The sequence below is a fragment of the Lynx rufus genome, unplaced genomic scaffold (assembly GCF_022079265.1).
Source record: "Lynx rufus isolate CCGP_SWC_20201006 ecotype Redwood Valley unplaced genomic scaffold, mLynRuf1.p SCAF_46, whole genome shotgun sequence".
In the NCBI taxonomy this organism is placed as follows: Eukaryota; Metazoa; Chordata; class Mammalia; order Carnivora; family Felidae; genus Lynx; species Lynx rufus.
The window spans coordinates 439,404-1,016,119 of record NW_025814863.1 but is presented as its reverse complement, the minus strand read 5'-3'; the positions used below and the strand labels follow the sequence as shown (position 1 = coordinate 1,016,119).

Sequence of the window (576,716 nt, the reverse complement as noted above, 5' to 3'; positions counted from 1 at the left end):
TTGCCTGTCTTGAAGCCTCCTCCGAGGAGCTTGTTTTCAGGACCTTCCTAGGGTAATTTTAGGAGCTGATAATCCTCTCCTATTTCAGTCACTGGCTTTTAGAATTAATTACAGAAAAAAAAAAAACCATTATAACACATCTTGTGCTAAGAATCGAAAACTCTCCATCACCAGTTGTCTTTAATTAGAAGGAGGTGATTTTCCACTTTACTCAAAGAACGAAACCTCCACCTTCTCCCAACAGCTTTAAGCTGCAACTTTGATTTAACATGTGTTTACATAACACTTCCTTAACAGTTCCCCAGCAATGGCTGTGGCCTCCCAAACCATCATTTTCTAGGTGGTGAGTATAGACTCAAGGCACATTTATGACATGTTGGTGCTGCCTAGGGGTGTCCCAAACCTCCACTTACCTGGCACCTTTAGATTATGCATAAAGGTAACAACGTGTACTTAGAACACACGGTATGTTACTGAAGATCAAACTTCGGACGTTAGGATACATTCCACTTAATTGCCAAAAGTCTGTGGTACTACTTTGCCCATCTTGAAGCATTGAGGCTTTTCCTCATCAAATAATTAGAAGCAAGTTACTCACTCAACAAATAACTGTTAAGCTCTTCCCGTGTGTGCCAGGCCTGGCCCTGTGGAGCTTACAGTTTAGAGAGTTCCACTAGTCCCATTTCAGGGATGCAAACAACTAGTGTTGGAAGTTCTTATTGGGGGGCGGGCACCCGGGTGGCTCAGGTCATGATCCCATGGTCATGAGATCAAGCCCCCCATTGGGCTCCATGCTGATGGCGCAGAGCCTGCTTGGGATCCTCTCTCTCCCTCTCTCTCTGCCCCTCCCCTGCTTGTGCTCGTTCTCTCTCTCTCTGTCTCTCTCTCTCTCAAAATAAATAAACATTTTTTTAAAAAGGAAGTTCCTACTGGGGCTGTCAGTGAGAGTTACTCCTTCAAGCATTACATTTTTCCCTTCTCAGTGCTTTTCTTTTCTCTGCTGGATCGTGCCCATCAGCGTACACACATGTCATGATTTCTCCCAGTTAAGGAAAAACCATCCCTCTCTAGCAACCACCAGGTTTCTTTGCCCCTCTGTACAGTAAAATCTCCTCCAAAATATTGCCTATACACACATCTCCACTTTCTTGCCTCTCATTCTCCACTCATATTAGCCGTTCCCTTCCACTGGAAAGGCTTTTGTCGAGGTCACCTCTGACCTTCACTTTGTTAAACCCAATGATCAACCTCTGGTCCTTATTTGGCTGACCTGTCGAGGCATATGACTCAGTGGATCAGTTCCATGTCTGAATCATGAATCATGTCTGGGACACCACACTGCCCTGAGTTTCCATCCCCCCTTACTAGCCATTCCCTTTCACTCTCCTTTGCTGGTTCACCTCTTTCTTCCATCCTGTATCTTTACCCCACCTGCACTCATCTCCATGCTGCTGTCAGCAAATCTCAGGCCTTGAAAGACCACCTATATGCCAACTGCTCCCAAATATCAGTCTCTGTGCTAGACCTCTCCTTTGAACTCTGGGCTCATACATGCACCTGTCTGCCCGACACTCCTGCTTGGGTATCTAGTAGGTAGCTTAAACTTCACATAACCTAAACTGACCTCCTGATCCTTCACTCCCTTCCAATGGCTTCGTAGCTCCCTTAGGAGTAAAACTCCCATTCCTACAATCACCTATTAAGACTCTACATCCCAAGTTTTTTCTGCCTGGAATACCTTTCCCACAGATATCCGCATGGCTTCCTCTGCTCTTTCTGATCTTTGCTCAAATGTCACCTTCTCAGTAAGACCTTCCCTGATAACTCTATTTGAAACTACAACCTTCTTCTGGCCCGCACTCCGTATCCCCTTTATTTTACCTATAGCTCTTGTCATAATTTAACATACTACGCATTTTACTTTCTTGTTTATTTTCTACCTGTCCCCCCACCCCGCCGACACACACACATACACTGAGAACATAAACACCAGAAGAAGCAGGACTTTTTTATCCGTTTTATTCATTGCTGAATCTCCAGCACGTAGAACAATGCCAGGCACATGGTAGGCACTCAGGAACTTGCTATTGATTTCTTGAATGAATGAATGAATGAATGAACACTTTTTCTTAGCCAGGCACGGGACATACAGTAACCAACAAGACATAGTTCCTACCCTGAGAAGCTCACAGTGTAAGGAGGAGAAACAGAGAAGTTAACAGAATTTCTATTCAGTGTGTTAATTGCGGTGCTAGGGATGCGTGCCAGCAGGGCTATGGGAACACATGGTAGACAGTCAAGAAATGCTTGCTAAATGTTGAATGAATGATTTCTAGTTAGTTTATTAATAACAACAGAAAGACTTCTCTCGAAAAACTGACAGCTTCCTAATGCTTCTTGTCCTTTTCAGCCCCTGGGGAGCCACCAGAAGCTAAAAGAGAGCCTGTTGATACGAACGCTGTCCGGCTCTACCCCCACAAAACCTAAAGCACTGATCTTTGTTACTTGTTCAAATCACAAGGCAAAAATAGCGTTAAATTGGAAGTCAAAAACAAAAACGTGCCAGGATACATAGTTCCGCTGAGAACTACAATAAGACTTATTATTCCGCATTAAGATGTAAATTGCATAGTCTTTTGAGTCAATATTTGCTGATTTTATATTTCTTTTAGCCAAAGGTGAGTCCGTTTGAGGTGGGGAAAAGAGAAAATAACAAAAGCATGAATTCCTGCAATGGAGCCTTCCTCCTGCTGCTAAAACTTTGCACTGAAGCTGTGCCTGACAACAAAGCAATAGATTGAAAAATGGAAAATGGAGTCAACCAATTGTTCTGTCCACATGACATGCATCCTTTGGCTTCTTTCCCCACTGAATTGATACTGTGTATATGTGGTTTGAAGGGTTGAAAATGGGCCAGTGGTGGGGAGAGTATTATGAGAGGCATTTGGTTCCAGATCCTTCTGTCTTTCCCGTTATCTGGCTTGTCTTGGGTGGCGGGAGCTTGGGAGTCAGCATGAAGTGTTGCGCAGCTACCCTAAATGTGGTGTGCATATTGGGGTCCACAGTAGTCCTGTTTCATTTTTGTTCACATCCTGAGAATAGTGCACCTTGATGTCTACCAGAAGTAGACAAAGTTTTCGCAGAGGCCATCGGTAGTTGGTACTGTGGATTCGGGGCACAGAGAGTGAGAAAGAAGGACAGAGAGGCTCGTCTCATGGGAGCCCCTGCACTGAAGGGGCCCGTAAGAGAGAGGATGTGAAGACAGTAGTCAGAGAAGCTGGAAGAGCGGTCCATTTCAGTGGTCAAGGGAAGAAAGGATTTATGATGGAGACGAGCAGCATCCACGTCTCCAAAAGGTGAAATGAGAGGAGGACTAGCCATCAATTTGAATCAACCTCAATACCCATCAGCTTATGAATAGATAAGCAAAAAGTGGCATATCCATGCAATGGAATATTATGTACGCTTCAAAAGTATTGCGGCACTGAACTGTGCTACAATGTGGATGAACCTTGAAAACATTATGCAAAGTGGAAGAAGCCTGTCACAAAAAGACCACATGTTGCGTGATTCCGTTTATATAACATGTCTAGAACAGGCAAATCCCTAGAGACAGAAAGCAGGTTAGTGGTCACCAGGGGCTAAGAGGGGAAGAAGAGTGACGGATTAATACCTACAGGAAAATGTTCTGAGATTAGAGGCGATGGTTGTACATGTGAATGCACTAAATGCCACGGAATTGTTCAGTTTACAATGGTTAACTTCATGTTAATTCGAATTTCACCTCAATTTAAACTTGCTTTTTTAAGTTTATCTATCTTGAGAGAGAGAAAGAGAGAGAGAAAGCAAGCATGTGAGCCAGAGAAGGGCAGAGAGGGAGAGAGAATCCCAGGCAGGTTCCGCACTGTCAGCACAGAGCCCCACAACGGGCTCAAACTAACAAACCGTGAGATCGTGACCTGAGCTGCAATCAGGAGTTGGACACTCAACGGACTGAGTCACCCAGGCACCCCCACCTGAATTTAAAAAAGAAGATTAGGACTGGGGCGCCTGCGTGGCTCAGTTGGTTGAGCATCTGAATTCAGCTCAGGTCATGATCTCACAGTTCGGGAATTTGAGCCACGTGTCCAACTGCAAGCTGCTCTCGCTCAAAATAAATAAATAAACTTAAAAAAAAGTAAGATTAGGACTGAGAAGTGGACATTGGATGAGGAAGTCACTAAGACTTCTGTGGGAGCAGCAGCAGGTGCTGAGGTGAGCGGAAGCCAAACTCCCGCCAGCTGAGGCGTGATGGGCTGTTGAGAAAGGGGACGCAAGGAGTACAGGGAAATATGTCAAGATGCAGCATAACAGGGCGAGACTGGAAGGGCGAGAGGAGGGTGTCGTTTATTCATCGTCAGATCAGGGCGACCTGAGCCTTTGTATCAGCTGAGATGAAGGAGCCCGTGGAGAGAGCAGGGCTGAGGATCCAAGGACACTGGACGTCTGATGAAGCACGGTCCCCGCAGAGGACATGGTGACGGGAGCCAGAGCAAATTGAAGGGGCGAACCTTACATAGCAAGCAGGACGATGCCCCCCCCCCCATGGGAGGCGGGAAGAAGGGATGCCAGGGCAATAGGGATGGGGAGAAGAAGCTAATGACGTTCCCGTCTCTGGCATTGTCTCTGTGAGATGGGAAGGAAGGGCAGTACATAGAAGAATGATTAAAACTGGTCACCTGAAGTCGCCCCATGTGGTTACTGGAAGCTAGCTGACTTCCTTTCCCATAATTTTTAATGAGGGAACAAAGATTGGTCTCAGGAGTCTTTAATCTTTATTTATTTCAATTGTCTATATTGAGCTCATATTTTTTTTTGTCTTGAATCTCTTCATCCCCCACACACATGAATTCAAGTTTTGAATTTCATTTGTCTAATGAGTAAATATAATTGTAATGATAAAAAGAACAGTAGATTCAGTGAGTTCTCCAATTGTAATAATCTTAAAGTACAGTGTCTGAGGCATCTAAAGTTCAGCACCTTAGAGAGTTAATTAAGTCAAGTTAATTGGCAAAGATCTAATCTCCAGATAGGTAACATGGTTGATTATCTTATTTATGCGTAAACAGAGTAACAGAGGTCATTACAAGACTTTTTAGAAGATTATTGATTGATATATAATTTCTTAATTAATTTTGATTGACAACATCTCTTGCTACGTGAATTCCCCCTCCCCCTCTTTGCAATCTCAACACAATTGATATTATTGAAATCATGATGATTTAGTAAATGTGTTTTTTTGTATAACCTAGTTTTAACATGACAAAAATCCCCTGCCATTTGGCATTTTACTGTGACTCTCTACAAATCAAACATGTGTGGCATGCAGCCAAGGACAGAACCGGGAAGATGGAAGTTTCTGGGAGCGTTGGAGTAACTAATGCGTGCTTTAGTCTCCTTTGATCTTCCTTTTCCTCACTCCCACACTATGTGAAATAAACACACACTCCAGGTAAAAACCATGTGCTTCCTGGGCACATGCGATGTCGAGACAAGCTTTCCAATCCGTCTTCCCAACCAGTCTGCAGCCTCCAAGCCCCTGCTCCACAGAAATGTTAGTCACTCTGGCCACTCGGTTCAATGCAACCATTTCTTTTTTTTTTTTTTTTTTTTTAATTTTTTTTTTTCAACGTTTATTTATTTTTGGGACACAGAGAGACAGAGCATGAACGGGGGAGGGGCAGAGAGAGAGGGAGACACAGAATCGGAAACAGGCTCCAGGCTCTGAGCCATCAGCCCAGAGCCTGACGCGGGGCTCGAACTCACGGACCGCGAGATCGTGACCTGGCTGAAGTCGGACGCTTAACCGACTGCGCCACCCAGGCGCCCCAATGCAACCATTTCTAACAGTGAAGGTGGAACGGACTGCTTTGTCACTGGAAGGCACTGTGAGCAGGAGAGAGCATCTGCTTGGGAGGCTGTGGAAGGAGTTTCTAGTTTGGATACTTCAGACTAATGTGATCTCCTGGGTGCGTTTAAAGATAAATTCTTTCATTACAAGATCTACAGTAAGGTTGAACCAAAGAGATGTTGAAATCATTCAAGTGTAACTATGTATCTGTGTATACTTCGTTGAGATGTCCCCTGGTATAATGTTACAACTATTAAGACCCTTGTTTATCTGGGGGCGCCTGGCTGGCTGAGTCGGTAGAGTGTACGACTCTTGATCTGGGGGTTGTGAGTTCGAGCCCAATGTTGGGTATAGAGATTACTTAAAATATTTTTTTAAAAGATACTCGTTTAGCTAGATCCCTCTGTTTCCTCCAAAATAGTATCTTAAAATGTATTTCCTATCTTTCCTTATAACAGTAGTTGTTTCTAAAACTATATTCCCAAAATACATTCTGAAGGCTAATTAACTTTCTTTTCTGGAATATTCCATGTATTAACGCTAATGATTTCAAAGCATCTATCTGGAACACACCATGGGCTTTTGGAGAAAAGGAGCTCATGTGGATTCTAAGTCACTTTAAAGTGCTTGCTTCCACATTTGCAAGTTACCTTCACCAAACGTCTGCTATTCTGACCATTTTAGAAGCATAAAAGATGGAGTCCAAATGATCAAGTTGAAAAGAATGGAGAAAATCGACAATAATACATAAAGCAGCTGTGTTTAAAAGAAACCTTCAAGTATTCCCCACCTCATCACTGGCACAGCTGTAGGGGAAACTGCTGTAAATGAGCATGTTTTACATTTGGACAGTATAATGAATTTTCCCATAACACTTAAGCAATTAGCTAAGCATTGGTGTTTTGCATAGAATTTTGTCCTTGTTATAATAATTTCTTACATGTTTATATCACTTTAGGGTTTACAAACGTGCTTTGATGTATATCGTCTTACTTTAACAAGTTTCTATGCCAGGCATTTGGCACACTCCATAAGCCATTTCGTTTAGCCCTCACAACAGTCCCATGCAGTAGGGCCCGTGATCTCCGTTTGGGAATGAGTGGACTAAGGAAGCAGAGCCCAGCTTCGAACTCCAATCCAAGGGACCCAGAACCCATGCTCTTTCCCACCAGGCCGTGTGGCCTCTGAACTTTGCTTTTGCTTTCTGCCTGTCGTACCCCATGTCTTACTAACCCGTGATCCCTCTTTGTGCAAAAGCTTTATGGCTAGTCACTCTGGAGAAGTAGTCATATAAGAAAGAAGCGCTGAACAATGACAACCATAATTACGACAGTAATAACAATAACTGCTAGCATTCATTGAGCTAAGCTGACTATCTGGCACCGGCTGGGGGGCTTTAGATTCCTTATCTCATTTAATGCCCACTTCGTACCTACGTTTCATTGGAACCTTACGCAGTTCTGGGAGGCTGGCAGTGGTCGTGTCATTCTTCACTTTACAGATAAGACCTCAGGTTCCTTGAGCTTAAAGGACATGTCTGAGGTCATGCTGCTTAGCAGTATGGATTCAAGAGTCCAGATCATCTGTCTTCCTGTCAGTTACCCTTACTCTCTCTACTACACCTCACCAATACCAGCCCTTGGCCACTCTGCACCACAGATGATACTCTGTATCTTTGTTTTACCATTTTATTTCCACAGCAGGCACCAATACTGCAGTAAAATTAATGATTGTGTCCTTCTTTAGTGCTCCTCTATTCAAATTGCTTTGTGCCCCAAGGATGAGCAAGTGATGGCCTCTCTGCACATCTGTGTCTCTTCTTCATTTCATCTCGTTCCTGACAACAAATTGAACTTCTGATGGGGATGGATAAGATTCTGACTCACTGAGCTGCAAGGCAAGAATGACTCAGTAGAATGAATGTGTTCTCTGGGAAGTCTAGAGAAGTGATCTTAAGGAAGAAGAAATGTACTTTCTTCATGTGTACTAAGAAAACTATGTCTCTCTACAGGCTAAGTGACTGAGTCAGTGCCCTAAAGCATATAACCTATCTTGTTCAAAGTTCTGTGAGACATCCAGCTACTTTGTCTCTGTTGTCTAGGAGGAAGCGAGCATAGGGAACCGGAGAACTGGGTTCTAGACCCAGATCTATCACTAAGCCTAAGTCTCTTTATTGGTGAGAGGATGATATGGTAGTAAATCATCTATAAATGCCTTCCTGCTTCAAAAATAACAATAGCTAAATTTGGTAGAAGACTTTATGAATCACTTTTATGAACTCCATCCCATTTACTCATCATTACAAGCCTGCAAAGTGGATGTTTGTCTTTCTTCATTTTATGGATGAGGAAAGGATCAGGGCTCAAGAGCATAAGTGATTAGTCCATGGTCATGAAGCCACAAGTGGTGGAACTAGAACCACTTCAGGTCTTTTTCACCTTGAACTCCACCTTCTTTTCACTATCACACATCTATATGTGTTTATTCTATGTTTGCACAATCATTTGAACAGGAGACAGATGCGATCTAAGGTTTAAGAAAGAAACTTAAGGGGGTGTCTGGGTGGCTCAGTTAGTTAAGCGTCTGATTCTTGATTTCTACTCACATCACGATCTCATGGTCGTGAGATGGAGCCCCATGCTGAGATCTAGCCCCATGCTGTCAGCACAGAGCCTGCTTGGGATTCTCTCCCTCTCTCTCTCTCTCTCTCTCTCTCTGGCCCTCCCTCATGTGCTCTCTCTCTCTCTCTCTCAAAATAAAAAAATGGGTAGCTCAGTCGGTTAACTGAGTCTTGATTTTGGCTCAGGTCATGATCTCATGGTTGGTTGGATGAAGCCCCTCATTGGGCTCTAGGCTGATGGTGCAGAGCCTGCTTGGGATTGTCTCTCTGCCTCTCCCCTGCACTCGGTCTCTCTCAAAAATCAATCAATCATCATTTTTTAAAAAGATATGTCTTCTCCATCACTCCCACAGCCAAATGGTTACATTCTTCCTCTTCAGTGTAAAAATGCTGAAAAAATTGGACTCATGGTTTTATTTCCATCATCACTGCCATTTAGGCATCATTAATGTCATAATCACCTTATTAAGTATATCCAATTTTTCCTGTATCTCCCCTGCCCACTAATTCATCCTTCCATACCACCATCTAAGGTTTCTTTCTATTTTTTTTATTTTTGTTTATTTATTTTGAGAGAGAAAGTGCGAGAGAGAGTGAGCCCCGATGTGGCGCTCAAACTCATGACCTGTGAAATCATGACCTGAGCTGAACTCAGGAGTCAGATGCTTAAGTGACTGAGCCACCCAGGCACCCCAAAGAAAGACATATGCAGGATGACTTTCAGGTTTGGTGCTTTGGGAACTGGGTCAATGGCTCCTTTCCACCAATAATAATAACGGTGATTAAAAAAAAACACAAAACTTACATGATGCTTACTACAAACCAGGCCCCGTTCTAAGTGCTGTACATAGGTGAACTTGCTTAATCCTTGCAACAAACTTTATGAGGCAGAACCTCTTATCATCCCCACTTTGAAACATGAAGAAATTGAGGCAAAGAAAGGTATGATTATCTGCCCAGATTCACACAGAGAGATTTGTGGCAAAGTTGAGATTGGAATCCAGGAACTTTGGCTCTTGAAATCCATGCTTTTTAGTCACGACACTAAGCCACCAATAGGATGTGGGAGTGCCCGTAGTCCTATAGCCTTGAAAATACTTCATATGCTGTCAAAAACTATTGCCAATGTCAATACAAAAGAATACCTTATTATTACTTTATATATTTATATTGTTAATAAGATGGAACAGCTTTCATGTATTTATTGACCATTTAAAATGTGTACTGCCTGCTAGTATCATTCATTGATTTCTCTATTGGGATTTTTTCTCAATGTTGTAGAACTATTTATATATAAGGAATATGAGGTCTTTGTTATACATATTAATTTATATTGTATGAATTTGCCAATATTTGACCATGTATGATTACAATAATGGCAATTTCAGATGGTTCAGCCTAATGTTTTCATTCCATTAGTCATAAGAATAACTGATATTTATTTAGTACTTGATATTTGTGAGGCACTGTGCTTTATTTGCATGCATTGCCTCCTTTGACTCTTACCACTACCCCGGGAGGTGTGGACTCTTATCTCCATTTCCAGATGAGGAGACTGAGGGGCAGAGAGGTTAGGTAACTGGCTATAATTCCTGAAGCTAGTTAGTTGGTAGGCATGGGTGGGAGGTCTATCAGGAGTGAAACACAGTCTTTCTGACTCAAAGGCCTGTGATCTCAACCACTGCCCTATACTGTGTTGCATTTTCCTTCTTCTAGATAGGTTCCTCAAAGAGTTTCCCGGTGGAATTTTAATTGGGATTGCCTTAAGTATAGATTAGTATGCGGGGACTCAGTATCTTTATACTGTCAAGTCCTCCTATCTGAAAGCAAGGTATGTTTCTCCATTAATTCAAGTATTCTTTTACCCCCTTTATAGAGTTTTATAGATTTATCCATAGGATTAATCACAATGATGATTCCAAGGATTTACTGAAGGTTATCCTTTGGGTTTTTAACTTTTCTGTTGCTAATGTGATAGGATTTTTTTCTCCTATTATATGATCTAAATGCTTATTATTATTCTTACATGGAAGACAATTGATTTTTGGTACATTATTTTTGTAGTTATCCATTTTATGGGGTTGTCTTTAAGGATCTATTCCTCTCTCAGCCGGCTGACCAAGCAGTCTTTAATTCTTTAGGTGGATCCCCACTGCCTTAGGAGACATGTATGTGCCCTCATAAGGTATCCAAGCCTCTCTGTGGCCTGCCCTGGTCCACCTACCTTCCAATAATGTCTCTTGCTACTTGCCCACATGGATTCAACGTTGGAGCCAGACCAACCATTCTCATGCCAACTCATGCCTTGGTACATATTACACTCTGAAGTGCTTTTCTCCTTTCTCCACGTCTGCCTGGGGAATTGCCTTCGGGTCTTAGCTCCTCAACTCTTCTCTGAAGTCTTCCGTGATTGCTCCAGGCAGCTTTCCCACACCTTTCTTTTTGTCCCCACGTGGCACCATGCATATACTCCCATTATTGCAATTGCCAGGCAAGAATGTCATTGTTTCTCTACACCGGTTAGTGGTTAAGATGGGCTTTAGAACTAGACAGACCCGGGTTCATACCCAACACAACCAACTGCTACTTGTGTGACCTTGGGAAGGGCATATTACCCCTTGTGGATAAGAATAAACACTCTAGAGGGCAATTGTGAGGATTACTTAGGGCAATGTGTACAAAGTACAGAGCCCAGGGCTAGGCACCAGTAGATGCTCAGTATCTTACACTTTTTTGAGAGAGAGAGAGAGAGAAAGAGTGGGGAGGAGAGGGACAGAGGGACAGAGGAAGAGAGAGAGAGAGAGAGAGAGAGAGAGAGAGAGAATCTTAAACAGGCTCTATGCTCATCACGGAGCCCGATGCAGAGTTTGACCCTGGGATCATGACCTGTGCCGAAACCAAGAGTCAGATGCTCAACCGAGTGAGCCACCCAGGTGCCCCTTCAGTATCGTTTTAAATTAACAACATAGAAGACAAGAAGAGGGTAGACTAACCAGAAGGTGGGGGCTTTCAGGACAGGGGTGTTGCCAAGGAGAATTTAGGGTAGTTACACTGCACAGCAGGGAGAGTGTAACTTACCTTTGGGCCTATGTAGGAGGGCTATGGGAAAATGAGCAGCCTCCAACTGGGAGTATTGCTAGACAATAACATTTTATTTTTTTAATTTTTTAAAGTTCATTTGCTTTGAGAGAGAGAGAGGGAGAGAGAGAGAGAGTGTGTGTGCGCGCAAGCTGGGGAGGAGCAGAGAGAGAGAGAGAGAGAGAGAGAGAATCCCAAGGAGGCTCCACATTGCCAGAGTGGAGCCCAATGCGGGGCTCAAACTCAGGAACCGTGAGATCATGGCCTGAAATCTAGAGTTGGACGCTTAACTGACTGAGCCACTCAGGTGCCCCTAGACAATGACGTTTTAAAGGAGGTTCGAGTTTTAGTTGAGGCAATAGAAGCTGAAGAGGGAATGTTTAAGGTCTCCACCAGGAGCTGCACGTGATGTTGTACCTGGGAACCCTCACTCTTCCTACACCAGAGACCAAGTTGGCCTAACAGTTTGAGGTAAAAATGGAGTCCTAGTGGTGGGTCTTGGGAGGGAGGCCAGATATGGGGCCATCACGCATGCTAGTCAAGTTTGGAGTGACAACAGTCTTATTTTACTAGCTGCTCAGGATTCTGAGGATCGGAGGCCGGAAACTACCTGAGGCTTCTTTCTGAGTCAAGTACAGAAAATGAGTCCCAACGCCGTGCCTCATGGTATGATTTCCCCCAGCCCTCTACCTGACAACCTTATTCCAACCCCGGTAACCAAAGGCCCTCTAATTCCTTTGTGCTGCTTTCTGTTGGGATAATCTGCACAGCTTTGGGCATTTGGCAGCTGCTATGCCAGGAGGATGGGAAAGGGGCTCCATTATCTTCTATTAGGGTATCTGGGCCCCATGCATCCTTTGCCTCCGTGTATCTTCTTGGGAAGGCCTTTCCGGGGGTTTGGCTGGATCTTAATTCTGATGGAATATACACCCTCATGCTGTGATGTCTAGAACTAAGTCAGCCCTGGATTGTGGTGTTGACCATTTCCTTTGCCAATGGTTTTGCTTTCGTTTGTGCAGCTCAAATCTTTCTCTGGTAAGGGAATAGCTGAGAGAGAGAGAGTGAGAGTGAGTGAGCAAGACTGAGACCGAAACGGAGGCAGAGACAACAGGGGAGTGAGGGGTGAAATCAGTTCACTGTATCAGGGCTCCTGAGTGGCTCAGTCGGTTAAGCATCTGACTTCAGCTCAGGTCATGGTCTCGCGGTTTGTGAGTTCAATCCCCGTGTCGGGCTCCGTGCTGACATCTCAGAGCCTGGAGCCTGCTTCAGATTCTGTGTCTCCCTCTCTCTCTGCCCTTCCCCCACTCACGCTCTGTCTCTCCCTCTCTGAAAAATAAGTAAACATTTTTTAAAAAGACAATTCACTGTGTCTTTGTTTTAAGAGATAAACCAGCAAAAATGCAGATGGTGGAGACAGACAGATCTAAGTATAGCACCAGCTTGACTACCTACATTTTAAGCCTGTGGTGTGGGCCTGGTTATTTAATCTTCTGAGCTTCATTGTTTTCATCTGTAAAATGAAGATATCATTTCATGAGCATGAACATCAGCAAATACACTTACAAAAAACGACTTTCTTCTACTTTTTTTTTTAATGTGATTTATTGTCAAATTGGTTTCCATACAACACCCATTGCTCATTCCAACAGATGCCCTCCTCCCTTCCCGTCACCCACTTTCCCCTCTGCCCCACCCCCCATCTACCCTTAGTTTGTTCTCAGTCCTCAAGAGTCTCTTATGGTTTGCCTCTCTCCCTCTCTAACTTTTTTCCCATTTACCCTCCCCCATGGTCTTCTGTTAAGTTTCTCAGGATCCACATATGGGTGAAAACATATGGTATCTGCCTTTCTCTGCCTGATTTATTTCACTTAGTATAATACCCTCCAGTTCCATCCATGTTGCTGCAAATGGCAGGATTTCATTCTTTCTCATTGCCAAGTAGTATTCCATTGTGTATATAAACCACATCTTCTTTATCCATTCATCAGTTGATGGACATTTAGGCTCTTTCCATAATTTGGCTATTGTTGAAAGTGCTGCTATAAACATTGGGTTACAAGTGCCCCTGTGCATCGGCACTCCTGTATCCCTTGGGTAAATTCCTAGCAGTGCTATTGCTGGGTCATAGGGTAGATCTATTTTTCATTTTTTGAGGAACCTCCACACTGTTTTCCAGAGCGGCTGCACCAGTTTGCATTCCCACCAGCAGTGCAAGAGGGTTCCCGTTTTTCCACATCCTCACCAGCATCTATGGTCTCCTGATTTGTTCATTTTAGCCACTCTTAGTGGCATGAGGTGATATCTCATTACAGGTTTGATTTGTATTTCCCTGATGAGGAGTGACGTTGAGCATCTTTTCATGTGTCTGTTGGCCATCTGGATGGCTTCTTTGGAAAAATGTCTATTCATGTCTTCTATCCATTTCTTCACTGGATTATTTGTTTTTTAGGTGTGGAGTTTGGTGAGTTCTTTATAGATTTTAGATACTAGCCCTTTGTCCGATATGTCATTTACAAATATCTTTTCCCATATCTTTTCTGTCGGTTGCCTTTTTTTTTAGTTTTGTTCATTGTTTCCTTTGCAGTGCAGAAGCTTTTTATCTTGATGAGGTCCCAATAGTTCATTTTTGCTTTTAATTCCCTTGCCTTTGGAGATGTGTCGAGTAAGAAATTGCTGCGGCTGAGGTTAAAGAGTTTGTTCCCTGCTTTCTCCTCTAGGGTTTTGATGGTTTCCTGTCTCACATTCAGGTCCTTCATCCATTTTGTGTTTATTTTTGTGTATGGTGTAAGAAAGTGGTCTAGTTTCATTCTTCTGCATGTTGCTGTCTAGTTCTCCCAGCAGAATTTGTTGAAGAGACTGTCTTTTTTCCATTGGATACTCTTTCCTGCTTTGTCAAAGATTAGTTGGCCATACATTTGTGGGGCCAATTCTAGGGTCTCTATTCTATTCCATTGGTCTATGTGTCTGTTTTTGTTTTTCATCTACTTCTGAAGAAATCTCTTAAAAAGCAAAATCTGGCCCAGAAGTTGTCTGGCTGAAAGTACCGTGGATTAAGGATGCACCCAGACCTGAGCTGAAGTCCTATCACATCACATCTCAGAGCCTCAGTGGTGTTCTGAGTGGTAAACCTAAATTGAATTGAACTCAGTATAAAGTGTACATGAAATACCTAGTGTGGCTTCTGGAATACAATAATACAATAGGGCCTTAGCAGTTTTAGCCGTTACTGTTATCCCCATCATTTTCCTCCTCCCCTTCTTCCTCCTCATTATTTTATGAAAGGTGACCTAAGCAGGGAGATTATGATCTGGAGGATATATACCAAATATGTTTGTATTTCTAGTTTTGGTTTCAATAACAGCGACAAATGTTTATTTGATGCTTAATGCTATTCCAACAGGTGTATTCTGTTTGTGCGCCCACTTCTTAATTAAATGTTGAGTAGTCTCAAGTAATGGAAACGAAAGCTGTGTCGTGGTTTGGCTTATGTCTAGTCGCCGCCTGTCAGGATGTGGGACAACATGCCATCTACCAAAAGTCCCTGGAAGTTCTTTGTCCTCAAAACTATGAACCCTTCCAGCATCACCGGGATCAGGCAGTATCTACATGTCCTGAACCAGTTGCTATCCATGTTCAGTCCCTACAAAAAGAGGGCTTTTTTTCCTTCTTTTGTGTGCATTTGTGTGATGAGTGGAGGTGTTGATGGAAAGTGGCTGCAGCATGGAAAGGGACCAGATCTTTTCCCTCTTTGTCATTTAAGAAAATGATTCAACTGCCCATTTGGGGAGTGTCTAAGGGTCACCTTTATGCAATTATGACTCATTTTCTGTTTTTTGTGTTATATTCTTAGACTTGAAAACTCATACAAATGAGATTTTTTTTATATATGTTTTCTTAATAGCGGAAATGACTAAAACTCGCTAAAAATCAAATACCTTTGTGAGGGTGTCGCTTAAAATTGGAAAATGAAATCTTTTGTTGAAAAAGAAACTCTTATAGGTAGTAGTAATTCCTTCTCCCCTAACAATGCCAAGGTGGTGAAAGAATTATCTTGGGTGCTTAAAAAAATGGATGGATTTAATTTTTCACATCCCAAATTGTTAACAAAAGAACAATAACAAAATATTTCAGTAGGCGGACATGCACGCACACCTGGGACCAATTAAATATTTTTCCTTCATCTTAATCAGAATGATCAGGCTTTCTTTCATAGTAGACCTACATTCCTCCGTTTTGAGGGTTTTTTTTTTAAGATTATTTTTAACAAGCCAAACTCAGTGATTTTACCAATTTCACATGGCTTTCGTATATTATTTCATTTGATTCTCACAATGGATAACAGGTAACAGTCTTGAAAGGTAAGCCGGTCAGGCATTATTTTCTTCCTATTTTACAGGTGAGGAAAAGTGAGTTTTCCACCAATTTAGGATCGCACGGGATTACACGTTAGCCACAGAGTCAGACTCAAACCCAGGTCACCCGACTGCCTGGCCCGTGCTCTTCCAGATGTACCAACCCGACTACTTGATGTGCCTTTGTTTCCTTTCCAGTCCTTTAGAATGGTGTGCAGAACTAGATCAGTTTCCCACAGCCTCTTCCAACAAAGTCCACAAACTCGGTGGCTTGCAATAATAACGATTTATTTTCACAGAGTCCTGGATTCCCCAAGTCCAAAATCAAGGGTTCAGCAGGGCCCTGCTTCCTCTGAGAGCCCTAGGGGTATGTGCTTTCTTTCTTCCTCCTAGATTTTGGTGATTGCTGGCAATGCTTGGCATTCTTTTGCTTCCGGCTGTGTCCCTCCAGTCTCTGCCTACGTTGTCACATGGCCTTCTCCCTGTGTGTCTCTGTGTCTGGGTCCAAATTTCTTTTTTTTTAAGGGCACCACTGACATGGGACAAGAGCCCACCCTACTCCGGTACAACCCCACTTAACTAATTGCGTACGCAACAATGCTATTTCCAAATAAGGTCACATTCTGAGGTACTAAGGGTTAGGACTTTAATGTCAATCTTTTTGGGAGACACAATCCAGCCAATAACAAGAACGAATTATGGCTTTCTTTTTTTGGAGTGTAATTTAATAAATTATACTAAAGCCCATAATACATTATCACACCCAGAATCAAAGGACATATATAGATACTGACGAAAACACACACAAATAACTTAATCAGTGATATGTTGTTTGGTGATGGGAATCTACTACAAACGGCCAGTGACTTGGTGCTTTTAGTCCACTTTCTGGGCATTGTCGTTTATATGGGCACGTCTTCTCCCATAACTGACATTTCTTCCTTGAGGCATGCCAAAACCTTTTAGTTCCCAACGGGAAGGAAGGTTACTGGAGATGGATATTTTTGAAAAATGTCTTCAGGTATTTAATGTGCATCTTTTGTAATGCGGATCTGGATATCACAAGAGCTATAACTGAATTCTCGTTTAAGTGTGATTCTCACAGGCAGTTGCTTTTGGGGGGTGTTTGGAGGGATTTTATCATTAGAGAGGAGTCATTGGAAGGTATTTCCTTCCAATTTGGGCAGCAGTGTAAGTTTCGCTTTGAGAGATAACCTGAATCGGTGCTTTGTAGGGCAAATCTCCGTAACATTCATGACCACAGGCTTTGGCCTTGCAGAAGGCCTCTAAATAAATAGTGGGATTTGGTGAAATGGACATTAATTTAGCAGTTATTCTGTGCAAGGCCCTTTGCTGTAGTGGACACAGAAAGTCATCACCCATGCTCCTTACCCTGCAGGGAATCCAATCTGGCTATTTAATTAGAAAATACTGGCAACTTCCTAGGTGTCAGGAACTGTGAAGACACTGGTCATATAAAGGATATGGAGAGAAAAAAGGGAAAGAAGAAGGAAAGACTTCACAGAAGGCTCCACTTCTAGTGGGTTGGGGAAGGCAAGTAAGAAGCCTTACATGATTCAGTAGGTTCAGGCTGTGGCTGGAAAGAACGGGTGCGCCTAACCTAGCATGGGGCCTCGGGCGGAGCCGCCACCGTGCAGGACTCCGTGGGCCATCAGTCACATAACTTGCAATGTGGGAGTTTCTTCTTCCAGGAGGAGGTGCTACCTGAGCTGATTGGGTGATGAATTAGAGTGAGTCCGGTAAAAGGTGGAGCAAGGAGAGATCCACCTATAGCTCACGCTAGTCTACCAATTAGCCCCTTTCTCTAGCTATGTGCAGCATGGCGAAGGGAACATAGCAGTCTAACTCTGAGTCTTCCAGCAGGGTAGGGGCATGGCAGTGACGACACGGGGAAGATCGCCCTGGCAGCGAAACATAGAAGAACGCAAGGGGGAGGGTGTGGAGGCGGTGAAGCCAGTTAGAGGCCATTTGTCACAAGGGTCTCTTTAGAAGGGAATGCTGTCATTCCCCACCAGGCCAGTAACTTGGTCTTCCCACTCCTCGTCTGGCCCCTGCTACAACCTATTCCCCACCCAGCAGCTGAATTCAGTGGTTTAGAGCATAAATAGAATCATGTCACTCCCTGTTTACTGCCTATCAGTGGCTTCTTATTGGCTCTTAACACAGCTGGCCTTGGTGTCCAAGGCTTGGCGATGGCAAAGCCTCCCTCTTCTTCCTATCTCTTTCATCCCTTTCGCTTTCCCTCTCCAGCCCAACTGCTTTCTTTTCAGGACTTGAAACACAAAGCTCTTATCTGTTTTGAAACCTTTGCACTGGCGACTCCCTCTACCTGGAAAGCTTTCTTCCCAGATCTTGTTATGATCCTAATCTTCCAGATTTCAGATAAAATGTCATCTACTCTCAGAGAGGTCTTTACCTCACCACCTTATCTAAAGCCTCCTCCCTATTGCCCTATCTCCTCATCCTGCACACTGGACACTGCTGATTGCCTACCCAGCATGAATCTTCCAGTCCTTCCCTCTTCCTTCCTAACAGAAAACTCAATTTGTTCACATATTCACCCCTTCCCCATTCAATCCTGAGTCTTAGGGGAAGCTGATGCTACCCCAGGTCCAGGAATGGACATGCCCGGGCTACAGATTATTGCATTTCACTTGCCGATGACTGGTTGAGGAACCCAACTCTGGACGATTTATTCTCTCAAACAGCTGTGTTCCACACACCACTCTGTGCCCTGAGGATGCTGCAGCGAACAAAACAAATGAAATCTCTTCCCACGTGAAGCTCACATTCTAGTAGGCAGACAGGCAAGGAGCTAGGCCGAAATATGGAGAGTGGCTAGAAGATGATTGCAATAATCCAGGCAAGTGAGGATGACTGTGGTGATAGCGTAATGCTGAGAAGTTGTAGATTCTGGATATGTTTTAAGGTACAGTTGACAGAATTTCCTGATATATTAAATGTGAGGTATAAACAAAAGAGAGGAATCAAGGGTGATACCAAGATTGTGTTGCCTGAGTAACCGAGAGAATGGGGTTGCAGTCAACTGTATGAGGCAGATGGCAGGTGCTATGGTCTGAATGTGTGCGACCCCCCTCCAAAAAATCCATATGTGGAAATCCTAGCCTTCAAGTTGATGGTATTAGGAGGTGGGGCCTTTAGGAGATGATTAGGTCAAGAGGGCACAGCCCTCATGATTACTGCCCTTCTAAAAGGGACCCCAGACAGCTAGCTTGTCCCTTCTGCTATGTGAGGTTTCAGGAAAAGACAGTCATCTGTGAGGAAGCAGTTCTCACCAGACACCAAATCTACCAGCATCATGATCTTGCACTTCCCAGGCTCTAGAATTGTGAGAAGTAAATGTTGTTTTTAAGCCACACAGTTTATGGTATTTTTGTCATAGTAGCCTGGACAGACTAAGATAGCAGGATAAGCTGGATTTGGGGAGGAGGGTAGGATAGGGTAGTCAGGAATTCCGTTTGGGACATTTAAGTTTGAGATACCTATTAGACGTACAGGTAGAGATGTCAAATTGGTAGTTGATTATAGAGATTCAAAGGAGAGGTCCAGATTGGAGATATAAATCTGAGAGTCATAAGTGTACAGATGATGATTTACGTCTTGAGAATGGATGATATGACCACGAGACTGAGGGTAGTAGAAAAGGACTAAGAAAGGAGCCCTTAAGCTCAGGCGTGCTGTGGATGAGGAGAACCAGCAAAGGAGACAGGAAAGAATGGTTAGAAAGGTAAAAAGAAAACCAAAAGCTTGTGGTTTCATGCAAGTCAAGTGAAGAAAGTTTTCAGGGAGGACAAAGTACGTGATTGACCAATTGTGTCAAAGGCTACAGAAAGGTCGAGTAAAATGGAAATGGAGAAATGACTATTGGATTTAGCCACATGGCAGTCATTGTTGACCTTGACAAGAGCAGTTGGGGTACAGGTAGGGTGAGCCTGATTGGAATGGGTAGAAAAGAAAACTTACAGAAAAAAAAAATCGAAGACTGAGTTCACAGGCTGCTGTTTCAGGAGTTTTTCTGAGAGAGGAAGGAGAGAAATTTGGGTAGTACTTGGAGGGGAAATCAGGGTCAAAAGAAGGTTTAGTTGTTTTTTTTTTTTTTTTTATTTTCGTCAAGATGGAAGAAATAACGGTATATTTTTATGCTCATTAGAATGCTCTCCGAGAGAAGGAGAACTTGAGATGGAGAAGAGATGGGAAATTTATTAGAACAAAGTTGTTGGTTCAGTGAGAAGGCCTGGAGTCTACTGCACAGTTCATCCATCGTGTCTCAGCAGAGTATCCGGGCGCAAATGCAAAAGTAGGAACGCCGAGTAGGGAGTTGGTGGGAGTTCTCTTCTGTTTTCTCATTGAAATGGGAAGTAAGGTCACCATCTGAGGGGAAGGGAAGATGAGAAAAGAAAGGAGAACATCAAAGCATGTTCCAGGACAGTGGAAGAGAAAATGGACTAAAAACACGGTTGCGAGGCAGGATTAAGACTTCGCCTAAGGTAGTGCCCAGCAGTCTCCAGTGAGACCAATCATTACGGCTGTGTGGTTTTCTCTTGGCACATTCAGCCAAACGGGAGAGTGTGAGTGAGAGACAAGATGGACATAATGAGACAGGGAAGATGCCTACCACAGGATTTCTGGGAAAACTTTCCTCTCCTTTGAGTAGGAGTAGATCCAGATTGTGTGGGAACTGCAGCCTTCACAGTTTGAGAAAACTAATACAAAATTGCGAATATAACTTTATTTATAAAGCTTTATCTTTAGAGTGAGGAAATAAATTATGGGTCATAGCTTTTAAAAATCTGACCTCACAAGTTCAGCAAAACAGCACAATACTTTTATTAACTGGCAGATCACAATACAGTTTCTCCCCCTGGGTTTTGGCAGAATACACTTTGATCACGTCTTTTCCTGACAATTATTGTGTGAGATTTTCTACAGAAAGATAAACTAGTCCTTCCTCTAATGTGATTGGTCACCATTTTAGTTTTCGTCATGATAATTTAAAACAATACTCATATAATAATTTAGAAACAGTTTGAGGCTTTTCATTGGATGTTTCTAATTAGTGAGAACCTTAGTAACTAAGAAACATATGAAAATACATTACTAGATCCATGTTAAATGTATCCACGACTCAAGTCTCCGTTAGCTGGATTCCTGAAATTCCCATGACTGTTCTAGTGCCGTCTGACACAAAGGGAACTGTGACTGGAGATGTCAGAGTGGAAAGAGACAGAGGCCTTAACTGAAAGTGCTTAAGATACCTTGGCAAATTTTGCATAAACCCATGACCCTGTGATTGCTAGGCTTTTCCCCAGAGCTTGGGAAGGAGTTTGTGCCAGGGAAGGACCCAGAGGCTTAACTGAGCTTTATTAGCATCACAATAAGCCTTCCTCCTTCTTGGGATGCCCACCCCCAAGAATGTCTCTCTTGCTCTTCTGGAAGTTGTAGTATTTTTCCCTGATACTTAGAATTGCTGCAGCATCTTGTTCTCAGTCCAAAGATGAAGCCAATCGTAAGATGACAGCGTAGAGATAGATCCTTGGATCCTTGGATCCTACTTGGATCCTTGCTGGTATTGTTGAGCCATTGATGAACCAACTCTGGAAACCTGCCTCACTTGTGGACTTCCTGTTCCATAAGATAATAACTCACCTGATTCTTAAAACCATTTTGAGTTGGAGTTTCTACTACGCGGAGCTGAAAGCATCCTTATTTCCTTTGTTTATTGTCCTCTAAGCATTTATTTTTGCTAACGTTATCTTTTGAGTTTACTCCTTTTTTTTTTTTTTTTGGTCTATCTAAAAATGTAAGTTCCGTGAGACTTTATCTTGTTTGATGTGGTATCTGCAAGACCCAAAAGCCGGTTCATAGTAGATGTTCAATAAGCATGTGTTGAATTGGACAAAGGAAGTATGGCATTGACAGTGAGTGACGCTGGCAGTGAGTCTTCACTTTCATTATGTTTCACACTCCCAGCTATGCACCCTCACAGAAAGAAGCTCATTTCAGTAAAAATATTCTCCTGATATTTTGAGATTGCTATGCCGAGGCACTGCCGTTGCAGACATTTCCCTGTTCCACTCAAGACAAGTGACCCGCTGGTTTTCTCCTGTCGACAAGGCCAGTCTGGGGAATGGATATGTAAGCCCAAAGGTTGCATTGTCTTGTTTCCATAGAGTATTAAATTGTGGGCTATATAACAGTTTAAAAAGCTAGACTTCTTGGTGGGGAAAAGAAAGAAATTTTCTTTGGAGAGTAACTTTTGGCTTCTCAGTATGCTTTGTTCCTCGCATTCCATCTGTCAGAGTGTTCTGACATTTCCCCGAACAGAACATCATCTGTGTTTGCCCTCTTCTCTTTATTCCCTGAGTTGGCTCCTTCCTGGAGTTATCTAGTGCCCTCAGCACTTTCAGAAATGTTCTCTAACAACCCACTCTCCATCTCTGGCCAGTTTCATCCTTAATTCCCTATGTTAATGATTGCTCTCTGCCAAAGGGTCTTTAGTGGTTCCCTGGAGCCTTGGGGGTTAAGGCCACATTTGTTTCCTCTCATCTTTAAGAAAAAGTTATTGGATTCCCTGGAGACAATGACTGGGGACTCGTAGAATTAGTGCTAGTGGCAGCAGCCAATTCCAACTAGAGGATAAACAAGGCATGAGACCATTCTGCAAATTGGAGAATAGGTATGAATCCTTTCTTTCTTGTCCTTTTCTCCTCCTTCCTTCCCTTCCTTCCTTCCTTCCTTCCTTCCTTCCTTCCTTCCTTCTTTCCTTCTTCCTTCTCTCTTTCTCTCACTTACTATTTGCCAGACAGACACTGTGGTCAAGGCTGGGGATACAGAAAAGAATGAGACACACTTTTGTCCTCAAGGCGCTCACTGTGCAGTTGAGGAGACGGACATAAGCTGGGGTTTATGGTGCAGCATGGTGAGGGTACGCATTCGGTGTTATGAAAGCCTTTAGAAGAGACATCAAGCCCACTACTGGTGGTTCAAGGAATGCAGAGAGGAAGTGAATCCTCTGGTCATCTATCAAGGATGAATATGAATTAGCTCAGTTTTGGTAGAGTATTGATAGAAGGTATTCCAGGGGTGGGGAACAGTACGCACAAAGGTCTAAAAGCAAGAAAGTACGTGGCACATTCACGGCAGCTTGGCTGGGACAGCGGCACTAGATGAAATAAAACGAGTAAGAAAGAACCATCGCATGGAAGACTCCAGGAGAAGTGTTTAGGTATTGATGGGTTTGCAGCAAGGAAATGACACGGTCAGATTTACATTTCAGAAACATCACAATGGCTTCAGGGTAGAAAAGATTGGAGAGGATTCTCACAGGAGGGACATCAGTTAGAAGCCTGGTGCAGTAGCTTAGGTGAACGATAACGATAGCTCGACCTGGGATGTTAGCAGCTTTTGTGGAAAACTCTGAACATACGTAGAATATGTTTGGGAGGTATGACTTCTAGGAAGGAATTAGTGACTAATTGGTTATTGGGAAGTTGAAGGAGAGGGAGAAGTCAAAATAAGGATGGGGACAGGCAAGGATTTCTTAAACAGCACACATTAAAAACAAAAACAACAAAACAACACCACCACCAAAATGAAAGATTGATATATTGGCTTCGTGGAAATTAAGAAACTCTATTCATCAAAAGATGCCGTTCAGAGAGTGCAAAGGCAAGCCACACACTAGGAGAAGACACTCACTCACATGTATCTGTCAGACAACTCATGTCTAGAATATATAAAGAAATTGTACACATCAGGAAGAAAAAGGCAACCCGGTTTAAAGTCTGAGTAAAAATCTTGAATAGTCCCTTTATAAGAGGACTTCCAAAGGGCCAATGAGCATATGAAAAGGCGCTCAACATTATCAGTCATTAGGGAAATACACATTAAGTACACATCAAAACCACAGTGAGATACTACCATACTGCCACCAGAATGGCCGATATTTAAGTCTGACAATAGCAAGTGCTGACAAGGTTGTGCAACGATTAGTGCCCTCATATACTGCTGGTAGGAGTGTAAACGGGTACAACCACTCTGGAAAATTGGTTGGCAGCAACTACAAAAGTGAAATATGCCTATTCTGTGACTCAGCAGCCCCACTTCTAGGTATATACCTGAGATAAATGAATGGCTATGCCTACCAAAAACATATACAAAAGTGTTAATGTCAGTGTTACTCATAAGAGCCCCAACTGGAAACAACCCAAATGTCCGTCAGAGCGTGGATAAATGTATTTCGGTGTATTTGTACAGTGGAATATTACACAGCAATAAAAAGAACAAACTATTAGACTCTTACAGATGCAGTATTTGTGAAAGACAGAAGACTGCCTATAATATGAACCCATTTATGTGAGCAGACAAAACTAATCAAAAGCTGATTGATGTCAGAATAGTAGTTCTCTTTGGATGTTGGTACTGACTGGAAAGGGACACTCAGGAACCTCCTGGGTACTAAAAACATTCCATATCTTGATACGGCTGTGGGTTACGTGGATGCATACATATGTGAGTATTCATTGGATTTTTGTACTTGTTTGTACTTTCCTATATGTGTATAATACCTTAGAAATAATGAAATAGGAGTCAAGGGTGATGTTCAGGTTTTTAATATGAGCTACTGGGTGGATGGTGGTGCCATCAGCTGACTTGAAGAATATAATTGCAGTAGACTGGGGCAGACATAGAGGTTGCAGGGAGAGGATGAGGTCAGATTCGGACATTCTCAGTTGCGGGTGCTTAAACCCACTGAGATGTATCTGATGGACACTTGGGAAAATCCAGACTGGATTTTTCTTTTTTTTTTTTTTTTTAATTTTTTTTTTTCAACGTTTATTTATTTTTGGGACAGACAGAGACAGAGCATGAACGGGGGAGGGGCAGAGAGAGAGGGAGACACAGAATCGGAAACAGGCTCCAGGCTCCGAGCCATCAGCCCAGAGCCCGACGCGGGGCTCGAACTGACGGACCGCGAGATCGTGACCTGGCTGAAGTCAGACGCTTAACCGACTGCGCCACCCAGGCGCCCCCAGACTGGATTTTTCAAAGTAGTGGCTATTTTCCACACCAAAGTGTATATTGTGGCTGTAAAATACGGTAAAAGCACGGAGCCCATAAGGTTCACAATTACAAACGATCTTTGCTCGTCAAAACCCTCATGCGGAAAATAGTATGGACTAATGAATAACGTGGGTGAAAAACAGACCAGTTGATGAAGGGTCTTACATCTTAATCTGAAGAGTTGGGAATTGATTCAGCATGTAGTTGAAAGCTATTATGGGTTCTTGAGCCTGGGGGGAACCTAATGAAAATACTCCTCAAAGTAGATTACTCTTGTAGCCATGAGAAAAATGCACAGGAACAGGCCGCGGCTGGCATGGGGAAGACCAACAAGGACGCCAGCAGCAGTCATTTAGGCTTGAGGTCAGAATGGTCTGGCCAGAGGCGTGCCATTGAGAATGAGGAGAAGATTCAAGCCCAAGAAGTGGTGGGGAGAAAACAGCACTCGATGGCTGACGACGTAGCAGTGGGAGGGAGAAGGAAAATGGAAGTCTAACTCCAGCTGAAATAATATGACTCCAGCAGACTTCTTCAAATCAGTACTTGAACCCATTTCGTACTGATTGAGCACACTTAATGAGGTAACATGTGCAAAGCGGTCTGCACAATGCCTGACACATGCTAAGTATTCAGTTAAGTTAGCTGCTATTATTCTATCCGCGGCTCTTCACCGCTGGAGAAATTCACCCGGCCAGGCAGCTTGGTTCCACTTTCATGATTACCGACCTCAAGTGGGTCCTTGACACAGCGTACTCTTTCACTTGCTGCCCCGCTGTTACAAATCTTTCCCACCTTCCTCAGGCACGTTGCCTCCCTTCACCCTTTCACTCTCGCTCTAGGAGGCTCTCACTAGCCTCTTGCGCTACAGAGAAAATGGATGCCATCAGAAAACCTCTCTCTCAACATGTCACCACCCAGTCCACATGTTTGTCTCTCCCCCATGGTCTCCTCCTCAATGGCTGCTGTCATGGAGAGGGATCAAAGACTAGTACCCTAGAGAGCGCCCCTTCCTTCCTACTCTGGACCTCTAGGAAGTTTGGGATCAATCCATCACCTGTCTCTTCCACCTCTTCATCTCTAGAAGAGAGAAACTAAATGCAGGGTTCTTACTGCTTGGGTTCACATCCTGGCTTTGTCCCTCACCAGCTACAGGCAAGTCTCTTACCTCTCAGCACCACCAGGCCCTCAGCTGTGAACTGCCCTCAGCTGTGAATAAGGACCCTCTTGGGTTGATGTGAGCCTTTAATGAGACCATGCACAAAAAAGTGCTTAGCCAGTGCCTAGTATGTGTATTATCTATTACTTCTTCAGTCTTTCCATTGGCATTTAAATATTCTCAAGTGTCTCCCATCTAAAAAAAAAAAAAAAAGCCTTTGTGGATCCCACAGGCTCCTCCAACTACTGTTTCATTTATTTGCTGCAACAAATGAACAAATATTCTGTGCACGTTGTGCTCGGTCCTCCTCTCCCATTCACTCTTCAAATCTTTCCAATCTTGTCAAGGTCACCAACAACTGAAATGTTGCAGGATCCAACAGACATTCTTCTGTCCTCATCTTATTTAGCCTTTCTGCGGAATTTCCATGTTTTCTGAGCCTGCCCTCATGTTTTAACGCTTCACTGCCTGTGATTTCAGGACCCCCACATCTTAATTCTCCTCCTACCATTCTAGCAGATCCTGCACAGTCTTTGTCGTCCCTCCCTCCTCTACCCAAACTTTAGCTATTGGTAGTTGGTAGTCTTAAGGCTCTGTACTAGACCCTCCCATGACTTCAATTACCATCTGCATTAGTCCGTGTGGGCTATGTTATGCTGAAATCTCAGGGACTGAACACACAACGATGGTTTCTTTCTCACTCAAGACCACCACAGGGCCTCAGGCTGACACCTTGTCATCATTTCATGACGTGGCTTCAGTGACCACCACATCAGGAAGGCAGGATGTGGAGGGCTTCCGCTACCCCGTAATTGCTTCCAACTTGATAGTGACACATGTCACTTCCACAGCCGGAACTAGACACACTGCTGAACCCAACTTCAAGGGAAATTGGGAAGTTATATTATGTGCCCAAGAAGGAGAAAAGAGCTGAATATGGTGAGTTGTACAAATTTGTAATACACCATTCATATGCCAATGACTCACCAAATGATGTGTCCAGCTCAAACGTCTCTTGTGACCTCCAAGTCTGTTTAAGTTGGGACTCCTGGTTGCAAGTAATAGAAATGTAACTCAAATTATTTATGGAGATAAAAGAACTTGTTTTAAGGATTATTTGATTGGCTTGAGAAATTTAGAATCTGGTATATGTACCTGATATATCTACCAGGAATGAACTGAAACCAAGGAAAACAGAACCTAAGAATGACTCTGTCCATCTACCTCCTGGATGCTTCTCTGTGTTTGTGTCTACTTCATGATTCTTTTTTACTTTTTTCTACCTGAATGTTTCTGCCCCCAGTCATCATGGCAGAAAATGATCACTGCCAGGCCTGGGTTTCAAAGCCCTGTTTCAACCAGTAGGAGAGATTAGGATTCCTTTTCATCAGTTGTGTGTCCCAAATGCTGAGAAAGAATATATATTGTCCAGCCTGGGGTAGGTACCAGCTCCCTGGTTAATTCACTGTGTCCAGAGTGTCTGTTAACCAAGTGACTTATGGGGGAGGGGGCGGTGGGCAGCAGAAAGGCAATCGCCAGAAATTGGGGGCAGTTTGGGAATAAATAGAATGGCAGATATAAAATAAAAAAATAGTTATATATTTAGCAAATAGTTGATGAATACCTACTATATTCCTAACCCTGTTCTGGGCACTGGGCATACATTATTGAATGTGACAGAGCCCCTGCCCTCAACAAGCTATATTCTGGTGGAAGCAGGCTAGGGTAAAGAAATAATAATATAGTTTGAGATGATGATAAATATTAGGGAACAAAATGAGACACATGGATTAAAGAGTGATAAGGAGTGACATTCTAGATAGGACGATCAGGGATGGGCCCTCTGAAGAGGTGCTATTTGAACAGAGACCTGGATGAAACGTGACAGCAATTCCTGAGAATATCTGGGAGGGAGAGTGTTTCTAGGCAGAGAGAAGAGCAAATATAAAGGCTCTGCAGCAGGAGTGAGTGTGGCATGTCCTCGTAGGAGCAAGAATGCCAGCGTGGCTGAAGCGGAGTGAGCTGGGGGCAGAGTGATCGGCACTGAGCTTGGAGAAGCAGGCAGGGCCAGGTCATGGAGGGACCGGTCGGCTCTCTAAGGAATTTGGGTTATAATCTGAGCATAGTGGGAAGACTTTGAAGAGGTTTGGGAAGCAGCATGGCATAATCTGATGTATAGTTTTTAAAGATCGTTCCACCTGCTGTGTTGGTAAGAATCTCTAGCAGGGCGAGAGGAGGAGAGGGGAGCCCAGTCGGAGACTGAGACTGCGGCAGGTGTCCAAAGGACAAAAGACTATGACTAGAACTAGGGCTGTCCCAGTAGCGGCGGTGAAAAGAGGTGGTTAGACTGTGGATGTATTTTTATTTTATTTTTTTAAGTAAACTCTGCCCTCAATGTGGACTTGAATTCCTGACCCCAAGATTGAGAGTTGCATGCTCTACGGACTGAGCCAGCCAAGCGCCCGACCATGGATGTATTTGGAGGGCAGAGCTGCTTAGAGCTTCTGATAGATTAGATGCGAGCAGAGAGGGAAAGGGAGGAATCCAGGGAGGCTCCTACGCTTTTGGCCAGAACACTCAGATAGATGGTGTTGCCAGTTACTGAGATGGGGAAGTCGGGGAGAAGCAGGCTTTCATGTGGGGGTGAGCAAGGTTCAGGTTATGGGTTTTTTTGGACAAATGAAATTTGAACTGACAGACATCTATCGGGTGGAAGCCACGGGGAGACAGATGATACCGATCCAGGGGGCCGGATGTGCCAGAGGCACTTCAAACAGAGCATACTTGAAACCAAGTTCAGAAGCTTCCCACATGGTCCTTCCCAATCCGTATCTTCTCCCTGCAAGAGAATATGCAGTCAGTCACCAAATTACAACTTGTTTCAAGGCCAAAATCGTCTACCACTTCTCCCAGAAATGATCATGTCACTCCCTTGCTCAAAACTGTTCAAGGGCTGGGGAGCCTGGGTGACTCAGTTGGTTACGTGTCGGACTCTCAACGTCGGCTCAGGTCTTGATCCCACAGTCATGAGGTTGAGCCCTGAGCCAGGCTCCACGGATTCTCTCTCTCTCTCTCTCTCCCTCCCTCTCTCTCTCTCTCTCTGCCCCTCCTCCAGTCATGTGTGAGTGTTCTCTCTCTCTCTTTCAAAACAAATAAACAAATATCAAAATAAATAAACATTAAAAAAAAAAAGAAATCTGGCTTTATTAAAAAAAACTATTCAAGAGCTTCTCATTGCTTCGGGACAAATCCAAACCCTTTCCCACAAGCCACAAGGCTTTGAGTGACTGACCTCGTGATCCCCTCCAATTTTCTCCCACATCTCAGTCGCTCCTTCCCTGGCACACTCCGCTCCTGTCACACCAGCCTTCTTTCAGTTCCTGGAACACACCGCAGACTCTCCCCTCTGGGCCTTGTTTGCTGTTCCTGAAATATTCTTTTTCCACCTCTGCAATTTAATTTCAGTAGGCAGGATAGCATCAGGGTGACGAGGGCAGGCGGTGCAGCAGCAGAATCCACGAGAACTGTCTGACTTTTCTGTGTGCCTCAGTTTCTCCATTTGTGCGATGACGATGCGTGGCTGTTGTGACGATTAAGGGCATTCGGTCACATAAAGCCCTTCAGATAGGACCCGGCACAGAGCAAGGGCTCAATAAACAGCGGCTCACTCTCTCTTTTTCTCAGAAATGTCTGGGCGCGACGTGGGGCTCAAACTCACAACCCCGAGATCAAGAGTCACGGCTCTCGCGTCCCAGCCGGCCAGGTGCCCCCAGTTGCTGTCAGTGAATGAGTTCCCCCGGGGCCAGTTTCAATGTCCTGTCCTGGTCATTTCGTGTGACCCTGACGGTGGAGGTCATTCTTTCCCGGTCATCTGCTTCTGGCGGTTACACACGGCGCTGCACCATATATCGTGCAACAGAGCGGGGCGAGGGTCTCAAACTCCCGTGTTCCGGAGATGTCCTGCTCGCCGACACAGGCCTCCGACTCTGCTGTTAGCAGGGTCTCCGCGTTCCGCGTGAAACACAGTAGCGCGTGTAAGAAAAGCAACGCCCTGTTCGGCACAGGGTGGCACGGACCCATTGCTACGGTGAATCGTCTGCGCACCGGGCTCCGTGCAAGACGCGGGCAACGTACGTCCCTGAAGAGGGCCACGGGGGGCACGTGTGGTTGAACAGTGCTTCGCACCGACGTGAGTCGCCCGCGCACCTGCTGTGTTGAACACCGTTTCGACCGAGGTCACCGGAGGAAGCTGTGCTCGAGCCACACGCCGCTAAACACGCTATTTCCCAGAGATGGGGTCACGCCAGCGACACACGCGCGTAGCCCTGTCAAACAGAACATCTCTGGGGGATACTGACTGGGGAAGGAGGAGAGGGCCCAAGTCTGTTCCTGAGGCCACTGCCTCTCTGTCTCGCCTGTTGCTCCTCGCCCGGCCCCTTCCGACCTCATCGCGCAGCCTCCCTTGCCACTGGAGCGTCAAGTGCGGCCCAAGGTACGCACGCAGCCTGCAGCTTTCACGCGGAAGCCGCCGAAGGGTTCACTCCAGGACGTAGGGACGTTTCCTTGCCCTTGCGCTTGAAAGGGCCTACCTTCGGGCCTCCTCCGCGGACTCCCACGCAGCTTCAGGGAGGGTCACCCCTGCCCAGAGGGAGCGGGCAGCCCATCAATAGAATCGGTGCTTTCCCTGCTGGCCCACGGCGATCCCCCACGGCGATCCCCCACGGGCCCCGTCCCCGAACGCGGATCTGGGTTAGAGTTCATCCTGGGGCGTAGGTCGGGGGCTTCCTCGGGACCTCCGGCTAGGCTCGGCCCTCCCACCCAGTCCCTTCGATGTCCCCCCTGCGGTAGAGGGCGGCTCACTTACACGCCCCCCCTTCCAGGTGACCCAGTGCGTACTCATTGGAAAGACACAGAAGCAGACGTACAGACGTATGCACGCCCCCAAAGAGCACATACACATTCTCCAAACAGGCCCGTCTGAACCCTTATTAAGGAAGAGAAACATTTCCTGACTCCACAGTGATCAGCTCAGCTGACCCAGGACTGCTCTGGAGGTAGCACTTTCCTCTATTATGCAGAGCAGTGTCAGCCCTCCTTTGTTCACTTTAGTGCTTTCTAGACTGTGCCCCAGGGCCTGTAGGTGCATAAGAAATGGAAGCCATTACCGGGCTGCTTACCTCTTAATGGCCACCACTTAACTACACAAACACCTGGCAGAAGCTTTGAAATGAAAGGGTTTCCTTTGTCTTGCCTTTTTTTTTTTAATTTCATAAATTTGACATATTGCATTTTGTAAATTTAAGGTATACCGCATGTTACTTTGATACATTTCTATATTGTAATATGATTGCCGTTGAGGCAAATTTATCACATTGCGTCATTCTAGTACAGTATTATTGTCTACATTCACTGCAACGTGCATTATATCTCCATGGCTTATATACGACTCCTTACAAATTTATACCCTGAAACACCATCAGTCTTATCCACCACTCCCCCATCCCCTGGTAACCCCCATTTTACTCTCTGGGTTTGTGGGTTTTTTACTGGTTTTAATTTTATATTCCTCATGTAAGTGCTATCATACAGTACTTGTTTTTCTCTGATTTGTTGCGCTTACCATAATACGCTTAAGGTCAGTCTCTGTTGTACCAAATGGCAGGAGATCCTCCTTTCTCATGGCTCAATAATATTCCTATGTATATATCATAATCCATTCATCTGTTGATGGACATTTGGGTGTGAATAATACTGCGATAGACATGGTAGGCACGTATCTCATGGAAATTCTGTTTTTGTTTCCTTTGTGTACATACCCAGAAGTGGGATTGCTGGACTCTATGATAGATCTATTTTCAATCGTTTATAAAGTTTGTTTGTTTGTTTGTTTTTGAGAGAAAGAGAGAGACGGAATGCATACACATACACTTATGCACACATGCAAGTCGGGGGGAGGGACAGAGAGAGGGGGGGAGAGGGAGAATCCCAAGCAGGCTCCTCACTGTCAGTGCAGAGCCCGGTGTGGGGCTTGAATTCAGGAACCGTGAGATGGTGAGTTGAGCCAGATCAAGAGTCAGATACTTAACCGACTGAGAAACCCGGGAGCCCCTTTTTTCAGCTTTTTGAGTAATTGCCACATTGTTTTCCATAGTGGTTGGACCAGTTTCCGTTCTCATCAACAGGGTTAAAAGTGTTCCCTTTTCACCACATCCTGGCCAGCCCTTGTTGTCTCCTGTCTTCTTGGTGATGGCCATCCCTAACAGGTGTGAGGTGATATCTCACTGAGGTTTGGGTTTGCATTTCCCTGATATTGAGCGATGTTGAGCATCTTCTCATGGGCCTGCTGGCCATTTTGATGTCCTCTTTGGAAAAACGTCTATTTAGTTCTTCTGCCAAGTTTTTAACCGCCATTTTGTTAAAAAAAAATTGTTGTTTTCTTGCTAGTAAGTTATGCTAGTTTTTAAATATATTTTGGATATTAACCCCTTATCTGATATATGGTATACAAAAATTTTCTCCCATTCTGTAGGCTGTTTCATTTTATTGTTTCTTTTGCTGTGCAGAAGCTTTCACAGAAGGTTGATGTAACCGCAAAAGCAAAAATCAACAAATGGGGTCACGTCAATGTCTTGCCTTTTGGAGTGTGGTCACTTTGCTGGGCAGGGTGCTCAGCTGTCATCTCAGTGTATCCGAGGGAGTCCAGGATGGGGCTCTAATGTCCTGTAGTCCAAGTAACTATGTGGGCTATAGCTTGCTGATGAGACAACAATACGCTGCCCTTGTGGTTACCTATAAAATGCTTGGAATGATTATTTAGCATCTATCTTTGCCTCAGACCAGTTTCTCCATGTTTATTTCCACATCCGAGTGCCTGGCACATAGTAAGTGCTTAATGAATAGTCAATGGATGAAATTTCTGGAAGTGTGAATAGGTGACCATGCTTTTAGAGACAAGTGATGAAGGAATTCAGAGAACTCAAGGGGTAGGGCTGGTGGTGGAGGATACAAAGTGAGTAGAAAGGACACTTGCCAAGTTCACTTGGTGTTAAGGAGTCAACGGCTTTATCTAAGAGGTAACTCGGTATTGCCAAGTAATTGGCATTGCCAGTTACCACTGGTCCAGGTGGGGAGGTCAAGTCTAGAGCCCCAGGACTGGAACACCAACAGAAATTCAGCATCATGAAGTAACGACTTTTCCAGGAAGCAAGCAAACACAGGGGGAAATGGGTGAGGTCCAGATGCCAGAGCAAGCACCCTTGGCCGGGGAGGGGAACAATCCTGGAGAATACAGAGGCTGGATACTGGCAATTGGAACCTCAGCTCAGGGCAGCTGGGCAGCAGGAAGCAAATCCACAAGCCCAGATGAACTCATCAACAGAAGTTGCCAATTCACACAGCCAGAATGTGGATCCTCGGTGCAGAAGTATCAGGTCTGAACAGCAGGCCCTGAACCAGCAACAACATTTGGGTCCACGTCATCGTGAGACGGAGGCCGTGCATCCTGAGGCCAAGAACTAGGCTCCAAGTGTTGGCAGGATGGAACTCCCAAGTGCAAACTGACTTGGGTGTGGGAAAGTTTACAATCTAAGGCAGGGAGCCAGGCAGCTCCTGGAAGCAAAGGATGATGGGATACAAAGGGTACCTGAGCTATCCTGACCTCCTGGGCCTGGTCCCTTCATTCCTAGTCATGTTCCTTTGCTTTGCTCTTCTCTTTCCTTCTGTCCGTCCCCTTCTACTACTACTCCTCCTACTATTATTATTATTATTATTAAACAGATAATATATGAATACATTTTAAATATTCATTTATACAAGATTCTGATGTTACTATTACTTCTCTGAAGTCCAGTGTGTTCTAAGAAGTCTATCTGACCCTGACCCCATTCTGATGTTTTAATATGTTTCCTTGGAACTTCTGATTCAGTTTTGTCATTACTGTTTTGTTTCGGTTTTGTCCCATGACTATGACCTCAATTATTATCACTTTGAAATCTTTCTAGAATTTCATCTGTGGCCATTGCAAGCTGTCACAGACAGGGTCTATTTCCTTGGTAAACCCTGTCATCAATTCATTCATTCAAAGCACCTGTTGAGTACAAAGTGCCTCGTCTGTACTGGGTGCTTGTTTAATCCACAGCTTCAGTGCTTTTGGAAGCAGAAGCTACTGGCCCATATAGAAAATATATTTTTTGTCAGATATCTTTTTTAAAAAAAGAATAAAAGAGGAAAGGAAAAATTGCTGTGAATGCTGATTAAGCAACCAAAGTCGGTCCAGTTTTATTTTAGGACTAATAGTTGGTCTAGCTTAACTGGATTGGCCTTTTGCCAGCTCTTTCCGCCCAGCCTCCAGTGTGGCCCTCTGATACCTGTTCCACCGACAGGGAAGTTAGCTGTTCTTGCTAAAGGTCATCATTACCGCAGGCTGCTGTAGTTTATTGCTCCTAACCTGGGAGAATTCCCTTTAATGGGTTCAATTTTCATAAAGTCTTTCTGCTCTTTGGAGCAGCCATAATTTAGTGCCCCCAATTAATTGAGGGAGCTAAAATTTCATACATAGTTAACTACGCCTTCAATCAGTATTTGGTGCCTAGAAAATAAGTCCCCAATGGACATTTGCCCCTACAAGTCATGCCGCACCGAAAAATCGGTGCCTGTTTGCAGACTGTTTCTCCTTCAAATGTTCAAGTTCAACAAGGATAGCAGTCTGCCGAGTGGAGAGGGTTTCCAAGAAAAAGAGCACTCAATGCTACTCTAGGGTATCCGACAGAGAAATGGAAGCGACTTTAACTTCCTCCAGGTAGATGAGTCGATGGTTATATTATCCACTCTCCAACCCATGCTAAATGAGTGAGGGTCCCCAAGAAGCTATCCATTCTCTTCCAGTGGGTTGTAACTGTTTGGGAGAAGCAGTTACTCAACCCAGTGGCTGACAGGACCTCACCAATTATGGATTGTTCAGATATGGCAGCTCAACCTGTACACTCCTTCAAACCCCTGGGAAGAAATATTTTTAAAAGGTTCACACAAGGGGCACCTGGCTGGCTCAGCCAGAAGAGCATGGGACTCTTGATCTTGGGGTTATGAGTTTGAGCCCCATGTTGGGTCTACAGATTACTAAAAAATAAAAAGCTGAAAAAAAAAAGGTTCATACAGATTTCTAGACTTCTGCCTGGGATGGGCACCGTGGGGAAGGGACAGAGTCCTGGCTGGGAGGTCTGCACTCTGAGTCCAGCTCTGCCACTGAAACTTCTTGTGTGAGGTTGGATGTGTCCCTTCTAGAAATCCTGTCTCTCTTTCCCCAACTGCGGGACTTTTATCGTCACCAACTACCACGACACACTGCGGGAGAATTGTCCTCATGGTAATTTCTCATAGCAACATTACTCATAAGAGTCTAAAAATCAAAACAACGTGAATGTTCATCAACTGGCAAATGGCTAAACAAAATGCGGTCTGTCCACAGAACAGAATACTATTCAGCCATGAAGAGGAATGGAGTACCGATACACATGACAACATAGATGAACCTTGAAGACGTCATGCTAATTGAAAGAAGCCAGACAGAAAAGGCCACATATTATATGATTCCATTTATATGAAATGTCCAGAGTAGGCAAGTCCGTAGAGACAGAAAGTAGATGAGTGGTTGCCAGGAACTGAAGGAGGACGAGTGGGGAGCAGCTGCTTGATGGGTACAAGGTTTCCTTCTGGGGATGCCAAGCACATTCTGGAATTGAATGGTGGTGATGCTTGCACAACTCTGTAAATATACTAGAGACCACTGAATTGTACACTCTTTTTTTTAAAAAAATTTTTTTTTTCAACGTTTATTTATTTTTGGGACAGAGAGAGACAGAGCATGAACGGGGGAGGGGCAGAGAGAGAAGGAGACACAGAATCGGAAACAGGCTCCAGGCTCTGAGCCATCAGCGCAGAGCCTGACGCGGGGCTCGAACTCACAGACCGCGAGATCGTGACCTGGCTGAAGTCGGACGCTTAACCGACTGCGCCACCCAGGCGCCCCATGTACACTCTTAAAGAATCACCAGAGTAGCTTGTTTAAAATATGGATTCCGGTCGTCTCCCTCGTAGATCTGGCAATCAGGAGGTCAGGCAGTGGGTGCCGGGTAATCTATATTTTTAACAAGTGGCCAGGTAACTCTAATTGTCAGAGAAGTTTATAAAACACAGCTGTAATGGCTTCCCCAAGAGTTCTTCCAGGTCTCTACTATTTGACTTCTTTGCGAGTCACGTTACGCATTTCTCTCTCCACATTACCGTGCACCACGCACTTGTATCAGTACACCAGACGTCCCTCTGGGGAGATCGACGTGGGTGGCATACACCCACATACACAGGGCACACACAGGGCATACACAGTCGTTGCCCTGATGGACCTTACATGTAGTACTCTGGGTACAGGGGATGCTTCTAAATGCCTTTAAATTCTAATTCACATTCTATTAACCAACCAACCAAACTACTATAAAGAGAGAGCCCAGAACATCCACCTAATAAAATCTTTTTTAGGTGGGAAAAACAAAATCAAGATATCAAAGGGTGGCTTCCGACCGAATCACCCTCCTTCGGTGTGGCCCTGCAGAGTCCACGGCCTACTCCCACAGTCCCTTTGGTTAAATTAATAACTGGGACACTCAGTGGATGGTTTCTCAGAGGAGTGTGATAATACGGAGAACTCCACACTGAGACATCACTTCTGAGGGAGTTTTAGTCCATGGCAACACAGAGGCTGAATATATTTGAGGTTTTGGCGGTAGGGGAAAGTCTTCCTAACTGACCGGTGGAAGCGGGCCTCGCAGCAGACGCCTTGAAAATTCTGAGGTTGGCCTTGGGGGGAAAAAATGAAAGTACTACACAACAGTGAGATTGCAGTTTCAGAAAGGGTGCCGCACTAATGAACGCTGAAGGTTTGGAGACCAGCCGTCTGAAATGATGTCGATGTTTTTGAATGTGATACAAAAATGTATACTTTCAGCTAATAATGGGCCCTCGATAAATCTGTAGAATTGACTTGAGGAAAAAGAAAACCACTCTGGTTAGAGCCATCAAACACCGTCCTTTTTTGTTAAACTAAGAATGCTGGAAAGGTCACGAACCTCTTCTGGTTCAAGTCCCTCTGTCTCTTGATGGAACGAGGCAGGGCAAACTGGAGGAGGAAGCCCACGGTAGGCCTCCCCTCCATCTGGCTGGCTGCCTCGGCGACTCACACTTATCTCTCCCCCCGCCCCCGCCCTTCTCTCCCCCTTTCCCTTCTCCTTCCTCTCTTTCCTTTCTCCACTTCTTGTCTACCTTCCAAGGAACCAGAGGCCAGTGCGCCCTGGTCCCTGCCTTCAGGGAGCTCCCGGCCTGTAGGGGGACACAAACAGCAGATGAATACGAGGCAAAATGATACCTGCTGTAACAGACATGTGGACAGGAGCCTGGACCAACATGTATTTGTCTGAGCCTTTCCAGGAACGTAAGATGCGAAGGAGGCTGTTTTGTTTAAGGAGCAGCGGCACCTTTTGTTTGTTTCTTTATGCGGGGGAGACTGACCTGAATACCTGGAACACCACGAAATAAGGGCACCTGTTTCCTTCCTGGAGGAAATGCTTTGAAGACGTCAGATCCCTTCCAGATTCCTGAGGGCTGCCGGGTTCTTGGATGGTTGTGAAATAACTGTTTTCAGGATAGGAATGTGCCTACTAAAAGTCACAGAAGAAGAAAGCATCTCTCTGACTACTAAACGCTCAGGTTGTGGACCGTTCAATGTGACAAGCTAGCATTAAGGCCGGGAGTCCCTTCTGTCTTTTATGCTGCAGGATATAAATAACAGTGCTGGGGAGCTTGGTCCCTCACACCTGCAGCACTGAGTAGGCAGTGCATGGTAGCTGGCAGCGTTTGAGAGCGTACCCCAAGGGTGACCTAGAGTTCACACCGATTAATATTTGTTTGGCTGGTACCCGATGGCATCCTTGATTGCACAGAACTGGGAAGATTACAGCCGGACCAGCCCCGTAACGCCTTCTTCCTGGAATTGAGACTGCTAAATAGGTCCTTGACATCTAGCGTAAGTTCCCCAAGCATTGCTTATATATACGCTATTATTTTCCTTTTTAAACTATAAAATCTGAAGAAATGGTAATACAGTCGTGAGATGTGGCAAGTAATCTGATGATGAGAAAAACAGAGACATATTGCTTATTTCTCACTTTTTTCTCATGTTACCGAATGCCCTTCTCTCCTCTGGTTGTTTCCTTGTGATTCTGTGCCACAGTTTAACACCGCACATGTCCTAATTCTGCAATACAGTTTGCCGAGTATCTCTAGGCGTGGAGAAGAGAGCTGAAATAAAATATATTTTTAGCCCGTCGTTAACTCCTGATTGCCCATGCACACAGACGCCGTGTTGCAAAGGATGTGGGCTCAGGAGGGAGCGGGAGCTGCATAGGGACACGGTCCTGCCCTTCAGGTAACAAATATTCATGGACCAGGTACCACTTCTCACTCATTCAGCGTGTGAACTTGGGTAACAAACTTAGCCCTTTCTGAAGCAGGGTTTCCTCACTGTAAAATGGGAGTAACAACCTCCCCTTACTGTGTGCTGAGGAGTGTTGTGAGTTCTTTACACGCTGAACTCTCTTAGGCATCAAAACAACCCTATGCCAGGTCTGTAATTATTGTTATTGTTCCTATCTTGCAGAGGAAGAAACAGGAGCACAAAGAAGTTGAGGAGTTGAACTAGGTTCATAAATCCTTTAATCTCCGTGGGCCTCAGTTTCCTCATCTGTAAAATGTGATAGTAATAGCGCCAAATTTATAAGATTATTGTAGTGTTGAAGTAGGCTAACTAGATAAGCCACCCAGAAGAATACTTGGTGCAGAATGAGTCCTCTCAATTCCCATTCTATTATCTTTAAGGCACTTGGCACTTTCAGAAATCGCCTTGTCAGTACATTCAGTCCTTCTCCCATCCGATCAGGGCCTCTGTCTGGGTTCTTCGCTGTCATATCTCTTAAATGCCTAGAACAGCGACTCTACAGGGGCTCCCGGTGGCTCCGTCAGTTAAGCGTCCAACTTCAGCTTAGGTCATGATCTCATGGTCTGTGAGTTCGAGCCCCGCATCGGGCTGTGTGCTGACAGCTCAGAGCCTGGAGCCTGCTTCAGATTCTGTCTCCCTCTCTCTCTGCCCCTCCCCTGCTCACGCTCTCTCTCTCTCTCTCTCTCTCTGTCTCAAAAATAAATAAATGTAAAAAAAAAAAAAACAGTGACTGTACATAGAAGGTCATTACTAATTATTTTGTGAATGAATGCATGACCATGCTAATGATGTCTACACTCATCTGCCGAGGCAAATGACAAGTGAACCACGTTTCCATTTATTTCCTCCACGATAACTACTTACCACAGAGCGGTGACTTGGTTTGCTTTACATTTAGTGGCTCTATATTCATTCGATAATGAAACTTTCCTACTTTTTAGCCACACCAAAACTGCATGGTCTCCACGTAGTAAGGTGATAGCAATCACCCTGAGTTTTTGTTAAAAGTTTTCAATCTCATGCCAGGAGACAATATCATCCGTATCACATTGTTATTCTCTGTTGCAAGCCCTTGGGCGAATTCCCCTCATTCCCTTTGTCTTTTTTGAGGATTTTAGCTCCTGGTGCACAGGTACTCTCTCCAGTACCGCTCCTGTGTTAATTCTTGGTGATTTCAATGCCGGCATAGATGATCCGCCCAACACCCTGACTTCTCGGTTCCTTGACCTCTTCCCCTTGTCCGGGCACCCCACGGTCATACCCGACCTCTTGTCGTTGCCAATAATTGTAACCCTTCCGAGTTGAGTTTCACGCATCCTGGTGTCTTTCCACTACTTCCTATCTTTCTGGTCACTCCCTCTAATGCCCAATTTCCAACTGCCCCTTTAACCGTAACAGACTCTATAATGCTCTGCTCCTACACAACTGAACATGCGTGACAGAAACCCCACAAAGGCGCTGGCTGGTCTTACGTTAAATTCACAACCATGACCCCCAGATAGATCCTTAATGTGGCTCAGCAGCTACACGCTATTTGCCAGGTCCTTACACTTGCCCACTCTCCAAGATGACTGAGAAAATAGAAGCCATCAGGACACTTTCCTCAGGCTCCCACCACATCTACCTGCCTGTCTTCCCTCCCGTTAAACTGATAAACTGTGCTAAATGTGACGGTCAATGTTTAGTTCTCATGTTACTTGACTTGGCAACAGCTTCTGGACACGGTTGAGCATTCACTTCTGCTGGAAATGCTTTCTTTGCTGAACAGTCAGGACACCCAAATTGTTGGTTTTCTTCTCTTGCTGCCTGTTTGTCTTCAATCTCCTTGGCTGACTCCACCTCACCTCCCCAGGCTTCAAACACTGCAGTTGCCCTGAGACAGTGTCTACACTCATCCCCTTGGTGATCTCAGCCAGTCTCATAGCTTTGAATACCATCTCCATGTTGACGACTCCCAATTTAGATCTCCAACCCAGACTTGATCATCCTGCATAAGAAATGCAACCCAACTGGGGCACCTGGGTGGCTCAGTCGGTTAAGCGACTGACTTCGGCTCAGGTCATGATCTCACGGTTCGTGAGTTCGAGCCCTGCATCGGGCTCTGTGCTGACAGCTCAGTGCTGACAGCTCAGTGCTGACAGCTCAGTGCCGGCAGCCTGCTTCGGATTCTGTGTCTCCCTCTCTCTCTGCCCCGCCCCCCCCCCCCCGCCCTGCTCCCACTCTGTCTCCCTCTGTCTTTCAAAAATAAACAAATGTTTAAAAAATAAAAATGTTTATTTTCTGTCTTCCCTTATTAGAATAAACCCCATCGAGACAGAATATTTTTTGTCTGTGGTTTTTTTCATTGATGTGTCCTTACTGCTCAATACACTACTTACTGTGGAGTCGGCATTGAGACTATGAAATCAGAATGTCCAGAGGGGGAAGGCCCTGGCGATTGGTATATTTAACATGTTTGCAAGGTGATTGCTGACTATCAGGGAAGTTGGGGAAGTCTGGCCTAATCAAACCTTCTATTAGCTGCACCTTCCTTGCCTCCCTGACTTAATTTTGTTCCTTCTCCGCCAACTCATGTTGCTCTACCTCACTGGGGGGGTCTTTTTCCAGGTGTACAAGAACTTTCCAGATCCACCACACTGGTCTTTTTGCGGTTCCTATAACGTGCCAGACATCTTCCAACCCCAGGGCCTTTGCAGTTTGATGTTCTTTTTGCTGGGAACATTTTCTGTATGACCGGTTGACTCAGTTTATTCAGGACAATAATTGAGTTTGTGCAGTTTAATTCAGTTTATTCAGAACTAATAAATATTCAGGACTAGGCTTCAAAGACCCTCGAAAAGGTCTTTCCTTGTCTTAAAAAAATTTTTTTTAATTTATTTATTTTTGAGAGAGAGACAGCATGTGAGGAGGGAAGAAGCAGAGAGAGAGAGAGAGAGAGAGAGACAGACAGACAGAATGCGAAGCAGGTTCCAGGCTCCAAGCTGTCAGCGCAAAGCCTGATGTGGGGCTCCAACTCATGAACTGTGAGATCATGACCTCAGCTGAAGTGGGACACTCAACCCACTGAGCCCCCCAGGTGCCCCGAAAAAGTCTTTCCTGGCCCCATCATTCTCAATCCCCTACCTGCTGTATCGTTCTTCATAGCACTTACCACTACCTGGAATTAGGTAATATGTTTATTTTTTGTCCGTGTTGACTACAATGAAACATAATAGCTAACACTCCCTACCTTCCAGGTACTATTTTAAGCGCTTTGCAAACGATAATTTTCTCAATGTTCACAAAAGCTCTGATGTTACTGTTACCATACTCACTTTGTAGATGTGGGAAATTGAGGCATGGAGGCGTTAGGTAGCTAGCCCAAGATCAAACTACTAGCAGGTAGCAGAGACTGGACAATGTGGCTCCTGAACCTGCCTCTTAGAACATGACCTGAAAAAGAAGGTTTGTGTGTTGTACTTACCATTATATCTCCAGGGCTGAAACATGCTGGGCACATAGTAGGTGCTCAACAAATGACAGTTAAATCTTGGATCATTGGGGATTTTATTAGCCTGTGAGGACAGCTATAACAATACCACAGGCCGGGCATCTTCAATAACAAAAATCTATTTTCTCATATTTCTGGAGGCTGGAAGTCCAAGGTCAAGCAGGTTGGTTTCTCCTGAGGCCCCTCTCCTTGGCTTATAGGTGGCCACCTTCTCACCGTGTCTTCACATGGCCTTTACTGTGAGCGTGCACACCCCTGATGTCCTTTCCTGTTCGTCTAAGGACGCCTGCCCCATTGGATTAGGGCCCCCTCCCTTAGGAACTCATTTTTACCTTAGTTATCTCTTGAAAGCCTTATTTCCAAATACAGTCACATGATGGTAAGGGCTTCAACATAGGAAATTTGGGGAGACACAGTGCAGTCTTATAATAGGGTGGAAGCCTCAGTTGCTAGAGAACTAGGACAGCAAGATCAGAATTGCTACCAAGGACAAGACATGCCAGGGTGAAAGGAGGTTTATTTATTAATTTTTTTAATGTTTATTTATTTTTGAGAGAGAGAGAGCAAGCATGAGTTGGGGAGAGGCAGAGAGAGAGGGAGACACAGAATCCAAAGCAGGCTCCAGGCTCTGAGCTCTCAGCACAGAGCCCAATGTGTGGCTTGAACCTATGAATTATGAGATCATGTCCTGAGCTGAAGTCGGACGCCCAACCGACTGAGCCACCCAGGCGCCCCAAGAGAAATTTATCCATCATGTAGTGGGTTGGTTTTCAATATCTTTCTTTTTTTTTCTTTTAGTAACTGAAGCCCTTTCTCAAAAGCAATCTCCTGAGACAGCCTACTACATCAGGCATGCAAACTGGCTTCACTTTTGAGAGCTGAGGAAGGCTGTGTGGACCATGAGTGAGTACTGTCCCAGGAAAGTCCCCTGACCAAATCCCAGTACCTCGCTTTACAGAAAAGACCTTTGAGTCTATAAGGCAGCTCGAACACTCTCTCAATTCTCCATGTCTCGCAGCCGGCTTGGTCTCAGCTCAGACAGGGGGATTGAGTCTCCAGTTTGGGGTTTATGGGCTGCAGGTGGCAGCCTGGAGCCCTAGACCGACCGGATCCCGGCGGGCCTCAAACCACGGGAGTGAGAATCATGCCTGTCATGACTCCACCAGGTGTAGCCGGGGAGGTCCGACCTCGCCCCAATCAGGATAACGACCAGGCTGCTGCCATTTTTGTATTACTAACAGCTCATCATTTTTATGAAAGGTTTAGGCCGAGTTTGAGTGAGACAAAAGCTTGCAGTTAAAGTTCTCCGATTGTATAGATCTCTATCGCCTTTATCCTAGAGCACAGGAACTGGTGAAAACATTATAAATCACTCCCAAGTGCCTCAGTTCAAATATTATTTCAGTATGCAAATTACAGTCATAAAGCATAATGAAGCACATTTGAATATCTAGTACAAAAGTCACCATATAAATATAAAATAGGAGTGAATGAATGTGGTCAGTGTTTTATTTTATAAATGCAATTTGCCTCCTGAAGCCTTTAAAGAGCTTCTGGCCAATACTTGGAGAGCTCAGCTAAATCTACTACTAGGAATTTCATCGTTTTAATCTTGAAAGAAGCAAGAATATGAATATATATATGTGTGCATTTGTGGCTAGAGGTATAAATATAGATGGAGACGGAGAGATGGAGATAATGTCATCTTGTTCTCTGTGTTTCCTACTGATGTCCCGGTTTTAAGTAGCTCCTCTGGTGTGGCCATTCCTTGGTTCAGAGACTCTTACAGGCTGGATTCAGAAGTGTACCTTGGACCACCTTGCTTGCAGGGCTGGGGCATGGAAGGAACTCAGACAGGAATGACTGGAGGAGCATGTGAATGAGACTAGCTAGGATTAGGCTGCTTTGTTGAAGAGCCAGGGTCCCTGATAACAGAGCTACGGTACTGAAGAGCCCGTAGGGACCGAAATGACTTTTGTTCCAGGACGTGTGAGTGTCGCGACCCAGAGTCCTGCTCACTGCTTTGGTGTGACCTAAGTCCCTGGGATTTCTGTTCAATCACAAGTGGTAGAGTCCTTACGGATAAATGGTAATGACAGCTTACTGTTTCAGTAGCGTAGGACCTCAGAAGTGGAATTCGGATGGTTTAAAGAGAATATTAAAAACATAATCCCAAAAAAGGTCTTTCTTATACTCTAACCCAAATCTGTGTCCATCTCCAAACATAAATGGGAGTGAAAGTCTCATCTCTGGCCCTGTCCTTTGCTTTTGCTCCTGTCTTTCCTTTCTTCTCTTTGTCAGTTATATGCTATTTCATCTTTTATATTATAGAGGTAATACAAGAGTCCATCCATGTTGTAGAAGATTCTGGTTACCATTGCTTCTGTCAAGATCCAGCTTAAGATTGATGTTTTCTAAGAAATCTTTCCTCCTCTGATACCTATCTGATTGTTTAATGACTACCTCCTTGGGACCTTAGATTTTAGTTTGTTCCCATTACCAGAACTCATTGTCTATCATTTTGTAAAAATTCTATACTTTTACTTACATGTTCTATCTCCCTGAGTAGATTACCACAAAACAATGTATCAGGTACTTTTTATATTAACGAACAGATTAATAGCTTTTGGAAGGAGAAACTTCTGATTAGATTTAGAAGAGGAGAACCTCAAAGACCTAAGCACCCAAGCTTCATGACCTTCACTGACCTCGTAGTCATTTCCTTTGCCCCTGGATTGGGAAGGTTCTATGGTTCTTGGCTTCAGGAGCCCTATCCTTGTCCCTGCACCATTCTTTGTCCTTTTCTATTTGTTTGAAGCTGAGTTTCTGTTCATTGTTAAAGCCAGGCTGTCCATTACAAAGGCCTCTTCAACTTTTGTTCTAGACTATTCTTTGGGTCAGTCTCTCTAGTGTGAGTTTTCTCAGCATGTGGCCCAGTCCCCTGGCGTGCTTGATAAAATGTAGATTCCTAAGCCCAATCCTAGACCTTCAAAAAGGTCTGTGATGGGGTCTGCGAATCTGCACGTTGACATATTTACCCCAAGTGTTTTGGAAGCAGACCAGTATCCGAGAATTCTCTTTCTAGTAGCTCTGTGTCCACCGCGGCAAGGTCTATCTTGACCCTCAGTGTCTCTACTTTGCCTCATCTTCCTTCACCACCCACACAGAGCAGACTGCCTTCACTTTCTGAATGGCTCTTTCTAGTCTGTGAAGTCAGCTCTTGCACAGATGCAAAGCAGATCTGCCTACCACTGAGCTCAGTGGCCAATAAAACCCATCATTTATACAGGCACTTCTAATGCCGGTTTCTTTAACTATTTTCCACTAATTTCAGAACCCAGATATCTTCAGGGCTGTGGTCTTCCCAAAGCTTTCATAATTTGCTTTCATAATTTGGCCCATACCATAGTATTTTAAATGAACACTGATCATGGCATAGGTAACAATCCCACCAAGGAAAGAGGAAGTTCTGTGTATATTCAAAGTCATGTAGTCACACGGAAGCCATTTTCAGCATATTCAAAATACTGCATATTTGCTTTAATTCCAGTACTATTTATCGTGCATGCTTCATGTCCTGGATGTTATGCTTGCCAATATGGGGCTAAAAACAAGCATTAATGATCAATTCTTATACATAGTCTGTATCTTCACATTCTGATTGGTATTTGTCTGCTCAGCTGTCTAGAGAGTTGAATCAAAATGAAAGAAATCACTTGTTCGGCAAATATTTAATGAACACCACACATTGTGCTGGGTCCTGGAGACATAATGGTAACCAAAACAGACATGGTTGTTGCCTTCTTGGAAATGATAGTCTAACAGGAGATAGAGACAGCAAGGAGATAAAATAATTACATACTGCAAAATGTGTCAACTCAACACAAACCATGGCATCATATACTGTAAGGGATAGAGCGGAGATGAAGAGATATGGATGGATTCAAGATATAATTTGGGAGTGAAGCCTTCTAGATTTGCTGATGGATTGGGTGTGGAAGGTTGAAAAACCAAAATCAACCAAAGAGGATTTCTAGATTTCTGTCCTGAAAACTGAGTGGATGGTGGTGTCATTTACTCATATGAGAAAGATAAGGCATATGATATTTTGCCAATGGATGGGTGGGAACTAAAAGCTCTCAATTAAATATGCCACAGTTGAGATGTTCTATGAGAAATGCAAGAGTATATTTGGATATGTGCACATGGAATTCAGGAAAGAGCCCGGGCTAGACAGTTTTCAGTAGGAAGTCATCGGTACAGAGGTAGACTAATTTTCCTGGGCACAGAATGTGGAGAGAGAAGGAAGAAACCAACAAGCTAGAAAGTATTTGAAGAGATGCTCAATGGGATCACCGCATGGAAAGATGATGTCTGAAAAGTGGAAAATGGCAAATGTTGATGAGGATGTTGGATCAAGGAGCCCTCATGTGGTATTGGTAGTAGAGACTGGAGCAGCCATGCTGGATGGCAGCCTGGTTAGTCCATGATCAAATTCAACACATACTCCATGACTTAGCAATTCAGTTTCTGGGTGTGCAGCTCAGAGGGTCAATGGGGGACATCTCTAAGGATGTTCACGGAAGCACTGACAATCATAATGGTGGTGGTGAGTGGGAGATGATCTGTGTGTCTACTTCTGGGGGAGTGGAAAGGCAGGAAGTGGTGTGAGTCTGGAATACTATGTGATAGTAAGTAACAGATCAGATAGATCTAACTAATGTTGAGTAAATAAATGCAAAACAGCATGCCACATTTAATGCAGTATGCTTACAGAAGTTAAAACAACTCTGTATTTTATAAGAATACATACAAACAAAAGGATACATGTGGAATACATCAGGATGGTTATCCAAAAGGCCAAAGGAAAATGAGATTGGGAGATGGTGATGAAAGGGAATAAACACATAAATGAAACAAGAGAAGGGCCTTCTGCAGGCCCAAGATAATGGGCCATGATCTGAGGACTAATAAAACCCAGCCCTCCGGAGGCCCCAGTCAAAAGGAAATAAAAGGTGAGGAGGGGTGCCTAGGTGGCTCGGTCGGTTAAGTATCTGACTCTTGGTTTGGGCTCAGGTCATGATCTCACCGTTTGTGGGTTTGAGCCCCACATTGGGCTCTGCACTGACAGTGCAGAGCCTGCTTGGGATTTTCTCTCTCTCTCTCTCTCTCTCTGCCCCTCCCCTGCTCTGTCTCTCTCAAAATAAAAAGCTTAAAAAAAAAAAGATGGGGAAAGCAGGTTCCAGACTGAAGAGCAGCAGTGGGAGAGGTGAATGGAATGAATTCACTGGGTAGGTATCGTGTTTACCATGCCCTGAAACTACATGCAAGACGCATTCAGATGTTGGTTACCTGATGGAGGTCAGGGGTTTCTCCCTTCTCATTTTTTGCAATTCCAACCCATCCCCATTCAACCAAGATTTTTACGCTTTGATTCTGGAGAGAAATGATACACAAGTCAGAATGACCATTTCTGATTTGTCTCGGGAGATACTATCCTTCAATGATTTAAGAGTAAATGAAGCAAGAGAAATATGTTGTCCTTCAGTTTTCTCAGGTACGAAATCTTGATCATATGGCCCTCATTACCTCTTGCTGGTTTATACCAACAGCCTCCTCACTGATCCCCTTGCCTGACAGTTCTTGTCCAATCCATCCTCTGTTGCCCGGATGGTATTTCTGAAATGCAAATGTGATCAAGTCATTCCCTTCATTAAAAATGTTGTGTGGCTCACCAGTGTGTCCAGAAAAAAAAATCCCCTGTCAGGAGTAAGGCAGCATGGTACCGGAAGATCGGGTGTTTGAGGGTTAGATAAATCAACTTGACCATCAATTGGCTGTGCAACCATATATAAGTTACCATACCTCTCTGAATTTACTTTGTATACCTGTAAAATATGGGATAAGAATTCTTAACTTACAGGGCGGTGGTCCTCATACTTTAGTTTGTGTCAGAATCCCCTGGCGGGCCTGTTGCAATGGAGTGCTGGGACCTGTCCCCAGAGCTACTGACTCTGCAGGTCTGTGAGGGACTTAAGAAGCTGCATTTCTAATACGTTCCTAGGTGACACTGATGCTGGTGCTGCTGGTCCCAGGGCCTCACCTGTCGAACTACTTTTATAGTTTATTATGAGGACCAGGAACGATGCATGTCAAGAGCCTCCCTGGGACACCAGCCATAAACTGTTGAAGCTTTCGTGCCCCTCCATCTCTTGGTCCGCGCTTCTCAAGTTTCATTGCCCACCACCAACACATCCTGTGTGCCAACCACAGCAAACCACTCACGGTTCCCTGAGCCTTCTGTGCAGCTTTTGCCCTTAGGGGATTTTCCCTGTTCTTGTCTTTCTTCCAAGAATGTCCCTGTCCCTCCTGCCACCCATACCACAATCCTACTTTGGAAGAACCTCCTCCTCTTCAAGGCCCAGCTCAAATGCCCAGGAAGTTTTTGCATATCTTCTCCCGTTGGGATTAATTGGTCTTTCCCAGTAATGCTTCATCTGTCTGTTCATTTATTCACTCGTTCCATAAATATTTATTGTCACCGTGTGCCAGACTCCGTGCTAGCTGTTGGGAGCACGGTGGTGAGCAAAAAACAGTAGGGATATTGTCCCTACTCTCAAGGAGTTCAAAGCCTTAGAGGAGAAAAGAGATGGCCCTCAAATAAACACAAATGAATGTAAAATTACAATAGTGACCAGCAGTTAAGGGGGTGGGGGAGGGTGATGCTGCTTTAAGCATTTAGAGGAAGATTCACAGAGGTTTAAAATGATGCCCTTTCTATATGAATCATTGAACTCTGTAAGGTTGGAATGAGGCAACAATCCAAAAATGAGTTGGGGATGCATAGCGCCTGGTATACAATGAACGTATTTTCTGACCCATTACAAGATTATTTCCTTAATTTTCATGATGGCATGATATGGAATCTCACCATGAACACTTGCTGAGCACATAGTATGTCCTTGCCAGTATTCTAGCTGTAGCTACTCTCAGAAGTGTCAAGATGGATAAGATGCCACCTTTAATTCATTCCCCATACCACAGTAAAAAAGAAATCTCCGAAACACAACTATATCACTCCCTATCTAAAACCTCTCGGCTGCTCCCCCTGTGTTCTTGGGAAAACTCCAGACTCTTTATGTAGGCTATAAGGCCCTTTGTGATCTTCGGATCTGGTGTATATCTTCTGTTTCAGCTGCAAAGACCAGTGCCCCCGCAAGTGGTCCAGCCAGAGTTGCGGTTCCCTGAATGTGCCAGATTCTTTCCTGGAAACTCCACTCCTCATTCCTGTTTCCATTGGCCACTGCTGGTGAACATAGGCTGAAAGCTGAATTTCCCTACATTGGGATAAACCTGCCAAAAGACTTCCTTATAACTTTTCTTAGCTCTTCACCTTTCAATCTGGGGTGGGAGGATGGAGTTATTTATGAATGACAATGTCATTAGCAATTGAAAGAGGATTCCAGTGGTCTTACAATATCCCAGACACTTGTAGTTCCTGATTTAGCAGCCCCATTTTCAGATTAATTCCAGATGAGTTTGTGATAGTTTGCTGAGTCAACCCAACAGTTTCTGCAGAAGGAGACGTAAGCAATAGTGACCCTGTCCTTAAAGAGAATCTCCCCTAGTTTGCGACTCAGTGAGGGACCAAGACGTTGTCCCTTGTGGCTCTGCTAGGGACGGAACATATGTCTGCATTTCAGTTTTCTTAACCTATAAATGGAAAATCACTCCGGACCTTATCTGCAGAGTGCTTCAGGATCCCAAATGGGTCTGCCCCATAAATTCAAAGCAGACCGTAAAAAAAAAAAAAAAAAAAAAAAAAAGGCAAACCCAAAGGTTGTGGCCACATCATGTGGCTTCTCCTCGAGGGAAGGTTTAGTCTCTCAGGAATGTCTGCATCCTCTTTCCGTCATGTTATTGACTGTTAACACCTGGCCTTTCCGTGCCATAAGAAGAAACTTTATTAAAATATTTTGGCACTTCTGCTTTTAGTAGAACTAGGAAGCCATGAAGCATGCAAACAGGGCATGAAAATGAAACACATCCTGAGGACAGTTATGAAACTTTTTCAGACCAAGAAAAGTTTCACTTTAGGCTATGTTTCAACGTGAGCGGGAGTCTGCATGATTTCCTCTGCTTCAGCCAGCAGATCCGTGTCTATTTTCTGACTCTTCACTTCTTGGCTAAAATGGCCCACTGGCCTCCTTGGGGCAACCTTGGACAATTCTAATGAGATCAGGCAGCGGAAACTTCCAGGTAGAGATGGGCCTCTGCTGTCCATTGCCCCCATCCTAAAAAGTCAGAATGCCGATGTTGACTTACAGACTTCTGAGCAAACACTCTATAAGCTGAACCCAACTTGGGAGATCATGAGTGTACCCTGCAAGGAACCTCAGTCAGTTTATCTCACAATATGGTTCTTTGTGTGCCTCTTTTCTCCACTAGCATGTGAGCCTCTGTAAGGCAAGGATTCTGGTCAATCTTATGTGCTTTTCTCTTCCAACCCCCCTTTACCACTCCCACCCAACTCTATCCCCACCCCTTGCTTCTGGCACAGTGCCTTACAGGCCTCCGTGAAACCTACTGAATCAAAAAGTTGATTATATTTATGCTAGGATGCTGGCCTCTCACCACAGACCGACCTGTATTTGCTATAGAGTGGAATGCAATACATTGAGGGGCCATCTGGGACCTTCCTCTTCTGGTGGGTTAGTATTGAAGTTCCAGGAAGACTTCCCAAAGCACGGGCCCTCGGTTCAACACTGTAGGGAAGCTTCCAAATAGCAAAATTATGCCTTTTTCCTCCAGATTATTCTTTACGTGTAGTTAGTGAAAAAAATTGAGTTACGCTTTTTCAGACTTCCTTTTCATGGTGAGAAATATGGCAGTCACGGTGTCCATTTATAAATATATCACTGGTGAAAGATCATGATGCCTAATTTTCCTACCCTCTGTCATAACCTGAATCCCATTAATGAAGTTAATTCGTCTAAAAAAAGAAACGGCCCCTGCCATTCTTCTCTTTCTGCCGGTCTGTCAGGTGACACATGAGTTCGTGGACACATCCAGGCAGGACCTGCAAGCATAAAATGTGCCAGGATTGTAAATGATGCTGAGAAGCCATTCTGCCATGGCCAACTGGGAGAAGCAAAGGAGCCCCGGACACTGGCAGCATTCTCTTGTCCTCTCTCTCTCTAAGCAAGGAGTTTTCATTGTGAAAGGGCAAACCACAACATTTGGATGCTTGGATAACTGCACCTTTGATGATAATCCACAGCGTCTGAATGTGGGCTGGGAGCCTGGTTAGATGAAAAGAGTCGAGAGATTCCCATTCGAGAACCATTTTGGAAGTTTGAGCTTGGCATATCTCTGGAAGGACAGTGTGAGTAGTTTTCATCCTAACTCTTTATTGTTGCTCTGGACACCAGAGGCTATCAGTAAAAACTAACACAGAGATACATTTCTAAATCAGAAAGTTGAGAAATGGTCAGCTCGGGTCTGAACTGAGGGTTCCTAGTCCACCTGGGCCTTTTAAATGAAAGTCATCTGCCATATTTCAGTCTTCCAGTTCCTCTGGCCAAAAACCTTGGAGTCCTTTTACGCATCAAATTCAAATCATCAATGAGTCCTATTGGCTCTACCCTCAAAACATGTCTAGAATCTGACCAATTCTAACTACTTCCGCTGCTACTACCTTGATTTACACCAAGATTTGGGTTTACTCAATAGCTCCTTTCTTGGATCTATGGGCTTATACTTTTCATCAAAATTGGAAATGTTTTTACTACTAATTCATCAAGTGTTTTTTTCTTCCCCCTCTGTTCTCCTTCTGGGACTCCAATTATGCATATTTTAAGGAGCTTGAAGTTGACTTACTGCTCATCAATGCTCTGTTTATTTTTGCAGGGGGTATTCCTTCTTTGCTCTTTCATTTTGGGTGATTCCTATTTCTGTGTCTAACAGATGTATTAATCTTCTCTCATGCAATGTTGAATCTGTTGCTAATCCTAATCCGGGGTATATTTCATTGCAGACATCATTATTTTCATCCCTAGAAGTTCAGTTTGGATCTTTTTAAAAAATATCTTCCATGTCTCTTATTGGACGTTCAGTGTTTCCCGCCAGCTTCCTGAATATATGGAGTACAGTTTACTGTTATTATCAACTAATTCTATCATCTGTGCACATCTAGGTCCATTTTCATTGATGGATTTTCTCCTCATTATAACTAGCATTTTTCTCCTTTGCATGTTTGATAATTAAAAAGAATTTTTTTTAATGTTTATTTTTGAGAGAGACAGAGTGTGAGCAGGGCAGGGGCAGAGAAAGAGGGAGACACAGAATCGGAAGTAGGCTCCAGGCTCTGAGCTGTCAGCACAGAGCCTGATGCGGGGCACGAACCCACAAACTGTGGGATCATGACCTGAGCCGAAGTCGGACACTCAACCGAGTGAGCCATCGAGGTGCCCCTGCATGTTTAATGATTTTTGATGGGATGCCAGACTTGGTGACTTTTTTTTTTCCTTTGTAGGGAGCTGTGTAGTTTTTGATTTTCTGTAGATATCGTTGAGCTTCATAATGACCACACTTCAGCTTTTTGGGGGTGCTAAATCTGTGGTCTTCTTTCTCTACGGTACCCTTAACCTTTCCTATTAGATAATTAGTGTTAGTGCGGCATTTGGTCCTTTGACAGAAACAGCTATCTATAAACGATTCTGTGAAGTTTCCTTTGAACTAAAATTCTCATGTATAGGGCTCCTTTGTCATTTTTCACATTTTCGGGGGATTTTATACTGCCATTGGTGCTACTTTATTCATCTCTTTTCCACCTTTGCTTCTTCCCTATGCAGCTATCCCTCCACTGCCCTATTGTTTGGGGTCCTGGCCTATGGCTGTTAATGAGCATGGCTAAGGGCCTCTCCAGATTCAAACGCTGCATCGTCTTCAGGTGGAACATTTAAAGCAACATTGAACAAACAAAAACTAGATGTGTATATGTTAATACAAAGAACATGATTAGAAGCAGGATTTTCCAAATTTCTTGAGAAAATTTCCTTTACTTGCTTCTGATGCATCTACAATATATCACAATCAATATAGTTAGCAAGGAGTGCACCTTAAATATGTCATTTTCAAGTAGAGGCAGATCATATTTGTCAAGGTGGGGGGGAGCCTGAATGATGACAAATGGAATGGAACCATAGCAGTTCCTGAATCCAGTCTTTCGAAAGTTTCTCTGAAGTGTAAAAAATTAGGGGGCACCAACGTATTCCCTCTTGAAAGGCTTTTGTTGTATAATTTCTATGGGGGAGAAAAGAAGGATGGATGACAGCATCGAGAATCTACCTGAGCAGAAATTGTCTATGAAGATCATCTTTCTGAATAAAAACAGGATTTCCTTTGTGGCTTAATTCAATGAGCAATTATGGTAAAACATTATTAGTTCAGATACATTCATTTTCACAGCGGACTGAAGCTTACTCTTGTCTGGCAAGTTTCTTCTTTCCGTTTGGCTATTATCTAGAACTTCGTCTTGTTAGGTCACCATCCTTAATTCTGTTCTACTTTTCATCATTCTGGCTACCTACCCTTCCACACACTTCATCTGTGGCTCATCTTCTTAACTTGATCTCAAAGTGAAGACCCCATTAGCCAACTTGATAATGATCCTTTGGATGCGTACAGCACTTTTCACTTTCCAAAGACTTTTAGTTTTTATTTCATTTGATCTTCACAAGAGGCAGTTTTTCTCTCCATTTTACAGATGTGAACATTGAAGTTCAGGGTGGGAATCATTAATACTGCTCACCAACTGTTTCCACTTCCTCCCTTCCACCTCCCCCCTCCCATGCAGATGCTAGGATGGCAACTTCTGGCTTCTTTATGGTTGTGTGACACCAGCTGACTGGTACTCATCAATGAGTGGTTAGTGGAAGTGATATGCACCAGTTCTAGGCTGATCACTTAGTTATCGATATTGTACCATCCAGAGCTCTCTTTTCCCCTTGCCACAGTGACTGGCCATATTTGTAATAGTGGCTAATAATAGACTCATCTGTTGGGATTGGGAGGTTGTAAGTTCATCGTAGGCATCCTGAGTCCTGCATTCAGTAGTAAATATCAACTGAACTATATTGCAAGTCTTCTCATCCATCCCACTTTCCACAAAAATGTCTTCCGGCAAACAGAATTAAACAGTGTCCTGTTTAACTTGGTCTAAGTCTCTAAATACTAAGATGCACTGTGAAGCTCCAGGAGGTGAATAGCATGTAAATTTTCCATAATTGCCCGACCGGGTAAACCTATCTGTTCGTGCACAGGAACTTGCAGGATTCGCGTTGTGCGTAACACACTTTGGAAAGCATTGCACCTGACACCCTGTGATTCTCTTCATGTGCCTTTTTTCCTCTTCCTCGGGCTAAGAGCTTTGGTTAAAGATGTGGTTAGGGAAGTTTGGTGGAGGTCTTGAGGAAGAGTAGGGTTAGACTGAAGACCACTTATCAGCAAGATCAGCCCAAGTTGGGGAGTGTGGTGGCCAGGGAGAATATCTAAAGGAGTAAGACCAAGACAAACCATGGATATAAGCACAGTGTCAACATGAAGAGAGAGAGAAGGGCAGCCACCTAGAGAAAGGTACAGATGATGAACAGCCAAATTAACCTCCAAAAGACATGGTTGGTGAAAGAACCTATAGATGGGGCAGAAGGCCAATCGGGCAGTGAGCATGAGAAAGGCAAGGTCAGAGGTGCAGCCTTGCAGACTGCTGTGATACCAACTAGGAAAGCCTGTAGTTAGGGAACTCACTAAGTGCTAGGTATTTTGATTAGCACTTTACACATTTCATCACTTAATCCCACAGGCATGGTTGTGTCCCCACTTCACAGACGAGGAACCTAGCCATTGTTACCCTAACATTAAGAGACCAGGTTGGGATTTGCATCCTCATCAGTCTAATTTCACCACCAGGTGTGTAGCCACTATGGCCCCCTGCCTGCCTATAGTTCGTGAAGTCCAATTCTTACCAAAGATCCTTCCTGCCACATTGGCTTTTCTCTTTAATGGCCTAATTAGCAGACTTTGAGTATATTGTCAATGGAGGATTCAGAGCAGTAGACCTGTGGATATGATAGAGGGGACTTTCATGTTTGGGTAACCAGTATTCTAGTTTTCTTCTCAAAAGTCAATCCTATAGGTAAATCATCTTCCAAAATTATGATAGGTCAGTGAACAAAATACTTTCAAAATGCCTTGATGAGTAGAATCACTTTCTAATTTAAGGCAACATCATTCTGATGTCAAAAAGAAACCGCAGTGTGGTTTACGCCAGAAGCAGAAACTGGTTACAAACCGATCTCTTCCATGGATGGTTTTGGTCATTTGTTACTGGATAAATAAGTCTTAAATTGCTAAGTCTCTGAAAGAAAGTGACTTCTAATTCCAAAAAGCCTCTTTCTCTTCTTGCACTGCTAAAAGATTGGATTTGGATCATTTAGTTCCCCCCCCCCCACTATATTTAGTTTCTGTGATTAGGTCCACAGAGATCAAGAAACATTAGTCATAAACTTTGAAACGAAAAGGCCTCTGATTCATCTAGAACTTGTTGAGTAGATGAGTCAGTGTATTGATTAACTTGAGTGGTTACTGACATTTTTTCCTTTCATTACTAGTCATCCAGACCCAGAATTGGTAATGAGGTACTGTTTTATACTTCCTGATCTTCAGACTTTGTGTGCTGTGGTTTGGTTAGCTTTTTTTTTTTTAAGTTGTCTCTTCAAGGCTGAAAGTCAAGCTATAAACAAAGGCATTGATTGACTCAGTGAGTTGAATCACTTGGTATTTAATTATGAACTACTTGGAAATTGTTAAAAATTCATGCAGTCTTGTATTTGTGGTGGTACAGGTTTAAAAGTCATTAAGAAACAGCATGACTAGCTTAGATAATTAATATTTGGCTTGAAAAATAAAAACATTGCAATTACGAACAGCATGACCCATGGTCAATTATCTATCATGTTTTTTCAAGTAAACTCCACAATTCAAATGGATTCGTTATGAAATTGGCCATTCATTCATTCATTCATTCAACAAGCATTTCTTTATAATTACTAACTACTGAGTGACAGGAAATGTGCTGGAAAGTGTCAAGGTTACAGAGGTGAACAAAACCCTTCCCTGTCCTCAAAGTGCTTATAGTCTAGCAGAGGAGTTAATACCTCTGCCCACAAAATACCCAATGAAAACAAGATACATGTGGAAAATAGGTAATAGAAGGAAAACAGCAAAGTAATTCAGAGAAGAGATATCTTACTTTTGAGCGGAGGTGGGGACAGAATATGGGAAAAACTTCACAGGACATATGGGATTCTGAGAAGCAATAGTGGACAGAGAAGGCATGATTTGAAAGCAAAACAGTTATGAGAGATAAGGAACATTCAGGGACTGAATCTAAGATATTTAACAGCTACAAATGCATGGTATAAGGCAGTGCCTCCCAAACTCTGTCATTTGTAAGAAATGCGAAGGTCTTGTTAAAATGCAGATTTTTTTTCTTTGGTAGGTCCAGGGTGGGGGATGCGATCTGTGTTTCTAACTGGCTCCCAGGCGATATCCATGCTGTTAGTCTGTGGACCACCCTTTGAGTAGCAAGGTCCTAAGGCACTGCATTAGAAGTCAAGGACGAAGGTGTGCTAATGGCCAACAGTATGACACAGATAATAGGGACTATGGGATTTTATGTGAATTTGAGGTCAATAAACACTGGAGTGGTTAGAGAATGTTTCAGAGGAGAAGCAGAGTTAAACCAGGATGTAAAAGGGCGGAAGACTCAATCGAACATGTGTGAAGAGGCACAGATTCCAGGAAGGTAAAATATGGTGAACAAAGGTGCGGAGGAAGGAATGCATAGGGGGTCTCCAGGCAACAATGAGCAGAGCGGTCTGGCTGGCATAGAGGCATTGTGGAGGGGATCAGTGGGTCATAATGCTAAAAACATAAAGTTAGGACCACATCACGGAAGGCCTCAGTAATGAGACTAAGGTGCTTGGGTATCAGCTAGTCTACAAGCTTGGCATGATGGGAGTACCCATTGAAAAATCAACAGGAAACCCAAAAGTACTGTCCCATTGCTAAGCCATGTACCCACAGCACTGGGCCTTCCTGAAGGGGAGGCCTTTTCTATGCTGCACAGAGCTGCATGTGGGCCCCTGAGAAAGAAGCCTGGTAAGGCAAGGGACGGGCCAGGCTGGACTTCCACAGAGGGTATGTTTGCTAATGCTCAGTACTCCTGTGTACCAGGAGGAAACACGAGGACTCAGCCAGACTTAAAGGAGTGAGGACTAGGGAGAATGCAATCATTTCAGCCTTGGAGGATGAAGAAACTGCTCAACGAGGAAGCCTAGAGTTTCTGCAGGATCGCGGACCCCTTTGAAATCTGATGAGAGTTATGGACCCTTCCACCCAAATGAACACACAGATGCACGTGCAAACACAATGTGGCAGAAACGTACAGAGGTTTTCTGGAAGTGTCTGAAGCCTGCCCGTGTATTCCTAAGGCTAGAAACTCTACCTTCTGGAGAGGAAAAGAGAAGAGGTGGAAGTGAGCTCAGTAAGAGGAGAGTCTAAATACTTCAGTATAGGATTGCCTGAGCCAAGGAAAAGAGAGTTTCTAGAAGGGAGCGGGAAACATAAGACAAAATCAGAGAGGGAGGCAAAGCATAAGAGACTCTTAAAGACAGAGAACCAACTGAGGGCTGCTGGAGGGGGGTGGAGGTGGGGGATGGGCTAAATGGGCGAGGGGCATTAAGGAGGGCGCTTGTGAGGAGGAGCACTGGGTGTCGTATCTGATGAATCACTGAGTTCTGCTCCTGAAACCAATACTACCCTGTGTGTTAACTAACTTGAATTTAAATAAATAAAAAGAGAGAGAGAGAGAGAGAGATGATGGAAAAGGTGGGTAAGACAGAGAGGAATTCTAGGATGACCATGAAGAAAGTGGAGGAAGCTCACGGCAGTGAGTAATGGTGTGAGGTTGTTGGCTAAGGAGGGTGCATAGAGTGGACAGCTTGAGAAAGTGTTGGAATTGGCACTGTGAACACAGGGAGTCCGTAAAAGATGAAACTGAGATTTGCAGTCAACACCCGATGTAATACTAATGATGAAAGGTATGGCGCTTTTGAGTTGGGGGATTTCTCTGTGCCAAGTGTCCCCAAGGACTGACCATATATATCTGACACGGTCAATGGCAGGGCTAAATACTTGGGACAAAATGCTGGTCGTGCAGGCTCCAAGCTATAATCTTCGTATGTTACTGCGAGTTTGTGTTCTGTAAACAACTTTCCAAGGGTGGTTATTTCCCCCATCTAGCCACATTCTTCCCGTGAAGAGGCGGTGTTATCTGTGTAGCTAATCCATTGGAGAGACAGCCATTGACATCGGAAATAAATTAAATACTGCACCTATTGTACCTAATATACTTAATCGACACTACTGTATATACATGCAAATTGGGTGCAATTTCATATTAAAATGTGAATGTAAATCATGAGTATCAAATAGCCCATCAGCAAGAATTTGGAATATGTAATGGTTATTGGCATACTATCCGGTGTGGTGATAACAGTCCAATTTGGAGCGGACTGAATGCGGGCAGATTTTGGTTTCCTCTGCTTCCTGGCGAAGGGTCTAAAGGTCCCGAGGGGGATGTTACGTGGATCAGGAGGGATAGAGACTGATCCAGGCTAACATGGTAAGGCACGCACACATTTTGCAAACAAGTGATGAGGTGCTTGCGGCTGCCAAAATTCTGAGTGGATTTGCAAGATTGATTCGAATGATTGCCTGCAGTGTAGACAATCTGAACTTACCACATTCCACTTTCATCAGGTCGGATGTAGGCGCCCGCTGGGATAGCACTCACACAGCACCTAGCGCAGGGCCCCGTGTGTGAGGTGGGTTCCCAAGGGGGGGCGCTGTCTCCTTTTAGCACGAGGTGATTGCAGGAAGGATGCATTGCTGTTTTGACAACAGCACGACAAATCCACCTTTAGCGATGAAGGCTTCCACCCGTGGTAGAACTTCAGTTTAATTTTAATTCATAAATAGTTAGATTTTTGAGCCTCCACATGAATTTTGTCGACATTTGTCCACATCACAAAAATGCCACACCAGATGACACATTTTGGCACTGCATCTCATCTCCATTTGAGAGACAGAGAATTGTATCGGGGAGTTGGCAGAGGTGCATATCTGCATTTCTAGCTGGCTGTAGCGTTCTGTTCCTCTTTGAAGCTCTAAAAGTTATCGCTTCTCCTAAGCTGCGAGAAAATGGCTGGACTCGCCAAGATGCCAATATTTTACCATCATCAATTCATCCAGCGCCCGAGAACACGCCGATCGGTCACCTCTGCTCTTCTAACAAAATAAGCAAAATGGAGAGTTGTAAAATTGGGGGTCACAGCCTATCAACCACTCAGCTGTCATGTGTAATATAAGCACAACACTGTCTCCATCAAAAAAAAATTTGCTAAAAACCTAACTGGTATTCTAGGAAGAGAGGGGCATAAAACCCCGGCCTTCAGGGGTGCCTGGGTGGCTCAGTCAGTGCATGGGTCATCCGGCTTCGGCTCAGGTCACGATCTCGCGGTTCATGGGTTCGAGCCCCGTGTTGGGCTCTGTGCTGACAGCTCAGAGCCTGGAGCCTGCTTTGGATTCAGTGTCCCCCCCCCCCATGCCCCTCCCCTGCTCGTGCTCTCTCTTGCTCTCAAAAATAAATAAACATTAAAAAAAAAACAAAGCCCAAGCCTTTGAAGGGGAATACATGGACCCTGGGCCCTCGGAGATCACAAATGCTACACAGGGCCAATGGAAGACACATACAGAGACCAGAATAAACATGTTTGGTCACATGTGACCACCCAGTCAAGCATATGACAGGTAGGATGTCTTCATTTGGTGTCTTTCCTTTATTTTTGGTATCTCACAATCTGTGGACGACCATTTTTGAGGGCCTACTCCGTGCAGACCCTCACGTCTATATCTGTGGTGATCTACCCAACTGACTGGACTCAGAAAAGACAACAGAGTGGCCTTTGTGATGTCACCCTCCTTTCTCCAGAATTTTCTAGGCTTTTGATAAGGGGTTCGGGGTGGTAATGAGGGCATGAGCTCCATGTTTCTGTTTAATTGAAAGACAAACATAAGGCAAGCAGAATCTTGTCATTAAATATCAACTGTTAATATGAAATCCTCTCATGTAGAATTGAGTTAGTTTTGTGTGGAGCGAGTCTCTGTTCTGAGGGTAAACGCCATGACCGAGAATGGGAACTTGCATTCCATGAGATACTCTGCATCTGTGTTTGGAGAGCACACGGAGAACACGGATTGCGAAGCGTTACCTGCTACCCACACCCAAGACACGCATACCATAGTGTGCTGTCCTCTACCCAGTCCTCTTCGTTACCACAGGGAAAGGATGGTCCCACAGAAATGAAACAGACGTGCCAGTCAAATCCTTGGCTTCCTCTCACCCACTGCCTGGATCGGTACTCTCTGAGAAGCAGAGCATGATTATTGGAGATGGGCGGCATGAGTTCAAATCCCAACCCTGCCACATTCTAGCGGCGTGACCTTGGGCGAGGCCCTGAATTGCTCAATGCCTCAGTTTCCCCATCTGCACCATGCTGATAGCCGTGGCACCTCCCTCCCTGGGTTATAGTGAGGATGAAGTGTGTGAAGGGTTTAGAACGGTATCTGGCATCTAATGATAGCAATCACTCTGTAAATGTAGTTGCTGGCGGGGGGTGGGGGGCAAGGCGACTGAGCGGGAGGAGGCAAGAGGGTAGGCCCCTGAGATGCAGAGCCCCACCCCGGGGTCGGAGCCTGGGACTGGAGGAGGGGAAGGATGTGTGAGCCGCAGGCCAGCCCTGGGGTTCCAAGAGCAGCTGTGGCCTGCGGGGCACTTTGCAGATGGTGGCTCCGGCAGTAGCAAAGCCTCAGAGTGATTTCCGTCCAAGCCCCGCACTGGCAGGCTCGGGAGCAAAAGATTAGATGTGACGGGGGTGTCCCCAGGCCGCAGACCCAGAGGCAGCCTCACGGTCTTCCTCGGCTGAAGAGTGGCACGAAAGAGCGGCTGACTTGGCGCGCCGCCCGCCAGGAGCTGAGGACGAGCCGGGGCGGGAGCGGGGGACGCAAGGTGACAGTTTGCTCGGGAGCGTGGGGCCTGCCGACCCTGGAGCCCCAGCGCGAAGCGGGGAGAGAGTGCCCCTCAACGGACGGACCCCACGTGTCTGCCACCCAGCCGAATGGGGACCAGGAAAAGGCATGGATTTGATTTCTAGAAAAAGGGGCACGCGCTTTGTGCACCTGTGTTTAAATTAAGGCCCGAGATTCCCGCGGGGGCCCCACGTTCAGCTCTTTGAACGGTCGCAGCGATGCGCGCGCTGCTGGTTGTTCTTGCCGCTTCATCGATGAAGAAGGTGAAGCCGGGGGAGGCCGTGGAGCTTGCCCCAGGTCGCAAGGCTGGTGCGTGACAGAGCTAGGCCTCCAAGCAGCTCTCCGGGTCCCCAGCCTGAGGGAGTGTGCACAGCCAGATGTCACAGTCGAGTGGGCCTCGGTCGGGCTTCGTCAACCGATAGAGAGCCCGCCACGTGCCTCCTGCCCAGCCTCCTCGTCTGCCGGGGGCTTGAGCAGGGTCCACTTTACGTGTCAGAACGAGCGTCCCGGCCAGGACGCTCACCCCAGCCCCGCTAGCCTTTCAAAGCTCACCTGGCAGGTTTCCCAGAACAAAACAAGGCAGGGTCATTTCATTGCCGGGAAAAGAGCTAGATGACACTCATTCGAGCTATTTTCACGTGGTGTTCTTTCTCACCGTATGCAATAAATATGTCAGGCGTCAGACCCTCAGTGACAAGAAATCGCCAAGAACATCTAGGATACTGTTTGTGAAAAAAGGCTTAATCCAAAGATTGGTGTGTCATTGGAACAAAGATGCCGTGAACCCTTAAGCCTGGAATTGTTTCGGCAGCCAGGCCCCGGGCTGCCTTCTGATTCAGAGAGTTCCTCGAATTGGTTTATATCTCTGTAGGCTATTTTACCCCGCCTCGGTCTCACCTTTACCATCGCGCCTTCTTGACCACGGCTTCTGATAATTTGAAGTATTAAAACACGTACAAATTATAGCTCAAAAAGTGGATTGCCAGAGATCCGAAACCGGGCGGAAGGAATTTCAAGCAAACACGTTGATCTGGACACAAAAGAGATCCCAGTTCCAGCACCCACCCTGAAAATTGCGGGCCATGCTAGAACGGAACCTGGCTGGTGCAGTATGGGCATTGGAGCGCTTCACTGCACTGGGTTTTGGTTGTCTGGCCTTGGCCTTGAAAGGGCCCCTGGTAGAGAGCCATTATCTGAGTTGAGTTTACCTTATTCTCATCAAGCTTGACACAGCTACATAAGCCACGGAATTTAAACGCTTTGTAGAAGCGCACATAATACATGATGTGCTTTTATTTGTAAAAATCTCCCCTACTTAGGCAAAGAATATTGAATCTTATTTCCTTTCTATGTTTGGAATTCTGGCTCAGCTTCTTTAAATCTTCACTGACTTACCTTTCAGCAGTATCTCATTTGAATGCTTTCGGTGCCTAATGCTAATAGTACAGTTTTTCTTGATGCTTTTGGTTTCACTTTGCTTCCTGGTAGGGTATGTCATTTTTAGGTAGAAACGATCACAGGCAAAATAATGCAATGAGGGATTTGGATCCACAGAGAAATATCATTTTGTGCTTTCTGTAGATGATAAGACTCTCCCTACAGGTATGAAGGCACAAGACTGAGCAGGCATACCTCCGGCCTTCTGAATATGATAGAGTCAACCCCTGATTATCCACATAGACTTTATCCTCTCTGTGAATTGTTTGCATTAATTTTTTAATGCCTATATCAGCTTCCCACACCCCCACGCAGCTTTCTCCCAGGCCGTCTCTCCCCATTGACCGGAATGATTTACATTCTCATTTGCTGGGAATAGTGACGGAAGTTAAAAATGTAAAACAGAATGAGGAAAGTAGGATAAAGCAAAAGACAAAATGTTCTAAGCTAGGACAGTACCCTTCCAAAACCAAAAAGAAATGACTTTGGGCTTTTCCAGCATCTTGAGTTATCTGTCCTACAATTCCTCTCCCCTTTATGGCTTCCCGAGATTTGGCTACCATTTCCATTTGGTGTTGAATCATGCACAGACAAGCAGACTTAAGCCAAGAAGCCTGTACATCTTCCATATGGAGCTGTTACAGAAATTACCCAGCTGAGGTTGAAACAATGAAAACAAGAGGCCAGTCTTGCTGGGACAGTAAAAATAATGTGAAGGTCAAAGACCAGAGGATAGAAAAGTTGACCTCCATTTTCTTATTTGTCCTGCACGACTCATTGTTCTGACGATTTTTCAAGTAAAAATGGCTGTCGTATATAGAGCTTTGGGTGAAATTCATTAAACGTTGTGTTCTGGGGGGCACATGTGCTCATGTTCTCATCTCTCTGAATAATTGGTCACAGTGAACCAGGCAAACCCTGTTCGTACCGTGGTGAACCTAGCAAACCATTCTTCAGATATCTGTGAAAACTTCAAATGCCTTTTCTCAGAGTCTTTTTAAAAAAGAAAAGTGAATCTGTGTATTTGAGAAAAATACTGATAAGGGGATGCTATATATTATCCAAGTAAATCGTTAAGCCTTTTAAAAGGATTTTTCTTGGAGACTAAACATCAGGTTTTGTAAAATTATACAGACTTAAAATGCAATAAGGTCATGTTCATCCAAGAGGAACTTGGAAACTGATGTCGGTTGTAAACTTTGGTTAAATTCATTCTTATTTCTTTACTCTGGGTCTTTGTTAGTAGTTCATAAAAAACATTCTCAGTAAAGTACCTTTACGCGGTATCTCGTTTGAATGCTTTCATCGCCTAATGCTAATTTCACGGTTTTTCTTGATGCTTTTGGTTTCGCTTTGCTATTACTAAGGAGGATAAAGAAGAAGGTCTAACGGCGGAGTCTGTTTCCTCTATCTTGGTTTCGTCTGATTTTACATGGCTACATGGCTAAAATATCAGGGTTTTCTTTCTTTCTTTCTTTCTTTTTTTTCATTATCCGTGGATCTTGCTTTTCTAGGTAAATAATATTACGATTGGGCTGTGGGTAAATCAGCTCTTGCTTGTGATCATGCTACAAGTGGACTGTCGACTCTACGTCCAGCTGGAAAAGAATGAGAGCCAGCACACGAATGACAAAATGTCTTCTTTGCTGACAGCAACAGTGGGCCAAGGCACTTGATGTTGGATTAATTCCTTTGAAATTTGGTCCCAGGTGCACGGCAGGGTTGAGACTTTCAAGTTTATTTAGCACGACAGGGGAAGTAAACTAGTCAGAAGCACATCGTCTCAAAAGCCTGAACCAGGAGGTAGTCCGGGAGACAGCTTGAACGGGGAGGGGCAGGGGAGGAGCCATGGATGAGTAGACGAGGGCTCTGGAAACTGGGGAGCTTCGGGCAAGTCACTTCCCCGCCCTGAGACCATATTTCTCCTCTGCGAGGTAGGAGCAGTAATACGCCTCCCGTGTTCTTGCGGGGATAGCGTGGAAGAGTTTTGCAAACCATAAAATACCAGAGACTTGTACTGGATTCATATTATTGAGAGAGGAGATTGCTATTCTCCTAAGAGTACAAAGAAACCGTTGGTTGTTTATCTTTATGTCATATGTAATATGTGATTTGCTGTTGTTTAATAACTATAGAATGTTTATATTCCGCCAGGGTGCCAGCTGGCAGAGTTTACACTTCAGTCAAAACAGATAAAGAAGGAGATGTATCATATTAGAAGGAAGGGGGGGGTATTCTTAAGACTTCTGTGTTAATGGTTATGCTTAACTCACTTCCCGTGCCCAGTTTTCTAGTTAGGAATTTATGGAAAAGTGGTTCGGTTTCTCTGAGTTTCTAAATTCTATTTGGTGCACTGTTGTTCCCAAATCCAAATTCCCTCGTTTGGAAAGCCTGGAAGCCATTAACGGCCTTTACCATTCAGCGTCTAGAAGACACCGCGGGCTCCAGGTATCATCTATCAATTGGTGATACTCAGGAGGGAGCTGAGTCATTTTCTGGATTTTTTTTTTTTTTTTTTTTTTTACCAGTGACACAATGTCACGGTGACATTCTCAGTCTCTTAGTCACTCAGGTCAGACAATGTCACTGACTCTAAGTGCTGTGCCTTGTCCGCAATCTCTGCACACTTCCACTGAACACCGTGTGCTGTCTCTAGAATCACCCATTACGTTAGTGTGGTTTTGTATCCCTTCCTTAAACTACGGGAGGCATGAGTACAGCAGGCTGGTCAGAAGGAGAAAAGCTTTGAAACTTCGTATCTTGGTTGTAGTAAGTAGTCTTAAAGTGTTAGCGACAGTTACTGTTATTTTGGAAGCACTTAGACTGGAGGTATCCTTGGATGTCTTTTCCAGCATTGCTCGTGGCAACTCTTCTGGAATCGCTAGCAGACATTGTTGGTTGGCAAATTCAGCAGCCATTTTCAGCTCCCTGTAGATACCGGGAAGCTAGGGACCCGTAGCTAGGTTTGGCCCCGTGGTTCGGTGCGGGACAGTGAGACCTAAGGGGAAATCTATCGTAGGACTTGGTGAATGCTTGTGCTTTCATGACAGCAGGGCACACATGGCTACCCTTTTTATTCTTTTTTTTTAAGTTTCTTTCTTTCTTTCTTTTTTTCTTTCTTTCTTTCTTCATATAATCTCTACATGAATGGGAGGCTCGAACTCATGACCCCAAGATCAAGAGCCACATGCTCCTCTGACTGAGCCAGCCAGGTGCCCCCACGCCTTTTATTCTTCTTGCTAAAATTTAAACAGAATGTCTGAAGCTTCGGCAGCCTTCTTGTCACCATGAAGTGACTTTGAGTGTGGCAGAGTGTAGAGGTGGAAAAAAACCTAAGTCCTTGAGGACACTGTTGAGCTATCTGCCCAACTCTCACACTGCCTTGTTCCATACCTTCGCTCAAGTGAACAGTAAATGTCCTTTTTTAAAAAAATTTAGTTTTAATTAGTTTTAAATTTTATTTAAATCCAAGTTAGTTACTATATAGTGTAATAATGGTTTCAGGAGTAGAATTTAGTGATTCATCACTTACACGTAACACCCAGTGTTCATCCGGACAAGTGCTCTCGTTAATGCCCATCACCCATTTAGCCCATCCCCCCACCCAACACCCCTCAAGCAACCCTCAGTTTGGTCTCTGTATTTAAGAGTCTCTTATGGTGGGGTGCCTGGATGGCTCAGTCAGTTAAGCATCTGACTCTTGGTTTCGGCCCAGCTCGTGATCTCACGGTTTTGTGAGTTCGAGCCCTGCACTGGGCTGTCTGCTGACAGTGTGGAGCCTGCTTGGGATTCTCTCTTTCCCTCTCTCTCCGCCCCTCCCCCACGCATGCTGTCTCTGTCGCTCTCAAAAATAAACTTTAAAAACATAAAATTAAAATGTCTCTTATGGTTTGCCTCCCTCTCCATAAGTGTCCTTACATTTTCAATGACTATTCAGCAGGTATTAGTTACTTTTAGCCAAAAACCTTCCCAGTGACTGTAAAACGCAAAGCTTCGTGATCGTTTCAGAAGGATGGAGTTGTTTCAAGTTTGGGCATTCTCTGTCTCCAAGTTATGCGAAGGGCATGGTTTTCACGTGATTTCTACCCCTTGGTTTGCCAGCAAAGCTTTATAAAGCATATTTGAAGGAGGAGTCTGACACCAGAATGTTTTCATTAGATGTCACTTTTGTGTCTAAGATTTGGGTTATCTACTGCTGAGGGCAAGTCCTCCCACAACTTGATTCTCCATTGACTTGTAACAATATTACTGTTATTTATTACTCCCTTCCACAAAAGGAAGTAAAGTTGGTTTTTCCCAAGTTGGAATAAAAAGCATCCTTAAAGCTCTTCTTGGAAAATAAACATAGGCTAACATGAAGTAGCCAACAGATAACGGGTACAGTATGTAACCACCTGCCTCATAATGCGCCAAAAGGATTGGAAAAAGAAAAAAGGAAAGAAAGAAGGAATCTATGTGAAAACCATGCCCTTCGCATAACTTGGAGACAGAGAATGCCCAAACTTCAAATAACTGTAAGTGAAAACAGAATTCACCAGTTCCCAGAGTGTGATCCCTCATGACCCGTAACCCACGCCTGTCCTGCCGTAAGGCAGATGAAGAAAAACTTCTGGGAAGACAGAACAAGTTAGCAAAAGGTCCGAAGTTTATTTTAAATCTACTGCCAGAAAGACTAACTCTATGCTAAGTTTGAAGATACTAAAAGAAGGGGCTCCTGGGTGGCTCAGTTGATTAAGCGTCCGACTTCAGCTCAGGTCATGATCTCATCGTTTGTGGGTTCCAGCCCCGCATCAGGCTCTGTGCTGACAGCTCAGAGCCTGGAGCCTGCTTCAGATTCTGTGTCTCCTTCTCTCTCTGCCCCTCCCCTGCTCATGCTCTGTCTCTGTCTCTCAAAATAAATAAACGTTAAAAAAAAAATTAAAAAAAAAAGAAAATACTAAAAGAAAAAGTTTCTAGGAAGATCAGAGCAGGAACCACAAGGAGGAACTTCAAATAATACAGGATTGAAAGGGATACACATGGTTCAAAATGGTCAAGCCCTATTTAAACAGGTAGGCATGATGTGAAAGGGCAGGCAGGGGATAAAGGAATAGCTTTCAAAACACGTAACTCTGGAGGGGAAAACACAAAAAGGAAGAGAAGAGAATCATTTGGCAGTTGGGTACCCAAGAGGAATACAAGGGAAAAGGGGGAAAGTTTAGGGCCCCTGCAAGACAAAAGAGAACCACAAAATCTAAAAACTTCCAATCCTCTCCCCTCTCAACCATCACTATCAAATTACCTGAGCTCTGCTATACTGACAGAGGAAGCTACCTGTGTTAGGTCAGCCTGGGCTGCCATAACAAATATCATAGACCAGGTGGCTTCAACAATAGACTTTTATTTTCTCACAGTCCTCGTGGCTGGGAAGTCCAAAGTCAAGGACTGGCAGGGTTCAGCTTCTTGTGCGGCCTTTCTTCTTGAAGTCAGCCACCTTCTCACTGTGCCCTTCCATGGTCATTCTTCTGTGCCTGCATGGAGAGAGGGATAGAGAGAGACAGAAAGAAATAGAAAGAGAGAGAGAAAGAGACATCTCTTCTTCTTATAAAGCCACCAATCCTAAAGGATAAAAGCGCTATCTTTATGACCTCATTTAGCCTTAATTCCCTCTTTAGAGGCACTATCTCCAAATGCAGTTGAGGTTAGGGCTTCAACATATGGGATGTGATTTAGTTCATAGCAGTGTTGTTAAATTAGAAGTCCTGTAAGATGCCCTAATACCATAAAAATGAACAAAAGAAAAGAAAGCTATGGCAGAAAATCAAGAAATAAAAAACATATATGAACTGAGGATAATACTCCTGCCCCAAAACAAAAGGAGACAAAACATGAAGCATACAAAAAACTGTATGTGAACCAGCAGACATAATTAAATATACTCAAACAAGCTCTTAGGGCTATAAAAAACTACCTTGAATCAGAAAGTCAAAAATGAAAAGTAGAAATGGACTGAAAACCAGGTGAAATAAAGAAAATTTAATGGACTTTGGAAATAAATAGAAGAAAAAGACAAAATTATCTCATAAAAGAAGAACAAATTACAAGGGACACAAGGGATGGGGAACAGGTTAAAATGAAAAAAGGCAGGGATATAAAACCAAGAGAAGAAAATGCCATAAAGAAATAAGAAAAATGGGCATAGAGAAGGCAGTGGAAAGGGACGAGAGGCAAAGAAGGAATAGTATTTGTATTATTGGAGTCCCTGGAGAAGAAAAAGCAAAACACTGAGATAGGGCCACGAGTTAAAAGTATAAAATGAGAAAACTTCCCAGAAATAGGAAAAGACCTGAATTGACCCAGGGCTACCTAGGGAAATTAACAGAAAATGATCAGCTCCAAGACATGACCTGGTAAAAGTATTAGATTTCAAAAACAAAATCTTCACGGCCTCCAGGCGAAAAGATCAATTAGCTTGTAAAACAATTAGACTGACATGGACTTTTCAAAACCAACACACAAAGCAGGGCAACAATGGAGTAGCAGAGCATTAAAACAAAAACAAAAACAAAAGCAAACACAAAAACAAAAACACAAAGCAGACTCAATGAAAGATAGTATGAACCGAGGATGATATATCCTACCAGGCCATCCTTCAAGTTTCCAAACAACAGAAAGCCAGTTTGCAATGTACAAGAACTCAGGGAATTCTGAAATCATCAGCTCATTTTGAGGAATACTGTAGGGGGTGAGTTTCATCCAATCATTATGCCTGGGAAACTTTTGCAAAGGACTGGCAATGAGCATGTTAAAATATAACTAAGACAGAAAGTAAGAATTCTGGTGGGATATTAATGCACAAAACTTCACAATCCAATCATCATTAGATGGAGGGAGGAGACTGAAAGAGGAAATAGCAAAGGCAATAGGTGTGCGTTAAGGGAATCGGGAAAAACAGGTCAACCAAACAGGAAAAGGTTAAACAAGAACGCCAGGTATGTTAACAAAGTATACCCACGACAGTAACCACTAGAGCAAAAGCACAGGCCTTCGTCAATAACAGAAGAAAATTATAAATGAAAAAGAAAAGTACTTCTATCTAGTAGGGGAAAGGCACAGAAAATATAGCAAAAGAAACATAACGATAGGATATTGTGGCAGATTTGAGAGAAAACCTATCAGTCATATCAATAGATGCAGATAAGCTCAACTCCTTAATTAATTCTTAACACTTTGGTTGGCTCGTAAGGCAAGATCCAATTATAACCTATACAAAGCTGGACCTAAAGCAACTTGATTTGGAAAGGCTAAAACCAAAGGGATGAATGAAAGAACAACTGACAAATGGAGACCAAAAGAGATAGTGGTGCTGATACCGGACAAAGTAGGTTTCAGGCCACAAGACGTTAAATGTGATATAGTAGAAAACTTTTTTTATTGTTGGTTTTTTCTTGGCCAGACTTTTATCAATTTTATTAATCTTTCAAAGAACCATCTTTTGGTTTCGCTGATTTTCTCCATTGTGTTTGTTTTTGATTTAGTTGATCTCTCTTCTAATCTTTATTATTTACTTCCTTTTCCTTGTTTTGGGTCTCATTTGCTGTTCTTTGTTGATTTAAGGTCAAAAGCTTAGGTCAGTAATTTTAGGTCTTTCTCCCTTTTTTTTCCTATTTTATGCACTTAATGTTACAAATTTCTCTATGGCACTGTATTAACTGTGTCTCGCCGATTTTGATTTGCTGTATTCTTACTTTCATTTAGTTCAAAACACTTTTTAATTTCCCCTGAGGATGCCGTATTCACCTATGGGTTGCTTAGAAGCAGTATGTTGTTTAACTTCCAAATATTTGGGCATTTTCCAGATATCTTTTTGTTATTGATTTCTGCATTAAAACTGTTACAGTCTAAGGACGTAATTTATTATTTCTATTCTTTTAAATTTAAATTTGGTTTTATGGCTCAGATTATGGTCTATTATTGGTGAATAGCCCATGTACTTTTAGAAAGAATGTATGTGTATATATATGCATATATATATATATGTATATATATATATATGTGCTGTTTGTATATAGATATATATATACTGTTTTATGTATGTATATATAATATATATACTTTATATATATATAAAGAATGTGTGTGTGTGTGTGTGTGTGTGTGTGTGTATACCTACTGTTGCCAGGTGGAGCATTCTATTAATATCAGTTAGGTAAAGTTGGTTAGTAGTGTTTTTCAGGTTACTATATACTGTCTTTTTTTAAAAGTTTATTTATTTAAGTAATCTCAACACCCAATGTGGAGCTTGAACTCACAGCCTGGAGATCTGTCAGCTGAACCAGCCAGGCGTCCTAAGGCTATCTGTATGCTTTCTGACATTCTGCCTACTTGTTTTATCAATTCCTGAGAAAGGAATCTTGAAATCTCCTATTGTAACTATCGATTTGTCTATTTATCCTTTCAAATTGATCAGTATTTTTGCCTCCTGTATTTTGAAGCTCTGTTCTTAGGTGCAGAAACATTGAAGGTGGTTATATCTTCTTGAAGAATTGCCCTCTTATCATAGGTGATGTCCTGTTTTATCCCTGATGATATTCCAATGTCTACTTTGTCTGAAATTAATAGAGCTTTCTTTTGGTTCCTGGTTGCATGTTACATCTTTCTTCATATTTTACTTTTAACCTATCCATTTAATTTATACTTACAGCCGGCTTCTTGGAGACATAAAGATACATATTAGTGCTAAAAGCCATGATTCACAATAAAGATATATCATTTATGAATATTTATGTACCAAATAAGACATCAACCACTTTTAGGAAGCAAAAACTACAGGAGATGACACTAATAATGGAGAGATTAATAAACCACTCTCAGTGTAAAAAAGATGAAGTGGACAACAATTAAGCAGGGAGAGAGAGGAGCTAAACAACATAATCAACTGGGTAGATTTTATGGATATATATATTGAATTCCCTTATAAGAGCAAGTCCACATTCTCTCAATAAACCACAGCACAGGCACAATATTGATCAATACTAGAACACAGAGAAAATATTCGTAACTTCCATAAAGCAAAAATATTACAAGGAATACTCTCTAATCACAATATAATAAAAGTAGACATTGTTAACAAAACAAACATAGAAAATGTTCTTCAAACTGAAATTAAGAAAACCTACCAAACAACTCTTCAGTAAAATAGAAAATGTAAATTGGCATTATAGAATGTAAAAAATAATTATACTGAAAACACTATATATCAGGATCTACGGAATGCATTCAAAGCAGTGATCAGGGAATCACTATACACTCTCACTATACGCTCTTCTCAATAAAAATGAAAGAATGAAAAGAAATGAAATACTTCTCAAAAAAAACTGGGACAAAAAAATCAAACTAAACAAAAAATGAATAAGGAAGAAAAAATAAAGTTAAAAACAGGAATTAATGAAGCAGAGAATGGAAAAAGTAGATTTAATTAATAAAATCGTTGGATTTTGTTTCTTGAAAATTATCCAAATAGTTAAATCAGTAACTAAAGAGAAACAGGAGAAAGTAAAATTGTGTAAAACAAGCAAAGGTAAGAGGGAAGAACTTTAAATAAAACCTAAGATATTATTTTTCATACCTGTATGTAAAAACATTTGAAAACCTTAATGAAGTGCATGATTTCTTATGAAAATGCAGATTACTGAAAATGAGCTTTTTGATTTTTGATTTAGAAAGCTAAGCAGATCAACTTCCATTGAAGGAATGCAGAAGTTTTAAGGCTTTACCCTCACACCAAAAGAAACACGAGGCTCAAATGATTTTACAGGGGAATCCTACCAAATCTTCAAATACCGGTTTGTCCCAATGTGCTGTAAATTATTCCTGAGCATCGAAAAAAAACAAGGGGGAGAAACTTTTTAGCTCCTTTTACAAAGCAAGTATAAAATGGATATCTAAATTAGAGGAAGTCAATATTAAGAAACTAGAGAACACCATCACCCATGAATATCAATGCAAAAATACTAAATAAAATATTAGCAAACAGAATCCAATACCGTATTATCTAAATAGTACACATGACCATGTGAGATTTATTCCGGGCATGTAAGGTTGGTTTAATAATAGGATATTCATTAATACAGTGTATTTATAGATCTCAGGAAACAAATCATATAATTATCTCCATAGATGCTGAAAAAACTTGTAACAAAATTTACTATTCATTCATGAGTAAAAACATTGAAGAAAACAGTAATTTAATGTGTGACAAAGGTGTTATCTCAAATCACTGGGATAAAGATGGACTTTTTCATAAGAATTTCTGGGAAAACTGGCAAGTCATTTGAAAACAAATATGTCCTTTCTTTTCACATAAAAGACGTGAATAGACGCCAAATGGATTGGGATCCAGATGTCAAAAAATGAGACCATACAAGTACTGGAAGAATATTGGGTGAATTCCAATTTAAATTTGATGTAAGGAATGCCTTCCTGATTGCGACTCAAAATCCAAAGCCAATGAAAGAAAAGATCAATGAATTTGACTACATACAATTAAAAAACACATGGCAAGGAACACTATAATAAAGTCAAAGACAACAGACGAACTGGGAGAAAAATATTTGCAACATACACCATAGACAAAAAGGCTTATAATCTTACTATATAAAGAAATCTTAAAAATTGACAAACAACAAACAACCCAATATAATAAATGGGTAAAACACAAGACTAGACAATTCACACACAGAGACACATAGACACACAGACACACACACACACACAGACACACACACACACACACACACACACACTTCCTAGCTCTGTCTGCTGAGAGATGTAGGAGCAATGATACCCCAGTAGCAATGAGTACACCTAGTGCCCAGTTCTTGGTTTCTAAATACCTTGCTCCCATGAAAGCAATCAGAGACCCCCGAGGAAATGGTTGATTCCAGACCCGGAGCAAAGAAAATACAAATGAGCCTCGAACATGTTGTGGTAACTAAGAATAAAGAATTGCTCAGAATGATGGGTACATGTCAGTAGGAAACAAGTTCCAAACTAAAAGAGCTCCCAATGGCCAAATATGGTACGATCTGAGAAGCAAAATAAATAATGATGGTATTGGATTATAGTTCACAAAATATAGTAAGTGTACTTGAGTCCATGGTGATGTAAATAATTCAATAAATGGGGGGGGGACAGCCCTTAGAGAATGACGCCAATTGATAAATGAAGAAGGAAAGAGGGAAATAGAAAATCACTATTAAAACATTACAATCATAATTGTTGCAGCAAGATCCAGTGGTGGATGTTAAAAGCGGTGGGCAAAAATTTGTGGAGAAACAGATTATTTCCACAGTCTCAAAGTATCTTCCTCAAGGTCTTTATTAATCACAATGGGAAAAGTCATGACCTTACAGCAGAGAAACCCAGCAGACACTTAGACCAGGTGATCAAAGTTAACGTCAGCAGTGATAACATGTTAGCACCATGAACCCCATTATATGATGCACTAAGGAAGGTGTAGTATTACTTCTTAGATATCCTTACCAGAATCGCATAACCTCAATCTAATCAAGAAAAAATATCAGGCAAACTCAAATTGAAGGACATTCTCAAAATAACTGGCCTGTGCTCTTCAAATACCAAGGTCATTAACATCAAGGGAAGACTTAGAAACCATCACAGATCGGAGGAGACTAAGGTGACAGGACATCTAAATGCAACGAGGGGGGCGCCTGGGTGTCTCAGTCAGTAAGGCATCCGACTCTTGACTTCAGCGAAGGTCATGATCCCAGGGTCGTGGGGCTGGCCCTGCCAGGGTCATGCGGTCGAGCCCCGTGAGTGGCTCCGTGCTGAATGTGGAGCCTGCTTGAGATTCTCTCTCTCCCTCTCTCTCTGCCCCACCCCCACTCGTGTGCTCTCACTCTTCAAAAAATAAAATAAAATAAATGCAATGTGGGATTCCAGATTGGACTCTTAAACAGAAAAAAAATGACACGAGGGGAAAAGTGGTGACATTCGAATGATTTATGTAGCTCGGTTACTAAAATTGTACCAATTTTAACTTCCTGGGTTTGATAATTTTAGGATGGCCTTGTAAGGTGCTAACATTAGGGGGAAGCTGGGTATAGAGTATATGGCAGCTCTCTGTACTATGTTTGCAACCGTTCCCTATGTCTCAAATCATTGGCAAATAGAAGGTAAAACCCAAAAAGACAGACAAATCTGCCTCCCCTTCTGAAGCCATCTTTCTGATGGGGACAACAGAAAATAAAGCATAAACGTAACAGTCGATTGAAAAAAAACAACGAAACCCACCTTCCCAGGAAATACTGTGAAAACCTAGGGTCACACACAATCTTAAGCCTTCTCGGGGATAAATGGACTTAACATTCCTGCACTTCCGTAGTTTCTGTTTGCTGGCCTGGGTTGCTGTGGGTGGTTCTTTCACGGATACTTGCTGAGTTTTTGACATTCGTATGAATATACAGAGCCTTAAAAAATTTGAATCAGGTGTGACGAGGACTGAAACTCACCCCTTTCAGTTTCTTTTGATGGAATCCTCTCGAAATCAATTGTCCTTTTCACCCCTTCCCAGGAATATATCTCACTGAGGAGATTTCCACTAATGTACATCTCTTAGAAAAGAAGGCAGGGTCTTGGTTCCCAGGAGGAATTGGGCCTGGGGCTTCTGAGGAGACCTTAGTCCAATCTGTGCACAGATCAACTTCTTTCATGTGAAAGTTTAATTTTGAAAATTCAAAGGTAATACAGGGGAATTACAAAAAAATTTGAAAAACACAGAAAAGGAAAGAAAAAATTCACCCAAATCTCATTCCCTCTCCTTCCCCTAGAGACTACTATCTACTTTTTGATGCATTGTCTGTTCTGTGCAGTTCAGGACCGTGCCGTGTATGTAATTGTGCAACATGCCTTTTACATTCAGAACACAACAGTTTTTGGGAGTATCACAAACCTTTTGTAAGCATAACTGTAATGATTGAACAGTATTTCTTCGCGTGCCTGTGGACCCAATACGTCCCCTGGTTTTGGATGTTTCATTTGCAGACTGACTCCTTGCTAAATGATGCCAGCTATTGGCGAGTTTTGCGGAGAAGTATGTGATGGAGAGGAATGGACACTGGGCTTGAAGCAGGAGACATGGGTTAGAAGTTGGACTCTGTTCCTTATAAGCCTTTCAAACTGTGTTCTGCTCATTTCCCCCCTCTGCTCTTTTCTGTTAGAGGCAAAAATGCCATCACTGATCCACAGTCCCCAGGGTTTCTTCAAGCTCTAACACTCTATGAGAAGAATATTTATTTTAGTTTAAAACTTTTGTGAGGTTTGCAGCAATTTTCAAAACCTTGTCTGTCCCTGTGTCAATGTTGACACTGATATTTACATGTCGATACATCAAAGTTTATATAGGTCATATTTCTATAGTTCAAAATGTCAGGTAATGGCACCCACATGATTTTGTTTTGCCAGTAGGCACATTCTTTGGCACCTAGGAACTCTACAAAACTTTCGAAGATTTATATGTTATCTCCCACGTGTAGAGAAAGCCCCTGTTTATACACTACAATAGCCACATAGTGTTAACCACATTGACTGTTGATTGAAATTCTGCTCATGGTCCAAGAGGAATACCAGGTCTTGATCAACGGACTCGCCTTGAAAAGTTTGTTCCTTATTTTACGGTTATCTTCAAGTCTCATTGAGGTTGTGAACTTGTCCGTATAAACTGTCCTGATGCCTCTTCAGCCTTAGAAAATGTTAACTGTAAACAGAATTCTTGCAGAAAGGTTTTATCATTATTCTATCAGTGAATTTCGAGGAACTACACTATGTTGAGTGCGACGCATAGGTTCTAAGTGGCTACGTGGAAGCCTGTTAATACAGGCTAATGTATCTGAAAAAATAAAACCCACTCACTAAAAATATGTGTTAGGTTGAAAGCAGGTACTGTAGCCAAAACTGTGGTATGTGAGAATGGAAGGAAACTACCAGGTACCACATCCATCCTTCGCTAGCTCTGGCATATGGGAGCACGAGATTTTTTTTCAAAAAAAGATTTTCTTCACACACACCACATTTATTTCTGACGCATTTGAGCAAAGTAGGCCAAAGTTTGCCTGCTTTGGAGGTAGACTATGGTTGCCATTTGGCCGAAGTGAAACATCTGCTCAAACGCGGCTCAGCAAATCAGAAATGGGAGGGATGAATTCTACCCGCTAGAAATCAAAAGAGGGATTTGGGAAAACAGAAAGCATGTAGGTCCTGTGTTGGCAGGATTTTCGTGACATTTACTGTGTAAAGTATACCGTGTTGGAGAAAACGCGCATTATTGATGACATTAATGTAAAACGAAGGTATGGTCAGAGTGTTTCTTTCTTCAGAGCCTGTGGCTTTGTTTTTGGTTTTATTCTTTAACTGAGAACTACTTTGGTACTTCACACTCAACAGAGCCAGTAGAATTCCTTCCAGGAAGTCCTGCTTTAAATAAGGTAAATTGCATGTGTTTTCTAAGGAGAGCTTGTTGTTTCCCTGTTCAAGCAGTGCCACGGGGCAAAGTGTCTACATAACGTGGGACCTTTTGGAGCTGAATGAACACTTGTTGACAGTTATTGACTTAGAGACTGTCAATCCTCAGAACAAACAACAGCCTCAACAATTCTCTTATAGACTGTCGGGTGGAAATTTACACTTTCTCCAAAGGATTATAGTTTCCTTAATTAATAGTTCAAATAACAAGTATTTTATAACGCAATTAAAAAATGGCACAAGATGCAATGGCTTGAGATTTCAGGATGGCATGATGTGCGCATTCAGCTGGGACTCAGGAGATGTGTGGTTATGGTTCTGGCTCAGTTATAACTAGCTATATGATCTTGGTGAGCCATCTGGGCCTCTGTTGGGTTAGAGATAATCAGTAAGGTTCCTGGGTCGTGTTGATATTCAATGATCCTATGATCTATAAAACTGAATGATGACAGGAAAGCAAAAGGCCATCTTGGGGGCATCATCCTGCCGATAAATTCAAACTTAAGTAAAAAACATCATGCTCTAATAAGTAAGGCCACAAAGTCTAGCGAGTTGACATACGCGAAGGCTAACGGAGGCTCTAGGGTGACACCCTGAAGGGTTGTGGAGGGAGGGACGTGGCCCTCTTCTTGGCTCAGTCTCTCAGAGGAAGTAGCTTTGGACTGGAGGACACCCTGGTAGCAAGGCAAAGTAGACTATTGGGTAGAGATGGGCAGGGCCCCCACTTTGCTTCTTCACAGTAGGTCCTGTTATCATTGGCGGTAGCCCCAGAGGTGTGTGATTCATTTAGGTGGCTGTAGGTTTAGGAAAGAAAGAGCCTAAGCGTGGCCACTGGGTAAGTGTTGGAAAGCCTTCTCGGCCACGCATCTGCTCCCGTCCAGCCGACCCCGAGTCTCTCCTACATCACCCTGATCTGGTTCAACTGCTGTGAAAAGAGGAAGGGTGAACCACCAAGTGGCTGGACAGCACGGCCTCTTTGGGGCAGCAGTTCTCAGGAGGTCAGATGATCAGCCAAACTTTCCGGACGCTGATGCCTCTGTCCCCCCTTTCCCCATGGAACAACTGCACTGATTGTTCCTCTGACACCCATCCATGAAACTCTCAGTTAAAAGATGAGTAAGTTCTGGGGATCTAATGTTCAGCTGATGTATAGGGATCTAATGGTCGCTATAGATAATGGCACTGTACTATATACTTGAAATTTGCTCAAAGAGTAGATCTTAAGTGCTCACACACACACACACACACACACGCACAAATGGTTACCATATGAGGTGATGGATGTGTTAATTGGCTTGACTGTGATAATCATTTCACGATATATACGAATATCAAACCATCACTTTGTATACCTTAAATATATACAATTTTTAAAAAATGTTTAGTTTTGAGAGAGAGAGAGAAAGCGTGAGTCAGGTAGGGGAAGAGAGAGATGGGGACAGAGAATCTGAAGTGGGATCTTTTGCTGACAGCAGAAAGCCCGATGTGGGGCTTGAACTCATGAACCATGAGACCGTGACCTCAGCCAAAGTCGGACGCTTAACCCACTGAGCCACCCAGGTGCCCCAATATGTACCATTTTTATTTCTCAATTAGACCTCAGTAAAGCTGAAAGAAAGAAGAGTATGTCAAAGCGTGAAGGACTTATCAGTGCGTTCCACTTCTTGAAAATAGAAAGGCAGAGCAGCTGAAAGTTTACTGTAGGCAGCCATTTTATTTTTTCTAATGCCATTGCTAAGGATTTGATTCTTAGCCACTTAATAGAAAAATAAAGGTTTCACATGATGCTAAGAACCAGGAAGCTTTAAACAAACACACTGATTTAAAACTCTTAAATGTTTCAATATGAAAATCAATAACCTGAACGCTTTCCAAAAAATGATTACTAAGTAAACATAAGTTTGTATGTCCTAATATTATTTTGACAGGATCCAAACTTGCAGCTCCTTAACCAGACTCTGTGCCCCACGGCGTGTGCGCCCCTTTGCCAAACAAACAAACAGAAACAAAAACAAAAACAGAAACGTGAAGGAAAGCCCTACAAACACAGCCAGTGCACTTAGCACAGCTGATCTCACCTGAGCAGCCTCTGACACAGCAGCCGGAGGGATGAAGAGAGTAGGCACTTGTAGGAGACTTTTTACCGTTTACAAAGCACTTTCAGAGACATTAGGTTCCCTCTCTCTGGCCACCGGGAAGATGCTTAACTTCCTTCTGGAATCCAACCCTTCAACCTGGCAGAGTGGGCTCCGGGAAGAGACTCTTGGCACTCACACTGCTGAATGGGTTTATGAGAGCTGCCCAGGGACAGGGCTCTGAGCTCCAGGAAGCAGATTTCCCAATCATTGGATCAGGATTGGAGATGATTGACCTGGGTAATCGAGGCGACTCTTCGCTTTGCCTCTCTCATCATTGTAAGTTACCAATCTGCATTTGGTCGCGGACGGAGGTGGCGGGTCGCAGGGGGCGGGGGGGTGGGGTGGTGGTGTTGTCTAAAGGGACCTCAAAACAAGGAGCCCTAGAATGTCCGAGCGGGAGTGTTTCCAACTCCCTTAATTTGTAGACAAGGGGATGGAACCCTCAAGAAGTCGGGAGAGAGAGCTGCGGACGCCGTTGTACAGCAGCAAGGTCTACGCAGAAGAGAATTCCCCAGTGCGGTCTCACAGCCAGGCCACTGTGCACTCCCCCACAGTCAGCCTAAAGACTGTCTCAAACCTAGATTTCTAATCTCCAGGAAAAAGACCCATCTGAGTCTCCTTAAATGATGAAGCAAGAATTGCCCCACCATCTTCTTGTTTCCTGTGGCCGGACTGACTTTCTTTAGTCTGAGGGCATCGTTCAGCCAACTGCCTCTCCCCCAGGTCAGCCACGGTTGAGATCCGGGAAATTGCACCATGAGAATTTTTGTTTTTTAATCCAACAGTTAACTGATGCCAATGCAGCCCCCAAGTTCCAGAGTGGTAGAGGCCATGGCAGTGGCCCCGGGGCTATAAACAATAACGTGGTAAGGAGAGTGTATCCTGGGCTTGGAGCCCAGACGACCATGTCTGAGCTTCAGTTGCTCAGCTTTGCCACCGTATGATCTTGGCAAAGTCACTTGACCTGTTTCCTCAACCGTCAAATGAAGATAATGGTCCCTTCCTCGATTCCTCCCCACTCCCCCCCCCCACTACAGTGAGAGGAAAGCCTTTGCTGGCGTAGAGTGAAGGCTGTGGGGCAGCACAGATTAGACCTGAGCCTTGGCAGCAATCCAACTTGGGGACGACGCCTGGCTGTGGCACTTAGGAGCTCTGTAACCCTGGGCAAGTACTCAGCCTCTGAGAGCCTCAGCTTCCTCTTGCAAGATATGCATAATAGTAGCCCCTACCTTGGAGAGTCCTGGCAAGGAGTACATGCAATAAGGTAGGTAAAATGCTTAGCATAGCTCCTGGTCCATAATAAAAGCTCAGTCAACATCATCTCTTTATTCTTATGCTAAAGATGTACAAAGAGTCACAGGAATGTACCACAGAAAATCGTGACAGCATCACCTTCACTACCGGACACCGAATCAAGCAGTGATTAAGCAGTAAGATAAAGTTAGTGGGAGTGGATATTTAGGACCCAGGAGGCGCCCAGAGCCAGGGACTATGGAAGATTTCTGAGATGGGGTCACCGTCTGCAATAATCAGACAGTCCGAGAGTAGGGACTTTCCCTTGTGATACATGATTGAGGTCCAAAGTCAAAGTGGTAGAACCAGAAGTTGGGAAAAATATTACACATGTGTATTCATGAGGCTCATCCTAAATTCAGAGGGTTGTCCCGATCTAATTTCACATCGACTCCTGGGATTGCCACCCTCACAGAGAGCAGGTGGATAGACCCTGCAGGGACTCGCTACACGTCAGATCCTGTGCTGGGCTTTGACGACACGCACCTGGGCCCTGCCCTCATGTGGCTTCCAGTTTCTGGGAGCACTTGCACGGGACAAATACAGATATTCTGAAGTTAGAAAGGGTCGAAATGCTCCTTCGACGAGAATCATTCTGGATTGTCTCGCCCACATGTGATAACGGCCTCAGATTCGGAGAATCACACTGGTCCCTTCCAAACTCATGACAGCACCAGGCCGCTCTACCGAGGAAAATCCAGTTGCGGAAGGTGACGCTTCCCAAATGGAGCCCACGGAATTCTCTCAAGCAGGCTTCCTCAGATGAGTTGTTACCTTGGTCAGGATTTCCTCCTAGAGAGAGTAACTGGGCCTGACGCACACCAGGTCGGAAACAAATGCTTAATATTTTAAGTGGAAATCGGAGGCGTGACAGGATGACATAGGTATCACACGCTGTCTTTGTGTTCATTTCTTGGAACTGACATCAACAGTGAAACTTTCTTAAATTAATCTTAACTGTAGACACTATCTACCAGAACCTGCGTGATGGTGCCTTTACTACACCTGTTAAGAATCAAAGATTTCAAGTTCCTTGAAATGAAGATTAGTACCCGGAGGCTCCAAATTAAATTCCTTTAAAAGTAGCTCAAGTCAGGGGCACCTGGTGGCTCAGTTGGCTAAGCATCCCACCTCGGCTCAGGTTGTGATCTCAAGGTCCGTGAGTTCGAGCCACACGTTGGACTGTGTGCTGACAGCTCAGAGCCTGGAGCCTGTTTTGGATTCTGTCTCTCTCTCTCTCTCTCTCTCTCTCTGCCCCTCCCCTGCTCATGCAGCGTCTCTCTCTAAAAAATAAATAAACATTAAAAACATTTTTTTTTAAGTAACTCAAGTCAAAAAATGTCCCTTTGGAAAGTCTGAGAATTGGCATTCCTACACAATCAAGCATCTTAAAAAATGATTTCTGGTTTTACCTCAAGAGATTGAGTCACAAAGTCTGTTTTGATTCTTTTCTCTCTGAAAAGGTGGCTTTCTCTTGGGCCAGTGGCCCTCCCAGGAGGTTCTTTGGGTCAGGGTTTTTGAATAGGGGGGTTCGGTGAGGTGTGGAGGGGGCCTGGTCACAGAGAATAGGAGAAGCCAGCAGAGAGAGGAGGGTCCGAGTTGGAGAGGCTGCAGCTTCTGGAATATTGGGTTGAACTAAGAGTGGTGTGGCCAGATCAGAGAGGGGCTTTTCCAGGCAAAGCCCGGACCACAGCCTGGCCCAGAGGAGTCTTCCGTAGCTAAGATGCCCTGGGGAGTGGAAGAGGAGGGAAGCGAGCTGACCCCAGGGAGTAGGTGGCTGAGCCACCAGTCTGACGGCAGCGGTTGGCTCTGCCTGCGGACAGCCTTTTTCACGTTCTGTTGCTACTGCCCTCCCTGCAACCTGCCTTCCCTTTCCTCCCGCCAGCGCGCCTGAGGAAGCGTGGCTTGGAGGCGTATCTGCAGATCCATAAGGAGCTGGCTTGTAAGGCTCTGGGGCCCCATCAGAGCCCGAGAGGGGCAGGAAGACGAGGAAGGGAGAAGGCCAGCTGCTCCCCACCTGGGAGCCCACAATGCCAGTGAGTGCGTGCTGGGCCTGGGCAGCCTGGCTGGCCTCGGGGACAGCCTGGCCCCTTCCTGCTGCCAGTCTCAGGCCCTCCCCATTCCAGGAGGGTGGCTGGGAGCGAGCCCCTTCCGCCCAGTCCACCCTTCCCCCCGCCTCCTGGTTTCGATCTCGGGAAGAGAAAGCCCCCCGTCCCTTTTCTGAAGCAGCGGCACACCCCACTTGTCTCTTCTCTCCTTCCCGCGGGCACTTCTGTGCCGAGTGCTGCCTCTTGCTGGCTCCTTCTGCTTCTGCTTGGTCCTCCCGCTGATTGGGAAGAAAGTGCACCAGTGGGGTGATGGGGGGGCTGCAACTCTTAAAGGAGCAGCTTTATTTCGGTAGGAAATGTATTTCCCCAGCACTTTGTGTATATATTTTTGTCTTTCCACAATCAATATAATCTGGTGAGAAAAGCGAATACAAAGTGACCATTATCACCACATTTAAATGTTAATTGTAGACGTTCTGGTTTTCCTCTAAGGATTTTCTAGCAGATCGAGCACTAGCCCAGGCAACAATCATTATTAGCAATCAGATCCAGTTTGGGAGTCATTTACTGAGGGCACCAAGGTTGGGGGCCACGGATCTGAGCAGGGCAGTCCCTGCCGCCTCAACGGCTCACAGGCTAGGGCTGAAGACTGGAATTCCCACGAACAAACAAGCCCCAGAGAGAATCTGAAAATCGCCTGCACCAATTTTGCCCATAGCTCTTCTACCCTGGAGTCTTTGACCAGAGGAGTTCGCAAGAAGCCAAACCGATAAGACGATTTGAAATGTAGTCTTCCCATGGCTGCTCGTTGGGCTGGTGTGCAGTCAGCTGGTATTTGTAAAGAACTCGGTTTTGTGCAAAATAAACATTTGAGCAGGGCCTTCAGTGGATGCTGGTGTAGCCATCTCAGTGCCTGGTTTCTGTGTGTTCCTGCCGTGCTTTCTTTGTCATACAAAGATTGCAAAAGAGGTGACCCTCCGGCCCCTTGGAGTTCAGATTCTGAAGGCGTCCATTTCTTCAAAGCTGTGGCACTCTACCTCATTTAGCCGTACACGGGCTTCCCAGTGTCTGGGTCCAGTGCAGTTCCCCCTCTAGGAGAAATGTCACATCTTGAGCAGAGTATCCGGTCTCAGTGCCCCCGTTTCTCCTGGGGGGGGGGCGGGCGGGGCGGGAGGAAAGCAAAGCTATCTGGATGATTTTGAGAATGTGAGATAATATTAGGGAAGCACAGTCACACAGAAAGGAGAATGGCCAGAGTGGCAAGAGCCAGATGGCCGCTGGATCAAGTCTCTGTTTTTACGGATGAAGAAAATGAGCCCCAGAGAAGAGACTTTGCTCAGTCACAGAGTCGCTGATAGGATCAGAACTGGCACCTTGCTCCTACTGCTGTTCCTAAGAGAGTCCTAGACTTAAGCTTTCAATAATGCACTTACACGATTCCCTCTGTATAACCACACGAAGGAGGCAAGCGAGATGTCCGGGACCCCAGAGTACTACCTTTCCTGAAACGCCACAGCCGGGTCCCGCCCCTTCCGACACCCCCGGTCCGTTTCGAGGCCAGGAAGCCTTCCCTGAGGGCATTGGCCAAAGGGAGGCACCCTGTCCTGGAGCGCCACTAGAGGCTTGCGCGAGGGAGGAAACTGCACCTGGAGAGGAAGATTCTCCGGCCAGAAGGGAGCCGGGCCGCCGGTGGGTGGGCTCGTGGGCACACATCCAGCGCCTTCCCCATTTCCCAGAGGAGGGAAGAGCATTAGTCCTCTGGCCCGGGCACGTGGCGGCTGTGCGGGGAAGGTGGTAGTGCAACCGAGTTTCCCAGCGTCCTGACCCCGCACCCAGAGTTCACGCAGGGGCCGCCACTCACGCCCACCCTTGCAGCCCACGGGACCCAGGGCCCGGAGCTCGCCGACCTACTGGGTGCGCACCGCGCCCGGCAGCCCGGCACGGCACTGCGGCACGCCGGGTGACACGATGAAGGTGACCGCCTTCTCCTTCCCGGCCCCGCGTGCTCTGCGCCGCGGGCCCGAGGGATGCTCGGGCCCGCCAAAGTTTGCTCCGGCGCTCGGGAGCCGGAGCAGAGTCCCCGGGGCTGCGGGGGTCGACCCCCGTCCCCGCGGCGGTTAGTGCGCTCTTTTCTGGTTCCAAACAGTAACTCCCGCGGTGGGAGTGGGCGGGGGTTCGGAGGGGGGGCTCCCTCCTCGGAGCCTGTGCCCCGAGCGCCCCCCTCCCCTTCCCGCACCCCTGCGGGGCCGCCCCTCGGGCTCGGGCCAGGGTCCCCAGCTGGGCGGCCGCTGTCACCAGCTGATTTTGACAGGGTGGGGGGGTCCCGGGCGGCGCGGGCGGGCGCGGCGAGCCCCCTGCCAGATCCCGGGCCGATAACGTGCCGGCTCCATGTCGCGGCTTCGGGCTGCCCAGGCTCCGCCCCCTGTGAGTGTGTAAGTGTGTGATGCTGCCGCGGCCGCCGCCGCCGCCTGTGCAGCCGCCGCCGCCGCCGCCGCCGCCGCTGCCGCCCCGGCTGCCGCGCCGCGCCGCGCCGCCGCCGCTACCCCGGCCGCCCCCGCCGCCGCCGCCGCCCCGCAGCCCGCCAGGCGGGCGGCCCCGCCGGCCCGAGCCCCCAGCGCCTGCCGCCGCAGCGTCGGGGCGCTGGGCGCGCGGGCAGCCGCGGAGCGAGCGGACCCGAGCGGGCGGCCGGGCACTCGCCCGCCCGGTGCCACCGCCGCCGCCGCTCCGGAGCGCAGGACCGGGCACCGCCGGCGCCCGCCGCCGCCGCCGATGCGGCCTGGGCACTTTTAGCCGGGCGGGAGGGCCGGAGAGCCGGGCCGCCGAGAGCAGCGAGCGAGCCGCGCCGAGAGCCGCGCAGACCCGCCGCGAGCAGGGACGGACGCCCGCCCGCCGCCGCCGCCGCCGCCGCCCGGCCGCTATGGATCTATTCGACTTTTTCAGGGACTGGGACTTGGAGCAGCAGTGGTAGGTGTTGATCTCTGCCTTCTCCTTGCGACGCGGGTCCCCCGGCCGGGGCCGGGCTTTTCGCCTTTGTTAAGAGGAGCCGGGGCTGTGGTGGGGGCGCCCCAGACGCCCTCCCACTTGCTCCCAGCCACCTCTGGCCCCGCCGCCGCGACTCCTCTCGCGCGGGTGCCCGGGTGGTGGTGGGGGCGAGGGGAGGTGGCGGCCGCGGGTGGGATGCGGGTCCCGAAGGCGTCGTGTGGCGCTCCAAGTCCGAAGAGTTGCCTGTGGCCCGGATGGGAGCCCGCGCCGCCCGCCCGCGGGCCGAGCCGCACGACCCCCGCGGGGATCTTCCCTGCGCACCCGCCGGCCCGGCCCGTCTCCCGGCGCACCGGATCCCGCCCGGCCGAAAGGCTTCAACTTTCTAGGTGTCGAGCGCCGGCGGCCGGCCGCGGGGACCGGCAGCGGCAAGGTGCCGTCGGCCGCCCTCCGCCGTGTCCGCGGCCGCCTCCCCCGCCGCCGCCGCCACCTCGGTCCCCGCGCGGCGCGCACACCTTCCCCCGCCGCTCGCGCAGCCCAAGTTCCCCGCACGCGGGTGCCTGCTGGCCTCGCGGGCCGCCGAGCGGGGGACCCCGGGTCCGGGCCGACTTCGGCGTTGGCTCTCAAGGCAGGGATTTTGAAGTTAGTCCCCCGAAGTCTGCTGCTCCGACGTCTGTGCACATTTAATTACCGGCCGGACCCCTGTCCGCCCCCACTGGGAGGCAGCCGCAGGTCTGTGTGATGGGCACCCAGCTCGGATTCAGAGGGTTAGTCGGCTCTTCCCCAAATACCGTAAACTTGTCGCTGAGAGCGTTTTGAAAGATGGTGCAAAGGTGACTGGGGAGCCGGAAAGTTGTTACTCACCGCGTGCCGTGCGCGCGCGCGTGCATAAATAGTGATATACATATCTATTAACTTTTTAAAAAACTCCACCTTCTGCCACAGGCGTTATTATGGTTAATCCGTCACAACATTTTAACATACCAATTGCCGCCCCCCCCCCCACAGCCTATGGCTTGAGAAGGGGTGAGGATGCGGCGGCAGCGATTTACAATTGCATCTTGGTTATTGCCTTTTTAAATGTAGTTAGGATAATCTACAATACAGACCGGTGGTGCGAAATCTTCTGCGATGTTAAACTGCTAGCAGCCGTTGGCTATGAATGCTGTGTATTTTTACAAGGATTTCCCTTGCTGATGTGATATTTTAGGCAATTTCCTTCTTTAGAAAAGGGTCATACTCTTAGCCAACAGCTTCATTATGCCAATCGTGAGCCCTTTAGTTGCAAATCCAAGATAATCAGAACTTAAATACATTTTCTTTTACAGCAATTCCGGGTAAATCCTTGCAGCCACAAATTACACTGTATCAGTATTAATCGGTAAGGCATTTTTGATACTATGCACGGTTTTATCAACCCTGCAGAAAAACATTGTTACGGTTTTTAATAACCGTGCTGTTATTTAAAAGTAAAGATCACAATAAAATTACTCCTCAATTAAATATTATGCTCCTGCACACAGCCTTTACTCTGCTTCACTAATTTATTTTGCAGACAACTGATAACCACAGCATTACCATTTGCATACAATTTGCCTAATATATGGTGTGGGTAACATCATTAATTTAACAGACGTTGTTATAATTGATTTCGTGGGTGTAGTTCAAATGTTAAACATATCCAAGATATTAGGTTTTAAAAAAATGTGTTTCTTATATTGTTTTAATTTCAGTTTAATCTTAGACACATGCAGTTGCATATTTAAAGGGGATGGGCTCTTTTGATTTCTTTTTTCAGAAAGACACGCCCCCCCCCCCCTTTGGGGACTATCATTTCTTTTTTTAAAGAAAAGGCAAAACCTTTTTCCTCCAGTTTTGTAACTATGCCACATGCAGACTTGGACACTCTGTGGATATTATGTGAAATACGGATGAATTAGTGTAACATATCTGCATAAATAAGCTGGCCTTTTCCCTCTGTGTCCATGTGCCAGGAAAATTTCTCCTTCTTACTGTTTGATTGCGAGGGGCAAACTTCCTTATGAATCTGTTTGTAAACATTTGTAATGTGGGTTGTGCATCTGTCTTGAACCCCCCCCCCAAAAAAAGGGAACATAAACGTGACAATAGCGGATGAACTAAAAAAGCTTCATACTGCCTTGAATGGAAATCTGTACTTTTCCAAACTCTGCGGACATGTAGAGCACACCAATTATATGTTCATTACCTGTTTACTTCCTTTCCTGGGGAGTAAGTAGCTGCTTAGAGTGCTGGCATCCATTCTTCCCCCTCCCCCCAGGAGGTCCAAGGAAAAAGGCTTGGGCCAAGTTAAGGGTCTCATTTACATAGTATCTTTTCTCAACCTTCACTTGTAGAACTGAAAACTCTGAGCTGCCTCTAGTGCAACCCTAGATGTCTGACAACAAATGGATCAGGCCAGCTACAAAACAAACTCATTTACCTAGACTTAATGAAGGAAGACTTTACATACACAGGCATATGTGTTATTTGCAAACACTTGACTACAGTAAACAAAAAGTACATGCCCATTTACAAACACATTTGTCAGAATGAATGCAAATGGGAAGGATGGGGCATGAAAGACGATGTGCTGGGTCTGGGAGTGCTGTGTGCCTAAAGGAACATACCCCTGGATTTCACAAACTGCCCGCGTATCTTAATGGGTGGTGCTCTGGACTCGACGAAAGGGCCAAAGCATAAGTTCTTTAAGATTCTTGGATGAATGGGCAGTGTTCACCTGAGTCTGAATTTCATATGAACCATTCTGTGAAAGAAGAGGAAGGTGCAGGTGTCTGTGTGCACCAAACACACCATTGCTCTCAAGTAAAAGAAAAAAGAAAGGAAGAAAAAAATGAAATTTTACAGCCTGAGCCATTCTATCGACTTGCCTCTGGTAAGTCAGTAAATGAATTCTTGAGGTGTCTGGAGATCTTGTGGCGAGATTTGGCCTTGTTTACCAGCGGTGGGGATGTCATTAATCCCCATTTAAGAGGGGATAAAAGCAAAATCGGAGGGGCTACAAAGTGTCCCGCCTTTCAGTCTTGTGAGCACCCCCCGTATTGATTAGGTATGGCTTTGTGACAGGCCAAGGTCCTCTGTGGCGATGTTTATCTTTTCATTATTAAAAAAAGAGGGAAGGAGAGAAGGGCCGACAGATAGAGACAGGGGTGCATCCTTAAACATAAAAAATGGAAAGAAAGCCACCAGGCTACCAAATCAAAGTGTGAAAAAGTCTAGTGAAGATTGTGGTGAGGCACTTGTGACCCAAGGCCGGCAGCAGTGGTTTGTAGTTTTTAAGTGATGTCTCACAAGTAGCCTAATTAGAGGCCAGCTCGCACACGGGCAGTTACACAGGAAGAGACTTAAACTCACTAAACCGTTATATAAATAGAAAGTTCAAAGGTCTGTGTGGGCTGTCAAGGCTGGGAAGGGGCCATGTGCAGGCCAGGCTTCTCCTCCTCCCGTGAAGGCGGCCCCGGGGGCCTTGCTCCAGCGGCCCCTGCCTTCCCCAGCCCTCCTCGACCCTGCGGGGGAGGGGGAGACCCTGCTCCGCTCTGCAGACAAAAGTGAACTGTTTCACGTCCAGCCGGGCCCGGCCCGTGCGCGGCAACAGCCCGCCAGCCACTGCCAGCCGTGCGCGCACAGGTCTTCCGAGGCCCCTCCGGCCGCAGTCCTTCGGGAGCGTGGCACAGACCTGCTCCTACGTGGGAAGATGTGGGAGGGAGAGAGCGCGCGCCAAGGGGTGGCAGCACCGTGGGGGCGGCGGGGCAGGGTCCTGTTCAGACCCCGGCCTACAGGTTGCCAGGGTTTGTGGTTCTCTACCTGCGTCCATTTGTCTCCCCCCTCTCTGTTTGGCTTCCATGAAAAAGGAGCCGGTCTGCGGTCTGTTTTTTTTGCTAGTACAATATGCATTCTCCAGAGTGCGTGAGCGTTCGTTCAGCAAACCGTGGCGGGGGTTGAGGCTCTTAAGGGAGTGTATGGATGGGGAGGCTAGACCGGAGGCCGTGAAATTAGCCAGTGCTGAGGTCTCCTCCGCAGCCCCGCCAAGCCCTCCAAAGGATAAAAGCTATCTCGGTAAATCTGAAAAAGGCACGTCTATTGGACAAGAAAGAAAATTGTCTCATGTTAGAAATCAGTTTAATGATACATGAATTGTTTTGCTAATGATTCAGTCAAGCGTTTAACAACTTTAAAATATACAAATCAAGATTGAAAATGACTACCTCAAAAATGAATCTGTCATTATAGACATAAACGAGATTCCAAACATTTAAGCATTTTGTAGATGGGTAAAAATTATATTGTATTTAAACATGCTAATTATTGTTGAATAGAAATGGCTTTAATGCGCCGAACCTTTATTTCATGCTCATTATTCTTAGCTAAGACTATTTCTTGCATGCAAAATTGGCACATATTTAATGTAATTTCAGAATCATAAAGGTCCAATAAAATGGCCATCTCTGGAACAATCTAGAAGCTCTTGCCCTATGGGCTTGTAGCTCCTACCTCAAAAAGTGAAACTGCCACACAGTTGATTAGCCTGTCCTGTAGACAAAACAATTGGTACAGGGACAGCATTTTTCACCTTTAATTTTGTCTTTTTCAGATTGTTGTGGGATAAAGAAAGAGGTTTTAAAAACTTGTTTACTGATAATGGGAAGAAATGCATTGCTGTTGACACCACAACTTGAAGCAACCTTTTGGAGTGTGTGTGTGTGTGTGTGTGTGTGTGTGTGTGTGTGTGTTTCACCTGTGCGTTCTAGAACGCGTCGTCATCATGGCTACTGTGATTGGAGTATTTACTCTGTGCCCCAGGCATCACCGGATGCTTTAAGTAGTCAATCTCACTTTATCCTTCAGACGTCTTTATGGGATAGGACCTGTTACGCTCTCTGTTTTACAGATGAAGTAATGGAATCACTAAGCTACTTGGTGATACAAGCCAGGCTCTGCCTTAGATGGAGTTGACCCCACAGCCCGCACCATTGACAGCTGATACCTTGTGCGAGCCTTTTCAAATGTGGGATACTTTGCCATATGTCACCTCATTTAGTCCTTGTAATTTAGAATGTTCAGGTGTTATTCCCATTTTACAGATGAGCAAACAGCCCTAGAGAGGTCGTTTGACTCGCTTACGGCCACACAACCTGGTTAGTAGTAGAGCTACGTAAGAAATCCACATCTCCCAATTTCCAGGTCAGGTGCCTTGCCATGAAACCTCATTGCCTATTATTTATTGTTACTGTACGGGCCTGAGCATTTAGCCATCACTGAAACAAATGGATTGGATTGTGTATATCATACTTGTGAAAAAAAAAATTGGTGGAATTAGCATGTAATTGACTAGGCATGGGACTCTGCTTTTTTCTTTTAGATAAAAAAAGAACAATTTATGTACTGATACAATCTCTTAGCACTTCTTTGATGGATGCCCCTTTAATGAAAACCTGTGAATGGCAAGATATATATAAAAAAGAGGCAAAACTCAAGTCCTTGGGAACTGTCCATTTAAATTTGAATGCCTTAATTTTGAAGATTTGATACTTGATCATAAAGAAGATCCTAGGTATATTTGGATCCTCAAAGCTGGGACTAGGAGGTGGATAACGTTTCTCCCCAGAGCTTTGTAACTTACCGTATCGGTTGTTTGATGTGATCCTCACCATAACCTTGTGGGTTTGTCAGGACTGAGACTGTTAGCTTCATTTTGTAGATGAGAAAACTGAAGTTCGGAAAGGTTAAGTGACTTGCTTAAGTTTACACAGTCAGTGGAGGCCCTAGGATTTGTGTTTATGGCTCTTTTCACTGCGTTACTGCTGTTGCATTAAGTCGTCGATGTCTAAATATCCACACTGCTTCCTAGGGCGTGGTGTATCACCCTCTTGCATCATGTAGCACAGTGCCTTTCCCATCACAGGTGCGCAATAAACATCTGTTGATTGATGTTACAGCCCATCAGCTCAAAGAGTGTCCTATGCAAATGCTTGAATCTTTCAAAGATAAAAGTTGCTCAGTAAATCCTGGTGATAATACTGGCCCTCTGCCTCTTGGATAGTGGTTTAATTGTCTGTCATCTTCTTGAAGATCTCGGAGCCAGTCTGGCCTCTCTTACAGAAGGTAAGGACAAGGAAGAAGGGTTACGAAAGAAACTTAGGCAAGGAAGAGGCAAAATTGGAACCCATGTTATTTATGGGTACGATGTTTTAGAAAATAGAATTTCTCTGAGCTCTCAGATATGCGTAGAACTGAAAACCCCAACTTTTAAAGCATGGGATACAGGAGTTAACGGACCAGGATTGTGTCTCAATCCGTACGGAGAATATTAAAGAAGAATGTGTGACAAAAACCTGAAGGAATTGAACGGTCGGAGGTTGGGATTCCTCCAGCTTTCCTTGAATTTCAGCCTTTCTGACTTGTATTTCATCACGAGAAGGCTGTTTTTCTACTTAACTGTAGCAGATCCACGCCATAAATTATCATGACTGTTAAACAAAGGTCCGGCGCTAGGTTCCTCTAATGTAAAACTTTTATGTTGCACTTTAATGAAATTTTATATGCATGTTCAAAGCAAGGTACACTTTGCGCTGTGGAGAGGGTGATGCTCTGAATTGTTGAATTTATTTTAAAGTAAATCTTTTCGATGACCTTAGCTGCTAACATCCACCCACTTACTGAGCTGCGAGAAATTATCTGAGGGCTTAAATAAAATGGCATGATTTAAGCAGGGCTGACAATAGCACTACAGCTAGAATCTGATTTTGATTATGGAGTGCTCAGTTTATGGAACACTATTTTTTTATATACCTGTGCATTTTGCTTCATTTGAAAAAGAACACCAGCCAGTGATTTAAAGTAATCTTTGATTTGGTTCTTCAGTAGGCATGTGCTGGTGTATGAGGGTATAAAAGCCACACGTTGGGAAATAAGCTAAGGAAAGAGGTTTGGGTTTCAACACAAGCTCAAAATCCCTCATCTGTTTATTTTTTTCAGCATTCCCTTGGCTGGAAAAAAGGAAAAGAAAAAAAAAAAGACGTTACTTCCATCCTATAAAGAATGATTCACTTTGTTACATTTCCAAATAATAGTTCTCTGTATTGTCTACCGTCTTCAGCGAAAACCAGATCTCAGTAGCGGATACTGGTTCGCTCGGTGGCCTTGATTAAACTGTATTCCTGGAGTCCGAATTTTGTGTTCTGTAGGCAACATGTCTCCTGGAAATAGCATCGAAATGGTTTCGTTTTTATATAAATAAAAAGCAAAACCCTATTTACCTCATAGTAATGCTGCACTTGCTTTAACACTCATTGCAAGAAGTTTCTTCGCGTCTGATGTACTCTGGGTCTTCAGGTCTCTAGTCTGGTTCGATCAAACCAACCAGCCAGAAGGAACGTGTTATGAAGTCAGTTTAACCTTCTGACGGTGGCAATATGTACATGACGACCTAACCATCCAGTGAACAACGAAACATGCAATCACAGAGGCTTTACTTCTCCTTCCAGCATGCCAGTCAACTAATTTTTTTAAATAAATTAATTTTCCAAAGGGACTGGTTGTTTTCATGCCAGGTCGGCACAGCCACAGTAACTAAATTAAATTCCAGCATTGATGGATGTTTCTGACGAAGTGCCATGGAATCATGGAGAGGTCTCATCAATTAGCCATTATTTATTTGCTGGCAAAAGGCTTGGCTTTTTGCACAAATTAATCAATTCCTCGAACCTCATGCTTCAAGACTGGAGGGCCCTTCAGAGTCATGTGGTCTAGCCTCTTCATTGTACAGATGAGGAGACCGAGGCCCAGGATGGGACAATGCCTTGCCCAAGGACATACAGTCAGTAAGGGACACAGCTGGGGTCGGGAGCCCTCATGCCCTAGTTCAGTGTTTGTCAGTTCTAGCAGGAACTGTTTTCAGGCATGCCTGGGTGACTCGGTCGGTTAAGCACCTGACTTTGGCTCAGGTCATGATCTCACAGTTTGTGGATGAAGCCCTGCATCAGGCTCTCTGCTCTCAGCACAGAGCCTGCTTCAGACCCTCTGTTTCCCTCCCCTCCCCTCCCAAGAAAAAATAAACATTAAAGAAAAGAACTGCTTTCACTGTGTACCTACTCTGTGCCCAGCACACTGCTAGGCAGTCACTTTTAGGGGGAGATGAAAGGAACGTAAAGATGACCTCTGGCCCCGCTGACGTGACAACAGAATGGAGAACGAGATCGGGGGAAATAGTGTGTCATGGGTGTGAGTAAAATAGGAATTCAGGGAGAGCGAGCGTGTGAGCTAGGATAGGAGAAGCGGTCGTCATCAGGACCCATGAAACTCGTTGAGTACTATTAGCACGGGCCAGAGTGGACATGGAAAGCCAGAAATGTGGATTGTTTGGACGGCCAGCCAGAAATGGGGATCGTTTGGAGGGCCGGCGGCAGCCCACATTCAATATTAAGCAATGGTTTTGGCCCCGGCGTTGTCTGGTTTGACGGGATGAGCGTGTGCGTGTGACCTACCGAAGTTACGTTGTGCCGCACGAATGGCGTATTTTCATGCACATTGACCGCCGTTGACTGGGAGACAATTGCAGAACTCTTGACAACTATGCTGACTCTCTGAATTATGGAAATATTGGCGCAAACGCTGTTCAAAGAAATCCCAAATCAAAGTTTGTTTTCCCGAATCGGTTGAAACAAATGTTTGTAAATTGGCACAGTGGCCGACAAAAGAGCCGTTTTCAAAAGAGGCACGTGTTGTGGCTCTTGAGATGTGCCCAAATATCTCTCTTTGGTTCTTTCTCCGTTTTTCAAAAAATAATTAACTCATTTGTCTGGAAGGTGCCTGCCAGTATTTTGACTTCTGTGTTTCCTTTCCCTAAAGAGCGAGTTGGTGCCTGGGGGTTTATATCTGTTTTTCTGATTAGTTCTTTGGCCACCAGATAATTCTTGGTCTGTCTCATCCTTCAGATCTCAGCTAGGTCTCTGGGAAGCCTCTAGCTGCGGTCCTCCTCATCCTCTGCCCACCAAACTCACATACTGATGTCCTGTCGAGTTAGACTCTCCTCCTCTGAACATACTTCTGACGTACTTGAATTGTTTTGGGGGGTGCGCATATATCTTTTATTTCTGTATTCCTGGCGTCTGAGCCATAGTGGTAGCCTAATGCAGCCATGCGGAGTGTAGCATCATTCATTCATTCATTCATTCATTCATTTATGCCGAATTCCTTTGGGCACTTTGCTAGGTCTCAAAATATTAAGTCTAGGCATCGTAATAACAATCGAAGTGAAGATAATAAGTAGAGCTGACGTTTCCTTTGTGAAGGGCTCCGGTTTGCGTTATCTGATTGCCCGATTTTACAGGGCGGAGAGACTGGGATGTAGTGGTTCAGTGACTTGCCCAAGGTCACGCAGGTAGTATATTGCAGAGCTGAAATGAAGCCTTAGCTTCTCTGCTAACCCGTGACGATACCCTGAGACACATGCTAGAATAGTGGCAAGACACTGCATGTTGCGGGGCACAGTCGGGGATGGGGCTGATGGGGCCTTTCTCGCTCAGCTCTGGTACTTACCTGTGGGTTGGGTTTGAAACCATAGCCAAACAGGAGATGTAACTGACCTGATCTCTTACACAGCAAGACATTGCAAGATTGTGCTCCTCTTGGGTGTAAGCAGCAGATTGGGTGTTTGGGAGGGAACTGGACTGATCTGTAAACTTTAACTTAATTCAGACTCGGGAAGCATGAACTCAATGAGGGTGGATTCTGCTTTCTTTTCTTTTGTCCACTAGTGCGTCGGCAGTGCCTAGAACCTTGTCTGGCACGCAGTAGGCGCTTGATTACTTTTTGCTGAACAAATAAATGGATTTCTCTACAATAGCCTGCTTAATGCTGTGTATGGTCAAATTTGTGAAGAGATAGTTCAGAGGAGCAAGAATGAGGTCAAAGAGAAGAGCTAAAATCACAATGGTCAGACAGGTAGGTCCAGGTAGGTACATTGCCTTACCTTCAATAGATGTATTCTTGAAATAGCATGCCTATTAACATTTTATAAGTTAAATGATCTCGATGTGCGTCTTGCCTGCCAGGAATCCTGTAGGGACTTCTTTATTGATGAGAATAATCGCTCCCAAATAGCCCCAAGCTTATCACTTTTGTGATTTTAGACTTTTACATATAGCTTCTCTACCCCCGCAAGTTATACCTACATTTAATATCTACAGTAATGCTATGAGGGTAATTGTGCCCACTTAAAAAAGAAAACATGTCTTATTACCATCATTGGATGAGGCTTTTGTCCAGTACCAAGTGTGTGTGTGTGGGGGTGGGGGGAGGCGAAGAACACGCCTTCAACATTTGCTGAGTATTTTTCTCCACGCTTTAATAGCATTGTCTCCTTTGTGCCAGATGCCTTGTTTGTTTGTCTGTTTTGTCTTTCTTTTCTTCTTCTTTTTTTAAAAAAAATAGTTCCTGCTTTGGAGGCTAACCTAGGATTTGGGTTTTCCTAACATATATTTTTAGACTGAACAGATTTTCTATTTAAGCCTCTGGAGGATTCAGATTACAATTTCATCCCAAGGATGTGCAGAAAAGATTCCATATGTTCCGTAAGATGGTTCGATAGTCAGGGTAAGAGAACCAACATTTGCAGAGCATCATGTCACATGCTTTGCACACATCACCTCTTGACTAAGCATCCCAGAGATGGGTGTTCTTACCCTTGCCTTCACAGAGTTCGAATCAGCTGTGTCTGAGCTGGACATAATAGAGTTTGATGGGTGATAAGGAGCATCTTTTCTTGTGTCTCTTGGCCGTCTGTGCGTCTTCTTTGGAGACATGTCCGTTCATGTCTTCTGCCCATTTTTCTATTGCATGATTTCTTTTGGGGGCTGAGTTTTATAAGTTCTTTATGTGTTTTGAATACTCACCCTTTATCGGATATGTCATTTGCCAAGTTCCATTGAATGATGAATGGATAAAGAAGATGTGAGGTATATATGTATGTATGTATGTATGTATGTATGTATACACACCCACACCCACACCCACACCCACGCACACACACCCACACAGAATGGAATATTTCTAAGCCATAAACAGAACGAATGAAATCTCACCATTTGCAGCGACATGGATGGAGCTAGAGAGGATAATGCTAAGTGAAATAAGTCAGTCATAGAAAGACAAATACCGTAAGATTTCATTCACATGTGGAATTTAAGAAACAAAGGAAGAAAAAAAAGAGAAATTAACAAACAGACTCTTAACTACCGACGGTTCCCAGAGGGGAGGTGGGGGGATGGGTGAAATAAGTGACGGGGATTAAGGAGGGCACTTGTGATGAGTACAGGTGTTGCATGGAAGTGTTGAATCACTACATTATACACCTGAAACTAATATTACACTGTATGTTAACTCACTTGAATTAAAATTAAAACTTAAAAAAAATAGAGTTTGATGGGCAACTTCAAAGTATATAAAATAATCTTGGAAAAAACCCTCAAAACATGTTTGTATTGTTTTCCCAGCGCAAAATGAAACACGACACAATGCACATTGAGGAAGACAGGTAAAACAGGATGAAGAAATCTAGGACATTTTAGTGCAGATGAAACACGCGAGTGGTTAAATTAATCATATACTAAGACACATACTAGGAGGAGAGATAGTAGGGACTTGTGGGTCTTTACTGAAATAGGGCTCATCGTCAGAAATGAAACATATCGGAGTCATAAAGATCCCGGAGAAGTGCAGGAGCCACCGTGGACCTTTTACAAAAGTTAGCTATTAAATATTAACTCTGTCCCTTTTGCTGCAATTAGGCATCTTGGCCCATTGGTTTTGAGGTTCTGTAACAGTTGAAACGTAAGCAGCGCACATATATTCAGACTGCAAGTGGGAAAAGTTCCCCTCAAGAATGATGAAGACCATGTTCGTTGGATTTTGATCAGCATTTTACCCAGAAGTCACAGGGAAATGTCAATGGGCGCTCTAAGGCCATTGAAAATTGACACGAGCGCCTCACTTCTGCTACCCAGGCTTTTGTAAACAATCGCTGTTACTCATGTATTTTGAACAAAAAAATAGAGATTTGATGACCCTTTTTCAAGGGGCTCGAAAAGTTAAAGTGAATTGTAAATGTAGATTAGTAGCGAATGATGACAGCCAAGCCAGTTTTACCCCAGTTGATTAATTTATAAGCATACTGGGCAATGATTTTAACCAACAGCTATGCAGAGTAGAATCCTAATGGGAACTGTCTGTTAAAAATTACGTAAAGTAGGGCATTTGATTTATTTCATAGTTTCTCAAAGCTCAATTTTAACTTCATACAAAATAATGCATTAGTCACCCGGGATAAATGACACATTGAATGAAGTTGTGATTTTGTCTGCTTCTCCTAATCTGATTTAGCACAGGATTACATCTGGCTTCGTGGTTTATTCCTATCCTAAACATTTGCCGGGGAGGGAGGGATGGGAGGTGGGATCTGTGTATCTCCTGTTCCATATCTCATTAGATGAGGCTGGGCCGTATAGCCCTGGCCCACCCTAGCCACAGTGAGGCAGATGGAAGGATTTATAGACACAGCCCCTTTAATACACGATGAACCGACAGATTTCAGTTTTGGTGGTAACCAATTTGAGATTGGTTACATTTTCAGACCTGGAATATGTATTATTATAAAGTATCTTTTTTAATGTTTATTTATTTTTGAGGGAGAGAGAGAGAGAGAGAGAGAGAGGGAGAGATTGGAAGGGGCAGAGAGAGAGAGGGAGGCAGAGGATCTGAAGCAGGCTCTGATGTTAGTGCAGAGCCCACATGGGTCTCGAACCCACGAACCACGAGCTCATGACCTGAGCCGAAGTCCGACGCTCAACCGACTGGTGCCCCTAAAGTACCTTTACTAAAGGAACACAAATCACTAAAATTCATGAAAACAAGTTAGAATGTGAGAGACCACCAGACTTGGCCTAGGTGCCTAATTCCAGCCCACCATCTCCAGTCATGCCTTTCCCCTCGACCCCGCGGCTGGGGAGTCTTTTCTGTGGACCACGAATGGGGTAGTGGTTGCCCCAGGGGAGCACATCCCTCTGAACCTTACAGTGTCACCCCACATTCAATTGCCGTGCCAAGACCTGCCAACTTTTTCTACTCTGATCCCTGTTATCGCCGTCTTTCATTAGGTTCGTTGCCTTCCTGGAAGGTGGAAAGGTGAATTTGTCCGGCGGAAAAGCTCTGAAATCTGTTTGGCCTGCAGTGGCACACCAAAATTAGAAGAGCCGGGAGGTTTTACATTCGTGGCTGACTGGAAATATGCGGGCTTATATTTTTAAGATGTGAAAAACATGACTAGTAGAAAGTTCATAGAACTTCATGGACATCAAATAACTCTTAAAAACAGGTAAATGATGAAGTATGGGGTACGTTTCCCCTAAATTGAACATAATCATAAAAATTCAGGGAAAAGCAATATATTCTGCAAAATTTATGAGTTTTTTTTTTTTTTTTGTAGGGGGGAGAGTTTACAAAGCTTGACAACCCCCAGTGCATCTGGCCTGGCACATTCCTGTTTGTAATGAGAACCTTATGGGGTTCTGGGCCTGCTCCCCAGGGGGTATCATAAATGATACGCAAGTCAGAGACTTCGTGGCTCATGGCATTTCCCAGAAATGTTTTAGTTAAGCTGCCTCACCCAGCTACAGGGGCAGAAGTTGGGATGAAGTCCACTCATAAATCTTCACTGAACTTTAATTAAGTTATTATTTTTTTGCTATTGTTCATAGGAATTAGAGAGGGGAAGACATAACTGAGTGAATATATACCCACCTGACTTCACAGAAATGGTCCAGGTTCTTGAGGTTAATGTGACTTTTATTATTTCATAGGCACACATTTTTTTTAATTTAAACTTTTTTTTAGTGCTTACTTTTGAGAGAGAGAGAAAGAGAGAGAGACAGAGTGTGAGTGGGGGAGGGGCAGAGAGAGAGAGAGAGAGAAAGAGAGAGAGACACATACAGAATTCGAACCAGGCTCTAGGCGAGCCATCAGCACAGAGCCCTACGTGGGGCTTGAACCCATGAACTGTGAGATCATGAGAGAGAGAGACAGAGAGAGAGAGAGAGAGAGAGAGGGAGGCACGGAATCTCAAGCGGGCTCCCGGCTCTGAGCTGTCAGCACAGAGCCCAGCGTGGGGCTTGAACTCATGAACTGTGAGATCATGACCTGAGCCAAAGTTAGAAGCTTAACCGACTGAGCCACCCAGGTGTTGTGGCACACATTTTTCTTTTTTAACAACAACAACAACAACAACAACAACAACAACCAGAAAAGCACAGAAGTATAAATTCCTGAATGTAATCGTGATGTGACTTTATTATCAAAAGATGTGACGTCATTCCAACCAGGATGCTGTGTTCTGGTGGTGGTGGTGATTGGGGATGGGAAAAGCTCAAGCTGAAGTGGCCTGTGTGTGTTGACCCCTTAACGTGCTACTGCCTCTCCTGGGAATCCTGGCCCTTCTTTTTGTGTGCCCAGAGCTCTGCAGCCTTTGGGAGAACCCTGTTGTTACTTTGAACTACACAACCCTCTGGGGGGCGCCTGGCTGGCGTGGTTGGTAGAGCATATGACTCCTGATCTCAGCGTTGTGAGTTCGAGCCCCACGTTGTGCCTAGAGATTAGTTGAAAAAGACAAATGGACTACACAGCCCTCCGTTCTGCATCCCCTACCTTGCTGTCGCCATCTTTTGAATTCCTGACATTTATTCCTAGAATGAATGCTTCCTTGGGTAGGTCTAATAGCATTCAGAAATAGATACCTTATAGCATGAACATCACTGTTCTTTTCATTGTCTTTCTTTTAATCATATCTGTTACATCTGATCAATTTTCAGACTTGTTTACCCTTTATTAGTGAGCTGGGATACTTACAGCAGTGTTTTGAAAGGGGAAAAACAACACTGCTTTCTGGGAGCCATTTAACTAATTTCTCCTAAGGACTATTTGTGCATTTTACGAGAGGAATGTTTAAAAGGTTGTAGTGAATGAGGCAGCTACACTAAAAGACTGAGGAGATGAGACAAATGCAACATTTTTTAAAGGGAAAAAACCAATTTTTGCCTTTCATAAGTTTATTTTGAAAGGGTAGTAGAGAAATTGCTGTTTCGTCACTGGAAAAGAAGAGGGAATTACATATTCAAGGGACAGAAACCTTTAACATCTTACAAGGTATTGCAGTGAATTCCGTATTGCAGGTCCTAGACTGTTGTGGCTAATAGAGATTTGTGCCCCTGCCAACTGTACGAATCAGAGGTGGCATGTTTTGTTTAAGTTGTCGAATTATTAGACCTTCATCATCAACAAAATGGAAAGACACTGGAAATTGCAGCCATTGTTTAATAGTGTTTAATAGTGAGACTTCATTTCCTTTCTTTCTTTTTTTTTAAAATTTTTTAACGTTTATTTTGGAGAGACAGAGACAGAACATGAGTGGGGGAGGGGCAGAGAGAGAGGGAGACAGAGAATCTGAAGCGGGCTCCAGGCTCCTAGCCGTCAGCACAGAGCCCGACGTGGGGCTCGAACCCACGAACTGTGAGATCAAGAGGTGAGCTGAAGTCAGACGCTTCACCGACTGAGCCCCCCAGGCGCCCATTGTCTTAAGTAGACGATGGATGATGAAGGCTTCCGGCGTCACTCCTGATACTCTGTACCTCCTCCATTGCATATTAACAGGAGAATTCAGGCTGTGAGCCACATCTTTTTTTCATAATCATAATCTTCCGTTTAAAAACTGAAATGTAAAAATCGTAAAAGCTATAAAAATATAAAAAGCAATACGATCGGTTTTCATGAATCAATTTGAGCTCCTTTGAGTGGTGTGCACGCGCAAGGATGAACGCGGATACGGCGTGATTGTCATGAATGGCGAGATCGGAAGGAGCGGTTGTGGTCTTCGAACTTCAGGCTTGTGGAGGTCTTTACGGGGATGAGAGCTAGGCCAACTATGGGGCAGTGCTGACGCCCTTTCCTCAATCTCCCTGCCAGTCGATGCCCAGCTTCTGCCAGTCCAAACAAATGGGAGGAGAACAAAAATCCCTCTCAAGGCAGCTCATTTCTTCCCGTTTGGACCGTTCTGATACAGACTGCATCGAATGTATGAAAAGGGCCTCTCTGGAGCTCCCAGCTCTTGGTTGTGTTTCTGCCCTGGAGGCCACACAGAATAAATATAATCTCTTCAGTTCACCTGAGCCCTTCCTGGGTTTGAGGACAACCCTCCTGTGTTCACCGTGTTCTCATTTCTCAGGGCAAGATGTCCCAGCCTGTGGATAATTGCATAGTGAGAATCCTAGCAACCCTGCCTAGATCTGCAGGCGGGAGGTGGCCGTGCCCCGAATGCCCTCGTTCTGTTTTTAGGGTGGATAGAGCAGGGAGAGACCTCTCTGCCTTGTTTTCAGAAGCTGGGGTAATGAGCAGGTCCTCAACAGCCCTTGCTCACAGAGACTTCCCTCTGGATATCTTGTCCTTAAATAGCCCTGATATGGAAATCCCAAAGGATCCAAAGACTAACAAGAACTTTTCCAGAAGGAATCAAATACCTCCTGTTGGGCCTTGGTGCCTCCTGGGAAACTGTATCTCTCACTGTGGCTTCACTGGCCTGTACTTGGCAGGTGTGACGGCCCCCGTGTATCGAGCGGCTGTTGCATATCAGACGCTCCTCTGAGCGTTCTCTAAACATAAACTTTGTCAAGCCTCCCAGTAACCCTGTGAGGTGGTCGACGTGTTTGTCATTGACGTTTTTACCGTGGGGACATCGAGGCCCAGAGAGGCTAAGCCATTTGCTCAAGATCACCTAGGTAGGTATAGTGGCTGATCTGTACCCTACACTGTCTATACTCCAGTGTTGAGATGTTGCTCCACACTGGCCGCCTCTGAACAAGCCACCACTTGGATGGCACAGAAGCCCCCTCTTCTCCTTGCTGTGACCGTCACTTCCTCTTGCAAGATGGAGAACGGGATCTGAATAGCATTCCACTGTGGCGCCACATCCTTGACTGGCCACGTTTTCCTTGTGGTCTGAACTGACCATGAAATGCTGGAAGCAGGTTCCGCTGAACCTTTGCGATAGATGAGATCCTAAGATCTTCTGAAGTGGGGAATGGGCGTTCATTCATCCCTCCGTTTGTGAAATATGTTGTGGGTGTCTCCCATCGGCCAGGCACGGGGGATCTCATGGTGGCCAGTGTAGGAATGGCCCCTGGAGCCCGACCATTACATTCGTGAAGTAGGATGAGAGTTGGGCTGACATTGTATCTGATGATCCTTCCGGTTGCGGGGATTATGGCACTCTTTAAGATGACAAGAACAGGTACCCGTTGACCCGTCCTACTCAGCCTACCCTTCAGTGCCGCTGCTCTGGTTGATCCGTGCTGGAGATTTATGTGAACGGGATCAGCGTGAGAAAGAGGATTGGCCAGAGCCACGGCGAGCCATTTCCAAAGACACTATTCTGAAAGGGCTTGAGCCATCAATCAGATGTTGAAACGTAGGGCACAGGGCATGTGGCTTTGCCTGTGGCTGTCGGGAGGCTAGGCTGACCCAACACTGCCTCAAATAGTTTCTTCGGTGTCTAGTACTCATTATTTCCACCTGTTACAGGAGAGGGCCCTGAAATCAAAAGCTGGCTCTATGACATTGCACTTCATTGTTGATTACCACTTCCTATACTACAGTATTGACGAATTACTGTAAAGTCTCGAATTCAGCTTCACGATATAGACTCTGCCAAAAGGAATCTAAAGCACAAAATCATTTTTTCACACATCATTGTCACTACGATTAATGGGGCACCCTGAGATGAATAATTTCTCGCTACCAAAGGCTTTTTTCATAAATATTTCGAGTCAGGACTAGAGACTTGACTTGGGGGATTAGCTTAGTAAGGAGACTTTAGATCCCGTTTTGTGTGGGTCTAGTCTTGGCACCGGAGTATGAATTTTTCTAACAAGACCAAACAGAGCCAGCTCTTTTTCTTCCAGAGAGCCACCTTGACTGTCAGTGTGGGTGATAGATGACGGCCTCTGTGTTAAGAAGTTTATTGTATTTAATTGGACCGCGGTCTGTTGTGCTCTCAGTGCTTTGTTGGCGCCGTCTTCCTCTTCTGCGAGAAAGTTATACATGACTGTGGGTCATTTCCTGACCGTCCGGCGAAGCCTTTATGAGCCAGCATCCTCTGAGCTCTGCCCTCGGCGGTGACCCCACAGATGACTGACCTTTGATGGGGAGAGGAAGGAGTGGCATGTGGCACTTGGTCCCTTTCCACTTGAGTGGAGGTGACTTGGTGGAGTTTTGGGTGGGGGAGTATGTATGCCTTGTGTCAAAGCTGAGACTGACCGACCCTTGTCAGGAATGTTGCGGGGGGGGGGGAGGCGGGGGGAAGGATTCCAGCAGGAGATAAAGGTTGAACTAGATGACCTTTGAGGTTGTTTCGACTGTTGCGTTTTTATGATGCTTTAAAATCCCTTAGGAGAATGGTATAGGGCATTGGCCAGGACTCTCAAGCTTGAAATTGTCGGAAAATAACACCCAAATCCAATCACACCAAATTCACTTTAAATTTTCAAAGTATGCGGCTCATATTTTTCCCGACTTTGGGGGGAGGGACTACGGTGAGAGCGCAGGAAGAAGATTATGGCAACAGAAAATACAACAAACAATGAAAATAGCACCGACACCCCAAACTTTAAATTAAAAAAATTTTTTTAAGGATTGGGAATCGTTGACATATATAGTGTTTAAAACCTTTTTGCCTCCTTTGTGAGCGCAACCAATGGAGCCTATTAATTACTGTTGCCGCCTCTCGGCATTTAATGGTGCCTTATCTAAATAGAGACAGGGAAGCTGGCCGCTGCTCTCCCCAAATCTCTTCATTCTTGCAGTCCTGACTCAGCGTGGGGACCTTCCTCCATTCGGCTATTGACATGCTCGTTCCAGAAGTGGCTTAGCTCTTCTCTGGGTCAGGAGCGGGAGGCTAACATTCTCGCAGTGGAGAATGTACGCTTATCTCCCTCTAATCCACTCTCCGTGTGATTCCAAAATCAAACCCAGGCGTCTTATTCTTCTTTGTTCGTAATGCCACAGAATAAATATTACAGTGTTTAAACACATTCTTGACGAAATCACTTGCAGCGATTTCTAGTCCAGTTCGGTTTGTAGAGTTTAATGTCTCCCACCCGTGTGGACATGAGACTAATGCAAAGTGGAAGAGACTACAGATTAAAAAAATAAGTGATAAAGAGAGAGCTTAAAAACTCAGAGAGGAATTTGAACTGTCCCTTGTGTCCATGCATTAGGGCACATGCTAGGCACGTGGCATCAGTTAATGACATTAGAAGGGGCTATGCAGAAGCATGAGGAAAGAAGTTAGTAATAATGTTCACCTGTGCGTATACAGAGCATATACTTACACACACGTGTCTATGTACACGTATACACATGTACACATGCATGCATACATAAGTTAGCTGTAGATTCTAGGCTTTTGTGAAACCTAAACTCTTAAGACATGTGGTTCCTGATACCCTATGCCACCTCCGTCGCCGATAGACACAAACAACCTGTCTTCCTCTGTTAGCCTTTTTGTGTGGTTGAGGGCTGTTCTATCTAAACAACTTATGCCATTATTGTATTTTAAACACTCCTTTAGAAAAAAGAGCAAAATAATCAATGCCAGCTGCCCTGAACACTTGTGCGTTTAAAGAAAAAAAATTATGTCAAGCCAGCTTCCATCTGAGATGCTTCAAAGGGGGAGCATTTACTATCCAACGTTTTCAAGCTTCTAAAATCTCTTAATGTCCAGGATGCATTCTGGGCCTGCTGCTTGTCTAGAACTGTTTTGAAATGCTTTTGGATTCAGGGAACCCCCAGATGCGTGTAGCCCCACGCCCTTTTCCCCTCGTTGGTTTTGAGACCCCTGTGTATCTGGAGGCAAACGTATTCCATGTGTTTCCAATTCATTTACACTTAACTCGTCGAAATGTGGCCTCGTAAGAGCGATTTGAGGTTCAAGAAGCTTTTGTGCATTTTTTAGTGTAAGCTTTTGAAAACCTTTCCCACCACCCCCATTCACCCCAAGAAAGGCCCGTTTTGCCACGGGTAAGCAAATCGAAATGCCGACAGGTCTGAATTCCTTGGTCACAGTGTGTCCAGGCGGCAGGCACTGGCTCCCGTGTTTTTGTGTTGGGTCGACTGGGCTCCCCTGGCTCGGCCGGCTGTCTTGGATGCGGTGGACGGAATTTCCGCATAAATTGAAACTGGACAGGGAATTGATGCCTTCTAACCGGAACTCGCACTCACCTCTTCAGAGAAGAGAGGCATTTGCCCTAATTTGTCACCTGAAATACAACGTCTTAAAGTGGAAATGACTCCATACCTCAGCTATAGGGTGTCTTTTACTTTCGGCATTACAGCTTTTGAAAAATTTGTCATCGTTCCACCTGCAGTTACTTTCTTCCCATTTAATAAGCAATCTGATATAAAGTGATCAGAAATCTCCTTGGGTGCTGCCGGTGGCAAACGAGAGCCCCCGAGAAGCAGTCCGTGTGGAAGCGAGTGTCGTGGAGCACGAAGGCGGCACGGTGCTGAGTCCGGTGGAAATGAAGGTCAGTGTGACAAGCAGGTACGATTCCAGGGGAGCCTCTGATGGTGCCATTGTCACTGTTCCTGCAGCCTGTGCCAGCACAGAGGACTGGCTGATTGCAAACCCCACACAGGCGCGAGGAGTTCCTGGATCTCAAGGTACATTCATATATAACTCTTAGTAGTTCCGTAGCCCAGAAGAGAAGCTTTTGCCTTCATCTTGCTAAGAAGTTCTCTTAAAAAAGAGTATGTCTGGGGCGCCTGGGTGGCTCAGTTGGTTAAGCATACGACTTTGGCTCAGGTTGTAGTCTCACAGTTCATGAGCTCGAGCCCCATTTTGGGATTCTCGCTTTCTTCCTCTCCCTGTCTCCCTCTCTCTGCCCCTCGCGGGATTCTCTCTCTCTCTCCTTCTCAATGCCCCTCGCTCACTTTCGCTTTCTCTCTCTCTTTTTCTCTCAATAAAAGGATATGTCTAGTTTCACGAATTAACATAGAAACATTTCATATGAGATCATTTGGGTTCTCAAGATACATTTCCCTTCCATCATAAGCATTAAGAAGACCTGAGAACCAAATTATGTGCATTTCAGTGTGTGTGTGTGTGTGTGTGTGTGTGTGTGTGTGTGTGTGTGTAATCTCCAGGGATTTCTAAACCTGCTAATGCCAGTCCTTGGATTTGTGCTGATGTGGAAGCCAGTGGCCAAATGACCACCCAGGTTCTCAGTTGGGGCCACATAGAATTTCACATGAATATTTCAGGTTAGATTTGACCTGATCATAAATTCTTAGTTTTGTTTTTTTTAAGTGTTTTTATTTATTTTTGAGAGAGAGAGAGCGAGGGAGGGGCAGAGAGAGAGGGAGAGAGAGAATCCCAAGCAGGCTCCGTGCTGTCAGTGCAGAGCCTGATGCGGAACTAGAACTCAAACTGTGAGACCATGAGCTAAGCAGAAATCAAGGGTCATCAGACGCTTAACCGACTGAAGTGCCCAGGCACCCGTAAATTCTTATTTTTGTAGCTTGGGAGTGTGTGGAGTCGGTGTGAAAAAGAGAGCAGTCACGTGAGCCGTGTGTGGGCGTCCTGCAGGGGGGTTGAAAGGCACTGTGTGTGTGGAGCAGCCTCACTCACCCCCCGGACCCACCTCTGCCCTCCCCACGTGCACCGCTCTTCGGCCGAGTTCACGCCACTGCTGGGTCGGGGCACTGAGCGGGGGCGGACAGCTTCAAATGAAGGCTCTGCCCTTGAGCCACAACCTTTCCCTTTGTGCTCGTGGTGGCGGGAGATCGTGCAGCTGGCCTCCCCCGGTCCCAGTGGACTCCGGCTTGCCTCCGGGCTCTCAAGACAGCCCCGAAAAAGTTCTAATGCAAAACAGTCAAACCGTGGCTGTTATTTGCTGGCCACCTGTCCCGACCTAAAGTCTTCACTTCTCCAAGGATCGCAGGTGCACGGGGCTCTATATTTAACGTTGTGGGTTGTCGCCGAGGCAGTTGACGAGGCTGTGCCCGCATTGTGTTTAGCTAGATGACCAGGTCTTGTCTGTGTTCCATCCAGTGATAGGGGTAGTTTCACGTTATGTGTATTTTGGGGTGGGGGGCGTTTTGCATTAAGAGGTGACAGCGGGCTTTCTGTAGGCACTCACTCACTAGTTTATACAAACAGGCCTACAAGTGTGTCTGTCTCCAGAGCAACAACAACAACAAAAAACAGGCTTGGAGGGAAAACTTCAGTTCCTTCCTGCTGGGGCAACATGCTGCAGGGACCTTTTCAGTTTCGCATTCACTATTTTACTGTTTGTTCCAGGGCTACATTGAGTGGGAGTGAAATTTTAAATGCACATTACATCTCTGAAAAGACTTTTAGCATAGGGTCGCTGGTACGGTTGCACAGCTGGCCAACAGTCGCTCACAACTGATGGGTATTTGGACCGACTGAGGCCGGGCAGCAGTGGCCTCACCAGCCCTGTCCCCTTTTGTGCAAGAGACCCTCAACAACCCTAGTTTGTCAAGATATACCCATCTTGTTGATCTGATCACGTTTACATTTTCGTTTACTGTAGCTTCAGTCTCCTGGCACATACTCGTTTATAAACCATTCCAACACCTTAGTTTAGACCCCCCCACACACACACATGCACACACACTCACACGCACAGGCACACACATACATAAAAAGAGAAACTGAGGCACAGAGAAATCACGCACCTTTCCGGAGATCAAATTTTGTGTTGGTGGTCGTGTCGAGAAGTCATCCCTGGCATTGGAATCCCACCGCAGTCACTAAAACACTTGCTCCTCGCAGCGTCCTTGTGCAGTGCAAGGCTGATGCATATGCATATGAATCTTCATTAAGATGAACGTAAGATGTTATCGTAACTGTTAATGTTAATATCTGTTCTCAACATTAATAACCAGATGAGCAAAACGAGGCCGATAGATCTCAGTTCTGTATGTGATTAAAATTATTTATTTTCATCTTCAGGGAAAATGTGATGTGGATTGCATGGTTTCCCCTGGATTTGTTAATAGTGACATTGTAACACACACACATGCACACACACCCCATTCATGTAATTAAACCGATTCATCAAACATATTGTTGGAGAATCTCGGAAACGCGTGGGACAGAGGATTAATTAACTCAGAAGCATGTAAACTCTCAAAAGTTTGTCAGCCTATTTTTATTATACATATGCTCTCCCATGTATGATTTGTGACAGCTTAAGGACAGATGGCCAAGTGATTTACAACTCTGACTTCAATTATATACCATGTAGTTCAAGTGAAAATAGCTCTCTTGCAGCCCAAATAGAGATGTTAGCAACCATTTATAAGAAGTGTTTTGAAATTCGAATCAAAGTCGAAGCCTGCTTTGTTTGATTTTGTGCAAAAAAAAAAAAATTGGACTGCTTGTTCCTGAAATTATCACTAAATATTAATCTCTGTTCCTTGGGCAGTTTTAAAATTGTGCAAGTTTAAAAGCGATGCTTTTTTCTCCTTTGTGTAGTTCATAGCATACTGTAATGACATACGACATCGTGTAATCACGTAGGCAGGGATGAGGAGGAAGGTCAAGGAGAGAGAATTCCTTTCTGCGTTTTGACTTGTAAAGGCACCCACCCCACCCTTATATTTTCAAAGTGGCTGTTAGCGTCTCAGTCTCGATGTACAACTTACATTAAAATCTGTGGCGTGTGTGTGTGCGTGCTCTTGGTGGTGGTGGCGTTTTGAGAAGCGTGTGCTTTCCTCCTGCAGACTATAACCTGGCCTTCTAACGTGAGGGGCGAGGGTAAAAATAAATATATGCCTCTAGAGAGAAGAGGGGGTAATATATTTTTGCCTTTCCATTTTTAATTTGCCCATTCTAAATTCTGTTCCAGAAGGGTTTGTATGACTGTATACTTTCCAGAAATATTCTATTTTTGTAGGCTAATGGTTCAGTTTACTTCTCATTTCTTCATTGCCTTTCAGATAAGTACTTCCCCAGGAACCTAGTATTAAAATTTGCCTTTCCAAATGTACCATCTGGAATTCCCAGAGGAAATTATTTTTCAAGTGTCAGTCTCACTCATGAATTTGGCTATAGAGTTGAGTTCTTTTTCTAGCACAACCCCCCTCCCCAATTTCAGGCGTTTTCATAAGTGAAGATACAGAGGGACTGAAAACGGATCCCTGGATACTTGATTTCCATAAACATTTATTCGTGTCGAATTTTCCAGAATATTCCTATCACAAAGGGAATGTAGAGACAAAGTCTGCACTCACAGGCGTACAACAGCCTAAGAAGCCAGGTGTAAAGGGCACTTTTCCATTCTCAGGGCTGTTTTTGTACGTAGACTCAGAGGCGTTTTCTATCCGGACTGCTGACGCCTTCCAGAAAGCAGGCGGCAGGCAGCATGTGTGTCCCGGGACCCTGAGCTTGTCCTCCCCCTGGACTCAGGGGCTGTGGCTGCCACATCATCATTTGGAGCTACGACTCACAAAGTACTCGGTCTACTTGTCTACTTGTCGACAACTGTTGCCCACACCCCTCCCTAAAAGTTTTAAGAAATCAGGTCAGTTGAATTTTCTAGTATTTTTGGAATGCAAATTACCCGTACAAAAAGCTTCAACTGCAGTTGTAATTGTAGCTTGTTAAAAGTGAAAAACAGAGTTGTCAGAATTCTATTAGGAAGAAATAGTTTGGGTAATATTTTTCGGCTATATTGACCTTGCTAACTCTATAAAAAGCCAGTGAGTACAACATTTTCATTTGCGTGTGTGTGTGTGTGTGTGTGTGTGTGAGAAGGAGAGAGAGAGAGAGAGAGAGAGAGAGAGAGATGGAGACAGAGACAGGCAGAGACACAGGGAGAGACACAGAGAGACAGAGAGAGAGAGAGACTAGTCACTGGTTTCCTCTTCTTTCTTTCTATAACCAAACATAAGACATAAAAAGAGCTTTGACATAACATTTAAAATCTAAACTACAGCCAATGTCAATATTATATAGCTAATATTGACTTTAATCAAAAAGGTCTGGTTAATGTTAAAGCTTATAAAGAACAAACAAAATTGTGACACTTATCGCTAAACTACCACTATACAAGTCTATGGGCGATAATCTCAGCTCTGCGAATGAGCTGACTTTCAGAGATAATGGTGCTATTAGTCAGATTTGGTCCTTTTACCTTATCTATATTGTAGATAAATAGCTCACATTTAAATAATCAGAATAGAAGACTTCATAAATATACATTAGGTTTTTGGCTATAGATTTCAACACTATCTAGCTGTACATACAGCTACAAAGAGATGGGTATTAAACATAGTAAGTTATCACTTAAGTATTTTGTAGTATCATTGAAAGGGATCACACCCGAGCCATACTTGTGAGGATTTCAAATGTTAGAGAAACAATTGAATTGTGAAATTCACCAAGAAAGACAGGAAGAACGTTCTGAACGGTCCAACCAGTTTGGAGATGAATGAAGGCAGCAGTAACAGTTCATTCTGCCTCTGTGTGTGTGTGTGTGTGTGTGTGTGTGTGTGTACATGTACATACTTATGCCCATAATTTGTCCCATGGCGGGGTCCCAGTGTGTTATTGGGATAAAATGACATACAAGAAATCCGTGAGTCCTGAGTGCTCTGAGGGCTCAGAACCCCCAGAGAGCACCAGATCTTGATTGCCAAGTTCAGGACTTCTAGGACTCTGCAGTCACCCAGGTACAACTCCACACAATGTCTTCAGTGAGCAAGAACGCTTGGGCAGAAATGGGCAAAAAACCTGGTATTCTACCCTAAGAGCCTTTCCCTTCTCCCTTATTGATTGATTTTGTTACTTAATCAGTTGATTCTTATTTTATTCTGTGAGTTGTAATATACTGCAGCCATTATTTGTATTTTTTAATGTTTATTTATTATTTTGAGAGAGAGAGAGAGAGAGAGAGAGAGAGAAAAGGAGAGAGAGAGGAAGGGGCAGAGAGAGAGGAAGACACAGAATCCAAAGCAGGCTCCAGGCTCTGAGCTGTCAGCACAGAGCCCCACGTGGGGCTCGAACCCACGAACCGTGAGACCATGACCTGAGCTGAAGTCAGATGCTTAACTGACTGAACCACCTAGGCTTCCCGACTTATATATATTTTAAGCATTTGAGATAATTTGTAGATTCATACACAGTTGCAAAAAATAATACACGGAGATCCTCTGTACCCTTATCCAGTTTTCCTCCTGGTAATATCTTACAAAACTGTAGTACAATATTACTGTCTCATTACTTTGAAGCACATTGTCCCAGACTTGACCAGTGGGAGACCCTTCAAGTTGGTTCCTGTGTTCTTTTGATCTTTGAGCACTTCCTTAATTTCTGGTGAGATACGCCAAGCTCATCTTGTGTTTCCCTGCCTCAGCCCTGGAATCATCCATTTTTCTCAGGATCTTTGATTCTTTTTATTGGAAGATGGTGTGTAGAGAACAAGATGTGGGGGGTTTGGCGTGTTTTTTACTGCTGGAATGTCATGATCTCTACACCATCTCAGCACATACACAGCGATGAGATATTTGTATGTGCATATACACAGATACGTGCACACACACACATCAGTGTCTATATTGGCCCTTCTGTGCATGTATTTAAATCCCATCACATTCCAGTCTTCCCTGTTTTCTGAGTGCTAACACCCTTCTCTAAGATTGAGAAACCTAGCTGTCATGATCCACGGTACACTTAACTTCTCTAGCATGCTAACCCACACCACTGTGAAAAACTGATTCACGCAAGAATCACTGATGGGTTCTAAAAGTAGTGGGCGGAAGTTTGAGGAGGAATGAGATATTTACACAACTTCTACGTATGTGTCCACAAAACATCGCAAGGGGTATCATGCCCTGCCAGTGGAGAAACGTGGGAGACGCCACCTTACCCAAGTGATCAAAGGTACGATCACTAGTATTAGGACGAGTTGACTTCATACGCATCCCGAGGTGAGGTGTCAAAGAGGATTGTTCCTGCCAAAAATGTGTGACTTGAACCTAATCCTGAGGGAACGCCAGACAACAAACTCAAATTGCGGAACATTCTACAAAATGGCAAGGCCATGAAAAACCGAAGAAGCGAAGAACTACTTCAGGTTAAAAGAGACTAAAGGCACATGACGGCTACACCTAAGACATGAACCTAGATTGGCTCCTAAGTCTCTTCTTCTTTTTCTTTTTCTTTTTTAAAATTAAAAAAAATGTTTACTTATTTTTGAGAGAGAGAGAGAGAGAGAGAGAGAGGGAGGGAGGGAGGGAGAGTGTGAGCGGGGAAGGGGCAGAGAGAGAGGGAGACACAGAATCTGAAGCAGGTGCCAGGCTCCCAGCTGTCAGCACAGAGTCCAATGCGGGACTTGAATCCACAGACTGTGAGATCATGACCTGAGCTGAAGTCGGACGCTTCACTGAGTGAGCCACCCAGGCGCCCCCAAAATGATGAATATTTCTAAAAGAAACCATTGGCCCTCAATTCACTTAAACCAGTGTATTCAAAAAGCCACATGGATGTTGTTTTCATTCAGAAAATTACTGAATACCTGGGTATGGAATTTGCTGGGTATGGAATTTGCTTCAACTTCAGCATGTTGAGTGCAAGTGGCTCCTTTTCTAATTTATTTATTTTTTATTTTAGAGAGAGAGAGAGAGGAGTGTGAACAGGGAAGAGGGGCAGAGGGAGAGAGAGAGAGAGAGAGAGAGAGAGAGAGAGAGAGAGAGAATCCTAAGCAGGCTCCACACTCCATGCGGATCCTGATGTATGGCTTGATCCCACAACCCTGGGATTGTGCCCTGAACTGAAATCAAGAGTTGGACGCTCAACTGACTGAGCCATCTAGGCACCCCAAGTGGTTCCTTGTTTAAAAAAAATACTTTTGTGGGGTTGGCAGGTGCCAGATACCTAAGCACATCAGATAATTAGAGCGAAAAATACGAAATGTTGATAAATCCTTTTGAAAACTTTGCCTTAGCAACTTCTTCAGTGTTCTTTTTCTGCTCATCAAGTTGGGAGTCATAACCTAAAATTATATTGATACCACTTTTGTCCCAGATTTTACATCTTGAAATCTCACAAAACATCAAGATGTCCACACAAAGCGCTGAAAAAAAGTAGACCCGTTGTCGACTCCGAAGGTGGTAATGGAGGTGAACCCCAGGGTCATGCCCAGGACATTTTGTCAGCCTCTTAATTCGTGACAAAATCCGTGCTAGCCCAGCGCTGCCCTGGGTGGGTTGGGGGAGTGGTGTGGTTGTCATGCCTGGCCCCGTGATCTTCACCATTTCACTGAAGCTTTCCTTCAATCCTGCATCATCCTTCAGTGAAGATGGCACATGGCAGTGTGCTGTCATTCAACGAGCACCGGAGTGGGCAGCGAGAGGAAGTTCTGTCACCTCCCCGCTCTGGGCTTTGGTTTCTCGAGGGGGGACCAGTGATCTCTCGGGCACCATTCCCGGGCCCCTTGTCTGTTCCTATGAAATGGGGCCTTTATAGGCAAACCCAAGGCACAGAGAAACACAGCCACAGCCACGGGCTGATCAGTACACGAGTCCACTGGCTGTGTTGACATTTCTCTTCCCGACCTAATCATTCGTTTGTTTAACTGATGGTTGTTAACGTATCAAAATCGAGCTTGAAAAGTGATAAATTGGGTGCATGTTTATCCTCTTGTCTCTGACGCGAAATGATTTTTGAACAGCCACCTTTTGATGTGCACACGTGCTCCAACGAGGTTAGGGTGAACGAATTGTGCGGACAGTAGGAGTGGTCCCACCACATGGCAACCCGCTTTGAAGTTTCTAGCACCCTCACAACCAGGTTTCCAAACCAAAGAATGAGGCATCTTGAAAACCCACCCAGCTTTTCCTAAGTGTTGCCAGGTGGTCTTAAAGATTATTAAGAAGAAAATTGGAACATTTTTCTTTGCTTCTGGTGTTGGAAATGAGACATAAGTGGGTGACTGTCTTGGAACAGCCTGCTGCTTCCTCATCATTTTAGCGCCCATCTCACCGGGTGGTTGTGGCCGTGGGACAGGTCGATACGTAAACGGGCTGAGAAGCGTGCCTGGCATGTCATAAAGAGCCGGGCCTCCCTCGCAGGGCCCTTGGGAGCATTAGATGAGTTTATACATCTAATATACATTGCAAAGTATTTAGAACAGTTCCTGAGTCATAGCGAGCGCTCAAGAAATGTTAGCTGCTGTTATCATTCTTACTCTCAGGTCATCCGGGGTCAGGTTTGCTATTATTATCTAGTAACCTTATGCCGGGCATGTAATAAGTGCTCAGTAAATATCAGGACCATTCCTATGAAAAATATGATCGCATGATAAAAATGTCCAGAAATCTCCCCTTGGGTTGAGCCGAAAACATTTTCCAAGGCAGATGATTTGGCAAGTGTCGCCTCGGGGTGATTTGCGTGGATCGTTCGTAATTGCCGTGTATTTTTCTCCCTCCCGTGTCTTCCGCCCTCCACGAGAAAGAACCGGACGCCTTGAGATCCCCTTACTCCGGTCGTAATCCTTGTATTTTGGCCTGCTTGCCAATGTCTAGTACAGTTAAGCTGCACTTCCCCGTGCCGCCAGCAGGTGCTGATGACGGACGCTTGGTGTGTGAGAGCCTCAACATTTTTAAGACTGGAAGCCGGGAATTCAGGGAAACAAATTAGTGCCATACTTCGTGAACAGGGACATTGGAACTTGCGTACAACGAATGGGCCCAGGACAAGGAATGCCAGTGGGTATGGTGCCCGAACTCCTTTTGTCAGGGAATTTAAAGCTCAAAGCCTTCTGCCCTTGTCTGTTCAATCGCTTGGGAGATATTGGAGTGCCTACTGTCTGCAAGGCGCCCGGTTGAGTAATCTGGGAACCGATGACGAGGAAAAATAGAAAACAGACATTAACTTCGCCCTGGGGTTTTCTTTTTTTTATAGGCACACACACAGGAAAATGGCTTTAATGGTAGTTCATTCAGAAAAATAGAACTTTTCTCATTAACACAGACTGGCTTTATTAGAAGTGTACCAGAAAGGTTACAGCAAACATGAAAATATAGTGAAAATCTGAACAGAACATTCAAATGCATTTGTGAGATGATGAGGTGAAGGCCAGATGCCCCCCCCCCCGCCCCCGTCCCCTTTCTGAAGTAGTCTTCACAAAACATGGAGTTTGTTAGGAGGACCGGATATTCAACTTCACCAAAGAAGGCAATTTAACCTCGTACCGATCTAAATAAGATGAACCGTCGTGTTCCAGAACGCTGAATGTTTTCCTGCTGTATCTTGCGTGGAGCGACGGTATACAAGTCTCATGTTTCCAACCTGTCCTTTACCTTGGGCTTTAAATAGAAAAGAAACTATTTGTCAGCATCTTGAGGGTGCTGCTGAACAGGTATTCATTTACGGAGGAACGCTTCCTATAGGTAACACATGAGGGAGGGAGGAGCGTGGGATCTCCAGGGGCCTCAGTGTTTCCATCTGTGAGATGGGGCTGTTGTGAAGGTCCTAGGGGGCAGTGTAGGCCAAAGCACTTGTGAGCTATGAAGCGATATACAAATGTGGGGGCTGGTGGAGCGGTTAGTGCTGTTCCATGTATTAGTTTTAAATTTGGAAATGTTAGAGCCATACGGCATGCGTCTGTCTACACAAGAAGTTGGAAATATTTGTATTTTTATTACCGGGGGATCAGATGTTTGCTCGCTTTGAAAACAGCGACACAACTCAGCTGATTTTACTCAACTTTTATTTTTATTTATTTATTTATTTGTTTGTTTATTTAATGACGGCTGCGTACCTTTGTGGGAAGAAGAAGTATTTACGAGAGAGCATGAATTGCCCTTTTAAAAAACAAAATATTGGACTAGCGTCTGCCTGTCTTATTTGTTCAAGTGTTGTTAACGCTCTTCAGGGGTGGTTTTTAATCAGTTCATCAACATCACCAAAAAGTACATCATTGAAACCTAGATTTAGTAACACAGCGAAGGCAGATCATACAAATTGACATTTGTACGTTTTCCTGATTCTCATTTTGTGCAAAGCTAACTTAAGATGCCAGTGACTCACAAAACATATTGTTTCAACATGTTCAGATTGCTAACAGACCATACTGTTATGCCTTTTAGATTCCAATAAACCATATGAAAATGCTAATTATTGAGTCTACATTAATTTGTATAAATTATGCAAATTGAGTAGCAATTAAGCACTACTGTGGTTGAGGTAGATTCCATGCTATTTTTTAACTTAATGTTGGACTGACATAGACTCTGTTCGCTAAAATAAATTGTTTTATTGTTGAGTGTTTACAAAGCAATTGCTGATGGTAATTGGTTGTAGATGACACTATTGTGCATTTCAGTAAGATTTATTTAACCATATGCACTACAACCAAAACACACACACGCAGGAAGAATGGTCAAGGAGTGGCTTTATAGGCAGTTCAGTCAGAAAAAAAATAGAGCTTCTGTCCGTTAACATAGACATTCCTTATGAAAGGTGTTTTAGAAAGAAGAAAACAAATAAGACAAAGGGAGAGCACTTGGAGAGATGGGGTTAGGAATGTTTGAAAGAAGGAGACTACAGCAAGAGGTCAGAACATCTCCCTCCGTCTTTTGAACAGAATCCCAGGGAGTGATTGTAATTTTAGATGCCTCCTTGGTATATGGATGAGAAATTCAGCCCCGATCTGGTCAAACCAGTTGTGTGTGCTTTGCACTGGCACACAGGGGTTTCTCCCTGAATCCCTGAGACACGCACAAACGGTCTAACCAGATCGCATGCCTGCTTCCATGTATGTGCGCACGTGTGTGTGTGTGTGTGTGTGTGTGTGTACTTAGCAGTTGGTGGAACGCCATCTTCGCACTGTCTCCAAACACTAAATTATTAAGTGTCCATGTCTCGGGAGCGGGTCGGCCGCCTGGCTCGTCTTAGCCCCTCTCTCTGGAAGACAGGAACTCTCTCTGGAAGGCAGTCACCCTCTGTTACCACTGAGCAGAACTCGAGGCCACACATCGTTCTGTCTTTGGGATTCAGATTGGGTTTTCCAACGTAAAGGTTAAACACGTTGATACAATAATTGCCAGAGGAAAATAAATCCTTCCTCTCCTCCAAAATGATCGTGTGAAGGAGTGTGTAAATTATGATTTGCAAGTGCAGTACTGGCTTTAACGTTGAAACATGGCCTTGTGGTGACGAGCAGATTGTGTCAGCCTTTGCTAATTTATTTCATTTTAGTTTCTCTAACCGGCAATGAATCGGGGAACTTTCGATCCATGCAAGTGTCTTCCTGAGAGTTTAACCAAAATAAAGGGAATATGTTACCGAATGTCTACTGAGGTCATATTTATGCCATTATTCTAATAAGTTTAGTCAGACGAATCTAGAAATTGATTAGTTTTACCAGCTCCATAAATGTGTTTTCCATAACCTCCCAACCAATTTTCATCAGTTTTCATTGGCTTGAAATATATCAGAATTCTGAAAAATTCATTGAGTAAATCATTAACTCCAGTTTTCGTTACTTGATATTTTAATAACGAATGATAAATCTGCTCAAGGACTTTTTCAGCTTAAACTTTATGGCTTGAAATACAGCTCACTAAGTCCTTTGGTTTTCCTTTACAAACCAGACTTAGTTGTAATCCCTGTTACTTTTGCCAGATTTTCCATTTCCCTGGCTAAATCCATTGGGGGAAACAAGGTTTTAGAGCAAGGTCTCTACTGTGAACGTTTCATTCACACTAGCTCACTAAATCATGTAGAGTCAAAGGATTTGAATAGAACTCTGCTTCCAGCAAAAGAGGTGAAGCTGCGCATTGCCACGTGAGTCAAAACTTTGTTGCGTCTCTCAGCTAGGATCACTGGGCGGTACGGCGGCGGGCCAGCACTGAGCCGAGCGTCCAGAGACCTCTGTTCGGGACCAGCTTCGTGGCTTTAGGCATATTCAAACTCCGTGCTCGAGTGCCCTGATCTGTGGCTGCCGTGGAGAGACCTGAACGGATGTATAAACGGCAGGGATTATCACTTAGTCAGAAGAGCCAGGTAATTTAAAAGTCAGCATCACGTGTTGGTTTCAGCTCACACCCTAATACCAGACAGCAGTCCCCCTCTGGGTGCCTTCTGTATTAATGTTGACAAAATACGAACCATGCCCATTGGGCAGGTACCAGAAGTTGCCTGATAAAGTTTTATTTGTTTTCGTGTTCATTGCCTACCTGCCGACATTTAGATGCTTAAAACTTTATTGAACTGTCTAGGCTACCCCAGACTTGCCAACAGAGAGCCGTTCTGTTTCTAAATCACGGATCCAATCTGGTGACCTGCTTACTCAGTAGAACAGGATGGCCCCACAAATGACATCCTGAGATATGTAGGGAAGTGCTGAAAGGTGTAGTTTTGTGGCCAAGAGGACAAGGATTGGGGTGCCAACCTTTTTAGTTGCTAGCTGGGTGACCTTGGCAAAGCTACTTAAAGTCTTGGTGCCTTAGTTTTCTCATGTGTAGAACAGAGATACTCACAGTACCTGAGTCATTGGGTACCTGATCGCGACGTAATCCACACAAGGACTTGGCCCATAATACTTAATACTCATCGCTGCCACCACCTTCATTGTGGTTATTCTTACAAAGATACGGTTTTGATTATTAGGAATTAAGTCCAGATTCCCGAGACTGGCATTGATTGATTTGACTGATTGATCGAAGTATAGTTAATACACGATGTTACATTAGTTTCAGGTGTCTAATGTAGCGATTCGAGAACTCTGTACATTAAGCTGAATCTGTACGTTCAGCTGGCCTCACAAGTGCAGTTACCATCAGTTGCCATACGACGTTGCCATACCGCTGGCTGTGCCCCTCACACGGTACCTTTCATCCGCATGACTCCCAAGGCTGGCATTTAAAACCTCCCTTAAAATGATCTACCTCCATTCTTTTCTTTCTTCACACGTTGAAATTTTGAAGTATAAGTATGACCCAAATATTGCAGGGGACATAATTCTACCCAAATAATAATTCGTTATTTATGTGAAACTCAAATTTAACATGGCATCCTGTAGTTGTACCTGTAGATGTAGCTGCCTTCCTCACAGGTGTGCTCCTCCCTTTCCCACCTTGTCCCCTGCCTCCAGCGGGGAAAGATCTCCAGGAAGGCAGAGCCGCCCTCACCTCCTGAGTCTCTAATTAAATCCTGCCCAGGGGGCACCTGGGTGGCTCAGTCGGTTAAGTGTCCGACTCTTGATCTCGGCTCCGGTCGTGATCTCCTGGTTTGGGAGTTCGAGCCCCACATCGGGCTCCATGCTGACCGTGCGGAGCCTGCTTGGGATTCTGTCTCTCTCTCTCTCTCTCTCTCTCTCTCTCTCTCTCTCTTTGTGCCTCCCCGTGCTCTCTCTCTCTCTCTCTCTCAAAATAAATAAACTTAAAAAGAAAAAGCTGCTCAGACCCCTGAGCATATGGTTATAGCAAGAAATATTTTTATTCTTTTCCTTCATCTTTCGGTGAACATTTTTTTTTTTAATTTTTTTTAACGTTTATTTTTTTGAGACAGACAGAGCATGAATGGGGGAGGGTCAGAGAGAGAGGGAGACACAGAATCCGAAACAGGCTCCAGGCTCCGAGCTGTCGGCACAGAGCCCGATGCGGGGCCCGAACTCACGAACCCTGAGATCCATGACCTGAGCCGGAGTCGGACGCTCAACCGACTGAGCCACCCAGGCGCCCCTGTTTCGGCGAACATTTCTCTATTCTTGCTCCTCCAGTGTGCGATGGTGTAGACTGGGGGGCCGCCCACTCTGCTCGTGGCTGCTGGCTGCACTGCCCACGCCCGTCACCGCCCGGTTCTGCTCCCTGGCCGGCGGCGTCCGCTTTCCTAGCACGTTACATAAGCTCCCCTGCGTGACGCTGATGTGTGGCCACGGCGGTGAGAAATTGCTAGGCCCCTGCTGCAGACTGTTCCCTGTGCCTGGAGTACCTCCCCCCCCCATTCGCATGCCCACATTTTGCCCTTGACAAACTTTACCGTCCGTGAGGACCCTAAATGCGGTCCCTGGAGTCACCTCCCGTGGACGCTCCTCAGCACCTGCCTTCCGTCAGGGGGCTGCCTTCTTGTGCCTGGACGCTTGGCCCGCAGTGTTGGGAGCCGGGGGTGGGGGGGTGGCTGGGGTGCCAGCCCGCGGGGACTCACTGTCCCTTCCCCTGGTGCCTCGCGCGGTGCCGTCGGCATCACTGAGGCGGCGTCGAGGGCTGCCCAGCGGAACTGACGGTGCGAGTAGAGGCCCCGGCCTACCGGGAAGGCTGCGAGGGAGAGAGACTTGCTGGAACTTCTCTCCGGGTGTTTTCCGGAAGAAACTAATGCAGATATCTAGTGATTGTTCGTTCCCAAGCTGAAAGCATTTTTGACTACCCGTGTCAAAACTTTGTGAAGAGACTAATAAAAAATAGCTTCATAAGATACTTAGCGGTCATGAACTTTGGGACTTGTCGTCTCTGTATGTGAATCCTAGACACCCATTTTGATATCTGCACTTCTGTTGAAAACCGATTAAGCCAATAGGAAAATCAAAGATCTTTACCCATCTCTGTGAGCGGTGAAATCTGAATCTATAGCTTGCAGTCGAAACTATTTTTTTTTTCCCCCAAAGCCTTTGAGGGCTGTTACTCGGTCTGGTGCAAACAATTTATTGTTAAAGTCCTAGAATATTTGCATTTTAATTAAAGAAAATTTTAATTAAACTGGAAACTTTGTTGAGAAAAGGCAAGTTTAGACAGCAAGTACACTTTGGGAATTCTGTGTTTGGTGCCATTTAAAGAGTAAAATGGCATGTGTCTGTCTGGCGAACTTAGTTGAAAACATCTCCCAGCCCCCTCTGGGGAGCGATTGCTGGAGCAGCCGAGGGAGGCTGGCCTCTGAAGGGCTGCACACTGGCCAGGTGTTGAGATGTTTTAGACAGAGATGCAGATGAGAAATCAACTTTTCTTTGGCAGGGGATGGCAGGGGGAGGTCAGACGGTCAGAAGAAATACAGAAGCTCTCTTGTTAAAAAAAAAATTAATGTTTATTTATTTTTGAGAGAGAGAGAGAGAGAGAGAGAGTATGAGCAGGGGAGGGGCAGGGAGAGAGGGAGACACAGAATCCAAAGCAGGCTCCGGGCTCCGAGCTGTCGACACAGAGCCCGATGTGGGGCTCGAACTCGCAGACTGAGATCATGACCTGAGCCGAAGTCGGACGCTGAACCGACGGAGCCACCCAGGCGCCCCTACGGAAACTATATTAATAGAAATATTTTCATACATTTATGTCCACTTTGACGATGAGAAGTAGATTTGGCAGAACTGAAATGAAATTGTTTTACTAAATAGCATCTTAATATAGTGCCACATCAGCAGTCGGGTCAGCAGTGACCCGGAGGCATGGCTCTACCCCTGGATCCACAGTGAGAAGACTGCGTTCACGCCTGGGTTCTGCCCCTTTTAAAAGCTGTGTGACCTCAGACAGGCCATAGAGTAAAGAATGAAGTTTCCCCAGCCGTGAAGTGCACATGGTAACCTCTGCCCTCTTAACACCACGAGCTTCTGTGATGGTCAAATGATGGAACACCATGCAAATGCAAACACCGTTAATGCACGATATCAGTGTAAAGAACACTTTGGTTAAGATTTGTGAGCAAATTTAATGTAAAGTACAAAAACAGTGAGTTATTTAAACATTAGGGGGAAGTGCCTCCTATTGTTGAAATGCAAAGTCAATGTCCTGATGTTTCATGATTCTTTTTTTAATGTTTATTTATTTTTGAGAGAGAGAGAGAGAGTGCGTGCACGCACGAGCGCAGGGGAGGGGCAGAAAGAGAGGGAGACAGAATCCAAAGCAGGCTCCAGGCTCCCCGAGCTGTCAGCCCAGAGCCCGTCACGGGGCTTGAAGTCGTGAACCGTGAGATCACGACCTGAGCTGACGTCAGACACTTAACCAACTGAGCCACCCAGGCGCCCCTGTCATGATTCTCAATGCAGCTGCGAGGAAATCACGGTTAGGGTTTTGAACCCCTCTCCCAACTTTCAGATTGACAAAGGTCACACATTAATTTCACCTTACTCCAAGTATATTCTGAAAGATGAGGTGCCTGTGTGTCTCCAAAGATAATCATGGAACTGAAAAGGTTTCTTAATATCCTGTCATGTACACATGACAACAGCTGTCAAAGAAGAGGTTTGGTGAACATGGGTCAAGTCCCAGGGCAAACGCTGCTTAGGTGAGAGGTACATATCAACAGGCACAGAGAGTGACTGGACTGCCATGTGCCGGGCGACAAGAGATCAGGGACAGGGCTTTCCGAGACTATTTACATGGTCCGGGTGTAAGTTGATGCGAGCCTGCCCTGCGATGGTAGTGTGGGATTGGAAAGGAGAGGAGGAGAAATGCATTTCGAATTTTTGATTTGTCCAAGGTGTCCTTCCTTCCAGCGAGCGCTTATGTAATGGCAGCCCCTTGGATCCTGCCGTGGCTCTGTAGGGAAAGTAACAGGCAAGGCAGGCTTTTGTTTGTTTCCAGGAGCTTTCACTGAGGCCCGTTCACTGTTGGTGGCCTGGTAGCCAGCGCCCTGCATCTCCTCCCCACTGCTTAGCTGACAGCTGCAGGTAGAGAAGCTTTGCCTGTTCGGGAGGCAGCTCTGAGAGCAGAGGGGAAAGAGGGAGAGGTGGGGGGGGGGGGGAAGCGGAAGTGGCTCCATCAGCAGCATCGAGATTAAACAGCTCTCCCATCTAATGGTAGGAAATGAGGCATTTTCAGCGGGGCCAGCTCTGATAGCTGTGTCCTTGCGATGCCACACCGGGCGTGCGGGGGTAGGAGGCAGTTTGTAGTGAAGCAAGTTAAGAAATAGACCCAGACACGGGTCATCTTTCTCCTCGGCACAAAGGTGGCCTCCAGTGAGACTAGACCAAACTTCCCCCACACTCTCAAAGTCTACAACAGAAACACCGACGGATATTTGACTAAATTAAAAAACAAACAAACAACTACCCTTTCTAATGTAGGAGCTGTTTATCAAGGACTTAATCCAAGCAGATGTTACGGGGTCGTGTATTGATGCTTACCGCGTGGAAGGCACTGTGACGAATACAGTCAATGCACAGCCAGAAACATGCAGATTGCCAGGCTCAGCCCCGGAGACTCAAATAAATGGGTCCAGCCTGGGGCCCCAGAAGCTGCCTTTTTTAACCGGCTTCTAGCTGACGCCCATGCTGGTTCCCAGACCACGCTTGGCATAGCCAAGTTGAAGGGCACCTTACTAGAGGCGTGCTTCTCCAACTTTATTGTGTTATGATGCAGATTGCAACTCAGTTGATCTAGAGAGGCAGTGGCCGAGTCTACCTGACTGTCGAAGCCCACTGTCGTGCTCACCACCACCATCTGATCCTTCAAGAACAGCAACCAGAAAGAAGACAAGGCTTCGATCCCCGAATGGCTACCCCTTACGGATTCTTGGTTTGCTCAACGTGTCGTGCCAAGTGCTCTGCGTGTCTTCTCTCATTTAGTCCTGACAAGAGCTTATGGAGAAAGATAGGAAAAAAAAAAAAACAAACAAAAAAAAACAACTTACTGAGGGAAGACAATTCCCATTTTAAAGATGAAACAACTGAGCCTCAGAGAGATCTCCTCCACGCTAAAGACTTTCATTTGCTATTTAAAGTACCTGTCCTCTGTTGTCTGTGTCCCTCAGTGGTCCTTCCTTGACATGTTCTCGGCTAAGCAGAATCTTTGTGGCTCCACGCAGAAAAACAGACAGGCTCTGCTAACTAGAAATTGTTTTTAATCCCCCAGTAAGCATGTGATGCATTACACAGTTGTATTTTTTCTTAAACTCTGGGTAACCTCTAAATTTAGTCTTAAGAGAGTTATGGGCAGACAAAACAATGTAATTTATTAGGCCTTATTACGTACCTTGTACTTTCATATCTGTTTTTTATTTTTTTAACTCTCTGTACTGCCCTGAAGGTCGGAATGATCCCCCCTCCCTCATTTTAACAGATGACAACTAGAGAAGGTTCTTGACCTGCTCAGCATCACACAGCTACAGAGACTGGGTTGGGCTCGGAAGCCAGCTCTTAGCCTTAGGCCCTACTGCCTCCCAGTTCCTCATCTGTGAAATGGGGGAGAATAATACTCATTACTCAGACAAAGTCTAATACCTGGCATTGATTAGCCGTTCAATACAGGGGAGCCGTGTATTACTTCGATTGTTTCGATGGGGCTCAACGTGGACGGAAAGCCCTTGCGTCACCGCCCACCCCCAGCGTCTCTGGAAGTTAAATGCCCCACGTCACTTTGTTAGATTATGTCTGAAACTGCGGCTCGTTTAAAAGGACCTGATCTGAGCTGCTAGATATAAGACGTCGTTTCTTTTCTTATAGCCCGAAACACCAGCTTGTTCCAATTAGAAATAACTGTAAGGCATCTGCTGAAAATATGTGCACTTTTGTTAATCTGGGGTTGCTCAAGAGAATGGAAGAGAGGTTTATATATTACATTTGCTAATAAAGAGAAATGTTAAATATAAACAGTATTTCAAGATGAGGATGAAAATGAAATACCTAAAACCTTACCACGTCCAGCTGGTTCATATTTACATCGCCAGAAGGAAACACTGGAAACCTTCTGCATTCTTAAATTAAAGGGACAAATCGTTATCTGCAGCGAGCCGTGGGCCAGGGGCGGGGTGGGGCCGGAGATAATAGTATCAGCAGGAACAAAGACCGTCACTGACCAGCGAAAGATTGACTTTCCACCCCACCCCATTTTTTCTGAATCTAAAACGAATCCCATCACACTGCGTCGTGTAACACGGGAGCAAACTAGAACAGAGAAAAGCCAGTGCAGTCACAGAGGCTAAGTGTATCCTCCCCACAACGGAGACTGTCCTTTGGCGTAATTCACACCAGCGTGGCCTCCCCTGGAGCGGACACCACTTCCTGGGAGTAAACGACGCTGGTCTTAGGCTACCGGGGTCCCATTCACTTAGTTATTGCTTCAGGACCCTTCACGGTGCCCTCGTGGCCCCAAGTGAGCGAACGCAGTTTCTCTAACACCCTGACTTCTGGGAGTGGCTTGTGCGTGACGAGAAGCCGCTTCCTCGTAAGCCACGCAAAATCCGTGCAACGAGAGGCCTCTGGAACTCCCAGAGCCAGTGTCAAGCTGTGAAAGCGGCCGTAGCCGGTACCTTGGCCGGTACAGATCGCTGGCATCCTTTACAAAAGCAGAGCTGCCCTTTCCCTAGCCACATGCTTTTGAAAAGAAAGAACTCAGTCATTCAAACAGCCTGGTTTTTACGAAGTGACATTTCAGATTATGATACGACATCGCAGATTTGACACGATTGTGCTAATTGTGAGAAAATATGCTACTTTGATCAAACCGGACTAAAGGAAATAAAAAGACAGTGTGGCTCCACTTGTGCTGAAGAGTGGCTCATCCTCACAGCTTTTGGGTTGTTGCCGTCCAACACCCTTAACGTCTCCCTAGCCGGGAGCCTGTTGCCTGCTTGCTGTTAATGGGAATTTAACATACGAGCTTTCGTGTGAGTTGTTTGCCTAATTCGGATTCCTCGTGCTGACTGGCACGGATTGTATTTAACTGGTTTTATTGTGACGTGACTATGATGGATGTGACAAGGGCTTCTATTATTCGCTGGGGGAGTGTGGCCGTTAATGAAGCCATTAGCCGAGCTAAGGCAAGTGAAGAAAATAGGGAAATTACCATTATTCCGAAGCCATTAAGTTGTAATCCGCCACTTTCTCTCCTTCCTCAAAAAGGCGTCGTCTTTTTAAGGCCTCCCTGACTGTCCTTTAAAGATTCATTAATTCATTAACTTTCCAAGGAGATAGGGGTGGATGGCACGGTTGAAATTTTAATCAGTCCGGCATATCATATTATTACCATTACGCCGGTGTCTGTGCTCATGGCTGGACCACAGCAGGTTAATTTTAAACAGACCACATTACAGCAGATGTGGTTCTGTTCTGTGCGTCACAGAAAGAGCTTCACGGAGCTCTTTTCATGCTCAGTAGGTACACAGGACAGGCAGTCTGTACCCTCATGTTACAGATGAGTGAACTGAGGCTTAGAGGGCCTAAATCACCGGGGGAGTGATAGCACGTGGGAGAACACGGGTCTCCCATTTACATTCTCCTTGAACCTTTCTGTATTACAGCGTGGGCTTCTCCCGTGCAAATGCTTTGCTGCAAAAGGAAAACTAACCTCTGCTTGGCCCACGTCTTTTGAAAAGGAACGTCTCGCGTTGTGCCCTGTGCCCAGTGCGTGCCCACCATCTTTACATCCGTCTCCGGTCACGGCTGACCAGGGCTTTGCGGAGTCGGTTACACAGCGGCAGTGTGCTAGTCCTGGCCCTGTCGGGCATAGTCTCCTACTTCTGCATTTATGTGGAGAGGCGAACGCTGCCTGTGGGACTCATAGATGTCTTCTGCAGCGTCAGGAAGCTTGCCCCGTGGGTGGTTTCAGTTGACTCAAAAAAAACCAAAAACCGTTCCGCTCGGTCAAGCTGAGCGAAGTCTACTTTTTGGCAAAGGAGAAGGTTCTTAAAGACGCAGTCCTGGGTCCTGCAGCCCTCAGGAAATCACGGTTTCCCTAGCAGCACTTAGCGCAGTTTCTCCTGCAGATGGACGAGGAGGTCAACTTCCATGCCTGATCCTTGACCTCTTAAGGAAGTTTGCCACCCAGAACCCACACCTTAGCTCACTGAGGGTGGCCTGGCGCCGAATGGATGCATTTTCAAACCCATTAGTGCAGGCCCGGTGCATATATAATTGTTACCACACACGTCGAGGTCCAGTTGGGTAAAGGATACAGATTAACGTCTCCTGCACATCCATCCGTGCACACACGTGCCCCCAGGCTGAAGGGCAGTCCGAGGCCCGAAGCAAGTGGGATCGATATTTCTTGTCACATTTTTGCATGTTTCTCGAGGTGGGCTAGAGCCTGGCCCTGAGTTAGAAGCTGGGTGCGTATTTGTTAAAGGAATGGACAGAAAGTTAAGGGGCACTGGCTGTGCGTGATCTTTGGGGTCACTCTCATCTTCCTCACCAGCAAGGCCACACGTGGAAGTGGAGCTTGGTCCCCCACATCACACGGTGGACCACCAGGGGGAGAGCTGTAATGGCATCTCTGCCTCTGAGGCCTCCCAGGCCCGAACCTGGCCGCCTGGCCTTGGACATGTCTGTGCCAGTTAGCACGTGGTCTCCTGACACCTTCCTGACAACTTTTCATGCTCTGGAACCACACAAACAGGTACCCCACGACCGTGGGCAAGCTGCCTTGTGCCTCCCAGTCTGGATTTCCTAGGCTAGAGCACGAGGAAGGCAGCAGCCTATTTTTTTGTGACAGGGTCAAAGTAGGTGTTCGGACCCTTGGCTGCGACCATCCCTGTCGCTTATTTATTTTTGTCCCTCCGTGTCCATGAAGGCAGAAGTCTTTTTAGCCACAACATCTAATTACCTCCCATGGGAAGGAGCTGGAAAGACGGAAAACATCCAAAAGGTCAGTTCAGTTAAAGCCGGTGATCGGCCACAGTCTGAGGTGAGGTGGTCACTCTCGAACTTGGAACGGATGGTCACTAAGCAGGGACCCTCCCAGGGCCACCCTCTGCATGAGGCGCTGTCTTTCAAGAGGCATTTCCTGGCTTGCCCGAATTGGTTCCATGGTTCCGCTTTCCCTGAACAAAATGCTCACCGGGTCTAAATATAAGCCAGCCCTTTCCTTAATTACTTTTTAAAAGTGGTTTTGGGATTCACCGTTTGAATGACCCACGTGACTTCTTACACTCATGGCTGTCTCTTAAAAGCATCCCATATGGGAAATGATTTGATGCCCTAAGAAAACAAGCGGGTTGCGGGCTTCCGTCCTCTCTTTGTTTTGGTCTCTTCCGCTTGGACCAGCAGAATCCTCATTATGGGCGCAAATGTGTGTGGCATGCGCGTGGGTCTCCATTCGTCTGTGCTTTAGAGATTGGCTTCGCTGCAAGGCAGCATTGTAACGGGCAGCCTCTCCTACATGTTTATTACTAATATTAATATTTCCTCCTGCGTTTTGCAGGGCCGTTCTGTACAAGCAAGCTATTGTCTTATTCTTACTTTGAGGTTTTGTCAACTGCCGTGCTATCAGGCTCCTGAGTTGTTAAGAAGCCATCTTCTCAAAAAGCCTGTAGCGAGAAAGCCATGAGAGTGTGAGTCCATTGAGCTCTGTTCGTGTGGGTGGCCAGGCCAGCTATTGGCAGAATTGCTGGGCCCATGGGACAGTCACCACAGTCGTGACTCAATTTGGGAGGAGATGCTTTGAGGCTGCGCAAATATCCCATTGCTCTTAAATGTTTCACCCACCAATGTCAGCATCCATCGGTGAACGTTGCCTGCAGAAATGGTTACTGTGGTGTTCTAATGAAGATTTTCTCTTTCCCTCTTTCCCTCTGCTTTTATTAATTGGCATTCTTCTGTAAAGAAGATCTGCCCCTTTTCCCCCGTTATGTGTTTATTCAGTCATGTATTTATATTAGTACGAACTCACGGATATTTCTTTTATTCTATGGGTCATAATCTAATACTGTCATTTATTTTCTTGCTCACACAAGATGGCCACACTTCACTTCAGATCACGAAACAGGCTGGAGCGGGGAATGCCCTGCCCGAGATCATGCCGTGGCTTTGGACGCAGCGCTGGTTTTAGAACACAAATCTCTCTTTGAACTCAAGGTTTAGGCCTCTCCCCTCATATGGCGCCATTCTGTGAAGCACGGTGAAAAATATTTAGGTGCGTCTTCTTGCCCCGCTCTCCATTTTGTTTATTTTTTGGTTAATTCAGCTTTGCTTGTATTTACTTTATAGTCGGGTACAGGAGGAACTCGTGGATGGGGGCCCTGCTGTGTTTAAGTCGGTCACGTACACAGCGCTTCGCCAGCATGATCCACTGGAGAAGGGGATTTAAAATAAGATGGGCGCGTTTTGTATCCCTTTTAAGTGGTCACCCCATGGTGATCGCTTAGGTCACCTCCCTAAGGCAGCATAGGGACGGGAACACATGGTCAGCATCCTAGTTTCCCTGGGACAGTCCCAGTCCTGTTTTCCAGGTGTAATTGTCACAGATGTCCCTTTTTCCCCTCAAAAGTTTACCGATTTGGATGAATGTTTATATGGTCACCCCAGACTTTCAATCTTTTGGTCCCCATCAGACTCACCTGGACGGCTTGTTATGCCACAGACTACAGTGACCCCTCCCCCACAGCGTCTCCTTCCTTCGGTTTGAGGTGGGGCCTGAGAATGGGCATTTACAGAAAGCTCTAAGGTGATGCCGGTGCTGCCTTGTGGGGACCCCGCTTGGATTACGACTACCCTGAACACTGGACAGACACTCACTGGCAGATGAATGGATGAATGGTTGGCAGGGATAAGATTTGGTCTAGTGGGAGCAGATAGGCAGTTAGGCGGATGCACAATGATGAGATGCTGCTGTCATGGCGGTGATGGGGCTAGTACGGGATGCTCCATGAATGAATACCAGGGGCACCTGATGTGGATTTGAGGCCTCCCTTCCTGGACTCTGGGAAAGAGGTTGTTTTGAGCTCTCAGTGCCTTATCAAATCACCTTTTTCCTAGTCTGTTCTACAAGTGTTCAGTAATTCAGTCAATTGGACCCCAACCGACAGTCCAAATCAGCATTTTTCTACTCTTGACTTTGATTTAAATTCAAGAGGTGAGGAACCACTTGCTCACCGTTCCCAGTATGGGCATGCACTGTTCAACTCCGTTCGAGGAACAATGTTTATATACATATGTGCATACAGGTTGAATTGGACTCCATTTCTCAGTTGTGTCACGGAATAAAGACAGAGTCATTTCTTTCTGTTTAAAAAATTTTTTTTTAAATGTTTACTTATTTTTGAGAGAGAGAGAGAGACAGACAGAGCACAGGCAGGGGAGGGCCAGAGAGAGGGGGAGCCACAGAATCCGAGGGAGGCTCCAGGCTCTGAGCTGTCAGCACAGAGCCCGAGGCGGGGCTCCAACTCATGAACTGTGAGATCATGACCTGAGCTGAAGGTGGTCACTTAACTGACTGAGCCACCCAGGCGCCCCATCATTTCTTTCTGCCACCTGCCTGCATCTACTAGACCAAATAGTGTTGAAAAATGACCTTGAATCTCTATGAGATCCAGAATGAGAAGTACCTTATTACTGTACATATTAAGGCAGGAAACATGAAGGCATATGGCCCATTTTCAAAGGAATTTTAGCAATAACAGATGGAATAAAAGATTTTCAGTGAGCCCTTTACTTAACCACAAAGTCTGCTTAATCAGAACAACCCATCCCTCAAATAGTTTAGTAAAATTATGTTTCCTTGGGGGTTCATAGTTTGAAGATAGTAAAAGGGGTATTTGTTTTTCACGACACCACTAGGAAGAGTATTCCATAGACATGTGCATTTTCCAGTAAGAACCTAGCCTTCAGACTCTGTTCTCAACAAGGTTGAAGTTTGCATTGGAATGTGTCACTGAACGTGGTTTCTCCTCAGATCACCTAGTGAGAGGAGTTCCAGCTGATGGCATAATCGCTGGGTGTCAAGCCACTTGATTGCGGTTAGGAATATCGCCCTCCTTTCTAGGGCTAAGTATTTGGCTTGGCCTCCATCCATAGCGTGTTGAACCAGAACTACCAGCAGGGACTCTCTCTGATGGGCCCTGATTTTATACCTAAGGTGCGAACAAAAATGGTGGGACTCATCACCTTCGTGGTCAGGGATGTACTGTGTGATTAGTATAATAACATCCAGAAACTTTCCACTGGTAGGTATTATTAATGTTTTGTAGTAGAAAATAATCTTTTATACCTTGGCATGATGCCATGGGATAGATTCATTTAAAATATTTTTCAGTTTTCCCCTCCAGTAAATTATGCTTATAGAGATGTAGTTAGTGACAAAGGCAAGATAATAGTAATGACGCTACTAATTATATTGCTGTACATAAAAAGTGACATCGATATTATCAAGTGCCGTTAATAGCCGCAAATGGTGTCAGATGCAGCAACCTTTGATTTGAACACAGCTTGTAAATCTTGTGAGACCTTCTTCTCCCCTACCAATTTTCAATTTTTCCTTGGCTCTATAGTTAATTGTTATTTAAAGAGAAATAGAACCGCTTAGGAGAGCCAGCATACCCCCTTTGTAGCAGTGGCTTTGGGGACAGAGTTGACACCTGCTTCCTAGATGGCCCCAGGGAGGTGACCTTTTTGTCTGGCGTGCTAAGGACAAAGCAGTCTCGTGCCCCCGTCCTTCATATAAAGGAGAATACCACCGACCGTCATGATGACCACAAAGTTGGCAGCAGTCTTTCCTTTTGCAATTTTTTGGTAGAAGCCGATGATCGACGATGGCGTCTCCGGCTTCTAGGTGGCTGCCGTGCGTGTTCTGCATCGCTTCCTGTGTAGAACTGAGTTTGAGACCCAGCACCCAGCGTGTATCGTTGTATCCACCGTGTTTCCACTTTGTTGTTTCGCTGACACTTAAGTAATGTTTGAGGGCTTGCGTCGTATTCTCCATGGAAATTATTTTCCCCTTTGTTTCTGAGGGAAAGAATCCCTTGGATGGGTCTCTTCCCATGGTTCCAATCATATCATCAATAATACGACAGATTCCGAAGACCCGTGCCTCAAGTTTCCCTTTTCTGCAGGCCGGGGATATTTAGAGTGTTGGAAGAAACAATGTTGGGTTTGTGTGACGCGGCTTTATGTTTGCTGCGGTCACGTGCAAAAAGATAATTAACATTTCGCAGTGATTGGGTCCCGGTAGTTGTATTTATTGAGCAGCTACTAAGTGCAAGGGGCTGTGAGAAATAAACATGTGGTCAAGACATTGACTTTGCCCTCGAGTCATTTAAGGTATTGTTGGGGAGATGATACATGCCCACAAACACCTTGAAGAGTAGACAGGGTTAGGAACTAAGAGAGAGCCTGATGCGAATTCACAGGAAGGGCTGCTCCCTTCCCACGGCGAGGGGTAAAGCGTGGCCTTCAGATTGGCTTTGTACGTGAGGAGATGAGAAAGAACAGTCTAGGTGGAGGATACAGGGGGGAAAAGGCAGAAAATAAAGAAAAAGCAGGCCAGGGAACGGACTGCAGATTCTTTTGGCTGGTTGCATGCCAGGGAATAAGAGTGGGAAGGCCCGGGCCAGCCGAGCAGGAGGGGTGTCTGCCGCGTGGCCGGGGGCCACAGGACATGCCGCCTGCAACTTCAGCTGTTGGGGCAGGGAGCTGCAGACGCTGGGGAGCCACTGTACCCTAGGACAGTTTAGTTGGTGTCCTGAGAGGTTGGAGGGATTGGTCGGCCAAGGAGTCCAGCTAGGAGGCTTGTTGAAAAAAAAAACAAAATAGGTAATGGTTTTGCAACCGGTGTACTTATAACACAGGCATCTGTAACATCTTTGTGGTTTTGGAATGAGGAATTTCTCCTCTGTGCGTATTTTTATTTGAAGATAGTAGTTTGAAAATGCTCTTATATTGCCACATAGATCGAGTAAGAGAAAGGATCTGGAATAGGGGTCTGTGTGTGTGCTTGGGATCCCTCCTCAGCGCGTGGATCTCGAACCCTAGTATGCCCGAGGGTCACCCCTGGAACTCTTGTTAGGATTTTAGATTCCGTACGTGCAGGCTGTGGCCCAGAAAGCACCACCTATGCCAAAGAGTCCAGGGCCCCGGGTGGCTCAGTTGGTGGAGCATCTGACTTCGGCTCAGGTCACGATCTCACGGTTCGTGGGTTTGAGACCCGCATCAGGCTCTGTGCTGACCGCTCAGAGCCTGCTTGGGATTCCCTGTCTCTCTCTCTCTCTGCCCCTCCCGCACCTGCGTTCTCCCTCCGTCTCTCTCTTGTTCTCTCTCTCTCTCGAAAATAAATAAACATTTTAAAAAAGAGTCCAGGGTGATTCTGATGCAGGCGGCCTCTGTCCTTTCCAGGCGTAAAAAGGCAGGAGTCTTTGCCCACAAGTGGCCTGCCTGTCGCGGGCCAGTGACTGTGGTGGGTACCCTGTGTGCCTTCCCTCATTTTGCCCTCAGCATTTCTCTGTGGGAGGGAATCGCTTCATTCTCACCTTTGGGTGAGGCCTGTGAATCTTTCTCAGGAGCAGAGGTTCCAACACGCTTCAGTAGGGTGTTGGGATTGTGTGACGGCACAACAAATTGAGTTGCCATGAATGTGGTCTGGTCCCAAGGCCCCTCTATAATTCAGAGGCTCTCAAGGGAGAAGCGTCGACTTCCCAAACATCCAGTTTAGTCAAAACCGAACAAGGAGAAAGCCCTTCTTTGAAGACACAGGTTGAGCTGGAGGTGTACCCTTCTCTTTTGTGCTCCCTGTCTGCCCGGGTGTGTGCCAAGATCAAGGTCACGTCTCCTCTTCATGCTACACCTGTCACTCTCCATCGCTCTCCTTGCCAGGCTCTCGTCATTGGACACTTCCACTGCGGGAAGTTGACTGTGGTTACCTGAAGTCCTTGCAGCGAGCTTCGGGCTGGTGCCGTGTCACACTGCGGGACGCTCTGCCGTGGGAGGGCTGAGATCATTTCGTTCAGCTCTTGCCACCCAAGGCCATTTAACACTGCCCTGTGTCCTGTGGGTTTCCCGGACAGAGACCCCGTGCCGGGGAGACTGGCACAGTGTTGCATCTCCAGCCGCTGCCTCCCCCGCAACTGAGATGTCCATCCACGTCTTGGATGTGGCTGCATGAAGCAGCCATTTCCTATTTACTTTATTTTGATTTTCTTAAAGTGTTTCTTTATTCATTTTGAGACAGAGAGGGAACACACGCAAGCGGGAGAAGGGCAGAGAGACAGGCAGAGGGAGAATCCCAAACAGACTCCTCACTGCCAGTGCAGACTCCCATGTGGGGCTTGAACTCACCAATTGTGAGATCGTGACCTAGGCAGAAATCAAGAGTCGGACGCTTAACCGACCGAGCCACCGAGGCACCCCCTATTTACTTTTAAAACGCAATGTTCCAATCTTACGACGTAGACAAGTCCATAGGGCGGGAAGCCCTCTAATAGAATGGATTCTGGCCAATTAGTTCATGGAATCAAGAGGATGAAAATTTCATCTTTTCACATCTGCATGCCTTACTGTGCATGGGCTGCCTACCTCCTTTATCATTTTTAAGACTTCAAGTATGATCTCTCATGAAAATAACTCTGCACTAGTATAAAGTTCTTGGTTTTTATGATGTTTTTATTTGTTTTACCTGTAAATAGCGGAAACTCAACAAATACTCATCAAATGAATGAATGAGTCTTTATTAGAAACACATTTAGTTGGCCAGCAAGTAAGTTCTGAACACATATTTGTGGACTGGACGCCCTCATGAAGGAATGGCTGGAGATGCCACTAGGAAGTTTTCCGCTACAGCTCAGGTGATTTCCTCACGTCGCAGGTAAAATCCGTTTCTCCTTATTGACTTTGCGGAGTGTGAGTGAGTTCCCTTGGCCATTCACCATCCCCTCTATGTTTGAACGAAGTTCAGAATTCTTCCCTCAGTCCGGTCTTCCTCCAGCTGGATAATCACAGCCTCATTTGCCTTTCCTCAGAGTTTCGTCTCCCAAGGCCTCCAAGAGTCTCTGTGGCTCTCTGATCCTCTCTCTGTTGCGGATCCCAGGCCTGGAGGTGCCCAGTCGAGGTTCACAGAGGATTAGCGAGCATTTTGTACCTAAACCTGGATGATGGCAATCACAGACTTCGTTAGTGGATAGCGAAGGCCATCAGACAGTGGAGGTTTCCTTAGATTTGTGACGAGGTTTTCAAAATCTGGTTTGACCACTCTTTGCTCTTCCTCCTCCCAGCCGCTATTTCTAGAACTCACAACTGTGATTAGACAACATCGGGAGAGGAGGCTCCTGCGTTTCCCTCTTGGTGATTGACAACGATATGCTTAATAGTTTATTAAGCATGTTCAGATAGCTTCCTCCAAGAGCTGGAGCAAGATCCCCCCCTCTTCCCTGTAATTCTGCAGCTCCCAACTATTCCTTTAGCTGGAAAATATTGATTTGCTATTGTGTGGCCCCCAATGGATTGCTTCTTATCTCCAAGACTGGATTTTTGTTAGAATGAGAGCTGACAGAATTCAGATTTAGTCAAGAGAAGTATGCCAGGGCCGGCAAAATGTTAAACACTGAGAACAAATGGGGTATTAACTCGGGAAATTTTGTGTGACTTTCGTGCAGTGAAATTCTGTCAGGAATCAGGACCTTTGTGGCGGACGTTTGTAGAAGATAATTATTTAAATGTCCCAGCCTCCTTGCGGACAGAGGGGATTGATTTCCATGGATCTGTTTGTACAGGTTAGATCATAAAGCAAGACTAAAATGGGAAACAGTCCGCGTTTTCAACAGGAAGAGAAGACTTGAATCAAGTTTGGTACATCCATACGTACAATATTTCTTCTTTGTGCTTTTTAAAAATGGCCGGTTTTGTGTTACGATGGCCCTGTGTTGCCTTCTTACGCATACTCATAGTCTTTCTGGTCATTCATTCTACCTGAGCTCTGTCCTGGGCGCCCTGGTGCTCCTAATGCACGTTCTGTATCTCACACAGAGTGACGGGGGAAGGTGAGGGGTGAATTGTGGCGTGGAGACCCCCCCAGCTTTACCCCTGGCAGTGTGCTCCGGCTCCGAGTGGCCGCAAGGCCTGAACTGGCCGTGTGGCCCTGTTGCGGGCGGGGGCTTCACAGGCCAGATGCGTGTGGGAGCCGGGGCGGGCTGCACTGTGACCTTGGGGCTGTCTCCACCTGGGGAGGCTCATGGTCGGTCCCACCTTTCCTTGGAGCCAGATGCGTGGAGTCCGACACGGGGGGTACATTTGCCTTTAATTGCATTTGGTTCCCACCGGGTTCTGAGCGATGCTCCCGAATGCCCCGCCACGCTCCTTGGTCTGTTCACGGGGCTGTTTTGTTTTTGACCAGAAGGACCAAGTTTAATATTACAAGGCGAGTCTTGGCTTCACAGCCCAGATACCTAGGCGTGAATGAAAAAGTCAAATCGAGGCGAAAGCAAGGCTTTAATGGTTTTCGATTTTTCTCTAACGTGTTTTGTTCAAAGTCTGTTTACCTCTAGATATGGAAATCAGGGACATCCCTCACTTACTGCCTCTGTAGTGACAGTTCCTAAGTCAGTCAGGGCCCAGCTCCGTTCTGAGCAGTGGTTGGTCTGTGGGAGAAAAAAGCAAATAGGAAATGAGAGGCTTCTTCTCCCTACTAGTTTGGTCTTGGTGGTGAGACACCAGATATCTGACATCTAGTGGGGTTTTAAAAACTCTCGGGGTGGTTCTCCCTTTTATGTCCGAACACATTCTTTGCGGGTGACAAAAGAGGAGACTCTTTCTTCTGTGGCCTTCTGTCTCGCGTGTGTGTCATTTTTTGTAACGGAACTGTAACTAAGAGACGACGGGCACAGATCTTCGGTGTTCATTTCCACAAGTTTTGACAGTTGCACCCGCCCAGGTAACCGCCACACAAAGGAAGATACAGATGGGTTTTGCTCACTAGCAATTGTACGCCAGCCACAGACAATGTATAATTTGCTGGTAGCCACACTAGGAAAAGTAAAAGGAAACAGTGACACAATTTTAATACATACCGTATTTGAACCCAGTGTATTTAAAAAAATTTTTTTTAATGTTTATTTATTTTTGAGAGAGAGAGAGAGAGAGAGAGAGAGACAGAGTGAGAGCGGGGGAGGCACAGGGAGAGAGGGAGACACAGAATCGGAAGCAGGCTCCAGGCTCTGAGCTGTCAGCACACAGCCCGACGCGGGGCTTGAACCCACGAACTATGAGACCTCATGACCTGAGCTGAAGTCGGACGCTTAACTGACTGAGCTACCCAGGTGCCCCTAACCCAGTGCATATAAACTGTGGCAATTCACCCCAAAATTAATATAGAAATTAGACCAAGAAACGTTACACATTTTTGATAATCAGTCTTTGAAACTTGGTGTATATGTGTGTGTGCATATGTATATGATAACACCTCAATTTGGATGCTAACTTTTTAAAAATCATTACAGTGAAATCCACATAACATACAACGTGCCATGGCTTTCTCTGAAAGGGTTTTGAAAAAGTGCTTGAAATGAATGAGCAGGGGCTGCGTGAACAGAGCGCTCTGCCTCGGTTTCCACTTCCCAGTGACACAAAATTCTGAATCCCTGTGGACAGAAGGCAGACATGTCTTTCTGTGACATCATCTGAAGACCCGAACCATACCTGAGCCTCAGGCTGTGCCCTCGATCCGTTCCTTGTTGTTTGCTCCTCTTCTTCCCATCCCCGCCCTCTGACTTCCTTCCGCTTATATCACTGAGTGCTTACCGAGGGCAGGGCATCTACAGAGTTGTGGGTGAGGGAAAGGCAGGGACATCGTCCTGGTCCCGGAGCAGCTCAGAACGCAGTGGAAGATCCTTCCCCCCACCCCTGTGGAGAAGTATGACACAGCCCTTGGATTAGACAAAAAATTAGGCTCTGAAAAACCTGTCGTGATGATCGGGTCATGCCCTCATTCCTTCATTCGGCAAGTGCTTTAAAACCCTTACCACGTGCCAGGTGCCGGGCCGGTTGCTGGGAGGGTTGTAGCACAGCGTGTATCCTCCCAAAGCTGGATGTCCGTCTGAGGGGTTTAATCTACAGTAGCTGTTTTATCAAGAAGAGAGGAAGGCTTGGTAAAGCCCACGACACCACCGGGGAGGGGCAAGAGGTTTAAATCAGGTGGACGCGCGCCTAGGGAGGGGTTCCTGGAGGGAGGTAAGACCGGGGGTTAGGACGGGGGCCCGCCTCACAGTCTCACCCCTGCTGCAAACATTTTGAGAATTTTCTTCAGGGTTGGCCAATATTCGGGATTACTCACGTGTTTTACTAAAACCAGAATGGACTGTTCTGTGGCGGGGACAACAGGAAGCCCTTGGGTTTCCCTTGCGCTTGCCACGTGTTCCCATCCGCATTTCACGCTGCAATGGGGGACCGCGCTGCATGCGAAGAGTTCACTCGATTCCTACGCAAGGTCCTTTCGAAGCGCTCCCCAGACTTAGGTTTTCATTGACGTCACTGGATGCAGAGCCCCTGGCACCAGATCTGGCCCATGATGTTTGCTCCATCGATGTGGGCTGAGAAGCCGAATGGGCAGATGGGTGGGCCGGTCCCCGTGAGCGTCCGGGCTGCTCTGCCGAGTCCAGCCTTGCAGAGGAGAGGCACCTTGCTGCTCGATGAAAGGAGCGCTGGCCTAGAAGTTAGGGTAGCTGGACTGTGGCCCCATCTCTGTCGTTCATTTGCTTTGTGACCTGGGGCAAGTCACTTAACTCCTCTGGGACTGTTGCCCGTCCCGCAAAAGGATGAGTTTCAACTCCATGACCTCTAGGATCTCGTTTCACCTTCCATGATCATCCGGCTCCCGGGGTTTATTTCTTCCGAGTCCCTGGCCCCGACCGAACTCCCACCAGTTGAAAACGGAGCACATTGGGGCGCCTGGGTGGCTCAGTCGGTTGAGCATCTGACTCTTGATTTCGCCTCAAGTCACGACCTCACGGTTTGTAGGATCGAGCCCTGAGTCGGGCCGAGCGCCGACGGCATGGAGCCTGCTTGGGATTCTCTCTCTCCCCCTCTCTCTGCCCCTCCCTCACTCAAAATAAATAAATAAACTTGAAAAAAGAAAAAAGAAAACGGAGCACATTGAGAAGAGTTTTGGGGGAGATGTCTCATTCCCTTGTTGCTGCCAAGGGGAGTGAAAGGGCAGCGAGAGGTCTCTGTTGGGACCTGTGTTTGGTTCTTCGTCTCGTCATTATCCACAGGCTGAGTACTCGATCATCGCTGTGCATCACGAAGAGGAAGGGCTATGCATCATCTGACGCGTATTTCAAAGCACATGTTAGTATTGTGCTCGAGTGAGTCTGAGCCCTGCCCTCATAAGGCAGTTTCTATCTCAACCTTTTCAATCCTTAATATGTTCCACCTCCTGATTTGGGCACCAGACCTGGATTTGTGAAGACATGTCTGGCAGCAAGATTGGCGTTTCTTTTTGTAGTTGGTTACTGTGTGAGCTTCCAGCACCTGGGAGACGAGCCAGCGAACAGTTAGAAAGATGAAGACAGCCAGTGACTGTAGGTGTTGCCACACACACGCAGCCCATTCCGTCCTCCCGTACAAAAGTAAAATCACCATCGACATCTTTCCGCGTATGTAAGAGTCTGCATTTGCAGCCTCGGAATATTCGTTCAGTTTTTACGCATCAAATTATGCACATGCCAATAACCCTGTAATTTATGGATGCTTGCTATTAGGTTTGGTTTAAATGAGTTGCTTCCGAAAAGGAGCCGGCTTCTGTTCTGAAGAAATAAATAAACCGCATGAGGTGAGCTCTCCTACAACTGATTTTCAGCGTGGAGTTTTCAGGGTGTAATTTAGAAGTAGCGGTGGAGGTTTATGACCAGAGAAAGTGTGGGTATGTAGGTGGGAGGCTACATGGATGTGCTTGTAAATGACTGGAAGCCAGAGGGCAGAGGGAGAGATCTGGTGGTGCGGATTTCAGCTCAGTTTCACATCTCTACCCTAAGGCATTAGATGCTGCTAATTCCTCAAAAGCCAAAGATTTGTTTTACAGAAGAAATTCTGATTTGATTAAGATATTGCTTCCAGACCTAATGTTCCTTTAGCAAATCATGCCTACATCCATGATTGGAAATAAACTGCATGTTATCTAAGCATAAAGAAGCCACATGATTTGGAACTATTCTACAGAAGTAACATTTAGTGTAATTACAGTACATTTAGATTAATTATAGTGCTGGTTCCGGGCGCCACCATAGTTAAGGTCGTATCAGCATTTGCGTTATTAACCCTGTGTGGAGGAAGTTTGTCCTCTGGCTGTATATGTTTTCCTCTGGAAACTACTTGCATTCTCTATATGGCTGGAGGACCATTGAACGGCCTTTCTACTTTCAAGGAAACTTTGAAAAGATACAATTTCAGAGGAATGATTCTTGTTCAGATGGCTGTTTCTGTGTAGAATCTCAAAATCGGCAGAGATTAATTTTCCAAAAGTGAAAGTGGCCCAAATGTTTAGTTAGGAAATGGACTCGCTAGCAAATGCTCGCGCCTCCCTTTCGGAGGCTTCGTAACATTGACCACAAAGTACAAAGTGGCTGATACTTAACCACCGTGTCCAGGATTTACCTATCCAACCTGGGTTGGGCTTCATTCAAAGCCACCTCCTCGGGAGGCACCGCCTCAGTCCCACAAAGCTGCCAAACAAGGTTGGTGACAGTGTGCGGTTTCGTTCTTTCTGAATATCATCATAAGCCTCAGATTTTCATCTCTTGATAGCATCGGTGATTTTTTTTTCCTGAAACAACCAAAAGTAATCTGGAGCCAGATTTGGCAAGTAAGGAGGCTGATAAGGTCGAATACACATTTTACTAAAAAATGAGCTGTGGCTCTAAAATAATGAGCTTCATTTTCATGCACGGTTCATAACTAGAGCTGAAGGTAATTCCCTCAGAGGAATTCTAAACTTTGTTGAGCAGTGTGTGTCTCCTTGAAGACCGCGTATAGTTTCCTTTATGCGTTGCTTCGAAGGTCCGGGTCTTCGTTTGAATGTCAAATGTCTGCTAGTTTGTTATGTGAAGAGTCTCATTATTTGATGGTCCTATGTCATATGAGTAAAAGGTTTCTTCACAAGTCTAAGTGATCGACTTTAATAGCACTAAAAAGTGTTCTGACCTGTTATACATGTTAAAAAATTTCCCCAAATCTATCTTTCTGTAAATGAATATAAATATTCTTCAAAATTTTTGTCATAATAGCTAGCATCTTACTGCTGAATGCTTATCATGAATCAAGGAGTGTGTTTTCTATGCTTTAACTCATTCACCTGTGATTTTTAAAAAGGTTTTATTTTTATTTACGGTTTATTTATTTTTGAGATAGAGTGTGCCAGCATGCGAGTGGGGGAGGGCCAGTGAGAGAGAGAGAGAGAGAGAGAGAGAGAGAATCCTAAGCAGTCCCTGTGCTGTCAGCTCAGAACCTGACGCAGGGCTCAATCTCATGAACCGTGAGATCATGACCTGAGCTGAAATCAAGAGTCGGACACTTAAATGACTGAGCCACCCAGGCTCCCCTAAAAGATTTTATTTTTTAAACTAATCACTACACACAACATGGGGCTCGAACCCATAATCCCAAGATCAAGAGTCATACACTCTGCTGACTGAGCCAGTTGGGTGTCCCACCCTTGATTTTTTTTTTTTTTTTAACCAACTTTAGGCAGCGGTCTTTTCAAATGGTGCCAATTACATTTACAGGGTGATTAAGTCACTTGCCCGAGCAAGAATCAGGGCAAAAGCAGTGGATTTTTGAAGTCCTGACTCGGTTTGATTTTTCTTTTCCCCTTCTGTTTTGCCCTGCTAGCTTCTCTTTTACCTTTTCCTGGTAGGGGCGTGCAGGGGAGAAGCTCTTATCAGGAACGAATGATGCCACAAATCCGGACTGAGATCAGTGAGGTTCCAAGCTCTGAGACAGGGCTCTCCCTGCTTACCACGCTGCGTGTTTGAAGCCAGAAGCCAGAGGCTTGGGTGTTGTTCCCCACACAGCTCTCATTTACAGACCTATATATAGCTCCTCTGTCACCAAGCTGGGTTCCCAATACCCATCTTCCCCTTTTCGACGGGGGGAATATTTAGAAGAAATAATAGAGAGCACATATGTTCTCATGGCTGTCTCCAAACATGTAAGAAAAGAAATGGAAAAAGACGTGCCAAACAAAACCACCTCTCGGTAATAACACTGTAATGTAAAAATTACAGCCTGGAATTCTTGGAAGTGGCTCCCTGCACCCCCCTCCCCCCCACCACCTCGAGAGACTGGCACTGGCTCTTTAGTTTTACTCAGCTGAGGGGAACTTATTTACCAGCGCCAAATGCATTAATTTAGTCCAAGGGAGGAAAATAGCAATGGACGCCATTCAGCTTTCTGATGACTGGGTATGGCCATTTTCTGAAGTACTGACTTCATTTAGAGGAAACCCATTAACAGACACCAGGGATCCCAGGCACTCGTGGGCCAGGGAGCCACCCCTTGAATGCCGTGGGCTTCTGTTCTCGGTTCTTGGCACCTTTGGTGTGCTACAGAAGGCCAAGTGGGAGTGACCGCTGACGTTTCCACTCCAAGAAGACAGGTTCAGCCCTGTCATTTTTTAGGTAATGTGGGGGAAGCCGGTTTGGCAGTTTGAGTTGGTCTTTTCTAGTTGAGTGTGTGGAACAATGACTACTCTCTAGAATTGTGGAACAATTCTCTACTCCCTCATCACATAGATTGCTTGGCTCAGGGAAGGGCCAACCAAGCCTGCGGTGCGGCACGTGAGGTACTCGGCCCAGCACGGCGCTTAGGTGGCACCAAAGACTGAGCGATGGAGGTAAATAATAGTGAATGTGGCATTTGTGAAAAATCATTTGTGAAAAATCAAAAATGAATGTAACAGAATCCATGATGAATTAAAAGATCGAATTAAAAAAATTTTTTTTAATGTCTATTCATTTTTGAGGCAAGAGAGACAGGATGTGAAGGTAGGGGAGAGAGAGAGAGAAGGAGACACAGAATCTGAAGCAGGCTCCAGGCTCCGAGCTGTCAGCCCAGAGCCCGATGTGGGGCTCGAGCCCACGAACCGCGAGATCATGACCTGAGCCGAAGTTGGACGCTTAACCGACTGAGCCACCCAGGTGCCCTAGAAAGATCTAACTTGAAAATAAAGCCAGGATCAGTAACAGTGCTGTTCTGAGCAACATTGGAGCCCAGAGTGAAAGGAAAAAAGCATCTTGCATTCGTTTTAATTAAAAAAAAAAAAAAAAACAGTGCCCTACAATTGCATTTATCTTGATGACTGAGTTTTTTGCATACCTGCTGCTCCCCTGAAAGCCCAACTCTACTGCCATGTCTCTGGAGTTTTCCCTGATTTCTCTGTCTCCCCCTCTACTGGCTTCTGTGTCAGAAAGTACAGATCTCCTGACAGCATTTGGCACGGTGGCCTCCAGTTATTTGTCTGGGGTTTCTGCCTACTTCAGAATAGAATGGCTTCCTTGAGGATAAAGACCACGATGCCGGTCAGACATTCAGTAGGTCCACAAAAAAATATTCGCTGGTTGTTAGAAACCAGAAATGAGTGAACGGATGTGTCACATGAATAAGGGAAAATAACGTCTTGAGTCTTTTAGTGCTTTATTAGTGGGGTTGCCATTTCCCAGTCATTCCTAATGATAACCTTGGCCCGATCGGGACCCTCTCTTGGGGAGACCCAAGCACCATGGAGAGAACCCTTCTTCACGAGGATCGCTCAGGGGGAGGGGTGTGTGAGGCGGGAAATAGTCGAGTCGGTCGCTTGAACTGGTCCCGGCACCGGTCTCCTTTCACTCCTTTCACGGCCCGCCCGAGGACAAGGCAACCAGGAGTCAGTGCGGGCTCAGCAAAGCCTCAGAGCCAAAGGGTTCGCCAAATCGCCAAATCCGATCGGTGCTTCGGTGCTTCGGGAAGCGCCCCCACCCTAACCCCCGTGGCTTTCTTCTGGGGCCTGGTCCCTCAGCCTGGCTCTGCCTCAGGGTAGGGGCGGGGGTGCCTGGGCCCCGCCTTGGCCCCACAGAACCGAACCGGCAACTCGGCTGTTGCCAGAGGGTGGGGGGTGGGGCCTGTGCAATACACAGATGACACTTAGGAACACAGCCTCGGGCCTCTGTGCAGACGACCTATGTGGCCCTACGTGGCCCACTGCGCTCCTTTCTTTGAATTGCCCTTAACCGAAACCGTTTACCTTAGGGCAGCCTACTAAAAGAAACAAACAAACAAAAAGGAAACCCTGAGAGGGAGGCAAGTTATACAATATTCATGATCGCTTCAAATCAGAGACGCAGACGCCAGTATTGACATGGCCCCTTGCATGTGGAGCCCCTGTAGGACGTTGGGAAATGATTGGACCTCCTTATGGGGACAATGGTAACGAAAGCGAGGGGTTCCCCAGCCCCTGCCATCGTTACTGTCGTAGCAATAGAAGACGACAGAGTGGTGCCGGCGCGTGGCCACGTGGCTGTGCCTACCCGATGTCGAATGACCGGTCTGTCTGATTTCCTTTTGAACCACACTGAATCACTTGGCAGTTTGCTCTGGCATCATGGAGACGCAGCCTGTGCTGTCCTGGGAGCTGTGTATTGATGTAGTGTTAAGAAGCCACGGCTGAAGGGTGAGTAAGTCATGCGACGCTAGAGTACGCACCCACCCACGGCAGAACAGAGACTCTGCCGCTCAGGGTTTTGCCAACGTGCTCGGGAGAGCGGCACCTTCCGCGTCTCCTCTTGGCCCCCTGTGTCCTGTGAGCAATCTCAGAAAGATCCCAAACCTCACTCACCTCCAGAGCCCTGTCCCGTCGTGTAAGGTGTCGGGAAAACATGGCTCTGGCTGTGCCTCCCTCCCTGCCCCAAGCCCTACAGCGACTCAGGCTACAGACAGACCTAGGCCGACTCAACCACTGGAGGAAAACAAACCTGATATTCCCGGGACTAGCAGATGTCTCTCTTCTTCCCGCCCTTCCATTCCCTCTTTCTCCTCCTTTCCTCCCTCCTGTCCCCACCTCTCGTGAGGGGCTGAATGCCAGGCCCTGAGCCAGGCGCCAAGGGGAGGGGACTCGGTGCCTGTTTTCATGGCGAGAATGTTCTAGTCCGAGCGGGCAGATGTGCAGAAATGAGCACAGACGGAAAGGGTCTCACGTGCGATGGCAGTGAGTGATTTGAAGAATGAGAACAGGACGATGTGACGCAGCCAGGGAAGTGGACGAGCCCGACTTGAGCCTGGGTGGTCTGAGAAGGGCCTGTCTCAGCAGCCGCCTGAGTGAGGAGGGGAAGTGAGTGTCTCCAGGAAGCTTCTCCAGGAGGTAGCCACGCAATTACAAAAGGCCCCGAGGCAGGGACATGCTTGGCTCGTTCGAGGAACAAAACGCGCCTTGTCAAGGATGGTAACCTCACAGTGGATGGGGTCAGGGAGGTAGGCAACGACCAGATCAGTGGGTGTTTCAAAGGCTGAGATAAGCGATTTGAATTTTATTCTACCTGCAGTGGGAAGGCATGGGGGGGGGGGAGGTGGAGGCAGGAGGGACCGTGTGATCTGACTCATGGGTTAAAAGGGCGCACTGGCTGCTGGGCAGTGGCCACGCGGTGCGGAGGGGAGCGAGGAGGCAGGGGAGGCCGGCCGTAGAGGCGGGCGAGAGGCGATGGTGGGAGGGGGCGAGAGGGGAACGGTTGCAAGTCGGATGTGTACGTGGGGGCAAAGGCTGATGAAAGGGAGGAATCGGGCAGGCCCTCCCAAGTTTAGTATCCAGTGCCAGCCGGGTGGTGGCTCCTTCATTTATTATGCGTTGTGTTCGTGTCACTAGAGGGTTTGCGGAGATGGTTTTTCCAAATCAAAGGGCTAGTCTTTAATAAGAACCACTGAGGTTGTATCTTTGGATGGACAAGAGTAAAATAAGACGGAACTGTTTGCGGCCCACAGAGGGTCACCTTTTCCTTCCCATCGCACATACTCATTCGTGGGCTCTCGGGCGTCTTGGGACCGAGTTTCAGCCTGGGCTGTTTTCCCGACGAGACAGTGAGCCAAGTGAGGGTAGACAAGGCACTCTTTCCTCCAGCTGCTTCTGGTGTCGGTGCGAATGTCTGGCGCGTGGCAGGGGTTTGGTAAATGCTTGGTGAAAGGAAGGAAGGAACGACGACTGCCCCTGTCTTTAGAACTTGTCTACCTTTCGTTTGCAAGGGTGATCGTGGACATGAAGGGGAGACGCACAGGGTAAGGGAATCTCTGCAGAGTGGGAAGGAAATGTCAGTATGCCCAGAAGGGGACCATGTGGTCGAAAACAACAAACACGCTGTACATAATTTCTCCTTCACCGTGGAAGGATTCGATAAATCTACGGTGGCACTTGCTTGTCTGACAATATCATGATGCTTGAGACTAAATTTCAACTCTAGTTGATCATTTGAATCCAGTCGCAGGTACATTTTAAATGTATATTTTGTTCATGTCTGAGACCCTTAGGATGACAGATCTATGACCACAAGACCATATTCAGTGACTGATAAAGAAATTGCTAAGAAAGGGAAGTCCGTTGATGCGACAGAGGCAATGGACTTTCTGGAAGAAAGCTATTTTTCTCCAAAGCATTTGGTAGTTGCTTCTTGATTAAAGAGAAGAGCATCAACATTACTCAACACGCTCTTTTGGAGGCATGTTGGTGCGGTCTCACCCGCCTTTTCTCGCCCAACTTCTACTCTGCCATTTGATACGGTTTTCGCATTCTTAATTACTTATTCTTCTTTCCTTCACTCCTCTTCTGTGCCTTTCCTCTTGCTCTTCCAATGCTCAGGAACACTGCTCCCTCGCCCTGTCTACCTCCACTAACCCAATTATCCTTCAGTGTTCAGCTGAAGTACAACCTCCTCCAAGCAGCCTTCCTGGATTTCCTGAGGCCGAGTGTACACTCTTCCCGGGTGTTTCCTCTGGCTTACGTTATGTTTTTTTGGTTTTTTTTTTTGTTCGTTTGTTTGTTTATGGCTGCCTCACAGAACTACACCATATCTATCTTCCACAGTCCCTGGAGAGTGCATTCCACAAAGTAAGGTTCGATAGAGACTATTGAATGGCTAAGTGGAATTGCAAGAAAATCATGATCGTTTTTCTCATCCTCTTCTTCTGCATCAGAAGGAGGATATGTGAAGACTTGGCTGCTCTGTGCTGTGCTGTTTACAGCAGGTCAGAACAGTTGCAGGATCTGATACATACCATGTAATTGAAGTGACGAGGAAAGAGCATGGATGTTTGTCATCGGTAGAATCATGGACATGCGGGGGAAAATTATTTCTTGGTGCTCGGAGGAGCATTGTGTAATTCATCTCTAGTTTATATATATATGAGAAGAACAGATTCTGTATCCCCTGTATTTTATTTTCTTAGGTTGTAAAAACTGGCTTCTTTCAACCGCTTGATTCAATCTTCCCCCAAGGGCATCGGCAGCAAAAATTTATGAATATTTTTTATTAGTGATGATTTGGTTTTTATTCGTAGGAAACAGAGCTAGAAAAATTTTAAGGTCATTAGCCATAAGAATTTTAAATACATAGTCGTTTGAGTACGTTAGTTTTAGCTTTTAGGTTCTCTGCTATCTTTAGCTTTTTCCATTTAAAGTTAATAACGATAAAAATAAATCTCATATTTATTAGCTTTTTTCATCCTAAGGTGTTTAACAAACCTTAGGAGTGCAAATATAATGTAGTAAATCCATATGCTTGCTCCTAGGTTTATGGCCCTGAGTGCACTTGATTACAATTAGTTCTATTTCATTAAAATGGCCCACAGTGCACAGAAGAATTGAGTCCAAAGTTACTGGAAAAGTGTTTGCAGAAACCCTTGTCAACCCATTTAACATGTCTCTCAAGATAGCATGTTAACACAGAACCTCCATATTTTTAAACTCCAAAATATTTATCTTTAGTCCTCTTCTCCCTTATTTCACAACCATTTGTCGCGTAACAACGGTGTTGGATTCCGAACTCAACCCTGGGGACAGAAAGGTCAACAAGGCTGTCTGAACTATGTGTAAGTAGATATGGGTGTGTATAGATAGCAATAAGGTAGGTTGTATGTATATAGTAATAAGGTGGTAGGTATACACACATACGTATATGGGTATAAAGTATGTCTAAAAGCATATGTCAGAAGTACATTGCCAGGTGTGTGCATGCCCTATGCCTCCGTTTACAGAAAGTTTACTGTCTGCTCTAAGCACTGTGCCCAATGGTTTATACACAGTATCTCATTTAACATTTGCCGCAACTCCCCGAACTACTATTATCCCCATTTCACGGATAAGAAACCCAAGACTCAGAAGTACGATGCCGATTTGCCCAAGTTTACCTCCTAAAGGTGGTGTGGTCGGGGTTCAGACCCAACGTGTCTAACTTCCAAGCTCCTGTTCTTTGCTAGTATATATTTGAAGTGTCTCTTGTTTAACCTTATACTAACTTTGTCTGCGACATTAAGATTCAGGGTCAAAGAGAAAAGAATGCAAAGTATGAAATTGGTCGCGTGAGTATGGATACCGAGGATCTGTTTGTTTACTCGATACATGCTTTGGGAGTACAAAGTCAGCCTTCAGACTCTGGCGCCTGGTCCGTACTTGATTCAGAGCATGAAATACAGCATTTCAGTGACAGCTGCATTCCCCCTCTTCTAGCTGAAGACCACCTTCTTGAGTTACTTTAGGGTGCGGCCGTTTAGCTATCATGGTGGCAGAGAAGGAGCTTCCAGACTCACGACGTGTTCAAATGCCAGATGTGCCACCAAGGTAGTCTGTGAGGCCCCCATCCTTAAGAATGTCCACGTGGTGAAAACCATCTGTCCTGAAGAGCTGAGCCATTGACCTTGTCTCAAGATCTCAGACAGTGTTAGGATTTTGCAAAACACGCACAAGTTTCAAGTTAATTTCACCTGAGGCCAGACCCTACTTTGGAGCTCTTTAGAAAAAAGGTGTTGGGGCACCAGGGTGGCTTAGTCGGTTGAGCGTCCGACTTTAGCTCGGGTCATGATCTTGCGGTTTCTGAGTTCAAGCCCCGCGTTGGGCTCTGTGCTGACGGCTCAGAGCCTGGAGCTTGCTTTGGACTCTGTCTCCCTCTCTCTCTGCCCCTCCCCCACTTATGCGTGTGCGCGCTCTCTCTCTCTCCCCCTCTCTCTGTCAAAAATAAATAAAACATTAAAAAAAATTTAGGAGCAAGGTGTCTCTGCAGCCCCTTACTCTACCTTCTGCTCCCTCTCAGGCACTCAGTAGTTTTGGCCTCGTGGCATTTCTTACGATTGCAGTTCATTTCGTGCGTGTCGTCGTTTGTTTACTGCCTGTCTCCCTGCTAGATCATGAACTCCAGGGGAACAGGGACCGGGTCTGTCGCTCAGTGCTGCACCTTACCTGCAATGCTTAACATCCTGTGGCTGGCAAATAGTTAGCACCCGATTAATATTTATCGAGGCACGAATAAATGACTGGAATCTGATAGAAGACCAGACACCTGCAGCCACGTGGTGGATTTAGTCTTGATTTATGCCACAGAGATTCCCCTTCTCAGTTTTTAAGCACAGCCCGAGTTCCATACCTCTTCCATGGCCTAACAACTCTGGGGGTTTGATGTGACGGAGGGCAAGTCTGTTTGCTTGGTGATTACAAGAGACAGATACAATATTTACTAGCCTTAGCAACTCCTGAGCAAATGTGGTCCCTGGAGAAGGACACACCATAATAAAGCAGGGAAACCCAGCCGTTATCTCGAAGTGGAGCTACCCAGGCATCAAGGCCGTGACTCACGATCCTGTGGTCAGGAGCGCTGGAGTCTTCAAGGATAATTTATGGCGACACTGATGAGACACAGTTCCTTTAAATACTGTACCTGCCGAAGTACTGTGGAGTGGAGAAGTCAGCTCGTGGCTGGGCAGAGACCTCGTTGACCCCTTGTCACTCTCCGACACACCGTCGTCTCGAGTGTTTGCTCTATAGTGCTCGAGTCCTAAAGTGACCCAGGAGAGATGAGCTGATCACGGCTGCTTCACGCGCAGAGGATTTGGTTTCTGCAAGCGGAGCACACATTCATCTTTACCCAGCCCATTGTTCTTTGATTGGTTAAATGATGCTCTAAATGGAGGACTGTGATAGCACAAAATAAATGTTTTATACAGTGCTAGAAAAAGCTTTAGGGGAAAATTTTAGCGAAAGAACAGATTCTTTCTTGTTTCTATAGAAACCAGTAGCGATCAGGAGGAGAGAGGTGTTCTTTCAAGTGTACACGGTAGTAAGGCCAGCTTGGCAGTCCCCTGCACACTGGAGGGCTGCTGTGAAAGACCCACCAGCTGGGGAGCGCCTCTGTGTGTGTCCCTTTGATCTCATGGGGAGTGGGGGACATCTTGCCGGAAACCCCCGCTCCGTCACGGGCCGAGGAGGGCTGCAGTCCACAGTCGCCCGGCATCGTAGAACCAGAAAGGCTCGTAACAGGAATCTCTTGTTGAAAGAGGAAGAAAAAGATAAACATAAGGAAAGCCCTAATATCAGCTGTCAACAGGCCTTTGAACTGCTGCTTACCATGGAGCAGAAAATGTCCTGGTCACGTCCTGACTAGATCAGTCATAAACTGGCCCAGGCAAGCATGTGAGCCATGGGATGGTGGGACAGTGTGGGGCCCTTCCAACTTGTCTGCTTCCGTGCGATCTCTTTCTTAATGAAATTAGAAGTAAATGTGTCCCTTTTAGTGGCATTTGTAAAGCTGTTACATTCTTGACAAGTGAATGTTGGGCGAGACTTAAATCAAATTCCAAGGCAAACACTTTTCTAAAGCCTAATCAATACTACAGCTTTAAAATGAAGTTTAGGTCAAATGTAATGAAAGGATGAAACAGGCGCGTTTTGCTTCAGTCTGACGTGTCCCAGAAGGTAAGAGGAATATCTAGTAACTGACAAAAGGGTTTTCCCTTTGCCTGACATTTACTTTGTATGTAAACAATCCAGTATATTGGCCTGTCAGTGTATTAGTTGGTGGTCCAAAACATGATGCGAATTTAGAGAATATGTCTTTCTGCTCACAAAACACACTCTTGATCAACAGGAGAGCATTTATTGCAGTCTTGCCTTGCAGTTGGCAGAGCAGAATGAATCATTTTGAAATATAAACTTCCTCAGATCTAAAATATATCACGAGAAAACACAAGACACAAGGGGAGTGGATTACGGAATAAAAGGGACGTAGTTAGTAGTCCATAGGTTATGAACATCGGCGATCATTCGTAAAATATTGGGACAAATGTAGAAGGCTGCATTGAGTGAGTGTGGCTTAAAAGCCGTGCAACTTCCTTGAAGCTGTACTGTCGAGGCAGGGCGGAGGAAGTGACCTCGTGCTGGCTGTGTGGCCTCAGGGAAGTCACCCCGCCACTCTGAACTTCAGTTTCCTTGGCTGTAGAATGGTAGTAATATAGATAATGGTGATAGTGAGGAGGAGGAGGAGGAGGAAGAGGGGGGAGGTCTGTGTCGTTGGGTTGCTGCGTGGCTTAAAGGAGAGCATTCTAGAAAGCTCTGCACGTAAGAGGTGCACAATGTGCGTCACGTTCCTTTCCCCCTTCCCTAAAATAACCATGTTAGTACCGACCGAGCATTTCTCTTTCACCAGACTTTCCACTGTCATCGGTCTGCTCTTAAAGGAGAACTCAAGTTTTGCTAAAAGATCCTTGGGCAGAACAGTAAACAAACTTCTCTAAGTCAGAAGCTTACATGGAATGAGAAATACCCCATATTTTCTAGACACGTTTTAGTTCAGCTCCCTTTCCCCTGGGAGTAAAGTCGAGGCGTAAAATCCATCAAATCCTTCTATGGATTGCAGATGACGAGACCTTGGGATTTGCTATGCCAGACCCAAAACAAAGCTCTTCTGGAGAATTGTGTGAATGTTTGACTTCTGGGGTTGGAGTCAGAGTATCAGCCTCATCTGACATTAGCATTCAGAAGCTCTTCCTGTTCTTGGATAAGTCTTGGTTGCGTAGCACACACATAGTAGGAGCTCAATAAATATTTGTGGAATGAATAAATGACAGTATTTTGAAATGAAAAGCGTAATGCTTACGAAACGGATCTCAATACATTTGTTTCAGCGATTTTTTTTCCCTCCCGTACAGTCATGTGTCCTATTGGCCCATGTGCAATGTATGAAAGGGGGTAACTGTAGGGAAGAATGGGAAGAGCCCTGGTTTTCATTTCACTGGCCTCATTGATGTATATACCAGTGTCTCCTACCGATGTAATTGATTGTATTCGTGTCTGACTTCATTTTGACTGGATCAGGATGCAGGCTCAGTCTAACTTCTACCAACCCCAAGTGACCAGCCTTTCTTTGTGGTGGTCTATAATCTCCAAACAGCCATTATCAAATAAAAAATGTATGGTCTCCCACTTCTGGAGGCTAGAAGTTGGAAATCGAGATGCTGGCATGGCCGTGCTTCTGCTCAAGGCACGAGGGAGACTTCTAGACGCATCACTCCAATCCTCTCTCACATGACCAACTTCTTCCTGTATCTTCACATGGGTTGCCCTCTGTGCCCGCCTCTCTGTGTCTAAATTTCTTCTTCTTGTGAGGACACCAGTCACACTGCATTACCGTCCACCCTGGTGATATCATCTTAACCTGACTGCCTCTGTAAAGGTCCTGTTTCCAAATAAGGTCACATTGTGAGATAGTGGGAGTTAGGACTCCAGCATATCTTTTTGGGGGAGACCCAATGAACCCACAAGGACCTGTCATCTCAAAAGCTTGCCATTTGCAGCTGTGCCTCTGACACTCATGGTCTAGATGGAGCCTTAGCCCCCGAAAGCAACTCCAGTCTTTGGACGTGCTTGCTAGGCAAGCCTGTGGACTCTTTAATTGTTGACCAGGCCCCACTGTTAGACCCTAACTGTGGATCTTTAAGGATGGACATGACCACCATATCTGGTCAGTTACAGCAGCATTGCTTTCCAAATATTCTGGAACTCGAATTTGTCACTAATTCACCCTGGCCTGCCCTCCACCCCCCTCCTCCCACCCCACAGTTAGCCTAGGTTGGTAAGCTTAACTGGATCTGAATGATATAAAGAAAATTTAAACTGCTGGGCAAATTGAATTTAAATGGGAAACCAGATGGCAAAGCTGTCTTGGATTATAAAGTAAAAGGTAGTATTGATTAAGGAGAGGATTTCTAAAAGTCTTGCAGCTACACTGTGCTCCAAGGGGTGAGGCTGCTAACTGAAATCCTCCTAGGTAAACAATGCCAGTTAAAAAAAGAAAAGGCATTGAATTCATTTGCTCAGAAGCAGGCATTCACAATGCAGCATTATCATTTTAAAACTACTTCATCTTTTTGGGAAGTTTGAGAAGGTTCATTATCCTGAGGACAGATGGACGGACACCTGATAAAGTATTTATGTTCCAATCTAAGGTTCAGCTCAGGATCAGAGGGCCAGTGGTGGTAGGACTAATATTTCTGGGTTCACCTACATGTAGGAAGCTCTTTCTAGAAATTATGAAAAAAATTATCCTGGGGCATTAGCAATTATTTTGATTAAAAATTGATAGGGACCTTCAAAGGACATTATCAAGAAATTGAAAAGACATCCCATAGAATGGGAGAAAATATTTGCAAATCATATATCTGATAAGGTACTAGTTTCTGGACTCGATCAAGAACTGATACAACTCAATAGTCAAAAGACTAATGGCCCAATTAAAAATGAGCAAAAGCTCTGAGTAGACATTTTTCCAAAGAAGACACATAAAAGATCGACAAACACATGAAAAGATGTTCAATACCCTAAGCCATCAGGAAAATGAAATCAAAACCACAATGAGATACCACTTTACGCCTTCTAGGATGGCTATGCTCAAAAAAATAGACAATGGTGTTGGTAAGGATGTAGAGACATTGGAATCCTTATGTTTTAATGGTGATGGAAGATGGGGCGGCCACTGTGGAGAACAGTTCGGTGGTTCCTCAAAAAGTTAAACATACAGGTACCATACGACTGAGCACTTCCGCTCCTAAGCGTATATCCAAGAGAACTGAACATACGCATCCACACAAAATGTATCCATAATAGCCCCCAAATGGAAACAACCCAAATGTCCATCGGCTGATGAATGGATATACGATGTACGGTCATCTGTACAGTGGGCTATTAGCCGCAACAAGGAATGAAGTAATGATACATATGCTACAACTTGGATGAACCTTGAAAGTATTCTGCTCGGTGAAAGAGTGCAGCTCCAAAGGGTCATATATTATACAACTTCATTTGTATAAAATAAGCAGAATGGGTTAAATCCATAGAGTGGTTGCCAGGCACTGTGGGGCAGGGGACAGGATGGTACGTTTCTGTGAATATACAGGAACCACTGAGGTGTGTACTTTATTATTTTTTTTAATGTTTATTTTTGAGAGAGAGAGAGAGAGAGAGAGAGAGAGAGAGCGCATAAGTGGGGGAGGGGCAGAGAGAGAGAGGGAGACACAGAATCCAAAGCAGGCTCCGGGCCCTGAGCTGTCAGCACAGGGCCCGACTCGGGACTCGAACTCGTGAACTGTGAGATCATGACCTGAGCTGAAGTTAGATGCTTAACTGACTGAGCCACCCAGGGGCCCCACGAGGTGTATACTTTAAAACGGTGAATTGTATGTCTATGAATTACGTGTCAGGAAAGCCGTGACGAAAAAGTTGCACTCGCCAGCTCTAACATTCATTGATGATTCATTGGAACAGTGACTAGATCCACTGTTTACCACCTGGCCCAACAAAATGTCTATCGGGGAGGAGTATTTTATCACTGGCATTTAGAATTGCTGCTGTGTGGTGATAGTAAATAGCAGACAGCCTTAAAAAATGGTTAGGGAAGTTACGTCGGAATACATTAATTAGGTAAGGATCACCAAGCTTCTGGAAACAAATACACAGAAAACTTTCAGGGTTGGGCCAGGGAGCAGTGGCAGTCGATAGCCAGTGGTTTGCTGGCCTTCCAGTTGGAAGATCGGCCCATTTAGTGTCCTTCAAGCCACTGGGACCCTGATCCCCAGCACCTCCACTAGAGGGGGAGCAAGGCAGATGAGGGAGACCCACCATAAGCGCAGTGAGTTAACTGCCCCGGGGGAAATTCTATAGGAACTGGAAAGTCCGGGCTAGCTTATAGTTTCTTATGTGTGTCTGTGAACTGCAAGTCGATCGTAGCCTGTGCTCTTTAAAATGGTGACAGAGACAAAAATTTTGTCCTCAGGAATAGCAGAGAAAAATTAAAGTTGGCAATAAACTGGGCATCCTTATCAGTTGAACATCGGGATTATTTTGAATTGCATTAAAAAAATGCATGTGGGGAGGAAGGCTGACTTCGATGTGAACAGCCGTTAAAAACCAACAGCACATTTAAGGTTAACATCTCTCTTATTTCCACACATGGAGACCTTTAGTGTTTTCTTGCAGTCCTGGAAACAAGTTCAAGTCAAATAATACAGGGATTTGCAATTTTATCCTCTGGAAAGGGAAGCTAAAGGTTAGGAAAAGTGGAACACCCTGTATATTTGAGGCGAAAGAAAAATCATAATTTAGCAATAGAATTAGTATTAGCCGTTGCGTTCCGATCTGACAACTGAAACTAAGAATGTGTGGCGAATGTGCATCTGTGAGACTCCAAACTGAAAAGCTTAGAGCTTTCTCACCCTTAGCGTTGTGTACTCTGCCTTGATAAGGAGGAGACAAAGAATAAGCCACCAGTGTTTTAAGAGAATAAATATAGAGGTTATATCAGAGGGATGGTGGAGATGTAGCCCAATCTATATTTCTCACAGCAGCATCGGGGTTTATGATGACCTGAATCACCCAAAGAAAGCGTAAATAGTGTTCAGTAAGGATTCAGTTAACAACTGGATTTTATCATTGTCTGAGGCCTGAAAATTGGTAACCCGTGTCTGTAAGCGCACTGGTGGTTCCCGAAAATATTCAGTGATCCGCACTGGCTCATTCATTCTCGACAACATATCGTCAGGCCTCCCCAATATATGAGCCGATTTTCTGATACGGAGATTACTCGTGGCCCTCCTGCCCTGGTGACAAAGGGGAGGGTTGGGGCTTTGTGAAGGGATCTGACTGAACAGCCCTATAAGTGTTGGTGTTGACAAAGCCAAAGTTAGTGGATTCTTCATTATGATTCATGGCCCCTTGTAGGCAGCGGCACAACAGACTGAGCCATAACCACAGCTCTGGGTCTGGTTTGCTTTGATCCCAGTCAGTGACCTGGAAATCTCTCTTAATAATAGGAGCACACAGATTCGTTCTGTAGCGCGGCAACTTGTTTATTCTTGTTTGGGTCAAACTGCTCACGGATGGGGATGTGACTGACGACGTGCAGTGGGCTTCGGGGAGATGACTGATTAATCCGGTGCTTAGGTGGCCTCGGCGCTAGCCTTGTACCCGCTTGCTGATATGTCTAATAGGAACGACTACCGTTTACTGGTGCTGGACCGTGCCTTTCATTTACCTCGTCGCCGCGTAATCCTCAGCCGACAGCCGAGAGGTGCCCATTATGATTTCCATTTTGGAGATGACAAAACTCAGAGTCTGAGGAGCGCTTGCAGCTGGTACCGCGACCTGCCCCCGTTGGGAGATTGTGCAAGTTCGTGAATATACGCGTAGTGCTGGTGAGCACGTGCGCGCGCCTGGTGGCTGCGCACGGTGCCTGGGACAGGAGAGGGACAGGAGAAGCCCTCAGTAAATGAAAGCCATCCTTCTTTTGTCTTGCACGGCACTGAGTATTTTGCCGGCGCCTAACAGGTTCGATAGATAGTAGTTCAATTGAATTAAAATCTTGCTAACTAGATTTTGCAAGTTGGCTTTCCTTCTGTAATTAGCTTTCTGACAATTTGGGTGGTAATTGGTTGATGGAAAGAATAATTAATAATAAAGGCTGTTTATTTGTGGGGTAAGCATTTATCATAGTTTTCACTGCTTTCCGTCAGCATTTAATTCACGAAAAGGCTCATAAGTTAACTGCAGTGAAATTATATTACTAAATATTGAATAGTAATTACAATATATGATATGTTTTCCCTTTAATTAGCAAATAGGCTGTTCATTATGTTTTAGATAATTGTGACATATCATTTGATTTTATTTCTTTATCGTTTGTGGCAGGTGATTACATTTCCACAGGGTATAATTTTTTATCACATTATTTTGAAATTTGATTGCAGGATTATGCAGTACAGAATTCAGTGTATTCAAATCACCCTGAATTCTCTCACATTCTCTGCTCCTGGAAAATCGGCACTTCTTTTTCCCTCCCTGCGTGAGCATGATACGTAAGAATTCGTTATTAGCGAGCGCCTGTAATTGTGTAAATCTCTCTAAATGCCCCTGATCAGAGACCTCGGACCTCGAACTTGGGAACTTCTACTGGTTTCCCGTCACAACAGTCATCTCTGAAAATCTCTTTTGCTAATAAAGGCACATAACATATATATGTAAACAACAATATAAAATGACATATAATAATGCAATCGATAGGTGAGCATTGATGACATTATAATATCTAACAACATTATAATGAATAAAAGTGAAAGTAAATGCAGATTTTATGTACGAGTGTCTCCGGGCCCTGAGGGAACTCGGGAGCACGGTAGTGATGGCTGCTGGCTTTCCTCTCCCCTGTCTTTGAGTAATTGGGCTGATAATGCCCCTCATTGCCCTGCTCCAGGATTGACACTGCGAGTTTAGCTATGACAGGAAATCAGTAACGGTGTGTGTGTTGCCTGAATGCATTCAGACCTCCCTGCCTCTGCTTTGATAATGTTATTTATGATGAAGGCGAGATCACAGGCTGCACAAATTACGGTTATCGCGGTATTCAGGCATCAGCGGATAAGGCATCCAGATGCCTGGTCACAATTTGTCTTATTAACTTGATTGTCTGATTTCCTACAAGTTCTGCAATGTCTACATGGCAGCCTTCGCGGGGAAAGTTTCACAGAATTCACACCGTTCTGCGCAAGGCAGCCACCTCGGTTTAAAATAAGATCCCATCAGGGGAAGGGGGCAGGGGCAACAATGATATGGTCTTACGAAGAGTGTTGAGATACTAGATGTGAAGCAAAACTCTTGCGTTCCCTCGTTTCGTTTTGTTCCAAGGTGTTTAAATAATACTGCTCAATGCCATCAGGACGATGTCATTACTTCAAGGGAATAACTTTCCTATTTAGATTTGGCCGTGCCGTCTGTTTAACAGCTATTCCCTTTATAATGGCATGTTGCGGTTCCCAGCATTCCTTAGGGCATGCAGGGAGAATGGCATGGACCTCTTGAATAATTAATATGGTTTTCAGAGCAGTAGTCATGGAAACCCAAGCAGTGTCACATATTTGGATTATAAGAATTAGGCACATTTTGAATATTACATTGAACCCAAAGAGGTGGCCATTCCCCCAAAGACAAAAAGCGTTCTTCCCGATTCCCCTAGCTCAGTGAAATGAACACGGGTTTACTTATTTATTTATGTTCTAGGCCCTGCGTGAAACTAATCCACGCTTCGTAAGAAAATTATTTTTCTATCTTTTGCGTCTGAATTGCTTAATTGGCCTCCTCTGCTCTATATTTGGCGTCTCTGTTTAATTGAGATGTTTTTGCACGCCGGCTTCTGTTTTCATACTTTACCCGGTGCTGTTCGTGGTCACAGGTTATTACTTTTTTATTAAAGACAAAATGTAGAACTTAATTTACAATAAAACAGCATAGACCGCTTGCTGTCTTGAGTATCTCTAAGGTGTCACATCCTATCTAATGCTACGAGGGTGGAGGATTTTCAAGAGGGTTCGATGGTTGCTCTAGACAGTGTTCCCAAGAAGTTCCTAGACCTGTTCTGTTAGTCCAGTTGTATGACTCTTTTATTTGTCTCAAAAAGTGTCTCTTCAGAATCAATATCGTCATTACCTTGGGGTGTGTGTGTGTGTGTGTGTGTGCAAGAAGTCAACCAGGCAATAGCAAAAAGCTATCATCCAGTCTTCAGGAAGAGTGTACGTGTAAAGAATAAGAATACGTGGAAGTTATTTATAGAGTGTAAACTCTCTGGTTTCATAAAGTGTGTTATGCTGTTATTTGCTCAGGTTTATTCCACAGACAACCGCACTAAGAGTCCCAAGCCTCCGCTTTCCTAGGGGTGACGAAGGAAGTGATTAGTAAGACCCTTACCAAAGATAAAGGAAAGCCAAGACCTCGTTTTATTCCTACTACTGGTTTTCTGCCCGCTGTTTCAAATTGACTTCCTCGCAGAGATGTGTCCCCTCACGGAAGCCCCCGCGGGTTTTGACCGCCTCACTGTGTGCTCCCCCTTGCCAAGTACCCCTGGGTGGTGGGGTCCTCCTTGGCAGCCCCAGATTGCCCCCTTGCCTGACGTGGATCCTTCCTCTAGGACGAACACGCTCGCTTCGTCCTTTCTTCCCCCAAATGTGGTTACCGCAGTGCCACAGTGATTCCCCGGCGTGAGGCCCCGCCTACTTGTCACCTCTCAGTCCCTGCTACTGCTTTCGTTAGGATTCTGGCTGCGTGGCTGGCCGTCCATCTGGTGAGGAGTGGCAGCCCCCCCCCCCCCCGCTCTTCCTCTGGTCCCCCAGCGGGTGCGCTGTCCCACTGCGCTTTCTTTTAGTCCTGTGTGGCACGTACCGTGGCTCTCGGCCTTTAATTCTTTCCAGTGAACTGACCCAGTCGGAAAATTCCGAATGCCTGTGATTCGAGGTGCTCTTTCTTCTTGGAAGTTCGCAGCCTGTGTTTATGAAGTCTGCCTGCCTGCAAGGGCCTGTTGACTTCCTCCCGGCCTGTGCTTCAGCCCCAGGGCTGTCTCTTTGACGTTCCCCCAACTCCTTTCCTCCCTTCTTTGTTTCATTGGCAACGGCTTTCCTCCCTACCCCCCCCCCCCCGCCCCCCATCGCTTTTTCTAGCCTGTTCCTACTGGTCTTTCAAGGTTCAACTTCCTGGTCATCTCTTGCCCCCTTCATGGTCCCCGGGCCCTCCCACACTGAAGCAGACGTGCTGGGTGTAGACAGGCTTGCCTCCACCCCCCTGAAACTGCAAGGGGCTCCGGGGCGAGCAGCCCGTCTTCTTTATTTTTCCAGCTTCTGCCCTATGGACAGTGTCCAGCACGTAGGAGGTGCCCAATAAGCGTCCCTGGCAATGTTGGGGTCCGTTTCAAACTCTGTGAAGATTGTCAGGCTGCTTTGTTTTGTTGCCTCACGTGAGTTTTGCTACCTCTACTTGTGCCCCAACACGCCACGGGACACTCCAGGACGCCTCGTCACCCAGCTAGCGCCCCGCGGGGCAAAGATAGTTGAATGTGGACTGTGAAACATGCTGATTTCAAAAATTAAATCGCTTTGCAATTTCTCATGTAGGTGCGCACGTCTGGTGGAGGAAAAAGAAACGTGGAGCGTGTCCCGTGACATCGGGTCTGGCCTCTTAGGCAAATGTTTTAGAACGGTACCCTCCGCCCACCGCCCAGAAGCACCGCCGTCACCTTAATTAATTACAGACACAGAGATCTCCCCCGGACAGGGGCTTTGGGAGTTCCACGGGGAAGGACACCTTGCCCCAGAGGCTCTGCGGTTGGCGTTACCGCAGTCGCGGATTTCGTTTCCGGGCCGGAATCAGCTACACTTGAGCCGTGCCTGTGTTCGCTAAGCTGTTTTGAAGCGGGAGGCACCAGGGCTCTTGTGTCTGTGATCAGGAATGCAGCAGGCAAAATCAAATAGTAATTTGAAATAGAAATGTTCTGTTGTGACAATTAAGCACCATTGTTAGCCTCCATATGCTGAACTGAAAACCCAAGTAGGTCTGTAATTGATGGCTGAAATGGCTGAATATAGCCTCCGTATTTGTTACCAGATTGCCTCCAATATATTTTGTCTGTAAATAACGTTGGGGTAGTACACACAGCTATATGGAGCGAAATTTTACCTGAGATGCACGCTCACAGTTTTCCCTGAGTTCAGTGCAAGGCCAAGCACAATTTAGTTCGGTGAATAACAGGCTTTTAACAGCAACATGTATATCATAGCCACACGTGTTCCGAAAAATAAACTGATTGTTGTCATTTGCCACAGTAAGGAGACAGTTGTCTGTAGTAATATATTTAAATGATGCTATTAGTCATTTATGCCCCCAATGTAAATGCTGTTTCCTGTTTGTTTTAGTAAATATAACAGTATAGCAAGAACCTCTTGATGCTCAGAGACCTAACTGGAACCCGGGCTAAATAAGATTAAAGAGCAATCCCTGCTCGCAGCGCGCGGCCACCAAGTTAAAATCGTCTTCTGTTTTGCGACGGCCTGGAACGCCGGTCACGGACCTGCCGGCTGGGCTTTACGGCGCTCAGTCTGCAAGGTGGGCAAATGGACGTGAGGACACAGAAATCTTCTTCGAGGGTAAACGATCGCGAGGTGCGGGGAGTGGCGAGGAGAGGTGGCAGAATGTGGCGCTGGCGAGGGGAGGATGGGCAGGGGTTCCTTTGCGACACGCGGAACCACTTTCCTTTGGGTCCTGCGTCTCTCGCAGAGATTTTTAGGGGGAACGTGTGGCTTTTTATGTTTTCCATTGCCGAGGGAGGTCGTTGCCGTATCCTCTGCTGCCACGTTGGCCTTTGCTCAGAGGCGTCTCTGTGCCCCGTGCCTCCTATTTGCCAGATGGCCGTTGCCGGGTCCGAGTCGGTGAGGCTGGTGCTTATCAAATTCAACTCAGCTTCGAGGAGTCTCCGCTTCTAAGGGGCTTGTCCTTGGAGGCGGCCCATCCACCTTGTGTAAAAGAATCCCCAGGTACAAAATCCAGGTCGTGACATATTTCTTTTGAGGTAAAAGTAGTTAAAATAAAATCAAAAGTAATTTTGTCCCATTCTTTACAATACTGGCGTAAGTCAAACAGACTCGCGTGAAGGGCCCCCAGTTTTTTTTTTTCCAAAGGAAACTATTGGAAGTTAGACACTTTGTAGAACGAACAAGCTCTATTAAAAAAAAAAAAAAACCCTCAAAATTAAACAACTTTCTTTTTTTTTTTTGTTTTAAAGTTATTTATTTATTTTGAGAGAGAGAATATGCAGGACAGGCAGAGAGAGAGAGAGAGAGAAATCTTAAGCAGTCTCCACGCTCAGCATGGGGCTTGATCTCACGACACTGGGATCATGACCTGAGGCGAAATCGAGAGTCGGATGCTTAACCGACCGAGCCACCCAGTCGCCCCCAACTTCACTTCTTAACATAAATAAGAAAAACCAAGTTTATACTGCCATTAAAACTTTTTCTTTTTAAGTTTAATTTTTATATGTTTTTGACGTACAAAGAAGTTGCAAGAATCGTGCAAAGAATGCCCATATACGTGTGACCCAGATTCCCCCAATGTTATCATTTTACCACATTTGCTTTTTTCTTCTTTGCCTGTATAACTATCTATGTATCTATGTACTTTTTTTCTGAATTATTTGAAAGTATAGACATGCTACTCCTTTTATCCCTAAATAGTTGAATGTATATTTGCTAAAAACAGTCTTACATAAGCGCGGCACGTTATTCACACTCAGGAAGTTGACCTTGGTATGACACCGTATCTAATCTAGAGATATCCAGATTTTGCCAGTTGTCCCAATAATGTCCTTTATGGCAATGGAGGTTCAGCATTCAGCCTTTAGTCTCCTTTAATCTGGAAAATTTTCTCAGTCTGTCTTTGTTATTTCATGACCTTGATATTTTTGAAGATTATAGGCCATTTATTTTGCAGTGCATCCTTCATGTTGGGTTTGTCTGATGTTTTCCTGTGAGTAGATTCAGATTACATGCTATTGGCATCTCGATGCATCATATCAGAGAGCACATGCTGTTGATTTGTCCAATTACTGGTGATGTTCTTTGATCACTAGGTGAAGGTAGTATCTGTCACCTTCCTTCCCTGTAAACTTAGTATTTTTCCTCTTTGTAATTAGTAAGTATCTCATGGGGAGATACTTTGAGACTGTGTAAATTATCTTGCTCCTCATCAGAGTTTCACCCGCAGCCCAAATGACAAATGGGCAAGAGCATGTGAGTAGACATTTCATCAGAGGGTTTTACAAATGAAAAGATGGTTAGCATCATTAGCCGTCAGGGAAATACACATTAAAACCACAATGAGATCGTACGTCACACCCAATGAGATGACTGTGATCAAAAAGACACACGATAACAAGTGTTGATGAGGAGGTAGAGAGGTTGGAAACCTCGCACGTTGCTAGGTGGTAATTCAAGAGGGCGGAGCTGCTGTGAAAAAATGTTTGGAAGTTCCTCAAACAGTTAAACATAGAGTTACCATAGAGTACGACCCAAGAATTTCACTCCCAGGTATATATTCAAGAGAATTGAAAACACAGATCCACACAGACACTTGTACGTGAGTGTTCACAGCAGCATCATTTATTTATTTAAAACAATTTTTCTTTTTTTTTTTTCATTTTTTTTTTCAACGTTTTTTATTTATTTTTGGGACAGAGAGAGACAGAGCATGAACGGGGGAGGGGCAGAGAGAGAGGGAGACACAGAATCGGAAACAGGCTCCAGGCTCCGAGCCATCAGCCCAGAGCCTGACGCGGGGCTCGAACTCACGGACCGCGAGATCGTGACCCGGCTGAAGTCGGACGCTTAACCGACTGCGCCACCCAGGCGCCCCTAAAACAATTTTTAAATTTTTAAATTGGACCATCAACACAGACCCCGACTCGGGGCTCAAACTCACGAACTGCGAGATCATGGCCCGAGCCGAGATCAAGAGTCGGACGCGTAACCAACTGTGCCACCCAGGAGCCCTGCAGCATCATTTATAATAGCCCCAAAGTGAAAACCAAAGTATCTTTCAGCTGATGAATGGATAAAGAAAATATGATGTATGTCCATACCATGGAGTATTATTTACCCCTAAAGAGAAATGGAATTCTAACCTATGTTAAACATGGGTGAACCTTGAGAACATCATACCAAGTGGAAGAAGCCAGTCACGAAAGACCACATACTGTATGATTCCATTTACGTGAAATGTCCAGAATAGACAGATCTGTAAGAGACAGAAAATACGTTTGTGCTTGTCAGGGGCTGAGGGACAGGGAAATGGGGAGCAACTGCTTGATGGGTACAGGGTTTCCTTTGGGGTGATAAAAAGCATTCTGCAGCTGGTGGTGGTCGTACAACCTTGCGAATAGACTAAAAGCCACTGAATTAGCATTTGTTGATGATTCATTGGTGACTCCATCGAACCAGTTATTATGGTGGATGCTAAGTGGTGATTTTTAAAATTCCATCATTCCTGTGACATTTCTGTTGGCTTTCCACAACGAAGCCAGACTTTCCTCTCTTCCTCTTTCTTCCCTCCTTTTTCTGTCTTTCCGTGTGGATTCTTATGTTTTTCAATGGGCTGTGATCCTCCACTGTCATTATGGTTCTGATGCTCAAATTGTTCCCAGTTTGACCAGGGAGAGCCCCATAATGGTGGTTCGGGTGTCTGTTTTTGTCACGTGCCCGCCATTCTTTAAGACCGTTCTCACTTTATCCATTAAAACAAAAATTATCCCGGTTCATCTTGTACTTTGTCTGTTCCAGCCGTGGAACCGGCTGTTTTCCAAGGAATACTGTCAGTGGAAATGACGTTTGAAAACCAAGAGCTGGGAACTACGTGTGCTTATTACTGCTGGGACGCGATTGAATCTGAGCCCTCTTAGCAGACAGCGCTAGAAAATGCAGGTGCATTCTAGAGAAACCTGGATCCCTTCAGTCACTGTATGTTAACTTAGTTGCTCCATTCTAGAATACACAGAATGTTTTGGAATTGTCTTTAGCCTAAAGGTATATGGTTGAAAGCTACCTGGTTTCAAAAGCTACCTGGGTTCCTTCTCCATCGCGCACCTCCCCCCACACACCTGCCCTGAGTGTACTTACGTTATTCATTTGAAAGATAGATCCGCTCATTTGTTTCTTCGGGGGGGTTTGTTTCCTGATCTTTAGTATTTGTTTCCCTTCTTTTGAAATCATTGTGAAACATTAACATGGTTTCAAATGTTAGAGCTTTTTCACTTAAAAATATGTCCATGTCAGTTCATAGAGCTCTTCTGCATTTTAAAGCGTATTTTAATTAACCGAATCTCTAGTAAAGAAATGTCAAATAACTTCTTGCTAGTAAAGAAATGTCAAATAACTTCTTGCTTCTTTACAAAACACGTCACTTAATCTTTTATTTTGAAACTTATTTTCAAATGCCGGGACTTTTTAAAATGATGGCAGAGAATGTTAAGGAATCATTAGCAATCCAAGAGAGAGAGCTAGGAAAATGGCTGATGTAATAATTGAATAATCAAGGAAGAGACTGAAAAACTAAACTTTATTATGTCTGCTTACCAGCTGTTAAAGTGGGTCGCCGAGGTCAGCTTGACCTAGTTATGTGTCCCTGGGGATAAATCAAATCACCCCCCCCCTTTTTTAACTGAGTATCTACTTTGTGCCAAGTGCCATTTGGACATAGAAGAAACATAAGATGCAATCCCTGACCTTAAAGAGCTTCAGATCTCACTGGAGGCAGAAGGCAAACATGGATAAACGGAAAATCCAACCTTGCGGAACAAGGCGCTGTTCCAGGGTAATAGATAATTATTTAACAAATGGATTGTTCCAGCTTCCAAGAAGATCGTGACTGCTCCAAGAGTTCAGAGGTGAAGAGCTCTGAGCACTGGCCTGGCCCAGTCCCGGGATGTCTCAAAGCCGGGATTTGAGATGGTTTGGGAGGGCACACGGGTAGGTGCAGGGAACGGGGAAGAGCTGGTGGGGACAGACAGAGGCAGTGCACCCCAGTGGTTCTGAGGACAGCACCGGAGCCACGACGCCCGGATTTCACTATTGGCTCTACTGGGGTCAGGTCACTTATCCTTCCAGGTGTCGGCTACCTTCGTCTATAACATAGAGCGATAATGGTATCTGTCATGTGAAGATCTTGTGAAGCTTAAACAAGGTAACCCATGCAGCATTTAGCACAGAGTCTGGCACGCTCTCAATAGATATTTGCTATTTTTGTGTGAAAACACAATGGTAGGAAAGCAGGAGATGTAATAATTTAAGAAGAGTGAATAAAAGGGGCGCCTGGGTGGCTCAGTCGGTTGAGCGTCCGACTTCGGCTCAGGTCACGATCTCGCGGCTGGTGAGTTCGAGCCCCGCGTCGGGCTCTGTGCCGACAGCTCAGAGCCTGGAGCCTGCTTCGGATTCTGCGTCTCCCTCTCTCTCTCTCTGCCCCTCCCTCGCTCATGCTCTCTCTCTCTCTCTCTCTCAAAAATATATAAACATTAAAAAAATTTAAAAAAAAAGAAGAGTGAATAAAGGGGCACCTGGGTGGCTCAGTCGGCTAAGCATCCAGCTTTGGCCGAGGTCATGATCTTGAGCCCCGCATCGGGCTCTCTGCTGTCCGCACAGGGCCCGCTTTGGATCCTCTCTCCCCCCTTCTCTCTGCACCTCCCCCACTCAAGTGCTTTCTCTCTCTCTCTTTCTGTCTGTCTCTCTCAAAAATAATAAATAAAACAATTTTTAAAAGGAAGAAGAGTGAATAAAGCAGTCTGATTGGATTGGAGTGTTCAAGAGGGGGGCCGTGGGAAGTATATGTTGAGACTGTCTTATGGAACGAGCAGCCACGGTAGCTGATGTTTCTGTGTATCAATCCGTTTACTCCTCTCACCAACCTTATGAGTTAGGGATTACTAGTGTCCCCAGTTTATAGCTCAGGGCAAATCGAGGCACAGAGATGTTAAGTGACTTGCCCAAGTTCACAATGCTGTGGAGTGGAGGGTCCGAGGTGTCAGACCAAGGAGTTTGAGTTTTGTTCTGTAGGCAATGGGGAGCCATTGGGAGTCTTTAATTGTGTGTCTGTAGGTGTGAGGGAGGTTACTCACATGAACTTGTTTGAGTTAAGGAATTGTTCAACCTGCCTGTCCTACTGGATGAAGACAGAGAGAAGGGCAGAGAGAAAGGGAAGGAGGGAAGAAGAAAGGGAAGCAGGGAGGGAGAGAGAGAGAGATACCTAGGGCTCAGCAAATGAATGAATAATGATACTTCCTCACTCTGGGCTGCCTCTTGTAGCGTGTATAATGGTGTGTAATGGAGAAAGCATCTCATTGGCACAGTTACAACTATGTGCACACTGAGAACTGAATTTTAATAGGTGTGCATTCAGATGAAGTGTATGGTCTTATGTTTTGTTTTCAAACTTGAGAAAATATGATATTCTTTTAAAAGGTTTCTAAATGTGTTCACTGTAGATTCACTACTACTGAATGTGAAGTTGCACAAATTCTCTTGTAGGCCGTAATATAAGTACTAGCTCAGCAGACACACAGCATTAACTAGCCTTGAGTTACGGGGTTTGTGGCTACTAGGAGAAATGTCATTACACCCCTTCCGGGAGCTGTTAACCTTGGAAATGGGGGAGTTAGTTGTGGCAGGTGCTTTCGTTGGTAGAAGATAATCTCAGCCCCACTTTGATGGAAATAGTTTTTAGGCTTTTAGAGTTTCAAGAGGTTAATATTCCACACATGTTCCTTTTAGGTGACACTAGCTTTCTTTCCTCTCCTGAGTATACATTATTACAGGAGGATAATACTCGAATTGTTGAACTAGAGTAGTGACAAGTGTTTTAGTAAATCTGTGGAAACGCTTTGGAATCTGAGCCCTGTCAGTCTACAAATTAAGCAAATATATGCCCAGTTCATCTTTTCAGTGCAGTTTAAATATTTGAAACAAAGAATTCTCCAGCGTTTGGAGAATGGGACAGATATTGGGCTAATAGGGGGGTGTCCTTCTGAATACTTTTACATATTTCATTGGCGACAAGAGAGTACTTTTTAAATTACCTACATTACCATTGACATCAGTGGGCAGTTTAACTCATAGAGTCGTAGACTTTTACAGTTGGCAGGAATTTTAGACATTTTCTGATCTGCCCTCTTCATTTGACCCAATAGAGGGTATGGCTTAGAGGCTCAATTACTTGTCCAAGGTCACACACCTAGCAGAGCCTGCCTGCCTGCCTTCCTTCCTTCCTTCCTTCCTTCCCTTTCCTTCCTTTATTCTTCCTCTGTTCCCTCTGTCTCTTCCCTTTTCCCTTTCTCCCTTCTCCTTCCCTGCTTCCTGATTTTCTCTGAACGAACATTTATGTACTGGGCACCTTCTAGGTGCCAGATACCAGTCTGGGCACTGGGGACCCAGCAGTGAACGAGGCAGCAAAGTTCCCTGCTCTCATAGTCCCAATTTAATGTACGCTTAAATGCCTTTCTTCCAGACTGGAGCTCATACCCTACTCCGTTACTCTGCTAGGGATTCACTGACCAAGACAATCTAGAGGGAGAGATAATTTCTGCCTTAAACAAAAGCACGTGCAACATTATGCAGCCAGCCTTCTGCATATTTTAGGGGATAGGTCCAGGAAGGGGCTATTCTGTTTACCTGATTCTGACAGTGTTTCCAAAGCCAGAAAGGCCGACCACTCCAAAATTGGATGACTGGTGGGAAATTACTTTCAAACATATTGCTCATGATGAAAAAACATTTTAGCGTATGAATATTTTATTGAGCAAAGTGCCTGTGAATAGCTCCAGAATTTTGTAATATGCAGCATGAGGTGTGTAATAAATTTCATAATTGAAAAAAGAAAGGTGATTACAAAAACATGGCTTTAGGGGGGCTAATAACTCCCAGAAAGAGCACACGAGTGCATAACCGCTTGAGCATTAGAGTGCTAGATCTTGCAAAAGGCCCCGTAGTGAAAGTTGGAGTTGAGTCCTTAAAAGGAAAGAGCGCACTAAAGGTACCTTTATCTCTTTGCCACGGGAAGGAGGCTGCCTGAGGAAGAGTGGCTGAGCTCCACTGTGGAGCCTGGCTCTACGTCCCTTCGCAAATGGGACAGATAGGATCCAGGCTTATACTGGCTCCCGTTGGAAAAGCAGGCATATAGATCTAGAAATATATTAGTTTTTCATGCATGCTTAGAGATCCGCTGTTTGCTTAGGTGTCAGTCCAACCTTTTGTTTATGCCACACTTTCCTGCTTACCCGACATGCACTTTGCACATAGGAGATGTCCCGAGCTTGTTGTTGATGTCCAGTTTTCCAGGGTTTCTGCTTCCCCCAAAAAGCAGTCCCCCCGAGGTCCTCTTCGGAGAGCATCAGTGTGCTTTAGCTGTGATGGCCTCACTCGTCCGGAGAATGGCTCTTTTGACACTGTGGGTGGACTTGGAAAGGCTGGAAGATGGCCCGCTCTGGTACTCTGTCCCGCACAGGCTCTCAGGCAGCCGCGTGCACCTGCCCGGGCATGAGCACGGCATGGCTTTCCACATTAACGGAATGCAGCACGTTGATCCAGAAGCAGCAGCATTTGCTCATATGGGTAAAATGGCGACATCTCTAATGCAGTGATGTGACCCGGCCAGAGTCACTCTTGGCAACGATGGAGTGGCAGTTGTGCTGTGGCTTTAAAGGCTTCATTCATGCGGTGGATGGTGGACAGGGGCCGCTGGGCAGGGGCCGTAGAGGTGCAAGTTTCACTGTTGTTGCCTCATCAGGCCTCCCCTTTGTTAGCCCTTCCGACTTTTGAATTTGCCCCTTTGCACCCCAAGATCAAACTGGAGGGAAACTACTTGTGAAGGTCAGAGAGGGGAGGGACTTTGACTTCTGGGTTCCAGTAAAGAACATGTTAAGCCCGTGGGTTTGTTCAGTGAGTCACGTTGCAGAAATTTTGTGAAATTTTTCCTCCAGACCAATCGTTCCCTGTTCACATTAAAAAAAAAAGAATCAATATCTGAGTATAAGCTGATTAGAATGCTTTCTTTCCAGCGTGAAAAGTTGTGCTTTATTTCAATCAAGGCAGAAATACCAAAGCATTACACAATTTACACTAGCTTACCGGTGCGAAGTCAGGTTTGTTTGGTCATCTGCACGCCACTGGCGTTTTGTTTTTTCTAATCATCTTGCCCCGGATTGTTGGAGAGAGCTGATAAGAGATGATGCTTGATTAAAGTGAGTCGCAGGACCCCTGCTCTGTCTTTCAACAGAGTTTGTACGGACGTAGTGACATACTGGCCATGGGGATCAGAAGAGCCACTGTATGTCACTGATTAAATGAGACTGAAACCATGCCATCCATGGATCTGCATGGCACGTGGCCAGTCGAGAGCTGAGCTAGGTTGGCATTCACGGCAGGGGAGTTGGAAAATTGCCCAGGTCACACCTAACCCAGCGGGTCTCTCACTGTGGTGACAAGACAATCAAGTTGATGGACTTTGAGAACTTTCGTCTTTCCACAGATGGGGGAGACACAGAGGCAGTGAGAGGCATTTCACCGCGCTGATGTGACTTTTTAAATCTACTGTCACCGGTGGCGTGGATGTTAATTCCGGCGGTGTTAATTATGAGGAATTAAAAAGCCACTCTGAGCAGACTGTACCTTTCGCACTCTGATACAAACTAGGCTCTGGCATGAGAATGTCTCTTCATGCGTATCCAACCCCAAAGGGCCACCGGATGCCGTGTTCTGAATGTGAATCCTGAACTTACGAGGGGCCAGGGAGACAGGATTCCAAAGGCGGGTGACTGTTTCAGGAAAATACTGCAGCCCCTGCCTGGAAATCCCCTGGCCAGTGACATCCGGAAAGGAGAATTTATTTATTTGCTTGTTGGCGCGTTATGACTTCTGAAATACAGTTTTTACTGCATTCTGTGTAGACCCCACTGCATCTGGGCTCTCGGCGTTGGCTGTGTGCGGCCGCTAACAGGTAGGTTTGCAGAAGCTCTGCAATTGTTTGCTGTTTAGTGCGTTGCCCGAGTGGCTCTAGGGTGTCCGTTTCCTCTTCAGGAAAATTTCACCAGCTTCTTACAAATGAGGCACTCCTCCACCAGCCTAATGTATTACGCTCAATAGCAGTCTCGTTACCCCAAATATGTTGCAGAAAGTAAACTGTGAAAAAAGAAATACCAATATAAACAGTGCAGCTGTAAGGCAGATGCTTAATTTATATTACGGTAACCTCAAAAGGCCATATTATGGAGGAAACCCACCTAGAAATGGAAATAGGTAAAACTAAAATGCTACCTTTCAGCCAAACTGAAGCCCTATTGTTCAACGGATTAGGCATTGAGGCTGGTCACAGAACAGCAGCTCTCCGCGTCAAGAACACGAGTGTTTTAGTAAAGGCATCTGCTAATCGTTACCAGAAAACACACAGTTGGATAGACATTAAAATATACTACCTTCCATAGAGAGCAAAGCTGGCGGTGTGAACACAGAGCCGTTCTTGGATTTGCTGGCTGTCTGAGGAGCAAAGACAGCCATTGGCTATTAGGAAAAAGAAGGAAGCAAATCCATCAATATGTAATTGGCCCTTCCCTTTTGTCTAAAGATCATATTGCTCAAGGGGGCCTAGACAGGCACACCACTTTTGTTCCGTGTGTGTGCTCTCTTTTACACCTTTCCCTGTCTGCTGAGTGGGCACGTACCCGGGCCTCGCTTTTGGTGGTCCACTAAGAGCTCTTTGCATATCCACACTCTGCGTGCTTGTAGGTCTTTCTCTCACCCTCTGTCCCTCCCTCCCTTTTTTTTTTCTTTTCTTTCCTTCATCTCCGGAGCCCCCGAGACCTTGGTGATTCCCCCAGGAACGCATCCTCGCCGCCCTCAGATTCTCTAAGAAGTGCGGGCCAAGGCAGCATCGCCTCGTTCAAGGTCCTAGCGGGTCAGAGTGTGGGAATCCACTCTGTGGCATCTAGTGGCTCCAAAGAAATCTTCATGGACCCTTCCAGAAGAACCAGAGAGTCCTGAGGGCAAGGTGGAACAAAGCCCATGGTTACTAATATCCAAAATAAGGAATTTCCACATTTATTCTATTTCTTACGTTCTATTGTTATATTTCTTAAATGTTCCTTACACCCAAGACTCAGTAAAATGGTTACTTTTCATTATGTTTTCAAAGAGGGGCACACGAAGACAGGGGAGTGGTCGTATGTGCAAAATGATTGGACAGAAACCATATGTCTAGTCTTGCGACGTTTCCATTCGGAAAGTACTTGTCTGTGCCAAAGCAGTGGGGGGTGCTTGGGGTGCAGGTTACCGTATATGCAACCCGTGTTTACGATTTCCCTTAAATGCACGAGCTGGTTGTTTCTCTTTGAATTGCTCTTGCCACCACCTGGGTATCACAGACAGGCCAGCGTCAGTGATGAGCTTGTATGTTCATCGAAACACCAGCAGTCGTCACCCGACTGTACGCTTGGTCTGAATTTTCTTCCTCTTGAGCTTACCGGTAGTGCCATCAAAAGAGAATGTCAGACATGAGGTCCATCCGCAGACCCGAGCCACGGGGAGCAGGGGGGACACAGGTCATCATAATTAGCTGACGGCGAAGTTCTCGGGCAGCGCTGGAATGGAAAGAACGCTGGATGTGTATGGAAGTTTGTCTGCAAGTCGGTCCAGTGGCTGCATTGTAGGGCAGAGGGTTCCAGAGCTCTGCAGGCAGAAGAGCTGGCCCGGCCCCACTACTGGCGGCTAAGTTAATTCACCTATGAGAGCTTGCATCTCTCTCTCTCTCTCTCTCTCTCTCTCTCTCTCTCTGGAATCGAGCTGATCATCATTTCTACCTTGCTTTTGTCGCTAAGGATCAAACAAAACACACAGCAAGCACTGTAAGTACCATATAGTGCCACGCACATGCCGCTCATTCTTGTACGTTGCGTATTATTATCTGCATCCCTTATTTAATGGCTTCCAGCCTTGATCAGCTCTTTCAAGGCGTGGACTGGATTTCCTGCATCATTAGCGAAGAGACTTCCTTTTCTGAGAGGGCCAAGATTAGACTCTGTGTAATGTTGCCTTCCTTAGAAGTGACCACGTTCGAGTACTAATTTTACGTGCTCTTGAGCACTTGGCAAATGAGGTGGAACACTTTTGAAAAAACATCTTTCCATTCAGACAGTTGTCTCACAACACAGACCTAACGTTTCTGATCCGAGCCAGGCTACACACCGTTTTCAACGGGATTTCTTTCTTTCGTGAAAAATGCAGCTCACCCACGACCTGTTCCTGTCTCAGGAAAATGCTCACCGCCACATTTCCTCATTAGCTTCGCCTGAGACAGGCTCCTGTGTCACAGCTGATGGAGCCTTTATGAGCCTTTTAGCCAAATGACTGCTGTTTGCCTCGTGATGTCACATCTGAGGGCGCTCCTGGCATCTCTCTTTATTCCCTGTCGAACACCGTCAATCGAGCAGCTGCCGGCACCCGTGATCAGGCTGATGATGCAAATGCGCTTAGGAGCCTGACGACGCCGACTGGCTTTTACCTGAAGAGGCCGGTAGACGCTGCCCGCAGGTTGCAGTTCTGTGAACGGCGGAGTTTGTCCCGGGACGGGCAGGTGACAGTCGCCTGCGTGCGTTGGAACTAGGGGTGGGCCATGCAAATTAACTTTGGCTCGTTATGGAAGAAGTTCCTAGAAAGATGGCTCTTGTCCCTTTTAGCCATTTCTCCATTCACCCCTGAGAAGATCCTTTGGTCCTCTCATTTTGATTTCTTGTCCACTAGACAAGTTCATTACTCCCAGGGCTATGGGAAGAAAGATAAAGCCCGAGGCCTGCTCATAGAGAGTATGTTTCTCTAAGTGCACTTCTGAGAAATGATGGCAAACACTTGTTTATGGAGAGCGTCAAGTTTCCCTGATTACGTGATGACGGCTTCCTTGGTTGCCGAAGATCAAAATGATCTGTGAGGTTTTGTGATTGCGGGACTGCTCCTGGCCCGCCCGGCTGGTGGAGTGCTCTGCACGTGATGGGGGTTTGGGCTTCCTGAGGAAACCCCCCTCCCATTCCCGAGCCAGCTGGAGGGGGTCAGGGGTTCTTGGCCTGTGGCCTCTGGATAGGGCGTGGCTAGGTGCCTTGTGTGGTGTCAGCTCTGTGACCTTGAGCCCATCAATGCCAGGTGCTCCCACCCAGGCTCGGGCAGGGTGACCTGTCCCTCATGGCTCTGAGGTTGTGACAGCCTTACAGCCTTGCCTCCTCCCAGCTTGCCGTTGACCCAAAAGTGTAGCCATGTGGCATTTCTCTCTCTGTCCCCGGATCCAGCCTCGCTTTGTATCCTTTCTGGCTTAGAAAACCGGAAGCTGGTTTTTTAAATAATTTAGTTCAGAACCTCACGTTGCCCTAATGGTGTTTGAAATAGACCATTCTGCAGACCCTGTATGGGGGTCCAGGCTGACGGCCCAGAATCATGTCCCCATGTATTCAGGGAAACCTGGAGACACTGTCGCTGGAACTTGACATGCTCATTTCTAGTCATTTCTGACCAGCTTTTAATTCTCTAAACCAGCCAGTCCCTGCGGTGGTCAAACAGTGGGTGGGTGGGGAGGAGTCTTTATATTTGTTTAACACTTTGTATAGATGGTATATCACGATTGCATTTCTCTGTAATGACAAGGAGTCTAGAGACGTGGGTGTGAATAAGGGCCTGGTGGTATGTAAAATACGTAGTTCAAGACCACCTGGGACCTAAAGAGGGACTTTGGTAAAAAGCATAGGTTTGCAACTCTGGCTTAGCGTCAGAATCGCCTGGGGAGCTTGGAAAACATACCCGTGTCCAGAATCCACACATGGCAGTTAAGTCCAAACCTCAAAGATCGGGCTTCTCAGTCTAGCCTCTGGCCTTATTGGTGCTGTGAACTTAGAGAAATCATTTAACCTCTCGGAATCTCAGGATCCTTATCTGTAGAATGAGAATCCGAGTAATGGCTACTGTGTATCAGTTGCTTCCTCTATACCAGCCATGCGCTGACTGCATTACCCGTGCGGTCTTCCTTAACCTTCACAAAAACCTCAGAACGTTGGAGTACTATAGTTCACTCCATTGTACAGATGTGGAAACCGAGGCTCGGAGCGTTTGGAGAATTTGTCCGGGGTTACACAAATGATGAACGTAGCACCAAGACTCTAACCCAAGTGGCGTTGGCCCCAGAGTCCAAGCTCTTAACCATCATTCTAGGAAATAGGGATCACCACCGTCATGATAATTTCTTTGCCGAGTTTATATGTTTGAAAGCTCTTGAAACTGTATGTGGCTCTGCACGTGGAAATTGTTTATTGGTGGCAGTAATAGTAGTCAGAAGACTGGGTTGGGAATTTCAGTTTTTGAAACATAAATTCCAGCCAGGCTTTAGTAAGGTCTGGAATCAATTCAGAAATACATCTGGGACACCCTCCTCAGGACCTCTTTTTACCTAATGTTTATATCTGCTAAATTTCAGGTTCTTGCCCACTTTGCAGAGCTAGCCGTGTAACATCAGGAACGTAATTGGTGTTTAAAAGAAGAGAGGTGTAGTTGTCATGTGTGAATTAGCTGCTTGGACTTTTTTCAGTGCCGGGTTGATCACACACATCTAATTTCACTCCTTTCCAAAGCCACACCAAAACTACAGTGAAGGAGGTGTTTTTTTTGTTTTTTGTTTTTTTTTTTTCAGAGGGATAAACCCCAAAGGACTGGGACAATGGAGTGGAAATAAAACTTGGGAGGCTGGAGAGCATTTGGAGAAATAGTAACCGATTTAGCAGATCTAGAAATCCAAGCCCTAAGCCGGCAGCTGGAAAAGCAGGGAATCCGTCCAATTCATGTCACAGAACCCTCAGAAAGCCCAGGAATTGCTGGTGCCAGATATCCTAGGAGCTGTGTAAGAAGACATTAGATCCCTAACTCCCCTCCCTTCCTCTTCCATTCTCCCACCTCTGCAGGAAATGGGGGGTTTATTCTCTGAGAGGGTGAAGCAGAAGGTTGTCCTGGGGTACTTTCCTGGAAACAGGGACATGAAGCGAACACAACATACACCACCGACCAGATTCAGGGACTGCCAGTCTGCTTCCCCTCAAATGCTGGCAAACAGGATCCACCCTTATATTCCACAACGAAAGGAGACAGAAATGTCCATAAACTTCCTGTGGGAGGGAGGGAGAGACAGAGAGATAGAGGAGGGGAGAGCGAGACAGAGAGAGAGAACAAGCAGGTATCATACAAAGGGACAGAAATAAGAATGGGTATGACCTTCTTAAGCAACGATGGAAGCCAGAAGACAATTCTCAAGGAAAATTACTTCCACCCGAAGATTTCTACCTAGCCAAATGATTGGTCAAGTGGGAGGGTAGAATGAGGACAATTTCAGACACTCAGGATCTCAAAACAATTTGTCTCCAACCAATCCTTTCTGAGCAAGCTGCCGGAGGACTTGTTTGTTCCGTAGAGCGAAGGAATATATCAAGCAAGAGGGTGGCATCCATACAGGAAGGGGACACAGGAGGGCCAACACGGGAGACCTGCAAGGGCAGGCGGGCTGCGGGGTGATGGTGAAGCGGATCCCCCGTGTAGACGGGACCAGTCTGGGTTGGAGAAGGCCAGAAGGCTCCGAAGGAAATTTATCACATTTACTGAAGATCAAATGATGGTACTTCCACAGCTGGGAGAGAGTTTGGGTTTGTGTTAGTGACAAGGGCAGAGAAAAGTAAGCCAGGCAAGAATAAAAGCCAAAGATGAGCATTAACTGCAAAGAACTGTGCAGGAAAGGAAAACCATAGTCTAGACAACTTAGTGTTGACCAGCATGTGTAATCCTGAGAATGTAAAAGTAAGTTTCGATGTCCCCAAAGTTTTGATAAAGTGTGTTAGGAAGGTGGAGGGATGGGAAGACTTGAGTATGCGGTTGGGTCGGGGGAGAGTAAGAAGGCTAAGTGGTCGCCTTCCATTGAAGGAAGTGATCGAAAATACCTGAAACTGGAAAATCAAGAGCTAGCCATACGATTGTGTTATGTAGAGAAATGGGGAGCAAGCGTGCAAAGGACAAAGTCAAGAAAAGTTACAGTTGCCTCTTGAGGGGAGGGAAGGAGATGCGGGTCGAGTGCAGGGCTGGAGACTGTCGTCACAAATCGTTTGCCAAGCAGGTGATGGTCACGAAAGAGGAAAGAAGTCCATCAGCAGAGAAGCAAAGCCTTCCTCGGGGGTTAATTGTGGAGGAGAAACAATCTAACACCGAGGAAATGAGCTCTGTGCATCCGGGGAACAAGAGCCTGCCCCCAACGTTCGTGGCCCCTTGCGAATTGGCGTGACTGCCTGGCCAAGGGGCCGGGAAAGCAGCACAGAGACCCCTTCATCTAGCCAGGTCTCTTCTCTCGTCGCTTGCAAATCCAGTGGCACTGACCCAAATCCAGTGGGCACTTGCGAGGTAGCCTCTGAACAGAGCATAAAGTGGGACTGCTATGTTCCATCTCCTTCGTCTAGCAATTGGGATTTTCCCTGACTTGGGCGTTGGCATTGGCATCGCTCTTTAGTATTTCAGCTCTCTGAACTAGGCCGAAGAGCGACACGCTGAACCCTGGGACAAATCCTAAATGCCAGTTAGCAAGGTTTAATGAAATCCAAGAGCTCAGCGCACGGGAAAATCATATTAACAGATATTTGTAGGCATTTACATAATTGATGCGACTCAGTAGTTTAACCAGGAGAATATGGGAAATAGTTGTTACTGTTTTCACCTCCTTTTGTCTTTCTGCATAATAAAGACGTGGCGATGGCGGTATGTATTGACTGACTCCTCACGGAAGGCGATCTGTCTTGCCACAATAAAAACTCCCTGATAAACTCTCAGCGTTACTAATGAATGACTCAGTAATGATGCTATGTCACCACTTCCTGTCTGTCACCAGGTAGCAAGCAGGAGTGGGGGGGAGGTATTGTAGCTGGACTCTCCAGGGAAAGGGCTAGCAACATCACATGGGGCAGAGGAGGAGGAGGGGGTCCTAACTACCCTGTTTTCTGGGGTGAGGCTCCGGTTACTTAATTCGAAACAGGTAGCACCTCGGTGCGGTTTTCCAGGACCCTCTGCTTGCAGGGCTTTGCAACAAAGAGGGGAGCTTTCGAGCTGGAAAATGCTTAAGAGCGTTTAAAATCTCCAGCCCTGCTGCTTTTGTGCGTTGCCCTAAGAAAGGCCCTAGGAGGGAGTGGGGAGGCAGAGGTGGGCCAAGAAGCGAGTGCGGTAATCTCAAAGAGCGTGGTGGGCCGGCCAGGGACTTTTCTTTCTGTGCACCAGGTAAAATCCACACAGGAACCCTTAATCGCATGTTGTTCTATGGTATTATTAAGTGAATACATTTTTCATGGCCCACCTGCTAGTGTAACTAATTAACAGCCATTCTCATTAATTACATTGATCAGGATCATAAAATAATTTCAAATTGCTGAACATGATCAGCAGGAGTAAAATGGTTTCACTTTAATCCCTTAATGATTTTTTCATGATTAATCAAACAAAATATATGTAGTTATTTGATCCACTTTTTTCATCTTGGAACTGCAACTCAGGGCAATTATAGTAGACATAAAGTTGATGCAAACAGAACTACATTTCATGCAGTAGCTAATTAAGCAATAAGGCACAATGGGGTGGGGGGATATGATTATCATGAGATAATCACCCCCCTGAGGAGTCACAAAGCAAAAGGAACAGTTGAGTACCTCTGCTCCCACAGGGCTGTGATTACCTTCGGATAACCACATATCCCGCCGGCGCCTTACTGCGAATCGGAAACTCTTTCTGTTTTACGCAGAAATAAATTGAGGAAAAAGGACTTTGATCATAGGAAATGGTTCATTACCGTATAAAGGTTTCATCTATTAATAGTGACACCATGAATGCGTGCTTTAGAAGGTTAACTAATCAATCATACTGTGATGTCATCCATGGGTGTTGGAGCTATTTTAAATTTATTGTTTACACTTTGAGGAAAAGCATACGTTTGGTGGTTTGGGTGTGTAAAACGTCGTCTCCAAATGCTCATCTGTCTACTACTTTTTGATCGAATTGGAAAGTTCTTGCATTTAAGGTACTAAGTGTTTCTTGAACGGAATCCTAAAAGAATAGCAGGGTAACTTACACAGTCTAAGAAAGAACAAAATAAATCTGTTAGATTTCGGCCACGATCTCCCGCATCGCTTCCAGCTCCGAAACTTTCACTGTGTTGTGTAGCCAGCTGCAGACCTGACGGTGGGAATGCACGACCATTTCAGCGGGGAAGATGATTCGGGCTCTTTCTAGAACATGGCTCCTCTCCCTTTCTTCCAAAGGGAAAAGGGATGAAAAAAATCACACGAACGCAAAGAACAAGGTGAAGCGACCAGTATCCTTCCTGTGCCCAGGGCCAACCGGAAGCATAGAAGGTCCTGCTCTCCTGGATGAAGGCCGTCTGTGGCCTCAGTTTCTCCGTCCTCACCTGTGCACCCTGTGGGGTGTGAATTAAGTTCACCCCAGCCACCAGACCGAGTCATTTCTTCTTTTAGGAGCAATAATGGGGTTAGAGCGGGGTCACACGAAAGAAGAACAAAACAAAACCAAAACCCCACCAGTCTCACCAACGGCTTCTAAGCAACAGAGAGTGGAGACTAACACCTAATGGTGGACAGCATTCTTGCTAACTGTTGAGAGATACCTCGTAAACTTTATTTTGACCAACGAAGCTTCCCTTTTTGTTATTAAAAATCACTATAATGGAGGTGTACCTAAAGCGATCAGATTTATTTCATTTCATAACCTCCCGCCCCCTCTTGGCTGAAGTATTTAGGGCATTTTCAAAAGTGGTTCTTTGTTCGTTTCTGTTTTAACTGTAGAACGATAGCAAACAACTTAAATAGTTGTTGATCGTTGAAGACGTTCATCCAAATTGGCCCAGGTTTCTTTCAAAATGAGGATGGCTGGTTTGGCATCTGTGGGCTTCCTGGAGGAAATGTAGCCGTGTACTTATTGTGACCCTGTGACCTGAAGATAAATCGTGTCGTGTGCAGGATACGTTACTGCCTTTATGACATATAGAAATCAGCAGTTGAGTGCGTCCCTTCCACAAAAGCAGCCTTCCATTGCTTATATTGTGTTTTTAATGTAACTTTGTTAACAGTGTGATGCATTGAAAAATATGAAGGTAAAACAGTTGGACACCAGACTCAGTGTTTTTCCTTCAAGTGTCGGGTAAGTGCTAGTTTTGAAAAGAACAGGCTACCTTAACCCTGCGAAACATTCAATTCAAGCCACACTGCTTGATCAGGTCAAACCATTTGGCTCTATGCGGCTCTGCTTGGCATGGGGCTCTCTACCATTAGAAGCACATTCTGGTCAGGGTTAAGAGTGAGCAACATTTTATTGAAAAACAAAATAGGCACAAGAGATAGGCAATCAGTATGATCTTGAAACACTGGCTTCATACTGAGTGTACTGGTCCCGCAGCTTATCTCAGGTTCACAGCACTACTCAGGCTTACATTCCGCATTACGAAGAGGAAATGTCAGTTATTAACTTAAGTAGCATAGGTAGGAATTGTAAAAGGGCTTTTAAAGTGCCAAACGCTGAAAAAGGAAATTAAATGTAGTTATTTATGATAGAGCTTTGGAAATACTTAGATTTGTTCTTGGGAGGCCTGGCATTTAGATTTTAAATTACGTGCACTCTTCAAACTTGCACAACTCATGTAAAAATAAAAATAAAGGCATCTTCCCCTATAATCATCCACGTGTGCATTATGTGTGTTGGGCTGTGAATATTCCCCACCCCCCCCAAAAAAAAAACCAGCCGACCATCCCCACTTCAGCCTTCTCTCAAATGTGAAACAACATTATCGCCGAGGAGTTAAAATGATGACAGATGAAGCTTCACGGATGAATGAAGGTCATTTGAAAAACTCTTATCAGTCGGAATTCCTTAATTTTTTGGTTTTAATTCCTGTGACTCCTCAACATTTGGTGGAGACCGAATAGAGGAATCTGCACCTGTAAACACTGCAGGTGTTTTGATCTTTCCAGGCTTACGCAGACCCGATAAAGTCTTGCGTGGAATTTAACGGCACAATAGGTCTTTCGCTAGATAGCCCACATGATATCAATGAAGTGCCATTTAGGAATTGCTCATGGGCCCAAACGAGTGGGGGGCCAGCTTGGCGAGACAGATGGAAAGGGCTGCTTTAAGAAGGGATCAGAAAAGGCACTGCTCCTCCGCTGGCCTAAATCCACTAATCTGATGTTATTATTAGCGATAAGGAGCAGTGGCCAGAAGAAAATCTCATTCTCTGCAAATGTCATTTAACTAGGACTCTGATATTTTCCGGTCAAGTCGACAGGCTTTAGTCAAATAGTGAGCACTTGATTTGTAAATGCGGGGTTGGGGGGCGGGAGAAAAGCTTCAGTCCAGCAGTTCTTAGGATGTCGGCTTACCGGTATTGATTAATTGTTCAGCAGTGGCAGCTGCTTCCTTATTAAATGTGCAGCTCGCCATACAGAGGAGATCAGGTGTAGGAAACGTTTGTTGACGATTCACCTTTTCTCCCAGTGTGGCAGACCGGACCCTCCCGGGTCTCGACTGCCGTTCCCGGGAATTCACCTCCTTCCTTCTCCACCTGCTGCCCCCCAAGAGTGGGTTACGAGGGTGAGCCTCCCCCGGATTGTGACTGCACAAGTTAAAGAATCTTGGGACATACGTTATCTTTCTTCTCCTTCTTCGCTTTGGGTCGTCGTTAGGCTCCGGGGGAAGATCTTCCCACTTAAGTACTAGCTGTACTTCCAGAGGTAGCACGTACATTGCCTCAGAACCTTGCTTGGGGAATGAGGCCTCTCCAGAAGCTGAAAGCACTCTGTGGGACCACTGGGGGTACTGTTTACCAAGGTATCTGCTCTTTGTTTTGAAATTGTACCCCAGCGAGGGCAGAGCCTTTCCGGTTTCCTAAAACATCTCCCAGGCAGAGTGGAATGTACACTTTAGAAGAATCTGGCATATCTGTAAATCCTCAATTGGTTTACTACCCCAAATGCGCCTTTAAGAAACACAAATCCAATGGGGGGGGGGGAAGAAAGCTCTCTAGCCTTTCCTCATTTCTTCAAGAGCAATTTTCAATTCATCTACCTTTAGGATTCCCCAGCCCTTTGAGCTCCCTTGGCGTTTAACTTCTGGGGCCCTCACTTGGCATCTGGCATAAATTACATGTGCACGTATTACACGCACCTTTTCTTCCCCTTCCAGCTGGAGGGCTGGAGCTTCGTGGGGCGATGCCTTTGTTACTGGAAATCCGTATATCGTGAATTTTCAAGAATTAGTTCATTTTAAAAGATTTTATCTGGGTCCCATAAATCATCAGAACGCCTTAGAAATGTCAATATCTCAGCATCCTAACAACCACCTCTGGAAGCCTCTTTGGGCAGGGAGCATAAAAATGTTTGGTTATACCCTGTGTCCTCATTATTGATACACAAAAGATGGCCAGTGTACCGATGATTCTTTCCTCATTCAGTAAATTTCTATTGAGTGGCTACGATGTGCCACACATTCTAGCTACTTGAGGATACAGCAGACAGCGAGACAAAGCCGAAGGTGATGTCTGCCATGAATGAAATAGCGATGGCTCACGTCATAGGGAGGGGTCGGGTGACATGGCGGAGTGCAGCACTTCCTGGACTGGGGTGCTCAGGAAAGGCCTTTCGGAAGAGGTAATGTTTGAGCGGAGACATGAAGGAAGATCCAGGAGGAGAGTGTCGTGTGCTAATTGCATAGCGCATACAAAGGCCCTGAGGCGTGAGGGAGAGAAAGGAGGCCGCTATTGACATGAAGACAGTGCAGTGGGAAGCGGGTGGAGAATGGAAGTCAGGCAGTGACAAGATTTGGTTTATGTTTTATTAATACTTTATTCATAAGAAGTTGCTCTGGCTCCTGTGTGGAGAATGGATTGGAGGGGGGTGATGGTGGAAGCAGGGACGTTCTTATGGCAATTGTCCCAAGTGGGAGTTGGTTCTGGCTGAGACCAGAGTGACGGGCTTATTATATAGATGGAGAGCAAGGGACTACGTTTTGGAAGCACGCAGATGAACCTCGCTCAGGGTGTTCAGCGAACATGTGGAATCAAGGATGTCTTGAGGGTGGCTGTTGGGGCCGTACAAACAAGAGGATGAACGGAGAGGTAGGCAATACAGAGTTGTAGTCAGGAGCTCACGCTTTGGAATGGAGCGGCGTTGCTTGTGATCCCTGGGCAAGTTGGCTTACTTCTGTAGGTCTGACTTTCCTCATCTATAGAAAGTGGGTAATAGGAGGTACTTCCTAGATTTTTCTTAATGGAACACGTAAGAACTAATGCTGGTAAAGGCTTATTGGCACAGTACATCATAAGCACTCAAAAGATAGTTACGGGAGTGTTAATTGATAAACAATTCTGGAACTTTGTGTACGTTTGTATTAAATAACTGAAGAGGGATTGCCCCCCCCCCCGCCAAGATGAAGTTCCTGATTTGAGGAATTAAAAAGTCAAGTCAGAAATGCCACTTAGCTGAGGGCGACGTCAGTAGCGTAGCTGGCTCTCCCGAAAGGTTCCCCTCGCCACACGAACCGTAAGAAATAACAGCATTGGAAACGGAAACTCTACAGAAAGCCTAATGCTCAGCATAATGTGAAAAAACTGTGAGTAAAAAGGGAAAAATGACCACATCCCAGCGCGTGACCTTACTCTTCCGCTCGCCTCCCTGCTCTGATGTAACAGCCAGATCCAAATTCTCGTGACTTTCTTTCATTGAATTTTGTTTGTTTGTTTTTAAATGCTACTCCATTGTTTCTTTGGTTTTGTAAACTCGTGTGTATGCCTTCCTTTCTTGCCTTTGTAAGTTATTTGATGCTGTTTGTCAGGTGGTCTGGAGAGCGTTGTCTGTATCTTTCAAATCGAATGGTTTTACCACCATCTGGCTTGGAGTGGATCATTCTGGATAATTTTCCTAGGTATGCAGTGATCCTCTTCCAATGAGTTTATTCAGGTCTTGTTTTCTATTTGGGAACATTTTCTTGTATTACAATTTTACACATTAATTGTACCAGTGTTTTGTTTTTCTTTTCCAGGGACTCTGGTAATATGGATACTATTTCTGACGTTTTTTACTTTTGTTTCTGTGTCATTTTTCTTCTCTCTTGGTTGTTTTCTTTTAATGTCTCTTCTTAAATTTTCATTTGACTGTCTTTTCCCTTGTGATTTGTTCTTTATTTTCCAGATAGTTTTTTCTTCTCCATTTCATTCCTGTATTTCATCAACCCACTTCTCATTCCTTTCTGTTTTTCTTCTACATTAAAAAAAAATGTTTATTTATATATTTTGAAAGAGAGCGAGAGGCAGAGGGAGAATCCCAGGCAGGTATGGGGCTTGATTTCACGACCGTGAGATCATGACCTGAGCTGAAATCAAGACTAGGACGCTTAACCGACTGAGCCACCCAGGTGCCCCTCTCGTACACCTTAAATTTTAGTTTTCGCATTTCTGATTCAAGGTAGTTTTTCCTATCTTCAAATAACTTGTTGAGAATGTTCTTTTTGAGTGTATTCCTCTTTATCGTGTTAGCTTAACACTTTTCTTGTGCTTCATAATTGTTCTGTGGAAAGGGGATTTCTGCAATTGATGAGTATACATTTTCAGTTCCTAGCTATTGACGTGGCCACAAAGAGTGATCACAAAGCAACCATGAATACTTTTCACAAAGTAGAAATAGTGAAGATAACACTCTGTGGCCACAATGTAATGAAACTAGAAAGCACTCACAAAATAAAAACTAGAGTGTCACTTTTGTCTAGAAATTTTAAAAGCTCCAATTAATTCCTTCTAGAAGGAGGAAATACAAACTAAAATTATAGATTAAAAGATAGAAATGAAAATACCACACAGAAGAATCTGTGGAATGCATTTCAAGCAACAGAGGAAAATTCATGACAATGCACACTTTTACCAATAAAAACGAAAGACTAGAAATACACGGGGAAACACCCAGATCAAAAAAACTGCCAAAAGAACAACGAAATACACCAAGAGAAAACACACGAAGGGAAATAATAAAGATAAAAAAAAAAAAAGGAAAATAATGAGCTAGGGAACAGGAAAAAAGAGTAGATCTAATCAATAAATCTAAATCCTGTGTCTTAAAAAATGACTGAAATAGAGAAACCACTAACTTACTAAAGAAAAAGAGAAGGCACTTTGCCAATAATAGATGAGAAGGAGGAGATATCCATTTGAAAAAAAGAAATAAAAACAGAATCCCAAGAGACTACTTTTCAGACATCCATGGAGATTGGAAACTTCAAGAAAATTGATAATTTCTCAGAAAGATGTGGACTACCAGAATTTAGATGGTCTGATTTCGAAAGCTTAAACATATCAACACCTATGAAAGCAATAGAGAAAGCTCCCAAGGAGCTACCTCACAAGACCCAGATGGTTTCATAGTTCTGAAACTAGGTATGTGTTACGGTTGATCAAACTTGTGACTATTTTGTAGATGATGAATGTAGATTTCTCCCTGTTGGAAGGAGTTACAAATAAGCAAAGGGAGAAGGGTAGAATGAAACTGGTGGTGTTGGATTACAACTGGAGGTGTCAAATGGACTCCTGTATTTTAGATAAGTAAGCGGTAAGTGTGTGCATACATGTGCATGCTTCCTGGCTGGACCTGCTGTGAGAGCCTGAAAGGAATAACGCCCTCATAGCAATGAGCTTACCAAGCACCCGGATTTTGTTTTTTAAATACCATCCTCCAACATGGGAAACCAGGAATACTTGGTGGATTGATTGACTCCAGCACCAGGACGGGAAAAGAATAAAATAAGTCTGAAATACCTTCTGTCAGAAGTAAGGAAGTGCAAAAAGTTGTCAAGGCATGTCCAAGGGACACGGGAGCCAACATAAAAAAGCACACGCGGGTCAAATCTCAGAGAATGGGAACAATAAAATAATGATGTAAGGCAGTATAACTCACAGGATAAAATAAATATCCATTAGCTCTTACTGCTATGCCAATGGATCATAAAATCTGTTGATGAAAGGTTGAGGAGAAACAAGATGTTAGCATGGTCTCAAAATATCTCCCCCAAATTTTGATCAGTGGCAAAGGAAAAAAACTTAAAAAATTACTTTAGCAATGTAGCAGACATCTCTCCAACTAAGTGATGAAAGTTCCCCTCACCAGTAGTAAGATATATGGACCTCACGGACTTCCTGAAGTGAGGCACTGAGAACAACAAGATGACTTTAAAAAAAGGTTTTTTTTTTTTTAATGTTTATTTACTTTTGAGAGAGACAGAGACAGAGTGCAAGTGGGAGAGGGGCAGAGAGAGAGGGAGACACAGAATCGGAAGCAGGCTCCCTGCTCCGAGCTGTCAGCACAGAGCCCGACGTGGGCTCAAATCCACAAACCACGAGATCATGATCAGACACCCAACCGACTGAGCCACCCAAGCGCCCCAAGAATAAGATGACTTTTAATGCCACTTTTGTAGAATTCTTGCCCATGTGCATAACCTACATACGACCATGATAAAACATCTGACATACCCAAATTGGGAGACCTTTTACAAAGCAGTTGACCAGTATTCATCAAAAGTGTCGAGACCCTGAAACTTTGACCTTGAGACACAAGATATGGAATCATCACAAGTCGGAGGAGACCAAGGGGACACAACCGATTCCTGAATGGGATCCTGTAACAGAGAAAAGGACGTTAGGGGAAAACCTGATGAGGTTTAGTGTTTCATTAATGTCAATTCCATTTTTAATAATTGGATTGCAGTTACGTAGGTTAATAATATGGGAAGGCTGGGCAGAGGATGTACATGAATTCTTTGTACTATGCTTGCAACTTTTCTATAAAGTCTAAATGTCTTTCAAAATAAAAAATTAAGTCATCTTTGCAGATAGATTCATAACACTTTCTAATGCCAGCCTACTTTTTAGCAGCCTTTACATTTTTTACTGTGTACAGCCTTTAAATGCCTAAGCCTTTTAAACGCCATAGTAAGGGCACCTGGGTGGCTCAGAGGTTGAGTATCCAACTCCTGGTTTTGGCTCAGGTCGTGACCTCGTGGTTCATGGGTTCGAGTTCTGCATTGGGCTCTGTGCTGGTGGCGTGGAGCTTGCTTGGGATTCTCTCTCTCCCTCTCTGCCCCTCCCCCCCCAAATAAATAAATAAATAAATAAATAAATAAAAACCGAAAAGAAAAAAATCTTCAAAAAATGCCATAGTATGTTGTTATGAATGGAATGCTTGGATCACCCATAAAGACCGAATGTTGAAACCCTCCGTCCCAATGTGGTGGTATTTGGAGGTGGGGCCTTTGGGAAGGAGTTAGGATTAGATGAGGTCCTAAGGAACTGAGCGTCACGAATGGGATTAGTGCCCTTGTAAGAGTCAGGAGAGAGTTCGCATCCCCTCTCTGCCCTGGCCATGTGAACATTTGGTGAGAAGGCAGCCGTCCGTGGCCCAGACGAGGGCCCTCATCAGAACACAACTGCGCTGGCACCCTGATCTTGGCCCCCCTGCTTCCAGAACCGTGAGAGGGAAATGTCTGCTGTCTGAGCCGCCGAGCTGTGGCGTCCTGTGATAGCGGTCCCGGCAGTCTAAGCTACATGCGAAGGCTTTAGCGGTACAGGTTTCAGGAGCCATACCGTCCACGGGTCACCAGTTTTCATTCACTTAATACTAAAACTATACTGGATGTGAAATACTTGCAGATTTTGCATAACCTCTGAATCATGCTTGTGAACGTCTAGTTACCATTGTGCAACATAAGAGACACACATAGAAGAGCCAGTTAACGGAGATTTCTGGTTGATACGATGCCATGTAAAGGAGTTGTTTCCCCGACTTAGATCCGAGTTAACATGGGTGGAATAAATAACTTGTCCTCTCTCTCTCTCTTTTTTTTTTTTTTATCGTTTTTAACTTTTTAAAAATTTATTTATTTTGAGAGAGAGAAAGAGAGAGTGTGCACCAGGTGTCAGTACTCAACGCGTAGCAGGACCTCAGTGTTCTAATTTGTGTCTTGATGCCCAAGACCCTAACTACGGTGCTTGACACACGAAGCCCAATTCTTATCATGGCCTTAGAGCAAGAGAAATGCGTGGAGACAAGGTCAACTCTGCTCTCAGAGGCAATGCTTTAAAAAAAGAGAGAGGGGGAGCCCAGGTGGCTCAGTCAGGTAAGCGTCGGTTGGGGTTAGAGTTAGGGCTGCGGCTGGGCTAGGGGCTAGAGGGGGTGGTAGGGGCACTCCAGGCCTGTGGTTTTGAGGTAAGCTGCCCCGTGATTAAGACTCCAGGCCTGAGTGCTCTAGGATGGACCGGCTGTAGATGTTTCAGAGGTCACGGGTGATGCTCAGGGCTCTGTGGTCAGAGGTGGGCTTGGGGTCAGTGGGTCCCCTGCATTGCCCCTCCCGCACAGTGCGCAGCTTTTCTGTGTCTGTAACCCCAGCGACTGGCTGGGGCCTGTGCCATGGTAGGCACTAAGGATACGTCAAAAATAGAATATTAGAAGCAGTCCATCTCAGGGGAAGGGATCGGGTTCAGCGGCTGGAAACCCCCAAGACTCTGACGCTTGGAGGGGCCCAGAGACCGTGTTCGTGGGTGAGGCGTGCACCTTCTCTCCCAGCCCCTTTTATCCCTCTCTGGCCCACCTCTCAGAAGTCTTCGCGGGAGGGCCCCCCTGTAGGTAACCTCTGATGTGTCTGATGACCTGAGTGTCTCCTGGAGCACATACTTGGGCAAGGGCTTCCCCATCAGGACTCTGACCCTAAACCATGAGATGCATGTGCAAACTTGGAACACCCCTCTCCGGGACAGCCTCCTCAGCCAGGACTGAGAGAAGGAGCCCCCCTGGCATGGAGGCAGGTGCTTGGTCCTTGTGCCCTCAGAACAGGGCCTTTCTCATGTGCGAGGGAGGCACTCGGTGTGCTGTGTCCCTCGCCTCCCTGCCGTCCGGTCCCTGCCTCTCCCCACGGAGGCCCCTGCAGGAAAAGCTCCTTGGCGTTCATCCCTTTCAATTTCCCTCTTCCTTCACTCATTGAGGAAGGTTCTGAAGCACATTCTCTCTTTCCCTCGTAAAGCCGTTGTCTCAGAGTGCGAAACCTCACCAGGAGACACCTGAGCCCAGCATTGTCTTTGCTGGTACTTGATCGGAGGAGCTCAGAAGAAAAGCAGGACCACTGAGGGTCCCGCCACTGTCCCCACTGGGGATGAATCCCGTCAGGGCACCAGGGCTCATTGACTTCAGGGCAACCCCGCCCTCCATACCGGTGCTCCTCCTACCTCTCCCCTGTTATGGGTTTTTAGTTAGTTGTTGTGTGTGGTGTGAGATAGGGGTCTGGTGTTCTGCTTGGGGCTGTCCAGTTTTCCCAGCGCCAATCATTGAGGAGACTTTCCTTCCACCATTGTGTATTCTTGGCTCCTTTATTGAGAATTGTCCACATACGTGTGGATTTGCTGCCGGGCTCTCCATTCTGCTCCATTGGTCTTTCTGCCTCTTAGCCCATAGCATCCTCTTTTGGTTACTTTAGCTTTGTCATATAGTTTCAGATTAGGGAATGTGATGCCTCCTGGTTTGTTCTTCTTTGTACAGATTCTTTTTCTCTTCATGGTTAGACACCTTTCAGGATTTTTCTACTTCTGTGCCAAATGGTACTAGGATGTTGATTGGGAGGGATGACATTGAATCTGTATATCACTCTTTGGTAAAATGGATAATTGTATAATATTCATTTTCAGAATCCATGAGCACATGATATCTTCCCATTTATTTGTGTCTTTTTCAGTTTCCTCACCAATGTCCTATCGTTTTGAGGATACAGGTTTTCCATGTCTGTGGTAAAGTTTCTTCCCAATTGTTTTCTTATTTTCTCCTTGTGACGGTTCAGTATGAGTTTGACCAATGTGATAATTTTTGTATCTTGACTTTGTATCCTACAACTTCACTGAATTTGTTTGTTTTAACCTTTTTTCCCTTTCTTTTTTTTTCTTAATTTTCTTTTTTTTCTACCATTTCCACAGCACAGTGGCCACTAATGTAATTCTACCACAGTGTCCTTTAGTAATATGTTGCATCTTGTGAACTGTGTCCACGTTGGGTTTGGCCTCCATCATGAAGTTGGATGTGTTCTGCACTTTTCTGGTAGTTACTAATATAGTTGTTTTGAGAAGTAACGTAGTTTCCGTGAATTTCCAACATACAACAAGTCTGCAATAGCAGCAGAAATACTCTTTATCTCTACACTCAGCTTCACCAGCTGTCGTCTTACACAGTTGCCACTTCATACGACATACTTGTTTATTTTTCGCTCAAAACAGGACGCCTTCCACGGGAACTGTCATAGAACTCCCAAACAGGGAAATCATTATGGTTTCCTCATTATAATCCAATCCAGAGGCCGCTTTAACTGTCATCACCTGCCCAAACTCTGTGACAATGACTTCTCCTGTTGTGACCCACTTGACTGTTCCTGAGACTCTCCCTCAATCTGGACAGCCTTTTCTGTGTGGCTCCTATAGTTAGTATGTTTTTAATCTTCGTTCATGTCGTGACATGTTTTAGTACTTCAGTCATGACTTTATAATTGTGGTTCAATTTACAAAACATAATAGTGACCACTTAAAAGATTAAAAAAAAAATTTAACGTTTATTTTTGAGAGAGAGAGAAAGAGAGAGAGCGAGCAAGCATGAACAGGGGAGGGGCAGAGAGAGGGAGACAGATCCAAAGCAGGTTCCCGGCTCTGAGGTATCTGCACAGAGCCCGACATGGGGTTCGCACCCATGAACCGTGAGATCACGACCTGAGCCGAAGTCGGACACTTAACCTTCAGAGCTACCCAGACGCCCCTAAAGGATTTTAAGTCTACAGTTGTATGCCACTAAATATATTCCCATTGTGCACAAATCACCACCTTCCATCTTGAGAATGTCTAAATTTTGGCCTACTGAAAATCTGTGTATATTACACATTAACTCCCCATTCCCTTTCCCCTCTGCCTGGCAACCATATTTTACTTTTTGTAGGTGAATTTGATTATTTTGGATATCTTAAACAAGTAGAATCTTAACAATATTTTTTTCTGTGATTGGATTATCACCCTTGCATAGTGAATTGAAGGTTCATCCATATTGTGTCATGAGTCAGTACTTTAGTCCTTTGCATGACTGGGCAACATTCCGTTGTCTGTACTTCACCCATTCATCCTTCAGTGGACACTTTGGTCGGCTTAGCCTTCCGACTCTTGTGCATGGTGGTGCTATGAACTTGGGGGAAGAAATACAGAGTGAGTCCACGCTTTCAAATATTTGGGGTATATGCCCTGAGGTCTATTAATTTTATTTTTAAGATTTTGAGGAGCTCCCATTCAGCTTTCCTCCGCAGCTGCACAAATTTATTTCATGTCTTGCTACGTTGGAAGAGTATTTCAGTTTATGGATCTACCCCATGTTATATATTCATTTACCCTTTGTGGTATATTTGCATATTTAGTACCATTTTCCAGTTGTGAATAGTATTGCTATGAATATTTATGTTGGCTTTGGTTTTGATTATGGTTCTGGTTCAGGATGTGTGCATCATGGCTGTGGTTTGTTCCTATGACTTACGGTACCTAGTTAGAGCTCATGGTGTGTGGTTGATAGATTATGGCTTTAGGATTCTGCTGTTTAATGGTGTATGGTTTGGGGTTTATGGCATACGGCTTTTTGGTTACATGCCCTTATGATTTGGGTGTTTTAGCGTGAGGAGGTGGGAAGAAGAGGGAATGAGCGTTACTGGGTTTGAGATGAAATGTTTTTGGGGGTGAGTGGAGGAGGGGGTGAGCTGGTGTGTGTTTGTGGCCGGAGGGTGTTAGGAGGTTCAGGGGGTGGTCTGTGGGGAGCCGGTGGGCTCAGAATTTGGAGGGTGATGGTTTAAGGTGAGGGAGGGAGGGGGTTTAGGGGGTTTGATAGGGTGATTGTTTAGGTGGTGAGGTGACAGTTTGGGGTATGTGTTTATAAGGTTATGGGGATGATTGCTTATTTGTTGAGAGATTAGAGGGATCAGGTGATAATGGTTTAGGGAATGAGGGTTTAGAGATGAGGATAGGAGTTAGGGTGAGCCTTGAGTCATTGGAGATAATGGTTAATGTGTTTAGGCTGGGGCGGTGGAATTCCGATACAAAGAGAACCCGGTTGTCCAGAGGACTCATGAGGGAGAGCACTCGACCAAATAACTGGAGTTTGTGGGTTCCAACTTACAGGTAGAAGACCGTGAGAGAACTAGGGGTTAGGATCAGAGTACATTCTGCATACAGATCCTTTTGTCAGATACGTGATTTACAAATATTTTCTCCCAGTTTGTGGCTTGTCTTTTGGTTCTTTGAGCAAGGTTTATCAGGGTAGAAGTTTTAATTTTATAAAGTCCATGTTGTCAATTTTTCTCTTTTTTGGACTGGTCTTTGTGTTTGTGTTTTATTTTTTTAAATATTTATTTATTTTGAGACATCGGTGCTGTCTGCACAGAGCCCGATGTGGGGCCGATCTCACCAATTGTGAGATCATGACCTGAGCGGAAATCAAGAGTCAGATGCTTTACCTGCTAAGCCACCCAGGCGCCCCTCGTGTTTGCACTGTATTGTGTTGTATTGTATTGTATTGTATTGTATTGTATTGTATGTATTCATTCATTTATTTATTTTTTTGGTGCAAAAAGGTGATTTTGTTAAAGCACGGGGACAGGACCTGTGGACAGGAAGAGCTGCCAGGGACCATGATGGAGTCTGGGGAGGTGGAGTCCAGGGGAAGTTTCCAGTGAGATTTTCATATGCTAAAGAAGACTCACAGGATGTTAGAGGCCTAGCTTTTGTCAAGCTAAGGTTGGTTTCCCCCCTAGCAAAACATTAGCATTAAGACAGTAGGGAGTTCCTTGAGAAAACTCTACCTGTCAATGGGCTGCAGGTAATAAGGACCTTTAATTTTATCTGCCATTTCCTTCTGCCTTTGTTTCTCACATCATTCCCCCCCCCCAACAATTTTGACCCTTAAAATCTTTGAGGCTGCTGAAGGTGGAAGGTCTCATCTTCTGTAACTTTTCCTGCTGAATAGGGGCGTCGAGATGTCAACATTGGTCAGTTGGGGAAGCTATTTATATATAAGAGTTACCACAGGCAGAGGCAGCCAATCCAAGGTAAACGACATATATGAACCTCCTTGAGTAGAAAGGACCATCTGTCTTCTAGAAGTTGTGGCTGTGAAGGAGTCTTGGCACCAGGCAGGGAGACACCGGAAAAGACAACAAAATAAGGCTCATATGATGAGGAAGAGAAGCCTAAGTATATTTAAAAAAACAAAAACAGAAACAAAAACTTTTGTTCATTACTGACATTTGAAGAGAGATTCGAGGCCTTCCACTGGTTCACGGGAATAAGAAGGCGTGTCAGCTTGCATAGTAGATTCCTGTGAGGAAGGTACAAGTTTAATTCTTGATACATGAGTCCATGAAGAATGGCCTTCGAATTTTTACTGTAGTGGGAGTACAGAGTACAACCAGGTAAGGGGCCCTTTAATTTTGGAGTTAAATCCGCTGTTGTATGAGACTTCCAGTGCTTTAAATACATCATGTCTCCTGGGTTTATATGGGGTGGGTTTCTAGTAACTGTCAGATCAGGTTCGGGGAGGCTATGACTTGCATATTCATTTAGAGATGCATGAATTAACCCGGCCTCAAGCGAAGAAGTAAATAAAGCACTATAGTCTATCTATTGATAGGTCTACAGTGAAGAAAGACCTTCCATATGCAATTATTGGGGGAGCCCATCCCATCTTTAGGCGTTTAAACAACGCTCTGCCCATGGGGTCCTGTTACTATCTGCACAGAATAACAAGCAAGGAGATTGTCCATACCTGTGCTATTGTGACAATTGTTTTCCAAATTTATCTCAAGTTAAAAACTCTCTAAGTCCAGCTTAGGCTGGAATAGCCTTTTCCACCCAAATCTTCCAGATGCCAAAACCGCAGGTTCCTTGCATCATCCCAGGTTGTCTCTAGAACAGGGGCACACAATCATTTGAGGATATGTGACCTAATACAAACTGTTTCTTTCGTCACCTGAAAATTTGTACCAGTGAGTTTAGGGCATAAAAGCTTTCGTTTGTGTTGAATCGCAAGGGAACACGTCTCTTTGAAATGTTTCCAAAACTCTGGGTGTTTGCTTCTTATGTAAGTTATATGCTGTTAACGTGCTTCGTGGGCCTTTGCTATTTCCTCTGACCTGGGGGAAGATTTGGACTCAAGACGATTCTTACCTGTCACGTGCAGTTTGGCAATAGAAATAATAAGGTGAGCCTTGTAAGAAGTCGTTGATGCCTTGCCATCTTTAGAACTTCTGCTCCCCGGGAGTATTTAATAAACCCTACAAAGAGGCAGTTGTATTCTGTGCACTGGAAGTTCAACATACAGCTATAATCCAGCCTTGTTGCCTTTACTGAGGTCGAGGAGACAGTGTGACCCCTGAGAGTAGGGTCCTCTGTCCGCACTGACCTACCTCTCTCTCTGTCTGGTATTTGATTAGAGGAGTTGACCACAAAGCTGTGGTCGGTTATTGGATTATCTAGTCTGGCAAGGCCTATTCCAGGATACACAGCCCTGGGCCTGACGTGCCCCAGGGTGTCAATGAATTTGTCCAGATGGTGTGATAAAGCTATCAAAGGGCTGTCCATGTAAAACTAATTTTAACTAGATTTTCAAAAAAATAAATATAAACCATGCAGTACTTCTCTATGAAGAACTGGGACGGGTATCATGATATCCGAGGAATACAGGTGGCAAATTGCACCTTCAGAATCAGTGGGAAATTCTGGAAGTTGCCTGGCTCTGGAGGAGGCCAAGGTTTTTGTTTGTTTGGCAGAGGAGTTGGTGAAATCTTTCAAGCTGCTCTGTGGACATCTCCAGAGTCTGCATTTTACATTCTTGTCCTGAAATTCAATTTTACTTTGTAATGGCATATATGTGTAAAGGTGCTTTTAACAACAGGAACGTTGAGTGCAGTGTGGAAAGTCTTTGAGCCAAACCCTGTCTTCGATGTGCACTCAAGTTTCCATTAAAGGGGAGTTGCAACTGAGCTCGCAGAGCTGAGGGTAAAATTTGAATTCTGCTGGAGGAAATCAGAGTATTAGAAGCTGGGATATAGAATTTCACTTTTCCCCATGCTGACATTGACTTTCCTCTGGAGCATCACCAACTAGTGAGATCTCGTTCAGTTGCATGATTTTTTTTTTTATTTTTCTCCACTAACCCAAATCCAGAGATACAAATCCGGAGCTTAGGGGGGTCTCATATAGATTTGCGATATTCCTGAGGGTGTGTGAGATCTTAATCACTTTCATATTTTATTTATAAAGCAAATGTTTCATGACATTGAAACATTAAATGGATTTTACTCAGCCATGTGCAATGTATAATTTTCTAAAATCTCTGATTAATTTAATATGGGTGATTTTCATTCTTTGATACGTGGCCTTACTGTAATTTACAACAAGCTATAAATACTTGAAATGCCGTGGAAATATGGTTGGGGGAATATTATTAACACCTGTCTTATATGCTAGTTAGGTTATATTAAGCTCTGAACGTATGCGGGTATGTTTCTGGGATACCATCTGAATTGCGTTCCGTCTGAATTTGTGTATGTAATGACTGGCTGGATTATAAGGGGTTCTCACTATTTTCTTAGCTTTTGATCCAAAACCAAGCCTAAATTTGGGGAGTTTTATGGAAGCATTCCTTCTTTTACGCACTTTTAAATTTTTGTCGAAGCAGAACTGCCAAATCTGATCCTTCTCTGCTTCTGTGCAAGGGCAGGTGGAAAGGCGGCCTGCAGCCCAGGAGAGGAGACTTTTCTCTGAGATCCTTGGCCTGCCCTCTGCCCCTCCCACATCCAGCTGGGCCACACCCTGTGACAGCTCTGGCTTGTCCCTAAGCACTTGCCCAGCTCTGCTGCTGAGGAATCTGAACCTCACTGAACCTCGATTCCTGTATCTGTAAACTAGGATTGTTTTAAAAATTAGGTATTACGCACACACATACACACACACACACACGCACACAAATGCACGCACGCACACGTGCACACACACATACACACACAACACCAGGGGAGGAGGACGGGCGAGGGTCCGGTACATAGTATGGGTGCACCATTATTGCCACTGTTGTTCATTTTCTGCTGTTAATAATCCTGATTGCAAATGACTTGGTATTGAGTCACAGGTATTGGCCGTTTGGTGACGTGTTAATGGCCAACCCCCGAACACAATCTGGGATGCCTGACTCGCCGTTGCGGGTTTACCCCGCTTGGCCATGATTTCTGTGCCTGTCGATATTCCTTGTCACATGACGTCTATGTTTTTGTGCATTTCCTTTCCAAACAATAGCAGTGGAACAAAACAGAAAACAAAGGTTGTCGCGAATTATTAATGTGTAGCGAGGGCAGAGCAAGACAGTGTCCTCTTTTCTGTTTTTCCCCCTTCATTTCGATGGAGCCATAGCAGTACACATAAAAGGGGTGTAGCCGCCTCTTTCTTATTCTACAAGATTAGTGATTTGTAGAGTCAGCTGGGGATCTGTTCCCCCAAGTGCATTTCTGACATTCCAACTGCATTTCTGGTGGGGTAACGTGTCTGGGGAGTCTCGTGGCCCAATGCGGCCGATGTGTTGCTACAATCTGCCTTCTGGGAAGTGCCATCGGGGTATCTCCACACAGAGCGACACTGACGTCAACTGGTCCTGTCAGCCTTTGGAAAGTCCACTGTGTTAAGAGTTAGAATAAAATCTATTTTTTTCATAAATTTCATTTCTCCATATAAATAAGAAATTCCCCTGAAAAGGTAATTCAGGAACCTTATCAAATGGTAAATACAGCTAAGGAGGAAACAACACTTGGAAAGAATTGTATTAGCGAACACCGAAAGCAGCAGCTTATTAAAATAATGTTTTGCAAATTCTTGGTACTCAGTCCGTGTTTTTTGGACAATACTCTGTCTTCCTAACGGTCCCAGTGTGAATGTAGGAAACAGGCCTGTTTACGAACTATACAAGGTGACTTAGGCAGAAAGCTGGAGCTTGGACATGCAGGGTCAAGTGCTGGCAGGTAAGGAAGTCTCTTGGTGAGTAGTTGTCGTGTTACCCTGTGGGGTATTTCCCATGGTGCATTCTTTTAAGTTTAATTCCATACGGTTAGCATAGTGTTATATCAGTGTCAGGTGTACTGTGCAGTGATTCACCACTTCCCTACATCACCCGGTGCTCATCCCGCCAAGTGCGCTCCTTAATCCCTTTCACCTATTTCCCTCCTCCCCCACCCGCCTCCCCTCTGGTAACCGTCACTGTGTTCTCTAGAGTTAAGTATCTGTTTCTTGGTTTGCCTCTCTTTTTTGCCCCCTATGCTTGTCTGTTTTATTTCTTAAATTCCACAGATGAGTGAAATCATATGGTATTTGTCTTTCTCTGACTGATTTATTTCGGTTAGTGTAATACCCTCTCGTTCCATCTATGTTGTTACAAATGGCCAGATTTTATTCTTTTTTATGGCTGAATAATATTTCATTGACTATATAAACCCCAACTTCTTTTAAATTTTTTTTTTAACGTTTATTTATTTTTGAGACAGAGAGAGACACAGCATGAACAGGGGAGGGGCAGAGAGAGAGGGAGACACAGAATCTGAAACGGGCTCCAGGCTCTGAGCTGTCAGCACAGAGCCTGACACGGCGCTCGAACTCACGGACTGTGAGATCATGACCTGAGCCGAAGTTGGACGCTTAACCGACTGAGCCACCCAGGCGCCCCTAACCCCAACTTCTTTATCCATTCATCAGCTGATGGACACTTGGGCTGCTTCCATAACTTGGCTATTGTTGATAATGGTGCTATAAACATAGGGGTGTGCATATCCCTTTGAATTAGTGTTTATATTCTTTGGGTAAATACCCAGCAGTGCCATGGCTGGATTGTAGGGTAGTTCTGTTTTTAACTGTTTTTTTAAAATTCATGCATTTATTTTGAGAGAGAGAGAGCGAGAGCATGAGCAGGGGAGGGGCAGAGAGAGAGGGAGAGACTGAATCCCAAGCAGGCTCTACGCTATCAGTGCAGAGCCTGACGCGGGGCTCGATCTCACAGACCTGTGAGATCACGACCTGAGCTGAGATCAAGAGTAGGATGCTTTAACTGACTGAGCCACCCAGGTGCCCCTATTTCTAACTTTTTGAGGAACCTCCATACTGTTTTCCAGAGTGGCTGCACCAGTTTGCCTTCCCACCGACAGTGCAAGAGGGTTCCCCTTCCTCGCCAACACCTGTTGATTCTTGTGTTGGCGAGTTTAGCCATTCTCACAGGTGTGCGATGTTCTCTCATTGTGGTTTTGATTTGCATTTCCCTGATGATCAGTGATGTTGAGCATCTTTTAATGGGTCTGTTGACCATCTGTATGTCTTTGGAGAAATAGCTGTTCATGTCTTCTGTCCATTTTTCAGTGGGATTATTTGGGCGTTTTGGTTTTGTTTGTTTGTTTGTTTGTTTTTTTGGTGTGTGTTGTGTCAGTTCTTCATATATTTTGGATACTAACCCTGGATCAGATACGTGATTGGCAAATGTCTTCTTCCATTCAGTAGGTTGTCTTTTAGTTTTGCTGATTGTTTCCTTCACTGTTCAGAAGCCTTTTATTTTGATGCAGATCCAATAGTTTAATTTTACTTTTGTTTCTCTTGCCTAAGGAGACATATCTAGAAAAATATGGCTGATGTCAAAGAAATTACTGCCTAGGATGGTTTTTTCTAGGATTTCTGTGGTTTCAGGTCTTGAATCCATTTTGAGTTTATTTTTGTGTGTGGTGTAAAAAAGTGGTCCAGTTTCATTCTTTGGCATGTAGCTGTCCAGTTTTCCAAACACCATTCGTTGAAGAGACTATCTTTTTCTCATTGGATATTCTTGCCTCCTTTGTCGAAGATTAATTGACCATATAATAGTGGGTTTATTTCTGAGCTCCCTATTTGGCTCTATTGATCTATGTGTCTATTTTTGTGCCTTCCATGGTGCATTCTTATGATGTAGCTTTCTAATTTACTGAAATTGACAACACCTAATTCTCTGAGATGTGTGATTTTGAGAATGCCATAGTTTGGATGGTGACTTTTAGAAGGCAATCTCTTAGGAGAAGCTGGCTTGTTGCCTCCTGCTTCTGGATGGTTCTCAAGGTCTTGCTGTCTTGTCTACAATTTGTTGAAATTAAATACAAAATTCAGGGAAGATGGTCTAGTGGTTAGCATAAGTCTGTGAAAATGAGCAATATGTTTGTGTATACATATGCAGTATCAGTTTTCTATGGCTGCTGTAACAAATCACCCTACACTTAGTGGCTTAAAACAACACGCATTTATTCTCTTACAGTTCTGGAGGTCAAAAATCTGAAATGGGTCGATAGGGCTGTTCTCCTTCTGGAGGCTCTCAGGGAGAATCCCTTTTCTTGTCTTTTCCAGTTCCCAGAGACTGCCTGCATTTCTTGGCCATTGGTTCTCCATCATTCTGACCTGTGCTTCTTTGTCCCCACCCTGTTGTCCTTCTCTGATTCTGCCTCCCTCTTACCAGGACCCCTGTGATAACATTGGGCCCCCTCACATAGCTCAGGATAATTTTCCCACATCAATATCCATAAGTCAATCACCTCTGCAAAGTCTGTTTTGCCAAATAAGATAACATAATCGTAGGGCCCAGGGATTAGGATGTGGACATCTTTGGGGGATGCTATTCCTGTGACCACACGTGATTAACCTTGTGCCTCAGTTTCCTCATTTGTGAAGGACTGGCTAAAACCTCCCCCTTCCCCACTCACCCTTCCACTCTTTGAAATTTAGTGAAATATTTTCCCCAAAGTGCTTTAAGCGCCTTTGGGGATTAGTTCCTATGAGTGACAAAGTGGTTAAGGATGATATGCCGGTTGAAATCTGAAACATGAAACTCAGAATTTTCTTACCTCACCTTAGGTTCTCACCTGCCCTTCCACCTGTGACTTGGGATCTCCCACCACGTCTCCACTGACCAAATGCGACCGCAATTTTCTCCTGCTTGTAGTCAGTCCCCACTTAGTCCATTTTACATCTTTGTCCCAGCGTAGCCGAAAGTATCCCTTGGCAGAAATCACGTCTTCCCTGAGCTATTTGATGGAGCCTGAACTTGTCGGCCTGCACCCATACCTTCCACGGTGCCCCAAACTACTTTGCCATACTCATCTTCCCTAAGTGTCCTTCCTCTTTCTGCAGACAGACTCGGACACTCAGTGTCCCCTGAGGGGGCTGCGTGTGCTCCTAGCCCCGAACCTCATGTCGCCCCCACCCCGTTCCCTAGACTTCCTTGGGGATCTTCCCCGTCTGGCAAGGTTCCGGTTTCAACTCATCCGTGAAACCTGCTTGCCCACTCCAGCCTTCGAGGGTTTTCGTTTCTGCAAACCCCTGGCAGTTATAACCCATACCACTCATTTTGGCGATTGTTCGGGAGTGTCTAATTTCGTTAATTATCTTTACGTGTCCATAGGTCGTATTTCTTCAAATAATTATCATCTCGAGATCAAGGGCCATACATTTCACATTGGCGAGCTCTCCACTCAGCATTTAGCACCCAGTAAGCCTTAAATACATATTTCTTGATAACAGCGTGTGTGTGAATAGGGATTAGCTTTGCAGACCTTTTGTTCTGGGATTTATTTTCCTGCGCTATTAATCAGGCGCTTGATGCTATTTAAATATATGGACATTTAATTCCTTAGCTCGCACTCTGTCTGCTATGGAAAATTATGTACTGGCTCATTTTTCTGACTATGAAACTATATGGAAGTTCGTGTAATTGTGCGGTGAGCAGTGCAGACAACCTTTCGTAGTTCCGACGATAGGGACTTTTTTTTGAGCTTTGGTCCATATATCTGACCAGGTCTGTGTGAAGAGATTTCTCATCTATGGGTACTTTCCCCCTACTTAATGTGTCTGAGACCTTTATGAACAAAGCCCTGCCTCCTTGTGCTCTGTATTCGCAAGGCCTATCTTTGGGATTTCCTCCAAGGATGCCCCCACTGTGAGGCGGCAAACTCTCTCGGAAAGCCGTTGAATATACACTGCTTTCCCGATGCTGTCGCTTCCACCTGCCGCCGCCCCTGTTGTTGCCAAACTGAAAACTATACGCAGCCATATTAGCAAACGAAGACAGACGCTGCGCGTGCAGGAAAACTATTTCTAGGGGCTTTCGAAGGGATAAGAAGACATGATCGTTAGACCTGTCCTGGGTTCGGGGGATCCTTAAGAGCTGGATTTGTGAGCCGGCCGGCTGGCTTCTGGCCGACTGGCAACAGGAGAAAGCTAGCACTGGACGCTTAGTGCAACACGATTTTCTGGGTAGTAAGAGGAGTTAACCCATGTACAAGTATTTATGAGCCTATTGATGAAAATTCCAAGTGGTTTGAGGCCCCAGATAAATGTGGCCTTCATGATCCTTTTCTTTTCTTTTCTTTTTTTTTTTTTTTTTAATTTGATCCTTTGAAAGGAGGGGGGAGGGAAAGAGGAGGGGGTTGATCTTCCGCCGACGTTACAAAGTAATCACCGTATTTGTGTCAAGGCTGTCTTTTGAGGCTATAATAATGATCACATGGCAAATTTTAAGACGGTCTTTTCACTCCAGTTTCTAAATTGGAGAGGCTCTTTCCAGGACACTCAGTGGTGACCATAAGGATCATTTTTAGCTTTCATTATTATGGCCTGCCTCCATTTTGCACCCCCTAATATATGAGGCCATAGAAATCAGAAGTGTGAATTCAGCCTTTCCTTTACCATTGCAGTTCCCTACTTATCGTTAAATCCTTAATTTTAAAGGCTCAAGTGGCCTATTGTGCTGGCAATTAGCCAATTGCAGGTGCAAAATCTCGAAGGCATCGATAGGGAGGTCTTGGTGGGAATCGTCTTAAGAACTGATCTCTCCTTATGCGCTGGGTTGCAGGATTTGTGAAGGGTGGGTGTGAAGAATATTAAACGGAGACAGATGCCGTTCCAGGAAAGAATTGCCGAAGCCCGTGAAAATGAACATGAAATTGCTTGTCTGAGGGTTGACCTTTGCTAGGCAATAGGCAAAAGAGACCCTTCACCCTAAGCCCTTCACAATAGAAATAGTCAGGGCGCAGTGGAAACGGAGGCAGTGGGACATGTACCACTGCCCTGCCATCTGCCTGTCAGACTTCAATAATGCTGCAGCCTTCCACCCCTCTCCACCCCACTCGAAATCAAGGGCAGATGTTCGAGCTCGGCATATAGACCCCAGCACGATTTGGCCCCCAGCTTTGTCTCCCATCGACCCCCACCCCCACCCTACCACTCCGAACCCTGTGCTCTAGTCTCCTGTTTTTCACCCAGGCTGTTCCGTCTTTCTGAAATGCCTTTCCCTGCTCTCTATACACCTTAACTAATCTGCCAAGAACCACTTCAAATCCTCATGTCTTCTGAGAAACTTTTCCACATCCTTCTAGCCAAAGGTAAAGTCTTTGTCAGTCACATCCCTGCAGCACCTTGTAACTCTTTTTTTGGGTACTTAGGCCTGCATTAGAGTGATTTGTGTCTCATTCATCTGTGTATTCATCTGTAAAAACAACCATATAGCCAGCTTTGGAAAAGCTTGGCATAAGAAACTCTGAGCACGTCTCTTTAAATAAGATATATGAAGAGTTGGCAGCTCATCAATGACTTAATGGACAGTCTGGGGGGGGGCATCACAGACCAAGAGCTGAATTGTTAGGATAAACTATCAATTGGTGATCAATTGGAAATGGAGACAATCACTTTTAAAACGATAGTCGATGAGGAAGGGGAAATGGACTGATGGTAGTTTAACGTGCAAATTTGCACTCACTTTTGTGAGAACACGGTATCTCCTGTGACTCCTACAAGCTGTGTTTTGTTTTGTAGCCTTCTACGCCTTTCTGAAAAATCGGGCATTGCCGTCCAGTGAGGTGGGAGGCTGCATTGTCCTTTTGAGGGAGAGCAGCGTCTGTTAATGGCATTTGTGGACCTACTGGTAGGGGTCCGATTAAACAAATGAGATACAGTATTCCAGTTTGTAGCCACTCCGAGCTATGATCCCTGCTCGGCAGGGTGAACACTTTGGCCTCATCGTAGCCAGCAGGACTCAGGAAACCAGCTCAGCTGAATCCACATTTCTGTAGCAGACTCCCTCTCGCACATCTCTCTTCTGTGCTTTATCGATGTTCAGTCTTCCCTTTCTTTCTGGGCAGAGATAAAGGACTGATCGTTTTTCCCGAGTGAATGATTCCGTGCAAGAGATCTCCCGCATTGTTTTCCCACCCTTGCTTTTTGTTGTTGTTGTTTTCATTCCCCAAATAAAAGGCCATCTCTGTGAGCCAGAGTCGGTTTTCGCTTAGCTCCAACAATCTTGTCGGCAGTTTTTGAATGTCCGCGGCAAGTTTATTTGGCCTTCAACACCCTGCACAATTGGCGCCCGCCTCTTCCTCCTGTCATTTCCATGCCGAGGGAGTTCAAGCCCGGTTTTGGTTAAGAGAGTAAACGGAGTCGTGAAATGCAAGAAAGTTCTCAGCAGCCAAAGACAAACGCTCCTGAGCTCCTACACCATGGTGGAGGCTCTTTGCGACTGGCCGCCTTGTACACGGGAGGCGTGTGATCATTTGGGAAGAGTGATAACGGAACTGTACTTCGACGGTGTCATTCTGGGGCTTTTAAAGTTTAGACAGAGTTGTCAAACCATTATCGTGGCTCTCCATCATAATCCCTAAAAGAAAATTACTGTATGTGAAATTAAAATGAATCGTTCCTGATTTTCCCGTCTCTCTTCTATTTGTGCCTTTAGGGGGCCTTTAAGGACTAGAAGGCAGAATATTATGAAAGGAGATATATTTATTCTGCTCCTGAGAAGGCTCGATGCTCTTGGCCTCGCCGCCTGTGAATCATCCTGTCTTTCCTCCCTTGAAGGATAAATATGGCATTCATTCCAACCCATTTAGCCCATTATTCTTTTGTATATAAAATAGGCCCAATTAAGACATTCTTGTGTTAATTTCTGCATTCTATGTATGGCTAGAAAGAGTTTAAAAATATCCATCGCTACGAACGTCTCAAAATGCTTCGTGCATACTGAACATACAGCCGTGGCACCGCCCCGCCCCCCCCCCCCAACTGAAGGCAATAATTCACCCAATCACGGAAATTTGCGATTTTCTGTTTTCCACTTACCTACATTAAGGGTCTGTCTGTGCACAATCCAATATTTAGAGAAAAACACGTGTTTGTAAATATCTGGGGTTTTGACTAAAAATTTCAATTTTCATCCAGATGTCTGGCATTGTAGAGACCCAGCCTAGGAGTCTACTCTCTCTGTGTGTTAACTCATTCGTGGCTACTCAAGTGCACATGCGGAAAGTGACGCACGGCCCTGGTTCTTCTCTCCCTCATCTGCCTCTGCCTCCCCTGCTCCTCCCCACCGATGACAGCGTGGGATCATTGCTTTCCGAAGTGTCTCGCTGAAATTCCATTTTGTGTCTGCCATTGCTTATGCCAAGACGTTAGGGGCGCCTGGGTGGCGCAGTCGGTTAAGCGTCCGACTTCAGCCAGGTCACGATCTCGCGGTCCGGGAGTTCGAGCCCCGCGTCGGGCTCTGGGCTGATGGCTCAGAGCCTGGAGCCTGTTTCCGATTCTGTGTCTCCCTCTCTCTCTCTGCCCCTCCCCCGTTCATGCTCTGTCTCTCTCTGTCCCAAAAATAAATAAACGTTGAAAAAAAAATTAAAAAAAAAAAAAAGACGTTAGACAGACCACATTTGGCCAAGTCTGGACGCCTGGGCTCTCATCCTCCTCTTACCACTTACTGGCCATGTCATCTTTGGAAACTCATTGAACTTCTGTTGGGGCCTGGCTTCTTTAACATTGAAAACCGAAGGAACCCAGGGACGAGTTGGGACCCTGTAATCGCTAAAACTCTATTGCAGCCCGGAGTTCTGTGAATTCCCTGAGCTCCACCCTATGTATGAAAATTAATTGTTAAGGAATATTACTGTGTCAGTCTGCCTTTTGGTATCCCTCCTGGCTTTGAGGTTATTTTGGCACGTTGTGGGTAAGTTGCTAGAGTATACAATAACTAAAAACATGGTTTTCGAAATTGTTTGGAAAAAGGACATTTTAAAAGACAATTCCACTTTCTTTATGTTGATGTGACCCCCCAGTCACCTCACGTTCACTTCTTGTAAAATCTTTCTTGTATATACCTTTTTGATAAACTCAGCGTGTAAGAACCTCATATGAAATATGTATCCCCAAGATGCCATCATATTTGGTTACTAGAAAGATTATCTTCCAGAAGAGATTCACCATAGTTCCTCTGAATGATGTTATGGCAGGGAGGACATGGTAAACCTTTAAACTGAAGTGGCATCTAGTGAGAAAATACAGAGTATATACAATGAACCTTCTTCCTCATTCATGCTCGCTTGTGCTCATCCTCTCCCTCCCATATATAAACTTTCTGTGTGTGTGTGTGTGTGTGTGTGTGTGTGTGTGTGTATGTATGTATGTATATATGTGTATATATTATATATGGCTCTACATTATAACCCCTAAAAGAAAGTTACTGTATGTGAGAGTGTGTGTGTATATATATATAAAGAGAGAGAGGGAGAGAGATTATTGGAAGAAGCTGAAAATTATTTATAACCTGAATTCTATTCTTCCTGTAACTAACTCTTACTAAAAATTCTAAATATCTATTTGAGTCATTAAACAAAACTCATTTTCTTACCTAGGGGACAATTGAAGCTTATAACCTTTGAGATGGAATGAATCTAATTAAAAAAATCATACCCTTTCATTCCTTTATGAATCTTTCCCCATATGATGACATCAGCAGAAATTAGTACAAGGTAGATTTTACAAGAGGGCCTCATCTTAGCTGGGAGGGTTTCTTTAGGCACGGTTATAGTTTTCTTTTTTTTTTTTTTTTAAATTTTTTTTTTCAACGTTTATTTATTTTTGGGACAGAGAGAGACAGAGCATGAACGGGGGAGGGGCAGAGAGAGAGGGAGACACAGAATCGGAAACAGGCTCCAGGCTCTGAGCCATCAGCCCAGAGCCCGACGCGGGGCTCGAACCCACGGACCGCGAGATCGTGACCTGGCTGAAGTCGGACGCTTAACCGACTGCGCCACCCAGGCGCCCCGGTTATAGTTTTCTTAATGAAGAAAACAAACGAACGAATTCTGCTCCTGGAAGACATGGGCAAGTCCTACATAGGAAGGGGTTTCTAGCCAAAATGGACGCCTGTTGAGCCAGTCACTTCCGGACAGTCCATCAGGATGAAAGAACCACCCATGCTATGAGTGAGGTTATGGCCCAGCTGTTCAGAGGCCCAAACATGTGCGGGAATACTCAAGGGCTCTGGGGGAATTGAGTTGAACATTGTTTTCTTCCGATTTCTTTAATTCCCCCAGAGTCCTTGAGTATTCCCGCACATGTTTGGGCCTCTGAGCAGCCTCACTCGCAGCATGAATTGTCCGGAAGTGACAAGGTGGATTTTACAAGAGGGCCTCCTTTTAGCTGGGGGCTTGGGAGGATTCCCCCAGTAGCCATCCATACAGGCCCTTCTGGCTTTCAGAAAGACCCCGTCATTTGGCCTGCAGGAGTCCCTTCTGACCTCTCTGAACCTGGGGCTCTAGACTTCCTTGCAAATGGCTCAGGTGTAATGTCAGCAAAGCAGCGCCGGGAATGGTGGGCGCCCCGTCTGGGGTGCGGTCTTACCGTTGACGCAGAACCGGAACGAGGACCTTGGACCACATAGATGGCTGAGCCCTGAGCTTACCTTATAGCAGAGAAATCCTCCGACTGCCCCCTTCGACTTCTGTTCCCAGATAGCTCCGATGTGTTTGGTATGCCTGCTTTGTAGCCGAGCTGTTAGCGAACGTTGAGGAAAACGCGAGTTTCTTCTTTTATTCCTGCCACTGGTCTTCTAGGAGGTGGCAGGATGGCCAGAAGACGAGAGACCGGCGGAAGAGGAGCTGTTGCGTCAACCTAAGACGTTTCTGTGTAGATCACAGCAGCCTATTCTCCATACGCCTTCTGTAAACAACCCTGTGGGGGTGCTTTGTTGTAGTTTGTGTGTCTGGGCTCCGAGCTGCACCAGCTACATGGAGAAGCCAAGGGGAAGATACGTGCCTACACATACAACGTTTGTCTTCTGTCGTCCTGCGTCTGTAGGTGACTTTCCCGGGGGGCCGTCTTGGTGACTGCTCTTTCACCCTTGGCTGTGTGGTGTTCTGGGTTCTGTGTTATCTACCGGCACATTTTTGTTCACTCTAGCAATTTTGCCGAGAAATTCTTAATTGGGATTATTGTCCTGACAAAGCATTTTCCTCAGTGTGATGAGAAGTTCATCATTCGGGAGAGTGACAGTAATTCCCACCTCGATGTAGGCCCCTTTGTGCTTGGCTGGGGAGGACTATGTCAAACCCTAGAATTCAGTCTGGCAGAGCTGTCACCAAGATGGGCGTCAAAGGCATTAGGCTTTTGTGGGGAATAATGCCTTGGGCCATTGGTTGGGTAAGGCAAGCCTTGTCTCTCATTCCTACTCGGTGAGCTAGGATATCCACACACACGTGGTGGTTTGTGGCTAACAAACATGAAGGGAATGAGCCAGGCGACAGAAGAGTTGGGTTCGTGATAAAGATTGTTTTCATTTTTCCGAGAACAGCTCTTGGCCATACCATTCTTGTTCACAAGCTATACGTTAGAACTTCCTCAAAATAGAAGGCCAGGGTCTTTGAAAGATCTATGTGAATCACTCAACATGACTTGGGCTCAATACAGAATACAGCCATATCCTCCTTCTATGGTGAGTGTTTTGGTTGTAACTTAGACTGGCCTTGCTCTGGGAAGACGTCCACATTGGCAGCGTTGGATTCTAGTCTCTCTGAGACTCCGATCGCGATTGGTGACTTGGAGCAAATTGGCTTATGCGTCTCTACTGGGTCGTAACTTCTCGGCCCCTAGTGGGACTCTTTTTTTTTTTTTTTTTTTTAACTCTCCCTAGGTTTCAGGACTCTGGTGTCCCCAAAGGAAAGCAGTGCCTGTTTAGCCTCTAAATTTTAGCCAACTGTCGTAACCACTCATTTCAGGAAAACCTTTGATCAGAAGTGCCAGCTCATACCATAAAGGACTGATGGGCAATCTCAACTCTCCTTTTGCCTAGTCTGCCCTCTGTCGGTGATATCGATGAGTGTTCGCATACCTAATGGCACTGTCAGAGAGCGAAATAATGATGGAAAGCACTCTCAAGGGAGAGCCGTCCAAGGCAGTAAAAGCTTCCAAACCAGACAAGTGTATGGATTCAGAAGAGGTGATTTCTGGGAGCTGTCCCGGTCTTGCAGCAACAGCAGAAGTGACGCCAAAACTAAGGGCATACCTTTTCCGAATTACGGTACTTGTATTAGAGTGGAAGCCTTCTTGGACAAGGCTGGGAATGGTAGTTGGTTCGCTAATCAAAAAGTCAGCTAAAGCAGGGAATTATTGAAAAATTACAGCATATGAAACATTTTACTTTGACTTAACATGCCTAATATGTGTTTATTTACTAATTTTTGATGGTCTTTTTTGAAGCATTAGATATAATATATTGATGTAATATAGTATTACGACAATGTAATATAATATTAATGTAATATGATATTACAGCATATAATATATGGAGTTGTAGGTCTCAGGAGATCTGCACTCTTTCTCCTTCTGGATGAATCACTGCCCCTCTCTGGCCCTTACTTTTCTCATATGTAAAATGAAGGGGCTGTGGCCAGTGATTTTAGTTGACTCTCATGCGGAAGACCGTGTATGGTCGTTAATATTGAAAGAATCACAGATTTGGTTTTCTAAGCATTTGAGAGGCTCAGAGCTTGAAAGAAGTTGTTTTTTGGGGCACCTGGCTGGCTCAGTCAGTACAGCCTGCGACTCTTGATCTCAGGGTTGTGAGTTTGAGTCCCATGTTGAGCGTGGAGCCTACTTAAAAAAATTGTTTTTCTTGAGATCTGTATGAATGGGTGTACTTTGAAAAAATGAAAGGATGTCTTTGTATCCCTTTAGTCCATTGTTGCCTAGCTTAGTGCCTGACGTGGGTGAAATGTTTCCAGAAAACATCTGGAGGAATACCAGAAGCATTGGAGGGTTTCTTTTAGTCCTTATGGTTTTTTTTAATGAGTTCATTTATTTTGAGAGGGAGAGAGTGTGTACATGAGTAGGGGAGGGGCAGAGAGAGAAGGAGACAGAGAATCCCAAGCAGGCTCCGTGCTGTCAGCGCGGAGCCTGACCAGGGGCTCGGACCCAGGAACTGTGAGATCATGACCCGAGCCGAAATCAAGAGTCAGACATTTAACCAACTGAGCCACCCGGGCATCCCTAGTCTTTGTGTTTTATAGAAGTGTATTATCCCTTCTGTTAGGTGGTTCACACACATATGTCCTGCTCGAACATTTGAATAAAGACGTCCTTTTTCACTTGGTCTAGAATGAAAGATCGCATGTTTAAAGCCGCCTCAAATAATTGGAGGAACACGGGGAGTTGTAACTGGATAGGTAAGTAAAAGAATAGAAATAAACAGATGATCTCTGTAGGGAAGACCTGTGTAGGTGTTAGTCATTAATACAAAAAAGAAACGGCACGTTTCAGACTGTCTCGGGCTACGGGGGCCACACCAGCCCCCCGGGTCACAGCAGAAGCGGCCACTATCCCGGCCAGCTCCTCTGGAAACCCTGCTCTTTCCACAGGCGGTTTCATAATTCGGCCGGCACGTGTGCCCGTTAAAGCCTCCAGATCAGTGGAAGGTCTGCAGTTAGCTCACCCTTTTATATTCAGAGAGTGATTTTATAAGTGCAGTTTGACAAATGCCACACATTTAATTTAATTCTTGTTTCTAACCCGGCAGCTCTAGACATTGTAAGCCAATGGTAAATAACACAGCATAGGTTTTTGTTTTGTTTTTTTAAAGGGCCAGATCTAAATAATTTCTGATTTATTGGGCAGTTTTGAAGTGTTGAGAAATGCATCTTCTCAAGTTAAAATCTGCACAGGTTTTGCAGTCCACCGTCCCTCCCCGTCACCACCTCTAGACTTGTCACCCATCGTTCTTTCTTTGGGATTTCTCTCCTTTGCTACCTACCTTTTCCAAAAAATCTTGGTGTACACAAACTATAATGACCTAGCTCTAAATGCATGTGATTGCAGGGGCGCCTGAAGGGCTCAGTTGGTTAAGTGTCCAACTCTTCATTTCGGCTCAGGTCATGATCTCGGGGTTCCTGGGATCGAGCCCCATGTCGGGCTCTGCGCTGACAGTGCGGGAGCCTGTTTGGGATTCTCTCCCTGTGCCCCTCCCCCGCTCACTTGTAGCTCTCTCTCTGAAAATAAATAAACTGAAAAGTTTTTTCCAACGTGGCATTTTTTTTTTAAAGGCTTTTGCTTTCTGTTTTAGTGAATCAGCATTAAAGTTGCCTCTCACCTTTTAAAGTGACGTAGCCGGATTACCAGCATCATTTTACTTTCTATATACCTGCGTGAGCATACCTTTTATGTTGCCTGTGCAGTTCATATTCAAGTTGCTGATCGTAAAAGGATGAGTTTCAACTGATTTTTATGTTTTCCCCTTTATGTATATGTACACTTTTCATGGAACAATAATGACCAGAAGGAAAGTAAGACGAGCTCGTTGCAGATAAATGTACTCAGCATTCACTTCTTTTTACATTTCTTTTTGCTTAGCCATCAGTAGAATTTATAATGCCAAATACTATTCTCTGTCACTTGCAGTATAAGAAAAATTACTCCAGCCCAAAGACACATTCTAGGGCACCCGAAATCCAGGTGAAAACTGAAACGTCTGTGCCATATCCAACCCCATCTCCACCCTCCCCCATGATGACAATCCTTTTTCTATTTGGAGATTATCTCCCATCTTTTTAAAATTTTTTTTTAATGTTTTTATTTATTTTTGAGACAGAGAGAGACAGAGCATGAGCAGGGGAGGGGCAGAGAGAGGGGGAGCCACAGAATCGGAAACAGGCTCCAGACTCCGAGCTGTCAGCACAGAGCCCGACGCGGGGCTCAAAGTCACAAACTGTGAGATCGTGACCTGAGCCGAAGCCGGACGCTTAACCGACTGAGCCACCCAGGCGCCCCAAGAGATTATCTCCATCTTAAAACCGTATTCAGAAACACTGATGGCCTGGGAACGGAGTTCTAAGAACTGCCAGAGGACGCCTGAAATTTGGTTTGCACTCAGCTGATCGCACGGTACAAACGGACAGGAGAAAACCACTGCTAACACTTTGAGTCTCTGATGATGAGCTCCGCTTTCTACCTTGTTTTCTCCCTTTGCACGCTCATCGGGCAAGTGCCTCTTGTGGGGTATCCGTCTCGCGGCTTCTGAGCAGTTTCCTTGCCACTAGGAGGGACCTACCGCTCCTCACTGACTTGGTCCCAGTGATCGGCTTTCTGCGCAGACTTTGCTTCTCCACAGGGATGAGCTACTTCAGAGAAGGGAGATCTAACTTGAGGCTCTCCGCCCAGCAGCCAGACCCGGTCATTAGCTGCGGATACGGACCTCCAGGCGCTGAGCTACAAGATTGATGTGTCTGTGGCTGATTGAGCATGCTGGCCCATCCTGAGACCAGCGTCACTTGTGGAATTGTTATCTTGTCAGTGACAGATGTGCTTTGTGGTGGTGACTTTTGACCCCCTCCTCCCTCCCAAAAGGCCAAAGGAGCCAAAGGAAACTTCAAAGAACAGGAGTGTGGTCACCCGTTGCAGGCTGAAAGAACATGTACCGTAATCAACCTCATTATCAGTCACATTTCGCCTTGCGCTAATCGGAGTACATTTCGTTTAGTGGTCTAGTGCTGCCTGTCCCTTCCTCCTCTGGACTGGACATCAAAGGCTTCAGATGCTTTCATTTCCCTAGTCTTATTAACGTGCCGTAAAAAAAAATATATATATATCACACTTTCTTTCCACCATCGAAGAAATGTCTTTGTTCCTAAAGATAGGGGATCCTTCGGCCATTCTGACTTCGAAGGAGAAAGTAAAAAGCATTAGTTCAGTTTGAGCACGAAAGACCGTTATCGCCAATGACCTGTTTCAGCAGGGCATATCATGGGGATTAATGACAGACTCAGGGGAGCTGATGACCCACAGCAAAACCAAAGGGCCATGAACCCCCATCAGCCATTTAATTCCCAGGGAAAACCCATTCAGAGGTAATTATTGCTGTTATAACCTGAAAAAAAAAAAAAACCAGAGGTGCATGAATTACATTAATGAGCTCTGATCATTTTATTTTATAATGTTAGCCCCAGAAGAAGTAGATGGACTTAGAGATGTGAGTTTCCCTTTTTAATTTCTAAGAAAACACTCTTTCGGAAACCGTGGTGGTCCCGCGACGAGCCCGCAAGTTTGGTGGACTCCCTTCCCTGTTCTGTGTTCAGTTTCTAATCCCAGACAGCGTGGACCAGAGAGACATTGACCTCAGGCTGTATTGTCCCAAGCCACCCAGGCACCCCCCGGTCGTTGATTTCATCTGGAGATCCTTGACTGATTGCATATACACTGCCAAGATCCTGTGTCCAAATAAGGTCGCAGTCTCAGGTTCTGAGTGGACATATATTTTGGAGATCACGACCCAACACACTACAGGGAGCAAACGCCAGGCATGGGCATTGGAGAAGACTTAATGGCGGAGGGAGGCTTAACGTTCAGACATGTAGAAGGGTCTTTCCGGGTGGGGGTGCCTGGGTGCAGAGACAGGACAATGGAGGGATTGGGGCAGAGTGGAGGTGGAAGATTGCCCGGGCACAGGATGTAGAGAACAGGGGTGAGGGACACGTTTGGGAAGACGGACCGGGGCCATGTCCTAGCCACTGGCCTGGGAAAGACTGAACAGGTAAGAGACTATGCAGGCACGTCCAAGAGAAAGGGACCAGAGATTCGAGTCAGGGCAGTAGCAGTAAGAACTGATGAGAAGGATTGGATCCTGAAGGTAAAATGACCTGGAAACTTGTGTGTGTCACAGATGGAGGAAGCGGCCCTGGGCAAGAGCAAGTGAGGGGAAAGCAGCAGAGATGAGCTCCAGATGTGAAGCCTGCACGACTGGGAGTGTGTGTGTGTGTGTGTGTGTGTGTGTGTGTGTGTATTCTACTCTTTCTAGTCTGTGTTCTATCTATATAGATATAAGGGAATGGGAATTGGGAGAACAAAGCAAACTACTTTTAAAATAGTTGCCTGAGAGAACCATGATTAGAAAGGCCGTGTAGTTGACCCCCAGTCGTCCTGCTTTCTTTGGCCATTTGGAAAACGTTTTTGCCTAGCGGGTTGCTTCCTCTGGTGCATATCTGGGCTTGGCATTATAAAAAGATTCATGGGGCTGTGAATGCATGGCCTTCTTAGAGCCAAAGTAGTCACGTCCATGTTTAAACATCAGAGCAAGAGCAAGAGAAGGTACCATGACATATGCCTTTAGGAGCGCGGTCACGATGCTTATAGATAACGATATGCTAATTGCCATAAAGACACAGTGGCAGTTTCTTCGAGATTTTCCCGCCTTCTCTGGATGGATATAACAGCTGTGCTATAGTGGAAAACGAACTTGTGCCCTGGCAGATGAACTGTGGTCGTCTCTAGCAGGCACCTCTTGGAACGCTAAGCTGTTAGTTTTCTCTGCCCGTAGGAATGAGCCTTGGCACCAGGCATAAATGTAATTTTGATAACTGTCATCGTCCTGTTAGATAAATTGAAACAAAATACGCATTTCCTAAAATATGTCCCGTTTTTAAACAATTATCCAAGGCCAATAGAAACCTCATAAAGAATGTTAACTTGTAGGGGCTCCTGGGTGGCTCCGTCGGTTAAGCGTCCAACTTCGGCTCAGGTCACGATCTCACAGTTCATGACTTCGAGCCCCGTATCTGGCTCTGTGCTGACAGCCCAGAATCTGCAGCCTGTTTTGGATTCTGTGTCTCCCTTTCTATCTACCCTCCCTGGCTCATGCTCGATCTCTCTCTGTCTCTCAAAAATAAACAAACATTTAAAAAATTTTAAAAAAAGGAATATTAACTTCTCTCGCGTTCGTTACAAGTCCGTGGTGAGTGAGTGTGTGAGTGTGTGAGTGTGTGTGTGTGTGTGTGGCCGGTTTTCTCATCTGTCAGCGAAGGGACAGGACCAGATGACCTCTGAGAGTACTCTGAGTGTAAATATTATGTGCTCCTAATAGTGGGAATAGAACAGCAACAGACGTGCCTAAAAGTTTGAGATCAAGCCTTACATTAGCTTTCAAGTGGCAAGTTCTTAGTTTAATGAATCAAAACTTTGAAAAGTCAAATGTTTGATTAATTGCACCATTAACCTATTCCTATTAGTCGATGGAAACAAATTGTTTATTAAATTAATTTCCAGTTGGTAATATGTAAACTTGTAATTGAATTAAAATCCCATTATGTATTTTCTTAAGACAAAAGGCACATTGATATATAGTTTGATGAGTGAAGCATAACAAATGCTAAGCCATCAGCTCGGCTGGAAGAATGATGATCTCTTACCGAGCTCTTTGCTGAGGGAGTGCTGGGCCGAGCAACAGTGGGAGAGCAAGCTCTTTATGGAACGTGAGCTCCATTGCACCCTGACCAGTGAGTGTGGCTCACACTGGCCTCAGCGGATCTGACAAATCAGCATTTCGGAGGTGAGGAGGCGTTTCGAGATGATCAGGCTCCCTTCCGGTTGTTTGAATCGGCAGCTGCCAGTTTCACAGTCCTTCGACCCTGCTTGAGCCCCTCTGGCAGCAGGGAGCTTGCGGCCTAAGCCAAGTTTGCTTCCCTTTGGATGGAGCCAAACCTTCTGCTGTGTCCCCTGGGGGCCCCTCAGGGGGCTGCCCCTTCTTTCCTGAGACTGTGCTTCAGAAATTGAAAACCGGAGCCCATGTGTGCCTGGAGTCTTGCCTTTTTTTTTTTTTAAGTTTATTTATTTATTTTGAGAGAGAGAGAGAGAGAGAGAGAGAGAGAGAGAGAATCCTAAGCAGACTCTGCACTGTCAGCACAGAGCCCGATGCGGGGCTCGATCCCATGAACCTTGAGATCATGACCTGAGCAGAGATCAAGAGTCAGATGCTTAACCTACTGAGCCACTCGGGCGCCCTCAGAGTCTTGTCTTTTTTAAAGTGAAACATCCCAGCTCTTCAGGCCAGCGTTGAGAGCCCACTCTGTTTCACTTGTGAGAGCATTGCATTCTGCCTCGTTCCACCGAGCAGTGGGCCCACAGCGACGCTCCCTGTGGGGAGTCAGGGTGACCAATTCGACTTCTTTTCCTTAAGGGCCTTAGTGCAGGCCTGGGAGGCTCCTTGATGAGGGGGGAGGTGCAAAACCTGCAAAACCTCCCTAAGTAGGCATTTCCCAGCAGTTAGTCCCTCACTGGGCTTTGAAATGCACTGGGGACCCTATGGGGCAGTTTGGTTTCCATTTTGGGGGGAAAGACAAGTAACATTTGCAAGCCATTGCAACGGAATTGTGGGGCATTTGGGGAAGTATTTCTCTGTTGTCCTTGAAGACTTCTCGCATTCTTGCAGGTGGAAAACCCTGAAGGTCACCTGTGTGCACACTCCAAGCATGTCTCCAAAGTGGCATAGCCTGGGCCCCCCGCCCCGTGTAGGCCAAAGTATAGAAAGTGTAGAAGGTGTCTCTGGGGCTTCCGTCTGCTTCCCCTGCCCCCATTTCTACCAGAGCCCGGGAGGGACCTTGCGGACACGTGACCTCTCCAGCCCCTCCGGTGACTGGTCCTGTCCCCATCCAGCTCCCTGCTCACCTTCGTGGGCCCCCTCTCCTCGCCGTCCAGCAGATCTCTGGTTCAGCCTGACATCTTCACAGCTGCCATTCCAAAAGCTTTCCTTTCTCTGTGAGCCTGGCCCTCCTGTCTTCCCCCTCCTCCGGCTCTCAGCAGTTGGACTCACCTTCTGTTTCTCCAAGGAGGTCAAGGCCGTTGGGCTGCTTGGCACAGGTTTCCTCATCTTTCCACCCCTCCAGCTGTCATGGTGCCTCTCTAGCTCTCCTCACTTCCTGCCTCAGGAGAAGGGTCCTGCCCCTTCCCACGTTCGCCCCTCAGTCTCAGAACCCTGGGGCTTTCTCTTCTCTTTATGTTTGTAGGGTTGAGGGTCCTAGAGGATTCTATTTGCCTGACGACTCACCACCATAGAAGCTGCACCCTGAATCTGAATAAATCGCCTCTCAGTCTAAGAATATGTAGTGAGATTACACTGATAAACTGTTTCTGCCTAAACCCGGGAAGGAAAGACGGCACAGATTCCTGATTTGGCTAAGATTGCTTCAAGGAAGTTTGCAGAGAAAGGAAAACAGATCTATTTGGTTGTCAGGCGCCTGCAATTGAGATAAGGACGAGGCCAAAGCCTGACTGATGTGACTGGAAATGATACCTCAGCAGGACAGTTTCAGATTGAGGCAGTTGGACGCACACACAGACAGTACACAACAGAATGAGCCGGAGAGGCCAGGTCCCCTCCTCCGGGCGGCACACATAAAAAGGAGAACAGGGAAGGAAGAGGGGCTCATCCCCCCACCTTTGCTGAAGAGTTCCGGGGTGGGGGAGTGGCCAGAACCCGGGAGTTGTTGAGAGGCTGTCGTGACCCTCTTGCGGGGGATATGGGGAGGCGGGTGGGAGAAGGCCTTGCAGCCTCTGGTGTTCAGGGAGGATCACAAGGCTTCCCGCCGAAACGCAGACTGGCTGTGGTTCAGGCCTCTGCCCTGTGCAAGGTCACCGGGACGCCATGACAGCACCGTGACCATATGGCAGTAAAGGACCAGATAAAGCACAGATAATAATGTTGTGTCTTCGTGTCTGGTGTAAAGCCTGCCTGTGTGGGATGAGGGATTCCGCTGAAATGCAGCCATCATTTTGAGTTTCACTGGCCTATGAACCCAGTAGTGAGCGACCAAAAACTAATTTCTATTTAACTCGCATGCTAACTTAATAATCATATAAATACCTTCATGTTTAATGCTCAAGCAGAATTTCATTAAAATTTCTTTGACGTTAAGCCAAATTTTGAAGTGAATTGGAACTGGTTTGCGTTTCTTAAATTGGTCTTTTCTTTGGAAATAATGAAAAAGTGTTAGAGTCTTGGCCGAATTCCAGTGACTGTGACTCAACTTTGTGAAAGTTAGATTTTAATATTTACACATTACATAGTATAATATTTATACTAGGCAACAGATTGGGAGTGCGGAATTCAAACTAGGATACACTTTGACTTGGAACTCCGGGATGGCAATTGTCACGCCCGGAGAATCGGGTTATCTCATCCTGAGACTGGGGCAGCTTGAGCAAAGGAGTTTGAAATAGCAAAACTGCTAAGCGTGCACTCCTAGCTTCTACTCGTGTGTTGGGTTTCGGGGCAGCGTGCGCTTTGTGTACTGGCTGATCGTTGATCGCTGTCTCATTGAGATATTGAGGGGACGGCTGCCTCAGCACCACCCCATGGACCAGCTAGGCTGGGAGTGGCCTCAGGGAGGTGGCTGGTGACCTGTCCTGAGCATGCTGGCATCGGAGAAGACAGAGGAAGCTATCAAAAGGTGAATAATATCCTAGGAGGACGCTGGAAACGATCCACCACAAACTCTGTGTTTTACATGTGAGGAAACTGAGGCCTGAAAGAGTGAAATCATTTGCTTGAGGTCGCCAAGCTGGTTAGTGGTAGGTCTGCGCTGGAAACCCAGGTCTCCAGGCTCCCGCCCAGATAGCTCTGCCGTTCCCAGAGGGAAACCCACACGCTCCTGCCTGATGTTTACATATTTGCTGCTGTAAAGGGCATTCAAGAGTCAGTTAGGGGTTGGAGGGCAACCAGATGATATATCCGTTCCTTTCACAGCCCCCCAAGTCAGGTTCCGGGGGTGCTGTGCACAAGTACATCAGGTCTGCAGCCAAGAGAGGAAGGATTCAACACAACGCCCTCTCTCCCCAGTCACAACCATGTACCAGTGGATCGTTGAGCCAACCTTTGAGGGTTCTTTTCTTACTGAGCGGAGGGCTGGACAGTGGAACCAGATGACTTCTGTGGTCTCTTCTTGTCTGAGATGCTCTGATATAAATCTGCCTCACCCTGGGGCGCCTGGGTGGCGCAGTCGGTTAAGCGTCCGACTTCAGCCAGGTCACGATCTTGCGGTCCGGGAGTTCGAGCCCTGCGTCGGGCTCTGGGCTGATGGCTCAGAGCCTGGAGCCTGTTTCCGGTTCTGTGTCTCCCTCTCTCTCTGCCCCTCCCCCGTTCATGCTCTGTCTCTCTCTGTCCCAAAAATAAATAAACGTTGAAAAAAAAATTTTTTTTTAAAAAATAAATCTGCCTCACCCAAGAAGCACCTGGGTGGCCCAATCGGTTAAGCGTCTGAATCTTGATTTTTGGCTCAGGTCATGATCTTCTGGTTTGTGAGATCGAGCCCTGCATTGGGCTCTGCGCTGATAGCACAGAGCCTGCTTGGGATTCTGTCTCTCCTCTTTCTGTACTTTTCCCCTGCTCCTGCTCTCTCTCTCTCTCTCTCTCTCTCTCTCACTCTCTCAAAATAAACATTAAAAAAATCTGCCTCCCCCCTAAGTTGTGGGTGCGCACGTGTGACCACACTCAGGGCCCGTTAACATTCAGCCGGACCTTCAGCCGGACCACTGGGTTAAAGAGCATTAGGTTGTGCCCAGAGGACAACGTTGAGGCAACCAGTTACAAAGAACACATTCTGTCACTCACTTGGCCGTTTGGTCGGCCCCTCCCTCTTTATTTAATAACTCTCTCTGCTTTGTGCCAAACCAGGGGCTTTCCTTGGAGGGCTTCCAGGTTTCTTCTCTCCTAAAGTAAATCCCACACAGTCTGGAATATGACAGCCTTTTCACATGGAGTGGGTTGCTTGCAGACACCGAGGCCTGTGTAGTTTTTAGCGATTCACGAGCATTTGAAAGCAAATTTCCCAAACTCGATTTGTCCGTTTCGCCTCCTATTTACAAACCTCGGGAGTGAAGGGATGCCCCCTGCACTCCCTCTGTCGCCTGCCCTTTCTCTCCCCAAGCAGTGAGCTGGCAGCACTGCCCCGGGCTCAGGGAAGCTGAAAGGTGGCACAGGGCAAAGGGCACTGAGCGGAGAGTCGGGACCTGGGCGCCAGTCCAAGTCATGCCACTGACCAGGTGGATGGCATCTGCCGCCCCGGTTCCCCTCTGTATACTTGATCTTCCTCATAAGGGAAAATGACAGCTTTGATCTTGATGCCCTCTAGAGACCCTTTGATTGGAGGTTGTTTTCGTGCTCAAGTTTCTCCCGTGTTCACATTCCTGGCTTGAACTACATACAATCAAGCGTTTTGCAGGTGTGTGTGGCGCCTCTCAGGATCATTCTGCTCGTATTGGAAGATGTATTGTCATCTGTGTTGTTGTAATGTCAGGGAACCGTCTTATTAGTCAATAAAATTGATGCGTTAATATGCAGGGCTTGATAAATGAGTCACAACAGATCTCATACTGCCGTAATATGTAAACAGGGCGAACCCATCTTTGATTGTTGTGTTCAACTACAATGTGAGAGGGCGACTGTGGCCCCACTTATCTTGAGCAATTGAGCGTCTAGTTATTTGAGGTAATTTCAGTGTCTTGTGTCAATCTCTTAAGCTACTTGCATATGAATAGAAAGCATATTTTCAGGTCACTTTCAGATGGTTATTTTTATTTAGATTTACTGGGTAATAGTACCTTACATATCTGTAGAAGTGGGACTTCTTGCCTCTTATTTTTCTCTCCCAAAGGTCTAGTGTCTTCTCTTAGCGATAAGCAAGGATAATGTTATAACACAGATAAAGCAAGTTACCTTCACAGATGTTTTCCCATACATTATCTTATTTGAGGGTCACAGCAATTCCCAGAGACACTTACTGGTGAGAAAAGTCAAGCCTTGGAGGACTGAAGTGGCGTTAAATGACAGAGCAGGTGTTGAGGCCGTCGGGCTTTGCCCTGCCTCACCCATCGGGCACTCTTCATGCATGAGGCACTCTTCCGAAGAGACATCTGAAAGCTTTAATGAATCATCCTCATGCATTCATTCACCTCTGCTCATAATATTGAAGCCCCACTAATGTCATGCAACTGGGAGGACAAGAATGATTAAACCGTCGATCCTGTGGTAGGCAGAATAATATTCCCCTCAAAGATGTCCGTGTCCTAATCTGCCAAAGCCGTGAGTACTTCACCTACAAGGCGGGAGGGACTTTGCGGATGTGATTAAGATAAGGACCTGGAGAGGTGGAGAGGTGATCCCGGATTGAATGGGTGGGCCCTAAGTGTGATCACAAGGGTCTTTCTAAGAGGGAGGCAGGGGGGTCAGAGTCAGAGAAGATGTGATAAGGGAAGCCGATGTAAGAGAGAGATTTGAAGATGCTACACTGCTGGCCTTGATGTTGGAGGAAGGGATCACGAGCCAAGGAATGGGGGTGACCCTTGGAAGCTGGAAAAGGCAAGAAAAGCCATCCTCCCCGCCCCCGCCCCTCCGAGCCTTTAGAAGGAACACAGCCATAGACACCTTGATGTTAGCTCAGTGAGATTCATTTCAGACTTCTGACCTCCAGAACTGAGAGACTGCGTGTGTGCTGTTTGAAGCCACCAAGTTGGTGGTAATTTGTTACAGCAGCCGCAGGAGCGTCATACGGTGCTTAGCTCGGGGAAGTCGCCATCCGTTTAGCAGCAGACAGTTCTGGTAGAGTGGAATAAGTGAGGTTGAGGAGGAGCTGTGGAGTGCTGGAGAGTGGAGACCAGGGGCTCTGCTCCTAGCCTGGATGGAAGGTGCAGTGTCAGGCGACAGGGAAGATGAGTCACAGACATCTGGGTCACTCCGGATGGAAATGAGTAGCCTGTGAGGGTTCCATTTGTCCTGAGGGGCGGGGGACAGAGCGGTAGAGGACCCACTGTTCCCGAGGATTCTGTGTCCTGGCCCAGTCTTAGCAGAGTCACGCCATCTGCCTCCACGGAGGCACGCAAGCCCGCCAAGTGGCCATCGGTTGTAGATCTGTGTGACATCGACATACATGAAATACATATGAGTGTGCATATCTAGAACTCTCCGAAGATCCATCTCCTGCAACCCAGCAGATATACCGGCAGAATATTCTCCATCCATTAACTTAGGGACACACTGCGGAATTTGAAACAGCTGACGCTTGAAGTTGATCATCTCCTTTCTTTCCAGTTTGCGTTAGAGCATACATTACAATGAATGGAAGCAATTACAGGCAGATTCAGTGACAGTGCCATCATTTATTGGAGTATAATTCCTCTAGCCAATCAGTGCTCCAAGTAACAATAAATCATATTAGACTTCCAAGTATTACTTGAGCATGTTGGGGGCTATGGATCAATGGGTATCTGATACTTGAAAAGCTTCAGCATTCAGTTCTTGTTGAATCTGTAATTAACAAATGAAACTAAACTAATCACAGCAAATTGTTCATTTGCCTACATTCTTGTTGTCGAGCATACTGTGTGCTGAGGAACAAGAGTGTGAAGTGCCGCGGAGTGTGGGCCTGTGCTCCTCGCGTGTTGTGCCCATCAGCAAATGAATGCATCTATCAGAGCATTCGAATGGTGTGTTAGTGCGATAAAACGCTTCATCCTTGCAGGCTGCTGATTCATCTGGCTTGAACAGTATGTGTTAATCAATGATTGTTTTATATTAAAAGGCACAGTTTAATTTTGCTACAGATTGGCTGGCAGCGTTCCAAGAAAATATCAGTAAACTGAGGAGTTCTAAAAGTAACGTGTGAAATGTATGTGAAACAGGTAGGAAGGAACTACTGATGGCTTAGGCTAATCAAAATGCTTCCTAGCTGTGACACGCACTGGGGAAAGAAAACAAGCATAGACGGCTTCAAAACCACACGGAGTTTAGATTTAAAGACACAGTTATTGGTGGAGTGAGGCCCACGCTGTTATTTAGTCTCTTAGTTTCTATATCCAAAAAAATGCCTTCCTCTTGTAGAATGAAATTCACATCAAGCCTGGGATAGTGCCTCGGCTCTTTTGGTATTTCAGAGAAGGGCATGCGCTGCGTTTGAGACACTCATTAAAAACATTAGGGATCGCGATGTTCAGCGACTACTTAGCATAATTTTGTTTTACTAGTTTACTAGGCACCAGTGATACTCAGTTGAGTCTTAGCATTAATACGCTCGTAATACACAGTGCAGTGCCTCCGTATGGCGCATTGGGTAGAAGCATATTAAGCATACTACACAAACACAGCTCGACACCTCACCTAGTATTGATCGACAACGCCCCAGTTAGACAATATAGCGGTCACGAGAAGAAACATTGGCATATGTGCCCCAGGTCTAAATGAAAATGAGATTGAGGGGAGCAGCTGAGAACAGAGAAGGGGCCACGAGGTTAGACTGTTCCAGTGAACCCGAAGGCACAAAGCCTCTTACTGCCCTGAGGCAGCGCTCTGAAACCAGTATCGGTTAAGATGAGTGGGTTATTAAGTAGACCTAGAAAATCATTCTTTTTCAGGCCAGTGCTGCCCAGTACAAATCTAATGTGAACCCCAAGCACAAGCCACATACACGTGTTTAGATTTTCGAGTAGCCACATTGAGAAAGGTGAACAGAAGGAGCCACCACCACCTGCTGCCAGTCTACTTGGGTGTTTCGTCCAGGTGGGAACATTCGGGTCCCGGGCCCGCACGACATACTAGACGGGCAATCCGCACACGCGGACTTTGCAACGCCAGGCTGACTTGGTGACCGCAGGTGAGCAGAGCGCCCCACCTGCACAGCGGAGCGCGTCTGTACCGTTGCTGTTGCTTTGTCGCCACAGGTAACGTCCTTCATCACGAGTGTCAGGGGGTGTGTGGGCGCCCCGGGCCGTCCATCGGATCCACGCTAGATGCCTGCGATAGAGCCGCCTCTTGTGTTGACTGGCTTTTCACGAGATCTGGAAAAACAATGAAAGCTAGCGCTTTCTTTTTCAGATGAATTGGCGGGAATATTGGCTGTTAAGCCTTCTGTGACAGTATTCGCAGTAGAGAATTTTCTCTTTATTCGGTGAGTACGGCGGAGGGGAAGAAAAATCTGCCACCAGACACTGTCATGGCACCTGAAGTGATGATAATGGTAATGATTATAGGGATGATAGATAGAGGAACTGCTGTTTGATCAATATAGTAAGTTATTTTTGTTTCGATACGAAATGTTAAAATACTAAATCGAAATGTTAAAATACTAAATCGCAAGGCATTGTCCATTTTTATTCACTGCTCTTCAGAGAGCAAATGCAAAGTGACAGAAGGGTTTGAATAACAATAGCAAGCAAACCTATCGAATAAGCGTTGTTAACTGATGCCATTAACGTGTGTCATGTTTCAAAAGACGAACATGTTGTTTAATTTGCTCTTTTAAAACATCCACAACAAGCTCGCTGAGCGTTTAAATAAAACAGAAATCGTCCATTAGAACAGAAGGAAACTATCTGGATATATTGGTCACAACTTGCTTGCAAGCGTTTCTGACAGCAGCCCTCTGCTGAAGGGAAAATTGCACAAATTGCCAGTTATTATCATTTTTAATAAATAAGCCTTCTATCCTCTCCCTCCCTCCCTCCATCCCTCTGGCTTCTATGCGATTGTGCTCAACAAGCATATTTTCAGTGGGACCATTTCTATTACAGAGTGATTGAGCTCTGATTTACACATCAATTACCCACCTTCATGGAGGTTTTCGTGCTCCCCTCGCTGACATCAATGAAGCATAACTGCGTAAACGCTTTATTTCATACCAGTTTCGGATAACTGAGACTGATAACTAATCATATCAGGAGACAATGCGCTATAACACAGGAAACAATAAATGCTTCCCTTTGAAATCGCATCGTTCTTTGTGAGCTCACCATTCACATGCTTATCTCAGCCATCCATTTCTTTGTGGATGGCGCTTCCTCTCACTGGGTATCACAAGTGCAATTAGGGTTTTACCCTTGAATACCAGCACCTGCAAATACCAAACTCTCCTCTTCCCAGCTCCCCCAAAGAGCAGAAAATCTCACCGTTCTCACGCCACTGCCATAGACCAGTTTCACCAGGCATGGGCCATCCGAGGGACTGACTTGGCTGCAACTTGAATCCTCTGTTCACTCGTCCACGTTTGTCCCACGGGATCATCTTTGGTTAGCGTGTACTTGAACGAGCTGATGGGCAGGATGTCAACCCCCCCGTCGCTCGAGGACCAGCTGCAACGCACCCCACACCAACCTGAGAATGTTCCCACAGCACTTTGTTCCTATAGGCACGGCATATGTCACCCTATACTACGATTCTTTGGGAATGGATTTGCCTCCCCTTCTGGGCTGTGAATTTCTCAAAGAGTCGTACTGTGTCTTATTTTTTTCTAAGCACCAAACATGGTGCCTGATGTGACGTAGGCACCCGGTAAATGTTTGTTGATTAAATAGACAAGCTAATTAATATATTAATTAATATGTCTCTGTCAACATTTGTCACTGAACTTGGGCAGAAAAAATATGTTTGCCTGTCGTTTGTTCATTCAGTCAGTCAAAAAAAATATCAAGAGCTGAACACTGAGCTTGGCACTTTTCCAGATAAAAGGGAAGCAAAAAATGCATCAATTCCTCTCTGGTGACAGTCTCACTGAACACCCACAGTTCACTGAGACAGAGCTGGAAAGAGGGGAAGGAGGAGCACGGTGCCGGAGTAGAAGGGAGAGGAATAGGTGACAGTTGTGAGGTCTCGGTCATCTGCCCGCACCGGGAAGCGGCCTGACGTTTTCATAGTGAACTGCCTCGGAGACGCGTTCTGAGGGTGTTTTAGTTTGCTAGGGCTGTCGTATCAAAGTACCACACACTGGCAGGTTCAAACAAGAGACAGGGATCGTCTCACAGTCTGGAGGCTAGAAGTCGGAGATCCGGGTGTGGGCAGGGTGGGCTCCTTCGAAGGCCGTGATGGAAGAATCTGTTTCAGGCCTCTTCCCCGGCTTCCGGTGGTTCGCCGGCCATCTTTGGGGCTCCGTGGCTTGCAGCAGCGTCGCCCCCTCATCTGCCTCCATCTTCACGTAGCGTTCTTCCTGTGTGTCTTTGTGTTCAAATGTCCCCTTCTTCTAAGGTCACCAGTCATATTGGAGTCCGGGCCCACCTTCCTCCAGGATGACCTCACCTTAACTTAGCTAATGTCCTTCACGATGACTGCATTTCCAAGTAAGGTCACCTGAGTTCCGGGGGTCAGGGCTTTACCATACGAATTTTGAGGGGAACACACTTCAGCCTTTGTCAGACACCTCATCAAGGCAAGGGGGAGAAGTGGGACCCAGGAGAAAGTGGGACCCAGGAGAATGTCAAGTCCACGTGATCCGTGAGAAAACAAGCATGGTGTCATGACAATAAGTAGACGCCTGAACAAGCTGGCTGTGCCCCGCGGGTCTTTTCTGCAGTCTGAATGTCGTGTTCCTGGCTGTATGCTCAGGCCAGAACTCCGGTGGTGGCTGGGGGTGTGGGGGAGGTGACTGCGCCACAGAGAGGTGGGGGCCCAAAGGGTAAGCCTTTAGGGGGTAGAATTTGCCTGGGTAAAAATTAGTGAGTACACGAGGATCAAAGGGTTGGGTGAGACATGAAAATAGAGTCAGCCTAAAGCTGTCAATTATAAACTGCTCGTTAAGGGCATTAATTTCCTTAGTTTAAAGGTAATTAAGAATCTGATTTCTGAGAAAATATTGTTTTAAATTAAGTAGTTATTGAAATTGTCTTGCTTATAGCTAGCTGAAAATAAAACACCTTTTAAAAAGTGTCCTTTATGAGAAACCAGGTTCTGTGAAGGCTTTTGACTTGGAAAAGAATTCCCCATATTTAATGGGCATGGAGAGGAAATACTTCAGGCAGCTTTTTCGTAATTCGAAAGACAGAGCTGTGCTGTGTAGGTCGGCTGCGGAGGTAACAGGTGTGGAGCTGGGGACGTGGCACACGGGACGGCGCCAGGACCCACTGGGGCTGGACAGGAGATCCAGCGAGAGCAGAGGGTGAAGCCAAGCCTTGGCCAGCCAAGCGGGGCCTGCTGCCTGCCACAGGGCACAATTCCAACCAACACCGAAGACCTTCGGAGCCATCGAGGACACTCAAGGCTTGTCGCCGCCGTCTTACGTGTGGACCCGTGGATTCGTCTTTTTCTTTTTTTTTGTTTTCCACAGAATCATTTCTTTAAAAAAATTTTTTTAAAATGTTTATTCATTTTTGAAAGAGAGAGAGCGTGAGCAGGGGAGGGGCAGAGAAAGAAAGAGACACAGAATCCGAAGCAGGCTCCAGGCTCCCAGCTGCCAGCACAGAGCCTGACGTGGGGCTCGAACCCACGAACCGTGAGATTGTGACCTGAGCCGAAGTCGGACGCCCAACCGACTGAGCCACCCAGGCGCCCCTGAGATCGTTTCTGATGACGAAAATTCCCTTCAAGCAGATCAAGTCTTAGATCCAGAAGCTCCTTAAAGCTCAGCACTAGTCTCAACTCTGGTTAATTTAAAGAAAGAACTATAAATGAGATCATTTCAAGTCGACACTAAAGAGTACACAAAGAAACAGTGGATGAATAAACAAGAAAATAATAAAATTGGTTACGTTTGATTGGCAGTGGTGAACGGGATAGGTACTTGCAAGAGTGGGAGTGAGAATGCTGTGTAACATTTTGATTTGTTTATAGTTTTAATGTTTGAACCAATTCAAGAGTCCTAAAGCTATAAGTACATACATTTACTGTATTCACTCTCTCACTGCGGCTATTTGTAGCGATTGTATCCACTCCAGGCCCTTACTCGTCTTCGGGAAGTCCTTTTGAAAGGTTCTGAGTCATGCAGTTGTTCGCCGCTCTCTTGGTTTGGCCACGTTGAATGCGCAGTGCTTGTAAGACACTGGATTGTGCTACCGAGGGGTCAATGAGCCAGAAGAAGTGATAGTGAATTCTCATTTTTGACAAATGGATCAGAAGTAGAGTTCTCTTTAAGTGATTTGCAATAAAAATGGAAAAGGGACGCTTAGCCGCAGAAAATGTTATGAAAGCAGAAAAGAAACTTGGGGATGTTTATGTATGTATTGTTCAGCACGGTCTTCTTGTAGTGGGGTGCCTGAGTATGGAAGAGGAGGGGTGCTTGACATGAAGTTGAAGGAGATACAGGCACACTGTCGTCAACGGAGAGCTAACACATTGTGAGCTGTCGAGGAGAGGAGGAAACTAACACTTGGTGCGGAGACAGATCCCTCTCTCTGGCAGTCATGGATATTGGACCGTGTCTCTTCACCAACGGTTATAGTGGGTGAGGACAAAAGAATTTAATTTCACTGCAAAGACTGCCTTTAAAGTACATTTCAACAGGCTTCTAGAAAGTTACTGATAAGCTGAATGCTGCTGCAGGCGGATGGGAACCTTCCGGCTGCTGGACTCATGGTCATGCTGTATAAAAGTGGCATTTCCATTAAAATGGAATCCTCCAAAAATGGAATTTTAGTGCACTCTTAGAATACTGTTGATCATCGACACCCATATTCGACCTACTAGCGTCTTCTTTTAGGCTAAGGGGGCGGCCTCGGGATTCTAGCAGCCTCCACGGCGATTCTGCTGGCACCACGTACGAATTGTGTGATGCTGGGCCTGTTAACCTCCCTGGGTTTCGTGCAGCTCAGTTTCCTCATCTGCAAAGTGAGGATGGTAGGTACCTCATCGGAGTTTTTGTGAGGATTAAGGAAGATCATGGTCACAAAATGCCTATCTTGGTGCCTGGCACGGAGCAAGGCATCAACAGAGAGTAGCTGTTGGTGTTACTGTTGTTCTGCCTGACAAGTCTAGGCTTGCAATAACGGTTTTTTGCCTTCAAGGCATGTCTGCTGACATAGATTAGCAATGTAGATTTCTGCATAATAGAATACATCTGTTCCCTACACAGCCTGGTTCTTGATTTACCTTCATGTTAGGCCCATCAGATTTAAGCATGCCCAAATGGGTCCAATAGAGGAGATTATATATGAATGATCCGATATATGAAGACCAGAAGTTGTTTCATATTGGATGCCTGAGACCCGCTCTGGGCGATTCTGATGCGCTCGGTCTTGGCACGTGACCTGGGCATGAGGATTTATAAAGTCTTCCCTGGGTGATTCCCATGCACAGCCAACGGTGAGAGCCAGATGACAGAAGATTGAGAATATTTAGAAATATTTTAAATTAGGGGCACCTCGGTGGCTCAGTTGGTTAAGCGTCCCATTTATGCTCAGGTCATGATCTCAAGGTTTGTGGATTCAAGTCCCATGTCGGGCTCTGCACTGACAGCGTGGAGCCTGCTTGGAATTCATTCTCTCTCTCTCTCTCTCTCTCTCTCTCTCTCTCTCCCCCCCTCTTTCTCTGCCCCTTACCCACTCATGCTCTCTCTGTCTCTCCCTCTCTCAAAATAAATAAAATAAACTTTAAAAAAAGAAAATCTTAAAAAAAGAAAAAGAAATACTTTAATTGAACAGGTAGAATTTTAAGCCTCATGTCAGTATTAGTTTGTGAATTGAGTCTGGGCATTTGGTGCCTCTATCACAAAGATCAGTTTTGAGTCTATGGAGAAAAATTCCCAGGGGATATCTGATGGGCTTCGTGGGCCCTGTAGCAGTATCTCAGACTTTTTGAAAGCGCCCTGGGTTAGGAATCAGGTGAGTGGTGCCCTGTCTCATAGTCTGGAGCAATTTTCCGAGCCTCTGTTTCCCATCCTTAAAAGGAAACAATATTCCCTGCCCTGCTAATTTGCCAGACGTTGGTGAGGTGCACGTGAACTAATGTGCAGTGAAGTTTTGTGTCATGAAGGTGAAGTATGGTCAGGGTACCAGTGGTCTTGCCCATGACGATGTGAGCAGCTCCTAGTAGTTTGCAGGACCCTTTCTCACCCCTCATCGTGTTCAACCTTTACACCACCTGCAGGAAGAGGGAAGAGAAAGATGATTCCCATCTTACAAATAACAAAACTGAGGCTTAGAAATGGAAAGTGCTTTAGAAATGATCAAGTGACGTCGAAGTGAAAGAGGTAGGGCCCCGGCTTGGATCTTCTGAATCTGGATGCCGTCATTTCTGGACACCCCGCAGAACCTTCAGGAACCACAGAACCTGTTTATTTGGTTGCTGTCGGGTTTGGTTTTTACTAGGTCTTTGCCATCCCTAGATGTGATCGATTGTCTTTACCGCTTGAGTATTGGATATACGTTAGAAGTAATGCAGCATTTGGGGAGTTTCATAGGCTAGTCAGAATAATTTCATGCTAAGCCTAAGGCAAACACTTTTGAAAAAAAAGTCTTTATTTTCAGAAAGAGAATGCGTGAGTGGGGGAGGGGCAGAGACAGAGGGAGAAAGAGAATCCCAAGCAGGCTCCGGGCTGCAAGCACAGAGCCCGATGTGGGGCTTGAGCTCCTGAACCATGAGATCACAGCCTAAGCTGAAATCAAGAGTTAGACTCTGAACCGACTGAGCCACTCAGGCGCCCCTGAGGCAAACACTTTTCAAAAGCATTTTCCTCACAATATCTGTATTTGACATTGCTTGTTTGTGTATAGGAAGCTTTACACCCCAGTGAAATCATTGTAAGCTCCCAGGAATGAACCCCCTTAATGAGCATGGAGTAACACAGGACCAGGAATATACAGTGGAGTACTGATCCATGCTACAGGATGGATGGACCTTGAAAATACCATGCTGTGTGAAAGACGTCAGGCACGAAAGACCACATGTTACATAATTCCGTGCATATGAAATATCCGGAATAACCCAAGTCAGAGAGAAAGCAGATTAGTGGTTGCTTAGGGCTAGGCTGGATGGGAGGTGGTGGGAGGTGATCACCAAAGGGTAGAGGGCTTCTTTTTGGAGCTATGAAAATAGTCTAAACCTGTATCACGACAGTAGTTGCAGAACTCTGTGAATATGCTGAAAACCACTGGGTTGTACACTTTAAGTGGGTGAATTGCATGATATGTGAATTATATCTCAGTGAAGACTGTTAATAATTTGTTTTTAAGTGAGAGGGTGGGGACTGGGAGTTAAGGGGAGCTAAGTGACGGACATAAGGCAAGGAGAGTGGTTCTTGGAATGTCTGCCTCACCGCACTGGAAGATGACCTTGGCAAAGCTTCTGCATGATCTGAATTTTTGCTTTTGTTCCCAGAGGTGGAGGGAACAGGGGTATCCCTGAGATGCCTCTATAAGGAAATATTGAGCCAGTTTCCCGCCAGGACTTCTGGGAGTATTGGTGTGTACTTTGTTTTTAAAAAGCACAGATTAGAGGCGCCTGGGTGGCTCAGTTAGGCGGCTGACTTGATTTCGGCTCAGGTCATCATTTCACGGTTCCTGAGTTTGAGCCTCACGTCGGCTCTGTGCACACAGCACAGAGCCTGCTGTGGATCCTCTGTCTCCCTCTCTCTCTCTGCCCCTCCCCCCTTTCTGTCTGTCTGTCTCTCTCTCTCTGTCTCTCAAAACTAAATAAATGTTAAAAATATAAAGCACAGATTTAAGAAAACTCTAAGAATAAGCACTGCCCCATTTCCCTAAGACCTAAAGAAATTGGCATGGCCGCAAGGGCAGCTGACAGATGTGGAGAGTAAATGTCTCCTTTTTGTTCCGATCTCGATTTTTTAAATGTATTTAAGGGGCGCCTGGGTGGCGCAGTCGGTTAAGCGTCCGACTTCAGCCAGGTCACGATCTCGCGGTCCGGGAGTTCGAGCCCCGCGTCAGGCTCTGGGCTGATGGCTCAGAGCCCGGAGCCTGTTTCCGATTCTGTGTCTCCCTCTCTCTCTGCCCCTCCCCCGTTCATGCTCTGTCTCTCTCTGTCCCAAAAATAAATAAACGTTGAAAAAAAAATTAAAAAAAAATAAATGTATTTAAAAAATTGTTTTAATGTTTATTTATTTACTTCGAGAGAGAGAGACAGAGAGCATGAGCGGAGGAGGACAGAGAGGGAGACACAGAATCCAAAGCAGATTCCAGGCTCTGAGCTGTCAGCACACAGGCCGCGAGATCATGACCTGAGCCGAAGTTGGATGCTAAACGTACTGAGCCACCCAGGCGCCCTCGATTTTTTTTTTATTTTAAATGAGAGCCACCGTCTGTGGGGAGTCCATTTGCTGAAGAGACTGGTTGTATGCAGAGGTCTCAATGAATCCTGCTGTCTGAACATGACTTAGAGGTTCTACTGATTGTAGAAACTCCTTTTCAAGACCATGTTCACATGTCCAGATCCCAGGTCCTCATGTGTCTCCCCTAGATGTGTAAAACAACTATGACCTGCTTTTAGCTTTATTTCAGAGTTTTGAATTTAGCACTTTACATTTAAGTGCCCATGGATATGAGCAGTATATAACTTGGGGGTGATTTTGAGGGAATTGAATAGCCGAGATTCTTTCTTTCTTTCTTTCTTTCTTTCTTTCTTTCTTTCTTTCTTACTAACAGAAGCTTTGTAAAGATTAGGTCAATGTCAAATTAAAAATAGGACTAGCTACTGAAAAAAAAGTGCCACTTGGAGCTCTGGAACATGTAGTGAGTATAAATACAAATCTCAGAGAAGGCAGAGGTTCATTCAGGAGAACCATAAGGAGTGAGTTATAGCTTACATTTGTCTCTTGGGTGAATTAAATATGTATTTTTTATGCCTTTACAAAGATATTAGCCAAAAAAACCAAGGTATTTTAGTGCCAGTTGAATTAGAAAATGAGTAAATCCTGTATTAGTTAGCAGTGTTTTTAAACAAGCTGGTCATTTAAAGATATCAGTGTTTTTTATTAACGTGTCCCCAACTAGCTTTGTAAAATAACTGAATTAGGCAAAGGATGATTTTTGAACTTCATGGAATCCACAAAGCAAATGGACTTCAACTGGGTTTTACTCTCCCTCGCTCAGCTTCTCCCCACAGATGTAGTTAATTTTTACAATCCCTTTAGGGTCTGTACGTTTGGTATAAGGAAACGAATGGTTTTTCTATACTCGAATCCAAATTAAATTCCTAAAGTTTTTTTCCTACTGGCAATTTCTAATCAAAGACAATCCTGAGGAAAGTTGACCCACAGAGTGCAGATGGGACTGATACTTCTTCTCGATGGAAGCCCAGGCGGCAGAAGAGACAGAGCGTGGGGTATTTGGAAGAGACTCGTTTGGGCGCTGGAAAACCTGGTTCTTGCCTTCCGGTGCCGCCACAGACCTGCTGCGAGGCCCATTACCTTTCTGGGCTCAATTTCCTCATCTGTAAAATGAAGAGACCGGGACTGCATGATTGCTACGGTCTCTTCCTGTTCTGACAGCCTTTGTTCTAAAAGACTAGCCTGTGCCGTCAGCCCGACTGCGCTACCACTGTGAGCTAATGAAGACAGCACGATGGAACTTTCTCGATCTCAGCGAATCTGCATGTGCTCTGGGTTTTCTCGTCCTCGGAGTGCACCTGTGGCTTCTGGTGATGAAAATGGGAGTTGCCTGTGTACGTGATTGGGTTTAAGTGCCAGGATGGGAGAGTATCTGAGTGAGAAGGAGAAGTCACCTTTGCGTTTACCTGGGTGAGGCCTTGGCAGGAACCCCCCCGCCCTTCTCAGGAGGGTCTTAGCTTCCTCCCGTGTTAAGGAGGGCAATCTCTCTGTCATTGAGGCCAGGGCAACAGACGGGTGGGCAAAATCGGAGCTAACAGAAAAGCCCCATTCTAGAGAGAAGCTTCTCACCCTCACGCCCTGCACGGATTCCAAAAGGGAGAGGGGCTCCGGAGAGAGAAGTCTCTCTCTCTCTCTCTCTCTCTCTCTCGACCTTCGGATAATTAAGACTCAATTGAGTTGTGGGTGTTTGGTGGTTTTCATACCACTGTAACGTGACCAATTTCATCATTTCCTGGAGTAAAAAGTTGGAAGAACATCGTATAACTTGCTATCAGGGAGAGGCCTTGAGTTGAGTTTTGGCTCAACCCTCCCCGTCCTCATCAGGGTGAGTAAATTCGGATTGTTCGGACCAATAATATGGTGATTAATCCTGATTTCTGGCTTGAGCGTTTCTTCATGGGCTGTGGAGCCCTTCTTTCCTCTGGGAAACGAGCCTGGGCGGGTGAAGGTACATCCGGTCATCAGGGGACGGTCACAGAGTTTCCTGGGGCCTCTGCGGGGCTCACACGTTCCGACACGACCTGCGTGAATCAGAAGCACTTTAATTGAGTAGATAAAGAGGGCCTCATAATTATAAACTGCAGTAGGTATAACAAGAGGCTAAATACACGGCTGTGGTCTTAATTAGCCGGTGCTTCGAGTTACTAATTCTGGTTTCAGTCAGAAATCGGTGACGTTCCCCGCCGCGAAAGCCTCGTCGCCGCGTAGTTCGTTCCTCATCAGACCTCGCCGGGTGAAGCTTTCAGCACAAGGCCGTGCCCAGCGAAAGGGGAACGCGTTGCAGAGAGTCGGTTGCCTTCCAAGGGCGGGGGAGCTCTGTGGAGATGACATTCATTCTCGCCAGAGATGCGAGGCTTTAACCGTCCTCCGTGACGCGGGTTACAAAGTGCAGCAGGCAGTTTCCCGGCACCAGATAACACCCCTGTGCGCCCTCAGTCTGCTCTTCCCGTTTCCATCTGGAATTTGGTGGCTAATGCGCTGCTGCAGAATGGAGCCAAGAGCCTCCTAAGAAATCGGAGTCGGGTCGAAAGCGTCCGGAGGTACCCCGGCTGCCGGCCGCATGGACGGTTGTCGCGCGAGTCCAAGCGCCGTCTCCTTTGCTTCTCCTTCCCCTTCTGTTCCTTCAGGGGTTGAATTCTGCCTTTTCCCTCAGAGGAGAAGGAAGGTGGTTCGCCAAGCCGGGGCACCGGAGGGCTTCGGTTCCCTTCGCGGGAGAATTAAACGTGACCCGTGGGCCTGTCATTCTGGGCCGTCGGGTGCACAGAATGAACGGAGGGCTAGAAAACGGGCGTCTTGCGTTCCTCGGACGCCTGAGGTGTGGGCTCTTGTTTCTGCGTGTAGAGTCGCGTGCTGGGGAAGGGCAAGGAAATGAGGTGTCTTCCTTTGTGACAGGCCTTCCTCCCCCCCCAGTACTGCTTTAACTCGTTCGTCCCCCTCCACGCCTGACGCCCTCTCTTTCTTACATTTTGACACACGGATGACGGGCTTGGGTTACGAGCGGCCCGCGGATGGTGCTGAGGTCGAACTCGGGCTCCGTGTGCACGGTCTGAAGCCGTCGCCAGGTCTGGCGGATTCCCACAGCGGCCCTCCAACACGGTGGTAACCGGTTGGGGTTCTGATCTCAACTCGTGGGTGGAAATGAGAGCTGATGCCAGCGACCGTAATACCTGTGGATGGTGTCTGAGACTACGAGACGTAGGCCGCCTTCCTTCCGGTATCTGGACTTGGCCTCGTTCTTGACCGGATGGGGCCCAGATGTGGGGTCTGGGCTTTGTGTGGCGCTCCGGAGGGTCTTTGTGTTTTCCCGGGCAGTGCACGATACCATTTGCCGAGCGCTCTTGCGACCGGCCCGGCGAGCTCCTCTGTGTCTGGCATTGTTTGTATTGTGAAAGCATAATGTACGTTGGAACATCCTTTAAACGTTGCCACTTTTTAGATCGGAGAAATGAAGTGTTGTTGATTCGGAAGAGAAGGCTATCAGAGTCACTTTGAATGTGTCAGTTCAAGGATTCCCGTGGAGAAAGGTGGATGATTAAGTGTAGTGGCATCTCACACTCCACGTATATCAATATCTAGTTAAGCTGCCGTGGATATTTCATGCTCTGTGCCCTTATTTTGTAAATTAAAAGTTCTGATACTCATGAGCAGACTCGGCTCCCAAGGATAGGCATTAAGGTTTGGGATGTATTCAAAACCTGTCGACTGTACTCTTAGATCAGCGTATCTCTTGTAATTCCTTTAGCTATTACGTTCATTTGCATGCCAATTATCTAATTAAGTCTTAACATGGCGGTATTAACATGGGGAAGGAAAGCAACATTTGTACAGCACCTGTTAGGCATTTTACGTACGTTCATATAATTTAAATTTGCCCAGCATATATGTACTCGCTTTGAGTAAGATTTCAGTCAAAATCAGGGGATGGGGAAACCCAATGGACAAAAAGAATTCACCACTTTTGAGACTTCCGGATTATTGTTTGTTTGTTTGTTTATTTTGAGAGAGAGAGTGCACAAGTGTGGTGGAGGAAGGGCCGAGGGGGAGAGAGAATCTTAAGCAGGCTCCATGCCCGGTGCAGAGCCCGGCACAGGGCTTGATCTCACGACCACGAGATCATGACCTGAGCTGAAACCAAGAGTCGGACGCTTAACCGACTGAGCCACCCAGGTGCCCCCACGTTGTAGTTTAACGTGTACGTTCTTGCCTGATGAAGAAGACAACTGTTTGCTTCATCAGGAAGCATTTCCTTCTATAAAATTTAAGGTTCTGGAGTACATCTTAGGTATTGTCTGGAAGCTTTTGTACTGAACCTCCCATGGGAAAGCCTGAAATGCAATGAGTCACAGAGCTATACAGTGTTTCTAGAACGTGTGCCTTAACGTCGTTCAAGGCTCTTAATCACCTTCTTTAATTGTTAGTGGTTTGGACTTCAAGCCAGACACCTTTCTTTTGAAGAGTTTCCTTAAAAGGTTGTCACCTGTGACACAAACTATGAGAAGGCCTAAACGACACGACCAGTGTGAGAAGGAGTGTGAGTGAATGAGTCCTTTGACTCTCCTGTGATCTCATTACAACGGGCTCACTCTAACAATCCGAGTTACGGTTTGTCTGTGACATATTGGTTAATCCCTTCCCCTTAGGACTTTGTAGTATCTGTGAATTCTGAGCCCTGAGCCATTGGCGACAGAGCAACCTGAATTCAGGACCTTTCTGTGCAGTGGACTGACTTTTGGGGAGCCTCTAATTGCCTGTAGCACTCAAGCAAGGACAAGGAAAGAGGATTCTGCAGTGCTTAAGTGGGCATGAGTAGGATTTCTAATCAGCAAGTTTCCATTTTCTTCTGTATTCCAAAGAACTGGCTGGGATCTTAAACCCACTGGGGGTCAAGAAAAGGTTTCTCTGCTCTCTATATGGTATCCGTTTGGGGAGCGTTGCCTTGCATTGTTTTTCTTCTTATTGATGACAAGGGAGTGCTGAATGACTTGACTAATTAATCTTTTTCTCCTTTTGTCTTTTTTTTTCGTATCAGTCACTATGAACAAGACCGTAGTGCCCTTAAAAAAAGGGAATGGGAGCGGAGGAATCAAGAAGTCCAGCAAGAAGACGATCTCTTTTCTTCAGGCTTTGATCTTTTTGGGGAGCCCTACAAGGTAGCTGAATATGTATGTAATTTATCTTTCTGGAAAATGCTTGCTTGTTACATTTTTGAACACACTAATCAACGTTTAATCTATTTTTAAAGCACCCGAATCATTTCCAGGAGAATATATTTCACAAATGAAATATGTACACACACTGTATTGGGAGCAATCGCAGGTTTCTGAGGAAGCCTTCAGAGACAAATTCTGTCTTCTTTGGGGAGTACCGTCAGATTTGAAAGGAACTAGTGAGACTTCCCGTCTCCAAGGAGTTCTCTCCCGCCCAGCACTTCCTACAGCAAGCAGTGCCCCCTTGACGCTTATCCCCACTCTGGCTATCAGCAAGGCAGCCCCTGAAGACTTCATCAGAATGTCAACGGCTATGTCTCTTTCTCCTCCCGGTCAATGCCGTCCATTGCTAGCAAGGCCAGTGCTTTCCTTTTCCATTTTATATTGCTAGCAGCCGTTGAGTGGTTTGAGTGCTCTTTGAAAATCGTTGCTCTAGGAGAAAGGGAAAAGCCAATCGTTTTCTCCGGTGGTTACCAATCCTGGATTAAGAGATCGCCTCAGCCAGAGCGGCTGGTGTAGCTGGCTTGACATTCTGGTGGTATTCTAGCTAGTTTGTAGCTCCAACAACACTCATACTGCTGAACTTTCTATGTGTGGGGTTTGGGGGGAAGAATCTTGTGGAATTGCTGGCAGCTGGTTGGTGTTTATTGCGATTTAGTAGCAGTGTAATTTTCTGTAATGAAACAAAACCGATGTAAGAGTTAAAACAACAATAGAGAAAATTTTTGAGAGTTGTGATTTTCGAAGGGCACCAATTAGAAGACAATGACTTCTGGAAAAGGAAAGGACAGCATAGGCACAAATACCACTTTGGGGTAGAGAGTAAGCTGTTTGGATCGGTGACCAGTGAGACCAGAGTCTTGCTGCCTTGTTTGTGATAAGTAGGCAGCTCTTGACTAAGACTCAGGTGCTTCCAAGTTCGGTGAGTCTGGCCAAGAGAGTTAGGTCACCTAACCTACCGCTTTGCAATCTGTCAATAATAGTATAATCCTTCAAAAAGCGTTTTTCCTATCTCCATTTATTTAATGTATACAGTGCCTTTGAATGCACGTATTTAGGGATATGATCGGTTTAGCGAACACTTATTGAAGGCCCACTACGTGCTAGTCACGTCTTAGACTAAGGTACAAAGAGGAACAAGACCTAGTCCCTGCCCTCAAGGACTTCCTTGCCCAGTGGTAGACATCATCATGGTGAGTGAAGGCGTGACTGCGTGGTAACTGCTACAGAGATGGGCTGGGGAGAGGTTCGTGGAGATTTGTACCTCGTGCCAAGGAGTTTGGACCCAATTCCGCACATGAAGAGAAGTCACTGAGAGCTTTTAAGTAAGGGCACGTCCAGGACAGACAAAGAACTTTAAAGGTGATGTTGGAAGCGTGGAGGGTGGGTTGGAGGTAAGGAAACTAGAGGCAGATAAAGAGGCCCTTGTAGTCAACTAAGGGGAGTTCACGGAAGGCAAGATTTAAGGTAGAGCAAGTGGGGTGAAATGCTGAGACTGGCTGCCTGCGTGGATGTGGGAAGCGTGGGACAGGAATGAATGATGCCCGTATTTTTGACTCGAGAGTATGGCAGTCTCACTAACAGACTGTTGAGGAGGAAACAGGGTTGGTACTTGTGGAGAAAAAACACAATTCTGTTTTGACCATGCCTGTGGGATATGAAGGGAGAGATATCCAGTAGGCATTGGATGGAGGGATCTGGAGCTAATGAGAGTGGTCAAGAGAGAGAGTTTGGTGTTAGCAGGCAGGGGGGTAGAAGCTATCAGATGACTAAGAGGGACAAAGTCAGAATCTTGGGGAATAGCAACATTGAAGCAGTAAGCAAGGTGGCAAAGTAGAAGCCAGGAAAGGAACCTAAAGAAGGAGTGAATGATCACAGAGGTAGGAAGAGAAGGAGAAGAGAATCATTTAATAGAAGTCAAGGGGATACAGGGTTTTATAGAGGAAGGATTTGTTAGTTATCTGTGTCTGAGTGGCCAGGAAAGGTCAGGACTGGAAAGTGGCTGTTGGTTTGGTAGTTAAGGGGGAGGGGGTCAGTGACCTTAGGGAGAGTCGTTTAATTGTTGATGGCGGTGCTCACTGCAGGTAAGCCAAACTGCCTGGGGTTGGGGAGTAAATGGGAGGTGGTAAAAGAAAGAAAGTCAGCGGGTTTTTGTATGGAGGGAGGAAGAAAGGAAGGTAAGTTAGAATGTAAGGGAAGAAATTATATGGAATGCAAGAGGCTTTGTTTTTAATAATGAGAGAAATGTGAACACATTTAGAGATTGATGGGAAGGACCCGATGTCCGTCGAGAGGGAGAGGGTGAAGGTAGTGGAGGAAGAGGTGATGAGTGGGGCAGGCTCCCAGAGGAGATGAGCAAACGCAAAATCAAGCGTGTGTGAAGGGTGACCAGCCATGGTGAGGAAGAGTGGGAAGGAATATTAGGTTGAGAGCAAAGCAGGAGAGTAGAAGAAAGACTGGGGGAAGGGCAAGATGTTGTGGCCTCCATTTTTTCCGGAAAATGGAGGAGAGTCCAAGGATGATAGATGCCTTGTCCCTTCTTAAGAGGAATAACCAGATGAGTTTTATGTCTTATCTTTGGATGAGTTAGAAAAGTCAGCTTTCCTCAAGAGTCATGCTTAGAATTCAAAATCTACTTCATGCCCAACACTATTATGAGGCATGGGACCCTTGGCTCATCCTCCCCCCTTTATAATTTAAGTCATGTTGAATTAATGGTCTTGTATCTTTAAGGTAAATGCCATCTCTTGTTAACAAGGCCTGTGATGCAGATGCATGTTCACTTTTAGATGTAAGCAGTATATTTTTGAGTAGGCAGTTATTAAAAAACCTGTTATCAACATTGTCAGAAGTTTTCGAAAGTCATCTGTCTTGCTATGACAAGGGTATATCAGGTAGGGACACTAGATGGGAACATTAGTCTAGCCCAGAGCCAGGCCGTTGTGTGATTAGTAGCCTATTGCCTTTATGCTTCTTGATCAGGAAGAGCTTTTGTTCTTCTCAAGACTGTATAGGAAAGGAATTAAGGTATTGGTTGATGACCTAGGAATTCTTTCTTCCTCCATTGCTTTGATGATCAGCTGCCATCTTGTGCTGTGTCCATGTTCAGGGTTCCCTGGGAGATCACTGGGGAGTATACCTTTCCTTTCCTCTCATACTATGATACTAGAACTGGTGTGCATCTCCATAAACTCCCCGAGCCTGGACTAGTATGGACACCCTTGGAGTATCTGGACATGCCAGTGGCAATGGGAGTTTTAGAGCTGGCCCACGGTCCACTGGTAGAGACAAGGACATACCATAACCCCTTCCTTAGGGTTGTGGTAGGAATGCTTATCAAATTAAAAATCAGAACTCCTGGTGGTGGATCGGGACTTTCAGGAAACTTCTTGCCATCTTGAAGCCTACAACGCGGCCTGATCAGTTGTCCAATGGTGTTGGTAGTTCATAAAGTAGCCAATGAGTACCGGTCCCTAAGACCCACTGCCCTTTCTTGGCAGTTAGGAGAAATGGTGATCTCTTATCAGCCTGGCTGGTTTCTTTCCGTTCTTTGCTTCACCCGTACCGTTCCCAGAATGGAAAGAATGTTGACCACCCCTAGATTTGGTTGGTGATGGCTGTGTTTTTCGCTTATAACTTTCAAATCTGACTTTGTGCTGTGGTGCTGAGAAGGAGGTCTTCAAAAGCACTTGAAGACTGTGAAGCTCTCTGCCATGTCAGGTTAGTGTGGAAAGACTGGGCGGGACAAGGACCTGGCATGTATCAAGTGCCTACCGAACGCCAGGCACGTGCTAGGGCTTTATACATGTGTGTTTAGTCCTTATGGCAGCTGGAGTCCTCATTTTCCTCATGTTGACCACAAGGAATTTGAGGCTCAGAGAGGCGAGGTGACTTCTCTGCTGCTTCATATTCATGTAAGTGATGAATCTAGACCCAGTTCTGTGTGGTTCAGTATCTGTCACAGGAAGCTGTTTATCCTCCCATAAGAGGTCAGAAGACCTGATAAGCTTACTTCCTGTGTGACTTGGGTGAAGAAACTTCGTTCCTCTGACCTATAGTTTCCTCCTCTGTGAACTGAATAAGAACACCTGATATCAAAGAATCCCTGATAATAATATAATGATGAGAAAGCAACAACAACTAACAATTTCTAGCTCTTTGCAGCTCTGCAAGAATGAGGAAAGCAAGGCACAGAGAGATTAAGTGTCTTACCCAAGGTCATTTGGGTCGGGGAGGTAGAAGGCAGACTGAGATCAGAGCTGCTCTGTTGAGTCATGTGCGTGTTGTAAGGATCAAGTCAAACGAGCTGGGAGACCTTGCTTTGAAATCTGGCAAGTGCTGTACAAGTTCAAGAGACCATTGTTATTATAATTAAAGAAAGAAATAACAACTTACAGCTTAGAGAGATTAACTGTAAAACTATTACAATTAGAGAAAAAGGAATTACTAAATCACACGCATTAGCCACAATGAAATAAAAGGAAAAAATGAGCCCCCAAACTTAAATTATTTTGTGACTTTTATTAAAAAGAAATGCCATGGTACAAATAGCCTCCTAGGACATTAGTCTTGCAATGAACTTCTACTTACTGATTTGTAGATAGCATTAGAAGCAAACTGAGGCAACTTTGCATTTCCTAAAGTAATGAGAGGCAAAAAGCTTAAATGGAGGAGTGCTGTTAGTCATGAGCCACAAACCAGACGTGTAATTTATGCCTGAAAATACTTGGAAAATGCATTTCCTTGATGATGGAGAAATTGTGATTACTTAGAAAGTAATAGCTGCAGAGGTTACCTTTAAGAATCAACCAATTATCTAGCACGGGAAGGAAAGAATCGGCCTATTGAAAGAAGGCTGTAATTGATTGAAATGGCTAAATTTCATTTTTGCCATGTTTATAATGTCCAATCAAGACTGCCAAGGATACCTTGCTCCTTAATAGGATTACTAAGACTCCGGAGGGTGAAACAGAACATGTGGAGTGTGAATCACAAGTTGCTGTGGTGTATAATGAGAGTGCATCGTGCGGGTGTGCATAAATGTATTTCAGGCCCCATTGGGTTTTCTGTCTGGTAGCTCTCATAGCTACATCTTGAGAAATTTAAAAACTGGTTGACAGTCACCCAGCTCTGGTGGTGGAGAGGCAGAGAGGCGACTCAGGCGACCTGGACTGTACTGGTAATTATTCGGAGATTGTTCAGTGGTGGACTTTTTGAGGCTATGTGTCTGTGTGTCCTCTGTCCTAACCCTGCCTCGTGACTGTGTTGAATTTGCCAGTATGTGTCTTAAGCATGACCGTGGCAATTCCTACCTGTAGCCGCAGCACGTCTGTTATGCAAAGCATGTGGATCTTCTTCCTTCGATCAGCAACTCAGAAAGTGTCGCCAGTGAACTCAACCTCCAACTGTCTGCTGTGCAGTTCCGCTCACGAGTCTCTCTGAGACCATTGCTCTGTGAGAAAGCTAGTCTAAGGGAGTGGACATCCCTTCGTTCCTCCAAGTTGTCTCAGCTCCGCCCCTAGGTCATTTGTGCACAGGAAATCCCCATACCTGGAGCCATTAGCCTAGCCCCCTAACTCCACATAGAGATATGCCTTCACCGAGTTAGACTTTAATGCAACACACTCGTTTTTTGTCATTGTAAGAAAAAGCCACATAAAGATCATCTTTGCATCTTCTGTGAAATTGGGGCTGAAAAAAATGGTTTTATTGTACAGAGGTTCTTGTAACTGAACCAATGAGAAGAATTCCTATTACGTTTTAGTAGCTGAAAGCCATTTGTCTTATTTAATAAATTAGGATATGTCTGCTTCCTTCCATCTGACGAAGAGAATTCTATAAGCTGGGAGCTTTTCCTTTTTGCCTTAGCTACCAGGAAACTCAAAGTTCAATTGAATGTTCAATCACGGTAACCAAGGTAGCCTGGCTTTTGCTTTTCTGTTGATGTACCTTTTACTCCAAGCTGTTGCAAATCCTTTATTTTGATATAGGTAGGGTATGAATTATAATTTGATTCTGTTCGTGTTAGCAACGAGTTTTTGAGTACCTGATGTGCATCTGACATGGTGCTAAGCCTTGAGGATATAAAGGCGAACAAAAGGCGGTCTTTGACTTTTAAGAGCTCGTAGTTTTATGCAGGAAAAGAAATCATTACTGTAGCATACCCTGTATGGTAGGAGGTTGACCTTCTGGACGAATTGAGAGAACTTTTAATTTTCCTCTGATTTTATTTACGTAGATACAGTTTTAGACATTGGCCAGGTTAGAAGGTCTCCTAATTTCAAAACCTAGAGATGGGAAAAAAAATCTTAGCATGCATTGGAAGCCCAGATCATTATAACAGTCGAAGTTAATAAAGAGACATTAAAACCTAACCAAGGTTCTCCCCATTGAAGAAAAGATGAGTGTGGGTGGCCCCTTTTTTTGCTGCTAAACTAGCTTGCTTGCAAGCAGATGAGTCTCAAGTTTCTTGAGACTTGATTGTGTTGGCCCGGAGAGAGTGAATTACTTCTCAGGGGCTTTGAGGTATTGTGGTGGTCTTTTTGGTATCACGGGCCAAGGTTCTGATTCTGTAGAACTCAGTTTCAGTGGAAATTCAATGAACTTTCAATGAAAGTCCAGTAACCTTTCAGTGAAAGTTGGGTAAGTTGAGCTTTGAGCTTCCTGGTAGCTAAGGCAAAAAGGAAAAGCACTCAGCTTATAGAATTCTCTTTGTCTAAGGGAAGGAAGCATATCCAAATTCATTAAAATGAGACAATGTAAACTAAAGGTGTTTGAAATGGGAAATAAACAGTTCAGACATTTGGAGACAGCCAGGTATTAGTGTTCGTTAAGCAATAATCTGACCCAAGAGGTAAACTGTTTGAGGGACCAGAACAACTTCGCAGGTATTTAAAGTTTGCATCAAATTTGTACTGGGCTTTCAGCATGATGAGATCTCCTTGTTTTGAATTGAGGGTCTGAATAGGAGGGAGACTGGTTTTGGCTGCTGCCCAAATGGTTCGTTTGTACAACGTCATCAAAGGAGACCCCACTGTATATACAAAGTTTATTCTGGCCTTAGCTGAAGACTAATTTATCCCATTAAAATGGACAAACGTAGGGATTTTTCAGGGAATAAAAATGAGTTCTGCTCATATCTATCTATTAAATATGCCTTTCAAATGTACTTCTGAAAACGGAGCGATTATTCGGCTGAGGATTATATGGAATGTTAATTGTTTCATCACTGCTTTAGCACCAGTGTTGCATGTGAGGCAATATCAGATGTTCTTGTGGATAGGAAAACTAAAATGGACATCTATTGGATCTCTAAAATTCCCCCTCCCCAACAGAACCCTTTTAACATATATTTAACATACTTTTCCTTAATCTCTGGAATCGTATTTCCCTAATTGCCCTCATTTCTTTGGAAATGTCTTCCATGATTTCACACATGCTGTGAGTTGGATACTGTATACACTCTATGGAGACCATGTTAACAACGGGGCCAAGGTCACCGGTTTGATTCCCTCTCTGGTCGCTCCTTCTTGGTATCCTTTGCCGGTTCCTCTTCTTTTCTCAGTCGCTTAAAGGTTGATGTTCCCCAGGGTTGCCTCCCGAGCCTGATCTTCTCGTTCTGTATTTTCTTTCTCTGGGTGATTTCATCCATTTCCTGCACTTCACCCTCCATTCATCTGCACCCTCTTCCATCCTCACATACAGAGAACAGCACACGGCCATACAGCCTAGGTTTAGTCTGAAATCCCAGGCTTGGATAGGCACACCCCCGTGTATGCCAGGAGATGGGGCTGTGTTAAGGGCAAATGAGAAACCTGAGATGTTAAACCTCTATCTGCAGTGGAGGCGGTATCCATGGGGAAGTTGTCACTGCCTCCCATGCACGGAGGGCACGCCTATGGCTCCTGGGAGCCAGAGGTGACGTAGGGTGGCTGTCTTCCCCATCCAGTGGTCCTGCTGCCACATGGCCCCACGGATGCCAGTCGCCGTGTTTCATTGCAATATCTTGGGCCAGGATAGTGCAGCCTAAGCACAAAGAAGTCCTTTGCCCTTCTGAATTCAACCGCTTGTTTTGAGAACACCTTTGGGCAGGTAAAGGGAATTATAAAAAGGCGCTCTCGGAGATGAACAGCTGAGCTTTTGTCAAAGTCATTTCCAAGTATGTAGCTAGCCACCGTTTTCTAGTTCTGATAGCTGTGCTTTCTGTATTACAGAAACCCATGCAGGAACTTAATTGTTTTAAGAACAACCACAGCCATTTTAACAAGATTAGTATTTCCTGCAGGGGAAGATAGAGCCGGTATGTTGATTGCCCACAGAATGATTTAGTGGCCAACATCACTTTGGAAATCTGACTTTGTTTTGATTTACGTAAGCAGCGGTTTAAGTCCTTGAATAAATTTTTTTCTGAATCATTGAAAAGACACAGGAGAGCTTGAGTCAGTGTTGATGAACAATTGCACCATTTCAAAGCAAACAAGTATGAATCATCAATACGTAAACACAGTTGCCCCCAGAATGTGTAGGCAGACACTAGTAATTTATACAGTCCTTTCATTAAAAGGAATTAGATTCGCTTTAGTCATGTCAGCTCAATTAGATGTTGAGCTTTTCTGAACCAATATATTCACGACCGCACGATTTCACCGACTTCCTTATCCAATGGGCTAAGCCTTTTTCATGGTATAATGTGGCGCAAAGGGCTGACGTGTCAAGAACAAACATAAGTCGAATGTTCCATTACAATTCCCGGGCTCACCAGGCTGAAGTTGTCCCTCACAACGTGGAATGTAACGGTTCAGCTCCTCTGACCTAAAAGAAGTTATTTTGCTAATAAAATTCTTCAGCGACGTCATTTAAAACTTTCTCCCAATGAGCACGTTTAAGGATAGGCCAGGGAGTATACAAACGTTAATCACACAGCTCATTCCAAGAGGCTCTTTCCATAGTGTTACTGGTTTTTTTTTTTTTTTTCTTACATAGCACATGAAAAGTATGAAATTATACGGCAGCATGAGAATTTTAAAGAACCCTATATGCTAGTCTGCTTAGGACATCTGTTTGAAACATTAACATTAGGAAACACAAACCTATTCATTCTCTCTCCTCCCACCCCCATCTTTTTGTTATTTTAGACAAACAAAGGTGATGCACTTGCCAACCGAGTCCAGAACACGCTGGGAAACTATGATGAGATGAAGGATTTGCTAACTAACCATTCTAATCAGAATCATCTAGTGGGAATCCCAAAGAATTCTGTGCCCCAGCCTCCCATCAACAAAAACGAGCCAAGCTTTCTCCCCGAGCAAAAGAACCGAATGCTCCCACCTCACCAGGATAACACTCACCCCTCGGCCCCAATGCCTCCGCCTTCTGTCGTGATACTGAATTCCACTCTAATACACGGCAACAGGAAATCAAAAGCTGACTGGCCACGGGATGGTCATAACGCTAGCCTTGTACCAGCCAGCCAGGCCAGTAGCCAGCCAAACAAGATGCAGCTGCCTGCGCAAGACCAGCCCCAAGCCCGACTGGAAGACTTCTTCGTCTACCCGGCTGAACAGCCTCAGGTCGGGGCCGCTGAAGAGTCCAACCCATCTGCGAAGGAAGACAATAGCCTCAAGTCCAGTGGAGGGGATGCTTTCAAAGAAATCTTTCAGTCCGTCTCGCCAGAAGAATCTGAATTTACAGTGCACGCTCCTGGGTCTCCCCTAGTTGCCTCCTCTTTGTTAGCTCCCAGCAGTGGCCTTTCGGTTCAGAACTTTCCACCAGGGCTTTACTGCAAAACAAACATGGGGCAGCAAAAACCGACCGCGTATGTCAGACCCATGGATGGCCAGGACCAGGCACCGGACATCCCTCCGACACTGAAACCTTCCATTGAATTCGAGAACAGCTTTGGGAATCTGTCATTCGGATCACTGTTGGATGGAAAACCCAGTGCGGCCAGTTCAAAGCCCAAACTGCCCAAGTTCACGATTCTCCAAACAAGTGAAGTAAGTAATTTTTCAAGTTTTGTTTGTTTCTTTCTTTTTTTTTCTTTTTAGTTCACTTCTCTCACCGCTATAATCAAGTATTCACAAGCACCTCTTATTTACCTTCTTGAGCCGTAGATGAGACTCTTCAAGGTCAGAGTCTGAGTCTTGATCTTCTGTGGCTTGTGACTTGACTGATTAACATTCTGCAAATACAGTTAAATCTCCGTAATGTGGAATGGCAGCAGACAAGGTCAGTCTGAGTGAATGAAAATTTGGACTTCTAAAATAGTTTCAGAGAGTGCACCTGTAGCAATATGTACAGATTAGTAACACTGGAGATTGTAATTGGTCGTAAGCAGTATGAGGTCCCTGAAAAGATTGTGAGCCACCGTAGGCCTTCACTAGCAAGTAGCAGGTCATAAGCATAAAACACAGAAGTTCCTTAAGGTACAAGACTGTACAAGTGTGATTTGCTGGCATCGGAAGTGGAAGGCATTCCTTAAGAATCTTAGTTTCTTGAGTGCTTGTGGGGGCTATTCCTTGGCAAGATCCTAACGTTATCCTCTGTATCCCTCAGTCCTCCCTTCTGCACCACCTTCCTCTGCAGGTACCTACATAGCCCTCTTACACTACCTTGACCCCTTCTGTCAAAGCCAAGGGCATATGCTCAACCACAGTGCCGCTGGGTTTAGAATGACTAACTGTCCTACCCATCTCAGGAGTCATTGCCTTATGAAAGAGAAGTCGGAGGGACCAAAGCCTCTCCCAAAGGAATGGATCGCTAATGATTGGATCCCAGGCCTTGTGGTCCCTGGGTGGGGGACATATATTGGGTGCCCCTCAGACACCACCATGTAAGCGGCTGCCTACTGCTCCTCAAGTCTTGATTGGAAGAAGCCACTGCTTTTAGATTGGATTCCTGTTACTGGTGCCTAAAGGCTTGAAAAGACACAGAGGAAGAAAGTAGGTTGAAATTCTTACTCAATAGGAGTCACAGACAGTCTGTGTGAATTGTTGCAGATTCTGAGGTAGTGGTGTCTCAATTACAGAAGTCTGACCATGTGCACCTCTGGCCCTTCCGCCGTTATCCGTACTCAGCAGATGTGGGGATGTCAGAGGATGATGGGAACACAAAAGAAGGGGAGGAGTGGGGCTGAGGGTTGTATTTTCCGAATGCGTGTTTTTAATACTGTTTCATTTCTGAGGCGGTTTCGCTTCTCATCATTCATCAAGTCTTGTCAAGCTTCCCCCTGAGCATCTCCCCAGCCTGTCACCTCTTCACCCTCACCGCCTTTCGGAGCGCCCGTGGGCACCCACAGACAGCCCCTCCTATCTGCTCTCCCTCCCTCTGGTGTCACCTCTTTTCCAAACCATCCTCCATTCGGGCTGACCCAGTGGGCTGACGTAGCCACGTCACCCCTGCTTTGCATTCTTCAGTGCCTTCTCATCGCTCCCCGGACAAGGTCCAAATCTCTTAGTCCCGCGTACAAAGCTCTTCCCGCCGATTCCATGCTTCTCCTCTGACTTCACGTTTCACCGTCTCTTCGTGCACAGATGAAATCCCAGCCACATGGAGCTGCCTGTGGCTCCCCATCATGTCACGCGTTGTCACGCTTCCTTGCTTTCGTGCCTGCTGTTCTCTCGGCCTAGAGCATCTGTCCCCACCCTCCCTTGTCTTCCGGTGAAGTCCTGTTCCTCCTTCAGGTCTACCCGATTGTTCCTTTCTCTGTGAAAGCTTCCCTAATTCCAGCAGGCTTACTACAGACTGCTCCCTCTGGAGTCCTCTAGCGCCTTACGTACCCCTTGACTGGCACTTACTTCGTGTATCATAGCTACCCGTTGATGTGTCTGTGTCCTCTATTAGACTGTGAGCTCCTTGAGAGCAAGGAACGTCCCATTCTTCTCTGTATCCCGAGCGCCTAGCAAATGCCTGGTACGTGGTAGCGACTTAATAAGTGTTTGCTGAGTGAATGAATTTGAAAATGGGTTACCTGAGTACATTTTCGAAGCCACGATGTGAAGCAACTCACACGGAAAAGGTAAACGGTTGCTAGAAAATCCATCGTTCGTTGTATCTCTTTAATTGGACTCTGATCGCCCGTGTCTCGTTCTGCTCTGCTCCTGCACAGTCATTGGGAAGTCCTAATCCTAATTTCCACTGGATGACTTCACACAGGATTGTAATACTTAACATCCACAAGGAAACGTGCATTGAGAGACGAGTATAATGAGAGGCTGGGATATTGTTCTTGTCCCTTCTCTTGCCCCGGTACCTGGTGGTGTTCCCTCCTCCCACGGCAGCGCCATCACTCAGGACTGGTCTGGGAGTTGTACTGGCCCATCAAGGGGTCTGTCAGCCTATGTCCATACCTCATTAGCGGAGTGACAAGTCACAGACCCAGTGAGATTCACTCTGTTGTAATCCCCTCTCTTCTACATTCACGACATGGCTGACCCAGATTCAGAAACGACTTCATGCTTTTGCTCAGCACTCTGGCGCACCAATGAGAGGTACATTTCCAAAGAGAGTCTGAGCTATCTTCACTCCGGAGACGATGATCCAAGGAGCAGCCTGTGTGCACGCAGCCTTTGGTGACAGTACAAATAGACTTTGGTAGAGCCTTGTATGAAAAATGGGTCAGGTGCAATAGAGTCACGGTAAGAGATCAGTGAAGAGAGTACTTATTTTAAAATATTGGTCTCAAGAAAGGATTTGAAAGAGGGGTAGACACAAGCTTAGGGCCCTCAAGTCAGGAGAACATCCTGGCTTCAAAGGCAATATGAAAAGCAAGGGTAGGAGGAAAGGAAACCGGAGATTGACAGCCTGACAGGGAGCTTAGAAGGGTGTAGATTAAAACATAGGCATAAATATAGACGGGGTGGAGCATTATGGAGCTTTGCACCTAATGGAATTTATGTGGCTAAAACTCTGACCAAGGCTGGAAATTCACCCTATTAAATCTTGATGCACTTTTCAAAAGCACTTAGCATTAGAATTCAGCCCCGGTCCCTGGCGCCGAGAGGTCCAGGCGTTGGGTTCTGGGTCCCCAGTCAAAGTAGCCATCGTTGATGAGTGGCAGCATTCCTTGGAGTTATTACTTAAAAGGGCTTGTCCAGAGAGCAGTCACAAAGAGGGTCTCTTTGTGTATTCCCATCTCTGTCCCTGGTTCTAGTGAGAGGAGGTCGACCCGTGTGTTAGTGAAGTGCATTTGGGAGCAGTGGGGGGCTGAATGCCCAGGAAACAGACCGCGTTCTAAGATACACAAATAAGCAGATACTAATATATTTGTGAGTTGGGAGACACAAACTATTATTGAAATGACACGAGCACGTGCCTATGCCCTTGTTCTTTTCTGTGTCTGTGCTTGTCTGGAGTGGAGAAGTGTTACTTATGGCCCATCCTTGACATATTTCCTGGCTTCTTCGAATTTCTGTATCAATAAGAAGGATTCTAGAAGTCTAACCAACTTTATGGCGAAAGGTCAGCTTTTCAACTGAAGCATGCTTTTGGAACAAAATTTGTTTAAAAACTTAGTTTTACAGAATTTACTAACATTCCAGGCAACCAAAAAAAAAAAAAAAAAAAGGAGAAAAGAAAAAGACTGATGTGTTCTTCAGTTGAGCTTAGAAGAATTTTCTGGGAACTGCATCTGAAAACAGTAAAAGGCCTATTTATATCCAGTGGAAACTGAGGGTACTTGCAGATGGTATTTTATTAGGAAATGAATTTGTTAATAAATGTAGCTTTATACGTGATTTCATTACATACATTTTTGCTTATGTTTCTCATTGGGATACAAATCTTTTGGTGTAGATAGCTGTGCATTTTGGCACAATTTGTTGTTAGTATTGTCTGGGAAGCAAATGATTGCACGCAAATGAAAGGGCCAGTGACAGGTATGAAGTATTTCCATCCTAAGTCAATAAGCTTTCATAAGTACAATACTAACGTGTGGAGTGTCATCACCATAAAGGATCATTTGCCTTGCAAGCCGCTCTTGGCTGTGACCCTAAGGCTATCTGAGGCTCCAGCTGCCTCCAAATTAGGAGTCTCTTAGCAAAGTTTGATGGAACCCATAGGAATGATGGGATCTGGCATTCGCTTATTTTAGTGGCTGGTTTTGTCAACCAACTGCAAAGCTGTTGCTCACATTTGTGACTGCCCGTTTTGTTGTGTGTCCTATGCAGTGAACACTGTGGGTATAATTAGCTTTATGTATTGTGAGGTAGATGGGGAAGCTCAAGTCCCTTGGGGGAGAACCGCTGAGGATGCTGGGAACTTAGCACTCAGGTGCCGGATGTGCCCAGGCAGCTCCACAGGGACCACTGAGGCAGCTCCTTCAGGGAAGGTTGCTGTGTGCAACCAGGCCGAGCATTTGCCACTTGATGTGCATCACCAGTTTATTTGGGGGCCCACTGTCACGGAAATAAAATGGCACCCAGGCAGTATTCTTCCCACCCCATCGGGACTGATCTTAGCATTCAGTCCATACAAGCGTAGGATCCAGAAAGTTTTGTATGTCCTCTGTCAGTCCATCCCCTAGTGGTTGCTTTTCGTTTGTGCTTTTTGACGACGTCTCCAATGGCATGGTGTCATTGGTGTTACAATTCATTTTCTGTGGGGTGCCTGGGTGGCTCAGTCGGTTAAGCGTCCGACTTCAGCTCAGGTCATGATCTCACACTCCATGAGTTCAAGCCCCGCGTCGGGCTCTGCGCTGACAGCTCAGAGCCTGGAGCCTGCTTCGGATTCTGTGTCTCCCCCTCTCTCTGCCGCTCCCCTGCTCATGCTCTGTGTCTCTCTGTGTCTCAAAAATAAATAAAAACATTTAAAAAAATAAAAAATAAATAAAATTCATTTTCCTTACCACACGTCTTCATCCCCTCATAACTTCAGTGTCTCCCTAAGCTGACTGAAGTGGCCTCAGGGAGGCATCTGAGAAGGAAAACCGGTGATACAGATAGAACACGGAGCCTTGCACTGTTCGTGATGGAGAGGTCAGAGGTGCTGGGTGATCAGGTAGGGTGTCTTGGGGAGGGGCGGCTGAGACAATCCTCACGGTCTTGGGGTGTTTCGCCAGCCATTGACACAGAGGAGTAACCCCGGGAGGTCTTACAGAGATAGGATGCAAGATGCATTTTGAACTTGACCTTGAATCCTGGGTGGGATTACAGCAGGTGAAGAGGGATCAGGAGGGCAGTTCCTATTTGTGCAAATAGGGATGGATGGAGAGAATGGCAGGTACCAAAAAGGGAGGTAAGAACACAGAAGATACATTCTGAAGATAGGCCAGTTTGTCTGCAGCTGTGGGGTTATGGCACCAAAGTAAGATAGGGCTCAAAAGGCTGCCTTCTAGGTGTCTTGAATGCCTGGGTGATGAGGCAACCAGATGGTAATGGTGAACTTGAAACTTGACTTTCCCAAAGGCTTCACGTGTGGCAACCTAGGAACTGTCTCAAGCCAAGTGCTCTCACCAGCTCAAGCAGTAACTTCCAAGCTCCAGTGCTCTCTACTCCCTTTCAAGAAAGCACATCTCATTTCTGGGGTGCCCGGGCGGCTCAGTCGGTTAATTGTCTGACTTTAGTTTCGGCTCACGGTTCATGAGTTCGAGCCCCGCATTAGGCTCTACGGCTGGCAGCACGGACCCTGCTTGGGATTCTCCCTCTCCCCTTTTTTCTCTTTGCCTCTCCTGCTTGCACACACACACACACACACACTCTCTCTCTCTCTCAAAAATAAACAAACATTCTTTAAAAAAAGAAAGCACATCTCATTTCTTACTCTGTAGACCTCAGCTTCTCCTCAACATGCTTTCCCAAGGCTCTCTCTAAAGTTGTGCCAAAATGGTTGTACTCAACCAAGCTGTCTTTCCTGGGTGCCCCTGCCCTTCGTTGTCCCTTTCCATCCATTTGCTCGTTAGCACTAGCCAAACTGAGGAATAGAGCTCAACTTTGGCTTGGTGAACGGCTTGTAGATCCCCGGTTTTCTGTGTGTGTTTTTTGTTGTTGTTGTTCCTTCTCATTTCCTCAAATCCTGTTCTTTAGGGTCTGTATTTTCTCTTGTAAGACTCCATGTAAGTGATTCTAGCCACCAGTGTCCTGGAACAATGTCTGCTATTTCCACATTCCATGTTTGCAATGAATTGGGCTATTCGGTTCAGCACAACTGTCTTGGTGTTCTGTGCTTTTAAATCCCTTGTTACTTTTAATATTCTTTTGGTCGGAAAGAAGCCAAAAGATTAATTTATTCTTCTTCCACTAAAAAAACAACAACAAAAAACAACCTTTGATTCTTACACTCTGCAAATTTAAGTCATCCTTAATAATGATACATTTTGAAACATCACTATTTATTAATAATTTCAGTGAATCTTCAGGAGATGGCTGAAAGTCAATCTTATGTGAAGGAACATGTGGTATACTAGCAAGTATAGTTTGGACGATGTCTACTGAGCTGTGGGTTCCACATCTGGCCTTGACTTGCTCTGTGAACTTGACAGAGCGATTTTGCCTCTCGTTACACGGGGAGTTCCGACTAGCTCACCAGTGAGGTTTCTTCTAGCTATTCATCTCTGAGGGCATGCTTCTCCTTTGTGTTGAGCCCAGACCTGCCTTGTTTGTGAAGTTACTTCAGCCATTCCCTTGTCACGCACCCGCACCAAGAGTGTGGGGACAGCCTGGAGGGATGGAAGCCTTGCCTGAATGCCTCTTACCACCATCCTTCTGAACAGCTGGGGACGTTTTCAGACTAGGGAAATAGGGGAAAGCTAGAATTGGATCTTCTTTGGGGATTGGATACTAGTTCATCCTGGATTAAACTCATTTTTTTTTTAAAAGATAAACAGCTATATGCTGTATTTCACTGGAAAACACCAAGCTGTGAACTCAGGAAATAGCCTCCTAATCCTTTTGTCACTACCCACTCACATCGTGAAAGATGGAGAACTTCTATTTTCACATTACTTCTCGGAAAATATTTTGACAGATTCAGTATGCAGTAAAGTGATAAGCTTTTGTTATGTGTGTTCCAAATCATCCTGTTATCACTGGATATATCGATTAGCTTAGTACATTCTGAGCCAGTCATAAAAAACAGGCTGCTCACATTCTGTGTTAAAGAATAAGAAAAATTGACAAGTAGATAACCATATTGATTCAACCCAAATAGTGAATGCAAAGGGCTTTGGAGAGGAGTTATAAACTCTTTATGGCTGCTGTAAGTCTCTTTAGTATTTTTTAATTGATGTGAAAACAAATAATCCTTAATTAGCCATCTTTTTAAAAAGTACTGTTCTTTGCTTACCAAGTGAGTTGATAATATAGGTGACAATAATGAAGACCTACTCCCTTTATACTTTAAAATCTACGAGTGCTTTCACATACATCGTCTTATCCTCATCTTACGGAGGTGCAGTTGACAAGTAACAATTGTGTCTGTTCAAGGTATACAGCTAGATGTTTTTATATACATACACATTGTGAAATAACCTCTGCGACTGAGCTAATTAACATATCCATCACCTCTAGCTGCCACGTTCTGAGCATGTGGTGAGAACACTTAAGATTTATTCTGTTAGCAACTTTCAAGTACTGCTTGAAACACAGTACTGCTAACTGTACTCACCACGCTGTACGTTCATTAGCTCTCTAGAACTTAGTCATCTTGCATAACTGAAACTTTGTACCACTTAACCAACATCACCCCAATTCCCCCTCCATGTAGCCATCTTATTTGGATCCGACTCTAAGAGAGTCCGGGATTATTGTCATCCCCGCTTTTCATAGGTGCAGAAGGGTAGTCTCAGAGCGACTAAGAGTTTCATGCCTAAAGTCACATGGCCAGCAAGTGACTCTGCTGGGACTAGAAGCCAGGTCTTCAGTGCCATTTCCACAATGGCATTTGGGGTCCAGTGTGCTACTGTATATATATGGGTTAATTTTCCAAAAGTAGCTTCTCTGCTGGCATATAAGGGGCAGGAGAATAACGAGCTGAATCCAGCTTAAGTTGAAATTCCCTTGCTGGGTTCATATTTCAAAAGTCTGGGGCCAAGCATACCAAAAGAGCAATTTTTCTTGTGGTATTACAGGTTACAGTCATGTGTTTTTCATTTACAAATATGGTGAGAAGTAGTGTTTTTGCAATATTCCTAAATGAGTAACATATGACACAACTTGTTAGAGGACCTTTCCTTGGTTCATAAAGTTTCTGAGTTTTTGCCTATTTGGTAAGATGACTTTAGCAGAGCGCTCAGACAACATAGCTAAAATCTGGATTTCTGCAGCCAAAACGCAACCACTGAGTAGATAAGCCTGAGATGTGAATGAGAGGTCACTAAAACGTGGGCATGTGAATGATTGCCATAGAAGTTACGAGTAAGACTTCTCTCAAATATTTGAACCCCCCTACCCCCCGCCAAGCAGACTGAAACAACTTGTGGGTCATGAGATTGCAAGAGTAGTTAACAAAGAGCAGGCAAGGTCCCTGGCTTTTACTCATAGATACTCCATGGGGGAGTCTCCCTGTTCATCAGCACAAGAATGCGGTTCATCCATGGACTGCCTACACAGAAAGTCACTGCGAGAATAAGTGAGCTACGTAGCTGTGAAATGGCTTTGAAAATTTTACAAGACTCCAGAAATGCAAGACGTATTAGTTTTCTGTAGATGGCCCTAACAACGTGTCATAAACTGGACGGCCTCGAACAACAGAGATGTATTCTCTCCTAGTTATGGAGGCTGGAAATCCAGAAAGGTGTCGGCAGGGCTGAACTCCACCCACTTGCTCTACGGGGGAATCTTTCCTTGCCTCTTCTAAGCTTCTGGGTGGCCCGTGGCTTGTAGCGGCATCGCTCCCATCTCTGCCTTCATCTTCGCCCGTCTTCTCCTCCTGTGTGTCTCTCCGTGTCCTCTCCTCTTCTTGTAGGGACATCAGTCACCAGATTTAAGGCCTGCGCTATATCCCCAATGATTTCGTATCTAGATCCTTAACTGATTACATCTGCAAAGGCCATATTTCCAGATAGTCACATTCTGAGCTTCTGGGTAGAGATGAGTTTTGGGGGGGGGGGGGCACTATTCAACCCACTGTGAGAAGGGTCATTCTTCCACTTCCCAGACCAGGAATGGAGGGAGGCCAGACGGTATTCACTGTGAAAAACCCAAGCCAGTCCCTAGGAGGGAGGTGGGCTTCCCCATCTCAGAGCTGACTTCAGGTTTAGTCCACAATGGTTTGGAGCCTGATTCTCTAAACTCTTCAATTTGTGCCTATGTGAAAGATAATTTCTGTGGATAAATGATTCAAATAAAAGTGTGGAAAAGTGATTTTTTTTAAAAAAAATCTTTTAGAATAAGTATAAAGGTTTTTGTCTTAAGTAATAGAGAAAACAGAATTTGTTGATGCAGTTGACTCAGTTATGAATTAGAGCTTAGGTGGGCAGGCTTATTCTGTGGAATAAATATTTTCGGTTTTGTGGGCCATACAGTCTGTGGCAAGTACTCAACTCTGCCACTGTAGTGTGAGAACAGCCATAGACAATACCTGAATGAACAGGCATGGCTGTATGCTGATAAAATTTTTTTATATGAATACCGAAACTCAAATACCATGTATTTCCATGGGTCATGAAATATTGTCTTGATTTCTTTCAACCACCTTATAGTATAAAAATCATTCTTAGCCTGTGAGCTGTATCAAACCAGGCAGTGGGCTGTGTCTGACTTGGCACAGTTAGTGAGCTGAGACCTGGACTAGATCTAGACAAAGCTTCAGACAGCAAAAAACATTTGGCTTCCTCTGCCTGTCGTCAGCAGGAAGATGGCCTTGAGCAGAGAAGGAGAAAGGTCAGCCCTGCAGCTTGTAGATTGCAGAATCCTAGAGTCTTGAGAGATGTCTGTAGTCGAGGGAGAGCGGACCCCTAGAAGGTTTTGCACCCAGGATCAGAAATACTTTTTTTTTTTTTTAATGTTTATTTATTTTTGAGGTGGAGGGAGGGCAGAGAGAAAGGGAGACACAGAATCGGAAGCGGGCTCCAGGCTCCCAGCTGTCAGCACAGAGCCCGACGCGGGGCTCGAACCCACGAACTGTGAGATCATGACCTGAGCCGAAGTCGGACACTTAACCAACTGAGCCACCCAGGCGCCCCAGAAATACTTTTCAAACCGAAAATTGTATCACCATTCAGCAGGGTTCTTTTTCCTCAGTAACTCAGGAGGTGAAGATGGTTCGTCTTTTGCTGTTTTAGAATTGGGGTGCCTGAGTTCCCAGGGCACTGAAGTATGTATTTGACTTGGGTGTGGGGTGATAGGGATTTTTAAGATTCTAGGAAGAGCAAGTCCTCTTGCACAACCTGAGTTTTTGGGTCCAATGAGAAGAAAGGGCTAGTGGTCTGTGGCATCCCCTACAACCTCTTCAGAGCTGATGTGTAGCAGGGATTGTGCATGTGTATACACATGTGCATGTGTCAGTGTCCAAGTGTCTCTCTGGGAGGCCTGAGAAAGCCAGTGGCCTTCTGGGAGGAGAAGGCTAGACAATGTTGGCTTTCTTGGCTTTCCCCATGAAGTTTAGCCCAGACTCCAGGGCAGTATCTAGGTTCTGAAGGACTGACAGAAGAAAGGATCTATGTCATTAAGGCTTTAAAGTTGAAACAGGGTTGAGCGAAGCCTCCAAATACATGGTTTGATGGACAAAAGGAAGTCAGATCTTAGCCAGATCAAATGAACTGAAATAAAGCCTTAGAAGTTGGTGCAGTTGCAAGGGCCATGATCCTGTGATACAGGGGTGTCATGATAGCTCTTAAGGCATGTACCATAGAAGAATGTTACATCCGTGTTGTAATTTCATCAATTAGGTTCGTGGGGGCAGAGGTAGCTGCCGTCTTAGACAGTTTCCGGAGTCACCATTCACCTAGCCTACGTATGTGAACGGTGACTCCTAAAGCTGGTTAAGGAAATGTCCCTGGCTTTAGAGCAAAGCTGTTGTTGGACCTGCCTTTGCCTGTCAGCCTCTTACTCATCCGGGTCTTGAGGCAGACTTACTGGGGAAGCTGGCGTCCTCTGGGATACCCGGAAGTGCCCTCCCGGGCACCCAATGGAGATGCAGACCAGGATGCTCACCGTAAGTGGGGTCTCTCCAAGTCAAATGGTCTCTCCCATGTGTCGAGGCACCCACACTGTCTCTCTGTAGCTCTACTCTGCTTGCTTGAACAAACGTGGTCTTTAGGTCCTTGGGAAGATGAATAGATCTAACATCCTCCCAGGCAAGATTGATGGGTAAAGAGGACCCATATCAGAGAATTCAGTTTGAATCCACAATCTACCTATAATAAATCTCAAAGAAAATGGTCTTGTTGGATATTTGAGCACAACATTTGGCCCAAGAACACACATAAGAGAAACCCAAGTGTAACATTTTGAGTTGTTCACATTGAGCCTGATGTTATGAATTGTGATGCTTTAAATCTGAAAATATTGTCATATGCGTTGTCGAAGAGATCCGTTAGAAGAGAATACCTAGAAGACATATCTTTTTTTATCTGTTTGTTTTATCTCCTCATTCATCCAACAAACTTTTATTGAGCACCCATTGTGCGCCAGGCACTATACCGGGAGTTCGGAGGCCGAGACGATGAAGACATGTTGCTTGATCTTGAGTAGCTTAAATCAGGGGATGTGGACACAGAAACGGAAAAACCACTGTGAAATATGATGCACGGTTGTTGAATATTCTTTGGGAGTGGAGAGGATGACTAAGACTGGCTGAAGTGTTCAGGAAAGCCTCTTCAAGAAGGCAGTGACTGGTGTGCTAGCTCTTGAAGTATGATTGGAAGTTTTCTTGGTGGAGTGGCGGTATGGACATTTCCTACAACGTCAACCCACATTAGGTTGCAAACGGGCCTGATGATTCCTGAGAGGCAAAATAATCCTCCGTGTTTGGGGAGTTCAGCTGGAAGATTGGGGTCTTGGGGTCAGCTCCAGGCGTTGAGGAGCTTTTCAGTGCTCTAAGATGGCCGCTGATGTTTTAAGAAAGTCATGCTGGAGGAGGGACCGACAGGGATTGTAGGAAGGGAGGAGCAGGCATGATAGGGCTGGTGAGGTTCGAGGCAGAAAGAGCACTGAGCAAGCTATTAAGGTATTCCAGACCAGAAATGCCAGCAATTTGAATTAGGCCATTTTTCAGATTTTTAAGGTTGAATTTGGGTAAGATTCAGTAATTACTTAGGTGGGCCGTTGAGAGGAAGCTGGCAGAGAGGATCTAAAATGGCTTTGAGGTTTCTAGCTTGGGCCATCCGTGGATGGTGACACCATTACCCAATAGCCTTTATTTTGACACCCAAATCTTCACAAAGCAGGTAAGTTTCTTCTGTCTCTTTTATTGTCATGTTTTCATGATGTTAGAGGCTTTGAATGTCGTGTTATTTGATTAATGTTTGCATGGTGCTTCTCGTGCAAAGCTTTGTAAGAAAAGTCATGATTATTTTCTTATGCTTCAGTGAAGGATTTATTTCCTATAAATGGCCTTTTTGGTTCTGCACTTAAAAATTAATATCTTAACTCGGAAAGATTATAGTACTTCAGAGAACATGGGAAAATATGCTGAATACTTTCTTAGAAATCACAAAATTGGAAGTGACAATTTTCTGTAAGTTATGGAGTATATTAAATACTGAATTATGTTTTGTATGTTGTAATTTTTGAAAATTAAATGAACACATTTCCAGTTGAATTTTTCTTGCAGTAATAGCTGTGGACTTTGCTATGGTCCTTCCTGGCTTTTTTTTTTTTTTTCCTTTAGACTCATGCCATCAACACAGGGAATGTGCTTACAATGGTGAGTTGGGGTAACTTTCCACTCAACACTATGCTCCTCCCGGCCATAATATAATCTTAAGTGGGAAATTGCATCCTTTGGTTTTGGTGGAGTTGGAATAGGGTTATTGCAACTGGCTATTTATATAAATTGCTACCTTAAAAACTGTTCAGCGCTGCTTCCTTGCCTTTATTTGGTGGACATGGTCATTGCCTTTCAGTTAAGGTCATGAATTTCTGGCAGTGGAAGCAGGAGAAAGGAGCAGAACTGAGTTTACGACATGTTTGCACCCCATGGTTAGTAGGATTGACATTGAGTGTTTCAAATATAGGAAAAGATCATCATGTAGTTACTTGATTTTACTTACCCACTCCTCCTCTGTCCTCAACTATTTTAAATTCTCTCTGTAACTCCTGAATATCTGGAAATTATTCTAAACACAGACTTTGGGAGCCGAAAGCCTCACGTTTTGAAGGTGGTGAACACAGAAGCCAGGTGGGAAAAGGTCTCCTCAAAGGCCTCACTGTACCTAGTTACGGATCTGAGCCTTGAACTCTAGACTTGTAACTCTGGACATTAAGGTAAAACAAAAAAGTGGTCGATATCTTAAAGAACAATGGTCTAGTTTATAGAATTAGAGAATCTGCACATTGGAAGGACCCTGCACAGCCAACCAGTCCAGCTGGCTTGATAGAAATACATTAGTCTGCTCTTAGTCTGCATTAGTCTGCTCAAGAATGGGAACGTCCTTAAAGGCCACAAGTGAAACCTTCATCTGAGAGTACTTGCACCAGAAATTATCAAGTGCAACATGGAACTTGGCCACTTTCCACAACTCAAAGATAACAGACAAAAGTTCCTTCGTTGGGATGTTCCGGCAAATATATTACCCATGTGAAAAAACAACATCTAGTTTCTGTATTTTGACTTCTGAAGGAAAAGGCATCCCTGCCACATAAATATGTTCATTTCACCTTCTGGGAGGAGAAGCAAGGAAATTGCAGCCGCAGTGTGTTATTGAATCTTCCTGAAATTAGCCTGTAGAGTTTGGGAAGATTGAAAGATTGAATGCCAGTGCCTTCGCACACACAAAACAAAAAAAAGGCACTCTACCTTTGCTCTAGTACTGGTTCACCTCTTAAACAGCGTTAGTCAAAATCCCCCTTAAAAATTTCTGTGTTCTATATCACAGCTCTGAAACAGTGAAATATACATTTTGGCTTGGGAAGAAATCACCGACGAAATATTCGACTTAGTTTGTGGATTTTAATTGCAACGTAATTTACTATGTGATTTACATAGGTAGACATAAATATATTTCTTTCCGAACCATATAACAATATGCGTGTAAAAGCCGTGGAGTAAAACAAACAAAAATTGTACTTGATCACTGGTAAGAAAAGATTACGGTTAATTTTTTTTAATGGCAGTCTGATAGTAAAGTCAAAGTGGCATGGGGGAAAAATGATTTCACTAATAGAAGTTTAAAAACTGCATTTTCATAAATCAAGAGTATATAGTACTTAGAGCTAGAAATAACAGTGTTGTGCTTCCTGTTTTGAATACGCCATTAGGCATTTTTGTCTTTGCATTCCTATTTAATCTGTACAGCATTATTTATTCCAATAATTAGTGTTAACTTTCTTGGCAGTAGGCAATATAATTACCTTTAAAATTTAAATGGGATAAAAATGCCTTGAGAACATGGTTTAGGAAAACTCTTAATATTTATTTTCAGTTGCCTCTTTAATTATTCATTTATGGAGTATTTGAAAAAAAAAAAAAGAATCTTGAAAACTGGGAGGCCACACTGACAGAATGACATTCCAGATGAATGGCTTCGTGTTCTCAGTTGGTTGAGTAACATCCTGGACGGCTAAGCCATTAGTGATGTCCAGTGGAAGCTCCACTACCCATTTACCTTGCCAATCTAAATATATTTCATTCATTTTGTTTTAAAGTTTATTTTTTCTGAGAGAGAGAGAGAGAGAGAGAGAGAGACAAACGAGTGATGAGCGGGGGAGGGGCAGAGAGAGCGAAGGACAGAGGATCCGAAGCAGCCTCTCTGCTGACAGCAGAGAGCCTGATGTGGGGCTTGAATTCACGAACTGTGAGATCTTGACCTGAGCTGAAATCGAGAGTTGGCCGCTTAACTGACTGAGCCACCCAGGTGCCTCTAAATACATTTTATTTAGATCACCCCACACTGCTTTTTCTTATTATGATTGGTTCCCATTAAAATAAATCTCTCTCTTAACCCTGTACCCGTCCCTTTCCAGGTTGTAAAATCCCAAGTTTGTAGCTCACCGAATTACACGCTTTAACCCCTCCATTCACCAGGCAAGGAGGCAGTTACTTTAGTTTATTTGAAGAGTCTTAGTGCCATGTATGTGAATCTTGATTTCGAATATAAATATGAAAGTGATTATTTTCTTAACTGTGTAAGTTAATGAGAAACTAGCTTTTCAGCCTAATAAACCCTATAGTTCTGAAGGAGCATACGAGTCTCAAAGAAAATCAATGTTTCTAAAGATGGGAGGAATAAAGTTCGTCTGTTCTGAGCCATTCATTATGTATTGAGCACATCTACATGCACAATGTAGTTTCGGTTTTATGGGGGATTCCAAAACATTAGGAAAGACGGCTGGATTTTTTACCAGTTCCAGTCAGAGAATAGGTACTTGGCACAGAATAGGTGGAGTCCATAGCATATCTGAGGCAATTCGAAAATAATCGCGAGAAAACGTGTCTTGTGTTGTGTGATAACAAGGAGAGCAAACAGGAGGGTGTTTTCTGTGTAGGCCTTGCCTGGAGATGCGAGCCCTGAGACTGACCAGCCAACAAGGCTAGGATTTGAGGAGGTGAGCCCTCTAGGTGAGGGAATTAGGTGACAAAGGCGAAGAGTACAAATCAAGAACAGTTTTGATAAGTAACGACCAGTCACTAAATCGTCTGACATTGTCAGGCACCCCTTCTGTGCAGAGTACTGTGCTGGGGCTCTGAGGGAGACCTAGTTGGATGAGATCGTGCCCTACATTCAAGAAGCTTCCCTCTAGCATGGCAGTAAGATATGTACACAGATAATAACAAAACGAGACCAAACACCAGGATCCCAGGAGCGGGCAGCGTGCTACAGGAGCCCGGAGGAGGGAGAGGGGCAGGCTGGCGGGCAGGTGTAGGATGGGTCTGGGGAAGCATTGCCATCTGCAGCAGGTTCTAGAAAGCACTACCATGAAATCATGGCAATTCATTATCTTTTGGGGCCACTAGCTCCTTTCTCCAAATGGACGTATCCAAACAATTTCGTATACAATTGCTTAGACTTCCTGAACATAATGTGTGCACCCTCCGGGGAGTGTGTGTACCCCAAGTCGACACCTCTGGCAGAGCAGGGAACAAATGGCTTCGGAAAAGGGTAGAGCCATATTCACATTGCAACTCTCGCCTCTACCTGTGGGATTTGGCCAAGTTTCTCAAGCCCTGGGTCTCAAGTTTCTCATCTAGGAGACAAGGACAGTAATACCCACTTCAGAGTACTGAGGCATGAAACGAGTCCGCAGAAGTCACGTGATTGCGTCGCCAGGGGCCAGACACATTCCACTTCTCACGGTACCGTGTGGCTGTGCATGGTTCCCCGCCAGCAGCGGGACTGGCTGCCTGGCTGTGCTGTTTTATTAAGTGCTGTTTTTCTTCTATCCACTCCCCCAATCAACAAGCTATTTGTTTTAAAATGATCCCTAGGATTTAAAAGGAATGAGCATATGGGGCAACATGAACTGGGAAATAATAATCCCACACTGGATTCCTAGAATAAGCAAAGTCAAAAATGAGCCTGAGTGTTCTCTTTGGATGTTGTCGATCACGGTGTGCCGGCAGGTGCGTGTACGTGTGTGTGCGTGCGTGCATGCGTTCGTCTGGGTGTGTATGTGAATAATGGGGCTTTGTGCTCTCTTTGTTTCACCCTCCCCTCCGGAGGGCTTTGTGCTTTCATGTTCCTCGGTTATGCCTGAAACCGTCTTCCTGTGTCCACTCTTCGCCCCCCCCCCCCCAGTTTGTTTTGATTTACTGATGGATGCCTCAAGATTTTGGTAGGAGCAATCCAGCCTCACAGAAATACACACACAAACTCAAAAGTTGACATGTGTATACTCAAAAGCCCATATAACAACAGAACAAAAGCAGCAGGTGACGAGTACATACTATAGTTGTTGTACGAACTTCTAATGTAGCTTTACGAACATGATATTTAGAGAAGAAGTAAAAGGAGGGTGGCAATAGGTGATGGGGTTTAAAATCAAAAGTTACTCAGCTGGTCGTCATACAGGTGGCTCAGGTCGGCTTTGTATACCATGAGCGTTTTGATTGCAGGGCTTAAACATACGTAGTCCTAATTTTAAGAAAACCGGTGGAATACATACTCGTTACACAAACAAAAGCCCTTCCATTCAGCTTTTCATTGCTTTACAGTTATTTTCTCCCAAATAAAATGAGTAATTATTTGAAAGTACTTTTAGCACACACACCATGTGGGCTAAGCTTGCTCCTGACATCCACAGTCCTTTGAATGGAAGTGCCACAGGCACCCTGCCACTATAGGCCACAGCCAAGTGTCATGTGAATCTGAGTCTCACAGGTTACGTAGGAAAGAAACGACAGCCACACCAGCCTGCTCCTGAGAAAGATGCAAAATGCAGGGTCTAGAGAAGAGCAACAAGGTCTTATGTGACACTAGGTGCTGAGTAGGTATTTCATCCATGTATGTTGGTGGATGGGTGGATGAGTGGATGCTTGGATGGATGGATGGATGAATGGAGGGAGGGAGGGAAGGAGAGAGGGATGGATGGAGGGATGGATGGATGGATGGAAGGAGAGAGGACAGGAGGGAAGGTTAGAAGGATGGATGGGTTGATAAATGGATGGAGGGAGGGAAGGAGAGAGGGTTGGATGGATGGATGGAAGGAAGGAGGGAGGATAGGGAGGGTTGGATGGAGGGATGGATGGAAGGAGAGAGGACAGGAGGGAGGGTTGGAAGGATGGATGGATGAATGAATGGATGGAGGGATGGAGGGAGGGAAGGAGAGAGGGATGGATGGATGGAAGGATGGAAGGAGGGAGGATAGGGAGGGTTGGATGGATGGGTGGATAGATGGATGGATGGAAGGAGGGAGGACAGGAGGGAGGGTTGGATGGGTGGATGGATAAATGGACGCAGGGATGCAGGGAGGGAAGGAGAGAGGGTTGGATGGATGGAAGGAGGGAGGATAGGGAGGGTTGGATGGATGGATGGATAGATGGATGAGTGGAAGGAGGGAGGACAGGAGGGAGGGTGGGATGGAAGGATAGATGGATGGAGGATGGTGGGTATTTCATGCAAGCCTAGCGATGTAGCAAGATTAGAATCAGGCATGGTTATTCACTTACATGACAAAGACAACTTTTTGAAAACAAGATCTTTGTGATTTGGTTTACGATAGTAAACACTCTGTATTTTTCTAATCAGAAACTTTTATGAAATGATCCTAAATTGTATTATTTGGCTATTTTTTTTTCCCTTTGTGCTGAGAAATTCCAAAAGTTGATAATTTGGATAGGTACTAATTCCTAAAGCCCAGGTCTTGGTGAAGTCCACTAAAGAATTTGTGGTGCTCAGGAAATGGCAGATATCAATCTCACTGCCATTGTCATTTTTAGAAAGACAATTGTTCTGGAGTCGGGAGTGGGAGGGAGTGGGAGTGGATATGCGTGTTGCTACACCACACCCTTGCCTGAGGTGAACGGGGTGGAGAGATTTGACTAGAACTTTAGGAGCATCTAGCTGGGCTGACTTGCGGTCTAGGGTCCTCTTGGATCGGTCAAGTCCATCCCTTCTTTGAGCCACTTATTTCTCAGCTCTATCAGAGGGAGAAGTAATCCCTGCTTTGCTCTCCTTCAAAGGCTCTCCGAAAATATACTGAGTTCATGGATGTGCGGGTGCTATATAAACTGTAAAGTGCATTATGCGTGCAAGACAGGAGCGCCCCAGATCCTTTTACCGGCCCGCGCGAAACCACAGGTGTGTTCCTCTCCACCACTGTGGTTGTATCAGGCTGTGTAGTACTCGGTGGCTGAACGGCTCAATATTTGAGGTTAAAATATCACGTTTTGAGCTCGAACTTAGTCTGTTTGTGCACGTTGACGGTTGCCGTGTGGAAGTGCCTTTTCGACTTTGCTTTCTCGTGCGCGTGGAGGGAGGGTCGGAGTGGTCCTGGACTGTTGCTCTGTTAATTTGGCCCGTGTGCATTTATTTTACATGTTTGGCTTAGGTCTTTTTAAGTGCAGAGTTGATATTCAGGGCCTGTGCTCCCCTCTCCGTGGAGAAGTTGTAACTGCAGTTTTTGTTGGGGAGCTTTCCAAGCCTGGCCGCCCATCCCTCCACTCCGCCTTTCTCTTGACAAAACTCGAGCCCCAAATGCTTTGCCCATTCCTGGTCAAGGTTTAGACTCGAGCTCTTCCTGAGTGGTAAGACGCTTTTAGTTGGCATCTTGTCTCTCGGAAGACCACTTTTCTGGGATCACTGACTTCTGTTGGCTTTTGAGACTGGGGGAGGTATTTAGAACATTTCTTTTTATGCGGCCGCATTGCCCAATGGAAACTTGCTTTCTGTTGACTTTACATACTTGAGATGAATGTGTGCCTGGCTTTCATTAATTTTACCTATACTTAATTGCTTGGAAATTACCCCATGTGAGAGCCTTTGCAAACATTTTAAATGAAGACAGGCTAATGTACAATCTCGACCTGAAAGGCATTTAAAAATTTAAAAGCATCATCGTTGGAGAGGAAGTGATGGAGGCTATTCTCAATGAGTAGGATCATTATTATTATAAAATAATTAATGAATATAACCGGCCCTTCCTAATCAGAAAGCTTTCAAATTAGAAAGAGTCAGCCCTTAGAATTCTGACCTCTTTGCATTCAGCAATGTCCAGCAGTTTTGATTTTGAAGAAAGCTTTTGGTGGGCCTTTAAATTTGTACACTTAGCTTCAAATGCAGCGTATTTCTGTAGTGTTCTATGTGAGCCCAAATCGCATTTGCTGAGAAATGCGATTCATTTCTATGAACCACTTTTAAAAGGCAATATAGCAAGCTTGATAAAGGGGGCCACCTGTAAGTATATCATTAATGAGGCAGAGTCCAATTTCCTAACTTGGCCCCTCTCTTCAAAACACAAATTCCTGTAACCACTCCAAATAGCACTCAGGCACTTAGAACAAATATATACCTGGCCACCTACACACCTATTTGATTTCCTAAATGTCAGAGCAGAGCTCCAGAGTTTAAAAGTGAACCTCAGTAAGAAAGTATCAATTTGCAGAATAAGCACCCCAGTAGCTAAATTGAGAAATGCAATTGTAATTATTTGGTGAAGTAGAAATCAGGTCACTGCAGCTGCACGTTGGTGGTAGTACAATAAACTTAGAAGGGAAATGTCTTAATTTTTTTTTTTTTTTTTTTTACTCACATTGCCATCTTTTAACCTTGGGTTTTTTAGAACCTGTTTTTCCATGGGCATTATCTATATTATATATGTAACACCAAAGCAGCTCTTAGGCTCCAACAGCTAAGTGGAAATAAATGTGTATTTGTTGAAAAGCTTTTCTCGTGTACAAGGAGAGAACATTGTTTTTCTGCTTTAAGGAACATAACTTAGAACAGGATCCAGGTTAGACATTTCCAACTAAAGACATTTCTGTAGGTGCTTAAGTTCAAATTAAATGCGTTAAAACCCAAATTAGAATCAATCTGATGTGAGCCAATTTAGTCTGAGCCACAGTCCTGGGCAATGACAAGTGAAGTGCTATGTCAAGGCTTAGCTCAGCTCTTGGCAGAATAGTGGACCAGTGGCTTCCACTTGGAAGAATAGTGACCAGTGGCTAAAAGTAATGTAGTAATTAGTTTTTCACATTAGTTAGTTCTTGCATTATTTACACAAAACCAGGAACATTTTCAACCCAGCTAGTTATGCCTGTCCCATAGCAGGAATTATTGGAGGACGCTGAAGGAATATACTGGGTCACCTAAAGCATTTGCATAGAGATTTTAAGTGAATTTCATTCCTGGCTAGCACAAAGTAGCACATGTGGTGACTTTATTTTCCTAGGAGTTCGAGGTGTTTTTGTGTGTGTGTGTGTGTGTGTGTGTGTGTGTGTGTGTGTGTTTAAATGCTGGATGAGGTATTCAGAATTATGAATAGCTAAATGAAATGCCCAAACTCTAGAATGGGTCAATAGAATACCACTGTAGATAGGAGCCATCTCAGAACTCCCACTCATGTACATGTAAGGGTTTTGGAATTTAATGCTCCGACTTGCCAAATATCTCCCTTTTTCTGAAGAACTCCCTTCCAGCCCCCTACCGAAATATTTTATTTTTTAAAATTGCTGGTCTTTTGTAAAAATTCAGAACTTTAATATATCATTTTCATTCATTGATTTCATTCATTCATTCGTATCATTCTCCTGCTCTCTTTTTCTTTCCCTCTCTCTCCCATGCCCTTCCTCTCTCCACCTCCCTCCCTCCCCCTCCCTCTCTGCCTCTCCCCTGTCCCTCTGCCCGTCCCTCCTCCTCCCACTCTGTCTTCCTCCCTCCCTCTCTGTCCCCCTCCCTCCCTTCTTTCCTCTCCCTCCCCCCACCATAGGAACTTTCATTTTCTTCTCAGGTGATTTGAAGTTCAAAGGCCTGTGTACTGTTTAATTTCAGAAATCGCCAAGATGGAATTCAGTGGTATATTACTTGTGGAACTTTTCAAGTGTGTAATTTTTAGCAAAATCTAAACGAATCTGTGATAACTTATAAACATGATAATAAAATGTTGGGTTTCTGTAATTGTTTCCATTCTGACAAATTCCTGACAATTTCACGTATGTATTTTATACATATGTACCTGCAATTCACAAATTGAGGAAGGAGGTGAAATCACATGAATGCTCACAGCAGTGGTGACCCCCCTTCTCTGTTGTGCTTCAGGCCGTCAGTCAGCACACAGTGACTGAGAGCCTACTCTGTGCTAGATATTGACAGGGCATGACTCAGACGACAACAGGAGTTGTTCTGAGTGGAATGCTTTCTTTCTTTCTTTCTTTCTTTTTTTAGAGAGAGGGGGAGAGAGAGAGAGTGTGGGGGAGAGGGGCAGAGGGAGAGAATGAATCGTAAGCAGGTTCCATGCTCAGTGCAGAGCCTGACATGGGGCTCGATGTCCTGACCCTGGGATCATGACCTGAGCTGAAATCAAGAGTCAGATGCTCAACTGACTGAGCCCACCCAGGTGCTCCTAAGTGGGATGCTTTTAAAGCGAAAAGAGGCATGAACCACTGCTATGGGTAGTTGATCTCAGCAGAGGGACCTGTAGACAAGTGACTTAGCCTCTCTAAGCCTCAGTTTCCTCAACTGGGGATGAGAATACCACATACACACGTGGCATGTGCATGGTACCTAACAGTACCTGGTTCACACGGTGGGCTCCCCCGCCGCAAAATGTCCCATTTCCTCCTCTTCCCTGGAAGCGTTCCCACCCCTGCAATCCTGTACGTTTTTGTCTAATAATACTTAATGGCACTTAGCATGTCTTCTAATGTCATTTGGATCATAATTCACTGGAGAGCTGGATCTGTGCCTTATTTATCTTTGCATTTACCAAGAAACCATTAATTAATTAGTTACTGATTGAACACCATGATTTAACAGAAATATTTTTTAATTTTTTTTAACATTTATTTATTTTTGAGACAGAGAGAGAGCATGAATGGGGGAGGGGCAGAGAGAGAGGGAGACACAGAATCCGAAGCAGGCTCCAGGCTCTGAGCCATCAGCCCAGAGCCTGACGTGGGGCTCGAACTCACGGACCGTGAGATCGTGACCTGAGCTGAAGTCGGACACTTAACCGACTGAGCCAGCCAGGCGCCCCAACAGAAATATTTTTGAAACAAGATGGGTAGAGATAGGGAGGTAGAATAAAGCATGCCCGTATCGGATGAATACGTTAGGAACTGTAGAAATAATAATACAGTGTGAAGTTCAAGCAGTGACTATGACCAGGGGAATATTCCCAACTAAATTCTGATATAAGAATCATCAGTTTTGGGGTTCTTGGGTGACTCAGTCAGTTAAGCATCTGAGTTTGGCTCAGGTCATGATCTCATGGTTTGTGGGTTTGAGTCCTGCATCAGGCTCTGTACTGACAGCCTAGAACCTGCTTGGGATTCTCTCTCTCTCTCTCTCTCTCTCGCTCTCGCTCTCGCTCTCGCTCTCGCTCTCTCTTTCTCCCCCTCCCTCTCTCTCTTCCCCTCTGCTGCCTGCACTCTCTCTCAAAATAAATAAATAAACTTAAAAAAAGAGAATCATCAGTTTTGATTTCATAAAACATGTGCATTGGCATTTTCATTGCAACTGGGTGAAAGTAAGGAAGTAACCATCGCTGTGTGACAGGGTTTCCACTTTTTAAAAAACAGAACAAATTATCAGGTTTCAGTCTCAACTATTTTTTAAAAAAATCTTGCCAAGAGCTTTTTTTAAAACTTGTAATTTTGTCCATTTGGGGATGTGTTTGAGTTTCTTTTTAGATGCTTAAAAATAACTTCTGGAGATTGCAAAAATTGAAAGTTTTTTCATGGCGGTAGCCTTGTTTCTTTATTTTTAATTAAAGTCAATTAGGTGCTTATCAACGTGTTGATTTGGTAGCAGCAGAAAATTCAGTAGTGCCTTTCACACTAGAAAAAAAACTGTTGAAAGGCAGATTTTCAAATGTCATTTCAGTTGATGAGATTTAGAGTTTCCTACATATTTAGTTTGCTCCTTAAGATGATATTGGTACTTAGATAAGAGCTCATTATCTTAAGACTTTGATTTCCCTTCTGCTTGATCCTGCTGTGAAACCAAAAGCTCATGTCTGTAACTTCCTGGTCTCTTTCTTTACAGTGTTTTTCCTTTGTGGCACAACCCAGGATGTAGGGAGGCGTGCCAAAGGGTTTCATCCACACTGATGCTTAAACAGTTAACGTTGTTAAAGGAGACCAGCTGAGTAAAGAATTTGGACTTACCTATGATAAATCTCATTGCCTTCTGCCTTTCTCCACCTCTCCTTTTGCTTTCCTTCTGTTCTGAATACCTGCTATGCTCTAGACATCAGATATGCATACACAGCTGCCTCCTAGACATCCAGAGTCAGGTGTTCCCACAGGCACCCCATACTCAACTAACACTGAACGGTTGATGGCACAACCGTGGAGTCCGCTAAGATTCCTTCCCGTCCCTCTTGCTCTGTTGCCGATCAGTCTTGACGCCCTACCTTCATTTGCTTTGAAACTGTAGCTCCGAGGCTTGGGCCATCACCTTACACCAGGTGATTGTCATGTCTCACCTGATTTCTGTACCTGAGTTTCTCGCCTCTGGTCTTGTCCTTCCCCCCACCCCCCCATGCCTTCTCCACCTTCCTGCCAGGCTGACCTTTGAGGGCCTCCCATTGCTTAGAGGTAGAGGTGAAGCCCTTGGAACCCCCTTTTGACCTGACCCTTGCTGCACTTGCCAGAGTGGGTGGCTTAAACAAGACAGTTGTTGTTTTGCACTTCTTGAGGCTACAAGTCCGAGGTCAAGGTGTCGGCAGGGTTGATTTCTTTTGGGGCTTCTCTCCCTGGCTTGTAGATGCCCTCTCCTCCCTGTGTCTTCACGTGGTCTCCCGTATATGTCTCTGTGTTCTGCTCTCTTCTTCTTAGAAGGACAGCACTCATTCGATGAGACCCAAATGATTTTGTTTCAACTTAATTACCTTTTGAAAGGCCCTGTCTCCAGACACAGTCACACTCTGAGGCCCTAGGTACTGGGCCTTAGGGCTTCCACATATGAAGTTTGAGCGGATAGTTCAGCCCAGAACACTTGCTTTCCTGATACTGGCAGTCTAGGGGGCAATTGTCCTGCCTAAGGCCTCTCTTACTATTTATGGCATCACACGTTGGGAGTGTGATTCTCGCCGTGGGCATCTGGGGTGTTGGGGAGCCCCCAGGTTTTAAGTATGTGCGCTGCCCAGACCCCTGCTGAGCAGAGAGTGTATCTTCTTCTAGTTCATGGATTTTGTTGACCTGATTGCTTGCGCAGCACTGCCAACAGGCTGTTCTGTAGAGCAGAGGGGAACGGATGCCCTGTGATGATGTTGGCTGTACTGCCTGATCCCAAGGGCTTTGCCCTCACTCTCAGCACCCAACGCTGTTGTAACTGTTGAATATGTGTCCGTTAGCAGAACGCCACGTTGATGCGATCACATCTAATCGTTTGCTTTTGCAAGCATATCTGAAAAACTTTACCCTTAGCTCCTCTGGGTTGATTTCCTGCTGCAAAGCAAACTTGGGTACTCAGAAAGCAGTTGCCTGGCCTCGGTAGGTCCATCACCTTATAGATGAATGGAAGCTACTGGTTATTTGTTCATTCGGAAACATACACATTACCAATAGCCTATTCTCTCTCTGGCGTGTTTGATTGACAGGCACCATTTGCAGTCTCCAAAGTATTCTTGGTGTATACAAGATTCCAGACTCGTGTGCAGTCCAAATATGAAATTAAAATGTTACTGAAAGACTCGGGCTTTCTCAGCCAGGCCTGACAATATATCTCATGGAAGGCCTGTTTGAATCAATGGACCCCTGACGTCATCAGACCCAGCCTTCTCTGGTCAGAGGAGGGGAAGTGTGTAGGAGCATAGATCTTCCAAAGGGAGAGGGCTGCAGTTTGCAGTGAGGGATTGTCAGCCAGAGGGAACTTGATCAATTTAGCATTAGTGATCAAATATTTGAGAAAGAGAATGCCTCAAACTGTCAGCATATACAGTTGACTCTTGAACAATGCTGAGGTTGGGAGGGCAACCCCCATGCACTCACAAATCCGTGTGTAACTTTTGACTCCCCCCGCCCCCAATTTAACTATTAATAGTCTGCTGTTGACCAGAAGCCTTACTGATAACATAAACAGTAAGTAGACACATATTTTGTATGTTATGTGTATTAAATAGTGTATTCTTATACTAAAGTAAGAGAAAAGGAAATAGTGTTCAGAAAATCATAAGAGAAAATTGATTTACAGTATTGTACTGTATTTATAAAAAAGAAAAAAAATCTATGTATATGTGGACCCGTGCAGTTCAAACCTGTGTTGTTCAAGGGTCAGCTGTATGATCATTCGATGGCAAGTCAAAGATGACTCAGTAACCTGGGGAAAAGCTTTTTGTTTTCCCTTAGATCAACCATTACTGCCAGCTCTCTGGCCATGTGGACCAGAGGCTCGTTGAACTACAGAGAATGCAGGGAAGGGTGCAGAGAGATCATCTAATCCAAACCTCTCATTTAGACATGCGGGGGAAATGAAGCCCAATGATAAGAGGCAACGTGTTGCTTGGGACAGTATGTTGTGCGAGTGACACGGCAGGGAGCAGGATTTAGATCTCCTGCCCCTCAGTCCATCCTTCTTTCCTCATCCTACCAGGGTGATGAGACCTCACCATTCAGAGGGGCCGTGGCTGACCGTCTCGGTTGAGGGCAGTAGGGCTTAGCGGTTAAGAGTGTATGACCCAGCAAGAGCACTGCTAGGAATCGACCCAAGGGATCCAGGAGGGCTGATGCAGAGGGGCACTTGAACCCCAATGTTTCTAGCAGCGCTTTCAACAATAGCCAAAGTATGGAAAGAGCCTAAATGTCCATCGATGGATGAATGGATAAAGAAGATGTGGTTTATATATATAATGGAATACTATGTGGCAATGAGAAAGAATGGAATCTGACCTTTTGTAGCAACGTGGATGGAACTGGAGAGTGTTACGCTAAGTGAAACAAGTCATACCGAGAAAGACAGATACCATATGTTTTCACTCTTATGTGGATCCTGAGAAACTCAACAGAAGACCAGGGGGGAGGGGAAGGGGGGAAAGAAAGGTTACAGAGAGGGAGGGAGCCAACTCATAAGAGACTCTTAAATACTGAGAACAAACTAAGGGTTGATGGGGTGGGGGAGAGGGGAGAGTGGGTGATGGGCATGGAGGAGGGCACCTGTTGGGAGGAGCACTAGGTGTTAGATGGAAACCAAGTTGACAATAAATTAAAAAAAAAAAAAAAAAAAAAGAGCATGCACTCCAGAAGCAAACTGCCCGGATCTGAATCTCATATTCTGTGGCCTTCAGCAGGGTATTCTGGATGGCTTAAACGACACAAGTTTACTTCCTTACAGTTCTGGAGGCTGGACGTTTAAGGTCAAGGTGTGGGCATGGTTGGTGTCTTCTGAGGGTTCCCGGGCTCGCAGGTGGCAGTTTCCTCCTGGCGTCCTCACGTGGTCGTCCCTCTCTGTGCCTCTACGTCCTAATCCCCTCCTTTTAGAAGGACACCATTGATATTGGATTGGGGCTCACCCCAGTGACCTCATTTTACCTTAATTACTTCTTCAAAGGCCTTATTTCCAAATACAGTCCATTTGAGGTACTGGGGTTTAAGACATTAATGTGTGAATTTGGGGGAATACAATTCAGCCCAGAAGCGTGACTGAAGGTTTTAGTTCTTTAAACTACAAAATAGGAATGATAATAGGTCCTGCTCCAGAAAGGTGTGGGAATTAAACGAATGGACTCCTCTCGAGTGCTGAGAGCAGTCCCTAGTATGTGGTAAGCCTGCAGGAAGCCTTACCTAATATTCTGGAAGGTTAGCTTCACAGTAGTTTTGAAGCTGTTTCCTGGTTGACTGTGTAAACACAGCAATAGCACACATTCCTCATTTCCAAAAGATCTTTAATTCACAAACTGAAAAGACACAATCCAAAATACTTTGTTCAATGAGACTGTTCCACATGGATCAATATAATTTGAAACACATTGAACAGAGGGTTCTGAGGGGCAGAAACATGCTACGTTTAAAGAGACAGTCCTGGATAATGCCCACAAAAGGTACAAATAACGAACAAAGGGTAGAATTGTGCTCGGTTTGCGCTTCTGGTCCCGTGAGCTATTATTGAATAAAACTTTCTTTCTTAACTAGTTGGCTGGCACCAGAAATATCTTTTGGGCCTAGCACCCTGGTGGATGAAACCCAGACTTCTAAAACGTACATACCTTTTTCTCCTTTCATTCATTTATTCAGCAAAGGTTTATTTTGTATCATGGTGGTTGCCATCTGTCACCTCAAGAAACTCCTAGTTTGGAGGGGCGATACAGGATTATAAGTGGATGAAATAGAAGAGATGGCCAGGGAGCCACTTAACTCCGAAGAACTAGTTCTCATCGCCTCTGCTTGGCCTCTCCCCTCTGTAGGCGATGGCAGTCATCAATGAACAAAACGAGGTCAGAAACACTTGTTGTTCCTAAAACGATTAGTCTTGGAATAGTAGTCTAAAACTATAATCTTTTGGCTTCCTTGCCTGATTTGTAGATGTGATAGAAATGTTCTTCAGAAGGGCAGGATTGAGATCCGATTCAACAATTTGGTTACAAGGGTTTCCTGAATAAAGCAAAAGATAAAATTGGCCCCGCATGTTTGTCTGAACGTGTACCATTCTTAAAGTACGACGAAGTGTTCAAATAACACCATCGTATCGTGGCCATGGGTATCTTGGCCAAAAACTCAGCATTAGGAAGTTCGAAGAATGATTCATCTCAGTATGTTTGCTTTTTCTGTAAGGAATAAATGATTTTCTTCACAAATCCAAACAAAACAAAACACCCGAGGTTACCCTCTACCGTAATAAGGGAAGCCTTTAGAATGCAGTATACTGGTCAGCAGTACCAATTGGTATCATAGGGCCCATGGGCTGCACGTGATATTCTGGAAAACCTGACCCACTTTTCTGTGTGCTGTTTTAATACTTGTGCCTTTGTTCACAATAGAAGAGGTTGCTGTTAAGGTAAATCAAACTTAACTGGCCACTTTTGGTTTTGGTGAGTTTTGTCTAATTCCTAAGAATCTTGAATTATTAATTTCTGGCAAGATGAAGTCACATTTCTTTTAGTGCTATCTGTATCTATTTATATCTATAAACATATATATATATAAACATATAAAACTTAAGATATAGTTGCATATTCTATTTAATTTCTTGTGTTACGTATGCAGAGATAATGGATGTTATCAACATATAATGATGCTCTCACAGGTCAGTTTTTCCAGGAAGCCAACTCTGAGATGGAGATTTATTTTTGTCTGTGGGAAGCTTTTTGGGGAGTGCTTTTAGGGTCAACACTTACGAAGGAGTAAAGAAACTGAAATGACCCATTGTCCTGAATTGACATCACATCCCGGGTCTGTAAACCCCTGTGTCACCCAGTTACTGGACACGTGCGGTCCCCAGGGAGTGGGTGTGACTTTGGGTGAGGGGCTCTCTTAGGCTAAGGGCAATCTCTGGGAAGGTACTCAGTTGAGAGCAGTCAGCACCCGACTCTCCTAGCTGCTGGAGGAATGACTGTGTCTGTCTGGAGCACGGGTGGGAGTCTGGGACACTGGGGACACTGCATGGACCCATGCATTTACACAAAGATGCATATTCTTTGCATCTGATGGAAAGTGGTCTTTCCATTGGTGGTGGCACACTTAACAGATATTTGGCTTATGACTTTTCATGCCTATCTTTAATGTTCCCACTAGTCCTCTCTGGACTGATTGATATATGTGTCTTCTCCTTACATTGTCTCTAGTCAACTTAACCCAGTGTGTGTTTCTAGCCCCCTGGACCAAGCCACTTGAGGAAAGGCTATCATTTGCTATATACTGACATAATTCTTTCTTTTGTATACATGCGAGTGCCTGAGCCCATTGGCTGTGCCTGCCAAAGGAGAGGAAGCCATCGTTTCAATTGAATGACTGTTTCTGGCCTCACCTGCCTGCCAATAAGCCGTTGTTTGGTGTGGACTTACATTGGACTTAAACCCCTATCCTCACACCACTGCTTCAAAATGGAAGTAAAAATCAGAGTCCTATTTAAGAATGAGACACCCAAGGACTGGACGCTGTGCCATTGGCTAGGACGAGCCTACTGATGGTGTATTATGAGCAAAGCTCTGTTAGCTGGAAAAGACCCTCAGCTCAAAGGCGTGTACTCTAGGGCACTACTCTTTTTAAACTTAAAGGGACCATCGCGTCCAATCTAGTGTCCATCACCCTTGCCCGGTAGAGGGCAGAGAAGGGGGCAGTGAAGTTCACAAAGTTCCAAAGCGGCCTGTGAGCAACATGTTTACGTACTTTCAGATTTTAAAAGACAATTCTGGCTTTGTTGGTCTTACATTACCTGGGGTTTGTTGGAATGTTTGGATGCTCTAACTCCAGACAGATACATTCACAGAAGCATTTGCATTCATGCTGCGATTGTCATTTAATTCTAATGAATGAGTTTAGGAGAATTCCTTGATTAACCATTTCTAGTAAGGGTTTTGAGATTCTGTGTTTAGTTTTGAAATCTGAAAATAGACCGTCTGTTTCAAACTATGTGTGGGGTATCCTAAAGTATACTATTTATTAACTGCCATACAACCTGTCCACTCAGTTACCATTTGTGTGGACTAGGTTTTATTTCAAGCCTCACTGTAACTTCACAAATATCTACTGAGTGCCTACTAAGTAGAAAACTGTATTTGTCTCATAAGACCCCATCTGGTGACAGGTAGCAAGGCTGTGCATTTGGATGGTGCTGACACCTGGTCATGATGGAATCTGTGCCATCGGAGACAGTGCCCCAACTATGTCTGAGATAATGACACTGTAGTCTAACGCATGTATGTAGAAGCTGAAGACAGGCCCGATGAATAACAATACCCTCTGACAGCAAATAATCAACGCAGGAAATTTAGTGTCACGGTTGATTGGTTATTTTCATCACCCTTTGTTTAAAATCATTTCAGAATTAATTGGCATTCATTAACGAAAGTCTTTGCAGTGGAATTGCAGAAACAGTCATTAATGTAGCTAATAAACATAAAAAAGAAAAAAAGGTCCTATTACTGGGTCCCTACAGGCTGTTAACTAACATTTTGAATAAGAATACATAAACATAAATTAAACATTTTTCAAACCGCTAAGAATGTGGGAATTTCACTCGGTGGTCTGTAATAAGGCTTTGAACTAAATTGTTCTTTTTTTTAAAAAAGTGTACTCCAGAGAAAGTAGTTCAGGTTAGGAATCATCATCTTGGGTGAGCTGTCAGACAGAGAAGCCAGGGCAAGGCCAGAGATAAGCCATCCTATCAGCTGGTAGAATTTACTTAAAACTAGAGTCTTTCTAACACAGAACAAGAGCTAAGTCTAACATTGTGGCGTTATTTGATCACGCAGGAGGTTCCTAACGTAAGCACCTTCATGAGATTCAGAGAAAGACACGTTTCATAAGACAAAGAAACAGGTCTCTTTCTGAGACTCAGTGATGCTTTCTTGACCAGGTGCTTCAGGTGTGGCTTATCAGGGTTACATATGCCAAATCTTTAACCACATCTCATAAGAACAGACTCCAGAAAACATCCACATAATTTTGGAATGGTGGAATGATCCTTACCTCTGTTTCTGCCCGGGGACCCAGGTACTAGGACTTGTAAATATTTTCAAATGAGCTGTTGACCTGCGTTCCCCGTATATCTTCATATGCACCACTCCGTTAATGCCCGAAACGTACAGTGTTCTAGAAGTGATCTGCAGCCAGGCTAGAGAATCCGTCACGATGCCACCAAGCACTTCCAATGATCTGAATGGAAGTGGAAACAAAATGTAGTTTTAAAAATTCACTTACTATGCAAAGGACATTCATGTCCTATGGCGACGTTGTGTTTTTAAGAACAGTGCAAGGCATGGGGGTCATCTCCTGGCTGCAGAGTGTGACGTCCGTACTGATGGCCAGAGACAACTTTCAGGTACACCTGTTCCTTCTGCTCCCACCAGTTCAGTTGTATGGCTAGCGGGGGGGGGGGGCGGGGAGAAGGGTAGCTGTTTGCCCCCAGTCCTGCTAATGCTGGTTGTATTTAGTATCGTAATTATGTGATTTAATTCGGAATGGCATCAACCAAAGAAAAATGGGTGTGAAGAAAAGGAAATTGTTTCTCCGATGACATGAAGTTGAATGTTTTGACAGAACTCAGATCTGTTAGTTTCCTATCGTTGCTACAACATATTACCACAGACTCAGAGGCTTACAACAACACAAACTTATTCTCTTATGCTTCGAGAGATTGGAAATCTGAAATGGGAATTCTAGGTAAAAATCAATGTGCCTGTGTTCCTTCTGGAGGTTTTAGGGAAAAGATTGGTTCTCGTCTTCTTTAGCTTCTGGAAGCTACCTGCGTTCCTTGGCTTATAACCCCTTCCATCTTCAAAGCCAGCAGTGTGTCATCTTCAAATCCTTCTCTCTCTGATCTCCACTCCCATCATCACATAGCCTCTTGTGCCCCGGCGTTCATTGTCACATCGCCCTCTCTGACACTGACTGTACTGTTTCCCTCTTCCACCTTTGTGGACTCTTATAATTTTGTTGCCCTGTGATAGTCCAACGCAGTCTCCTCATCCCAAGACCCTTAACCTAATCACACACCCTAAGTCCTTTTTGCCACAGAAGGGAGCATATTTAAAGGTCCTGTGGATTGGAATATGGGCATCTTTTGGGGGGCATTATTTTCTCTACTAGCATCCAATCTCTGGGCCGCCAAGATTCATGCCCACCCCGACATACCCGCAAGTCTCAACCTGTTCCATCAGTAAAGTTCAGTTGATTAAAAATGTAATCAAAATAAGTGTTGATAAGACAACTGTTAAAGATGGAGGAAGAGGGGCGCCTGGGTGGCGCAGTCGGTTAAGCGTCCGACTTCAGCCAGGTCACGATCTCGCGGTCCGGGAGTTCGAGCCCCGCGTCAGGCTCTGGGCTGATGGCTCAGAGCCTGGAGCTTGCTTCCGATTCTGTGTCTCCCTCTCTCTCTGCCCCTCCCCCATTCATGCTCTGTCTCTCTCTGTCCCAAAAATAAATAAACGTTGAAAAAAAAATTTAAAAAGATGGAGGAAGAAATTATACAAATCTAAAAGATTCTGCACTCAGATTGCTTCTTAAGTGTCTTAAGTTCCTAGTCTTCTCGCAGGAATCTCCAACAAGTCCTAGAGGATGCGCTAGAGGTGTGTTTTATGTGAGAAGTATATTGTAGAACTCAAGGACTTTGGCTTTGGATTAAAAGATTTATGAATGAGGGATGCATGGGTGGCTCAGTCGGTTGAGCATCTGACTTCGACTCAGGCCATGATCTCACGGTTTGTGAGTTCGAGCCCTGTGTGGGGCTCTGTGCTGACAGCTTGGAGCCTGGAGCCTGCTTTGGATTCTGTGTCTCCCTCTCTCTCTGCCCCTCCCCCACTCGTGCTCTGTCTCTCTCTCAAAAATAAATAAACATTAAAAGAAGTAAATGTTTAAGAAAAAAGATTTATGAATGAATTCACAGTTTTATAGGTGAAGTTATAGTATGGTTTTTGAGGCACCAAATGTGGCAATACCCCATGTGAACAAAATCCTTTCATTCAGTGACCAACTATGGGTTGTAATCAAGTCCAGTTGAAATAGCTTCTTTAACTCTAGAGTAATTCTAGGCTGAGAGTTACTGTCCCAGATGAATAAGCAAAGTTGGGCTTTATGGGTCTTGTGTTTAGGTCTTGCCGCTATATCTTCTTCCGTTGCCAGATTGGGCTCTTCACTGACCCCCAAACTCCTCATGCACATTTCTCTCCGTGCCATTGTTCATACCATTTTTCCCTTGTCATTTTTCTAGTGTCCCCCCTTCCTTGCCAACAGGAGACATTTATCTTCTCTCTGGTTCTCTTTTAAAAGGAGCCAATTTAGGCAAATGTACAGTTCTGAACTTGGGCAATTCGATGAATAGGCTCCATTCCTGAGCCTCAGAGACTCACAAGGGTTGGGTCCCTTGGACCTGGATGGGTCCACAAGGACCTGGTGGGGGTGTTGTATATGGGATGTGACAGAGTCCAGCCTTGTCCACTGAAAATTATTTCTGTTGTATCCAGAAATGGTAGGACCAGAGCTTCTGGTTCCTGACACGGGTCATAGTAGGGTAGCCCAGAAAAATGTTTTGCTAATGTATTTGAACATAAAATATGCGGGCGGGTGATTTGTAATGGGATGCCGATACACTTTGAATAAATGCCAAATCTCCTCAGAAGTGCAAACGCTGAATGCGTTGTGACAAAACATAATTTTATTACGGCAGCAAACGCACACGCGTGTGTCTGGAGTATACATGTAATTGCAGGCATCATAGTACAGGGGATTTCATATTTAACTCTTAACTACAACTAAAGTCAGTCCTGGTGTGATAAAGAAAAATTGTGTTAACCTTTGGTAATTAGAATATAAAACCAGGAGGACTAAAAATTGTTAGTCTAACTTTTGTTTATTGACTAGAACATCTAAATGGCTTTAGGCATCGCAAAACAATAAAAAAAAATGTGGCTTCCTATTGGGTCTTTGATCCATTTTAATTTATTTTTGATGCTGTGTGCAGTTTCTGAATATCTTTTGTGGCTTGTAATAAAATAGCCGCAGTGCAATTTTGCATGTATCTCAAGCGACGTGTGACCTGCTATGCAAATTTAATACCAAGGTGCCAAAGCTGAATTCATAATGTTTCCCAGCTACAGAGCTGTTTAAGGCAGTTTAGAAATCAATGAATATGTAATATGAAGGTGATAAGACCTAAATAAAAACCCTATTTATCTACTATGAAAAAGTATTTATACACAGAATACTTAGCACAAGCAGAAAATGGACAGAGTTTCCAATTATATGGTTTGCATAAACAAATGTTAAACTGCGTGCTCTGCATAGATAATAACGTAGGCAGTCCCTCTGCATTGTGCTTTAAACTTTGAAAATGTTTACAGATGTGTTCTCCCTCTTAGGATATAAATAAAACGAAATGTGCAGCCGAAGCAGTGGGATGTCCTCTGAGGTTCTAGCAGTTTTTTTTTTTTTCCACATGGTACGTCAGCTTAGATTCTATACCTACTTGATAGAGGACCGGATTTCTTTAATACAGATATGTGTCTGATGATGCCTTGCAGTTTGTTTTGCAATGAGAGAGATCAATTGACAGCAATTGACGAGAGCGAGAAAATCTTTCACCTGGGTTATTTTAGAATGCGTACTATTATAAGGGTCTCAACTTTTGAGATGCCACTATTCAAATCAGTGCAATGCTCGTGATTCTGATGGAGTGGCCATGCTGTAATCTGAGTAAACATGTCAGGAGTTTGCCGGCTGGTTCTTGTGTAGTAACTGGCTATGCCGTGGACAGAGGTGGATGGGGCGGTGGGGGCGGGGCGGGGGGAGACGGGACTTGATTGATGGGACTCAATCCTAGCTTTTTTTCATGAGAAAAATATATTTCTGCTTCCCCCTCGAGAGAGTTACAAAGCAAGCTAGTGCATTTGTGTATAGGCAGTGGGTGCGCACGTGCATATGTGAGTTATGCGTATGCGTGCATGCATTTTTGCATACGTGCGCACGCACACACGCATACACGTACGTGTACACACTCAAGCTGCACTGTTTTTATGACACCCCTGCCAGTCAGATTGCAGACACATTTATATCCTTTGGCTTAGAGTAAGCTGCCACAATAATGACTAATAGTGTGTAGAGCAGTCAAGGAAAATGTAGGGGTGGGATTTGAAAAAGGCATCCATAATGCCATCTGGGTGGTGCTGATACTTGGAAGAACTGGGAATGAACCAATGTAGAGGCCAAATGCTATCATAACAAAGTCAGAAGAAAGTCCAAGTGATAGGGGAAGTCACGACTCTTGGTAGAGAGTGATGAACTTTCATGCTGGGTCTGTGTTTAGGTCTTTCGACGGGGGCGGGGGGGGGGATTAGTTTCTTGAAATTTAGTGCAGTGAAAGCCGCAATTTGCCCTTCGACAGGTTGCCAGAAAAGACACTACAGCTAGAAAACTGGAGGGTCTCTGCCTTTGAATTTTCCCTTGCCATATGTTCCCTTTGGAAAGCAACATACTCACTAAGAGGGCTTAAAAATCAGACAGTAATCCAGAGGAAGGACCAAATAAAGACTAAGTGTATCCAATGTAATCCCAAGATTTTCATATCAAATTTTATTTGTATTGGTGTTTGTCATTGTATATTTTCTGCATCTCACCTGAAGGTTACGTATTGCTTTCTAAATGAGATGTGATGTCAGGTACTGTTCATCTTATTAGCAAATGGGGAAACCGTCAGGGTAAGTAATGCTATCCTCAAAAGACTGCTGGCATATCTGGGTTGTGGAGACTGGTGAAATGGAGATTTGGCAATTATCTGGGTCATTTCATCAACATAGACAGCCAAACTTGATAATTCAGACAAAAAATAATCTACCTTGGCCACTTTTATTGAACAGATGAACTGAAAAATTGCCAAACCCCTACTTCCTGATGCTCTGTTCAAAGCAGCCTTGTCTGCCACAGGGCCGGGCAAGCAGGCTGACTCCCAGGGTAGGCTCTCGTTCTACTTAGCTTAATTAAATGTACCAGACCCCCGAAGTGATGGGGTTACCCACGGGAGTACTTGAGCCCCATATTGAACCAAAGAGACACGTGCCGTGGACGTGGGGAGGTGCCGTGTTTAGCGCCCACCGTGTTCCTGAACAAGCCCCAGTGTTGACACTGAAGCCGACCCCCCAGCCTCCACAGACTCCCCTCCTCTAATGCATTCTTCCCAGGAAGCTATTCTGACCTTGGCCCTGTTGCTGATGCTTTCGGGAAGAAGAAGCTCATAAGGGATGTTTTGGAGTATAACTCCAGAAAAGCATTAAAAATTGTTGTTGTTGTTGTTGTTGTTGTTGTTGTTGTTGTTTAGAAAGAACATCTGCAGCCACTATTTTTCAGGATTCTAATTTACTGCTGTGCAGACAACAGGCCAAATTATATTATCTGTATTTAGCCCAGTCTGTTGCTGTACTTCTGAGGATTTAATTGGCAAGCAAGTGTCCTGTCAAAATGCTTTCTGTGGCTGGAGATCTTTCTAGCTCTTAAAGATTATAAGGCTCAAAATTAACTAGAATTCCCCAAATAAAATTTTAGCTTGTCGTGTAGGGCCTTTGTCCTTTGTATTCGGTGAAAACCTTTCTTTCGTAGGTATGATGATAGTGTGTGTGTGTGTGTGTGTGTGTGTGTGTGTGTGTGTGTGCGCGCGCGCGCGTGGTGCCCATGTGCACATGTGCCCACACCATTATAGTAAATTGCCTTGGTGGATTCCACTCAGCTGTGCAAAAATCTGTAATGCTGGCAGGAGCAATTATATCATGTCCATAATATTGAAATAGACCTCCCAGATTTAGAAAAAGCGGTGTTTGAATGGGCAGACAAAATTGTGTTCTAAGCGATGTGCTTATAAGCATTTTGATGAGCATGAGCTTATGTGTGGAAAATGTTTGACCTGTCTCTCAAAACCTGGTCAAACACTGGCCACTTTTAACATTCAACGTGCTTTTTTTTTTTTTTTATTTCAGGAGACATTAAAAACCTGTACAAGGCCCTCTCTCTGTTCTGATTTCCCTTCCTTCATGGATAAGAACAATGTGTTCATTGTTTAACTATTTATTGCCATGATAAATGCCAAAACTTCGAGGGAATTCATATAAAGTCCAAATGATGACAACACACCCAAAGAGACTCTGCATTTCAAATACAACACATTGATCAATTGCAACGATTTTCCGTGATTTTCGATTTCCAAAAATAGCAACAATATGTTGAAATTATTTGAATACTTACATAGAAGAGCACGGTTTTCCTGAAGAAGAATTTTTCTAGACTTGTTGCTTTAGAATGTAGTTTTCAGTGCATCCTATGGAAACATCTTGTGGCACACTCATGCTCTCATTTTTAACCCTGAAGAGTAATTTACTTAGCAGTTAAATTGATTTTATTTGCGGCTGTGTGTCTGTACATTAGTCTGTGACTTACTGTGAAATTTGCCATCTTTGCCATGACCAACCCATGAAATTTATCATCTGTCTTTCTGATTTACATAAAACTCCATTTACAACCATCAAACCCAACTCACGAGTGAAAAGTGTTAAAACGAAAATCCTCAATGTGGAAGCATTTTGACTTTGTATTTGGTGTGCAGTGAAAAGGTAAATTATGAGAGCGAACCATGTACAGATATTTTGACATTTATATTTTTAGGTTTCATTTGATCTTAAGTGTGCCATCATTATGAATTCATTTCGCTATTACTGGAAAAGTACTTAGTATAATGGATTCATTTGGTATCCATGTGGATGTCACATGTTCTTTTATACATGTTCTCCTATAATTTTATTTCCATTCCACTTTAATTCAGAATTGGTTAATGGACTCTATCATAACTACAGTTCATTTTTAAAAACCCAAACCTCCTAACTAAATTTTCTCATACTTAAACTGTTGAACTACATGGCTTAGAAATAGCAAATTTTCCTTGGTCCTTGTCAGAACTATGGAGTAACAGCTGCTCCAGTAGAGTGGTGTGCGCTGTGGACAACGGGGCACAGTGACACAGAAACGGAAAAGACGTTAAAGGTGACGTTGGTGAGGGAAAAACACACAAACACCATTTCTAAGTCAGTTTTTCTGTGCTGTTAAATGCTACCTTATCAATCCATCCTTTGTCCGCCCCCCCCACCCCAATCTTAATGCTTTCTCTGTCTCTTCAATGCTTCAGTAGGGACGCTTCACCCGGTGAAGGAATATTTAGCACCGTCAGGAGGGTCACATGAAAACCCTTCCTGATATCTCCAGACCAGGCTGATGGATCAATTCCCTTGCAGAGGATTCTTGTAAGTCACTCCCACACTTAGTGAAACCTTAAACAGTAGAATTACCTAATGTTGCAGCCCAAACCCACACGATTTTAAGGATGAATCTTCCTCGGGTGTTTTAAACAAAAGTGGCTTCATATCCAATTATGTTGGAAAGGCCACACGGTCTGCATCAAAGCTTGGGATTGCTGAGAAACAATAGCATAAGGTCATAATTTTCGCTTGTTTGTAGAGCGATAGCGAACTGTTTGCCCAAGATTCGATCTAGGGAAACGAGCCCCTCTAGACTCACTTGGAAAAGCCAGCAAACTCACTGAAGCTCTTTGCCTATTAGGCTCCGGATGAAAAGCGAGGCTGAAAGCTGCCAATATTTATACACAGTATTTGATTCGGTTGTTTTATCTTATAGTAAAACCAGTCAGGGGGAGACAGAGACTTTGAGGGACCAGAACAAACAAAAAAGTATATATAAAACTATTTAATCAAGGTGTGGTGTCAAGGCGTCTAGACCTCTCTATCCCACTGTCTGCGTTTCTTGTTGCCTTTAACAATGTGCCATTTTTCTACTCTAATATTACTGTGGTCTTCTAGTTCGGGAGCAAATCATATACCAAAGTTCTTTTGATATCTCAGGGTCATGAAGACAAAGCAATGCCAAGCTTCTACCAGTAGTTCAGACTCCGATAAGGGTTTTTGTTTTTGTTTTTCTGCCCTCAGTCATCATTAAACATGAACACTCATAAACAGAAAACCCGTGTCATGCTAAATGCTTCCTTTAAAATCATATCTGGTTCCCATATTGCGCCTGGATGCTTATGCCAGAGAAAATGATTCTCATGACTCGGATATAACCCCCAAAGTGCATTCAACTTGGAAGGTAAAACAGTAGAGGTGCCTGGGTGGCTCAGTCCACTGAGCATTGACTCTTGATTTCAGCTCAGGTCATGATCTCATGGTTCATGAGTTCAAGCCCGACGTTGGGCTCTGTGCTGACAGCACGGAGCCCACTTGGGTTTCTCTCTCTCCCTCTCTCTCTGCCCTTCCCCAGCTCCCTCTCTCGAAATAAAAATAAATAAACTTAAAAAAAGAGAAAGTAAAACAGTAGGTTTATTATAGGTGGGTCGTGGATTTTGAAACTTAATGTTTGTTTTATAGCTGTTTGAGGGTAAATCCCTTGCTTTGTAATGACTGACCCAGTGGGAGGAGCAGTATGTCAGTAGTTGACTCTAAGGCAATAGAATTTAACAGGGTTCGCTGTGTGGTTCTCACCTTTCTTCTGCACCCTCACTCTGCCACCCATGTTGATGACACCCAACTCATATCACCTGTCCACAATCACATTTCCAACAGCATATTACATTTTTTACCTAGATGCTCTGCACATAATAAAAGACCAACTCTTTTATTCTTAAGTGTTACACTTATATTGAGTTATAATTATTAATGGAACCTTGCGTAACTCTGAAAGACATAGCTCTACATTCTTTTACAACAGAATATTTTTCATTTTTGTCTGCTCAAAGACCATCATCCACACAGGCACCCAGGCTCAAACCCTGCCCCCCAACATCCAGTCATTTACCGCCTGTCGACTGACCGCTGTGGCTTTGCCCACCGCCACCTTCCTCCTCAGGCCCCTCTTCGTCTCCTGTCGGAATGACTGCAGGAGCCTGTCCGGCTGCTGGTCCTGCTAGCAATTCTGACTTTGTCTTCCATGTCACTCATTTTCTGTATTCTTTGATTGATTGAGTTTTCAAAAAAACATTCCTCACCATTCGCTTCTTTGCTCAAAAACCTGGATAGTATGGTGTTTCCTGAAGAACAAAGTCCACACTCGTCCAGACCCTCAGCCCTGAGCCCATCTCCCATTTCCCCTCCATAACTCCATCTGGCCCCATGAGCCTTGTGCTCTAGCCTGAGGTGTGGACAGCCTGTGGTGTCCTCATACACACCAGATGCTTTCACCTCTGTGCTTTGGCAGAGACTACTTTGAGGTGGAATAATCTTCCTTCCTGTCAAAATCCCATTCGTTTTGTAAAGTCATCCACAAAAGTTCCTCCTTCTGGGCTATTTCTAGTGTTCCCACCTCTCCTAAGCAGAATTTATGATGCCTTCCTCTGTGGACCTTTTTGAATATTTTAGTCATAACATATATGACACTTTAATTTTTATTATATCATCTCTGTCTTTCCTCCTACAGTGTTGTTCCCTGAGTAGGTTTTTTTGTTGTTGTATTCATCATGGTATCCTTAATTCCTAACATGGGATTTTCACTCAGTAGGCATTTTATAAATGTTTGTGAATTAAATCTCCCAGAACCAAATGGGGTCCACGTAAGTAGCAGAAGGTGAGGGTACACCAGGCATGATTTGATGGCAGAGGCTGTATGCTGCCTAGAGGTTATCGTGGGATGTCATTTTTTACTGTGATCAAAACAGCAAATAGGCTCTTAGTCGGCCAGGAGGAAGTGTAGTGTTTTGCGAAAGGACAGTGATCATTGCAGTTGACTTTGAACTCTTAGGACTATGACATGAGAGTTTCACTGAGGGCTGGGTGCCACCCGTAAGCTGGAGTGAATGAGAAGGGGAGGGGAGGGCTCTAAGCTTTATCACGTGAAGCAGAAGCAGTGAACTTAGGGGAACAGAAGACCTTTCATTATGCATCTCACAATCTGTCAAATGGAAGGAAAGCAGAATTAAGCTTGTTCTTTGTGGCGCTAAGGGATGGAGTCCCAATCACTGTACGAAAGCTTTCAGGGAGGCCAGTTTTAGCTGAGTGTTCGATAATGCATGTCTCATCCTGAGGCGGAGGAAGTACGGGTTCCCTGTCACAGAAAGTATGGGCGAGAAGCTGCATGGGGGAGGGACGTACCAGATGAGAATTTCAACTAGATGACCACAACTAAATGGTCCTTCCAGCCCTACAATCCTGTGGTTCTATACGTTGCGGGGGGGGGGGGAAGGGCTCTCCTCATTTCATACAATATATATGGACTCAAGTTGTCCAGGTACATTTTCATCCTCTATCAAGCAACTGCGTATCTGAAGCCCCTTGACTGGTTTATTTCTCTAGCTTCTGTTGTCACTTTCTTCAGTGTAAAAAGCACCTGTGCCCTCCAGTTATCTTTGGAACCTTCTTTCTCGGAGCCCTGCCCTGCATTCTTGTGGTTGTGCTAGCTATAGTTCTTCCTAGGAAGCCATATGGACAGGATGGCATTTTGGACACCGTCCATCCAACAAGGAAACAAGTGCTTAACCTTGGCGTATGGAGCAGTGGAATTGTACGCCAGAAGGTACTGTTCATAGTTTCTGAAAGGGATCTCCCACCATGGAACCTACCGGCATTACCCTTAGCATAAAAGCTACATGTCATATAAGCTCGGCTATTGGAAACTTCGAGAAAACCCATACATGAATGGTACACACGAGACGAGAAGAACTCCCAGTACTACAATGCCTGCACTTATAACTGAGTTGTCCTAGATACCTGTGTTTAAATACCTGTGTGTTTCCTTTTCCAGACCGAGAATGTTCAGGGTAGGACCATGGGGTATGTCGATGTCATATCTAGCCTGGAGCCCAAGGATGCTCTTTCTTTAAGGCATAGAAACATTAAATGGGAGAGCTCTTTTGAAAAGCATATGGCTTTCTGTGTTTCGGTTTCTGCCTCACTGACCATTTACTACATTATTCCATAGTCTAGGAGCGAAAGTCACTTTTGAGTGTAGTGGGAAAAAAATCATCAGCCATTTTAAACACTGTCTACAAATGTGTTGCCTGATTTACACTTAAACAGAAGATTCTTATTTTAGGAGAGAGAAGATTCTTTCATGTGTCGGGTTTTAGAACCAAGCCGCCTCTCTCGGTGGCCTGTCATCTCCTTGAGGGCAGAGATTATGTCTTGTCTTTCTTTGTGTCCACAGGGCCTGTCAGAGCCGCTCGCACCCACAGTAGTGGCTTTGGAGCCGTTGGCTGGAGTGAATGGTTTTAATTTAATTTGAAAAGTTTTGATCTGTTCTAGCTTTTAATTCAGTGTTGGTTTCCTAACAATAGGTCTGATGCACAAATTGGGAGAACCTGGACTGTTCGAAGAATCTCAAAAAGCAATATGAATATACAGAGAGACCATTTCATTTTCATTTCTAGGGATAATAATAAGATGACCTCTGATATTCCTCTCAATACCTCTCTTTGAGGAGTTGAAATGCTCTGCTGGCTGTATTTGTACAAGGATATCTTTTATTAAAGTTTTATCTACTCATTGTAGAGACTAGAATCTGTGCATTGTAATCCTTAACATATTCATCTGTTTTAATTATCCCAACTAGGATCTCTTTGGCACTTCTGTGTTTGAAAATTCTATCACATAATTAGGCATATTTATTGCTTTGTAAAGAGTATATCCTGTTACAGAATTTAAAATCCTAGATGTTTTTTTTTTTTCTTTTTCTTTTTGGTCATTTGGGGAGAGGAATAGAAGTGGCATTTATTGAGTATCCCATAAGTGCCAACAAGTGTGATAGGTTTTTGTATGCATCGTTTCATTTCATTTCTGCAGTTCCTTGAAGCAGGAGCTGTCATCCTCCCAGTTCTATTAACGTTGAAACGGAGGCTGCAAGGGACTCAAGTGTCTGGACCGAAGGCACAGAATAAAGGATTTGAACACAAATCTATCCAGTTTCTAAACTGATGTTTCTTTTTTTTTTTTTTTAATTTTTTTTTCAACGTTTATTTATTTTTGGGACAGAGAGAAACAGAGCATGAACGGGGGAGGGGCAGAGAGAGAGGGAGACACAGAATGGGAAACAGGCTCCAGGCTCTGAGCCATCAGCCCAGAGCCTGACGCGGGGCTCGAACTCACGGACCGCGAGATCGTGACCTGGCTGAAGTCGGATGCTTAACCGACTGCGCCACCCAGGCGCCCTAAACTGATGTTTCTTTATACAACAGTGTATCCATTCGGTTGGGCTTGTGGCCACTACAAGTGTTTTACATTAGCGGTGGTTTTAATATTGATCCAGTGTCACCATTAGAACTTTGCAATGCCTGGGGTGCCTGGGTGGCTCAGTTGGCTAAGCACCGACTCTCACGGTTCATGAGATCGAGCCTCGTGTGGGGCTCCGCACTGACAGCACAGAGCCTGCTTGGGATTCTCTGTGTCATCTCTCTTTGACCCTCTCCCTGCTCTCGCTCTCTCTCTCTCTCTCTCTCTCTCTCTTTCTGAAAATAAATAAGTAAACATTTAAAAATAAAACAACTTTGCAATGCCTGTCCTTTATTCCAAGGAAAGCTAAGATAGAAAGAGATGCAGAAAGGATGGCCTCTCAAATTTTAGTGTTTTTGGTGTCAGGGGGCTGGGGTTTCCAATGGCTGAAAATATAAAATATGCTCATAAAATAGAAAGGATAAACCATGTCAGAATTACCATGCAGCCCCCTTCTCCCCATCTTTTAAGCTCTACTAACTTATCATTACATTTGTTGGCTTGCCATTGTTACCACTCCTGAATTTCGGGTTTTTAAAAACTGCATGCTCACTCGTTGTTCTGAAATGTTCTGGTAATTAGATCTTGAAAAAAAAAATTCAGTATACTATATATAGATGAGCTTGTCTGTAAATTTGCATGGATTAGAGCCTGAACTGTGTATTTCAACCACCATATAGAGATATTGAGAGCATCCTATAAAGTTATGCCATGGAATAAAAAGGAGTTAAATCAAAAATTCATGTTGCCTCATGAGTAGAGACAACTACTCACAGGTACCGTTGTAGTCTAAATGAAAAATGAGTTTTACAAGTAATAACTTTTTTCTTGTATTCTTTGATCAACTCAACTCAGTTGGAAATGCACAAGCAATAAAGAAATCTCCAGCAGGTTAACTTTTTGCCTTTCATCTACTGTGGTCAGAAAAAGAAATCTAGAAATAGGGTAATAAGATACAACATGGACCACTTCGGACCAAGATTTCATGGGTCAACTTTTACAGTTAAGGTGTAGGCTAATCACATCCTAGACTAAGTTGACCACCTTAGCCAGATGTGCTGAAGTCATGTAACTGCTTCTTGACCTACTGTTAACTTGAATGTGAAAAGATAGGATTAGACTGAGTACAGTGACAATTTTCAGAATATGTCTTCATGTGTCCTTGACACCTAGACCAGTGCCTGGAACTCAGTAAATGGTAGGCACTAAATAAGTGTGTATTTTGAATGTATGAGTTAGTGTCTTTAACATAAGCACTCGGGAAAAACACAATGTACTATGGACCACCTCTGCAAAATTATAATGACAATTATGTCATAGAGTTGGTATAAGGATAAAATTATTTAATCATGTAAAGTCCCTTGAATAGTACGTGGCATATTGTGATCACTTAATAAATATTGGAGTATAAATTATATAGTAATGGCTTCTCACAATGACTTTGCTGTTGGAACCGAGTTTGAGACACACACATATGCATGTGTGTGCACACACGGTGTGGCATAGTAGAGAGGGTGACATACTAGTGGCCAGGAGTACTGATTTCTGACCCTCATTCCACAGTGTGCATTTTCTCTGACCCCAGGAAAGCATCGTTACTTATCTTGCTTCAATTGTCATGCCTGTAAAATGGGAATTCTAATATTGAACGGCTTAAAGGCAAGGTCTTGAGACAAAACCTCTCCAGAGGACTTTTCTACAATACTTAATGGACATGAGCCAATGCTAAGCTTAACATAAACTGCGAAAGCCTGATATGAGAATAGATTTGTGATGTATAAATACTTAATCTGGGGGCCCCTGGCTGGCTCAGTCAGTTGAGTGCCAGACTTTGGCTCAGGTCATGGTCTCATGGTTCGCCTGCTTCGGATTCTGTGTCTCCCTCTCTCTCTGCCCCTTCTCGGCTCACACTCTGTGCTTCTCTCTCTCAAAAATAAATAAACGTTAAAGCAAATACTTAATCTGAAAGTTGTCATAATCTGAAAGTTGTCATCGTGGTGATGATCGGAGACTCGGGAATGGTGTTAGATTAATTGAACTGAAAGAATTCCTCACACAACAGATTCGGAAATGGAGCCCCAGTTAAAAATAAGGTAAATACTCCAAAGCCAGTTACTGTTACTAAGGGGAAGATTCTCGATTAGCAATTAGGTGTTCAGCTGGTGATGAGCTTGATCAAGCTAATTCTTATTGCATCACTGACTTGGGTGAAAAAATGGCACAACAAAACCGAAGACAAATAAGGCTCTTAAAACGTATGCAGTGATAAAATGGATCTCTTTGAAAATGGATGATTCCCTGTACTCTTCCTCTCTGCCTCCCTTGATAGCGATGTCCATCCATCATATAGGCAATATAGATCTGAGAGCAACATTTATAATTTTTCTAGGGTTCTGTTCCATCTTCCTGCTTCGACAAATGAAAGCATTGAAATCCTTATGACTTTATGAATAACATAGCATTTAAATTTTGTTATCGTAGTGGAATAGATAGAACCTCAAGTTTACCATTTTAGCCATTTTTGTTGATGTACGATTCTGTGGCATGAAGTACGTTTGCAATGAGGTGTTACCACACCGCTCTCGGTTGCCAAAACTTTCATTATCCAGAACAGAGGCACATAGCATTTTGGAAAATAAAATAGATCTTGATTTTTGGAAAATTGTGTTGGGGTGGCGCATTATCTCCACATACATAAGTGGGTTTATTTCACGTGTTTTTCTCCTGTTGAATTCAACTGAAACAATTGGTTTTATCTTCTAGGTATATGCCATATCCCTCTGAGGCAATTTTCACAGTTTTGCATCTGGGAATCTCAACAGTGCTGTGGGATGGGAGGAGGCACTGGTTTTAGGTCGTTTGGCTGACCTGTCATCATTGTGTCTCTTGAAAATAACGACAGGGCTAATTTTAGTATTCTTCACGCTGATTGCTGTTTTTACATGTTGTTTAATTATTTAGACACCTCTCTTTTTGATACCGAATCACACCTGATGAAGTTACTAGCGTTAGCGCATTTAAATGTGCCAGCCGTGGTCCAATATGATCATGGAAATGCTTAGCATACCAAGTTTAGACCACATTGCCAAGACCAACTGAGTGAACGAGGGGTGAAGGCATTGGCCCTAGGTAGACTAGCTTTCCCCTTGCTTGAATATATCATAGTTTAACAATTGCTAAGAGAGAACAAAGTCTTCAATCCAATTTGGCTCTGGGAAAAAAAAATCATTTTGCAAAATGGATAAACTGCCATTTTCCATACCCAGTGATTCATCATGTATTTCTAAATTCTGATAAGAATTGTTACAAGTCTCTTCTATAGCATTATTTGAAAATCTACATTATTATGTATGACAGACCATGTCAAAATAATTGTGTGGGGGACTGGTCTGGGTTAAGGGGAATCATATTTGATGTTACTAATTTTCACATTATTTCACCCATAAAAATTCTTCTAGCAGCAAAAGTTTTATTGCACTGTATTTCAGAGTCTCTAATTTATTCATGGGATAAATGTTTCATATAATGAATTTTCGAGTAAATGTATTCTGAAATTCATGCATAACCACGGCTGCTGTAAAACCATAAAAATTTGGTTAAAATTGAGGCATCTCTCTATTCCTCTTGGAAAGTGTAGTGGGAGACCTGGAAGATTTTATGCTAATGAAGACAATATTGTTCGGCTTTCCTTTTTATCCAATATAGCCCTTTTATTGAGTTCAAGCCATTATCGCAATTAATAACTTTAAATGGAAGCACTTCATCAATTGTATTGAGCCACAACTACTGCTTAAAGGGTCGCGAGTGCCAGGCCCATTTTGTGTCATTTCCCATACGCCTCTTGGCTAGACGGACGCTCTCCGTATTGCCTTCTGGATGTCTTGTGTGGTAGTGGTTCAAGAGCCCTCTGCCCTTTGGTCTTTTATCTGCCATTCTCCCCTCACTCCCTCCATGCCCTGTCTACACCTGTGGATACCCGTGGCGGAGGTGGTCGCCGAGCTCTACACTGAATAAAGACACGTGAATAAAAGCAGTGGTTTCGAGCGCTCGGTCCCACTTGCCTCCACCCTCACCTACAAGAGTGGGATCAGATTACATCACCAGGGATTTTATTCTAGTTTCCATTCTTTTCAACTTGCAGAAGTAAGAGGTAATCCTAGGATTTGGAAGCACAGAATCTGTGTTTATCGTTAAGCCCAGGAATCGCTGTGATGTGGGAATGTTGCCATATGCCAAACCCGTGGAGTTACATCTAAAGATCAAGTTCACAAAAATAACTCCGATTCTGAAAGCACACGATGGTACTGCATTTGAAAAGTTTTTAAGTAGAAGCCCCTATTCTGAAAAATATCTGGAGTTCACTCCTCCTCAAGGCTGTGTTTCCTAGGGACGGGGACAACACAAAAGTTGAAAGATTACATGGCACACACGTGCCTGTGTCTAGACAGGCTCTCTGGAATGGAATCCTTCCCTGAGAGGTGAATGGTGATCAGAAAGGAATGGGCAACCCCCTCCTCCAAACACTGAAAAAGAAAGAAAATTGGCTATGCGGTAGAGTTTTCTCAATGAGTAGCACCAGAAATTCAGCCTCTAATTACTCGTCTCAGTTGGAGAGGAGCTGTTGCACACCCATACCTGGTCATTCGTTCAACAATGTGTGTTGTGTACCTACTATGAGCCAGCCACTTTTCGAGGCACTAGGGACATTAATGGTAAAGCCAAGTCCCTGCCCTCATTCACCTTCTGTTCCACAGAGGGGTGGCGGATGGGGGACAGAAAATACACAAAATAAATATAGACTGAAATACAGATCGTGCGGGATGACGATAGTGCTGAGGAGAGCAGTTGAGCAGGGAGGGGGTTGGGGCATGGGTTACAGGGGCTCAAGTTGGTTTTTTTTAATGTTTGCTTATTTTTGAGAGAGAAAGAGTGCACAAGCTGGGGAGGGACAGAGAGAGAGAGGGACACAGAGGATTCAAAGCAGGCTCCGCATTCGACAGCAGAGAGCCTGACGTGGGGCTTGAACTCATGGGGCTCAGGTCATGATCCTGTTGGATGCTCGACTGACAGAGCCACCCAGGCGCCCCCACAAGGGCTCAAGTTTTTAAGAGTCGTTAAGAGAGGCTTGTTGAGAAGATGACATTTGGGAACAGACTTGAAGGAGGTGAGGGAGGAAGCCATGGGTTTCTGTGTGGGAAGAACCTTCCAAACAAAAGTATGTCTGAGAAATACAAAGCAGGCCACTGAGGCTGGAGCAGAGCATGCGATGGGGAGAAAGCTAGGAGGTGGGGCGGGGAGCTGGCAGTTGGATTTGTGGTGAGTGGCCAGCAGGTCACAGAGCACCTTGTAGGCCATTTGTAAGGGCCCTGGATTTTTCTCTGAGTAACATGGAGCCTTTGGAGCAGTATGAACTAGGCATGCTTGTGTGGCATTTTGGCCAATAAAAAAAATGCATTGGGGTGCCTGGATGGCTCAGTTGGTTGAGCATCCGACTTCAGCTCAGGTCATGATCTTGCAGTTCATGAGATCGAGCCCCAAGTCAGGCTCTGTGCCGACAGCTCAGAGCCTGGAGCCTACTTCGGATTCTGTGTGTGTGTGTGTGTGTGTGTGTGTGTGTGTGTGTGTCTGTGTGTCTGTGTCTGCCCTTCCCCCACTCATGCTTTTTTTTCTCTCTCTCTTTCAAAATAAATAAACATTAAAAAAAATTTTAATGCATCAAATTGCGTCCTTTTCCTTGGTATGTAACATCAAGTTTGGTAAGAAGTCTGCTGGGACTGGCACCTTCAGCGCGGGGGAGGTCAGCCTTGCTCTGAAGGATGCACAGTTTGCCCTGATCTTAAATAATTAGCAATAGATTTCCCAGGAAATGGCTCTAGTATAGAATTTGCAGAGTTTCCCATTCCACCCAGCACGCAGAATTTCCGACAATAAATTACATTCCAAAACCACTAGCAGTCAGCCTAATTATAGGCATCTAAACAATCCCCTCTATCCATTGGCAGAAATAAACTTGAAAAGTCTGCCCAGTTATTGACTCTGAGTCTCAAAATCAATGTGAGGTAGTCAGTTCTCAAATAGAAGAGGCTGAGGAGAATGTAAGAAGAGGCTTGAAAAATTAGCCTCTTCAGAAATGCAGGAAAAGCGGATGTTTGCAGTCTTAAGGGGGGCGTATTTCCTCACAGCCTGTCTTGCAGGGGCCCTATTTAGGTAGATGAGTTCATCTTAGTCTGCTCAAGAAGTTCTGTTATTATAAGGGCTCTTTCAGGGTATGAAAATGCAAAGTGAATCTTTGGGTGACCAGATGCATGGAAACAGGTTTTAAATGACTACAATGTAATTGATCTATGCTGCCATCAGTTGTGACCCAGGTAATAGTGGAGCTAAAACAATTTCAAGTGGGTCAAGACATCCCTGGAGTACTTGCTGCCGTGATATAGAAATCTCCCAGCCATGTGTCTTAAGTCCTGTAAATCATGTTAGACTTAATGAAACCTTCTGCAGGAGCGTTCCATTTCTATGATGCATTTAACTGCAGTTGTTGACATGTTGTATCTGGATTGAAGAAATATATAAACTTTTGATTAATTGCAGTGGTACTAGGAAGATAAAATATATGGACCACTAATTTTTTTAAAGTAATGTCCAGAGTGTGCGTCTTTATGTATAATTGCTCCCTAATTATTTACAGCAGGCTCCCGTAGATTTTGGCTTCCAGCTCAGACTAATATTTGCACTTCTACTTTATGGGTTCAGTTTATGATGTTTATTTTTTTAAGATAGAAAACTCTTAACACTCAAGTCTGATCCGGGTTGTCGTGTTTATTTTCGTTGCTTTGGCACGGCCGCGTCAGCTGTAAAAACACTGCCAGTTTAGCCCAGTTCCGTCGAATGGATTCAGCGACCGTGGCGTGCCTACTGTGTGCAACGCTGTGTTCGGGAAACATCTTCACCATGAGCCGGAATATACGACAGCCCCAGTACAAGGTTACTGACAACCCAGATTTAAAGCCAGACATGGCCACTGTCTCCTTCCTCATCCTCTCCCTTCTCCATGTCTCACACCAGTCCTCTCTCCATACACGCACATGTACATACCTTTAATCTTTTGCCTGTAAATCTGGTCAATTCTCCATTGTTTTTTCCCTTTGGGGTTTAATAAGTATCTACAGCCAATGTTCCATAAATTCTTGAGTCACAGTGATAATAGTGGTAGAGAGAGCAACACATTTGGTACTTTTTATCTCATGTACCAAAGTAAACATTCATGTTGCCATCCATTACTCCCCAAAAGATGCTGGAAGCATATTGGTTAGTGATATTTTGATGATAACTATATAAACCTTTTTGTCATGCTATTCGGACTCCCACACTTTCATTCACAGAAGAACATTTTATTTACATTGTCAAGTAAGACGGTGGCAGCTTGACTGAGACTTGCAGTGTATCACTCGCTTCACTTTCCAAGGCAAGTCCTGGAAGTTGCTTCCCCCTGCCCCTCCCCCCCCACAAATGGATCTCGAACCATTCTTTGGAAATGTAGGTTTTCAATTATGCTTAGAAGGAAAAAACATATCTGTGTGTGTGTGTGTGTGTGTGTGTATAATATATATATAATATATATTATATATAAATGAATATTTATATTTATATTTATTTATATATTTGTATTATATATAGTAATATATTAAATTATATATATAAATAAATATATAAATATATATATTTTATGTTTTGTTTTCTTTTTGAGAGAGAGACAGAATGTGAGTGGGGGAGGGGCAGAGAGAGAGAGGAAGACACAGAAATTGAAGCAGGCTCCAGGCTCTGAGCTGTCAGCACAGAGCCCAACGCAGGGCTCGAACCCATGAACTCTGAGGTCATGACCTGAGCCGAGGTCGGATGCTTAACCGACTGAGCCACCCAGGCACCCCGTATTTATACCCATATTTATATGTATATTCATATATACCTTCCCTCTGCATCCTGGGTTTCTTTTGGCCACCTCAGGAGGCCGAGGTGATTCCAATCCACCAGGGTTTACGTGTCTGACTGCGTCTTGACATTAGAGGCTTAAAACCCATGCATAGAAAATTCATTGCACTTGGTGGAGGGCAACTTTCTTTTGCGTGTATGTTTCACAGTCAAAGCAAGATGGTCCCAGTGTGAAGGAAACTTTTACATGCAGGAGGTGGCACAGAACTGAACAAAATGGGGCCAGGCAAAAAAAAATTACCTATGGACAAAGGGAAACTTGAACATGGCAGTAAAGAGCCCATGCTTTGGAGTGGTACATAACTGGTTCTACCACTTATTTGCTTGGTGACATTGGAGAAAATCCTTCTGGGCCACTGTTTGCTGCTCACCTGTAAAACGTGGATAATAGACCCTGCCCTGTGGTGTCATCGTTAGGCTCAAATGAAACATGCATTTAAAATCACTTGTGAGGATAACGCGAGATATGATTTATAAAGTGATCACGTGGAATCACTTACTAAATGAGAGCTGTTATTATTGTCCTAGTAGATGGATTATCTGTGTCAGCCCCTCATTAGGATGGTACCATCCACCTAGGGCTAGCAGTGGAGGGCAGGGAAGGATTGTGGGCTGAAGATTGTTTTCTGACTTTTAGGGACAGATAATTTCAGGCTTGAAGAGACAGGGTAAGCTTCATGGAGGAGCCATGATTTTATCTGATTGTTTTCAATTCACAAGTGTATTGGTTTCCTAGGGCTGCTGTAAAAAAAAGCAGGTGGCATAAATGGCAGAAATGTATTGTGTCACAGTTCTGAAGGCTAGAAGTCCAACATCAGGGTGATGGCAGAACCACAGTCACTCTGAAGGCTCCAGGGAAGGGGCCTCCCTTACTTCTCCCAGCTCCTGGTGGCCCTAGATGTTCCTTGGCTCATAGCTGCGCACTTCAGTCTCTACCTTCTTGGTCACGTGGCCTGCTTTGTGTTCTTTCTTCCCACGAAGAGAGTTCTCTCTTCCTACGAGGAGATTTCTGTCGGATTCGTACGAAGAGATTTCTCTCTTCCTATGAAGACATCAGTCATACTGGATCAAGGACCCGTCTTACTGTAGTATGACTTCATCTTAACCTCACCAATTGCATCTGAAAGGACCCATTCCCAAACAAGGTGGGTCATGTTCACAGGTCCCGGGGATCAGGAGTTCAGCCTATCTTTTTTGGATGCACACAGCTCAGCCTATAACAGCCAGTATGTATTAAGGTCCTGCTCCGTGCTGGGTGCCAATCTTAATTAGGAAGGATTGGCAGGTGGGGCCGAGGAAGGAGGGCTTGTAAGTGAGGGACATCATGTGAGTTAAGGTTCGGGAGAAGAAAAGCACCATTTTGTCCAGAAAGGAACATATTGATGTGCTTGTCAGAGCGCAAGTTTCCTCATGAGCGTGGGGGAGGAGTTGCAGGGAAGGTGGGCGGTGTCACATATGACCAGGCCTTCTGATGTGTGGAATCACACTGGCCCCTTTTGCCTTGACGCCCAACTTGGGGACTGACCCTTCCCTCCACTCAGTCTCACGGGCAGCAAACCTGCATGGTGTCCTAGACTTCCTACCTCTTCCCACCTCCGCATGCCCCTCTTTGTTCAGTCATTACGGACTGTCAGGCTGACCTCTCCCCACACCCTTATTGCCTGAGACACGGCTACGTTTCTTTCTTGCTTCTTCCTCTGCCTACAGTTCTTCTGCCTAGTTGATCTCACATATGGCCACAGACCTCATCGTCCCAAGCTCCTGTCAGAAACCCCTTCAATAGTTCTCCAACACTCATGTGATAAAAGTCAAACTCCTTCCTTTAGCACAGAGGCCGAATGTACATACTCCTTCACTACTAGACCCCATTTCCCCAGAAGGACTCTTCATTCCCATCACAATGAACTCCCACCTGGAGCACTTCAACTACCCCGCGCTGTGTCCTGCGCATTGCCTTCTTTACATCCTATTACCCTGGGGAATGCCCTCTTCCTTTCTCCCGGTTCACGGTCTTGTTAGTTCTTTCTGAGCCTTGAATTGAATACTCGAGCGTCATCTCCTCCAGGAAGCCTTTCCTGACCCCCTTTCTGGTCTGCGACAGGTGCTCCTTCTTTTCATGCTTCCTGAGTACAGAGCTGTTGTCACTTCTCTGCCCACACAGTGAGTGCTTGAGAAGGGCCTGTGGCTCATGCCTCTGTAGCCCCCAGGCCTAATGATGGGTGTGGCCCAGGGAAGGCTTCCGGGAGAGGTTCAAGAGCTGGAGCTTGAAAGGGCAGAGGGAGTCCAACCTCGCGGCCTTTGAGTTACCCCTGAGATGACTGACCCCCTGATGTCTTCTGGCACAAATGCAGGTAGAAGCATCTCCATGACCTACAAACACTGTAACCAAAGAGGAATTTAATGCAACTGAGAGATAAGGGGAGAAACTTTCTAATTATACAGCCCACGGGCCCTGTCATTTGGCGGGGACCATATGCAGCACTCACTTTTCTCTGTTTTAATCCACCATTTCCCAAAGTCTAATTATTGAGAGAACATTAGGCAGAAGATGGGGAGTGCAGAAAAAACTTCAGTAGACAATCACCTTGTAAACATCTTGTGATGGGGATGGCTATTAAACAGGAACGCTCAGTACCAACTGAAGCTCGGGCGAGTTTAGCCAAGCAAATCAACGCAAGTTAATCTTTCAGTGTCAGCTGGCTGAGTTTTGGACGAGTGATGAATGCCTTGACTGGAAAGATGGAATGCTGGAATGCCAGCCAGTGCTGTGACAGCTACAGATGGTGCCAATTACTGCCAGTGGAGCTGTGTCCTGCTGGGAGCCCAAGATGTCTGATTTGTGGCCACAGGAAAATGAAAAAGAGGCCTTCCAGCTGGGCCTGTCACCTGTCCTTTATTGTTCTGTAACCAAAATTGTATTCAGGTGTGAAGACCATTTCGGTGATGGTGGCGGTGGGGGGGTGAGGAGGGGAGGCGTCGAGTGTGGGGAGAGGACCGTGTGGCTCATGTGAATTTCACAGCCATGCTAATTGCCTAGCATGTGCCTGAGGAGGGTGGGGCGAGTCACTACCAAGGATGGCCGCTTCTTCCCACCCCATTCCCAGGAAACAAAAGACTCCCTGGAAACCATCCTGGGACACAGACAAAGGCAAATGAGAATATCCCACATACTTGTGATTTCCACGGGGCTGGATACACAGCATCAGCATCTAGCGCGTCGTTTGATTAGGTGAGCCCTGCTTAGAAAGCCTGCTCTGCTTCTGTCCCGTGGCAGGCTTCGGAGCTCGGCTCTTCCATGTTCACATCACGGCAATGAACGAGCCCACGGTCTAGTGCCCAAAGGCCTGCTAGTTTGCTTCTCCTCTGAGGGGGTCGCTGGCACTCACACTCCGGAGGCAATGACCAAGAATGAAATTTTGGCTTGAACCACAACATCGTTATAAGAGGAGCAGCAATAACAGTTTTGAAAAATAAGAGTAACATCAACAACAGTATCCGCCTCCACTCTCATTGGAAGAGAGCCCTGGATTACTTTTCCGACGTGATTCCTCATCTTCCCAACAACCGTGCCTGAGAGATATTATTACCCCACTTTAAAATGAAGGGACTCAGCAACAGAGAGACTGGATGGCTTTCTCAGGGGCTCAGAATTACTGAGTGATGCCACCCAGATTTGACCACAGTTCTCCAAATCTTAGGAAGAAGGACGGGCAAGAATGGAAAAGAAGGCTACTAATTTCCGTTCCGCGTAGTTGAAGAGACAAGTGCTTGAGAAATGTCAGAAGGAGCAGTAATGGCCCTGAGACTGGGCTGGTTACTAGTAATGGAATAGTAACGAGGCACAGAGGCAATGGCAGTGGTCCTAATTAATACATCATTTACAATTTTGCTGTTATCGGCAGCCACGTTTTCTCTCCAGTGGGTTATGGCGAAATGTTACGGTCCTGGCCTTTGATAATAGTTAGGCGCTGCGGTGGGTTTTCATGAAGCAGGTGGGGAGATGGGGATGGCTGGCACCCAATTGCTTGAGTCAGGAGGAGACACCAGCCTACTCCAGTTTCTGAGCCTTGGAGTGGCGTTAGACTCTTCCAGAATGCCTAAAAGGAGCCCCTCCAGCCTCACTCACTAATAGTTCCATCGTTCCTCAGGAGCCCCATAGATTCAGGGATGTTGTCCTCCATGCATTATGGTTTCCCTAGAGGTAGAGCTGTAGTAGGTGTCTGCTGGGGTTCTCTCCTCAGGATTTGGGGGTATCGGTCCTGGGTCTGAAATGTGTATTCCATTAAGAGGCTCCCCCCCCTTCCATAAATCATGAAGCAAATCTAGTGACCTCTGAGAAAGCCTCAAAGACTTAACACAGTGTCTTAAAAGATATCCCCTCCAAGTCTGTGGGTGAGTCGAGATGAAGCTTGGGTCCTAAGGAAATTTGGCTCACTACGAGGTGGCTGGTGTCTTGAGACCATTTCACTTTTCTGACATAATTCACATCTTTGATAAACTTTCGGAACACGTCTCCCTTTCCTGCTTTGTTCGTTTGTACGTTTTTTTCTCATTCAACGCAAATGACCGCTTACTCCACTTCCACATTCCTTTCTCTTTGTGATATTTAATGGAATTAGTCTAGACATCTGTGATCTCTAATTGATTTTTTTTCCCAAAAGGCAATTAGCTATAAGAACTTAAGCCACTCAGAATTACTTTACTTGTAATATTGTGACCTTTGTGGACAGAATATCTGGGTCATTTTCGTTTTCCTTCCTGACTTTTCAAGATGGCCAAGGGTATCCTCTAGACTCTGTTGAGCACATGTATTTTTGGAGGGATTTTATGTAAATTTAATGTAGTATCTGAAGGGTAACAGGCCATCAGTGATGGCCATGTGGGGATGGTTTCAGGGGTTTTTAAGATCACCCAGGGTTCACTGATTTGCTAGAAAGGCTCATAGGACTTAATGTACAGTCTTACTGATGGCTCAGATTTATTATAGAGACAACAGCAGGGATATGTAGCTGTATCACTAAGGGAAAAGATCCATCAAGAAGAGTCTGGGGGGATCCATGTGCAGGCCTCCAGTGCTCTCTCTCTCTCCCACGAGGGGCCACACTGAATGCTCTAACCCCAAGTAGCAAAAATGCAGCAACCTGTGTGAGATGTTTCTGCCCAGGTCATCGCATTTGAGGCTTCGTGTCCACGTTTTTTACTGGGGTCTGGTCACATGGGCCCACTCTGCCTAGCCACTACCAAATGTCCAGATTTCAAGAATATGAGGGTCATCAGTGACCCAGGCAGGTACAACAGCTTTACATTTGCACTTAGGGAAAGTCCCGTATCCGTGTAGGGAGATACAACAGTCCATCTTAGAAAGCTAGGTGGCTCCTTCATATGTTTCCATATGGACCTTTTCAACCTGGCCTGGGGCACACACACGATGTGTGATCCCTGAGGGCACATGTGGTCCCCTGCAAATAGAGTTCACGAGGAGTAGGCACTCCAAGTAGTACAGGCTAACAGAGCCCCCGGTGTGACTGACCTTCCCCTCAAAGAGGAAGTGCTGGGTCTGAAAGGTAGGAATACTGCTTTATGGTTGAATTTAGATGTTTGCTTATCTATTTACTTCCTTACTTAAAATTAATAATGATCTTGGGGCACCTGGGTGGCTCAGTCAGTTAAGCGTCCAACTTCGGCTCAGGTCATGATCTCGCGGTCCGTGGGTTCCAGCCCCGCATCAGGCTCTGTGCTGATAGCTCAGAGCCTGGAGCCTGCTTCGGATTCTATGTCTCCCTTTCTCTCTGCTGCCCCCCACCCCCCACTCGTGCTTGCTCTCTCTCTCTCTTTCCCTCTCTCAAAAATAAACATTAAAAAATAATAGAATGAAATAAAATTAATAATCTACTGAAGCCAATTTAAGCATCATAATATGGAGACCTGCTACTTTCTCCATGGAATGATCTGGCTGGAATTACCTAACTGCTAATACTTTGTAAACTGAGATGGAGAAAGAAGCACTTTTTTCCCATTTTATTAAATCTGACTGATAGGAATTGAGCTGTTTTGCCCTCAACTTCACACACAAATACGTAGCAAACTTTAGGATCCCTTTTTTTTTTTTTTTTTTTTAATATACTTTAGGATCCATTTAGCAGCAGGACTCCTTCAGTAGACAAATGGTCCTATAAAAATGACCCTCTCAACACCTGGGAATCAGGTCAGAAGTTCCAGATAAGCCTGTGTTTGCCAGTTGGTGTGTATTGTATTTCCAACCATTAATGCTTTGGAGAAGCTAAATCGTAGTCTCTTAAATGAGAAAGTGGCTTTCCTATTAGAACATTTGGAAATGAAGATGGAGAGGGTGACAAAGGGGTCGGTAACGACACAGCACTTGGTAGTTTACAAAATCGTGTCCCCATTGATTCTCACAGCTGTCCTCTGAGATGGGCACTTTCCTTCCCACTTCATAGGTCAAGAAAAATGGAGGTTGGAACCTGCTAAAAATCACTCTGAACATACAGATGACAAAGCGGGGATTCAAACGTGGAGATTCCGACTCCCACCTCTATACTCCTCACTCGCCCGCAGGCTCTGAACACTCCGCCCTCACCTGGCTTCAGCCAGGAAATAGCTCACAGTAGAGAGAACATTCTTGAGAGGCTGAAGTTTCGCTTGCCAACATTCCTCGCTTTTTCCATTCGAGGAATCACAGGGTTCCTGTAGGAAGAGGTTGTATTCCGCCTGTTTGGGGCAGCGGGTGGTGGTGACGGCCTGGGTGGATGCCTGCTGTAGAAGGACCCTGGGCGCAGGGAAGCCGCTGCAAGACACAAACCCGCAGAGACTCAGCAAATACAATACGGCCTAAGCTCCGGATGTCACACGGGCTGGAGGAGCTTTGGGCTGGTGAACTGTCCTGCCCACAGAGGTGGTCACCTAAAAGCCTCTTGAGTCAGACACGCCGCCGCTGTGGCTAAGTCATCACCTCCCTCCCTCGGTCATTTGTGCAGAGGCAGCTAAGGATGGAAGCAAACCTCTAGGCTTCAGCCTTCCCCGGGCCTGGCTTGTTGCTCAGGGAATCTCCGCCGTCTCCCCGAACCCATGTTCATTTCCTGCCGGCAAAGAGAAGGGGTAAGGCTGGCGCGATCCGTGGGCCGCAGGCCCCAAGTGGACAGTTTGGTGCAGAGCTGGAGGAGAGGACGATGGGCGGGTTTATGTAACATTAAACCCAGGCGGGCGCTTACCTACTTTGCCTCGGTGGGACTCGTCTAGGACTTGGCACGAATTCGTGTGCATTTCATTCCGCTTGGCCCCTGGCCAGCAGGGAGACTCTATTTTCATTTTGAAATTTCACTTGGCAGATCCTTAAAAGTCACCAGAGAACTTTTCTTGAGTAATAAAACGCAACTTTTATTGGAAACTAATTATTTTTTCAGATGAATATGCCAGCTGTTTGAAAATGTTCTGGTCACGTTAAAGCATATTTTAATAGTGTGCCTACAGATCCAATTGTGAAATGCTTTTTGACAGTAACGTATAAGCACTTTATTCCAAAGTGCCTTTAAGGCTAGTTCCGTGCAGGTCTAGAAAGCTGATAAATGGAAAAAATATCCACTAGTTGAATAAATCAATGATTTGGGGAATGTGCAAATATTGTAAAATTCAATATGTAAGTTACAGCATTTTTTTTCCTTTGAGCTAAGACTGACAAAATAAATACAGATTTCATTCACTGAGCGGTTCTAAGCTTTTCGAAGGAAGTGGGATCCGATGACTTGGGAAGGTTTGGGTTATGCTGAGTATACTTGGCTTTGTGTCTCATTAATGGGGATACCTCCTCTGGTGTGTTCCCCGTGTTCTAGGCTCCCCGCTCGCCGCTGGGATGTGGGTGCGACACTAGGCTGAAGCGGAAGGCATTGTTTTGGCCTGCCAGGAATTTATAGCCCTGTGGGGTGCATCAGAACTGGGGTGAGAACAGACATGTGAACAAGCCAGAATGATGTGGGTGTCAGATAGAGGTTTGAGGGATATCTTGAGCAAGCCCAGAGCCTGGTGGACATTGTGACTGAAGGAAATGAGGCTAGAGGGAGCAGATAGCGGAAGGTCTAAATGTCACACAGTGCAAAGTTTCTTCTCTTTTCTGCAGATGTTTGTGAAAGGGGGACTCACGTATTCAGGCTTCGTCTTAATTGTGGTGGAGAATCGATCGGAGGGGCAGGAGATGGGACTAGGAGGCTGACCAGTTAGGAGCTGGTGTGGTAGTTCAGGGGAGGATGATGGGGGCTTGGGAGAGGCATTAGAACAATTACCCAGGGAATTCAATCCGTGCGGAGTGTGATCCGGCTAATCTGGGGGTGAGAGTGGGGGCAGAGGGAGGCACTTTACTCTCAATCACTTGTTTTTATTGGTTTGACTTGGCCAGATGATGGTCTCAACTCTCCACATCGCTTTGCCTTTGTCCCAGCTCTTGTATCCTTCGGACAAATTGCTAGCGTCTCTAGGTTTCCTTTTCGCCAGCTGGAAAATAGGGATAATAATTCTTACCACCAACGGTAACGGCCTCATAGGAATGTTCCACGCATGTGTGTGATGGCTAGCATATTCTTGGCATGAAATGATCATTAATAACATTCCTAATACTTCTGCTAACGTGCTTCGGGATCTTCAGAAAAGTCACCGCCCCCAAATACTAAATATTTGACCTAGGAGGAAACATTGGGAAGTAATAAAAGGCTGACACCATTTCCTTAAGCAATAAGCCCTGATGGCTCTCCTTTCATTCGCAAATCCTCTCTGATCCATTTTCATTGAATTCACAGAGCTTCATTTTGTCAAACAAATGCAACATCCAAAGTTGTCAGGAGAACCTTCCTAGGGTTTTTGCCACACATTGGAGGCCCCCTTCCAGCAGCTCAGATGAGGCTCCAAGCTCCTAGAGTGTGCCCGTCTGTCTCTGGGTGACAGTTGAAATGCCATGGTGCCTCAGAGTTTGACGGACTCCTTTGCCTGTGGCCCAAGGGCCCAGTGACAGAAAGATGCTTTTTTATGTTTCAAAATGGTGATGGAAACTTTAAAAAAAAATGCCTTTGCTAACTCACTTCTGGCTATTGTAGAGTGTTAAGGAAATAAAATGGCTTGAATTAAGGGGGGCTTTAGATGGCATTTTCTCTCAGGAAGCCAACCTCCACCATCCCCCTCAAAACAAATAAGACAAAAGTGCATGTTCATGAGGGGTTTAGCAGCCACGAGGACTCCAAGCACACGTCTGGGCAAAGATCCCAGAGGCCACTCTCAGAGGTCGACTCTTTCTGACAAGTCACTTCACAGAGACGACCGCTTCAAGGAATGGCATCCAGTTCCTTAAGTGGCCTCCACCCCCCATGCTCCTCTTACTTGCTTCTCATTGGCCGAGTTGTGACAGTCTCTCATTGACTGGGCTGTTGCTGGGCAAGGAGAAGATCATCTTGCCTCCTGCTGGGGTAACAAAGCAGTGGCTTCTTCCTGTTGGGAATGTATGTCTTTCTCTGCTGGGGCCTTCAACTGGTAGGGCAGGAGAGTGGTCTCCTTTTAGCTTCCTGACTCCATTGGAAATGAGAGTAATGTTTTACTAGTGTTCACATTCCCAAAGGGTTCACCCCTGTGCTTCTCCAGGTGCCTCAGACCAGCTTCTAGAAAAGTGTTCCTTTGCATGAGTGCATTCTTCAGGACTCGGCAAGTGTAGAGCCATGCTACACGTCCTTTCCCAGGTGGTTTTGGTGAGAGGCCAGTCCCAAAGAATCTTACCCATGATAGCAACATTTGACAGCTTTATTTTTTTAATGTTTATTTATTTTGAGAGAGAGAGAGAGACAGAATCTGAAGCAGCCTCCAGGCTCTGAGCTGTCAGCACAGAGCCTAACACCGGGCTCGAACCCACAAACCGTGAGATCATGACCTGAGCTGAAGTCACATGCTTAACCGACTAAGCCTCTCAGGCACCCCCAAGGTAGCAACATTTTAATCCATCTAAGTTGTTTGCTATTTTTTTAATTATTATTTTAAAGTTCATTGATTTCTTTTGAGAGAGAGAGAGAGAGAGGATAGAGAGAGAGAGAGAGAGAGAGAGAGAGAGAGGAGGGGAGGGGCAGAGAGAGAAGAAGAGGGAGAATGCCAAGCAGGCCCTGTACTATCAGCGCAGAACCCGATATGGGACTGGAACTCATGAACTGGGAAATCACGACCTGAGCCGAAACCAAGAGTCAGACGCTTCACCAACTGAGCCACCCAGGTGCCCCTAAATGGTTTGCTTTAGTAGGAACGGGAAGATTTAGCCTGCGAGACTGTGGGGCTGGCCCTGACTTTATATCGGGCTACTGACTCACTTTTTATACCACACCCCCGAGCATCTAAAAAGCAGCATTTTCCTTCAGAGTACAGCCTTTACCTTGTCATAGAGGTAACTGAAGAAAGGAGGCATCTTGGGACACAGCACTTACTTTTGAACAAAATAGAGAGCCCTGTTTATTTTTAGAAAGGAAGAGTTTAAAAAGCATTGGCTACAGATTCAAAAGGCCCGAGGTACAAGAAGTTCTGCCGATGGTTTTTATTAACGTGGTTGGGGTTCGGTCACGTCAGCATTCTGACCACTTGTCTCTTCTCATATAGAAACGGAACATCTACGACCTGCTCCACTGGCCTCTCAGCATTTTGTTAGGGGGCCACAGAAGATGTTCCATATTGTCATTCTTGGAAAACTGTCGAGGGCTGTTCATTTGGAGGTTTCTGTTTGGGGTGAGGAATGTATTATGAGCGAGGGGCCTGTGATTGTCAGGTTAATTACCTGTCAATAGAGGCAGGAAGAATCCAGTAGCCCGGCAGACCACTCATATTCACGAAATGCTGAACGACAGGTTTGTAACTTCCTTTTTCCTTGTATCTAAATAGCCCTAGCTTAGAAGTGATTTGATCTTTGGTCAAGAGGTTATCACTGACTCTGATTTAGAGATGCCGTTCACTGGCCATCAATGACTGCGGTTGACCCCAAACAATTATAATAATTATTCTTTTCCCTGCAAGGTTTTGGCCGGAGGTGGGGTTAACTGTTTTTCCCATCGGCGAACTGGTGGGAATAAAGTAATCAAATGTTAGTTTCTTTTGGCCACTCATGCAACATAGTTCCCACAGGTTTTATGTTATCTCTTAGGGACATTTGATCGTGGCTGAGTGATATTGTCATGAATTTATTCATTAAAATATTTGTGGCGCAACACTCATGCCTCCAGAGCACTGTCACCTTAGGTACTAAATAATGTAGGATTTTTGTTTTGCCAGAAACCATCATGTCTCTTAAGCCTCGTCTGCTTTTCTGTCTTTTGCGCATTCATTCCTCTACTTGATAAATATTAGAATGAACCCTTGTTCTTTCTCTGAAATGGGGCTACTATACTCTGGAGGCGGGGTTCAGTAGGCGTATCTATGATGCCTCGCACGGAGGAGTCTCTAAAGGGATTTTCATGAAAATGAAAACATTTTAAAACACAGCACATGAGCCAAACTATAATTTTATTAAAGCAAAAGCCACACTTCCTGAAACTCCATGATTTGTGTTTTTCTGCCTCTAGGGTCTTTTGTTTTTTTTTTTGTTTTTTTTTTTTTTTTCTCCTCCTTTGGAGCACTGCCATTGGGTTAACATATCAGTAGATGTACAGCCCACCAGCATATATAATTAATGCTTGGAAATTGTGGCTTTCAGTCTCACCAAGCACAGGAAAATGTCTCAATTTGACAGTGGGCCTGACCAAATGCTAATCGTTTGGGGAGAAAAAACTAGCCAGTTATGTAGCTACGTGTATGTGGTCTGTAATCTAAGTGGAAGGAGATCAAAACCTAGTCAGCTATTTCCATGTGATGGCCTCACTTCCAACAATAGTACCATTCTCAGTAAGACTATTAAATATCCTTGCAAAGCCTCATCGTATGGAAGTATAGTAGTGTGGGACTGGAAGCCTGGGGACAGAACACGTGTGTCCTGGCCCTCTGTCCACCCAGTGGGGACCTCCCGAGCCCTATTGGCCTTACACAGGGAGGTGGTGAAGTGTTTCCTCTGTACATTCTCTGCCTCCAATTGTTGTCTATGGATCCCTATCCTTCAATAGGCCCTTCTTTGGCTCTTGACCTTGAGATCTTACCTAATCTCAGCTCAAGAATTTGGCCCAACTTCGGAGGAGGGGATTGTGGGGATGGCAGTGCTGTGAGACGAGCCAGGGAGAAAGGAAAAGCAAAGGATTAAAGTTATCAAGTATATATGTGTGCTTGGGACTCTGCTGGGCCTTTATACATGCCATCCCATTTGAACCTCCCAGTATCCTCGGGGGTAGGAGCTAGTGTTTTATCCCCACTAGTGATCATCCAGCCTTTCCAAAGCCATATAGTATGTATGGAGTCAGGATTCAAACCCAAGTTCACATAGACTCCCCACGCTGTGCTCTTTTTGCTATACGACACTGATTCCCTCTCCGTCTTTGCTTCTTGAATCTGGAAATGACAGATGATAGGGACTGAAGACGGGCCATTTTCTTGGGTGGCTTACACTAGCCAGTGCCATAATTTTGAAGATACTCACTAAAGCCATTTCAGGACTTTAGAAGATTTTAAAAGTCCAGCTCAGTGTTTCCCAGTGCATTGCCCCCCTCCCCACCATTCCCACCAAATAATGTGGGCAGTGAAACCCATCTACCAGAATAGTCCATCGTCAACCTGGTTTTCCTTATGTTTTGTGCCTTTGTATTTTTTGTGTGCCTTCAACCATTTGAATATATACAGAGTCACAGGTGTGAGAACTGAAAAGAACCCTCCGTGATCATCTCGCATGTTTGACAGATGACTAAACTTGGGTCCAGAGGAGACTCTTATTTCTTCCAAAGTTACACAGCAAGCTAGTGGCAGCACCAGAACTTAACCCTGAAGAAACTGCCACTGTGCCTGTAGCTGTAAGTTAGATCACCCAGACCCATTAGGTAGCAGTTCAGATAGGAAAAGACTCTTAGGTTTTGCAGTGGCTTGACAGGTACCTACAAGTGCATGGAAAGCACGTGCATTTTAGGCATTAAATCAAGAAACCGCACGTTATCTTTGATGATAGAAAAACCAGAGATCTAGGAAAATAATTATTCCTTGGAGAATGGGTACAAAAACACTGTCTCAGATTTTTTGATTTACAGTTCTCTTTGAAGATGTGTGTATCCTTATATACGTACCCATTTTTCCTTTACTAATTCTTTCAATCCTACATTTAGCTCTTTGGAATTTAAACATAATCTGTGTTTTTTGCTTTGTTTCGCATTTTGTTTTTTGTTTATTTTTTTGAGAGAGAGAGAGAGAGAGAAGAGAGAAAGAGAATGGGCATGAGGGGGGCAGGGACAGGGAGAGAGGGAGAGAGAGAATCCTAAGCAGGCTCCGTGCGAGCCCAACGTGGGGCTCCATCGCACTACTGTGAGATCATGACCTTGAGATCATGACCACAGCCAAAATCAAGAGTCGGATGCTTAACCTACTGAGCCACCCAGGCGCATTTTGGTCGGGCACATTAAAGGCTCCATTGGGGGTGGAGCAGGGATGAAGAGTGGCTCTACCGTATAGTTTATAAGTTTTAAACAGGCCAACTGATTGGTACATATTGGAATATTTAAAGAAACGAATGCAAGTCATTGCAGACTCTTTTGCAGAGCAGATAAATTTATCTTGGTGCACGTGAGTTAAAATCAAGATGGTAGCTCTGTATGTTTCAATCTGTTAATATTCAGACTTCTGTTTTCAGTCTTTTACGGATTCAAATACAAATTACTGTTCAGCAACGTTCACCAGACAGCTTTCTGCAACAAATCTATATTGGTTTCTGGATAAAAAGTATGCTTGATTCACCATGTCCCCTGAAAACTTGGACTTTCAGGAAGGAGAGAGTCAAACTCTTGGTTCAATAATTCCATTGTGTATGGGTTTGTGGGAAGTGTTAGAAATGATCAGTTTCGAGTTTAAAGAGGATAATTAAGAGCTCCAAAGTTAATGTAAGCATTTTATTTTCAGTTTGTAGTGTGTAACAGTGGAGTTACTGCATCAGAGTCAGAACGCAGTGGACTTCTGTGTTTCTGTCTTTAAAATCAAAATGGAACTTAAATCATCATTAAGGTTCCTAAGATTCTAACATCAAGTGCTTGGTGAACTGCTATCTAGTTTGCAGGTGGGAAAATTACGAACTAGGTTTACTGCAGAACCAAGTGTGTTTTGAGTATGGTTTTACCACAGGAATAGGATGACTGCATCTTAACATTAACCTTCAAAAATAAAACTGTCCATGATTTTGTCAGCAGAAAATGGGTTTATTCGGGAATAGCAGAGAATTGCCATTTGGGATGTGTAAGCTCTGGCAAAACCCCGGGGAAGGTTCTGCGAACAAAGGAGAGGAGAGCTCTTTGATAGAGGTAGAGGGAGAGTTGGGAGGGGCTATGATAAACACAAAGTCCACTGGAGCAAGCTGGGAGTTGGTAGTGTAGAGGCTTCTCGTTGGCCGAGTTGTGACAGTCTCTCATTGGCCAGGGTGTTGCTGGGCAAGGAGAAAATCTTCCTTCTGCTGGAGTAGTCAAGTAGTACCTAAAGTAGTATGGACTCGGGAGGTATGGCTCTTTCTGTTTGGTCTGCCATTTTGGACTGGTAGGGCATGAGAGATCCCCCTACTGGCCTCCTGGCTCCATTTTGAATGAGGTTTCTTTTTATTAATTTTCACACTAAACCCTAGTGGTTCATATTCTCTGTTCTGGACTTTCCATTTCCTTCATGAACTCGTATCACTCCATCTCCCCGTTGACACTCAAGAGGCCTATAACTTTTCTCTAGATTTCTTCTCTTGGCTTCAGAAATTTTATTTCGATTCTGTTCTAGCCTATATATTCTTGATTTATCCAAAGCTTACTTCTTTTTATACTGTTCCTTTTCTCTTCTTTTTGTGTTTCGCTACTATTTTGTGTTTATTGGCAGAGGTAAATCATTTACTGTTCATCTGTTTACAACTCTAGCTGCTTCCTCCTGCCCAGACATTCAGTTTCTCTAATCTGACTTTAAAACTTTCATTTTGTTTTCAGTTTACAGTTGATTTTCCCCATGAAGCTTTTGCGATACTATTGCCTTACGGACCTGAGGTATAATGGCATAATACTATAATGATCTAATGCGAGCGACTTTTGTGTGAAAGAGGTGTTTTCTCAATGAGTGTGACAGTATTTCTCCAGCATGCATTACTCCGTTTTGAATAACAGAAAGCATTCGGTGTCCTTCGAATAGTAAGAATAGGTGAAAAGTGAAGGTTTTATTGATCAAAGTTTATATGTTTTTTTTTTTTTTTAATGAATCCGAAAATAGCAGTTGCTGCAAGTGTTTAAATATAGCGGAGGAACTCCTTTGTAGGAATACACAAACACACAGATACTCTTTCAGTGTGTGGATGGTTTTTTTTTTTTTTTCATGCCTTGCTAAACAATAAAAGCTGACATTTAATAATGAGCCTTTGCATTCTGGGTGAAGGGTGGGGTATTTGTCAATGTTTGCACGTGCCTATATCATGGGCGGGGCGGGGGGGGGGGCGCGGGTGTGCAGGATGAATTTCCTAGTTTGTCCTCTTTCTCCTCTTTTCATTTTAATGGAGGGCCCCGAATTCTTTATTCTCTTAACTGTGACTACTCACACAACAACAAACACTAAAACATTGACTAAGGATGTACCTGGATAGAAAAGGCCAGAGCTGTAGTGTGATCTATAAAGAGGACTCTGTTTGAGGCTCAGAGTAAGACATACTAGTTAGTTGATTAAAAATGAAGTCCTTAATGGCTTCTGTCATGGATTCCTATGCGATTATGGGGTGTGGCGTACTGGCAATGGAAGAAAAAAAAAACCTGCCAACCACAGAATGAATTTGGTTGAAAGGCTTTTAGAAGAGGGTTTCGAAGCATAAATGAATGTATATATAAGAAATATATAGAAAGAAATGTGTAAATGTGTGCTTGTATTATTCTTCTTTTCACTGTGTTGGGATTTCTGTATAGAAACAGCATAGGAAAACCTATTCCTAATTGTTTACATCTTACGTGTCCAAAGAAAGGAGTAAGTACCGGTGCTAAGAACCCAGGACGATTACCTTACACTTTTCTAATCGCCGCTTTCTGCATCCTGTCTTTCACTGTTCGAAACAGCTGTGTGCAGAAGGAGCCCCTCTGAGGATGGTTATTGTGGGGCTCAGCCAGGTTAAGTGGCCCCGTGAGTGGCGGGGCTGGGGCTCAAACCTGACTTCTCAGCGAGCGCGCTGTTTTTCACTATCAAATTCTAATGTTGTGTAACGTTAAGAAGTTTGCATGTATGCAAAAATGTAAAGAAGAAAACAAAGTCGAGGCATAACATCAACCGTGTTGGCTTATTTATGTGTGTATGTGCATATAGATGACAAGAATTCAGATGGTCCTCACAGTCAGAGTTTTGCACCTGGTTTGACTCCTCTTGATGTAACGTTACGAGCATTTTCCCGTGTCATTACATAGTATGCAGGATTGAAATTTTAAACTTTCAAAGCCTTTCTCCTGGCTTATGCTGCCCCTTTTCAAGGTGATAATGCCCAAAATGGAAACATGACATATTCTGATATTCTAAGAGCCTTCGAATATTTATGACGGTATTGTGGTACGGAAGCATCACATTAGGGTCAGGAAGAAAAAAATGTGTTTTTGTCTCTGTTTTTTTGTTGTTGTTTTTGGTCTGTTTGTTGGTTTGCATCAGTTCCAAAGAAGGAAGGCATAGAGAGAGAGAGACAGGCCTGTACAGCCAGCTGTCAGGTTTTTAAGCTGATTTTGCTTCACTTCTTACCCCTATGATGATTGTCATGGGCTGTCCCTTATTTCTTATCTATAAAGTCGGCGTGCCCCTCACCAGGGACGGGAGGATTCGGTGAAGATTCAGGATCCCTTAACATGTAGGACTGTGGCTGAGGAAATAAGGGATAAGCCAGGACTTCCCAAGCCGTGTCTGCCGTGGCGTCGTGGAGGGTGACCTTGGTGCCCGACTCCCTTATTTCCTTACTTAGGAAATGGACCTGTCAGGGGATTATTGCTCTGGCCACTATCCTTTTGTGAATCAACTGGTCATCGGCGCTGCTAGGTTTCCTGTCTGTGGCTTCATCTCTAACATGTTAGGCTCGCAAAAGTGTGGACCAGCTGATCTGTGCACGCCTACAGCTTCAAAACGTGGTATATGACTGTCATATTCCGGACGGCGAGTAGATGACCAGACGGGAGCCCCGTAATGCAGGGCCATAGGCGGTTTCCATTAATCCCTTCCCCGCTTCACGATTTCTTTTAGGAGGCAAGTACTTCTTGGCTTCTTGCAAACCAGTGTTTTGATGTGTTAATTTAAAGTGGATCAGCAACATATGGACTCTATTTTCCTCGAAGTATCCATTGGTTTAAAAATGAAACAAACAAAAAGGACTCGGGCAAATGTTTTAAAAGCATTTCGAAACATAACCCAGACTTGCTGGGCCCGTGCCTTTATATGAATGTGACGGTTATTGTTCCCTTTCCTTTAAATCCCGAGGCCTGCAGTGTCCATCACAATTATATGTGCACCAAAGAACCAGTAGGTGCAAGCTGACACTCAGACCGTATTCTTGGAATGATAATACGCTGTGTAGCTTGTTAATTAAAAAAAAAAAAAAATAGTAACCGGGGGCACCTCGATGGCCCAGTCGGTCAAGCATCCGACTCTTGATTTCAGCTCAGGTCGTGACCTCACGGTCCATGAGATTCGAGCCCTGCGTCGCACTCTGCGCCGACAGGGCAGAGCCTGCTTGGGATTCTCTCTCTCTCCCTCTCTCTCTGCCCCTCCCCTGCTCTCTCTCTTTCTCTCCCCCTCCACTTAAAATAAATAAATCATTAAAAATTAAAAAAAAATAGTAGCACAGGCTGAAACGAGTCGAAATGGCTACTTGATTAGTAGTGTGTGATGATGTTATAGGCAGACAAGGAGAAATAGTCTTCTACTTATGCCTGTTCTTATTTAATCTTGAATCCCCGACAGGGTTCTCTTTGAAAATTCTGCCTTCTGCCTCCGGATGTTGGCCCTTGTTTGTAAGATGCTACTTAGTTTTCTCCTAGCTACAGCCTAACCTTTTGTGTCTGAAGCGTTTAGAAAATGAATGAATTCATAGCATCATTTGCCTTCCTTTATACCCGGAGTGTTTGGGAAACTACGAATGAAAGAACACAGGTTGCAAAGCCAGGCGGAATCCCTCCTCTTACTTTTATCGTATCAATCAGAGTGTTGGTTTTTCTAAAGGGATCAATGCCGTTTATCTGTTGGAGCACATTAAACCCCTGACTAAAGGATTTAGGCTAGTGTTTTCTCTTCTAGAAAGGAATTACCACAGCCATAGAAATCAGCGTAGTAAGAGGTTAAGAACATTTTATCGATTTATTCATTCGTTCGTTCATTCATTCATTCATTCATTCTGCATTATCTTCTACTTTGTGTCTTGCACAAGAGACGAAGCATGGGCAGGATGCTGGGGACTGAAGCAGGGAGGGACCCTGTGCCATCAGGGAAGATTTCTCAGAGTGGATTTACTTTTTTGAAACCTGAGGGCCAGTGCACTGGTAGGAATCGGTTGCGAATGGCAGCCCATCAGGTAGAAACAGATTGTACCAAAGCACAGAAATGGGAAAGGGTCTGGCTAAGTTTGGGAAGAAGGAAATTCAGCCTCTGTGGCCATAGGGTTGGTGGCAGAGACGCAGATGATCTAGGGACAGGGTTGCCAGACACAAGAGAAGCGTTAGATGTTTGATTCTTTCTCTTAGAAAGACACAAATCTTTTTCAAGTGCATTTTCCCCCGGGACCTTCCGACTGCTACGTGAAGTTTTCCTGACTCACCCGTGCAGAGACACAGCTGTCAATAAAAGTTACTGTTGGCAGTAACAGACCAGTCCTCACAAACTCCTGGTCACACTTGAAGACCTAGCTGAAATGGCTCTTTCGCAAGGAAGTCTGTCTTGATCCCCCCACTGCTGGTACACTCACATAGCACTTAGCATGCGTGATGGGTATTGCTTTTTAAAACCGCCTGGCTTCTGCACGAGTCTGCCCTGCCTCTCTTGCTCCCTGCTACGTCTCAGGAAGTAATTTTCGGAGGTACTAAAGAATACGCATTGAGTTCACTAAAATCCTACCAAGGATACAGGTACAACTTTGAGTGTATATGCGGGGGAAAAAAAAACGAAAACCTTTTGGCCTAAAGAGCAAATGAAGTATTTGTCGATGAAAATAACAGCAAGGCGGGGGGGGGGGGGTGGGGGCTTGTAAACAACAAGAGAGTCCCGGGCAGGAATATTTGGGAAGCGACCCTGTTTGTTTTTCCATTGCCTTTCATAGTCCAGGGTTGCTTCCCAAATATTCCTGCCTGGGACTCTCTTGTTGTTTACAAGCCTCCGGCCCCTGGCGCCCCCCCCCCCCCCCCCGCCTTGCTGTTATTTTCATCAACAACAAATACTCCGATGTGATGCTAAACTGAGCTATATTAGATCAGCTAGAAATCTTTTAGGCTCTCAAAGCGTGGGGATTACATATTCAAAACAGGACCTAATGTTTCAGCGCTTCATATTCTACTATAATTATATGGTTCAATGCAAGTGATTATATCTCTTCTTCAGTAACGGGCTGCAAAGTTTTGGTTTGCCGGTTCCCTCATAATTTACTGCCTAGGTATAATAGGCCAGTCTTGCGGAAAAAAAGATGATAAATGATGCTGGCTAGGATTCATAGATTTATTAAATTTCTATCAAACAGTGCAACAAAAAAAATCTGCTTAAGTTAGAAATGGGCTCAAATTTTTTAATCAAAATTCATGAGTCCTGATGCTTGGTTCAGTAGGTCCAAGGAAGGCTTGAATTGAAGACTGATTAAAGAAAATAAAAGGCTTATTTGAAGTAATTTTTCAATGACGGCTTTTAATTGGATGTTAAATCAAATTCTTATCTGCCTTTCTGCAGATAGCACATTATATAAAATACAGTTAGTGGCACTACCACTGTAACGGATACACTGAATAACAATTGACTTCTTACTTTACACTGAGAGGGGAGAAGGGCCGCGGTTGTCAGCCTGTCAGAAATTAAGTATGTAAATTAATGCCTAAGTGTATGAATATGAATATGATTTACAAGAGGCTGGGAGTGTTGTTGGGGGAAAATACTGCGGTTTTTCTTTCCCCTTCAAGGTGAACAAGCGCTCGGCGACCTTTCCAGGCGGCGTCAGCCGGTGTGCCCCCATGTGCGTTTGGCCACCGAGCTCTGGCTGGGCCCTGGAAGCCTCCCGAAGAGCAAATACTGGGCTCCTTCGCTGATGTCCCTTTCTGCCATCCATGAATGTCAGCCCGCAAAAGCAATTTCATTAGCATTTCCTCATTTTCCAATATAAGCGCTTGGCGTGGCCTACTAATGGCCCCTTATCCGCCCTCTGTGGGGGACGGTGCTGTGCTTCGTGGACGGAGGGGGGGGCTGCCAGGGCCGGGGGCTCGGGGGGCACCCCACTTGGCACATGGGGGCACTCAGAGCCTCGTCTGGGCACCACGGTGGGCTTTCCTGGAAAAGCACGCTCCCTCTTGGCGGCCGCTGTTGGGGAAAAGAAGGGGGGAACAAATGCCCCTTTCACGGCTGACTTAGGTGGCGGTGGTTTGTGAGAGTTCCTGGAACTTTCGCAAACGCTGAGTTAACTCCCAGGATAGCGTTTACAGATTGAGGGGATGGAGTTTGCCCACACTGGTTTTCTCGTATCCATTCTTGATGGTAGATCTTTAGTAGACAGCCCATTAATTTCATGCTTCTTTATTGCCAAGAATAATATCCCGTAGGCTTGGGGGAAAGTTTCTCCCATTTTTGTTCTGATGTTCCGAGCAACCGTAAAAGCTGCCCTTCATAGAATTTTAACGGGGGAAACCCTAGCACATCTTCGTCTCCTTGTTACCCTAAATAGAATTGCATCCGTCTTGGCTTTCCGGGTTTGAAATCACACACCATGTAGTCATTTCGCTGCTTGACAATTATTCAGCCTCGTGCAATTTATGTTGCCTGACTAGATATAGTCTCTTTTTTATTGCGTATTTCACTGACCTTTTCTCTTTTTTAGAGTAGACTTCAGTTCAGTCGCCTGATTCTAAATTTCATTAATGATGATGCTTACGCCTGCTACATGTTGAGCACCTACCTGGGGCCAGGCTGGTCACTTTGTAGTGCTGGTCACAATCACCGGAGGTCAGTGCCGGGGCACCCGAGGCGTGGCCCGAAGCCACTAGGTTAGAAGTGACCAAGCCCACACTGTAGCCGTGCGTGCACGGACCCCAGATCCAAAGTGCTCCGGCAAGGTAGCTGGCCTGAAGCCCATTTTACAGATGAGGAGCCTGAGGCTCAGGAACGTTAAGTGATTAAGAGGATGGCAGTTAAGGGGCTGATGTGGAATTTGAGTCAAGGTCTCTCCATTTCCTCCCTTCAGCCCTTCCTCGCACCCCACCTTGGGGCTAAATGCCTGCACCCCTGATACTCCTCCAGAGCTCCCTAAGCAGGGACCCTCCCACACACCTCGTTTTTGTTGAGTTTACGCTTTGAGGGGGAGCCCACGGTGCACCACCCTTCTCTCCGAAACTCTTTCTACGACATGTGCTCGTCTGTCATCTGATGTCTTTCCCTTCCATGCCCCAGCCTGGGGACATCATTCCTACCAGGGCCGTCCCTCCCAGATTCCCTCCTCTCCATCCTCGCACCAGATTCGGATTTCAATCCAGATCCTACAGAGTACTTGCTGTGTAACCTCGGGGCAGTCAGTGAACGTGTGTAAGCCTCGGTTTTCTTTGGTCACGTGTCACCCCCTGCCTCGCTTGTCATTTTCAATGGTCATGTCTTGTCTCCCTGAGAGACTGGGAACTACTTGAGCTATAGATATATATCAATGTAGCTCAATAAAAAGACAGACCCTTGACTCCGCTTTTGGTGGCAACCATTTACAGTAGTTCATCTTTATTCTGTGAGCTGCGCACAACAATTGATGCTTATTTCCAAATCCTCCAGTGTTTGCAGGCTGTAACTGAAACCCCGTGAGGATGCCACAGTTATGACACAGAGCTAATAATTCTGTGCTACCAATATTGTCTAATATTTTAAGGAAGGAGCCAGTCTGTGGAGAGAAACTGATAGTTTCACCACCATGTATGATGGGCTTCCTGACTGGCTTTGCACAGCTGCAGCCAGGTCACGATGCCAGATCGGAAGTGCTACGCAAACCAAGTTCAAGTTCATTTGCCTCATTCCGCTGTACGTGAGGGCCAGATCCTTCCCTCTCTGTTACTGTGTTGCTTTCCCTGAGCGGGAGTTGCCTTGGGAATGAGGGGGGCGTGGTACTTCCAGAGCATTTCAGGATTCCTAGATTCCTGAGCAGGTACGCATGCCTCTGAGATGCCCCACTGACAGTGGCCGAGAGCACCGGCCGCTCGGCTTTCCTGCTGAGCAGGGTCCAGAGGACAGGGCTCCTGTTCCGGGCAGGTCTGCCCTGAGTGTCTATGCGTGTGTGTGTGTGTGTGTGTGTGTGTGTGTGTGTGTATACCAGTGGATATCGGGAGCTTCTGAGTACAGTATCCATGTTGTCTCGGGTGGCCAAAGGTCAGGTGTTTAAATTACTATAGGATTGACACCCCTCAGCCTTTCTTAACCAGGCCTCTTGGATGCCAGCAGATGACTCTGTGAACTTTGTGAGTCCTTGTCTGTTTTCTGTTGTTAGGGTGTCCACCTACCCCTGTACGTCCAGTACTCAGCACAGTGTCTTGAACCTAGGATGAGCTCCCTCAACGTTTCCAGACAGAAGGAAGGAGGAGAATAAGGGAGGGAGGGGGATGGAGAGGGACACGAGCGCAGGGGGGCAATTTAGTCAAACCACTGGGGAACCGAGCAACTCATTAATAATCCGACTATGGAGTTTGCGCAACTAGTTTTATTCCTGAATAGCATCCCAATTAAAAAAAATTGGATTTCAAGTGAGAGAATGTCATGGTCACATTAGTATTGAACGAGCCAGAGCACGTCCCTGATTTAATTATGTTATGTGAAAATCTAAGTAGTGATGTAAGAACATCTCCCTTTTGGGGCATTTGCTGTTTTTAATTTAACCTTTGTGGCAGCTGAAACCATCTCCTAAATAAAGCGGTATTATCTGGTGAAGACCCTAATGAACATTGGCAGAAATTCATGTTTTTCTTTTAACTGCATAGAAGAAAAATAGCATGTTACTTGTGCAGATATGTTTCTAATTATAGCTTTTGCATTATACTGTTTTAATTGTCTTCTTAAATGCAGTGTTTGACATTCTGCCAAGAGCTGCTCAATGATTTCTTCATTGAGCAGAGGATTTTTGAAGCATCAACCCCACTTCTTAAAACTGTAAATTTTAACAGCATGAAAATCTCCTCTTTCCTCCCAGAGTCAAGTTGCACCGTATGCTCCTCCTTTCCCGGGGCACCTCGTCCCCTGGGCCCGGATGCCAAGGCCAAAGTCAGGGGAGCTCGAACAGCCATTTGTAAGGCTCCCTTCTCCTTTTTCAGCTCTAAGACCTTGGGGATGTTGTGATGATATAGCTGTTTGTGGGGGAGGAAATGGGATGAAATGAAATGAAACCAGAATCACTCAAGTCCACATTTTTATAGTATGCATAATCTGCTTTTTTTTTTTCCCCTGGAAGTCATGAAGGATGTTCTTTATTTCTTGTTTTACAAAAATATCTGCCCCTGGGTGTTGATAACGCTAGTTTAAATTCTTCAAAAGAATCTGTGAATTGTAACTGTTTCGATAGTTCTGGGGCTATTTTAAAGTTTGTGGGCTTTTTTTTTTTTTTTTGGCTCAGAAAAATGATACACTGTGGGGTAAATTTTATGTGTGATTATATATGGCTAGAGGAAACTTCTGAGGCAAGAGCACAAATGTACTTAGGGAGCGGCCCCCCGATAATCTGGCCCAGCCGATTTTGTGACTTGCACATCTTGTCTTTTGACGGACACTAATACTATCTCTGTTTTGGTGTCTCGGAGCGCTGATGTGTATCCTGCCTTTTACTAAGTGGCAAAAGGGCCTCTTGTCCCGGTCGATTATGACCAGGATCACCTGTGGGTGCTGAGATTCTATCCAGCGCCTGGAACTGGCAGTTTCCCGCCCATCGCTGATGGAAGAAAGCCCGTGGGGTCCGTGTTGTTACGGTGGAGCTTCAGATCCTGCGGAAGCCATCGTCACCACCTGATCTGCCACTTAGCCTTCCAAACCTGTCTCCTGCTCCTTCTGGATAGATCATCCTCTCCCGATCTTTCTACAGGTGTCTAGCTAAGAGGTACACGATGAACTGCACAACTTCCCTGATTTAAGCAAGCTCTTCTTTTGGTGAAGGAACAATGTGATAGCAGGCCTTTTGTTTCTGATCAAGAGCTCCCCATCTGATTAATCAGGGCTCCGATCAGGGGTAGACCAGGAAAGCAGAAAGCACAACCGCAAGCCTCCGAAATCACCGAACCTAGTAAAATTATGTTCCAAATCCTATTAGAAGCACTAATGTACAACATACATCGATTATACAAGAGACCTCATTATGCCGCGTATAATATGCAACACACAAGAGCAACCATACTGTAAAGACTTTTTATCTCTATTAATCTAATAAGCTAAGTCTAATAAGCATTAATTCAACGTTTAATTACCAATAATTGTGTTTGGCTTCTTAGAATTGTAAGGAACTTTTGGCAATTGATTTGGTTTTCCACATCTCTTAAAAGTCTCTTGCTGGGAAATGTGAGCCGATATCTTTTGTTCCCTCTTGATGAGTTTCCCAGTAGGAAAGACCATCAGTATCAATGCCTTAAGCTTAGAACTGCTGTTCAGTGTCTACCCATGCTTTAGAAATTGCCATTGTTGTACTGAAACCTCTAGAGGCCTCACAAGGAATTCCACGATAAAAATCTGGGGACCAGACTACCTGTTGGTCCTCTTCCTTTCTCAGTTTTGTGCCTCTCCTTTCCAAAAAAAAAAAAACCCCAAAACAAACAAACAAACAAACAAACAAAAACAAACCCCACACAACACACACACACAACTCTCTAAAAAAAATCAGGTCTAGGGGCGCCTGGGTGGCGCAGTCGGTTAAGCGTCCGACTTCAGCCAGGTCACGATCTCGCGGTCCGTGAGTTCGAGCCCCGCGTCAGGCTCTGGGCTGATGGCTCGGAGCCTGGAGCCTGTTTCCGATTCTGTGTCTCTCTCTCTCTCTGCCCCTCCCCCGTTCATGCTCTGTCTCTCTCTGTCCCAAAAATAAATAAAAACGTTGAAAAAAAAAATTAAAAAAAAAATCAGGTCTATCTCTGAAGGAACAAGAAAGCAGAAAATGTCGAATTGTGGTGATAGAAGAAGGTACGAAACGGGAAGATTTCTTTTTTGCCTTGAGGATGCAAGGTCTGTTTATGGGCTCCCTGTGTGGATCCAGACGTCTGACCTTAATGCCACTAATGAAATTAGCCACCACCTACCTCTTCTTCCTGCTTTGCGGGCCCCCCCCCCATTTCCTTTAGGGCACCAGCAAGATAGCCCCGCTGGAGAAGCCATCCAGCATTTGGGTATTGATTGATTAGGCCTTGTTGAAGGGGCAGGGAGCCACTGTTGGAGGAGGGCAAGTCTTAGTCAAGTGCAAGTTTTGAAAAGCGGAAACTTCTCCGCAGGAGACACACCTCTCTTCCCTGTTGGGAGACTGTTCACTTTCAATGCACTGTTAAGGAATAACATGCAATAATATGAATCCCCTGCCCTCCAGAAGTTCGTAATTAGGAGGGCTAAGAGAAATATACAAAGTAGTGTAGTGAAATCGGTAACAGGGCTGATCATTAACAGCATCTTTCTGAGCTACGCGTATAAATCGGATGGAGGCATGAACATGCTCATTGCGTTTACTGTCTCATAGATGGAGTTTTTCATGTTGGCTGTAGTGGTGATTACGTCCTTGCGATTGTCAGAGCGAGTTTGGGAGTTAAGGGGATAGATTAATATTCGAAACTTCCTGATTGCTTTCCATCTTGCCATCAGGTTATCGTTTTACATGCACTCAAACCAGAAACTCCCGTGTTCAATCAATTCTTTCCATACCATATATTTAGCCCTATCTTGATCATGACTGAAACTGCATTTGTCACTTTTGTTTTCCAATCATGGTGATGCTAAGGCAGTCCAGTGCTTTGTCTGTACTTAATTATGATATTTAGTTACAGAAAAATGTTTCCGTTTTTCCCAGTCTACCTTAATCAAAGCCTTTGGTCTGACTTCCCAGCTCTGGATCATGTTGTATTTGCTCTGCAACAAAATAGCAGGGGGCTTCCTGCTCGGGTTACACTAAATCGCAAACTGATGAGGGGTGACAGGTTGTGCAGTAAGGTGGAATCGCGCCTTGTTTGATTTTTGCCTGTATGGGCCAGATTTCGACACAGAGACAAAAAGAGGAGGTCACCGCACATGTGCAGATCGTCTGAAATGAGATCACAGCACCATGGTGACAGCATCTTATTCTTTCATAAGGGAAGCATATAGAATTTTCTAACACAACCCCAAATACCCAAACATCATGAAAACGACTGTGCAGTGAACTACCTGTGTATGTATTTATATTCGTGTATGTGTCATACATGATTAAACACATAGGTATTTTCATAAAGATATTCAATAAAGATATCTGCCTGCTTCGGTCTACCACGCCATCTTACGAGATGTTTCCTAGTTTCTGCTTGGAACTCCTGAACACCTTTCTGGAAACAAACATGCTGTTGGTCATCTGAGCCCTCTGCTCCTTCAAAAAAAAAAAAAATCATTGAAGCAGAACAGCTGACGTGGAAACATTGGCGAGTTTTAATGTTTATGATTAGTGATTATTTACAAGTTTCGTGGACCGAGCTTGACCAGCAATGCGTGGAAAGAGAGTGGGCCTGTATCAGTCTAGCCTGGCAAGATACTGAACTGCCCCAAGTCTCATTTTCATTGTCTTTAAAATGCGGATAATAATAGTGCCTACCTTACAGGGTCAGCAAGGATCACGTGAATTAAAACTGGCAAAGTGCTCAGCACAAAAGGTTAGCTATGTTGTATGTGCGCTAACATTTAAATAGAGCTGTCTTGGTGTAAAAACAGAGCTGGCTGGGGTCGGCAGAAGGCAAGAACAGTTAGCAGTCGAATATGGCAATACAGGCACTTTTCATACCTTGCCCCGGCATCATCTCCAGTGAAAGAGTTAACTGCACTTTCTTCTTTGTGGGTGAAGTATGAGAATTCGGAATTTTATGCCTTTGAGATGCGAATACTTCGTTTGATAGTGGTTACTGGCATCCTTTGTAATTCATAAATAATCAACTTATTTATTTGACATAAAAAAGGCAGCTCAAGAATGACTCATTTCTCTCTGTTGTCTCCATATTGCTAAATTGGAGTCTTCACTCACTGTAACCAAAAGTAGTAGTTTTGAATTTTAAAAATAAAATAAATAAAACCGAGGCTTCGCGGCGATAACTTCCTCGCTCTCTGGGTGATTAGGTTTAGGCGGTGCACGTGTGTGTCCTTTCTCAAGTCCCTAGATTTGACCCATTGACCCCTGGGCGGGGTGGCTGTACAGGGAGCGACCGCATAACGCAAGGACATGGAATCCAACAAAAGGGTCAGAAGATGTGAATTCTTGTCCTCCAAAGGGGAAAACCCCATGAGGAGGTTGAACTATGTAAGTCGATCCGGTGGAGTTTCATTCTGATATATTTAGGAAATTTTGTTCTATGACAGTCTTGCCTCAGGGTATATAGCTTTCTGGTTGTGGCTGGTACTCTATCAAATTTCATTTGGGAGAGAGCAGGGGTTTACGAACTGCAGACAGCTGTTTTTGCAAATAAAGTTTTATCAGCACACAACCGTGCCCATTTGTTTACTTCTTGTCTGTGATTGCTTTTGTGCCAAGCTGAAAATATATACTGTATGGTTCCTTACGGGGAAAATGTGCTGCCTTGTGTGCATGTGTGTGACACAATATGCATAAAATGTGTATACACATATAAATTTTAGAGTACCATGTGTACGTATTTATTAGAAAATAATAGATTACCATGCCATGCTCCTAGCATGCTACTTGGCTGCGTTAGGTACCCAATATATGAGGCTTATTCATAGATTCTTAAGGAATAGAAATACTCCTCAAATACTTGATAGACATTTTGGTGGTTTTGTTTGGTTTTGGGGATGATTCTTTGGCAGACATCTGCAATAACTTGTTTTTGTTTTTTTAAATTTTTTTTAATGTTTATTTCTGAGAGAGAGAGAGAGAGAGAGAGAGAGAGAGAAAGCAGGGGAGGGGCAGAGAGAGGAGGAGACACAGAATCCGAAGCAGGCTGAGGCTCTGAGCTGTCTGCACAGAGCCCGACGCGGGGCTCCAACTCACAAACTGTGAGATCATGACCTGAGCCGAAGTCGGACGCGTCACCGACTGAGCCACCTAGGTGCCCCTGCAATAACTCGTTGTAATAAAAGTAATGGAAGTTGACTGTGGAAAAGTGGGAAACTGCAGTAAAGTGTAAGGAATGGAATGAAAAACGCTCATCATCTCGCTAACTATCAATGACCACTGTAGACATCTCGGGGATAGCTGTCTCTTCATTCGGTTATTTATCTCCTCCAGACAGAACCGTACTGTGTATACAACCGTCTGTCGTCCTTTTTTGAGCATTCTTACTTATCATTAATTTTTAAAACTTTATTTTAGGGACTGATAATATAAAGTTATAGCATATGATTAGGTCGTATTTGGTTTAACCACTCCCCCTGTGTTGAACAGTTAGACTCTCCATTCTTCGGCACAGTAAATAGAACTTCAGGACATAGTATTATACCTGAGTCATTCCATGTGTGTCAGGCTCTTTTCCCTGACGATAGGATCCCAGAAGTGGAATTACTGGGTACGTACATTTTTAAGGCCGTTGATATTTGTTGCCGGATGTCGTCCAGCACGAGAGAATGCTGAAATCCGCTACTCCTCCCTGATTGACAGCACTAGGCGGCATCCCTTTGAACATTATGCTCTTGTGAAAGTTGAAATGTATCCTTTTAAATGTATGCTAACAAAATACTTCCCCTTACCTCTCCATCTGCTGTTGTTGGAGCATTCGGAGGTGTTCTGGCGCGTAAGGCTGAGTCTTTGCCATTCAGGAGGCTTTGCGGGAAGAGATGCCTCTCAAAGTAGGAAGGCCATCCATCTCTCTTTCTCCTTGCTGCCCAAGCCCAGGCCCAGGCCCAGGCAATAGTTCAGGGCCTGCTGCCAGGGAAAGAGCGTGCTCTAAGTAGGCAGACCAACCGTCCTGTTCGTTCGTTTCTTTCTTTCTTTCTTTCTTTCTTTCTTTCTTTCTTTCTTTCTCTCTCTCTCTCTTTCTTTCTTTCTTTCTTTCTTTCTTTCTTTCTTTCTTTCTTTCTTTCTTTCTTCTTTTTTAAATTTATTTTTGGGAGAGCACAAGCAGGGGAGGGCAGAGAGAGGGGGACAGAGGATCTGAAGTGGGCTATGGGCTGACAGGCTGATAGTGGCGAGCCCAATGTGGGGCTCAATCTCACGAACTGTGAGGTCATGACCTGAGCCGAAGTTGGATGCTCAACCGACTGAGCCCCCTACTGTCCTGCACTTTCAATGCTCAACTGGGCAGTCCTGGACAAACCGAGATAAATGCTCACTCAATTTTGCTTGGTGTCACGTGGACATAGGACTTGAATCCTGGAAATGTCAGACAGGGGATTTGTAACATGACAGAGTCCTTACAGAAAGCTGCATTTCTGTGAAAGAATCTCTCCTTTGGTTCGCATGATCCCTGAAGATGTTTACAAAATCATAAGCCATTCTACTTTGGAAGCTTTGAAACGTTTTGGTACTGGACTTGATTATTCGCGTGACTTTACGGGTCCTGGGGCCTATCTTCTTTCTCTTGAACTATGGAAAAAACCACATTTAAACCCAAACCAGAAAGACTGAAGGGGTTTTGCTCCTCAAGAAATACTGTGAAATGAGTTCAAGGATTGTTACTGTGATAAGAAGGTATGAATGTGGCGTGACGATGAGGGCACAATGTATTCGGAGAAGCAAAGCGGTTCTGAAAATGACATTTTCTGACACAGTTCTCAACTGACATTATGGTAACTCCAGAACGCGCTGTGTGCAGATGGTGTTGATTCCAGATCACGCTAGGGGAAATGGAGGGTGGAGACATTTTTCATTATCTTTTGAGGACGGAAGGATCATTATGTTGTCCTAGGGATAGTTTTGTTAGTGGAAATGCCTCTGATCTTCCCTCCATCCATCGTTAATAGACTCAGATGGCGTCAGGGCCACCGAGCCTGCATCCGTCTCCACTTGTAACAAACCCGAGCCACCTTCAGGCTGGGATGAGAATCGTCGTCCCACCAAGCGAATCCGGTCACGTCATCAACTTCTTAGGCACGTTGTGTGAGAAACCTGTGAAGCAGCTGACCGGCAGTAGTTGCGAACCCACCCCCCGCATTTATTAGAAAAGCTTTTCTTGACTCTTGTGTTTTGAGCCACAGGTGGAGACCATAGAGGGGAAAATTCAGCTGGCAGAGCTCACCCATTTCTCAAGCAACGCATCTGCCCCAGAGCCAAGTTTTCTCTCTTCTCATAACAATGAATAGCATCGTAAAGTGAAAACCAAAACACTGAAGCCAGGCCCGTGTTCTCTTCTTTGTTGCCACGTGTCCTAGCTGACATTTTCGTTGGGTTGGAAACTAAGGCACTCCCCAGCTGGGGCCGGGTGTCCCCGGTCGGCTCACCGAAACGTCAGACCTGGCCAGACCAGGATTTACAATGGGGACAGCGGCACACCTCTCGAAGTCTGTGAGGCAGCATCGACTGGAGCTGCTTAAAAAGCCAAAGTGGAGTTTTCTGTGGGTCTCCTTCCAAAGGATTCGACTTCCTCCCCGTGCTCCCTGATGACAGAAAGCAGTGTAAAGGGTGCGCGAGGGATGTCCCTTTCTTCCTTCTTTCCTGGCAGAATTCACAAAAATTTCCTCGGGCTCTCAACGGTGTCTCTCTCGGCGCCTCCTCAGGAAGAGAGATGGCCCTCAGGCGTTGTCCGATAGCTACCGGGAGAGAGGCCATAAGAATTATAGTGCCAACTGCACCCTCACGATCGGGCCGACTCCCTGGATTCCCGGACCGTGGTGGAGCGAGCTGTTTGTCATTGGGAAGAAGTGCCATCGCTGAGAAGAAACTGGAAAGTGTCTGTGTGTACAAGAGTGAAATACTCTGAAATCTAGAAGTGCACACCTGGACTTTATATCCTTCATCTTCTGGACCACTTAGAGCATTTTCAAAGTGCCTTAAGCAAGGCGTTGTTGGTTGGGTGGGTGGTCACTACAGTAAAGTAAAATGAAATCACACGCAACTCTTATTACAGTTTGACGTCACCTCTTCGGAACATAAATATGCAGGATTTTAAAATGCGCCTGTATTAAGCTCACGTTCAGTCCCGAGCCTACAGTTATGGCCCCTCAACACCCCATAAGCCAAGAGAGGATATAAGGGGAACTCTTCTCCTTTGGGCTCTCTCCATGTTACTGCACGCACCTATGTAGCCTTAGGAGGAAAATGGAAAGCGTGGTCTTAAATTTTGGTAACACGGTTCCTATGTGTTCTGGGCTCCATTTCCTTATAGGCGAAGCGACTTTCTCTCTTCCTATCACTTCATGGATTGGTTGTGGAGTTATAGCTCCAACTGCACTTGAAATATTCAACTACTTGGAGAATTTTAGGGATTGTAGTATTTTTTATTGTTTAAATCTATTCTTGTAAAGTACTTTCTGATACTGTATAGTTTGAGGAAAAAGTCAACCTATAGCTCAGTTCTGTGTGTATATGCTGAAGGAAGGGAGACACGAAAACACAGAATGATAGGGGTGCCTGACTGGCTCAGTTGGGGGAGTGTCCGACTCATGACTTTGGCTCGGGTCACGATCTCACGTTTCGTGGGTTCGAACCGTGTTGAACTCTGTGTCGACCACGCGGAGCCTGCTTGGCATTCTTGGTCTCTCCTTCTCTCTCTGCCCCTCCCCCGCTTGTGTCACTCTCACTCTCTCAAAATAAATAAATAAACCGAGAAAAACATAGAATGATTAAAAAAAAAGTGAATGGTTGCGATGGCATGTCACTGAGCTGCCTTTCAAAATCAAGTCCCACGGTCTCTTTATCTCCTCAACTGAAAGCATTCACTCTCCAGTGTGTCTCTACTTCCTGTTCGGTTCAAGTCCTGTTAAGTCAACCCCCTCTGATTCACTAGCTCTCTACACTGCAAACTCATTCACTGATTTATTCAACAGACGTTTACGGAGCCCTGACCCCATGCCAGGCAGGCACCGGGCGAGGTGCTGGGAATGTAGCAGTGAACACAGTGGACAGCGTCCCTGTCCTCACTGCCGTTGCCCCGATGCCCAGCGTGGCGTCAGCTGCCCAGTAGGACTTAGCGATGTTTGTGAATACGTGATGAACCACCGAGTGAATTAGCGTATGACAGAGAAAGCGTGTGATACGGTGTTCTGCAGGTTTAGACTTCGTTAGCTCCAAGCACCTTTCTCTGACGATTATGACCCCCCCCATATGGTACTTACAATATCAGAACGCTGCTTGGGCATGATCCATTGTGTCATTGAGCATCTTCTTGTGAAGACCCAGGAAAGCAAGTTTTCTCAGATCTCCATCCAAGAAAGGGCTCTCCTTAGCATGTAGTTGGCCCCTTCTCATTTCATGTGCCCTCTGCATCTCCTGACTTCTCAGGGCCCCCTCTTTGCTCTGGCCGCCAGGAACCAGCTCCTTTTTGACCCTTTTTGACCCTAAGTATCTGGGCTCTAATAGAAGCCTTCGGGCTACTGAATCTTGGCCTTATTCCACTGTCCTTATTCCTTCCATTTTTTATATCATTGTATTAAGTTTGTCTCACAGGCTGCCTCACACCTATTTTGTGACAGGCCAGGATTGAACTTGGAAAATATAAAAGTGAGTGTGATGTGAGGTCACTGACCTTCACAGCCTAGGCTGATGAGGCTTTTTCTGGATAGCTTACTTCTTGAACTCTGGGTGTGCTTTGCTGAATTACTTTATATTTTCAAATAAATGTACCATGGCCCTTCTCAAAACAACAAATATTGATTTTTTTAAAAATCTGTTTTTAGGATTGAGAATCTCAAAGCATTTAGTAGGCTAAAGGCGTCTAGACTTAGCCATATTCTCCTGGTAAAAACTTTTCTAGTACTTGGCATTGTGCTGGACACTCAAAAAATGTTTGCTGAATTGAATTAGCCTGCATATTTCACCTGGAGAGTAAAAACCAAAACCCAAATCTTGGTCCCTAAGACATGTGTTAAACCTCAGGCTGGCTTTTAGCACTGGATTTTAGAATCAGTATTTTATAAATTTAAAAAAATTTCTTTTAATATTTATTTATTTTTGAGAGAGAGGGAGAGAGAGAGAACCAGCAGGAGGGGGGCAGAGAGAGGGAGACACAGAATCTGAAGCAGGTTCCAGGCTCCAAGCTGTCAGCACGGATCCTGATACGGGGCTCGAACCCACGAACCGCGAGATCATGACCTGAGCCGAAGTCGGATGCTTAACCGACTGAGCCCCCCGGGCGCCCCTGGAATTGGTATTTCATGATGCCGTTTCCCAAACACTTTCTGCTTTGCATCTTTGAATGAAGGAGAAGACCTTACTCCACAGTTAATTTGGTATTTTCCACTTCTTTTCACCTGATTATCTTTATGAAATAGCAAGGTCGGAAATTAGTAAGAGACACTGAGGATGAATGCGCAGATGCTCAGGGTCTGGACCTTCAGACAGACAGCTTTGATTCCCAAGTACTTCATTTTGATTTTGACCACTGCCTTGGTGGTGGTTCCCGTTGGGAGCATAGCATGCAAGGTGTCACCCAGGAAAGGAATTTGCCCAGGGAATAAACCAACAACCAGAAGGTTTTCCTGGGAGCAGAGGGAGTAATTCGAGCAATAACTTTTAGAGACTTCATTTCAGAAAAGTTCAGGTTTTAATATTCAAATAATAATTACATTAATCTGTAGATTAGTCAGCTGAAATATTAAATGCTTTGGCACAGGCTTGAGGAAAATTGTCCTAACAGTGCCAAAAAGAAATCTTATGGTTGCCTTTTAAATACCAAAGAAATTCCCCATTGTTGTGATAAAATACAGATGTGGCTTAGAAAGGAACTTGCATCGTGAGCAGAAATAGAATATATAATTAGAACAAAGAGGGCTTAAATCAAATTAATCTTAATCTGACAGGAACAGTTACATTTACATCATTGAGTGCAAAGTCATAGCCAAAATTGAAATTAGAAACAGATAATTATGATAAGAGAGGACACTTATGCTGACTTTTCTCGTGCGTAATTGGAAAGCATACAAAATGCAATGCTTGTTCTAATTAGAATTAGCATTAAAAGATGCCAGTTTTGATGAATTCTAGGTTTTGCTATAAAGTAAGTTGTTTAAATAATTGGACTATGGACATGCAAATTTATTGGCCTGTTTGTTCAAGATCAGAACAGGAAGCTAGTTTAAGAATACCACTTTCATAGTAGCAATAATAGGAATTATGTTAATTTCTTTTGTCAGTGGCATATTGTAATTGTGTTGGCTTTGTGTTGGTTTGTTTCTGAGAATCTGATTTTATTCCTGAAACCTGCATTTTGTTTCCTTTTGCAAAGTCTCTCTTTTTTGCACGTGTACCTACATATCTCCGCGTGCCTGATAAAAACAGAAGGTCCACTTGTTTACTTGGCATGCACACATTTGTGACGTGAAACTGTTTGTGACATTTCACAAATGAAGACGTCAAAAGGCTTTGTGATACAGTCCCATTATTTCATCTTGAAGTTGAATAGACTTGCTATTCCTGAATGATTGTACTCAAAGGGAAAATTTGCTTCTCATTGACAGATCCTTTCGAAACACTTGTCCCTGAATTCCGTGCCAGAATCAATCTCTTTGACTGCGGGGCATTTGCAGTGATCCTGGCGGTTTAGAGACGCAGGGGAAGGGGTTGGCCAGCATTCTGGGGCTTCAGATGGGGCCCCGGAAGCCATTACCCTATGGTACACACATGCAAGGTGTCACCCAGGAAAGGAATTAGCAGTCTGTACTCTCTGCTTTTCCCAATCCCTTGTCCTGTTTCTCTTTACTTACTTCCTTTTCCTTCTTTCGAGGTGAAGCTTCTGGGTTCTTCAGTGGCAGCCGTGGGCCTCGCTGGCTCCTCGGCCTCCAGGGACCTTTGGGGGTAATTGCATCCTTTTCCATTGGACCCTTTCTGTCACATGGCGATGCCCATGATGGTGGATTGGCAGTCTCCTAATTCCATCTTCGTGGGTAACGGATGGGTTTCTGGTGAGGGAGACGGACCCAAACACACCAACGGACTATTATTTTAAAGCCCCTTACTTCTTGACTGGGGGTAAAGGGTTTTATCTATGCATAAACAAAGTATGCCTTAGCTGCTTTCTGAAAATAGATGAATCGGGGTTTATGGAACCCCTTTCTGCATAGCATAGAGGATTTCTATTTAGGGTAACAGTGAATGCCTTACCATCTAAGTGATGTAGATTTCCTTCCCAAAAAGGTCTTCATGAGCAAGGATTCTGATCTGTTAGGGATTATTTAGGGTGATGCAGCCTGAGGTTTGTCTAGTTCTACGACCTGATCGCTGTCTGCTTTCTTCTTCGCTTCATGTTCGGTCAGCATTCCCCGGCGCTCAGAAAGGCCAGCAGTGCTGAAGTGTGGATTCTCCCTTGATTATAGGTTAGCGGCATCTTTCTTTGGCCTTCCCATTTTTGTTAGGATCGTGTTTTTGTTCGGTTTTGGTCCAAGGGCAAAGGGCGAAGGAGAGGGTAGCTGGTATCTGATTTGGGGGAGCACAGTCCTATGATATGCAAAATGCCGTCTGAATTGAACTTCTCAGACTGTTGTACAGGTGATATCATCCTTGCCAACACGAATTACAGAAATGGTTCCTGTACCGTGCATTGTGTTCAAGAAAGGCAGTTGGAAAGGAAAGAGGATTCTCAACGCCAAGATACAAAAACCGATCATTTATCGTAACGCCAAGATACAAAAACCGATCATTTATCGTAAGGTTCAATTTGTGTTATTAATGTAGTTAGATGATGTAGGTTAAGTATCGCAGGCGATTAAAAGATGGTTGTAAAAGCTAAGCATGAACAAAGAAGTTATGTGACCATCCCAGGAAGCTTTCTGTTAAGAAGCAAACAGAGCCCCTGCACGGATGGGCGCAGAAGAGTTTTCACTCGAGAGACGAAGACACGCGGGCGGCTTGATGGCAGGATCGGCTCATGAAGGCCTCCTGCAACCTTAGCACAGTCTTACGGGAGAAAGGCCTTCCAGAGCTTGTGATTTCATAATCTCCTCGCAGCCACTCGCTGAACAAACTAATTTGCTATGAACTTGAAAGGGCTGACAAACAAATTGCTGCCATCTTGATAGAGGGTGATTATTGGCATTGCCGGCTCAGTTGGTTCTTCGTAATGAAATAAGACAGCTTTATTTTCCCAACTTGGCTTGTAATGGAGGTGAAGGATATTTAATGTTTTTTTAATGAGCAACACTACACAGCTAGATAGCGTTTTACATTTGCAGATATCATTGAAGTCAATTGTATTTTGTTCCCCTCCTAAGCCTTCCGTGAAGTAGGCCGGGTTGTATAGAAAGAATGACAACAACATAATCAGAACGCTCGTGTGTGCTGATGTCCGGGGCCCCTGGGACACTGGCTTGAAATGTGGCTGCCGGGTGCCCACCGCAGGCCACGTGCCTCCTCCACACCCTGCCTTCTGCTTGGAATTTTGGGCTTCCTCCGCTTCCCCTGCCTGGTGAACTCTTTCTCATCCCACAAGAGCCTCCCCTGGTCTCCCTTCTGTCATTTCCTCTGCTCTCTTCCCAGCCCCGCCCCCAGCCGTTGGTCCCTGCCTTCCGGGATCCCACCCTGCTCTTTTCTAGGCTATTAGAGTGTCTGTCAGTCTGATTACAGTGATCTTGTCACATACGCTTCCCGGACTAATCTTGTGAACCCCTGTGGCCCCTGCATCTGAGACTTGTGTCCCGGTTACCTGCAGGAACTGGGAGCCGAGATAAACACGCTTTAATTAAATGCAGTTCACACCTCCTTATAGACCTGTGCGTCCAGGTCTTTAGAGGTGCAAGCCTGCTGTTACCACCCCGCTGCCCTTACTGGCAGTTTTCTAGAGTATGTTTGGGATTCTTTTTCAAAGTGGAACAAAAATGAGCACGTGTACACGTTTGTAAGCCACTGTGCTCTATAGGACCTTTAAGTTTTGGGGGCCACTAGCGGTTTAGGCTACAGATAAAGCCTTCCCATAGACATCACATGGAGAATAAATTCAAAAGAAAAGTTGCCTTCTCGGGTAGAGATCACGAGGGACAGAAGCAGCATTTTGGGTACACTGACCAAAATGGTTTTGGTTTGGCAGAAAGTTCTGGGGTATTATTTCGTGTGCTGGTCTGTTGGTCGTACAGCCTGTCCGTGTGGTTCTTCCTGGGCTACGTGGACTTGGCAGTCCGATTGTGCATCACCTCACTTTTTTTTTTTTTTTTAATCCCAGCCTTTGTCATTGAATAACCCCAGTGGCCCCTTGAAGTAGGTGCTGTTCTCTCCCATTTCCAGGTATGAAGGTTGAGATTCAGGAGGCCAGGGAGCTTGCCCGTCTCTGTCCCGAGGGAAACTTGATAGGGGACAAACAGTATTACAAAATAGATGGCTTACTATAAAAATCTTTACAATTGGACTTGCTTTCTGGAAAGCCACATGCACCTGCCTTACGAAGGGGCTAGTTTGAATACACTGGAGAAGAGGCAGTTAGAGCAGCACGAAAGCTGCCGACAGAAGAAACTAAGGTGACGGGGGTAGCAGGCCGTGCCAACGGTGATGTGTTTTTGCTCCCTATTGATAAACTGTTCACCAGTTCTTAAATGCATTGTATTTAGGCGCAACGGTGTCACTGGCTACCTGGGTCGGAAATGTAGAGCCATTTCTTAGTACACTGGGGACAAAGACTTCGGCCCTGCCCCTCCATCCTGGACTTGGCTCCTGTCTCCCTCTGGGGGCCGTAGTTTCTGCCGGAGTCCAGAACAGACGTTCTCTGAAAGATTTGGGAGAGAGCCAGAGTTGTTGGAGTAATATGGAAACTGCTGTTCCTCGGACTGAGGGCTCCAAATTAATTGAACAGATTCCAAACCCAGACCCCTTCTCACTGCCCTGATATTAAATGTTGGGCTGTTTCCCAGGAAAGATCCACAGATTTCCAGCTGTCCAAATGGGAAATTCATTTCAAAGAAGTACATTTTGCATTCAAGTAAAAAATGGTTCTATAGCATTGTGATTCCTGCCGCTGTAGGCAGAGCTTTCTTTGGGAACACGTGCCTTCTTTAGAAGTCCGGTTATCAGCACAATTCATATGGGCCGATTCAGAGCCCTTTCAGATTATTCAGCCATCCACCCATCCGACATACATTTGTTCAGTGCCTACTGGGTGCGAGTACTGTTAGACATTTAGTGGTTTGTCGTGGGGAAGGGCTGAAGGGTACAGAAATTGATTCTGATTGGTCTGGACCCTGCCTCCATGCAGCTTTTGCAGGTAGAAGGGGAAATCTGCACGCAGCAAGGTGTGGGCACAAATAACCATACTTGAAGGTAGAAACTACCGTGAGAGGTACGGATTAAGTCCGCCAGGGTTACTGGGGAAGGCTTCGGAAGCAGGCAATGATATTTGATCTGAGCTTTGAAATGTCAGTGGGATTTGTCATTGTGGAGTTGGGGGAGGTGTGTGGTTGCCAGGGCAGGAGGCATTACAAGTGGCGGAACTGTAGGGGCGCCCGGGTGGCTCAGCCCGTTAAACGTCCGACTTCGGCTTGGGTCGTGATCTCGCTGTTCGTGGGTTCGAGCCCTGCGTCGGGCTCTGTGCTGACAGTTCAGGGCCTGGAGCCTGCTTCGGATTCTGTGTCTCTCGCTGGCTCGGCCCCTCCCCCATTCACACTCTGTCTCTCTCTCTCAAGAATAAATAAACGTTTTAAAAAAAATTTTTTAAAAGTGCCAGAAGTGTAACACACACGCAGACAAATGGGTGAAATGTCCTGTAGATTTAAATTGCATAACAGGTGATATTGCAGGCAGTCCCTGATCCTTTGAGAACTAGAAGGGATGACCATGGCTCCTCTGGCCCGGAAATGTCTCCCGGAAGGCTTGGATAGAACATTGAAGAACCTGAATGGGGTTCCTCATTCCTTCATGAGGATTGATTGGAAAAAAAGATTTTAAGACAGAGGCTCCCTTGACCTGCTTATGATGACTTTTCAGGGTTCAGACGCACACAAATTATTTGTAGTTTCATATAGCATCAGTGCATTTCACTGCAAGTGTATTTGTGCCGTACTAAAACCGTGATCTTTAGAAGAGTATGCCTGCAAGGTTGGCCTCTGGTGTCAGAACTTGGCTTTGAAAACATTCCCTGGGGTGCCTAGGTGGCTCAGTCGATGAAGCATCCGACTTTGGCTCAGGTCATGATCCCGCAGTTTGTGAGTTTGAGCCCCACATCAGGCTCTCTGCTTTCAGCACAGAGCCTGCTTCAGATCCTCTGTCCCCCTCTTTCTCTGCCCCCCTCTCAAAAATAAATACATGAACAGTTAAAAAAAAAAAAAAGAAAATGTTCCTTAACTGCAAAAGCTGCCTCACCGTGCCTAGGCTGTTGCTACAGGCAGTGTGGTTCGTGCTGAACACCTGATCCCTTTCTGCGAGTCTGGAGTTTTGGGATACGCTAGGTAGAGAGCGCCCACATGGCCAGCCCCAAATGCAAACCTTGAGCGCTGAGTCTGTAACGGGCCGCCCTGGGTAGAAGCATCACACGCACGGGACTCCATTGTCACCGTTGGGGCAGAATGCACTCTGCGTGGCCCTTCCCGGCGGGGAGAGAACATAAGGAAGCCTCCAAGACACCACCTGTGTCTTTTTCCCCTCACGATATTGTCACGTGTCCTTTCACCGTCAGAAACCGTAGCTGTGACTCTAACTGTATGCCGAGTCCCGTGAGTTCTCCGAATATCGGTTGGCAAATGCAGTAATTGCCACCAACAGAACCAAGCCCTGCATTTCCTCCTTGTAACCACTTCCTCCTGGTCTTTTCCATCTGTAATTGCAAGGAGATGGCCCCTGATTTCCATATTGTACTGCCTGGTAATAAACATTCCCTCCAACCTATTTCATTCCCAGAATAGAAGCCACCTTTGAGCCCCATCGCCGTCTTGTCTGTGTTGTGACTGGCAGTCATCCAAGTAAAGACAGTAGTAAATATTTTTTCTCCTCTCACACCAGGTGATCCTCAGTCGATCTGATTGCTGACTCATTTGCTCCCTTGCTGTAACAGATGTTGCATTTGGAGATGGAAATCAATGTTACAAAGTATTAACAGGAGGAGAACTTACAGGAAAGTGAACCCAAATGACTCCCTGCTTATTTAATACAGCATGATCTTGGCCTGTTGTTACGTCGGGTTTTGCCAATAGATTTCAAGGGACATAATTTTAAGTAGGCAATTAGTTCTGTGAAGTGCATGCATGCATCCCAGATAGCCAAGGTAGGAAGACAAGACCCCACTTTGAAATGAAAGGACAGATCTAAAGTTTACTTGCAAAAGACACCTGCAGAATTCATGCAAGACTGGATGTAGGCAGGAGACCGTTGGCCCTACAAATGTGTTTTTTGACCCATAATAGGTTACAGCCTGATTTAATAGGTCACATTTCACTGCCTTTATGGGCATCCTTACATCTTCTTTTCAGGGTAATTATCTCAGCACACATCTGATGTGGCAATGTAATTGACTCTTGCTTTGGTACAGTTATAGGTTAATGAACCAGACTGACTTTTTTAAACTAAATCACTCATGTTTTGTTTTTGAAATGAAATAGAAATGTATTTGGAAGGCGATGTTTGATACATTAAAAATTCTCAGATGGCTGACAACTTTGATTTCTCATCCTTTATGCATCTCAGTGTGTAGCCATGAAGAAAGGATTACAGAGGCATCTGAAAGCAGCTTGGATGTTTGAAATTTAGAATCCAAGAGGAAAGAATGGCAAAATGATGTTTTATGAGTTTAACACTGGGTGTATAAAATACCATGTGATTATGATAGAAGAGTGGTTTATGCTTTCCAAGCTTTGGTTTATTTTTTCTGCCCCTATGAATTGCAGGTGTACCACTTGGTTACTTTAAAATTTCCCTCAGAACCTTTCCAAAAGTCTGTTTGGGCATGTATCATTTTATACTCTGATGAAAGCTGTGTGATGATTTCTTTATTAGGAATTTCCAGATAATTGAAAGCAATGAAGAAATAAGGGATATTTCGGCTTAGAAGTGGGACTGAGAAAGCAGATGCCTTACACATTTTATTTGACATTTTGTATTTGCCGTGGAGTTAGAGTACTGCGGAATCAAAACCAGCATAAGATAAGAAGACAAAATACAATGATAACAAGTCATTCGTCCATTGATCAAGAAGCAATTGGTTATGTATGGTATAATCTATTTTGTTTTTTTAAGAAAGCTTATGTATGTGAAAAACAAAACACTAGAAGACCATACACCAAGATGTTATCTCTAGTAATTTCTAGGTGGGGGGGGGGGGAGGGTTTCATTCACTGTATTGCCTACATTTTATATAAATACCGTGCCCTTTTTTGTTATAAGATAAAATTATGTATCTCTGTAAAAAGAAGTGATTCGCGTGGGGAGCTATGAAAGTAATAGTATACATTTGAATGTGGTTATTTTTTTTTTCAAATCTTGAAGAGGAGACAGTACCCCTCCGATGAAGGCTGTTTCTAGCTCTTATAACCAAATTGAAGGCCAGGGCAGTTTTATAAGCACTTGTGAAGAGGGTAGCCTGTGAGTCGGAAATGAGATTCGCTCTGGAAATGTGCAAAACTGGGGAGAGAATTAATCAGAATGACAAATGCCAATGACGAGTATGCTTCAGAGATGTAAAGCTGCTGTTGGAAAAAAACATGGTCAGGTCTTGAGGTTTTGGGAGAAACCCTCCATTTCCGAGAATTTCCTGTTTGAATGGAGATGTAGGTCTCATGTTTAGTTATTGCAGATACAACCAGCAGCACATACTGGTCAGAAATGGCAAGTCAGGATGACTGCCTCTATCCTGTTGTTTTTTTAACTCACCTACCGTTATTGGTTTATGACCCGGCTTTTCTCCAAAATGCATCAAGGCAGGCGAAAAATTAAAATGAATATTGGCAAAGGCAATTCAAATAATGTTTCAAAGTGATAAAAAAAATATTTAGGGGAAGAAGGTGAAGACATACTGGAAACCTTAGATATAATCATCATCCTAAGAGCAAATGTGCAATTTTAGAATCTGCCCCCCCCCCCCGCCCCGATTCCTTCTCCCTCGTATTTATGGGGATTTCGTTTCTTTGGCCTCAAGACCAGCAAGTTGGGAGTGAAGTTCACAACTAGATGGACAGGCCACTCTGTGCAGGCAATTGCCCAGTGCCGTTCCAGGTTCGTAGGCCACGTGGCAGGAAAAAAAAAAATCAGAAAGTGTCTTGTCATGTAATGAACTTTGGGGGCCTTTTGCATGATCAGAGAGAGCAAGTCGGACTTTCTTGGACTGGAACGTGCAGAGGAATTTTTATCAGTTGGGTAGCTCAGCTCTTCTACTTGATTCATTATAATTATGCACAATCAGCAAATCCTTATTTTGAACGATTATTCATGCAAATGGATCCACCGTTAGCGAAATGCTCTACAGGATAGTGTCGTCCTCTTCGTTCATGTACATGTAGTCGGTATCCTCGAGAGCACATGCTAAGCGCTATGTAAGCACTAACCTTTAACCCTTTAACAACAGGTTAACCCTTTAACAACAGGAGGGTTAAGGGTGCCCATCCCCCATGCAGTTGAAAATCTGTGTATGACTTAACCCTCCACCAAACTCCACCAAACTCCACCAAAACTTAACTACCAACTCCACCAAAACTTAACTCCACTAAACTTAACTACTCCACCAAAACTTAACTACTGACAGCCTATTGTTGACTGGAAGCCTCACCAATAACATAAACAGTCAACACATATTTGGTATATGTTTTATCTATTGTATTCTTACAATAAAGTAAGCTAGAGAAAAGAAAATGTGGTTAAGAAGATCATAGGAAAGAGAAAATATTTATCAAAAAAATCCATGGACAAGTGGACCCGCACAGTTCAAACCTGTGTTGTTCAAGAGTTAACTGTACTTACTCGTAAGTTTATCACATGGAATCTGTGAGCTAGACCTTGTTGGCCTCATGTTACAGCCAAGCAAAGTGAAGTCCGCGGTTGGATTAGTTTCCCGTGGCTGCGGTAACAAGCTAATACAAACCGAGTAGCTTAGAAACAATAGGAATGTATTCTCCAGTAGTTCGAGGGGCTAGAAGTCCAAACCGAAGGCTTATGCAGGACACCCCCGTGGGAGAACCCTGCCTTGCCTCTCTCAGCCTTTCCACACCTCCGCCTCCATCTTTTCATCAACTTCTCTTTGTGTACGTCTGTCGTCTACTGTTCTGTGTCTGTCTCAAAACTCTTCCTCAAGACCTTTAACTGGACCACGTCTTTTGTCATAGAAGCTAACACTCACAGATCCCAGGGATTGGACAGGGACATATCTTTTTAGAACCATTATTTGGTCTTTCACACAGTTTGTTCAGCCAACAAGTGGCAGAACCGAGATGGACTGAAATCTAGGTATCTCGATACCACAGCTCATGTTCTTTCTAATACCATCTTAAAATGTACCTTAATTATCTCTGCTCCAGAAAAAACTTGGAGATCACCGTTTAGAGGTTAGGAAACTGAGTCCCCCCCGAGGAGAAATGTTTCAGAAGTGTTGTTAAGAAATTAGAACGACAAACTTAAAAGCAAATCATATCCACGGTTAATCCAGGCAGGATATTGTTTTCCCATTTCCCTATAAGGAAGTAAGGGTTTTCCTTGGAATGTTTCATACTAAAGACTTTGAGATATTATTTAGACTAAAGTAGGCTAAAAAGAATATTTTATTCCATTATGCATTTTAGTGAGCTTATTGCCAGTAATATGTTTAGCATAAAATTTATTAGTGGCATGCCCTTTAATTTAGCCTGTCTAATTGGTGCTAATTTAGGTAGATTGTATTAAATTACACCATTTCATGTAGCTATACATGGGTCAAGAAATCTATTTCAACAAGTTAGGTAATTTTTCATGTAGCTGAACAGTAAAAAAAAAAAATGGCAGCGAGGTGGCTGAAAAATGCAATATTCCAAAATACTAATTTTCCTGGAGTCTCATCTCATTTTCCCAATCTGTAAAAATTAGGCAAGGTACACATGAAGGAAAGGGGATCGATCCTTGTTCCAGCCTTCCATTTCACCCCAATTCACCCTTTCACCATTTCCACACAATTCACCAGGTTAACCGGCGAATAACCCTGGGGTGGGGGGTGGTTTGCCATCTTTGAGCTGTATGTTTTCCTATTTGAATCTTACCGGTTAGAAGGTGCTGACACTTCCCGCCTCAGTGGTATAAGGAGAGACCAGCTGACATTTGGAAAACACACGGACAAAAACAGAACATCGCCGCGAACCCTCTCAGTGGTGCGCGGTGCTTCCACAGAGGATAATGGCAGTCCACGTCGGCAGTGCCCCTGCGGCATGGTCTCCGGGTCATGCTTCCCGTTTTATCTTACCTCTGCCCTTAAACGACGCGTATCTCCTGTCACCTACCAATGACTGAACGGATGCCGCAACATGACTGGAGCCCATTCTAGAATGCGATGACCATCTTCAGGTGTGACTTGTGACTTGTCTTTCTGGAAGGAAGGGTTGCCGTGGTCCTCGGAAGGTCTGCAGTAGTTCCAATTAGACCCACAGGTGCCTTTTTCTTCTGTTTTCTTTTAGACAGTGCAACGCGGGGCAGGACTGCTGAGCCACCCACAGATTGGACAGACACTTCCAGCTTTATCTAATGGGGTCTGCAAGATCACAGGACATCCGAGCCCTGGGTGCCTTGTAAACTGAGTGTGGGCAGTCTTCGGGGCTTTCTGGCACGATCTAGCTTCTGCCTCGCCTCCTGGGCGTTCCACAGGAACCGGAGCAAATGCCTCACAGCCCAGTTGGTTTTGCCATTGTGCACAGCTGAAACCTGAGGCTTTAGCGAATGTTCTTTTCAATGGCAAAAGAGACCCTCGCTTATCCGGGGAGTGACAAGAGTGCAGAGTAGGTTGAAGAAAACTTAATGCAGGAGAACTAGGAGCCGTAAGTGTCTATTTCTGGGGCCCGGCGGTGGGTAGCACCCCGTTACTGCCACCGAGTTCCTGGGCCTCTCCTTGCGGGAGACGGCTGAGGTGATGTTTTTGTGCGGCCCCTTGTGCTGGGCATTTGGGTCGCAGACCCAAGACATACGAGAGAGGAGGCTCTGCGGGGGGAGGGGAAAGTGCAGGAAGCAAATGAATTTGAAGCAGCGTTTTATTTAATTTTTTTTTAATGTTTATTTATTGTTGAGAGACAGACAGAGAGCATGAGCAGGGGAGGGGCAGAGAGAGAGGGAGACGCAGAATCCGAAGCGGGCTCCAGGCTCTGAGCTGTCAGCACGGAGCCCGACGTGGGGCCCGGACTCACAAACCGTGAGATCACGACCTCAGCTGAAGTCAAACGCTTAACCAACTGAGCCACCCAGGCACCCCTGAAGCAGCATTTTAACGGAAAGTCAAGAACCAGTTGGGAAGGACACCCCAGACTCAGGGAGGCTGGGGGAGAGAGGGTGCAGACCGGCAGCCTTCTGGGAGGGGTGCTTTGCTGGCTGAAGCCCCAAGCCAACTACCTTGATGAGATGAACCGTTCCCTGGTACCTAATGCCAGAATACTTAAGGATTAGATCGCTCTCGCTGAGTACCATTCCTCCTAATAATAAAATTAATTTGACCATTTGGAACAAGATTTAGTAATGGGCCTCATCCAAGCCTCTAAATATGCATATTCCACTTTGGAACTGTACATAATTGCTCAATTGCACCTGCAAATCATGTTGTTAGCTCACTAATTATTCAAATAGTGGGGGCAATTCCACAATTGTGTGTGTAATTGTGTTAATTGTTAATGCAGTTAGGTACAGGTGCACCGTGACTAATTACACATGCAGAAATGGCTCCCGAACAGTCCACCGTCTCCACGCACGGGCCGTCCGTCTCCGAGACACGACAGAAGTGGGTGACACACACAAAGCCACAGGCCATCAGTGGGGGTCGATCTGGCACAGCTTTCACTTGGGACCACAGCATATACGTTTGGGAAACAATTAGGTCTTTGAATTCAGCTATTTATGCATTTGCTTCCCTTGCGACCCTGTCCGTGAGCCGAGAGAGGCAGGGGGCGCACGCACACACAGTTACACGGTCCGACGTGGTCACACAGTCACACGCTCCTCAGGCTCCACTCATCTTTTCACTGATGGTTCTCTTGCCTGGTGAGTTTAGCTTTTAGTCAGGGGTTTGATCACTGTCTTTCCCAGTCACCTATATGGTTTCAGGAATCTCATTTCGCTGAACCCGATAGTGGGGTATTTATGCCACTTTCAGAGTCAGGTGCAGCCTGGGAGGTGACATTTGGGTGATTTCTGGGACGTTCTGACAGCTTATGTCTAGAGGACCGAAATCGGGAGTGCTACCACATTCACGCTTCACCTTCTCGCTCATCTCTGCATCCGGTTCAGCCTCATTTCACCTGGTGGCTCTGCGTAAGGCCCTGGCGAGCGCCTTCGGCAACAAGACAAGCCTGGTGAATGCAGAAGGCTTCTGTGTGGCGTGGTCAGGAGCTGGGTGCGTGCCTCATGCGACGGGAGATACACTAGAGATAGGCCCTCGATGTTTCAAGATCCCCCGAATTTCAGATATTCTGCCCAATCATCCCCGTAAACCAGAGTCTCTGAATCTTTGGTGGATCACAGTGTATTTTGAAAGTCTGATCAAAATGATGGAACCTCGTTTCAGAAAATGCACATAGGCAGTCATGCACACAAAATTTTCTGTACGATTTCAGATCCCCTTCAGTCCATTATGGATCCCAGGATAAGAACCCATTCCACAAATGCTTCGTGTTTTAGCACCTAGCAGGGTGCTCAGTTCATAGAAGGACTTTGATGGAATTAAATACATTATATGTAGGAACTCTGCCTGATAACTGAATGAAGTTGGTAAGAATTACACTGCAAATATACTCCTCTCTCTCTCCCTCTCCCTCTCCCTCTCCCTCTCCCTCTCCCTCTCCCTCTCCCTCTCCCTCTCCCTCTCCCTCTCCCTCTCCCTCTCCCCCCACCCCACACACACCTGTGAGATGATAAATTCTACTTCTCTGTTTGGAAAGATATGGTCAGCATTAGCTATAGGTTTCTGTTATTGTCACGACCATCTGTTAGTTTCATAACACAGTTGGTAAATTTAAAAATGAGTATTCACCGCCAAGTATGTGTTTGATGATCTGGAGCTCTTGTGCTCAGGAGGGAAGGAAGAGAGGATGAGTTGGATAGACGTTTATGGACTTGGGTAAGCATAGACCCACTTGGACACGGAATGCGGGACTCCCAGGCTGCACATTCGTCATGTGCATTGCGGCTCGGGCCCTTTAGCATTTAACGTGTACTTATTGTTTTGACTTTGTGCCCTGTAAGCCTAGCTCTAAGGAGCAGGCTCTCTTATGAGAGCCATCCCTGCTGTAAGGAAGGTGGGTCAGCTGTAAAAAATTACTTAGCGCTGGCTTGTGAGCCCAGCGCCAAAGGACAAAGGACTACGCGGAAGACAAATCAGTCTGTGAGCGACGCGGGAGGACCTTTTTAGGGAACACTGAGGATAGAGGCAGGGGAGCCCACCCGAGTGTGGACTTGGTGTGGCAGAAGAGGTGCGTTCTTCACCACAGCTGTGTGGGGAACAGAAGTGACCAGCTGCATACCTGAGTTTGTGGGCTGGCAGGTGCCCAGTGGAACGTAGGGATAATGCTAGAACTCACCTCACAGGATCGCTGTGAGGATTAAATGAGATAATCCTTGCCGGGCATTCAGCGCAGTGCCTAGCACATATTAAGGACTTAGTCAATGTGGCTATAATTTGTAACATTATTACCATTATTGTTATTGCGGTTATTATTTCTATTGTCGTCAGTTTAATCTATAAATATGGGAAATTAACCCCGCAGTGCTGTCGCCTTCTCCCCTCCCCCCGGCAATTAACACTGTCCCCCCTGCCACCGAAGATTGTTCATACGTTCCTTTTGTCATTTTCTGTAGTCAGCCTCGTAGGGTAGGCATTCGTGTCTTTGTCTCATCCCACCACCTAGACGAAATGGCTGAATTAATTTGCGAAGGCTGCTGTGGCAAAGCACCACAAACAAGGTGATGTAAGCAACAGAAACGTACGGTCCCATCATCTGAGGTCAAGGTGTGGGTGATTTCTTCTGAGGGCTGTGATGGGGATCTGTTCCAGGTAGGGACGGCTGTCTTATCACTGGGTCTTCACAGTCTCTTCCTCCTATGTCTTTGTCCAAATTCCACGTTTACAACCATGCTTCATTTTATTGCCCTTTGCAGATAGTTGTTTTTTTTTTCTCTTCTTTTAACAAATCCGAGGTTGGTAGCGACACTGCGTTGAGCAGGTGTATCGGTGCCAGTTTTCCAACGGCGTTTGCTCCCTTTGTGTCTCTGGGTCACATTTTGGTAATTTGCACACTATTTCAAGCCTCGTCATTAGTATTGTATTTGTTATGGTGATCTGTAAATAGTGATTATGCCTCACTGAAAGCTCAGATTATGGTTAGCATTTTTTAGCAATAAAGTATTTTTATGTAAGGTATGTACACTGCTTTTTAGACATAATGCTATTGTAGACTTTACAGACTACAGTATAGTGTAAACGTAACTTTTATACACACCGAGAAACCAAAAAAATTCACTCGACCCGCTTTACCGTGACACTCACTTTATTGCAAACGGCACTCTCCGAGTTAGGCCTGTGTAAGGACACCGGTCGTACCGGATCGGGACCCACCACAATTGACCTCATTTTGACTTGATGATATCTGGAAAGACCCCATCACCAAATAAGGTCATATTCTGAGGTACTGGGGGTTATGACCTCAACATGAATTTGGGGGGGGGGGAGACAATTTAACCCATGGTAATGATCATTAACGATAGGGCTTATGTTTTGCTGGTCTTTGAAGCATTGTCTGGGGCTATGCCTGGACCTCAGTGGAAGGAGCAATGGGCCCAATGTGGTGGAGACCAAGGAGCCTGGGTTCTAATCTTGTTTCTCTCTAGGGCCACTTAGCCAGTCTAAATATATATATGCAAAATACCTGCACATAATACATGCTCAGTCAAAGATGATTATTGCTCACAAGTGTTTGCTGAATGAGTGAATGAAGAACCACATGAAGGGATGACTGAAACATAGGTGTCACTCTTTGATAGCATTTCATGATTTTGTACCCAGTCCATATATCATGGAAAGGGACTCGTGCACTGGTATGGAATGGAGTGAAAAGTTAGTCAAGTTTCTGAATCCGTTTTTTGAACAACAGTCAACGTGTGTGTGTGTGTGTGTGTGTGTGTAGTCCAAGCTGCCTCTTTCAGACGTGATATTTAATTTGTGGATAGGCAAAGCTGTTTCATTATCACCCCAAATTGAAATGTGTCTACTAAATTTCAAAAATGTGTGTCATTATGTAAAAAACCCCAAACCTCCCAATAACAACAGTGGGTTACCTATGATTGGCCACAATGCCCAGTAGTGAGGAAACAGAAGAGAGGTACTTGTTTTGAGCGAAGGAAAATTGGAAGTTCATGTTGACATTGTTCTTCATTATAGGTTCGATTCATTAGCATAGGAGTGTCAAAATCAAACCCATATTTCCCTTTGCCTGCTTGTGTCAACACCACAACAATGGCTCAATGTGCGTTATTTGCTATTTGGTTGAAACAGATCGGAAAATCAGTAACACCAAAAAGCCAACCTCATAATCACCGATTTTTAACACCGTGTCAATTGCTGTAAATCACAGAGATATAGATACGTGTAGTTGTCATGTCAAAGGTGATTAAAAGATGCCGAATCTCTAATCACTGCAATGAAAGAGATTGTCATCAATAAAGAGACTCTAGAGCTGGGGAATAGTATTGATCCGAGCAGAGGAATTTGCAAACTCTCTTTCTCAGTTAATCTCGCCCTTCTAGAACTGTAGCAGACACGTCTAAAGATATAGTGGTGCATTTGGTGGAAGAAGAAAGTCCATATTTCAGATAAGGGTACTTTGTTCGGTTTCACTTCCAGGTTCTAATGTGTGCCTTCTTGGTGGATGGTGAAACGTCACTCGTGTTACCCGAAAGTTGTGCCCAGTTTAGACTGCGTGGAAAAATCATTTGGGGCCGGGAGAGGGACTTCAGTGATCGTTTATCTTTGGTTAGAATTATCCACGGGCAGCGATTGGTTTCATACTCACTGTAAAGCGCTATAGAATTGTGTGTAAAATGCATACTAAATGGCCTAATGCAATAAAAATGAAGCATGTACTTCCATTAGGTTTTCTGTTTTCAGCAGTTCCACAAAGCCACATATCAGGAACTGTGTCTGCGTGGATCCCTATTAATATAAACTCTGTGTGATTGCAGGGCCCACAGGGCCCTGGCTATTTATAGCTGGGGCCTAAACCAGCATGCTCTGTGCAGAGTCGACCCACGTTCCCACTGTCCTGCCCCTGTTCACGCCATCCTCTTCTGCATGCTTGGGTGGTCGTATTTTGAAATTTCCCCAGGCCCGGTTTGTCATGCAGTCACGTTTCTCGTCACATCTGAAGGCTGTTGTGCCTCGCATGGTAATGAGGCCCTCTTTGTTTCCGCTGCTGCACTGCTCCCAGTAAGTCCCATCCCTTCTATTCTGCAGTCTGAGGGCTAGTTGCTGTGAAGGCAGAGCCCTGCAGGGCCCCACAGAGCACACGACTCACCTATTACTCGGTAGGGTTTTTAAAAACTGATTTACATCAGTTTTGGGTTTGAAGCTGTTATGTGTACTCTGGGTTTTTTTTTTTCTTTTACATGCGTTAAAACAATTTATGGGCATCATTTGCAAGTGTTGTTCATGTGGCACATGTACGTTTGCCCAGATTATCATGCTCGTGTATACAACTTCCTGCATATTTAGCAAAGAGGCCGAACTAAGTGACGCCCACTGGCATATGTTCTAGGGAGAAGTGATACTCCTGGAGGCATTAATTTCTTTATGAATTTAGTAGCTCTGATGGTATATTTCCCACCCGAACTACTGAAGAGTGTGATTGTCATCTCTTGAAATGATTATTTGGTTTTCAATTGCTTTAAAGTGTGTCCTAAGAACATGTTGCCTTTCCAGAGATGCAGTTGGTCGATTTTCCTTTTTTTTTTTTTTCATGTTTATGTATTATTGAGAGACAGAGAGAGACAGAGCATGAGCAGGGGAGGGGCAGAGGGAGGAGGAGAGGCAGAATCCGAAGCAGGCTCAGGCTCTGAGCTGTCGGCACAGAGCCCGACGCGGGGCTCTAACTCACAGACCGCGAGATCGTGACCTGAGCCGAAGTTGGACGTTCAACCGACTGAGCCACCCGGGCGCCCCAACGGTTTTCTAAAAATACGTGCCCCTGCCTTATCTCAGCCAATGAAGAATCTAGTTCCACATCCCTTAGCTAGACCCCAGAACATGAATGGCAACTTGATGCTGTGGAAGGATGGTGGGATTGGGTTTTCTATAGTTCCATCTTATCCGCTTGCTGAGCATACCACCATCCCCACGGGATCAATGTCCTGAGTTAGGACCGAAGGTCTGGTTGTTGCCGAAGGTGATTATTTCACCCTAAGAGTCCAGGAGGCCTTGGGAATAGTAGTTATATAGATACAGGCTCTTGTACAGTATAGACCATGGAGAGGATCAGACCCCTTCATTTCACAGCAAGGCATCTTTGGCCCAAAGAACAGAAGTGATTCACCAAAGACACACACCGGATGAAAAATGGGCCCCAGCTGCCGGAGTAAATAGTGAAGGATGGTTCAGATGATATGGTTTGAAGCTATCACTGTTGTCCTGACAAAATGAGGAAGGCTTGAGAGTCCAACCCTTACCGTGTGTTCTGGATGAAAGTGTAACTCATCTTCCTAAAAGGAATCGTTCCTTGTAGATTATTACAAAATGACTTACTCTCAGTCTTATTAATTTCAGCATGGCCATTTCATTTGATCACCAGTCCCAGCACTGATTGGGGGAGCCCTGTAAAATCCAGGATACGTTCTCTTCCTGTTTCTTCATTTCGCAGGTGAGAGATCCAGAGGGAAGAGTAGAACCAGGGACTTCTGACCTCAGCTACAAAGTTCTTTCCCATTGGCCACCCCATCCTCCCTCGGTTAAACCATACATTTCAAAACTTCCCTCTCTGTTGTTGGTAGAAGCAGGCAGGCTGATTCTGAGATCTATTTCTTGTTCAAACTACAGCTCTGGAAACAGAGAGATGGAAATATAAGTCTATTGATAGGTTGCCTTGACCAGATAGTGGAGCTGGTCGTCAAAGGGTCAGCTTGGCATGATCAAGGTCAAAGGAGCATTTCAAACCTGATCAGACCACAAAGTTTTTCACTTCAAAAGCTTCTGGTCATGATAATACTGGAGAGAGTAGATTTGCTGTGATTAGAGTCTAACCAAATAAACAAACAAGTAGTGAGCCCATTAGAGAGAATTTGTGAGAAATGCAGCCTTTGAAAAATCAGGCTTTGACATTCCCATTTTGCCGTTAGATTATCGGTTGTGGGCCAATGTATATATGTATTCTTTGTATACTCGCCTACGTATTTCACATTTGCAGAGAGAAACACTGAAGTTTCAACTTCAGAAATCCACAGCAGGGTAATTCAATTTGTTTTTTAAAACTTCCGCTCCTTAATGACTTGTCTTTCTTCAACAGGCTCAACATAATCTTACCTTCTGGTTTGATGTAATTTTTTAGATAAAGGAAATTTGTTAGATAAAGAAAAAATGGCACCAAATCCTCTCATGGCCGCTTTAATCAGCTTCTCTTTGAGATCCTTTGACATAGCCCATTGAACTACACATTGTACTCTGTATACATTGATTTGAAGCAATTAAATTGGCCATAGTAGTTGTGAATGTGAAGAAATCATCATGATACCTTGTTTATCCTACAGAGCTGGGCATCTGTAACGTTATGCTCATCAGAACAATGGAAAAATTGTGCTTATGGAACGGCAACTTGTATGTTCACTACATTATGTTATATTGGTACAGCGAAGGAGTTTTGCAAAGTGAAAACAATGAACACAGTTTTAATAAGGGCTGCTGCATACCTTCCATTTTGGTAATATAATTTTGTTCGCATGCAGTGGTTAAGAGCACAGGTTTGAAGTCAGACAGACATGGTTGTCCGTCTTGGCTTTATCGCCTATTAGCTGTGTGACCTTGGGCAAATTACTTAGCCTCTCTGAACCTCACTTTCATCATTTATAAAATGGGGATAATAACGCCTACATCATAGGTTTTGTTAACATCTAGTTTGCGTTTCTGCACCTTACCATTAACTCAGTGTACTGTTAAGCACTCAGCTGGGCAAATAATTATGTGAGATGCCATTGCCGGGATGGTCTGCAGGTAGCATTCAGTGTGCCTTGAGGGCAGCTGTCACCAACTGATGGACTAGGCCTGGAGGTTGCTATTAGGCCATAGGTTCCTCCTAGGTTTCGTGTTACAATGGGCACAGAAATGCTGACTGTTCACAGAAATGCTTGTTGAGCACTTACAATGGGCCAGGCCTGTCCTTTATCTTACTTAATCTCCATGACAACACTATGATGTAGGCATGAGAAGGATCATTTACAGAAGTGGGGCCTTTGCAGCTGCTCCAGAAATTGCATGTTGCTCCCGAAACGAACAAATACCATTATTTTGTGCACGTAAATCAAAATTTACAAAATGGGTTTATTCATCTAACCTTCCCTTCTCGACACTTCCAATTTCCTGTCTCTTTACTTTGACTCGCTCAGTTGTTTAGACCGAACGTGGTGCTACGGAAGCCAAGGCAATGGCCGTGACCCCAATGCCCTGAGAGCCAGAGAATCTAAGTAGGAGCTTTCGCCTATTGCCTAACGCACCTGGCTCTGGGCAAAGCTGGATTCTGACTTTCGGATGACCCAGCCTTTGATGGTGAAGGTGGGGGAGGGCGGGGCGCACACTGCCTGGGACTAGGGTGTAAGCATAGACAAAAGTGCCAGACACAGCCTCCCTTTTATGTGTCTTGTGGCCCGCGCATGGCTTTCTCGCGTGTCTTACATCAGAGTCGGAACAAGCACCATGGTGTCACGCTATTTAACGTTTAAAATTGTCTGAAGAGTTTTTGAACTCCATTTAGATGCTGTTTTGTGGGGGTAAGGTCGGCACAACTCTCTCCTCCCCCGCCCCGCCCCCCCGCCACTTCCCAATAGAATACAGAGGAGACCATGTAGACAAATCAATTAGATCTTCCAGAAGAAGCTTGAGCAGAGCTACTTTAGTTGTTTAATTTAATCGAAGCGACTTGAATCGAATGAGATGGAATCATAAGGTAGTGAGTCCTCTGTCATGGGGATTATGTAAGTAGTGGTTATATAATAGGATTACAAACACTTGGCCTTTTCAGTCACATGGACCAGAATGTAGTCCCAGTCCTTCCATTCACATGGCTGTGTGACCTTGGGCAAACTCTTTTACCTCTCTGCACTTCGTTGCATCTTAGCTTTAATTTTTTAAATGTCTATTTATTTTTGAGGGAGAGAGAGAGAGAGAGAGAGAGAGAGAGAGAAAGAGACAGAGAGAGATGGAGTGTGAGCAGGGAAGGGGCAGAGAGACGGGGAGACACAGAATCCGAAGCAGGCCCCAGGCTCTGAGCTGTCGGCACAGAGCCCGACGCGGGGCTCGAACTTACAGACCACGAGATCATGACCTGAGCTGAAGTCAGACGCTTAACCGACTGAGCCACCCAGGCGCCCCTAATTCTTAGCTTTAAAATGGGCCACATGTTAGAAGGTTGGAGCATATAACCCACCCTCCTTTGGGGTCCTTTCTCTGCCAAGAGTATATTGTGAGGTGAATGTGTCCGTTACCGGACAAGCCATAAAAAGCATTCCATCGAGAATTCAGTCTGCATGTGACAGATGGCACACTCGTCATTAGAGAGTTATTTCATTTATTACCTGGTCCTTCTCCTCCCTGCCCTCCCGCAGATTTGGTAGATCACGGTGAGAATTCGAAGGCTTTGGGCCCCTCTGCCATACCTGTAAGGGCTGTCAGGGGCTGTCCTTTTTCAGAGTGCCCATCTTATTCAAGTAACCATTTTGCCCCAAACTCATGGCTTCTAAAATCAATGTTGACTGTGAGTGTTCCTGGGAAGACAGTTTTCACAGCCTATTTGGACTGCCGGTGAACCTGTGGGAATTTCCTTCCATTGGATGTAAAATGGTCAAGGAACAGAAGCTAAAGGAAGAGCGAAGTAGACTGGCAAGGCGCTAGGCCGCTCAGTGTTGAACCTGAGGCGTCCATACTCGGCAACTTTGGAGGCCTGGCTGGGGGAGCAACCTGGTGTAGCAATGACAACAGCAGGTGTGCTTCAAAGCGTGGGCTCTGATCCATGATTGTACAGGTGATGTACCTTCCAGATGCTCTCTTCTGCTCTCAAGTCTTCAACATGCCATTTCATAGGTCTCTTTCTAGACCATCAGTGGGTTGTTTTTCCTTTTATGTTGATGGTTTGGAATTGGCGATAAACATTATTTGCCCCGTAACAGAGAGAAGTTTCCTCTCATCCCAGAGGGGAACGTTCATTGCGGTACCTGAACTTGGCTCCTGAATTCCTGTGGCTTTGGTGGGAACTCTGTAAATCTGTGTTGGCAGATCAGCAGCACGAAATGATGCAGGGAAGCCAGAGGGACGAGTGTACACGAGGACACTAAACCTCCGGGGCATTATTTGCTCACATTGGTCCTTCTAGCAGTACTGGTAGAAGATATTCCTCATATCGCCCTCCTGTAAATGCCCTCCTCCCTGTTGTTTTCATATGCCCCAAGGGTGCTGTTCTTAGCATTTTGAATGAAGGGGTTAATATCTTCACATTAAGGATTTAGGAGATCTCACTTGGGGTTAGATTATCATTTATAGAGAAGAGAAGCTGACAATCTTGAAAATGCTAATTGGAAAGCTTATCATTACAAAATAGGTGTTTGAGGCCACTTATAAAGCTCCTAGCATCCTGATAAGGTGTCATGCTTGCCTTTTGAGCTCAAATTGTAAAACAAAGGCAAAACATTTAGAAATTAATGAAATGGATTTTATAGGTGTACCTAAGTGCGAAGCTAGATAATTTCAGGATTAGTGGGATCACAATAAATTTTTATTTATAGTATGCCCTCAGCCCAGAGCCTGTTGGGTGCACAACTAAATGCACACTAAGTATCAGTAATTGCATCGTTTACGTTGGTATGTTATTTTAGATTTAAAAAGTCCCTCTTCTTTATGGTAATCCATTTGAATGAAGGATGCCCTTAAAACCGATTCCAAGTATCGTCAAATAACACTTTATGGCGTAATATATATCGGTGAGTTTATTTATCTTGAGTTGGGAGCTTTTATAGATTCCAGCTATACGTCTTCACCACAAATCTTGTTTTTTGTGCTCGTGGCGTCAGTGAGAATAAATGGAAGTTGTGGGTTCTGTGGAGGCCACTGGAGGGATCTCCCCATCTCCTAATATATCAGTGTCTCTTCGTGTCTGCTTCTGATGGGGTCCAACAGCAGGTCAACATCCTTAGGTAAAGAAAGGCTTCCTCGGAGTGAGCAGCAGTCATTGAAAGTAAATTAATGAAAGCCAGTGACTGCTGATCTCTTTGACAAGAAGGAATTCTTGCTGCCAACATTTAGAAACCACTAGAAGTGGTCTCCATTGGAAACCAGGTTTCGACTTTCTGCCCTGGGCTGCCAAAAGTATTGCAGTGGAAAATGCGAAAGTAAGTTGAACTTTGAATTATAATTTCAATGACTGTCTAGCGAAATGGATTCATGCTCCGGCACTGCACCTTTGAGGCTCTGGGTTGATTTGCGTGAGATCAAAATCTGCCCGGTCTGACAGTCGAAAAGGTCGCAAGCACACTCGATGTCTGGTGGTCTCAGTACATTCCCAAATCTTGATTAAAAAAGGAAGGTTTAGGAACTATTACGGGATTTTTCAAAATAATCTTTTCAAACAGAGCCATTTCTACATGTTTTGGCTTCAAGTGTATTGACTTTGCCAAGTACAGATTATACTTTCAGTACCATTTAGCAGTAACTTCCAACTCAACGAGAGGATCTCACATGATCGGCGCACTTTGCTTTGGGGCCAGCGTGTTATTTTTGAAAGTGACATCTAATTGTTGTTGTGGTCTCCCTGATCATAAAAATCAAACTGTTCACGTTTTAAATGCTTCCACTGGAGTTCTAATGCATATTGTGTGTCTGTTGCCATCTTGAAAATATTTCCGGAATGGCCTGACAATTTTACTTCTGTAGATCATGTGGGCTCTCTACCTTTGAAATTGAAAGCTCTTAACTTTAGATTGGAGACTTCTTTTTTAATATAATACTGTTTTTTTTTAATTTTATTTAAGTAATCCCTGTACCCAATATGGGGCTCGAACTCACAGCCCCGAGATCAAGAGTTGCATGCTCTTCCAGCTGAGCCAGCCAGGCGCCACTAGATTGGAGACTTTCTGCTAATTCGAGATCAGCTGATGAGCACAAGTTGAAGTTTTGAAATTAATTTGCTTTGGACCACAGACCGAGTGACTTGTTTTCATGGTTTGGAGTCGCTTTAGAGACTGGATTCTAGGCCGGCCCCTTTGTTTTATATCTGGAGAAGCTGTGACTTGCCAGAAGTCGTACGGTGCCATAGTCACTACCTGATCAAGTCTGTTCTCTTATTCAAAGTTAAGGTCAAGTCTCATTTCCTCGCCTGACCACCCCAGATCCTCGGACAGTTTTCCCTTCTCTGACTTTCCGTTAAAATTATTGTCAAAGCCGTTCATCTGTCTTTTTATTATTTTTTAGAGATTTTCTTTTTAAGTGATCTCCGCAGCCAATGTAGGGCTCGAACTTAAAACCCTGAGATCAAGTGTTGCGTGCTCCACCAGGTGAGCCAGCCAGGTGCCCCACATCTATCTTTTGAAAAGCAGCTTTGGCACACAGTCTGGGATTTCTAGGATAGTCCCGATGTGAAATAATCACCTTCATTCTCCCTGTATAAGATGTTCTGGAAGTTCGCATATTTGGTCATCTGAGGCATGCCACCCAAACTGGCTCTCATACTCACCCAAAGAAAAATCCTCGCGCCCGTGTGCCTGATTCAGGGATCAGAAAATGTGTGCTAATCGCCACTGTTGTTACTCATTTTAGGCATGTAGGTCCTGTATGCTCACCTAGTGGATATGCCCCCTGAGGACATTTAGTCCTTCCTTCCTTCCTTCCTTTCTTTCTTTCTTTCTTTCTTTCTTTCTTTCTTTCTTTCTTTCTTTTTTTTTTTTGGTGGGGAGACCGTTTTCTTAGCATGAACAGGGGTAAGTGTGGTTATTTCCCTGAGTGTATTTTATTCGTGTCAGTCATGTGTGGTAATTGTACCTGGAATTATAAATAGCTGCCAGGTGTCTGTTTATCCTGCATACTTTCACAGCTAAGAAATAACCAGTTCCTGGTTTTCACGCACATGTGAGACAAGCTAAGATCATTGGTGCCATGCATATGCCGTCCACGTTAATTGGCATAAACTGTCAGGCTCCATAAACCGTGGTACATCATGCATCACTTCCTCTTTGGTGTTCGGCGTATTAAGGCGATGGGCTCACGATGCGCCACGGAGCAGGCCCACACTTAATGCCACCGACCCTTACTTTATGACGCCGTGTCAAGGGTCTGTGTTCACAGAGTGATTTTCTGGAAAAGTGCCATGCCCTTCCATGAGCCAAATGTTTCAGAGTGTCCCATAAATGCTGGGAAGATGGGGCCTTGGGGCCATCTCTCAAGCTAACTGGAGATACTAAGTAAGGCCCAGGGGAAGTTTAAGAAACAGGAGCTTCTTGTATTTGTTGTATTGATTTTGCTGCCAACAAAAAAGTGTAACCAGTCATGGTGTTTTCAAAGAAAGGCATCAGGAGTAAACTCCAGTTTTAGAGAGCAGTTTCCCGGACGCACGTGCAGGTGCATTTGGGGGAAGGGCCACGATCGCGGATCGTTATCTATAATCAAACAGCGTGGTGATTTTGCCAACTCTCTGTTCTCAAATAGGAGACCATCTTCGTGGTAATCAAACTATTACTCTGACACAGTTTGCTTATCGGGAGACCAATTTGCAATTGTGACCTGAAAATGGAGGTTGTCTTTCAATTCATTTGAATTGCAAACAGAGTAGGCAACCTATAGCTACTGCGGCATATTTTTTAAAGCAAAATCAGGCACCTACATTGACCTCCTATTTACATTTCTTTGAGAAGAAAAAAAAATCACATAAAAGCTATCAAGAAACACATTTCACAGCAGGCAAATTAATTGGTTTTACAGTATTTGAATGGAGGGTTTGTCAAATAAAACATGCCGTGACAGTTAATAGTGTCATTTAGAGCCAGAAAATTATTGGCTTATTTGTTATTGGATAAAAGGAAGGCAAACATTTTGTATTAGGAAGTTTTAATGTGTTTAAAATCCTCATTAGGGATTAATGGACATGCTTGCTTAGCATAACGCCTCATTAATTTGGGGCTAAACAGTTACTTCTGTGTTTCAATCTCAATGTTGTTTCTTAACATTTTTTTTTTACTTCTCTTTAATTAGATCTTGCGTTTGAGTTTGGTCTCTACACCATTGGAGATGTAGAATTAATTAATGAGATTTATAAATCTAATGGAAGTGAGTTATTCTTAGCTATTTCATTTTAGCGAGCAGTGAAACCACATGTAAGCGGGCGCAGATCTAAGAGATTTCAGAAGTATGGGGAAAAAAACGCAAACTTCCCTGAATATATTTAGCAGTGTCACTTGGCATTAATAGATAAAAGTGTTTTAATTAGAGTTATAAATAATAGGGGAGCTGGCGAGGCCTCAGCTCCCAGGCGCGCGGTTTGTACTCCGGGATCATCACTGTCGGAGAGAAGAGCGGCTCTAACTTTCTCTGTGGAATGACGGCGTCATCCGCTGGCAATTAAGACAATCCCAAGTGCAGGCGTTAGAGAGTCAAGAAGGCACCGAGTTCATTAGAGGTTAGTCTGAAAGTGGAGCCACTTTCTATCAAGTGTATTCTGTTGCCACATTTTTATTGAGCACATGTACGGGGACGGCTTGTAAACTCGGCTGTGCTGATGTTGCTTTAAGGAAAATTTCACTAGAGGAAAATCACACTGAAATCTGGGTTTCTCATTTGAGAGCAGACATTTGAATCATTAGCTATGTAGTTTAGAAGACCACTGAAGTGGTTTCTTTAGGGCAAGGGATTGTGAGTGTCAAGGAGAGACCTTCATCTTCCAAAAGTTTTTCGAAAAAACATGAGCCCAAGATAGGTATTTAAGAGGTCCTTCTGTAAATGGGGTTACAGCACTTAATTGAAGACCCCATAAGATGCCTGTGGCAATGTCTTCAGAAGCTGCGAGAAAAACCTGAGCCCCTACTTCATTTTTTGCCCCAAAGAGGGGGGTCCTTGTCAATCCAGGTGTATTATAAAAGATAATCATGTTTTAAAACGTTTCACGCCAACGATCACATGGTAAACGTGGAAAGCGTTTGCTTAAATAAAAAATATTTTCCTAATTTAAAATAGCTCATCTTTAACCAATTTGGAAACTCCTTTCCAGTGTTCTATGGGAATGATCTCTCTCAGGAGGCTATGGGTTAATCGAGTGCTCTGCTTCCCTCGAGACAGAGTTGAATTCATTTAGCCCCAGAGAGGAGATCCTCAAACCCCGTGGCCATATTTGGCCCTGGGCTTAATTTCATCTGGCCTTCTGGGTTATATTATGGGCTTCACCACTGTGGGGTCCCAGAAAATCATTACTCCTGCTCCTGGGCTCTCTGCTTGTTTCATGCAGAACAGAGCCTCTCGCAGATTAGAGCAGTTGGAGAACCATGAACTGTGGGTAATTAGCTAATCAGTGTTGGAAAGGGCAGTACTCATAGTGGGCAGAAGAGTGTCACCTCCTCCTAAATCACCGGAGCTACTTGGCCTCCGGCTCCCCCCTTCTCCCTGGCCTCCTCCTTCCGTTATCTCCATACTCCTCGGGATCCCCACCGCATCCCCTGTGTTTCACGCGTAGCTAGCTAACTCTTTCTCTCTCTCCCTGAAACCTTGCCAGATAGTGCGGTTAGACTTGCCTAGCAAATCCACGTTCCTGTTCTCCAGCACGACTATTTCGCACCTTTCCTTTTCCTTCGCCTTTCCAATAACCACCTCCCATTCTTAGCTGATGACCTTGTGACATACTGCATAGAGAAAAATAGATACGGTCAAACACGGCCCCATCTTCTCAGTCCGACCCAACTGCTTATGTATCTAGACACTCTGCCTTCCCTCCTGTTACAATGGAGGAAGCGTCCGGAAGGGTCCATGCTCCTACTTCAGGCCATCCTCTCCAGTTGGGTCCTGATGCGCTCTCTCCTCCTCGGGGACTTTGCTTTCATCGCCATCTGCTTTCTCTTTTGCAACACTTTCCCCCTCTCCACTCATTGGTACATAAAATGCCTTCATATCATCCCTCTTAAAACAAAACAAAACAAAGGAAGCACAGCATCTGGCCCGCATCCCAACTTCCTCTCCCCCCATTTCTTTGCTCCCTTTTTTAGGGGAGGAATCGATTATTCCCTCTCTCCTTCCACCCCGCGTTCCCTCCTCAACACATTCCAGTCAGCTTTGCGCCCACAGCATGCACTGAAACAGCTCTGACCAAGGTTGCCCATGACGTAGACTTTGCCAAACCCAATGGCCAAGTCTGCATCCTTATCTTACTCAATGACCGCTTTCTCCTTGAAGTACTTTCTTCTCCAGGGTCTGGGACACTGTGCTTACCTGATTTTCCCCGATGCCTCCCTAGCCCCTCCTAAGAATTCATGTTTGGCTTTCCAATACGTGGCATGTGATAATATGCTAATGCTTTAGGTCATGTGGACCCCTAGCAAAAGAGACTGTAAATGGTCTCTTGCAAATGGTCTTCAGGTTCGGTTTCACGGATCAGGCCGATAGGATATGTGGGCTGCGTGTACTATATGACTGTATTACATAAGCGTTGCCTTCTTAATTATGTCTGTGTTGATTGGTCCGAAGCTTAGTTTGCCTTCCCCTGCTTTTAACAACCATCAACAGGGGAAGAGAAAATGTGACTGGAATCTGACAATTAGCATCAGTGATCCATGGAGAAAATAATCCATGGATAAGAGATAGAGAATTGAATGTTGAGAAGTGTACTACTATGTAGAATAAAATATATGTAATATAATAGAATAAAATCGGAGGTGAATACAACTATAAAACTCAAAGGATACCCCAGAGATCATCTCACCTGGCAACCAGTCCAAGACGAAGGTTGCTCCGTGGCCAAACGGAAACTGTTAGAACAATGGTATGTGTGAGTGTGTTTGATGCTATCCTTTTTTCAGAGATTGTGCCCTTCCTACCTTTTGGATATTGTTTTTGTAATGTGCTTTCAGGGCAAAGCCAAAAGTCGGCAATCCTGTTATTTTTGTAACGTCACGTGAAATACAAAACACTAGGAACTTGTGATATAATCCCATGCCTTTGTCGTATAGGCTGGAGAGAGATGAAGTGAACTGTCCCAAAGCACACAGCTAATTAGTGGTAGAACTTGGATATGAAACTGTTTCCTGTCGGTATGTTTTCCTTTCACTGCCTTATAAGACCACAGCTGAAAGTGAGGTTTCTGCTTTGCAGTGGTTTGATTGCTGGATACCATGAGACTTTGCTGTGATCACGGAGCGGTTAGGAGTATCCCAAAACTCTGAAAACCCTTAATGTTTACTCTGTAAACAACAAAATTCAAACGCGAACTTGCTTGTTGGTATGTCTTCTTGGCAGACGTAGCTCACGCATGTTGGCCTTGTTCACGATGGCTATTGACTGAGTTCAGAAGTTGCCTAACTTCACCCCAGTTCATACATCTGTAGTGTGACGGTATCCTCTTTTACTGGAAGAGATTACGGCCCTGCACACAATTCAGCCACTAACGTTAATGGCAGTGCAGTAAGTAGGGATTTGGTGGAATCAGGATTTAAATTTTAAATGGTTCCTGGTTGCGATGCCCCAGGACGCTAGACAGGACAGAAATGGGTATCCCACGGGCCCTGAGAAGTGGGATGCGTGGCTAGGAATCTCAAAAGGAAGGGGCCGTGGCTAGAAGGTCTATGGGTTATAGGCAGGCACTGAGAGCAGACAGGCAGGAAGGGGCAAGCAGGTTGGGCCAGAGACTGGGAGGCTGGCAAAGGGAAGTAGGAGCGTGCATCTTAAGTGTGAGCAGCACAGTTAAGGAATCGAGGTGCAAAGCGTAGAGAATGTGTAAGTAGGAGGTCTGGCCCCGGAGCCCCCTGGGCCGCAGAGACCACATGGCCTAGGCGTGGGCGTGGACAGCGGCAACGGTGGCAGCGGCCGGAATGACCTCGCTGCCAGCCCAGGTGACCAGAGGAATGAGGGGCGCTTCCAGGTGGGCTCTTGGTTTCTTATGGTAATCTTTCTAGATGTGTGCCTTTTCCTTAGTTTTCTTTAAGACGATAGAAGCCCGCTGCCCATTTATAGCTCACTCTTCTATAGAAACTAGTCATTACACCAAATAAATGAACAGTGAGCTAATGGCTATTCAGAGCCCAGTGAATTAAGTACTCTTCACTTGAAATTCCATCTGCCATTAGGTACTCTGAGCTGATGATGGGCCTGTCTGCATATGCATTCCGCCCTTGCCCATACCTAATGTAATCAGTGAAGAGATGTCCTCATAATGAAGCACATCGCCCACCCTTCCCACCTCCCCCCGCCCCCCCCGTCTCTCTGTTGTCTTACCCCCTCAAGTTCCATCTCCAGCCTCCTTTGCCGTCTTCAGGGAGAGCCAGCAGGTAGAGCAGCAGCCTGAGACTCCTTATACGCCGGGCCCCTCCACAGGATTTAATAATTAGTGACAAGCACAAGATGTCATGGGGACCAGTTTACAAGGTGACCAAACTGTCTCCTTAGTGGTCCCACGTCTCAAGGTGCTGACGCCTCGCCAAGGGCCTCAGCGGCAACTCGGAATAAAAGTTGGGGAGGGGGCTTACGACGCACCCACTACCAGGCTGAGGTATAGCTCAGCCTCACAACAGTCCGAGAAATGCACGTTTTGCTTCCCTTATATAGATAGAGAAACAGAGGCTCGGAGAAGTTCAAGTATCTTGCCCAAGTTCACAAAGCAAATTAAGTATCAGAGCTGGGATTAACATCCAAGTCGGTCCACCTTCAAAGACCGTATTCTTTCCACTCCCCTTTGGTGCCCCCAGAAAATGTAGCAAATTATCTCGTTTATTTGCTCAAATAAATACAATGTGCTTGCGTCCTCTTCCTTTTTTAGTTCTAATTCCATGGAAGATTCTAGACAAAGGGTCATTTTTCGTACTTGGCGTGAAATGGCAAGGACATTAAATTCCTTTGATCTTCCTGTTCTACTTTTTGTTCCTTCCTTTCTTAGAGGGAGTGGTGGCTATTAGCTTCTTTTGCGTGGGGTCTTTTGGCCATGTGACTCCCTTAAAAATTGGCCCGAAGCAGTATTTTAAAGTAAACTCCAACTCTTTGGACACCCAGGACTTTTGCTGTATTAGAAAGAAATTGGAAGATGAGCTGGCTGGCTGTACCATGTAACCGTTGTGAAATCTTTTTTGTTTTGATGAAAGTTATATTACCTGAGGACTTCTGTCTGCAGCTTATGTAATATTAACTGTTCTCGTTTAATCAGAGACTCATGAATACCAACTAGAGTAGGGACAGGTTAAGGTGAGGCAGGAAGCAAGGGACTGACGGATCCTGACGTGAAATGGGTTTGCAGTTTTCCAAATTGGAGAACTGGGACTCCCTGGATGAGGTGGGGAGAGAAAGGGATCCCCAGGCACATGCAAATTAAGAACTTCTGAGGCTGCTGCCCCTTGTTTTTACAAATGACCGGCCATGGGGATTCAACATTTTTAACAGTCGGGAGACTCATTTGGTAGTACAATATCATAACCTGCCTTTTCCTTTTATTAGTAATGCCGTGTCCCATAAATCAATCCGGGGGATAAACGTGGCAATTTGTTAATGAAAATACAAACGGAATTAGTTAGGCGTCCGCCATCTCTGTCAGTCACGCATATTGTTCGGCTGGGCCGTTAGCGTGGTATTTGGTGTTGCGGGACTCCAAGCATCCGCTGGCAATTAAGCTTGGGATTTTTGAGTTGTACTTTGTGAAGCCTTTGTCAAGGTGGAATACGCCCGGAACGGTGGGCTTTGATTGCCAGATATTGTGGGACGACAACCTCAGGGTGATTTTAGGGGGGAAAAAAAAGAAAAGAAAATGACCCTGCTTCTCTCGCAATCCCTTAATTATAATGCACTCAGAGGCACGCATTGAGCTCCCCGGGTTAACCGTGTGATGATCACTATTCTTTTAATGTTTTACATTAATCTCCGTGTTTTCTATTAGTGCCAGCTACTGCTTACGTCTCTCAATGCCACAATCAGGGTGTTTTTGATATGTTGTATTACCCTAATCGCCAAGAAGTATGCCCCAAACTGATTAATTCTAGAATGATTAAAACATCCTATGCAATTAATTCATTTATTGTTGCTGCAGTTAATTGAATATTTGATGATTTAAAGGCACCCTGCTTATCTCCTAAGATATGTGTTTATCACCAGGCAGATGATGCGTGCGTGGTCTCTCTGTGGCCGCATGGGGTGACAGGCGGTACCGTCACGTGCAGAGAGGGCAGGCACTTGCGAGGGCTCTCAGTCAACTCGCCACCTGCCCGCCGTGAGCCTGCCTTGCCTGGCCCTCAGAGGACAGCATCGGTGCCCCGCATGAGAGGGTCGTCGGGGGCCAGGCGGGAGAGCACAGGCCCCCCGATGCGGCGCGCAGCCTGCTGTCTGCTCTGGGAGGAGGGGGCGGAGAGGGGGACGCGAAGGACGCTGCGGCTCTGAGTGGCTAACTTGCGCTTTGTGGACTATCTGAATACTCAAGAGTGGATTGAAAGCGAGGAGAAGGTGGCTCGGGAATTGAGCAGTTCTAATCCCGCTGTCACCACTAGTGTTAGTCTCCTTTGCCACCTGTCTGAGTGACTCCTCCAGAAGTACTGAGAGTGGGGTGTGTGTGTGTGTGTGTGTGTGTGTGTGTGTGTGTGCGAGAGAGAGAGAGAGAGAGAGAGAAGTGGGGGAGAGTAGCACTGGGCAAAATTTCGGGGCCGAGCCCCAGCCTCAGTGCAGCTGTCTTCAGTGTGCAGAGTGACCCCGGCGCGCAGCTCTGCAGGGGGCTCAGAGACTGAAGTGGCCTCAGGTGATCCCTGGCCTCCCACTCCCATGTGGAGTGAGGACTACGGCGGGGACCTCGGCGGCTGGGAGCTCCTGTCGGACATGGCTCTGTCCGTGAACCCGGTAGGTACCCCTCTCCCTGACACCTAAGCCCGACCTCCCGTTCCATGTTGTCTGTTCCCCGTGTAAATGTTTGTCTCCCCAATTTGCGTGGAGTCTGCAAGCCGGAAATTATGTTGTCTTCGGCGTCTTCAAACCCTCCCCCTTGGCACCATCCTGAGCACAGTGTGAGCTCAGTCAGGATTTGTTGTCTAAAGAAAGAAATGCGAGAGCTGATGAATAGGCGGTCGGCGGTGAATGCGATCCCATTACCCGTGTCACGACTACCTTACAATGTATGTCCCAGTGGGTCTCTAATTGTTTGTTTTGCCGTCCCATCTAGACGTTTAACTCCGAGAGAAAGAGGCCAAATCTCATAGCTCTTTGTATCACCAACCCCCCACGCCTAACACTATTCTAGGCGCAGAGGAAATGCTCGCTGGTGATTTCAAAAGCACGGGCAGGGGGAAAAGCATTTGCCTCTCAGATGTAGTTGCCCGGCGATGACAACAGCTGTGGGACAGGGCCAGACGAGTCTGCGGGACTAGGGACTCCATGCCAGTGCTGGATTCCACTACTTTCTGAAACAGGAAAACAATCGGCGCACTCGCTGTGGAGGCATACTTCTCTCACTGCCCTTGTCTGTAGAGTCCTTCCCAATCCTGAGTGCTAGGCACCCCAAGAAGTCATTATTAGATTTGCTGCAAAGCCCCAGAGTCGACAACTCTTTCTATGTTGACACCACTTCCCCCATAAGGAAACGGATGTTTATAATGCCAGGTGTGGGAATGATATGTACAGTTGGCAAGAGTGAGTCAGGTGTTACCTTGAAGAGACGAGAAGACTAGACTTTGTAATGAAGCAGTAAGAAGAACGACAGAAACCCTGTGAGATTCGAAAGGAGCGGTGTTATTATTATGGTGATTTTATTTTATTCTACTTTATTGTACAGTTGGGAAAACTGGAACTCAGAGGGGCCCTACCCAAGTGGTAGGGGCCAAAACTCCCACCCAGCTCTTTATAGACCCACAGGCAAGTGTCTGTGCTGCCTGCATATTGCTGATATTTGTTTCTCTGTAGTTTAGAAATTAATCTTATGGGGATTTTTTGGCTGGGGATTGGGGGGTGGGGGGAAGAGAGCCAAGCCCTCTTTATGAGAGAGGGACATACATGTTGAGCCCAGATGGCACACACTGATATGATGCAACAGTGATAATGAAGATCTAATTCTGCTATAATCATGTTGACCTTTGTCAGAGGTTATTTGTTAGAAGTTCAAGGATTGCCTTGGAAGATACAGTTGCTGGAGCACTGAGCAATGGAATGAGGTCGTATTTGCTGTTAAGATTAATCACTTGAGCTCTGGAATCCTGTAGTATGTTAGACCAGCATCACCCAGTCTGTGTTCTACAAGCACTCATTCTATGGGATGGTGGTCATCGTTGATTGGGAAACAACAATCACGAAAATTAAAAACCCAAGAATTCAATGATCAAGAAAGTTGGGAAAGTGTTGCATTAAACCAGTTAGACAGGTGTCTCAGAGCCTTTAATTTGCATGGTGGATTTGCTCTCGGGGGGTGGATTGCAGCATTTCCCACACTTCTTTGGACACGGACACTTTCATTTTGCACACCCAGTGTCTGTGGGATGGTGTCTGTGGCACTTACTGCAGTCACGGTGGTACGTTAACTCTGTGATTCCTCATATCCCCCTTCCTCCTGAGTCTACGAACTCCATGAGGGAGGCAACCGTCTCTCCTCTTACTTTTCATAAGCCCGGAGGCACAGTCCCTGGCCCTCAAAACTTTGTGTTGCGTGAATGAATGAATGAATGAATGAACTGTCCTGGGCCAACCTACCCGTGGTTCCCTGTTGGAAACCCATATCGAAGGTCCTTTAGAAAGTGTGCCTGGCCCACTTTTTCAGTCTTTCCTTCTACTGTTCTCTCTACCCAGTACTAGAATAGCATTATTCTGAGAAGGGTAACTGAATAATTTGCCCTCCAAACTGGGACTTTAGTAAGGGCGAACGGAGACACTGGCGATAATTCCTCCAGCGTTACAGGTGTAACATCCCAGATGACGGACGGCCCCCTCATTATTGGTGACTCTTTCTCAGCCTGCCTCCCCCGGTAGGGATTTCATGCTCCTTTACTGATGGTTATAGCATGTATTTTTATAAGGTCGAGGGACACTGGAGCCATATATTTTCCATTTTCCCCAGATACGCGTGTGCTCGTACTTCAGTCTTTCGGACTAACTAGGGGGCTATCACTTAACTGCCCTTGCAAGAGATCGGGACATACAGCCTCTGTGGCAGTGCCGCCTTTACAGGGCTGACCTTTCACCTTCAAGGCAGTGAATTAAAGCGACCAGATGTTCTCCTCGCCAGAACTGGAGGGAAGTGGAAGGTGACAAATGGTGAAGGTGTGAAAGAGAGAGGGATGTTGGGGGGTGGGTGGTGCTGTAACTCACACGAGTGACGTCATGCCTGGCAGACCTTTCCCCGGGAGGTTGTCCTGTGCCCAAGTCCCCCGTCAGGCACTGCTTTACAGCTGGTGTCTCACTTTGGTGTCGGGCTTCTTGCTTTCACTGATTATGGAGATCGGGAAGATGTCACGCTTGGAAAGACGGCTCATGGGATTCGCTTTGTATGTTTGTGAGATTCTTTCTCTCCGAGTGCCAAGGCAAGCGTGCGGTTTACACGGGAGTTTGAACCTTAGTGTTTTGGAGAAGAATTGTAGGCGTCCGGTTGGACCCCGAAATTAAAAGAGAACTTAATCATAGAGGTGTTTCTTATAAGCCTCATCTTTAAAAATATGTAATTATGAATAATATATTAAACTCTGTCAGTGGGTCAGATAGGCCTTAAAGATGGGGAAGCCGAGCCCCTTCTTTGGATAGATGAGCAAAGTAAAGCCTGGATGCACCGGGGGAGGAGAGGCCAGCATCCCACAGAAAATCAGTGACAGAACGAGTCACCCTTTCTACAGTCTTTCTGCACCTTCCACTGTGGTCTTCGTGGAAGTAAAACAAAATTGGCCACTAGCAGATACTTTCTGCTTTGTACTAACTAGGGGAAAAACCCACATCGATAGCTGTATTTGCTTTCTTTACTGTTTTTCCTGCGCTGTAAAATATTGTACAACGAGCTTCTCTGAGAAGAGCTAGATCGTGCTTAAGGTTTGTTTGTTTGTTTTTTATTTTATTTTAGGTAAGCCTTCCCAGCGATCCAAGCTGTGTTGAAGAAATCTTACGGGTGAGTTTAAACCTTTATTTCTGTGCCTTTTAATAATGAAGCAATGGATCTGCTTAACGAATTACTTCGCTGTTTCGGGGGTGGGGGTGGGTATCCTGATGGAGAAGTCTCATTTTCCACTTTGAGGACCCCTCTGCTCCCATCTCCTGGCTCAGTTCTCCCCTGTCACCTGTCCCCCAGCCCCAGCCAAGCTAGTCTTGTTGTCTCACCAAGCTTCTATTTCATTCTCGTGCCTTTCTGGCTCTTTCTTTTGAGACTCCCCACCTTCTTCAGGAAACTCTCCCTGTTCAGGCAGCCTTCTCTCACTCTGGGCGTTCTGCTCTCTGGGACCTCCAGTCTCAACTTCATTGCCGCTTCCGGCTCCTTTGTGGGTGGAACATGGTTATGGGGCTTCTGACCTACGATGAGGGGGCAAGATGCCAGAGTGGGGAGTGAAGGCAGGTTGTAGGAAATGTTACTAATGGGGGGAAGTGGGCGTAAGGATGGCATGGAGGCAGCACAAAGTTGCAAAAGGTGGCAGTGACCCCTCCCAAAGTAGATGATTAAACCAGAGGAAACCCCAGAGCCCAGCCCGCAAACTGCGTCTCCTGTCTCTGGCTGTTAGCGTCCTAAGAACTGCAGTCGTGACCGTGAGTTCCAGGGCCGGCTCTACTGTTTGTCACTCTGTGATTTGGACAGAGAACTTCATCTTTCTCAGTCTCCGTTCCTCGTCTGTGAAAGAGGATAATAATACCTGCCCTGATTCCTTTATAAGCTGCCAAGTGGTATATAAGTGCTCGTTATTATGATAAATGATGATCCGTGTGGCCATGAGAAAACCACGCAGGCTTTCCGCTGAGGAAAGACAACAATCCGTGTGCCGTTGAAAATTCCGCACGTCCTTTCCTCACTTTCCAAAGTGAGGATGTCGCCCCCAACTCTCCCTGAGACTCCCCGTGGTAAGTGCCTTCTCAGCAGCCCAGTGGTCCAAGCCAACCCTGTGACGGTACAGCCGAAGGAGTAATAAAGAGGAGAAAGCTGTTGATCATCACGTTCACCGACCACCTGATTTCACCTGTTGTGGGTATTTGCGCACCCTTTTCAGCCCAAGAGCATTGTCACTGGCTTATTAAAGACACGAGTCCTATTACTCCCATCAGAGATGAGACTGCTCTTGAGAAATCTACGCTTGCTCCTTCCATTGGACGGACACGGGTCAGATACGGCAAATCTTTGCCCTCCTTAAAAGAAAGGTAACACAGCAAGCAACCTGTCTTCCTCGAGTCTCTACGGCAGTCGTGCTTTGCCAGCTGAAGTCAGGGGTCTTTTCTGCACTCCCGAAGGAATGTCGGGCTCATTTCAACATGGCTGCCTAGTTTGCCGCAGCCCGGCCCTGGTGCCTGCGTGGCCCACACGGTGCCTGAGCGAGGCGAGCGGGGTGAACGAACACCTGGCAGAGGCTGGAGGAGCCACTTAGAGAGAACAACAGAATGTCGCTTAAACGTGGAAAGAAAAGAAGCAGGTTGCCTTAATAAGCTCATAAAAGATAGCACCCTTTGAGAAAGTAACAAAAGTCCTTCTGTTCTTGAGAGAGAATCTAGGGAAACGTCCTTTTTTTTTTTTTGAAGGGCTCTAGATTGTATAGAATTCGGTTTTTTTTCCAATGGCACCATTAATGAGTGGGCTTTCCTTTATTGAAGAATGGCATGTTTCATCACCCATGCTTAGAATAAAAATAAGCGTTTTGAAGTTCGTGTCCCAAATTTCATGACTAATTCTTCAATTTGTACAGACCACTCTATGTGGCACAACAGAGTGCTGGCTGGCCATTTTTGTTGTCATAGGTTCGTGTTCCTGTTTGTTTGAGACACTCTGTCCCCTTGCTGTCCATCCGCCTCCTTCTCAGGGGGCACCTTTTTCTCTCTTTCTCTTTCTCTTTCTCTTCCTCTTTCTTTCTCTTTCTCTTTCTCTCCTCCTCTCCCCGACACCCTGAGCGCTTTTCAGACAAGCTGAGCCAAGCGCAAAGTCATGTTCTCCCTCACTGAGGTCCAGCCGTGTGGACAAAGGGGACACAGGAGTAGGAAGAGCTGTTCCATCGCTCTCTAGCTGTGTGGCTTTTCGATCTCTTCATGTAGTAACCGGGGGGGGAATTAGTCACCCTCCCACCCCACCACCCACCTGCAGTGAGAGAATCTTTAAAGTGTGCACACGGTTTGCTCTCCCAACTGCCCCACCTCACTGATGCCCCCTTTTTGCCCTCTGTAGCCCGACAGACTTCTTTTATTAACCAACTAGAACACAGCTGGCCTCTCTCAGGCCCTCCGTCCCCAGGCAGTGGAAATACCTTTCCCTAATGCATTTTCTTAGAGCCTCGTTTTCCAAAACGCCGTTTCAAATTCGAACCAGTTGGCTTCTTTTGAAAGTTCCTCTAACCATTTCTCTGATAATGGCCTCGGCTCTCCTTTATACCGATGCCTTCCACTTCTCTTTCTTTGTGCGCCTGGCTCTATGCTGTCCTGTAGGCCACCTCCTCGGGTCTTCCAGGGCTGACTCGACCGGATGGGATGACCTTAGGTTTCCATAGCACATGACTGCCTTTGAAAGCACTTGAACCCCATTATCTTATTTTGATTATAGGAAACGTGGTGCAGGCCCTAATTATTTCGAGAAATTGAGGCCCGGAGAGGTTACAAATGATCTGTAGCAAGGGTGAAGCCAGTGTATGGCAGAAAGCAGAAATAGAACCTGGTCTTTGTTTTGCACTTCACCAAACTGTCAACTGCCCCATCACAGACCTACGGGGAGAATCTCTGGATTAAAAAAACACCAAAAAAAAAAAACACCAAAAAAAAAAAACAAAAAAACTGCCCCAGATGCTGGCTGACTTAGTTCTAGCAACTTTAAGAATATCAACAAACCAGTGTAGTTGGAGCAGGTCTCAGGAATTCATTCTCTCTTTCTACCATTGTTGAGATGTTCAAATCGCACTTCAAATAATAAAATAATAACAGTAAAAACCCCCTGCCACTAATACAAAATCATATCAATGTGCCACTTCTAGGCAGAGTACTTGAGCACATTAAGTCATGTAGTTTTCACAACAGTCCTGAAAGATTACATTATTAGTCACATTTTGCACAACAGGAATGAGTAGAACCTATCCGTTCATTCTGTTCCTATTGACGTACCTGAATCCATTCTGATTTCACGAGCCCCCGGCTTCTTTGTGATTAACGTGGTGATGGCATCGGCCACCGATTCATTTCAGCTTCTGCTCGTTCCGTAAGTTGTGCAAATTCAATTATGCCAAAATAATTTTATGTAGTTTTTCAAACAGACCAGAATTCACCAGCCGACAGCACCTTTCCTCCAACCACCCTCCTCCCGCAAAACAAGCCGTATAAATTCACTTGTCTTTGCTCCTTGACAAGTATATTATTGTGTATTATAAATTTTATAAATCAGAAACGTAAAGGCAACAACCTGTGCGGCACAGCCCGGACCGCGTCCCTGCTTCCGTCAGCATGCCATTTTCTCTTTAGAATCAAGCTACCCTCGAGTCCAAACAGAAATGAAAAAGAACAATAACTCTGGCCCTGATGGTGGTGTTTTGCAGTTACAATTCATCTATCATATGAGGGACTCCTAAGCTGCTCATATGTAATAATACGGGCAGCGGTAGCGGCTTCTTTTCTGGGCTCTGCGGGGTTTGATGGGTCCTAGAGTAATCATTTCTGGAAGAGTTAAGCCGAGGAGAGCAGCATGCACTAAATGCTAGCCAAGGATGGATGTTCAATGATTATTTGTTTTGCAGTAGCGTGATTTATTTGTTCCTTGCGAGAATTTACTTAAAAATATCAACAAACTATCAATTAAGTCCTTTCTTGAGTCACAAACGCAGATAGAGCGCTTCTCTTAGATTTGACGCTGAACAGATTGTGTTTCCTAGCAAAGTACCTTCAGTAGTGGATAATTTCATAGTCTAACATCTGTAAGGGTAATTCACTGTTTATGACGAATGCTGAATTTGCTAGCTAAGATTTAGGGAACTTGATTTGATAAACTGTATCATCTTACAGATTTCTCCCTGCCATATGGATCAGGTTGGTAAACACCGACACGGGTACCTCTTTGGATTACGGCATGATCTGTGTTTACAGCATTCTAAATTACAGCAATTCCACGTATTAGGCCTGTGTTTAAGTGTACAGTTTCAGCATGGAAAGATCTGACCAAATAATTGCAGGATGACCGTGTACAGCACTTGTTAGTTTTTGCTTTGAAAGGGGAAACAAATGAAGAAGCCCATCTTAAGAATGAGAAAGAAATGGACCAGGGAGCAAAATTGGTCAATTATGTCTGAAAGGAAATTTGATTGTATTATCATAACTATGCACCATAATCAAGCACCTTTCAGTAGAATTTCTTTGATAAATTTAACCAATAATTAGGCAATTGATTTTATATCCTGTCAAATTAATGTATAAATAATGTTCAAATTGGCATCATGCACACTACTTTCTGTATAGCTGCCTTAAATACTAATCCTTCCAGAATGTTTCAAAAGGCATCCATCCTATTCTGGTGTGGACTTTTAAAATTATAGTTTCTTGCAATAGTAATGTAGTGTTCCATCCAAGAAAGACAACAATTGCTAAATGTAATTTAGACTATAATTAATGTTAACCTCAACGGAGTCAAATAAATGAACTAACTAATGATCACACCCTCTGCTATTCTGATGACTAGCTCTTACCTAATGACATTGGGAAATATGTAAATTTGTCAGCAGGTGAAAATGCCCTTGACTGGGTAAATTATGTGGAGTATTACCTTTTCTGAAGCTAATTCAAAGCACTAATGGACTTAATGCGTAGCATGCATATGTGAGGTGAGCTCTGTGTGGGAGCAAATTCTCAAACACAAACCAACCCAGAAGAAAGATGCTAAATTTAATTATAACAACTATTACGTGAACAGTGTAGGTAAGCCATCCAGTGGGCTTCCACATGCTGCACTTAGAGCCTGTCAAGCAGTTTAAATATTTTCATGTGGAATCTGGGGGGGGGTTGCAGCTAGTGTATGATGTGAATTTTAAATGATTATACAGACGTCATTGGGAAAATGAGTGTAACGTGAGTAACGAGGTGACTGGCCCAGGGAATCATGGGAACCTGTCAAACGTGGGACATGTCAGGGAAGAGATGATGTCAAATGCCAGTAACTTAGCAACTCAGCATTTAGCTGTCCGGGGAGTGAGGAGCCCCTTTCAAATAACCGAGTCAATATAGGAGTCCCTGTATATGTTAGGTGTGCTATAAAAATCAGTCTGTTTTCTGACAACCTGTTTTTTTTTGTGAATATGGTGATTTATTATTTTCTAGTGAATTGAATGAAAGCAGGTGAGAATTTAAGCCACGTGTAGAATTTACACCTGCTTTCTGTATCTTGGGCGTACACAGAAGGTAATGAAACAGTGTATTGCTTTGCCAAAAAGCAGTCTAGGCTTATCTGAAAGAAGTAATAGCTTCCAACTGTTGTTTGAGAACCAGCCTTATTGTCCCGGCTGCGCTAGTCGGATCAGGCTGGCAAAAAAAAAAAAAAAAAAAAGGAAGGCCGGGAGGTTAGCCATTGAATTTGCATCTGTGTAGAGGTACAACCAGCGTCTCTGGAAAATACGTTGAGAATGTAGTTTTGTAGCCTCTTCGAATCAATTTGGGGGACACCTTCCAGTTTGGGAGCGAAAGAATAGAGCAAGGCTTGCACCTCCTCCTGTTAAGCACCAACGGCACTGTGGACAATGAGAAAAAGAAATGTACACTCCATAACAAGACCTACATAAGCCTAAGTCACAACTTATTTTGTGAAGGTAAAACAGGGAAGAATCCAAAGGATGGTTCCCATGGTCATGAACCTGGAGCATAGCTGATGAAGCACCGCCTTTTAGGATAAATAGCACACCATCAAAAGCAAAACCAATGTGGGAATGATGGGGATGGGTGTGAAGGTTTGTAACGGAAGCGCCTGTGGACCAAGTCTAGAACATACCTATCTTGAAAAGTGGGAAAGGCAGGCTTGAATGAGAAGTTACATAACCAATGCACGTTGGTGGGAAGCACTTTGTTGCTGAAGCAAGGCAGAGGAGTGAGATGCCTGATGTCTCTCGATAACACAGAAGTAAAGGCCAAAGCACCTGATCACACACACTGGGACTGAGAGGAGAATCCCTGCTAGTCTGGGATTGAGCCACAGGCCTCATTGCCCCCAAAACATCCTGCAAACAACTGGTCCAAGAACTCTTCTCACCAAAAAAAATTAGTAATAATAAAAAAAAGGAACCACCATATGCAAAAATACCAAAAAAAAAAAAAAAAGAAGAAGAAGAGAAAACTGAACAAAATAATGTTGCTAGGGAACAAATTAAAACTATGACCAACACAGTGGCGTGAATTGTTAAAAAATGAAGCAATTTTATCTAAAAGAAAAAAAAAAAAACAAGAGTCCAAGCAGTGACACAAGAGCTTAAAGATGCTGTTTTAAAAGTAGATAAATCAAGAGCTGCAAAGGAATGAATTCTAGACAGAAAATTATTAGAATTAGCACATTTAAGTTTTGGGGTTTTTTTCTGAAATAAAGGAGTAACAGCGATAGATGATTAGTTAGTTAACTTCACCAAGAAAAAGGAAAAAAACCCACAAATATGTAAAGGAAGGAAAAATAAAGAGTGATAACTTTTCAGATACAGAGAAAATTAAAATAATTGTTAGTGGCAATTTACTAACCTCTGTGAAAGTAAATATAAGCATCTAGATGAGATGGACAATTTTTCTACTGAAATATAATTGACTGAAACTGTCTCCAGAAGAGAGAGAATCTAAATAGTATTATCACCATCAATGAAATGAAGATGAGTCTCACTCATTAATAAAATCATCAGTCCCAGACAAGGTTTCACAGGAAAATTAAACCAAACCATGAAGGAACAATATAACTCAATGGTTTCAGAACATAGAACAGAAAGAAAATATTGCCAAGTATTTTTTCAAAAATTTTTAATGTTTTTATTTATTTTTGAGACAGAGAGAGAGACAGAGCATGAGCAGGGGAGGGGCAGAGAGAGAGGGAGACACAGAATCCGAAGCGGGCTCCAGGCTCGGAGCTGTGGGCACAGAGCCCGACGCGGGGCTCGAACTCAAGGAGTGTGAGATCATGACCTGAGCTAAAGTTGGACGCTTAACTGACTGAGCCACCCAGGTGCCCCTGCAAAGTATTTTTTTTTTTTTAGAAAAGTCAAGCTAGCACATAATATTGATGCCAAAATCTGACAAAAACAGCATACAGAAAAGAAAATTACAGAATAACATCACTTGTGAATATTGATGCAGATTTCCTCAATGAAATATGAATGGAATCAGACGGAACTTTAAAGGATGTGCACCACGACCAGGTAGCTTTTTTTTCCAGGAAAGTAAAGCTGGTTCAATATTAAGAAATCCATGAATGCAATGCTAAACAATACTTGAGAAAACACTTACACTGGATAAAATAGAAATAGGTGGAAACATCCTTAATGTGATAAAAATATAACCATCTCAACCCAAAAGCTAGTGTAACGTTTCACATAGAAGCTCTAAAAGCATTCTCATCGTAGTTGAGAAAAAAGACTAAACGTTCTTTATCACCATTATTATTTAATATTGTCCTGGAGGTTAGCCAAGGCAATTAAACAAGCTAAAGAAATAAGAGGCATTAAAATAGGAGGGAATGTGTAGCATGACTATTATTTTTAGATTATATATATATTGTTTTCCTGAAACCCCCGAAAGAATTAACCAAAAGCACTATTACAGACAATGTAACAATTCAGCAATATTTCAGTGTGCAAAATAAATATATAGAAACAGTCTTTACATGTAAGCAACCAACTGTAGGATATAATGGGCCAACAGACTCCATTTATATCTTGTGAATTCATTTAACAAGAAATGTGCCAGAAGCTATACGAATACACTAAGTCACTATGAGAGACACCAAAGAACATTTAAAGAAATGGAAAGGCCTATTCTTCTTGGGTTCAAAGATGATATCACAAACATTTCTATTCTCCTCAAGTTAATCTTGGCTTCTGACCCCACACCACACAACAATATGGTTTCCGGATGCATTAAAGGTTAAAAACAAAACCAGAAAATGCTTGAAGTAAATGTGGGAGAATTTGATAATTTTTTATTTCCAGCCCAGGTCTCCTGATGAGCCAGCCCGTGCTGGTTGGAGGTAGTCAGGGGAACATTGAGAGGTTTGAGGAGATTGGAGAAGGTTTGAAATGGTCACGGAAAGGGAGAGAGGGGGCTACCCAAGGGATGCTATTAGTAAGATTATGAGATAGTGTCAAGGTTCCAATCTGTAGATTGTGTAAATTTCTCCAGCAGTGCTTACGTAGCTCGTTACCCAGAGACCACTGACCGATGGGTCAAGGGCAGTCTGGAGGCCCCAGAGAGGTGAAATAAATTGTCCCAAAGCACATAATCGTACAGCCACCAAGAGGATGAAACAGGATTGGAACTCAGGTTGACCTGGATTGAATGTAGACACTAATAACAACGTCAAATGCTCGCACAGCAGTTGTTTGTACCTAGCCCTTTTCTAAGGATTTTACATATAGTTAGTCATGTAATCACCTTGCTGATGCCAGGAAGCAAGTGCTGTTAGCATCCCCACCGATACAGATAATGAAATGGAAGAACTTTGAGCTTGAGTGACTTTCCAAGTTCAACAGTTAGCCAGTGGCAGAAGCAAGATCTCAACCCAGGCAGCCTGGCTTCAGAGTCCATGCTGTTAACCATTATGCATTCTGTCTTTCACCATGAGGATACAGGGCTGAAGAAAGAGGTTTTAAGTTATCACTACAGGCCTCAGCTCCTAACCCAGCTGAGAGTGATGAGGCTAGGCGAGATTGCTAATAATACCATGTGCCAGAATCAAGAAATCAAGCCTACCGGATGGACCAGATCCAAGAAAATGAAGTTCCATGGTGGCATATCAATATGGTAATGCACTCGAGTCCACCAATGTTTAGATAAGAAAAAGTTTAGCGGTAACATGTATTACTGCTCAAAAATGGTCCTGTGCAAGTATCTAGAGCAGGGTTCGGCAAACTTTTCCTGTGAAGGGTGAGATTGTAAGTATATTTGGCTTTTTAGGCCTTTTGGTGTCTGTCTCAATGGCTCAACTCTGTTGTTCTAGCATGAAAACATCCATAGACAGTGTGTAAAAATAATGCTTGTGACTGTGTTCTCATAAAACTTTATTTACAAAAACAGGCAGTGGGCCAGAATTAGCCTGTGAGAGCTAATTTGCCAAACCCTGATCTAGAACTCCTAGAACTAAGAAAGGGATAGATCTGCTCTGCTCAGTTCTACTTAGACCACACTTGGCATGTAGTATGGATTTCTGGCCAGCACATTTTTTTGAAAAATTACATTCAGTAAAATTTACCTTGTTTTTTTTGTTGCATTCCTATGAATTTTAATGAATGTATAGATTCCTGTAACCACCACCTTTAATGGAATACAAAACAATTCCAATTTTCCAAAGAATTCCTTTATATTCCCCTTCTGCAGTGGCTCTCCTCCCTACCCTCACCCCCTAGCAACCACTGATCTGTTGTCTGTCCCTACATCGCGTTGCCTTTCCCTGAACACCATATGTAAACAGAATCATATAGTATGTAATCTTGCCATAGTGATTCTCTCACTCAGCATATGCCTTTGAAATTCATTCAGGTTGTTGTGTTTAGAAATCATTCATTCCTTTCTATTCCTAAGATTCCGTTACATGGATCCTTCACAATTTGTTTATCCATTCATCCATTAAAGAACATTTGGGTCGTTTCTAGCTCTTTGGTGATTATAAATAACGTTGCTGTTAATAATCATGTACAGATTTTTGTGTGATCGTATGTCTTTATTTGTCTTGGATAGGTACCTAGGAGTTGGGTTGCTGTGGGTCAAGTGTATGTTTAACTTTAAAAAGGGCTGAATTGTTTTCCAGAGTGGTGTACTATTTTGCATTCACACCAGCAATTTTTTTATTTAAGCCTTTTTAATAAGTATGTAATGGTATGGGTGCCTGGATAGCTCAGTCGGTTAAGCGTCTGACTTCGGCTCAGGTCATGATCTTGCAGTCCATGAGGTCAAGCCCCACGTCTGGCTCTGTGCTGACAGTTCAGATCCTGGAACCTGCTTTGGATTCTGTGTCTCCCTCTCTGCCCCTTCTCCACTCGTGCTCTGTCTCTCTGTCTCTGTCTCTCTCTCTCTCAAAAATAAATTATAAAAAAAGATTAAAAAATGAAAAAAATAAGTATGTAGTGGTATATCATTGTGGTTTTAAACTGCATTTCCCAAATGACTGATGATGTTGAGCATCTTTTCATGTGCTTATTTTCATTTTTCTCTGTCTTCTTTGATGAACTGTCCACTCAAATCTGTTTCCCATTTTAATTTTTTTTTTCAACGTTTATTTATTTTTGGGACAGAGACAGAGCATGAACGGGGGAGGGGCAGAGAGAGAGGGAGACACAGAATCGGAAACAGGCTCCAGGCTCCGAGCCATCAGCCCAGAGCCTGACGCGGGGCTCCAACTCACAGACCGCGAGATCGTGACCTGGCTGAAGTCGGACACTTAACCGACTGCGCCACCCAGGCGCAGTTTCCCATTTTAAAAATCAGATTGTTACCTTACTGTTGAATTTTCAAGGTTCTGTATATGCATTGGATATAAGTTTTTGGTCAGATATGTGCTTTACAAATATTTTCTTCCAGACTGTGGGTTGTCTTTTCATTTCCTTGATGGTGTCCTTCTAAGAGCAAAAGTTCTTAATTTGCTAACATCCAATATATCAGTTTTTTTCTCTTAGGGATTATGATTTTGGTGTTGAGTCTAAGAACTTGTTGACTAACCCAGGATCATCCACATTTTCTCCCGTGTTTTGTTCTAAGAATTTTAGAGTTTTATGCTTTATATTTAGGTCTTTGATCTGCTTTGAATTAATTTTGGTATGTGTTGTGAGGTGTAGGTTGAAGCTTATGGCTCATTGTGCTCTAGCACCATTTGTTGAAAAGACTATCTTTCTCTATTGGATTGACTTCGCATTTTTGTAAAAAGTAGATTGACCTTATTTATGTGGTTCTATTTCTGTATTCTTTAGTCTTTTCCATTGGTCCATGTCCCTGGCCTTTACCCCAAACCATAATGTCTTGATTACTGTAGCTTTATAGCAAGTCTTAAAATTAGGATAATGCGAATCTTCCAACTTCATCCTTTTTCTAAAATGATTTCGCTATTCTAGTTTCCTTTTCTTTCCACATGAATTTACAGAGAATCCTGCTTGAATGCTAGTTAGGGTGCATTGTATCTATATAGTTGAATTTACCTTGGGGCATCTTTTCAGTCACGAACACGGTGTTCCTCTACATTTATTTAGCTTGGCCACCCCATTTTTAGAGGGACGTTGATAATCTGTCATTCCATTTTGGGAAACCACGCTACGGGGGAAATCCAAACCCCTAGAAAAACTACATGAACAAAGCCATTCATTACAACATTATTTCCAATAACAAAGAATGCTGCTATGTGTCCAACCGTAGATGGATAGTTAAGCAAATTCTGATTTCTACACTCAGAAAAATAACCAGTCATTAAAAAAGATGGCTTTGAGGATGATGTAGCGATATGGGGGGAAACAAATCAAAACCTTACAAAATACTGTTAAGCGAAATAACTAGACTGTAACATTTTATGTACTTACTTTTTATAGCTATGTAAAGATATGAATAAAAAGAAACTAAAGGAAAATACGCTGAAATAATAAGTTTATTTTGTTAGAGTGACAGGATTATGGGTGAGGGTTTTTTTTTTCCTTTTCTAACTTCTGTCAATTTCTAAAATTTATGTGTGTTCCATAACAAATCTTAAGAGGTACGCTGCTGAACTGAAATGCATTTAGCAAAGGGTAGGCAGGATAGTGAGTGCATTCAGAATCAGAATGGCCGAAGAGCCAGGCTAACCGAAAGAAGATTGAACTAGAAGAGGAAGCAGGCCACAGCTGCCGAGGGACTTCCAGTGTGGGAGCGAGGCTCAAGGGTGGATTTAGGCGAGGAGGCTTCATATGGTGGAACACAACCCCTGAGGGGCAGTTCTAAAGGGATAAGTATCTGAGCAGTAAAAGGAAGAACGTTCTAGGGAGACGTCATGGTTAAGGGAGTAGAGCTTGGCTCTTCTCACCTGCGGAGCATTCTTGGGTAACTTAGCCATTCTGGATCTCATTTACAAAACTGGGATAATACTGTGTAATTTTCAGGATTAGTGGGAGGATTGCATGGGCCGGGGTGTGCTAAGGCCCTAGAACCGTGCTTGGAACACTGGGTAAATGTTAGGTCCTTCTTCTCTCCCCTGTCCTAATTGGTGGATTTGTCTGAGGATGAAAGGAAGTGAGGGTTCTGTTACCAGAGTTATTCAAGCAGAGGTACAGTGTTTCCCCAGCACCTAGAGGAGAAACTCCCATATCCTTATCTTGGCAGTCATGGCCCTTCCTGTAGGTCATCGCTCGTGGCTACCTTGCCTGTCGCCGCTTTTCCTCCATTCTCCACAGACGTCCTTTCCCCTAGGATCGCTCTTCTCTGAAGCCCTAACTGTCCACATGAAATGAATCTCTCTCTCCTTCCTCTGGGTCCCCTCACCACCTTTTCTGTATCTGCACTTGTCACTTGTGCCTCTCGTGGCATAACGTGAGGCTCCTCAGATCAGAGGCTGTGTCCCGTTGGCCTAGCCCAGAAGCCCCTCCACTCCCACATGTTCATGAAGGTGACGAGTGTGGGTGGGTAATAAAGTGCATAGAGGTAGGTGTTTGTCGTGTGACTTCAGTTTGTAGAGGAACGGTTAAAGAAAATGGTCTCACAGTATCATGCCCACCCTTGGTAAAGTAATAATATGTTTTCCGTGAAGTTAATAAGCAGATAATAGTGTTTGGTAAGTAGAATAGGTATACGAATATTAGGCATTGTAATGACTGCATTTCTTATTTCTTCAAATAATGTATTTAGCATTACTTTTTGTGCTAGGTTTTTCCATTGCCAAGTATTACTTAATACCTTTGCTCTAACCCATTTTTAATATTGCTCCTCAAAGTCCAATAAGGTTGGCATTACCGCTTTAAGCAAGGCATCGATGAAAAGCAAAGGTGGAGGCCCCATATGCTACTATAATCGGAGAGAGCTGATCCGAATCTCTTAAATAATGTTAAAGGGGCTGATTTGGTACCATTCACTGTGTTTATTATCATCGTGGTCACAAGAAAGATGCCTCCATGACATGTGTCTTTTTTCCTCCAGAGGGAGTTTTCTAGACTTTGTTTTATGGCTGAAAACCGGTATGTTGCTTCCATTAGACACTCAGCCTCACAGCAAAGATTGTGTCAAAATGGCGCACTTCCCCCAAATCTTCCATTCCTGGGATGATCATGCTAACACAAGCCAACTCATCCAGCTCTCCCCTGGCAACATGCTTATTAGAATTTGCCAGATCACAAAATACAGATCAAAGGCGCATCTAAAGCTATGGCAGATAAAAGCATCCCGGCTACCTGGGCCTCTGGTAGTTTTCTCTTCAGTCCCTTCCAGCTTCTCGGAACCTGTTAAGGGCTGGAGAAAACCCGAGGAGCTTGTCCGCCCTCAAATCTTGCAGCCTCTTTCCTGTTCTTTAGCCCAAGAGCTGCTAGCACAGCCTCACACACCTAGCACTTTTGATACCAAAGTCAATGGTGGTCCGTGTCACTTAGCAAAGACCACAGAGCCCCTTGACTAGTCTCTGAAGCATTATGGGCTTCGGGTTTTCCACCTGTAAAATCAAAGCGTTGACGATTTTGCTCTGCCCAGTACAGTAACAGTAGCCACATGTGGCTGGTTACTGAAGTTTAAATTAGTTAAATTATAATAGAAGTTCACATCCTCAGTCCGTTAGGTGCATGAGGGTACATGAGACCCTGGAAGGGCCCTTTCCAGAAAAATGATACTATAAAAACCGTGCACCTGATTTGTATTCACCCTTCCCTCTCTTTCACTCCCTCTTTCCTGCCCTCTTCCGCTTTTTCAGAAGATCCATTACTTCGTACAGGAGGTGGCTCCCTACACCTTGATGTAATACAATTCCAGGGACCCTAGATCCAGATGATTAACCTTAAAGTGGCCTAAGTCCTGTGAAAAGACATTCGTTGGATTCTGTGTTAGTGACAAGGCTTACTTTCTTGTCTATGCCATCCAGGCTGTGTGATGCGCACATGACAATGAATTGGGAAACTAGCATGAGCGAGGGCAGTGGTTTCAAAACACTTATAAAGTAGCTCCTAAAGCCACTGAGATATGGTTGGCCTGCAGAAAGGGGACAACGTCTGGTTCCTGCTGCGTGTTCGACAGTGTTCCCGTTGAGAGAGACCATCCTGATGGAGCACAGTGGTGGCCAAAGCCCAGAGTGCAAAGCCACCACCTGGACAGAGGTCCTTCACCCGCCATGTGCTGGCTGTGTGACTTTGTGCCAGAGGTTGCTCTTGTGTGAGATGCGGCTTATCTGTGAAATGAGAACAGTGGGAATGATTTCCCTGGATCCGTGAGCGGACGAGACACGGTGACATAAATGAAACATTGAAATATCCAGGGAATTCTCACCACTAAATCCTTGCAAACTTCTATTGGATTTAATGGTGACTCTTATTTTTTTTTTTTTTTAACATTTATTCATTTTTGAGAGTCAGAGAGAGACAGAGCGCAAGCGTGGGTGGGTCAGAGAGAGAGGGAAACAGGCTCCAGGCTCCGAGCTGTCAGCACAGAGCCCAACGCGGGGCTTGAACTCACAAACTGCAAGATCGTGACCTGACCCGAAGTCGGATGCTTAAAGCGACCGAGCCACCCAGGCACCCCTGGCTGAATTGTCATTCAGCAATTCCAAGTATTCTCAAAGTGTGACTTTGAAGTCTGTGTTTCAACCCCTCACAGACTCTAGTCTGGTTTAGCTGAGGAGTTTAAATTGCCCCTGCGATGGTTTTCCTAATTATTAAATATATGAGCTCCTTTCACATCTTTAATACAGGACATTTTTTTTTCTTTTTCGTTTTTGACCACTGCATGGTTCATAAGGCACTTTGCAGCTTTTCAAATTGTTACATGTGTTTAATTAGCCTAGAGACCCTGCCACGTTGATTTCTGTCAGCTGCGTAACAGTCTCTGTGGGTAGCTTGCAAATCCCTGTCCGGGATTGTTTTTAATGATTTTGCACATTTCTTTTCTTTTTGAAAGCAAACGAAGGGCAGACTAGATGAGCAGGAGTCAGTGGCGGGATGGCTGTGGCGGGAGGAGGGGGGTGTTTGGGTGCTGTTGTGCTGGGGAGAAGCACGTGACTGGAGCCCAGTAGAAAATCACTGGTTGACTACTGGCGTTCGGACAGGAGTTGATTACACACCACGATCTGAAGCCCAGGCCTGAGACAGGCAGGTTTGTGAGGGAGCGTCCTTCATGTGCATTTATTTACCACAAGCTCAATGTAACATTTGCTCACTAGAACCTTTCCAGCAAAGGGTTTGACATTATTCTCTTTGGATCTTCTCTATGGTACTTGCCAAAATTTATAGCAATGTATTGATCTGGTTACCCCAAGAGATGGTATAGGCTGAAACAGACAGAGTTAAAGAGGATTTAGAGACATCCATGGGCAGTGGACTCTTACAAGATCATTGAACAAAGCTTGGCGGGCTGGGGGGAGTTGGATGGGGTCCCTTTTCTCATGGTGTGCCTCAAAGATGTCAACGGGAAACTCTTAATAAAAAGACACTTTGATAATAGACTGTAACTGTGATTGCCACCTTTTTATTTAAAAAAAACAAAAACAAAAACAAAAACAAAAAAACCACCAAAACATGACTAGGTGATGAAATGCAAGAATCAGGTTGGATTTCTGTGTAGCAAATACTTAGTATATAGTATCTCTGTGTTCTGATTTCCAAAGAGTTATCACATGTCAGTAGCTACTTCTAGCTTATGCTGTGTGGCAAGTAGCTGTTTTCACCAAGGCAGAGAAGGACCAGCCTTCCTGATTTTCACCCAGGACTGAAGCTTTATAGCATGCCTCTGGGGCAAGGTTTTATGTCCACACTGCCTGGCCCCTCGAGTGTTCATACTGAGTTTAGAATGTTCTCTTTCTCCATTAGCCAGACATCCCTTTAGAAAAAGATACGGCTCTCACTTGTGCTGCTTCTTTGCCACTCTTAATATGGAATAAAGAAGCTATTTACTTCCCATTATTTGAAGTAATTGCAGAAAGAAACTAATCTGGAGAGAGGAGTGACTGTCCAGGCAGTGAAGAAGACGCAGCCTGTTAGGGGCTTGGAATATTCTGAGGGGGCTTTCTGAATCAATTTCACTGAGGCGTGGTTTTGATGTTGTGAAATTCAGGCTACTGCGGACTTTGATGCCTCTGTTGGCTTATTTTTTATTTTTATTGGGGAGAGTGTGTTGATGGGGGAGGAGGGCCTGGTGTACCATAGCTAGACCAACACCTTATGATCAATTTGTTAGTTAATTTCATGTGAATGGGGCAAATCAGTTCTCTTTCATCCCCCCTGGCGCTGTGATTCTGTGAGTCTAAGATGGAAATAGCTGTTTCAGAGGAAAGACAATTCCATGCAAATCATATTGGCTGGAGTTTCAACTGTATTAGTGGCCTGATGCCTTATTTTTCCTGAGCTCAGAAATAATGAGAGAGCAAAGCTACGGCCAAGTTGTTCACTGGAGGGCTCTTTCCATGAAAATAGATATTACTTCTTTTTTTTTCCTCAGCAATTGAGCCTTTGTTCCTTCTAAAAGCAGTTGTCATGAACTCCTCATTACCATTTTTCTTAATGTGATAAGTGTAAACTACAAGAAAGCTATCATGTTTGAAAAGCTATGGCAGCCTTTAGAAAGGAACGCTGACGCCTGGCATAAGTCTTTAAAAAGGCTTAGACTGGGGATTGCAGCAAATGTATCCTCTTGCCTCCCTGTGCCTGGACTTGTCTTTTACTTACAGCAGAATCCGTGTTGCTACATCTGCAATCTCTGTCTGTCCCGCAATGTGAGATCAGCAAATGTCTTGGGTGATTTCTGGAACGTGGTAGCAAGTCGATAGCAAAACTGTTTCTTTTCTTTTTTTTTTTTTTAATTCAACTCTGACAGGTTTATTTTAGCTCTACTTTTGAATGATAACTAATAATTGTTATCTTATACCCATTCCAATTATGAATACTCTGGTTACCTAGAGCCAGCCGCAACCCTGTACCTGGACCTGCTCCAGCTACCCGGCTCTTACGTACGTTGCAGAGAGCAAAACCATAACAATGTTTTTTGGATGAATGAAATTAAATGTAGATCATTAAAGATGGTGTTGGGGGAGCAGCCAATGAAAGTATATAAATTTTGTCAAATTGGTTTAGCTGACCTGGAGGTAAAGGAGCATATTAGAGCTTAGCCATAAAGAATTCTTTCATTAGGCGCTCCCAGGTGGCTCGCTCAGTTGGGCGTCCGACTTCAGCTCAGGTCATGATCTTGCAGTTTGTGAGTTCGAGCCCTGCGTCAGGCTCTGTGCTGACAGCTCTGAGCCTGACCCTATTTCCAATTCTGTGTCTCCCTCTCTCTCTGCCCCTCCTCTGCTCACACTCTGTCTTTGTCAAAAATAAAGAAACATTAAAAAGAATTTAAAAACAGAATTCTTTCATGTTATGATGATAGCATGTGTCATGCTATCCGGTGAAGTTGCTTGGGAAAAAAATGGCTATAATATTATATTATAGTTTAATTTTTTTAAGGTTTACTTATTTTTGAGAGGGGGTGTGTGAGAGAGAGAGAGAGAGACACACAGGGTGTGAGCAGGGGAGGGGCAGACAGAGAGGGAGACACAGAATCTGAAGCAGGCTCCAGGCTCTGGGCTATCAGCACAGAGCCCAATGTGGGGCTCGAACTCACAAGCCGTGAGATCATGATCTGAGCCAAAGTTGGACGCTTCACCGACTGAGCCGCCCAGGCGCCCCTGTATTACATTTTAAATGATGGTCATTTGGATGTAGTCGATGGCAAAACAATTTGAAACACAAGAATTAGAAACTGGACATCGAACTCTAAAAATCACTTTTGAAAAAGAGTAGCAGTGTCAAAATTAGCTTATGGCTGAAGGAAACAAGTTCCTGGCTTAGAAAGGTTGAGTTGCGCCCAATGTGTCACCATGGTGGTCTGCCCACCTGTTGCTAGAGGTTTCTCTGTGGACTGTGTGCGTAGAGTGGCTGAAGTGTAACTGCACATGGCCGTACACATCCCCGTTACACTGAGTGAACGAAATGCAACTCCTCGCATCGGCCGTGGCAAGAAGATGGATCGATTGTCTGAACGAACACATGGTGTGGCCATGGGGTCACTGATCACCACGCTCCCCAACTGTAAATTAGAATTAGGCCCTTTAAAATGTTTTTTAATGTTTATTTATGAGACAGAGAGAGACAGAGCACAAGGAGGGGTAGAGAGAGAGGGAGACACAGAATCCGAAGCAGGCTCCAGGCTCCAAGCTGTCAGCACAGAGCCCGATGAGGGTCTCAAACTCAAAACCACGAGATCGTGACCTGAGCTGAAGTCGGTCGCTTAACCGACTGAGCCACTCAGGTGCCCCTGGAATTAGGTCCTTTTAAAATAGAACCCTGGTTGGGGCGGGGAGGGGCGGGCAGGATGAAGGCAGCAGTCTAAGGTGCACCTTGTGCATGTATAGTCCTGGGGCCGATGGAGAAAATTTCCAGATTCCCTGAAACAACTGCCGGCCCTAAAGAGCTTTAACTAAAGCAGTCAGTTATTTATTTGAAGACAAAAATACTGTCAGGATTTTTTATAACATGTCAATGAAATCATAACTTAGTGTTAGAAACTTTTAAAACAATTAGCCTTTTTCTTACTTTTTTTTTTTCCTGGTGGATTGCATGATGTGTTGGCCTATTGTTGGGAAGTGATGTTTCGTATGACAGTTGAATTTATGCTTCTTCCCTACCGGCACTTGCACAGAAATCAGAGATGCAGTCTCAGGAGACTGTCTTAAGACCATTCCATTGGGGCGCCTGGGTGGCGCAGTCGGTTAAGCGTCCGACTTCAGCCAGGTCACGATCTCGCGGTCCGGGAGTTCGAGCCCCGCGTCAGGTTCTGGGCGGATGGCTCAGAGCCTGGAGCCTGTTTCCGATTCTGTGTCTCCCTCTCTCTCTGCCCCTCCCCCGTTCATGCTCTGTCTCTCTCTGTCCCAAAAATAAATAAAAACGTTAAAAAAAAAAAAATTAAAAAAAAAAAAAAGACCATTCCAAAGAGAAGAGTATCCATTCAGTTTCATGGAACAGCACTTTGACCACTTGAGAGGCTTGGCAGGAGCATCAGCGATCAAGCCCAGAAAAGCCCACCGTTGTTGGACTTTGCAAGAGCTGAGCAAACAGACGAATTGGGCTGTTGGCTGTCTCACCGCGAGCCAGAAGGCCCTCCACAGCCCTCCTTCCCCACCGTCCCTGGGACAGTGATGGACTTCCTTAGCCAGTGTGCTCAGCCGTGTTTGCATGTCACATAAAACAACAACAATAACAGCAAAGCCTGCTCTTTCCGATTCAGTTTTGCGTCATAAATATCCTCGGCTGTACCGACATGAAGAATACGATCAAAGGTTCACGGAAGGCGGTGCGGTTGGTCCTTAACCTCCCTCCCCTGCCTCTCTAGGAATCCCTTTTCTAGCACCCTGGGCACAGGCCCCCTTGCCTTTAGAGATGCGCCCCCATTGCCTTCTAAAGCAGTAGGCTCCATGGTTGAAAAGGCCACATGAATGGAAAATCTTGTATAGTTTGAGCTAACATTGGTTCCCCGGTAACTTCTCCCTAAAGGACGTAGTCCTAACCTCTTGGTCCACAAAGCCGGTTCCAAATCTCTCCCATATGAGAGCCCTTAGGCTCTCTCATATTTGAATGCACTTCTCAGACCTCCCCTCTTCTGTAGACTAAATGTTCTCTTTAAAAATGTTTTTTTAATGTTTGTTTATTTTTGAGAGAGAGACAGAGCGTGAGAGGCAGAGGGACAGAGAGAGAAGGAGTCACAGAATCCGAAGCAGGCTCCAGGGTCTGAGCTGTCAGCACAGAGCCCGACTCAGGGCTCGAACTCAGGAGTGTAAGATCATGACCTGAGCTGAAGTCGGATGCTTAACCGACTGAGCCACCCAGGCGCCCCCTAGATGTTCTCTCTTAAAGTGCATTTATACCTGTAATGAGCCTTCCAAGCTCTTACAGTTCTAGCAGTCATCCCTGTTAAGAGAGGGCAGTATTCCCAGGCTCCTGCTGAAATGAGCCATCCAGGATGGCGTTCTGTTTCAGATGTGGCCTGTCCCATACAGCGTACTATTGTGTGCAATCAACGATCGTCTTCTGCACTGGAGGCAGCATACGTACCTTAATATCACCTGTGTCGGCATTGGTTCTTTTGGCTGCTGAATCCCCTCAAGTTTGCTTCGGGTCAACTAAAATCCTTGCATTTTCATCCCATGAATCACAGCTAAGTCAGGTGGGCTTTCTCATTCTGCAATTTTACACTTGGTTTGCAGAACATAATTGCAGTTTTCATTTACCTCTGTTACAATTCATCTTATTGGCTTCAGGCCAGGTTTGCAACGTGTTTCTGAATTTTGATATTCACAGTTTAGTGTCACCTACAGTTTTGATAAGCACACATGTTGTATGTCCTTATGTTGTTGATTAAATGAGATAGTGCTTCTGAGTATCTCTGTCAATCAGAAGGCCCAATAACAAGTAAGGCACTATTATCATTAAAACTGGTAAACAAGGAAGGACCACAAATGGCAGAGCCTTAGGAAATGCCTCTGGAGGCTGCCTTCTGGGTTGACCTTATTTACTCAACAATTTGTGTAAGTTTATTCAGCTTAGGGCATGTTAATGCGCCTTGCACATCTCCATCCTTAGCTGTAGGAGTTCTGTGTGAGGTTTGGTAAATGCCTCGGTGGGGCCAAGATGTACTGTGGCAATCCAGTCTTCCAACTAGGTCCTCATTTCCCGGGTGGTATCGATGTGCTAGATTGTGGCCTGGTCAGGGTTAAATACGCCCTTGAACCCGAAGTAAGCGGGATATTTTGTAGGAGCATCTTTAGGAGAAAACAGTCTGGGAAACACAGTGTCTATCCTGGGAGGGCCCAGAGGGGAGGGAGAGAGAGACAGAGAGAGAGAGAGAGAGAGAGAGAGAGAGAGAGAGACCAGTAGCTCTTCCCCTGCACCCTCCTTCCTCGCATGGGTACTATTACGACCCTGGCCAAAGGGCTCCAGCCTCCAGCCCTTGTCCTCCCAGGGCCTGCCGGGAAGGAGAGCCGGCCAGGAGGAGCAGGTGCACGTCTCTGCAGGGGCTGCCTGCTGGGAGGCCACACTGGGAGTGGCAGCGTGTGCGGACTCCTCTCCCGGCTGAGTGCTGGGCTCCCTCCGGGGGCCCACCCCTCGGCCCGCCTCAGCCCCGTGGTCCATTTCCTACCGAACAGCCCCACTGCTGCTACAGGTGTCTGTGCGGGTACTCTCCCTGCCTGGCTTCCCTCAGCCAGTTAGCAAGCGACAGCGGATTGAGGACTGAGGAATGGTTTGGCTGCTGTTCTCCCGAGGCCCAGTTCCCTGGACAGGCCCTGCCAGGGACACCAAGGCCCCTTGACCCTTTTTGCCTGGCTACCCTGATGCCTAACTCCACCTCAGCCCCCATTTCTGCCTCTTCAGAGAGCTGCTGGGGCTCATGGATACAAAGGTTCGAAATCATTCATTCAAGCAAATTAGGTTCTCTGGTAAATTATTAACATCCCCTTACCCTCCCCACCGCCACCCCCCCCCACACACACACGTGGTTTTGCTCAGGAGGAAGGGGGGCACTTTGGCTAAAGAAGCAGATTTGACTCTCCAGTGAACATACCTCATTCGCCTGGTCAGGGCACATGGGCTGAGCTCACGAGTCTCAAGTTTACGTTCATTTTGGAGAAAAGGGGGTGCCGATGTTCCTGCATCCTGAGGCCCCGGAGGCATGGCAGACTGCACTGTGTATATGTTTACTATCCTATTACACTTCCTGGAACGAAAAACAGAAGGAAAAGTATCCCCTCCCCCAGTGGAAGTTGGAGTCCAAGGTCATTTCAGTCCAGGCCTCTGTGAAAATCAACTCCGGCCTGATTTCGTGGCTTCGTCTATTCAGTCGTACTTGTAATTTATTTTATTTTTTTTTTTAATTTTTTTTTCAACGTTTTTATTTATTTTTGGGACAGAGAGACAGAGCACGAACGGGGGAGGGGCAGAGAGAGAGGGAGACACAGAATCGGAAACAGGCTCCAGGCTCTGAGCCATCAGCCCAAAGCCCGACGCGGGGCTCGAACTCACAGACCGCGAGATCATGACCTGGCTGAAGTCGGAGGCTTAACCGACTGCGCCACCCAGGCGCCCCTGTACTTGTAATTTAAAAGCATTCAGCTGTTCCCACTTACTGGTACTTCCCAAGCTACACTTCTGTTCTTAGCATGTCAGCAAGGGGAAGGGGGAAGGTGGACAGAGCCCCTCTCATCTGGAGCCGCGGACGGAGCCTGAGCTACCCATCTGCTGGGCTCATGCTGGCAATGCTCTAGCTCTGCTTGCGGGCCAAGTGGCCATGAACCTTGCCTTTGACACCGTGTGCTTCCCGTAACCTTGCACGCGCATTAGCTCCCTTTCTCCTGTGGCCCGGAGCGGGCAAGCAACTTGACCGGGCTCACTCGGGTAGCTTTTGGCCAAACTCAGACATGAGTTAAGCTCTCCTTACTCTTCGTCCGGGGGTCTTTTAGGGATCTTTCTGATTCTAGCAACAACAACAATGAAATATGTGAGATCCCACCTTTTATTCATTAAGATGGTTATCTGAAAAACGAATCTTCTCTTCAGTTAACTCTTCGAGGTAAGGACCTGAATATTTATGTTATGCTTTTTAACCTAAATATACGCACTCAGGAGCGCACACACACGTACGTGTGTGCACACGGCTCGCGAGGTGGTTAGCACATCCAGCAGCATGAGCCCTTCTGAGGAAGGTTCTTGACTTTGTATCCTTTCTAGATCCCAGTGACTAATGCATAATGACTACGCACTACAAGTTAGTAGAGCAAAATGCGGGGAATTCACCAAGCAGACCCCGCCATTTACTAATTGTGTGGCCTTGGACAAGTCACGTCACCTCTTTGTGTCTCCAAAGGAGTATGATAGTGACCCCTGCCTCTTTAGTTTGTAGTACCAAAAGACCGAGTGTGGGAAATAAGCATCTGGTGCACGGTAAGCGCTTGGTGAATCTTGGTATGGTTATTATTCTTCTTATCAATTCGGTTATGATTCTTATTATTAATCCATGCATAGAAACTGTAGATGCTAATAACAGCATCTCATATTAACCAGGTACCACGTACCAGGCACTGGAGATACGAAGTTGAATAAGACAAGGCTTGGGACAACATCCTAGTTATTACAAATAACAGCCAGTCGGACAGCTCCGTGTTAGATGAGTATGGGATGCATTTGAAATTAGGAGAGTCTGGAATCCAGACCATCTTCTGCTCCTCAGCCAGTGGCACACCCAGCTTGTGTGTCTAAGTCCAGCAAAGTGATTCTACCCACAAGTTGTTTTGGATCCATTAGCGTCTTAGCCATGAGCCATCGTACGGATAATATGGTGGAGAAATAATCATTGGTGGAAAATTGGGCCTTTTCTGATTTTGCTGGGTTTGACTGTGAAGTCTTCAGATCACATTAATTTAAGCATCTGCCCCATTGTTAGAAATTACATAGAATGCTCTGTTGCCTGTGAAACCTATTCTTTGTCCAATACTGAAAGATAAAAACGTCATTGCTTACTTAGTTCTTTCTCCATTAACTCAACCATGTTAGTCGACTTTACAATAACAGTCAACCTATCTGGTGTAGTGGAAAGGATGTGTGCTTTGGAGTCCCCAGCATTCACTTACCACTGCCCAATGGGAAGATGAGTCCCTGCTTCATTTCTTTCTTGGGGAGGATCGAAGGCGTTACAGAGCAGCTTCACGCGCATGCGTGTCTGTGTGTGCGTGTGAGATTTTTGTTGTTAGTGGAGGAGTGACGCTTGGTGTTAAGCCTGGGTGGTCAGCACTGGAGCCTGATGAATAGGTAGGCTTAGGACAGTTGGATAAGGGTGCACGGGTGTTCTTATCTTGGGAATAGCAAGAACATAAAAATAGATTAATATCCTTCGAGTGTGAATGAAAAGGATGACAGTGGAAAATCTGCTGTGAGCTCTCCACACCTTACGGGTCTAGCTCATTTTGAGAAGTGAAAGAGCTTGCTCCACCGTTCCTTGCTGAAGATATCCTTTCAGGAAATTATATTCCTTTCAACTGCATCCTCCCTACCTTAATCAAATGCATCGGTGGTAATATGCAATAGGCTTGGCGTTTCATGAAATCTCGCGTTTCAAATACAGAGAATCAGTTTTACTCGATGGTGCACTCTGGGGGTAATTCGATATCATCTGATTCCACCATCGAGTAAATTCAGATGACCTGGGGGAGAAGGTACATCTCTGAGGAAGGAGTTCATCCTTCCAGGCGTATGAAACACCTTTTAATAAGCCCAGAGGCACACCTCTAAAGCCAGTGGTGGAAAGGGAAATAACTAAGCCTCTCATTGATTGAGGCATACTCCCCAGTTGCCGATAAGAGACAACGCTTCTTATCCCAGGCTAGGGCTTACTGCCCCTTCGTTAGCTCGGGCCAAATTAGGACCTGTATCTTGTAAATGGAACTAATTTTGGAGAAGACCAGCCTTAATCAGGAAAAATAAAAAAAACACATCTAAAATTTAAAAGAAATCATTCAGTAACTAGAACTCGACTTTAAACTGTTGTCACACAGAGTTACTATGGACCAGTTTTGATGAATGCATAAACAGCATTTGTCAGGAACGTGATCAATTGCATACAAATGCACAACTCAAAACCACTTGAAAATAGTCTCTCTCTTAAGTAGGTTAAGCATCCCCTCTAAATCTTGTATGCATCTTTAATGTCCTTAGCGCCTCCTGTTAAATAGTGCGAGGTAGAACCCAATCTGTGTCAGCCCTTGTCTGAATCATACTTACAAATTCGGCTTCAGCGCTGCACTGTGAATGAACCTGTGAAGTATCTCCTTGCATTACTGCTCTTCATACATCAAAGACTCTTTTTGAACTGGGTAATTATAGAAGGAAAAAAAAAAACATGTTTTAGTGCTACCTGAGAGTTCTTATTAATATTACCTTTGAAATGACTAATTATGTTACCCATAAAGATTGGGGGAAAGTATTATGTAACTGACTCATTAAAAAAGGCCTTTCATAAACTTTGATCCTCTCCGCTCCTCCCCAAAGCTCTCCTTTCTTTCCATTATGGCACTGATTTTTATGTTGGATGTTTATATACCAAAATGTCTGATGAATACAACACACGCGGGTGCCCTCCCGTTTCACAAACTTTGTCATCGCTGGTGCCGGGATGTGAAGCATGTGATTTAATTATCCTTCCTCTTTGGGTACAGTGTGTCGGCCACGAGCCCTATGACTCCGGTAAGATTTGAACAGCAACTCTTTTCAAACCGAGTGTTTGAAGGCATCGGGAAGGTGCCCCTGCTGATAGCGGAGAGCGGGAGCCCGAGGGGCTCCTCCTACTTTGGAGACTTGGACTCGCAGACACCCTGTGGGTACGGCTAGGCGGAACGGTGCCGCCAATTTCACAGGAACCTTCTCGAGGAATGAGAAAGAATTCTCGGCTGCCTCTTCTTTGCCTGGGAAGAGCAACGGCGCGTGCCCAATCTGTGTCCAGAACGCAGGTAGCGACAGTGCTGCCCTCCCCCTGAGCTGTCAGATCACACCCGCTGCAGGAGACCGGGAGTGAGAAGAGCCCGAGGCAATCAGGAGTCCTTCCTGGGAGCACCTCAGATAGTTGACAGAATGCAGAACTCAAGCCTTAGAAGAAAAGTTGAAGGTTCCCAACGAATGAACGAACAAGCTGCAAATGTCTCAGACTAGAGAAGAGGCGACACCAGGGGACAGGGTTGCTGTCTTCCAGCAGCTGAGGGCTTGTCATGCGAAGGAAGAGGGGACATGTTCTGTGCAGTTGCAAAGTACCATCCGTAGGTAGAAGCCCCTGGGAGACAGGCGTTTGGCTCACGACCAGGAAGAATAGTGTGATCGAGCTGTGTCACGTGGGACAGGCAGCGTCAAGCGTTAGTGAGCTCCCTGTCACTGGCACTGTGCAAGTGGGTGTTGGATGGCCCTGCGTGTCACAGGTAGGCTTCAAGCACGGGTATGGGGCAGGGGGAATGGAGTGGATGAATTTCAGTTCCCCTGAAAACAACTAGGCCGACTAAGTCAGTAAGTATTTATAAAGGGCCCTGCTATATTGAGTGCCAAGAAGGTATTTGATTTTCTCAATGCCCCAAAATAAAGTTGCTTTGTTTTTCCTCACCAGGAGATGACCCATTCCTGGCCTGCTCCTCTCACTGCCATGCATACTTCTGGAAACTCTGAGAAGAACACACTTTCCATCCCAGGACAGGTCAATTCTCTTCCTTCCTCCATTTTCCTTTATCTTAGTTTAATTGTACCGGTCTTCCAGTTGGATCCTTAAAAATAAAAGTGGCCTTGGTGCTCTGGTGCCCTATAATCTAGACTTCCTCTTGCCCCTTGGGATGTTGATAGAAATCTTGTTTTTACCGAGAGTCTCCAGGACCATATACCCCCAGACACTGGCTTGTGTGGTGTACTACCTAGAGCACAGCCACCGTCCACATAGATGATGTAGCAGCAACATCCAAGACTTTAAAAAAATTTTTTTTAATGTTTATTTACTTTTGAGAGAGAGAGGATGAGGGGCAGAGAGAGGGAGACACAGAATCCGAAGCAGGCTCCAGGCTCTGAGCTGTCAGCACGGAGCCCGACGCGGGGCTCGAACCCACGAACTGTGAGATCATAACCTGAGCCAAAGTCGGACGCTCAGCCGACTGAGCGACCCAGGTGCCCCCATCCAAGACTTTTTAATCAAAAAAAAAAAACAAAAACAAAAACCAAAAAACCTATCCTCTTCACCCTAATGGATCGATTTTCAATTTTGTATATCACCTTCCAGTCCTTGCGCACAAGCACACAGATCTTTACACGCCAACACATCATATTGACAGAACTTCTTTTACAGTGCTATTGTCAAATGTTTCATTTTTTCCCCTCACCTGCTCCCAGTAAGAATTTTCTCTCGCCATCAGTTTCTAAAATGCCTAAGTAACCATGGCTATTCTAATAGCACACTTTAAAAGAAAAAGTAATGTCTTTCTCCCGTCCTTCCTTCCGTCCAATTAACCATCCGTTCATCCATCCATCCATTTATTCAGAAACCATTTTCTGAGGACATACAACAGACTTAAAGTTAGGGGTGAAGAAAAACCCTCTACATGTTATGAGCTAAATGACAAAACAATGTAGAAAATGTCTTCATAGAGAATGAAAGGTTCCGAGAACCACTTTGAGGGGCAGAGAAGGGCCCAAGAGAAGAACACTCCATGCGGAAGAACAGGACGGGCAGAGGCACGGCGAGATGAGGGGTCACGGTGCGATCCATGCTGGCATGGTCTCGAGGGGCTGGCTCAGAGTCGTGTGATGGGAGGCGGACAGAGACGAACCCCCGGCCAGCAAGTGCATCTCTGTGAAAGACCCCGAGTGCCAGCCAAGGAGTGTAGACTCCGAAACCCAGTCAGATCCTTCAGTGTTTAGGGCCATGAGTTCAACAATAACATTGGCCTAAACTGCGTTCAGTTATCCCCTCCCACCTGAGAAAGGGGTCAGAAGTAAGTGAGCAGCAACCCTCTCTGTCCGTGTCCGGTGTGTGTCATCCCCTCCTGTAAACCCTCCTTAGGCCGCCCTGGACTGGCGTCCTCCTCCCTAGCATCCTGGCCAAGGGATCGGCTGAGCCGCTCTGGACGTTGAATCCAACGCACTGATACAGCAATTGCATTGTTTTCAGCTGCGTTCTCCAATTTTAGAGATAATCCGTGCAAGTTGCGATTTTGACATTTACCAGTGTATACAATAGAACCGGTTGTTTAAACGGGCTTTTGTAGTAAGTGCACAATTTGGAATCAGGCGCGATTCGCATTTTCTGCCAATTATCTGTGCTCCCATCGACCCCATGATAAAGGTAGAAGCGACTGGGATAAAATGGTGAGACCGGGATGGCTACACACCCACTCTTTTGTTTCACTTGGTTCCTGCCAAAACATTGGTCTGAAAGAAAAGTACATTTTAAATAACGGTAATACCATCAACGACATAATGCCTGTGACATGCCTTGCCGCGTTCTAAGCAGATAATATCTAGTAAATGATTCATTCCTTCATACCCAAAGAGATTGGTAATTTGACTCTCCCTAATACACAGAGGAGGAAACTGAGGCACAGAGTAACGTAATGTGCCCCGAATGACCCAGCTAGTCAATCAGGGAACCAGCCTTTAGATTCAGGTGTTCTGGTGATGTGTTTATTACACAGATTTACAGATGCCTCGGTTTAAATTTCATCTTCCAAAACGCGGACACATACAGTAAAAACATGTGACTGGGGTGAGCCCCCTTTCCTCAGTGCTTGCACCGGAACTAGGTGACAGCACCCTCCCAGAAAGCATCTATTTCGTACAGACGTGATAGAGTTTGCACAGCCGTACAGGTTCTGTCTTATTTGCCTTCGGAGCTACAGACGTGGCTGCTTTTAATCCTGGCTCTGCCGGTTGCTGGCGAAGCGGTCCCATTCAAGTTCTTCTGAGCCTCAGTTTCCCCATCTGTACCATCTGAGTGGAGGTGTGTGCACGTGCGCACACGTGTGGGTGCGTGCTGTATCCTCCCACTGGATTTTTCGGGTCAAAGAGTCTGTGATTCTGCAAACTTACAAAGGCAGACACCGTTTAAAATTCCCAACTTACTGAAATTTACTTATCCATCCCCAATTGAAAGTGCCGTGTTTTTTCAGAGAGAATGGAAAAAACTCACAAGGAAGGGAATACCTTGCTCAGCAGAAGTGAGGGAGCTAACTAATAGTGTCCTCAGGGGAAGTTCAGTCAAGGCTTCGTGGAGGTAATCAAACTCCAGACAGAGGCTGGCACTCTACAACCTGTGGGCTTTTAGGTTTTTTAAACGGTTAGGATTTTCAAAAGAAAAAGAATGTGAATATTGTTACGAGTATTAGGAGTTATGTGAATGATGTGAAATAACACGGGTGATATGAATTCAAATTTCAGTGTCTGTAAACCAACCTGTCTTGGAATCCAACCACACAAATTTGTGGCAGAGTTGAATCGTTATGACAGAAGACTGCATGCCCCCCAAAGCTTAAAATATTTAGTATCTGGCCCATCGCAGGAAAAGTTGGCCAATCCCTGCTCTAGAATCTAGATCCTATGGGAGCCTCTCATTGTAGGATGATCAAGGCTGTTATTTAAAATAGCCTCGGGGTGCCTGGGGTGGCTCAGTCAGTTGAGCAGGCCATGATCTTGTGGTCGGTGGGTTCAAGCCCCGCCTCGGGCTCTGTGCTGACAGCTCAGAGCCTGGAGCCTGTTTCGGATTCGGTGTCTCCCTCTCTCTCTGCCCCTCCCCCACTCACACTGTGTCTCTGTCTCCCAAAAATGAATAAACGGTAAAAAAATTGTTTTAAATAGCCTCACAGAAGTTTGTGAACACAACTTGGCATCGTTATCGTCTATTACTAAAATTACTTGTATGACATATCTATGAGCAAAATTCACAGATTGAAGTCAGACATTTTTTTTTTAATTTTGGATTATGTGCATCAACAATTATTGCATGAAGAATGCAAATTTTTTCCCACAACCAAGCCATTTCCGATCAGGGTTGGGTGTGTTTGTACAGTAACTTGGGTAATATCCAGAGGTGTTTCATTTTTTTGGAATTCTGTTTTTAAAAAGGGTTACCCAGCTTAACATTAAAAATGGTATCAGGAATACATAACTCCAGTGAGTCAAATTCAGTAAATAACATAACCCTCGAATTCGTGTCATGAGTCACTGCTCTGATGCTTTGAACAACTGACGGTTCCAGTCTAAAGTCCAGAATTCTTGGATGATGTTTAAAAATTCAGTCCAGATTTCTGGGACCGGTATGTTTCACTCTCTGATCAAGTATTTGGTCTACTTGACTTTTGACCTTGTCATTTGATTTCTAAGGGTACATGAGCCCAAACTTGCCCCATACAGTTGTGATGGAGTCCCTTTTAAAAAATAACAGGTAGACTGGGGCGCCTGGGTGGCTCAGTCGGTTAAGCGTCCGACTTCAGCTCAGGTCACGATCTCACAGTCTGTGAGTTCGAGCCCAGCGTCGGGCTCTGGGCTGACGGCTCAGAGCCTGGAGCCTGTTTCAGATTCTGTGTCTCCCTCTCTCTGCCCCTCCCCCGTTCATCCTGTCTCTCTCTGTCTCAAAAATAAATAAACGTTAAAAAAAATTTTTTTTAATAAATAAATAAAAAATAACAGGTAGAATTATTGGTGTATAGTTAAGGACATACAAATGGTTAACCACTCATTCTGGGAGATGAGGTATTTTGGACGATTGAAATTCTTGGATAACTAAAGGCTGGCCTTCCATAGGAGTCATGTAATACGAATCTTTCTGAGATGTAATTAATATTTTTCTGACTTCTTATAAAAATTATACTGAACACGCTTTAGTCTTTCTTGATAACTTAGACATCATGATGAGCGCTGGCGATTGAACTATGCTGTAATACTGTACTGAACCGTAATTATGCCCTCGGGAGCTATTAAGATGGGTAGGAATGCCTGCCTCCGTATTAAGTGGCCATAGACTCTTGTGCTTTTTACGTTCTGACTTTGTTGTGCCTCTGGTACTGTTTTCCCCTTCCCCACCATCTATGATTTGCTAAGGAGTGGAATCAAATGGCCAAGCTTATTAGAGTTTTTCGTCAGAAGTCAATTCTCTATCAAGTGAGGGTAGAGAAATCTTTGAGCAGCAATCTGCATGGGCTTTGTGATAGCTCTTCAGTTGAGAAGCCTTTTCCATCTCTTGTGGAGTTTATGGTAGTCTTCTGGAGTGACGATCTTGCTGGAAGGGAAGTCTCCCGGGCAGCAGAATCATGCGAAATAGGTAGCAGAACTCGCTTTCCGTGAAAGGACAGTGTTACTGTTCTTGATTGCTTCTCTCAAAGACAAATGATGCTGCGATTCTATTTTTCTTCTATAGGGTGGCAAGATTCAGCTTCACGAATGGATTACTTACAACGGTGGTTGACATAACTGACTCTTGCGTTTACTTGAATTCACGGTCTCCCTTTCGAGGCTCTTGTCTCGCAGTCAGGATTCTCCCTTCCATCCGCACGGTGTCGTGCGCGCCCTGTACGTCATTGCGGTGCCTCTGCCTGCCAGTTTCGTCAGGCGCCACACAGGTGTGCCGTGCTCCCCGAAAGCCCGCTGTGTCTACATCTGCGTTTCTCAAAAAACAGTGAATGAATTGTGTGCGGGATGCCTTTCAAATCAAATTCAAATCCCTTTAAATAATGTGCTCCACTGACATATTTCACATCGCTTCCCATACTTCACCAAATTTGTAATGAAGTCTTAAGAACCCTTCTCTTGTGAAAATGAGACCCACCTATCGCACACGTGTCACAGCGAAGGTAGAAAACTGGAGTGGTTACTATAAAAAGGAGGAACCGAGCACATCTATTAATTACGGTCTTGTTTACGCTTCTCCGAAAACCATGATCATTTGTTAGTTTGAACCAGGGCCCCTTTACTTCCTTAGAGACATCATTGCCTAGCTAAGTGAGAAATTAAACACTTGAATTTCACACATGTGGGTCATTTGTTCCCACGTTGTACACATTTCCAAATAGACAGCGGTCTTAACTTACAGTTCTGATGAAATGGCAGTTATGGTCATGTTGCAGCAGGTTCGACTAGCAAATGTTTATCCTTCGAATAGAGCTCTGCACAGAAGCCGGATTACTGGAATCGTTAACAGTGGTTCTCTTTGTGCAAACATTAGTCAAGTCCTATCTTCAACGATAACAGATACGCGTCCTGTTCCCTTTGTATCATTGTAACTAATATTTGTGTTATGTGTGTTCTTCCTTATAGGAATCCCAACATCTGACCCCAGGATTCACCTTACAAAGTAGGTGTTTTCAAAAAGAATTCTTCTCAGTCCAAACGTTCATGGCCTCTCCCCCTCCCCCACTTTCTTCTCATTCCTACTTAATATCATAAAATATGGATTAACAATAGCAAAAAGTCATACTGTGATGCATCCAGGCGGCTCCTTTATTTTATTCATGTGTTATTTGTGACGGGATGCCGTGAAAACATGTAACTGGAAGGGCTGCACGTGTGAAGACCAGTTGCATTGAGACTGATCGTTTGACAGGGGGAAACACGGCTAGTAATTGTGTGTGCCTTTCTTTTCAGAGTGGAGCGACCCGACCGGCAGAGCTTCTACAAAGTCAGTACCGCTCGAGTCGTAAGTACTTTGGTTTCCAAAACAGGCTTCTTCGGGGGCATCTGGCAAGGGAACGGTGCCTCGGTGCTGAGCGAATCTTGTTCTCTGTCCTGCTCCTTGACAATAGGAACCTTGACTCCTAATAATACGGAGTTCAGTTAGGGAGGAGAATGAGATTGCCCACAATAATCGAGTCACAGTAAAACTGAACGAGATCACCATTAGACTCTGTAATGATGTAAATACAGGCTGGACTGGTACCTGGAGTAGGAAATCAACTATGATTCTTGACTGGTTGTTTGAACATTGTGTAACTTCAGCTGCAGGCATCCTTAGACACAACATTCCGACACCCCGACTGGGGAGGGGAAAGGACACGTCTCGGCAACCATGTTTGCAGGTCTTCTGGGGACTGTACATTAAATGCAAACAAGGGCAGCCTGGAAGAGAGGGAATAAGAGATTACATGGCTCTGGGTTGAAGTTCAGAACGATTCACTCAGTGCCGTCTTCATTTCTTATTAATGTTAACTGAAGAAGGGGTATGGAGAAACCAATTTCCTCAGATTAACTCTTGTAGATTTTGTAATATCCATTTGTCCAAGAACGTATCAAGGGAGTATTTCTCTCACAACTTCTTTCATTCCTAATAATAGAAAATGAAAGTCGACTTTTCTATGTGAGTAATAGTCACCTTCTTGAAAATTTTTGAAATGAAATAATTTATGACATTCAAGTGGTCTAATGGCACACTTGAAGTGAATTGCTCACCTTTTGGAAGATCACGAAAAATTACATAAAACAACTGGGAATGACTCCCACATAGACCAAGGCTCTGCGAAAGTCAATGGCACGTCCACGTTCCTGGTTCCGTTTGACAGCAAAGCTCCCATCGCCAGTGCTCTTAGTTGGTTTTCTGGCCTGATTTGCGCCTTCTAATCAAGGTTCAATTTCAGCAACCAAGAATTCTCATTTAAAGAAGTGACCAAAAATAAGAAAGGGGAGAAAAAACTATAACCCTGAATTAAAGACTAAATTAGATGGAAACACAGAAATCAAAATCATTTTTGATATTGTTCATTTCAGTGTTTTCCATTCATCGCATTTTGACTTGCCCTTTCTCTTCTCATTCTAGTAAACAATAGATCTTATCCTCCTACCTTACCTCTCTCCCATTAAAATGTCAGTAAAATTCACACACACACACACACACACACACACACACACGCACGGGCGTGCGCGCATGCGCACACGCAAGCACTTACGGAATCAACACAGGTTTCCAAACGTGAAAAAGTTAAAAAAATATATTTTTTCCCACTGTAAAATGATCCTACTCCTAAAGCAAGAGTATTAGGCTCCTGCTGTGAAATACGCTGATTTCCATACAGACCATAAAAGTCAATATTTCAATAGTTTGTAACTAACAGAAATAAACTCAGCAATTGTGATTTATAGTTAGAGGCTGCATTTCCAGAAAACAGTACTTCATAGCACGGGGGTATACTGTGTAATTCAATAGGACTGAGGTTCTCTATGGGAAGCATGGGTAAAACTGAAAAGATACAGAGTCGATTTTCTGAACGAGCCACTCTCTTTTTGGCTGCTGGATCTAAAGACCGAGCATTGTCCTTCAGACTTTGGCTGGAATAAGTTCCCTTCTTTATGGTAGGGTATAGGTTTAACAAAGGGACAGATAGAGTGATGGTAATTGTTTTTAATTGTTAGCTTCCAAACAGTTACCCACTTAGCCAGTACTATCACTCCCATATTTTACTACATTTTACTACAGTGTGATTTTCAAGCCAGCTTCTAGGATTTTCCATCAGGCAGGGTAATCCTCCCGGCAACTAAGAACATTCTGTGTGTAGACAGACGACGGGTAGCCCAAGTTTGGTGGGAAACAACGCCTCAGCTGGCCCTCCTGCAGGAGAGGCCCCTTCCCGAGGCCGGCGAACGTCCTGGACACGCAGTCACCACCTACAGTAAGACAGATGGGAGTCTTCTAAGCCGAATCCCTTAATTACTGGAATACTTTATTAGTTTTCCTCATCTGGCCTTCTTTTCTCCAGCTGAAGAAATATAGACCTTCCATTTGGGCCTGGACTATTTGGAAGAACTGCATGCACGGGCAGCAGGTTCGAGAACACTGATCCGAGTACGTGCGAATGCAACCTGGGAACCAGCCAGGCTCCGTCTGTGTTCTTGACAGCCGCTGCTCTCTCTGGGCCTGACCCCAGCGGTCTGACTAGCTTTTGGAGAACTGGGTCTTTTCCTCGCTTGGTAGATCTTATTGACAGACAGTGCTTTTTATGGGATGTCCGTCCATGAGGTGATATCCTGCCCACTCTGGCTAGAACTCTCTCTGCCCGTTGAGGCAAGAGCATTAGTCCTGAGTTTCCATCTCTGTTCATGGTAGTTAGAGTACTGGGGCGGGGGGAAGCACCGACCTAGGATTCAGAGGATATGAGTGTAAATCATGGGGGTGCATGTATTTTTATTTCAAAATATACAGATAGAGTTCCTTAAGGGAAGTTAAGCAAAGTAATGAACAATGCATATACGTGTAAAGGTACACACGCAAATATTTGGCAGAATTCAAATGTAAACAGTTATATTTTTTAAACAAGTTATACTCTTTAGTAACTAGATTTAACAACACAAAAATGACTTTACCTTTAACCCTTAATAATCTCTGGAGGTGGGGCGCCTGGGTGGCTCAGTCGGTTGAGTGTCCGACTTCTGCTCAGGTCATGATCTCACAGTTCGTGAGTTCAAGCCCCACGTCAGGCTCTGTGCCGACAGCTTGGAGACTGGAGCCTGCTTCGGATTCTGTGTCTCCCTCTCTCTCTGCCCCTAACCTACTCGCATTCTGTCTCCAGCTCTGTCAAAAATAAACAAACGTTGGGGCGCCTGGGTGGCGCAGTCGGTTAAGTGTCCGACTTCAGCCAGGTCACGATCTCGCGGTCCGTGAGTTCGAGCCCCGCGTCGGGCTCTGGGCTGATGGCTCAGAGCCTGGAGCCTGTTTCCGATTCTGTGTCTCCCTCTCTCTCTGCCCCTCCCCCGTTCATGCTCTGTCTCTCTCTGTCCCAAAAATAAATAAACGTTGAAAAAAAAAAATTTTTTTTAAAAAAAATAAAAAAAAAAAATAAAAAAAATAAACAAACGTTAAAAACAACAACAAAAAAAAATTAAAAAATAATTTCTGGAGGAAAGAAAAGCCAATTGTCTTTGTTTCCCTCCACGTCTGTGAGTGTTGGAACAGGCCTCACCCAAGGCTTCTAAAAGATCTATCTCCCAAAATAGGGTGGGACATGGGCCTATGAGGGTCAAGTTGTATTTCTTGGGGCTCTAGAGTTGTATATTTGTACAGTGGTACCATATGCATTCTGCCTCTGAAAGATCCATTTATTTCAATTATGAGATTCAGGGATTGGATGTATACACTGGACAGTACGTTACTTTCTAGTTTCTTAATGAAGCCATTAAGGACTGATGGAGGAGAAAACTGAAACCAAACCCAAAGAACTTGGAGTTTCTTTGTTGAGTTGGACTGCTTCTTCTAGTGTGTAACATCTTGTCAAGTCCTTGTCGGTACAGTGGCTTTACAAAGATACTTGACCTCGTTGATCTTTTATGAGCCATCCTACATAGGAACGTGTAAGATGTGTTCGGTTGCCCTGAGAAGCATTTTCAGACAGCATCCGGGAACTCCAGGGTATCCATCTTGTCAGTCCTTGACGTCAGCTAATTTTGTGAATGTAGTGCCTTTGTTATAGTTGGTTGTTAGCGTCTGGACTCTGTCCAGTTGGAAACCATCCAGCCCCCCCTTTTAATCAAGCAGCTCCTGTGTTTTAAGCCATGCTGTCTTGAATGCCTGGAGAGTTTCCATAAAAGCCCAATATGAAGGCAGATGTAGCCAAAGTGCTTTTCTTTCCTTGCCATAAAACCGCCTCTTTCACTTGTGTTAGCTACAGGTTTGAAAACCTCCCAGCCCTGGACCCAGAGACCTGAGGAAAGGCGTTGTGGACACAGACTAGTTGTGGCCAGTCTCAGTTTACCTGTGAGCGATGGCCTTGTACACCCCATGAACAAATCCTTGAATGTAGCCCTAGTTGAGAGGAGGGGGAATTACACCGTCACAAGAATGGCAGAGGGTCTCGGGCAATAATCATTGTGCTGTTGAGTGTGCACGCGAGGCCAGGGCCCAGGGCCCACGCCCACTGTTCTGACACACATCACCTCACTGTGCTTGCCAGCCATCCTGGAGGGGCTCTGGATTCTTTCCGTTGTTTCGTTGAGAAAAGCAAAGCCAAAATACGGCCCCTCCTCGTGAAGTGTGCACAGTCCAGTGTGAAGACAAACTAACCGTGCACACTTACCTTGAACGGACACGTCGGCCGTGAGCGCACAGAGGGCCGAGTGAGTGATGCCGCTCCTTGGCAAGAGAGCCCGAACGCAGGCCTCTTCCTCCCACCACGCTGCCCTTCTTCGTGTACTCTCGTGAGCTCAGGGATTTGGGACACCACATTGGGCATTTTGAACCTGGGAGACTTGTACGGCTGAAGTTAGTGGGAAGGAGTCCCCGATAAATTATAGCAAAACCTGGTCAAAATTGCTTGAAATAAAGCATTATTTCTTTTTTTTTTTAATTTTTTTTAACGTTTATTCATTTTTGAGAGACAGAGAGAGACCGACTGAGAGCAGGGGAGGAGCAGAGAAAGAGGGAGACACAGAATCCGAAGCAGGCTCCAGGCTCTGAGCTGTCAGCACAGAGGCGATGTGGGGCTCAAACTCATGAGCAGGAGATCATGGCCTGAGCTGAAGTTGGACGCTTCACCGACTGAACCTCCCAGGCACCCCAAAAAAACATTATTTCTAAACTCTTCTTTTTGTGGTAGGAAGAGTTCATTACCATAGAGAATAGAAAGATTATTATTATTAGAATGTTTTCCAGTTCATTATAACCACTAACAAGCATTACATTATTTCTTAGGTGACTTAAAATTTTTTTAACCAAAGAAAGAAAGAAAGAAAGACCCTCACATTCACCACCCTGCCCGTCCTACCTAAATTTTTCTCGTTGAAAATGTTTGTTTTGGGGCACCTGGGTGGTTCAGTCAGTTAGGCGTCCGACTCTTAGTTTTGGGTCAGGTCATGATCTCACTGTTTGTGGGTTCGAGCCCCACATCAGGGTCCGTGCTGATGGTGCAGGGTCTGCTTGGGATTCTCTGTCTCCCTCTCTCTCTTCTTCCTCTCTTTCTCTCTCAAAATAAATACGTAAACTTAAAAGAAAATGTTCATTTTGAGAATGTGATTTGAGATTCGAGAATGGCCTGGGCTTACTGTGGAGCCTTAGTCCACATCGGTGGCAATTTCATATACTCTTTTATAAGTAGATGTTCGGTCTGCTTTCCGGATAAAGTTCTGGTAGCAAAGCGCCTGTGTAATGAGGCAGGGGGAAAAAAGGGCTGTGATTTTCTTAATCAGATGAATTCTTACTCAGAGTATGTGATTGGGTACTTGGAATTGGGGGATGTAGATGATCAGTTTGTGGCTTACAAGAGCCCAACTGAACTCTCCTGATAAACAGGTAAACTCGATGAGCTCCACCGCTTCCCGCCATTCCGGGTTTCACATCGAGACGTATGCCAACTCTCGCTTTGAACCTGTCTTGTGTGCCCTGCATCTCGGGGCTTTTGCCAACTTTTCCTAAGGACTTAATATTTTTTTGGACGTCCTCCACCACATCAGGGACAGCCACCTGGGAGCAGAGAAAACCAAATTTGGCAGCCTGTTCAAGCTGTGAATTAAAGGTAATTCACAGTTTGAAATGAATCAGCATGAGGTCCTTAAGAAGAGTAATCAGACATCAAGAGGATTTTATTTTGAGGATCGTATATTGGCTAATGTGACAACAAGCAATATTGGCATTTGGAGTGTTCGCGTGGAGAAGGGCCGAAGCTGCTGGTGCTTGACAGGCCCCAAGACTGCGAGGCAGGGCTCCTTCAGCGGGAGCTGTGGGTTTCTACTTGCCTGACAAAAGCTCAAAACACAGATGTTTGTGGGGTTTTTTTTTGTTTTTTTTGTTTTTTTTTTTTTTGCTCAGGTGGCATAAATCTCGAAAGATCAGAGTTGATCTGTGTGTTGTATGTGTGCCCAAGTTCATCTGCTTCTGGTGGATTGTGAGAATCTGTCATTAGAGGCAAACCTCTCTCTCTCTTTCTCTCAGACAAAAGTCAAGTATCTCTTTTTTTCTACCTGGTTTGCAGCAATATGTATTCACTCATTGAAACTTTGGTTCCCTTTCAGCAAAAACACATTAAGCCCCTAGTCCGTAAAGCTCCAGGCGGAGCTCTGTGGTACATTGAGGATGAATCACCACACACCCCTCCCTGAAGGAGCTCCCAGGTTAGCAAAGGTTAGAGTTACACTGATAACACCAGTGCCTCAGCCAACCCGTATCTACTCAGTGCCCACTATGTGCCGGGCGCTTGGTCCCTTTATAATGAGCCTGTGGCAGTCACCTCGTTATATTCCACAGAGGCAGAAACCAAAACTCAGAGGCATCGAGTGAGTTGCCCACGGAGCCAAAATAACAAAGCCAGAACCAGACAGACTTCAGAGCATGTGCCCTTAACCTCCACTGAAGCCATCTCATGGACACTTGGGAGATGGCCCTACTGATTTCCAGTCAGTTGTGATCTTGCCCAGGCATTAGGCCAACTGGACCGACCGCAGGTGCGTGCCAGGATGGTCGCCGTCAGTTTGGTTTAGATCAGGGAGCGCATTCGATCTTAATACCGTCCCTGAGTCGGGTCTCGCATGCACTGCCCGTGTGGACGTGGGCATTGCGTAGGCAAGTACAGGTCTGTCCTCAGCTCGGGTCCTGCAGCTCAATTGTGTCATCATGCCTGGAAGATGCTCCCTTCAGAGAGGCAGACGGATCCGTGCCTCTAAGGGACTTAGTAAGGTTGATTTCTGTGACCTGTGGTGGGAACAGCGTCTCTGTCCAGAAATCTCCATTTTCCCCTATTAAAGCAAAAAGAAGACAACTGATGTTTAGGTCCGTTTTCATGAGAGGTTCAGCCATCACCCTTCCTGCTCGCCAACGTGGTTGACAATTGAAACGTTGCTTTTATGTCTTTCATAGTGGAATAATTAAAAAAATATGTCTTCCCAGCGTGATCAACCAGTGGCTTATTTCCAAACTCCCCTTGACGTTTTCAACAGTAACTGGGAGGGAAAGAAGTAATGCTGAAAATAATCCCACCGTGATTGATTACCATAAAGACTTTCGCACGATGCGTTAGCCTCATGGGCGTTTCACGTCAGTCCTGTTAGATAGCCACAGGTGAAAAGAAACCAGGCTGAGCTTGGGGAACACACTTGCCCGAAGTCTTCCAGCTACAGATGGGGGAGCTGGGACTGGAAGCCAGAGTTCCGCATGCCCGTTAGAGCACGCTGCCTTGGGGGCACCTGGGTGGCTCAGTCGGTTGAGCGTCCGGCTTTGGCTCAGGTCACGATCTCGCAGTTTGTGGGTTCGAGCCCCACGTCGGGCTCTGTGCTGACAGCTCAGAGCCTGGAGCCTGCTTCGGATTCTGTGTCTCCTCCTCTCTCTGCTCATGCTCTGTCTCTCTCTGTCTCTCAATAATAAATAAACGTGAAAGAAGAAAGAAAGAAAGAAAGAAAGAAAGAAAGAAAGAAAGAAAGAGGGGAGGGAGGGAGGGAGGAAGGAAGGAAGGAAGGAAGGAAGGAAGGAAGGAAGGAAGGAAAAGAACACGCTGCCTTGTCCCCAGATGGCTACAGGGCTGGAGCGCATCACAAATCTTCCAGGTCCAGAAGGCAGAGCAGCACAGTACGTGAGCCCCTCGGCCGTTCCTAGAAATGGAAAAGAAACCCAACCAACCAGCACAGCTGAGACTGGAGTAGCTGAGAAGGAATGTCCACCCCGCTCGTAAACTATTTTCATTCTTCTCTCCCATCCTGTCAAGCATCTCACAAATAGCCCTTCTGCTTTCCTGACGCAGAATTGGTAGAATTGGTGGAATACTATAGATGCGTGCCCAATTACAGCTGTAAAATCAGTTGAAAAATCTGACACATGCCTTTCTTGGTGGGTCATCCATCCACTTCAATAATGAGGACCCAAACAGGACAAGTTCTCCAAGCTCTTTGATTGACATCTCCAAATATGCTGCCAAGATGGGCACAGAGGGACAGAGAGATGTTATGCCTTGTAAACCCAAGTGAACACAGTGTCTTTTCTTGGCTACCCCCTGGGATCTTGGCACCCAGGACCCACCAGTGCAACCTTAATACACTGCCTTCGTTCAGGTTCCACGGTGCCTGAGAGAGCAGTGTGGGAGACAGGGAACCGGGGTGGGGGGTGGAAGGTAATGATTTGCCACCTGAAGTATTTCTAGACCTTCAAGAGGAAATCCACCCCCCCAAAAAGGCCCTAGTACTCATAATATCTAGAAGTTGTCTAGGATCTCTGGGAACTGAGAGAGTTTTTCTAGGTGTCTCCAAAATCAGTTTCATACATCATGTGGTACAGCGAGAAAGGAAGCATAGAAACCGCACAGGAACACTGCGCTTGGGTAACTCTAGCCCCCACTTCTAGGCACTTTACGTACGCCTGTCGTCACTGATGCCGCCACTGCCGTCATTGCCACTGCTCCCAGGCGTGTCCTCTGAAGGTTCTCACCCCAAACAGCCACGGCCACCCAGCCGCTGCTAGAGCTAATGCCGGGCACCGGGCTTTCCTGGTGTCCCAAGGGACCCTGTGCCCTTTGTCTGCTCCCGCCATGCACCACCTTTCATCCTCCAGCCCTTGTGTAAGAGTAAACCGACCTTACGGAGAAGGAGATTTCCTCTTAGCAGGTGAATGGCTTGCGCAGGATCGTGGGCCTAGTTAGTGAAAGAGCTAGAATTTCACTCTAGGATTCTTGGATTATGAGACTCAAACTTTCATTTCTTATAGCGTACCTGCCATACCTGTATCACATTTCAGTTGAACAGTCATTAATGGCTTTGTTTCCATTTTTTTCAAGTTTATTTATATATTTTGGGAGAGAGAGAGAGAGAGTGAGAGAGAGAGAGCAAGTGAGCATGAGCAGGGGAAGGTCAGAGAGAGAGAGAGTGAGAGAGAGAGAATGCCAAGCAGGCTCTGTGCCGTTGGCACAGAACCCCAGGTGGGGCTTGAACTCGTGAACCGTGAGATGCTGGCCTGAGTTAAAACCAAGAGTTGGACGCTTAATCAACTGAGCCACCCAGGCGCCCCTGAAATCATGTGTTACATTTGTTACATGTGGTCTCTTACTCAGTCCTGGGAGCCGGGAGATGGGACGTTCAAATCCCGGTTGTCGCAATCGTTGCCACGTGACTTCATGACATCACTCGGTGCTTCCCTGAGCCTTTGCTTCATCAGATAGAAAACGAAGAGTCGCTATTCCTCAGATTCTGCAGTGAATTGTGCTGCTGTCAGATGAGCTCACGGAGCCGATTGTAGGCACTTATTTGCATGACTTCTGTCCCCACATTAGGAGTCAGGCAAGTCGGGCTCGGGTGGTTTGAGCGAGGTGCCCAGGCTTCTACAACTCGTAGTGTTGCAAGGCTTAGTCCTAACCTTCTCGAGTCCTAGTCGAGTGCTCTTTTTGCTAATATCCGCCATTACTTCTCACAAGTGTGGTATCGATGTGGTTTGAATCAAAGGATCGATTCCCAATGCTGGCAGAGAGCAGTTGACCTAAAATCAATCCCCGTGTGTACCGCTCTTCCCCTGGTTAGATTAGCTATGCCCAGCACATTCCTGAATGTTTTACCACGTTGACAAGACTCAGTGCGTTTTCCCACCCACCTACTCGCACCCAAGGTATCATTTATTCAATTTAGTGATAGTTTGAGCGTTTGTAGAAAAATTTGCAAACTTTCCCCTCAAATCGCATACTCTTTATAACCTCACTGTCTTAGTGCATGCGATTTGGCGTTAGGTCAGCCCTTTATCTTCATGGTTTTTGGGGGGTGCTCTCTTCTTCGGAGATTCAAGTGGACCTGAAAACTGTGATCTGCCTTGACCTTTACTCCTGGATTAAAATTTGGGGATGCTATCGTGGTCACCATGCCTTGAAGATTAGATCCTGCCAGTCACTAAGAAATCGTAAAAGTGCACCGTTGCTATGAACTTTGAGAAAACATTGCTTGCAATTGTCAGCGACAGCCTCTTCATTGAAATAATCTGCCTTTCCATCTGCTAGAAAGAGTTTGGGGGGGGCACCAAAAGATTCTGTCTTGATGGATTCTTTTAACATAAAAGGTGGCCGTGGTTTGAAGCAAAGCTGTTTTTTGCATGAAATTGAAATGCACTTCAGGGTGGCGGGAAGCCAAGATGCACAAGAACCGCGTAGAGACACTTAGGAAAGATACTTCTGGGGGGTCCTTCCCGGACAAACCTCAGGGGTCCTGGGGTCCAAGTGGCAGCCACTCCCAAACCACAGATGGCTGTGCCCAGGGCTCGGCGCAGTAGGGAAATGCAGGACAGCCACACGACAGACTTTCGGATCAAGAGGGCGAGTAGTCAGCGATTTGCCCTGTGGCATAAAGGGCATGAAATCATATTGATGCTCCCGAGCTGGGGAAATGAAACGAGCAATAGTGAGTGTCTCACTTCTGATGAAAATGAGGGGCTGAGGCGTTTGAAATTTCAGGGATGTTCCATCCCTTCGTGGTGAGCCTGGCTTTATAATCAGTTGCGGGCTATGTCTGTGGTTCCATAACAGGAATTTTTTGGTTGTTTGACCGGGCTTTTAGAATTTCTTTGTTGACACGCTCGTAACAGGGTTTCGATGTGTCTTTCCTACACGATGCGTAGAAAACATCTCTTGAACTCTCTGGATGGAGCAGTTTCAGACAGAAGCGACACTCTCATTCCGGGCAAGTCGGCAGACTCTTTCCCACACGACAGATATCCAACACGAAACCTGTCAGACAGTGTCAGGTAGCTGGGAGTGAGGGACGTGGAGGAACAGAAGACACATTCGATCGTGATCCCTCCTCCAAACCCCAGGAATGTCCAGGAAAGCCTGACCAGCAGACTTTCCACTCGTGAGGACTGTCGAGCCCCAGGTAGCACCTTTAACGTAATAGATTCGAGCTGCTTGAGGCGAGGGGTGGTGTGGATTCGCCTGCCTTTCCTCGGCAGCTGGTTCCAAGGCCTGCTCCACAGTGGGTAGCCAGCCCACGTCATCGGGTGAATGGTAGGTAAAAAGACCCAGAAAGCAGGAAGGATCCAGAAGGTGTCAATTACTACAAACATCTTGATATATTGTATTCTTCCGTTCCTCAATCCACGCATGGAAAGCAGTATAGCGCTGAGCTGGAAATGGACAGGCTCTGGAGCCAGGTCGCCTGGGTTCGAATCCCACCTCCACCATTGTTTAGTCAGGTGATCTGGGGCAAGTTGCTCAACCTCTCTGTGACTCAGTTTTCCCCATCTGTAAAACGGGGATAGTAATAGCAGCTACGTCGCAGGACTAAGCGGCTCAAGTGCCGATCGCAGCGTTTGGTACATCGGAAGTCCTCGGTACACGTTAATGGCTGTGATTCATTATGCTCACGCTTAGTACCGTCATCACTACCGAGTGCTCTGAGCTTTGCACTCGATTCTCTGAATTGTACCAGAGGTTCCCAGTTGGGGCACCACCTCTCCAGAACTAGCAAACCTGGACGACGTCGAACCTTTCCTCTGTTGACCCACATACCCCAGCCCCTGGGGATAAAAACGGCAAATGGCTGAAGTGTCTTGTGTGCACACACTTTCGGTGCTAGGCACATTCTTCCCCTCCTCAGAGCTCATCACAGCATCTTATCACAGCCACAGCTGTACTTTGAATTCTGTGGTTATTTTTAAAAATAAAAGCTTCACTTATTAAGTGCCGGACACTGTGCCGAGTGTTGATATCCACTAGCTAATTGAATCGTCACCCTGCGGTGGTTCGTGTCTTGGAACCCAGGCCCGGCCGACTCCGATAAGAGATCCCTGAACCCTGGCCTTCCTACCTACCCATGGAATTACTCATCCCAGAATCCACCTGAACTCGATTGTTTGGGGAAATGACAGTACCTCCTCAGACATAGCAGAGAGGAAAACAGAGGACCAGAGCCTGATCGAAGACGTGCTCCGCCCCGCCCCCATTCCCAGGACAGCCTCTCACCTTTTGCAAAATCGCCACTGGGCTTATTTCCTGAGTCTTAGTTGTGGACCACTGGGTTCACATGTACATGAATAACTACTCCTGAAATATCATAACAAGCATGTCGGCAGTGTTCTAATCAGATAGAACAGAATCCTTTTCTGAGTTCTTTTTTTTTTCCTGTATGCGTGCATAAGGGGATTCGTCTGAATAAGAAAACATATGAATAAAATTTCATGGGCTAGCCCCCGCCATTCTGTGAAATAAACACTCTATTCCCTTGCCTGGGCAAATCATTCCTGATGCTTCTGTTTCCTTGGTCTAAAAAGACATTTCAGACTCTGCCTTTAATTATGATCAGGCTTGACTATGAATCCCTTGAGAAATAAGCTTGTTTTTGCTGGGAGGGAAGGTAAAATAACATTTAAATAGGTTTTAAAAATAAGAAAGAAATCTCAGAAGACACACTATTGTAGAACATACTGTATATCAAAATATATAAGCGCGTAGTTGTAACAGTGACTTAGTAAACACATTGCTGAGTGAACTATGAAAAATAATCCACTGCGGTGCTATTTCCTTTACTCCTAAGCACCGAGTTAAGAGAACATTGCCATAAAGTAGATATGCACTGTTTAAAAATATTTGTGTGTGGTTTTTTTTTGAATATCTCTTTCGGACCCAGTAGACTAATCTTTTTTCTTCCCTTGCTAGGAAAAGCACACTGTCAGGAATTTAGTTAAGTGGTATATTAAGTGGCGGTCTAAAACAGTCTTGGAAGATAGTATTTCTGAGCAAAGAAACGTCTTCAGCACTTTGATTCCATACGTGACGTAAATCAGCTCTTAAACAGAATCAAAAGAGGTCCGGTAATTTATGTAATTTACAAGTTGCCACCCATTGTATTTGCTACTGGCACCTTTATTATTATTATGAGAGCTTGAATCTGTGAGTAAAATAAATGTATCGGAGCAAGTAAATGAATTTCTATGTTCTGGAAAGTGATCTTTCCCTGGACAGCACAAACCATCCTGGTTAAGCGACCGACCACCTCTGTGGAAGAACAACCCTCCCAAAGACCATTCTTGGCATAACGCTTTATGTTAAACTCACAGAAGCCCTGTTCCAAGATTCCAGAATAATACAAGGCATTCCCAAGCATACGTCCTGCCATTGCTCTCGCTAAAACTTTTACCTCTAAACTGTAAAGTAACTTGACTTTTAAAATCATGCCACAATTGAGGTCTGTTGTCTTTCAGTTCCGTGTAGAAAAAAAAAAAGTTTGATTAGATATGATGAGACAGTTAATTATGCACATCAGAGCACATCAAGCCATTTCTGGTTTAAAGCCATTACATAATTTCCCACGTTTGAAGCTATGGCACAAAATTCTTTTCTGTTTTTCTTTAGGTTTATTTATTTATTTTGAGAGAGAGAAAAAAGAGACAGCACGAGTCGGGGAGGGGCACAGAGAGGGGGTGGGGGGAGAGAGAGAGAGAATCGCAAGCGGGCTCCGGGCTGTCAGCGCAGAGCCCGATGAGGGGCTCAAACTCACGAACTGTGAGATCACGACTGGAGCCAAGATCAAGAGTCCCACGCTTAAGTGAATGAGCCCCCCCGGGCACCCCAAAACTCTTTTCTTAGTTGAATTCGAATAAGGGTTCCAAAGAACTGTTTCTCATAAATGGCAATTCAACAGTTCCTTCCTTTCAAACGAGGGCAGAGGACGAGGCAGGCAAGTCGCCACAGTGTGTGCAATGAAACCGAGAGGCTGCACGCCCACACACCCGCTCCACTGTGGTGTCGTTTGGCTGCCTGACGCTTATCACCGAATGATTATAACTCACCATTTTACGTGGGAGAGGGAAAAAAAAAAGACATATAGAGATGTTTTCCCACTCGAAGCGAACCTGTCACAAAAATCCTAGCATATATTTCCAAACAGATAAAAAGGTAATTTTTCACCCTTAAAAAGAAGCCTTCACTTTGAAAATGATTCACTGCAGGTTTCCTCTAAATAGGAAGCTCATCTCATGCATTTACAATATGGTTTGATTTTCAAAACATCAATTTACAGGCACTTTCCAGACACAAATCTATTGTGCAAAATGAGGCTTACTTGTGTGGCATCCAACAGTAACACTATTTCTTAAAAAATCGGGGTCCGTGGTTTATACAGTTTGCTCATCATTAATATTAATTATTTCTAGTCCAGCAGCTTTCGCTAACCCAAGTAGAGACGGAGATGCCACAGGCTGCCTCAGAGGTAGTTCCATAATGCTCATTCATAATTAGCGAAATGCCGTATTTCAGCAGCAGTCAATCAAACATGGCCTTGTTCTTGTTCTCACGGGAACCTAATCCTCGAGTCCCTTCTTTCCCCTTCAGTTTGCCTGGTTCACGGGCGCATTCCATGAGCCGAACATCTAACGGGAAATTGGTGAGAAAATTAGGGCCGTTTTCCCGACGAACGTTTGAGACGGAATGTGACCCTCGGCGTGTGCAGAATACTCACAGCCACCGGGAGGTTGGCACATCAGTCACTGGAGATGTGGCCGAGCGTCTCTCGGGACACGAAATCTCTACAGGACCCCGGCAGCCCACGTGAAAGGCTCACCTGGCGTCATCGTTTGGAACAGAGTCAGATGCCACCGAAAAGCGAGGCAGGGCTGAGCTTTGCAGCATCATAGGAGGTCTGTGCACCCCGGAGCTGTAAGCATGTCTCTGATACAGAAGACACGCCTCCCCACGTTCCCGGGATTTTTTTTCTTCTTTTATCAATAAGGTGCTGGATGGGGCGGCTTTTTAAAATGTGTTCTGTCTTTGTTGGAGGGAGGGTCAGACCACGCAGGAGCATTTACAGCAATATAGAGATAGGCATTAGTGGCTTCTCTATTCTCCTAAGATGCTTCCTTTGGGAAACTCCCCTCACTCTGCATGAAGATAAACAGCCCCGGGGGCGCCTGCGTGGCTCAGTCGGTTAAGCAGCCTGCTTGGGCTCAGGTTAGAATCTCAGGGTTCGTGAGTTCGAGCCCCGCGTCAGGCTCTGTGCTGACAGCTCAGAGCCCGGAGCCTGCTTCAGATTCTGTGTCTCCCTCTCTCTCTCTGTCCCTCCCCTGCTCGGGCTCTGTCTCTCTCTCAAAAATAAATAAACATTAAAAAATATTAAAGAAAAAGAAAAGAAACAGCCCCTGAAATAAATGCAAGCATTTAAAACCCTCATCCAATAACTTGGCCAGACACAGTTTTGAACTTCCATATGGAATTGAGCTTGAACAGCTTTGCCAAAGGTTTTTCAGAACCGACTCTACAGGGTTAATCCCAGGTCTTTTATTTGTAGAGCACTGGTTTCAGACTTTTTTTTTTTTTCAAATGTAATTGTCTCAGATAATTTACAAGGATACATTGAGCTTCTCAACTGTAAAACAAAACGGTCCATTGCTGCACTAGGGGTGAGCACCAGGCAGGTTGGCCAGAACGTCATGAATGTGGCACTGGGTGGTTATTTCAAGGATTTTAGTATATTGAGCCTCATCTTCTAATTGAAAATCAGGCTTTACTGGGCTGTTTACAATAATTCCTTATTAGTGTCAAACAAATTTCTTTGGGAGCTCTGGCTGTATGGCCTTAAACTTATGCCCTTGCAAATGGTGTGGATATTTAAGGCAAATCAATTCAGAGGGAAAGAAAGTAACCTCACTTTTCTGTCAATTATGTGGATGTGCAGGGCAAAATTATTTTACATAGATAAAATATCTAGCTTCACCTTCACTCAGTTCTTTACCATAAAATATCACTGTGGAATGGTAATTGCTACTCAGGAAAAAAAAAAAAAAAACAAGTCTTTTATGATCGGATATATTTGGGCACCAGTGGGTTAAAAAAAAAAACTAACAAGTCTTTTCATTGTAGAAATCCTTTGAGCCTTTAATATGCTAATGTTCACTGTGTTTCTACAGGAGGGGTATAGAATATGAAGTGTTTCCCAAACTGACTTGGCCATAGAATTTTTTTTCCCCTGGATACCTACCAGCGTTGTGTGGACCAACTTGGGCCATGCACGTGTAGATAACTTAGTCATGACGGAGCCGTCCCCCAAGAGGGAGACTCTTCTTCATTAGCCACCTGGAGTGGAGATGCTCCGTATTTGTTTATCTTGCCATTCTCTCTTTGCCTTTCCTCTGGTGGCCCCGCCAGATCAGAAAGTACGTTCCCGGTGTAATGTCCCTTTTAGGCAGTTTAGTGAAATTACAATTTGCATTCAAAAATCACGGAGGCTTGATTTTTGCATCGGTAACATAGAAGGTGTTCTGAAACCTCACCAACTCTCACTAGGAAGATTTCCTCTGGAGGAGCCTTTTGTCTGTTTTTATTTCTTATTTTTTTTCCCCGGACCACCTGCAATTTTAAGTTTGTCTCCTGAGTGGTTGACTCCAATCCCCCGATCATCTTCCCTCACTGTGGGGAGAAAAGCTGGCTGAATAGAGAAAGAATCACCGAACATTCTTGGCAGATAATTTGCTGCCATGTTTTATAAAACCAAGGACTGGATGTGCTTAAGAGCTTTTTATTAGATATTGCCGAGAGAGATAACAGTCCTATTATCCTGGTGACTTTTGAGACCATTCTGAATGCTGGCATTATTGAAAATGCGGTAATGAAGTCAACTCTCAAATCTAAGCATGTGGATTGTCCCCTTCAAACTGTGTGCGGGAATGTGTTTTTGGAATGCGAACTTGCGTAACGTTAGATTGAGGGGGAAAAGAACACAATTAAGAAGATAGTTTTTCTCCTTCATTTTGGGAGGGAAGTTCCATCACACACCATCCAGAGACTAAAGGGAAGAATTTCCCATTTTGCACTGGTTTTCTGTGTATTACTTGGCTCTATCAGTACCAGTAATCCAGAGCTGATGTAATCCCTCCTAAACAGCCAAATCATAGTTTCAAAGAAGCCAAGAACGTGTCTTTTATTTAAGCACTTTCTTGATTACGTATCTCCTATTACGAGGAGCATTCACTCTGCAGTTCAGCTGTTATAAACTCATACGCTGGAATTTTTGGTCTTCTGATCTACACGCTTAAAACAAAGAGGTTTCCGGGCACACAGTACGCCATTTAATTATCATTTGAATGACTTCACTGACTGAAACGTTAGTTTTGAACATATTTTACAACAGTGGCTATAACGTACAGGCCATTTAGAATTTTCATCGTGTCTCATCTCGTTCACATGATCTGAGGTGTTGATAGTATTGATGGGCAGCAGAGAGGAGCTCTGACTGGCCGCTTTCACCAATTACATATTATTACTTGTATTTAGTCCTGGCGTCTAGTCAGTATCAGTAACATGCGTCTCCTAAAATTTGTAGAGACTGGGATCGTTCAGCGATAGTATTTGGAATATATCATAACAGCTATCTTAGAATATGGAGGAACTCAAATACTGAAATGTTTATTTCTGGGGTTAACATCAGGTTCTTCTTTGCGTTATCTTGGTCACCTGGACTTGGAAGTGGCCGAGATTTCGTGTTTGCAAAATCCGGTCGATCGACTGCCTTATTCGCTGAGGTTGGGGATCTCAGACTGCAACATCATCCAGGCTGTAGCAAGTCACTTTCGTGGAGGGCATTTTTTAAAGGCACACCAGTATCCCTCCAGTCTACCTTCATGGTTATTCTTTGAGGAAGTACGTGGAGTGGATCCAGAAACCCAGCTTATCTTGGAAGTTGTAAAGTCATCCTACTAAAGGGATGCTTCTTACTGTGAGTTGAGCCTACTCTTGCTGTCCTTGTAGTTTTTTGTTTGTTTGTTTTTGTTTGGTTGGGTTTTTTTGTCCACGGGGAGAAAGGGGGTGGGGTGGGAATGATCCGGGAAACCCAGGTGGCAATGTGAGAAGGAATGTCTATTTTCATCTACAAAGAGAAGTAGAAATGAAGCTCTTAGAAGTCAGAAGGCTCTAATGTTTGCCGTCAGATGAAGTTCTGCCAGCCAGTCGGCCCCAGGTGGACCTGGCCTTGGGGTGGAAGGATTCTTGTTTCGCATTTCTCTCACTGCAGCTGAGTTCTGATGAAAGCCAAGAGAGCGACAAATCGAAAAGTATGGAACAAGGGCTTAGAGATTCGCTGATGCTGCACTGTGTGTCCTTTGTTAAGGTCCAGTGCCCTCTGAGCACGTCTTCATCATTTGGTACATGTCCAATGAGAGATATTTAACTCAAAGAGAAGCAGGCAGACTACTGATTGAAGTTGACTCTGCCAATTGGCCTACCTTGAAAGCTCAGAGTGGATTGGCTTCAGATGGGTGACTTATGCAGTTTTTCAAAAGGATGTCCAACTTCAACTGGTTGGGGATCCAACTCAGTGACTTCAAATCAGCCAGAAAGGGTTTGGGAAGGCTTCTCTGCCTCTGCAACTGCTGATTTAGCAATCGAGAGTCAGGAGTCTTGTCGATGGTGTGGTTAATACAGACGGCGAGCGTTGTGTCTGGGGAAGAGACTGTTGCAATTCGTGATGAAGCCCGGTGGTTTGACTTTCCCCCGGATTCCACAAAAACAATAGTCTGAATGTTTTCCTTTTTCACAAACATGCATTCCAGTGTCCTACAAACAGGTATAGACTCATGCAGATTAATTTGGCATAGTACGGCAAATTGCTGTCACGAGATGTATTTTAGAGTTACTTCCTTAGCTCAGGCTGATGGCTAGAATCAAATAAAACATAAAAGTAGGTTTACATAGATGGTTTTATAAATCACATAAAGCTTTGTGTTACCTACCTTTGGAACTGGATGCATTTTTTTTTTTTTGCAAGCAATGTAAGGGTTGTTCATGTAATACTTTCATTATTTCCAGCAAGAGAGAAACAAAATAGAAACAAGTCCATTGAATTTGGCCACCATTAACTACCATTAACTGTAATTTTTCCTGACAAGCTCTCTCTCATCTGATGATGAGTGAAGCATTGGGAAAAGTCACCTGAAAAATTGCATAAATGCTAATGAAATATGCCCTCGTATTTTAAGTGTGCCCAGTTCAGACGTTTCAAATGGAACCATTTATAATGTGTTAGCAGCCAGAACTCCATCTTGTTTTAAATAGATTTATTTTTCTACTTCTCGTGACGCTCTACCTCACTGTGGGAAGACTCCTGACATTTCACTGCACCGGGCGGGTCACAAATGGAATAACGTGAAATAACATTATTAGGGAACTGAAGAAAATGATATAGCAATAATGCGTCTTGTAGTAAAATTTGATAGTTCTCTAAAGATCAATGAATGTGTTTGTTTACTTTGAAGTGAAAGGACAAAGGCTTCCTAATGGAATCCAGAGAAACACCCGAGTGAAAGGAATCTTTGCCAGATGAAATGCGCTGCTTTCCCAGTCTGCAGTGAATTCAGAAAATGTAGCGCGCACTTTGCAGTAGGAAGAAATAGCCTAGGTACTGTCTGTGATGCCATGTCATTCATTATTGAGCTACCCTGGAATGCATGGAAGTCCTCTCGTGGCCACACAGAATAAAACAAGCTGCAAGTCGCAAGGGTCTTGTCCCGTCCCAAACATTGATGGAAAGGGCACTCCATAAAAGGAGAAAGAAACAGCGGGGCCACCTTCATTTGCATCACCAAACGCTAATGATGGAGGCGCTTTTATGGACACACTGTGTACACAGAATAGGTTCAATTAAAAAGAAGCTATTTTACACTGGCCTTTACCCCACCAGGATTTTAAAAAAAGAAAGAGAAAAAGAAAGAAAGAAAGAAAGAAAGAAAGAAAGAAAGAAAGAAAGAAAGAAAGAAAGAAAGAAAGAAGAAAGAAAGAAGACACCACAAAGACCATTTATCTAGGTAACAATACGTTACTTTAAAACAAATGAGACAGAGCGTCGGTCTCTCCCATGGTTTTTCTCTTTGCCGCTTCTCATCGGGACCAGTCTGCATCTTAGACTTCCCGAAGGCATATCTTTGTCAAAATCAGGTAAATGTGAATGACGCTTGGGGTATGCCGGAATGGAATGGCTGATCCTCCTACTAAGAACAGGATTCAGAACTTATGAGTTTAAAATCAAGCTGCATTAGCAGGGACCGAACATGAATTGCCGTCTGATATTTCTGGCCTTGAAAAAAATGAGTTGGGGGTTTGAGTTCAATGCCTATGGACAGATGTTCCACAGACAAAAAACGAGGCTCTTAATTGGCACTAATTAGCACCCTTGTTGGCAGGGAGGGATTGACAAGGTTATTTCTATGGCACCCTCCCCCCGCCGCCGGCTCCCAGAGCTGTTCTTTCCAGGACAAGGGGAGGGCAATGTAGGTAAACTCCTGCTCTCAGCCTTCAAGGATTATTTGTGTCCCCAAACAAAGAGAGGCTTCACGTTTCTAAGCTGTCAACTTCGTGAGATTCTTTGCCGAGGATATACATTGGCTTTTATTTTTAATTAAATAAAGTGTAATTAGTAGGAAACAATCAATACGGTAGAGTGACAGGCACTTTTTTTGTTGGTGTGTTTGTCCCTGCTTAAAGAAGCAGAAGCAAAAAGAAAAGAAACGAAGAAGAAGAAAAAGGAAGAACAAGAAGCTGTATCAAAGGATAAAAAAACAATCACAGCACATTCTAGATGTTCAAACTCTCATGGAGCGTAGCGATGTGTGTTTTGTACCAGCACGGATCCCCGCGACGTGCCGTGCGGTACATGGTTTCGCTGCGCTGCTTCTAGTCCCTGCCGTCTGTAAAATGGGAAGAGCCACCCGCCTTGTGAGAGGGCTCGAGAGTTGCCAGAACGAGGGAGGGTGGAAAGCGAGCGTGTGATGAAGGAGCCTGTGGCTGCATTCTGGGAAATCTTAAGCAAAGCTATGTGGAAATACGCTTTAAGTTTCTGCAAATGCTCCTCACTTCATAATTGCAAGCTTGGGAATTATGCAAAAGTAGTTATTTTTGCATTTATTCAATTTAGTGCTAATAAGGAACTCAAAGAATGGATTAAAGCCATTTTTAGTAGCACGACAGATTCTCTTATGCTGTAGCATGATGGTGTACATTTCTGAAGAGCTAGAGAGGGTGGCGAATCTAGATTAAGCCCTTATTTTCTCCCAGGGAGACTAAGGGATTAGATCTCCCCGACAGAACGGACCCAAGAGTTCCCGTCAGTAAGACTCACAGGTGTGAGAAATCATACGTGGGGCCGGGGCGGCCGCATTCAGGTGGCTGAGAAGCGGAGCCCGATCTGGGTATTTCCCGAGAATGCACTTTAAAGAAGAGAAACCTTGCAAGGTAGTGAAGAGAACAGGACGGGGCAGGGAGAGACAGCCAAGCAAGCTGGTGGTCTGGACTGGAGCCCGGCTTGAGCCCGATCCCACAGGGAGTCCTTTTGTCTCTTATCAGTCAGTCGTTGGATAGGGGCTTCCTATCCAAGAGCAAGGTGGCTCTGTTTCTGCCAGGGGCCGCCCTCTGGGTGACAGGGACGTGGCGAGGCCCTCCAAGCCAGGGCCTGGGGCTGGGAGAGCCAAGTAGCTGCTCCCAAGGCGGGGCCTTCCGGTTACCCAGCAGCTTTCCGAAGAGCAAGATTTTATTTATCCCTAAATAGCCTTTAATAGGCGGTGCCGGAATGCGAAGAGCATTGTCTTTGGTGCGAACAGTCTCATTTGAAGTACAAAAAGGCGACACCCACGTGAGTTTGGGTTCTTAGTTGTTGATATGCTCTAGAAACCTGGGAATTGCTCTGCAAACGAGCTCTGCTCTCTCCTACCTGCCCATCCTTCCGGGGGCGTCACGTGGCATGCTTCCTGCGGCAGTGCCACCGAGCCCTGTCTCGGGATTGCCCACAAACATGGGTGAGGCCCTTCAGAACACCGGAGCATCCCAGCGAGAAGTCACTGCGCGTGCTCTAGAAATGCCCCCATCCGAAGGGCGAAGCTCCTCTGATTTCCCAGCCACATCCTAGCACGAAGGGCCCGCATGCCTCTCGGCTTTCACTAGCCCTGCGTCCCCTCGAGGTTTCTTGTCCCTGAGTGCACACGTACACGCCCTCAGCGCCCTGTTCCCGCTTTCTCACCGAGAGCACCTGGCGAGGTGTCACGCTCTCAGGTTCCACGTGCTGCCCTGATACCCCGCGGTGCCGGCCACCCCTCGAAGCAGCCTCCTCAGATGCCCCAGGCCCTTCCTTGTCCACTCGCGGCCACACTGCTCTACAGATCCCTGCAGCCCAGCCGTGATTTTCCGACACTGCGGCCTCTGCCGCCCTTGAAGGAGCTTCATAAAGAGAACCGTGTGGCCAGAGTGGTGCTTCAGAAAGATCTCCGTGGCCCAGATGAGAGATGCTGAGGGCTCGAAACAAGGTGAGAGGGCAGACTGGCAAGGACGGTCTGTGGTCGCATCAAGAGAAGTGAATGACTGGCAAGATGATAGGAAGGCTAGGGGAGAAATCTTAAGAGAATCCAAAGCGGTCTTGCTTTGTTGTACGATCCCTTTTGTATGCAATGCCCAGAGTAGGCAAATCCATAGAGGCAGAAAGCAGATTGGAGGTTGCCTGTGGCTGAAGGAGAGTCAGGGACTAGGGAGTGATGGCTAACTAGTACAGGGTTTCTTTTTGGAGCCACGAACATGCCCTGGAACTAGGAATAGGTGATTGCTGCACAACATTATGAGCGTATGAAAAAGCATGGGCTAGACCCACTTTAAAATGGTAGATCTTATGCATGTTATTTAAGTGTTTAGTTTTGAGAGAGAGAGAGACAATGCCAGCGGGGGTAGGGGCAGAGAGAGAGGGAGACACAGAATCCGAAGCAGGCTCAGCACAGAGCCTGACACGGGGCTCGAACCCATGAACTGTGAGATCATGACCTGAGCTGAAGTCGGACGCTTAACTGACTGAGCCACCCAGGTGCCCCAACATGTTTTACTACAATAATAGATGGATGATAGATAGATAGATAGATAGATAGATGATAGACCATAAAATGAATGGATTGATGGATACTTAAATGAAACAAACCAGAAGGAGGGGCAAGCTAAAGATGCTGAGTTCAATTTTGTTTTCTTAGGCTTGCGGCACTTGGGGGATGTGGTGGTACACTGTCCAGTGGAGAGCTGGATTTATGAGTCTAGAGCTCATGAGAACATTCTAGACTGAAGATGTAGTTGTGGGGATCAGGGGAATGGATGATGTCACCCAGAAAGAGTGGAAAAGCAAACAGATCAAAGGGAAGGGAGCCATTTGCAGGCAGGTGGACAGGGGAGGAAAATCATGTCTGTACCCCTTTTCTCGACTCCTTACATTAGGAGACATAAGCCCCATTACTGGCCATGCCTCCAGCACCAGCATTATCTTGCATTCTGTCCTTTTCCTTTATGTCATACTCTCTGGGATTTGACCCCGCATGCTGTGTGACTCAAGTTTTGCTTTGAGGTCTTCTGTCTAGTATGTGCCAAAAGGGTGACATTTTAAGCTAAGTGGACAAAAATCGTGGCACAGCAATGTTTTTGTTCTAAAATATCACATATTTAAAGAGTTTGAATCTGCCTTCAGATGGCATTGTCAGAAATAACTGGAAGCAAAATTCAGCTGTACCACTAGCAGGAATAGAAGTGAAATCAATGAGGTTTACCAAAACAAAATAACAATAATCTGTCTTAAAAATAAGCAATGGCTTAAATAGGGTGAAGACTGACGTGGGGTTTGGTGGAGTTTGGCTTTGCAGATATTTTTACTCAAGCGGCTCAGTTATTCTGGGGCACCTGGGTGGCGCAGTCGGTTGAGCTGTTGATTTCAGCTCAGGCCATGATCCCAGGGTCGTGGGAGGGAGCCACGTGTCAAGGTCCATGCTCAGCGTGGAGCCTGTTTCACATTCTCTCTCTCCAACTCTCTCTCTCTCTCTCTCTCTCGCTCTCTCTCCCTCTGTCTCTCTCTTGCCCCCCTCCCCCACTGGCATGCTCTCTCTCTAAAATAAAAATTTAAAAAGAGGCTTGGTTATTTCTCACTTCAGCAAATCGGTTCCCGGGACCCTCTCTGTCGTCACCTTAGATGACATTTTCTATTAGCGAACAGGTTTCTGTCCTACCCCTAGATGTGTCTTTCCCTGGGTCATTAGATGGTGAGGCGACTCCATAAAAAGACAGCACACTTGGGAGCTCTGGGAAAGTGGGGTGAAGCCCTGCGTTAGCTTCTTGGGGCTGCCGTAACAAGGCCCCACAAACTGGGAAGGCTTAGGACAACAGAAATGTATTGTCTCCCAGTTCTGGAGACCTGAAGTCCCAGGTGAAGGTGTTGGTGGGATTGGTTCCTTCTGAGGACTGTGACCGAGGGCGTCTCTCTTCCTGCATCTTTGCGCGGTCTTTCCTCTATGTGTCTCTCTGTCGACATTCCCCCTTTTTGTGAAGACACCAGTCGTGTTGGATTAGGGCCCACCTGTTTATCTCACTCGAATTTGGTTACCTCTGCAAAGACCCTCTCTCCAAATAAGGTCATATTCTGAGGCAATGGGAGTTTAGGACCTCCTATGAATTGGAGTTCGACCCCCAAGGAGCCTGGTTCCTGAATTTGCCTTTTCTGAATGGCAGCCGTTCTGGAGACCTTTGTCGAACGTGTTCCCTCAGGTGGCCGTAGCGATCCATCGCTCAGGTCATCCGTCCCATCGCAGACAGTGGAATTGGAGGGCATGAAATCTTCCCCCTTGGGAGCTCCCTTCTCGGCCCTCTCAGAATGACATGGACGTAGGGAGCTGACTCAGGAGACATCTGCAAGCAGTGATTTCCAGATAACAGTGCTACTGCAATTACCAAGTTAAGAAAAGCCTGCTCAACCACCACTTGGGCAATTGATAAAGTAATAGGGGGAAAAAAAACCCAACAGATTTTCTTTTTCCTGTGGAGACAGACTGTTTGTAGGAAGCAGCCCCCACATTCTGTGTAAGCAGGTCTGCCGTGGGTTTTCCCGACGTCCTTAACGGAGCCCAGCTTCTGACCGGCCTGTTCTCCCGTGGTAGTTCGTTCTGGGGCTTTGCGGTGGGACTTTATGCCAAGAGAACCCGCTGGAGACCAAGAGACAGACCAGGCTGTTGTCCCACATTCCGTCTTCACTCGACCGCAGGTTCTTGTTTTTTTGTTTTTTGTTTTTCCTGAGGGAAGGTGGCTATTGTGAAGCTGTCAAACTGAGGCAAGTTCAATGGGCTGAAGTGAAGGCGCCCATTAACAATAGCAGCTATCTCTGTCAGAGCCAGGCAGCCGACAGTTACAAGGCAATTTGGCCCTGATAGGTGGGTGATTAAAAATAACAAAAGGCAAGGAGGAGGAGAGGGGACAACCCCTATTACTCCGTGGGCTGGAATCCAAGAGGGCAGCCAGATAGTCCACGCTTGAACCTGGCCCCCAGTTAGTGTGGCGGGCCCCGGGGACGGGGCATCTTCTCGGGTGTCTCCCTGGGTAGGGTCCGGGGGCGGGGGGCGGAAGGTGGGCAGGCCGGGTGTGTGTCATGTCCATGTGTCAGGTGACTGGAGCCTGAGCGTGGGCGTTCTTCACGGTGTCACATCTCAGACTGAAGGGTAGGCGTAGACAACCGGAGGACGGTCAAAGGGAACTGCTCTCTGTGCTCGGGGGGGACCCCAGTCTAAATTGCATCTGTGATCGAACATTGGCATTACCGTAGGAGCGGCCCCCCCAGCCTTGGGCCCTGGAAGGAGCCGGCTACCTGGCCCCAGGGGGCAGGGGCTGGAAAATCGATTGGCTACCGAGCGCCAGGCCTGGCTCCGGCTCAACAGAGGGGGACCTGCTGCGCCTCTGGGCGGCCTGCCGCTGCCAGCGGACCAGCAAGGAGGAGCTCCTTCTCCTGATCTGGAGCCGGGGAGGAGATTCGGTCCTCCGTTCCCTGTGCTTCACGAATCGCTTCCTAAAAGGATCGGCCCAGGGCCAACCCCACAAACTCGTCCCAGCCTGTCCGCCCTTTAACCTCTAAACCGTGCGCCTCCTTCCATCGGTCCTGACGTCCACTTACATCAACTCAGCCCGGTTGTCAGCCCACATTAAACATGCGCCTGCCTGGGGGTTTTCCGGGGCTTGGGCCAGGGGTGGGGAGAGACAGGAGCCTCTGCATGGACGAATGCCTCTCTTGCCTAGCCTCGGGTTTGGAAATTCTGAAGTCAAGGAGGGGTAGAGCATCTCTGCCGAAGGGTTCTTGGCTTGGTCTCTGCCCCCCTCCGGACGGCTGTCTCTTTAATGCAGTGCTTTGTCGCTCCTGGAAAAGACAAAGCCCTTTTCCCTCGGTGCGGCTTCTGCTGGCTGTATCAATTGCGGTGTTAAATGTAGGAAAAATGGAGGGCGAGGAGGATTGTGGGGGGCGGAAATAGCCCTTTTTCTGTTGGCATCTTTCTCCGTAGATGTGAGGAGGAATGCACGTGAGACCTTCTGCCGATCTCTCTCGCAGGGCAGGACGTGGAGTGCTCGGGGACACGGGCTTTGCCATCAGGCAGGTGTGTGTCATCATCCCAGCTCACTCTCTCCCGCTTGGCCAGCTGTGTGCCTTTTTTAAATAACAGCTTTATTGCGATTCAGATACCATAAAATTCACCCTTTGAAAGTGCACAATTCTGTGGTTTTTAGAGTCACTTCTCTCTCGAGTTCCAGAACATTTGCATCACCCCTAAGAATCCCCGTGCCATTAGCAGTCATTCCCCATTCCTCCTCACCCCAGCCCCTGGCGACTGGTAATCTCCTCTGTGTCCCTATGGGATTTGCCTTTTTGAGACATTTCATCTATATGGAATCATTTAATACGTGGCCTTTTGTATCTGGCTGCTTTCCCCCTAGCATCAGGATTTCGGTGCCTGTCCAGGCTGTAGCCCGGACAAGTATTTCACTCCTTTTCATGGCTGAATAATATTCCAGTACAGATTGACCACATCCTATCATTGTACTGCTGGGTTTCCAGGCTTCTTCATATGTTACGGATACTAGACTCATCAGGTATATGATTTGCAAAGATATCTCTCTCCCCTACCCTAGGGACACTCTTTTTAACGTTTCCGAGCCTGAGTTTCCTTGCCTAAAAACAGAAAATATACAAGTACAACCTCCCAGATTTCTTGGAAAGAGTCAGTGAAGTGATCCATTGGTGCACATCATCAAGGGAATGAATGTCTGGCATACGTTAGGCTTACCTGAGTGAGTATTGGCTGACTTTGATTCATTGTGAGATGGGGCAGGGTGTGAGCCCTCAAGTCATAATTATACATCTGACAGGTGTTACACGAAAGGTTCAAAGTGCTTTGATTGGGCTAACATGTTATTCCTGGAATGACTGGACCAGTTTGGGGGGAGTGATTACATTTGTGTTCTGAATATATTTTATAGTTCTAGAAATGAGATTATAATTACTGGCCAGTATTGGGATCTGCCACTCTCCATATATCTATTTTTATAGCTCTCTCTGTTTCTCTCTCCATCGAGACAGCTAGTTGCCCACCTATCACCAATGTGAGTCTATGAATAACTTGATAGAAATAGCCTAGTGTTGGGACAGGTATCCAGGATTGGCACTTTCTTACCTAAAGCCAAGTCATGAAAGAATTCTTTCCAGTTTTCTATGATGTTGACCCACCGTATGTAAAACCTGCTCTGATGGCTCCCTGGTGTTCTTAAACCACTTTCTTTGATTGGTGATTTCCTCTGCAGTGATTCTTGTAATGCTGCTTCTGAATGTGTTGTTCGAAGAACTCCTGTCCGATTCATCTTAATATCAATAATAATAGAAGGAGTAGCATTTGTTAAGCGCTCACCCTCACACTCTTTTTGCGTGGTAATTAAGTTACTCTTTCCCAAAACCAAGCAAAGTAGGTATCAGCAGCCTCCTTCTAGAGATAGAAAACGGAGGCCCGGAGAGGTCAACCAGTTGACCTAGATTTGCACGGCTAGTGAATGCAAGAGCCCAGTCCATCCAACTTCCAAGTCTTCGCTCTTGCCTTTAGATCGTGTCACCTCTTAGGAGATTGGATTTTCCAGAGCCATGAATCTTTAGGCACCTGGGTTGTTTCTGTGTTTCAGAATTAGAAAGCCAATCCCTTCTGGTTCATCGAGGAATGGTGGTACATAACAACCGAGATCCGTGTGCCATCACTGGTCAGCAGCGAGCCCTCCCTATTTTGAGAATCCTCCTCTCTCAGAAATCCAGCTCTTCTTTTCAAGTCAAGGGCAGTGCTAAGGTGATGGCCTTACATGTATTCAGCAGGGTCACGGGCTTAGGAAACACCCGCAATGTGTTGGTGAGCCACCGTGAATTCATTTGCGCCGAGTTAAAGTTTGGAGAGAGATGGCCAAAATGACTCAACATGGCTGGCTTTCCGCATCAATGTGATTGTGCCATGTGCTGTAATTTATAGTGTAAACAAGTTTTCTGCAAAAGCTAAATATATCACGCAACTCATTTAACATGCACAGAAGGAGCCGTTAAATTATTTCAGTCCCATTACTCAAAATGTTCAGAAAATTCCTCTGTATTAGAGCCAGTGCAGGATTGGCTCTGCAGCCAAGTGCATCAACATAAATGTTGAATTCCTGGGGGAAATGCATGTTACTTAGGGAAAATATATGCCCAGACATTGTGGAGCCCCTTCTAAAACAATTCTCATTTTGTTCGAACAGTAGGATCAAATTTTCAATCATGTTACCCAGCGTCTCTGCATTTGTAAGGCTTGCAGGCGGACGTGAAGGTCAATAAATTGGTGATGCATTTTTAAAAGATTAATACTTTCCGAAATGCAGAAGTGGAAACTGAGGTTTTGCATGTCACTTGCTAATTTTGTCTTTACCTACATGGAAAGAATCTCTTGTGGTAACCATATGTGATGCCTCAAAACTGTTGAAATTGGAGTAATTATCAGAACAAATGGTGTCATTGGATGATATTAGTCTGTTTGTGTTCCTTCTGTCTACCCAGTGAATCGACATTGATACAGAGTTTTAGAAACACTTGAAGCATAGTCATCTGTGATTCCATGTTTATTTTAAAATATATTTAAAAATGGATCTAACCTTCCTACCTACCTAAAACATACCTTTAGATTGACAGTTTCCCGTTACGTGTTCCTTATCCAGAAAGGACGTACCCCTTCTCTACCTAGTCTTTAAAGGGTCTGGATCCGGAATGGGTATGAAATTTTATCAAGTGTATTTTTGGCATCTATTAAGATGATCATATGGTCTGTATCATTTTATTTGTTGATAACATGATGCAGCATACTAATGGATTTCTCAATATCAAGCTGTTCGTGCACTCCTGGAATCTGCTAGATTCATATTTTATGATCGATGTGTAGTCCAGCTGCATTTTATGTAGATTTGAATTTTCCAGATTTGAAAATGTTGATACAATGATAAAGATTCTGTACTGAAAAACTTGTTCCACTTTTGGTGTGCAAAAGCTGTAGGTGGCGAAGGTACTGTTCTTTTCCTTTTGGCTTTAACGCGAGGATACATTTCTCCAGTCTTTCTTGTTTTCAAATAAACTGACATCTGATATATGTAGGATTGTCTAGGCTGAACTGTCTTGAGCCAGTAATCACAGGAGGTGATGACGATTGGGTGGTCACTGTGTGCTAGGGACTTGAAGTTGGGTTATTTCACTTCATAATTACAGAATCCGATCAGGTGGTGCTATTATGATCCCTCATTCACCCAGGCACGGGAAAGTTCAAGGAATTTGGTCCAAGGTGACACCGCTACAGGGAGTGAGGGTTTGAACCTGGGCCTCTCTGTCTGCAGAGGAGACTCAATCCCTACCTACTCCGAGCTGTTCACTGTGCCCTCGAGCCACACACAGGTCAACTGGCTTTGCAAAGAGGAAAGTTCCTGGTCTTCCAGGACTCTGAACATTGGCTAGTTCTTGCAGATGTGTTTCGCTGGACTCGAGCTATGGCTAACTTAGCTCACATTCATCACTCGTGGCAGAGAACAAGTCCATTAGGTGTTGTTATGCTTATGGTAGTGACACCCCCAGCCGTCGTTAGCACTTACATGTGAGCAGCACGTTCGACACTGAACATCGGTAAATGAGTTGTTCGGCGTGGCACCGGGACCTGGAAAGCAGAGATTTCTGGTAGCCTGGGGGAATAACCCTGCCCGGCACCACGGACACCCTGCAGGTATCCAAACAGGCCATGTAGGCTGAGGTTTGAACCACAGCTAATCTGAGTCTTGGCAGAACACCTAGTGATCCTCCCAGAACAGGAGAGGACAGGAAGATCTTATGATGTACTTCAAGGCCATCTGCTGCTCGCCCCCCTGTGTCTTCTGGGAGGCTGTCATGAGACCATTTCCCATACCTCCCAGGTTCTGACGAGATATGGAACATTCTGTCCCACGCCCCGCAGAATAGACCTGCAGCCTATAAAACCCCTTCACTGAGACCAGAAATGGGCTCCTTGGTAACAGAATACCCCACGACTTGCTCTGCAGTCACAGGGCACCTTTTGTTTTGCTGTCGTCTTTTCTGGTGTGTGGGACGAGGAGCGGGGGGGTGCTGGCACCTTTGGCAAGTCCTCCTTTCTTTCGTTATGTAAGTACTAAACTGTCTGAATCTAAAAGTGAGTCGCTGTAGCTTCACCAGTTGAGTCACTCAGGTCTTAACCTTGGCCTTGCCCTGGCGTGTGTGTGTGTGTGTGTGTGTGTGTGTGTGTGTGTGTGGCAGGTGGTACCTGAGCTCGTCTGATGGCATGCTCACAGGGCCCTGAGCTCCATGTGTCCAAGAAAGCTTTTCCAGCTCTAGCACTTTATAAGGCTGAAACCCTGTCCACGCGGGCTATGAGACCATTCCTCCTTCTACCCTAAGCAAAAGTGTGTGGGGGGAGGGGAGGGGGTTCCTTCTGATGCAACAGAAAGAGCTGAGCCTAGAAATCAGGTGGGGTTTTCATAAAGAATGGAGCGGCATCACCTGTCGACATTTTAGCTGGGCCAGAATGGTCAGATGTGACCATTTTGCTTAAACAATCCGAAGGAACGTGTGACTTCTTTATGTATCAGCGTAAAGCAAATCCTATCTGCTGTGTCAGTTCAGGTAAGCGGCCCTTTTGGACAGCCTTTCTCACAAAATGGGTCGGAGGAAGAGTTTAAAGCCCTCTAAGCTAAAGTGTTGTGTTCCAGCAGCCGAGAATTCACAGTGTCTCAGATGTAAGAATTGGTCCTTGCCCCCACGGAGTTTCATGTGAGACACAGTGGCTGTCAGCAGGCACGATTTGTAGTGCACTTAACAGCGACTTAATATTTCAGTTGTTTTGAAGAGTTTCCGTAGATAGAGATTAATGGACCAGCTCGATGAAGGAGTTCTTTACTTAATCCTTTAACAATTAGGAGCTGATGTAGAGAGATAAGTAATGAAGTATCCTCTGTGAGTGGGGGGTACTTTGGAGGTAACCGCAGGGGTTATTTTTTCTCTCTGATCAGCTGTGGTTGCTCTCAGAAGCTGATGGAAGGCTGAAAGGGACAATCCCAAATGAAAGGCTTCGTGGTGAGAAGTTGGCATTTCCTCCTCAGTTATGAGCAGGTCTCACCAGGTGTGTCCCCAGAAAGAAAAGTTGAGGACTAGAGATGCCCCTGCCCAGGAGCCGAGGCCTGAGTGCAGCATCAGAGCCCGGGGAGAACGAAAGGACATCCGTCAATACAGAGAGGCAGCCTAGTGGAGGGTGTGTGTGTGTGTGTGTGTGTGTGTGCATGCTTTGGGCTTTGGTAGAATTTGTGATATAAACTCCATGCCTCGCAGAGTGGCTGAGAAGACTGTGGATGTCACGATCACCAGTGTCCCAATCACCAGTGTCCCAATTCAGTTGATTCTGACATGTCTGTATAATCGGGTTCCTTCTCTTCTCCATCCTCACTGTCTCTGCCCTGGCCCGGGCTGCCACCCTCTGCCACCTGGGCCATGCCAGTGGTGATCTAACCGGTTTCCCTGACACCTCCTTCTTCTAGTCAGTTTATATATAGTCTTTCCTCTCAGAGATCTCTACTTCCGACCTTCCGTGCTCCCTCCACGCCGCCCACCCCCACTTGGAAGTCTCCCCCCCAGTCTCCCCCCCAACCTTCCTCCTTAGGCTCCTCCCTTTTCAGTAACACATATCTACACATAGTATATTTGAGCCAAACCAAGCGTCCCACTCTTCTCGAAACTTCAAGTCTTTGGGCACCTCTGTCTGTTCTCCTTAGGCTTCTCTCTCCTCTGGGACTCCCCAGGAAGTTCATTCTGCCTTCAGGGCATTGCTGGAAGGCCACTGCTCTGCGTAGCCTTCACCAGCCTCTCAGTGGAGATGTAGACATTCCTCCCTCCTCACACACCTCTAGCACTGAATTATAACATTGTCATCGTTTGCCGATGGAGTCTTTGTCCTTGCGAAAAAGGGCCAGCTTATTGGGGGAAGGGCCCACATCATACTCCTAGTTGCTTCCCTATGAGTGTGTTTCAAGCACAGTCATAGCAAGTAACAACGATAGTAACTGTATTGATTGACTGCTTACCAACCACTTTACGTACATGATCTCATTTCATCCTCATACTAACCCTCTGAAATAGGGACTATTACTGGCCCCATCTTAACAGATTAGAACACTGAAGCTATAACAACTCACCCAAGCCCACACTTGGTAAGTTTTAGAGCTGGAGTTCAAATTAGCAGAGCCCAACTCCGCAACCTGTTTCCCCCACAAATATTTTCTCAAGGCTTTAACTTAAAAGTCTGATTCCATGACCATCCTGCTGGGCACCTTGGAAAAGCCCAGTCTGAGGGCCAATGCGGGGCCAAACAGTTTGAAGATCTAGGCTATACGCTCGACTATATGCCCAATGAATGGTCTTGGGTGAACCCCTATTAATCCACTTGGATAGCTCTCTCTTGCCCAGGATGACTCAAATGGTATCATTTTTCAGGGGCGTGGGTGTAAAAATAATGTCAAATGTCAAGATCCCTGCTTGGGATATTTTTTAAGACAAAAGATTCTCTTTTCTCCTTTGGAATTATCTCAGCATTTGTTTTCAGGTCCAGGTGGGTCCACCGGGTTCTGGTCTTCTCTGGGGAAATCCAGCCTTCGATGTTTTTACACCCACACCCCTGAAAAATTATACCATAGTGTTATGGTGTGTGCAACATTATTGAAAGCCATCAGATTTCTATTAGGCAGTTTGTCATTTGCATGATAACATTGAGTTTCCCGCATCGGGAGAAATTATATAACCCAGAGAAATCTACCAAGAAAATGAAAATCAAATTCAAAATAATGACCATGGAGCAGAAAATTGGTATTGCGCTGAATTTATGTGATCAATTCTAAGGAAGTCCAAGGTTGGAGAGGTGGCAGTTTGATCCAAGTCAATAGTCATATATATCAAGGCGCACACTATTAGCTTTGGCTGATGTATGCAATATACATATAAATCCATACATACCACCTGTGCATCTAGAGAAAGGAGATCTGTTCTTTTCTTTTTTCCTGCCATTGCCTTTTATGTACTCAGCGCTCTGCCCACACAGACTATTTGGCATTTCCTGATCTTCGAGTTACATATTATTTTATTCCCATTGCACAGAGAAGTAAACCGAGATTCAGAGAGGTTAAGTAACTTAAATTTATCTAATTAAATTCTATTCAGTCTCCTTGGAGCCAAAATTAACCCCCAAAATAAGACCTGAGCAGATGAGCTGTTTTCGCACTGGGCAGGGGAAAGGTTTCTTGAATTTAAAAGAGTTTGAAAACCATTGGCTTAAAGCAGAGGGTCAGCAAACTTTCGTATGTAAACGCTCAGATAGTAAATATTCTGGGTTTGGGGGGGCTGTATGTTCTCCATCACAACTACCGAACCCAGCCACGGTAGCACAAGAGCATAGCCAATATGAAGATGAACGGGCATGGCTGGCTTCCAGTATGACTTTACTTATGGATAAAGAAATTTGAATGCCATGTAATTTTCATATGTCATGAAGTATCATTCTTCTTTTGATTTTATTTTTCTCAACTATTTAAACACATGAACACCATTCTTAACTCATGGGGCAGTTTAGGAACGGAGGGAGGGCTGATTTGGACGGAGGGCCTCAGTTTGCCAACCCCTGCCAACTGTATCCTTCCTGAAGGAGCACTTTACCGGGTGCTCATTCTATGAACCCCCTTCTCTGATCTGCGTGGCAGGGTGCGTGATCGAGTTTAGACCCAGGCCGTGGGCACAGGGCTAATGGGCCCCACCCAATAGGTCTGCATTGGCCCTCAGACGGGGCTTTTCCAGGATTCGCAGCAGGGTGGTCATGGAATCAGACTTTTAAGTTAAAGCCTTGAGAAAATTAAATGCAGCTTCTCCCAAGAAAGAAGTCTGAACACCCTTACCTCAGGGAAACAGAATGAGCGCTTTGAAAAATATCACTGCCTCTTCCTCATCGCCTGCCTTGCTTACCAGCAAATGATTCAGTGCTGCAGAGGGTCCAGAGCACTAGGTAGGAAAATATATAATTCCCTGAGTAATTCTAAACCAGTCATGTTTCATTCCTCCCAGCCTACTTTATGAAGAGAAAGTGCCCTTTAAGGAGTCAATAGGGCTAAGTTACTCTTCTAGAAAAGGGCCCACAGTACGATGGCTCCTAATTTTTGTTTAGAGCTTAAAACCTGAGTGAAGCAGTGTCCACACTCCCCACCTTCATCCCCACGTCTGCCACCGCACAGTGTGGACAGCAGCACTGGCTCTATCTCCAACACCATTCCAAGTGCAGTCTCCCAGTGTGGACTACAGAGGGGGACACTCAGGCTACCAGATGGAAGCTACCAGAGAGCAGAGGGCAATTCCTAAGGGGCAGAACGTTCTAACAATTAAAGCTCCTGAATACTAGAAGGGCATTGCCTGCTGCCCAGCAGACAATGGCTTATGGCCATGTGGTAGGGATGTTGTAGATATCTCCATTGGATGGCAAGGTGAAATAGATAACCCTCACAGGCACTTCCAACTGTAAGAGCCAGGGTCTATCTGACCGTTAGTCACCAGCATGGCAGCTATTTCCACGGATATTTGGAAGCTGGACTCCAGCCAGTATCAAGTGGTACGCCTGACAAGCTGTCTGCCCAGAGAGGTACCATTTTGTAATTCAGAAAAAGGCACAACGTAGGCTTGCAGCCTACACGTTCAGGATTGTGAAGGTTGCTTCTGAGCAAGGATTCTGGATCAACTAAACAGCCTCTGAAGCCCCAGTCTTTTTTTTTAAGTTTATTTATTTATTTATTATGAGAGAGAGAGAGAGAGAGAAAGTGAGAGAAAGAGAGAGAGACACAGAGAGAGAGGCAGAGAGAGAGAGAGGGAAAGAAAGAATTCCAAGCAGGCTCCGTGCTGCATCACCAGCATGGAGCCCGATGCGGGGCTCAATCCCACCAACCGTGAGATCATGACCTGAGCCAAAATCCAGAATCCGATGCTTAACCGACTGAGCCACCCAGGTGCCCCCAAAGCCCAGCCTTTTATACAAAGCTTAGAGCCAAATGCATATTGGAAGTTCCTCGTGAGAGTGGCATGCCCAACGACGAGGCGCTCAAGGTGAGTACAGCTTCCAGCGAGGGACCAAGTCACACCACAGATATAAGGAGCAGGATATCAAGGCCGCTCTTACTTCGTTTTTAACTTCCCCTTGGAACTGTATGTTTCCTCAGGGCTTTCAAATCTCCAGGGGATCTTAAGCGCTCTGGGAGGATCGCAGGAAACCCCAGACAGCCATGATGGGTTTCGAACATTCTTGAAGAGTAAACCCAAGCACTGAAGCTTTGCAAACTCCTTCAAGAGCTCTGAACCATGCTATTTGACACCTCTGCTTGTCTTTGGGTCACCACTGGAGCTCTTTGTTTTCTTGTTCCAATCTGTAAAGTACCGTTTCTCAGGTAATAACAATAGCAGCATATATTGACTCCTAGGCAATTTGTAGGAAGTTTATTTTCTAATCCTTCCCCAACTCTCCAAAGTAGATATTATTGTTGCTCATTTAAACATGTGAGAAAATGCAAGATTTGAAGAGTTTCATTAACGAGTTCAAGAGAACAACCCCATTAGAAAATTCTGTACTTGAACTCAAGTCTGTCTGTCTCTCAAGCTCTTGCTCGTAAGCCAATGGTGCCTCAAGGAAAGGCTTCGTTTACATAGAGCCTTCTGTAATCCTGTTCCAAGCCTTCTATTGTTTCCTCTTCAAAATCACCTAAGCATTCCACTATTTATTTTTGAGAGAGAGAGAGAGAGAGAGAGAGAGAGAGAGAGAGAATGCGAGCGGGGAAGGGGCAGAGAGAGAGAGAGAGGGAGACCCAGAATCCGAAGCAGGCTCCAGGCTCTGAGTTGTCAGCACAGAGCCCAATGTGGGACTCAAACCCATGAACCATGAGATCATGACCTGAGCCGAAGTCAGATGCTTAGCTGACTGAGCCACCCACTCACTCCAGGACTATTTTATTTCTTGATAATACAGAATTGATATGTCATGGTAAAAATAAAAACCAGAGAGTTTTCACACAAAGACAGGTGCTGCAAACTACTGGATCCTGAACAAACATCTGGAGTCACTGAGGAGGCCTCCTTTGTTCTGTTTTCATCTAATTGAAAAGGGAAGAACAATTATTTTTTAAGATTACCTACACGGGAGATTTTTTCACACTGTAGGATACCCAGTGTGTGATGAATTTGTCTATGCAGTTGTGACCTCCTGAAAAGAACTTAGCATTTTTCTTCTGAGACTACCTTAACTGCAGTGGGTGTGAACGGTGCTGCTATAATAATTAAATCCAAAATCTTTCATAATCCTCCTCGTTCCCTAGAGTAGTGTTCAGTATTAGTTATGGATGGAAATGCAAACAAGTACATGTATATTCAAGAATAAAGCTTAATAGGTCAGTGAAGGAGCCTTTCTAGTTGCTTCCTTGACTTGTGTTTACCAGGACTTGAATATATGCATCCAATTGTCCTTTATTAACAACCAAATCCACACCGAGCTTGTTGCATGGGGGGTGGGGTGTTTAATGTCAACCGCTATGGAGATTGGTTGCCTGTTTCCGGAATTGTACATCGGAAGGCCATTCATTTCCATGTTAGAATCACATAGAGTTGGTTGGAGAATAAGATAACTGCTGAGTTCAAGACTGAAATCTGACTCTGGATGTGCTAGTTCTCCCTGAAGAAGACCCATAAACCCGTTTCTGGATTAAGCTTTGAGACTTTGTGAGATGTTTACCTTCAGGTTGTTCAGCAAATGAAGATGAGAACAAGGTCTCAGAAAGGCTCTGCTTGTGATTACTTGTTAATGGTGTTAATGGTGTACATTATTTCTAACTATGATGCAATATTTCCAAAGTAATGATACCCTGCATTAATTTTGTGCCTTCCTAAAGCATTTCACATGCTTTTGCTCATATGATGCTCACCCCCACCTGCACCCTGTGAAAGAGTTTAATTATTATCCCATTTAACAGATGCGGGACACAGATGAGGTACAGAGACAGAAAATGCCTTTCCCAAGATATCAGAGTTTATGATTAGCCAGCACTTGAATCCAAATTATCTTGACTCCATGTCAGTATGTTTTGTGGGGTTTTTTGCTGTTGTTGTCGTTGCTGTTGATTTTATTTAATATACCATCCTTTGTAAATTACACCCTCTAGGAAAACATTAGATATTCTCAAGTTCTGGCTGGAGATGGTCTGAGTTCCATGTTTGCCTCCATGATTTCCTAGCTTGCATAATCACAAACAAGTTCTGTACCTCTCTAAGCCTCACTGTTCCAATGGAAAATGGGGCTAATAATAGCCCCTCCTTCATAGGGTCCAAATTACAAGCTTCTGGTCAAATACTTGGCACTTTCCCTGACACATAAATGGGTCTTCTGAATGGAAGTAATTGTTGATCATTTATTTTGCTCAACACTTCTGTGTAAATTAACATGTAGACATTGCCCACCTATATTAAGACACACACACACACACACACACACACACAGAAAATGAAGCCCTTTATGACCACCATAAGTATTAAAATATTTGACTTCTATAGCTTATGAGAATGATACCGTTTTCGTTTGCCACAATGTGTTATAAAGAATTATTTGTTTGGAGTCCTAAGCCTGCAATTGCAAGAAATGTGAAGATACATTTTGTCTTCTCTAAGATCTTGAAAACATCCATTAGTCTCATGAAGGACAGTCATAAATCTCACAAGTTTAGTTTATCTGAAACCAACTCTAACAGCTATCCTTCCTAGCAATCATTCTTTATACTGGTCTTTGGTTTTCAGACCTCAGTGAACATGTCCTGATCTTATGTGGCTGAGCATGAGAGTAGGGGGGCCGTGTTTTCTTTCAAGAGTTATTGGCTACCCACTCTGACCCGAATCTCTTTCTAACATTTGAACATAAGTTCTCAAATAATGTATTCCCTCATTTATCACATTAGAAGTTGCCTTCTGCCTTTCAACGTCCCTTCTGGAAAAATCACACAGGTGGAAATTAAGAGATGGGAGTTGTAGGACTGGCTCTCGCACAACTAGCTGTGTGACCTTGAGCAGAGCCCTGGACTTCTCTGAACCTTTCTTTCCTTGTATGCAAAATGAGGGTGGTGGACTATCATTTCTGGGAAGACAGAAGTGAGTAAGTTGCAGCAGCAGCCCACATGGGAAGCAGGGGACACTCAGCGGAAAGCAGGGCACTGATCCAGCTGGAGCCGGGGGCGGGGCAGAAGGAAAAGGTGTTCTTTCTGAGACGGGGGTTCTTTCTTGAAAGCTTTTGCAGAGGAGGTGGGATCTGGCTGAGCCATAGAGAAAAAATAGGATTCACAGAGTCGAAGAAGGAAATTGTAGCCTGGGAGCTGAGCCTGATTCCGAGTCTGGAAGCAAGAAAATGGTAATCAGTCCAAGGAGGCTGGGACTGCCCCCATTTGAAGGCTGGGAACGAGGTCTATAGTTGCATTCAATACATAAAAATATTAACACCGATTGCTCTTCGAAGGCTATGTAACTGGCATTTTAAGATAATCAGTCACTCTTCCTGCTGTGGCTCAAGTTTGGGGGTAGAGCGGATGGCACTGTAGGAACGAGAGGCTCTGTGTGCTCGATAAACAATTTTGAAAGTGCTAGTTCATCATCAAAGTTCGTATCTTTCAGGTACCTTGCCTTAGGAGAGAAAGATTTCTCATCCACATCATGGGCTTACATCTCTTGGATCAAATTTTACGGGAAGAGATCGGTCATATATCAAAAGGTTAATGACTAGCCATTTCTCGCCCAGCTATTTTGTGGCCACAGAGCTGCCACAGTGCAGAGGGCACTGCAAGGCAGCGGAAGTTCACTGGGCCTTTTGCCTCTGTCATCCAGAGAGCCCCAGCAGGCTGCGACAGCAGCCTCTAGAGCCAGGGGCTGTTACCATGCCCCTGTTCTTTCATGGGCGACTCGGAGCATCTTTTCCTGTAGAGATCCAATGTCACGTTCCACTCCACAGTGATTGATCAGTACATTTATTACACTTTCAGTAGTAAAAATATATAGACTCCAGTCATCTCTGGAGATGCTGAAATAGTCCTTTTTTTCCCCTTGATTTAGGGGAAGGTAGAGCGGGAAGATGTGTGCGGAGTATGACATAAATATAAGAGCTCAAATATCTAATTAGCTGAAAGAATCTTGGTTCCCTCTGCACCTTTGACAGAATTGCAGCTGTCAGATTGTAGCTCCAATATTTTATCCTCTTTGCAAGATGTATCTGAGGATGGTTTCGAAAAGACGCTTTGTAACACGAACATCACCCTGCTTTTTTCGTAGGATGCTTGAGGACGACTTGAAGCTGAGCAGTGATGAAGACGACCTTGAGCCGGTGAAGACCTTGGCCACTCAGTGCACCGCCACTGAGCTCTACCAGGTAGGAGGAGCCTCGGGCTGGGTCGGGACCTAACGGGAGGGAGCAGAAAGAACGGGAATGCCTTTGCCATCTACAAGCCTACCCTCTGCTTTACCTCTGGGCTTTAGAGAGAGGAAAAGAAGCAGAGATCGGCATGGTGTTCTGGAACAGGTTGAATCGGCTCTCAGTGTCATTCAAGCTGTAGTGAGGGGAACACCCCTTCACCCCCTCCCTCCGCTCCCCTGTCGAACGCACAAACTGGTCCTCAGTAAGCCACAGACTGTCTTTCCCCTCTCTTGGACTAAGTAAGCATCGTCTCGGGTGAGGTGTAACTTTAGTGACCCCGCTGCGAGGCTCACAGGCCACGCTCATTCATTAATTAGGGCATCACGCGAGTGCTGCGCCCCCTCCCCCCCCCCCCCTTCCCAGGTGCACCGCTCGGAGCACCTGCCGAGCACTGGCGCCCGGCATCCCACAGCGCACACGAACCTTCAGCCCGGAGGCATGTGGCAAAACCTTGCTGCTGCCCCATCTTCGTCCGCGCTGCATCCTAAGTACTTACGGTCCTTAGCACCACATGAGACGGCAGACACTTGTTTGCAGCGTTTCCAGTGAGACTGGCCTTGTCGGTTTGCGAAGGCCAAGTATCGTCCACGAAGCAGGAGAGCGGCAGCGTAGCGTATCGAGCCAGTGATGCTTCTGCGTTTTCTCTGTGACAGGACTGTGTCCCAGGTGGGCTCCACCTGGGTGTGTTTATCACCTTAGATAAGGAGCGTGCAAGGGTTGCCTTTTCTTAAAGCTGATACCTGACCAAGTTCTTTTCTACGGTGAAGTTGGCTAAGTCGGGAAAGTGAAAGCAGACGGTTTCAAGGGATGCTCATGTCAAGGTAATTGTCAAGTACAGAACTCCAGGCTCGCTAAATGTTCTCAGACGGGTCGGCAAAGACAAGCTTGGGAAAAACTCCCAAGGCTCGCCTCTTCCGCTCTCATGTGCGGTTGTTGGCCACGCTGAAACTCCTACCGTTTGGTGGAATTTTAAATTTGAAGTCATCTGCCATGTTATGCGGCCAACACTTTACTCTCCATTACTTTCTCCTCCTGATTCGGCTTGCGTTTTTTGTAATATGTAAAAATTGCATCTCTGCGCTTGGGTACCTCATCAAGGACCGGCGCCGTCGTCTCCCAGGGGCTCGCTGTCCCCGTCCCGGATGCAAGCCGTCCCTCTCCTATGTGAACCAGTGTCTGTTATTGCTGCTTTCTGCATTTAAGATACCAGTGACACGGATTGTGTCGGTAAATCAAACAAAAAATCCTACATCATTGAGTTTGACAGATGCAGCATTACTTTTTAATGGAAATGTTTAACACGGTAATCAACAATAAGTGGGAATAGATTCTGTGCATTGACTTCCTCTCTATGGGATTACAGACATGCAGTCTGCTTTTTAGCTTCTCACGTTGTCATATTCTGTATTTACCTGAAGGACTGGCATCAGGTCTGTGGGCCCGAATCATCTGGGTTTTTAGGATGTGTGTTCGGGGAGTGTGTCAGTGCCGAGACCCCCGGATAATCCTAGTTGGTGCGTTGGAGGCTTTCCGTGGCGTGCTGCCGTTAGACCAGTCATGCCTCCACCAACAAAGCTTCTCATTTGAAGGGGAGGTTGAACCGGGGGATCTAAGGCAGGGCAAAAATGACAACTTCTTCCCCCTCGCTGGGCCCAGGGAGCAAGAACCAGATGCAAGGTTATAAACATTTATAAATGAGCCCTCGGTATAGAGTTTGAGGACTCGTTAAAAGGCAGGAAGGCTAAAGACCAAAAGAGAATGTTTGTGCAGGAGCGGACTGGATAGCGCCAAGCAGTGTTTGTTGAGCTCCAACTTCATGAGGCCTCACTTTTTCTTTTTTCAAAGATACGTGTATCGAAATGATTTTCCTGTTTTGTTTCATCGCGGTAAAATTCATGGCATGTAAAAGTCACCATGTAGCGCATTCACCAGATTGTGCCCCTGTCACCAGTTCCAGGATCTTTTCATCACCCCCGAAGGAAATCCCTCATACACGAAGCAGTTTTTCCCCATTTCCCCCCTTCCCAGTCCGTGACGACCAATAGTCTACTTTCTGTCTCTGCAGATTTGCCTATTTCATAAATGAGTCGGAAGGTATGTGACCTTTTATGACCGGCTTCTTTCACTTGCCGTGATGTTTTCTAGGTCCATCCGTGTTGTAGCAGCGATCAGTACTTCATTCCTGTTTATTCTTTTCTTTATCTATTCATCAATTGACGGACATTCTTTCAGTCTTGTAACCGGGACCATCACACTGCCAGCAACATCAGGAGGCGAACTCAGGGCTCCCATTTACAGAGCCACCCTTATTCTGTGCCTGATATTAAGTTAGGTGCTCTGTCTTATTTGAACCTCACCAATAAACCTTAGAGGTAGGTTTGCACCCCCTGTCTGAGCTACAGAATTGCAGCAATACTCTATTTGTGCCAGGATGATGGGGGGGGGGGACATATAAACAAATGCATCAGCGCGCATTAAGTGATGCGTCCAAGTGGCCAGACCACACCATTGGTTTGAGCTGACATTATACTTATAAACTTTCTCAGAACCCGGTGGCTACATTCATGCAAACATAGTCCAAAAAAAAAAAAAAAGTCATTAGCTTTCGGGAGTCTCAGAGCATCTCATCTGTCATCATTGTACCTGGACTCACCTAAGGAGATCCAAGTTGTCCAAGCTTAGTGAGAGTAGATACCGGACCGGTCTTTTCCAGAAGCCCCTAAGACCTTACGCCGGAGTCTGCAACATAAAGAATCCCATGAGAATGCATTTCCAACGTGTGTATGAAAATGAAACGCAGGATCAAGATGTGTCAGTTTCTAATATGACATTTCGGTCCCAAGTCTCTCATCATCTACCCGCCACTGGTGCCCTCCACAGCAGTAATTAGCCAGGCTGGGCAGCTCCCGTGCACAAACCCCAACAGAACAGTTAGGATGTGTTTAAAGGCTAAGCATTATTCCTACAAACGGGAATGGGGTTTGGAGTATGAGGCTGGAATGGGTGAGCTGTGGAGACTAAGGACCGTTTAAAAAACAAAAACAAAACCTTTTCAACAAAAGGTTTCACCTCCTTGTGATGCTTTGAAGTCAGGGATACACAATCACTTAATGCACATAGTTTCAGTGAAGAAGCAATGGTGATTATACCCTGAAGTGTTGGTTAAAAGTTTGTGTCTTTCCTCTACATTCCCTGCTGCATTTTGCTTTCTTGCTTGGGACCGTTTGGGAAGCAGATACGCCATGGATGGACACAGTTTGAATCTGGCTCTGCCTCTTACTGGATGACCTTGGGCTCAAGACCTAAGCGTGTCTGAAATGGGGGTCACAATAGCACCTATTTTATTAGGTCACAGAGGATTTAGCAACTAAGTGAACGGATAGAGTCATTGTCACTACCACTGGTAACAGTCTAAACCATCTCATGTTCTTGGAATGCTAGCTGCGTGACTTTCGATTTGGTTGTAAGGAATAGGATGTTAAAGAGAGCCACTGAATTAACTGCCTGGAAAACAGCCAGCGTGTGGCAAACCTGAGCGAAAAGGTTCTGGGTTGTCCTAACATGTATTAGCTGGGTGTGCCTGGCCGTGAGAATTACAAGTGTAGTTGTGAAGAATGTTCTGATAACCACAAGCGCTACACAAGTCAGTGGTTATTCTTCCTTGTGGCCTTTTTAAACATTCATTGGAAGTCCCTTCTTTTGGATCCATTGGTACATAGATATCGCCCTTCATTTTGGCCTTGGTGTCCATAGGGATCTGCTAGGAACCGGATTGAATGTCTTCACTGCCCTAAATGCCCCATAGGCATCCATTGGCTATGAACACCCTTTCCTCCCCTTTGACCCCTGACGAGTTTTAAACCAGACGTCACGGGGAGAAAGGCCAGGTTGCCAGTGACACTACACCAAGTCCTCCAGGAAAATTACGCGTCTCTAAACATGAGTTTTTCTTCAAAGGCCTGATGTGGGTGGACAGCTGAGTCATACCTTTTGATTATGCTTCTTATTTCCCCTCAACTCGCCCTGGAGAAAGACAGAGGGTATGCTGTGATGCTGTCCTCACGCTGGCTTTCAAATCTTAGGAGCTTCCCCGGAATGGGAACTAAATCATCACTTGAAATGGACATTGGACATTGGAATGTTTCGGAACCGTGTTTGAATTGGATACAGCGTTTTATAGTTAGTGACTACATAAACGTCCCTGGTGCAGTATGTTGGGTTTTTAAAAGCTGGATATCACTAACACGGTGGGGAACTACATGATACCCATCACCCAGCTGACTAGGTCCCAGTTTTAGGTCTCAGCCTCCTCTCTTGGCCTCATAGATACAAAACCCCGCCCTGACCTTCCCCATACAACACTCACTGAAATGCCATTTTCCAGGCAGGCATCTGGGGCGGGCAGTGACGCCGGGGTGTGCCCGCTGGGGTTTGGCAGGCACGGTGCAGTCGGCCAGGCCTCTCGAGAGCGCGCGCATGCGCGTTTCCTCCACGTGTCCTCGCCTTCAGTTTTCCTTTTGGTCAAATTTTCCTTCGTATGGTTCTTGGGACTTCAAGAACCCCTGAAAATGAGGAGTTAAACCTGGAATCAATTTTCATTTACAGCTGAGAAGCAGTTATTCATGCTGGCCTCGCAGCTCAATAAAAGATCCAAAGATATAGACCTTGTGCATCTCTTTCAATAGAAGCAGCCTAATCAGTCTCAAATGTTTTTTTTAACAAAGAAATTGTATTGACAGGTTTATTAAAATTGCTGTCTTTAAAGTTTTAAGCTACCCACAATTTGACCTAGTCCAAAGACTTCCACACGTTCTGGAAACATCTGCTTAACGTTTTAGTGCATGATAATCACGACGTCTGATTGACCCAGCCCTCGAGCGCAAATCGCACACTCTCCTGGCAGGACAGTCTGTGGGGCCCAGGCTCTGAACCCAGGCTGGCTCGGAGCATGGCTCTCTCGCGCCCCAGCCCTCCCAGACTGGCATTAGAAGCAGCACACTTTAGACACCGTAAAGGCTACAAAGAGATGGGTATTGTTAGAAACCGCCTTCAGGGCATTTGAATATTAATAGCATCTTGTTATTAATGTGAATTAGACCGAATTGTTAGAGGACTTCATTTATCTCCGTGAGAAGTTTAGCCAATGAGTCCTACGATGGGAAACGATCGGTTAGTGACCAGGCTCAACTCTTTACCTGAGATACAGCCCGACGTGGTGTTGGTGCTTTAAAAACAGAGCTGAACAATTCAGGTTTGCTTTGACCACAGAGGCTTTCCAATGAGTTGTGTCTGGATACGTTATTGCAAGTAGCTCCTATGTACCCAGCTTTATTTAACCCGATCTTCTTTCTTTTTCTGCCTAAGGATCACCCTAGTACCCCTAGAGATGGGCGGTTCATTCAAAGCGTCACTAGACGCCAGTATAGGGGGTGCATCTCAAGTATGTTAACATTTACGAAAACGTAGTGTCTTCGCAGCTCTTTCTCGCCACTCCATAATTTTATTTTTTGACTGAAGGTCGCTGATTGCCTCACACGGGTAGCTTGCTTTTTATCCAGGCTCTTGATTTTGGTTTCACATTGGCTTGTTTGTTTCTGTTACTGTTGGGCCACCTCCCTGGCTAGGTCGTCTGTTACTGGACCGTCGCAAATGAGCTGAATTCCACGGTAGCAGAAGATATGAATATTCTGGCAGCTTTGGGATGTGTTCCTTATACCTGGGATGCATATTAAACTTCCAGGACATAGCAGCCCAGTTCAATGAAAGCCTGCTTTTATGTTCCAAGCGTGCTAACGAAAAACGATGTAGTAACTCTCGCGCCTGCTATTAGCTGGCTCTTTGGAAGCCGATGCGCCGTCGTGAATGCATTCGTTGTGACAGCAGATACCCTGCCCTGCTGTAATCGGTCCTCTGTTTTAGCCACAGTTCTCCCTCATCATGCTGAACAAGTTGTTACCTCCCCAGGGTTTCTCTGCATTTCCATTTACTTTGTTATCAGCGGAAAGGCTGGGGAAGGCCCTCTTCAGTAATGACATCAATATGGCACACACAGCAAGACAGGTCAGCCTGTCAGAGCTAAAGAAACAGCAGATAGATTAGGATGAAACCAGGTGCAAAATAACTTTGATAGAGTCTTTTAATGTAAACAGTTTATCTGTCATTGCCTTTCATTGAAATCCCCCACAAATGATAGAGTTTGGGCAGTTGAGGCTGTAGCATGTAGCTGAATAAAATGTGTACCTTGTCATACTCCAACTATCCAGCAATTAGAGAATGAGAGGACATTTTAATTTATTCATTAAAGACAGGAAAGTAAATAGGATAACATATAAGGTTAATAGAATAACATTGGCCCTCATACTCCCAAGACTGTGTTTCCCATTTGGCCGTATTAGCATCGAGACCAGATTAATAAGAAACTGCTTAGGGCTTGTATGATGTGATTTTTTAATATGCTCCAGGCAAGTCTGTGACTGTTTAGAAAACCTGAGTGCTGATTTTTTTTCATTGTAATTAGCTCTTCTACATTTAGTAGCAAATATTTTGACTCGTAATCTCCGTAGATTACCTTTTTATTGTAATCTCAATAAAATGCTTCGAGCACGCAGAGAGGCAGAGAAGTGCAGCTGATGACCAGATACTGGCTAGTGTCCACTGCAGAGCCACTGGGAGTTTAAATCGGACATTGGTGAGGGGGTGCTGTGCACCCTAAGAGCCAAATGGAAACAACAATGGGTTTGATCTGTAATTTCAGAAACGGTGACTCTTACGTAGGACAGGGATGAGCAGGGCCTTTTGTTACATGGCACATATCTGTAAAGTGCATGGTAGGGCTGGTGGGGGTGGGTAGCAGCCACCTCTGGGAAGCTGGGGATCCCTCAGTTGACTTGAATTGAACTTGCCCTTGTCACTGCCCCTGGGATGGTCCCGTCTCCACTCTCACCCCAGCCTTTGTTTGGTCCAAGCATGTTCTTTTCTTAGACCCCTTCATCACCCCAAGTTGGGTCCCAAATCCCTGGTTGGAGCCTGTCTTGGAGTCAGTAGCCAACAAACCCCAGGCAGCGTACCATGGGTACTGGAAGTTTGCTGGAAGTTTCCAAGTCTTCAATTTAATCAGGGTTCTAGCATATACTAGAGCAAAATGAGCATCTTCAGTAAAAGCTGGGTAATAAAACCCTGCCAGACTGAAAATGTGAGGTTTTGAAATTTATATGCCGGCTTTGAAAAATATACTGGGGGCTTTGGTTTAGGTCCCAAGAATGCTTTACTCTGTTCCCCAAATATCTGCCATCTGCTGGAAAAGCTACCAGGCAGGCTGCAAGGACCCGGGGTGTCGTCCTGAATGGGAAACAGAATCTGACTTATTCTTAAGCAGCTCTATATTTTTCTATTTATTTAGTAAGAGGAAAGAGCATAAGCATTGTAAATACACAGAAGAGGTATCCAAATTTGAGATTAGCTACCAGTCTAAGACTGGCCACTCAAAATTCAAGTAGGTGGGCAGATAAAAGCAGCAGACGCTTCCGGAATGTATGGGATGCCATAACCCATACTTCACAGACGATCTCATAGAACTCTTTGGAACATTAGACATAAACATTTGGAAACTTGATAATAAATCTTGTTTATTGTTAATGGAGGTAGACTCTGCTTCCATATTTAGCCGTGGCTCATGCGTGTATGACTGCATACTTGCATATTGTATAGACTGCAATACTTATGTATTAGAATATAAAATGCCAGACTTGAAAATAACCGTGGAGAGGGGTGCCTGGGTGGTTTAGTTGGTTGAGTGTCTGACTTTGGCTCACATCATGATGTCACAGTTTGTGGGTTCAAGCCCCGCATTGGGCTCTGTGCTTACAGCCTGGAGCCTGCTTTGGATTCTATGTCTCCCTTCCTCTCTGTACCTCCCCCGGTCATGCTCTGTGTCTCTCTCTCTGTCTCTCTCTGTCTCTCTCTCTCAAAAATAAATAAACATTAAAAAAAATTAAAACTATTGTGGAGAGCCTTTATTCCAGCTGCCTCATTTTGCCAATAAGGACATTGGGGCACAGAGAAGTCGGTATTTGCTGTTGTGAGATAATAGAAAATATATATAGGGATGCATTAGTCTCTGGCCCTGTTTCCTGGCATGGGGCTCTTAAAACCCTTGTGATTTCCTAAGTGATAAGAGCACTAGGAGCATCTTTTGTTCTGACACTTGGTCTTTGAGCCCTGTGGCTGATACAGGGCACCAAATCCCTTGGAATTTCCTGGGTGATAGGAGTGTTCTAATGAGGTGACTCTGCATGGGCTCCTGAATGGTAGCTTCTCACCAGAAAGACAAAGTCATGATTAGAAGCTTGGAACTTTCAGCCCTGTTCCTCTACTTGATCCTGCTACACATGTGCACGTGCACGCATGCACACACACACACACACACACACACACACACACGCACACACACACACACACGCTTCTCTAGAGAAGGGAGAGATTGCAGAAGCTGAATTAACAATTAATCATACCTATGTGAAGAGGTCTCCATAAAATCCCAATAGTATGGGGTTTGGAGAGTTTCCAGGTGGGTTAACACACCACATCCCAGGAGCGTGATTGATGAACCCCAAGTCCACAGGGACATAAGCTCTTACACTTGGGACCGCCCAGACCTCACCCTGTGTATCTCTTCATCTGACTGTCCATCTGTCTCTTTTATCACGTCCTTTAACAAACTGGTAGACATAAGTAAACTGCCTGAGTTTTGTGAGTCGCTCTGGCCAATTTGTCGAACCTGAGGAGGGGGAACCTCTTGTTTTTTAGCCGATCGGTTAGAATGACAGGTGACAACTTGGGCCTGCAATGAGCATATGAAGTGGGAGGTGGTCTTGTGGGACTCAGCCCTTAACCTGAGGAGTCTGACACTGTCTCCAGGTAGAGAGTGTCAAAAGTGAGTTAAATTGTAGGACACCTAGCTGGTGTCACACAGAACTGCTTGGTGTGGGGACAATCCCTCACACATCTGGTATCAGAAGTATGATGAGTGTGGTAGCAGTGAGAGAGTAAAGACGTCTCATAGGTGGAAGACTAAAGGGTTTTCTAATACAGGTATATGGATAATGGTGGGTGTAGTGTTCTCACCCAGAGGGTAACGTGCTCTTAAGGGACAGAAAGCCTGACTACACTAGCGTGCTGATGCTGAGGATGCATCATCAATGTTCACTTCATGGAGGTTGTAGAATACTTTCATATAATGGGGTACCTACTATGCACTAAGAATATCCTTCCCATTTTCCTGCTCACATGTGGTAAGGAGAGAGCCTCTATTAGATAATAGAGGCTCCCACCAAAGAACACATGTCATGTTGCGAGAGGTGTCCCTCTAGCATGAGGGGCAAGAGGGCTCAGGTTGGCAGTGGAGGGGAGAAAATTGAATTTTCAAATCCACCAATATCAGGGGACAATAGTAACTAAATGCCTTTTCCATTGGTCCTTCTAATGGGGAGAATAAATAACTCAAGCCAATGTTGAGTTGCTCTGCCTGTTGTCTCCACATTTACTCCCCTTAGAGAATGATTAATGTCACCAGAAGACTCTTCTGAGTGAAACATGCTTCTTCACCAAAGACAGTGCATTTTTCATTAAGTTACAAGATAGCAAAAGTTTAGGTATAAACAAAATCGCCAGGTGACAAACGGATCTTGCTAAAGACACTGGAAAAACTCCTACGAACTGCCATGTTAGCAAAATATATATACAAGAACAAATATGACCTGCTACCAGGCTACTGTTCAACTGGCACTAGGCAAGGTCTTGAATGGCAGGGTGGGTGAACTTGATTGATAGTTCGCCGAGCAGTAGGAAGCCATGAAGGGCTCTGAGAAAGTCATGGCCAAAGTGGAGCATAAAATAGGGATGGGGCGCCTGCGTGGCTCAGTCACTTAAGTGTCTGACTTCGGCTCAGGTTATGATCTCGTGGTTCATGAGTTCGAGCCTTGTGTCGGGCTCTGCGCTGACAGCTCAGAGCCTGAAGCCTGCTTTGGATTCTGTGCCTCCCTCTCTCTCTCTGCCCCTCCCCTGCTTTCTCTCTGTCTCCCTCTCTCAAAAATAAAAACATTAAAAAAAATTAAATAGGGGTAAAATAGAGAGACCAGAAGACCAGTGAAGGGGCAGTGGCCATTGTCCAGGTGAGTGGGAAGAGTAAGGAGGGGCACAACCTTCTGCCGAAAAGCAGACTGGGAAATCCACCCCGGCAGTGCCACCCCGGACTCCTCTCTGGGGTGGGAATCGTAGCCCCAGGTGCGCTCGCAGCACGGATCTAGATACACATATCCTAGAGCTCAGCTTTTCCTCCAGCGCCCTTCCGTGCCCAGAGTAGTGCCCAGGCCTATCCGATTCCGTGGCCATCCGCAACTCATTTATCTGATCAATGTTTATTAAGTGACTGTTAGCTGCAAGATGCAGTTCCCTCCGCCTGGAACAAATTTCCTGCAGGCTCTGCCTGTCAGAATTCTATGGCTGCCCCTTTTCTGTCTAGCACGGGCCTACTTCATACACACATAGAAGTCAGTGAGTTAAACCAAAATGGGAGAAGCCCAGTACTCCAACGATAGGAAACGTGTTTTTACTTCCTACAGGTTCCAGGTTCAAACACGTGACGTTTTCCACGTTTCCTTCTGTGCACCTCTTCAGAGGGTTAAACGCAATAGGTGGTATTTTCCTAAAGATTTCAGTCCCTGGATATACAGTCAGAAATTCAGGCAGGCATTCAGGTGTTGCAAAATGCTGAGTGACATTTTCTCCTCTTAATCTGCCATCCTGCCTATGCACGTGAGCCGCCCGCTGAAACCCCAGCCTATAGGATATAATGTGAGCCTCTGGCTGTTTCACTCATTCCAGTGAAGTCTATTTAAATGCTATAATTAAGCAATTCCTTTTTATATTTGGGCAAGTGTTCTCAGTATATGTCTCTTTACTTGATTTAACCAATTCTGGAGATACTGATTTTAGACCATCGCAATACCCTGATGATGAGTTCATTTGTTAATAGAGGGGTTTTCTCTTCTGAACGTAGGTGATCGGTACAATTTTCCAATACATGCCACTAGGTTAAGGTAAGGCCGTGTCTCACAGAATAGCCCTGTGAAGAGTTAAAAAAGGGAAAACACAGAAGTACAAAAGCCATGCAATCAATGGTTCTTCTGCCTTGTTTCCATAATGCCCCAATAGACACTTATTTAAAAATTATCTGAAGGATTGACTTTTCACTTTTTTTTTAATCACGAAATGTGTTGTATAGACCCAGCTTGGGTATATCTGCCAGCAGAATGCCAGGAGAAAAACACATAAGCGGGAGAGGCAAAAGCTGTAGAGAGAAGTGCTAACAGAATCACGGTGTATGCTTGACTGACAGCATTATTATTGATTAAGGAAAAAAGCAGTACCTGAATACACAGCCTTGGAAAATGAGTCCACTGCTATAATATGTCTAGGCCATCCACGTGCTCACCTTGACAGTCTCAACAAACAGGAACCATACTGCATTGGATCCGTTTTCTGCACACCTGGGGCCAGGGCGAAGGCATTATCATAAGTGTGGCTATCACGGTTCAGGGCATGTTTCTGAAAAGCCCCAAAAGATTCTCTCGGTTAAAATAAATAAATGTAGTATACATGTTTGCTGGACTAGAATAACACCGGGACAGAATTCCCTTACCAGAGGGTTTCTGGAAAGGTAGGTACATCCATCTACGGAGCAAGCGTTCGTAGCACTTTCTCCCTAAAGAAACATGGCGTTACGTATGCCATGGAGGACGGGACTCACCAGACGGCCACGTTCTTTCCTTCCTGCTTTCTGTTTTCTCAGGACAGCTGTAACACTTTCATGGTTCCTGTAATTCAGTATGGTCCCTGATTCACTTCGGCTACGGCGCGGCCGGAGGAGTGTCTGCATCACAGAAAGGCGAGGTCCTTTCTTCATTTGAGGAAGATAGATTTAATGAGTGAGCACCTATGAGCGTGTCCTTTACCCCATCATCCCTCCTGAGGAATCACTTCGTGAACACTCCTGGGATGAGAGACGAGCCTTCTCTCCGGGCGTATAATTCTTCAAGATGCCCTATGACAGAGGGAGGGAGACAGAGACATTTGAGTGTTTGCACGAGCACTCGTGCCCCCACAGTGCCCCCCGCCCTCTCCCCCCCCTCCGCGTGCCCCCGACGGCGCCTCGGGGGCCCTGACCTCGCTGCCACCAGCAGCAGCCCCTGAGAAGGTTGAGGGCAGAGGCCCACGTGAAGGTACCGGGCTCTGTCTCCTGCTGGCCTAGGCGTGTCAGGATCTAAACACATCAAAACCTCCCTCGGGGAGGACTTTCCAGACGGGAGCATTCTAGTCCGGAATAACTGCATGCGTCTGCTAGCTGCTACCGGGTCACTAAGTCAGCAAGCCCATAAGCTCTCTGGCGGTGCCGGTGTGTGCGCGGAAGCCGGAAAGCAGAGCAGGCTGTTTCTCGAGCACCGTCGTGGATGCGGGCTACTCGCGACCGCCCTTGATCTAGATGGGGCAGGACTGATTATCTTCATTTTTAAAATGAGGAAACTCAGGCTCAGAAGTGTCCGTCACCTTGCTAATGTCATGACGATAGTAAGTGGCAAAGCTGGGGGCGGAACCCAGGTTTCTGGATTTCTTTCTTTTCTTTTTTTAATATGAAATTTATTGTCAAGTTGGTTTCCATACAACACCCAGTGCTCCTCCCAACAGGGGCCCTCCTCAATGCCCGTCACCCACTTTCCCCTCCCTTCCACCTCTCCCCCCGCCATCGACCCTCAGGTTTCTGGATTTGTAGCTCATCAGTCTTTCCGCCGTAGTCCACGGCCTCTCCTCACACCATGGTGGAATGTATTTTCTAACGTTTTCATTTATTGTATCATCCTTAGAGTAGAGGTGCCTTAGTGACAAGATGAGTATCATGTTACAGAAACGCGGCACAAAAGAAGTAGAATGTAGGTTTTAGAAAGCGTATAGACATTGCAAATTAAAGCAGCATGAGTGTTAACTATCTAGCCTCCATCTTCCAATCAGTTTAAATTACTTTTAATGTATGTTTTTAAACTCAAAATGATCTGTCATCCCAATGTGCAACCCTCGTAATGTGTGGTGAATTACACGAGATCGTTTTGTTTTGATTCCCCTCCTTTTTAAGGGGATCTCCCATTTTGTACTTGGGATTGGTCTTTTCACGTCACGTCGTTTCAGAGAAAGGGATGTTCTCCCTGTGTATTTTGTAGACTACTTCTCAGACCCTAAAGACATAGATATTTTTCCCACAAATAATTCACTTAAGTTTTCTTCAAAGTCTGGGAGCTGAATAATTCTCTGTATCACGCTTGAAACAAAGTCACATCGCAGTGAGCATAAAGGACACACACTGTGAGCTCTGTCTCAGGTCTGACACTCCCTGCGACCGCTCAGCTTGGAGATCAAAGGTGCTGAGCACACAGGAGGGTGACGTGAGCACGTCTGAGCAGAGCGGTTGGCGCTCCGGAATGATCCCGAGTTAATTCCCAAAGGAAAGAGAACCTCTCGGCATAGACATTTTCAATCAATAGCCAAGCAGCCCAGAAAACATTAATTTCAATGAAGTTATTTTCCTATGATGGCTGTATAGAGAGACATAGGTTTCAAAGAAACTGGCCTCGAACACGATTATGTTCCTCCTGATCAGAGAAGAGAAGACATTTTCAAAAACCATGTCGCTGAATGAAAGCTAGGTTAAGCAATGTCACTTTGATTTCTCCCTCCCTGTCTTCTGCCAGTGGCCTGCTCATACTATCACTTCCAGCGTGCTTTCAAAGGAAACCACTCGAACAGCATGCTCGTTACTTTATGACATAGCCTTCGTCTTCTTTAAGCACAGACTCATTTGGATTAAAGAGATGGGGCGAAGTGGGTTCGTGTGATTTCCACAATGACACGTCTCCATCCCATTTCCCTACCCCGTTCCGACCCAGCCAGGACTGGGGGACGAAAGGCGGTAGAAAAGGAAGGTGCAGGTGTGCACAGGTGGGTAGACTGGGTCCGGCCCCTGCTCCCCGCCAGCATCCGCCTCTTCCTTTCCGCTTCCTTTCCGGGGCCGTCTCAGGGACAGACCTGCATCTCCGAACTACATGTGAGACGTGACGCGGGCCAGCCACACACCTATTGCTTATTTTATCATCTTCACCTGTTACCTCCTGCTCTCGCTTTCTTGCCGCTGTGCCGCCTGCCAGAATTCAACCCCGGGCACAGATGGTGAGAAGGTGATTTCTGCCACCGAGGCAAATAACCTGCCCACATATTAATGGGTATTTATTTACCTAGCAGCAGAACCCGAGACGTCGTAGGTGAGAAGGACTTGAATTCCCAGCACTAGTCTCTAAACTTGCGAAGCGTTTCACTTATTTCAAACAAAATCGCTTCGAAGCGTGTCGAGCCGTAGTTAGGCGTAGGAGGCTTGCTTTGGGGTATTTCCTCACGCAGTGGTCACCCCGAACACCGAGTCCAGCGTTACAAGTAGCTGCCTCTACCTCCTGTAGGCCTCACCCACCTCCGAGATTCACAGATACGAAGGTCTCCGGATGGATACTTCTGGAAAGGGTCTGAAGGTCTCAGTGCTCCCCATAGTAAGTGTTCTTTCCATAGTCTGAAAAAGTCTAGGGGAGTACAAGTTTGGTTCTGATTACATAATTATGCTACAGAAGTATGAAAAAAATCATCACTGAAACCCTCCAGGTGCTTAAACAGTTTGATAGACTGTAGCCATTCTGCCATCAGCGCCCCCAGCTGTGTTGCTTAGCAACATTTTAATTCCAGAAGAATCGAAGGAGATGCAATCCCTGTGGAGAGGGAAACAGAAATCTCTAAGAGGGCTGTTGACAGATGATCTGAGTTGTTTCTTCTAATATACTGTGAAGATCACTAGCTCTTTTCATGAATGATAAATGGACTGTACACAGATCAATGGGTTCAGCAATAAACTGGAACCAGGCTCCATGTCTAAGGCGACACAGGCCGAGAGGCCCAGAGATTTCCTCATTTCGATGATTTGGTGTGTGTTTTCTTAAAGGTTCCACGGGAGGACATTGATCCGAGTAGTCGGTCGTCCCTTGGCCTTTTGTGGTGTCTGCTAATAAAAATGATTTTAGAAATGGCTACTTTGGCCTTGCTCTCACCACGCAGGTGCGGCCAGGTGTCAGTAGTCAGGCAGGGTAAACGGGTCCCTGCCACAGATCTAAAAACCCGGGATGGGCCCATGACTGTCCCCCACCCCCCGCCCCTGCCTCTCCATCCGGTGGTAATAACCCAGGCAAGCCCACCCAGCAGGTAAGATTTGAGTGCAGGGTGGGGAGACAGGAATGAGTGTCTGTGTCTGAAAGCTGCACTTGGACAGGTAACCATGTTCCCCGGGAGAGGAAAATTGCTTCCTGTGTCTCCAGTCTGCTTATCGCAAAGCAGCCTGCTTCGGTTAGGTCCTTATGTTTCGGAAGAGCATTTTATATTGCTTATTGTTTGGTAACTAGTTGCAAAGATTATGCCTGCTAATGTTGTCTAATTGCATTTTTTTTCCTTCTGCTTACAGGCTGTTGAAAAGGCAAAACCTAAGAACAATCCTGTGAAGTAAGTTATTTTTTATTAGTTGGCATTTTTAATTTGAATGGACTCCATGCATGTGAAGAAAAATAAGGTCGTAAAAGAGACCTGGGATTTCAAGTTCGTCTCTGTTTATGACAGTCGACAGACAAAAACAAAACGGGGGGGGGGGGAACCCACCAAAACCCAAAAAGAGCTAGTGGGGACTAGCTTTTATTTTTATTTTATTTTTGCTTGTGGTCCTGATGACTAAGTGCCCCAAGTCGTGCCCAGTTTACATAGATTAATACGTGCCATCCATGAAGAGTTGCCAAATACTATTATAATCCCATTCGAGGCACGGCACTTCAGGCCTTTGGGTTTTGCGCATGCTAAAAAGATTATATATTTAATTGCAAACCTTGGACCTACGACAGAGACTTAAATGGCTAAAAATGTGCCAAGTGATTTCCAGCCACGTGGGGAGCTTCGGCACCTTGGCATCAAGGCCTTGCTACCCTGTTAATGAAAAGCTCATAAAAATATATTTAACTAAAGGTTTTTCTAGCTAACAGAGAGCTATTGCCAAGGCATTTTTATGGGACACTCTTAAATTATAAACAAGCAGCACCGTATTCTTTTAAATATAGTACATCTTGGACATCCTGCCTCTTCCAGAAGGGAGACTTTCAAATTAAGAAGGATGTTTGCCTTGTCATTTGGGTTTGTGACATCTGATTGCACTGTTAATGCATACTAGGCCCACCAGCCATATGGCCTAGGGAAGTCCTGCTCTCCTGTCTGGGTTGTTACAGGCCTCGCAGTATCACGCCTCAAGGAACTCCGCGTTAAATCAGGGTAGCCCTGTCCCGTTGTCGTGGGCACTGAATGCAGAAATGGGGGGAGTGCGTTGATTTTTAATAGTTTCTGGGAGAATGGGTCAACTGATAGCAATGGCAAGAAGGCTGCTTTTCCAAGTCACCGGGGTAGTGTTTAGCACACCATTAAATCCAACCTCTAATTCATTTTTCCAAGAGGTTTCGTGTCCTTTTTCAAATTCATTTTTCTTAGGCCGCAGAATATTCCTTATCGGCTTTTGTAGCCTCTCGAGGAGCTTCTGTCGTCTGGAGATGTATTGTGCTATAGTCGTCTTAGGGGAGTATTTCCAGTAGCTGAGTTTCTGGCTGGTTGTTTGATTGGGGTTGAAATCTTCTCTGCAGCCCGATTTCTTTCCTGTCTATGCCCTGAAGGCTTCTCTACCGCCAGCCTGTGGCGGGATTAGAGGGTGGTGCTAATGAGGCCGAGGCCAGAACTGCTAGTCCCTGGGTGGGCCATTAGCAATCTTCTTTCCCCTAGTCTTATTGCACCCTTCCCTCCAGTCCACCGGTGTGCAGATGTGTGCCCCAGGTCACAGGGGATGGGGCAAGGGCTGGAGGAGGGTAAGCCCAGGCCCTCAGTGGGGCAGACATATCCAAGTTCAAACCCCCCCCGATAGGAAGTAAGACCCAGGCTCCATCTTGGCGTGCTCCTTGTAAGGATTCGATTTTACAGATAATGTATGTGTGTGTGTGTGTGTACACAATATATATGCACAATATATATATTATGGGTTCTGGCTAATTCACGGCGAGACTCCCATCTAATGTCTAGCACCATAAGTCGTATGGTAAAGAGAAAACGGGAAAAACGGCAGAGCCAGAAGATTAGTGATAGAATATGGAGCTTTTTACGTGTGAATATATTTGAAAATCTGCTTAGTAATAAGCCTCACAATCAACTGGTAGATGCTTAGAATTGTCTTCTAATTAAGTAAGATGCTGTTCTTGGTGTGCCTTTGGGTACCGGGCTACGTGCGGGCTCACGACGCCTAGCCCAGCCGCCCAGCCACAACCGCTGGGCACTTGAAGAAGAGAGATCTCTTCAAGACCTTAGCTCAGGGACAGAAATTCCAGAGCGTGGGTCATTTACACTGCCTGACAGCATAGCCAAAGCGGAGTTTTTACAGTTTTGTGCGTAGCGGTCCTCTTTCTGGTTCTGATGTCTGACGGAGAATTTTGGTTACACGCAGTGCACTGAGACCTCAAATAGAGTAAGGGTTCAACCCATGTTTTTGTGACTGAATGAGCAGGTCAACACGTTGGACACATCCCAGAAAACAGTCCTTCCGGGAACCTGGCCTGGAGGCTTCAGGAGACGGTTGGCCGTATACTAACTAGAGTGTCAGACCGGAAGGGGCTGTCTGTTGTGACAGATGAAGTCATCCACTACCCTCTTATTCTCGGCTCACGCCACATATAAAATACTCCCACGTTGCTCTGGTTCATCCGAGCTGCTTTGCCTCTGACCAGTCACTGGCTTGATCTTCTGTGCCAGAATTGACATTTGATGGAGCGCACGATGGAAAGTGTATACAGTCTTGCTGGAAAAGTAGAGGTCTGGAGGCATTTACAAATAAAGCATGAACGCACATTGGTGCACGTGATCATATGTGTGATTGGATGTCGTCGTCTGGTGCAGGGTTTGGCAAATGGTTGGGGAAAAGAAATCAAAAGAATATTCCATGACATGTGAAAATTACATGAAATTCAAATTTCAGTGCCTATAAAAAAAGCTATATTGGCACACAGCAACACTCATTTGTTTCCGTATTGTCTGTGCCTCCTTTTGTGCTACAGTGGCAGAGATTAGTTGCGACAGACACCGTACAAACCACATAACCAAAGCTGTTTACTACCTGGCCCCTTACAGAAAAAGATTGCTGACCCCTGCCCTCATTGGTCAGGTAGAAAAAGGCACAGGGGCACCTGGGTGGCTCAATCGGTTGAGCGTCCGACTTCAGCTCAAGTCATCTCGCGGTTGGTGGGTTTGAGCCCTGCATCAGGTTCTGTGCTGACAGCTCAGAGCCTGGATCCTGGTTTGAATTCTGTCTCTCTCTCTCTCTCTCTCTCTCTCTCTCTCTCTGCCCCTCCTGTGCTCTCTCTTTCTGTCTCTCCTCCTCTCTCAAAATAAATAAACTTAAAAAAATACAATAAAAGCAGGGGTGCCTGGGTGGCTCAGTCAGTTAAGCATCCAACTTCGGCTTGGGTCATGATCTCATGGTTCATGGGTTCGAGCCCTGTGTTGGGCTCTGTGCTGACAGCTCAGAGCCTGGAGACTGCTTCAGATTCTGTGTCTTCCTCTCTCTCTTCCCCTCCCCTGCTTGCGCTCTTTCTCTCTCTGTCTGTCGAAAATAAATAAAAATGTTTAAAAATTTTTAAAAATAAAATAAAGAGAAGAAAAAGGCACAGATGTAAGCTTTTCCATGGCCGTGCAAGTTAAACTTATCAGCCCCCCCCCTTTTTTTTTGGCCTTTAAAACATTGAGCAGGTGTTTACTGAGCCCTTTTCACGGGTTCTGGATATCTTAGGATGATGTCCCACCCAATTCTCATTTCTCATTCAGAGCAAAGAGACCGCTCCTAATTTACTATCTTTGAAGTCATTACGCGTATGAGACCTATTGACAGAGCAGCTATGTGTCAGAAACCGGTGAACACAGAGCTAGAGCATACTGCTAGCCTTCCAAGTTGTATGTAGATGGGTATATTGCAAAAGGCACGTGCATGTTCCAAAATTCCATTACTCCCCAAGATCTAACTAAGGCTAAGCATACTTTCAATCGCAGTGATGGTAAATGACTCACAATATCCATTTAGTTGGTCTGTTTTCCCCTCCAAGGGTTTGCTTCCTCTTCCCCATTTCTCAAGCACTTGTTCAATTTACTTTTAATGCCTTCATGGTTGTAAGGTTCTTTCGACACCACAGGGGGACCGTGGTACACATTAATTACACTCCATAGAAAGGAGAAATTAAATATATGCTTAGTGAAGGTAAGCCCATAATGTACCTGGATACACTAATGATTCTACCCTGAAACATTAAATATTACCTCTGAGGGTAAGAATCAAAATGGAATGTTCTTAAGATCAGTGATCAGGACAAGAGATGCTGGTATATTTCTCAGTCTGCTGGAGCCGTGCCGATATCAAAGCTTGATTAGTATGTTCAAACTGTGGCTCTTTAATGTGTCAGAGAGACTTTCACTTGTATGTTAATGGTCTGCAGCAATTATCTTCAAGCTTTCATTGTGACAACAAGGCCTGAGAGATGTACAGATTTCTTCTACCATATGTGACTTATCACATACATTTTTTTAAAAACACATTTCTGTTATTAAGACATATGTGATAGTACACTTCTGCAAATGTGAATTGCTTTTGGCTAAAAGCCATGCACTAATAAGTTGAGTTGAATCTAACCGAGGTTGACATCTGTTACCAAAAGGAGGGGCGGGGGGTGGAGAGGGAGAGAGAGGGAGAGCGAGCACAGTTGTCAAGCATCACATTCTCCCTTGCTTTTACACTTTAACAACGTTAAACAACGTAGTTGTTGTCTTTCACAAATCAGGATCAGAATCCACTCTGCTTCGGAAATTACAGCTTTATTTACGAGCCAATCCATCTTACAGATACGGTGGTTTCATTATTGAAATTGACAAATAGCCACAAAGATTGTCCTGCCCATGGTGTTTGTGCATTATTCATTTATTCACCCAATGAATATTTATTGAGAATCTACAGCGTTCCGGGAACTGCGATAGATGCTGAGGGAATTAAAAATAAATCTGACACAGGTCTTACCCTCGAGGAGTTTAGAGTCCAGTAGGAGAGATAAAATCGGTTTGTAAAGAACTAAATACAAGATAGAGAGAGATGTTTGTTAAGTAGGAAACAGATAGAGTACAAGGGAAGCTCTAAGGACAGAACGTGCTTCCAGTTAGCGCTGGTGGAGAAGGCGGGCGGGAGGGGGAGTGGGGAGGGACATTTGCACCAGGACTTTAAAGACTTGGTTTGAGCCACTGGTGCTGAGGTGGCAGGCAGTGCAAGGTCAGGTTGGAAACCAAAGCTCAGAAGAAATGGTGACTTAGGGACCTCAGCATTGAGGAGCCCTAACTCGTTACTGTGAATCATCATTTACTCCCCTATTACTAAACATAAACAATGAGTCCATAGAGGTGGGATCCAGTCCTCAATCGAACACTAGCTTATGGTATGGGGTTGTACATGTTCCTTCCTTGCCACAGACCTCAGCTACATTATTTGTTTGGTTCTTCCACCTCTTGGGGAAAAAAAGCCAAAGCTTGAAATCCTGTTTTATAATTATTTTAGGAAATATTTGATGTTAAGGTTTGATATAGATGCACACAAGCAGGCACACTGTAAAGATCGCATGTATAATACTCCTGTTGACACACACACACACACAGAATGCCATTTCCCATCATTTCTGTCTTGTGTACCCGTGAAATGAGGGACAAGAAGCCACATCATTAGAATCTTAAAGAGATACGTTAGATAGAAGATGGGTGTGGCCCCAAGAATGTTGAGTTGAGTCATTTAAATGACCCCTCGCAACCAGAGGTAATTTTGCAGTTAGAATCCCTATCTCTTAAGACGCTCTCGGACACACGCACATCACCGCTGTGCAGAACATCGCCGGAATCACCACATCGTCTCAGAATGATGGAGCAATGGATTCTGTACTGTGTTCCACCAAACATCAGTCTTGCGGGGTCTTCTCCTTTGGGAAGAAAAGGCTCCAGCACCCTTTCCTGGAGTGCCCTGTGCATATTTGAGTAATGCAGGCTCGAAGGAGTCCTGCAGAAAGAGGCTTCTTTACCTTTGTCTTAGCCAAGTTTTCCCAAATGTGTTTGGCCAGAGGACAGCCCGACCTGACACAGTGTTTTGTGGAACACAGAACTGGATGCGCAGGGCCATGGGAAATAAGATGACCCCGCGGGAGTGTGGCTTCCGTAGGTAGTTTGAGAAAACCAGGGCCCAATAACTTACGTCCAGTCCCTAATGGGAATATTTGCAATGAGCGGGCCAATTTACAAGTCAGCCATGGAAAGGAGCTTTGGGTGAGGTCCCTCTGAGTGAGATCTGTGAAGCCAGCAGTCCCCAGTGAGCGTCATAAAGGCCCAGTCATTTCCTGATAGTGAGGCACCCAGCCCAGTGCACTCCCTGTGACACCAGCCAAAGTCTAGGCAGCCTCTAATCAGCTCTGGCCATTTTAAGGGTAGTTAAAGGAAAGAGAGCAATCAAACCTCTGTTTAAATGGCTGCATAAATGGTGCTGTTTATGTTGTCCGGATAGCTAAAATCGGATGCAGAAGGTCTCAGCAGGCATCTGCACAGCCCAAAGTTCTGGCCATCCTCCTTTTTACTTGGTAATGGGACTCGAATCATGGAGGCAATCCCAGATGACTGCCCAGAACCCCGGGGTGCCGGGAATTCTGTCCACTGTGGACCCGCTGCCTCTTTCTCATCATCTCTTAGGACACACACGTTCACTTTCAAATTTGTTGGTGGTTTTGAAAGTCCTACTAGTGAGCGGGGCGCCTGGGTGGCTCAGTCGGTTGAGCGTCAGACTTTGGCTCAGGTCATGATCTCACGGTTCATGAGTTTCAGCCCCGCATCGGGCTCGGTGCTGACAGCTCGGGGCCCGGAGCCTGCTTCCGATTCTGTGTCTCCCTCTCTGTCTGCCCCTCCCCCACTCGTGCTCTGTCTCTCTCAAAAATGAAACATTAAAAAACTTTTTTTAAATAAAAAAAATGTGAAGTCCTACTGGCGCACTTTTTATACCAGTTTGTCTTCTTAGAGTATGGCCTCAAATGTTTCCAATCTTAACGAACCAGCAAGTTTGCTGGCATTCGAACAATTATGCCAACTTCAATTATGGTAACTTTATTTTTTTTTAATTTTTTTTTCAACGTTTATTTATTTTTGGGACAGAGAGAGACAGAGCATGAACGGGGGAGGGGCAGAGAGAGAGGGAGACACAGAATCGGAAACAGGCTCCAGCCTCTGAGCCATCAGCCCAGAGCCTGACGCGGGACTCGAACTCACGGACCGCGAGATCGTGACCTGGCTGAAGTCGGACGCTTAACCGACTGCGCCACCCAGGCGCCCCAATTATGGTAACTTTATATCGATAAGGAAGAGTTTCTTCAAAACTGCAAGCTCGTTGGTTTGTCTCATTAGCATCTCCGATCTTTTCGAAAGCATCATGAGCACCTCTTTTCTTGAGGTGGTGAGTTAACATGCTAACGACCACGATGATGAAATGGAAGTAGAAAGCACCCATTCATTGGTGAAGCGACAGCACTCATAAAATACTCCTTTATCCAGTGCTTTATAAAGTACCGGGCAACTTTCTAACCCTGTGCTTCTTAGCGTGTGCCGCTTAGAAGAGAACAGACAACTCTTTCATCCGTTCACCCAGCCCAGCCCACTTTGGGGTGCATACGATTTCCAGCTACAATTTTATTTTAACATCAGCGTTCGGCAGTCTTTCAGAAAGCTGATGAAAACTCAGAAGCACGTAGCCAATCTGCTAGAAAGTCAGGCAAGCCATGCACGTGCGTCCTTTGGACAAACATGAACTGTTCCAGGCTCGGTCGATGGGGAGAGGAGTAAGGTAGAGTGTCTGCCCTGAAGGTCCTCACTCTCCTAAGGAAACGGCCGCCTCGCTGCCCTGCAGAATAGACAGGCTCTGTGAGGAAAGCAGAGGAAAGTGTGTGCGGCATCTCACGAGGCCCAGAGGAAGAAGCGAGCACCTGCTCGGTGTGGGCTCACCCTCGCTCCACAGGAGTCCCCGGGTGAACCGTGTAGGGAGAGCCACTCAAGAGAGCCGGATAGCACTCGCAAACGGCATGGCGAGAAGAAAGCAGAGATTGTGTTGTGAGCCGTGTCTGGGAGGTCGAGGCAGCCAAGGAGAGGGGGCACTTTTCTAGATGGAAGGTGATGATACCACGTTTGTGACTCGCAGGAGAGCAAAGAAGGGGCACGTGCCGGGACACAGCCAGAGATTCGGGCCCCGCTTTTGACATTAAGAGGAGAGCAGTACAGTGTGGACAAAACTAAGAAAATGCCAAAAAAGGATTCTTTTGTTCTAGAAAGTTAAAGGTTAGAGTTAGGGAAGGATTAGAAACCTTTTTTAAACTGTTTGCAGAGAAATAGATCTATCAAATCCTTCCTGATTAGATCTGGCTAATCCTTTTCGGCAGACTTTTATGTCAATCTCCACGCACGCAGGGTTCCTCTAAGCATTGGGCTGCTCCCTTGTGGCTTTATCGACCCTTGATTGTTTCTTACATTTTTAAAAACTGTGCTTTCATATGGTTCCTTTCACATTATTCAAACGTCTAGTATTTTGGGCATGGCACATAACATTATTATTCTAGCTTCATTTTCTGAATTCATTGCACAGACATAAAAATTCTTTCTGAATGTATTTTTATCAGCCACAGACGTAAGCACAGTAGGGCTATTTTGATTTCTAGGGAAACGAGGCATGCCCCCATGGTAACTACACGCAGGACTCCAAACAGTAAATCAGCCCTCCATCGACCACAAAATATGTTCAAAGTCAGGAGCCTGGGGTCATGAGTTATTATTTAGTTGACTGAAATAGGAAGCATAGAGTTTCTGCTTTTATTAAAGCTTTTGTCTAAACCAAAAGCAGTTATCCAGAGAGCCAACATTAAAAAAAAAAAAAAAAAAAAAAGTAAACCATTCTTCCACAGGGAAGTGTTTCCATTTGTAGAATTTACAGCACGGGGATAGATTACATGTCATTAGAACCCAGTTTCTGTATACACACGCATTTATGTACTCTGTGCCTCAGTATCCCCTCCTGCCCCGTGGTGATTTACATCCAAGATGGAGTTGGTGGTGATAGGCAGACAGAGCAGCCGTAACTATAGAAGTTCTGAAATCTCTTCCTTGGTGTCTCTTTCTCTGTCCTCATCATCCCCTAATATCTGACCGCTTTCCTTCCTCCAAGACCATATCCCCACACGTGCGTGCCACGTCGTTGGGGAAAATATTTCGGAAAAGCCTTGTGGCTTTTTCTATTTTTTTTTTTTTTAGCAGCTTCAGGGAGTTTATGACTGTACACCTCCACGGAAGCCCTGAAGCTCACCGTGTATCATCAAACCCCGCAGTGTGAGCTACCAGGAGTCTGCTAATAATAACACCTACACTGGAAACACCCCTTATCCATCCCCCTTCCACTCAGTAGAGATGCAGATTGCTACACTGGCTAAGTGAAAGTTTCACTTGCCTCAAGCTGTGATGTGACAAATTAGACACGCTAGCAAACCTGCTTGAAAGATAGGTGTGGGGGCGCCCGGGTGGCTCAGTCGGTCGGGCGTCCGTCTTTGGCTCAGGCCATGATCTCACTGTTCGTGAGCTCGAGCCCCGCGTCGGGCTCTGCGCTGACCGCTCAGATCAGAGCCTGGCGCCTGCTGCGGATTCTCTGTCTCCCTCGCTCTCTGCCCCTCCGCTGCCCGCACTCTGTCTCTCTCACAAAAATCAATAAAACCTTTAAAAAATTTAACAAAAAAGATAGGTGTGGATGTGTGTATATGCCCTCTACACATATATACGTACACTCGCTCACATTTAACTGAAACCCCACCTATTGCCAAAAATGGATTTGACGCGATTGAAACAGGGTTGTAGGGGAGGGTGCTTAAAGGAAACGGGAGACCCTGCTGTTTCCTAGCACCGTAGAAACATCTGTTTACATACGCGTAGCAACTAGAAAAATGCTGTGTGGTTTTGAATCCACCCAGATGAAGGCTGCCGGACCATGACAGAACTGAGCACGGCCGGGCCCTTCTGCAGGGACGCCATTGGGGCGCAAAGCCTGTTGGGAGATCCCTTGGAGAATGCCATCACACGCGTGGGAGGTTCTTCCGCCGGTGCTTAGCGACAGGTGCTAAATCTTTGAAAGTGGGTTTCACTTTTGTAAACTAGCCCAGGACGGTGACTCAGAGCCATGGACGTTGAAAAAGTAGCCAGCGAAGGAAATGCACGCGGATATTGGGTCAAAACGATAGTGATGTTCCCTTGTGGATAGTGAATGCTCCAAGAGGAATGTTAAAGGCTTTGTGCAAGAGCGACACCATTGGACAACCACCCTGTGCAAAAGAGCAGTTCCTCCCACCCGTACCTTCGCCATCCCCTTTAGCCTCCTTCGTTGTCCACTTTAGCAGTTACCATCGTACTGTATGTGTCTGTCTGTTAGATCCATCCATCTCATGGTCATTTCTCTATGTTTTGGACAATTACTGAACTCGTTATTGGCCCTCATGTGGGTTACTAACTCTGTACTCCATATTGGTTTTAACTCCAAGGCATTTTAAAGTTAGTTTTACTGTCTTTATAGCACTAGAGTTTCACCTCACGGATGATTCATTCTCCTGGTCTATACCCAGCTGCCGACCGCAGGACATAGCCCCCTTCTTGATCGTGAAGGGAAGGCACAGGGGCAAAGGTGTCAGCTGCACTTGATGTCATTAAGCATTTTCGAGAATGACAGAAGCCACAAGGAAGGCTGTCTCCTCTTTTTGAAAGGCCATCCTGACGCTCAGAAATTAGCAGGATGGGGCACACAGCAGCCAGTGCCAAAACACACACACACTGGTCCTCTTCCTCAGAGCTGGGAAGGCTGAGAAGCGCCTTCCCCACGGGCCCATAGTCCCAGCAGTTGTTGGATGGCTCCACCGGTACCTCGGCAGATCCCTCACTTTATGTCAATGTGTATGAAAGAAACCAAAACAAGAGCATGTTTCAGGAAATAATACCACCACAAGGTTACTTTTGCCTCATACAGCATCTCCTAGAATGGAATGGCCTGATCTCCTCCCTCGGGGATTGCTCTCACGCTCGCAATAATCGAGGCTGATTTTATTGGCAAATCACCTCTGGATGAGGAACACACTCCAGAGGAAACTTTGTGTGGGACGAACTGTTTTCTGGTGCCAGTGGCACGTTAGCCAGGCCCGTGCTGTGCAAGTTCCCAATCTTTCTGCTCGTTCAGGCAGCACATTCATTAGCAGCCCTTCAGGCAGTGTCGAATAACTGGACATATTAGGGAAATTTACTTTGAATTGTTTTGGCGACTTACTGGCTAACAGGTCAGTAATCAAAGTGTAGCTTTTAACATGCACATTAAATATTTTACTGGTAGTGGCAGGACTCACTATTGTTTGTACTTCAAATGCTTGCCATAAAACCATTTTGCATGGGGTCCCTGGGTGGCTTAGTCGGTTGAGCATCTGACTTTGGCTCAGGTCATGATCTCTTGGTTGGTGAGTTCGAGCCCTGCCTTGGGCTTTGCACTGACAGCACAGAGCCTGCTTCGGATCCTCTGTCTCCCTCTTTCTCCACCCCTCCCCGGCTCTCTTTCTGTCTCAAAATAAATAAACAGTAAAAATAAAAAAACAAAAACCATTTTGCCTAATGAGTTAAGTCCTCAAAGATCCTGGGTCGACGACAGGGCAGAATTAGGGAGGGCAGGATAAGGGGAGACAGGATGGTGATACCGGGTATTGAGGCTGTCATACTACTACCTTTGTAGGCATGGCTCACCTAGCAATCATTTCCTGCTTGTTGCCTTTGTTAACTATAAAAAGAATCCAGAGTTATGTTGACGGCAGAGTGTAGCACAACTAACCAGAAGATCCCAATTCGGAAATGTACCCCAGCTCTCAAACCCCTCCCCCCAGTGGAAATTGAGAATATTACAAACAGAATATGTTGAGCCTCTAGGATGCAAGAAGGGAAGGAGGAAACTGGAAGAAGGAAACTGGAAGGAGGAAACTGGAAGAAAGGAAGGAGGAGAAGCCACACATCAGGGGACTCTGGTAACCTTGGGGTGACATTGACTCTGAAGGGCTGGAGGAAAGGTACTTAAAAGCTGATTTGATTCATGAAGACAGAAGAGTTGAGTCGGGGGTGGGGGGAGCCAGAAAGAATGGTTTTATGCGCAAGAGAGGGAAACAGCGGAGGGGGAGCTCCTCAAAGTATATGCCACGTCTTAGCCCTCCAGTTTCTCAGGCGAAACTGACAACAGGCAGGAGAGAGATGATTCCCCCTGTTGTGTTCCTGTGAAGAGTCTCAGTGCTTAGGCCAGTCGTCAGAGCACGAGAAAACTCGATCAGGGATGATGTGCCCAATGCCTGCTGCTGGGTTTGAGATAGTTCAGACACGAAGCGTAGAAGCCAAAATGCTGGCCTGGGCTGACTGGTTGGCACCCTTCTTTTATGAGTTTTGTGCCCAGATTATTACTATTATTTACTTTAACCAAGAGAGGGAAAGTAGAACAATTCCCATGATCCAACAGTCACACAAAGCTTTTTAAGTACTGATGTAAGTGGCATAAGGCTTAATACTTGGGTTCCCAGCAATCAAGAAACAACCTTGTGCAATATCACCAGAGCTCGGTTCCCCAGTGGGCATAACAGAGATGATTAGATATATTGAGTTCTTTGTGTCATTCAAAGAACACAGAATCTCATACACGTTGGTGTTAGCTTCCCTTCACTTCATTTCAATTTTCAATAACCAGGGTCATCACATGTAACCGTTGCTTCGTAATGAAACTTCATGTCGAATTGGATTTGTCTTTTAGGTGAAAGTATATTGTGAAACCTTCTGAAATAGGATGTTTAAAATAATTTTTACTGCCACAGAAATCATAAATATACCTCATATTCTGAACGACAATAATGTGGCCAGTGAATGATAAAAACAAAATCTCTGAAAAAAAATGTTACATTTCTGCTTTTGATATTTGACAAGCCTGGGGAAAGAAGTGCCCTGGTTAATCAAAATGATTTGGTTAACAGAACTATCAAATGTAGAGAGAATGATTTTTAAGGAATTAGAAGAGTGTGAGTACCCTTGGCAAGAAACAATGCGAGCTATAATCTAATCCTTCTTCAATGGCTCAGCCACCGCCAGTTGATTAACCAGAGCATGCACTTACCAACAGGAAGCACATAGAACTTTTGAATAACCAAGGCTCCTGTGCAAATAGCACGATGAGAACCATTCATAGTGTCCTCGTATAAAAAAGACCAGCGATAGCAAGCATTGGCAAAGGCGTGGAGAAAAGGGAACCCTTGTGCACTGTTGTTGACAGTGTAAATTAGTGCGGCCACTGTGAAAAACAGTACAGAGGTTTCTCAGAAAATTAAAAATAGAACTTACCAGGGGACGCCTGGGTGGCTCAGCCGGTTAAGCGTCCGACTCTTGATTTTGGCTCAGGTCGTGATCTCATGGTTCCCGAGATCGAGCCCCGCACTGGGCTCTGTGCTGACAGCACGGAGCCTGATTGGGATTTACTCTCTCTCCCTCTCGCTCAGCCCCTTCCTCACTTGCACACGTGCATGCATGTGGGTGCATGGGTGCTCTCTCTCAAAATAAATATATAAACATTTAAAAAAATAGAACTACCGTGCATTCTAGCAATCCCACTTCTGGAAATACATTTGAAAGAAATGAAATCATGATCTCAAAGAGAGAACTGCACCCCCATGTTCATTGCAGCATGATTCATGACAGCCAAGACATGGGATGAATGAGTAAAGAAAATGTGATATATAATAGAATATTATTCATACACACACACACACACACACACACACACACACAAACAAAAATGGAAGGGAATTCTGCCATCTGCAGCAACATGGATGGGCCTTGAGGTGATTATACTAAAGTGAAGTAAGATGGACAGAGAAATTCAAATACTGTGTGATTTCACTTATGTATTTGGAATCTAATAAAACTAGAACTCATAGAGACAGAGTAGATTGGTAGCTACCAGGGGAGGGAGCATGGGGGAGATGGATGAGGGTGGTTGAAGGGTACAAACCTCCAGTTGTAAGATGAATAAGTTCTGAGGACCTAATGCACAGCATGGTGACGGTCCTTAACAATGCTGTATTGTATACATGACAGGTGCTGAGAGAGTGGATCTTAAAAGTTCTCACCACACACACACACACACACACACACACACACACACACACGGTAGCTATGTGAAGTGACAGTTGTATTCACCGAACTTACTTTAGCAATCATTTTTTGCAATATAGTCTATCAAATTACCATGTCATGTGCCTCAAGCTTACACAACATCGTATGTCCATTATATCTCGATAAAGATGGGGAAAAAATTTCCCGGTGCCTAGATGTGGTCATGCCCAGTCGGATTCCTCGGAGTATCCAGTTATGTTCCTGGATTTAGCAGTTTTCCCAGGAAAACTATAGTCAGTGTCACAGTGATGTGAAAAGCATTGTGGTGGTATCTGTACAAATTCTCTGATGTCCAGATAAGTCAGGGGTCACCCACACAGTTTATCTTCTCATTCTCAAACATGAAAACAATTAGGGGGATTTTCTGATACGTTGTCCAGAGCAGAGCTGCCCCACAACTTTTTAGTGGCACAGGTAACAGAAATGCAGATATACCAATCCTTGTAAACCTCGGGATGGCAGGGCCCAGGGGCACTGGAGTCTCTTGACTACAAAGCATACTGTTCCAGTCCTTTCCTACGTAGACCAAGATGTGGAAACGGTTAGGAAACACTGTTCTATGGATTTGAGCGTTATGCATCGTGTTCATTTTCTTTAAGGTTTAGCTTCACGGTGATGATTCTCTCTTCCTTCTGCTAATTTGATGGTCTAAGTTAGCTTTTCCCAAAGTGTGACCCATGGAGAGTGTTTTGAAAGATGTTAATAGGTGTTATTCAGGAGACAAAACAGACAGTGTATGTGGGTGGGTGTGTTTGGTGGAGATTGGTCAACTAAGTATTGGGAAATGCTGGATTAAAAGGGTTTTCTTCTAAGTTGCATTTTGAGCCCTTAATGCATCTCTAAGAGGGGGAAATATAGTTTAATGCAGTGTTTCGCCGGCTTGTTTGACCTAGAAAGCTTTTGTCTGTGGAATATCAGTCTACTGTGAGATATGCTGCAGTAAGTAAAGCTGGGTTGCATTAATGGTGTCAACTCATGAGTGAGTTAAGCAAACTGATCCTCATTTGAGGGTACCTCCCCCAAGCTAGAAACAGAAGTTTCTTTAGCCAACCTACTGTTGGTGTACAGAGCCACTGGGGCACAACCTGGAAGGTTCACCAGCCTGCCAAGGGGGCCGCTAAAGGGGCCACTAGTCTGAATCAACACACAGTCGTCCTGAGCAGAGTCTTCCGGCCACAGCCACACTGTGAGCAGGTAAAAGTGAACTGGAAAAGTGGAGTTCTGGTCTCAAGAATTAGATGAACATGAATACCCGTGTTGTCTAGATCAGCATCCCATGTGATGTCTATCCCTCTCTTAAAACTTTCTTCACTGTAGACATATAAAGTGGAGCTTTTCGGATGATAGCACAATTTCTTAAAACAGCTATTTTGAGATATGATTCACGAAACATACAGTTTGCTGATTTAAAGTGTATAATTCAGTGGCTTTTAGTATATTCACAGATTTGTGCAGCAATCACCACAATCAATTTTAGAACATTTTCATCACCCCCAAGGGAAACCCTGTGCCCATTAAGCTGTCACTCCCCGCTGTGTCGCTCCACACAGCCCTTACCACTCTGTATCTATGGATTTGTCTATTCTGGACATTTCATCTGAATGGAATCATACAACATGTGGTCTTATGTGCCTGGCTTCCCTCACTTAGCATGATGGTTTCAAGGTTCGTCCAGGTTGTGGCACGAATCGGTACTTCATTCCTCCTTATGGCTGAATAATACTAGTCCATCTTCTGGATAGACCACATCATGTTTGTCCATTCCCCCACTGATGGGCATTTGGGTTGTTTTCACCTTTTGGCTCTTGCAAATAGTGTTGCTGTGAACACACGTGCACAGGTTTTTGTGTGAACATGCTTTCAGCTCTTTTAGGTCTACGCCTAGGAGTGGAATTGCTGGGTCCTCTGATAACTCTGGGTTCAGCCTTTTGAGAATCTGCCAGACTGTTTTCTAGAGTCACTGCTCCATTTGCATTCTCATCAGCAGTACATGAGGCTTCCAGTTTTTTGGATGACATCACCCACACCTGTCATTGTCTGTGTTTTGATTATTGCCATCCTAGTAGGTATGAAGGGAGAACTCACTGTAGTTTTCATCTGCATTTACCTGATGACTAATGATGTTAGGCGTCTTTTTGTGGACTTACTGGCCAATTTTATGTCTTCGGAGAAATATCTATTCAGATCCTGTGTCTTTTTATTATTTATTTGTAGTAATTCTTTATATATGCTAGCTACAAGTCCCTTATCAGATTTTTGATTTGCAAAAATTTGCTCCTATTCTGTGGATTGCCATGTCACTTTCTTGATGATGTATTTTGAGGCACAACAGTCTGTAATTTTGATGAAATCCAATGTCCCTATTTTTTTTCTTTTGTTCCTTGTGCTTTAGTTGCCATATCATGAAGGTCCACGCCTTCCAAGGGTTTTAGTTCTTAGGTCTTAGTTTTAGGTTTTTGATCCATTTTAAGTTGACTTTTACGTACGGTCCGAGGTGAAGGACCGAAGACCATCGTCCTTTTGCGTGTAGAAATCCAGTCGTCCAGGCATCATTTGCTGAAAAGACTATTATTCTTTCCCTGTTCAAGTGGCTTGATGCCATTGATCTATATATCTGTCCTTATTTCCATACCATGCTGTCTTGGTTACTATAGCTTTGTAGTAGGTTTAGAAATTAGCAAGTTTGATTCCTCCAACTTTGTTCTTTTTCAAGATTGCTTTGGCTATTCTGGGTCCCAATTACACATTTTTAAGCTTCACTCTACTTGTATAGGCACCGCCTCCTAGTTTAGAAGGCGGCCGTTGAGCCAGTATTTGAACTTAGCACATAGGACGCGAAGACAAAAACCCTTAGCTCAATATGGAAGTGGATATTTCCAATTGTGAATTCAAAAGCCAGAAGAGAATGAGACTGGGAATTAGGCCTCAAGTCTATTCCGTAGTCTCTGAACCAGGATGGAATCCAGGTTCTCTCCAAATCTGTGTGTCTACACTCGTGAATCACCGTGATTTCAATTTTTCGTTGTGCTGGAGACGGTGATTCCCCAGAGCCTCCGTTGTGGGTGAGACGCACTAGTTGACTCTAACTAGGGGATGTCACCAGGAAAATAGGAAAACCTTCCCTTTTTTACATTCCAAATATATAGTGAGGAAGAATTTAACAGCATTTTAAGTATATTGAAGGTATTGCAACAAAAGTAAATGACAGCTTGATGTTTAATGCTTAGAATAAAATGACTACATCGTGTGGCTCCTTCTCAAAAGCATCCAACATCTTATGGATTGGTAAGCTGGTGTTAAGTATGAATGGTCTTCTCCAATTCTGTAAACCGATTCATTCTACTTACAAAACAGGGGGGCGGTGTGGGTATTGTATCAAATATCCAAGGCTTCCCAGTCCATGTTCTTCCTTCTTGGCAGTTTTCCGTAATTTTATGAAATATTTTAATGTGACAAAGTCACTTCAATTACACAGTCATTATAAGTTTTGCCAAGGTTGAGTATGGATCGTTTTGTGTTCATTAGAGCACAAAATTAGAATTTTCATTGCTGCAACTGTAAACACTGTTTGGCTCAAAGGAATCAAACATTTTCTCATAAAATCTTGGATAAGTGATAATGGGCATTTTTACTATTTTTCAGCATGTTTTAATTTTTTGAAACTATTTTCTGCTTTCCCTCTTTGGGTCTATTTCAGGAAGTTGAATAAGTGATTCCCCCCACCCCACCCCACCCCTCTCGCCGACTTGAACTAGCGGGCACAGAGACAACAGTCCCCAGAGTCAGGAGAAAGAGAATAAATTATTTCTTTAATTTTCTCAGCTTTAGTTGGCCCGAAGTCTGGCAGTTAGACCTGAGTAAGTCTGGCAAAACCATCTGGCACACCTACATCTGTTCTCACATTTGCCAATCAGGATTTATCAAAAACCAATGGCTCAAAAACGTGAAGCTCTTAAGAGGTGCTAATTTGTGGCTAAACAGTAATTCAAATGCTACACCATTTGGTCCTCATGGAGTGTAGTTTTGGTTTTGGGGGATTTAGTGAACCTGTTTCATCTTCCTCTCTTACGTTCTCTGGAAAAAGAAGAAAGAAGAAATGGAAAGCAGTTCGTATCTAAGAACCTTCTTTTCCTCCCTTTGATCCCTTCTGATACTGGGAGGGCTGCCGACAGGGTTTAGATACCTTGGTACCATTTATTAATGGGCAGTCAGACATTCCTGCTCTCTTCAGTTATGAGGATGTTCTCAGTAAAACACCAACACTTGATTCTAAATCATTGCCCACTTACCATCTCTGTTCTCCAACCTTCTGCCTGCCACTCAAAGTCAGTCATCTGTGAAGAACCCTCCCCTCCCTTTCCCTCCCCACCAGCAAAGGGGAGAGGGCATTCATTATTCATTACCATGCTTCCTCTTGGCCAAGGTGTATTCTCTTGCTTCAAACTCAGAACAGCTCACTGGCTTGCGGGGATCCAACAGCCACGGGCGGAGGAACAAGTTTATTATGGAAAGCACATGACTCTGCCAGATTTCACTGACAGATTTTGAAGCCGGAGCAAGGAATTGGCTGGCACTCTTCGTGCATTAATGTCCTTTGGCCCTCAACGTGCTCATTGTTACACAGGTGCACCTTATAAAGCACATAGACATTTCTAAGCTAATGAAATAAATAACGCCATTCACATACCAACAACTATGAGGAGTTGATGCCCCCAAAACAAATCTCTACCACAACAGCCCATGTGTAATAGACCAAATTATAGATTGTTTTGATCAGACCTTGTAGATTCGGGGATTGAGTGGTTTACTTTTGTACCTTGTATGCCTGTATGCCTAGCACAAGGCGTTTTGTCCCTGAGTTACCAAAAGCACTTGTCAAAAGGTGGTTTCCCCAGTAAATAGATGACTCCCAAGGTCAGTTTGACGATGTGCCATCTAAGTGCATGAATATTAAACTCTACTACTGTTTGCTGAAATTTGGAAACTGAAACACAGCAAACCATGTCTAACTTTCTAGTAAGGAAAAACAAAGCATGTGTGACAGATCAAATATGGGCATGTGTTAAAAGTCGCAGTGTGCATTAGCAGAGTTGAACAGGGTCCCACAGATAGAGCATAGGGAATCGAAAAATACTTCAACTCCTAGGAAAACACATGATTATTTGCTTTGTAGGATGTATATAGCCTTTGCCTGGAAGGGTTTTATTCTCTGCCGGGAAACGTGCAGTGTACCGAATGCTCCCCCTCACAGGCTCCCAAATCACTTTTGAAATCCAACCCAAAGCTTACCTGACTACACGTTTTATGGGGCCGGTGAGTATCTAGACCTTAGAAGGAGGAGGACTTTGTTACAGAAAAGGGAGGTTAGGGGTGATTTGTCTGGGCTGTCTTTTTTGGGAAAAGTGGAATATGTCAAAAGGGAGCCCCAGCTTAGACTTTGGCGATTGCCAGAAGCTAACGGGGCCGAATTATATTTAAGACTTCAGCTCTGTTACCATAGATGTAATAACATTAGAAACGACCCCCATATTTCAGAGTTTTCACGGACATAATTAATGACTAACAAGCGTGATTAAACCCACTAGCTAATAAAAGGAGAACAGTGAGAGTTGTAACAAAAACAAAACCAAAACCAAAACCTTCGTGTGTGTGTGTGTGTTGTGTGTATGTACTTTTTAAAAAGTTTTTATTTATTTATTTTGAGAGAGACTGAGTATGAGCAGGGGAGGAGCAAGGAGAGAGGGAGAGAGAGAGAGAGTCAGGAGCAGGCTCCGCACTGTCAGCGTGGAGCCCATTGTGGGGCTCAATCCCACAAACCACGAAATCATGACCTGAGCTGAAATCAAGAGTCAGCCCTTAACCGACTGAGCCACTCAGGCGCCCTGTGTGTGTGTACTTCTAGCAAACATCAATTTTCTGTCACTGAAGGCAAACCTGTTTAGCTTGAGGGTTCGTACCTGTACCTCATGCTTTCCATCTAGATGAACAGTGCTTGATTTTTATGGGGTTTTGAAAATGGAGACAACTTGGACAGCTACTCCGTCTTCCAGGGAAAGCATTCGGTAGGATTTGATGCACTTGAATGGAAATGTGATGAACCTCTTGTCTGCGAGACACTGAAGGGGATGCCAAAGTGGGGATGCCAACACCCGCCCCCAGGGCATTGGACTTTAGTTGTGGGGTGTGGGGGTAGCTCAGATACACAGATGCTGCCACTTCCAGATAGATGCCAACCTAAGCGTGATACAGGATAGTTTTTTTTTAATGTTAGAATCAAGCCAAGCCCCCCTCCCCCCCCCCCCCCCGACACACACACACAGACAAATCCTGCTGGCTCCAGCAGCCTTTGGGTAATGTGAGTGTATGCAGCTTCTGCTGAGGTCTAACCGCTGTGTCCTTCGTCTGTGTCAGATTTTGCCAAGAGGGTCTTCAGAGGCTGAATGTCACCAAACAACGCAGCCGGATCAACTCCAGAAGTGACACACCCCCAAATCTAACCACTGCGTAGACAGTGATAAAAAGTAGATCCGCATGGCATCGGATTGAATCATTTTAACAATTTGCTTTCAAAAGCAGCTGTCTGCTTGGCCTCTGTTTCCCCCTGACTCGAATGAAAGAGGAAACCGCATGAACTCTGAGGCTCTAGGTAACTCTGGTCCTGCCTAAAATGCAAATCTTTTCTATTAATTTGTACCTTCCTGTCATTATGCAGGTGTAGAGAGAAATCTGAGGGTATCTAATTGTCTTATCCCACATTAAAAAAAAAGTTTTAATGTTTATTTTATTATTTTTGAGAGAGACAGAGAGTGTGAGCGGGGGTGGGGCAGAGAGCGAGAGGGAGACCCAGAATCCAAAACAGGCTCCAGGCTCTGAGCTGTCAGCCCAGAGCCCGATGCGGGCCTCAAACCCACAAACCGTGACATCATGACCTGAGCCAAAGTCAGACGTTCAACCGACTGAGCCACCCAGGTGCCCCATATCCCAAATTTTAAAGATATCTTCATAAAGACACATTGTTATCATCTCTGTTTAGAGAAAATTAGAAAAGAGTAGAAAAATAACTTGAGCTTTTTAACCAATTTATACAGAGACAGTGCATAGCACACAGTAGGCATTTAATATGTGTTTAGATGAATGGATGCAAGAAATACCGAAGGCAACCTCAGCCTTTGGAACAGCATCTCCGCCGCGCGTCACACACGCACACTTGTCCCAAGGAATGCAAGGAGGTCACTTCCGTAGCAAAATTCTGGCCGTTAGCCCTGGCCTCAGGAGTCTAAGCCCTGTCTCTGTGGGGCTTTCAGAGAGCCCGGGTGACAGGAGGCGCAGCGTGGAGAAGTGAGGGGCATAGGCTGTGGTGTCCGTTCAGATCCCGGCCCTTCCCCCTCCCCACCCGGTAGCTTTAGATTTGCCTCACTTCTCTTTGCCTCCTTCTCCTCATCTGGAAGATGGGGATAATGATAGAACCTGCTCCGTAGGGTGTGGTGGAGATGAAACACGCTGACAATGAGTAAGGCACTCGGAATACCATACCTGTACAAGTGTCTGCCAGAACGTTGGTCCCCGTGTTGGAAGGCCCGCCAGCTGGGTTCACTGGCAAGAGCTCTGGGCCTGATGTCAGGAGACTGGGATTTGAAACCTGGCTGGCTTTGTGGCCTTGGGCAATTTCCTGAACTTCTCTCAGCCTTAGTATCCTTATTTCTAAACTGGGGTAATGCCTCCTATAACGTGTAGAAAAATCCCCGGCATATGGCAAGTGCTGGATAAACACCTGCTGTGGCTGCTGAATGCAGGTTCTTAGAGCAATTGCCCCAAAAGCCAGCCACCATTCGGCTGATCCGATATTTCTAGTATTTCCCCTGCCTTGTCTACTGCTTCCCATGTTCTGTGTGTTATGTAAAGAGTAATCCAGAGGTGGGGAAGCATCAAGCCTGCAATGGAAGCTCCATTTGACCATTTGAGTTCTAAGCTCGCTACATCTCAAAGGGAAGTAGCAAAGTATGTGTCGGCGTCCTTTGCCAAAAGCAGCCTAGCCACATCAAAGCCTGACGGTTCTATTTATTCAGTCTCTTCTGAAACGAGAAGCCCGGAGAGACATTCTCCTAGCCTGCATCACGTGGGTTACGGGAGCTCCCCACTACTGATGCCGTCTGAATGGTGCTATAGGTCCAGAGGGAGATGTCCCCCACCCCCCCCAAGCCACATCGCCTTGCCTATGCAAAGCAGAAAGAGAAGTCTCTGAAGTTCAGATGAGTCACTTTTGTGGCGTATCTGTGGGGAAATCGGTTTCATTGCAGAGCCGAGGTGGAAGGAGCCATGAATGCCATCGCTTCTAAATGAAGACGGAGCATATGGAGAACACAGAGTGGAATTTGTAGCTCGTAATTAGAGAGGATATGTGGTAGAGTCCATCTCTGGCGTTTGCAACCACCCGCTCCTTCCCACATCGAAGCGTCGTCCTATTGCAGTGACCTCCTCACCATTTTCCCGGCAGTTGAACCTTGCCCACGACTTCAATCCATATTCATTGATTTTTATCGCTCAAATGAAAGCCTATTGGTGGATCTGTTTGGGTGACCTCTTAGAATAAAAGCCTCGATGTCACATGGAGAGCGCAGCTTATGAATTCTTCCCTGATGCTCTAATTGAAAAGTATACAAAGCATTCAGCGGATGCCTTCCGCCCAGCTCTGTTTCTTCCCCGATAGTTTAAGATTCTTCAACCCTGAGACCTAAGGCCTCATTTCCTCTAGTGATTGTGTTTGAGGTGTTGTTTTTTTTTTTTTTTTATGAATTCTAATCATTGGTTTACCTTTCCGTGCCACTTTGAGTAATGTTAGGTTTTTTTTGTTTTTGTTTTTATAGTATGCCTGAGACTTACACTTTTCAATTTATCCAGAGAACTGGTAGATTCTGGAAGGAAGAGAAATTGGGACCTTGAACACAGACATATATTAATAACTACTAATGCTATGGCTAGAATTCTTTCACGAGAGGGAGTATGGCCAGGACTGAGTTCAAGGCGGGAAATATGTCTTGGCAGAGGCCTTACAGTAGCCGGACCGATAAGCTCCATAATTTTCCTCTTTCAATAAATAACTCTATTACCACAAATCATTCTTCCCTTTCTACTTTTTTCTCTCACCCTTGTCTCTTTTATTACATTTTCTCCTTCCTTTCCTTTTTCTTTCATCTTGACACTTCTCGCCAGGACCCACACTCGGCCTCTTCCCCATTACCCTGCAGTCCGCAGAACACACACAAAGCTAAGTGAAGGCTGGACCAGAGGCGAGGGGCCTCTAACTAGTCTCTTGAGTTTGGTTATGAGTTGGAGCACCACACAGCCATTCAGTCACAGGCAAGAGACACCACGCATTCTGCGTTCCGGCCAGATGTTGGCTTCTCTCGTGGAGTGTCATGAAACATATTTATAATGAAAGCACCACCAAACTCCCTACTTTAGTAGAGTGAACAAATGGCATTATGATGTTTTTATGTATTCACTGTTAACTTGCACTTCCAGAACATTGAGATGGTATCCAAAACCCCCTCAATGGAAGCCTTGGCTCTGTGTTTCATAAGCTTCCCACTCTGTTTATATACAAGGCTGTATCTTAAATATAAACCTATCATCAGGTTTCGCAAATCAATACCATAAGAGTGTGAAATGGTCCCCAGAACTCTCCACAAGGGCATTTCGCAGTAAAAGCAATTGAAAAAGATGCTGCAACGGAATATCTTATGAGATAGCCATTTAGATCACAAAAGGGCCATAAAAGTCACAAGCAGTTTGTGTGAAGCAAGGTTCATAATATAACCATACAGGACTTGCTAGGAAGAAAGAGGAAAATTGCAAACCAATTTGTGGTTATAGCTTTTTCTGTCAATTCTATTGGGATTTAAAACTTGTAAAAGGTAGAAACTTCTGCCAGCTTACATTATGTAGAGAGTGTGTGATAACTATAATCATAGCAGCCAAACAAACACCAATTATTTGAAGCCAATAAAGTCTTTATTAACTTCAAGGCAATTAGTGCTTCTTGGGTTCATTTAGCCACAGAATGGGAAGGTGCCACCCAAGCTCATTTGTCAGTAACAAATTTGGGAGACATCCCAGGATGTTTCAATTACATCTTGCAAAAATAGTTTTGCAAATGCTAGGTGAATCGTTGCGAAACAGAGTAGACAAAAGAACGGGCCTACGCTTGAGAGCCCATACAGACTCCAGGATTCCAAGATGGCGCACACAGGCAGGCCTCAAGTGGCATTTCCTACCGTCAGATGCCTTATCTATTGTGACAGTCTCTGCAGACCAAGTAGCCTCCTGAAAGCAAGTTGCAGCAATGATTGCTGTCTTTACAGAGCACCTGCTGGGCACTACACGTTCTACATGCATCGTCTCTAGTCAGTTCAGCAGTTATGCGAGGCCTCGTTCTCTTTGTGCAGATGACAAAGCTGAGGCTTGGAAAGGTTATTTAGTAGTAGTCGAGAACCCAATCCAGAGATGCTTGGGTTCCCCACCTGGGATCTTGCCAGGACACGAGGCTCCTCCTGTACTCGACGAGTCAGTTGATGGCCAGAGCGACACAGCTTGCTCATTTTTGTCCTTGGGTCGCCATTGGCATTAGCACACGGAGGTATAATCGTCACATTCTCCCAACTGGAGACCAGAGCTGGCAGGTCTCCTAGACGTGTACCATTCTGCATTTCTGGCACTAGCTCTAAATTAATTTCTCCAAACAGTAAGAAAACTAATTAGATCACAATCGCAAGTCTTTTAGCATGAATCTTTATGATTCACTGTTGATTACAAGCTAATGCATAGCCAGTCTACTCGGGTCTTTATTTCCATCTGAGCAATAAACGTAGTTTCTGGTTTCCCTTCCGTTAACATTTCTCTTTAAAGAGCAGCACTCCATTAATGAAGATAGATGAAATGAAATCCCATCTCTGCCATACTCAATCCGATTTCTTCAAACGAATGAAAAGTAATACTGACTCTTTTAGTGTCATTAGAAAACCTGGCATCTCATAATGATCTTGAGGTTGTAGCCTAGCTTATGCCAGGAGTCCCAGTTGTTTTGCACCATGGTGATTCACCGAAGCACTTTCTTCAAGTGGCGAAACGGATTCCAGCAGGTGCCTTTGTCATCTGTCTCCATCTATGGTAGCCTTTCTGAGAGCAGAGAGGAATGTCTGTTTCTGTGTTTTGCAGAAGCCCCCGTCATCCTGATTCCATGACTGAAGGGTGCTTTCTGCAGATGGTTCACTAGCCCTCGCTAAGAAATCTAGATTCGTAGGTAGTCCAGAAGAGTTCTGGAAGTTCCCAGCCAAGGCTCACAGCCAGCTTCTGACCCTACAGAATGAGGCACGCCCAAGTGCACGAAGTGGGTGGGCAGCCACTACCTGGAACGTGTCAAGGCGCAAAGGGCTTTGGTGTGCCAGGCAGCATCACAGCCTCGAGGCAGAGCTATAACATGAGAAGCCAGGTGTCAGACAGACCCAGGCCATCCTGACACTGCTGCATGCTGGCTCTGTGGCCTTGAATTAGACTGGTTTCCTTCTGGGGAATCAGCTTTTTCATTGGTAAATGATAATAATCTCTGTGCTGTCTCCCTCACCTGACCTCAAGGCACTTCAAGGAACAAGAGAGTTGGTTTTTGTTTGTTTGTTTTTTGTCCAAATGATATGTAAACTATAAGAAGCTACAAACCAACATGAGATTTTTCTCACCACCCATTGGCCAAAAGGGTAGATAAAACATCAAGCCTCAACACGTCCCGGCCTATAAAAGACATTAGAGAGTGTCCTACGAATCACCTGGGAAAGCTTTCACCTTGCTCCACACTGTGGTTCTCAGCTAAAGGGAAACAAAAAGCAAAAGTGGAGGCCCTGGTGGGGGTCTGAGTCACACAGGGCACTTGCTGTTTCCACACCGGAATGGAACTCATCGGGCGCTAGCAGGAGCCTTCTGTGGCCCCGGGCCAGCCTGGACCGCTGTGATCTGTGTGGAGTCCCCTGGCCTGGCATTCCTTCCCAGGCCTGGAAACCGGCTCATCTCAAACAGCCAGGGCCAATTAGTAGCTGTGCCTTGGCCAAAGGTCACCCTGTCTCCCAAGGCTCTGTCCTCCATGCCCTTTCACTACGAGCATCCTGACCTTAGGATTTCAATTGCGTTGGTCCCGAACCACCACATACGTCACAAGTAAAGCGAGGACTCTGAGGCCTCTGGCTACTGGAACTACAGAAATGTCCATCGTCTGGCTAATCACGAACCTGATGGGGGCTCAAATAGCACAGGACTTAGGATCTCCTGGCTACTGTCACAGTGCTGTTCCCGTAGCTGCTGCTGGCTGACTTCAGAGAGGGACTTGGAATGAGTGATATTTTTGCAAGCTGCAAATGCCTCTGAGTAATGGGTTTCATTCATTTCATCAAAGACTGCATACATTTTACCAGCAGTTGTGCTAAGATGAGCATTTAAGAATTCATATGCAAGCCATGCTTGCGATTTACATTCCCCACGCTGAGTTATTTCACAGTATCTGCCTATCGCAGTGCATTGATATTTTCAATAATATCTCTGCTCCCTAAGAGTGAAAAGAAAAAAATGTGTAGGTTATAACAGCCATTATAACCCATTTATCAGGGTGGTGCAGTTATAAATAGTACTTCTCCAATTAATTGGTAACCTCAGTCATTATATACACACAAATCACACTGAGCTAGCATCTTCTAATTTGCATGTCTTATACCACTTGTATCATCTATAATGACTGCTGTTGTTGAGATAAATTTATTAATGCGACTCAGAAAGACAAAGGTAAATCATCTTGCTTTTCCTTGCGTGTCTCCTGGGAGTGGGGTGAGGTTCTCTTTCTGAAGAAGTCAAGTCTTTGGGCCGGCCAAGCACTTGGAGGACCAGCTTGGAACAGCACGGTGGGAAGGACCCATTCCAAAAGGAACGGAGTGGCGATCACAGCGTGTTCAACCTTAAACCCAACCATTCCTGTCCTTCCCATGCTATTTACACATAGCTGGGCCTTTATTTCTATCATTTTTTTTTTCCTGGCTGTCGTTGCTGCTACTGCTGATATCAGGAAGCATGACACGGGCCAGTGTGAGCCTCGGTCTAGCCAATGTGTAGCAGACTCCAGTGGGTACCACGAGACTAGCACTTGACCAAAGCTGCCCCAGCTCAGCATGTCCCTCTGGGCCGGGTCTGTTTGCCTATCGAGTGAGAAGGATGGACGAGAGCATTCCAAGTCTGACTCTGAAAGCCTCATGTGGGACGCTAGGAGTTTGTATTTGCTTCCAAGGATGGATCGTCTGGGACCAAAGGTAGCACATGGCTCGAGACTGGGTATGGCCCAGGGCCACTTAGTCTCTTGAGAATTTTCCAGATTAGAAACAAGCGAGGGCTACTTTTGGCTCCTCGGGGTTTCACGATAAAAGACAGGCCTGCTCAGCGGCCACTACTCTTCTTTGGGTTTGGAAAGAATGAGCTACGGGCATCTACCAGTCTCTTTGTGGTCTTGGGCAAGCGTGCTTGAGCCACCTGAGCCCCAATGTCTGAGATGCTGGAGCCAGCTACATACCCTCGAAGGAGGCTTCCACCCCCAACATCAGACTCATACACTCCCTCCCTCCAGTTGAGTCCACCTGGGTTCCAGCACCATCCCGTCTCTTTAGAGAATTACTGTAAGGACCGAGGTACTTTGTATCAAGTACTCAGCCCCTGGCACAGAGTAGTCACTCAAACCGGCACTATTATTCCTATTACTGTTATTATCTGTTATTAGTGGTTTACTTTGTCAGTTGTTGATTCCACCAACCTTACCAAAGTCACAAAACACACGCTTTTATACTTACATGCATTCATGCATCAAATACTTAACCAACACCTACCAGATGCCAGGCACTGTTTTAGAACCTAGAGACACAGCAGGAAACAAAAGAGTCCAAAGCTCTGCCCTAGTGGAATTTATATTCTATTGAGTGGAGATGGACACTAAATGATGTAAGTATATAATGATAAAATATGTTGCAAGGTGAGATGTGTTATGGAGAGAACTCAGGGAAGAGTGCTGCAGAGGGATGGGGTGGTCAGGAAGGCCTCGCTGAGAACTGGCATCTGAGCAAAGACCTAAAGGAAATGAGGTGACGAGCCCTGCAGAGGTTTGGGGGAAGAGCATTCCAGGAAGAATAGCACATGCAAAGGCCCTGAGGTTAGCACACACCAGTGTACCTGGTGTGCTTAGAAACTGTAAAGAAGATAGTTCTGTTGAAGCAAAGTAAAGATAAGAAAGTTAGGAGAGGAGGTCAGACTGTTCCCTGGGAATCATTATGCATAAGAGATTGGAATAGCCCCGGCCACGACTCTGAGTTGGGAACCACTAGGAGATTTTGAGCAACCTGATGTGATATCTGTCATAACACGATCACACTATGGTTATTAAAAAATGACTGTGGGGCTCAGGGGCGGAGGCAGAGAGAACAGTAAGGAGACTATTGCCATAATCCAGGCAAGAATGGTGGTGGCTTGGACCAGGGTGGGGGCTTTGAGGGTGGTGACACATGGATGGACTAGAGACATACTCTGAAGGGAGAGCACATAGCATTTGCTGATGGGCTCATTGAATGGAGATAGGAAAAAAAAAATACAGCAGTCAAGAATGATCCCAAGATTTTTAGCCTGAACACTTGAAAAAATGCTATTGCTATTAATGGAATAATTCATTATAACTATTAACAGCCTGATAACAGTGAGATCAAATGAAAATATTTGAATAATTCTTCCCAATAAGTGGACCGGGAGAATGTTAGCCACTTGCTATCTTTCTTATACCAATATATTTTTTAAGTTGATTTGAGAGAGGGAGAGAGACAGAGCATGAGCAGGGGCGAGGGCAGAGGGAGAGAAGGAGAGAGGGAGGCGGGGTTAGGAGGTTGATTGACTCGTTCACGTGCAGTTCAGCTCGCTGAACCTACTGCTGATTGGCCTCAGTTCTTCTAACAGTTGAGGGAGGCAGATTCATAGATCTCCAAGGTCCTCTAGAGCCTACATCATGCTATGAGACTGTGATTCTGCTCTGTCACTATGGAAGTGTGATTAGGAGAAGGCCGTTGGCCTCTTCAAATGGGGTTATTTACTAAACCAGAAACCTAATTGATGGTGATGGATATTTTATTTAAATTACATATGGGAATTATTCCCCAACCCCTTCAGGACAGCATAGTAACAAAAGAGCACAGCCTTTGGAGTGCGATCTTCCCTCCCCGAGCCTCAGTTTTCTCAGCTGTAAAATGAGGCTAATAGTATGTGCACCTCGGAGCTGCTGTGAGGACTAAGTGGGATCGCAGGGCATGGGACCTGGCGCATGGGGGAGCCTAATAAATAGTAGCTGTCGTCCTCATCATTAATTGCCGTCGCTATTAACCGAAGAATAATTCGTAAGCATTATGCATCTTCAATTGTCATTACAGAAGCCTGCAAATAATTTGGTGAAAGCATATGTTTAAAGATTTTAGTATTTGTTCTCCAATAGATTTTTCTGAAACTACACATATGGATGAACGATTGGCAGAAATAGAGCAGAACTTTTCAAAATGTGTTCCGGCAAAACAAACAGAAAAACAACCAAAAGGCGGGATCGTTGCTTCCTAGCCATTCACTGCCTGTGAGGCCTCGGACGAGTGACGTATTAAGAGCTCCTTTATGTTAAATGTTATTTGCGTTATCGCTACTACATATAATGTGAGTAGTAATGTCGGGCATCGAAGTCAGAGGAGAGAGGAAGCAACTTTGACATTAGATTTAGCTGAGACTTTCCCGTTAGAAGCTGCACATTGTCGATCGGCTTACGATGAGCTGATATATTATATGTAATATATATATTCTGTATATATAGGGAACCTGTTCATTCTCGCGTATTTCCGAGCTCGACCTTGATCTTCCTGCCATCCTCCCCTATCTCAGTAGCTCATTTTCAGAGGTAATGCTATTGATGCTCCTTGCTCTCGGGGACAAGTTAAGTCCGTATCACCTTCATCTCAGAATCCTCCTGCGGCCGCCTCGGCCCCTCTCCCCCAACTCTGTGATCTTCACTTTCAGGTGAAGACCCAACCCGCCCCGCCCCCACGACCCTGTGATCTTGGGTGTCAGGTGAACTCAAGCCTCGCCTCATCTCCTTCCCGGCTTCTAGGAGGCCACTGCCATGTAATCAGAAGCTTGCCTGCAATTGGACTGTTTCGCAATAATTGCCATGTTTTCAATAACAATGATAAAAAGGCAGATATAAAGGCAAATATCAAGGCCTCTGGCTGACAAAAGCAGATTTCAGAGAGAAATGAGAAAGCAGCAACTTACTTCAGCAATAAAGAGAGTATATTTTATACTCTAGGTTTCTTTTTTTTTCGTTTTGTAAAATCATGCCTTTCCAGTAAATGACATCCCAGAAGATATTTATCAAAGGGGGAAAGCTGTGGAAAGGAGCACCTCGCATTCACTTTAATATTTTGCCTTTTCTTTTGACATTTTCTTGCCTAGAGATCTAATTCCATTAAATATGTACATTTTTTTTTTGGCTGGAAGTCTTCTTCATGTATCTTTCAGATAAATCTTAAAAGTACATAAGGTCTGGAGGGCAGCTTTTTTTAAGTGCAAATGAGACACACAGTAGAATATTGTCTATGAGGTTTCCAAATTATTTATACTCCTGCCGCGTTGTACCTTGCTCTCTCTGTGATAATGATAAGGGAGAAGGTAAGAGTCCAATGTGCCTTCTGTGGAGCACTGTCAGACCACATTAGCCATATTTAATGTCCGACATGCAGGAACTTTCTTTGGCTGATTGCTACTTTGATTGGCTTTATTAAGCATTGTCATGACCGTAACTTTGCCTGATGGATAAGGTAAATAGAAGTGTGACAAAGTGTCAGGTTAGCAGTGCACTGGGTAATACTCCATTGGGCCTTGGCACGGGGGTTCGGGTCGGCTGTTCTGATTCGCCATTAGACTTCTCTAGAACCTTGCTTGGAGTGGCAGTGCTTGCTAAATTGGAAGAATTCTATTCCGGATTCTATTCCACTGTGGGTGGATTGGGATGTCTTGGAGTAGACCTTTCAAACCTAAAAGCTTTTTAAAATTTATTTTTATTTCTTATTTTTTGATCTAAATTCCAGTATAGTCAACATACAGTGTTGTATTAGTTTCAGGTCTGTGATGTAGTGATTTAACAAGTCAGGTGCTCATCACAGGTGCCCTTTTTAATCCCCATCACCTGTTTTATCTAACCCCCCCCCCAACCTCCCCTCTTATAACCATCAGTTTGTTCTCTATAGTTAAGGGCCTGTTTCTTGGTTTCTCTCTCTCTCCCTCTCTCTCCCTCTCTCTCCCCTTTTCCCTTTGCTCATTTGTTTTGCTTCTTAAATTCCACATGTGTGTGAAATCATATGGTATTTGTCTTTCTCTGACTTACTTCACTTAGTATTATAGTCTCTAGCTCCATCCATGCCGTTGCCAATAGGAAGATTTCACTCTTTCTGTGGCTAAATAATATTGCATCGTGTATATACACCACATCCTCTTGATCCATTCATCAACCTGTGGACACGACGGCTTCCATGTCTTGGTTATCATAAGTAACGCTGCTATAAACATCGCGGTGCATGTAGCCCTGTGAATTCGTGTTTTTGTATTCTTTGGGTAAAAACCTAGTAGTGAAATTGCTGGATCATAGGGTAGTTCTATTTTTAACTTTTTGAGGATCCTCCGTACTGTTCCGGAGTGGCGGTACCAGCAAAGCCGAAAATCTTGCATCCATAATTTCTTCTCTTTATTCTTCACTCCACACATCTTCAGCTATTTCCTGCATTCATATGAAGGCAAACTCTCACCACAAGGATTCACAGACACAGGATTTAGAATGTCACCGCTCTTGGGTAGTCACTGCGGTGGGATCGGGGAGCTGCAGGTGGGGGGGACCCAGAGTCGGAGTAATCTAGATTTGTTTTCTGCTGTGCAACAGAGCTTCTGCTTCATGACTACATACTCTCTGGGTGTTCTCTTTAGAGCAGGTAAGACCTCAGTAAAAGAAGAGAAAATGCAAAGTCGTTGAATAACTAAAGTTAGTCGTAGTACCGGGAAGTTACTGCAGGGCTAGAATATTCAGGTTGGCGTGTGACATTACTCAGGAGCTCAGGACTGCAGGCCGGGCCAGCCAGTGCAATTCGTGGCTGCTGGCCTATGGCCCTATGGGACGGGCGAGGAGACCACAGTCAGGAGCAGTTTTTCTTTTGCATTCTGGAAGCAGGAAGCAAGTCTCTGTGATGATAAGGTTCTCTTTCAGGTGGGCCATCTGAAGGCGATGAGACTGAAAGCAGATCTTACATGCTCCCACCACACCCGCCCCGCACCCCTCCCCCCCCACACACAGATGGTAATTATGCAAAGTGACAGAGGGGTTAACTAACCCTATTGTGGTAATCATTTCACGATATGTACGTGTATCAAATGATCATGTCATATACGTGAACTCGCACGATGTTACATCAGTTATATCTCAATAAAGCTTGGGGGATAAAAATAAAGACAGTGAGACTAGACATTCGAAAGATAAATGTGCGAGCCCAGAAGAAAAGGCAAAAGAGGAGGCAAGAAGGGGGAAAATCTAGCCTAAGCGCAAATAAGCCACATCCCCGGTCCACCTGAGACCGTCCGTTTGGCAAAGACGTCTTTCCACAGGAAGACCTCGTTCTTCTTTCCTCTCCGCCTGTGTCTTCTCCTGTCATTGGATAATTGCCATAGCTTGACTCAACTAATTTTCCTATCACTGAAGACAAGGGTGTGTTGAAGTTGCTACACAGCGGAGGAGATGGTGGGAATGAAGGGAGAGCACAAAATCTGTTGCTTTTGCAAACTTGTCATCGAGAGGATAGCCAGAACACAAATGATACTGTTTTGGCTTCAAAAGGGTAAGCAGGTGTCTTCGAAGTCCCAAATGAGCTGTGTACAAGCTTGTACAAACAAGCGCAGAATCAGGCCTGTTTGTTATTCACACAAACAGAGTGTAAACCATCTGAATTCCACCGCTCCCAGAATTCAGATGGTGCACAATGGTCCATAATGAGCAGCACCTGTGCTTACCTCAATTACCAGCCAGTTCTGAACAACGACAGAAAGGGCTTACTAGATTTTTTTTTTCAATAATAGATTTAGTTATGTCTTTCATAATTGGATTCAAAAGCTCAAAATTTCATTTTGCAACTTGTTCATAAAATTTGTATGAAAAAGTCTGGCATTTATTCAAAAGAAATAGTCTATGAAGGAAAAATTGCAAAACAGCCAACCGCTGGTAACTAAGCAGCCAAATTATAGTCCAAGCACTTGGCAAATACACCATCTTTTTATTATTTCAGTAATTGAATTTCTGTTAAAGCGTGGAGCATAATTTAACATGAGGAATTTATTTATAATACAATAGTGTTTCAGTAATAAATGCATTATTATTGTCACTTTTAATGGAGTCTTATGTATTCCCTCTGAGACTGTGTGGCAGACTTTGAGACAGCCACTGCACCAGTGTTGTTTGTAGACAATTGAATTAATTGGAGACAGGGTCATTAACTCGACCTGAATACCTCTGATTGCTTCTGTAAATAAGGTTAGAGAGCAAATGGCTAATCTTCATCGTCATTATAGATTCCTCTTCCATTTTCACACTGCCTTGTATGTTAAGATCGTTTTGCTAAGCAGCTTTGCAGACTCTTCTCATATTTACAGTATTGTCTTGCGTGGCACATAACCATAATTGTATCAGACTTATATTACATTCTCCATATCTTCATAAAACACGATACTAGAAAAGAACCTATGTTGAATCACAACTCATAAAAACCATCAGACCAATAAATGAATAAACCACAGTGTATAGGCCATCGTATTAAAGGAAAGTAAAATCACAGAGCAAAAGTTGCTTTGGTCTCCTCTTGCAGATCCGTGTACAATTTGGAAACACAATTAACACAGGACGGGCTCCCGAAGATGCAGTCTCTAAAGAAAGAGCACAGCAAGGGAAGCATTGATTTAAATCTCTGTGTGTTTCAGGTGATACCAGTGCCATTTCTTACCCTTCTAGAGTAACGTTAATAACATGCAAATTACAGGAACTTGGGTTCGTCCTCCCTGTTCATTCTGGAATGGAATTACCTTAACTATTTGAAATATAAATATTGAAAACTTTTGATTATTTGACTTGTTATTTTTCATAGAGTATTCTGTTATAGGCATATAAGATATTTAGGGGGCATTTTGGGGGAAATTTCTCCATTAAAATGACTCAAATAACTCAGAAAGACATGTACTGGAAACATTTCTAAAAATGGACTTTCTCAAGTCATTTTAAAATACAATAATATTTTCAAATGGAAAATATTATGGGGAACAATGAGACTTTTACAAGTAAGATACCAGAACGAGACAAAGGAGAAGGAAGAGGAAAGAGAAAAGCAAAGTGATTCTATGCCTTATTATTTCTCTTGACAAGAGAAAAAAAAATTACTGAAAATATCAAAGCGATCATTGGCACTAGATCTGTACAACTAGAAGAGTATCTTAATTCTATATATGCCATAGCTCCAACACCAGGAATCGATCATTGTCCTACCACCGACTGGAAGCCCATCAGTTTGTGCCAGCTTTATTCAGGTAGGATTGGCAAGTAAACTCCTACAAATTTCAGATGTGCGCGATGTTGTTTTCATAGATATATGCATTGTGGCACGAGCACCACAGTCAAGCTGATTGACACATCCAACACCTCACAGAATCACCTTCTCTGTGTGCGGTGATATCTACTCTCTTAGCAAATTTCAAGTGTACAATACACTCTTATGAACTATGGTCACCATGCTGTGCATTAGATCCCCAGAAGCAATTCATCTTGTAACTGAAAATTTGTACCCTTTGACCGATGTGTCCCTTTTTCTCTCAACCGCCCAGTCCCTGGTGACCACCATTCGACTCCCTGTTACTGTGAGCTGGGCGTTTTTCTTTTTTTTTTTTTTAGATTCCACCTGTAAGTACTACAGGCAGTGCTTTTCCTTGCGTCCGGCTTCTTTCGCTTAGCATAACGTCCTCCACGTTCGTCCGTGTTGTTGCAAATAGCACGATCTCCTTCTTTCGTAGGGCTGAGCAATATTCCATGGTAAATTCATACACTGCATTTTCTTTATCCATTCATCTGCTGGTAGAACAGTTATGTTGTGTTCGCGTATCAGTGTTCGTGAGTTTCGTGGCTGAGAGAGTCCCCATTTCCCTTGGCTACTTGAAGAGTCTTGTCCAACAGATCAAAAAATAACCACCGTTTCGGTTCTCTCAGACTTGTTTTGCGTTTATATATTATTTGTAAAACATGTGAGAACTTGAGTAATAGCTCATCCTCGTACATGTGAATGTACATTTGTGTATCCTCCTAAAACATGACTTGAACCCAAATAGGGGCTAATATAAACCTTGGCCCACAACAATATCTTCTGTATTACATGTCTAATGCCTAGTATGTACTACAGAAGTCAACATTTCTGTCCTTAGCCAGCTAATAGCAACATTACTTTTTAAACTAATAGTATGTACCTCACTTGGATTTTAGCTAATTGATGTATGCACACTCACACATACTGTCACTCACAGGCACATGCACACACACACTCACACACATACACACACACTTATCCATGGGCACACACACATTCTCTCTCATTCAGACAGCTTGAATTTAATCATAGCTGTCTGAAATATATATTGGAACATAATTGTCGTCAAAGGGAATTTTCCAGCATATAACCTTTCTGGAAAATATTCCTCCCAACACTTTTTTTTTTTTTTTGGTCCCATGTTTCCAACTGGCAGAGTAATGTACCTGGATCTTGTCATCATGAAGCTAGAGCAGTGTAGACTCCTGGAAATGAAACTGAGATGTTGCCATGGAATTTGAGGTAGTGATACCATCAGGCTAGAAAACATAGTCACATCTCACTAAAAGTACATGCCTCGTGTGGTTTGCAAGTGAGCATATCTTTCTTCTTTTGGGTGTTTAATGCCCCTAAGTTGTGAATGCTTTGTCTTCAGTGTAAATCCTTAAGATGTACCTTTGTTTGGGCTTAGCTGGTGGGGGCCCTGTATAATCGTGACCTGCTGTTGACATAACTCTTGGGACATGCACCTTCCCAGGTTTTTCTGCTGAGCGCGAATGTAATTTGCTTAGCCTCAGAAGGCATTTTTAATTGTCAGTTTTTAAAGTCCTTTTTATTCTAAACTCCGCCTTCTTTGGAATTGCTAAATCTCTCAAATTCTCAGCATGACAAATTTCTCCACATGACAGATTCCTCTTAATGACAAAACCAAACACCCTGACCTTATTACTACCAGCCTGTTGGTCATTATCACAGATCCTGCTAGTTCTTGGAGAAATGCCTAAGTTTGTTTCCATTTCTTTCTAGGTCAGCTTTTAAATGGCTCTGTGTTCATTTGTAATACGGGATTGCCATTCTTGTTGCTGTTGAGGTAGAGTCACGGGTAAGCCCTGCCATTCCACATACGAGAGTCACTGTTGAATAAGGCTACCTATACCCGGCTGTCTCATTGCTGGTGGCTGCGATTGGACGTCTGCTCTCGATGTCAAAAGCAAGCTGGGTGCAAGATGACGCAAGTGTGGTCCCCTCTTCTTCTCTCATTTGCACTTGACCTCCTTTAATTTAGCATTGATGAGAAGGGAGGCTGTTAGCTGGAAGGCGAGATTTTTGGGCAGATAGCATTACAGGATTAAGAAGATCCAGTGTTTCTTTGGCTGTCATTCAAAATAACAGGCGTAGGAAATTCTGTTTAAAATAGCTGGGCTTTTTGACTCAAAGGGCTTCTGTACAGAAGATTTCGGATGTCAGCTTTAAATATGACATTGATAGTCTTAGGCAAAGAATGGGAGTGAATTCTTGTAGGATCTGTCGTTTTTTTCCTGCCTGTTTATTAATGGTCTTTGTGATTTATAGTAAACGCTGGGGAGGATTTTCAGGCCCATTTATCATGGGAAGGGAACACCTTCTTGTTCTTAATGTGAGTGTGTCATAATTAGCAAGGCATGTGGGCTAGGAGATTTAGTTCTATCTTTTGTGAAAGTCCTTCCACCTCATATTTAATCCCAAATTGATTGAATATTTTTTCTTCCATGAGGAAATTAATTATGCCACTAGAAAAACCATCAAGTCGAAAGGGAGTTAATATCAAGCCCAATGTAGACTGGGCTGGTTAATGTATCAAAATGATATGACAAGAGTAGCTCACATTTCACACAAATCGGAATAATGGAATCGTCATTTTAATTAAGAACAAGGAGGTCTTGTGTGTATGTGTAGCGCTCATTTTCAGTCAGGGCCACACCATTTATTTCCTATGTTCATGCACATACGTGCACCCTGCAACCCATCGACGCTGTTGCTCTAAATACCAATTACGTTAAAAATGCCCATCCAGGGAAGTTGCATCTTGCCATGGAACTGAAGCTGAAAAGAGAGGCAGGCGCTGTGAGGGAATAGCATCCATCCAACCAGCTGAAAGGTTACAAATCTATCATTAGGCAACCCGTTTGCCTAATCATTTTCATCACATGAACTTCTGATCCAGGATGTTCTGGTGTTGCACGGGCCCGCCTAAGTATTGCCTTCTGTTGAGAGTCCGCAGTACAGAGACATTTCAGGTTAAGTATTGTTCTTTTCCACGTGACCTTGTCTGCACTGACTTTCTGTTCACTATGAGCCATTTGGAGTGTTTTTTTCATAACGAGAACATTGCACACAAGTTGTTATGCCGGGCACCTTGGGATACAGAGAACGACTACATAATCTGGCACCTGCCGTCAAGAAGTGCACAATTTAGTTGGGTGGGCAAAAGGGTTAGCCCGATGAAATAATTTGAGAATAATTAAGTAATAAACAGTGATGCAGTTGGTGAAAAGAAATCAGAACAGGTAGGTATCAAGGAGAATTAAAGTCATTGGAGAAGACCTTATTTTATTTGAATTTGAGCTTAAAAGATAAAGATTTCAGCAAACAGAAGAGGGAGGAAGAAGTCTCATTCTAGACAGAATAAACAGGCTAAGCAAAGACATGGGAGGAAGTGCAGGAGGACAGAGGGGACAACGGTAGCAGATGTGCTGGGACTAGAATAAGAACCAGCACCAAGGTAGGGTGGGCAGTGGACACATCTTGGCAAATCCTGTGGAGAAGAGCACATCTACCCGTGAGGGAGTCGCTGTGAACTCTAAAACCAAGAGCTCTCATGTTGTATGTGGTCCCTGGGACCAAGTGCCAAAGAAGTCAAAGCTTTTGGTCCAACAGGGAGCAAGGTCAAGGAGAGTGAGGAAAGAACACCTGGTTTGTGATGGGAAGTGGGCAGGATGGGGGTCGGTGGTCACCACTGAAAGCAGTTTCGGTAGGTCAAAGAGTTACAGAGCCTGATTACTGGGCTTATAGAAGTTTCTAGGAGCAAGGATGCAGAACCAGCCTGTGTCGACCACATCTTTAAGAAGTGTCACGGTGGAGGAAGATCAGTGACTGTTTCCCGATTTGGAACTTGCAGCCTCGTCCCACCCAGAAGGGCTGTCTGAGTGGCTTCCGTTCCTCATGGTTATGTGTTATGTTCCCACCTCTTCCTTGTGGTAGGGTAACACGCTGCAGTTTTGCAAGTTGTAAGTTTTGCTATTCACTCGAGTGTCTTAATGCTGATGTTTGTGATATGTGCCAGGCACCGTTATGCAGGCACTTTTAGTAAGGACACTGCATGAGTTTTATTTTAGAAATTATGTGTGTGGCTTTGAATGCCATTCATTGAATTCCCTGCCATCCCACATACAGGACGGTTATTACCTTTATAATTAAAATTTTTTATTTTAAAAGCACACATACCAGTATTCATAAATGTAGAGGGTGTTATTGGAAGAATCCTAAGAAATGGCAACAGTGAAAAACTTTGGAAAATGGGGTGATGGGACAGTAGAAGGTCAGAAGATCTACTTTTCATTGTATCCCTTTCAGTATCTTTTGAAATCAATTTCATGTTTATTATCTATTTAAAAACAAATACAATTTTTGAAGAAACACAAGGATGTGAAACATAAAAGGCATTGAAATTTCCCCTACTGGGGCGCCTGGGTGGCTCAGTCGGTTAAGCATCCGACTTTGGCTCAGGTCATGATCTCACGGTTCGTGGGTTCGAGCCCCACATCGGGCTCTGTTCTGACGGCTTGGAGCCTGGAGCCCGCCTCAGATTCTGTGTCTCCCTTTCTCTCTCTTCCCCTCCCCCCCTCAAAAATAAATAAACATTAAAAAAAATAAATGTTCCCTAGTCGGTCTTCACAAACTCTTCATGTATGTGAAAGAGTCATCTGCTAGGCTCCAGGAGGTTTGTCATTGGAGTCGAACGGAGCAGGGTTTTCCTGGCATAAAGCGTTGATGGCCTTCAGTGCTTTCAACGTCACATTCTTGCAGACTGTCTCATTTGGTCCCTTGAGGAACACCTTTGGAATTAATTCTGTGTCCCTGTCGCTTTTCGATATGATGACGACAGTGGGTTCTGTAGTGGATCCCTGATTCCTTTCATTTGCTCAGGCACACTTGCCATTGCCCAAATAGTCACAATAGCCTGGTGAAGCCCCCCCTCGGATCCCAACCACACAACTTTGGCTGTGAGGTCCTGGAGCTTTGTGGGCAAAATGGGGAGGATACCTGGTCCACATACACCCCGCTCAGTGTTCTTATAGCAACGAAATGAGGTCATGGGGGTGAAGATGCTGGAACATTATCAAGTGCCCTGCACTTAAAAACTATTTTGGTCTTGTTGATCCAATGATGACAGTATCCTTTTGGGACCATAGGGACATAGACGGTAGGCAGTGGATACTCCCAGGGACCATCTTCGCAGAAATCTACAGAGAAGATTTCTTCAGGGCTTTACTCTAGGGTGTCTTAGGTGCATGAAGCATTTTATAGTGTGTGTGTGTGTGTGTGTGTGTGTGTGTGTGTGTGTGTGTGTGTGTGATGAAGCCTCTGGCCTTAGAAGCTTACCCTCTAAATCAAGTGTCTGTGATGCATCAAGTAACAAATCAGACATGAAGGGGAGCAGACAGTACTGATAAGGAGATTGGCATTGAGAGACGTCAAAGAAGAAGTGGAGTCTAGGGAGACACTGGAAGAGGGATGCCCACTTCCCAAATCAAGAGGCAGGGGCTCGTGTTGAGCTGCTCCGTCCCTATCTCCAGCCTGCTTTGTCCTCTCCTAGAATATTCAGCTTGCCTACTGCCCAGGCTCTTCTGCCCATCTCCAGACCGGTTCTGTGGACACAGGGAAGAGAGCCCTGCGTGGAAGCAGCTTCTGGGTTTGGGTCACCCGGTCAGGGCACATACCCTGCTTCACCTACGATTTGTGACTGACGGAATTCTTTGTTGGAAGGCTTCAACCTTGTTAGAGATTCCTAGCATCTGGCCGTCTCTGGGATCCTTATGAATGCAAACTGCCAATCATTCCTTCTCTGCTTTGCTTGGAGACCAGGGCTCAAGGGAGGCGGCGTTCACGTTCACTTGCCTGCCTTTGCTCTCTCCCTCGCTCCCATTTTTTAAAAAACGTACTTTAAAGGCAAAAGGGACAAAAATACTCGGCTGTGTATGGTTTTTTCCCACCTGTTTAGCTGTTTGATTGAAGCAGCTCCGACTGCTAGTGGAGAAGTCTGTGTGGTTTTTAATTATTTCCAGAAAATTTTAAATATCAGTGTATTCTCCCAAATGCGGAGTGTGATGCTCTCGAGACATAGCTGGCCCATTAGCCAGCATTGACCAGCCTTCCTGGGAGCACGCTGGCACCCTCCATGGTGCTGTCGCACCTTGGGCTGCGTTAGGCGGAAGCCAGATGCCTTGCTTTTTGGCTTTCTTTCATTTCTTTGAAGCTGCACATTGAATTGTGTCCCATAATATCCTTAAAACTAGTTTTCACCTTGCCATTGTTTGGTACTCAGTCTCAGTGTTGTCAGCTATAAAATGGAAGTCGTAAGAGGGTCTACCTCACAGGACGGTCGCGAAAGTGGGGGCCCAGCGATGACCATCCGTGCAATGCAATACCTCCCTAACGCTCGGCGAGGATAGTGGCAAGCCGCCTTTTGAGCCTCGCAGTGATCCGTATGCCACATTCAGAGGAAACAATCGTGCATTTGGCCACCTAGTGGCGCGGGCAGGTAGCCCTCAGGATGGTTGTAAGCCTATCAGAAGGAATCTGAGAAAAACTCTTCAGGCCCAATGGCCCAAATGAACTTGATAGAATTTGAACTTAAACTTGACCAGGTTAGATTTAAAGTGGCATAATGTGGTCAAATTTATCTGTTGCTGACGGAGGACATGATAGTTATGGACATTTAAAATCCACAGGTGACCTCCAAATGGTGATTTTGCCCTCAGTTTCGAATCCACCAACTTATGTTTTGCCCCAGCAGCTTATGTCTGAGTAGCCCATGTAGGTTTTAGGCTCGCTCCTCTCTGTGCAGCCCACCGATCAGAAATATCGGCATCACCTGGGAGCGTAGTAAAAATGCAGAACTCAGGCCCCATCGGGGCCTAGCTAATTCAAGTCTGCACATTAATGAGTCTCCCAGTGATTCGTGCATATGCTAAAGCTTGAGAAGCCTCAACTAAATGTGCTCACTCGGTCCTCTCGCTGCCTGTGATATAGTAGACCCATTTTACAGGCAAAGAATCTGAGACCCTATGTTAAGTGCTTAGTCTGAGATCACACGATAGTAAAGTATCCAAGGTGACATTCAAGAGATCCTCTGACTTCCAATCCCACGCTCTTCCCACTAGACTAAAACTACTTCTTTAAAACCAGTAGGGGAGGGAACTGTCTGTTGGCTGGATGGGATGCTCCCTGATTCATGAAACTTACCAGCCTATTAGATGTTTAAAATCAAAAACAAAAACAAAGCAGTAGAGGAAACGTAGCTATTCCGATGCGTGAAATAGCCTGAAAATGGAGACAGGCCACAAGCAGGAAAAGAAGACAAGGGCCTGGGTCTGGTCAGTCTCCAGAAAGGCTAACCAAACAGGGGTGCCTGGGTGGCTGAGTCAGTTAAGCGTCAGACTTCGGTTCAGGTCATGATCTCACGGTCCGTGAGTTCGAGCCCCACTGTGCTGTCAGTTCAGAGCCTGGAACTTGCTTTGGATTCTGTGTCTCCCTCTCTCTCTGCCCCTCCCCCACTCATGCTCTGTCTCTGTCTATCAAAAAATGAATAAACATTAAAAAAAATTAAAAAAAAAAAAGAAAGGCTAGCCAAACCATACTGGCTGCAAATCAAATGTAATTACGAGAAGCCATTGGCAAAATCACTCATCAGTATCATCACCTCAGAAAGGAAGTAGGTGTCGGGTAAGTTAGGACAAATAGGCATTTCCACTCCTTATGAAAGTTCCAAATGATCGACTCACAGCTTCTCCAGAAGTTCATCACCCATTGCTGTGGCACTAATCTACTAGTGCCTTCCTGACACCGAGCTCTGCCTCCTAGAGACCCTGCGATTACATGGGGGCCACCCAGATTATCCAGGCCAGGATCGTCTCCCCATCTCAAATCCTGAATTTCTTCATATCTGCAAAATCCCTTTTGCCACATGAGGTACCATAGTCACAGGTTCTAGGGATTAGGACGTGGACACGGTTGGGGGGAGTCATTATTTGGCCAACCACAGCTCTCATCAGTCGGTCAGGGCTTTGAACAATGTCACGTTCAGTAACACCAGGATCGGACAAAAGGGCAGCACCCAGTGTGCGCACGTTGGGCAACGCCAAACTCTGGTGTGGCCTGAATTACAGCTGGACAGTGATTCTCTGTGCGCTCATCAACAGCGTCAGTCCATTACCACAAAAGATGCTTGATCCTGAGTTGCTGGTGATAATGTTGGGGTATGAAGCATTTTACTTTCAAACTGTGTTTGGGGGCCACCCACCCCAGAGAAGAGGACACACTACTGGGAACGCCCTCTCCCTACTATCTACCCTATTCCTGTTTCCACCAGGGCAACTCTGCCTTTATCTGTTTTATGTATTATGCCTCTGCATATACTCCTTTGCCCCAGGGCTATCCCTTTGCAACTTGATGATGACGTCAAATATGGAAGTATTTCAAATCATCTGGTAGACAGACGTTTGAACCCTGTAAAACTGGAAAGGGGTCATGTTGCTGAAATTCATACAAGTCTCAACTAAAGACAAGGGTTTAATAATACAGGACTCCCCGTCAAACACCTCCTGCTACTTGCCTCAGGCACATTCTGGGCCTTGTGAAATATGTTGCCAAGACCGGTACCTGGTCGGACCCTTGCTTGTCGGACCCTTCCCATGTACGTCTCCCACTAAAAAGTTGTCATCCATTCTGGAACCTTTCTTTTTTGATGCCCACACAGCTTGATTGAGTAGAATGGCCAATTCATCATCCCTGTTTCTCTCCTGAGGAAGGAATTTACAGTTAAATTAGGATTAGAATCAGTACTGATGCAGATGTTTGGCTTTCTGGGAGCTGTTAATCTGAATTAGTGAAAAGTCTGATTTATAAACTAGCCCCACAGAAATGCAGCCTTAATCCTCTAAGGCTCACACAAGAGCTCTGTGACTGATAAAGTGTTGCCAAGAGCAGCCTTAAAGAGCACATTGGATTGTGCAGACATCTCCTCACACACTTCATCTATGGTCCTAAAAAGTCCCCCGTAAAATTCCCTATACACTGAACTTTCATAAGGATCAGAATCTTTGAGTTGGAGAACACCTTAAAGATCATCCAAGCCCACTTGGGACCCACGATAGAAATCTTTCTACCGTGTTCTCTGTTGCCAGCTATCTGGTCATCTAAAGGTCTTGAGCTCGCGAGCCTTCAAAGCCTTGGCTTCTCTCTGTGACCAGCTGTAGATTTTTTTAAGTTTATTTATTTATTTTGAGACAGAGAGAGCATGAGCAGGGGAGGGGCAGAGGGAGAAAGAGAGAGCCAATCCCGAGCAGGCTCCTCCGCTGCCAGGGCAGAGCCCGACACAGGGCTTGTGGTCTCGCGAGCCTGTGAGATCAGGACCTGAACCAAAATCAAGAGTAGGACACGTAACTGTCACCACCCAGGCGCCCCTGACCTACAGCCCCAGCTATAGGTTTTTAAAAGTCTTCCCTGACGTTGAGGTGAAATCTTCCAGACCAGATGTCCAGCTCATTGGTCCTGGTTTTACCTTGGCCCTCAGAACAAGCCCACCCCCTTTCACACAGGACAGACCTTCCGGGGTTTTGAAGACTGTCGTCATAGGAACACCCTCCTCCCTGCCCCCGAGTCTTCTCCAGGCAGAGTACCCCCAGTTCCTTCCTATGGCTTTCAAACTATCTTACGGTATCGTGACCTGAGTCCTTTATTGCAGAAAAGGCCTGGTCAGCGTAAGCATAGAGAGACTGTCATGTCTAGAGATTAAGGTACTTGGACTTGCACTTACAACCCATCTTTCTCCTCTGGGATGCTCAAGCCTTCCACACCAGCACCAACCCTGCCTGGAGAAGGCATCGTCAATGCCCCCTGGACTTCTGTCCCACTGGCCTACTCTTTGATCCCTCTCCCTAACCCTGCATTTCCCCACTAGGGTCTTTGACTTCCAAGCCAGCCCCTTTGCACTCCGTCTGGCCTGCGACCACGAAGACCCATCAAATGGGGTTGGGGTTAAAATGAGGCCTCACCTACTCAATGAAGGCTTCTTACCCTGATGAACACAATAGCAGAATCTGATCTCTGGAAAGGTTGAGCAGCTGACTTTGAAGTTGTTACAAATGTGGGTCCTTTGAGAAGTTTTATTACATCGGGGTGAAGTCCAAGAGCACAGTTTTAATATTTACAGACTCGGGAGTTAGACGGTTTAATACATCGAATGTTAATGATTTTTAGTATAACACATTATTTTTGTCGTAACCACTAGCATTCTTTTAAAAAGCAGTTTAGTAAAATACGAGAGGAAATGGTGCGTGGGAAATAATTCTAGTACAGTTTGGCAAATGAAGAATGTGTAAACCGCACATTAGTCCATCTCCTAGGCAGAATCAAGTATGGCATGCGCTAGCTTCACTCGTAGCCACTTTAATATACATTTGGAAAATAAACTGGCGATGTCTGAAAATAAATGTAGCAGAAGGGGACTTTAACTAGCTGCACAGCTAACGGGTTTCAGCGGAGACCTGTGATGATTTGCCAAGTTGAAAGTTCCACCGTGGATTCCAGACAAGAATGTGGCCCTAGGCCAGTCATTCTGTTATTGATGTTTGTACTGCTTGTGAAGACGGTGTTTCGGTTTTGTATTCATTTTTGGTTCCCGGGAGCTGCTCCAGCTCGGTGCTAGGTGGGCCCAGAGGAAGTGAGGGTCAGATACACTCAAATACGTGGCTTGCGTTCCTCAGCAAGTGGGGTGCAGCCAGATTCTCCAGCAAGCCTGGGAACAGCAGGTAGATAATAGAGGTATAAGAAGGTACTGGGGAGCGCAGTGTTGCTTCCATTTTAAACGACTGTTATTCCCTCCCACGATCACTGGCTCTCCCTGTTTCCAACCGTGCAACTGCCCAGAGAAAGCAATTCTTTCTCATTAAGATGCTCCAGTCCTTCACCCCCAGTTTGAGTCCCCTTTGTGTCCTCTCTGATTTCAAGTCCACTTTCCCTCTCACCCCTATGTATCCATGTTCGTCAGTGTGGATCTGAAAAGCTGGTGAACCTCTTCCTGTTCTTTCTACACTACTTTCCTTTAAGGGGTCATTGTCAATATTGACTGGCCATGGGGTCCTTCCTGAGGACACAGCAATAGATTTAGCTGTAAGAAGTCTGAGGGAAAATAATTTCCGGTCTCATTTTATTGGGTCTCAATCAAGGTTACTCTGAGGTTTGAAATGGTCTTTATTTCATGTCTCTATCTATCTATACTTAACTTAGACAAATAGTTAGAGTCAGTTTTTCATATGTGGTTTCTGTCCACATCTACAATCCCTTAATCAAAATTCTGAAGTTGAAAAAGTCCTAAGAGCTTTCATTTTCAGTAACTTTGAGACAAACTCACTTCACGGCAGAGCCCAACCTCAACTGATGTGCAGATATTTATTTAAAGTCTTTATTCCTCTTAACTGATGATGTTACGGTAACAATATTAATGAATTTTTGAGTTTTATGAAAGGGTGCTTCCCCAGATCCCACTTGAGGTAATATATGTATATACACACACATACATACATATATATATTCACACATATACATATATATATACATACACACACTATATATACATATATATACGGTATATATGATATATTCACATCAAAATTTAAAAAATCTGAACATCAGAATTCTTCTCCCCTTCAAAGGGCTTTGGATAAGGAACAACTGTGTACAAATGCACACATACAAGTTTCCAACTAAGTCCATGAAGCTTTACTGTGATGTAACTGATGAATAAGTTTATTCTGGTAAATAAAACATCTGTGTTTTATGTATATCACCTCAACGCATTTGGTTGTAAGGGAATAATCCCTGGGATTGTTTTGTTTCTTACAGCAGTTGATCGAGAATAATCCAGTAAATGGAAACGCTATCCAGAAATATTCCAAAGTAAATCTAGAGTCGAGTTTGGTAATACTAGGATGGCCTGAGTCTTATGAGAATGCAGAAATGAATGCAGCTATGAAAGAAAACTAGGTGACCACTTTTCACTTGCAAATCATGAGTATGAGGTCGATTTTATCACAGTCCAGCAGCCAGTCAGCTCGGGCCAGTGGATGCTCTGTGCTGGACTTAAAACTTTACTTGGGGGGAATCAAGGCCAAGTTAGCATAACGGCTGGACTGGTCTCATTAAATCTGTTCCCTCAGCCTTTATTTAGTAACCAAAGACAAAAGCAATTGATTAGATTTAGAGGGTGCTTTGCATAAATACAGAGTTTTTACTGCCATTAAGGAGAGTTGTAGGTCCCTGCCCCCGCTGTCCAGGACACACACACATGCACGCGCGCACACACACACACACACACACACACACGTGCGTGCACCTTCCCAGGAGATACAGTCCCCTATTTCCTCTGCTTCCCCTAATCTCTTGGTGTGTTTGGCAGAGAAATGTACTTTCGGATAGCATTTACTTAGCAGATAGCATTTTAAAATGAGCTTTGCTATATGAAAGAAAATACCTACCTGGGAGATTAAAGGGGCAGTCTTTAGGGAGGCAAGGTACATGGAATGAAAAGGCTCTCTGCACGGGATAGTGACTGACAAGGGGCCCATGCTGGCTTAAAAGGGATCCTGTTCCTTCCCAATCAGCGGCTGAGTATGGAGAAAAAAATAGCCACTGCTGAGGGGGGCGGATGGGGGCAGGCAAGCAGTCTTGGGCAGAGGGGTCCTTTGGGGCCCTTCTTGCTCCAGTTTGAAGGTGGGACCACAGGACGAGATGCCCTCCGGGACTAGAACTGTACTCTCCGGACTGAACTGAGGGGGAAGAGCCGGACCAGGAGCTGGGAGCATGAGCGGCCGTGAGCCCCGGCCGATGGGTAGGCCGGCCCGCTGGCCCAGCAGTGACACTGCTCTGGCCCCCGGCCCCGGCGTCACCATGATGAAACTTCCCTCCAAAGAGGGTATGGGGCTCATGAGATGGAAAGATGAGAGCCCTTCCAACTTCCTGAGGTTGCAGCCCCACTTGTGACACTGAGCCGGAGGGCAGGGGGCAGTGACAGAGCCCAACATGCCAAGCGGCAGCAGAGGCTGATTTGTTACGAGCACGGGGAGCAAACGATTAGTAAGGAAGACTGTTGATTAGCATTAAAGGCAGAGTGTGAATGGTATCAATTTTCAAATGCTTTGCTTGGTCAGCTGTACAAATTTGAAATCTGTCATTAGACTTGCTCGGTCCTTTATGACCATAACCTCCCGGTAAGAGTCTTACAAAGAGTTTACAAATATTGGGATGGAGGCGGCCGAGAAATGGGGACTCCGGTCACCTGGGTGCCGGGTGCCGGGCACCTGGCAGGGAAGACGCTTCCCACAGTCCCTGCCCTTGGCGTTCTCCCCTCACTTGTCCAACTCGCTGGGGGGGCAGAGGCAAGCCTCCCTCCCTCTGGACCTCAGTTTCCTCCGATTCAGATGGGGGTTGAATTCACTCATCCTCGGCGAGAGAACTAACTATACTGTGTGTATAACTGAGATCACAGCCCCTTGACAGACCTCTGGGTTTCTGAACGAGATGGCACCCGGAAATGAAAAATTATCTCAACTAAAAACAACACGGGACCATTAAGAATTTAAGGCTGCATGTGGTATGTGTATCTGTGTCGGGAAGGCATGCAACCTTGGTCTAAAGTTTTCACGTGGAATGCGGGAGGCAAGGCCTTCCTGAGAGGGGAGGCAGTGTGACGGAACCCGAGGAACTTGGCCGCACGTTTGACCTCCGGCCGCTCACGGGGCCTCCTGAGCCTCACGTTTCCCACGTGTGGAATGGGACGGTGGGCTCCATTCTGCCTGTATCCAGCAGATCGTGGGTCCTTATGCCGAACGTGGCCGCGGGGGTGCTCTTTGCCCGCTGATCCGAGACTAAATGAGGCAGCGGATGATGTCATTTTTCTTTCAGCCCGCTCTTGGCCACTCCTCAGCCCCCACCTGCGGTGCAAGCCGGCGGGGGCTCCGGCAGCTCCAGTGACTCTGAGAGCAGCTCCGAGTCAGACTCTGACACTGAAAGCAGCACCACTGACAGCGAGTCCAATGAGGCGCCTCGTGCGGCCACGCCAGAGGTGGGTGAAGCGTCCAGGGCCGCGACCATGATTTCCCTGTCACCCACGCACACACACGCACACACACGCACACACGCTGTCGGCACGATGAATACTTCAGGAAGGTATTTGGGTATTTGACATCATTTTTTCCCTCGAAAACGTGTGTATGCACAGTCCCTTCAAGAAAGACATTTCTTGCCCTGTGACTCCCTTAGCTTGTCTGAGCCTCAAGCCTCGTCACGTGTAAAATCTGGAAGAGTGATACCTGGGATAGCAACTTCTCTTTTGAGAGAACCAGTCAACACGCACTTCTGGTCGTGGGGACACCACCCCTTACTCCAGGTTGAAGTGCTGAATTGCTGCTTGGCAAGTAAGACCCAAGAAATGTGATGGATTTTTTTTTTTTCATTTCAATTTGCAGCCTCCAAGTGTGTTTGGTAATAATTCATGAACACATTAACACAGCTCCATAAAATGCCAAAATTATACTTTTGAAATAAAAAATGTGCTCTTCCCCTCCCTTCCTCTCTGAGTCCAGAATAACCCCTCAGTTCCCCCAAGCCTGCGCCTCGTACAGCAAGCAGGTCCGTCCAGGGCTCTGTGGACACTCGTTTGTAATAATCTGAACGTGGACCATGTGCCGGGCTCCTTGAGAAGCCCTTGACCTGCTGTTTTCCATGTTATCCTCAGAACAATTCTCTGGGGTCCTCGCTATCCTTATCCCCATTTTATAGAATAAAGAATAAGGTTCTGAGAGATTGAGAGAGAACTTTCCCAGCGTCTCCCAGGTGGACACTGGGAGACCCAGGACCGAAATCGGGCTCTGTGCACCTGCCAGAGCTCATGCCCTTAACCAACAGTGGCAGCCGATACGATTTCCTCGACCCTTCCCTGCCATTGCCCTGCGCGGGTTGGAATCCCAGCTACTCAAGTGTTTTTAATTCTGTCACCCTCTGTTGGCTGGTGTCATAAGCCTCAGCTGACGGCTTTCAGAAGAAGAGCAGTTCTAATAAAAATGATGGCTCTTTTAGTTCAACAGGCAGAATTCAGAGTTGGGAATCAAGCACCTGAATTGTACGCGTCATTTCCATGGCTTAACAGCGGACGCTAATGCCTGCATGCATGTCCCCATAAATTGGTTATTGCCCATACACTGACAAAAATGCAGTGTTTTTTTCTTTTTTGGAAGTCAGATCTTTTCATCCTTCAGTAAAAAGAGAAAAGGCTTGTTCTTTTCGCAGTGAACTGCAGCATCATATAGGAGGCACTGGCACTTTGGCAGAGAGGAAGGCTTTCCTTTTGAATTACATGTGAGGCACGTTTGCATGGGTCTTCAGGACCCGAGATCATTACTTCTGCCTCCTGGTGAGAGGTTGGGCAATGAGTCCCACCAAAGGATTTGGGGAACAGGTTTCCCTGCCAGGCCTCCCTGCCCGCTCTCTGGAAAAACCCTCTGTGAAGAATTCTTTCCTTCCTGGCCAGAGTGGAGAATGTTTTCAGAAGAGGAAGTAGACATTTGTTGAAATAAGTAGATCGGGGCTGGGTTGTGGAGTCTTTGTCTACCTGGGTAATTTGATTAGTGTGGATTCCGTGTGTGTTTCTAAATGTGTGAATGGGCACTTAACACGCACAGCTTTTATCAGCACTCGGTGTACCGAGTGTCCGTCCAGATTCTTCCAAGAGGTGAAATTCTTTCTTGCTGTCGTTTCTCATCCGCAGCCTGAGCCGCCCTCAACCAACAAGTGGCAGTTGGATAAATGGCTTAACAAAGTGACTTCCCAGAACAAGTCGTTTATTTGTGGCCAAAATGAAACGCCCATGGAGACGGTTTCTGTGCCTCCTCCAATCATCCAGCCAATGGAAGTCCAGATCAAAGTGAAGACAAACCCCAGCCAGGTCCTGGCTGAACCCAAAGAGAGGCCTCTCCTCAGTCTTATCAGGGAGAAAGCCCGTCCACGGCCTACCCAGAAAACTCCAGAAACAAAGGCTTTGAAGCATAAGTTGTCAACAACTGTTGAGACAGCTTCTCAAAGGACAATTGGAAAAAAACAGCCCAAAAAAGTCGAGAAGAACACCAGCATTGACGAGTTTACCTGGCCCAAACCAAATATTACCAGCAGCACCCCCAAAGAAAAAGAAAGCGTGGAGCTTCCTGATCCACCAAGAGGCCGCAACAAACCATCTGCCCACAAACCAGTCCCTAGGAAGGAACCAAGGCCGAACATTCCCTTGGCCGCCGAGAAAAAGAAGTACAGAGGGCCTGGCAAGATCGTGCCAAAGTCCCGGGAATTCATCGAAACGGATTCATCTACATCTGATTCCAACACAGATCAGGAAGAGACCCTGCAGATCAAAGTCCTGCCTCCTTGCATTGCTCCCGGGGGCAATTCTGCCAAATCGAAGGAAACCTGTGGTGCCAGCCTGACCCTCAGCACCTTGGTCAGCAGTAGCAGCAGCAGCAGCAGCAGCAACATATCCGTCAATAGTGAGGAACCAGCTTTTTCGCCCATCCCTGTCATGCAAACGGAGCTTCTGTCCCCTCTACGAGATCACGAGAATCTGAAAAATCTCTGGGTGAAGATTGACCTTGACCTGCTGTCTAGAGTACCCGGTCACAACGCACTGCAAGCAGCACCAGCCAAGCCAGACCCCAAGGAGACTGCGCCGAAGCCCAAGCGCCAGACCGCTGCTGCGGCTGTGGAAAAACCCGCCCCTAAGGGCAAGCGTAAGCACAAGGTAAGCTGTCCCCGGTTGCCTGCCGAGTGAGCACGAGCAGTGGCTGTGTGTTGGCGAACTTGATCTGGAGTCCCATTTGCAAGGAGGCTCATGGCAGTGCATTGCAGTGTTTGGGGAAGGCAATGCTGCTTTCCACGGGAAAGTATTTGACATGACCGGGGAGGATGTGTTAGGAACGGTCCGGGTTTGGCAGGCAGTGTGAAGAGTATCCGATATGGTACACGAAGGATTATGATGTGTAGGAAAGACCATGAAGGCCGTTGCCTTGCCCCGGGTAGCCAGTCCCTGGGATGGGCTCCTTAAGCGACCCCTGCTTTCATGTCCACATGCCACAGTCCCCACCCTGGCAGCAGCCGGGCACTCAAGTGCTCCTGAGGTCAAAAATGCATTCTCTGGGCCTTGTGAATTTCCCCAGACACACATCAGCATCCCCGCACCTGGGTGATACTTTGATGACCCGGGTTCCTGGCCGACACACAGCCTACCCAGCCCGCTGGGTCCCCTGACCTGTGTGGTTGGCCCAACTTGTGGAAACCTCACCTGCGAGAGGTTAGGGCTGAATTCCAGTGCTACAAATTATCATCAGAAGGAGAGGGATGCCCGGCTTTCTCAGCCAGTAGAGCATGCAACTCTTAATCTCGGGCTCATGAGTTCAAGCCCCACGTTGGGTGTAGAAATTATTTAAAAAAAAAAAAACAAAAAAGCAAAAAAAAAAAAAAAACTATCATCAGAAGGGAAAACCCAAAATGGCCTCTTCCATTTCAAATACCTCTAGGCAAGTGAGTTTGTATCTCATAGGCTCATTCTGTTGTACCTCCAGATCTCAGGGTAGTTTTTTAGAGTAACGCCATCTCATCGTGATATTTGGGTAGTATTACTTTTAATGGCTGCCACGGAAAGTCTGGGGCTCTTGCCCTGTCACCGTTTCCCCACTCTTAGGGATGACGGCAGTGCAGCCAGGGTCTGAAAATTATAGATTCTCTTTGCTTTTGGTGGGAGATTCCTGTGCCACCCAATCTTTAATCAGAGGGTCACATCGCAGCTCAGCTCACTCAAATGCCAACTTCTTGGTAGGAGGTAAGCTAGGCAAGGCCGATTGCTTTTCTTTCTGATCAGAGATGTGCGTTTAACTCCCCTGGCTAATCTAGAAGTTAAAATAGAAGCAAACTGTCTCCCTCGCTCGTGCGTTTTAAATGTCTGCATGTGCCATGTATTTCAAACACTGTATTTTTCTTCCCATTAAAGCCAACGGAAATTGCAGAGAAAATCCCTGAGAAGAAGCCACGTCTGGAGGAGGCCGCCGCTATCTGCCTGCTGCCCCCATGCATCTCACCAGCCCCACCCCACAAGCCTCCCAACACTAAAGAGTGAGTGTTTACCCTGTCTTTGTATGACACCTCGATTGTTCAGATTCTTTAGAAACATCGACTGAAGCCTTTTGTTGGGGGGGGGGGCGGGGACGGTCCTGTTTCAGAGGGATGGTAAGTAAGAAAACAGAAGTTGCTCAGTCCAGTCCTGACAGCTGTCCCTGGCCACCAGTCTAACGAGGGTGGTGTAAAGGGGGGGAACACAGGCTGCCACATTTGGGGGGACTCCATGAGCTTTCTAGCCGTGTTTCTTTACTCCAACTCATGTGGAGGACCAAAGTGAACTTTCAGCACTAAGGGAAGAGTAAAAGGAGTAAATGAATTAAAAAGGGACAGAATCAAGAAGCACCCATCACTTGAAGCAGATCACCTGCTTCTGGGCCACTTCTAGTTTTGATAGTGATGAAAACAACCCCTTGGCCTTAACAGGATGCCCCCGATGCTGCTTCGTCTCTGGTGCCATTACTTAACCTTAATACAGAGCTTGAGGACTAGTAGGTACCTCCTGAACTCCTCGGAGGCCGGGGACATGACACATTTGTGGAGGCCAGGGAGATGAGGGGCAGTTGCGTGTCAGGGAAAGCCAGCTGAAGATACGTATGTTCGTTACAACCAGCTGGCGCCCCTTCCACCTCTCCCTCTTTGCACCAAAGGGCCAGAGTCAGGCGCGAGGCCCCCTTGTCCCCTCACTCAAATGGCCCCAGCCTTCCTCAGACAAGATCCCCCCTCTGTTGCTACCAAGTGTTGGGACCGAGTTCTTCCATCTTGTAAATATCCCTTAACTAACAGTCACATCAGCTACTGGAACCATTCCGTCTGGATAATTATTGCCATAAATTCATTCAACATTAGAGATTACTTCCATCAAAGACCAGTTTTGGAGCCTATTAGCAGCCCAGAGCAGAGAGGCAATCTGGCTTACTGCTGCTAACAATTGATTTCACAGATTACTGTTTAACATCAGTGATATGGCATCAATCGGCCACACGTAAGATGTCGGAAATAAGTTTTCGGCTTACATTTGCTTAGATCCTTGTTGTTTTGAGATGAGAGGTAGGAAAAGGCCAATTACCACGCTACCCACCTGGTATAATAAGATTTGGGCCCCGAGCTGCCCCTCTGCCAGAGGCTCCATAGCGCTTTGTGTGGTGCCTGTGTATCCCGGGTACAACTTCGCTCTGAAACATCCCGTTGCATATTTGGCTTTCTCAGAACTAGCAGCCCCTGCAATGGGGCAAGCTGAGCCCTTCACCACAGAGTGAGCCAGGCCTGTGGGGAAGCGTGCTTCTTCCCCAGTGGTCAAACATGGTCCTTCCATGGCCCTCCTCCTTTCCTGGAGGACGGACTAAAATGGCGTCGCTGGGTGGTACTACCTTCCCAGTTCCCAGGCTTTGGCCAGTTCAGGCCACTCGAAGGCACCAGGAAAAGGCAGGAGGCGTTGCCACAACCATCAGTCTCTGATGCCAGTCTCCCTAAGCAGCCCAGTGACCTGTTATTTCTCCCATGTCGTGGAAGATTGATGACCAACTATTCAGTAAATGTGCCATAATCTGAATTGGCTCTTCATAAAATGGTGTTTCTAACTCCTGGTCTTTACGGTCTTTCTGCTTTTGTAGTCGTTAGGAAAGCAGTGTTTACCTAGTAGCATTTATCATTCAGGAGGGGCCCGAAGCAGGTTCTTAGGCTCATCAAACAAATCCATGTCTGCTCTGTCCACTCCTTGTGCCTTGTCGACCCTGCAAACCCCATCCTTGGAAATTTCTATGAGACAGCGTTCACTTTTCTAAATGAATGTTCTAAACCTAGCCAGGAATGCCACACCAGACCGTGACAGCTGTGGTTCCTGTTGTCCAGCAGGAGGACCCTGCGGAGCCCCACCCGCACCCCGCATCCCGCACCTCCTCAGGAGCTGGAACCATCAGCAGGGCCTCTGAAGCACTGAGTGGTGGTGGGGACACACATCTCTTGTCTGCTGGCTTCCTCTGCCATACACGAAGAGGTGCCCAAAGTGGCAAAAACTGTTCTCGTAGTAAGGCGCCATAATGGTGACAGAGCGATCTGTAGAACATGCTCTCTGGGTAGCCTTCACCAAGGAAGTTATTAAAGGCCCCATGGTTGTAGCTCACTAGCAAACGCATGGAAAGGGGCCCAGGTGACCAATGTCCGCTGCACAGAATGTGCTGGCCTGTGTGCGGCATCCTGTGTACAGTGGCAGATGGGAAGGCCTAGCCCGACTGTAGTAGCCACTGGCAAATCCAATGCTTCTAGGGAACAGCTTTGCCCCCTGAAGTCCTCACTACCTTCTCAGGCAGCTCAAGTAGTGGAGGAGTGGCTGTGGCTAACAAACCATTCACCCTCCCCCCCCATAGATGCCATGGCGATGCTTAACATCCCTCCATACAAATACCCGGAAGTCCGATGCCTCCATATTGATTACACTTAGGGTGGCCTGATGTTTGTGGAGCTTCCTTGTGGACAGGAGTCTGAATCCATATGTTCACCATTGTTTTAATCAGACATCACAGCTATCCGAAAATGGTTCTCCGCATCAAAACAGTTTGCAAAATCCACTGGCAAATATTTTTTTAGTTCATTTTAACTAATTGATGTAATGGCAAAAGCAGTTATGTTTTTAGAACTGTTGCTGCTTGACAAAAATTGACATAGGGCCACATTTATGAAACAAAAGATGGAAGAGATGGCAAATATTATTACAGTTGGCAAATGTGGGCGACACAGTGGAAGTGGAATGAGCAGACGGCGTTGACTGCTACCATTGCAGGAAATCAAACCACTTGAATGCTTGTTCATCTTTGATTTGTTGCCTTGAGATATTGTAAATCTATATTTCTAGACACTGACTGAAATTGACCAAGAGGAAAACATAAATTCTCGTTGACTTAATTTGCTATTGAAAATTGTAGTCAATAATCATGGAAAGTAAATGGCTGCACAGTGCAATATTAGTTGTCTAAGAAAAGATTAAAATTCAAGTAATCTTCATTGATTAGGCTAAGACAGTAACTAAAATGAAAATCCATGACCCAATTACCATGTTAAGCAGCTAGCATAAGGTTTTAGTTGTTCTGTTTTATTTGAAGTCTCTGTCTATTTGATGGTGCCCATTTAATGGGCAGATAACTCAGTCTGAAAGCACAGGAGTACTTCTAGAACTACAGATGTCTTGTGGCGATATGACAAAATAGTTTTCAAATGGGTTCTGGAAAGTGGAGCACATCAGAACTCTCCAGTGTAACAGCTTAAGGTCAGGGGCTTCTTACGCCTCAGAATGGGCACAGAACATTGTGAACGTACAGTGTGCAACGTGTCACAAAAGTATTTAGCGTGTTATTGATAGCTAAGTAATGTAAACGCATGCTATTTCTTAAGACGATATCCCCCCACTAATTGTTTATTGTACCATTCATTGTGTGATTATGCAGTTAAGTCCTGGGGCAAAATAAGTAGGAACCATCCTAAAAAATGACGGGATTAAAGTCTGCATTGGATTTTCCATAAAAATCTAATTAAGAGGAATCTTGAAAGGTTGCAAATATCACACTGTAGCACCCTCCATTAGACATTTACATTTTTCATGGAGTTCTGCTTCAAAGACATGTGTTTATTCTTGGATACATACATTTGCATTTATTTATAGTTATATCTCTCTATAGATATCTATGTCTATGTGCATTTTTATATATATACTCTTCACCATAGGCAAAAGACCATCAACTAAAATATCACTTACGTCGAAAGTACCAGCAGCATGGGAAAAGCCACAACAGAGAGACAAAACTTGATGACACCCTATACTTTTTGTTTACACAGGAACAATTCCTCCAGGAGAGCAAACAGAAGGAAAGAAGAAAAGCTGTTTCCTCCGCCACTTTCCCCACTGCCAGAGGATCCTCCACACCGTAGAAACATCAGTGGCACCAATGGTCCCTTTGGTCAAGACAAAAACATCCCTGTGATTGGACACATCACCTCTACCAAACCTAAGAGGAGTGAAGGCAAATTCTGTGCTACTTTCAAAGGGATAGCCGTAAATGTAAGCATCTTGGAAGAAATATTAGAATCATCAGGTAGAAACAAGTCGACCCAGCTTATCTAACTGGACGCGACCATGGGGGGATGGGCAGAAGAGGCAGAAGATGCAAGTGTGTGTGTGCAGAAACACGCGAACTCTCCGTGATTTCAGATCTTGGTTATTCTAATGTAGGATGAATTTTTCATTCCAGTCTTACTTAACCACACAGATTGTTATGCAGAGACTCGGGGCCTTGGATATCCTTTGGTCCAATGCTTTCATGTCTTGGCAGTGGGAAGCTTCCAAAATACTGATCACAGCATCTGGCACGGGGTAGGCACTGATCATTTAGTGAACACGTGGATGGGGTGGGATTGCCCAAGGTCACTGAACTGGGGCTGGAACCCTCAGTTACATCTTCCCACCACCCAGCTTAGCATGGGTGAATTATGCTTAAAACAGTGGCTGTAAAGGATGGAATTTAAAAGATGAATCTGTTGCTAAAAATCACACAATTGTGGTTCTAAGCCCAGCCAAAGGATTATCCAGCCCTTTGGATTTTCTGCACGGCTGCTCCATTAGCATAGAAAATTGAGACTCTGTATCACTTTTCACATCCGCCCAGTCTTTCCATCTGTCTCAGGTATAGGTACCTGAAGCACGGAAGCCACAAACAGTAGTGTCATCAGTGAATATTAACGACCAATGCATCTGCTTTTCCATGTACGTGCAGATGTAGCGTCCATATGCATCTAGTCTCCTTTCAGTGTAATATAAAAACGTAGTTACGTGAAAATCAATGAGCTTTCGAATGTCTTGATGCCAACCTGGTGGACGCTGAACCAGAAGTGCCCATTTACCACTCCCACAAAAAGCCATGAGGCCTCTGAGCTTGAAGGACCCCGACATAGAGTCCTCCGTCATCTGAGATGGCTGGCATGGCATATGTATCTGGGCAAATATCTTCGCCGGTGTAGAGAAATTGTTGTTATAAAATAGTCCTTTTCCATATGAAATTTGCATGTGTGCACACACACCAACGTAATATTTGTATTCACATTTAAAACTGCTGACTTTGTTAGAAATAAGCCATCTAGTCTCAACAATAATTATACTATCCTATTTTTCACACCTTATGTAGGCAGCTGTCTTTGTACAGGGCCTGGTATATCGGCACAAAGAATCAGGTGCTTAATACAGTTGTGGTTATGACAATGGTACCGCTCACAAGAATCTGCAAAGTCATTTCTACAAGAACTAAAAGCAGCTAGGGAAACCTGATAAGTATGGTTACGTCTTCACCGAGAAATGGATTGTCCTTAAGAAAATCACTGGAGTGTCCCATGATAGTCTCCCATGACTGACCACCCATTGCCTCTTCTTTGGCCATTCGTTCTCTTTGTGAATGGCTTCAAAGCCAGAATACTAGTATATTTCTGCCCTAGCCTAAGAGTTAAGATACTTGGTTCATAGTGCTAAAACTGCAGTGGGTTTTCTGTGGCCTTGGGCAAATTATGAAACCTCTAGAGTCCATAAAGTGAGTGCATTTGACTAGATGATCTATAGGGCTTCTTCCAGCTCCCAATGTGTTTTCAGTTTTGTGCTCTCTGCGTCCCCTGTGTTCCACATTTGCATGAAGACTTATTTATTGAGTCAGTGGATGGCTGAGCATGGACAGAGGACATGTTTATGTAACTTACATGATCATGGCTGAATGAAGCCATTTCCAGTCCAATGTGCCAGGACTGACATCAACGCCATGTGTGCAGTTGGATGTGGTGCTTCAGAGTTCTTGTCACATATCTTGGCCGTAGAGATGAGTGGGACCGTCTTGGGCTGACTCCACTGTTTGGTCTGGGCCATCTGGCTTTGGCAGTAGAAACATGGAGTTGGCTTAGGAGTTTTAGAAGGCTCCGATTTTTTTATGTGTTTGGGTTGAATAAAATCCATGATGATTTGTCAACTATTTTCTCCCTATCCATCATAACAATTTTTAGATGTGTAGCTCTCATTAAATTCATCTCAGCGAGCTCTTGGCGGTAAGAATTTTTGATAATTAGAAGATCCTGGATCAAGCAGAAAAGATACACTTTCATGGACATAAGAAATGTTCACATTTGGCTTCTATTTTTAATTTTTTAATTTTTTTATTATTTTTGAGAGAGACGGAGAGAGGGAGAGAGAGAGAGAGAGGTAGAGAGAGAGGGAGGCAGAGGATCGAAAGCAGGCTCTGAGCTGACAGCAGCGAGCCTGACGCGTGGCTCGAACTCATGAACCATGAGATCGTAACCTGAGCCGAAGTTGGACGCTTAACAGACAGAGCCACCCAGGCGTACTGGCTTATGTTTTCAAGGTGACCTTTTGCCTTTTGACTAAGGCAGGTATGCATTCGTGCACTCAGCAAATTACTGGGAACACAAGGCTGTGGGGCAGGGGGTATGGGGTACGGTAGCCATGTCATAAATCAGAGATGGCTCCAGTGTTCAGAGAGCTCTCAGTGTAAGGGAAGCAATGAAACATGTGCTCAAAGAGCTAGAATATAAAATGGCTGTGGTGATTGGTGTCATAGAGAAGGGATTGAGACAGACTTCAGATCTCTAAAGGGACCAAGGAGGATTAAAGCACTTCTGGCTGTAGACAGAAGGTGGTTTTCTTGGAGGAGAAGGCATTTGTTGAGCTGCACCTTTATAGATGAGTACGGTTTAGAAATAAAGGGAAGCGGATAAAGAAAATGGGATCTGTCCATACAATGGAATATTATTCAGCCTTAAAAGGGAGGGAAATTCTGACGCATGCTACAACAGGGATGAGCCTTGAGGATGTTATGCTAGGTGAAATAAGCCAGTCATGTGTTTTACCACAATTTTTTAAAATTAAAAAGTAAATTATCATAAGGCAAAAAAAAAAAAGCAACAAAGGGGAGGTTCTTTCAACTATAAGACTACACATGAACCAAAGCAGGACAGTGAAGAAAGTGAGATGTGTTCAGTCTGGCGGAAGTTCCATGGGAATGAGTAGTGGGAGATACAGTGAAAAGCTGAAGCCAGATATGGGAGGACCTTACATGCCAGCAAAGGAGCTCAGCCTTGGGTTTGCATTTGGATGCGAGGCAGTGAAATGCATTGGAGCTTTGCGTAAGGAGTGCAGGCTGGCCGGCAGCAGATTGAGAGTGGATTCGGGAGGCTAGCGGGGGTCCAACCAGGAGGCTGATGGTCTCGGTCAGAAGCCACGAGGACCTGCACTTTGAGGCTTCAGAGGAGGGAGGGACAGACTCGGGAAACACTGGGGAGATGGAATGAATAGGACTTTGGAATTGATTGGATAAGGGCAATGAAGAGGAAGAAATTAAAGATGAGATACAGCTGTGAAATTCATTTTATTCTGAAGCTCTTTGCAAAAGAGTTTTAGGAACATTGTCATTTTTTGAAAGGAAACAATTTACAGAACTCCGGTATATAAAGCTGATTGAGCAGAGCAGCCCAGATGGAAGGCAAGGTCGGGAGACACTGGTTCCAGTGTTCCTACCCCAGGGATGACCACAGTGCCCTTACTGACATGGAGAAATCCAACCTTGGTGACACGGAAGACCATCTGCCATTAATGGAAAGAGGGGACTGCTTTGGTTATCAAATTGGTTTCAGAGCACTTTGAGGTACTAATGTGCCATCTTGGTGGTAATGATCCAGAGGTGATCACTGCAGGTCTGGCGCTCCAGAGAGAAGGTAAGATCGAGGTTTCCATTTGGCAGTAATCTGCATGTTGTCAAATCTGTGCCAATGCATACACGATTGGCAAATCCTGCCAAGGTCAAGGAAGCAGAGATCTGAGGAATGAACCTTGGTAGATACCAACCTTAGGGAGATACCAACTCAGAAGAGCAGAAGGAGGAAGAGGTCCCATGGCAAAGCATGGCCAGAAATAGAACAGTCAGGATCATCCCACCATTGCCAGGTGGGGAGGGCGGAGTCTACCATGTGAACAAGGCACGTGGTCTCGTGACACATACTGTCACAGGATTATAAATCTTTTCACCTACTTTCTTCATCTGGATCCCACTCTTTTTGTGGGCAATGACAGTTCAGAGTGAAACCCAGAAGTCTCTTACCCATTTGGTTTTTGATCTGGTCGAGCTGTTACCATCCCGGAGGCCCTCAGGTGACATAGACACAGACATCAGTCAAGACCTCAGTGAACAAAAGGGCAGCTTCAGCCCTGGTCCCAGGCTACAAGGCCTGGTATGCTGGTATTTGCTGCACTGAATTTGGTATTTTGCAGAGTGACTAAGGTACCTTATTTACCCTGGGCTGTTCTCTTATCAAAAGTATACATATCAGGTTCACCTCTCTCTCTCTCTCTGTCTCGCTGTCTCTCTGTTTCTCTCTCTCTCTCTCTCTCTCTTGCTCAGTTCTCTCTCTCCTTGCTCATCTATCTTTCTTTCCCTCCCTTCCCCCTTCCTTCTGTCCCCACCCACCTCTCCTACCAGATTTGCCAATGGCTGTCTTCATGGGGTAATGGGGCTTACGTAATGACAGCGCCTGACTAGCTTGGGGTTGGTGTCGTCACAGAGAAGAAGCTGGTGATATACCAGGGTCACGTATTTATCCTGCAGCTGTACGCATTGTTTTCTTTTCTCTTGCCTTGTTTCCTAATGTGCTTGACATTCAAAGTATATCTTCGTCTTTTTTTCCCAGGATGGAGACACTCCAAAAAAGACCGCGTCTGCCACCGTCACGGTCACCAACACTGCTATTGCCACTGCCACTGTCACTGCTACTGCCATTGTCACCGCCACTGTCACGGCCACTGCGACCGCCACTGCCACAGCCACTACCACAACCACTACCACAACCATTTCCACCATCACATCTACCATCACTACTGGCCTCATGGACAGCAGTCACCTGGAAATGGCGTCCTGGGCGGCCCTGCCCCTTCTGTCCAGCAGCACCACCAACGTCCGGAGACCCAAGCTCACTTTTGACGACTCGTATGTTGTCCCCCAGTTATCATGGACACGGCGGGGCGGGGGGTGGAGGCTTTACGGCTTTTCTAGCACCTTCCACGTGTCACCCAAAGTAAGACCTCGGCAGTAGCTCCTCCTCCCCACGCACAGCTGTGTCCCCACCACGAAATGTCTTTGGCCCATTTTAATCATGGAGCTCTGTTACCGTTTCCAAAGACAGGTGCTTAATTCTAGGTTGCTTTGTCCCCCTTTCTTATCCGCGTCCTCAGATGGAACAGTGTGTCAACGGCAGCCAGGTTCGTTTGGGTCTGTGGAATGTTCAGACCATGGAATGGCTAGGTTAGAGGGGCAGTTATTTATCCTAATGCTCCATTACACACTTCACGTTCCACTTCTGGGGATATTTCCAGGCTGGTTGTCATACGAGGGAGGGCATTCACCTACCCTTTTGAGGGCGTCGTATTGGAATGGATTTATAGCGAAATAACCTGTGATTCTTCTGGCTGTCGGCAGAAAGATGAAACATTGGTTGCTGAAAGAGCTCGTTTCGTTTGTTTAGGGTTCACAATGCTGATTATTACATGCAAGAGGCTAAGAAGCTAAAGCACAAAGCTGACGCACTGGTAGGTTTTGTTCCTCTCGTTGCTTTCCTCCCACTAAGGTGTTATGCTTTGAAGGGGAACCAAGAAGGCACTTTACATACGAGTCAGAGTTCCTCGCTGCTCTGACACAGGGAGGCTGGGGCGCTCCCAAGTCCTTGAGAGAGTGTTGCCCTGCCATCATCCATGTTCTTGCTCTTCCTCCCCTTGCCCTAACTTCAGGAGCTAAATGGCATACGCTATTGCTATCTTTCAAGTGAATTTTCAAATGACTTTTGAAACTGCCCTGGAGAAAGTGGGAACCCCCACTGGTCCCAATAAATCAGGACCGGTGTGGCAGAGAGGTTATAGAAAGCTGGTTAAGTGGCCTCAAAAATGGGCTTTGGGAAACCCGGGTGTGTAGAAAAACCTCCGCCCTGTGCTGCATCGATCACATGTTTCCAGAGTGAGGCGTACAGCCGGGCGAGGACCCTACACAGAGAAGGGAACTTCTGTCATCTGGATTTCTGAGGACGCATGGCCCTACTGCCTCCAAGGGTCTTGGCCACCTAGATCAACCATGAGCTCAGCATGTTGAGTTGTTATAACTGCGCCTCCCAACAGGGGGTGTCAACCACGTGTTACAATTCTTTGGGGGCCTTTAAAACAAACATGATGCCCAAGCCATACCCCAGACAAATGGAATCAGAAGTTCTGAGACTGGGACCCTGGTATGGGCATTAACACTCTCCACTGTCCTAGAGAAGGCTCTCAGTGGTATCCTCCACCATGGCATTGGGTCCACCCAGGACTTACAGGACCCGCGGTGTTAGGCCCTGGCAGGGCTGTGACTTGTGTCAACACCAGCTGCATCTGACGCTTCCCTATTTTCTGTCAGTTCCCCACCATGGTCCAAATTGCTCAGGTATTGCCTACAGCCAACCTTTCTGTGGGGTGAACCGTCCTTTGAGAACTATTGTCCTCTGCTCCTGCAAATGAAAAAGACAAAGCAGGCTCGGGTCCAGCTCCACCAGAGATGCTGGGGAGACGGTGCCTGTGACCATTGTATGGGGGGCCGGTGATATGGAAGGTGTGTCCTCAACTCCGCAGCAGCACAGAAGTGCTCTGGGGTCGACCCTGTCAAAATCAGGGCAAGGGAGCACATAAACGTTCTCTTGACAAGCTGGTCCGTGGGCTCAGGAAGAGTGGGATGTGCAGAGGAGACCATGTGGGTGAGATTTAAAAGAACTGAGAAGCATCACAGCCACAGAGATACATATGTGTGATTAAGAACTAATACTCTGTACCTTCCACTGTCGTCTTTATGTGTACCCCCAAAATCACTCTTGGTCTAAGCCATGTAGAAAATGCATTTTCATTTGTGGGGATTTCATCCCCCACATGGGGGCAAAAACCAGTTTTGGGGGGTAAAGTAAAAAAGTCAGACATCGCAATGGTGTGTGACCTGCCCCCCCCCCAGGCCACAGTACATAAAGAGATAATGAATATATTTTTGGCATTGGAATTTCAGTGGAGCTGTGTGAAAAAAATATCTGAAATAGCTCCCTCAGTAGCCAGAGGTGAGGTAGTAATGATGGAAAAAAGGTGGAGAAACACTCATCTAGAGGAAGATATCTTTGCTAGGCTTATATCTGTGTCAGGGCTAGAAGCCCCTCTGTAGTTCAAGCCCCTCGTTTCATGGATGGAGAAACTGAGGCCCAGGAAGGGGGCGCGACCTGGCCACTGATTGGCACTATGGCCATGTAATTTTCCACCTGGACTTCAGTTTCTTGTCTTGGAAAAAAAGAGAGGTTTGGGCTAGGAGATCTTTAAGCAGCCTTGCAGCTATGGGTTTGTGAATGAAAAGTCACTTTGAAAACTCAGGATGTAAAGATTAATTTCCCCATGGGAGAGTCAGTTGGAGCTGGATTACCTAAGGAAATAATGTTGTAAGGCAAGAGAAGAAGGAGATAGTTTGCATATACACACACAGGTTTTCATCAAATCACTTTGAATTTGGTTGAAACCAGTATTTTCCCACAACAGCTTACAGTAAGGAAACCACAGAATTCCTGCGGTATGTAAAAGCCGAAGAACATTTGTTATAGAGTCATTTACAACAAGCGATTGTACTTAATCCTTTGCTAGAGACAGCCTCTCTGCCATTTTGAGAATTGAAACCTTGACAGTCGCAAGAAAATTTTTGATAAAAGGTATACAAGAAAATTAAAATAACTAAGTCTGCATTATACTGGTTCTTTTCCATAAAATTCCGTATTAGTGGAATTCTTACATGCCGCTATCAAAAATTGAAAACATTAAACACTGTTATAAAATACTCACTATAAAAGTGTCATATATAATATTCATTACACATAAAAAAGAAATCAGTATGTCTAAGTCAGTTTAATCATGACCATTATCAGGGCTAAAACCTTTTGCAATAAAATTTTACTAAACTAAAATATTTAGTAGTGCTATATTTTTTGGCTTTTTGACACGCTATTTCAGACCATCATTTACAATGAAAGTGATGTGATTATTGTCAACAGTCGCACTGAAGCCTCACATTTGTCATGACAATAGCGTCAATTTGTTACCCTTCTCCTGGGGTGGGAGTCAACGTGCTCCCAAAGAGTTCCAAGCACAGACTGTACATGGACTTGGTCCAGGAGCCTTACCAAAAGCAGAGTTCATTGCAAGGTCTGTCCATAGGACCCTGCAGTGACCAGGCTAGTCCATTCACTGCATAGAAACTAGCCAAGGCAGTGATTTGCATGCCGGGCCACTAAAAAATACTGACGACAACAGTACCACAAATATATGATAACACCACCACGACACGCGCGCCACCTTGGCCGCCTTTTCTCTTCTCAACCAGCGCCAGTGTCATGACAATAGAACCTTAAATCAGCTGCGTCATTGTCGATACAAAGTCACACATGGACTCCTCTTTCCGTCGCGGGGCCTGTCCTGTGCCTTGGGGAATGTGTGGCAGTCTCTCCGGCCTCGTGCTCATGACCAGAAATATCTCTGGACGTTGCCAAATGTTCCCGGGGGTGGGGGGTGGAAAATTGCCCCAGGTTGAGATCCACTCCTTTATAAGAGGGAGAAGAGAGGCAATATCGTGCTCACGAGCGATCTTCCCGTTTCAGTTTGAGAAATTTGGCAAAGCCGTGAATTACGCCGACGCAGCCCTGTCGTTCACCGAATGCGGCAATGCGATGGAGCGCGACCCTCTGGAAGCCAAGTCTCCGTACACCATGTACTCTGAGACCGTGGAGCTCCTCAGGTTCATGGCCTTTCCAAAGCCATCTTCCTAAGCTCGTCTCCCTCATAATTAGAATCTGCTATGTTTTCCAAAAATATCATTTCCTCCTCCTAATGGTTTGTCCCGTGCGTCTTCTTCTTAGAAGCCATCATAATTAGTTCTTACCATTTGATTAACGTCATGGAAAATTTATAGTTGATGGACACTGCCTTGATAAATGACCCCCTTCAGAGGTTATAATGTGAGTGTTATAATTTGCAACATTCATAAAATTAAAATGGAAACGTGGTGGGTGGAAGTGAAGTGTGATAATTTTACCATTTGGCATTGACACTTGCCTTTCCAAAGCACAATTCAAGAAAGGTGGCACTATCGGGACTCCTGTTATAAACCATGTTTTCTAAGTATTTCTGCCTCAGTTATTAAAAAGGGGCCATGATTACAGGCGCCTGGGTGGCTCAGTCGGTTAAACATCCATCTTAGGTCAGGTCGTGATTTCACGGTTTGTGAGTTCGAGCCCCTGCGTCGGGCTCTGTGCTGGCCTCTCAGAGCCTGAAGCTTGTTTCAGATTGTGTGTCTCCCTCTCTCTCTGCCCCTCCCCTGCTCACGCTCTGTCTCTCTCTCAAGAATAAAATAAACATTTTAAAAAATTGTAAAAAGGAGGGGCCGCAGAGTTGACATTTAAGGCCACAGGTGCACAGTAAACTTCCCATGTGTCTGGCATTTCAGGGAAACAGACAAGGTGGTAGCAGGGGGAGGGCCTCTTGTTGGTCTCTATGGAGGAGAATTTGTGGGTAATCAGAAAAATTCCTGGAAGAAGGAGAAAGAAAAGAAAGGCCCATCATGGTATTTTCCGGTAACCTGCAGATATTTGTAAAATAATTTAATCCACTTCTGAATAGTGGGAAAGCACCATCATTTGCTGGATGGAGTAAATAATTGCTTTTGAGATTGAGTGAGCCGTTCTTTACCTGATAGGTCCTTATTTCCGGGTCACCTCTGGCTCCATTAATTGATTATGCTGGGCCTAGTTTTTACTATGTTGCACGTGTCTGCATAAACGGTTACAAATCTGAGGCCCTTGTAATTAAACCTTCAGACAAACACTGGACACGTTTAGCATGCATATTTTCCCAGAAAAGCACTCCAAAAGATCAAAAGAGTGTGGACTATTCTAAAGAAAAAAAAAAAAAAAAACTATGCTTGCATAGAATCAGATGATTAAGTTAAAGCCACAAAAGTAAGGAGATTATGAGGACAGCAGCCTCACCTTGCCAGGCCAGGCAGCCACCTTCCAATTTTCTGTGTTCAGAGAAGCATGTGAAGTATCTCTCGGACTTACTTTATGCTCTGTGAAAGCCACCACTGCCATTCTGTAGCTTTATAAGGGGAAATTGATTTCTCAGTGTATTCGAGGCTGCCAGGGATTTTCCAAGATGCACAAGATGAAAATTCTCGCAAAACTTATAAGGATTAAAAATTGACGGGCAGGGCACTGGGGTGGCTCAGTCAGTTAAGCTTCTGACTCTTGGTTTCATCTCAGGTCGTGATCTCACGGTTCATGAGTTCAAGCCCTGCATCGGACTCTGTGCTGACAGCGGAGTCTGCTTGGGATTCTCTCTCTCTCCCTGTCTCTGCCCATCCCCCACTTGTGCACATTCTCTCTCTCTCTCTCTCTCTCTCTCCCCCCCTCCAAAATAAATAAACAAACATAAAAAAAATTGAGGGGTGGGACACCTGGGTGGCTCAGTTGGTTAAGCGTCTGACTCTTGATCTTGGCTCAGGTCACGATCTCAAGGGTTTGTGAGATCAATCCCCGCATCAGGCTCTGTACTGACTGCACAGAGCCTGCTTGGGATTCTCTCTCTCTCTCTCTCTCTCTCTCTCTCTCTCTCTGTGTGTGTGTGTGTTCCTCCCCCCATCTCAAAATAAATAAATTTTAAAAAAATTGAGGGGCAATATTAGTGAAGAAACATGGAGAAAATTCATGTTCTCTATCCTTCCAAAAATGCAGACTTTAAAAAAGGCACTTTTTAAATTAACAAGAAAATATAAAAATGCTAATACCTAGTGTTAACACACACACACACACACACACACACACACACACACACAATAATGGTGACCTAGGCCTCTCCTTTGCTGGAAACCTCTACAAATGAGCATTTATACCTTTTCAGCCAGTAATTCAACTTCTGGAAATTTGAATTTCCTGTACTGAAGGAAATAATTGCAAGAGTAGAGCAAGTTATCTGTATGGTTTTCAGTTTGGCATATATTATAGTACACAATTAGAAGCAAACCAAATAATCAATCACAGAAGAGTAAGTAATTACACTGTAGTACACTCAACAGAATTCTTTGCAGCCATTGAATTGCAACAATGACGGAGACTATGTAGCTGCATGAAAATGTTTATAATACAATGTTAAAGTAAAAACGAGCTGCAGAATTATATACACACAACATTGCTGACCATGAAAAGCATGTTTCTGCTTGTGGACTAACCTGGAAGGGAAATGAGATCATAGCTGCAGTAGGGTGAAATTATGGGTGTTTTCTATCTCGCTCTATTTTTCTTTCTAACTCATTTTCTTTTAGGAAAAAAAAACATGCTGTCTTAAAAATATAAAAGCAGAACATATCTTGTTCTTGGTAAAAATGCAATGTGAATCTTTGAGTAATATTTATTTCCATTAGAAAACACGTCTTTTTCCATAATTATGTAGCAAAAAATATTTGTTTCCAAGCACAGCTGTTGTTGTCTTCTCATTATGTGATAGTTTGTTCCCCCCAGGAGTATATCTCAGTAGAACCTGGTGAAAGTCAATGGAGAATGTATGCACGTTTTTTGTTTTTTAAGTTTATTCATTTATTTTGGGCAGGGGGTGTGAGTGCATGAGTGGGGGAGGGACAGAGAGAGAGAGAGAAAGAGAGAGGGAGGGAGAGAGAGAGAGAATCCCAAGCAGGCTCCATGCTGTCAGCATGGAGCCCAACATGGGACTCGAACTCACAAACCATGACATCATGACCTGAGCTGAAACCAAGAGTCAGACAGATGCTTAACTGACTAAGCCACCCAGGCGCCCCTGAACATTTAGTTTAAAGTCAATATTTTTAGAGTTTATTTTTGAGTGAATTGTAGATTCCTGTGCAGTTGTGAGAAATGATACCATAAGTTCCTGTGGCCCCACTCTCCCGTTTCCCCCAACGCCGATAAAATCCATGGACTTTGTTCAGATTGCCCCAGTTTTACATGCACCTCTTTGTGTGCCCTCTCTCTACGTGGACAGTTTTTATATTTTCTGTAAAGCATGTGTGTGTCTAATTGTTTTTTTTTTGAGAGAGAGAGAGAGAGAGAGAGAAATTTCAGTTGAGAATAAAATGGGCTAAAGCAACTAGGTCTTTGAAAGTAGTTGCAATTATGGAGAGACTGTAATATGAACATAGTTTTTAGTAGCATAATATTGTGTTGCAGAGATTTTTATTACTCTCTCTCCGACAGTATGCTGGCCACAGAGAGAGAGCCCAGTTTTCTTCCTCCAAGTAATTATAGTTGCTCTGAGCCCTGGGAGTCTGCAATAGAAATGTATTTGTGCAAACAAGTGGGGCATCACAATGAGTTGACATTTCAGCGATCCAACTGTCAAAGACAGTTTGATTTATTACATAATAAAACTCCTTTTGCTTAATATGGCAACGACAGAAGGGACCCACATCACGTGCTCAGGTCCTTTTGTTGGAAAATGTTCCCTCAGCAGAAGTGGAGCGGTAGCCAGGAGAGCAGGGTGATAACAGCATGCCGACGGGGCGCCGAGTCTTGGGGGGCAAGCCCAGGGGTGCTGGTGTTCCGGAGAGGCTGTCGAAAACAGGGAGTCTGTGGTACAGGCTCCCCATCACCTTCTCGTAAATGAGAACTAGTCCACGCTGCCTGCACACTTTCAGCTTCCTTCTGCAACACTGAACTCCATTACTCATTCCTCCACAGGTACCTGTGAAATTGCATTAAAGCTCAGACAATGATTTTATGCAATGAATTGATTTTCAAGAGTCTAAATGCCCAGAATGGGATGTGCTCAGCTAGAAGAAAAAAAATGAGAGCTGCTCAACCTTTGATCACCCCAGTGTGGAACAGTAACAATTAAAGAGAATGGAAAGACAAAATATACCAGCACCATAAATTAAGGGCACTTAGACCTTCAAATGCTGTGAAATCGACCTTCCTTTTAAAAAACAAAACAAAACAAAACAAAACAAAAAAAACCACTTTCTATAAGAATATATTCAAAAGCCGAGCCATTAGAAAAGACCTCTTTCACTGCGTGATTGTGGGCTCCCCATGCCCGTGTCACACAGAGTCGTGTATTATTTACCTCGTCTGTCATAAAGTCAGCTGAGACTGACATTTGTGGCCACCTCTCGTGGCAAGCCAGGAATGTCTTTAGCTAGAGTGGTCCTAGAAACAGCCTTTTGCCAGCACTTGTTTTTATTTTGTTAAGTTTTTATTTAAATTCCAGTTAGCGGGCACGTGGGTGGCTCAGTCAGTTAAGCATCCAACTTCAGCTGAGGGCACCATCTCACAGTTCGCGAGTTCGAGCCCCACATCGGGCTCTGTGCTGACAGCTCAGAGCCTGGAGCCTGCTTCACATTCTGTGTCTCCCTGTCTCTCTGCCCCTTAATAAATTGCAGTTAATAAACCTACAATGTCCTATTAGTTTCAGGTGCACAGTATAGTGATCCAACACTTCCATACGTCACCCTGTGCTCATCACAAGTGCCCTCCTCAATCCCCCGTCACATCTCCCCATCCCTCCCCATCACTTTGTCCTCTAGAGTGAAGAATGTTTCTCGGTTTGTCTCTCTCTCTCTTTTTTTTTTCCTCCCTTGGCTTGTTTGTTTCGTTTCTTAAATTCCACATACGAGTGAATTTGTCTGTCTCTGACTTATTTCACTAAGCAGTATGCTCTCCAGCTCCGTCCATGTCCTGGCAAATGGCAAGCTTTCGTTCTTTCTTATGCCTTTGCCGGCGTTTAGCAGACCTTCCACGGCCCTGCCCTGGCACACGGGCTCCCGCTTCAGCTGACCTCTCCAGAGCTCCCTTCTGTATGTCACTCTGTCCATCGTCATTTTGCACGTGTCCAGGAAAGCGTGCTCTCGCCCGTGCTTTCGTTCTCCCACGCAGAGCAAACGTGGCACCGAGGCATGGGAGTTTCTGAGGGGTCACACAGATGGCACTCGAGCTTGTCCTTTCTCTCCAAAGGTACGCGATGAGACTGAAGAACTTTGCAAGCCCCCTGGCTTCGGACGGGGACAAAAAGCTGGCAGTATTATGGTAAGTCTCATGGAGGCTATGAAACAGCTGAAATGTCACAGAAGGATTTGAAAACTCCAGATCGACTTAAGCTGCTTACCCCAGATCATTATTCTTGTTTTCCATTAAACTATTAAAGGATAACTAATGGATTTCTTCAGTCGCTGACTAAACATTTACTCTCCTAATTTATAGCCTTATCAAGATGGGATTTTAATGCTTACCCCTTCTCTTTTGAAAATTTTTCTTTTTGCACTGGTGTTCCTCAAGAACCGTAGGAGGGGAACCGCAAACTATGAATCAGCATTTTGTTGACAACGTGTAGCTTTCATTACGCACCGGCATTAACATAATCCTTCCTCATCACCACAGCTACAGATGTTTATCACTTCTCTACTTGCGGATGTTTAAGCTGAAGAAGGACCATGCCATGAAGTACTCCAGATCACTGATGGAATATTTTAAGGTAATCCTTATTTTGTATAATTTGTAAGTACCGAGTGAATAAAATCACTAATGAGACGTGGCAGGCATGTTATTAAATGTCAAGGTCGTTGCTGCCAAAGGCTTCACCTAGCATGCCCACCGGCCGTGGCCCTCCTGCCTCTCCCTCAGGGCTCAGCAGAGAGCTCAGGTTTGGTCCAAGCAAAATGGCACTTCGCATCTTCCTGGTTGCAGTCAGGGGAACGATGCCTTCTCCCCGACTGTGCGTGGCGGACCCACCAGGGGACACAGGTTGTGACTGTGGCTGTGACCAGTGCCGTGTTAAGTGAACGGCCAGTCCCGAAGTTTCTCAACAGTGAGAGAAGTCACTGCAGCCACCCCAGGCTCTGGGGGGATAGCCATTCCCTTTGGCCGTGGGGAGCCTTGGAGTATGGTGGCTGCACTTTAAAACAACTGATTGCTTTGGTTACCAAAATAAATTAGCACACAAGAAAGAAAGAAAGAAAGAAAGAAAGAAAGAAAGAAAGAAAGAAAGAAAGAAAGAAACCCATCATCTAGGGAGCTGGAAATTTTAATTTGCAAGCAAAAAGCAAAAAGGTATTTTAACTGCAAAGAGAGTGCCAGAATTGGAGAGCGAGCCCAGATAAAAACTACCAGCCTGATGCTTAGTCTGGCCTCTAAAGTGTCACTGGCTCGATGATCTGTGAAGCTTCTGCTTCATTTGCCCCCCAACACTGACCATGATTTAGACTTGAGAAGGCTCAAGGTTCCTGTTGGTCCGGCCATAAAAGGGAAGGATGATTTTATTATTATTATTGTTGTTATTATTATTATTATTATTATTTCTGCCAAGTGCATGAGACTGCTTGACTAAATTGCACCAAAGAAGTTATTTGAAATGAATCCAGTCATGGCCTCACATGCGTCACCCGAGTCCCATGAGTGACATCGCACAGCTGTGTGAGGACGCTGACTAGGGTGGGGAAGAGGGCAAGCTCGCCAAGGCCTCACCGTGCCGTGGAGCTGGTGCTCACGTAGCTGAACGGGTGGCACACGACAGCTGCCCATCCCTTCCTGTGTCCACGGGTCTCCAGCCGTGCTCTAGAAAGCGGTCGTCGAACCTGAGTGGGCATTTAGATGCCCTGGAGGGCTTGTGAGAGCAGAGTTCTGGGTCCCATCCCCCCAAGTGTGATACCAAACAGATGTTAAATAAGTCGCTCTTCCGGCAGCGTGTTGAACTTCTTTTAGATTAAAACCTGGAGTCTCCAGAGAAGTATTGCGTGCTCACTGGGCTCCTGAAAATGCCCACCCTGCCCAGCACCCCATTTGCAAAGGGGGCTGGACCGGAACCCAGGAGGCAATGGAAGAGCGTAAGCTCGGTCTTGACGCTGCAAAGGCCAGCCTGAGTCGGGTTCAGTGCCCCCGGGGGTCCTGGTCCTGTGCCCCTTGGGCTCTGACCTGGGGAGGTCATTCTAATGAGCCGGACACTGTCCTGAGGCGGTGGTGCTGAGAGCCGCGAAGTGTGTGCTCCGCCAAATGCAGAAGGCCCGGTTTTGAGACCAGCCCGGTCCCGTTCAGAGAGAAGGATGCTTTAGTGTCCCAAGGCAGCGCGGCCCTGGGCCAGTTGCATTGCCAAACAGGGATTGGCCTGTCAAGATAGCAAATCAAGGTGATTCGCAACCGAATCGACCACACAAGGCCGCTGCTGCCTCCCGGCACCTTCCTGGGATAGCAGAAATTACGGGCCACCTCGCCTCCCGGGGAACAAGTTTGCCAGGGGAGCTGCGGGAGAAAAGCTTGCCAGCACTCTGAAGAGCTTGTTTTGCAGAATAAATTTCAGATGAGGATAATTAAACCACTTCTTGGAGAACTGAGTCTGATTTCACTGGGCCTTTTAGTGTATACGATCTTTCATCAAGTGACTTTCATGGTCCTGATTGGAGCCCACTAATTATCCTAACCAGCTATTTTCATCGAGTGTGTGTCATAGTGTGCATTCCCGAAATGCTGCAATCAATATTAATGTACTCTAAATCACACTTCCATCTGTTTCTGAATTAATAAAACACAAAATAGATGTCCTTACGTCCCTCTCTCTCTCTCTCTCTTTTGTAGCAAAATGCTTCAAAAGTCGCTCAGATACCGTCTCCCTGGGTAGGCAATGGAAAGTAAGTATCTCATGAAAATTGCTTTTTCAGAAACTCAGGGGACTTAATAGACCCCAGATATTTTGTATTGACAGCTCAGGAGCACAGGTCAATTCTGAGACTAGAGTAATTTTGGTGCCCACGAAATTCTAGTCAGCTTTCAGCTAACGGCCAGACAGAAAAGTTTAACATGGTGGCATTCCAAATTTCTTTAACTGTGTGATCTTGAAGCCAAATTATGGCCATAAAAATATCTGTTAATGAGATGGCAAGCACCATGCCATTTCAAGAGAGGCAGGGTAAAGTTAACTCCGCGGCAGTGATTTTTCAATGATTCACTCAGTAATGAAAGACCAATGAAATATTCATTGATGTATAGTAAGTGCTGTTTAATAAAACCAAAGGCATAATAGTGCTGAGAACGTGAAGGCACTTAGTCAGCCAATTATCTGAGCCTTCGTGGTGATTTTTATATTAATACTAAAACAGCCTGACCTAAAATACATAAAACCACCTGCTATACCGCTGGCGTAAGGCTCGATGGACCCACCCACTCCCGCGGGCCGCCCGGTCTCCCTGCAGCAGGTGGCAGTCAGAACCTCCTGGAGCGGGTCCTGGGCCCCTCCCTCTGTCCAGAGCTCCCCGTGGCCTGAGTGGCCCCTCCCCCTCACTGGCCGTGTTTCTCTCTGAGATGAAAGGGCTGGACCCGACAGCCTCCGAGGCCCCTGTGAACACACGTACCTTCTAAGAGGGAGGTTTGGAGCGTCTGCCTGGGACCTGGCCACACGGCTGCCTTTCTGTGCTTGACCATCAAGTGTTTCCTCTGATTCCCGGACCTCCCTCGCCGCCGCAGACCCACCTCCCACCCCCAGTGGGAGGGGCAACTTCCACAAAGAGATGCTCTTTCCCATTTTTCATCATCTCCAAATTCTGGTATCTCTGATCCATACGTTTCTTCCAGAGTAAAATAGTCTCCTCTGCCACTTTATAAATCTCCACAAAGCGCACTCCCAGAGCCGTGGGACGTGAACTCTGCTCTGAGATCGTTCACACATTCAGACGGAGGGAACAGACCCATTAAAACCTGCACATTAACTCAATTACTGTATTGGAAGTATCCTTTAAATTGTTGATTAAGTCTTACTTTTATATCGAACAACAAAAGCAAAAGAATGCTTCTGTCTGGAAGTTTGGAAAATAAAAATAACCACTGAAAGGCCCAGGGAAAGCTATTTTCTCTGAGCACAGGGTAAAGCAAGGGCAAGTTCAGGTAAGCAGCCATTAAAGGATTTCTGGGGAAGAACAATTTTTTTAATTCTGAAACGAAAGAACTCAAACACATCCTAAGCTTGTGAAGTCACATTAAAAGCCTCCTGAAAGGATGTTTTAAGCAGCTTCTGTCTGAAGAGAGCACGCTCCCTTTCGCAGGCCATAGAAATTTTGAGTGAGGCAACTCAAAATGGTCACCCAGGGGTTACGTCCTATTCATTTAGCACTTGGGGCGCGTCTCCGTATGAGGGGCTGGGGACACAGCTGAATTCGATGTAATGCCTGCAGTCCAGGAGCACACGGTCCAGCCCAGGAAGGTGACAGGTGGGAAGAAAGTTCTGTGGAAGCCCAAGGGAGAAAGAGCTTGGACCTCCCTAGATGGTCAGGGAAGGCTTCTCGTGTGCAAGCAAGACCACAGCCTGGCTTCCTCAGCGAAGGACGGTGGCTGGCACCACACAGGGACTCGCGGGGCACCTTCCGGAAGCGGCAACCCCTGACCTTGAAGGCTGGGGGAGAAAATTGCAAGGAAGCGGTTGGAGAAAGCAGAAGAAAAATCTGCTTGCTACGGAGCGGGGCGTGGCAAACTTTTGCTGAGGCTGAGAGGTAATATCTGAGCACACAGATACTTTAACAAGCGTTGGCTGCTGCCGTTGCCGCGGTATTTGGTGTCGCGGTTACCATTTGAGTCGGAAAGCACACACTGTCGCACCCCTGGAGCGCCCACCACTGTTGGGGGACACTTCACTGGAGGCACTTACCCTCAGTTGTCAGAAAGGAATGGGTCTGCCCCCCCCCCCAGACTATTTGCTGTCTCCGCTAAAGGGCCATTCATTCCTCATTCACCCGGTAAATAGTGTTCACTGAGTGCGTACTATGGATGGGACGCCCTGCCAGGCACTTGATAAACCTGATCCCCCTTCCTTGTGCTCTACGTTGTTCTACCCTCTCCAGAGCCTCTTACAGGTACTGGATGCTAACTAATGATAGAGGGGTGGTGGGAAGACAGTTCATTCATTTCGTTAACTAGCATTCTTTAAGTACATAGTATGTGCCCCAGGCACTGTTCTAGATGCAGGGCACAGCACTGGGTGACACAGGCAAAGATCCCTGCCCTCCTCGAGGCCACTTTCTGCTGGAGAAAAGCAGGAGAAAATACGTGGCATGCAAAAACAGTGGTAGATGTCATAGAGCAAATGGAAACCAGGAAGGGGCATTAGAAAGCTCGTCTGGGGTGGGGCGGGGAGCAGTACACTGGTCTTGAACAGGGATGTTCAAGAAGGATCGTGGAGAGCAGCCCATGGAGACACCCGGGGAAGTGCATTCCAGGCAGAGGAACAGCAACCACCTTCTGGAGTGCGGGGCGCCTGATGAGTCTGAGGAACAGCGGGAGGGCGAGTGTGGCAGACAGGTGGACAGGACCCGTGTGCTAATGGCGGGAGGTGTGCGCCTGCAGGTGCACGCTCATTTGCGTGTGCCATGAACGTGTGAAGACAAAGACAGGATCTACAGGTAGACCCACAGAAAGAGAACAGGACCAGGAACCCCAAGCAGGGGGCGAGAGCCGAGTTGGAGTTGGAGGGCCACCCACCCCCTCCCCGGGAGATGCGTGTGGCATCACGCTCCTGTGGCCAGGGTCACAGTTCCTTAGGCAGGTTTGAATTCTTTCATTAGTACGGTGCGTCAGGCAGGTCCGCCCGGCAGGATGGCAGTCCTAGAGCCACCCGGAAGACCAGCCATGTCCAAAAGCAAACCCATGCACTGGCTCTCCTTGCCTCCTCTACTGGTTATTGACAAGGAAGTAGGAAGTAACGAGCAAAGAAAGCCCCTCATTCAGCACCTCACTGTTATCAACTAAAAAGTCCTTTTTACTGGGGCGCCTGGGTGGCTCAGTCGGTTAAGCATCCGACTTCAGCTCAGGTCATGGGTTCAAGCCCCACGTCGGGCTCTGTGCAGATGGCTCGGAGCCTGGAGCCCACTTCAGATTCTGTGTCTCCCTCTCTCTGCCCCTTCCCCAGGTGGCTCTCTCTCTCTCTCTCTCTCTCAGTAATAAATAAACATTAAAAAAAAGTCTTTACTTTTTAAAAGTTTTTTAATGCTTATTCATCTTTCACAGAGGGAGGGCCAGAATGCGAGTGGAGGAGGGGCAGAGAGAGAGGGAGACACAGAATCTGAAGCAGGCTCCAGGCTCTGAGCCATCAGCACAGAGCCCGATGCGGGGCTTGAACCCATGAACCATGAGGTCATAACCTGAGCTGAAATCGATGCTTAACTGACTGAGCCACCCAGGCTTAGGCGCCCCTAAAAAGTCCTTTTTAAAATGTACAAAGTAAACTGACATGATGTGTTTCCCCCCGTGACTTCTGGACATGATTGGAAATCACTGAATCGGGGCTTTTCTTCCCGTCAAGGAACGGCTCTGCAAGGGGAAGGGGCATGGCTGGGAGCACACGGCCAGGGTTAGAATGCAGGTGTCCTGGGACTCCAGGACGTACTTTGTCCCCAGCACCACACAGTTCCCCTTTCAACATTCGTGACACCTGACAGCCTTGTGATTTTCCTCCAGCGATTACGAATGAGGACATATTCTTTTCTTGCCTTACGTTGTCATTAGTTAACCCTTCTGGGCTTAGGTTCCTTAGCTGGGACGTCTGTCTCCCCACCCCACCCCTCCCTGGAGGATAAATCTTTCTACCAAGAAGTGTCAAAAGATCTCAGAAACTATAAACAGAGCAGGAAACCTTCACTCCGTCTTACAGACAAGTGCACAGCAAGTGTGGGGATCCCCTTTCCCCCTCATATTAGAACATACCAGAAGATACACTCTGTTTCCAGAAAATGGACCAAAGCTTTCATGTGGCTCAGCACAACCTGCATGAGTCTCAAGGCAAGCACATCAGGGTGAGTTGTTCCCAAATTGGCTTAGCAGCGCTCCAGCGTTTTGGTACTTTGTGATGGCCGTCCCCCCAAATCCCGTGTGTAGGCTGCACATCTGCTCTGTGCGCGCGGATAGGAAGGCCGGGGGTGTGCACAGGCCTCGCTCCTGCGTCCAGGAAGCCACCCAGGCCCTGCATGCTATGTGCAGACAGCAGGTGACTCCTTGTTGCTGACGTTACAGAATTAAACCAAAACTTATATCCAAACATTGGTTCTGCCCGAAGTAGGAACTGCGAAGACTTCTCTTTGTAAACAGCGTGCGGGTGAATGGTCAGCAATTAACAGCCATCCCTGTAGCGTGTCTTCCAGAATCTTAAAGAGATACTCAGAATCTCACTTTTTCCAGCATCCCTAAGACTGCTCCTGGAGGGGGCTTTGAGGAACTGCATTTTGTTTATCGTGGTGACTGTATTTGGAGCACATTGTCACGCTGGTTTCCACAAAACACTTTGATAATAGCCCAACACCGCGCATCCAGTCGTTCCTATGCAGCAGGTAGAGAGATCATTGTAGCTCTGAGCCGTTTCTCTCTCTGAAACATCACAACTCGTGTTAATATATTCAAAGTCAGAGCTACATTGGTGGATAGAATTAATGCCAGAGAAACATTCACCCAGCTCTCTCCGGGATCTGAAAACGAAAGTAGCAGTACATATGGAGTCTGCAGGAGGCAGTGAGATGTCAGTGTTTAACTGAGTTAGAAAAGGAGAAGCACGGCTCATCCCGGAGCCTGGCACCGTAGCCGCGTGTGGGCTGGTCAGACGAGGCTGGAACGCAGTGATAGTAAGTAAACTCTCCACACTGGGCCTCTAGAGCAAACAGACGTGCTGGCAGGAGCTCCAGGGCGTCCTCTGAGGACCAGCTTCGCCACACTTGAGCTTCATACGTGTTCACCGTGCTAACCCTCGCGGCGACAGCGATGTTCCCGTGAGGCCTCGGTGTGGTGCCGGAGGCCTGGCAGCCTGCCGTCGCTCTTCACGGCCAGCCTAACCGGGCCCGTCTCTTCCCCATTCCCCAGGAACACTCCTTCCCCGGTGTCTCTCAACAACGTCTCTCCCATCAACGCGATGGGCAGCTGTAACAACGGCCCGGTCACCATCCCCCAGCGCATTCACCACATGGCCGCCAGCCACGTCAACATCACCAGCAACGTGTTACGGGGCTACGAACACTGGGACATGGCCGACAAACTGACAAGAGAGAACAAAGGTATGCGTGTCTGCTCCCCCCACGTCCGCGGACCACGGTCGAGTCAACCGTGCTCCGAAGGGCTAGAGTTTTCCATGCTGGCCTTATCTTTCTGTCTCTCGGGCTTCCAGGGTGTAGATGAGGAGAGGGGGGTTAACTCAGGGCTGACACGGTGACCAATTTTTTGCTGAGAGAGTGAACAAAAACCCTGGGATTTTTTTTTTCCTCTTTCAAAGCTTAACCTAATCTGAGCTGTGATGTGTTGGCAAATGACTGTTTCAGATTTTCACCCCGTGGTAAGGATCAGTGCAGAGAAACCGAGGCCAAGTGAAAAAGAATGATTTGCAAATTAATTAAGATCCTGTTGGCCTCTGTCATCAGCTTTAATCTTTTTTTTTTTTTTTTTTTTTTTTGGAGAGGTGAGGTTGTGTCTGTGGTAACACGTGGCTTTTGCTACAAACAAACTCGGAGAGGACCCTGCTTCACCAGAGACTGAGCCAGTGCTGTTTGGCCACTTATTTGACGTGGCTGATTCTGGCCCAGCAGTCACGGTCAAGGTGGGCGCAGCTGCGGGCCTTTCAGAATCAGACAGCAGAGACCGCCCGGCAGTTTAGAGCAGTGGGACCGTGTGGCCAGGGACTGGGAGTACAGATTGTGAAGCCTGGTGATTTAAGTTCGAATCCCGCCTGGGTCATGCAGTGCCGGGCGACCTCAGGCAAGTTGCTGAAATCCATGAGCCGCTTCCTAGCTTCCATTGCTGTAATGGATATAATGATGTATAAAGCAGCTAGTGTAAAATGGCAGGTACGAGGAAGAGATCCGACAAATATTTATTCTCTTACTCCATGTTATTATGTATCTATATGACTCAAAAATTCTGTGGTTCTCAAAGCACGTTCCGTAACCTGAGACTTCGACCCACAGCCCAGCTACACACTCCCACCGAGCCCTGGGACTATTTACATGTATTGGTTATATTGGTAACCAGGAAGAAATTGGGCAACAACTTCTACATGCCAGGCACTGTGCTGTTCACTGTATCATTTGTTGCCTCATGTGTCCCTGTTTTGTAGATAAAGAAAAACTGAGACTCGGTGAGGTTAAGAAGCTCACCCGTGACATCGCAGCTCTTAGTGTTGGAAGCAGGAATTAGATCTAGAACCGTGTGATTCCAGAGTCTGAACCCTTCACCTTCAGAGAACTCCTGCCCTCGGTTACCTGAGTAGTGGGCAGTTCTTAACTACTCTACTTTTCTACGCTTATGAAAATCCAAAGACAACTGGTCCAGATGGCCAGGCCCATCCAAGAGTTCTAGAACTGCAAGCGAAAGCATAAGCATCTTAAGGCTTGCGTAGCTTGTCTGCCTCCACTCTTCTCTATCTTATTTTGTATTGGTAACTGGAGGGCAGTTCGATATTTATGGATTGCCGTCATAATTGCATCCATTTTCAAAATCTGTTAAAAGTAATTCCTTCTAAATTAACTGCAGAACTTTCCAGGAGCGATGTGGTGGCTGTGCTGATGTTCAAGGGAAACGGTGCTAATCTTGTCCTTAGCACAGTGTGTCAAGAGTTGTTAAGTTCCCTGCCTGATACTGAATCAAAACGACTCTGCACTCTACCAGCAGAAAGAACATGTTCCCGGCGAATGCTGGCCTCGGGCTCTGCAGTGGATTGGGGAGAGGGCCCAGTTCGGAATCTCCTGTTTGAAGCCTTGAGTTCCACACGCTTGTCATTTTTGACTGCGTGGAGTCAGAGACCCTTACCCCCTCTGTCTTGTCCACATAGGCCTTTGGTCTAGAACCCCGTTCCCTACCTCCCCAGATGCTTACTTGAAGCAGTCATGAAAATGGTGACCTGGGTATCTAGTTAGGAATGCCACGGTGGGCTTTGTACAGAGAACACCCAGGGGGTGTCCTGCCTCACACGCGGCTCACGTTCACTCAACAATGACTAGGTCCTTGAACATTTCCCTTAATATCGTGTTACGTAACAGTGTATTTTAGATGCCAAAAATAATTTAGTCCTTTATCAGCAGAAGTTACTTGTATTGCATAGTACAGGTTTAAAAGTATCACATAATCAAATGAAGGCGTCTAGTCTTTTCCACATACCTCCCACCCACCCCGCTCCAAAGCAGACTGTCTACAACTGCAGTCTCCGTGGTTAGCAGTGTGGTCTCAGCACTGCCCCTTCTCCCAATCAGCTGGAGGGAAATCAGCCGGGTAGTCTTGCCATCCACGTCCTTGGGGGTGAGGTGGGAGTTGTGAGGGACAGATATCTGCAGGTCACCTCCCTTCCCTAAAGGAATTGGTAATAAGACTTACCCCATCAGATGCCTCCTAGACATTTATTTAGCGTTAGATGCCGATGGCTATAATTGCTGTCCAGGTTCACTGGCTGTGTCTGCATCATGCCGAGAAAAATCGGTAAACTCAGTTCATTTAGACAAAAGGACAGGAGAATACTTTCAACTCAGTAATACATGCAGTGGCAAACAGCTCGATACCCTATCGACCATCATTCCCTACCATTTTGTGTATATGGACCTCCGTCTAAATATAAATTTATAATATCTAAAAATATAAATTGTATATGTGATGTCAAAATAGATTTAAATACATTTTATTTTATCTATGTATTTTGTGTATATTTCAATATATATAAATGTTATGTATCTTTATTATATGAACATATACAAATATGGAGACAAATACATTTTTGTATATAATGTGATGTGTGTGTGTGTGCGTGTGTGTGTGTGTGTGTGTGTGTATACCTCACAAACCTCCACAGGATTACAATGTATTTGTAGAATCTGCTATCTGTCTGAGAAAATACATCATGATTTGAAAAAACTTACCAGGAATCAACAGATTGAAATGGAATTGTGCTTTATTAATCCCAGTAACACATACAAACGTTATTTATGCTTCAGAGTTTTTAGATCTACCTAGAGATTAAAATAATAGTGCCTCCTATACCTGTGGAGCTTTGGGCCCCCAGGAGGTAGTCTGTACATTTTTGTTGAATGAACGAATGAATGAATGAATGAACAACGAATACTTTTTCGGCGTCCATGTGGTTGCGTTGGTGCATGAAGGCAGCTTACGCAATCTGGCGCATATTGCTGAGATGATCCTTAAAGGCCTGACCAACGTCTGCTCTGATTTTCAGAATTCTTTGGCGATCTGGACACACTGATGGGGCCCCTGACCCAGCATAGCAGCATGACCAATCTCGTCCGCTACGTTCGCCAGGGACTGTGTTGGCTGCGCATCGATGCCCATTTGTTGTAGTGGGTGCTCCCCCCATGTCCAGCATCACCACCCATCACTCTACCTCTACCAGAGCACCAACGGTCACTGGTGGAACTCCACTCATTTGGGAAAGTTCTCTTTGATTCTGTTTGTTTTTACACTTCTTTTGATACCTGTGAAAAACAGAAGTCATTGTAAGTGGACACTACAACTTGAGAGCGGTATATGTTTTATTACTTAGTCATTTTTCAGTATTTTGTATGCATTTCTCAGATCCCACCATCTTTTTGTGCTTGATACGATGACACAGTCCCTACAGTATTGTTTTAAGACCACACTACCCAAAACAAAGAATGGGAAATACTTGTGATGATAACAGGTTCCTGAGAACTGAAATGAGATGTCATATATATATATATATATATATATATATATATATATGATCTTAGACACAAAGGACCTACAAAGATTCAAATTTTCAACAATAGCCATTCCCCAAACTCTACTCTTATGTCCAGAAGAGAGCGTATTTCAGAATCCGTTGTTAAACTTTTGTGGTTCCCACAGACCCAGTCTCCAGGTGAGAATTTTCATTGTCAAAACCCACTGGTTAGATGTTGTAGCAACATCGTAAAATCAAGAGTATTAAGAAAATAGACGAGCGTAGCAATGCCACTCTTCAACAATACCGTGGCATACAACCAGAGCACTTTTCTTGCTGGCATCCATTCCCTGATGCCCTATTTTTAAAATTTTAATGAGATGAAGTGGCAACATTTATTTCTAAAGCGTAGATCCTCACCTGGGATTCTCTTTGTGTAAAGCTCTCCTTTTGAGGGGCAGTTAAGTGGGTGCACACCCTAGGAGCCAAAATACTGCCCTCCAGTTTTAGAGATGAGAGATTAGGAGAGGTCTGGAAATGTCCAGGGAACCCATACCTCTGCCGTTCTGCAGTTGGTAGGCAGGTCCATTCCTGGCAGGATATTTTTATTGTATTTTGCTCACATCTCTGGAAACAGAAGTCAAGTTTATCACTACCTAGGAGTAAGAATATACAGCTTGCCTCCTAGTGACTTTAAAATCTGGACTTTGCCAATTATAAGCCACATGTTCTATTTTACAGTGTTTCTCTTCCGCCTCCTCTTTCCCCACCTCCTCCTCCTCCCCCTCCTCTTCCCCCTTGTCCTCTTCTTCTTCTTCTTCTTCTTCTTCTTCTTCTTCTTCTCTTTGATCTTTCATTTCCTTTTCCTTTTTCTGGGCTCATTAGCCTTTGACTCAAATACTGAAATCACTGATTTTATTCAAGTCTGTATTAACAGGAATCATTTTCGTGAACATTCCAGAGAAAACTCTCAACTCTCTAAATACTGGCTAGCTTTTTAACAACAACGGAACAAAATGTGTCTTTCTTTGAAAGATCCCTGAAGATTGGGAACAGCCCACCTAATCTGGAGACATTTCTACATCACTTGTAACTATCCCCACCCCTTCTGATCCTCTGCATTCATTTTATGTCCCCAAACATCACAGTGTAAATATCATCTTTGGTGTTCCATCTCACCAGAAGAATCCCCCACACATAGTGCACACTATTCATATGTCGGCTCTTTATACTTACCTGCTGGTATATAATTCCACGTCGCCTTTAATCTGTTGAGTTTATCGAATTCTGTTCACCGAGTGATGACCAGATAAATAATACATAGGCACACGAGAGGTGCAAACTTGTATGATTTTTAAAGCAAGTCTTGTAAGTCTGTGACAGGAACAGCAAGGGATCGCCCTGCACTCTCATCATTGTCAAGGTTGCAAAAGAGCCAGACCTGAGCTCCGCCCTGGTCATCTTTGAGTTTAAGACCCTGTGCTTTATAATGAGGTTGTGGAAGTTGTACTCCAATGGCTGAGGCCACGTTGCCAGATGACTGCTGGGAGCGTCCCAGCAGCTGAACCCAGAACTTTCTACGCTCCCGGTGCGGTTGAGCTATACATTCGCAGCGTCCGCAACAACACACACACCTGCAGACATGCACACAGACAAATGAAACCGGAGAGAATCTTCTCTGAGCCTCTTAAATGGGGAAAATAATAATACGAAAGACTCCAAACACCCAAGGTGGGTGTCACATATAAAATTTCAGCTGATGGCTTCAGTGACCCAAGTTCTGTTTGTTTTGCGCGGCTTACCGGGTAGAGGGCCTGACTATTACTATATATAATGAAGCCCACTGGCTTGACTTGTAAGTTCAGCCTAAACCACGATCCTAGACCATCATGGATTTAGGGGTAGATTCTTCTTGAAATTCACTCTCCAGAAACTAGATGTTAGAATGCGAGGGGCAGTTTCCAAGAGAAACGAGCATCTCGCCTCGTGGATGGATGAAAGACTCGTAGCTCTAGTTTCAGCGAGTCCTTTTATCTACTTTACATACAACAGGGAGGCAGCAGAGAATCCCGCTGCCTGATGTCACCTCTGGTGGGTGACTGTAAAGTGTGTGCCAAATCAGCAGCACGATGATCACATCTGACAGTTGAGCTCAGGATCACCACCTGATTATTTAGAAGACCTATTTGTAAAGCAGCTTAGAAACCAATTAAACATGGAGGATGAATTGCCTTCCTATCCCCGGAGATGAGACGTCTTTCGGTTTCACGATTAAGGACTGTTGCTGTTTTCTAGGCACTGTATTCATCACATTGTAAATGGTGATCTGTGTCGTAGGCGTGCGGCGATGTGAGGGATTGAGATATTTTGTCAAGTAAATCTCTTCAGTGTACCAGTTTGTGGGAGGGATATAGGACATGTGGATGGCGGTGAGAGATCCTGCCTCGAGACCTTGACGGAGGCTTGGTGAGACGCATCTCAATAAGCACACAGAGGTAGGGCGACGGGCAGAGTAACGGGAACCTGAGCGAGTACACAGAAGGATCTCAGCCCTGCAACGTGACCCAGGTGGGGCCACCACCATGCCTTCCTTTGTCACCCAAGCTCCAGCCACAAAGGGTTTGACGAGTTTGTGTTAGGATGTTGGCTTGGCTTTGTATTTTTAATTAACTTTGGATTTTTTAGTGGTTTTGTCATATTACTGTCTGATTTTGGTAGGTAGGATTAATTTGAAAAGCGTATACTAGTGTGGTCCTCGGGGTAGAATTTAGCCGTAAGCATGTTGTTAGCCAGCCTGTAGACTGTTAATTACTTAATAATCGCATTGGGAAAATACTTGTAGTTTTATATTTGGATGACATAATTGGAAAAGCAGATTAGCTGCTGCTAACTTTTAAAAGACTTGACATTGACATCAAAAGATTCAAATCTTCAGTCGATAACCAAGTTGCTAAATTAGAAACCATTGGCTAAAATGTGTTTTGTTGAGTTTCCAAGTGCATGGATTTGCATTTGGACATTGCACCGCTCAGTGCGTCGGAAAGATACTTGCTCTGTCATCTTTCCCAAAGCTGTCTAATTCGCAGTTTGTTTTGTTCAGATGTGCATCCCGGAGGTTGAAGTTGGAGTCTGAAGTTGGAAAGCATTTTTGAAGGCAGGATCCATTTAGCTGTGAGGGCTTCCCCCTCACGTACTTCTCAACAGACATGATAAAATTCACCTGCGGGAGTTGGCAGGTGGGAGACCCACACCGGTTCACTGGGTAGGACTACTCAGTAAGGCAATGAGCTGCTTGCTTAGAGAAGCATCACTATCCCCATTGAGAAACTGTGTGGCGAGACGATGTAGCTGCACGATATCAAACGAATGGGTCGATTCAGTGCCCCCGAATTCAATTCTGTGGGGGAAAAATATCGAGCCAGTTGTCACTACTCTGTTACGCAACTGGCAGACTAAACTCCTCTTCGTCGTTATGGTTGTCGTTGTTGTTGTTGTTGTCTGTCATTTCCACCCGCACAGCCTTATTCTCATAATTAAACCCTGATTCATTTTCTCTTTGGTGTTAGCAAACTCCAACAGCAAAGATGGCATCTGTGTATCGATAATTGGCATTTACCCTGGCAGGAGGCTAATCGGATAGGCTGGTCTCAGACATTAATCCTACCATCTGATATGTTCAGGGAAAGAAAAAGTAATTCCCTTTCCATTCTCCTCCTTGCAAATCTAGAAGCCCTCTTTACCAAGAGCATCACATTTTCCTCTGTAATCCATCGACTCAAAGAAAATTGCATTGTGGGGAGGGCGGAGGGGGGTGGGGTTGGGGGGGGTGGAGGGTAGGGAAGTCCTTGCAGGCCAGGCTGCAGTTCTTGCCCCTTTCTGCTTCTGACATGAGATGTTAATGAATCATTATTCATCAGGCTCACATTGGGTTAGGGGACACTGAACTGCTTTTCCGATCCATGATCAATCATCGTTCTTCTAAGAGATTGGAGCTTTGCTGTTTCATTAACTGTGCAGTGTAGACTAATGGTGTTTAATAAAAATCATTCAAAATTTCAAACTCTTTCTCCAGTGACCTCAATTTTGTTGGCTCTTTGACTTGTACTAGACTTTGAGGAGGGAATGGGGGAAGCAAAGGAAGCCTGCTACCAGGCCCCTGGGCAGGATTCTGTGGTGGCAGACAGCTGTGGGAAACCTCCTGAAGAATGCCACAGTGGATGGTCTCGGCCGGGGATAGCTTGTTCCCACTGAGGGACTCACTGTTCTCCAGACTCTGCAGCAGGAAGCCAGCTGCCATATCCGGAGCTTAGTAAGAATTGGAAATGCATTACCTCTTTGGTTTTGGCCGGCACCACTCGTGTGGCTACCAAATAGGAGCGGTATCTCTGAGAGTAGAGCCCAGGGGGGGACAGCGGTAGCCAAATGTATCCCAGATGCTCCAGCCCTTCTGTGAAATCAGTGGAGGAGGAGCTCCAGGCAGGAGGCTGCGTTGGAGAAACCCACAGAGAAGCCAGGCTGGTGCCATGATGCCCAGATCGAGAGCTAGCCTCTCCCCTGGCCAGCCTGGCACGCAACCAGCGGCGGATTGGTAAAATGGTTAACAGCCAGCCCCCGTGAGAACAGAAAGCGCCTGATTTGGAGCATTTGCCAATTTCCGTAGCGTCAATATCCCCACCATGGCCGATTCCAAGCTACTCACTGTGACGTCGCAGAACACAGACTTGGGAGCAGATGCACGCCACGTTGGGGGACAGGGCAAGACAGCTCCAACACGCCACCGAATGCAGCTATTCAAAGAGGGTTCAGATTTCACATTGACGTTCATGTGGACACACGCGTGCAAACACGCACCCATGCACACACACGTACTCTTCTGTGACAACTGTTACATGGCTTTCAAATGTGAATTGATCCTCTATGACTGTAGGTAGTTTGTGATATGGCCCAAGAGCTATGGATTTTAAGCAGGAGACAGCTGAGAAGAATGGCCTCTTGAGACCAAAGCACAGACGAATGGGGGTGGGGGCGGGCGGTCATCATATCTCAAGGGAAACCAGCAGTGAGATCAGCCCTTACAAAATCCACCTGGCTGGTTGAAAATAGGATAGGTGAGTGTTTTTCTGTTATTGTTACTTTTCAGATTCCAGTTGGTATTTCTAACCTATAAATGTAACTCGGATACATGACTTAATCCTTCCAATGACAACCTTTGTGTAGTTAGGAAACATTAGGGCCTCTATGGAGAATAGCATAATCCAAAATGCATTGTGTGGTTTTCTCGGAATATGGAAACTCAGTATTTCTCCCACCTCCCTGCTGTTCAGAAGATTTTTACTTTAGTTATTAGAGATCGAAGTTATGTGTTTAACATGTGTTTTTAGTTAAAAGTATCTACTTACTGTCCTAGCTCTGAATTCAAACCAGAACGTCTCCTGTATCAATTACATGACTAATACTCAGAAATGAGCATCCAAACCAAAATAATTCCCTTTTCTACTCAATATAAAGAAAACCAGGGTCACTAACAAGAAGGCATAAACCTCAGTATATTTTCCTAAGAGAATGAGGTTTTCATTAAACACACACACACACACACACACACACACACCACACCCCTAGGCCTCCTCGTTATAAATCATCCTGAGAGTAGAATAGAAAGTCTCAAAGGGCCCATCCTCTTGGTCCTGTGCATCTTCTGCAGTTAATAAGAGGTTTGTATCTGGAAGGGTTGAAGAACTTGCCCTACAATCCCATTTGTCTTGAAACATTTCCGTGTTCTGTCTGAGCCTGTGTCCGTGGCCGAATGTTAGTCCCCGGAGGAGGCCCATGTCTTAATTCTTTCTTTCTGGCCTTTCTCTCTTGTGCCCCTGCAGTTCCTTCTGTGGCCAGCGCAATAACAGAGTTGCGGGGGGGTCTTCTATCCCCTCATGGTGTTCATGCAACGCTTGTCCTACTGGTCAGGTTTAATTGACATCACACTCACACAGGGACTCAGAGTTGCCATAGGCAATGGACCGGTTTGCATGGATACAGAGAGCTAGAAATATGTTCATCATCATCCACTGATTGCCTATTTCAAAACCATCCTCACTAATCAATCATATTCACCCACAAATATTACAAATGAGATCGATTCGGTCTCAAGACAATCTGTCAAAGAGTTTTCTTCCTGGATGATTCGACTCTCTAGATATTCTGGAACGAGAAATGTCTGAGATGAAATCCCTCACATTTATTCAATTCTACAAATTGCTGTTTTGATTCCTATTTTCATCGGAGTAGCGCTTCTGGAGAGTGTTTGATGTAGCGTCATCTTCAGATAAAATTAATACATCAAAAGTGAGCCCAGTATTGATACGATGCTCGTAACACTTCTTGGGATCAGAAGATACCTAAAATTCTTCCCCTTGGCACACTTGGTTAGTTGAGTGAGATGTCCTTAAGATCCTCCACAGAAAAGACTGGTTTCTTTTCTGGTTTTGTGCTGGTGGTTGTGGCTGTGGCTGTGGTTGTTGTTGTGACCTGTTTCTCTCTCTCTCTCTCTCTCTCTCTCTCTCTCTCTCTCTTTCACACACACACACACACACACACACACACACACACTTTCTCGCTTGCTTTGGCTCTGGCTTTCGCTTTCCCGCTCGGGCTCTTTCTGTCTCTAAACAAATGAATAGTTGAGTTAAACGTGAGCTTCTGAATTGTACTTGTTCATGCTTTTAAGACATAACAGATTAATAAAAATAGATGTGTTCTGATTTAAAACATGCCACTTGGAAAGGCATGCTGTATTATGAAATCATGATATTAGAAATACTAGTCTGTTGAATCCATTTGTCCAATTGTATAACTTTGTGGAGCAGTGTTTTGACCTTTACAACATAATTTTGGAGCAAGTGGAGGCCTGGCAACGGCAAACATCTTCGGATGTTGCCGTAACCGTCACAAATACGAAGAACAAATTTCTGTTCTACAAATTTCCCAGAATGCTTCGGTCAAGAATTTTTTTAGGTTCACCTGTTTCTTTTTTTTTTCTTTCCCCCCCCCTCTTTTTTTTTTTTTTTTTTGAAGCTGCTTACTATTACTGACTGAAGAAGTATGTTGTTGATTGATTATACTGTGTACTTCTGTTCTCTCCCTTTGTCTCTCTCTCTGTGTCTCCCTCTCCATTAAAATAGTGAGATGTGGAGTCTTTGGTAAATCTGCATTTAGACCAGGCTGTAGGCTGGGAATGAGATCGACATCTCAAGAAACCTTGATGGGTTTTCAAAGAGGGACACTGTGTTCATTGGGCCCTTCCACACCCGACAGGGACAGGTGATAAGACAGAAGTAGTTTGTGCAGAAGGGCACTTTTAAAATGTCCTCTGAGACCCAATGCAGTTTAACAAATGACTCCACCTGTTTTTCCAGCAAGTCGCTTGACTGAGACCTGAAAAATACCCCTGAAACTTACCGGTGGTGGGGGTGGGGGGGTGTCTTCTGCCTGGTCTACAGTGTGTGTGTTTGCTTTGTATCTAAGAGGCGCATTCACGTCTTGTGTGCTCGTGTGAAGTATTTCCTAGCATTTCCTTTAGCCTGTATATAAGAACCAGAAAGATAATCCCAACGTGTTGTAAATGAAGATGTGGCTCTATAAACCTTTCCTTTGTTCTTAAAGAGAAGACATTTCCATGCATATTTTAAACAGAAACTTTGTATATTTAAGTGTCATGAAAAATGTTTATTGAGTACCAGAATACCAGTTGGGAATTTAATTGTCATCATGTGCTTGGGCGGGGGGGGCGGGGTGCTGGCCAATGCCATGACTGTGGGCCACTGTGGCAAGCCGTAACTGCACAAACAGAAACGTGTCGCCTGTGTGCGTGTATGTGTGCGTGCGCGTGTGCGACATGTCTGGCTTGCTGGGTCCTTCACGGGATTTTAGCTTTCCCTTCTTGAAAAACATTCCTTTACAGTTCCAGGAGGCCATGGCCATGTTGCCGTCTGAAGGCAGTGATTTGAAATGAAAACTCTTTTCCTCTTGGAAGCTTTTATCGTAACATTATGGTCCAACCACATGGATTCCGCTGGCCTTTGTGAGGGAAGAGGCTCTGTTCCAATCCAGCTGAGTTTCCAAGATAAAACTGTAGGTCAAGACTCATGGCGGGGGAAGGTTGAGGCCACCTCAGCTGCAGCAACATATGAGCTGAGATGAGCCCTTCAGGGTTGGACTGAGCCTGCCCCGAGCTGTGGCTCATCGCTGGGGCCACTGTCCCGACCGGGACTTCCCCGCATGTCAGTGGACAAGGAGAACCATCAGAAGTAGCCTGGCCTGGACCCTGAGAAGAAAACTTCCTGAGTCCCTGCCCTTAGTGGAAGACCGTTTCCCACACTGGCGGCAGCCCGGGTGGCCATTAAAATGCGATGGATAATTCATAAAGTGCCCCCTTTGTTTTACCACGACCCAATTAGCCTTTTGAACCACGTTTTCTTGAGTGCAGCTTTCCATCGTCATACTCACTGCAAATTCTTCGTCTTGTCATAATTTCAGATGTTCTGTATAGACCAAGGTAACTGTCCTTAACATCAAACAAGGAGTGAAACGCTATCTGGTTCCGAAAACTGGTTTCATGTGCTTTCTATGTATAAAACTGTACCTGCCTGTGTGGCTTTGCATTTCTAATGTGTGGCGCACAAGCGTTTTGTTGGTGCTTTGTTCTCAGTACAGTAACTCTGTGTACAAACATTCTAATGTAGTTTTGTTGTTTCCCAACATGATGTCTCTGTAAAAATGATATTGGCTGAGCTGGTGCATCGGTTTCTCTCATAGAGGCATTAACTATACTGCCAATGCATTGAATTATTTAAAAATGCAAAATAAAATTTTTATGAAAATCTCATTTTAGACATGGAGATTATTCTGCTTACAGACTTTCCAGCCTGAAGTCCCTTGTTAGCACCCCTTTCAAAGTATAATACATAGTCTGTGCTCTCACTTACCTCAACAGCTTTAAAACTGAGGGCTGTAAAGAAATCAACTCTCACGAGGCCGACTCATTTCATAAGAGAGACCCTCAGACCGTCATTCAAAGCCCATTTCAGAGTAAATCATCAAATGTTTCGTTATCTGGATCCCTGATACGCAGTACAAAAAAAAAAGCTTCCAATTAGGAAGTCATAACTGTACTGGGTGCTGAGGGACAACGAGGAAATTCTCAAAACTAGGGTGCAGACTTAAAAGCACAGTGATATTTAGGTCGATATACGATTTGAAGTCATCGGGAAAAGGTTATGTTAAGTGTACCATCTTTACTAAGGCAGGAGAGCATGGCATGTTTTAGAACTATTTCCTTCAAGATGTTAAACATTTTCCAGACCATGAAAGAGGAGGTCTCAGGTATCTAGAAATTTCTCTGGCCAGGCAAAATGAGAAAGCTCAATGCTAAGACATCATACGGCAGTTACGAACAGTTGTGGGTTTTTTTTTAAATTATTTTAATGTTTATTTTTGAGGGATAGAGAGAGTCAGAATGTGAGTGAGGGAGGGACAGAGAGAGAGGGAGACACAGAATCTGAAACAGGCTCCAGGCTCTGAGCTGTCAGCACAGAGCCCGACGCGGGGCTTGAACTCACAATCCGCAATATCATGACCTGAACTGAAGTCGGACACTTAACCAACCGAGCCACCGAGGCGCCCGCACTTACAGACACTTGTAAGTGAATGCTGTTAACACTCGGTGGAGTTTTCTGCAAACGAATGAACTACATTGGGCTTGGCCAGATATTCTGACACTACATAATGGTAGTCCAGGTGTGAATGCTAATCGAGCTACGTGTCACTGAAACTGGCGGTTGTGATGCTATTGCTGAGAGTTCCAAGTCTTTTCCAAAATGTGGAGCCTCTGATGGTAAATAGGAACATTTTTTCTTAGGAGATAATGAAGAAATATTTGATCTGAGCCAATAGAGCTAAATGGATTATAAATTTGTTCTCCAGCAACCATGATGTTTTCTACTCTCAAAAGCCGAGGCCGTGAATTCTGATCGTGCCTGGGTAAAAGTATGCACGCGTGCAGAGAAGAACTGGAGGAAATGTGCAGAATGACATTTTTAAAGGTTAGAGTGCCGGGATCATGCTCCCTGGGCAGTTTACGCAGCCCTCACCGTGCACCAGGCACTGTCCTAGCACTTTCTGATATGCTAACTTCTGTAATCTTCCTAATGGCCCTATAAAATAGGTTCTATTACGTCCCTCTTCTGTAGATGACAAAACAGAGGCACAGGGAGGTTAAGCGGCTTGCCTAAGGTCACACAGCCAAGATTTGGACAGTGTGACCCAAAGGCCTTGCTCTTAACCGTCTACTGCCTCTATCGTGCATAATGCTCTTGCCTCCATACCCTCATTTCATTTTAGAAACAAAAGTAAAGAAGGGCCCTGAGCCCTCAGGAAAAGATGTCCCCTTAATCCTTCCAGAGGACTCTAAAGGAAAGGCATGGAGTCAGCCTTCTGGAAACGCCTCTTTGCATGAGGACCGACAGGGTCCCAGGTGGAGTCAGCAACTCAGGAAAGGTTTGGTGAGGGGTATCCCCTATATGGCTTTAGATCGGCCTATCAGAATCCCTCGGGGGCGTGGCCGACCCCCCACTCCCGGTCTCTGCCCTGCAGGCACGGATGCCCTGGGCTGTGAGGCAGGATTTTAGAGCGGCCTCTTGTTGCTTGCCTTAATGGAAATGCTTACCCTTTCCGTGCCCCCCTTTCTTACTCTGCAAAATGGGCTTGATAAGGTCAGCCTTCTCCCTGCTTCCTAGAGAGGAGCAAGGTTTCATAAAGACCAGTGTTTCTCGTCCGACAGCCCCGCTCGGCAACTCCAAGGGCGGTAGAGCAGTGAGGGCAACCGCAACGTCCACATCGTGTGGACGGTTAGCAGAGGGTGCCACGTGGAGGGCTGGGAGCGCACCGAACCTCACGCTTCGCACAGAGAACGTGTTTAGCTTTGCGAGTTTCTGCAGGAAGTACATTTGGGGCTTCGGTGGGCTCTTTTGCCCCCTTTCCCCGTTTTTTTTAGAAAATGAAATATAATCATAAAACCTTTGGCTGTGATACATGAGGGGTCTATGTAACTTAAGGGGGATTTTGCCAAGTTTCAGGTGTACACATTCGAAGTTGAGACGAGTTCTCAGTGTGAGTAGTTATGTGCAGATCATGAGCTGTGAATTCAGGAGGAGAGTGGGGGCCAGGAAATCACCTCCAGCCCTGTCTTTCTAGCTCTGTGACTCCATCCTGCAGCCTACCCACCTTCCTGAGGATGCGGGAGGGAAGATTCTGAGAGTCAAGCCAGAACAGGAGATAACGGTCCTTCCAGTGCTCTAGAGAAAACACCCCAGAGGAATCCGAATTTGCATCAGGCTTCTCCAGGGAAGGGATTTCCTGTCACACTTTCTAACTCTCCAGGTATTTCCCAGTTAGTTCAAACCACAGTGCACTTGAACTTACTGTCATCTCCTAAATAAGACAGTCCTTGCAGCAGGCCAGTGAGGCGAGTCAGACGAGGCCGGATCAGGGCAGAGGATGATGGCGGTGCGCCGAGATTCTCCCAGAATTCTCCACTCTGAGGACACAAGAAAACCCAGGGAGTGGGAAGGAAGCTCCCCTCACAGAAGCTCATTTAGATAGACACCCCCCCCCCCCCCCCCCCCCGCCGAAAGCCTCAGCTGGGCTAAAGTCTTGGCAGACAGCAGTCTGGGACTGGTTCGCTTAGAAGCCCACTGACAAAACCCGGGAAATCCACAGCGCTTTGTTTTAAATACAGCCCAAATAAGCAGATTTTGACCCATTTAGAGCCTGCCCGCTTTGCCTAATCCAAGTGCCGAGTCCACAGCCCCCAGGAATTATCTTGTTCTCTTCCTCTTCTGGCTGGAGGCCTCTCAGGAAGGTCTCCTGTGAGGGACACCCCCACCCCCACATGCAAAGCTGCCCAAGTGGCCTCCAAATAAAGCGTGCTTTACTCCACTGCCACCTTGTGGTCATACCTTTTTCCTCGCTGGGTCCCCCGATCCCTCGAACTCACTACACCCGGGCCACAAACGATCAGCTGACAGGAGCGGTGGTGGGCTCCATTCAGAGTCCCCTCCTGGCACCCTCCAGGCACCCCTGACACCCCCTACACCGGCCAAGTCTTGGCCTCAACTCACCGGACCAGTTGTGTGACAACCACCAGACACATCCTGACGCAACAGCCACTGTCCCCCTGGAAAGGGCCAGCCCCCGCGAGGGGTGGCCCAGATATCCCCAGCATCCTGTTGTGGCTCAGTCCCAGCTCCTGCCCTACCGGCTGCCTCCCCAGGCCCTGCAGACCAGCCAGCTAGGTGGGTGGCCTCTGCCCTGGCTCTGGGCTTAGGGCTGGGCTCATGTCCTACAGTCTGACAAGGGGCACCTCAACCTTGGCTGAGCCAACATCTCACCAGAAATTCTCATTTAGTTGATTTGGGTACTGCTCTCCCTTCCCCTGAACTCCCAGTAGTGTGGTTTCTAGAGCTCTCTAAGTGATCCCAATCTGCAGTCAGGATTAAGAATCATCTTTCTAGGGGCACCCAGGTGGCTCAGTCGGTTAAGCATGAGACTTTGGCTCAGATCATGATCTGGCAATTTGTGAGTCGGAGTCCCGTGTTGGGCTCTGTGCTGTCATCTCAGGGCCTGGAGCCTACTTCGGATTCTGCGTCTCCTTCTCTTTCTGCCCTTCCCCCATTCATTCTCTCTCTCTCTCTCTCTCGCTCTCTCTCGCTCTCTCTCAACAATAAATAAAAACATAAAAAAAGAATCCTTTTTCTAGCCAAAGTTCCTCCAGCTGAGGCTGTACCCCATCTCTCACTGCCCGCAACCCAAGTATTTGGCACTGGCAAGGCATCCAAGGTCATTCAAAAGCCAACGGACATTCGGGCTTGGGAGCTGACATCTAGACTCCATGGTACCCTCTCCGGATCCCTGAATATTCTTAAAAATCCCTGTGCAATCTGTTACCAACAGAAATAGCCGTCCACAAAACAATTGTAATTGCTAAGCAACTGTCAAGTGCCAACCGTACCCCTTTCTGAGTTAAGACCTGCCAATTCTCCCTTAGAATGTAACCTTTAGCCGGGGGCAAAGAGGAAGTCTAGGTTTACATCTGACCTCGCACGAACTCCCCGTGACTATTCCTTTTCGGGACCTCAGTGTCCTATCAGTTCAATGAGAATGACAACAGCTTTGCTTGATGCCCAGTGGGAATAAGGATTTAGGGCACAGCATACGCAATCTCCGGCCGAGGGACTAATATGGGACCTAGGCTGGCCCTTCCTTCCTTGGGCTGGAACCCTCCTCTCCTGACCATCCTTCTGCAATGTCTGAGGCAGCACCTAGGGAAGTTCCTGAAAGTAGACCCTTTCTTTTAAGCCCCTGCTTCATCCTAAAACCTTTGGGTATTCTGCGGTATAGTCCATACGTTTCATGTCTGTTTTAACACAAAATGTACCTTTTCCACTTCAAAACCCAAATTCAGGCTCCACGACGATGTTCCTTGCTTCTTCATGGCTCAGCAAACTCAGCATGTTGCCTTGAACCAGATACCCTCAAAGACCCTCTCTAGTTCAAATGCACTATGAATTTATGTCTGAGAGTGGCTCTCAAATCTGACCCTTTCACTTCATCACCCCGGCCACAGCCTCAGTTGAAGTTCTAATCGTCGTCATCACATGCCAACTCATCTTCCTGCCTCCGTCAGCTTGGTGGCACAACTTACTTTCCTGCAGCTGTAGAACTCATGTTACTTTGCTTGGTCAAGGCCAGCAGGAGAGGGAGTCTGTCCCCTAGACTGTCTTTTTTTTTTATGTTGATTTATTTTTGAGAGAGAGAGTGCGCAAGTGGGGTGGGGCAGAGGGAGAGGGGGGCAGAGGACCGGAAGGACGCTCTGTGGTGACAGCACAGAGCCCCATGCGGGGCTCGAACTCACAAACCCTGAGATCATGACCCAAGCTGAAGTGAGATGCTTAACCAACTGAACCACCCAGGTGCCCCTGGGCCCTCTTTTAAAGAACTTGCTGGATTAGGTCAGGCCCACCCAGGAGAATCTCCACTTCCATTAACTCAAATCAAACTGATTAGGGCCTTAATTACTCCTGCAAAATGCCATCATCTTTGCCATATAACATAGCCTCATCACACAAGTGACATTCAGCCTACTCACGGGTCCTGCCCATACTCAAGGGAGCTCACACAGGGCGTGAGTGTCAGGGGCAGGAATCTTGGAGGCCACTCAGAATTCCGCCTGCTACATGCCTCTGAGCGCCAGAAGTCTCCGCCTCCTGTCTAGCAGACCTTTCCCCTCCTCTCTATGATCTCTAGAGCACTGGACCTAAGAGCTTCTTAAGCAGTGGCCCTGCCACCAACAGAATCCTTTTCTCCCTGCCTTAGTTTCTCCAAGCAGAAAGTTCTTCAAGCAACCCTTGTTTCTGTGCTGCCTAAAGGAGGGTGATAAATTAATGAATGAATTGTGTTAAATTCATTAGTCAGATGAAAGGTGCTATCGGGAAGCAAATTATTATTATTTTAAAATCTTGTGGCTGTCATCGCAAAGTTTGCACTTGGTTATTAGACACCATGCCTTTGCCATCTATCAGCCCCCAGATCAATAACAATGCTCGTATTTTGTTTCAAACCATTAATTTGAAAATAAGCACCTTGGAATGATCTGCTCTGGGAAATTGCCAGCAAGAATTATAAAAAGAGATGTGCATTAGCTGAAGCTCAAAGAGGAGAGCCAATCAGAAAGCAGGAGGGACACATTCCCACTGGTTGCCTCTCTCTTCCCTCTGGGGACTGCCTCTCAGAGTCTCCCACCTCCCCAAGGGCCAGGCGCAGCCCTGAGGCTCTTTCCCCTTGACTGCAGCTGTAGCAGCCCCAAGATGATTTGGGGTTCCTTGGGGGCAACTCCCCTTCCTGGTCCCCGCTTCCCAAGCCCTCCTCGAAGACCTGAGCCCTGCTCCCCAGACAGCGTTAGTCTCTCCACGGGGCAACCTCGTTCTCTGCAGTGTCTCGCTTGAGTCTCTGCTCCCTTCTGTCCCTCCCCATCAAGCTGTGCAACCCCTCCTGACCTGTTTCCCTGCAACCCCCACCCCCATGTTGGTCATAGGCGGATCTCTGTTCCACTGGCTTAGCCTTTACCCCTTCAGGAAGCCCCCACCCCAGCCCCAGCCCCAGCCCCACATAGTCCTCCTGGGTCCATTCTCCCCGGGAGCACTCCCCAAGGCCCAGCCCACCCTCTGTCTCCACAGCCTACTGGGGAAGCTAATGAGCCAACAGCAACAGGAGAAAGGATTGAGTGGGTGGGAAGGGAAAGGAAAGCAGGCCTTGACCTCGAGACACCTAAGCCTGAGGCCTCATGTCTGGCTCCATACCTCTAGCCCTTGACTAGCTGCAGGAGACCCCTGTCTAATCCTCCCAGGGACAGGGTGACTGGATTTGAAGGTGCAGGATTGCAGGGGCAAGTTGAGAAGGGACCTGTTACTCTCCTTAGCTCTGACCCGGAAAATAATTCTAAGTGCTCGCCATCAAGGCATCTGAGAAATTTCTGCTCCCGGGCCAGTGGCTTCTACTTAGCGACCGAATTGTGTCTCCCTACAATTCATATGTTGGGGTCCTAACCTCCACTACCCCAGAATATAACCTTCTTCAGAGATAGGGCCTTTACAGACACAGTCAAGTTCAAATGGGGTCGTGAAGATGGGCCCCAATCCAATATGACCGATGTCCTTACAAGAAGGGGATTCGGGGGACAACCTCGTGCACAGGTAGAACGCCGTGTGAACATGAAGACAGCCATCTCCAAGGCAAGAAGAGAAGCCTGGAGCAGATCCTTCCCTCTCAGCCCTCAGAAGGAACCAATCCTGCCCACACCTTGACCTTGGACTTCCAGTCTCCAGAACTGGGAGATGATACATTTCTGTTGCTTAAGCCCCCTAGTCTGTGGTGCTTTGTTACAGCGGTCCACACAATTGAATATACCTGTTCTCCTCCACTCATTAGTCATTCTGTGCCCCGTATGAGGTTCTGGGACCTCATGGGGGAGCCGAACCACATCCTGCCCTGCCCTTGTGGAGCTTATGGGCCAGTGAGAGAGAGAGCCGTTCGGAGACAGTTCCACAAACACGTGTGAAATTGCCTCGAGAGTGAACGCTGCGAAGAAAAGCCGCCTGGTGCTGCGGCGGAGTTACGTGGCGAGTCAAGGATGGCTTTGCCGAGGAGGCGCCGATTGAGCCGAAATCTGAAAGGAGACAAGGTGGACAGGGGAAGCAGTTCAGGCCTAGGGAACAGTAGGTGCAAAGGCCCTGTGGTAGGACTTGCCACAGGCCCTGCTCAGACTCTCGGGTGGCCTCAAACATCCATCAGCCTTGCAGCCCACACAACACTGCCATCAGCCACCTCTGGCTGTGTGAGGGCGGCCCAACAGATGCTCGCTGGGGTGTACCCATCGACAGGGGAGGGAGAATTCCGGTGAGAAAAAAAAGCCCGTGAGCTAAGGCAAGAACAAGTATGCCCAAACCCTGGCTTCGGTCCTCCGCTCCCTGGGTTCATGAGACCCAGAGTAAGGACAGCAGAGGCCCAAACATGTCACTTAACCTTTCTGAATGTCAATTTTCTCACCTGTAAAATGGGGATGATAAAAACACCTCCCAGTGTTGAACCACTCTAAAATTTTTTTTAACGTTTTATTTATTTTTGAGAGAGAGAGAGAGAGAGAGAGAGAGAGAAACAGGGTACGACTGGGGGAGGGGCAGAGAGAGAGAGGGAGACACAGAATCCAAAATAGGCTCCAGGCTCTGAGCTGTCAGCACAGAACTCATGAATCGTGAGATCATGACCTGAGCGGAAGTCGGACGCTTAACCAACTGAGCCACCCATGCGCCCCTATTATTTTATTTTTTTGAGAGAGAGAGAGATTGAAAGAGCACGAGCACAGAGAATCCAAAGCGGGCCGACAGCAGAGAGACTGACGTGGGGCTCGAGCTCATGAACCGTGAGATCATGACCTGAGCCGAAGTAGGACGCTGAGCCACCCAGGCACCCCAGTACTGAACCAATCTAAAGACTTCAGCACAGGAGAAACAGAGTGATCCGACCCCCTCTCCCTCACCACCCTCACATCCCGTATGGGTATTGTTTCTGGAAACAGAGAACAGCACACAGTAAACTGCCTTAGATTCACAGCAGACCACAGGTGGTACAGGTCAAGCAAGTTGGGCCCCTGAGGAGAGGGCACCTCCCATGGGGGCAAAGGCCAGCGGGGTAAGGATATAGTAGCCAAGGGGAGGCAACAGCACCAGGCTCCCTCCCCAGGGCACCCGGGAGCTGCTCCTTAGACCTGTCCCCACCCCAAACTGGTTCTGGCCCCCCACCTCTGGCCATTGGCTATATTTCCTTCCTGCTTTTCAGGGGCCATAACTTATGTCTCTGCAAAGTCTGCGTTCTTTGTCGTGGAGCCATTGTGTTTGTTAGCATAATCATTTCTCAGAAAGGATGTCAATAAAGGCTGGGGAGTGAAACACAAAACCCCCCACAACCCCAACTGCTAAATAATTTCTGGAATGAGTTGTCAGGAACCTTTTATTTACTGATTTCGCGCATTTCATTTATTTCTGGCACGGGGCCAGCCTTCCTGACAGTTAAGATTTATTGATTTAATTGCCTAGGGTAACCATGCAATAAAATCATCTCAAAGATAAATTTTCATGGCACTGTGCAGCATGGAGGTAATTTTTCAAATGCTACGGCTATATTTCTGCAGGTTACAGGTGCAAAATTTGCTTAAAGCAGGGATGTCTCATTATTGCAGCTCAGGAACATCGGGGGCCAGCTCTTTGGTGGAAATTCTTTAGAGAGAGAAAGAGCAGAGAGAGAGCCAGAGGAGAAGAGAGGAGGGGAGGGGAGGGGAGGGCAGGGGAGAGGGGAGGGGAGGGGAGGCCAGGAGGGGAGAGGAGAGGGGAATAAGGAAGGGAGGGAGGGAGAGGAGAGGAGAGAACACAGGCTTTTCAGGAAAGAAATGATATTTCCTTAATTGGTTCATATATTTCAATGCCCATGAGAAAGCGGGGCTCTACTTTAATTAGGAGTGGGCTTGGAGGTTATTTACAGTGTTCTGCGGATTCATTTGTTTCCAGCTGTGCGACGCTTTGTACGGCACAAGCTTCACAAGGTAGATGATTGCCACTTGTGACATTCGCGTGTATTGCTTCTTTAGATTTTTTTATTTACCCTGTTAAAGTGCTCATTCGTGGCTCCGAACAACGGGTAAATGAAAAAGTCTGATTAACTCCCAGGTTAATGGCAACATTTCGGGAAGTCAAAAACAGCATAAACTTTTAACAATGTGAAATCTTTTCTTATCTCTCTTGATTTATTTTACAGTGTTTTTGCTTTGATTGCAGGTTTCAGATGGTGCCGTTTAATAGCTTATTAAACTCGCAGCCTAGCAGGTTTGCTGTTTGGATAAAATTTTATTTTTGCTCAGGTGTAAACCTTCGGAGCAGGTTGAGATTTTTTTTTCCCACCTTATGAATTCCAGCAGCCGAGGTCTGGCCTGTTTTCTCAGATGCCGTCGGCGCGACGCAGGACCGTGCAGGAGCTGGTGTGAAACCGCCGCCCGGGAAACCTCTTCCTTGCCCATCCTGGAGAAGCGTGACACCTGGGAAGGGCAAGGGAGGCAGCTTCGGGCTTTTCGGATCAACCAGGATGAGGAGCCAATGACCACGTGCTGTATGTGAATCCCTGGCCCCAGGCCCCTGTTGCTCCGAAGGGGAAACTGAGGCCTGGGGAGTTAGGAGCAGAGACAGGTCTGAAGGCAGATGTCCAGACGCCCTGGGCACATCTTCCCCTTTTTCTGCGACCCATGTGGCCCTGTCCCCACTGCTCAGGCAAGCAGCCCAACTGCCCCCTGTTGGGGGCAGCTCACGGCCCCTCTCTGTACTTCCGCGTCTATTTACAGGTTGAGGGCACTGGCGTAGGTGCTCCCCAAGTGCGGGCCCAGTGTGGACAGTCTGCAGCTCCGGGGGGGCACAACCCAACCAATCCACCACCAGAGCCGCCAGAGCGGGCGAGTTCAGTCTCTGCATTTTCTCTTCCAAAGAAGTGGTCTTTGCCTAGTTCCTAGTCCCTAGTTCAGCTCGGACCGGCTGAACCACAGCAAAGTGAAATTCGACTATGGCTAAAGAGACGGCAGTGGGAATTCGAGATAACATGAAGCGGTGAGTCCAGGGGCGCCTGGGTGGCTCAGTCAAAGCATCTGACTTCGGCTCAGGTCATGATCTCGCGGTTCGTGGGTTCGAGCCCCGTGTCGGGCTCTGTGCTGACAGCTCGGGGCCTGGAACCTGCTTCGGATTCTGTGCCTCCCTCTCTCTCTGCCCCTCCTCCACTTGTGTGCATTTGCTCTCTCTCGCTCTCTCTCTCTCTCTCTCTCTCTCCATGGGGTCCATGGGGACCCGGCTGGAAAGCATGTGCCCGGGTGTGTCCGTGGCCATGTTTCTCAGGCGGGGTGCTAGGACCAGTTCTAGGCACAGGGTCCGCGCGTGAGCACTTCACGTACCCCACACACCTGGCACCTGCAGAACAGCCTCCTGCCTTTTCTCTCTGCCTCTGCTCTTGCCCCCTCCCGGATTCTCTGCCTACACAGCAGCCAGCCAGCGGCATCTTTCTCGGGTGCAAATCTGATCGTGCTGTGCCCCCACTTGGGATCCTTAAAAGATGCCCCATCACCCCGAGGATAAAGTCCAAAAGCCTTAAGGTGACTTGAGAAGGTCTGGATGACCTGCCTCCTGCCTTGCTCTCCATTTGTTCTAGCCCTTCTCATTCAGCCAATCACTAACTCCCTTCTAGCTTCATGAATCAAACCAGGGGCTCAAGGCTCAACTCTCTCTCTCTCTCCCCCCATCCCTCCCTCTCCCTTTCCCTCTCTCCCCCTCCCTCTCTTTCACACACACACACACACACACACACCTTATTCTTAATTTTCTCCTTTCCACAATCATTCACGTCCAATCCATCACGCAGCCCTGTCAACTCTACCGCCAGTATGGATCTGGAGGCCGTCTCCTCCTTCCCACTGCCAAGGGCAACGGGAAGGCAGTGCACGGTGACACGCGCTCCTCAGAATGAAACGTACGTGTTCCAGAAAACATTGTTCGGGAGAAGCTACCCGGAGGATAAATGCCTAACCCAAGGAGCTCCTTGTCCCAGACGAGCCTCTGGTGTATCTTAGCTGTCGCCAGCCCACCTCCCCACCCGCCCCTTCGGAACACACACGCCCTCCTCGGCGCCATACCAAAATCGCATTCCGTTTTCCCAGAACTACCTTGTGCCTTCCTTTGCCCACACCGTTCTCTGTACCTGAGGGAAGTCCTGGCAGTTAGCACAAGGCCGTGTCTGGACTCGATGCTCTGCAAGTGACTGTTAACTTGAACTGTTCTACCTTTCCCTTGGCCCAGGTCACGTCTCCCTTCCCAGGGTCCCCATCTTTCACGTGAAAGTTGAGCGCCCAGCCCAAAGGCACACATCTGAATCTCTGGTCCTTTCCACTCATTCCTGGGTCACCGCAGGGGGACACGGGAGAGCAATGGAGGTCTTCCCCCAGGCAAAAAAAAAAAAAAAAAGTCAATGGCCAATAAAGGGCTCATGTCAAGAGAGCGGTTTGGGGACCACAGAAGGGCAAGGCGGAGGAGAGCTGATCCCCAGTGAAGATTTCAGGGAGCTGGTTAGGACCCAGTTAGTCCAAGGGTAGGGGTGGAAAAATGAAGGTCTCCCTCATATGGAAGACATTAAGATTATAAAGCAGGAAGTTCGTGGTGGGGAGGATATTAAAAAGCACACACTTGTGCTAATTTGGAAACAGTCAATTGGAAGAATGTGCAGGATTGGGGCAGATCTGGCAATGTTCTCTGGCCTAGAAAGCTGGGGGCATATTTCTCAATTGATCAAATTCCTACGGGCGTCAGGCAGACTTCTGACATGGCCCCATCAAACAGCAGCCTGAATTCCAAGTGCACCAAAGCATTTATGGCTGGGCATTAACATTTTAAAGTCTGCCGGGACATTCATGTCTCTCTACTTAGAAAATTCCCATTGTCTGGGGTGCCAGGGTCTGGCCCGGTAGAACCATCAGAAATCTTTCCATTGCAGTGGCCTGTGTGCACCTGTAATGGAAGGAATGACTGGGTTCCTTGGTTTGTCTATGCAAGAGACTGACCAACATATCTGGTCTGTTGCACATGACAATGGCCATTACAGAGTGCGCATGACACATGTAAATTCAGGCCAGGCAGGATTAAATGAACCACGCTGGCACGGCGTAAAGCCCTTTCTGTTGCTGAGTGGGTTCAACTCCCAGGCGTGTGTCCACACACGCTGCCTCACACACCTTGCTGAGCCCTGTTGGTAAGGTGACAGCAGCCAGGACCGTGCGCACTTCCCTTTGAATTGGGTCATTGCTACAGAGCCAAGAAAAACACATCATTTGAGGTTTCTTGTCCTGTAACAGTCCTTCCCCAGGGGCCCCGTGGCTCAGCCCGGCCGACCGAGAGAAGCCAGGGCCATGAGCCCCGATGGCTGGTCGTTAGGCACAGTGTCATCGTGTGGGTCCACCCAGATCCAGCTTCATGTTGAACTGAACTGCTCTGCCTCACCTCCCGGCCCCCATCTTCTCTGAAACGCATCCAGGGTCTTATCCACTCCTGCCTTCGTGAGCCCGGCAGTCACTGGACACCCACTGTGTGCAAACACCAAGCTGGGAACAGAGGATATGGAAATGAATGCAACACGCTTCCCTCCTCGAGGGAAGACAGACAAGAGACTCCCACAAAACCTGTGCTTAGTGACCTGCGGCTGTGAATGTGGCCATGGCTTTGCCCTCCACTTCAGTAGATCTCAAGCTGTTTCTTCTTGGGGCCCTTTTATATTCCTAAAAATGATTGAGGGCCCCAAAGAGCTTGCATTTTTATGGATTATGTCTATCCTCCTCTACCATATTAGAAAGGAAAACTGAGAATTTTTAAAAATATTAATCTGTTAAATAACTTTAAAATAAAATAAACCAGAACATGGTAACATAAATAACGTATTTTTTAAGCTTACTGATTTATTTTGAGAGAAAGAGACAGAGAGCACACGTAAGTGGGGGAGGGGCAACGAGGGGGGAGAGAGAGAATCCCGAGCAAGCTCTGCGCTGTCAGGGTGGAGCCGGGTGTGGGGACTGAATCCACAAACCGTGAGATCATGACCTGAGCCGAAGTTGGACATTTCACCGACTGAGACACCCAGGCGCCCCTCCCCCTAGCTACTTTTCTTTTTTTTTATATACGAAATTTATTGTCAAATTGGCTTCCATACAACACCCAGTGCTCGTCGCAACGAGTGCCCTCCTCAATGCCCATCACCCACTTTCCCCTCTCCCCAACCGCCCATCAACCCTCAGTTTGTTCTCAGTATTTAAGAGTCTCATGGTTTGCCTCCCTCCCTCTCTTTTTTACCCCCTTCCCTTTCCCCGTGGTCTTCTGTTAAGTTTCTCAAGATCCACATGAGTGAAAACATAGGGTATCTGTCTTTCTCTGCCTGACTTATTTCACTTAGCATATTACCCTCCAGTTCCATCTACGTTGCTACAAAAGGCCAGATTTCATTCTTTCTCATTGCCAAGTAGTATTCCATTGTATATATAAACCACAATTTCTTTATCCATTCGTCAGTTGATGGACATTTGCCTAGCTACTTTTCTTAAAAAATATGTTATTTAGAGGTGCCCCTGCCCCAGTTACTTTCCTTAAAGAATGTGTTCTTTCGAGGTGCCTGGGTGGTTCTGTCAGTTAAGCATCTGACTTCGGCTCAGGTCATGATCTCATGGTTCATGGGTTCGAGCCCCATGTGGAGCTCTGTGCTGCCAGCTTGGAGCCTGGAGCCTGCTTCAGATTCGCCATCTCTCTCTCTCTCTCTCTCTCTCTCTCCCTCTGCCCCTCCCCCGCTTAAGTGCATACTCATGCTCTCTCTCACTCCCTCTGTCTCTAAAATAAATAAACATTTAAAAAAAATTTTTAAAGATTAGTAACTACGGGCGCCTGGGTGGCTCTGTTGGTTGAGCATCTGACTCTTGATCTCAGCTCAGGTCTGGTGCTCAGGGTTGTGAGTTCAAGCCCTGCATTGGGCTCTGCACTGGGTTCTGAAGCCTACTTAAAAACAAAAAGTAACTACATTTTCTAAAATAAAAACAGTTTAGTGAGAAGAGTTGCATTGGTTTACATTATTGCAAAATCTTTAATATTGTCTTGACAGGTTGAATCTGTTGCAATATGTACAGTTGAAGACATATGAAGAAAATGCACATAGACAAGCATTTGGAAAAGGGAAATCTATTTTAATAGGCTTTTCAGGGAACTGTGGGTATTCTTCTTTGAGACAACATGAAAATCTCAACAAGAGGAAGGTTTTTTTTAAAGGTTAGTAACAATAAAGATAGAAAACTGTATCCAAAGGGGCGCCTGGGTGGCTCAGTCGGTTAAGCATCCACCTTCGGTTCAGGTCGTGATCTCACGGTTCGTGAGTCCAAGCCCCACATTGGGCTCTGTGCTGACAGCTCAGAGCCTAGAGTCTGCTTTGGATTCTGTGTCTCCCTCTTTCTATGTTCCTCCCCCTCTCACGCTCTCTCTCTCGCTCAAAAAATAAATAAACATTAAAAAAAAAGAAAACCATATCCATGAACATTTTCTACTCTGCTATATTAAAATCCACTGGTCTCTCTTGCCCTTTGAATGGATCGTTTAAGCAGTCATGATTTGGTAACACTGTACATTAGTTATTAGGAAAATACTAGTGCCCTGAGGTACGTCAACGCTCCAAATGATGACAGCATCTTTCATTATGCAATACCTAAAAGTCATGTTTCTCAGTATTACCACCTATCAGATAGGAAAAGTCTTTAAGTATTGGGAAGCTGTCAGACTCACAGTGCTGGATCCAACTTTCCCAAAATTGTGATTTTTGCCTAAAAGCTCAAATTTTATCAGTGGGAAAAAAAATGTTTTCTCGAAGTGATGGGCTCACTTTGTTCCTTTTCAAGAAAATCTCTGCTAAATAAATGCCCAACTCTACACGATAGTTTGTCCCTCATTCTTTCAAATAAAAATGAAGTTCTATGAAAAAATAAAAGTTGGCCCGTTCAGATCTCAATCTCACAAGTGATTTCCTTTGAGTCAACCATCATACCATGGTGTGCAATAAATGCTCTACACAGAGTTCCCACTTTGTTTTACCGACTGTGAAAAGGCTATGTGTGCAAGGTCTGAGCTTTAATAAAATTAGTATTTGTTTTGCTACTCAACAAAGACATTCTTAAGTGAAACTGGCAAAGTGGTTTTGCCAAGTGCCCGTGTGTGGCAGTGAGGAATACAAAAACTAGTTGATTCATGCTCAGGTGCCAGCAGTGAAACAGACATAGACTCCCCCAAGGGGGGTCAGGACTCCTATGGGTGAATGGACCACGCTTCAAGAATCACTGTTCTATTTCATTTTCACGCCACTCTCTTTAAAATGGGTGACTAGGGGGGCACCTGGGGGGCTCAGTCAGTTAAGGGTCTAACTCTTGGTTTTGGCTCATGTCATGATCTTGCGGTTCCATGAGTTCGAGCCCCACGTGGGGCTCTGCACTGGCACCTCAGAGCCTGCTTGGGATGCTCTGTCTCCTTCTCTCTCTACCCTTCCTCTTGTGCTGTCTCTGTCTCTCTCAAAATAAATAAACTTTAAAAACAAATTAAAAAAAAAAGATTAAATGGGTCACTAGGCCCCCAGACTCTAGCACCTGTGTCGTTGTGTCTGCAAACTTTGTGAGGACAGGGTTGCGCTCATTGCTGTTTCCCTGTCACCTGGTGCAGGGTCTCATTTAATGTTTGCTGAATGGATTAATGAATGAGAGAATGAATTGCGCAGAGTGGAGCTGAACATGAGGCACCAAGAACGGTTCAGCCAGAGGTGGCCGCCCTGCTCTCCAGCTATTTCTCCACCCTTCTAGTTCTGCATATGGAAGAGTGGAGCACGCCTGTCGTGCAAGGGTGGGACTTCCGGCACAAGGTGAGTGGAAGCCACATCTATGGAGTTCCCCTGCAGTGAGTGCAGCGGTCCAAACATGGCTCACTAAATGGGAACTTGGGGGAAAATGGAAGCTCCACTCTTTATCTTGCAAAGGCCATTCAGTTTTCATTATAAGATACCAATGATGGCGGCCTAATGACGTGTGACTGACAGAGATGGCACCAGCAGACCCCCGGGGAGACAAGGCTGTGCCTACAGGGCAGGTCGGAGTGAACCACGACCGGGCTCAGCCAACAGTTCTGACCACTTGACCAAGAGCCTTGGACATGAGAGCCACATTTGGAAACCAATTTCACATTTAAAAGGTAGTTCCCATGGGGTGCCCGGGTGGTTCAGTCGGTTAAGCGTCCACCTTTGGCTCAGGTCACGATCTCAGGATTCATGAGTTTGAGCCCCATGTCGGGCTCTGTGCTGACAGCTCAGAGCCTGGAGTCTGCTTCCGATTCTGTGTCTCCCTCTCGCTCTCTGCCCCTCCCCCACTCACACTCTCTGTCTCAAAAATATATAAACATTAAAAAAATAATAAAATAAAATAAAAGGTAGCTCACACACTGGATGTTGTACGTAAGTGATGAGTCACTGAATTCTACTCCTGAAGCCAATACTGCACGGGAATTTAAATAAAAATTTAAAAATAAATAAAAGGTAGCTCACAGAGATCACAGAAGAAGGAACTGTGTGCAGGAGACATGGCAACCCACAGGGAAGTTTCCTCCTGTTCAGAGCAGCATGTAAGTGTGTGTGGCGATGACAACAGTTAGCAAATGCATAGGTCACGTCCGTTGCTGTGGGAGATCCTTCTGTCTCGTTCGCTGTGGCCTAGCACAGTGCCTGGCCAATAGTGGATCCCTGTCTATATAAATAATTCAATGAAAACATACATAACAAAATTCATGGGCCCATGTGAGGCATAGGGATTTGTTGCCTAAAGTTTAGCACAATAGGGAGAAAGGAGGAATGTCCCTGTTTATTACCACATCAGTGTGTGTGAAGGTTCATGTAGGATTCAGGTTCCACGCTTTCCTGTTCAGGTCCAGGAACTACCTTTACATGTTCCTTACTGTCCAGTGAGCTGTGCATGGATACTCTCGTATCTCCCCACAGAGAGGAAAAGGAAATATTGCGGTTCCGACTCACATGCCATGGCTCTTCAGAACCTGCCGGTTTGGGAACAATCTAGATATACTTGGCTCCGCAGATCCCTGACAGCAGTAACTTAATGCTGGCTATCCCATTACTCGTGACACTACCATTATCCATTGGGCCACGTGTGGACACCGGCTTCCACTGACTGTCAGACAATGTTACTATGCTTCATTGATGAGGACTACCATGTAAGCCTTCCTCAGAGTATTCAGGAACATTTGAATAAGTTCTCTGGTCATAATCAATGCACCATTGGGCATTTTACAGCATTCTTCCAACCGTGTCCTCTCTTGAGCTCCCCAGGATGTAATCACTGCATTTCTAAAATGGGACCTCTTTCCATGTTGACTGCACCCCTGCATTCCATACACTGCTGCCAGAAGGGAGGATGGGTGAGGGGCCCATTGGCAAAGTGTGAAAATGAAGAGCAGTCCCATTCATGTAAGAAATGAACGTGACATCACCACATGGTTGAAAGCAAAACACGACATGGATGTTTATCAGAAGGGCCCATGGAAGACAGAGGCAACAGTTGCCTCCATATGATATGACTTCTTGACAAGTGGCACAGACCCACAGAAGGGATGGTGCTCTGGGTGCCAGTGATGGGGGACACACCAGGTAAAGGGTTCCTGCCACTACCCTCCACCCTCAGGTGCTGTAGACTAGAGGGGGGCTATGGTCACAACACAGATGTGCAGGGGCTCATGCACAGGCCCACACATGCAACTCAAGCCCAAGGGTTGGTGGTGCACTGACAGGAGCCCAGAGCCCTGGACTCATCCTGTGTCAGTCACGAATGAGACTCACATCAAAGCATCACGTCAGCAATATTCTTGCAATCCAGTCTTGCACAATGTCATGGAAGAAATGCCACACAGCACACTGGAACAGCCCTTAGCTATTACTTGTGGAGTTCCTTGGGGCATCTGGTTGAAACCACAATCATCAGTAAGGGCACCACAGGAAAATAGTTGGAGGGTACCCAGAGAATTAGCACTGCCAATCTGGCTACTTTCCATCACTGGAAAGGGACTTCAAAATTTTCAGAGAAGGCTTTTATAGTGATCAGGACCCACACTGGACCAAGTCCAGGTCTGGGGCACCATGGCCGGGTGACATTGCTGGCCCCCCGGCTAGTCCTAAGCATCAGAGGGGTTCTCAGAAAAATTTGGAAGGCATTCCAAATAAGGGGACCTCCTGAAGGATGGGGTCCAGGTCAGGCAACATGTTTGTTCATGTCTGAGGGCAGTATGACAGTGAGAAACTGTACTTCCAAGCTCTCCTTAAATCTACATGAACTTAGGAGACTAGTCCTTACCCACGGAATGAGTAGAATTGAAGTGTGCTGCCTCTGGACCAAGCTAAAGAGCAGGTATGACTTTTCCAGCCTTTATGTAAAGCCACGCCTTCCAGCTAGAAGCAGAGTTCTCTGAGGTCTTAGTGGTAGCATAGCCACGAGATGGAAGGACTGGGCCCCTGTGTCACCACGTGGTGGAAAGGCAGTCAACCAGCAATGCCCACCGTGCTCTGCCACCTGACTGAGAAAGAAACTTTGTGTCAAGCTGCTGACATTTGGTACGTTTGTTAGAGAACTAGTGTTATCCCAATTGCCCAGCCCAAGCTTACATTGGCTTATGTTTAAAATGGGCGTGTGCAATTTTAAAGCTAAATGTGTTCTCTAGCATTCCAGTTACCAGCAACCCCATTAAGGCTGACATAGCTCATGACTCAGTGGGACTGCAGTGGGTGAAGTAACCAGATGCCTAGAGGTCCCAGATCAGGGAAGAAGGACTAGCAAGAGGGACAGGTCTGTGTTTTTAGCATTTTTGCTTTCCTAGCTATACTCTGCAAAACTGACTGCTCTTCTAGGCTCTGACTGCTGAGTCTGAGCTCTCCCCAGAATTTCCCCCCATCTCCAGGAGCCATTTTGGAAATAGGGGAGCTAGGATAATGGCGGTTAACTCTGGAGCCAAAGAAATAGATGGAGAGAGGTATTGAGGTCGACTTGCGTTCTCTGAATTTATTAGGCAAAGCTTTGATTGACTACATGATTTCCGGGCCCTTCATAGTCTCCATTTTTCTGTGAAATATAGCATGTAGAACGCTAATAATGGATGATATTGATTTAATGGGGGATTTTCAGGAGGAACAGATTTTTATGAGATGCAACAGTACTTACTTGAAACATATTGACATTTTTAGTGGTTGACAGCATTCATGCTGAGTAGCTTCCAGATTTGTAGAATGCAGGCTTGCAATAGGAGAAAAGACAATGAAGATCATTAAGAATTCTAAATTAAATTGGGAATCTTTAAGAACTGTAAAGTTTCAGTCGGAAAGTAGCTGTCAAGAGGGCCCCAGGTATTAACTGTGCGATTTCCAGCCACAGCAATCATGCCTCAGAAAACCATAGAAAGGACGATTCATTCTTTAGCTGTTTTCCTACAGGAACTCATCTCAATAGGAAATGTCTTGGCTTTACTCCAACCCTGGGAGTTTCCAGCAAGTGTGATCACTTCTTTTGTGGTTCCCCAGCTATCAGAGCCCAAGAAACACTGCAGAGCTAAGTGATGGAGTTATATGAGCGAGACGGAGCGGTAGAGGCAGCGTGAAAAGCAACATCTTTATCATCAACCGGGTTGTCAGCTTCTAAATATATCACTAGTCTCTCGGGGCTGGAATATCACCAGCGACTCATCTTCGTACGTCCTTCCAAGCAATCACACAGTAAGCCTCACTCAATGATGTGCACGTAGTAGGAATCAAAGGTCACTTATCCATGGACTCATTCGTTCATTAAATACATATTCCTGAGGCCCACTTTGTGCTAGGCCCTGGGGATACCTAAGCCTCCGATTTCACAGTACAGCAGGGGACACGTGTGCGTAGGTCACCACAATCTAGTTTGAGCAGCATGAGTAGAAGTGTGCTGTTGTACAATATTTGACAGTATGTGCAAATGCTCAAGATGCGGCAGACAGGAAAAAAGGATAGATAACACTGTTTGTATGTTTCAAGGTCATACAAAAAATAGTCATGCGAGCATATTTTTGCAAAGGAAAACTTGGAGACATCTACCCAACATGGCATTGCAGATCCATACTTTGAGCCCTGTCTTGTCACATTGCCTCTTCACCCTTCCCCCTTCCTTTCCCATTCTCCAGACCCACCCCAGTGCAGAATGAAACGTGGGGAGAAAATATTTTTAAGACGATAGCCACATTCCAAAACAAAATAACATCTCTGGACCTAAAATGGTACAGAAAAACAAAGTAGCAAGCAGGGATAGCCTATCCAGTAGTGCCTGTAGGGTACTGATTTGGAAAACAACCAGAAGTGTCTAAGAGTTCACTGTCGAATGGGCAATGAGGCGTAAGAATACACCACACACTATGGACAAAAAAGCAAGGCTTGCTGCTTGAATGATGGGCTGGAACAGGACACCTCCACCGAGGAAGCAGGCGGAAACATCCAGGGACATGGGAGGAAGCGGACCACACTGCTCAGCTAGACCTCGGGCCAAGGTGCTTATGGTCTTGTGGTTGGATCTAAGAAATCCCCAGTACCACGGAGGAGCGGGGAACCCTATGCTGTGCCGAGGGACCTGGGAGGCTGGATGAAGGCAAGTGCAAAACCATAAGTATGTTTATAATCCTCAGACAGAAAGGAAAGAGTAACTAATAAAATGAACCATAAATTATGAAAAACATATGGAGAAATAAACCAAATAGAAATTTGAAATACTGGCAATTCCATATACATATATGGAATACACATATATTCATATATACAGAGAGTAAGAGAGAGAGAGAGAGAGACGGAGAGAAGGAGTCAGAAAGAAAAAGAGAGAGAGAGAGATTGAAATAAAAACTCGATAGGTGGGAAAGAGTCAAAGAGCAAATCATTAAACTGGAGAACTCTTCTACAAATCAGCACAGAGAGACAGAGATACTAAAATGTATATGAAAGCATCTGAGAAAAAAGTATGAGAAAAGTTGAGACATAAAGTGTAGATTTAGAGATTTCAACATACATGTCTTAAGAATTACAGAAGTAGGGGGTGTTGGATGGCTCAGTCAGTTAGGTGTTGGATGGCTCAGTCAGTTCAGGTCATGATTTCACGACTTGTGAGTTCAAGCCCCACATTGGGCTCTGTGCTCACAGCTCGGAGCCGGGAGTCTGCTTCAGATTCTGTGTGTGTGTCTCTCTCTCTGCCCCTCCCCTGCTCATGCTCTGTCTCTCTCTGTCTCTGAAAAGTAAACAAACATTAAAAAATTTAAAAAGAATTACAGAAGTAGGGACACCTGGGTGGCTCAGTCAATTGAGCCTCCAACTCTTGATTTCAGCTCAGGTCATGATCTTGGCTCAAGTCATGATCTCATGGTTTGTGAGACTGAGCCCCATGTCAGGCTCCGTGTGTGGAACCTGCTTGGGATTTCTCTCTCTTCCTCTCTCTCTGCCCCTCCCCTGCTCATGCACGCTCGCTCTCTCTTGCTCTCTCCCCCTCTCTCTCTCTGTCTCAAAATAAATAAACATATTTTTAAAAAGAGTTACGGAAGTAAAGAAATGGCATTAAAAAAATATGTGAAGAGTTAATGGCTGAGGACTTCCCAGAACTAAAGAAAAATATCAAAGTACCACCAAATCAATTTCACATGGATTACTGATTGAAATGTTAAAGGAAGAACAATAAAGCGTATAGAAAATAAAATAGTAGAATAACATAAGAGAATATGTGTATGACATTGGGGTAGGCAAAGATGTCTTAAACAAAAGAAAAAAATCATGGGGGTGCCTGGGTGGCTCAGCTGGTTAAGCATCTAGTTCTTGATTTCAGCTCAGGTCATGATCTCAGGTTCATGAGATCAAGCCCTGAATGGGGCTCTGCACCTGGCAGCGTGGAGCCTGCTTGGGATTCTCTCTCTCCCTCTCTCTCTGCCCCACCCTGCTGGTGTGCCTATGCATTCTCTCTCTCTCTCAAAATAAATAAATAAACTTTAAAAAAAAGATAGAAAAAAAATCATTAACCCTAAAGAGAAAGTTTGCAAAGTGGACTACATTAAAATTAAGAACTTCTGTTCATCCAAAGACACAGTTAAGAACTTGGAAAAGCAAGAAACAAAGAAAATATATCTGTGATAAATATAAATGATAAAGAACTTGTATCCAGAATATTGAAAGAAATCCTGCAATTCAATAAGAAAAAGACATTGTTAGGACAATAGGAAATGACTGAGCAGACATTTCATGACAGAAGTTAGTCAAATGGCCTACCAGCATAGTTGAGGTGTTCAATGTCAGTAGTCATCAAGGAAATTCAAATTAAAACCACAGTAAGGTATTACCACACACTTACCCAACTGGTTAATAAAAGAAAAAAATATTGACAATAGTATCAGGTGTTGGTGAACATGCGAAACAACCAGAACTCTCCAACATCTGTGGGGGGCGGGTAGAAATTGGTACAGTTATATTAGAATATTGCCAGTACCCACATCCCCAAAGGCAAGGGAATTAAAAGCAAAAATGAACTACTGGGAGCTTATGAAGATAAAAAGCTTCTGCACAGCAAAGGAAACAACCAACAAAACTAAAAGGCAACCAACGGAATGGGAAAAGATATTTGCAAATGACATATCGGACAAAGGGCTAGTATCCAAAATCTATAAAGAGCTCACCAAACTCCACACCCGAAAAACAACCCAGTGAAGAGATGGGCAGAAAACATGAATAGACACTTCTCTAAAGAAGACATCCGGATGGCCAACAGGCACATGAAAAGATGCTCAACATCGCTCCTCATCAGGGAAATACAAATCAAAACCACACTCAGATATCACCTCACGCCAAAGTGGCCAAAATGAACAAATCAGGAGACTATAGATGCTGGAGAGGATGTGGAGAAACGGGAACCCTCTCACACTGTTGGTAGGAATGCAAACTGGTGCAGCCGCTCTGGAAAACAGTGTGGAGGTTCCTCAAAAAATTAAAAATAGACCTACCCTATGACCCAGCAATAGCACTGCTAGGAATTTACCCAAGGGATACAGGAGTACTGATGCATAGGGGCACTTGTACCCCAATGTTTATAGCAGCACTCTCAACAATAGCCAAATTATGGAAAGAGCCTAAATGTCCATCAACTGATGAATGGATAAAGAAATTGTGGTTTATACACACAATGGAGTACTACGTGGCAATGAGAAAGAATGAAATATGTCCCTTTGTAGCAACGTGGATGGAACTGGAAAGTGTGATGCTAAGTGAACTAAGCCATACAGAGAAAGATACCATACGTGTTCACTCTTAGGTGGATCCTGAGAAACTTAACAGGAACCCATGGGGGAGGGGAAGGAAAAAAAAAAAGAGGTTAGAGTGGGAGAGAGCCAAAGCATAAGAGACTCTTAAAAACTGAGAACAAACTGAGGGTTGATGGGGGGTGGGAGGGAGGGGAGGGTGGGTGATGGGTATTGAGGAGGCCACCTGTTGGGATGAGCATTGGGTGTTGTATGGAAACCAATTTGACAATAAATTTCATATATTGAAAAAAAAAGAATACTGTCAGTACCTGCTAAAGCTGAATATATGCATACTTTATGATCCAACAATTATATTGTTAGGTAAAACCAGCATAAAAGTAGATATGGTGCACCAAAAGACATGTTCAAACTGAAAAAAAAAAGCCCAAATGTCCATCAACAGTACAGATCAATAAATTACACTATGCTTGTATAATTGAACATTATCCAGCAATAAGAACGATCGCTTCTACGTGCAAAAACATGGATGTCTCGCAAATCGTACTGGACAGGAGCGCCCAGACACAGATCAGTAGGTAACATATGATTCCATGGATACACAATTGTGAAAAAGGGGCAAATTAATCTAGGATAGTAGAAGCTGAAATCGTGGTCACCTCTGAGGAGGAGGGTGTGGAAAGTGGGAGGGTGAAAGAGAAGGGCCACCAGGCTCTAGTAATGCTGTACTTCTTGATCTAGATGGTGCTCCCGTGGATACATTCACTTTGTGAAAATTCTTCAAACCACACCCTTAGGATCTGTGCACGTTTCTGTATATAAAAGTTTATAATGGACAAAAGACATCTAAAGTCTCCAGGATATACTGCTAGTGAAAAAAATCAAGGAGAGAAAGAAAAAAGTTCACATGTTCTCATTTTTGTAAGCTCTACACCCAATGTGAGGCTCGAACTCTTGACCCCAAGGTCAAGAGTCTGATGTTCTTTTGAAAGAGCCAGCCAGACACCCCTGAATGTTATCATTTATATAAAAAGGGGGAAGGATATGAATACACACACACACACACACACAAACCTATCTTTACTCTACCCTCCTCCAAAAAAAAAAAATAGCCGTAATATCTGTTTAAGGGCATCCTACAGGGAAAGAGTGGACACAGGATAACAGTAAAAGTGTAAACCCATACCTTTTAGAGTGTATCTGAATTTTTAATCAGACTTTGGAATGATATAAACATTCTGAATAATTCTAATGCAAAGTTAAATGAAAATGAAAACAAAAGTCATTCCTACAAAGTGGTGGCAAAGCCGCACACAATGGAATTTGTTCATCTCTAGTGGGATATAATTTAGGAGGGGGGAAAAAAGCCAACCAAACCAAACCCAAACCCCCAGAACAACAAAGAAAAGCAAACAAGCAAAAGCAAAACAAAACAAAAACCCTGAAATTATTTTATTTTCAATAATCGTACTGGTAATTTTAAAAATAGTATTGCTGTTCTGAATCTATTATCTATCAATCTATTGGTCAAATGAGAGATATATAAAGCAAATAAGGAATTCTGTTAATGCCATTAGCAATTAGGATTTTCTGCACAGGAGAAAAGAAATAGAAACATAACATTGAGGAATTTAACAATAAAGTCTACAGTCATGATTTTGATTTGGAAGTATTAGTGTAAATTCATAATGTATTTGGATCTCGATTTGAACAAACCAAGTAGAAAACATTGTAGGACAATTTGAATGTTCGATGATATTAAGGATTTATCATTTTAGGTATGAAATAGTCTCTAAGTTTTTTTTTAACTGTGCTTAAAATCAGCACAGGGAAGATAGACAACGATATTGTAATAGTGTTGCACAGTGACAGATGGTAGCTATACTTGTGGACAGCATAGCATAACGCTTAGAGAAGTTGAATCACTATGTTGGACCCCTGAAACTCACATAACATCGTGTGTCAACTGTACTCAAATTGAAAAAAATTAAGTGTGTTTAAAATGCCAAGCAGGATAAATTAAACTAAGTCCTCACTCTGCATACCTACGCACATCATAATAAATCTCATGTTCTGATATGGAGGAAAAAAGGAAAATCTTAAACACTCCCATAAAGGCAGTATATTAACTACATATTGCTGCATACAAATAACCCCTCAGCTTAGTGGCTTAAAACAGCAAACATTATGTCACAGTGTTAGTGGATCGGGAATGTGGGGGCAGTTTGTCATTGGTTATTGGACTGGGCTTCAGTTCTTTCTTAGCTATTGGCTGGAGGGGCTCCCTCAGAGCCTTGCCATGTATGCCTCTCCAGGGGAAGGTCACAACATGGCAGCTGACTTCATCACAGCAAGAAAGCAGGCGAGGAATAGAGACCATACAAGATGGAAGCCAGATTTTTTCTATAACCTAGTCTTGGAAGCACCATCTCATTATTTTTGTTATATTCCATTCATTAGAAGAAAGTTACTAGGCCCAGCCCACAGTGAATGGCAAGGGACTGCAAGAGGGGACACATACCAGCAGGTAGAGATCATGAAGCATCATTCATTTCAGAGGTAGCCTACCACTGGAAGATAACCGATAAAGAAACAAAACTTAGATTAGCAGGTTTTTCATCAGCAATAATGGATTCTAAAACATAATGGAAGAAGAGCTTCAAAATGCTGAAGGAAAATAGCCACCAATCTAGAATTTTATTCCAAGCTCTCTTTGGTATAATGAAAGAGATGTTTCTTCAAAAGTCAATGAAAAGTAAATCAATTTTTTAAAAGACCATAGCTCTGGAGTAAACAAAAGTATTCAATACATCTAGAATAGATAAACTGGTATAGCATTCAAGACTAAAAGATAAAACATGTTTTTCTGTACAAACGTTGAGTTTCCCACCACTACTGAGGGATATTTTTCAGTGGCAGGAAGAAAAGTGATCCGAGAAGGAAAGAATGGGATGCAGGAAGCAACTGAAATGGTGTGAAGCAGTAAAACATGTCCCATCAGGGGAAAAGGAAAGGTAAAAAGTTATTGGGAAGAGATGACTTCATTGTGACCAAAGATCATCACAAAACTGACACCAGACAGCAGTTGCCACCACAACTTACCAGAGGAAGAGGTCAACATGTCGGGTAGGTCACATGACTTGCACATGACACAGCACAGAGCTTCTCCCTTCTACACTCCCTTCCTGGAAGGGACCTCTGGGAGGTCATAGGAAAGAGTTGGAGGCCACTGATATAAAATCTCACTGGAATTATTCCATAAAAGGTGGTAAATGTCAGCCAGCAAGAGTTTTGCTTCCTTATAGGTATTTCACTATAAGCGTCCCTTCCAGCTCCATTAAGAGGAAACTAGGAAGGAACCAGCATTTTCTGGCGGAGAGAGACCTGTGGAGAGGCCAGAGGAAGAAAAGAACTAAGGAGCACAAATGAAGAGGGAGGCCACAAAATAAGGCTCTCAAATGCCCAGTCGAGGTGACATAATTTTAGACTTAGGAAAAGAAAAACAGGGCAAAACAAGACAAGATAGTAAAGATATTGCACCAAGGGCATCTGGGTGACTCAGGCTGTCAAGCTTCTGACTCTTGATCTCAGCTCAGGTCTTAATCTCAGGGTGATGAGTTCAAGCCCTGTGTTGGGCTCTGTGTCGAGCTCCATGTTGGGCGTGAAGCCTATTTAAAAAGAGAGAGAGAGAAAGAGAGACTGTTTCAAATGCTTACAAAGGTTATCTCTGGGAAATGTGACAAGTGATGATTTTTATTTTCTTTTTCTTTATTTTTATGTATTTTCATAAGTTTCTATGGAAATACATTTTTTTGTAATAGTAAACAAAGATGTGTATTCAAAAATGAAACAAGAGTAAATCACAAAAACAACCTTTATCTTTCCAGAGTCCTGAGGGTTTGTCATAGTGTGTTGGGGGTAGAGTTTTTGAAAATGGTAACAGGGAAACATTATAAACTGGTCTCACCCCACACCACCCCCACATCAGTTTCGGATACCAGACGGCATCCATCTTCCTGTGGGAGTCACAAGTGCAACTTACATGTGTCACTTCTGTGTACAATTGGCTGAGTTGCCCTCCTCTTCACGAGGAGATAACACACTGAGGTGGAACTTCCATGGGCCTGAGTCTCGGAAGGGCCGTGATGAGGAGTCCCTCTGCTGACCCATGTCGGATGCATTCCAGGAGCACAACAACCCCGACTTTTATTACTTGGCACCACTCAGATTTGGGAGTTGTTTGTTGCCGTAGCCATTCAGAGATCGCCTTGAGAGATCTGTCCAGCCGATATTCTATTATTATAAGGGTTTCTCATTTTTCTGCTGACAAATTTAAGAGCCAAATGAATGGAGCAGAAAATAGGCCTCCCCTAACATCTTTTGAATGACAGGCTTAAAATCACCTG

At 45.3% G+C, this 576,716-nt stretch overlaps 1 protein-coding gene across 1 annotated transcript; it reads left to right on the top strand.

Moving 5' to 3' along the window:
* Positions 1-236,880: 236,880 nt before the first annotated feature.
* Positions 236,881-543,568, top strand: AFF2 (ALF transcription elongation factor 2). The gene is made up of 20 exons (XM_047098309.1): positions 236,881-236,964; positions 246,156-247,016; positions 368,751-368,795; positions 395,384-395,470; positions 401,065-401,101; positions 401,392-401,443; positions 441,394-441,490; positions 457,134-457,171; positions 505,750-505,909; positions 507,611-508,627; positions 509,873-509,994; positions 513,826-514,048; positions 518,719-519,014; positions 519,550-519,613; positions 522,724-522,860; positions 528,100-528,171; positions 528,523-528,616; positions 530,710-530,762; positions 535,963-536,153; positions 539,309-543,568. The coding sequence occupies exons 2-20, from the start codon at positions 246,216-246,218 to the stop codon at positions 539,428-539,430; spliced, it is 3,708 nt and encodes a 1,235-aa protein (XP_046954265.1). The 5' UTR covers positions 236,881-236,964; positions 246,156-246,215; the 3' UTR covers positions 539,431-543,568.
* The last annotated feature ends 33,148 nt before the right edge of the window (positions 543,569-576,716 follow it).

Excerpts from the sequence above, each read along its gene's own strand:
- AFF2 (XM_047098309.1), top strand. The coding sequence starts at position 246,216 with ATGAAGGATTTGCTAACTAACCATTCTAATCAGAATCATCTAGTGGGA. Across the intron at positions 368,796-395,383 it reads GTGTTGAAGAAATCTTACGG|GAGATGACCCATTCCTGGCC; the intron begins GTGAGTTTAAAC and ends TTTCCTCACCAG. Across the intron at positions 514,049-518,718 it reads TCAAAGGGATAGCCGTAAAT|GATGGAGACACTCCAAAAAA; the intron begins GTAAGCATCTTG and ends TTTTTTTCCCAG.